Raw genomic sequence first — 469644 nt, forward strand, 5'->3', positions numbered from 1 at the left:
TGCTAAGTGACAAGGGCTAAGAAGAGGGTCCACAGTTTTGGCCGCGGTTTTGCAGGAAAAACACTTCTCCTCCCTAGTCTGAGCCACCCTCTCTCCCCGTAGAGCTGTGGTTGTGACGCTGGCGGGGCAGGACAGGAGGCAGGCCTGACCAAATGAGAAACAGACCCCCTTCACCCTCGTATTGCCTATTTCTCCCTGTGGCTTTTTTGTTTTCAAAGAAAAAAAGAACGCCCTCCAAAAATAGATTTGGGGCTCGCGTGCCAATGGGTTTTGAAACCTTTTTTTTTCCACTCCCTCTAGTCACGCAAGTAGCCTGGCGAGACCTTGAAGAGAGGGCCGGGGAAAAAAACAGAACTCGTAAGAGACAGGACGATCAGAGGGGGAAAAAGTCTCTGTGGAGTGTTTGGAGAAAGGATTGTGGTAAGCTGAGGATGGAGCATCCCTGGAGCCAGGCCTCTGCTTAGGGAACACGGTGCACAGACTGCCGTGCAAGCTGCAGGTATGAGGGGTTTATGGGTAATCCATGCATGAGCAGAGAGACCTCTCTCTCTGGCCTGGCCTCATTTTGACTGGACGGTAGCCTGGACAGAAGAGTGTGATTCTCACCAAAGAGCTTGCAGACATAGCAGCTCACACCTGGATGCAAAGATTCCCATTTCTTATGTCCATAATCTGATATCCTTCACTGTGATTCACTTCACATTTGACTGATCCCTGCAGCTGCTATTCATCTTTTTTTATCTGTCACATCATATACTCTAAGCCGTCAAGATGAGATCACTGCCCAGATTATAAAAAGAGACATTATCTTGCCCTGGTTAACTACCTCTGAAAGTGAGCCTGTTTTGGAAGTTTCATTATAGAAAGAGCTTTTGAACTTAAGACAGTGAGAAGGAACCATGGCACAAGCTCTTCAGCAGAAGTCATGTTAAAGCCATTATATCCTGCAGTCGTTATAGTCATTAAGCCGTCAGGGCTGCCCAGCTCTCTGCTGCTAAAGAGCATCAAAGTACTCTGGAACATCTGAGTAAGAGTTAATATTTGTTCTGTCTTTACTATCAGGTAGGCATGTTGCACTACACTCCCAGTCCCCTGGAAGCATTTGACACTGAGTACAATCCTGTGTCAAACAAACTGTTTCCCTGTATGAAACCATATGTGCACCATGGACTGTATATTAACATGGATGCCATAAGTTTTCACTTACTTTGAGGCCAAAAGATTTAGAGCTCCCTCTGCTGACTGGCTGCAGTATAGGTCATAAATCCCGCCTCCTTAATGTTATCAGTTCTAATCATGCTGATTTATGTCCAGGCGCTAATTTTTCTGAAAGGTAAAGTTTTAATAAGACATTTAATTTTTAAAAAGAGGGGGTGTGACATCATGATTGACATCTCTGTTAACAAACGCAGCCTACTACAGCATTCTTTACTGAATTAGCAGAGTAGATGAGGGATGGCAAGAGAAAACATAACAAACACTAACACAGGAGTCATTGAACTTTCCAAAGCCATAAGTCTCTGCTTCAAATCAACACATTCATTTTTTCTGCAGTGGACTGTACCCACCTGAGGGATCTTTGGTGCTTTATGATAAATTTGATGTATGTTTAGGTTAGTGTCTCAGGTTTGATGTCAGTCCTGTGACACTACCAGCCAGGTTGCTTCCATGCATGCCTTGGCTGCTCCAGCGATTCTGTCAGTGCCCATTTGGATACTGTCAATGGTATTTAATGCATTTTGAAGATTTCCAGCAGGGACAATCAAACTGTAAGTTAGTATGCTAAGGTAAAACACAATTCAAAAGAGAAAAGAAATCATTCACAGATTTATACTCACTGAGCTGCTGCCTGAATGAAATCAGCTATTATAACAGTGACAAAAAACCCTCTACAATCTTCTTCAAAAATTCATGTGATCCTCTTGGAAACACTTTCTTTGAACTTGCATCAGTTAGACAAAACAATATGAGAATGTCAGATGATTTTCAAGTGGTACATTCACAAAAGAGTCATTGTGTAATTATGCAAGTTACACATTGTTTTGTTAATGTACCAGAACCTTGAATAGATCACAAATTGGTCTGGCAGTAAAGGGCATTATGATATCACAGCAGTAATAACTCAATAACTCAATTCTGTTATTGTGTGGCAAGAATAAGAGAATATTGCGTTTATTCAGAAGGGTGCCATCCAGATAACAAATGGAAATCATTCAACAATGCATGAAATTAGATTATTAGCATATTCTTTGATCAAAGTGTGGAACTGATCAATATGAATAACGACACTTTTGTTCTGAAGCAGGTTGGAGGATTTCAAAGGCCGGATATTCCTCTGAGAAAAAAAGAGCTTCCAGCATGCACAGCATGATCACAGGTAGCTCAGTGACCACCCCGAGATAGAATAGCAACGAGTGTGCATGAGTCTTTAAAAGAAAAGTATGCTACAAGTCAGCCAGAGTGATATTGTCATAGTCTTGTATTTAATTTTTGTAATAACAATTTTAGAGGCATTAACGGTTGACCTAATCTGAATTTGTGTGCTTTGATTTGTGTTGGTTTGAAACAGAGCAAATCTGATTGCACGAGTTGAATCCTATTATTATGCATTTCACTCTCAGTTTAGATGCTGGGATTTGCAGAGCTTGTCAGCTTATTATGGTCAGTGTACTGTGGCTTTTGTAATGAAAAAGAAACAAGGGAAAGCAAATGATGTCTAATGTAATGACATAGGACTCCTGCATAGCAAAATAAGAATGCTTACATGGTGGAGTCGGACTATAAAGGAGGTAAAATAAGATGGAAATTAAATAATGAATTAGCTGCATCTTGAAAGTAAGCCATTTTTTTTGTCATATGCTGTGTCTCAGGTTCATGTTAGCTACAGCCATAGACTGTATAAAATATGGACGTAGTATCCGTGACGTCACCCATCTGTTTCTGAAGAGCTGTTTTGAGGCCAATCATCAGCGGCAGCCATATTGCTGCTGTGGAGCCAGTGTGACGTAAAGAGGCTGAGTTTGAACCTCCTAACCTGCTCCTAGCCAACAGCCGCAGTGTTCCTGCAGGCAGCTGTGCCCCTCATTGGAAGAATTGTTCTCTCAATATCTTCGAAGTTGCCACGTTAGAAAAAAATTCACCCCCCTCACAGTGTGAGCTGATCGAGAAATGAGCTATCCAGACTACACTCGTCTTTTGTACCAGGCTGTTAACATGTTTATTTCTGCTGTAAAGATCGTCTTTTTCCCATTCATGTGTATGTGACTTCCGGTACTTCCAGCCTCAGGTGGATTCTCGATGAACTGCAGCTTTTAGCACTTCCGCATTGGATTCATATTTTTAGACCGGAGGTTGCTGCTTGGCTACAGCTGGCAGGCAGCTTCTGGCTATCAGGAGCTGTTTGTTACCATTTCCATGTAGTGTTAGATGAATCTGCATATCCAAGTCACCAGTAGTCTTTCATCATTTTTGCTCAAAAGCTTTAAGGGTTCTTTTTGATTTGGTTCTGATTGTTTATTGGTTCTGTTACTCTAAGATGCATTTAATTTGTTCATGCATGGTGTATATTTTAATTCTTCACTGGATATAGTGAATCTATTTTTTCTACATCTATGTAATTATTGGTTGTTTCATGAAATATGAAAATCAACTAACAATCTCCCCATAACTCGTCCAATAACAATCTGCTGGCAACAGACACACTGAGCTGCTGAAACTTGTCAGCTGTCGACAGGCTGATAAAATTAAGTATTCATGCACACATGCTGATTTTTTTTTTTACATCAATGTGAAGCTTCATTTCTGACTTAATTTGCTTGCACACTATTGGAGTATTAGCAAAAGCAAGAGATACATTTGTTTGTTGCCTGTCTCAGAAAGTTACCATGCTTTCAGCGTACAATGCCGAGCACAAGGCTTTTAAACAGGGTTCAGTCAATCAGTTTTAATCTCATTGTACTGCTACAATGACAATCAAAGGATTTCTGTCTCTATTTCTTTTTAAAAAAAGAATCTACAATGGAAACTAAAGTGCAATGTTATAATGACGAGTAGGTTACAAAACATGACACTGATGAAATTGATTTTCAGCATCAGTTATGCATAAAAACACTGACAACTCAATTTAAGACAGAGGTTGCAGCAGAACGTCAGCGAAGGAGATTGCATGTTAACAGAGCTGCCTCCACTTTGTGTTGACGGGAAAATGATAGATTTCATCTGGTTTACACGGAGCCTTTAATTTAGGCTTTGAGTAATGACTTGGCTTATGCCCTCTCACTCCTATCATCTAAATTCTGTTGTGTATATACTGGCCACTGATCTTAGGTGCTTGGTTTGGGTCACACCATCCATCTCATAACCTGTGTCTGCTATGACAATCTAGCTGGGTGTATCATCACAGGCTGTCAGGGATTTCAGGGAGCTCCGCCCATATGCGTGTGTGTGATTGCCCAGAATACCACATGGTTTAAGTTTCCGCTCCATAACCAGTCCGAGGCAAGCCTTGGAGCGGACAAACAGCGCATCCAGTTTCAGCACAGTTTCATCAGGCAGCAGGAGTCTAGCCTCAGGAAATATAAGAGTGATGCAATGAGTTCTCATGACAGGTGGGGTTGGGTACTTAGAAATATCGCTACTTAGAAAGTTTGTTGACATGCATTAATTCTAATACAGGAAGAAGTTCAAAAGAGTTCTGACAATTGCATTTCAGAAGAAAAAAGTTTAGATTTCAGTGCTTGAACTTTTTGCTGTTTGATCAAAAGTTCACTGGGGTAAAACAAGTAAGTTTGCAGTCTTTTTGATGTTTTTGTTACATCATGGTTTCATCTGAGAACCACTATTAAGTTTTAAACATAGATGACAATATGAAAACATTCTAGTAATTCTAAACTCTGGCCGCAGACAGAACTTTCTCAACCTTGCTTTCCTTAATCAAGCTGTTCTTTAGTGTTATACAATCAGGGGAATAAACATTGAGAGTAATTAGGAGAAATGGCGAAATAGACTGAAATATCTAACGCAGCAAAACAAAGATAAGTCCAGCCAAGGACAACAATAGAGATGTTAGTTATACAAGAAAGAGAGCATGTCATGCGTACAGAACAAGATAAATATCTGATATTTGACCTGGAGTTTGGTGTGGTCAGTGATACATGATGAATGATCTCCAAGCTGCAACATAAAGTGAATGAGATCTTTTGGCAAAGTAGATGAATGGATGATTATACACAAAAGCAGGAGTGAAAGAAACCTGGCTCCTTGTACTGTAAATGTGGTGCTAATTAGAAAAAGCAAATATGGATAGTGATTTTTGTGTGAAGTTGCTTCTTTATAGTCTCCAGACTTCTAAGTCTTATTTTTTTTTCTCTGTCTGTGTTTAAAAAAATAAATAATCTAAAGCATGATTTTTTCCCACAGCTGCTTTCAGATGCATCTGTAAAGCCATTACTTATCATAGCCATGTTATTGTGATTCTATTACATAATATATGACTATCAGCTTTCAAATAACACATAATGGCTATTATCAAACCAAATCTAGATAATTTGAGGTGTTTTTCAAAGATCATGACAATTATGGGGTTAAACAGGGCTGTTTGATTCATCTGAGAGAAGAGGAAAAAAAGGGTTGTGCTGGTAACTTAATGTCTAAACATCAGTGTCCAGAAGAGTCCAGATTATATACCATCCAGGGAAAACGCTCATCTGCTCTGCTTCAAAATGTCCCTATGCTCTACTTCACTTGTTTTTCTTAATCTTGATTGCACATTACAACTATCATCATGCAGACCATAAGCTGAGCAGGGAGAGATGTGACAGAGGCGACGACAGTGAGTTCTCATGAGTACTTTAATCAGGCACTTTTTGCTCAAAACATTTCTCTGGAGTCTAAAATATGTGTGAACATTTGGAGATATTTCTCTTCTACGGCCCTGTTGTACACACTTTGGACAAACACAAAACCAAAGTGGCAAGTAACACCGCTCAATACAAAACAATCAAAACAACAATGTACCTTCATTTTATCAGATAGGTAGTGTTCATGCTTATTTGGCCATGGTCAAAATAACATCCTTGTAAATAATTTACTGAGCCTCTCAGCCTCTGCTGTCTACCTATAATAAGTTACAATACTGTTAAATGTTACTGTGGTTTAAGACAGTATTATAAAGTATCTCCAAATGGGCAATAAGGATTTTTTTTAATAATAATTAAAAGGAGAGACAAATCCACATTTAGGCCATGGCAGGGCACTGTTGATGTAAATGTACACACTTCATTTTGTAAAGGCAACAAAAACACATTCATGAATGTATTCAAGACGTAGGCATCTGGGTAAGAGCATTTTGTGAATTATGGCTGAACATGTACAATACATGACGTGAGTTTCCTGTTACTTCATTGGAAACATTCTCTGGTGATGTTTGAACATTCATAAATATATATTTTTTAATTCTCTATTTGTATCATTTAAAAGTGTTACTTTTAATCCATTCAGGATATTTTATAGTGCTATTAAAAAGAGAGGACAAATGTAGCCCAGAAAACATTCACTACAGTTTTTTTTTTTGTACTTTTATGTTGTAAGTCTGGGAAAAAAAATTGAAAAGCTGCTGCAAATTTCAGTGTCAGGGTCACACTGATTTAAAGCCTCAGTAATGGTTCTCTTACATTTTACTAAGGAGCTTTAGATGAGTAGAGAAATGGCAAACACCTGCTTACATGCTGTGGAATGATTGGACTGCTGATAGAGCTAACAGTTTTACATCTATCACGTAGCTGCTCAATGCTCGGCCTCACATGTTTTTTTTTCACAATGCAAAATGAAAGCAGTAAGGCTCACTGTGAGAAGTTAAAGCCAGGGCACCTGAAGGACACGGCCATTGAATGTCAAACTCTATTATCTGCCTACGCAGAAAATGCAGGGACGTATGTTGAGGACTTTACAACACCTCAGTGTTTCACATTCATGATTACCTTTTGATGTGAGGTCAAACACAGGACTACAGAACATCTGATCACACAATACTCTATTCTGACTGATGTTTCATTTGTTCAAGCAAGGACATCTCTTCCTCTATAAATATTTACAGTAATCCCCATTCATAAAGCATTAATGAAGAGCTTCATTTCAAACCACAAGGTTAAGCATTACAAGGGATTAAATCAATTTACAGTACAACAAGTATACAGTACACTTGACAAATATACAAAATATAGAAATATATTCTGAGGTTTTAGCAACCTTTGACACTTTAATGCCATTTCTTGTCAGAAACCACTACAAGTATAAAAATATAGACAATGCTTTTGTACAAAATATTGACATCATGTATGAATCTCCGTTTGAATGTGCAAATTAACACTGATCAACAGAAGGAGTTTCTCAATCTTACTATTTTCTCTCTCTCTCACACACAAACACAGACAGAGACACACACACACACACACGCACACACCTACACAAAAGGCTTAGTCCATGTTTGCCAGTCATGTAGTTTGTTTTTTCTTCAGTGAGCACCAGAGCCTCGGCTATTTGCACTTCTAAGCGTAACCTTATACTTGTTCTCTTGAGACAAACATTAGAAAGGAGAACAGCGTTGACTCATTTCAATCTGCAGCCTCTGTGGTAATACAGTAGAAGAAGTCTGGGACAGCAATGACTCAGTTTTGGGTCACCCTTAAGAATTTTCAATGGAGCTTATATCCTCAGTTCTGCCTCCTCGATGTGTTCCAAATGGTGCTCGGTTGTGCTGATCATTGATGCTGACGGGCCCTGTGATACACTGAAAGGTGTGATAGCAGGAGAACGTGCTGCCAGTGGGGAGAGTGAGGGGGAGAAACTTGGAGACATAGCGACTGAGGAGATGGATCCCTCAGCACTAAGGGGGGACCTTCGAAAAGAAGCCAAGCTGGGGTAAGTCCTCCCCACAGCAGGCTTCGGAGGTACAGTTTTGGCCCCTGGGTGGGCAACAGAAGTTATGAGAGGTGGAGGGTCAATTCTTGACTCCGCCTTTGCTTTGTGATGAAATGATCTGCGAGGATTAGGAGGCGCGGTTTCATCTTTTAAACGAGCTATTTCAGTGAACACATTAGCTAAGGGTTGGAACTGGGGACACCAGTTTAGCAGATAGTCCCAGTTATAGCTGCCCCTCAGCTCCTCGTCACTTGCCACGATGGCTGTCAGGGAGCCATCCACAGCAGGCTTTCCATCCTCTGGGAAAGTATAATCTTTAGGGTGGGAGATGCTGAGTCCCCGTCCCACACCCACATACCCGCCCCCCTCATCCCTGTAGACTGGCACCTGGCCACCTAATAAAGAACTGTTCAAACTGCCCACTTTCTTCCCTCTGAACCAGTCTATTGAAGGCTCACAGGATACATCTGACAGCTGATCTGCATCCTGCTGGATTCCAGAGTCCGGACCTCGGGCAGAGATGCGCTCCTGCATGGAGGAGGAGATACTTGACACTCGAGGGTATTCATTAATCATTCTGATCTCATCATCCTCTGCTGCCTCTGCCTCTGCAGAGCCACGCCCACTGGAGTGTGAGGGATCCAGAGACCCTCCACGAGTGTATTGGCCCCCACTGCTGCCACCCTGATCAGCCACATATCCAGGAAGGGCTTGATGGTAAATCATTTCGTTTGCTGCTATTTTTGTTTCCTCAAACTTGTGCAGCATGGTGCCCGATGCTTGAGTTCGTCCACAAGCTTTCTGGTCCTTTTTCCGACGTCTTAATTTAACAAAAAATAGTACCACAGCAATAATTATCAGAATGATGATGGTCCCAAGAGAAACTGCGATGACGCTGATCAGCAGCATATTCATGTCTGAGGAGATACCAAAAGATGTATGGGTCACATCTATGATAACTTTGGCTACTGCTGAGCGGGATGTCTCTAATGGACTCTGAGCAGTCACTTCCAGTGTCATCAGTCGCAGCTCTCTTTTTGAGCGGCTTACATGTCTACTATAGCTGTCTATCTTTAAGGAAATTACTCCTGTTGATTTATTGACTTCAAAATAAGGCGAACTGTCAGCTAGAGAGTAGAGGACAATGCCGTCCACGCCTTCATCCTCGTCTCTGGCTTGTACTTTGCCAATGACTAGACCTTTCTTTGCTCCCTCAGGCACTTCAAATGAGAACTCTGAGGAGGTGAAAACAGGGTCATATTCGTCCTCCCCGGTGACATAAATCTGTACTGTTACAGACGCAGAGTAGTTTCCAGCATCCATGGCAACAGCCACAAAGCTGAAGGAGTTTACTTTCTCAAAGTCAAAAGTCGAGCGAGTCCGTACTTCTCCTGTTTGGTTTATGATGAAGGCCTCTTTTCCCTCGATAGAGTTGTCTAACATGTAATACTTTAACTGTCCAAAAACACCTCTGTCATGGTCAATTGCATGCAGCATGGTGACTAAGGCATTCTTGGGTTGGTTTTCCCTGATGCTCGCAGTTAAAAGTTTGAGAGGAAAGAAGGGCCGGTTGTCGTTAATGTCCTTCACCTCAATGCTGACTGGGGCCAAAGCGTAATGCCCTTGACCATCAGAAGCCTGGACAACAATCATGTGAGATGACTGTCTCTCGCTGTTCAGTGGTCTCTGCAGCCTTAAGGCTCCTGTCCACTGATCCACCTGGAAAAGGTCTGTCTCGTCCCCAGAGCTTATAGCATACTGCACCTCTCCATTAGGAGCCGAGTCTGGATCAGTGGCAGACAGATGCAGGATCTCTGTCCCGGCTGCTGCACCCTCACTCAGCACCACACTGTACTCCGTTCGGCTGAAAGCTGGAGGGTTGTCATTGGCATCTGTAACACTGATTAGGATAGGCACGCTGGAGCTTCGCTGAGGGATCCCACGATCTGATACCACAACAGTAAGGTTATAACTTGGCACTGCTTCAAAGTCCAGATGCTCCACCAGGATCAGGCTGCCGACTGTCTGGAAGCCCTGCCCCTCCAAGAAGCGCACGCTGCTCTCAATCTGGAAGGCATTACCAGAGTTGCCACTGGCGATGGCAAAATCAAAGCCACAGTTGTCCCGGGACAAGTCTCCATCCACAGCCTCCAAGGTTAGAACAGTTGATCCAGGAAGCCCATCTTCAGACACTGTGGCTCTGTACTCTGACTGGTGGAAGATGGGGGCGTTGTCATTGACATCAGACACTTGTACCTGGACTGTGGCTATGGATGAAAGGGGTGGAGTGCCCTGATCCCGTGCCTCAATTATCACCAGAATGGAGGGATTCTCAAAATCAAACTGTGTCTTCTGGTTGACAAACAGAGTGCCTGTGTAGACACAAAATAATAATGTCATAAAATAGCATCTCTTTTATCTACTGTCCGGAGATAATCATATTAATTATTAACACAATTAGTTGCATATTGTGGTTTGCCATCAGAGAGAAAACAATAAGTTGAACAATACTTGAGGCCAAAGCATGTAGTGGAGAAAAAGAGGCAGAATACCTTGAGGCCTTAAGAGTCCTCTTTTATAACATGCTTTTATAGATGAGATGCTATCTCAACCAAAACATCTGAGCTGAATAACACTGAATCTGACTTTTCAATGACTTTAATGAACAAAAGGAACAAATACTTAGCAAATGCCTTTTGTCTATAATATGTCTAAACCCTAAAATCTGTCCACGTAGAGCCTTGGGGGATAACATTTTATGAAGGGTAATTAAAGGGAGCTATGGTTATAAAACAAGTTTTAAGAAGACATAAATATGCAGTGACCTTACCGTTGCTTGGGTCAATGTAGAAAAGTCCCCTCGTTGATGACATTACTCTATAGGTTATCCTTCCATTGTCCCCAAAGTCAGAATCAGTGGCTGTTACCGTGATGACTGCACTGCCTGCTGGAAGGTGCTCTGAAACAGTCACCTGATAAGAAACAAACAATGTGGATACATTTGTATTAACTACAGATGATTCAACAGTTTACAAACCAAGAGAATATTCTTATAGATAGAGTGTAGGCAGGAGTGTGCAGTGCAGGCAGGTGTACCTGGTACAAGTCTTGAGTAAAGATGGGTGCGTTATCATTCACATCATCCACCAGAATGGTGAGGTTAGCCTCGCTTTGGTGTTTAGAGTCAGATGAGCGGACAGTCAGAGTGTACCACGTCCTCTCTTCATAGTCCAGAGGGCCGGTCAGAGACACCCCTCCTCCAAAACGATGAATCCCAAACATTCCCTGGCTGTCTGTTTCCAGGTGTAGCGTGTAAGAGAGGGCCGGTCCTGAGTCCACGTCATTTCCTGTCACCTGAGTGATCACTGTACCAACCAGAGTATCTGTATGTGTGTGATTATAAGGTAAAGGGGCAGGAAGAGAAGAGCAAACATTTAGGTAAAAGTAGGTGCAAAGTAAAAAAAAGTGATGAAAGTTCAAGAAAAACTTTTTGTTTCCTCACAAAGGAATACCCTGTTGTGGAAAGCCTTGATCAAATAGACAGGAAATGAACAGAGGAACTCTGCAACAGTTTTTTTAATATATATATAACAAGGTCAAACTTTCTTAGTAAGCCAAGCTGAGCCAGCTGCCCGGCAGAGTGATATGAGGCTTTAAGATAAGATCACTGGACTAACTTTCACTGTGAAGCCGACTTACCCTCAGGCACTCGGATCTCTCGAGGTAGAGGAATCATGGGACTGTTGTCATTGAGGTCAATGATGATGACAGTAAGAGTTGCAGAGCCTGCAAGCCGTGGGGTTCCCCGGTCTGTTGCTGTAACAACAAGCCTGGAGCCACAAAATAAATGACAGTGACTGAACTTTTAACTTGAGTGAATTTAATTGCTTAATGATACCAACCACAAAGCTCTCAAAGATATTATTTACAAAAAAGGTCCCCTGGTTTTTTAATTAACACTCTGGAATTTTCCATGGTCATTACAAAAAACCCACAACACTATTTATGTGAAAAATATTTTAAAACATGCATACAAGATTAAACTTACTTGGTTTGTGTCCAGATCTCTCTGTCCATAATGGCTGCAGTGGTGATACTGCCTGTCAGAGCGTCTATCTTAAACAACCCACTCATAGATGACGACCTGATGGAGTAGGTCACTTGACCATTTTGACCCTGGTCAAGGTCATCTGCAGCAACCTGAGGAAAGTACCATGCAAATTGGAAATGAAAATACTGAAATATTTGCAACAGCTGCTTCAGTTAAAGATGAACTACTTCAACTAGACTTGAGGTCAAGAGTTTAAAAATAGACCTGCCTACATGGCACAAATGGTTCAATAGAAAATGTAGTTGAGATAAAAATGTCTTTACAGCTCTGAAGCTATCCAGATTTCTGCTACTTGACCTCTTTTGTACTGAATAACTCCATGCACAAGCCTCAGCCAAGCATAATAAACATGTGTGGGATTGGCTACCGGACCTGGATAATGGGGAAATCGTAGCCCTGTGCCTCTCTAATGTAGGCTACATAGTTCTGGAGTTGGAAGCGTGGTAAGTTGTCATTGACGTCCTGCAGGATTAAGTTGACAGCCATGTACGAGCTGGAGGATGCCGTCTCGGCTTTCACCACAAGGCGGAGTTTCGGGGTCTCCTCATAGTCTAGTCCCTCAGATTTCTGGACCCAAATTTCACCTAATTGACAAAAATAACTATGAGTCACATTGTGGGTTTGGAAAACATCATATTGTAGGTTATGCTGCCATCTCTGCACTTACCAGTAATGGGGTTTATACCAAAAGATTGGAGTCTGTTTCCACTGAAAATAGCATAGCTGATACCAGTTTGAGAGCCATCCGGGTACTGGGCCTGAGTCTGTGTTACTACTGTTCCTATTGGAGGAAAAACATACAGTACATTAAGTGTTGAAACACTTTATTGCTGGTAATTATTTTCATTTCATGTTCATGGATTTCCAGGGAAAGTTGTAAAAAGTTTATATGACTCAAACCTTTAGAAGCATTCTCTTGCAGACTAACATCCCGGGCCATTCGAGAGAAGCGAATCCCGCTGTAGCTTTGCTCCCTGATGTAAATGATAACCACTCCCAGAGAAGACTGAGCTGGGTTGCCCTGGTCCATGGCCTGAACAATTAAAGTCCTCTGGCTTTGAGTCAGAGTCTGCAGCTTCTCTGTGGCCTGGATGTCTCCTGTCAGTGAGTTGATGGTGAAGCCCCTCACAGGGTTGGCGAAACGGTAAAACACAGAGCCATTAGCCCCAAAGTCCTTGTCCTCTGCCCGCATGGTGGCCAACACTCTACGGCTGGACACACTGCTGGCTGAGATGTTCACGATAAGGGGGTCCTGAATGAAGAAGGGGGCGTTGTCGTTCACATCCTGAATGTAGACTGTCACCTGAGCAGTGGAGTTCAAAGGGTTCACAGGGGATGAGTCGGTGGCGTAAACCTCAAAGGTGTAAGAGGCGATTCTTTCTCTGTCCAGGGGTGCTGCGGTGATAATGCGGCCCGAGTTCTGCTCAATGATGAACATGCTCTTGGAACCACTACTCAGAAAGTACAGCACCTGGCTGTTGGGGCCCTGGTCCAGATCAATGGCTTTCACCTCCAGAACCAATGAGCCAATAGGAACATCTTCTGAAATGTCTGCTGTGTAGCTGTTGCTCTGAAACTGGGGGATGTTATCATTCATGTCCAGAACAGTTACCTCCACTGTAGCAGTGCTGCTGAGGGGAAGGGGACCCTGGTCCTGAGCTGTGACTGTCAGCCTGTACACTGTCTTCTTCTCCCGATCCAGAGGCCTGGAAGTGGACAGCACACCTAACTGTCGGTCCAAGCTTAAGTCTCCAGATGGATCTCCAGCTGCAAGAGTGCAATTTTCCATGGAGATAAAAAAGTTAGAAAAATGTGCATTAATAGGACCAGCTGAGCTGATCATTTAGAAAGTGAGTAGTCTGATAGAACAAATCTTACCTGTAATTTTATAGCTAATCACTCCACTATCACCTGCATCCCTGTCAGTGGCTCTCAGGGTAAACAAAGGCAAAGCCTGCAGGTTTTCAGGCACCTCTATGCTGTAGTAGAGACGTCCAAAATGTGGAGCATTGTCATTTTCATCAAGCACCCTGATCCTTACTGTGGCTTTAGCATAATTTGGGGGAAGGCCACCATCTTTTGCATAAACTGTGAATACATAACAAACACAAACATTAATAGTGATCTTGAAGAGATGGTGAAAGTCACAGGACACACATATGATGTATCTCAAGCAAAACAGTCTCCATGAAAGTCAGAGGGCGTTACCTGTTACAGTGTAGTACTCCTGGAGCTCTCTGTCAAGCGACTTTGTGGTTGTTATGACACCTGTAGCTGGTTCTATTGTAAATCCCTCCTGTGAGATACCACCATATGACACCTGCCCATTGGTTCCTATAGAGACACACAGTCATCATGCTTTCATTTTAAATACAGATTAAATACAGATTGTAAAAAAAAAATGTTACTACAGTCAAGAAAGCGCTCATCTGTAACCTGTAATAACTTGATGAATGACAACAAGAGAGTAAAATTTAAAAAGTCTTGTAAAAGTAATGTGTACACTTTTTTGTTTGCTTGTTTGTTGTAAGTTTTGCTGTCTAAGCATTTAGCAGTGACCCCCCCCTCCCTCACATGTCTGGATGCCAGATTGCGTGCTAACACAAAGCAGTTTGGCAACCTCACCTGTTTACTTCTCTGATTGCTTTTGGAGAGAAAGTTTATAATCCTTCTGTTTTATGTGATTCTGACTAAGTCCAGGAGAATGTTCTGTTTCTTTACCCACCCCCACCCTACTGAGTGGTTTTCAATTAAAAACAACTGTTAATGTTGTTAATCTGAAAAAAGTACTCAGCACATGAAGGCTGAGAAAAATTACAGGCATTTTTGTTTGTCTTAATTTGCTGGAGTGGCACAATTTGATACCCATTAACAAAAACACATGTTGGTTAAAACCTGGCTTCATTTGGCCAAATGTGTTTTCTAATACGTCTTGGTTAATTGTTCCTACAAGCATCTTTGCTATTATCATATTAAATGTAGTTATGACCTATAATAGCCATGCAAATTCTGTTAAAACAGTCCTACTTTACATGGATGACTAAATCCACAACAATGTCAAAGACAAACGACCAACTCAGTGCTCACTGAGAGTCCTATTTTTTATTTTTTTCTGCCTGCAGGAACTAAGTCAGTGTTCTTTGTTTTTCTCACCTTGGTCCAGATCAGAGGCAAACACAGTCAACACACTAGTTCCTGGAGGCTGGTTCTCTGAAATCTGGGCTTCATACTGACTCTCCTCAAACCAGGGCACCTCATCATTAACATCAATCACATGGACACACAACAGCTGGCTGGACGAGTGTGCGGGTATCCCATGATCCTCAGCGACTATTGTGAGGTTAAACACGTCCTGCTCCTCACGATCCAGAGGTTTGAAAATAGACAGAGAGCCTGTAGAAAGATGAATCAGAGTGAAACATGAGAAGAGATTTCCTGAATATGTGTGTGTGTGTGTGTGTGTGTGTGTGTGTGTGTGTGTGTGTGTGTGTGCATGTGTGGGTGTATCATACTGCAGCCTCACAGAAAAACACTCAGTATTGAAAGCATGCTATCAAAGGCAATAAAGCATGTAACTTTCCCCTGTCGTGTATAGTCATGTGATTTCAAAAGCAAGTGTGAAAAGTTGCCGTGTGAGGGCCAAATCAGAGCTAATCTCCTACACACACACACACAGCTTTGCCTACCTGAGTGCTACCACCACCACAGCTCTAACAGCCCCACAGTCTGGCCACAGTTTACGAGATTTTCCATTGGAGAGTGCCGCAGCCATCGAGAGAGAAGCAGTAAACACACACTCTAGACACGCAACAGCCAGGCCTGCCGTGCTGCGTAGAAATTAGGGGCACTCTTGCCTTTTCATTATCCTACCCTAAGAGGGTTGAGCTTGCATTGATTCAATTTCAATTTCATGCCTTAAAATGAGCTACAACTGTTAAAGAAATAGGACCTGTTTTGGTTTTAACTTTTTCTGCGCATGTTTTTACTTTGTATCTCGCTAGGACTGAGATAACTTGCCCCTAAGACTTTAATCTGGTAGGAATTACAGGCAGGAATATTTGCACCAAATTTGACTCCTCTGTGATCCTGCAGTTTCCCTGGTCACAGATAACACATGGGCAGAAGAGAGACAGTGAAAAACAGGAGAAAGCTTTTATTTTGGATGTTTCCAATTCCAACTCCTTAAGCCTTTGTGAGGTTTGTGGCGCCAACACTTCGGACTGCAGTGTGAGGGTTAGCTGAGGTTGCTCACACCACAAACACATCTCTCTTTTCTCATATGCTGAAGTCATTTATCACCATTTGATGTGTAAATCCCTGAATGTGTTGTCTTTTGGGAAGAAGTAATTTACCTTATCACCAATGCACTCTCCCTTTGCTCCCAAAGTGAAATTAATGACCTCCCCTCTGACAATGACTGATGAGACTGTGTCTCTCACTCTGAGGCTTTTTGTATTTCTAATAATAACTTCACAGTTCCCTCTACTGTGGTTAGCTGTGATGCCAAAGTAATGAAAACAGAGTGAGCAGAGATGGTCCAAGGTCTATGGGCACTGACCCTAAAACAGGAGCACACCAGGTGCCGGGAGCTTTCACTCCATCATCATTCTAACATATAACCTGTGCGCACGAACGCTTTGAGGTGTGTACACACACTGGCTGAAGGAGATGCATGCATGACAGCTCCTGAATGTTGCCATTCTCTACTCTGCTCCAGGGAGTAAACTGGTTGGCGACTTAAAGGAGGGGGCGGAGCTGATGTGGACACGTGTCTCAAAAACCACAACAAAGCCCACAGGACCAAATAGCCCAAGGTCAGCATTGACTAAGTGACAGAGTCTCATGCAAGCACACAAACACATATGTGCATGCCTACACACACACACACACGTGTGCACACATAAACAGGCGTAACTGATCCTTTCTCTAATGGTTCCCAGAAGCCCGAGCAAGAGGTTCTTTGGTCTTTCTTGGGAATAGATCCACAATAACAGATGATGGGTTGTGTGTGTGTGTGCTTGTGCATGCTTGTGTGAGTGTTTGTGTGAGTATGTGTGTGAGAGAGAGAGTGTGTGTGAGTGTGTTATATATATATTTGGCAGGCTGCTTCGTCTGTCTGGCCTCCAACTAAGAGAAATAAGTCTTGAAAGGTGAAGCAAGAGTTGTGCTGTAGTCAGACGTAAGCAGTGTATTACATGAGTCTGTGTGTTTATGGAGGAGGATGTTTGATGATTGTTGTAGAAGAAGAACAAAGAAAGAGGAGTAAACATGCGATGCAAAATAAGATTAAGAGGTGGCACAAATGTTGAAGACGCCCATGAAAGCCCCAAACAGAGGTGTACAGATGCAGATTTGCTTGTCCCAATGAATTGAAAACATTTTAGCTCAAGCAAGAAATATTCAAGACTCATTAAAACTTCAGGGCTGTAAATCTAAACAGGTGTTGAAGATATAATCTTAGTATTATCAATATAGAAACAGGTGGTGCCAAAGAAAGTGGACCTGGTAACATAAACAAACAGCTGACTCTCTGAGATTCAATAAACTTTTCTAATAAGAGAGGGGAGACTGCAGCCATCTGCTGTTTGCTGTCATAATAGCACTAATATCTGATGTAAATAGGTGCTTTTTCACATTGCATGTGTATCTCTCCCTCCTTCCTAGAGTCACAAAAGCACTGGCTGTTTTTGGCTACAACTGTGGACGGGTAAAAGACGAACCTGAAGCCAAACTCTGCAGAAATTCAAAAGGGAAATGAACTTTTCCTGAAGTTACTGACTTTCTTTTGAAAAGTTCTCTTTGAAGTTTGATTTGCAAAACACTGTGCACAGGCAGAAAATGGATGATGCTATAAAACCCAAAACTATGCTCAGTTGTCATAATTTGAATTAACTTTTTATGCAGCATCTGTGTGTAGTAGTTGGAAGAGTTAAAGAAGGCAGATACTATTGGTTGTACATGATGACATGTAGTTTCTCAATATGAAAGCTATCTTTGCAATGAACCCGTCACCACTTCTTTGTGCTCAGGGCAGGACTTACCAGTGTTAGGGTTGAGGTTAAATGTTCCCTCTGTGTTCCCTGACTGGATGCTGTAGGTCACCCTGCCATTCTCCCCTTCATCTGCATCTCGAGCCATGACATACAGCACCACAAAGCCCACCGGCTGGTCCTCCATCACACTGACGGCTGTGGGCGAGCTGAACACTGGTGGATTGTCATTCTCATCGGTTATATACACCCTCGCAGTGACAGATCCCCAGCGCCTCTGGCTGGCATCTAACGCTGAGTCTGTTGCCTTGACAACCAGTATCAGGTTGGAGGTGACCTCATGATCCAGCTCCTGGCCCAATGAGAGAACCCCAGTTGAGGGGTCGAGCGTCAGAAGGCCATGGGTGTCTGGCCACTGGTGGAGGATGGAGTACCTCAGCTCGCTGTTGGGCCCACCCCCGTCTTTATCTGTGGCCTGGAAAGTGTAGACAGATGAGCCGGACGCCATGCTCTCAGAGACCACAATGGTGATGGGGTCCTCTGGGAACTGAGGGGAGTGGTCATTGCTGTCCTCCACATCAATGTCCAGGTGGACCAGGGTGCTGCTGGGAGGGGCCTGAGAGAAGTCATCCACCTCGATTTGCAGAGTGTATCGCTCGTCTCGCTCATAGTCAAGAGGACGGGCCAGATACACGTCTCCGGTCAGACGGTCCACCACAAAGGTTCCATCTCTGTCTGTGCCTCCAACCACCATGTAGGTCACCTCCCCTTCCATGGAGGTTTCTGTGTCACGGAGGCGGACTGATCCAATAACAGAGCCAGGCTTCGCCTCCTCCACAGAATTAAAGGTTATTGAGAGGGAATTGGCCTTGGAGGAAGGCTTGTTAGTGCTGAGAACCTGTAATGAAGAAAAAAACTGTGTGAATATTTGATGAAATAGCAACGTGGCTGTGAATCCAGCTCTTCTTTTAGATTCAAAACAGTGACTAAAGGTCACCATTTTTGATAGAAAGAATGAAAATATTTTATGTATTCAGGGCAAAGCAAAAACCCACCACTCCACTCACTTGTAGTGCATGTGTTCACTGGGAATAAATGAAACCAGTTACAGGAAGTTTTCATAGACTTGAATAACACGCCTGCTAACCCTAATCAAACTTAATGTGGTAGCTGTGTCGCTGCCAGGAAAATAATAAAATAATTCATGATAGAAGTCACACAATCAGAGGAGGAAACAAGGGAAGGACTGGAATTTAGTACTTTGGATGTGCCCTGTACTGTGTAGGGCTTTACACTTATTTTGATGAAGAGTTAAAGAGTCTTCATAGAATACAACAGTTTCACTTCTCTTATTATTATGAAAGAGTCCTCCAAGTAACACATGACACCATGTTATAATGAAACGCTCTATCTTTGATAACATCTTAAGACTCAGACACTTTCAAAAGTAAGACAGGGTGGAGAGAGAGGACGATGACATTTATTGATGACCTTTTCAGCAGCTTGATGGAGAGGGATTCATAAGCTTGACGGGTAATATCAATGCTCAGAATTCTGTCTTCAATTCTCTCAGTGGGTAGATACAAAATTGTGGTGTTTTTGTTATGAAATCCTACATGACAAGCTGTAAATTGGTTCCACATTAGATGGAAAAGGACTGCTCCATAAATAAATCAGTATAGTCAAATCCTATCATTGATGGATTTAGAAAATTAGCCTGAAAAGATAATTAAAGAAAATTACAGAAATGCGTCAGCGGGCAAGAACAACACTGCACTATTGAGTCCAATCAGCTAATAATTATGATTTTAATTTTTTTGTTTTTGCAAAGAGGGGAAGTGGACTGGCACTTAATGGAGCTGTTTATATGGCAACTCTATTTTCCTGGAACATACAGTACAAATCTGAATTCCTTCCAGCGCTCTTCCATTGTGTCCTTTTTCTGTTCTATATTAAATATTAACTGAGTTACTTTCAATGCAGTGTTTTACACAAGTGTAAAGCCTTGCCTCTCTCCAAAGGGCTACTGTATTAAAAAAGTGTTGAAGTCATTGAGTATGACCTTGATCAGAGCAGTCTACAGCTGGCCCTCATCACCAGCCAGCTGGGAGTATTTCATTCAAACCCGCTTTTCCATTTCAGAAAGAAATTTCCCTTTTGAAAAGTCACAGGGGAAGAAAAAGGAGGGGATGGGAGGGAAGCTTGTCAAAAGTGAGGCTGATATGTCTGCAGCAGGTCTGAGGGGCCCAGAGACGTGGATCCTCTCAGCCCCCAGGTCCATTCTTTGATATTAAATAGGTGAGTGGTGAGGGTGTTTGTGCTGGCCGAACTCCAGGGAAAGTCTGACCTGAATGGTGAGAGAGCAGGAGGTGCTGCGAGGGGGCAGGCCTCTGTCAGTGGCCGTCACCGTCAGGGTGTAGTCAGCCCGCTCCGAGTGGATGAGAGGGGATGATGAACGCAGCTCCCCAGTGTTTGGGTTCAAAGAGAATCGCTCAGCCCGGGGACCTGACAGAGACAGAGTCCAAACTTTAACGATGATGTATGGTGGAGTAAAAAATGGACAAACCCAGTGAGTCAGTTCTAGCATTTTATCTGCTTGTTACTTAGCCTTTTCACACAAAAGCGATCAGTGCTTTTGAAGGCTAAATTAGCTTGTCATATGTCTACAGTCTTTAAATGGACTGGATGGATAGTGATCTTTTCTTATTCAGTGCTTCCACAATGCTTAAAACTACAGCAAGGCTCAAGATGTTGAAAAAGCTTTAAAATACAAAACAAATAAGTTCACAAAAAAAAACAGCATCTGACATCTAAAGTTGTTTACTGTGATTTATTTTTACAATGGCTGTGGAAACTTTTCTTTTCTGCCATTAAGAGTTTCCTGACATTTATTTTCCTTCATCTATAATCAGGACACTAAGTGCCATGGCTTTCCTTCAACGACTACTTGTAGCACATTTAATATGATACATCTTGTGTTATCATTTTGCAAAGAGTATTATTTCTGTCTCACTTCTGACAGGTACTGTACCTGACAAAGAGTAGAAAACAGTGCCATTCTCTCCTTCGTCTGGGTCTTTGGCCTGCAGGCTGCCCAGTAAAACACCAGAGGACTGACCTTCGTTCACCTGGAGATTTAAAATGCAAATAGATGTCAAAAAAGACATGAAAGACATTTCACTTTCTCTCTGTGAGCGCTTTTGATCCTATGGTGTTACCTGTATGATGAGGTTTTTGCCTGACTGGCTGTGGGTGAAAGTGGGATCATTATCGTTGTCATCCAGCACCGTGATGAAGGCTGTGCCTGTGGCGCTACGAGGGGGTGATCCGCCGTCTTGAACCACCACCACCAGCTGGTAACTTGACTGCTGCTCTCGGTCAAGAGTAGTCCTTGTACTGATCTCACCTGGGAAGAGGAGGGGGAGAATGAGAGGGATTTTATGCCAAGGCACCAGTCCAGACGAGTGGAATAATGATGAGAGACTTAGAGGCTAGCAGGCTTTGATCAATGACACACAAGTAATAGACATGCACAGTGTTCAGATGTTCATGTGCATGCACTAATGCATACACACGCACACACACACAAAAAGAGGATTTTTGAAAGGTTGGCAGATGCTGTAGAGACTCATAACTCAGCCAGAAACTGATCACAAATCAGAGACTGTGTCTCCACCCACAGACTAACAGGCACAGCAGGCCAATTAGAGCCCTGCAAGACACTTAGTGCTGCTGTCACCGTCATCTGACTAATTCATGACTGTGGGGGAGAGGCATCTGTAGACGCTGTAGAGAGGGCGTCATGAGTTTGCACAGCACTGATTGAGTTTTTTATACAAATAACCTTCATTTTTGATGACCCAATAAACTGTGTTTGTGAAATTGTGATAGCTTGTTTGTCACATTGATGGAAGGCCTCATGAATTGAAGACTGACTTGTAAGGTTATCCAAATTTAGCAAAAAAATGTAGCCTTTAAAAAACAAAGCAGCCTGTGACTCAGGTATGATCTTGTATTTTGTGAAGGCAGACAATCCAGGAAAATCTAGATGAAATCAAAAATTCAACAAATAATATCTGCAGTGCAGTCTTTTTTACAGCTCCTGTGTCAACAGCTGCATTATTAAAGCACGATGTTACAGTTGGATAACTGCTTTTTTTATTCATGCCTCCTCTGCTATGCTCTCTTTTCAATTTCCCCAAAGACATCTTTATGTTTTGCAGTTTTTTTTTCACAATTATTCTGATTTTCCTTGTGATAAAGCTAATCTGAGCCACCTGATTTGAACACTGCAAACCAACAAACCAGCTATGATCGGTGGGATGCATTTTTGTAAATCATCTTTTTTAATTCACCTGTGTGGGAGTTTATCTGGAAGTGACGGTCGGCGTGCAGCATGCGGTAACTGAGGCGTCCGTTGGATCCACTGTCTCGGTCTGTGGCCGCCACATGACCAAAGCCTGTTCCTGCAGGTAGGTTTTCTCTCACAGCCATAAAGACCCGCTCCTGTGTGAGCCGAGGAGAATTGTCATTCTCGTCAGTCACTGATATTCGCACTGTGGCACTGCCTGTCTTCTTCAACTGCCCATGACCCTGGCTGGCCATCACTGTAAGAAGATACATGTCTTTGACTTCTCTGTCCAGGGCACTCTTCACAAACAGCCAGCCACTGTCTGCAGAAATGCCAAACCCTGCTGCGTCTCCATCTGGACGCAGGTGATACGCCAGGAGACTTGAGGAACCAGAGCCAGGAGTTTCTCTGTTCAGAGCTCTGACCTGCAGGAAGCGTGTGTTTATCGGTGTCCCCTCTTTCAGCTCTACACGGTAGGTGAGGGTATCAAACACCGGCCCCTGGTCATTCTCTGCCTGGACGTGAACCACGAGCATGAAGGTAGCACTAAGCTGGGGTACTCCACTGTCTTTGGCAATCACCTGCAGATCATAACGGGGGGTACTCTCGTAGTTCAGGTTCCCTACCAATCGGATCTCTCCACTGCTGCGCTCTATGCTGAAGATCCTCTGGACTCCGCTTGTAGAAGAAAGATCAAAAGTGAGTTGTCCATTGACTCCAGAGTCTCTGTCCTCAGCTTGGACCCGATACACCACTGTTCCCATTTCTGTGTGCTCTGGCAGCAGCAAGGACTCAGAGGATGAGGGGAAGAAAACAGGCGGGTTATCGTTTATGTCTGCGATGGTGATGTGGACACGAGTCTGGCCAAAGGCAGGAGGGTTTCCACTGCGGGCCTGCACTTCCAAATCAAGAACCGATTGGGCTTCGTGATCCAGGGGCAGACTGGTCCTAAGGGCTCCGGTGTCAGGATCCACTGTAAAGTAGCCTGCAGGGTCCCCCGAGCTGATTGTGTACGATATATCTCTGGAGGTGCCTGGACAGAGAAAAGAAGACAAAAACCAGAGATGTCAGAAGAACCCGGGAGGTTGCACGAAAAGCACTCAAGTAACATTATACTCTGTAGATGTCATTTTTCAATTTTCATGACTGTAATAGAGCTCTAAAAACGCAGAAAATGAATATATAAACAAAGCTCCTGTGAAATGGAATTTGTGATTGATGTTATTTCAGAGTTAGGTGTGTACAGTAGTCCAACGCCTGTTTGTACAAGTGGTGCAGGGAGCAGGAGAGAAACTCTTTCCAGCATGATCCAGTGTGACTGATAAATGTATATTACACTTCTTAATATGGGCTGTGGGGCTATAATTTTGAGTTTTGGTAAGTGAGTGAGTGAGTGAGTGAGTGAGTGAGTGAGTGAGTGAGTGAGTGAGTGAGTGAGTGAGTGAGTGAGTGAGTGAGTGAGTGAGTGAGTGAGTGAGTGAGTGAGTGAGTGAGTGAAAAGAAGAGAGACAGGGTGTGTTTTGTAGACTCCACCTGTCTTACTGCTGGCCTGGACGATGCCTACAGTCGTCCCCCGCATGGCGTCCTCGAGTACAGTAAACTGGTACTGATTCTGTTCAAACACAGGCGGCGCCACAAGTCCCGCCACCACACTTATGTTGACTCTGGCATTGACGATGGCAGTCAGACCACCTCCATCCTGAGCAGAGATTATCATGGGAATGATAGAGTTTGCCTTCCCATAGACAGACCGAGACAGCGAGATCACACCTACAGAAAGAACAACATCATTTATGTTAGGTAGGACAAAATCAAGCAGCTCCTTAAATAACTATAATCTTGAAAGAACAGCACTCATGCCAACCTGTGTCTTTGTTGAGGGTAAAGTACGGAGAGGCCCCTCCGGGTACTGTTTTGTACATAACTCTGCCATTCTCGCCTGAGTCAGAGTCATAGGCCATCACTCTGACAACAGAAGTCCCGGGAGCACTCTGCGTGCTCAAACTGACAGCATAGCTGACGGGGTAGAAAGCGGGTCTGTTATCATTTATGTCCACCAGATCTACCCTCACATAGGCTACGGAGCTGAGTCCACCCTGCAGAGGAAACAAAAAGCTCTTTTGTTATACCTTCACGTACAATAAATCATGAACTGAAAAAACACACCTGAAAGCAGGATTAAGGCCACATTCATTGCGCAGGGAAAAAGCAGCAGAAAACCCTGTTAAATGTGAATGTAAAGCGTAGCCTTTAAAATACAGCCCCAGCAGGTTCTCGCAGGGATACAGATTGATAGTTTCCCTTGGGAAGAGTAATATGTCATGACCCGTAGAAGGTGAGAGGGCTCGCCGCAACAAAACAATCTGTTTCATAGGCTATTCATTTGCAGAAAATACACTGTGGGCTTTTCATTTGGACCAGGTGGCAAAAACGAGGGAGGCTGCAGTCCAACTTGTTAAAATATTACAGCCTGACAGTTGAGGCATTTCTCCATCTGATTGCTTTAACATGGCTGCAGTAATTTACTTTCATTTTAAACCTTTCATTTTTTTAAGTATGATTTGGCAAAAAAGGGAACAGGATATACTAACTTTTGAGTAAGCCTGTTATGGAGAACCATTTCAAGCTTTGACTTTTTTCTTGGCTGCTTCAATCAAAGTTTTTCTGCACAGTTGGCCATGTCTTTGCTCTCTTGCCTGTACGAAAAGTACGGCTGCTGTTTATTGGATTACTCTCTGGCTCAATGGATTCATATTAAGCATGATTTCAAAACTTGGTGGCTCACCCCATCCACTGCAGTTACAGTAAAGTCAAAGCTGGCTGGCCCTTCATCTCTGTCAAGCGTGGCACTGGTGCAGATCTGCCCGCTTTCTTTGCTGATGGTGAACTGAGCAGGAACAGCGCTGTTGATGCCAGAACCCAGGGAGTATGTGATGGAACCAAAGGAGCCTCCGTCTGAATCAGTCGCAGTCACCTACAGAGAAGAAAACACAAAAATTAAAATTTATTATGTTGAATGAAAAATATCTTACGGCATAATTTAAGCATTTTCCATACCCATTATTAACATTAGTCTAAAGCCACTCAAGTTCAGCTCTTAAATCTATTAGAGGGATGTAAATGATGGCAATCCACAAATCGAAACAAGAGCACCATACCAGGTGCCATTGGAAAACATTTTTGGACCCGTTTTTTCTTGTTTATCTGAGCCAGAGCTGAAGCCAAACAGGCCCTTTGGCAGAAAGAGGCTCTGAGGGAATGAAAGAGGGTGGCAGGAAGGAGAATGACTTCAGCAGACTTTGGGATGTCTGCCAGCAGGGAGAACTGCCGGCTACAGGAGCGGCGTCTGTCTGCAGAGGACAGTGACAGGGACGGCTGGGGAACAGTGGGATACCACACAGTATGCTTCAGTGCAGCGCATTATACCCTAATGTAATGTCCCGCTTGTGGTCTGGTTTTAATAATGCCGCACATCTACAGAGGGCTGGAACTGCTGGAGCTATAAAAGCAGAACACAAGACATCAGCCAGGGAGCCGACTCAATTACTACGCCATCTCTTGAGACGGCAAAAGGCAAATACACCAATCAGAAATGGCCCCTTGGTACCAGCAGTGTAATTGTTTGCAAGTGTTGGCCCTGGATTGCAGTTTGCAAGAGATTACAGTTGGAGTAAACCTCACAAGTTGATTAGAATTCTCCTTCCATCTTTTATAAATTGATCTTTTAAGGGAAACACTAATTGGAAACTCGATTCATGCTCTGGTGCTCCTCCACTCAGCAGCAGGGAGCCTCTTCTGTGTAAGACCGAGTAGTCATCAGGAACGTTGCCAAGAAAAATAAAGCAAGCCAGGCTTATCATCAAAAGCCGACTTTATAAAAGATGGCAGTGGTGTGAGTGTGAGTAGATGGAAATCATTCATTGGAGGTGTTGAAGGTTTGGCTGCAGTAATTCAGGCTCCATGTCTTTCCTGAGCAGATGGTAGACGGGGACTCAGCAGAGAGCATGGCCCAAACTATTGACTGTAACTCCTGACAGAGGGGGAGTTGCTGTGGAGGAGTGCGGGAGTTGTAAAGCTTGCAGGGCTACTAGCCAAAGAGAAGAATAATAAACCACACAAGGAAAGGGGAAACCAAGAGCAATGCAAGAAAGGCTACTCCATCTATTAACGCGTGGAGGCTGCAGCTAGCTGCAGAGTTTTATAATTTTTCAGAGGGACAAGTTATTCATAACAATCCAGCAGCTTTACAAGTTGTTTTATTCTCAGTTGTGTGATGAATTTCAGCTGGAGGGTAAGTCGAAGGAGAATTTTAGTGATACCTTGGTCTTGTAAAAGAAAATCTTTTTTATATTACAAACATTTCCAAGCAGATCGGTGGAAAAATATTTCCCCTCTTGTGACTGACCAGTTCATGGCAGCCAGTGGATACCAGCTATTTGAGGAGATTTCATGTTACTTTCCATTTTAGCCACAACCAGCCGTAGTTGGTTTTTTTTAACTCAGCACTTTTACATAGAGTTCATGAAAAGACAAAATGCAAAAAGTTCAAAAGTGAGAGAAAAAAGAAAATGAAAGTTTGGGTGAACTGGGAGCTCTTTACATAAAAGGAATCTATGATGATTCTCAAACTTGAATCCATAATTCCTATTGAAATAAAGGTTTCCCACAAGTCTGTGAAGTTAAAGCTGAGCAGTGGGAGGTACAGGGTGCACTACAAAGATACAGAACTTTTTTGTTCAGAACATATTTGAGAGAGAAGTCATTGATTGAAGCATATACTATTAAAGAAATTTACACAAGGAGGATCTAATGCTTTAATAATAACTACACTTCTCCCCAAGCTGAATTAAGTGGTGCAGCTATCTGGGGCCATATTTCGTCGGGAACAATATGTTCCATGAGTTAATTGTATGACATTTTAGAAGAATATACCGTAAGCTTATAAACCACACAATCACATTTGCATAAATCCTGACCGCTGTAAGAATAATGCCTGAAGCAATCAGTCTGTTTTGGAAACCGGAGAGACTGAGATTTCAATTCCACTCTCATTTCTGAGTTAATAGCAGCATATCAGTGTCATCTTACTGGAACACCGGGACTTGTCTGTCCAGGAGATTATTACTTGCTGCCCACCCATAAAAAATGACAAATGAGGCCATATGCAAATGAAAAATGAGCTGCACAATTAGTCAAACTCCAAACCATGAACCCTGAGAGAGGATAAGCTTACATAATGTGGCCTCTGGCATCAAAGATTGGGATAAATCCATTACACAGTGAGTGTAAATCTGAACAGATGAAACAAGATTCCCACTAAATCTTGGATTAAGATTGAAGTTTAATGCTGCAGTTCAGAAACAATGTCACAGACATCCATCTTTTCCAAAACATTTCCCATTGGTATGTTCTTTTTTAAAATCTGGAGTCTTTTATTAACAGAGTCAAATGTGTTCATATGAGCAAAGGGAAAGATTTTGTAACCCAGAAAGTTATTTAATATTTCTTAGTCGGTAGGAATTCTCAAGCTCAGCAGGAGAGAAAAATACCCCAAACCACTTTGTAGTTTTCCTTCTTGACATGGATACAAGCGCCGCTCTCTGGGTTTCCCACTAACTTTTACAGGTATTATGCAAACTCTCCACTTCTATTGGATTAAAAGTTCAAAAGCAGGGGTAATCTTAGATCATCAGCAGCAGCCAGCAGTATTCTCCTTACACTCTGTGTGTGTGAGTGAGGCATGATGGGAGCTGTCTTATCAGCAGGGGAAAGGCAACGTTTGGCCGACTCCTTACTAAAACAAGCTGGGGCAATCCAAAGACAACTCAGGCACTTTGTGGTTCTCCCATCAGATTCATGGAGTCTTTAGAGGAGACTTTCTGACTGGCTGAGTGTCCAATCAAGAGAACAGGATTCACAGGGGAGAACATGCCTTTGTATATTTATGTATATTATGTTCAAATAGAATAATGATCCTGAGGTTTTGGATGCTCCAGAATGTTCTGGCCCATCTAATGTCCTCACTCTGTGGTCTGAGAGAGAGCCAGGTCTGGAAAGGAACAAGTCCAGGATTTCATTGCTGTCTATTTTTAGAGTTGAATTTCCCAAAAGTTGAAACTCTCATAAAGTATATGTTTGTTCGCTGTGGCTCTGTCGTTCTTGTTCTTACATTTCTGTGGATAATCGAAACAAACGTATGTCAGTGTGTCCTTATTTGCCCAAGCTCCTGCTCCTCTCTCCATTATCACTGTGCAGCCATGCAAAAAAAAAAGCTCTGCTGTGAGAAGAAGTCAAGTAAAAAGCTGTGAGTAAATGAATGATGTAGAGCTGAAACCATTGAGGCCAACAAAAGGTGAAATGAAGGCCGTGTAGTTTTTAATCATGCTCCTCGTATTTTAGAGTGCCCAGTCAAACAAATCTGTCTCACGTAGTCGTCAGTGAAACCAGCCAATCAGGACCGCACCTCTGCCAATCCAAATAGGCCACAAATGACGGAGTGTGCATGGAAATGTTTGCCAACTGGGAAATTATCACACACATCAATCAAAATTTGCATGCAAACGTCCATTCAGTGTACCTTCAATACGTAAGCAAAGACACAAATGTACAAACACTAGGGATGGAGTCATTGCTCATCACAGTCTTAAAATGCCTGTGGAGCCAAACAGCCAGACCGAGTTCTGTCTGCACCTTGATTACTTCAAACTTGTCTTTGTATTCACCAGGAGACAGACAGCCAGTAGCCAGCAGTGGGTTCTGTGACTCTTGCCCAAATTAAACTCTGGCATACTGGAATCTTCAGACAATACTCGATGACATTTCTAAGTCTCTCAAGCACAAGTTTATGTCTGAGCCCTTTATTATCTTTCTGGAAGAGCTCTGTAACTTATATCCAAGGGGGGTTAGAGAAGTGCTGGCTTCTCCTAAAAGTTGGATTCAAATCATCAGTTAAGACCATAAGTTGACAGTGAAAGATCTGCACTTTTTTAATGCTATGTCATTGTACAGCAGGGTTGACTATACGCTTACAAAAAGAGTCCCAAAGAGGTTCTCCAGTGTTCATCAATCACCTGGAAGCTAAATTAACCTCAGAGATCTTGTTGCCTCTAGAACAAATGTGCCTAACTTTTCAAAACCTATAAAACAAAACCTAAAAGGTGATTTCACAAGTACAACATGTGTTTTTATGCCTCCAATGACCAATGTCATCCAGAAAAAAAAAAAATGATGGACGGAGAACTAGAGCTCTAACCATAGGAGACTGTACTGTACCTAGGCGTAGGACTTAATTCAGTCAGATGGTGTTATCTGTAAGAGGAACACATTCCTGGAAAAAGTTACCATCACACATCAGACACTGTGACAACTACTCACTCTTTAAAACAACCCTCAAACATTGGTTAAAAACAAATCAGACATGTACCCATATCTAAATACTGTTAGCCTTGATTTTGTCTGCCTGTGTTTTGTTAGTCTTGATTTTGTCTGCCTGTGTTTTGTTAGTCTTGATTTTGTCTGCCTGTGTTTTGTTAGTCTTGATTTTGTCTGCCTGTGTTTTGTTAGTCTTGATTTTGTCTGCCTGTGCTTTGTTAGTCTTGATTTTGTCTGCCTGTGTTTTGTTAGTCTTGATTTTGTCTGCCTGTGTTTTGCTAGTCTTGATTTTGTCTGCCTGTGCTTTGTTAGTCTTAATTTTGTCTGCCTGTGTTTTGTTAGTCTTGATTTTGTCTGCCTGTGTTTTGTTAGTCTTGATTTTGTCTGCCTTTGTTTTGTTAGTCTTGATTTTGTCTGTCTGTGCTTTGTTAGTCTTGATTTTGTCTGCCTATGCTTTGTTAGTCTTGATCTTGTCTGCCTGTGTTTTGCTAGTCTTGATTTTGTCTGTCTGTGCTTTGTTAGTCTTGATTTTGTCTGCCTGTGTTTTGCTAGTCTTGATTTTGTCTGCCTGTGCTTTGTTAGTCTTGATTTTGTCTGTCTGTGCTTTGTTAGTCTTGATTTTGTCTGCCTGTGTTTTGCTAGTCTTGATTTTGTCTGCCTGTGTTTTGCTAGTCTTGATTTTGTCTGCCTGTGCTTTGTTAGTCTCGATTTTGTCTGCCCGTGTTTTGTTTTGTAGTTGTCTATCGTATGCTGAGGTTTTAAAGTCTTACCGTGCATACCATACCTGCATTTAGTGCTTTTGTAGCCAGTCTGTTTGTTTTAAGGTTGTGATACCTTCACTGTTAATGGATCAAGTGGTTAACCAAGGACCAAAATACTTCATAACAAAATGATGCAGTGACTGGCTGGCTTTGGGGACTGCAAGATTAACTGCTGAACTTTAGCCAGCTATCTTGCCAAGACTATCATCTTTAATTGATTGATGCAGTTAAAGATGATGGTGAGGTGACTTGGAACAGTAACAATAAAGTGGAAAATAAATGCCCGTCTCACAGGTAGCAAAGATGGAAATAACATCAAGCAAGAAATAGTCAAGCTGCCACCTAGATGGTGGATTAAAGCCAAGTAATCACACAAAGTCATCCTGATCAGAGAGTTACACAAATATCAAACCCAGCCAACTGCCTTATGTCAAAATGTGTAAACTTCCAGGTATTCATTTCACAATGTCAATAATCCATATCATAATGCATAATGTAAATAACAGTTTCACACACATGACCATTAGGCCTGTGATAGCAGTAGTTTCACAAGAGCAATGAGATGTAGCTTGTCAAAGATTGATGGAGTGACGTTGAGATCATTAAAAGACAATAAAGCCAAAGAGGAAAGCGTAGGCTCAAAGAAATCAAACAAGGGGGCGAGTTGCAGAAATCTGGACAGAGAGTTGCTTTGAGCTTTCACAGCTGGTGTGAGGCCGTGCACACTCCTCTCACTCTATTGTCCTGGCATCACTTCAGAGGAGAGCAGAGACGAGAAGAGAGGCGGAGACCTCCTAAAGGCCTCTTTCACTATGCATTTAAGTAGCAGAAAGATGGGTCAGAGACATTGTGACTTGTCCACCACCACAGTAAAGACCCAGACAGAGACCACACCGGACCGGTGGAAGGAAGAAGCCCACACACTGTTGACGAATATATCAAAAGTCAACAAACAGTCGCCGCACAGACAGTATCGTCTGGATTCCCACCAACCATATGTGAAAGATTGTGGTTACTCAGGAGACAGAAAGCTGAAATCGTCCCTGCATAGTTTAAGACATGTGTAAGGTCCACAAAAGAGTGACATTACATAGTGCCAAACTGTAGCCTGTGATGTCTGGCTGCTTTTTAAAGTGTGATAAAAGCAATGAAATTTCAAAAGGGCTCCCAGATGAAACAGAATGAACGATGTCGAAGAATCATCCCAGCTGCCTGTTTGTGTTCCTCAGCCTGTCTACTTATGTATACAGAGCAGGTCGACATAGTATGAAACAGCCAGAGCAGAGAGAGTGTTTTCCCTGAGGCGTAATTACTTTTCTGAAAGACTCGGCTAAGGTACTTTATATATTCTACAGTCAGAGGAACATCACGCACTGTAAGGTCAACTTTGAAAATGTCCTGATACTCCTCTTTAAAACTGCATTCACTTTGAGAGAGGATAAGGGGTTTCTTGTATTGAAAAGTGAAAGTCCGACTACATGTTACATGCTAGTTTGACTTTTAAACTGAAATCTGCTGTAAAGTTGAGACTCTAAGAGAAAGTAGAGATTGGGGTTACAATGAAGACCTCTGGTGTGAGAAAAAAATAATGAATTGCTTCCGTCTACTTCATATAAATCTGAGTGATAGATTTAGTTTCTTACTGTCGACTTGATGCAGACTCTGTAAGAAAGAACAAGGGGTCATTCAGGTTTCACACTTCAGGGTTCGTTTAAACCACAAGGGAATTTAATGCTTGCAATTTCTCAGACAGCTCACCAAGTACCAGTGTTGGAAATAACTGTGCTTCAAGTGTTTGAGAGATGGATGGACAAATAAGACAACACCAGCATGTTCAAACTTTGCTGCTTCTTGCGACATATTCTTTTGTTTGGCAGCAGTTCTCTGCAGAAAATTGAATTCTGATGAGACAAAATGCTCAAATATGACCATTCAATGCACCTTCTTTGAATCATATTAACTCTGAATTATTTTTGCATACTGCCTGTTGTGCAGTAAAAGCCTTGGTAGTCTCACACTGCCTGCTATGTGGAGTTGTGTCAAACTGCCTTCATTCAAATTGACAAAACCTCTTTCACTATCCCTGCATGACTCCACATGAACAATCTCTTCCAGACTTGTTAGATCATTTCTCTGTCCAGATGTCCATTAAAATACAGCTGTTGTATTGGGGTGTCCCTGTGAAACACAGTATAACTGTCAGGGTCAGTAACCGTCTTAATCACACTGATTTCTCCAAAAATATACATGCATGTGCCAGTTGCCAAATCATATCACCCAGAGTTGTCCATTGAGTGTGGAAATAGGTTCCAACTGTCCAAGCTGGACTAATGATCCAAACAGAGTGGAGCCGTGGAAGAACACTAATAAAATCTGTTTCAAATGTGTTGAAGGATAAACATGATAATAGATCGAACTGTACAGTAAATTTTCCAGAATTTTACGGTCTGACAGGATTAAATTTCCCAGTCTGAGCAACTTTTGGCTGCCTTTGGGAAAACAGAGCAACTTTTTTGACTAGTTTGTAGCAGGAACTTCAAAATTTGCCAAGCTTTTGGCCCCAGCAGGTCCTTCTGTCCTAGTTTCTAACCAAGGGATTGTCTCAGCTCTTTCAGGGTGCAATACGAACTCATTTCTGACATCAGGGGACAAAGAAGTATTGATTTCTAAATCCGCAATGTCTCCATGGACTTCAGCTTTTCATCTTTCTGTGACATAAACGTGGAGAACCCAGGTTGAGGGCAGCAGGTTAGTATGTTGTAAGGTCCACATGCCTGGCAGAGGAACAGAGGGGAGGTAATAAAGCAGACAGGGATATAATTCCACTCGGTGCTCGAGCGCAGACACGGGACAGGATAAGGTTTCTGTCTCGTTCCTTTCCTCTCACACATCACTCACCAAAACTACTACACGATGGAAAGTGTGAGCCAAAACAGTGTGACAGTTTCTGAGTGTGGAGCATGTAGAAGGTCAGCGTGTTGATGAATTAACCCTAAAATAGCATGAGATCAAAGAACATCAAGTCAGAATGTTGACTTTTCTTTACAATAAGATTCCCCCCTCTTCTAAGAAACTCGGCCTGTTCAATAATTTCGCTGTAAGAAATGCTTAAACAGGGATTAAGAATATTGTGAGACATTTTTAAAGAGAATACCTGTTTCTGTGGATAAGAATGGGACTCTGTTTTGGAGAGTGATTCCATGTTTAGCTTCAGAGCAGTTGCTCCCTGATTACTAGTATATCCTTTATGGAATTACCTGTAAAAATAACCTTAGAGCTTAAGCCTGAACAAAAAATTAAACCCTCTTGTTGGCTGGTTTGCTCAAAAGAAACGTCCTTCAGATTATATTGCTTTTTTAGGAGTAATCACATTTCTGGTGACTGATTATGTCAAGCATTTCCACTCAATAATTGGCCTATGCTTAAGATTCCAATAAAAGTCTGAGTGGTGTCTCCAAACTGAATCGCTAATCAGGTTGCAGCCTTGCATTCATTATCATATATCCACCCTAATGAACCTCCAGTAAACAAGCAGCGTGCCAGGGTGTGATAAAATCCAACAACATATGTCCTCCTTAGAATAAAATATTATATATATCTTTTTAGCAAGCTCAGTTCAGACTTGCCTTCAGCTTCTTCTGAACTGTTGAGTTCTTTAACACACCACACATATTTCAAGACTTGCAACACATACGTACTACACACAGGCACTCTTTGTAGTTTGCACTGAAAGAGTTGTGACAAACTTCAGTTGTTCAAAGTTAGATGGCCTGCATTATTTTTAAACTTCAAGTTTCTTCTGAGACCGGAGCGTCTGTCTTTCATCTAGAGTACACATCTGGAAGTGATTAAGCTTCCAACCTTTTGGGGAGAGGAGGGCTCCAGAAAAGACTAAATGAGCAGGGAGGAGAGATACTGTGTGCAGCCACATAGAAAAGGTAGAGGTTATAGAACTGAATGGAAACCATTCAATACTAGAGTGTTCTAAAGCTTTGGAGTTATATTCTACAGCGGTTAATAATGATGCCACAGAGGCCTACTAAGAGTAAATAATGGTGTGGTTTACCAGACTTAGATGATACATTTATTTGGGTCCTGTTTTACTGTTTAAGATCCCCATCAAGGATCAATAAACTAAAGAATGATCTCCCCTCGCTCTCATGTAGCGTGAAGTGTCTGACATGAGCTCTGCTGCAGGTGATCAGAGAGAGGTCCCTCAGCACGACTCCCTATTATTGCAATGACTGCAGTGCGATATATCATGTTAAATATGAACCTTCTCATATTGTTGATTTAATAGTGTGTGCCGCTGGTTTCTGCCCAAGACAAATTGCACTCCAAGTTTTAGATTACTGCACCATGCTATGTCATGGACAAGAATGAGAACATAGAGTGAAACATCTCATGACATAAGTTGTGTTATTTGGACGTCTATTGTTGAAAGTTCAAACACATGGAGGAAGTCTTAGAGGTAGATTGGTAAATAATGTATTTCATTATATATTAGGGACCTCCCCCCTTCCACTGCCAACTCTGCCACTGAACTCTGAATGGTAAATATAAATATGTATTTGCTCTGTGAAATGATTAATCGTATAGGTTAGCAGGGGATCCTGGGAAAGGCCTACAAGCCAGACGTGTTGCTGACCTTGGCATTCACTCAGCTTGGGACGACTGGTTCCATAGACTGGTTCAATGATGAGAAGCTCTCTGCTCAAATTGTGAAGGATAATTCTCAACCAAAGGTTGAGGAATAAATATGGTAAAAACCCCCACTGGAGTCAAAGGTATAGTGGTGTGTGTGTGACATTAACCCTTGACCCCGTGGAATGACAGAGTCAGCTCAGTAAACCCTCAGAGTGGCTCCTGCTTTAAACATTAGCCTGTTTATTTTCCAAAAGGTCAAGCAGGAGAAACAAACCTGCCTCTATTTTCTTTAGCACACTGACCACTAATCAGCCAATGGAGAGAAGACAAAGAGATGATTGTTTTAGCAGTGAAGAATAATTATTTTGATTGACAATCTCTTTGAAATATAGGAAGATGTTTGAGTATTAGCTACTTTGGTAAACCTAAAAGAAATATTCTACATGCAGTGTAATATGCACAATGGACTTATTTCAAGGGACACAGTGACAGAAAAATTCTCATGCCAAAATATTTTATGCACCTGCTTAAAAATGCAGTATCTTAAAGTCTGACATGTTATCATACCATGATTGACTTACATGATTCTATCACACAACACAGTTTGAATCTGAGGTAACCTCCAATGAACCAAAGTCACCCGTAAAGCCACTCAAAGCCTTTTAAGTGCCGCCCAGGCTCCAGTGCGGGAGGTGAACTGATGCTAGAGACTTGCTGAGTAGATCCAAGGAGGTGACCTCACATCAGATACCCACAGAGCTGGACTTAGCAGGCTCTTGCTTGGCTCTTGTTCAGCACATCGTCTCTTTTTCAGTCATCCAATCACTGTCCTGAGCTTTGGTCTGCTGAGGCTGGCCGGGCGGTGGATCCCAGGGTCTGGGTAGGTGGGAGGGGAGCTAATACGAACCATGCACGGTGTGTGGGGGTGCAGGCACTGATGTGGGCTAGGCTAATGCTACAGCTGCCTGCAGTGGGTGGGAGAATGCCCACTGAGCGTGGCATGCACAAACACAGCCCAGATGAGATTGCAAAGTCAGATTGGACTCCGGTTCCCAGAGATCCATGAGACTATTGGATCAGACAAGTCAAAGCTGGAGTTTGTCTTCTCTTCTTAGTGTGACGGCTCTACAAAACAGGCTTCAGTACGACTGTTATCAGACTGTCTTTCTGTACATTTGTGATCACAACTGGAAACATATAACACTGCATTCATCAGTGCAGAACCAGAGGAGTCAAATTCACCAAAACCCCCTAGAAGAATCTTTTTATACAGATTTAAATCCTCCAATAGTATGCTCGCACATGCAAATTTGATGAGTCTGTGGACAACTCAAAGCAGCACAAATATTCGCTTCCATGATCAAATCATAGGAGACATCCAACTAAAACTGTCTTGTCTGTGTTGATAGTTTGTCTCATCATAAAGCAGATATTTTTTCTGATTTTAAATTATTTAACAGGCGATTTAGAGTTGGATGAAAAAGTTTCCTCTACACATGTAATCCCACACAGCGCCCAGCTATTTGACACAAAAGGACATTGATCCAGACATGTATTTACAAAAAGAGAGGCAGCATTACTCTGTGAGCTTCACAGCAGTTAAACTAAGACTGTAATGAAATGGTTGAGTTTCCCAGCGCAGCAGGGGGAGCCAGATCTGTGGTGAGGCACAGAGAAGACTCTTCCAACGCCTTCAGCTTCATCTATACAGCACCAGTAGGAAACTGATGAAATACTAAAACTTCATCTATCAAACGCCTTTTTCTTACAGCGGGTAGGAAATAGGAAGAGGAAGAGGCAACTTCCAGAAAACACAAGACGTTTTTAGCTGCTTTATGTTACAGTAGGGATTTAAAAGCACCCGGGATGATGGACATGTTTGTTGACAGCCGAACTGAAACAGTAATTTAATTTCAGCATGATGGTAAACAGTAATTAAAAGTGACAGTTTGGAAAGCAGAGACGAAGTGTTGTGACACTTTGCATTGATGCTTATGTTGAGTGTCTAGACCTTCCCATTGGAAGATCACATGAATAAACCTTTGACAGGAAGATGTTCTGCATTTGCTGCAAACCAAGCATAAGGAATGTTAAACACACGTGTTTATAACATGCCATTTTTCTTGTAGAAATTGCGCTTTGGTTTCAGCAGTATTGCTGGTCTCAGTGAGTGTTACAGAGAGGAGCTGGTGTCGCTAGGGTTGGTACTTGAAGTAGTTTGACAGAGGTACTTCCTTCAGTGATGAAAAGCATAAATAGATCAATAGATCATCAGTACAGAGCTTACATGTTCTCTTAATCCATTAGGCAGTGGCTGCACTAAGTGACAGTTCATGCCATAACTCAGTGTTCTCACCCAGGGCCGTGGCTGCTCCTTGTAATGATGAAGTTGACAGGCTTCCTGTCGTGATGTGGCCTGCAGACAGTCTAATGTGACCATAACTCTGCTGCTCTGTGGCACCAGCATTTTGTTTAATGTTTACATGGAGAAGATGTAAGTAAGTCAATCAGTCATTCTACAAGTAGACTTTAAGGTGCTCGGTAACACTGCTGAAGACTTCATCTCATTTTTCAGGGGGTGAATGCTTTTTTTAGAAAGTGAACAGACTTTAAAGAAGTGTGCAGTTGCTTTAAAGTTAATAAAGATGCCCTCGACATGCAAACAGGTCACCATGTTGATAACAAAAAGTTAACCATAACATTATGTCATCAGCTGACAGTTCTCACACAGCCTGCAGGAAACATATTAGCAGCATTTCAGCCGTCTGTCTCACATCTGCCTGACAGATTAGATTCAATTTGATTTTAATCAGTGCAGCTGTCGACATCAACCGAGAGCCGGCTTGCACTTCATTTACATGTGCAACTAACAGCATGCATATTTTCTAGGTTTCAAGATGTTGCATGTCCTGAAGAGTTTTCTGACACAGTGATGGACTTTCTGAGTTTCATCATCCGTGTAAATCTTCAGCCGTATTAATGTAAGTCTGCTTATTAAAGGGAGATGATTATATTCAGTCTGCAGCAGCCACAGCTTTACTGCACTCCTCCTGCAGCGATGGAGTCAATCCTGAGGAAATACAACTGAATCCCTCTCTAACGTCGCTCTCTGCGAGTCCAGGCAGAGGACAGGGAGGGGGGGTGGTGGGTGGGGTGAGTGAGGGCAACAGGGTCACAAAGGCCTACTGGAAGCACACACATAAACACACCCTGTCACTGACTAATAAACACTGCAAACAAATGAAGACTGCCCAGGCCGGGTTCTGGCCTGCACGCGTCCCTGCAGAGAAGTATGTTTAACTGTAACAGTTGTGGAGGAAGTCATCTATGGTTCAACATAAGTTGGACACATAAAGACGATGTGCTTTGGCAAAGGAAACGGTGCAGAGAGATGAGTGTCTGTTGGATCTCTTTCTTCTGTTTCATCGAGTCGCATAATTACGAGTTGACAGAGATTCATGGTGAGCAGACAGAGATTCATGCCGATAGACAGATGAGTTCACACAGACACACACGCACTCTGTACTGTGACTTTCCAAACAGTTCCCTGCCAACAACAAACAACAGCTGTTCTTCACATTCAGCTCCGGCTCTGTCACGTGGAGATGGATAGAGATTCATCGTTACACCTTTTATCCTGTTTTCAAAACTCTCTGGAAAATGTGATAATGACATTTTCCATCCCTCCACATGTAAACCTACGTCACCTCCTGAACTGGAATCTTTCTGTTTGGTCAGAGCCGTTTTCTATTTGCCACATTTAATATGGTTACTATGTGATATTTGTGTTTATCATCTGAGATGTTTGCTCTGATTCATGAGCTGTTCTTTTTTTCACACAAATTCCTTTGAGCCTCCAAAGCAATAGGTGGGTTTCATTTCCTCGCTGGGATATTTATTTAGTTCTCTGCAAAATATTTAGGTGATAGGGTAATTATATTTTATCTTGTATACATGTCCAGTCCCCTCCTTCATGTGATTCATTTCAAACAATCCTTCCTGAGTATACATAAGGTAGTCAGCGAGCTCTTCAGTTGTTTCTCAGAGTAAAAGGGACTTCCACAGTAAACATGTCCTCAGCAAGATTACACTCACGCAAGCTCCTAAAAAGGAACACACGAGTCTACAACGACTGCAATTCATTCGTCTGAAAGACAAAAAACCTGTTGTGGTTACGCTAAAGTTAGGTTTTGGCCAGGTCATCACAAGTTTGCTTTCTGCTGAGCAACAGTGTAACATGCGACAGGGTTGTTATCAACAAGTGTCTAAATATATAACATCAGTGTTCATTTCTTGACCAGCTGAGGAAAAGAAAGAGAATGTCTTTTGTGTGCATCTACCGGAAGTACATGTGATTAAATAGATGAACTATATCTGCTAGTTAAAAACAAGTCAGAGGATTCAATTTATATGTGATAACAGTTCAGAAGCACACAATGTTAAAGGGACAGTTCACCAAAATCACAAAAAAATCAGAGTATTTTAACATTTATTGTTATGGTATTGACATTTTTTGTGTATCCCTTTGTTTACCTATTTTTCTTAAGACATACAGAAGCTGAGTTTGTCATATGGTATTTTTTTAAGTAGACAATACAGACTGTTGGAGGAAGGAGGAGAAGTCCCCCCTCACAATATTGCTATTTTTTGTTAGAATTTTATGAACTAACACTTTTATATCATTAGATCATTGTATTCTTTAAATTGGCACAGCTGATGTAATGACCCATAAGCCTTTTTTTAACATCTGGCAAGAGACTACGGATGTAAAGTAGCCTTTTGGCTAATTCTGGCATATTTACAGAAGTGTTAATTAATATGCATGGTCCTTTAAAATTATAAATAATAAAAATAGAATTAATGTATGCAAAAATGTCTAAATATATTTAGAGATGATTTAAAACCTTGTATTTTTCTCTACCAAAATCCATCCATCAAATGCTTCTTCTTGCATTCAGCAGCCTCTTGCAGGAAACTGGTCCTAAGTTAGGAGCCAGATTGAAAAGACTTAAAGACAATATGGCTCAAGTTTAACCATAGAGAGTCACCTTACCCAAAAAAGAAAAGCTCGCCTCATTATTGGAATTCCTAACACCAGTAAGGCTCGCCCAAAAGAACAACAGTGATCTGCAGAAAGGGTCCAGGAAGTTGGTTGGCAGGTGCAGGGCAAGAAGTCTCAGTAGAGTGACTGTAGATACCAAAAACTATTTCCTAAGTCATCCCTTTAATGAATGGGTATGTTTTCAGTTCATTTGAAAGGTAGACAAAGTATGATAGGAGCAGTAGATAGTGCTCATAAAGGCATGCAGAGACCACACCTTATAGAATTCATCCGCTTTCTCTACACTGAACTACACCAACATATTCTCCGATAAGGGATTTTTCTGGTTTACACTGAAAATAAGGGAAGGGTTTCCTTCCAAACAGAGATATCCACTACAGAAACCAAACAACTGAAAATGAAAATATATGCTAATATAACAGCATTCTTTGTTGACAAAAGACTAATATACATGCAAAAGAGATCCCTTTTGCTTTAAGGCAAATGAATAATGAATAATAAAACACTATTATTTGTCTGCTTGTCGGAGCCAAGACTCTAATCAGCTCAGAGTGATGTGTCTTGAGATGAATAGGAAACCTGTCCTGGGTGTTTTCATCCCCTCACACACACTCTGGGCTCCAGCCTTTGGGAGCCTGAGACTGTAAAAAAAAAAGGTAGGATGAAATTATAATACCACAATGTGGAAACCATATATAGTGAAACTTTTAAAACTTGAATTGTGGAACTTCATGTCTAATTTTGTCTCAAAAAGTTTGTCTGCTTTACTTTGCATATTTGTCTTGACATATTGAAAGACGGAGCAACAACAGCATCTCTTAAGTGTATTTATTGATTTCAGAGATCCAAGTGCACTGTTGATGTTGTTTGACATGTACAACAGCATTAGCTTTGATGCCTAAAGAAGAGGCTAACAACCTCAAGAGCCTGGGACTGACTGATTAAAAGCTGGATGTGAGAGTTTATGCATCTGTGTTTGTGTGATTTACACAGAAAGGGTTTTAAGCCCACCTAATCTAATCCAATCAAGCAGAAAGTTCGGGCTAACATGTGAGCTCCGAGGTCACAGGTCGGCCAAACGTCCAGCTGCCCTTCATGACCTCCGGCCTGGTAACCATCTATTCCTTCTTTCATCTGGTAGCCAGCCACCAGCCACCCATGTCAGGGAGTCATATGAGGTTCTCCTGCCCTCATCAATAATGGTGAGGAAGACAAGTGAATTATGGCACAGGAAAAAGGAAGGGTAATATAAATCAAGGAGAAATTGGCACCTAACTTTCCCCCAGAGTCTTTTGTGTTTTTCCAAAATCCAAGTGAACGTTGTTCTGCGCGTAATTAAAGAGTGCTCTGATGTTCTGAGGTAGGATATTACAGGGCATCTCAGAGCAGAAAATGATCTTCAAATAAGCCACCGGCAGTAACCCAGTTATTAAACAAGCAAGCAAAGCCAAAAGACAACATTTTGTCTAATGCTTTAATAGGCTTCACCGCAAATCTGCACCATTCACACTCTGTCATTGAGACGCTGGACTCAATGCTTCATTGATAATGATGAAACCTCATTTCCAGCCATACTCTGGGTTTCATTTCATCTCAGTCTGTGGCTACTTGTTACCCTGAGTGATGAAAACGTTAGAACAAACTAAACATACTGCCCTGAGTTAAACTGACCTCAGGAACACAGCACAGAAACATCATCATTATAGCTGCATGCATACATCATACACAGAGAAGAGGTGAAAGGGTCGTCATCTGTCATCTCCTTATCTGCACACACATTCACAGAGTTCAATGTGAACTTTTGCTGTTTGGTTATGGTGGGACAGAGATTCAGCAAACATATGTCATGTTGCTATGGTTCATCTCAAATTGTATTTCCTGTCAAAACACATAACCGGTTGCCAGCACAGCTCCATCATTATCAGTTTCGTACTAACACTGTGGAGAATCCTTCATCATCAGACGTGTGTTCTCCTGAAAGCCATCTCTGTCTGCTGATGCCAGTATCTCTCTTACTCCTTTTTTATTTGATCCACTGTAGCAGAAAGCCAGATACCTTTTCTGCTCTAGTAATGCTGATCCACTTAAATTTTAGAGTCACAGATATTTTTTAACAAGCGGGAAACATATGCTACACTAAGATATGACTGCACACATTTCATATTAAAAAAGGATTGACAAAGTGTAGGTATGAAAATCACTTCAACTTGATGGTTTGCAAATCATTTAAACCCAATATATAATTTTATAGTACATGGACAACATATCAGTTGTTGAAACTGAAAAATTGCACTGGAAAAAATGCCCCTCCAAAAAACAAGGGAAAAAACGTATTTCAAGGTACCTTTACCTTGAAATAAGCAAAAAAATCTGTCAATAGAACAAGTGAAAATTTGCTTGGTAAGATTTCTTAAAATAAGACGGAATATTTAGAAAAACTGTGATCTTAAAATTAGCAGGGAACACTAATTCATGCAATAGTTTACCAGTATTTTAAAACTTGGTGTCTCAGTATAAGCCAGGAATGATAACAATTAGTATTTTTTCACTGACTAATACATTTAATGTCAACTTCTTCATTTCAGATATATTCACCTTAATTTGAGTTGTATAATTGCGGCACTTCAATGGGTTTAAGACCATCTTGTACTTGAAATAAGATGACAAAGTTCAATTTGAGCATTTTGAGATATAATGTCTTCTCATAGTGAGCTGGACATACTAATATTCAGTCATGTTGTTTTTTAGGATAAGCCAGCTATGCTCTAAAGTAGGTGTTTCATTGTGTGCATGTAGTTTGAGGATGTATATTTTGATCTGATTTAGAAGAAACAGTGCCTGAAAACTGTAACCCACCCTTAAAAAACAACTTTTCTTTCTTTCTTTCTCTCATCAATGGAGCTGTTTTGTGATAGATTCTCAATAAAATGCATTTACTTAAATCAAGTAAAGTGTTTGTCTTAAATCCAGATTATCCATCTTCTACAAATAAGATATCAGCTTGAAAAATGTTTGAAATGTAAAATAAACCTTGTTTCTTCTAAATTACAACTCAAAACAAGATCATTTGAAGATTGTTTGACTTTACAAGATATTTAAGATGCATTGTCTTAAAACAAGTCCCTCTATCTTGCTCAAATGTTACTTGTTAAGTCAATTTATCTTAAATCAAGTGGGAGAAGACATTTTGACTAAAAATGAGACTTTGAGATTTCACTTGGTAAGATTTTGAGTTTTTGCAGTGTGTATTGTTTAATGATAAATATCAGCTAGTTTAAAAGTGATGCTAGCAAAACATTTCAAAAAGTTGGCAGAGGCAATATAACATTACAAAATATGTATAATGAGTGTGTAAAGAGTCTTTGTCCTGAACTGGCCTGCCTGCAGTTCCAGCTTATCACCCATTTGGAGCATCACAACTCCAAAATTATAACAAAAGAGTTCCCAAACATGTACAGAGTGTTGTTAAAAGAAGAAAATTTTTCAGTTGAAACATTTGTTTATGTGTCTTTTCATTATCTCTAATTTAATATAGGATTAAAATTATTTGGAAACCATTAAATTCTGATTGTCTCAACATTTTACACAGTGTCCCAACTTTTTTTGTTGTTGGGTTGGTTTCAGTAATTTCAGTGCAATCAAACTGATAAGACCTGATAAGTCATTTATGCTTTGAAAATCCACACTTGTGGAAGCCATGATGTGTTATCTCACATTTTAATTTGATGGATAAAACATTGTGAAATGACATGATGCAAGATTTGATCCCATCAGTTGAAAAAGCAAACCACACACATGGATCAATACGCCCTCTTGTCTTCTGCATATCTGTCTTGTTTATTTCTATTAGGGGGAGAAGTGTATTGTAAATGATTTGATTTCAAATTGCAGAGGAATATTTCACACCTCACTGTCACGCACCTCACCATCTGTAAAATAACCCAATTACATTTAGCCCAGACTGTCACACCGACAGGCAGCAGTTCTACGTGTGGTTGAGAATCTCATCACTCCACATTAGTTCCTGTGTCTTGCAAATGTTGTTGTTCAGTTTAACAAATTATTGATAGTCATGCATATTTGTCCTTCACAAATGCCCATTATGGTAAAACAAATTAGCCCATTAGAGCAGTTTTACACGACATTAGAGTGGATCTGAATGGGTTAATATATCATATCCTGCTGGGAGACCCAGAGCACTAACCTCTGTGACTCTCTGTTGAGTGCTTTGACTTTAGACCCTGTGACAAAGGCAGAAATAAATCACAGAGTGAATTCTGAGGAGAGATTTATTGAGAGGAGTGGAATGTGTCACTGAGTGTGAGGATTGTGTGACCTAACAGACACAAGAACAGTCAGAGGTCACCGTTTCTCTTCCTCGTCTATTTGACTGAGGACAGATAGGATGTTTGTTATGGTGCATTCAGTGTCTCTAAATGAAGCTCAGAAAAGAGCTGGAAACACCAAAGACTAGTCGTGAACCACAGGGGGTCATTTTAAACAGAAGCTGAAGTCGACAGCAATCTGTAAAAGTTTTCCTCAACAGCCAGAAATCATTTAAAGCCATTCTGTTTAATATTTGCTACCAACTTACTTTATGTGACAGGATACCAAAGAAATCTGAAAAAAAAAAAGTCTAGCTTTCTTTGATGAGAACCATTTGCTGCTATTTAATGAGGCAGTTTGTTATTTTATTCAGTTTAATATGACACTTTTAATAAGATCAGCTCAGCCCATATGTAAAGCAGACTTTGATTTGGGCAAATGTGGGCTTGTGAGTAAAGGGGATGTGACTTTTCTCCAGAAGCTTCTTTGGTAAGTTGTATTTATGCAGCTTGAAAACATTTTCTGCAACACTCATTTTGCCTTTTTTCATTCTTCCTGGATCTACTTTTATACACCAAGGGCCTAACTATGATCAAATGGGTTTCTCTCCATGTGTACGTGCTCTTGCTCCAAAAGTGACCTCAGATCTATCCCCATATGAGCTTACATTAAGGCAGAAATTTGAACAGGTTCTCTCTGCACCTGTTACATGGAAAATGGCCAGAGTGTGTCTGAGGTTGCTTTGTACTTTTGATGAGCCTTTACCTGACATAAAACTGTCAAGCTAAGGCATACTCTCATTTCTGGATAACACAAGTCATGGTGACATTGCACCACAGGCGCACAGGAGAGGTCATGAAAGCAGAGCAGATAAAGACGGACACAGATCCTGCAACATCAAAGAGAGGTGTGAGCTTTCAATGAGCGGAGCTACTAGGTAACTCAAGTCCTGCAGGGAGGACAAGCTGTCCAAGAGACATATCCACCCATGCCATACGTTTCTGGAGCCTTTTTGAAATGGGAGAAGAGCCAAGATGAGCAGAGTAAAGCTGCCCCTGGGTCACTGGTTTTGTTGGTAGTGGATGAGCTGGTGCGAGTGGCAGAGTGGCCCCGAGCCAGCCAGGGTAAGGAATAAGTGCTGAAAGACTAACTAAATAAACATGCCAATGAAAATAAACAGCAGACATAGATCGAGCTTTAAAGGAAGTGAATTAAGAGAGGTGTTTTTCCCCTTTGTGACACGAAGCAGACGGTCATTTAACTCCTTCACCAGCCATTAAAAAAGGCAGCAACTCTTTTTTTCTGGGGATTTAGTGATGCATTCAGAGTGGAAAAGTGAGCATGGCCAACTGCTGAAGCAGAGCGGGGTTGATTTTAGCAAGAAGATAAAGGTGACCCAGTTGAGCAGAGCAGTAGTGGAGCGATTGTGAAGGAGAAACAGAAGGCGCACATGACACCCCCACGGTGCTGATTAACCCCGCCGAACGACACAACAGTCCTTATGAAAACATTAGGGCAGGAAAAACATTTCACATAATGTCGTTTTATCTGACATTGTAAAGCTTCCATCCATTATTGTACTTTCTGGTTTTGCTTTTCAGTAGGAAATAATCAAATTTGGGATGTGGCATGGAAACCGCCACTATTCCCTCTCACATTTTGCAACTTAAGACCAGTGTAAGCATCGTTCGCACATGGCAGCGTAGCAAAATTATGGTTTGCATGCTATTATGGTTCAAAAACTGCTGACATTTACTCTTTATTGGAAGCACTGGGGTTGGAAAATAAAGCCACATTAAAGAACGAGATAATAGTTAACCATTATGTGACCACATGCTCATGGTTTCAGTCTGAGGCTCTCCTCTGAAAATGAAAGTGAATCTTTGTATTAATGTCTTCTCCTCTCTTGTATTGATTTGTGTTTAAACAAGATTGATTTGTTATGTCATCTTAACATGCGGCATCTGCTAGTCATACTGAAGGTGTAAAAGGGGTGCATTGTACTATGAGGCCTGGAGCAAAAATATAGTAACCTTTTTACAAAGAAAGGAAACGGGGTAAAAAGTGTGAGGAAAAAGAGGGGAAAAGCGAAGCCAAAGTCTGAAAAAAAAAAAACTACTAATCCTCCAACCCCCTGTTCCCAGTTTCCTCTGAGGCCGGGGCCTTCCAGGGCTCATTCAGCAACAACTATACAATGTTTTCCTTCCCTTTTGCAGATTACATCAGCACACAAGAGCCTATTCGCTCTAACTACAAACAGTTTCAGTATCTAACAAAAGTGTCTTTAACTGTGCCTGCTGTGAGGGGCCCTGCTGTTCACAGATCAGCGTGATGCCAGAGACATATGGAAGAACACAAAAAAAGAACCTGATAAGACACAGGTCACTGCAATGAGCTGCTCAAACATTTTATTCTTGCATTTATTGCAGATGCATTGTAAATTATTTCAACTGAGAAACTTGAATCCACTAATCTGGACCACATACAAGGCTTGCAAACATTACAATAAACGCCTGAATGTGGGCTAATGAGGGATTAGATTTGGCTTTCATAAAGAAACCCTGGGTTATGTGGGCTGTTTTAGCGTTAATAGCAGAGAAGACAAAATGGAACAAAGAAAACATATTGTAATCCATAAAGCCAAGGGGAAATGGGGACTGTGGATTATTGGCAAGTCATGGGATCTCTCAAACTTTGCTTCACCAGTATAACTTAAGCTCATTTGATGGGTTAAAGATTCAGATGTCACATGATAGAGTCTTTGGAGGAAAAACTGGCTCTGTGTGTGCGGAGTGAAACGATAAGCAGATCAACTACTCCTCAGTAGGATTACATCTCATTTCAGAGGGTAACGACTCGGAGAGGGAACTAGTAACACAGAGAGTAGAAAGTGTGGTAGAGGTTGTGCTGAATGATCTGAAGTTATAAAGTATTCAAACAAACAGCTGCCTCTTTGTCAACAGAAGCAGAAGACATCAGCTCTTCAACATGAAATGATTGACTGAAAGACTGACTTGATCACCAACCACAGAGCAGCACAAAGTTCAACCCAGCGTGATTTAATAGTCAGATATTCCTCATTTACTGTAAGATCAAACGTGCAGTGATGAATTATTCTGAAAATGTCAAATTGTACTGCGATCTCTGATCTGTAAATTCACAGATGAAAACCCAGCAGTTCATTCTTTTTTTACTAATGCTCATTCTGAAGTGAGGAAGTGCAAATGATGACCTAGAAATATCAAGTCTGAGTAACAGCTTCAATCAGTGATCAATATTTAATGAGGGATGATATCAGCATCCTTTAGCACCATGTGCACATCAACAATCATCATGTCAACAAGCTGTTTAAGAGCTGCTGCTGGATGATGATTACAGTTTTTCTTTTGAGCCCCATGAAGCAGCTTTTCTGGTGAAACATGTACTTCTTTGGCAAACACTCGCTCTGGACATCAAAGCTCTCTTCAGAGAGGACCATTTCACTTTTTGTTCTGCTCACTGTGTGGCCTTTGGTTCAAGGTTTAAAGGACAACACTGTTGAGAAACAGACTTCACACATTTGAAGTCTTCAGTCTTGGTATTATGAGTTGACTTAAGACCTTTTGGCTGACCAGAGAGTGACTTTTTTGTAAGCTTTTCTTTGTCTGATATGTTAGTGGCTTTAGAGGTGGGTTTAGTTTTTTCTCTTTTTTAATGAAGGCTGTTTTTTTTTTTTTGTGGACATTCCAGGAAATCTTAAATATCCAATTTCTTCAGAGTGCCCAGTGCGTGAACACCGTTTGTAATACATGCTGAAGGAAACAAAAAACAGATACTGCAGATATATCATACCTTGTTTTGAAAAATATAAAAAAATATCATTAACTTTATATAAATGTAGCCTTTTTTTCATCATTCATGGTCTCTTGGATCACTGTCACTCCGGAGACAATGACCAGGGGGTTGGGGGGTGGCTATAAGCTTTCCCAGACCCGACCTCAGCCCAGGACTATGTGTTTATGAGGTGCTTTTGAAATGTGATGATGTCACACACCGGCTGTGAAAACATGTTAGGCGGCCGCTCCATTGGTCCTAATGAGAATATTAGCGACGAAGACGGAGCAGCGAGGAAAAGTGCTGAAGGAGCAGGCAGCGAGGATGTGAGTGTGTGGCCTCTTATTTCTCCCGCTATAGATGTGGTTTCTCAGACGGGACGCACATGATGTCTTTCAAGGCAGAAAAGTCTCTTAGTAAACCTGTATACTGGATTCACAACTCCAACAATAACGACTCAGCAGTTTGTCACCAGATGATACAAAGTCAGAGTAAAACATCACCTTAAAGGCAGCAATGAAACCTAAGCACCAACAAAAAACTTTCTTCTTACTGCCTCTAATCCAAACGTGGGCTCTGTATTATCAGTCTGGTTCTATCTGTGAATGTGTTGATGACCTCACTGGTGTGGCAATGAAAGAGAAAAAAAGAGAAGGATTCGTTGTCTTCATGGTGTGTTCATTCATTAGGTGAGAGCTGACCTCACTCGAGCAAGAGCAAAAAACTGCAGTGATGATGCTTTTCATGGATTCTTGGGAAAAGTTCATGACAGAAAGACAAAAACAAATATTAACTTTGATTATTACTCGTGCTGGGATGACACTTGTCATGATCCTGATTTGAAGCTGTCAAAGAATGTCTTATTTCCTCATCCCTGCATTGGAAAGGTGTTGATGTCAAAACAACAGACAGGTATCTTGACCCAAAGACTTCAGCACAGAGTTTACAGTAACTTTATGTCCCTGTGAGGATGTGACTTAAACACTGTGGACTAAATGGGATACATATTAGGCAGACAGTAGGTATCTTGAAATCAGGTGGCCTCAGAGAAACAGAGTTAACCTTGGCAGAATTATTAAGATCGAGCTGTGACAAAGGTTTATCTTTTAATGAGTATATGACTCATCTTCAAAAATATAGCTTCATATCCACTTAGATCTTTAAATCCATAAAGTTTTAAGCCCTGTTCAGGTGAACCTGTTCAGAACATGTCTGTGAGCAACATGAAATCTCCACTTTGTTCTTGCTTTTTTAAATTCTTAAGTATCATGTCTATATATTTATGCCATGTTTTCTATTTAACTTGGTCTTTTCAAGTATTACAGTCATGTATTGTGTTTGTTTCTACGGGGAAGCTGTGGCTCAGTGGTAGAGTCTGTCATCTCTCAATCAGAAGGTTAGGGGTTTGGTCCCAGGTCCCGCTGTCCACGTGCCGATGTGTCCTCGGGCAACACACTTAACTCCAAACAGCCCCCCGGTGGCTGTGCCAGCAATGTGTGAATGGGATTAGTTAATACTGATGGGCACTTCACATAGCAACTTCTTCCATCAGCGTTTGAATGTGGTGTAAATGGGTGAATGTGGCATGTAATTTAAAAGCACTTGAAGTGATCAGAGGACAGGAGGAAGTGCTTTATAAACATAGACCATTTGTATGGCTGCCTATCATGCAGATTAGTCTTTACTGGAATCCTTAAAAAAAATGTATTCTAAACAAGCTCTTACTTGTTAAATAAAGGTTCAAATGAAATAAATAAAGTCTCATATTATTGCTATTTGAGTGAATTTTTAATGTGCTACAAAATAATCTTGATCTTTAAGTCCACTTTGTGTTTTAGAGGAGAAATAAACTAATTAAAGTATGTGATGGTTTCAAAGAGAACATAATAAAACATTGTTTCAATGAGTGGGGATTTGGATACACCTAAGGGTATGAACATGTGTGCAACTAAAACACACCTGCAAACAATTGTTGTCTCTCACCTCCAACAAAGCATTTTGTGTTTTCCTGGAGTGCATTTAACTGTTTAATTACTGTCTGCTCATTCAGCTATTTTCTCGAAACCACAGAGTGACACTCGTCTATTTCACACCTGGGTCAGAGCTGTTTAAAAAGCAAACACTCGTGTATCAATGTGTCTCTGTGTGATCACCAAACTAACACAGCTGTTTGGAGGCAGGGGGTTTGTAGAGAAGCTAAAGGTGGCTATAGGTTAGGATAGTAGCTATAGGTGTCAAGCGCATAACTGTAAAGTATGAGGCTACATCCCTGCAGGTCCTGGACCCATTTGTTTCTAATATGTTATCCTGTGGGAATGTGTACGATGATAAATGCTCTTCCTCTAACTGACATATTTATGATGAACATTTTAAACAGTGGGTCATTGCTGGGCTGTAACGTGCTCTTCCCAACCCTGCAAGTGTGGTGTGAGTTAAAAATGACCACCAGGGGAATAAAACCATTTCACTACTCCCATCTTGATAGTGTTGGACACAGAATGTACAGTTCCTGTAGTAAAAGCTTCTTTTCACACCTTGTCCATAAAAACAGGATCTACCAAAAAGGGGTTAACCAGAGCAGAGATGACTCTTTGTCTGGTCTCACAGAAAAGCCATTTATCACTTACCCCACTCAAAACCAAACTTCACAACATCTTTGAGCTGAAATGACTTTGAATTTATAACAAAGGCATCTCTGTAGAGCCACAGATTTATGATAATACCAATTAGTCACTCAACACTGTCACAACATTTTAAAACTTGAGCAGATGAGGAGAAAAAATATGAGAAAAGACGTCTTTGCTTTGGTGATCGTGTTAAAACCCAGCAGGCATGACCCAGGACTCTCACACTCTGTGACCATATGGAGTTTCCCCCACAGCAGACCCCCTAACTCTGGGGGATTAGGACCCTTCCTATCACACAAGCCTACTGGAGGGAGACCAAAGGAGGAATTGAGTTCTCCGCCAATCTAATCAAAGGGGAAATTAAAGACTATTCCTGATTTTATGCTGATTATTTTAAAGTCAGATAAAGAGGAGGAAACAATTGAAGCAAGATGTTGATTTTCCCACATGTTGTTAGAATTTTCACTCGGTCTGTGTCCTCTTATATAAAGTTCAAGTTATTTCTTCTACTCAATTCCCTCCCTCATGCCTCAATCAAATTTCAAATCCTACACTACTACTCTACTACACACATCCTCTCAAGATGAACATCTTATGAAACACTCTTGCACTCAGAAAAGTACAAATTCACTCGTACGGGCAAGCTGCCCAGGAATTTTGGTCATAGCAGTATGCAGCGAGTAGATGATTTGTCTTTGAGCTGTTGTTCTCCTCCCTCCAAAGAGATCCAACTAAAAGTGGTTCAGGACTCAACACCAGTCCAAGATGAAGACTGTCAAAATAGTCAAAATGAATGGGGATCTAATTCATTCATTACATTCCTCAATGCAAGTGTTTAAATAGTCCTGCTGACTGACTGCAAAGCTGCAGCACATTCACTAGCAGTTACAGAAGGTTCGGTTTTTTTATTCTTCTACAGGAAATACTAAAGAAACCATTTTAGTTTTTAAACATGAAAATGGAAATCAAGGCACGCAGGTAAGTCCACTGTACAGACCATACATGAGTCTTTTTCTGGGACAAGGTAATTTTGGTGATCCAGATGCAGTTCAAAGCTCAGAGATTTCCAGATCTCTCTAAGCCCAGGAGAAACCTGAAACCAGGAACTCTTGTGGGGGGAGAAGAAAAACAAAAGACCTGGATGGAAAAGCACTGAGGAAAAAGGAGCCGGTTGTCATGCTTTACCAAATTTCAGATGAGATTTAGAAACATCAAAGAGGAACTTAAAATACACAGATTTTAGAAAACCCATTAACTGTGTTGGCCACAGTGAGAATTTTCTCAGTGCCACTTAATTAAGCTTCATTTGTAAATTCAAGTGGTTTGGACAATTCAAACACTGATCTCTTGGATTTCATGTTGGCTGCTCTACATTTAGAAGATTTGGCTCTATTTTCCTGCCGTTTCTGAAGTTTTACTCTCAAAATGTAAATGGCGCTGTTGCAGTGATGGTACAGTACAGGTTTCACTATATCATAAGCTAACCAGCAAAGTGACCTATCACAAAGACACACTTTGAGATCTTAATGCTTTCAGATGTTTGATGGCCTGTCTCCACGCTGAGGACGGTAGTATTCTATTGCTCTAAAATAAGCTTCTCTTTCATACAGCTGTTGTCCTGTAAGATGGTCTGTTTGATGAACAAGAGTCAGTCTGTCCTCTGCAGGCTGCAAAAACTGTCTGACACATCTTCATTGAGATGATGAGCGGTTAAGGCTTTGAGGATATTTAGCCATGCAGTGACAGGAGTTGTTGTCAGTGATTGAAAGATGAGGCTTTGCAGACAGAATTAAAAGAACTGAATTATATTTGTATGATCCATCAAAGCTTTGACTATTCCTTTTTTTTTTTTTTTTAAACTTGGCTCAACATCGGACTCTTTGGAACAGTCCCATGGTTTACTTGTATGATGCATGTTTGTCAGTTTTCACAAAACATTAAATATTTCTTAGCTTACTGCCTTAATAATCTGAGTGAATCATTTTAACTCAGTCATGTATCATGGAAATGTGGGGATGTTTTCAGACGACAAATGTTATAGTTGTTTAAACAGAAAATTAAATCAGATTTGCCAACTAATCCACAGGTAGGAAAACTCTCAAAACAGTACAAATTGAGAATCATTTATTTAACCCTCCAAAAATTCCAAATACATATTTTTTAATCAATTTTTTAACTCCATTAATAACCATTTAAATCAAGATTTGTCCCATTGGTGTTCTTTAATTCTCAAAGATCATGGTTCAATGAGGATAACTCACTCGTTTTTCATTGAAATTTATGTTAAAACTTTCTTTAATGTACATGGGAAAGCCCTAAATATAAATGTAATAGTTTGACATCACATAGATTTTTGTTTATTCTATTTTAAATTTTAAATTTTTTTGTGATGTCTATAAATTAACATGACTCCTCTGCTGTCACATGCTGTCCAGATTTTGATGCTGCATTTAGCTGGTTTGGAAGGCATATATTGCCTAAAATAGAGTCTGCCAAATTGGTATGTCAAATTGGTTTGCAGAGTGTGGCTAACATTAGCAGATCTAGCACCACCAGCCTTCAGTCCTCCTTGCAGGTTAGCATCCACGTGCCTATGCTCTGACAAAAGCAATTTGGTCGTCATGGGAACAGGTATGCAGTGTTGTTATTTTAACATCTTAGTTCGCCGTCACACAGTGGTCTGCTGCGACTGATCTTGCTGAGATAATAGGAAGAAGTCTTTGATTTGAAGTAATCTCAGGTAATAGTTTCCAGGGAGCCGTTCAGCACTGAGGAATGCAAACTAATCTGGTCACATTGGTTCTGCTGAAGCTCTCAGAAGACCCCGCAGGGTCGTCACCCTCAGAATACCAGCCCACATTTACAGCCCTCTTCAATAGAAAGTTAAGGAAGAGGAATGAAAGGAGGATGGAGGGAGGGGAGGGACTCACACATCATCAAGTGAACCAGAGCTACTGTTCACATGTGCACTGAATGCGTTGAACTGTGCCATAATCTGCAGGTGTGGGCTGCTGACGGCTGAATGGAAATGAAGGTTCAGTCACTTCAATGCATATTTCATGTCCAGTTAAGAGCTTAGTTTTAAAGACAAGTGGAAATGCTTTGCTGCTGTTTGGATGAGATAAAAACGTGTTACTTTCACCAACAAATGTTCAAAATGTCCTCTGTTTTTGATCATGAAATGAAAGTATTGCTTGAATTTTTGTTGTAACTGTAAATCAAAGGGAAGACAACACCTCAGCTGCCAGTAATTCCCTTCTGTTGAGATCTAAGCCAACAAATTAAGAACGCCTGGCGTACCTTGTGAAATCCTGTTAAGGATACTGTTGACGGGCAGGGACTTTGTCACTCTGCAGACAATGGCTTCAGGCTCTGCTCCCGGGTCATTTTCATTAATTAAGCAACGTGGCGCTCAAAAGCTAATCCAATCACACAGCAGTCTTTTCTCACGGTTTCAAGCCTGGCTTCTGTATGACTCCTATCGACCTGCTGCTCGACACCACAAGCAACACAACAATGTTTACTGCCAAACAGAGAAGGGACTGAGGACGGGGATGTGGAAAGAGCAACGGAAATAACAAACCACCCATACATAAACCAACAAAGCCAAGGCACAACAGTTTCCGAAACTCCCTGTATTATGTCAAGATTTTATTTAATACTTCAAGGCACTGCCTTTGAAAAAGAGATGAAAGAACAAATACCTGCTTTCATGTTTTCCTGTTTATTCTAAAGTAACCTCTGTATGTTGACAGCAGCTGTAGCAGGTTAGTGGTTAGTGTTATGCTGATCTTTCACATTGTGTTTTTATTGTGAGCTTTATTCTAGTATCTTGACCTCTCTGTGCTCCTCTGGTAGAGTCATTTGGACGTCAAGGCATCTTTTAAGGTCTGTCGATTAGTTTCCCATCTTCCTTTAAGCACAGTGACCCTTTCTGTTGTACAACTCTGCTTAAAACCACTGTGATCTGCTAAAGGCTTCCTATAATTTGTCATCCAATCTAAGATGGAAAAAAAAAAATCAGATGCAGAGGCTCTTGCAGTCTGTTATTTCCCCTGTATTTAAGCAGAAAGCTGTGTCATTACTGAGAAGTTCAGGTGCATCCTTCCTTATTTGCTCTTTAGCCTTTCACATCTCATTTTCTGTGCTCCAGTTTTTCTCCAGAACACTTATGAGGAAAAAGACTGAGTCATTGTGCCAGTCATTATTCTTGAGATCTAAAATAAATACTTTTTCTGAATCTTTTTTTTCTTTTGAATGTCAAAGCTGAGACCAACAGTCTCCTTGGTTATTGGCTAACACACTCAGTTTGTCTGTCAGCTTTTTAGTGGTTTGTCTTTTGAAGCCCATGCTTCAATACTCTGCCTGATTTTATGTGCCAATAGACCATTCACTGCGAACAGTTTGAAATATCCCTTCAGACAAAGAGCAACAGGCCTCCTCAGACTAATGGATCCAACAGATTGTACCAGACGCAGATGAAAAGACTAAAGTCAAGCTGGAGAGAGCAGTAGAGAACAAATACTTGGGGGGGAGACCCTCTCAGTGTTGTATTTATTTTTGTTCCCATTTAGAGAAACTGATTTGATTGAGAATCCTGGAGAACAACTTTGAGTGGGGAGCTTGTCTGGTTTTACTTTTGGTTCAAACCATGCAGAGTTAGTGAGTTAACCGATTACTAACCATGAGGATCTAAGGCCAGGTAAGTGTGACTGACCTTTTTTCTCACAACACAGTATGCTATTTCATGCCATTGACTTTTAAGTTATGCCTGAATTTCTACTTTACCAGGGCCATATGTTAATCCAGTTTGATCTTCTCCTGCCATTTCTCATATCCTAGAAATTTTGGCTCAGGGTTAAAAAAAACAACAACAATTAAAAACAGCTGCCAGAAACTTGCTGCTGCACTGACTTCATGTACTACATACCGTACTGTTGTCTTTTCATAACATGTTCTCCATAAGAAGTAAGAATGTTCCAAAAACATATCCAGACAAAGGCAATTAGTTTTACATGCGTGGAAATACATCTTAAGATCAATCATTTACAAGGAATTTAGCATGGGATGGATGTAGTAATGAAGGATGCATTTGTTTTCAATCAGAGGAACAACTGCAGGATTAACCCGGGGGCCGCCGCAGACAGAGTCAATGAGTGGAGATCTACATCTAACAGCTCTATTTTTACAACTGTCGACTTCAGATTAGTGCAGCTGACCGACGACATGCTGGTGTTGATGGAATTCATGCTAAAGCTGGCAACCCAAGTGTGCCGCCTTTGCTTGGTCCAGTCACAGATATCCCACCTGGGCATTGTGTAACCCGTGGCTGAGACAGCTGCTCAGAGAAGCCAACCTCAGCGGTCAGCCAGAGGAGGTGTGCATGATTGCCCACAACACTTTCTCCTTTACTACTTGAAACAGGAGAAAAAATCAACCATGGGAACTATCAAATTTCATAGCATTGGTAGTGTGGGATTGGGTGGGCCTTTTCCTCAGAACCAAACAAGTCTTTATTCATGCCAGTTATTAAAATCACATTCTTTAGTTTCACATGCTATACATTCAATGCCTTGGCGTGGAATGTGGGACGTCCCTGATCTTTTGTTGGGAACAAATTAGGCAGCTAATTTCCCTCCAGCGAAGCATTGCCTCATGTCTCGTCCAAGAAAATGTTTAGTTTATTGTTATAAATGGATCTTAATTTTTCCCAGAGAAGAAAATCTGCTCCTACATCTGATGAGCTCAAGCAAGCCTGAAAGCTAATTGAGCTTTGGGACAGGGAGGGAAACTCCAGTGAGGTGAAATGAGAAACTGCACAAAGCATGACTGAAATCAACTACAAATGACACCACAGAAATTACGCTCTGGGATGTTTGATTTCTAACCCACAGAAGATGCACCACCCTTCAATCAGACCGCCTGGTGCATCCTGCTGATAAGGATAACAATATGTACACCTCGGCTGTGGATGTACCTCATGGCTCAAGGCCTACAGTGAGGCTGATATAGGCTGGCACAATGTGTAATAATGAGCTGGAACTGGAAATATGTACTTATCTAACCCTTTGCAAGCATACAGTTAAAAATGGAGAATGGATCATGCAGAGCAACAAGAGGAATGTGCAGAAGCTTGGACGGCAGCATCCCTCCATTTTGGCTCGGCTACTGGCACTCCAGGGCAATCTTGGAAAAATATTGTTCTCCAGTCTAGCCAGATTTCAGCAGCCGGCTGGACTAACTCAATGTGACATCTACTTCTAATGCAAAAACACAAAAAAGCTCACCACCAACACACCAATGTAAAGACCTCTCTACTTCTCAGACAAAAACACACACAAAAACTCTAAAGACCCGGAGAGTCAGCCCACTGTTCGCTGAGCCGCTGGGGACACCGCAGGAACACAGAGGTGAGGGGGCTGCAAGACCTCTCCTTCTCTGTTACGTCCCAGAGGAGTCCTGCACTACTTCCATTTCACAAACAACCTAAGGACCGTCGCGCAGGATGCGGGAAGTGGAGGAGCCAGATTCCAAAACAGAGAAACAGATATAATCCTGAGCTTGGCAGGAGACCAGGTTTACATCTGAGCGAGTGACCCCTGACAAGAGGAAGAGGGGGAACAGCTCTCAGAGAGATGTGATCACTGAAAATGGAGATGCCAGGCTGAATGGAGGGTGAGATGTTTCTGCCCAATAATGATCAACCAGCAAAATGAGTTTCCTTAATGTGGGATTGAGTTTAATATTGATGGTCGTATTCAGGTTTCTGATGTTGTAAGATTAGTGAAAGTTCTGGACCTGTTGTACCCAACAGTCAAATTACACATATGCAGTTTAAGGTTCTATCAGATGGTTATTGAATATTATATAGATGTTTTTAAATTACTTAATTAATTGCTCCTCCCCCTCTGTAACATATGCAGTGTTTAGACTACTCTACAAAACATAAAATGACACAGACAGATATGCACCGTGCTTTGAGCTATTCTTTACAGTGCAGACGTCTCTGTGGTGCAATAATGAAACACCAAGTGCCTACAGCAAAGTCTCAAAGGGCCCAGGAGATACATGGGGTTACATGATACCCAATCAGAGCAGAGTCATAACACACAAGCTTATATAGAAAGATGAGAAGCAGCTGCTCCCTGCCGGCTACTTGCTGGGCCTCACTTCACCCCGCTAAACCACTCTCAGTTATGTAAATGAGAAAACAAAGAGGACCGAAAAGGTCAATCAATTTTGTCAGCATAAAGTTCTGGGCAGGTTTTCACATTTTGTGCAAAGGTAGCACTTTTAGTAAATCATACACCTTAAGTATTATTCCAGATGATACAAAAAATATTTGTTTTTACCACAGCTGAAGCTTTCACCCTTAAGATGAACAGTGTAAGTATGGCATGCTGTACATCTTCAAAGAGAAAGTCATTTCATTTTAGATTTTAAAGATGTCAATGATAATTTGTTTCAAGTACCGCTGATCAAAAAAACAACACAGAGTTTGTTTCTGCAGTATCTTTTTGTTTTCCCTGTGACATGACTGCAAAAGTATTTGATGCAGTGTCAGTAAAGCCTCCAGAGATTATGGTTAGCTTTGTTAAGAGGGAAGAAAGGATTTAGCTGGTTTTGAATTTTCCTCTTTTTGCTCTCTAATGAGTTCAGACGTTCCAATGAAAACTACAGATAAGGCAAAGAAACTTCAGCTCTCATTTTTATCTGAATCAGCATTAAGTAGAGGAAACACAGAGTCTTCAAGATACTCCACAGTCCTGTCTGACAGCTGAAGTAATTCCATTAACCCAGGCTTTCCCTCTGGGACATCTCGGTGATATGATAACATACAAAACCAACCAGTCTGATAGGGACACACTGACATCCTCTGAAGGAATATTTATCATCATGCTGATTTACTGTTAGGTATGAGTGCAGCATATTAAGTGAAAACACACACATACGCACACACGCATACACACACGGTGCATAAAACTGTGGAATTAGTCAATTTTGCTCTAACAGTCTAAGATTATGGCTGTCTTGTCTCCGTCAGAGGGACACTTAAACCCTGCTGCCCTCATTCTCCACAGGAGACATTCAATAATGTTGAAAAACTCAGTTGGCTTGTGTTTCCAACAGCTGTGACCTGTCTCCCTCTCTCTCTCTCTCCTCTCTGTTACACTCATCCGTCCTTCTTGTTGTCTCTCCTTCCTCCTCTCTCTCCTCCTAGTGTACCCTATATTACCTTTTTTTCGTGTATAACTTCATCTCATAGGAAGCCACAGTGAATGGAGCTTGAGGTTCATTCACTTTTTGTCTGATTCATTTTAACTGGCTTTATTTAGACACCTCTCATTTCCTCTTCTGTATAGTAAAGGCAGACTTCCTGCATCCCTTAATCCCACAATGCAGCCTTCTTTTGACCCTACCGACGAGACGTGCTGCAGCATGGACTTGCGTGCCTGACGCTCGGGGCAGGATCGAGGAGGCTGCATGCTCTCAGACTGCTTTTCATCTGTTTAGACAGACAGTTAATATTACCTTTTATCCCAGGTCTTACTCCTTAAAGTTGAGCGGATATGATTTGTTTTCTGTGTGGGAGATAGCTGAAGGCTGTGCTGTCCTTCTTTGACCTGCTGTGCTGCTATCATCGGCCCACAGGCACAGTTTGAATTGAAAAGCATGGAACCAGTTAGCAGCGTAGGTAAATATGGCTGCACCGTGTGAGGACTCTGGGAGAAACTCATCAAAAGGAAATACAGTCTATCCCCTAGAAGGAATACATATGGTGCATTTAATCTGGCAACAATCACTAATATTGCATGCACACAGCAGCTTTTTTTTTTATCCGTGTTTGCATTGGAGTTGAAATCTGCTGCTCATTTTCTTCATCAAGCCAAACACACTGTGGTGACAGTCTCATGAAACATGAAAGTGGAGGCAATTACAACCAATCTGTAGTGTTATGAATGAAATCAGCACATTTAACCATAATCCCAGTGTTATCTTAAGAGTAATGAGCAGCAGCACGTTTCAAAAGAGGAATTGGTTTTGTTTACAGCAGTGTTCATCTTTAGATAAAAACGTGGAGTTTTGTATTGAAGTCCTAGTTTTCCTGTTCTTCCCAAAAGCAATTATGCACAAATTAAGTTAAACTGCTATTTTCCATTTTAAAAGAACATTATGCCTCGCTGTGTCTACATCCCCTTTCACATTTCATTGGTGCTCATGACAGTGGCTGATGGATTGGGCTTTTGGTGGCTGAAACAGCTCACGGCGAGATTGCTACCAGATGAAAAGGTCTTAGAGTGCAAACAGGGCGGTTTTGAATAAAGCTATAACTCTGCAGACTGAAAGTTATCATGGGCCCAGCTAAATGAAGAACACCGGTGTGACATGGAAGAAAATGAAACTTAATTTGCTCCAAATGGTCTGATAATGAGACTTTTCTATGAAAAACACTCTGTTGGATGAAAGTCTTCTTCTTGTTGCCTGATGCAAGATATTTCCTGGTATTTAAACTATTTTGAGGTTAACCGCTTTCAAAGACAATTCAAAAATTAGCGCTAAGCTTTACAAAAATGGTTTTCAGCAATGTGTTGTGGCTTCCATCTGGTCTTGATTGTTGGGTGATAAAGTCTGAGAGGAGGGGAAAATACATGTCTGTAGCTTGCAAAACAAAAATCTGATCAAAAAGCATTGGGATTATCTGTGCAAGGTATATTGGATCCTTTGTTTAAATTCATTACCATAGAGCTCTTATCCACCTGCATCATAAACAAAACAAACAGTTTTAAAGCAGCACCACATCCACACCTCAAGTCATATCTGTACAGACAGATTCCATACAATGATATATTCCACTCTACATCTCTAGCAAAAGAAGGAGAGCTGCAGATTTAGTCACAACATCAGACAGTAAACTCATAGTCTTTTGGTAATAAAAGGATGACTCAACTTTCAATCAACCTAACCAGCTTTAGGGACAAATTTAGGGATGCAGCAATAAACCCTTACTCTCACGGTTATTCGTAGAGGCTCCACTTCATCAGATGTTTCTGTTGTCAATTTCAAAAAGGGGCTGGTACATTACTTTTTGCATAATCTGCGCCAAACTAAAATGTTGTCCTGTATTGTTGTATTACTGAGTTATTTATGCTTCAAAAAGTAGCAAAAAATAACCCTAACATTTCTAAAGTATGTTCATGTGATCTCATACATTAGTTATGTTGCAAAATTAATAAATGCATAATGATGATAATCGTGAAACTGTGATTATTAATCAGAATATAATCCTACCATCAGATTCTCTAATCATTGCATCCCTACTCTGAGGTTGTAACAAAAATAAATTTCACTTCTTGGCAATCTAATCATCCCGCTTTTATTTCCCTTAGGAGGAGGAGATGCGAAAAGGAAAACAAGGCCATAAAACACCCCTTCATTTGTTCATAAGTCATGTGCACTTCTTTGACTGTAAAGTGACAAATTGAAAGAAGTCAAATACTTCTTTTAAGATACAAGAAATGCAATCCAGATGTTATTTTCCTCAATTGTGGGAAAGATGTGTGTGTACAGTCTCCCTAATCTGCCTAAAATGTAGAATTTCAAACAGATATGAAAATATTATGCTTCTGAATATCCTCCAGATGAGAGATCATGTTGAGCTGTCTCGCTCTCTTCCCGTCTTTGTCTGTCACTTTTTTCCCAGTTGACAGGGCAGACTTCCTGATAGATCAGAATCGCTTGTTTTCATATGAAAACTAAAGCAGCACTTTCAATGAATCTTGAAATCATATACAAGGGTAAATACACACATGCCTTGCCTCCTCAGATATCATAAAGCCACCTGATAAGATTGATTTTAATTGTCAATCAAGTTTTCAGGTGCATCACCTTCATTTTCTACATTTTCCCCATCACCCTGATTTCTGACAGCCACACACTGGGTATCACAGAATGACAGGCAGTGATGGTGAACCAGTGGAATTTCACTCCCAGGTCAGTGACCTCCTGCCAGGTTCATGTCTGCTCCGTCTGCCCCAAACTTTCTGTGATTGATGTGACCTCCACTGCAGCATGCAGTCAGATTGCCTGTGCAGTTCAAATGTCAGGCTTCTGACTCAGTAGCGTCCAGCTCTCACACTGAGTCCAGAACTTCACTGAACCAACAGAAGCATCGCAGAAAAAAATCTGCAGGTCTGATGTGACACCTGGCTGCTGGCTGCTCTGAAGCGTGAGGGGCTGCCCCATCGTTCAGAGAGGGGGGGGGGAGCAGGGCTTTGTTGTGTTTCAAAGTCTTCAATGACGGGCCCCTCCACCACCAGACAGAGAGGGAGAGAGTCGGCCTGGCGCTGGAGCCTTGGCAGTCACAAAGATGTGTGGTGTGGCCCCTCCTTTTCACTGGGCCGGGATAAGCCCGGGAGTGTGGCGCCTCTGAGGTTAGTGGGCTGCCTCATCGAGACACCAGCTCCATCATGAGCCTATTTTTATTCCATTTTCTCGCTCACTCTTTTTTATCCTGCCCTACTCAGACCTCTCTCGTTCTCTTTTTTAACTCTCTCGTTTTGGAGTCTCTGTCTATCTCTTTACCGCCCTCCTCCTCTTCTATGCTGTAGAGATGTGTCTCAGCTTGTGTGCATGACAGAGGGAATTAAAAAAAAAAAACCTACAGAGCTTGGTTTCTGGTTTGGATCCCAATATTCACTTGCCTTTTTCCCCTTCTGTCTTGCTTTATTTATTTAGCGCAGATACTTGCCAAGATGGCAAGAGCTCCCTGTCACTGGTTTGGCCATATCCATATATTCAAAGTGCTTTTGCCCTTTTTTATCTGAAAGTACAACAGAAGTATTGTAAACCAAAATCTTTCCAGTTTCTCGTGTTTGTCTCCCTTAAAGATCAATTTAATCCCAACATGAAAGCTCTTCCATAGAGCTGCAGTGAGAAGCATAATTAACATGCAGGTTGCTGTCTTCCTCACACTGGGCCAAGAATAAACAAGAAAGAAAGCTTGAGAAAGATTGAACAGTCTTTGTTGGTATTCTAATGCCCTAAATGTCAGGATTGCACGTTTGAGGGAAGGATCACTGTATTTAACCAGCTAATCCAACACGTCGAGTCAATTCACGTACAATGTGGTTATGCTGGCACGTTAGCAGGGGGTCCTCAGCTTTCAGGAAGGAGTTTACCATCATAAAGCAGCTGTCCCACACCAACAGTCCCCACGGACACAGACAGTGCCGTGTTTGTGCCATAAGCCATTCTATACGGGCACATTGTGGCAACTCCTCCGGCATTTTTAACAGCCTGGCAACAGGAAGCTCACAGTGAAAGGGGTCTAGACTGGTCCTCTAAAGGGACCCTCTCTCCACATTAGCGCTCCAGGTCAAAAGAAACAACAAGGATACTGATGCACTTGTAAATAAAACCTTAATTAGGTCAGAGTAGCAGAGTGTCAGATTGGAACAAACAGCAACTACAGTAAGTTCAGTATCAGGGTGAAAAATAGAGGAACGGCAACAATAATAAAGGGGATAAAATAAGAGAAAACTCTCAAACTATTTGTATACTTTTTGCACTTGAGGCGAAGATTTGGAAGTGAAAAGGTGAAAGCAGAGTCAGAAGGTCCCTGGCAGGAGATAAAAGAATTATTTGATTTATTTAGAAACAATCTGCTTTCGTTTCAGCATCGCCCATCACTCTGCTAACAGCCAAAGCTAAATGAGCAGAAAGAAAAGGACTTTCACACAAAGTCCTCTATGAGCTGTCCTGGCTGGGGAGAATTCATTTGAATAATTTACTCTGCAGAATAGCATGGATATGGGGAAATGGTTGATCCATCAATCCAGTCTGCCACTCAGCTTTAAAAGAACAGTTTCGCCTCTGTGTTTTGTTTTTCGATAACTAATGAGCTAAGAAACAGAAAACAAAGTAGTGAGTTATATTTAAAAAAAAAATCTTCTTTGGTGAGCTTGGAAAGGATTTGAAAACCCTGAATTAGTTTGGTGCAGTATGAGCGAGCAATTTCCTCTCTCTCATCCACAGAGCACACCGCTGCCACGGTGTTCATTTCCACTGGCTTCCTTCAGAGGCCACATCTGAAGATTCCCAGGCTTTAGCCGGGCTGGAAACTAACCTAGTGTCCAGCGTGAACACAGCTATGTAAGCGTATCATGCCACTCTTTCCAGTCAGAGCATTCTGACGTCACATCGTTAATCCCTTTCACCATACCACCCAAGCCTCGGGGAGACCACACCAAATTTTGAAGTCTCTCCTTTGAAAACAGGAGTGAGGGCCACTGGGATTGAATTAATGGGGCTCATTGGATATACTGTAAAGCAGTAACTAAGTGCACAAATAGCAGAGCACTGGAGATCAGTCAATAAAGAAGAGGTCATATCAAACTACCACAGATGTTTGCCAGTAAGAAATCTCTTGAATGAAAAAACTCTCATTTTACAAAATCACTTAAAGTTATGAGTTTGAAGCAGCAGAGAAAAAAAGTCAAGTTTTTCCAAGGACATGCGGTCTTCTTCACAAACATGAAGCTTTGGTTCAGAGGCCACTTTTTAAGCTCTTTAAAGGCTTTGTATGTTCAGCTCATTCCCCAAAAAACACTTACTGTATCATAACTGCACACATTTAAGATATGTTCTCATGCCCCAGATCCCATTAGGCTTACTTTCATGTCTGTAAGGTTTTAAAATCAATCAAAAGACCCCTGAAAGTAATGTTGTGAAATCCATCAAGTCTGCTCATAGCATGAGTCCTTTGATGCGTGTAAGATTTTAAATCAGTTTTTTAATCAATGCTATGCTTCAGTAATGAGTCTAAAAGGTAAATTTGACACAATTGAGTTTCTTATACACCTCAAACAAGTTTCAAGACTCTTCTTACTGATGTTACTTTTGCACTAAAACAAAGAAGACAACCGGCTGCACGGATTGATGGTAGCCTCTGGGAGACCACATCAAATTTTGAAGTCTCTCCTTTGAAAACAGGAGTGAGGGCCACTGGGATTGAATTAATGGGGCTCATTGGATATACTGTAAAGCTACCAAAAACTACCAAAATCTGAATGGTACAGCATGCATTTGTGATTTGTTTTTAAAAAGCTAGAAACCTGAAAATCAGTTAATGTCAAACTTGATCTTTTATTATCATGAGAAGTTTAGGATATACTGAGAACGAATCTGATCCACTCAAATATGATTCTGAACATAAAAAACTAAGTTTTATCAAGTGGTGATTTCAACAAAGTGCTAAAGCTGCAAAAAGAAGCTCTTCAGAAAAATGCAAATGACCCAAGAGGTTAAAATTGTCTCCAAAGGCCTGAAAGTTGCAATTCAAACTCTGTAGCCCTTGCCACAGCTACACTAAATATCCACTGGGAACGCTTTTTAAGTAATTCTTTCCTCACATACTTATACCCATATAATCATGGCCTGCGACCTAAAGAAGATCATTCCTTCCCTGCCCTCAGACAGTCCAGGCCAAACAAGGATGTGGACAGTGAAAAATTCTGTCCATCGAAAAGCCCAAACGTCTCAGATCATTTTTGAAACACCCACCAAAGCTTAAAGAGGGGGTGTTGTGCTCATTTTCAGGCTTTAAATTGACACTCTGAAACCTCGGTAGTAGCTTTACACGATCAACAGCTCAAAAAACTCTTCATTTCTCTCAGACTGATGTCTTCAAAAACCCTCATTTCAGTTTTTGTCTGAAATGCTTTATTTTGGCTACCGTCTCTTTAAGACTGTACCAGATTACATTCTTTTGATTGGTCAGCTCTCTGGAAGCCTACCCCATCATTGCTTTGCTTCAAAGTTGATGTCATTGAGTTAACTGGTGCTAAAATAACAAATTATAAAATACGGCCATACTTGTATATTTTGGACCTCAAATCTGACCTTGAAAGTTTGAAAAAGGAAAGACAAGAAAATCCCAAGCAGCAAAGAAGTGCAGGATGTTTCTGTTTGGTAAGTATAACGTGTATTAGGCTTTTTCCAGGAGATTCACCAATGCACGTTGTCATGATTTGAGTCTCATTTCCATCTCCTTAATTCAAGACTTTTTCAACCAAGCTGTCCAGAGCAGCCTGCTGTCTCATCCTGGGATCACTCCAACACATGTTTACCTCACAATCTGAACCTTTTCGCTCATTTAGCATTCACATCTAACATCTTAACTTACTTGTATTTAAAATATTAAAAGAAGCATAATACCACCTCCTTAAGTGAGTTGGTTTACTGAGTGAATGAACATTTTTCTCACTTGCGTTTAAGAAGCCTATCAGTATGTACATGACGCTATGGCACAATGATGAATTCAAAGTGTTGAGTTGTTTTGCATTTTTGTAATTAGTATTGTGAGGATTAAATGGCGTCAGAAGATGTCTTTCTTCAACACTGCCTAAGAGTACCTAAGAGTGTCTTGCATCAGTGCCACCTAATTTGATCCAGTAAGCACTCATCTTAAAGTACTCATCTGGTCATCTAACATAATTAGTAGACCAGTTTATTACCTCAGCTCAATCACTCGCACAGAAAAATTAGGTCAATTATGTCACGGATCGTTTTCAGGTCTCACTGTTCTGTAAGTATAGATCTGCTCTGATTGAGCATTGTCTCTGGAGTGCCGGGGCCAAAACTCTCTTCAGCTTGTGTGCTTTGGCCTCATCTTGATGCACCCTTCTCCTCCTGCACAAACACCGGCCAAATCCTGCAGCTTTGTCCTACCTTCCAAGACTGGGAAAAGAACACACTGGCACGCAAACTACTGTGCAATTTATCCCTCTCATACCCTTACATAACACACGATTTTTTTTATAATAGTCCAACTCAATGACTAAAGATGGTTGGAAAAGTTTACTTAAGTTTTTAGATACATTGTAAAGTCATTATTTAGTTTACTTTAAGAGAGGGGATATCCTACAATAGAATTTGCACATTGCTTTGCAAAATCCCCTGACAACAGAAATTATCACTTTACTTTGTAACATAAATACAAAGTGAGCTCAGTAAATGCTTCAGTACTTCTTGGAGATGACTAATGGAAATGCAGGAGTAACAGGAGTTTGAGACTTCAGCAAGTTTTCTTAAAATGTATCTTGTTCTCATATGATTTAATATATTAATTCTTGTGATGAAAGAAAGATGAACTTTCAGTGACCACACCGAACATCAGAGTTAAGTTTTGAACAATGCTGAAACCATAGAGTTCTCTCTCATGGAAAAAACTCACTCTTCAGTTTGAGAGCCACGAGTTCAGAATCAGACTGACAAAAGCCTGTTTGACTCTTTCAACAAAATGTGGATTTTAGGCAACGCCACCCTCCGTCTCTTGGCCCAATGAACGCTCATCTCCATCATTCACATTGTCGTCCACAGAGCTCACATGGGCTTTGTCTGGTCTGAGATAACAGACTTGTGTTTGTTTCTTCTCATGGCTAAAGTGAGATAAAGCCTGAATGTTAGCATCAGCGTGGCAGCTCTGGGCAGCCGAGGGATGTAGGTGTGGGATAAGTCTGTTTCTGAAGGGAAGTGTTTTTTAGACCGATAGCTCTTGCGTCCCTTGTGGAAAAGAAGGACAATTTGAATCTAATCACGCTGGCACTTCATTAGGATGCCCCTGATGTGTTATCAGAGCCCGAGGGGACAGAGTGAAGGAAGTCTCTGCAGCGAGACAAAAAGCATGGACAAAGACGTCTGAACAGAGCTGAAGTTTTCAGAGAGAGAGAGAAAGCCTTGTGAACTCTCCCCCATGTCTGTTCCTCATGACAGATGCAGAGGCCCAGTCACTGACAGCATGTGAGGGAGGGGGGGTGAGGAGGGTGTCCATGTTGAATAAACATATTCAGTCTATTGCTCCCCCTCCTTGTTGCCCCCTCCAAATGAAAACCTCAGTTGATATACAATATAGATTCATCGGATAGCTGAGTTTATACTCTGTGTTTATACTCCAGGATAAATGTACCTTCTCTGGCCAAGAGATCATGATGTTTCTATCTCTAAACAAACATCCTCAGACCCTGCTACATGTTCCCCCGGACCCTTAGGATGTGTTGATAATGTCGTGTGATAGCCGAGACAGTCCAAAAAGAAACAGGGATGAACTCTGGGAAAAAAAGGACAGCTTAACTCTTTATAGTCCGATTTCCTGACCAAACAAAAAGAGAGTGGTCTGTGTTTGTGAGGCAGCAGAGCAGCTGAGCGTTCACGCTTTCATGTGTTCAACTCCACACGATTCATTTACCAACTGTTCTGTGTAAATACTCCACCACAACTGCAATGGAAAACATGCATCTTGGGTTGATGATTTGCCCATAGAATCGATGGGGTTTCTTGTTTACGTCTCCACAGTTTCCCAATATTGCCATGGTAACAAAGGACCACTTCAGCTTCATCCACACACCACTTTTGCATGCACGCTGCATGAGGTAAATCACCTCTTCTCGCTTCTTTCACATTCCCCATTTCTTTCAATCATCTCCCACTTCCTTTATTCAGTCCCTCCAAAGAGTGCTTGTCTGAGTACTGTTCTTTTTTCTCTTTTCATTTCAAGTTTCTTCAGTTCATTTCTCTTTCCGTCTTCTGCCGAATTAAAGAACAGCAAGACTCATACTGGAGACAAACAAAATCTTTTGTTAAATTGAGCCATTCAATTCTGTACAGCTTAGGACACAAACTTTTATAAGTGTTTCTCCCCGTAGAATAGAATGGAATACAACTTTGTCCATTCATATTTCAATTAGAATTATAAATATTTATGTATTTAATATTTCTTGTATCTGTTCTGCAGATTCAACTTTCTGTACAGCGTGTCAGAGCCTGGCCCAGCCCCACTGCAGCAGTGATATGCTCCCCCAATATCTGTGGCCAAAACATCCAGCATGTGTGTATGTGTGTTGGTGTGATGAATAAAGAGCGGAAGCAACAGGGCACAGGGTGACTTCACACTTAAACAGCCTGTTTATAAGTCATTTACAGAGCTGCAGGAGGGAAAGAGGCTTGTCGGAGGAGTCTCCCAAAGAAAGCCCTCTTTTCATAAATACACATGCAGGGCAAAAAGAGGCAGCAGAGAACTTCCCCTGAGTCTAAAACATGGTTTGTTAAAGGACAAAACACTGACTCTTCAAAGAGGAAGGGTTATATGAGCACAAGACTTCAGGGCAGTTCGTTTCAAATCAAGGGGTTGATATTTTAAAGATGAATCTATGGTAATAAGAGGGGGAAAAAACTGCATAGATACCACTAGGCCTATTAGACTGTAAAATTAATATGCTTGAGGTAAAAAAAAAAACTTGGAGGGGAAGGGCCATAAATAAAAAATGGTGCAGTAGCAGGGATAACAGGAACTGTGACAGGGGTAGAGCGTTGACTGAAACTATCTGCCATTTAAAAGGCAGAAAAAGGAGCCTTATTATTTTCTCATCTTTCCCCTTCACAGTCATGGTGTACTCCTTGCATCATTTATCACTCAAAAAGTGACTGTCAGAGGACTGTGACAGCGTATTTTACTCCTTGAGATGAAGCTTAAACATTCAAATTACGGTAGTATTACTAGAATGCATTGTGCTTGAAATTGCGCAGAGTATAAATTTTGGAGAGTGATTTCTTCTCAGATCATTTCCCTCACAGTGATGAGTAATATTTCTAATGCAGCAAAGAGAGCTATCACAGATTACAGGATGTGTACAGAGCTGAGAGTCACATTTTTAGGGATGGCCGGGAATCATTACATTAAATTATGACCATGAAATAAGCACTCTTGCATGAGGGTTCTATCTATTTATCTATTTATTATATGAGAATCTACATATCTGCAGCCCAATCAAACATTCAGTTTGCTTTGGAGACCAAACATTGCATGAAGCCCAGGAGACTTTTCATATGTTGTAAAAATCAACTTAAAACATCACACAGTGGCTTACCCTGGGGTTGAAAACAGTATTTATTTTTAATCAAAGCTTTTGTTATAGTCATGATGATGAAACTGCCTGTGTCCTGCTTTCAGAGTGTTGGCTGATCCATAAGGAGCCACAGATTGTCAAGACTTAAAACCGACAGGTCCTGGATTGAATTGATGACAGTTCAGTTCTGAAAAACTGAATTGAAAATGGGAAAACTCACTCAAAAACAAAGGTTCCCTTGAGCAAAACCCACTGAGTGGCGAGCAGTAGAAGAAGTTTGCGGTTGTAAGTAAAACCAGTGAATTGGACTGAGAAGGAAACAAAATGATCAAGCCATTTTTCTAAATTACTGAGAGTTCAAAAGACAGACTAACCAGTCCAAGGCAAACCTTTGAATGAGCGAGTGTTGTTCCTGTATGCCGTGACTTCACATACAAAAGGGAAATTGCAACATCAATCATTCATCCTCTGTCTGTACTAATCAGGTCTTGTAAGCAATAACTTGTTGATAGTGGAAATTGACAACAGGTGACACTTACATTCTCTCCAGGCATGAAACTAAAGATCTGAATATATCTGCAAACCAAGATCATTTAAATCTGAACACCCACACAGACTGCTCAGAGATGACGCGAGTATCACAGCTGGCAGAAAAAAAGACCTTTATAGTGTGAGGTAGTGCAGCACAGGGAGAGCAGGTTATTACAGAGGTGTCTTGGTTGTGAAGAAGGGCAGATCGACCCTGAGGAGTTGCAGCTCTGAAGCTCATGACATGAAACGCAGCTGTGACTTGATGCCTCTCTTGTTGCATCAAAGATCCAAAGAACTGCATATGCATCTTTTCCAGGGATCCCCTATACAGGCACAGCCAGGTTTCACTAGAGACAGCTTCTAAAGCAGATGTCTGGATGCTCTTCAGCCCTGGTGAAGATGAATTAGATTGTTGAAAGCAATAACAACTTGTTTCCATTGTTGCAGCTACTGCACTGACCTTCTTCCTTGTCTCCATTGGCTTAAAAGTGAGCTGGCTTCACAGATGCTGCTGCAGACAGTACAATGTTTTCTGGGCACTTAACCACAATGTTTGCTGTTTTTTAATATGTCCTCTGAGGGTAATCCACTTCCAGTGAAAGTCTGAAAGAGAGCCACTGTACAGCGTGCAGGCCACTCAGGGTAGAAAACTCAAATGTAAGGTTTGTACATTTTCACATTCGTTTCTCATTCCAAGGTGCTGCGACTAACTTCAGTTCTGTCCTGACTGGATCAGATTGGCTGCACGTCCAGCCTTCATCCTACGCTGGAATGGAAAGTTGGTGCAGAGTACTGATATGAATAATTTGATTTTGGCCAGGGTTAGACAAAATCCTGTCTGCTTCATTCATTTCCCTGCCCCTGAGTCTCCTGTGCTGATGATCTGGATCTCACAAGACGCATTTGTGACGCAATCTGGGAGGATCCCAGAGCGCTGATTAGATATTTTTTCCACCCTAAAACTCAGTCTACACCGAGACACACAAACACACACACAGCTCAGTCCCTGGCTATTTGTTCACTTTTTTCTGATACCACATCACACATCTTGAGTCCTTCTCTCCTGCATACCAGCTCGGCCTAATTACAGCAGAGAGTCCCACTGCTCCCCACGCTGCCTGCGGGCTCCTCACAGCACCAGGCTATACACAACAATCCAAACAAAGACTTAGCCTTTCAACACGGCGGTTAAAAGAAGCAGCACACCACTCTCAACATAAACTCTGCAGCACCAGACCAAATTAGCCTTATTGATGAGGAACGCAGCCCTGTGGTAATTAGTTCCCTCGCTAAATCTTTAAATCAGCTCTGCACACTGAGAGGAAGTCAGCGTTAAGCTAAGCAGTTGTCTCATTATTACGTTTAATCTGCTGGGTAAAAGCAGAACTTTGGAATAGATAAGGCAGAACAGATGTCCTCCCTTATAACCCAAGGGGCGTTTCTGGTCTGTGTGGTGAAGGTTTCAAGATATGAAACCAACAGTGTGAGGGTGGACCACCATGGAGCATCAGTACACACAGACTGGGAGTCTGGTGGGAGCAAGGATGGGTGCCTCTCTGTCTGAAGCCAAGACAGACAAAGTGGGGGAACCGCAATGTAAAAGTGGAGTGTCTCACCCAACGAACCTTCCTCTCTGTGTGGTTTGCCCTTCTCTCTCTTTGCTATCATTTTGTCAACATTACGAAGCTCAGAAAACTACTTACTCACTGGAATCGCGCCTTGTTTTAGAACATGACTACAATTATTTCACCCCCAAAGTTCCTTGTACCAAATGTTCTGTTGATCAGCTCACTGATCAATCAAGTTGACATTTCAGCACTCAGTATTATTAGAATGTGTCCAACATTGAAAACTTCAAATCAAAAACAGTTGTTGCCAGATTTTGATGTTTTTATGGAGCTCCCTTTTTTCAAGATAATAACTCTGTACATGAAAAAGTACCAAACATCCAAATTGTAAGATGTCTCAAACTGACAGCCGTTCATGGACCTCTACGCTGAAATCCAAAAAAAACCACCATAATTAGTTTAAATCCAGAAATGTTAAACAAGTGAAGGGTTATACAAATCTAAGATAGCATGCATGATACATGGTCACAAATCAGTCAGCATCAAAGAAGTATGGAGGTTCAATAACCAGCCTTTAGCACTAATTTGGTTCACACAGAAGCTGAGAGCATTCACAGCATCATTACTGCTAACAAGCATCTGCAAAACATCCTGCTCACACAGCGTCAGCTCCCACGTTTCCCTGACCGCACAGAGAGGTATGGCCTTGGCTTTGAAATCTTAACCTCTGGCCTTGTTTCTATTTTGCACATTTCCCCCCCCATTTTACAACTTCTTTCCTGAAACAGTACCCCAATCACTTTTTCACACTCTGGAGTTGAGGTATTGACTAAACCTCGCTGCTCGGCCACCTTCACAGCTCTAACCAGACCTGTAAACCATGGCTTGAGCAGAAATAGGATGATCTGACCACACGTCCTGTTACTGAATGCTTCTCTTTTTTCACAAGCTTGCTGGGCTCAGTAACTTTCTTCTCAAGCATTACTCCAACTGGCAGTCAGTGCAGCAATGAGGCTGAGGCAAAAAGGGGGCTGAGGTTGCTGGCAGACAAAAGCGATGCATTCTTTGTAACAGTCGAGTTCTGGATATGGAGACAATTTGCTCGGTGGTCAAGATATTTTGGTGCTGTGTGTAAATATAGTTCATGCTTTTCTGGAAAGAGGCAGTTTTGTGAATGTAAGATACAACATGTTGACAACTAAGCGTCCACCAGTACAATACCTTCACTTCATCACCACCCCCAGGATTTAAAAATCTGTTTGTTTGGGACCTCATACTTGGTTACTGATTTTTGTTACCTGGCAGGCTGTCAGTTAGCGTCTGCTTTCCAGTCTGGTTGTGTCTTGCGGACAGCAGGGGACTGGATGGATGATTTAGCTCAGATTTGCTTTGGAACCCAATGAATATTATGAGCAGATGATGCTTCCTGATGCCCAGCTTGTTTTGCATGGCCAACTGTCTTGCACATGTGCAGAGGGAGCACGAGCTGTGACAACAGAAGGCCTGGCAGCCCCCCTCACAGCGAGCCTCGGTCTATCCCATCCATCGTGTTCAGCGTCCCAAAGGAGGAGGAGGAAAAGTGAATAATTGTGTCTATTAAAAAGGTCAGGCTAAAGTGCTCCGAATGCAAAACTGTGACAGTGTTGCTGTGAAGGAACACACACCTGCAGTCTGACTTCACTCTGTTGGTAATTTACACCCATTTCATTCTTACATCATCAAATTGGATAAGCCTGGGCCTAGTCTGACTGGGACCCACAAAGCGGTGTGTTCAGGTCATCTAGGGAGGCCAGAGGGTCCCCATGCAGGCAGATGTGCTTCTCTCACCTGCTCCAACCTACATGTCACCACTCCAGAGGGAAACCAGGGGAAGTGAAGAGGTGTAACTGGATCACAAAGGGGACACGCAGCAGTGTGGGAAAAGGAAGTGGAGAGAGATAAGAAGTCTGGACGCACAAGGAGACAGAGAAAAAAGACACAAAGAGACAGGAAGAGTTCAGGAGATCCCACCCCTCAGAGTCAGAGGAGACATGTTAGAGGAGGGATTAACAGCTGGATCCAGCTGCTGAGTCGGGGCCTTTGTCACAGCTGCCAGAGTCTGACTGTCCCTCTGGAGACGGCTGACTGTTTTCTTTTCTCCCTCTCTCTTTCTCTCTCCTTTCACTACACTACACACCCTTTCATAGAAACTTGGACGCGGTGCTGAAATGTCTGCCTCACCTGCAGCAGACAGTCTGGCAGACAAACTGTACTAATGAAATTTCTGGTCCCGCGAGAGAGAGCCATATAAGCCCATCTTCCTTCCTTGCCAGATGTGGGTAGGAAACCCCTCCAGCAGACTTTTTTATCTCACAACTTTTCTTCACAGTCTCAGTCAACGCTGCGTGGCTCACAGTCTGCACTGACCCTTTACAGTCACCCTGAAGGCTTTAAAACACTGTTTGCACTGCCACTCAGCGCCCACATTACATCTATCAACAGCATTGATTTCATGTTTATAAAAATATCACTGGCTTTTGGCTGCATCTTTCCAAGGCACCATCAATCTTCCATTTACTAAGCTTGAGCAGGTTACAAATGTGGTCATAAGTCATAAGATTTTTAATATATAATGAAATAAACTATTGTCCATGCTGGATGACTGGCTATCTGACACAAATAAACCACTGCTGAAACAATTGCATTATCTGTTGACAGTAATTTTGATAAATGATGCACCCTTGGAGTCATTTATCAAGCATAAAAGGCAAACGCTCTCTGGCTTTAACTCCTGAAACATGAGGAGATTTTTCTCTTTTGTGTTTATAGAATTTCAATCTAATATATTTGAGTTTTTGACAGTAAGTTTAAAAATGAAAGCGATTTAAGGACATCACTGAGGACTCTAAGAAAGTCTGACCCATAGGAAAAGAAGAGGAGATCTCAAAAGTGTTTCATTTATGTCTCCTAGACAACAATGAGATCTGTTTGAAAGCAAAATGAGACTATAGCTTATGTCTCCTGTTTCTCATTCTTTCCTTCATAAAAAAAAGTTGCAAAAAGTCTCAGCTTCGTCTCCCTTTCAGTTCAAAAGGAGATCTCATCAAAATCTGAAATGATTCTCAGGTATTTCTCAAGTGTTGTGACTCCTTTTGAGCTCAGGTGGAGAAATCAGGGAGCTCTCTCAATTGTCTCAATCTAACCTCATCCATTTGTTTTTGTCAGACTCAGTTTTTGAGTCTCAAGTTGAGCTCAGATGGAGCAAAGAAAGAGCCTGAGCTCACCTTTGCCCTGCAAAATTAAGATTTCAATGTAATTGTCCACAAACTTACAATTCTCATTAAAACATTTGAACCACTTGCAAGATCAGCTATTTAGATGTCAAATGATCTCTTCTTTTCGAATTCCTGGCCGGTCGACCATCTCCTACAGGTCTTCCCCCGCTCATTACTCCCCACATTTCCTGTCTCTCTTTAGCTGTCCTGTCAAATAAAGGCAAAAAGGCCAAAAATATATTTTAAAAAAGAGAAGAAAATTAATGAGATCTCTCATTTAAGTCTCAAATAAGACTCATGTCATTGTCTCAACTGTTTCTCCTAGTACATTTTAGGAGAAACTAATGAGAAATGAATGAGAACAATTTGAAACTTGAATAAGGCTGAAGTGAGAATCTCAATTTTGTCTCCAGAGACTTAAAAGAGAAAGCCTTGAGCAGTAAAATTTTCCTCTGAGGATAGAAATCAACTACTATTTAACGTACGTTTTTGAATACAGAAACGAAAAACAGAATGTGCACTTCTGATTAAGTGAGAGGTCTTTCTATTCTGTTTCACAGTTTGGTGTTCCAACTTCTGCAGATCTGGTTTACTCATAATGAGCAATATTTCGTCCCAGCCTCTGTTTTCAACCCTGACACATTAAAAGTTTGACCACAGCTTTCTTCTCCTCCTCCTGTGCCTTTCGGAAAAAGAGAAGTGCTGGATTTGTTGATGGACGTCTGAGGACAATAAAATGCGCTAAGCTGTCTCAAGCACGACAACTTTGACCTGAACACCCACACTCCATCCAGATGTACATCAGTGTTTATGTTCGCTTCAGTGCCCCTGCTAGGCCGAGGAGTAAGTGTTCAAGGAAGTATTACATTTGCGAACACATTAAGTAGCACATCCAGTTTCCTGCAATTTCACCATTCCCTGAAACACTGTTATACCACAGAGCCACAGCGAAGCTTGGTAGTTATAGAAGGAGGAAAAAGAAACAGAGGAGACCAAAAGCAGAGTCAGCTGGCCTCAAGCTAAACCAATCTCACAGGAGACGCGCCAGTCTGGTATTAAGACAGACAAGAGAACATTTTGTTTGACACAAACCATCCTCTGAAAAATGTCTGGTGAGAACTGATTCCACGTTTTGTGTACCAGAAATACTTTTCTGAAACTGGCAATTTCACTCATCTCTCTCGTTTGGACACAAAGAAAAGCTTTATTTGAGGAGTTAACAAAGATGATTACAGAGACAAAATGTGGCAAGTGAAGACAGAGTGATTGATCAGTCAAACGTTCCTTCGTGTCCCCGGATCATTGCATTTTACATTGTTTTCTGTTTTACTTTAATTTAGGTGACAGTCAAATGAGCTGTTTACATGCACTGCACTGAGAGATGCTGGAAGATGTGGTTCACACTCAAGATTCGCATTCAAAACATTGAGAAAGAAACCTTCAAGTGGAAGAGCTGAGAGCTTAGAAAAGACATGCTCAACAATGAGCTATATTCTTCAAACGCCACTCACACTTTTCCATCAATCATCAGTTTCATGATGGAGAGCAGCTTTTTAGGATCATTTTTTAATTGGATATCTTAAATGAGTCTGGGTGATGATGGGTAGGTGTTTCAGCTTGAACAAAAACACAAAGGAAGATTGGGAAAAGAAGGTTTGACAAAGTCCTCTCACAACTCGACAATAAAAGAAACTTCTGTAATTATTCTGTGAAAAACAGATCATTATTCTGTTCTGCAGAGCACATTATGAACATTTCTGGATAAGATATTACCTCACAGCACTGCAGTACCAGCATTTTTAAATCAGGTAATAAAGTCCAAGGACAGTGACACAAAGTATTGGTATCAGTGTTATTGGAACCTGCCTGGTGGTCAGGGGTAGGTGGTCATTAAAGTACACAAAGACTTTGGAAACTGTGAGGCACCAGTATGAAAGGATCACATTCTTTCAATCATTCATACTTTCTCTCCAGGGCAATTATGAGGAGTCTTTTCCCCATAGACGAGTTGCTTTTATGTTGGCAGGGATGGAGACATGATGGAGAGCGCCACTCTACTGAGGCACCTCTTTCAACAGGGCTGCCTTTCAAGAATTCAATGAAATAATGAATGTGTCTGAGTGGTACTTTATGTTACATTGATTATAAAGAATCTAGTCAACTAAACTAAAAAAGTGGCCAGCAGTGTTACTCAGGGTGAATCCAAGCCAAGACATCACAACCCTACACAGTATTGCGGATGGTTTTTTTCAGATAAAACAATGTGTTTGCTGGTGAAAAAGCTGCCAACACGTTGCTCAGGCGTGAAACACTTGGAGTGGCAGAGCAAGAATCTTTTGCTGCAGCTTTAAATCGATAGAAATGGTGAAGTTTGCTTCTTTAATCACAGTAATCAGTGCTGGTCTCATGTTGCTGAAGGGGCTCCAGCATTGACAAGTGCTCCACTCTGTCATGACCACAGGGGAGATGGGTTCAAAAAATTAGGTCTGGCCTATCCCCACACCCAGCTAATGGGAAATGAAGTGAGATCAGATAAGAATTTGGAGAGGGACAGACCAATGGACAGACGAGGAAGCCCCCCTGCTCGTGTCACCTCCGCCGCTCATGCCAGCGCTTGTCAGGGCTCATTTCCTCCTCAGCTGCCTGGAGACCCCCTCTCGCCTTTCTACTGGAGCCAGAACGACCCCCCAAAACAGACAGAGGGCCAATTCACTCCAAACCAACCAAAAACCACAACACTATGAGGTGTAAATTATTCCCCAATGTGAGATTCTGACACAACAAACGGGAACGCTTCATCATTTCATAAGTGAAATAACACATTGGAGAATTGATTGCAAATCCCTCTCCGAGCCAAAAGTACAAGGCTTTTTTTTTTACTGGATTTGGAAATATTAAAACAGGCTGATAGTCCTCATTATCCCTAATGACATCTTTTCTGACGCTTCCACCACGTCAGGAATCAAAAGCTCCATGCTTAAAGGCTTTATCAAGTGACCTCAAAGTAATTTTTTGTTTCCATCTGCCACACTTTCCTATGACTCTCAGAGGACTTTGTACTACAACATAGTGTAACAGTACCTCCTGGGTGAATGCATGCTTTCAATCTGCAGTGTAAAACGGAGATATAAAACAGTGTAAGAGATCAGAAATAGTCATTAGTGAATCAAATAAATGTATGTCAAGAGAACAGCAACCTATTTTGGTTGCTTCGTGGCATCAGATCTGGTGAAAGAGTTATATTTGGCTTCTATAAAAACCAAGAAAGCTTGTGAAACTAGACTCTGTTTGAAAACTAATAATGGAAAATCGAATCAGTAATGACTCATGAAACACATTCCACAATGGAGCCCTGTGGTTTTTAAAATGTTGTTTTTCATGTCGTATTAGATTTCCCCTCTCAAAGATGACCTATTTTCTTTGCAGTAGATCTTGCATATTGAATACATGACTGATTGCTGCTAATAGGCTTAAGTCTTTATTTTTAGTTATCTTTTTTCCCCACACACATCTAATTCCAAAGTCATCCATAAACCCATCGATTTCAAGGGAAAGTGGCAAAATATCACAGGCACAGCAGTGTGGAGCCAGACTATATTAGAATAATCATGAACTGCTGTGCTGGTGACCTGCAGAGGAAAATGATCGAGCCACTTCAAACGTCTGAATTAATGGTCACAATACCCAGATTGTAATGGATTTTTGGACAGCACAGAGTTTGGAGAAAAAAAAGGGGGATAGTGGGAATTTCATCTGAAGAGAAAAGAAAAGGCAGACATCAGATGTCTTGCTGAGATGTTTGGATGTAGAGCTGGCACCCTGAGTAAGAACCGTCTGTTCTCACATGGCCCGCCAACCACACGTCTGCAGCATCCAGGCAGGGCCGAGAGAGGCCAGAGAGCTGTGGCTTTACAGAGCTACTTCATTGAGTTTGCCAACTGATCAAACATGTCATACTCTGAGAGTTTGGGAGCAGGTAGTAATGTTTCTGGAGGTAATGCAGATGAAAGAAAATCTTTGGCAACATCTAGTTTGAAAAAAAAAAAAGGTTTAAGATATCTTCAAAGTACATGAACCTCAGCTCACATTGGAAAGAATGATTGAAGAGCTTTACACTTCTCCAAAATATACACTTTTTAATTATTCTTTGATTCTGTTTCAAATTCAATCATCAATTTCAGCACATTCTCCTTTCTCCTTATCTTTGTGGTCCCTCTGATTTATAATCTGGGGGCCTCCCAGAAGAAGCCCTCATAGCTTCTATTTCTGCTTTCATGCCAGGAGTCGCGGTAAGGCCTGTGTCTCCTTTCACCCCTCCCTCTCCCAAGGCCAAACCCTGGGCCAAGATCCCGTCTGCAGGGCTCTCTGTCTGGACTGAACTGAATCTCAATCCTTGATCCATGCAATACTACTGCACACTCTTGTGTAATAGAGCATGCATCAACATCTAGACATTTACAAAGACAAAAAAGCTTGCTGTCTTATATTTGACCGATTTAAAAAGCTGGTGAGTTGTCTTTTGGTAAGTGCTGTCTTCTTAACAAGATGGCCAAAAAACTACACAAGAGCGATCTGTTTTAATGAAACAGGACTGCAGTCACTTGGGTTGCTGTAATTTGTCTGAACTTTACATCATCTTGTCGTCTAAAGCCATTTTTTTCTCACGCTCAACTAGCCTAATTAAGGTGCCTTTTCAGAGTGAAGTGACATCTATTTCTTTGGATAAAGCCCTGAATTTGTTTCCGTCTGTGAATATGTGAAAAAGCCCTTTGTGCCTGGGCTGACAGAGGACTTAACACTGCCTCTGTTACCCTGGAAACATTTTGAGAGGTGAAAGGGAGGACAGCCAAAGAGGAGATCATCTTGGCCTAAATCTGCAGGTAAATCCTCACTGAGGCAGTCCAATTTAAACAGTTTTACCATTAAAACATAACTCCTCAGAGAGGAATGCAAGGAATCAGCTAAGTCTGACAAAGTTCTCTCCTATTTATCTAATAAATTTTCATTTGTTTTGCTCTTCACTTTTGCCCTCAGGTTAAGTTCAGATTCTTGCATGAGCTCAGCGTTGCAATGCGGGAGTGTGATTCCAAAATCAATCAATTCTTTAACTTCCACAGAAATACATTCCCAAGAAAAAGTCCTACCTCAAGAATGCAGGTCCCTGAAGCCGTGTTCTCCAAAATGGACACGTTGTAGAAGTTCCTCTCAAATACAGGCTCGTTGTCATTTATATCCTGGAGCACGATGTTCACCACAGCAGTGGAGGTGAGCGGTGGTTTTCCTCCATCTGTGGCAACCACAGTTATACTGGGATTGGGGTTCTTTTCATAATCCAGCTGTGTGAGGGTGGTGATAATCCCTGTAACAGAGTCTATACTGAACCAGTCAGAGTAGGTACCTTTGTCTTGCAAGATGCTGTAGTTTATGTCCCCATTGGGTCCCTGATCTTTGTCTCGGGCTGTCACTTGTAACACAAAGCTCCCTGGAAACACCACTTCAGGGATGATCTGTCTGTAAACGGGCTGGTCAAACAGTGGAGGGTTATCATTGACGTCTGTCACCTGGATTACAAAGGAGGACTCGGCCCTGAGGGGAGGTGTGCCGGAGTCTGTTGCCATCACCCTTAGCTCATAAGTGTCTCTCTCCTCCCGGTCAAGAATCTGATCCACACAGATCAAGTAGATGATGCTATCCTTAGTGGTCAGGGCAAATTTTCCATCTCCTCCCTCTAGCGACACGTTGACATTTGCATACTCTCCATAGTCGGGGTCAGTGACTGAAATCCTGGCGACATACTGGCCTGGCTGTGCACCTTCAGAGATCCTTGGAGATCCGTCCTCACTGAGGAAGATGATGGTCATGGTTGGCTGGTTGTCGTTGTAGTCTCTGACGTGGATCGTGACGAAGGCATTGGTCACCTCTGGCTGGGTTGCGTTGTCCTGAGCTTGCACCACCAGCTCATGGACTCTTCTCATCTCAAAGTCCAGCGGCTTGTTAACTGTGATGACACCAGTGCGAGAGTCAATGACAAAGTAGCGGTCTGGATCGCTTTGACGCCGGTTGATTTCATACAGAACCATCCCGTTGTCTCCTTCATCAGCGTCTGAGGCGAACACCTGCAGGATGTTACTTCCTGGCTGGAGGTTTTCAGATATTATAGCATGATAGCGGCTCTGGTTGAAAACAGGAGCGTTGTCGTTGATGTCTTGTACAGTAATATCTAAAGTTATCTGATCAGTCCTCTTGGGTGAACCACCATCAAAAGCCTCCAGAGATAAGGTGTAGGTGGATCTTTTTTCTCTGTCTAGAATGGCATTGACCACCAAGTCCAGATAGAGAACCTCATTGCTCCCTCTCCTTGTCTCCAAGGTGAAAGCCTGGCCAACATTCCCATCCTTGATAAGGTAACCCTGTGTTGTGAGCTGGCCGTTATCGGCATCAACAGCTGGCTCGAGAGGAAACCTGGTGCCGATGGCGGTCTGCTCTGGGATTTTAAATGTGCCCTGTTTTCTTGGGAACATAGGGGCGTGGTCATTTATGTCTATCACCTTGATCGTCACCTCCACAGTAACACCTGTCATGGTGACTGCAATGAAGTTGTATCTATCCCGAAGTTCCCTGTCCAGAACTTTGGCTGTTTTAATAATGCCTGTACTTTCATCTATGTCCAAATCAGTCCCCACGCCTGTGCCCTCATGATCCGAGATGAAGTACATGGATGCAGTGACGCCAGGAGGAAGCCCCGCACTGATGTCACCTACAATTGTACCTGCTGGCTGTTCCTCATCCAGCTGAAGCTCAAGAGTCCCAGAGACAACAGGTGAATGGAGGGTTACAAGTTCCAAGACCACATACACCATTAGCACTATTCTTCTGTTCCACCAACCCGAAGGGTCCATTATGGATTTCCCCAAACCCTTGGCAGCTGTCTTCATTTTGGCTCCTTCTTTTTAAACCTGGAGACACACAAAGAGGAAAAGCTGAGAAATATCAAAACCTGACAGCCACAGAAACTAAGAAAAGGTGTATTATTTCTGAGTAAAAATACAGAGTGAGTTAGTTTAAGAAAAACAAGTATATGCCTTAAACACTTTCCCACATGTTTTATGGGCTCTGTTCCTAACCACAGCACCTACAATATAACCTGCACATGAGATTTTCCTACACTTCTTAGTTCACTTAATAATTCGACACCTTGTTCCTTCTGCATACCAGAAAGCTCTCCTCTGCAAAAGAAACATCAAACCACAGGCCACAGCATACTACCTCAGACAGAGAGTCTTTGGCTGTGGCTGTTCAACTCTAATTAAAAAGGTGCGGGAATCGCTACCCAGTGTGCACACTGTAGCAGTTCCCCTCATCCAAGTCTGGGAGGCGAGGTCCTGGTTTTATTATTAATGTGTGCTATCACATTTAGCTATGTTTTGAAACAGTCCTCCACGAACCTTTAAAATATTTAACTAACCCCAAGCTAATATCTGTCTTATAATACCTTTGAGAATGAATAGTTTGAATGTTAAATCAAGGAGAAAATTTTCAAATATTTATATTAAAAGGAACAAGAGTGTTAAAATTTCTTGCATAAACAATGAGCCTTCTCTGCTCAATCCCCCCCCCCCCCCCCCCCCCCCACCACAGCAGAGAATCTGTAACTGAGACTCAGAGACATTTTGGAGCAGTGTGGAAATTGTTCAGCAAGACTGTCACCATCTGCAGGATAATCCAAAACCACTGAGTGTCTGGCACACACAAACATTTTGTGTCTTTTTTATTAAATAATGAGAGCAGCTTTCAATTGTCAGTGGTTATAGCAAAATTCATCTAACTCATGTCTGTTTTGACATCACTGTAATGTAAATAGCTTTGATATGAGGACATTTATACAAAATCAAATTATACTATATTACATATTAAAGAATTAGGTGTAAAGTTAGAGCTCTGCGAGGCTCCCTCCAGTGGTTCAACTAATAACTGCAATGCAACCTTTAAAAACATCTGTGTATCTCAGTATGTGAGTCTGTGTGTACAGAGCTTTAAATGCCTCCCATGTGTCCATGACTGCAGTGTGGCGATCTGTCTCAGCCGTGTTGGTGATCATGTGTTTGAGTGACAGAGCAGCACAGCAGAGATGAAGGGCTCCATGCAGTCTACCTCTCTCCCCTTTTTGGCTTTGCAGCGCTGTAATTGAGGGCTGCTGGAGGTTGGCCATGAGCACACAAGATTTCAGGGCTAATTTCAGTCAGCCGTTATCTCGATCCTGCAACGCTGCAGATGTTAACGTCATTGTCATTAATTGATTTAAGGTCAACTTGTAGTGTGTAACAAACTTTAAGACACAACTCTTCAAAATAAGGGAGGAAATCCATGCTTTTAATAAATTTTCTTAACTCTAAAGAAGATTGTGCTTCTCCTTCTACTTCCTTTTACTTTCATGGAGATCAGAATAATTTCCAATGACAGAACGAAAGGGAAAGCACATCAAATCCACCATCACATACCATACTATGGGCTGCTTTGTGAGAGCTGTTCTTGGCCAAAACATAAGCACATCCATGAAAATCTTGACAGCTCTTGAACTTTAAAGCCTCAGTTTTGATTTACTTTACTGCAACACTGGGGGATGCACTTCTAAACAGCTTTCTCCAAAGCACAAAGGATAGCTTTTCAAGGCCAGAGTCTCAGTCCAAATGCCACAACTGAAATAATGCTCTCTCTGGTTGAGCTACAGTGGAGGACCTCTGCAGAGCGGAGTAACTTGATGGATATAACAGACAGAGCCGGGTAGGCTAATTGCACAATACCAGGTTAAGAAGAACATATGGTTTTAAAATATTCTGTCTGAAGTCAAAGAGGGGTTTTAAACTTTAAAGCTGAAGTTATATAACAAAATCAGTGTCCTGCCTACCCAGGCCTCAAACACAGGGAGATGCATGTCTGAAAGTCAGTGGCCAGTTAGCAGAGAGGATATAAAAGGTAACAGCCTGCTTGTGTGTAAGGCTTCAGGGAATGCAATCCAGAAAAAAACTGTTAAGAAAGGCTTCTGATGGTTGAAAGCTGTTGCATCAAGCAAGCCAATACCATTGTGGCTTGGATTTGTATGTTTATCCTGCATCATTGTCCCTCAAGCCCTTCCTGCTACTAGTTAAACCTTAGTTTGGTGAACTGATGTAACTGAAGGAGGATATAAATCCATTCACCAGCTGAAAAGACTCTAAGATATTTTATTTGCACATTGCAAAAAGCTTAATTGAGGTTATTTTTTCTAGAAACCAGCACACATGTGTAACACTTCGTAAATCTTATTGTATAACTATAATCTTGACCCACTTTCTTTTGAAATTCTCTGAACCCAGTCAACCGACAAAATCCAAGGTTTCTAGGATTTACATGCAGAATGAAACCTCTGTTTGAATTCTGAGTTCTTTGCTAGCATGACTGGAATCAGCATCAAATCCTTGGCAGCAGTGAATACTGGGAACATCAGGGCTTCTTTTCTGCCTCTGCACAGAGCTCTACGTCATGTTTGTTGAAATGTGTCCATGTTCATCTTTCATTATCACTGAAAAAACACTTGCTTATTTATTTTCACATTTCAACTTTCTGTGAGATATAATTTGTTTTTCTTGCACTACAGGATCGAGACAACCAGCCAGGCCGTTGGTTTGGCAAAACCAACAACTGACAATACATCTGCATAAACACTGCTGCCTCTCTCCATGAGCCAATTCTTTCAAAGATCATTGCCAAACCTCTCATGAAACATAAACATGATATTTAAAAGATGCTGTTAAACATCATAATTAATGCTTTGGATTTGCCACAGATCAAACCGGCCAAAGGATACAGGATCATTTCATCTAAGATGACAGATTGTAAGCATGTTAAATAATTGTCAAGCATTTAACTTCAGCTAATATTTCAAACTTTAATCATACCTGATATTTGAGAAAGCTTCTTGCGAGCTAAATTGGATGCTCTTGATCAAACCACAGTATCTGATCTGCAGGAAAACCAAACTGCTGATCAAAATTTATCTTAGCTCATCCAAAACATAATCCTAAATACACTCCCTCACTTTGATTAACCGAATCGTTTTTACCACCAACAAACCACAAGGGATATCTGTAGTGACCGGCTCATAAAATTAGCTTCTTATTCCATGCCGTGATTCCAGTTAACTCAAAGAAAACTTCTGTGGTTTCACTAACATGCCATGCTGCCTGAAGCTCAATAGAGCTGTAATGGAAACCACAGAGGGAGCTGCAGATTGACTGGACATGAGGATGACAGGCTCAGCACAAAGCAAATTAAAAGCTCTTCATGTTTGCCAGCCTCTCATAAGTTCCATGTTTCTGTGCCCTGCACTATTCTTCAGAGCATCAATACACTGGCATGTTGAAAGGCCAGGGAAAGCTATCACAGGCCTCAGAAATACAAGCATACCTGAGCTTAACAAACACATACACTGACTTCTTTTTCACAGTGAGCTGAGGGTTACTGAGGGTCCATCACAAGAAGAATCATCTTTCCCACAGCAAGAGCAGCATGGGTTTGTTCAGCTGTTTGTGTAAGATGTTCCAGATAAAAAAACACACACCTTCTGCTTTGAAGATGACACCATCTGATACGCTACTAGTTGCATCATTGAAAACACATGTGCACTGAGTTACAGTAGCAGGGTAAAGGTAGTATATGGACAGCATTACTGCAATAGAGTCAAAGTTCAGCTCATATGTTCAAAACAGCATATGTTTTCACATAAGACAAAGGGCTAGTGATTGGGAATTTGAAAATTTTGGCATTTATTGGGTGGTGTCAAGGCTAATCAAAGTGCTATGGCCAAAATGATCTTCATTAGAAGAAATAGGCTGCATTTCAGAGATAACCTCATCATAACCTCATGCAAAAGTCCAAAACAAATGCAACAACAGAACCATTCTTGCAAATACATAAACAATGCAAATCCAGAAACACACAAACAGAAAGACTTCTGCAGAAGAAAACACTGCAAATCAAAAGACAATAAGGGAAGTGCTCCAGGCCTCTAGGGGCAGATTGTTTAACCTTGACGGCCACAGTAGGATTCCCCAAGGTTTGCCACTCTAAGCATGTACGTAGATTTTAATCTAGGGCGACACACAGTCTATTGTAAGGAAATATGATTGTATTTAAGGAAATGAACCCCGAAATGACGGCCTTGATTTATAACACTGAAGACAATGCATGCAGATGAGTAAAACCAAAGTAACTGAAGGAAGAACTGTGAAGCTGCAAAAAAAACTCTCTGGGTGGTGTTGGTGTGGCCATCCTGGGAGTTGCATATTTTGTGTTGTTCATACTTTTTAGTAGTCTGTAAAGCTAGTTTCATCAACAGCATATGCGAGCTACAAAGACAAGACTGGTGAAATGATTACTTCATGCACTGTTGAGGCTTGATGACACAATCTTTGGAATGTTATAAAAGCTGTGGAGGTCCAACTTTTGGCTTTATCCGTCAGAGCTGGGTTTTTATTTTTGTTTTTTTTCTCTAGAAGTTAAGCATTTTAACTCCTGCCAGTCCAAATAGTGGCACATATTAGAACAATGCTGCAGGGTGGGTGTACCTCAGTGCAGGCACCAATGGGAAATATTAACAATTTTAAAAAGAACATGAAATGGACCAGGTATCGAAATGCATATCTGTATGTATGTATGTATGTATGTATGTATGTATGTATGTATGTATGTAAGTAGGCTATGTTTCAAACCATCCATCCATCCATCCATCCATCCATCCATCCATCCATCCATCCATCCATACATACATACATACATACATACATACATACATACATACATACATACATACATACATACATACATACATACATACATGCATACAATACATAGCCTACATACATGCAATTTTAAAACGAACATAAAATGTAGCAGGTAGTGAAATGCATAGATGGATGGATGTAAGGGTGTATGTATGTATGTATGTATGTAGGCTATGTATCCATCCATTCATCCATCCATCCATTCATCCATCCATTCATCCATCCATCCATCCATCCATCTATCCATCCATCTATCCATCCATCCATCCATCCATTCATCCATCCATCCATCTATCCATCCATCCATCTATCCATCCATACACCCATCCATCTATCCATCCATCCATACATACATACATCAATACATACATACATACATCCTTACATCCATCCATATGCATTTCAATACCTGCTACATTTTATGTTCGTTTTAAAATTGTATGTATGTATGTATGTAGGCTATGTTTCCATCCATCCATTCATCCATCCATTCATCCATCCATTCATCCATCCATCTATCCATCCATCCATCTATCCATCCATACACCCATCCATCCATATATACATACATACATACATACATACATACATACATACATACATACATACATACATACATACATACATACATATGCATTTCAATACCTGCTTCATTTTATGTTCGTTTTAAAATTGTATGTATGTAGGCTATGTATTGTATGTATAGATGGATGGATGTATGTATGGATGGATGGATGGATGGGCCCATAATTGGATAAGTGGGCAGATAAAGGAAACCTGCCAATTCGATTGAAGCAAAGGCTAAGTGGTAGTCTTGTGGTCTGGTCAATTAGCCTCATTTAAGCTGTCGCCTCATTGTAGCGCGCAGGCTATTCACACAGAGGCTGGCATCAACAATGAAACTGCACATGTGGTAACTCAACAATTGCAGAGGTGGCACACACATTAAAGTTCGCTGTTCCTGTTCACTGGAACTGACGACTGGTGGTGGTGTTGAGAAAAAAGAAAGGAGGAGCCTGAGCTCCTTATTCAGGACTGAAGAAAAAAAAAAGCAGCAGCATAGTTACTGAGCTGCACCATGACAACCATCACACTCCCAGCGAAAGTGCGCGGTGATGGAACCCAGCGGAGACTTAATTAATTTATTAATTGAGGGAAAGGAACACCCATTCACGGTCAATGAACACAAGTCTACACACAATAACTGTGCCGACGTGTGGGTAATCATCTGGTATGTGCTCAAAACGGTGTGAGAGGGGGATGCACAAAGGCTCAGCAGCAGCAGGAGCAGCACTGGGGACAATCAAATAACTCCATAGGATGACCAATTTGAAAGGAATGTCTCAGGAGTTAGAAAAAAAAAGTGAGAGATGACATGCTGTTAAAATATTTGCCTGCTCCTTCAAGTGAGCGCACAAGCTGAGCGTGTTCTGCCCATAACAAAATCACTGCAGTCTCAGTCAGACAACCAAAGAACTTAAGATACCTCCCATCAGCAGTTTTGTAAATTTGCACATCGACTGCACTTGAATAAATATTCTAATGTAACTGGAGCTGTTTCTGCACTGAAGATGTGAGCCTGCAACTTTGAAACTGCAGCTTTCAATGGAGCTGGAAACTGGTCTGCTAACAGAGGCCAGCCTCTTAGGTCATGTATGAGTTTTACAGATCCTCCCATTACAAAGTACCTCAGCTGAGACTCAGGGAGCTCACAGAAAAGTGTGTTAAACAAGAGATTGAGAAAGTGTTAAGGACAAACTGTAGAGATGGATAACTTACTGTATATCACATCAGTTCTTATAGTGTTAGATCTGTATGCTGTGATGTACTCACATTCATCTGTTGCTCTGCTGTGTTTAAGTGAAGGAGTTCCAGTGAAGCATCCAGTTTCCTCTCAGAATTCCCTTATGAAGTTCAGATTGAAAGTTACATCCATGTCAGGACGTCCAAAGCATGTGTGCGTCTCCAGTGATTGTAGAGATTCCTCACGCTGTGCGTAATTATTGTTTTTTTAATCCTCTCCAGATCTCTCGGAAATCTCGGCACGAGAAAATGTCCAGAACAAATTCAAACTTCGAAAACTTTTTTAGACGTCCTTCCAGTAAAAAAGGGTAACTTGTCGGCATCCACTGTGTGAGTGTCTCTACTGCAGCACGCTGACTGAAACCAAACAGTGCGGGGCCGATCTGTGGACGTCCCTCTCCAAATCTAATATATTCAACACGTGACAGAAAGCAGCCTCCTTCTTGTCCTCCTCCTCCTCCTCCTCCTTCTCCTCAGTGCTGCTGCTGCTGCTGCTGTGGCTGCCACAAGGAGACACACCGACTGCACAGAGGAGAGCCAGGTTATGCTGAACTTTGGTGCCACCATCCTCTGCTAAAGGGAAGTGAAAATCAGTCACAGTATGCTCTGCTCCACATGCTTTCTCGCAGGGCTGCTTCAAAGGTTCAATTAACCTGGTATGAGCCTTTAAATAGTCAGGAACACTTTACTTAAGTATGCTGGTACAGTATGCATTAAGGCACACCTTTTTGTGATTTAAAGCCCTTTGGAACATCAGGTTTTATCTGGAACATCTTATTTTTAAATATATCATTTACACCCATTTCTTAGGGATAAGCTGAGCAGAGAGTACAGTCAAATTTAATAGGTTCAATTTGATATATTTCCAGCCTCTCAGGTGTGTAGTGACTCTCCTCTACCTGCGAAGTGCTTTACAACACAACCACGGTATCATGGGGAGACATGGCTTTCATACAGACAGACAGTTTTCCCTCAGATGTTTGAAGTCAAAAAGACCTCCTGCGGGTGTTTTTCATCTGAGTCTAGAAAAGAATCAATGCCCCTGACTTTTCTTCACATTTTGCGACTCTTTTAAAAGGAGCACAGCCTACATCTCTCCTGTCTGCTCCCTAGAGGAGGGATGCTTTAATCTCTAACAGTGCAGGAACCCTAACCCTGTTTGACTCTTCTGTCAATCACTAAATGCTCTGAAAGTTATTAGACTCTTGTCACTTTGCATTTAGAGCCTCTAAGCATGAAAACAACGGGGGGCACGGCTGTGTCACCATTCATATTTAATGAAGCCAAACAGATGATTTGAGCAGAGTAAATACATGCATCTGATCATCTTGCAGGTTGGTTCATTTTTGCCATTGTCATTATCTGTAAAAATATGATTGACTTTTGTTGGCAGAACAAAACTTTCTGAAAGTATACGGTGGCTGTATGAAACAGTGACACTGAATAGTGTTGATATGCTGTAACTGTCACTCTGTTCATGTTGATTAAGAATAATAAAACTTTCGTGTTAAAAAAAAAGTTTGGACACTGTCAATCTTGTCGAAGTTCAACATTTTTGTGAGTTGAACCTTTTTTTTTTCACCTCCAAGCAACCCAGTTCTGTCTCCAGACTTTGTGAACTCCTGTATCACCGAGTGGAATGAGTTCCAGCTCTGCCAGCAACTCATTATCAGTGTGACAGCAGAGGAAGAGGAGGGGAACTCACACAGACAGGAACACACACACACACTCCTCATTTTTTTCCAAGGTGAGAATAGCCCACAGCTTTACTCCTCGGTGGAGCATCATGTCACCTGTACTGTCTGTCCCTTATATGCTTCACTGTCACTCCTTCTGATGAATCAAGCTGACAACACCAACTAAATAGCTTGTGCTCTAACATGTTATTTATGCTTCAAATATCTGTGATTTATTGCAAAATGAAGAAAGACAGATAGCATACTGAAGTGAAGCAAAAAGACAAAAATGTGGAGTTCTGAACACCAGGGTAGAGCTGTAAAACAGAGCTCTAAACACAACAAAGGAGATTTTTACATTTTCCTTTCATAAATAACGTGTTCGGCTCTTTCGTTATCACATGGACACACAATCTGTGTAGTCTGTCTCTGTGTTTGTCGAGCAAAGAAAATATTACACGTGTTGTCTTATCAAGTTGCATTTTATTGCAAATATCTTTTGTATTTTGAATTTATGCAAATCTCTGCATCTGCAGTAATCTGAGATCTGCAGCAAACACTGTCTGTTGACAGGACAATGGATGGTCAAATATCCTGCTCACAGTCTGCTGATCAGACAAAGTGTTCTAGACAGAATTGTCAGCCTGACTTTGACAGATGATTAAATATGAAAGAAGTAACTTAATGTAAAAACTTCTAGGTGGCACATTTGTTTGTTTTTGAAAATAAATGGCTTAGCACTGTTGATAATTTGCACAAACATTTGTGGGGAGCATCTCATTTAAACTAGTTCAATACAAAAGTACAGCTTTGCTCTGTAACTCTTTAACTCCAATGTTCCCGAAGTCACTTTAAACTCTCATTGAACTTTTCATATCATTTCTATTTTCATATCTTCTTCCATGCATTTGATCGTCAAGCGTGGAGAATTCACTGAGTTTGGGTCTTCATCTTCCCGGGTGGAGAGCATCTATAATGCCCCTGTGAGTCATAACAGGAGACCCTGATTAAAAAAAAGCCAAGGTGCTGTAACGGCGGACAGATCTGTAATTCTACTTTGAGGTTACATGCTGTCCACATCATAAGTTTGTGGTCTTGGTCATTTTTCTATGATGGCTATTTTAGTGACATTTGACCGTGGATTAGAGGGGAAACCACAGCTTGGCTCGTTCAGCCCTGCTGAAAGTGCAGAGAAGAAATAATAAACAGATCCAGTTTAATTACAATTCAAGTTATGGATGTGAAAGGACCTTTGCCAGATTAATTCACTTCAACCACAACAAAGTGTTTCCAACCTGATGCATGTAAAGCAATAAAATGGGATTAAGTAAGTAGCTATTGCACTACTGCATGCAATATTAATAAAGTGGGATGTTTCAGAGGATGCAGCTGGTTCTGAATCCTCTAACCTTGGCATTGATGTAGTAAAAGCAAAGAATGATCTTTCACTAAGTGTGTATTTTTCTTATGCACAAATGTTGACCCACAGATCACTGAAGCCTGGGTTGTGTTTGTAAAACTCACAAGGTCTCTATTATTTGTATTTGCAAATGTGCCTAAGGTACCAAAAAGGACCTTTGAATGTTTGCGTGTAAGAATGTGAATCTGAATTTCATCAAGACTTAGAAAACAAAGTCACGGAGGGAGGGCATGATCTCACCCTACTGAACTGATTTACAACATGCAGTGAATATGTTTAGACCTGACATTTATTGTTATTCATGAAGAAAATAAAAAATCATTACAAATATGACTATAATTATGCTCCATTTGAACTAATCTGCCACTCTGCTGTCTGAAGGCCTGCTGATTGTTAAAAAAGGTATTAAAGCATTTCTTTGTTTTTCTTGTAGTTATATTTTAAGGCAGTGTTGCCCTTATTAGATAAGACAGCTAAAGAGAGAGAAGAAATGTGGGGAGTAGAGAGTGGGGGAAGATGAACCAGCGGCTTCAGTGATAAGGGCTATGGCCTCTGTAAACACGCTTAAACAGCCTTTTATCTAAAACAATAAGCATGCACTTCATCTAGCTGTCTCTCAATCTGGTCTGCATGGTGGTGCAGTGGTTAGCGCTGTTGCAGAGTAGAAAGGATCCTGGTTTGAATCCTGTCAGAGGCCTTTCTGTGGGGGGGGGGGTTGCATGTAACCCCCTCGCCCCATGCATGCGTGGGCTGGGCACACTGGCTTCGTCCCACAGTCCAAAGACATGCTCGCTAGGTTAACTCTCTTAATTGCTCTTACTGTATGTGCATGTCTGACTGTATGTTAGCCCTGTGATTGGCTGGCAACCTGTGCCTGCGTCTTCTCTTGCCAAAGGACAACTAGGCTCCAGCCTCCTGCAACACCAAATGAGATAAGCCGAAAAGATGATGATAATGTAAGGATGGATTTATCTTATTACTGTTTATTGTGTCTAAACTCTGTGAACATGCTGTTTGTGCTTTACTGCACTATCACAGCCTATCTGGACCAAGAACACAAAGGACTGTTAAAGTGTCAGTTATGCTTTAAAGGTGAGTTGTGTGAATGTGGGATGGAGAGTAACCACAGTGGTGTGTTGGGGGGTTGGGCATGTGCTTCAGGAGAGGTCTAATGTGGACTTTTATTGAGTCCAAACACTAACCAGAAGCTCTAGTGGACCATTTCCCCTAGATTGCAGATTGCTACATTCTAGGAAATATGAGCTCTGTCTTTATGTTACTTCTAAAATAAGTGCACTTCAGACACTTGATGAATGAGATGACCTGACATTAGTTCTCGGGCAGATTAAAGAGTATTTTCAGTAGCACTGTATGAAAGCACACTTTCAATATGTCTCCCTGCAAGGTTCAAATGTAGTATATGTGAAGAATTCCCTTTAACAACATTAGGTATTGAGAGCACAGGCGGTTTTCATTTGTTTAATACAATTCTGGGGTACCAGCTCTTTGTCATCTTCTGTTTAATCATGATGTAAAAGATCTTTTATAGAATTCTGTTTAGCTTTATTACTTCCTGACTCCAAAAATTGCAACAATAAATCTTCCATGTAAAGAAAATCTGAGCCAGGACCCTGAAATCAGGGCTCACAGACTCATTATATTTCAAACAATATGATATCCATTAACTTCCTTTACTGTATGTAGAAAACAGACAGTCTCCAGTCTACTATGGTGGTACACAGTGAGCTAGTACAGATGATGATGATAACTATAAATTCTCTGTTGGCTGTTTTGAAGGACACATGAGGGTCCAGACCAAGTAGATTAACAGTCTATAAAACTAAATGTTTGGTTTGCTGCACCATGTGTCCTATAAATGTTTTATTTTGGACACAGATGCTTTCAAAAACATGAAAAGGACAAATCTTTATTATATTCTGTTTCAGTTACCCAACAGTTCCTGCTACTTCTCCTCATATGTGCAATCATGGATCATCTTTAGTGTTTGAATTTGTGTCCAGGCTCTTTTTTGGGGTAAAATCTGTGCTCTCTTAGTCTACACTTTAAATGTAAACAGAGATAAGGATCTATGTTTGCATTGTAAAACAGTTAGTGCTGTGGTCCCTGTGAGTAAATCTGTGCTTCTGCTCAGTATGTCCCAGGTGAGACTGGTGTGACTACAGAGATAGAAAGCAGAGCTCAGCTGACAAAGACAAGTCTGCTTGTGCTTGTGTGCATTAAAAGGCTGAAAAACAGTCCACAACAAACCACAACAATCCCATGTTTCTCATGCCATCTCTGACGACAAAGCCAGAAAGATGCCTGCAAGTACTTTGCTTCTCCTACATGTTATAAGTGGATGGGCCAATTCTGTCTATGTAGTGGGAAGCAGAGAAAAAATACACCTTTAAACAGTTTAATGTTGCTGAAAAACAGCTATTGGCTTTGCACGCTATGTCTGGGCTTATTTGTATTTTTATTAGTCGTAGATTGAGCTGGACAAATCGGGATTACTTGGATTAGTTATATAAGAAGTTGCACATTTTAGTTCAAGTGACCAAGGCTAATAAGATTAATTAAGATGAATGAAAAACTGTGGGCCAAGTATGAATTGTGTGAACAGCTTAAGTTATTGTGTATTAATCCAGCTATGAATTTCTTGCATCAGTCTCAGGAGAAGTTGTATAATTGAAAAGAAAATCAACAAAACTGACATATCCCTCCAGCAGTACTCTTCTTGTGACTAGAGAGGTGGATACAAACTAAAAAGAGCTGAGAAAAGATCTGCTCAGCATGAGATTGATCAGCAGAGGAATTTCTCTTCCAGCAAGAGACTGATTTAATGTGGTTTGGAAATGAAACTTGTTTAAAGTGAGTATAAAATGATCTCCTCACTCCAAACCTATTTTTATTCTCAGTAAAAGTCTTAAGATATTAATATATAATGTGGTTTTCCCTTCACATTTAGTTCTTCTGTTCGCTTCAAAGGATCAGACCTATCTTGGACTCCTGCCCAGCTAACAGCAGTCTGGCTCATAACAATGACACCCACTTCAGAAAAAAATCTTTCAGGCTGTCTGCTGTGAATGCTTTCTAATTAATACTCTATCAATCACAGAGTCCAGCATGTCGTTCTCCTGCAGGTCTACATTCCTCAGACATTGTAGGGAGTCTGAATGATTCTGATGGAGATCACTTTTATTCTAGAGGAATGTGTTCTGTTGTTTGGAAAGGAATGCACAGCATTGAGAGAGAGATGCCCTGGAATTCCCAAAACAATTAAACTGTTCAAGGAAACATCTCTTTGAAGAGATGGTAAAAGGAGCCTCTAATCCCATTACTCCACTCTTCACAATGCTGTCACTTGAGAAAGTTTAGAAACTGTTGACTCTTCTCGTTCTGTCATTTTGAAACCCACCATAGCAATGAGCCTTGGCAGTGAAGTGAACAATCACTATCAGGGTCAGCACAGAGCAGCCTGGATGAATTCCTTCATTTCTTCACCTCCCTGAACCCTGCTGCACGTCCTGACCACACCGGCAGATGACAGCCAACAGGACTCAGAAACAAAGCTTGTTCAAAGTGAGTGATGGGAGAAAATGAAATAGTATATAGCTGTGGAAACTATTTTTCTATGCTATGAGTCAGTTGCTGTGATCATTTTCTTTGGCTGCTGAAAAGTTTTCAGTTAGTTTCACAGGAAACAAAATGACCCACACCCTTCTATCAGCGATAAATTATATTCTTGTATTTATAGCACAGCAGAAAGTTGTGTTGTTTCACAATTCCCCAAGAACCTGTCAATCAGCATCAGCACAGAGACCAAAGACAACCATTACTGAGAAGTGAATGAAGACGTTTAGCAAGTAGTCGTTGAGCCCTGCATGAGTGCAGGGGGAAAAAAACACAGTTAAGAGTTTTCATGTATAGTTAACCTTTTTAAATCAGGCCCATGTTGGAGGAAAACCTTAATGCATACAGTGACCTGATGAAGTGTCAGTGTACTTATGCTCTGCGTGAACTAGCAAGTGCCACTTTGAGCAATGCTATTTTGGAGATAGTGGAAGCACAGACTTTCTTCTTCATGATATCAGTCGGATGTTTTTTCACTCTGTGCTTTTTTATTTAAAGTAATAGGATTTATATGCAAAGAATGTTTTGCCATACAGTTTTGTATTTGCGGGTGAGGCATGAGTCCTCAGGGCTGCCAACTTTACCAACAAATTGTCTAAGGGTCACATGAACCATATGGTCACGCTCATGAGCAAACATTTACATAACAAGAAACAGGACTGAATAGTTAGAAATGGTAAACAGTTCCGTATGGGGACACAAATACAAAACAGCTTTCTGAATGTCGTGCATGAAGAAGTGCAAAACATAAAGCTGAGGATTTACACTTTCTCAACTTTTTTTTCTTATTTGGTTCTCATAATTCGAAACACAAATCTTGCAAGTGGAAGCTGAAGGCAGTCTCATTATTTCTGCACTTTTGTGTGAAACCCTGTTGCCTCATTGAAGTGTTTTTAAGATTTTGGGTTTTTTTGGCACATTTCACATTGATTTAAACGTTTGATTGATCTGTGCAGACACAAAAAACAACTTTTTTTTCATTTATTCCCCGGGTTGTGTTGTAAAGCTTGAGAGCAACTGTAGTTTGATTTATTTTTGTAATGACACTTTTTTTTTCTGCACAATCAAACATGTCAAAATAAGGTTGTTAAAAAAAGTGGTGTGCCAGTTGACTAAACTCCACCAGCACAGCTAGAGAGATAAGTGCTAGAGTTTTAATCATTGAGCTTTACAAAGAAAACACATAAGCACTATCTGATAGGAGCTCAAGAGTATCTGTCTATTTTTCAGAGAAAGTGTGAGCTGGAAATACAAATCTTAAAGAAAAATGAAGGGAACAGCATCTCTCACCAGAGTCATGATGGAAAGCAACAGAAGTTGTTTGAAATGTGAAAATCTGGAGAGATTCATCCTTGGAGTTTTTCTAACCTTTTCTCCCCTTTGTGGGGTCAACATCTACTTCTATGGTCTGATGCACTTGCTGTACGTCTGCTCTGTTTGCTATCTTGCATTTTCAGATTCCACATGTCTCTGATATATACAGGTTTGAAGGTCTTCTATATATTATTGAACACATCCAAACACTTCAACTACAATGATTTTTTGCACATCCATAATCCCAGAACAGATAATTTCTAGGTACAGTATGTAACAGTATTTTTCCAGAGAACAAACATGTCTTGATACCGTTGTGGACCTGTGATGGTATGAAGGTCTTCCAAACAAAAAGCGTAGTTTTGTTTCAGCCGCAGTGTAGCAGAGTGGAGGGTTGTGAGACCTACAGAGATCATGGTCCCTTGCATGCCTATCATCCTTTGCACTCTGCCTGCTGCCTCAGATGTAGTACAGTGAAAATAATAGACATCAGCATTGGTGGTGAAGAGCAGCTCAATTTTGAAATTGTGGATGCTTCAACAGCTTTTAGATCTGACATTTGGAACCTTCCCCCTGTCAAAAAATGAGAAAGGAGAAAAGGTGACAGACAAACTAAAAACAATATGCAAACTCTGCCAGACTTAAGTGGCCTTAACATCAGGGAATATGAGAAGTATGAGAAGCCTCTTGGCAAGCCGTCATCCCAAAAAGATTGGGGAAGATGAGAGGAAAATATCCAGCCAGGCCAAAAAGACTCTAAAGGATGCATTAACAGCCTCACTTCCTCATAACAGTGCGAGAGCTCAAGAGATTACAAGATGTATAACTGAATATATAACCTAAGACCTACGGAGGTTTTCTGTGGTCGACAGCGAAGGATTCAGAAGGTTAGTAAACACCGGGACCCCAAGTATGAATTCCCATCACGCCCATGCTTTAGTCAAACACTATTACCAGATCTAAAAGCTAAAGTTTGACAGAGCCTCAAGCAAGCAGCATGCATCTCACTCACCGCGGATGGATGGACTTCACAAGCCACTCAGAGCTATAGAAATGGCATTTTTTCCAAGTCTTCATTCGTTTTTTTTACATGCACAGTAAATATTGTATGGTGGACTTGTTACTGCAATACTATCACATCATGAGATTTTGATTTTGTTACATCCCCAATTACCCCATCATTTGTTTCTTTTTATATTTCCCACCATTAAAGGTGACATATCATGCCAAATCGTCTTTTGAATGGTTCTCTACCTGAAATATGTGTCCCTGGCATGTCTACAAACCCCCTGAAAATGAAAAAAAAACCATTCTGCCCCTGTCCTGATTTCTCCACCTTTCTGTAAATGTGTGCTGAAACGAGGCATTTCAGTTTTCAGTGTTTTTCATACGTCACAACGACATCCGGTCTGTAACGGAAGTCAGAGCTCGGAGCTTGTTTAGCCCATAGACTGTATAAAATACAACTGAACTCCTCCGCCGTTTTTCATTCCCTGCACACATGTGTGCTAACAAGGAGCTTAGGAGGGAGGCATGCTAGTTGTAGGCTGTCTTAATAAACACAAAGGTCGGTTTTACTCCCCACGTCTGCAGATTTGAAGATCTAGTGGATGATTTTTATTTTTCATGGAAAAGTGCTAGCACTAGTTAGCATGGCCACATAGCTACATGTTTGTCACTGTGTACCAAGACACACGTCGACATACTGACAAATAAAACAACAAGAAACACAAAATCTGTGACCAATGGTTCAGAAAGGTCCTGCTGCAGGCGCCTCTCCGTCAGGATCAGATTCTGGATCAAATTCAGAGGATTGAAGTAACGCAGGTCTGTGGGCAGCCATGTCTATGCAGCCAACATGTAAACATTTGATCAACGTGCTGGACAGCCGAGGCCACATCCACTTCCTGAGGGGGCGTGGTCAGAGAGCTCATTCTCATTTAAAGGCACAGACACAGAAAACAGCCTGTTCTGAGCAGGGCTGAAAAAGAGGGGTTTACAGGCAGACCAAAATCTGATTTCAAAGTGTTTTTTTTGAGCAATAAACTTTAATGACATGTTTTGGGACCTCTTAGACCAATATATTTTGATGGAAAAGGGCATAATATGTCACCTTTAAAAGGTGTAAAAAGGGAATATTTGTCCTCAGTACAAAATGTGCTGTTCTTTGCTAAATGTATAGAAGACGATAGAACACAAAGTCAATGTGCGTCATATATGACACATAGGAAGTATCGTATTATAATCCTATTCCTGCTATTCACATTACCACTGATGTTGAAGCCTCTCATTTTGCTCCATCTGAGGGTATTACAAAAGCATCATCCAGCAAATGTAAATACTGACAGAGCGATGTGAAGTAAAGATCAGGCTGGCATCTCATCAGACTCATTCATGCTGCTGAGTGATCAATGTAATTGTTTGATAAATACGATAAAAACAAATGACTCTCTGCAGGCTTCAGTGCCTCTGTTGTTTTTGGCCTTGAGGCGAAGCCTTCGAATTACAAAGACTTGTATTTTGTTTTGGCACAGCTCCGATACTAAATAACTCATATTTATACTGTGAGAATCCCAGGGATACAGTGACATCAAAGGGCAATAACACACAGCTGTGACCATGTACAACCATTTTGTGAAGCCTGGACAGCTGGTCAGTTATGATCTACGACTTTAAATCACCCAAGTGGAAACTGCTTTAGCGTGCAACTCAGCCTGTTGTGTAAAATAAGCCCATCATGGGAAACATAATAAATGCTTGTCAGGAGTTTTAGAACAAAGCCACAGAAATCCAAAACACACTCCAGAAGAAGGATGGGGGATAAAGGTGATGGGGAATAAATCTAAGAAATCGCTCATAGGAAGAACTAACATGAGTTTGTCGTGTTTCAGTTTTAGTCACGCACAGATGTTCATGAGGAGAGCTGCTGTGACACATGTCAAAGCCATATGTGCTTTGGTTTGGTTTGCACAAACACTATAATCAGTAGCACTCTATAAAGCAGCTGCCGAGAACCACAACTAAAAATACATAGGTAAGGTTTCCCATCAGAAATTACAGATAATACACTAGTATAATCATTTTAATGGTATAAGAAATTATTTCATAACCTCGGATATAGTAAATAACCACATCCCTCTTTTGCTCTTTCATGGTTGTTCTGAGGTTTCAAACCCCAATCCTCTGCCTAAAGCACATAGAGTCATTTTATCCTCTGACTCACCAGGTCAGAAACCCTGAGCCAACACCCACAGCCAAATAATTAACAAATGGTAAGGACGTCGTGAGAGATAAAGTAGCTGAATGATCAAAGAAGGTTGGAGAAGCTCAGGATGGAGGATGAGAGACAGTCCATGACTTCTACATGTCAGTCAGGTCATAGACATTTGGAGAATACAACTCATTCACACGAGTTGCACCGCCCTCACACCATTCCCCCCAGAGTCAGTTCAATGCAAGTTGGAAAGGTGATGAACCGCTCTGAATTACTGAGGGAGGAGATACTAAAAGTGAAGTAAAGGTTTGTTCCTTCTTTCTTCTCCCTATGATCCAAGAATCCCAAAGCTTCATGAAGAGGTTTCAGACTTTTTCTGTTCTGCCGTTTTCTTCAGTCTGTGCAGAGGCAGTCAACATCTATCCCCAACAAAATGCATAAAACCAAGAAGAGACTCTAAACAAATCTAAACTTTTATTATATTTCAGAGATTTTAGTGAATACACTTATTCCCTCTGGTTTTTAATTGCAAAGATCGGTGAGTCATCATCCTTTCACTACCTTTTCCTACATCTCTTTAGGGGGGATCTCCAATAGTGATGGGAAGTTCAGCTCTTTTCAGAGAGAACCAGAACCAAACTCAAGCCAACAGAACCAGAACCAACTTAAGCAAACAGAACCAGAACCAACAGAAGCAAACTGAACCAGAACCAACTCAAGCAAACAGAACCAGAACCACACTCAAGCAAACAGAACCAGAACCACACTCAAGCAAACAGAACCAGAACCAAACACAAGCAAACAGAACCAGAAACAGACTCAAGCAAACAGAACCAGAACCAACACAAGTAAACAGAACCAGAACCAACTCGGCCAAACAGAACCAGAACCAAACTCAAGGAAACAGAACCAGAACCAACTCAAGCAAACTGAACCAGAAACAACTCAAGCAAACAGAACCAGAACCAAACTCAAGCAAACAGAACCAGAAACAGACTCAAGCAAACAGAACCAGAACCAACACAAGCAAACAGAACCAGAACCAACTCGGGCAAACAGAACCAGAACCAAACTCAAGGAAACAGAACCAGAACCAACCCAAGCAAACTGAACCAGAACCAACTCAAACAAACAGAACCAGAACCACACTCAAGCAAACAGAACCAGAACCAAACACAAGCAAACAGAACCAGAAACAGACTCAAGCAAACAGAACCAGAACCAACACAAGTAAACAGAACCAGAACCAACTCGGGCAAACAGAACCAGAACCAAACTCAGGGAAACTGAACCAGAACAAACTCAAGCAAACAGAACCAGAACCAAGACAAGCAAACAGAACCAGAACCAACTCAAGCAAACAGAACAGGAACCAAACTCAAGGAAACAGAACCAGAACCAACTCAAGCAAACAGAACCAGAACCAACTCAAGCAAACAGAACCAGAACCAACTCAAGCAAACAGAACCAGAACCAAACTCAAGCAAACAGCATTGAGAAAAATCAGATGCCTCAGCTTGGATGGGCTGATCCGATTTCTCCTCTCAGTGAGTATTTGCCCTGTCTTTAAGGAGACTCTCTTCGGAAGAAACAGATGTAGCCACAGCTTTTCATCATGACACATCACTAAGGGTTAGGGTTAGTGTTAGGATTAAGTTATGATAAGGGTTAAGGTTATGATTAGCATTATGAATAGGGTTAGAGTTATGATTATGATTAGGGTTAGGGTTAAGATTAGGATTAGCGTTGTGATTAGGGTTAGGGTTGTGATTAGGGTTAGGGTTAGGGTTAGGGTTATGAGTAGGGTTAGGGTTAAGATTAGGGTTAGGGTTATGATTAGGGTTAGGGTTAGGGTTAAGATTAGGGTTAGGGTTAAGATTAGGGTTAGGGTTAAGATTAGGGTTTGCGTTGTGATTAGGGTTAGGGTTGTGATTAGGGTTAGGGTTATGATTAGGGTTAAGATTAGGGTTAGGGTTATGATTAGGGTTAGGGTTAAGATTAGGGTTAGGGTTATGATTAGGGTTAGGGTTAGGGTTATGATTAGGGTTAGGGTTAAGATTAGGGTTAGGGTTGTGATTAGGGTTAGGGTTAGGGTTATGATTAGGGTTAGGGTTATGATCAGGGTTAGGGTTAAGATTAGGGTGAGGGTTATGATTAGGGTTAGGGTTATGATTAGGGTTAGGGTTATGATTAGGTTTGGGTTAAGATTAGGGTTATGATTAGGGTTAGGGTTAAGATTAGGGTTAGGGTTATGATTAGGGTTAGGGTTAAGATTAGGGTTAGGGTTATGATTAGGGTTAGGGTTAGGGTTAGGGTTAAGATTAGGGTTAGGGTTGTGATTAGGGTTAGGGTTATGATTAGGGTTAGGGTTAAGATTAGGGTTAGGGTTATGATTAGGGTTAGGGATATGATTAGGGTTAGGGTTAGGGTTAAGATTAGGGTTAGGGTTGTGATTAGGGTTAGGGTTATGATTAGGGTTAGGGTTATGATTAGGGTTAGGGTTAAGATTAGGGTTAGGGTTATGATTAGGGTTAGGGTTAGGGTTATGATTAGGGTTAGGGTTAGGGTTAAGATTAGGGTTAGGGATATGATTAGGGTTAGGGTTAGGGTTAAGAATAGGGTTAGGGTTGTGATTAGGGTTAGAGTTATGATTAGGGTTAGGGTTATGATTACGGTTAGGGTTAAGATTAGGGTTAGGGTTAAGATTGGGGTTAGGGTTATGATTAGGGTTATGATTAGGGTTAGGGTTAGGGTTTGATTAGGGTTAGGGTTAGGGTTAAGATTAGGGTTAGGGTTATGATTAGGGTTAGGGTTAAGATTAGGGTTAGGGTTACGGTTATGATTAGGGTTAGGGTTAGGGTTAGGGTTACGGTTATGATTAGGGTTAGGGTTAGGGTTTGATTAGGGTTAGGGTTAAGATTAGGGTTAGGGTTATGATTAGGGTTAGGGTTATGATTAGGGTTAGGGATAGGGTTAGGGTTAGGGTTACGGCTATGATTAGGGTTAGGGTTAGGGTTACGGTTATGGTAAGAACAGAACCAGAACCAAACTTAAGCAAACAGAACCAGAACCAAACTAAAACAAACAGATCCAGAACCGGACCAGAACCGCACCACACCGTACCAGAACCGAACTCAAGCAAACAGAACCAGAACCGAACTCAAGCAAACAGAACCAGTACAGAACCAGAACAGAACCAGAACAGAACTCAAGCAAACAGAACCAGAACCAAACTCAAGCAAACAGAACTAGAACCAGAACCAAGTCCGGACCAGAACCGCACCACACCGGACCAGAACCGAACTCAAGCAAACAGAGCCAGAACCGAACTCAAGCAAACCGAACCAGAACCGAACCAGAACCGAAACAGAACCGAACCAGAACCGAACCAGACCGGACCAGAATCGAACCAGAACCGAACTTAAGCAAACAGAACCAGAACCAAACTCAAGCAAACAGAACCAGAACCAGACCAGAACCAAACCAGAACCAAACCAGAACCAAACCAGAACCAAACCACACCGAACCAGAACAGAAACAGAATTGAACCAGAGCCAGAACCGAACCAGAACTGAACTCAAGCAAACAGAACCAGAACCAAACTTAAGCAAACAGAACTAGAACCAGAATCAAACTCAATAAAAAAAAGTACCAGAACCAAGTCAAGCAAACAGAACCAGAACCAAACTCAAGCAAACAGAACCAGAACCAAACTCAAGAAAACAGAACCAGAACCAGAAGCAAACTCAAGCGAACAGAACAAGAACCAAACTCAAGCAAACAGAACCAGAACCAACTCAAGCAAACAGAACCAGAACCAAACTTGAGCAAACATTATTAATGTCCTCAGGTTTGCATTGAGAAAATCAGATGCCTCAGCTTGGATGGGCTGATCCGATTTCTCCTCTCAATGAGTATTTGCCCTGTCTTCTCGAAGACTCTCTCGGAAGGAACAGATGTAGGCATGATACACAGCCTCCCCTCCATCACCTGTATCCTATATCCTCACATGTGATTGGCCACATGGCCGCCATGCTGACCAATCAAAACAAAGTTCTGCTGTGAGCAGAGCTGGGGCTGAGCACTGTGGTTTCCACTTTGGGCAACCCAAAAATGTAATCCCTTCAGGAAAATTGGTCCTGCTTGACATTTCCATGACGGTTGTAACCAAAACACCTGTCAAGAAAAAAAGACTCAGGACAACTTCAAACCCACTCACAACACTTAACTGCATTTTCTGAGTTCAATTTGGATTAACATAAAAAGCAGAACTACAAAAGTAACTTCAACAAGTTCTTCATTCCGAGCTCTGTTAAATCATGAGATTGGTTAATAATTAAAACATCATGTTCTCACAGGAAGACCTCTGAGATTTATCACTCTCAGGAAGAGCTGCTGCATCACATCTGCTGACTGATGTTCAAGTTCAAGAAGCCCACATTAACTCTCCTCATTAACCTGCTCAAGCTGCACTAAAGCACTACACTGTCTTATGTCTATATAGAGGAAGATTATGAGTAATGAGGACAGGATTCAACTAACACTCCACAGTGCCTTCTTCTGACAGGTAACCGTCTCTAGAGATTTAAAGGCCTCTGGGTATAAACATTGTTCCTCTTTGAAGACCACCAGGCAGCTGAAGGACAGGCTGAAGACGGAGAAAGAGCAAAAGTAGAACAGACATTCGACTTCAATGACGGGAGATCAGCTAAATTCTCTTCTAAAACAAATGCATCAAGGCTTTGATGTTATCACAACCCACACGTCTGATAAAAAGCCTCAAAGTCAAGATGCTTAAACTGCAGAGAAAACCTGAGGAAGAGACATGCAGAAAGTAAAAGCCAGTATAAACAGAAGACCTCCCTTTGATGTACAGAACAAAACCATTTCATTCATGAAAAAGGGCAGGAGGAGGTCATGAGGAGGGTACCGCACTGAACTTTGCTTCCAATGTCATGCTCGGTGAGCCTGGGCCAAAGATGTTGTTTTAATGGTGTGCAGAGAGATGGAACAGGCGGAGACAGCAGAGGGAAGAATAACACAGAGTAATATCCACCAAAGTGTTTTTCTAATCACCGCAGGGAGCCTGCAGGAGCGGAAGACTCTCCGCAGACTGTCTCAGGTCTGCTTTTAACATCATATCCAGTGCATCAATATGTCAACTTCGCAATCACTGAGAGGTGTCTGCTTGCCCATGTATCATTAACTTCACTTCTCCACAGTGGATTCAAATGCATCACGAACAAGACCGGACACTTACCCGGAAACTCAGCATTTTTAGATTTCATCTTTGAGTCTTTTGGGACACTTTTCTTTGCATGCACAGTTTCTATGGATGAGATTCTTCAAACAAAAGTATATCTAGTGTAACAGCAGAATAATTTCTTTTTGATGGTGATATAATAAAACGAGGATTGAGGATCAGATAAACTCAGATCAAATGGCATCAGAAATGAAAATCTACAGTATACAGTATAATGTGTGAAACTCTTTGAATGGACTCTTCAGCAAATTCTTCACAGACTAGCAGCTTTCAGCTCTTCAATTTCAGCTTTAAACCATAAAACATTTATCCTCCTTCCTGTATTCACCGTGTTATAACTTAAGCCTACATATTTTTTGGACTATTAGGGGAGAGCGGGGTTGGTTGGCACACGGGTTGGTTGGCACACTCGTTATATCTTACCACCAGAGGGCACTGTCTCTCAAATTGGGGTATTGACATATCCAGAATTAGGATCAGAGCTCACCAACTTCTCTGGAGTAAGACAGCTGAACTTGAGGTGAGAGGACTTTTTGTGTTTTTCATGTCAAATTGTATTCAGCTCCTCAGTATTTTTCTTCTAGGCTTTTAAACGATGGGTTTCTAACAAAACAAGTGTTACCCTTACAAAGTGTGAGGGGAAAGCTATAGCTTAGATTTTTATTAGCTAGCTAACTACTTGTTAGATGGTTGTTAGCCTTGATGCTAGCAAAAAATTCCAGTTGGGGTTGGTCGTCACATTCTCTTTGGGGTTGGTTGTCACATGTAACAACCAACCCCTATGTTGGCAAAATCATGCATGGTGAAATTAGTTGGAGTGTGCAGACCCTACATTTGACATCACTGTAATTCAGACAGTGACTGCATGTAGCCTAGTTGAGTCGGCCATTATTGTTCAGCCTATTTGTTTTGTTCTTTATGTTGTTATATAGGCTGGACGAAAGATGTGTTTCCTGTTCATGTTCCTTGCTCATTTTGATAAAATGCATTAAGTTATGTAGGCCTATCACTTGTCAGTGCAATTAAACTTTCAAATTTAGTTCTGCCTTCTTGCCTTTTTAAAAATATTTTTCCCATTAAAATACCATTGTAACAACCAACCCCATAGTGTGTGACAACCAACCCCATAGTATGTGACAACCATCCCCGTGATGGGGTTGGTTGTCACAATGTGTCAGAGTGTCTTTGATAGTTAATTGCCTCTTTGCCAACACCTTAAGCTTCAATTTAATGTCGGAATGACTATTGAAAGATGTTTTGATGATGAGCAATCATCAAAACAGTAAAAAGTGTGACAACCAACCCCGTTCTCCCCTACTTATATTTGAGTTAATTTCCCTTGTTTGTTTCTTTTACTTCAAACCCTGATCTGGGTAGTTGTACCACACAGAGGGGGTCACAACAATAATCTGAGAATTGACATGAGGAAGTGGTTTCTGTGGTGCACCAGATTCTGGCAGAAAAAGATCACCATCCTCACCTCTACATAAGCAGTAGTGTCAGATTGGGTAAGAGGCTCACACTCATCTGTTTAGGAAAACAACATTTTTGCACTGTTTTCCATAAGCATGTTGCAACTGCAGCACTGCTTTCAATCAGCTTTCTGAATAGTGACAAGCCACAAGCCAGTGGCATAACCCAAGGCACTGAACCCAAGCTGGGTGCAATATAAACAGTCTAAATTTAATAGGACTTCAGAAAGCATCCTAACTCAGCTTGTGGTAAGTGATTGTGAGCAACAGAAACATCTGTACCTTACGTGAGATGATGTCCACATCTGGCCTGAGTCCTGATTGTTTCAGGGGTGTGGGCATGCACCAACAGCTGCACCCAACCACTCCCAGATGTTTCTGATGGGCCAAGTGTCTCACTGTTTGTTAGGCGTGGGGTGATCTTTGATCCTTCGACAGCGTTGGCTGCAGTGTTATCGTGAGGAGGCCTGAGAGGCTCTGAGAGGCACACAACGGAAGCGAAGAAACCCCACAGAAGGGCCTGTGGTGCACTGCGGTGAAAACAGGCACGGTAAAGTGGCTTCAGCTGTGGAAAAGAACTCTTTGGAAACCACCCAGTGTCTCTATCCAGACCTGGTCGTGCTACTGGCATCGAAACAGAGGAAGTAAACACACAAGTACCGTATATAACTTTGTGATATACTGTTCTACTAAAAGGACAGTGGAAAGTGTATAATATTTAAGTGTGTTTTTAAATGAAAGAAATGGAAATCTGTCATAATAAAACTCAAACAATTCATAAAAAATGTCTATGTGAATGTTTTCAGTAAAATGAAGCTTTGCTCACTCTCTACACTGACATGCTTTTTCCATCATATATCAGTGCTAAGTAGTGCAGCACATTGTGGCATGAAGGACACCAATGTCGTAAATAACCTTCTTTTTTTTCCCCCTGCAAAGAAAGGAAGCAGTTTGCCCTTCTGCTGACATGATAACTCTGCCTGAACTACACGTGGCTTCAGCCTCTTTGAACTGATGAGCATCCTGCTCCTACATCCCAGAGCTATAAAGTCCTGACCACCACTGTCAGCTCTGTGACAGGCTTCATACACCCACCATTTTGTTTAAAAGAGAAGTGGTGCACACCAGGCCAGAACTTCAAAAATAAACATGGCATTTATGGACCGGAAAAGACTTCACATAGCTGTGCCACTCCTGCTTCCTCTCTCATCCAGCATGCAGCATGGAGCACCTCAGCAGCAGATCCTACAGAGGGAGCACAGCTGACTTTTCTCTCTCATGCATTAAATAGCCATCCCTTTAGGTTTGAATACACACCATTTAAGACTGAAGATATCAAGACACAGGAGGGACCCTTAACTCATCAGGGTGGAAACGTCTCAAAGAACAGTGCTGCACTAGAAAGGATGATATAATGGCAGCTGGTACCTACTGTGCCGTATTGTCCCTTTATCAGGCTTCAATAGATGTCCTTCTTAAATGTCTCTAAAACGTTCATTCCCAATAATTCCATCCATAAACTTATTTCATATTTAACAGTCATGTGATGCAATCTCACTCAGACTGGACGGCTGCTTGGGTTAAAGACTTTGACAAAATAAAAAAAGTCACGTGTACATGTGACACCTTACAAAAATAAAGAAACTGAGAACATAGACATTCTGGTCATTCATTTTGACTTCATGATGAAGTGAAAGTTGCTTCTTCATGCAAATTGTTCAATATTCTGAGTCCTTTCAGACACAAGATCCCCATGATACTTGGAGTTACATGAGCCAGTTGTGAAAACAATGTCCACTGCGCTTGTGTCACCAGAAAAGAGTTAATTCAAACGTTGCTTCACCAACAAAAATAAACATTTAAAGACTAATTTCATTAGAGTTTCAGAGATTTCAGTATCAGAGGGATACTTTGCACCATTTCCCCCTTTTTTTTCCTTCTGGCAGAGATTAAAACAGGATTTATCATTGCTCTAAGATCTACTTTAATCTGTCTTGCCATGCCTTGCAGGCATTTCATTCACTAAACACTTAGATCTGTGAGTAACTATGGACATCCTACAGTCACAAACTGTTGCATCAGAGCACCCAGGCAATAACATTCAAGCACTTTTTACACTTTTGGCCCAAATTTTATATTTAATTATAGAAATACTATAAAAGTGAGAGTGAGTGCCTCAGAACATTTATCTGTTGACATTTTCAACATACTGTATCTCTGAGGTTGGGACTTGAAAGGTACATTTAAATCCTTTTCCAAGAAAAGTTTATGTTTGGCAACATATCAGTGGAGACAGCTGTGTAATCAAACTGTAGTTTTTCTGCAGCACACAGTCTTGGTGTAGAAAATGGACTGCAGTGTAAAACATGCAGAGCCACATTGGTCTGGTTTTAGTGGATCTTCAGCCTAAATATGTCTTTTGGTGGTTTGTGCACCACAGACAGATGTGTTTTATAGCTTACAGTGAGCTGTAATCAGATCAACACAATCCAAAGTATCATCCCAAACAACAGCAGACTGGTGCATGCATCTCACGGGATCCTAATGATTATGTCTCAACACAATGAGTAGGCCTCTCACTAAGACTAAACAACAAGTCAACACAACATTTTGTATCAACCCCTAAAAGTGATGAAAAGGTGACTGTCTGACTGAACTCTATCTGACTCTTCTGGAATAATCTGGACAGTGAGCTACCCACAAATTCTTATCAGTGCAGTGTTTGTGGATTAAGAGATTAAGACAAACCACAAACCAAGCGATAGTGACCCCCAGTGGCCATGCAGCTGAGTAACAACTCACAAGAAAATCTGATCACAAGAACAGACTGCACAGATGTTGTGCTGCCATTCCTTTTAAAATGGAAAAGGCTGTTATCATAACTATACTTAGATTTTTTTCCACTAAAACATGCCATTTGTATCTTTCAAAACAGACACTGACTGAAGATGTGTGTAATATGAAACAAAAGTCTTTCAGTGTTCTATGAGTCTAGCAAAGTAGTAGAACTAAATGATTTAAGACTTCATTATTGAGTTTATTTTGCAGATAAACTGCTTCTTTTTAAAGATGATTTCATAAAGTAGTTATCGTGTACTAAAACAAACCTTGACATCGAAAATGGAAGATCCCCCCAACTTAAAATATCTTTTAGATTTCAGTTTCTGTAGCTTTACAGAACAGCACAGCCCTTGTAATTTTTACCCAGCTCTGAAATTCAGCTAGAAGTGCCTGCAAATGTTTGTGGAGAGAATAACTGAGAAGAGGCTACACTTCTGTTGTAAACCACACACTCTCCAAATAGGCTACAGAGCTGAACCACAGCTATGTCTACATGGTTTCTGCAAAATGTGTGTTAACCCAAAATAATGCTGTAACGGAGAGATGCTAAAACAAGACACGCCAAAACTGTAGTGTATAAAATAAAAACAGCATTTAGACAAATCTGCAAATCAGCTCAGAGAGCACAAATCTATAGAGTCTGTTATTATATGGTCAGTCAACTGATTGGTTAAAACAAACAAAATGTGTATAAAGACACTTAATCATCATATTTGTGCTGAATACAGAAAATTTACAAGACATGAACTATTATGAAGCTTGAGACACAGTGGTCCATAGGCTAATACCCACAGACGAGTAAATATTGCTCATTCTTCCTCATCCTGCAAATAGTTAAATGTTGCTGGTTTGTAATGACAAGCTCAAAGCGACTGGGGGAGGAAAGAAACACATCATTAAATTTCAGTTTTTACAGCTCACTGCTAAACTAAACTATACAAATATTTCTGAAACAGAAAAGTGACTCTCTTCAGCTCAAACAATGTCTAGTATTTCACTGTAATATCCATTTTAAGCCGAATGCACTGCCTATCTGGCTCCCCTTAGGCTCAGGCTATATCAGATTACAACATGCCTTTAACATTCTTCATACATCCCTGCATAATCTTAAAAACAAGTTTAGTTCTCAAAAACATAATTCCAGTTTGCATGTCCCTGGAATCCAAACACTCAGTAGAAGTGAAATAAATCAACCAAAGGGAATTTGGATTATAGGGTAGTTGCTCTTTAAACATAATGCGAAGCAAAATAGAAAGATAGGGTTGGTCTAACATAGTCAAACCTTTTTATTTACAGTCTATGAGTCAAACAGGCTTGTGTCAGAAAACAATGTTAATGAACTGTGATGTCTTTAAAAGCCACTGAGGATATCTACAATTCTCAGGCTGCTCACACTTTACAATCTTGCACTGAATTTAATTAGGAGTAAGGAGTAAGAAGTAAGGAGTATTAGGGCATCCTCATCCAAAAGTTGGAGATTAGTCATGTTCAGTGCTTGTGTCATGTGGTTTTGAATTCTGCTTTGCCTGGTCGTCTTTTTTGTCAGGCCTATAGGCCTATCATGCGGATTCTGATCCTCATTTTACACACCAGATACAATACAGGAAATGCATTATATAACACAGTGTGTATAAACATTTTTACCTGATAAAAAGTAACTTACTTTACCAAAAATAAGTTAAATGCACTCACCTCTTCATACATCTCTTGTTTTGTTTGGCTGCTGACTGTGTTATTTGCCAATTTCTAAACACAAGATAATAATAATAATAATAATAATAATAATAATAATAATAATAATTCTAATAATAATAATAATAATAATAATAATAATAATACATTTTATTTATATAGTGCTTTTTCAAAAACTCAAAGACACTGTACAATTGTTAAAATCAATTCAAGCAAAATAAACAAATAACAAATAACACAGATCAAACAAAACAACACAACAGTACAATCACATATGAAAAGCTAACTTTAAAAGGTGAGTTTTTAAAAGAGATTTGAAAGCTGAAGGGTCAGAGCAGTTTTGTATATGGGAGGGGAGTGAGTTCCAGAGGGTGGGGGTGGCTACTGAGAAGATAATTCAGACAGCTCTTGAGGCCTAAGAGTATATAATCAAGCAGGTAGATGTAATGTTAAATAACGTATATTATTTTTTTTGTGAATAGTGCAGTAAAAGTGTTCAGCTCAGGAACACATCAGTAACCAGACGCTAAACAATGCGGAACTAAAATTCAGACCCGAGGTTTCCCACCGGACGCCAATTTTGTCGGACAATTTTCTGTTTACACCGGTTTACACTAAAACGTGGGCCACTTAGATAGAACTGTGATGACAGGAGAGTGAACCATACCAGAAGTCACTGAAACCTGTCTGTAAAGAACATAAACATGGGTAAAAAGCGCCTCAGTGAGGAGTCAGAGGAGTCAGAGAGTCCGGCGAAGAAAGAGAAGGTTCCAGAGTTTAATGGGACTGCGTTTAAAGCCATGCTAAAGGAACCTACCACAGCCAGGAGGGGTGAGTGTGTAATGTTATGTATATAGTTTATTTCAAACACAAAATTATTAGTGATTTTTATTTATTTTTTGTTGCAGACAGTATTTTATCTTTATTGCTATTCAATGCTCTCCCCTCCTCTGCTTTATTTATTTTGTACCTTCTTCCACCTGCAGGGTTGGAGACATTCATATCCACAGCTAAGAAGCTGCCATGCCCTGACCTGTATGACGTGGTGGAAGGTTATATTAAAATCTCCATGGAGTGTGCAGAAATATTTAAACTGCTTGAGACAGAAAGGCAGATAGAGACTGAGGTGAGCTGAAGTATTATTTTATCTTGAACCGACTGAGTCCCTGTTCTTAAAACTTTGAAGTTCTAATTCAATGTTTCCTCTGGCCAGATGATGCTGATATTTGAGTGCCTGGAGATGATTCTTCTGAGGACAGCCAGTGACCTGTCTCACTTCAGCATGGTTGGAAATGCCATCGTGAAAAAGACAGTTTCCAACTACATGAAGCGTCTGCAGGGATCCTTCCATTCAGACAACCACAGGTGCTTTTAATGATCTCGATATACAGTTGTTTCATCTGTCAGTTTTATCACCACACACTTCCCTGCTAATCTCAAGCTGTTGTGTCGTCCATAGGCTTGTCCGACAGAGCCTCAATCTCCTGTCAGCCTTAGTATCTCAGGGTCCTGAAGCTGCCAGAGAAGTCCTGAGTCACATTCAAATCAACCGGGTTCTGTCTGGTTTGGCAAAGAGAAGAGACAAGAAGGTGTGAAGTTTTTCCCACACGTTGTGGAGATTTTGCATTTTGTAAATATGTGTCTATTTTTGTTTACATTGTGTCTTATCACTCCTCCAGGGAAAGCCTGACGTCCGCATGGCTTTTATCCAGTTTGTGCTGTCCTTTTTAGTGTCAGGGGATAATGCTACAATTGGACAGCTGTTGGAAATCAAAGGTAATGATAACAAAGACATTAGCCATCAAACAATGTTCTCTTTTCTTCAGTATGTTGATGAGATGTTTGTTTGTTTATGCAGAGCTCCTTCCAGAGATCCTGAGTACGAGTGTGAAGGAGGACAGATTGTCTATCGTCAATCTCATTTTGTCCACACTGAAGAGTAGAGTAAGTTCCCAGCAGCTCATACATCTTGTGTTAATATCACTTTATGGGTTTATTGTTTATATTTGTATTTTTTGTGTGGCTGCAGGTTGTCCTAAACAAAGGCATCACTAAAACACAGAAAGTGCGTTTTTTCACACCGGTTGTGTTGGCCAACGTAGCGTCTCTGTATAAGTGGAATGGAATCGTGGATGCAGACACTGATGAGGACAAAGTGAGACCTTTGCTTTTTGACTTTCTTAGTTGAAACACAAAATCATCATCCAAACAAACTTTCCAAAATGAAATTCCCTTTTAACTTTTACCTTCTCTTAAAGATGGTTGCAGACTCTGAGCATGCTGGGATATCTGTCGTCAGGGAACTTACTCACAGTTTCCTTCTTGACCTGTGCTGCTCTCGTAAGCATGGCATCAGCTTTCATGATGCCAGTTTTGGCACAGCTGGCAGGTTAGTAATCAAACAGTGTGTCAAAGTGAAATGTCTCTTCTGTAAACTCCATCTGCTGATCACAAGAATTTACATTCATCAGGGCCGGGAACATCGTCTTGCTTCAGTTCTTGGTGGGACTGAAGCAGGCCACAGAGGATGAGCTGGTGGCAGAGCTGGTGGTGAATGTGCTGAAAGGAAGTCCTGACATGCTGGCCAGATACTTTCAGGAGACTCAGTATTCATACACCCCCCGCCTCAAAAGTGCTTGGCAGGACAATGTGAAGTTACTGAAGAAGGTAAAGATTTCAAGTTTTTTTGAGTGTGTGTGTAGTTGAGGTACTTCATCAGTGTTTGCTTGTATTCAGCTCTGATTATCTGGATTACATTTGCATCTTAGATCTATGAGGCCCAGCCAGAGATTTCCTCAGTCTTTCAAACTCGTGAGGTCATCCCCCTCCCTCGCCTGCTCTCTATGATCATGGTGATATCTGTGCCGCCTGTTTGTAACAAGACCTTCTTCACGCAAGGCCTCAATGTGAGTGATAGTGCTTCTTATAATACATTCATCAGTACTGTAGAAGTATCACAAATCCCTGAAAAAGTACCATTCTTTGTCAAATGTGATCTACTTTTGTGTCCCTCAGCTCGCCAACACAGCAGTGCAGGTCACAACTCTGTCCACGATCAATTTCCTTTTAAAAAGAACCAAGAAAGATATGGAGTACCTTCTGGATAAGTCTGAGGGCCACAGCTCAGACGTGTACACTCCTGACATGATGGAGGAGTTGGTGCAGCAGTACAGAGAGAAACTCAGCAAGGTAAGCTCAGGACTGGGCTGCGTTAATACCCACAAGTAATGATAATGCTCCTCCAAAAACACTCATGTCATCTCATGCTTCCTGCAGATTTTGCCTGATATGACGAGCATCGTCTCAAAGTGGCAGTCTATCAGCAAGAAGGAGAAGACAGATGGTGATGAAAAGAAAAACAAAAGTGAAGGGAGTGCCGAACAGACGGATAATAAAAATGAATCTCCAGGTAATAACAGACACAGAAGGCTACACATACACTGTTAACTCTAAAAGGCTTTTCCAAACCTGCAAAGATATCTGATTGAATGTGTTTTTATGATGAGCAGTTGCTGAGACGGCGGAGGTGATCCTGCTGAAGGCTCTGATTCTTCAGGTCATATGTCTTTACCAGAAAGTTGTTCCACATCTGGTTAGCCAGTGCAAATTTGACTTCAGCAAGCTACTGAAAGGTAAGCTTTTGTTTTATCATTTAGTTTAAATACACGAGTCTTAATTTGAAGAAGAATGTAGGTGTTTCATCAACTTTTCTGCCTTTATTTCCCCTCTCCAGGGATTGTGTCAGAGAAAGGAATGAGGGAAGAAGTCCCCCCCGTTTTGCAGTATCAGATACTGCAGCTAGCCTTGGATCTGCCTGCGAGCAAGTTCGCCTGGTTTCGCTTACAGGTGACGTTACACCCTCAGATTTTCTATGATTGCTTTTTAGAAGGTGCGTCTTTGTATTTGTATTGTTTCCAACGTGTGACGTTGCTTTCTTTTTCAGGATGTTGCAGATGTAGAGTCCTCATCTGGAGAGAAGTCAGTGCTTTACCTGCTTCTAAAGATGTTTGTCAGCAGCAGCAGCAGCCACCTGAAAAACTCCACACGGATGCTGGTTATTAAAGTAAGGGACATCAGTTCTTCTTTTAGAACATTTGTATCAGCCTGCACAGAGATCTGCAGATAATGAAACATTAGAAGTGCTAACCTGAAATTTACCACTTAACTTGGACAGACTGTTTCTGCCCAAGACAACAAGGCATCAGTTAATAGAAGAAAACCTCATAAATACACAAGCACAGGGTCATCTCCCAGTATTTGCAGAGTTGAATCACAACCTGAATAATGTATAATTTCATATATGGGTTAAGTATCAGGGCATGTTATTACTCCTAAAGTCAGTTAAATAAATAGAGTTTAGGAAAAAATAGTTCCTCCACTGCTTAGAAGAGCCTCAAGCAAAAATCATTCTGTGGTAAAATTGCATATTTTGGAATATAAAGTGAGAGCTGCTGAGGCAAAGGTGCTTCCCTGAAAGAGTTTCCTGTAACTGATTTGTATTTCCTACCTTCTACACAGGTGTTAAAGGACAGTGGTGTGTTTGAGTACACCTACACTGAGCTTGAGCTCTGGCTCGACCAGCTGGCCAGAGTAGAGTCAAACCAACAGGAGACTGTCATCCAGTTCTTGGAGAGGGTGAGTGCATCAAAGAAACATCATAGTTAAAATCATGATCTCCATCTGTTTACCATAAACTGTTATCATTTTGAATCATGACACAGCAGTAATAAACGTCTGGTCTCTTGCTCAAGGTGTTGGTGAAGCTGGTGTGCAATTCTCACACATACACAGATAAGGTTGCCAGCCTGGTGCAGGAGGCAGCTTATCTGCAGGCTAACCTGAGCAGCCAAGAGGGTGATACTGCGAGTATCCCTGTCTCACACATCGATGGTAAGCATTTAGAAATCAAGATAAAATAAAGTGTGTGTGTGTGTGTGTGTGTGTGTGTGTGTGTGTGTGTGTGTGTGTGTGTGTGTGTGTGTGTGTGTGTGTGTGAAACTGTGTCTCACAATCTGACAATGTCTTGTAGATGTCTTAGACATGCTGGATGTCATAATGGAGGGAAATGAGGGTGAGATGGAGCAGTTTGGGCCAGCTCTGAGTGAAGACCTCATTATCCAGACCTTCCCCTTCAGTACGGTGGTCCCTGCAGCTCTGGAGGCACGAAACAAACTGCCAGCAGACAAAGGTAAAACACCTTTAACTGAAATACATCGATGTCCTAAAACAAGCAAACTAAGAGTTGAACTACTTTGATCTTATACTCAAGGAAGCAAAAGTGGTATCACAAGCTAGAATTGTATCCCATTATGTAAATGGGTACAGAGTTTATTTACCTTAAACATCCAACGTTCAGCTTGACACTAATTTTCTTCATCAAAGGACCACTTTGATAGAAAACGAGCTCGTTCTTAATGATGCATTTATAACGCTAACAGAAGGCCATGTTGTAATGTTGCTAACCACCTGATCCATCTGTTCTCTCCTCAGGGGTAGTACATGAGTACTTGTCTGCTGTGCTGTCAGACGTGCTGCACTGTCAGAGGGAGCCACTCCCGCTATGTCTGGCTCTGCTTCAGTACGACAAAGAGCTTGTGGCTTCAGAACTCCCGTCCTCTCCTCATCAATCTATCATTACTCTTCATCAGTATTACTCTAAATGGCTACCACAGCAGAGCAGGGAGGAACTGGTCAGTTTCTGTCAGAGCCAGATTATTAAACAGGGCCTTTGATTTCTTTCTGTACAAAATAACATCTCCCTTTCTCCACAGTTCCAGCCCTCTGAAAGCCTTTCAACAGGCACATTGACCCCAGTGTCATTCACTGAAGTGCTGAAAGCTGCGTACAGCCGAGGACCGAGCACTTTGCTTGAAGATGCCTTCAAGAAGAATGCAGAAGAAACTCTGTCTTCCATGTTGTTAGCTGAGTTTCCAGTGGCAATCAAGCAGATCTTACTCTACATAAAATCAACAGTGGAAAACCTTGGCACAGTAAGATCATAAAACAAACTCGGTAATTAATAACCTTTTATGTCAAATATTTACAACACATCTTATCTTTCTGCACAGTTCCCCAAAGACTCAGGACTTGCCCTCCTGAAGACCTTAATGGAAATACTTCAGGACTTGGTGTCCAAGCTACGAGACCTTCATGGGACCAAAAACTCAGAGACAGCCGAGGAAAACTCTCAAGAAGGATCAGGTCTGTTCCTGGAGATCAACGAGTCATCCGTGGGAGAAGCTGATAAAGAGCAGGTTTGGAAATTAACGACTTATTGGATGTATTTTTTAAATCTAAATCGGATATGCTTATAATAACTCTCTCACCGTCTGTCTTTAGATCCTTCTGTCTGCACTGAGCTCCATCTTCAAGCATCCGTGTTTGGAGCAGTGGTTTCTGGCTCTGGAGCTGGCTGCTCTGCCTCCTCACACTCTGAACCCTGTCAGACTGAAACGCCTGTGTGCTCAGCTGAGTGAAGACATTTTGACCTTGCTGAAGACTAGTGCTCCCACTCTCTGTGATCTGGATCACCTGGATCTTGTTAGTAGCTACCTTGGGGCTGTAGAAAAAGCTGTGCTCAAGGAACTTGTGGAAAAGAGCTCCCAGGGTGCAAAGAAACCATCAAGACCTTTCCAGGCCCTCTTGTCTCTGCACAGCTACATGGACTCCTGCAATCTTAAAGAGGTGGTCTCCAAGCTGCTGCTTCTCCCCCAGGAGAGTCTAATCTCCTCCAGCAGTGAGGGCACACAAGCTGAGCTCAGTGTCTATGGTGACGCAGCAGTGCAGATCCTCACAGGGTCTAATGCTAACCCTTCCCAGGACCACAGCGTCTTTCTGTCACAGGCACACCTCCAGGGCCTGGGCACCCTGCTCCTGTCCTGCTTCAGCCCTGCACTGAAGACCTTCCTGCTGCAGACTTTGTGCAGAGAACCAGGCAGTGCCAAGCTCATCCACACAGACGTGCTGCTGCATTGTCTCCAGCAGCCTTGCCCTGACACTCTGACCATCAGCTCGCTGCTGCTGCAGAACTGCTCCACACATGTCCTCTGCTTTGAGATGTGGTGCCTAGAGCCAGCTAACATGGAGAAACTCTCAGACCAGTCAGACATGTTTCTTCCACTAATCAATGCCTACCTGAAGATGGCAGGTGGAGAGGATCCCACGAGGCCGATGGATGGTGTGTACTCAAACAAGTTCTCTATTGTGTTACTGCACCATAATTTATATCTTTATTTTCTCTGTTGTTTCCACTTTAAATTAAACTTTTGTCCATTCTGTGTTTCACAGTTCAAAATGAAGTTCTGAAAGCCTTAAAGCAGGCACTGTTCTCAAAATTGTCCAAGTGCGTTCTGGGAGAGTTGGCAGAAGACTCTGGAGCCCCACTAACTGAAGCGCTCGCCAGTCTCATCAAACTCTCTGCAAACATCAAAGAGACCAAAGACCTGATGAAAGATCTGCCTAGTGCTCTTCAGAAAGTGGACAGTTTTGAAAGGTATTTATTGACTTATTATACTTGTGTCTGAGTTATAGCATTAGTTATAAGATATATGTTGTCTTTTTGCTTCCAGATGGAAGCTAGTAGATGTCATCACTGAGAAACTGTCCGAGTGCCCAGAGGAAAAAGATACCTGGAGGAAGTCTGTGACCAGTGCTGCCTTTAAGTGTCTCACCACAGCTTACAGCCGCTCAAAGGATCAGACGTTAGAGCGGGAGCAGAGCATTCTGGAAAGACTTCTTGGACTACTTGTGAGTTCATTTCCTCAAATATTCAAAAAGTATAGAACATATATTTCAACTTGATATGGGTCATAATTTATCTTGTCTTATCTTGTACAGACATCAGCTGAAGATATCTCTGCGTCTGAGTGGAACAGTTTTGTCAAGAATGGTCTGAAGTAAGATATTTATCTTCCAGATTTTAGTTCAGGAATGTCACAATGAAATCTTTTTTTGCACTTGATAACCCAAACTCTCCTACCACAGATACCGCTACAGAGACCACCACTTTCTGAACACACTGAGAAGCTTGTTGGATGTGATGTACTTTGGAAGTGAAGTCCAGAAGGATCTGATACCTTTATCCATGCTCCACATGATGAGCAGCAGCCATTCTCTGTTCCTGCCGACCATGTTGAACTCTGAAGAAGAGCCTAGCAGTTGTCAGGCTAAAGGTATTAAAGGGGAAAATCAACAGGAGAAAAGTAAAAACCTTTGACCAATCATTTCTTTTATCACTAAACACAAAATGACTTTTCATTGTCATTTCAGACGCACTAGTGTCTCTTCTTCTGTGTTTGGTGAAGAAATGCCCAACAGTTTGTAACATCAACCACTTTGTTGTGCTTCTTGGAGCATATGGAGTCACTCTGAGTACTTCAGGTAAAGCTGAACATGTTTTTGAATATTTGATTGTGCATGTTGTGGTTCCTCTGTCCCCTCACATCTCTTTTTGGTTTACAGATCAGACACTGTTACAGCTTCTTCATGAATATGAGAAAAACAACGTCAGTCTGCTGAAGTTTCAGTAAGTAACATTCATCTTGATATTTTAACCATGCTACAAGTACGCTTGTTAATTGCAAACACTTGTCCAACACTAGATCCTTCTTGTGGGGCCCGGCTGCTGTGGAGCACCACAAGACCAGGAAATGCCTTGGAGCTTCCCTGTGGAAGCAGGCGAGCTCAGACGACCTGTTGGCTCTGCTGAAACCTGAGAGGATGCTTCAGACTATTACACACTTCCCCCAACAACGCAGAATCATCCTGCAGGTCAACCTTAACTTCATATTAACAACATTTTAATAAGAAGGAGGCTTTAAGAGTCAGTTCATCCTCATCACCACAACAATGTTCTCTCTAATGAGTCTTGTGATGATAGGCAGGATAGTTTCTAAATTGAAAATTGATTCACTGTCACTGTGATTGTTTGCAGAATCTCAGAGGTTCATATCTAAAAAAGGATATAAATTAAAATATGTTTGAAGTTAGATAACCCTTAAATACTGTTCTTTCTTTTACAGGATGACAAGCAGCGTCTGTTTTCGAACAATGCAGCTAAGGACCTGGAGAACGTATATGACCCCTGTTTTCTCTTGCCTCTGTTTAGTGCCATCCTACGTCCCGGTAACAGTATTTCTCCAACATTGTGATTGCTTATATCCAGTGAGGGTTATCACTGCTTTATTAACACTACATTTTCTCCTGTTTCTATTTGACAGAGTGCGTGATTGACTGCCTCAAGTTTGTATCCAGCCATGCTCTGGGAGTTACACTGATGTCTTTAAGTAGCTACGATCCAAAAGTGAGAGCAGCTGCATATCATGTGCTGAGCAGCTTTTACCAACACCTGGAGGGGGCTAGCTTTAGAGAGAAGAGACAGGTAAAAAGTCATGAGGGATGTGTCTGTATATTTTATGTTTTATGTGTTAGAATCTCCACCAGAAGGCTAAAGAGCCTTTTTTTTTTTAATTTCTAATAGATGTTGTACTTGATGGACACGGTGAAGAATGGGATTCGACAGCAGAATCAAAGACTGCCATTCGTCCTGACCACTTACATCAGCAAAGTGGCTCAGCTGATGCTCAAACCTGGTGCGTATCTCCAAAGCTTTCATGAAGTCATTTGTTGTTTGCATACTGTGTGAAACATTTACAAACTTGTAAATGTAGTGATTCATTTTGTCATTGTCCTTTTCATAAAAGATTATATTAACTCGACAGTGATTGACCTGTTCTCTCTTTTCCCCAGAGGACCACATGTATGTGGTCTTAAACAGGTTCCTTCTGTCCCAGCAGAGCTTGGATTTCAGGAGAGTCCCGGAGTTCTTCAAACTCTTCTACGGTTTTGACTTGGAGGTAAAGTGTTACATAAACTGCTGACAACATTGTTGTTGTTTTCTTGTACTTAAGGCATTAACCATGATTGGTGAATTTGACCTTGAAGAGATAAATGGCTGTCCAAGTAAACTCCTCTTCTTCCATCAACAACATTTAACCTTCATGTGTTTGTTTGGAGCAGCTCTGTTGTTGTTTTAAGGCTGATGTTATCTGTCTTTGTACGGGGTGTCAGCTGTGGGAGTGTGACTGACGGGCTGTTTTCTCTGCAGCATAAAGTTGAAAGAGAGTGGATCCTGAGTGTGCTGGAGGAAGGGCTAAGTGATGGACACTGCTATGAGCTCTGTGAACAACAAGGCATCTTTCAGACCCTTTTAGGTTTCAGCAGCAGCCCCCTGTGTGATGAACGCTCGCAGGTACACAACACTTTCACAGTTTAGCCAAGGTTGTTGACTGTTTAGATGTTGCAAAATGAGTCACAGTTTAAGATTAAACATGTGAACTTCAAAGGAAAAACACAAACAGATCTACTGCTGTGTATCCCTCCTATAGGTGCAGATTATTCGGGTGTTGTGCCAGGCGACCCGTGTGACCAAAGCAGCCTATAACCTCACAAAGAGTTGTGGACTCCTCACATGGATAATACAGATGCTTGAGAAAAGGTAAGATAGAGAGTGAAGTCCAGTTCTAACCTTAGATCTGCATTTTTACATTAATATTCCTGCAATCACCTCTTCAGTCAGTTTGATATTATCTTTATAAGTCTGAGTCTAATTCTCCCTCCAGGAATCTAGACCAGCAGCTGTTAGCTGCCGTCATAGATCTGCTCCATGTGCTGTGGTTTACTAACCTTGGGCAGAAGGAGAAGCAGGTGGACGGAGGAAAGACTGAGAAGCAACAGCAGCGCTCCGCCAAGTGTCTCCCACTCCCACTTATCAGTGAATTCCTTTGTGTGGCATCAACTGTCAGCAGACATCTCAGGTAAAGCTCTGAAGCAACCAGACACTAGACATTCAGCAGCTGTGGGTGTCATGGTGAAAATGTAACCACACATGATAAATGTTAACTGTCTTTGGTCAAGGGTGTCAGTGTTTGTTTGATCTCCTCCCGTCAGGCTCCGTGTGAAGGCCGATCAGCTCAGGATGTTTCTGCAGACACTCAGCTCTATACTGAAGCATCGTGGGACAGCTCTCAATGCAAATAAACAGGCTGACTGGCTCACACTGCATCCACAGCCTCTCTCTGGTACTGAAGCGCTCACTCTGCTTCACTGCTGGGCCTCCCTGTCCCGCACAACAGCACTGCTAACTCAAATACAAGCCGTGTCTGAAAAGCACAAAGTGAAGGAGTTGCTGGGTGAGTGTCATTCATTGTAAACACGTCTGTCTAACCATGATCAGGTACAAATGTTTTCAGGGTTGTTTTTCTCCCAAAAAGTTAGACAAGAACATAAACACAGAGATGGTATTGCAGTAGGAAATAATATTTACCAAATGTAGACAAAAGTAATTTCACCATCACTACTAGTATGATGCAGTATGGTGATCCTATGATGCACACAGATCAAACTTGAATGAATTCCAATGAAATTATAAACTCCTATAAAAGATTGAACCCTGCAAGAATATAATTTAACATTATCAGCTCCTCTGCCTTCATGTTCTCTTATATTTAGGAAAATTAATTCAAAATAAAGTTTCCCACTAATTTTTGTGATGACAAACACTTTTAGAAACACTTTTCAACACAATTTTACAAAGTTCAATCTTTGTGCTGATTCATAGTAACTAAATGGATCTGCATTCTTAACACACTAAACATACTTTGGTTGTGCTTTCTTCTCAGGGACCGGGAAGGAGAAGGCTAGAGGTAAAGGCTCCGCTTCCAAAACCCGCACAAAGCAAGACAATCTGGCCGAGGACACTGAGACAGAGAAACAAGAGGAGAGTCTCCTGACTGAGTGTAAATCTTACCTCAGCTCTATCTTTATTCACTGGGAGCCTGTGTTTCCCCTCTCTGAACCCCAGCCAGGTCAGCAAAGAGACACACTGGGCCCCAGTGGGTTGGCCATTGAAACAGCACACCTGCTCACCAAGTGGTCCCTGAGGTGCTTGGTGGAGGACTCTCACGATGAAAACAGAACCAAAGAGTTCGTGCACTGGGTTGAAAAGGCTGTAGCCAAGCACAAGGAAATTGTGGATGTTGTGTCCCTGGATCCCGGCTTGAAAGCAGACCTTCTTCGACTCTACCATCGGGCCTTTGAAACCAGCATTTCAGTAAGAGTGGAAACCATGCAGCTTTTCACCAACATTATGATGAGCTTCCTGGAGAGCCAAGGCCACCTTCCAGAGCTGCACCAGGCAGTTGTCTCCGCCTGCATGACAGAGGCCTCACATGATCGTGGTAAGAGCCTGATGCCTTATTGCAGACTCCCTCACTCCACTCTTTCTATGACTGCCAGTGTGTACACCAACAGTATATCAAAGTTAAGACAGTACATCACTTAGCTGAAAAACAAGTAATATTTAATCATTGTGGATTCAGAGCTTTTTACAATGAAGGACAGGACATATTAAAACTTTTCTACTATTTATTTTTGATGTAAACAAAGGGGGGTTATTGCCCCTGCGTGTGTTCAAATATAGCTAGGGCACATTTTTTTAGAATAGCATTTTAAATATATATATTTTAAGCAGTGAATGAAAAAAAATACAAAGATACTTTTAGCTTTATACAATTTATTGTAGATTCCATCAAATACCAAGTGTTAGTGAGGCGGTGCTTTCACACAGAAGTACATCTGTCATATTGCCTTAAAACATCGCAAGACATTAGTTAGGCTGTATAGTACTGTCCGTGAAATATTTGCAATGTGCATGCAGATATTTAATTTTACACTGCTGAAGGTAAATTAAAATCCTCCTGAAAAAAAAAGGAAATCACAGAGTATCAAGGTATAAGCCAGAAAGTCACTCAGTTCCAAGGTGTAGTGTAATGGATTTAAGCCTGTTGTTTTCTCTTTTTCAGAAGCAGGCCTGGGTCTGCTGTCATTATACATCCATGAGTTGTGGAGTGGAGCCACATCAGCAGATCTGTTCCTGTCTCATGTCAGTTTGGTGACCAGAGCCAAGTGCAAGAAACAGAAAGCATCCAAATCTTCAGTGCCTCAAACAGCCATCAGAGCCATCTGCAATGACATCATCACCATGAAGAGTTAGATCAAACCTATGAACAATTATTAGACTTGTTGATTACAAGTTTAGCTTGTAGTTACTCATTTCACTGCTTTGTTTGAATCAACATAAGATTTTTGTAACCCCCCTGTCATAAAATTTGTATTTACAGACCTGTTGAAAAATGTGTGGATGATTTTAGACATATGGTTCCTAAAAGGAAAATGTTCTGTGAGTGTGTGTGAGAATTGAATAGATTTAATAATACTGAATAGATAAATATATTACAGCTGCCTAAAGCATCATAGTATTAATTTGCTCCTATTACTTTTAACATATAGGACTGGGTACCTAAATACACACAATAGTTAATCATGTGAGAAGAGTTGCATAACAAAGTACTTCATTATCATTGTAATTTTCAACTCTTCTTATTTACCTAAATTGTAAACAAATCTGGCTCACATTGCTCAAAGATTCTGTAATTCAGATTCAGCTCAGCTCAGGCAGTTGATGTTCTGGGACTTGATTTGCTTTTTGATCTCTGACTCCTACAACAAAAAGAAGTTAAAGTTAGAAAAATAGCTTTTTTTGTGGTAGATTATTTAGCAAGAGTATATGTGTGTTTACATAACTATGCATACATGCATACTATACACTTTTGTAGTATTCTTGTCGATAAAGCCGTTTCTGTCTACCACAACTCTAGACATTGAGACTGAAGGACTTACCTTGAAAAGTTTACACTGCCAGACATCAAATTCAAACTGAGGAAGAGGAATCCCACAAAAGCAGCCAAAATGATCCAAAATATTATAACAATTGAGTCTGAAACAGAAAGAAAAAACTGTAGTCTTCATACAAAATAGAGAAATATAAAATACTATCAATTGTCAAGACTTACATTTATTGTATGTGAGCTTGTTCTGGTCCACAATCACTGGATCAAGGTAATCATCGTAGTATTCCCATTCATAATGAACACTGCCTGTTGAGTTCTCCATTATTGCCATCATCTCATTTTGACAAAGAATTAAGTCAATCTCTTTAAAACCACTTCATTATGAATTAATTAATACCATGATGGATGAGAAAAAAATATTGCATCCCTTGCATTCATATGGTTGCTGTAGTCTGGTCTGTCCTGTTTTCACTTCTGACAGTTCCAACAGTTCAGTGTAGATGTATGTAGTGTTCAGGTTTGGCCACAGGAGATCATGAAAGAGCTGCTCAACAAGGTGCAAGCCAAATACATTATGTCTACAGTTGGCAAAATGTGCAGTTAATTTCACACAGTATTCAATAATTGAACTATGCTATTCATAAGATTAAAATGCTTGATGAAAAGTTGAATTTAGCAGATTTAATCAAACAGATATCAAATTAATTTTAATGTTTTTATTCACTTACATTAAAAAAGTTTTCAGAAAGATTAAACAACTGAAAAAAGTTCTAACTATAAAGTAACTAATCTGCTCAAATAAACACCCTTGTGTTGATTCATAAAGCTGTTATGCTGTTAATTGTGTCCATGCAGTCATATGACACCTGCGCGTAAGGGTGCCGCGTTGAAATGCTCCGCGGCAGTGTGGGAAACAAGGCAGAATTATAGTTGGGCAATTCTTGAGAATGATTTATTCGATGAAATGTCTTATGTATATAAATTCGCAATACATGACCATAACAACATTCTAAGTTAAGTTGTTGGAGTATAATTATTGTGATTATTGATTTTTAGTTCCACATGTAAAAAGCACTAATAAAGAAATAAACTGTACTTTTAAACTTTGACCCGTTAAGACCGGAGAGTCTGCCAAGTACGTGCAGGGATTACCGGAAGCATATGTTTGACTCGGTTTGACAACACCAAAAGGATTGCCGAATGATAATTCTAGTCAATTTAAAGTACTTCTCATTTTTCCAATGACCATGAAGGCAGCACAACCTTATGATATCTGACGCCTCTACGTCAGACGTCATGGACACGCACGGGGGTGGGGCCCTTAGAGCTAACAGCAGACCTAGCATAGCTGACCGTTGAAGAGGAATGTGACCGCACATAAATACAGATATATAGATAATTCTATGTTGCAGGTTATGCATTCAACTAAACATCGACGCATTGTTTTGCTCGTATAGTGGACACATTCGTCGACTGGTTGTCTTTATAACAAAAACATTATGGATGCAGTGAACGCTTTCAACATGGAGGTAAAGTTTGCTCGTGTTTTTACCCACATAGCTTAACCCTGAAGCCTGACATGACTGCTAACGCGTGTCGGTTGGTTCTACTTAATCATTTTAATTGTATTTACTTGGTTTATTAGTAAATATGTGTAACAAGAAATTCTGAATGTGTTCATAATTGCTCTGAAACATGTTATTAGTGAAAACGTAAACATGGCATCGTCGAGTTTGTTAGCTGCTAGCTTAAGTGGACTTCAACGGTTGTACTGCGAGGCCTGTAAGTCCAGGTTCTCGTTGGCCGTTGAGTTAAACCGCTGAGATAAGCTGTCATTATGACTCTCAGGGGGGATGCAGCCTCTTTGGCTTTCAACTCCGTTAATGTAGACTTGTTAATGTGCTTTTTTGCAAAACAGTCATTATTTAAAGGCGCTGCGTAACGTTAGCAAAGCTACCAGCTAACGTGCTCGCGTAGTAGACCTGCAATCGTTATCAACCTTAAGGGGTCTAGGGTGTTTGACTCATTTTGATTTAACCTTTATATTTCCCCCTTAAACACTTTTTACCTTGCCCTGTTTGGTGTCACTTTTTTCCAGCACAACCCCACACGTGTGACTATGCAGTTATTTTTCATTTTGACATAAAGTATTAACATACTAGACATAAGATCACCCATAAAACATGCAATCCGAATAGGAGAAAGTTAGATTTTTAACTGTGATAAACAAAAACATGTATTATAAACCACTGTTAAAACATAGAATGCAAATGTAAGTTGTAAATTTCAAACAAATATGTTCAAATTTAGTAAACACAAAGATATTTACAACTATTGAAATTAAATGCAGGCAATTCCTCAAGCGAAAATCGTCATTCTCAATATCAGTCCATTTATCCTTTCCCCCCAAATCCCTGTTGCACACCCACACCACACTCATGTGTATTACTACCTATGATTACTACCTGTTGTTTTACTACCAAAGGCTCAGGACTCTTGACTTTGTTGTTATCTGATTCTTATTTTGATTGTGTGTCTGTGTTGATGTAGTATTGAGTTGAAACACAATGCTCTGTGTGTGAGTTCAATGTGCTGGTGTCAAAACCTGTTGTGACTCATTCATTGATGAATTCCATATAAGAATCAGTATATCAAACTTGAATCAAACCCAAAGTTGACTGATTTAATCACCAGAAGTGACCTGACACACAAGTGATCTTTTTCTTATCCACTCCTGTGTAAATAGACCATGATCCTTACGATCCTTACTACAGTAGAGGTCAAAATTGACTTGTATGTAAGCCTGAAGGGATGAACAAAACCACCAAGAACTGATAGAAACAAATTCCAGTCTTCTTTGTGTCAAAGATGTCTGATCTTCATTTTTCTCAAACCTTGGTATTTCAACTTGTTGTCTTTGCAGACAGAATGGTGAGATAAGTTTTTGGGTCATTGCTGATGTCTTTGGTCAAGTTCATATACTCCTATAATCTTGTCTAAGCTACCCACATCCTCAGATATGTTGTTAATTTTTTCAATCATCTACCTAGTAAACTGTTGTGTGTTGAGCTAGACTAATTTCCAATTGTATGTTTGTCATCCAACTAGTTGTTCTCCATGATTGAAATGAAGCCTCCGATATCCCGTGCTAAGATGATGTCTGTAACAAAATCAGCCATCAAAGCTATCAAGGTAAATTGATTTATTACCTTATCGGTTTTATGTTTTGTTGAATTGTGGCTTATAATAATGGAGGATTGCCTGAACATTGTAGTTTAGTCATCATCTCAAGAAATATGAAAAACATCTGCTGCTAAATAATAAAAATAATAAAATTTATTTACATAGCACTGTGCCTCCCAGTGCTTTTTACTTAAACTGAACATGATGTGTTTGATACATTACTGTGGGGACATAATGGGTGCTGTAAAAATTTATAAGTTGTTATGAGTTGTTACATCAGTAATTGAAATGATTATTGTTGTCTTGTTTGATTGAAAGAAGACAAGTTTCTCATCTTTTCTTCCTTTGCTTTTATCTTGTGTGATTAAAGTATTATATTGTGTGCTGCAATGACTCATGACATTTATTTTTTTACTCTTTATTAGCTTTACAAGCATGTTGTCCAGATCGTAGAAAAGTTTATCAAGAAGGTATGTATCCCAGAGCAGTAAGAGAATATTATATTGAGATCAAAGTGAACTTCAAATGTGATTTGTAATCAGACAAAATAAGTCATTGTTTGCCTTTTTTGCCCCATTTTTTTTTTTTAGTGCAAGCCAGATCTAAAGGTCCCTGGTTTGTACGTGGTTGATTCTATTGTTCGACAGTCACGGCATCAGTTTGGTGTTGACAAGGATGTATTTGGACCTAGATTCTTGAAGAACTTCACAGATACCTTTCAAAACCTTTACCACTGCCCAGAGGATGATAAGGTGCTCCGAGTGCTCTGAATTTGATGAATTTTCAAAGTTTACAATGTGTTATGATAAGGAATATCTAAACCCAGATGTTTTATTTTCTTCATCAGAGCAAAATTCTTCGTGTCTTGAACCTGTGGCAGAAGAATGGTGTGTTCGATATGGACATCATTCAGCCTCTAATGGATATGGCCAATGGACCAGTAGTACCTCCCCCTACACTTGCAGGTAGAGTTAGAGCACAAGTCTCTCTGTAGTTTCCTTGAGTGTTACATCAACCACACAAGGTTACAACTTGTCCAAAGTTCATTCAAAGATGTTAATCTCATTCTTGTCTCTGAACAGTTCCAGTTCACTCCCAAACGGTAACACAGCCTCCTGTCACTAGTGCCTCCGAAGTGCCTGCTGTACCCCAGTTACCCACTCCTGATGCTTTAGCGGCTGTGGCACAGCTGTTTCAGTCCCCCCATGGTCAGGAGGTAAGCAATACATTGGTTCAGGTGCCCCTGGCAGTTCTTGATCTATGCAGGTTAGAATTATTTAAATTCTAAGTCATTCCTCCCTCTCCTCCCTGCAGCTCCAGAGGATGCTCCAGAGCTTCCAGCAGGCAGATAAGAGCCTTGCTACCATTTCAAACAACATACCAAACCCACCTCAGATGCCCGTGGCGCAGCTCAACCAGTATAATGCACACACAGAGAAGAAGAGCTCTTTAGCCGAGGTAATATTATGACTTCAAGTGACACATTGAGATTATCTGCAACTTGCTTTCATGTTTACCAGACTGTAATATCTCTATCTTTCCTCAGAAACTCCTTGACAGATTTGACTATGATGATGAACCTGATGATATAATGGCTAAAGAAGGAGCTGCCCAAATACAGTGAGTCTCATAATGCTTATAAACACCGAGAGATTTCTTTATGCTCCTTCTCTGAATTAAAGTGCAGAGACAACACAGCTCAATTATACGATTGAGACTGTGAGCATGTTGAGTAAACCACACAGGTATTTGTATTTCACTTTTTACAGCTGAATGAAAATACATTGCTCATGGGAAATATGTCACAACATCCTATTCAAGCTCAACTGTTTCCTGGCTTACTTTAGCTAAATGTTCTTTCACCTGTTACTATCATGTTGTTTTTTACAGAAGGATAAGTCACAAGACGTATCTTAATTAAATTGCAGTCACATTTTAAAATTGTAGTTATCTGCAGAGGTGAAACAATTTGATTGCTTGGTGTGAAATGTCCCGGAAGAATGCATAACACCAAGGTTGTGAAAGTAGAACCCACACATGAATGCAGACTTGATTAAGTGTTATCAACCATATCTGTGTTTCTCTTTCTACTACATGTCAAAATATCTACTATTATAAAGACTTAGGTTTCTAATTGTTGTGGTGTTTGTTTTTGTTTACTTTGATTATATGTCTAAAATACCCAGACAAACTATCTGTGTATGTTTCTTCATGACAGAGGCTTTCCTGAAAATGTATTCAACCATCTTCACGGTCAGATGCCCAACACAGAGAATGTTCACCCACATATGATTGGTCAGCCTGGAGGTTCTGAGGTATGGGTTTCTCTCTTTTTGATAATATTTAATGAGTAATGTTGTTTGAAAGAAACAAAGTTGCTAAATTTTCCACACTCCTTTTAGAGGGAAAGCCTCAAGCAACTGTTTTCAAAGTTTTCTTGGCTTTTTAACTCTTCTGTGTCCTTCTCTTTGTCACCTCTAAGCACGGCGGAGGAATGAGTCATGTTGAACGTCAAAGGATGCCAGATGGTTACCCGCCCTCAAACGAGGCTTATCCACAGTCGCAGGTAAATTTTAAATTCTAGTTCATGTTAACGTTTTCTAGATAAGGTCTCATTTGTTAGAGTTTTCACAATCTGTGCTCGTTCATTTGGTGAAATAGAAATGTCATGCCATCATTATATTATAGGAAAATTCAAGAGAAAGCTCAGCTCTGAGGCGGGAGGGCCGACACAGAGGCTATGGGAGGAGATCAAGGTCCAGATCTGGTTCAAGGTAGGCAGCTCCGAAGTGAAGGACCATGGACCTCGGCTAAATGTTTTTAAACAAAGTTCTGTTTTTCTCAGTTCAAACTTTTCACCTTCAGGTTTAAGTGTGATATGTTGTCATTTTTCCAAGCAAATGTTGAAATTGGTGAATTCCTAAATGTTTTAGATCTCCAAGGAGAAGAAGATCAAGGTCTTCATCTCGCTCAAGAAGGCCCAGGCACAGACGCTCTCGTTCACGCTCCAGAGAACGACGCTGGAGATCTCGCTCTGGTTCTCGAGACACAGGAGAAAGAGAGAGAGACAGGGAGCGCAGACAGAAGGGTCTCCCCAGCATAAAGAGCCAATCACTCAGTGGTATGTAACAGAAAAACACCTGTTCATTTTACTTACATTAATGCCCCAAGGATGGTTACAGCAGCAAAGCACTAACTGAATTTGTTTTTTGAATGGATCCATCAAACCACACCTGGGCTTATATCACTCTGTTTGTAATAGGGCTGTGAATCATCTACAATCCTATTTGAATTTTATTCCTTATTATTTTTAATTTTCAAATCATAGTCATATGAATGCTTGCTGTTGAAAATGTAGAGTCGGTTTCTTCAGCGTGCCGGTAATAGTCTGGTCTGACAGCTATTCCCTCACAGTGGTTGCAAGCAGTGAAATTGACGATCTAGAAATAGTCTATCTGTTTGCTGATTACCTCGTTTCACAACCAGCCAGAATTCCCTCACAGGAGCTTTAAGTGATGTGTGAATTGTGCTCCTGCTGCAGCTCAGTACGACACAGTTCTGTCCTCTCTTGATGAGCTTTGGATTTTAGTCATGGTGATGGTTTTGTCACTGTCTTTGGATCTATGTTTGGTTTGACTTTCTCAGTATCTGTTCTTGTTATGATTCTGTGATGTTGTTGTTTTGTTTTATTCTGATTGGTTAGCTTTTAGCAGAGTTAACAGAACATCAGCATCAGTCTTATTCATATGGGCACAATACTGAATGTTATGGGCAAGGGCCAGGCTTTTTTCAAACAGGGACCACTACATTTTGTACTTTCTGGCTGCCAAAGAATCTGGGTTACAATTACAGTTCAGCAATGAAATCAAAGTCTTATTGTTTTCATTACAAAACAACCTTTTGTAGTGCTGCATGATTTGGTGAGATCGTAAAATTTGATTATAGTGGACAATATTGAGCATGCAATATAATAATTTGGCATTATGAGTCTACTTGCTTGGTTAAAAAGATTTAGTTGATGGTTTTGAAATATGGATTTCTCAATTTAGAACATACAAATATTGAGTAAATGCATTTTGAATTTGAAAATACAAAAACAGAAATTATGTACGGGTGATTTTTTTGGAAAATATGAACCAGATGCTCACTGGAGACTCAGTGGAGATGTAAAGTGTGAGCACTTGCACTAAGAGCTACCCACGTATGATCTGATAACCCAGATGGCATGTTGAACCCAGGTGTAAATGACCTCTGAGACTCTGATTGTGCTCTGCTGTGGTTTCATTTGGCTTGGACGACCTTTAGCTGTCTCTTTGTCTTAGTCTTTACCTGCCTTGGCCTTCACCCGCATGCATTCATCATACTTCTCTCTGTGTTGTCTCTGATGTTGATGCACATTGATTTTGTTGCCAAACAATTCAGCACCTTAAACTTTCAAGTTTTGCACAGCAATTTTTCTGTCAAACATTGCTGTGATGAAAATACTCCCATACAAACAGACATTTTCAACACCAGTTCAGTGTTGGCTTGCCTGCCATGCTCTGCTCATTGGTATCCATGTTGGTCACTGCGCTCTGGGCACTGGATAGTTATGTGACCAATTAGAAATGCTGTCTGAGCAGCTGATGGGTGAGGTTGTAACATTTACACACAAATATATGTGCACGTTTAAGAGTAATGATGCAGCACTAACTAGTAGGGAAGAAAATATTGAAGGTTGAATATTGAGCATTTGAAAATGAATCTTTAACACATGTTTAAGTTAAACATAGCGTTAATGTATTGTTTAATTTAGTTTGCAGCACTACACTATGGGTTGGACAACTAGATAAGAAAACTCAGCAGTCTGACGTGATGTCCCTTCTGGAAGAGTTTGGACAGATTGATTCCGTCAATGTAAGTTTGGACTATTGATGTAAAAGATAATTATAATGTTCCATGATCTTGTGATGATTTCACAAAGTGCTTTAACATTACTTTTTGCATTCTCCATGTCCAGATGATTCCTCCGAGGGGTTGTGCATACATCGTTATGGTTCACAGACAAGATGCCAACACAGCCTTAAACAAACTCAGTCGAGGGTCATACAAAGTCAATCAGAAGCCTGTTAAGGTACTTCAGCGTTTACATAAATGTGCAGTTTCATGTTTTGATGTGGATTGTTAACTTGGTGATTGTAGCTGCTGCCTTTCTTTACTAGATTGCTTGGGCGTTAAACAAAGGTATAAAATCAGCTCACAAAAAGTTCTGGGATGTGGAGCGGGGAGTTACCTACATCCCCTGGAACAAAGTCAAAGTGGAGGAGTTGGAGATCTATCGAGAAGGAGGCATTCTGGATGCAGAGACTCTTAATCCAGGTAAACACTTAATCACTGACTTAGTATTCAATGGCCTAAGAGTCATCCACTAAAGATAATTGGAAACAGGTTGTGTTGTGTTTTCAATGTATTTTTCATTGTGAACAGATTGGAACAATGCCAAGGACCTCCAGAAGCTGGCAGCTGTTAATGGAGTATCGGAAAGTGTACCAGCAGAAGGGACCATAGCTGCCCACATTCAGGTAATGATAATACTGTCTCTAAACGCCTCCTTTTTGATACAACAAGGGTTATTTTATTGGTTCAATGGCTTGCTTTTGAATACCTGCTTCACAATCTGTCTTGTGGAGAATGTAAGGAAAATAAACAATTACTAATGAGTTATGGAGCTTATCTGAAAACCCTCATGTTCTTTTAGAAATTCTAGTCACAAAGTTACATTTTAAAGAAAAAAAACTGGAAAAGTGCTTGGCTACATTTTCTACAAAAGAAAAAAAAAAAAAAATGCAGTATAAATATTTAAATAGCTGTAAGGGGAGAGAAGACACTCCACTTAAAGACACCTTCAGTGAGAAATAACTTCACAAATGAATCACCTGTGTAGGTTATTTTAATATGAAAGTCCTTTTAGGACTGGAACTTTAACCAACACCATCAGTGTTCAACCATAGGGTGGCGCTCGGCCCATATTAGACTATAAAATCTGAAGCAGAATTAATGAGGCTTCTGCACATGTGAGTAAATTAACAGGTATATTAACCACAGATTGTAGATCCAAAGTAAAAGGCAAAGTTAAATTAAAGAAGACAAACTAATATACACTCTTGAAGGATTAAACTTGGATTTAAGCGAGGGCTTACTCTTTCCCCAGCTTGGCCTTTACTGATGTCGAGTGCACTTTACTCTGAATGATTAACTCTGCTTCATCTGGTTTATACAAGGCTAACTCTAAATAAACCCCCCATCTCCTATCCCTAGCTGCAACAACAGACTTGATGTCAAAACTTACACATTCATTAATTGGACAGTATTTAGAGTTCTATGTGAATATTTGCAGGCGTATGACCTCAATGAACTAGAAGTTCACAACTGAAGCATAGCTGTGGTAAATGCTTATAATATAAGTCATACCCATACAGATAGCAGACATATTTTTCCTTTACCTTATCTTGCCATAATAAACCGTTCAAGCCCTGTGATGCTCAGACTGAAAGTTCTGAGTGACCGGTCTGAGTGAGCTTTGAAAGAACTGAGTATTCCTGACGTTTGAACTTAAAAACCCCTCTCATTCAGGTTGTATGCAATATGTGGGATATAAAAGCCTTTTGGAGTGCTGAATTAAACTCACATGAAAGAGAATTGTTTCAGTGTTGATTGAATATCCAGTTACTCATTATCCATGAAGGGTTGTAAATGTCTCTTGTGTCTTTGCATCATAACGGGTGTTTCAGAGTCACCAAATTAAATTTGGTGATTTTCATCCTCTTAATTTTCCTCAATTCAGATAAGCTCCTCTGCTGAGGGGGCTTAATTCAATAACGCTTCTTCATCTGTGTCTCCTTCTTAACGAAAGATTTGCATCTTCATTTAGAGGTCTTCTTCTGTGCAGAGTACCTTTTTAAAAATAAAGTGGGAAATCACAAAAAAAATGAAATTACTGTTGTATGTGTAGAGGGGAGCTTCTCTGTCTTTGTTTGTTTTTTCAAAGTTACCAGGAATTGTTTGATTAAAAATGATTTTCACATTTTCACAACCACAATATTAAAGCCTCTGTTAGGAGTTTTTAGCTTCTTGTGAGAAAAAGATTGAAATTTTAAATCCAGTCCTTTTGGTGAACTTCAAAAGCAAACGGGACTATTAGCAACATGATTGACAGTTCCTCTATAAATACTGCGAGGGAGAGGGTGTCAAACCAGGCGATTGAAAGCATGCTGAAGAAACTGCCTCTCTTTTTTTCCACTATAGATATGCCAAATAAATAAAACATTAGACTGTTAAGACAACAGGATGACTTTTCTGTCAGAAAACACTAATAAAACCTGTGCAGGATAAGATCAGCAAAGACATAAGAGGTGTCACTTTGTCCACTGGGGGCGCCAAAAGCAACCCAAACAAAGTTCCTTACAGGAGCTTTAAGATGGGCAGATGAATTGGTGTTCCACTGGAAAAACAGTGTTTGTATGGTTGGGTGTGGAGAATACATCTAAACCTTACATCTTAATTAATACTTTTATGTGATACCTAAATATTAGAAACTGACATTTTTGATTAAGGGAGAATTTAGACAAAACTTTTATTTATATGCTATAGAATTGACTTCTGGTTGCAGTTGAAGTATCCGCCACTATGATCGCAACGTTTTCAACACATGGTTAAACTCCATCATAAATACTAAACTAAAGCTAACATTGAGCTGGTAATAACTCAGTTAAAGTGACAATTTCATGCAAATTGAATAGATCATGACTTTACATTGGATGGTCTGAACTCTTTAAATTACTCATTTTAGATTTGAATTTCCTTTTTAAGTTTTAGAAATGATTTTAAAAAGTCATCTAATGATATGCTTAATAAATATTAAACTAGATCTAATAAAGCATGATCCAGCTGGAAGGTCAGCCACGCACCATGCTTAGCAGGCCTGCTAAACTTTGCACACCACTCTGAAGAACAGTTGCTCAGATGTCTTGAGCTCGGGACAATCTCACTCTTGGCTGCTGGTTGGACTCAAAGGCTCAAATGGGAGGAAGAGTGTCCAAGTGGGAGACAAGGTAAGCCGACAACATCATTAGCAACTGGCGCTAAATGTTACATTTAACCCGGCAATTGTTTCCGAAAAAACTGGACAACATGTCTAATTATTGAATTTGTTCAGAGATGATTTTTTGAGTCCTTGAGGGGTGAGTGGCAACTCCAGTCAAATCACATCTGCCAAACTCAAGCCTGTTCCTTTAAGAAGCAGATCAGACCGTGTTTAGGCTTCTTTGTGCTAGCTGTACACTCCCTGCTGCACCTACAGCACGTTTTAGGTTTGATGCTTTTTGGTGTTTCCTGGACGTAGAGCTCAAGCAGGTGCTATTAATCTATCATCCAAGCAACAGTTCCCATGCTTTCATGCAACTATGATTTCTTTCTCACACGACAAGCTCAATAAATATTCATATACAGTGGAATAGGAGACGCTGATCAAAAGATGAGTTTTTACAAAATCCAAAGAGTCAAAGGGAGTTTGTATTGAAGCACTTCTGGTTCATGTCTTAACATATTTAATTATATTTCCTACACTTGCACGGTATGTTGGATCTTTTGGTCACATGTAACATCACATTAGTGAACTTCACTCTGTTACCTGATTAGTGCTCACTCGGCCCGTTAGTAGTCCTTTTATTATACAGCAGACATGGAGAGAGATGGTTTAGATTTATCCGATTTATCTTCAATGCTGCACTTGCTTGTTGCCTTTTTTAGGACAATTTGAAATCTTTAGAGTAGTCTTCTGTTTGTGAAGGCCTCACCTGGACATATCCATGGATATTATGAAAGCACCCTCAGGGAAAACCTTGTTTCCACTGTGTGGAAGGCTGGCTGGCTGAAGAGCTGCTGTATTTTCTCTCGAACTGTGTGTTTGTCAGCTTTTTCCCTCTGGGTCAACATTGAAAATGTGTTTACACTGGCACTGGATCTTATCGTGTCAAGCCTCCTCATTTCTCTTAAACTTTCCCTCTGACTCTTTGCTGTATATAGTTTTACAGGAATATGCATTTGGCAGCCGTTTATATTCCAAACCGTACCACTTTATTTGCATGTTCTGTGACAGAAATCTTACAATCCCACATAGTGACCATCACATTTCTTATTTTTCACAGTAAAGTATCTGTTCTAAGTCCTTAGTTCCATAACCTGGCTTTCAGTTAAGAGTATTTTCAGTTTGCTTTAGCTCCCCAGAGAACCTGCAGTTTCCTCACATCTGATTTGCTTTCTGGATCGGCACATCTCCGCTTCTTGTCTGTGACTTCTGTCTGGATGGCAGGTTTGGTGTGTGGTGAAGGTACAAGAATGACACATTTCAGCCTTGATGTGGCCTGTATATGATGTGCCAAAGGGATGCAGTGCCACTCCTGGTCATTTGGTAGTACAGCAAGAGGGAGAGGGGAAGTGGTGGAGGGGAAAAAAAGTGGCAAGTGCCAAATGGTCATACAATGCCAGATAGTCCAAAGTGTGTACTTGAACATGCTCATGCTCATGAAGTTGAAAAACTGTCCAGTACAATGGAGTAGACAGGGATTGTGGCATTACTTGTTTACCTCATGCTCCATGCCCACAGTTTTTGCTTTAGATATTATGTATCTTTCCATGTTTTTCATCAGGATTCATCAGGATGCTGCTTTTACAGTTCCTTTCAGGAAAGTTGCCTCTCAGGAGTAGCCCCCCCCCCCCCCCCTAAACTCCCTGAAAGGAACCTGTTTCAGAATTGCTTATTTTCAACCTTCCCACTGTCGGACTGAGCTTTGGAACGTGTTAAGATTGGTTTGATATCAAAAGTCTGCTCTTCATGCCCACACAAAATGAAAGATCACAAATATGTGACTTCCTACATTGCCTGCTCTCATGACAAGTGTCAAATACCCCTCAGCATCCTGACTGGTGATGATGGAGTGTGCTCTGTGTTTCATCAGAAGGGCATAACATGTCTTTATGTTCTGAGCAACTGTTGGTCATTGATTCTACAGGTCGTCAGGTGTAAGTGAAGCAGATAACAAAAAACTGTAAAGGCAGCCCTTATAACAGAGAAGATAAAGTGCACACAAACATTGCATGAACGTAAAGATGACCTATCTGCAGTTTACTCAAAAAACACAAATCTGAACTTCTGGTTGAAACGCCCCTGAGTTCTGTTTGGTCACAAACAAAGGGATGAGTGGAAAATATTAGCTCTCAAAGTTACAAAACATGACAGGTGTGTCAGTGATTGCAGTGAAAATAGATCAAAAGAAAAAACAAGATAAAGATATAAAACAAGTTGCTTTTGATTTTGAAAATGCAGTTTACAGATATATCTTTGTAGTTCCAGGTTTGTAGAGGATTAGTCATTTTTAAAATTGTATTCAGTATATGTAAAACATGTTTATTACACATGGCTGACTAGCTTTTCTACAGTCATGACTTAATGTAGAATTTTCAACGCCTCATGTTAGACCTGTGTGACTCAAAATAGCTTCTACTTTAGAAAATTGGAAATATCAAAACACTCATCACTTGCCTGTAATTTGAATCAGTTCATTGTCAGTCACAATGTTAGAAGTCGGTTCTTAAAATAGAGCTGTATTTGTACATGTGGGGTAAGAAGTATCAGAAGTCTGTAGAATAGTTTAGAATCTGATGAAGTTGCAAACTTTATTAATTGTCTTATACTTTAATATGATTTGTATAACACCTTTCCTAACACTGCTCCTAACATTTATTTTAAAATGTTCTGAATGTTTGAAGCATGAAGAAAGTGTCACAGGTGGGAATCTGAATCCCTCCTACATGCATTAAATGTGTTCAGGGAGTTTAATTACAGTACAAAATCTGAGCAGTCTTCTCCTCCACATTTGGAAAAAGACAGACTGAGACATGAGCCTCACGACGGTGAGTGTAAAAGTCATCTTTTGGTGTTTGGATTCACACTTAAAGGAAACTGCGGAACAGTTAAAAGGTAACGAAAGAATCATTAATGAAGAAAGGGACCGGAGTTTTCCCATTTCAGTTTTTGTACTTCTAATTAATCTTGAGATATTCAGGCCAGTGTGTAGCAGGGCTGCCTCATTACTTTCTTTCCACATGTCTTATGAGCACCAGGTTTAACCAAAGAACAAACATTTTGTCAAGAGGGAAAGAACCGAGATGATACCCATCTGGAATATGAGTCTTGATCAAAGATGCATTGCCCAGCTGCCTGGCTACATTTAACCTGCAGGAGAAATGGAGCTGCACATATCCTGTATTTTCTGCTGATGGAGTGAACACCAGGGTAAGCGCAGACCCCTCTGTTGATACCCCACATTAGTCCTGCATCACAGCAGTTTGACTTATACACTTCCATCCCTCCCCCCTTTTTTGTCATGTGTTCCATAGCATCCATAGCTGATGTTAAACAGCAGCAAAGAGCATTTCAAAGAATGAGTTTCTCTTAATGAAGGTCTTTAACACTCATTTTCACGCTGAAGCTCATTATGATACAGTCAATGGCTAATATTCAAAGTAAGAACTTGGTTCAAAGACTTTATTTTTCTCATTTCTCACAAAAGAAATTTACCCCAAAGGGGGACAAATAAAGTATATCCTATCTTATTTGACAAATAGATTACATATACATTATTATAAGTCTATTTCACATTTATTAAGTCCAACCTTTTGTGAGCATGTTTCAACAGGTCACAAAAAGGTTTACGTTTTTGATCCCTCAGTCACTTACCAAACTAATAACAGTCAATCAGCAAGAAGATTGTCTGTTTTTAATTTAACTACTTTTAACACTTGTCAACTAATCAGACTGAAGAAGAAATTTACACTAAACAAGCCAAATGTAGCATTTTCTTGAGCTGTATGTGATTGAGTTAAAACAAAGCAGGACCAGATTTTTCTTAAGAATACTTTTGATTTGATTTGATGTCTTTATTTCAAACATGTAAATACAAAAACAATAGAAAAAACAAAACAAGAAAATCAATCAATTCTAACAGCAAGCACTGACACATTTTTTATTTACATGTGTGAAAAGGAGTGGGAAGAAGTAAAAATGTATTTAATCTTACCCCTTTATTCTCTTATCTAATTTCTGTTATTATATGAATGCATTCCTACAAAACAAATCTTTATATCTGAAATCCCCTGTCGGGCTTCTACTGTGAATGTTGGAGCCTCCATGTGACTTACCAAGACAAACAAGACGATCAGTGATGAGATTTATACTTTTCATTAAGACGTTTTTGATGAGGTGTGCACTGCTGCTTGTCAGGTGTAATACAAAGTGAGTTACAGCACGCTGCCAAATCTGATTGACATTTTTCTACAGCAGAGATTTGACTGTGATACAGTCAACTTGGGGAAAAAAGCAGGATGAGATTTGCCATTTGAAAATACTATTTACCTGGTCCTTTACAGACTGGACAAGATCAGCAAAGTAAAGTTGCTCCTCAAAGATTTTTAGAATAATGGGAAAAATAATCCAAAAGAAATTGACTGCCTTTGTCTATCCAGCTCTACCTTTCTACTAAATTAGTTAAGGCTGGTGCAAGTTTTTCTAATTTTTAGTGCAGCAGTTAATGTTCTATGTTGCAGTTAATGATTTATATCTCTGCTAACAGAAATGTAGATTCTTACCTAGCAGCAATTAAGTATTTCAGCTCAGACACTCAAAATGAAGTCAGGTCTTTGAGCATCACTACATGTTGGACTAAGGTAGGTCAACGGTCATCTCATTACTCCAGTCATGTCAAAATCGGGGTTACCTCCAGTTGTGTTTTATTTCTAATATCACAAGTAAAAAATATTTGTACACATCAACCTGTTTTTGTTTTGGCGTTTGGATTATCAAAATTCACTGACTGAGTTTGGCTCTCGATAAATCCAGCAGTAATAACTGCTTACAAGTTTTGAATCCAGTGCGGAAGAGCCTGTACCTTCAGTTCATCCGGTGTCCACTAGGTGGTGTTTCTACGAAAGAAATTACTGAAGTAATTTAGGAAACTAAAGACTGAATGATGTTCAATGTTACTGGTTTTCTTTTCTTTCTTTCTGATATTTTAAACCCTTAAAGTTAGCACTTCAATATTTGTAGAAACTGTTAAATACAGCGCATCTTTAAAATTAGCAGATATTTTTGGTCGTTGAGAACTTGTAGCATCTCAGTGGAGACTTCTGCGATCGATTTTTTTTTTAATTCTTTTTTTTTTTTTTTTACATCAGAATTTTCTACCAGTAAGCATTGCCTTAAAATTCTGTCACTGAGGTCTTTTTATAACTTGTAATGATTCATCTTTACCTGGAAATGTTCATGTTAAATGAGGACACCACATGCAGTATACACCTTACAGAAGACTGTCCTGATTTGGTGTCAGCTTATAGATTCCAGAATTTTTTTTTTTAGAAAGTTACAATATTGTATAAAAACAGATCTGTGTGTAGATTACTTTCATAGTCACATTTTACTGCAGGTAACAAAGTTTATCAAAACAGAAATGACCATCTCCCATAAAAAACATCTACAATTGTAGACTTAAGACAACTCTGTTAATGCTGCTCCCTTTTTTGTTTTTTTTTGGAACCCATGAACCAGTTTAATAGGTTCCCTGCTTATTGTGCTATTCTTTATTTGCACTGAGAGGTAAGGCAGTCACATTTTGATGGGTACCGGCACATTACACTCTATCAGTGACAAGATTAAAAGTTTAACTTTGTCTGCAGCCCCTGCTCATGCAGTCCTCTTCAGTACTAAGGGTACTCCAAACTGGGCTACGTCTAGGTGACCAACCTGGAGCATGTGGTAGGCTTTGAGTTATGAGATGATGTGATCAGTTACTCTTTATCAAAAGTTGTCACGAACACATGAAGACATTCATATTGATGATGGATTGAGGGTCGTTTGTTGAATGCATGATGAGACATGAGGAAGATATAAGCTTTTAGCAGTTTCAGCTCAATCTGTGCATGAACGGTCTTAAATGATAAAATGATGTGTCACAGATTAAACCTCTCATTAAATTGATTAACATGATCATGCAGTCGTGCAGTAAATGGTTCTACATGTGAAGCATGATGTGTAGTACGTTTGTTACTCTGTCTGGTTAGATACTTTTGTATGATTTTAGGGTGTAACTGAGTAATGTTTGCATTTGAATGTTTGATATGATTACACTAATACTTCATAACTTACAGGTCTATAACCAGCTTGATATGATAACCGTAGTAAAAACTTCAGTCTTTTCAAACACTGTCTTTCTTATAGAGTCTAAGGCTGAATTTATTGATTTTATCCTCAAACTTTTCTTCTTTTTAAAATAAGATTTGAAATTGCTGTGAGATTTGACATCCTCTGTTGGGAAGTTCAGACTGAAAATGACATCATTACTTAAAGCTTTATCAATACTTAATGTGTTATTGTATTCAAGTCATTATTCGCAAACTGACCAGTGTTGACAGTTTTATGTTATGTTTACTATTTGAAATATACACTATCATCATTTATAAATAGATCAATAAGCATGCCTGATAAGTGCAGCTTGTTGGTTTAATGTGGAGGCTAAGCAATATCAGTAAAACTGTGATCACAGTGAAGCTCTCTGGGCCTCAGTAACAGAGCTGTCTGTTGTTAGTCAGTCAGAGGGGAATCTTAAAATCTTTGAATGTGTTTCTATTAAATTCAATGGCAGTATATCTTGGCTGTTTAAATTGTGTGCACACATGTTTGAGTTTCTCAACTCAAACAGCACTTTAACACCTCCAATCATACCCCATGTTGCCCTTTCTTTGCCCTGACTTCAAAGCAACTGTATTTTCTATCAGTCAAACTTCAAGGAATGCTGATTCTGGGTTATTTAAGTAAATATAAGTATTGCTCAGCATTGTTAGGGAAAGAATTTACAACTTTTAGGTTTAATAATTGACCTCAAGTGTCTGTGTTTTCCCAGCAGTCCACAACAGCTCCACCTCCAAAACTCCTCACTCCCCTGAGGCTCTGTTGGGACAAACATACTGCCATAAACACTCACTGTTCCCCTTAGGTCAACTTGTAAATGTTTGTTCACTCTGCATGGTTGTTGTGTTAACAAAGCATGTTCTATATACAGACGAATACTTTGTGATGGGTGTGGCAAATTTGTCTCTAATGATTCTACTCTGTCTCACACTTGTAAGCTACAAGAAATATCACGTGTTTTAGTGAGTCTGAATTCATGTATACACATATTTGAAAATGATATTCAAACCCTGCTCTTATTGGGTTCAAAGTTCAAATATAGCATTTAAAGGGTAAGTAACAAATTGTTGTATAACGTTTTTTCTTCCAGCAGTTTATTGATGATGCTTGAACCAAAACCCTGACATGGTTTTAGCATTGTTTTCATAAATACAAACGACAATATTTACCTTATGTCATGTGCTAAACAGTCACACCTGGCAGGTAAAGAGAAGATGGAGTGTTTCAGGGCTGGTGCACTTAATGACATCACCTTGTTGTCATTAATGTCTGAAATGTTGTTGTAGGAATGAGTCCATTCATCCCCTGCACTATCATCACGTCACAGTGTTTTATGTAACTTTGGCACAGCAAGGTATTTTCCTCCAAAACAAGGCAGAGCTGAATTTGAGAGGACTTGTCCCCTGTTCCATGCCACTGGTGTGTTTTACAGTCTGACTCAAAAGCTGTTATATTTTTACAGTCATTAAATATTGTTGAAGATTATCAAATGAACTAAAACATTTTAACATCCATCTTCAGCAGCTGTTCTTACAAATTGAGATTGTTTTCATCTTTGTACGATCTGTGAACCTCCTTAAACTCCCCCATGTACCTTTTGTAAAATTGATTGCTGCTTCACAAGACATGCCTTTTTCTTCTTTTTGTGTCTAAAACTTACCTGAGATGAGGTAAACCAGAGTGTGATGTTGTATGATAATTTTGTCTTCAAAGGACCCCACTGAAAAGGAAGAAAACAACACTCAGAATCACTGCACAAAACTCACTTCAAGAGCTTTTTTTGTGCATCAGATGAATTCATGCTGTGGGATCAGGAGATGTTAACAAAATTCCTGTCTCAGTTTGCAGCATCAAGGAGGCTTTCATGTCCATTTCACTTTGGTCTAAATAAGCATGTGATTGTGTCTGTTGTGTTTCAGGTGCCACCAGTTGAACAGACAGTGCCAATTGGAAGTCCAGCTGTTTTTCCTTCCCCCATCATGCTGTCCCCCACAGGCATGCCTCCGGGTGGAGCTCCTTTCATCCCCCCAGAGTTTGACCACTCGAAGATGACACCAGGTGAGACTTTTTTAGAAGAAAATAGGATGGACACAGTTCAGTCCTGTTGAACCAAAGTATTTTTGAGTGTTATTGACTCAAAATTAGAAACATTATATTGTAATAATAAACTTGAAACCTTTGCTTTCACTCTTTTGCAGTCGGAAGTGTAAAACCTCCAGAGAACCCAATAAATGATTCTATAGGAGACAAAAGCACACCATCCGATGCCCTCACTGACCACAAGCTGGGCTCTCCTACAGCACCAGTAATGAACCTGCCAGGTCCAGGCATGATGCAGGGTCCCAGACCGGGTATGCCACCTTTGCAGCCTCCTCCTGGCATTCAAAATCCTCATATACCTCGCTTCCTCCCACCTCCTAATATGCCACCCATGCCCCCTCAAATGATGCCCGGAGGTGCCATGTTTCCACCGGACAGGTTTAGGATGCCCATGCCCTTCCCCCCTCGTGGCCCTCCTTTCCATCGACCTCCCCCTATGGGACCAGGCGGCATGGATGACAGAGATGGAAGGCATTTCCAAAATGTGAGGCCAGGTTTTGGTGGCCCCCCTTTCCCCAGAGGGAGGTGGTAGAGTGACAAAGTGATGATGGACCTGAAGGAGAGGAAGCTGAAACACAGAGGACAGATATGAATTAATATCAGACTATCTGGTTCAGTGAGGACTAATGTGAACTATTGGAAGTCTGGAAACTTGTGATAAGACTTTTTTTTACCACAAGAACATTTTTTTAGGGTTCAAATAAACACTGACGAGACAATGTGTTCTGAATGTTGTCTGTGCTCCCTTGAAATCACCAGAGAAGAGACACCTTGCTGTGAATATTGCTCTTGCTTTTAGTTGTTTTATATCTTTTTGTATATTTGAAAATTGCTTAGCTCCTGCTTCAGTCTGTTATCCTGGTAGTAGTAGGTAAAACACAGGGAAAGTCTGTATTTTTGAGCTAATGCCCTCACCAGAGTTTGCTTTCTTTGGATATGACAGTGTAATCTATAATTCATACCTTTTGGGTATTTTGTTTTTTTAGTGAAATGCCTTTGTAACACACTAATGTTTATCTCCTCACCAGAAAAGTTGGATTTCATTTAAAGCAGAAAAGGATTTCCTGTCCTGCCAGTAGAGGGTAGAATAAACCCTGTTACCACAGCCAACCTGTCTTGTACATTAAGGTCACACCTTGTAATCATGTGCTGTGAATATTAAAAAGAGGTACTACCATTTGATCAAGTGTTTTTATTGTTGTTGACCAAAATGACACTTTTCATCCCTTTCTAAAATAGATATTGATTTAATGATAGCCTACTGTGAGGGGCCTTGAAGATGACAGTGGTCGTTATTTCTGCCTTAATATTTATCATTTCACACTTCAATTAATAAATCAAAAGTGAGTGCACACTGTACTCTCTTAGAGTCTTTTCTTTCTTCATCTGCAACCCGCACCAATGAGCACTTCTATGAGTGGTTAAGATTATTTTTAAATAGAAATGTAAAGAAGATTCATACGTAAAAGGATTAGGGCCACATAAAAAAAATAATTGAGGTCAAATTTTTTTTATTTTTAATTATTATTCTGAGATTAAAGACAGAATTCTGAGGATGAAGTCAGAATTCTGACTTTATTCTCAGAATTCTGACTTTAATCTCAGAATTCTGACTTTATTCTCAGAATTCTGACTTCAATCTCAGAATTCTGACTTTATTCTCAGAATTCTGACTTTAATCTTATAATTCTGACTTTAATCTTAGGATTCTGACTTTATTCTCAGAATTCTGACTTTAATTTTAGGATTCTGACTTTAATCTCAGAATTCTGAGAATAAAGTAGAATTCTGACTATTCTCACAATTCTGACTTTAATCTCATAATTCTGACTTTAATCTTAGAATTCTGGCTTAATCTTAGAATTCTGACTTTAATCTCAGAATTCTGACTTTAATCTTATAATTCTGACTTTATTCTCATAATTCTGACTTTATTCTCATAATTCTGACTTGAATCTCATAATTCTGAATTTAATCTTAGAATAGTAATTAAAAAATAATAATTTGGACCTTAAATTTTTTTTTTCCAGTGGCCCTAATCCTCTTCCGCTTTATCTATTTGTTCACATGATTATAAAACTGAACACTCCTCAGTCACTTATGCATCTAACAGCCATTGCATGCCGATTCGTGGTGAACCGACTCTGATTGGCTCTGAGAAGAAATAAGTGGCACTCTCATGATCCACTTGCGCGCCGTCTCCAAGGAAGGTGGTCTCCGCCCCTTCTCAGTGGTGTGAAACAGCACGCATGGTCTGTGGACAGGCAGGCAAGCAGGCAGACCTTGGAGCGCGCGGCGGCAGGAGTTGGAGAGAGATGTGGATGGGTTACACCGGCGTGTGAGACATGCAAATTGCAGAGTCAGGATGGACGCAGCCAGAACCGAAGGGTGGCGGTGACAGGTACGTACCAAGACCGGCTAAAAGGCGTTTAATTCTCATTAAAAATAAAGGTTCGATGTCCGAACATGTGTCTGCTTGGTCCTAGCGCCGTCAACATGCATGACCGCGTCACTCCATCATACAAGTTTATCAGAGGTGACAGGAGCTGCTGCAACGAGGCTTCCTAAAAATGAAGCAGGTTTTAGTGTGTGTGTGCGTGGAGGGTCGTGCATCTGGTCTGGGTTTATTCAGACAGACGTCAGTGATTTTGGGGTAAAACAGCCCAAGTGACGGTGCATCCAGCAGGGTTAATGTGCATGTCCAGACATTCATCCTGTACAGCACCTCCTCTCCTGACAAATGTTGCTTCTCCTCAGCATTAGGATGCAGATTACGCAGACATTTGGGGGAAAAGGTGGGGATGAAGAACCTGTCATCTGCAACACCTCCGATGTGTTAGACCGTCTCTGTGGTCATTCCTGCTGTTTGCAAAGGAGAAGGGGCGTATGGCCTCAGTGCGGTAAATTGTTGCATGAAGCAGTCACCTAATCGGGGCTCGCTGCATCTTCCCTGTAAACAGAGGATCCTGTGCCGCTCACTGACTGTGTTTACACCTTGCTTTAGTAAACAGATGATATGCATGTGATTCAGCTGAAAGGCAAATAGCTCATTCGTGCTGCTTGCTTTACTCCAATGACCTTATGGTGTCAAGTTTTGTTGCAGCGTCACTGCCATGTACTGTGCTGCTGAAAGTGGTGTCTTCCTGTCCTGACACTGTGAGGCTGTGATAAAAATCCTAAACTGGCTGATGCACAGGGGACTCCTATAGCTGATGAGAATGTGCAATGATGCATGGAGCCTGTTAATAGTCAATGCTGCATGAGATTTGACACAATACTTGTAAGAAATGGTTTGATTTGGTGTTGCAAATAACCTTTTGTGAGTGAAACAGTGGACTGTATGAGATTCTTAGTACAGGACAAGTATTTACTTTTGTGTTTTCTACAATATGTGCTTTCAAGTGAACAAATACTGCAAAATGATATGCTACTTTTCAAAGAGATATACCTACAAAACACAGAGTGAAACTATTATATTATATGCATCATTCTGTACTGTATTATAATAGCTGTAATGTACAATAATGTCTTGAAAAATACTCACCCCTACACCTCAGTCCTGGCAGATTGTTGTTCAACCTGTTCCAAATACAAAGAAATGAAGCCTCTGATATGCCAGTGTTGAGTCATGATCAATTGATGTATTTATAACTAAAAAAAAATAGAAATAACTTAATTATGACCTCAATTCTTTAAAGTTGGGACTCTGTGTAAAATGTTGGTAAAATAGAATTTGATGTTTTGAAAATAATTTATATTTAATACAAATGAATAGAAGGACAACAAGTCAAATATTGAAACTGAAAATGTTATTGTTTTGTGAAAAAGAGACGCTCATTTTAATTGTTCTGCCACTAAGACATTTACAAAAATGTAACCATTGAAAATAATTATTTGTTTCTTTTTGCATAGTACAGTTTCTTCTGCTAAAAGAATAAATCTCACCACTAGGCAGTAAGGAGCAGTTTTTATCTGTCAGCAGTTTGTATTTATGTTGAGTGCACCAGAATGATACACAAATTAGCAATAGATACTAATGTGTAATCCAGGGGGAATAGGACGCCAGACAGATGACAATGAAATAGCAGGTACAGCAGATACAATGAATTAATAAATGAAAGATCTTCAGTCATTGATGTCAAAGTAACTTTTCACTCCAGGTGTGGAGATACCTGAAGTGGTAGCTACTCTCCTAATCTAGGTTTTCACTATCTATCATCCCCCCGTGGATTTAGGAGGGCTGTGAGAAGTTTATGTCCTCACATTGGTTTGAATTTGTCAATAACGATGAATTCTAACAGAACAGAGTTTTCCCACAAGGAGAAATGTTACAACACTCATGGAAATCTCTTAAACCACGCAGCATAATCCACTTTATATCCGTCCTTATGCTCAGCGTGTTTCAATCCTATAATTTGGCTAAAAGCATTGCTTCTGTCCCCACACTCTTCCTACTCAAAGCTCCTGAGCTCTAACAGAAGGTGTCATTGAGGCAAAGAATAAGTTCCTCTATCTACATCAATCAAAGATGTATGTATGCAAAGCTGCAACATTCCTCCATTATACAGTGTTACTTTGGACTGTTATGCTCAACTTTAATATTACAGTGGACCTGGAATACTACAATTCCAATGTTAGTAAGATTCTTCTAAAAAGGGTTTTGGATATTTCACACTGATGTGTCACTATTCTGCAGCTTATTAGCATGTTCAACAGCAACAACAGTATTAACACACAGCTTCCTCATACAGTACATTGAAACCCATTCATTTTTGTAAAGGTGGTCATTTTTGCAAAGGACTAATAAGAAGAGTGCAGGGTTTATCCTGGCTCAAGTTTTGCAATGGCACAGAGCTAATGAGATTAGAGCTAATGCAAGTTTGTAACTGAGAACTTTGTAGCTTGAATGGGATTTATTCTACTTTTAGCTGTCAAACAATCACTATTATGCTATCATCACACCTTCAAACTGCATTTTAAATGAACTGATTTTTAAACTTTAAAAGCTTACTATTTAATTCATAAGATATTGATCCATCCAGTCAGTGTTTTTGCCAGATAAGTCCAGAATCAGAGTCAGTGTTGATAGCCCAAAGATTCTGTCAGATTTGTGTGGCCTTATCCAATTTATACACGTTCAAATCTTGTGTTTTATATTGGGTTTCAGAGGAGGTTTCAGGTTGTCTTGTTGAAGGCATTGATCAACCTGTGGAAGGTGTTCCTTCAGTGGTTACAGTATTTTCAATGCATAACTCAAACAGAAATGTGAATACCTTTTCTGTGGTGGAATAAACAACCAAGCTATGGAGCACCCAGCTGAATGGTCGCGGTGTTGGGTGATGTGTCCTCAGGGTGGTAACCTGAACCCACCTGTGTGACATGCCTGCACAGAGTCCTCAGCCTCCCTCCTTCCCTTCCCTTCCCCCCTTCTTTCTGTGTGTCTGTCTCTTCGTGGTTCGAGCTGTAACTAGTTTTACTCCCCCCCTGGCTGCTGTCCACACTCTTAACTCTCCATCTCAAAGATCTCAAATGTTAGACCAACTTGAGGCAGAGTAGCGACTGCAGCCACACATGAAAGAATGTCTACACATTCATATGGTAATTTGTTGGCTTTTTGTACAATCCATGACTTTGTTCTTCATGCGTGTACAGCGATGCACTACCAAACACTGTTGATTTCTTCAGATGCGCATAATTTAACCCTCAAAAGTGCTCTTTGTGAATTATTCATTTCCGTCCCACTTGCACATAACTCTTCATGCCTTTGCAAAGCGGTGCAAAGTAAATACTGAAGAGACACCAGTGTTTTGAGTCGTGCAAAGTGAATACCATACTGAACCTAGTGTGACGACAGTAACACGGGCCATTTATTCCAGTCCAACCTGTTCACTGACTCCTATATTTCTTATAGTGGCTTTGCATTTTGTACAGTGAATGGTTTTATTCTTAATATTTTGTCTTTACAAAATGTTTGACATCTGTTAGTGCTGAAAAATGTGCTGCACACGTAGCTTTGTGTAGAAAAATGAGCAAATAAGAGGAGGGGGGTGTGTTATGGAAACATATAGTTCATATGGTAGACCACAGTAACAGTTGGAAATATTTACCTCCAGGAAACTTATGTCATTGTGCTAAGTGGTTGGTTTTAGGTATTACAATGAGAGCTGTGAGCCAGGGTAAAGCCTCTGTGGCATGCACTCAAATTCAAAGATGTGGTTGGAAAAAAAACATCTTTACAGCCATTATTCTGCCCTTCAGGTCGTTTTAATGAAATGACCACATCAGTCATCAACTTCTGCTCACTTAAATGCACACTGAGCCAAGTTGTTTAAATATTTGAATAAACTCTGGGCTCCAGGGCTCTTTTTCGAGTCTCCCTGAATATTTCATATTTGCAGAGGCTGAATAGAAGCTCTGTTCAGGGAGAGGAGATCCCATGATTCAGTTTTCATCATGTAGTTATAGAAACATAAACCTCTACATGTTTTAGTGGGTGAATGAATCAGTTGATCTAAATTGACAGTAAATGGCTGCATTGATTGATCTGGAATCACAGTTTTGTAAAGGTTTCAAAGATATGCTCCAGATTCTCAAATATGAACATTTGTTTGGCTTCTGTTTTGGAAAAAGAAAATCTTCTGTAGCCCTAAAGTGTTGACATTATGTATTATATATATGACAACTTTTCTCCCTGTATTACTGCTGTAAAGTGACTGTTGGAATTGCACTATGTAAAACACTTTTGATTGAGCGTGGCCTTCTCCCACACAGATCCTGTCATGGAGCAGCCACATTGTGTAACAGTGTGGATGTTGCAGCTGTGAGTGGTCCTGTTTCTTGTTGGACGCTGTCTTCACAGGCTGATAGTCAAATTAGTCTTGTGAGAATTATCTGCTCTCTTTCTGCACAGAACAACAGAGTCCTTATTTGAGAGGGAGATAGACTTCTTGTTGCAGCCGTATGCAGAAACATTATTTATTTCACGACATGTATATCAGATAATGACATCATGTTGTTGGTAGGAATCTTTTTTTCTGAATCAAGCAGTCTTTGTCCTCTTTCCAGCTCAAGTTGATTGATGAAGGACAACTATGCTTTGCTTCCACCTCTGTTTACATCCATGTTGTATTGAGTTACAGACAAGAGCTTGGTGTTCCCTTGTTCCTCTGACAGGACATCTGTCTCCATTAGAGAGAACTATTGATGTTCTGCTGTATCAGTCTGTCTTCCTCCATCTTTGGAGGGTTGAAAAGAGGAATCCTGTTGTTTTTACCCATCAGCCCCACACTGTTCACGTCTGACGTCTGAGAGTGAAGTATCATCTTGGTCTGGACTAGGGCTGTCACAATATCAGGTTTCCCCATCATGATTATCAAGGCAAAAATGTTAATGATAACAATATTATCACAATAACTATGGAAAACTTCACAAAACAACAACACTATCAGTCCAATCATAAAAAGGCAAAGACAAGGATGATGACATACTTCATAAACTTTACATATAGATGGAGTTGACTAACTTATATGTTATCAATGTAAAGTTTCTTGAGATAACATTTGTTATTTATTGCAGCTATATAAATAAAGACTGATATATTGATTGATCATGCACTTCTAATGATTATCAAGGTTATGTTTTATCCCCATCACCAGCCCAGTGACAGAAACATCAAATAACTCACCATCCTCTTCTGCACGCGTTTCTGAGTTACATTCTGTCCTCTTTAAATCCCCCAAATTCCTAAATTGGCAATGATGATAAGGTGCATTTCGACCAAGAGTTCCGGGGTCTTTTAGCCCCAAGATTATCTACCCCTGAACTAAATTTAGACCCTGGTTCCTCCGGTCAAAAAGCATGTAGTTCAGGGGTAAAGTCCCTAGTTCCAGGGTAAAGTTCCTGCGGTGGAAAAATGCCTATAGAGTCCCTAGCTTTCCTCTGTGATCTCCTAAAGGCTAGCTAGCTAGTTGGTTGAGTCTTCTTCTGCTGCTACTGCTCTTCGCCTTTTTTAGTGGGTGACAACTAGCATAAAGAACCACTACTGCCCACTACTATGAACCAATTAGTTATACATTATTGCCTTATCAGCTATCGTCAATACTGGTAAATGCAGGTGAGTCGCTTTTGAACTTTGCGTTTGCATTTCACTTTCGTTTGTAAAAAAAGACGACACATTTCTCATAAATCACAAATTGCAGAGGCTGGGAGTTACCACATATTCCAGCATCTGACAAAGTGAGGTCATGTGCGATGAAATCATGATGTGCTGACAGTCAGCATAATCTGGAAAAGCACCTAGCTGGCTTGCCAAGATCTGATCCCTAATGCTTTCCAGAGGACATCCCCTTGTGTTGTTGCATGTAAGAGTGACTGCACACCATTTCATGTGCAAAAATATGGAGTTGTGCTCCACTAACCTCTAAAAGCAAGGACTCTAAGCTCTCTCTCCCTATAAATTGAAGCTTGTAGTGGCTTATTGCTGCAGAAGCATTATGCATTAATTTCAGCTTCAAGCATAATGAAGATGTGGGCGTTCTCATGAATTATTACAAACCTAAATGAATGCTCTCATCAAATTTGAAATGAAAAGGCAGAATGCTGAAGCTTATACCTTTTAGACACAAACAATTTTGGGTTTGCCTGCAGGATCCAGTTTGGACTCAGGGCTCTGAAGCCACTTTGCAGGGTTTAGTGGCCTCTGAAAAACAATTTCTGAAAACATGCTGTTCCAGCTGTAGTCGACCACTCTTACAAAATAAGTTGCCAGTGTCAGTATGCTCAGATTTGGTGATTATACTCAATGGCACCATGGTATAAGCTCTCCTTAATGGTCATGGGGTTTGGAAAAACATCACAGATGAGCATTAGAAAGTATCTTCAGAGCTCTCTTCCTCCCCTCAATTTCTGAGCCACGAGTAGGAACATATGACTGGCTGTCAGAAACGCACATGTTGATGATCATCAACATCATGTGGCTGATAGAGCCTTGTGTGGTTTGGGATGAATAATACTAAGTGCAAAAACTGCTGAGGCTACATGCTACTTTTGGGAGGTTAGGGTTTGGGTAACTTCACTGCGCCGTCAATCATAAGTCTTTAGGCTGAGTTGAGGTTCACTTTGGTGTGGGATATCTTTTAACTTGGCATGTGATAATTACTTTACTGGGTAAGCTTTTCTTAGCAAGCACTTTTTGATCATGTTCAGATCCAATGATTGACACCAAGACTAAAGATGAGGCAAACATGGAAGGAAAAATGTGTTAGAAATTTGGATTACATATAATTAGTGTAACTGTTGCCTTCAATGACTGGTCCTAACTACCATCAGAAGATATGAATCAGGGCTGAAATTGAAAGATGAATTTGCAGTTGACTGACTCCTACATGTGAGAATTTTTCTGGTTATCATTGTTGTTGTATTGGAAGTCAGACTGTATTTTTGTGTTGTTGTCCGAAGCCTTGACTGCTGGTAATTGTGCGAAAATGTAACCTTATTTGTGGACAACTTGATGTATTTTGACCTGTGAACCAGTTCTACCTGAGCCGTGCCTTCTAGCAGTCTTTGTGTAGGCCAAACGATTGCCAGTATTCCTCATCTATAAGTCTCTCTGTGTTGTTAACCATACCCAGCAGCTTAACTGCACGCCTATCACTTCTCTGAGCGTAGCTAAATATGTATTGGACAGCTACCTATGCTATCTATACAGGTTCAGTCCAAACCAATCAATTCCACCTTTTTTTTTTTTTTTTTTTTGCATTTTAAATTATTTCCCTCTCTGTACTGCTTTCTTTGATGTTGGCTCTTGAGAGTCAACTCACTGCTGGAGACCACTGGATCCTCCACTAATGATCTCAATCCTGTCTGGGGTTACTGCTTTCATGTCTTGCGTAACAGTTGCATTTTTTCTTTCAGATATATCAGTTGTACATAGTGTCCTTTCCAGTACAAAGGATCATCTGTTTCTTCAGAAGGGCACCAGGAGGGTGTGTGTTGTTGTGATCGAAGAGACCTTTAAGAAAGTAAACACTTGAACCCTTGTGGTGGATGTTCTCTTCAGTGATGTAGATTTATAAAATAGCCTTGTGCTTAATGAGATGCTGTATACAAGCTGACCCTGTTGTTTAATATAAATATGCAAAGTCAGAATATATTTATGCATCAGTGGCTGTTGTGTGCAGTTATGAGAAGTAGGTTTAAATCAATGGAGAGATGCTGTTGAGTCTACTTCTTGATGCATCTTGATGAGGTGCTCAGTACTCGCCTGTGTTTGTTTATTGAGGGTGAAATTGGTGTGAGACTAAGAAGCTATTTGTCTTTGTTGTTCAAAGTTGTTGCGGGTGGTGACAGACATTAGTCAGAAAGTGGGAAACTTTTTCCACATTTTGTGATGTTAACATTAACAATCTCCCCTCAGGCAAAGAAATACAAATTATATTTGACTGATCTCACTACTTTGTAACCAAAGAGTAGTTATTCTTATTTTGAGACAGCTTAAAGAACCGATGAGAAATGAGACAAAAAGAGACATGCTTGTGATAAATATTCAGTCTGTCTTAAACTGCTGTTCTGTGCAGTCAGTCTCCTTTTCACACAAGACTGTTTATGCAGCTTGACACCCGTTAACCCTCCTGTTATGTTCGTTTCTCTGGAACAGCAATAATGTTCCTGGGTCAATTTGACCCCGGGCAAATTCAATTATCCAAAAGTGTCAGAACCCCCAAAAAATCAGAATACACATTTTTTAAAATCTAATTTTTAACTACATTACTAACAATTTAAATCAAGATTTAGTCCAATGGTGTTCTTTAATTCTCACAGATCATGGTTCAATGAGGATAACTCACTCGTTTCTCATATAAATTAATGTTAAAACTTTTTTTAATGTACATTAAAAAGCCCTAAATATAAATACAATAGATTTACATGACATAGGTTTTTGTTTATTTTATTTTAATTTTTTATTTATTTTTATTTTTCATGAAGTGATGTTGATAAATTAACACAACACCTCTTCTGTCACATGCTGCCCATATTTTTATGCTGCATTTAGCTGCTTTGGAAGGCATACATTGCCTAAAATAGACTTTAAAAAGGGTCAATTTGACCCGCAACATAACAGGAGGGTTAAACACCTGCTGAGAAGCATTGTGGAAGGATCGGCAGGAGCTCAGACAGATGCAAAAATAAAGGTTTTACATTTTGACTTGACTGTTAGTAATCTTTTGAAAAGTGTACCAAGAAGATAATTTAAAGGTAGTTTTTTCAAACCTGTAAAAACATGATTTTCTTTGACGGTCTTGAAAATCAATCTTTGTTAAATCAGATAATGTTTTCATCTGCAGGATTGTTTGATTTCATCCACTGAAAATTGAAACCGAAGCATTTGAATACTGTCAGATTGTTGTAACAGTGTGTAGACTCATGTTTGGTGAGTTTTTTGCACATCCTTGTAAATGGATCTGTCATTCTTCTTGCTCTCAGCTGTTTTTTTCTGTTCACTATGGCTGAAGGTGATTGGCAGTGATTGCTGTTGGTTGTGACACCTGGACAGCATCAGCAGTCTGAAGTGTTGCTGTGGATCTGTAACCGTAGTCTCACCTGCCAAATTGCTCCAGCGGTATTGAATAGCCTGTCAATGTATTGGATGTCCAATTCAATCAGCTACTAAATTGAGTGCGGATAGCAGTGGGCTTAATAGCCTTGTGCTGGTAATGAGAAAGCAGACTATTTTGTTTAGCTGAGCTCCTTGCAAGCAATCTGCATTTCTGAGATGCCTGTGGTGAGAGCAGACGTGGATTCAGCATTAGTGCCCATTTCACTGATAGGGACGTTTTATTGCGCTGCTAACTGATACAGTATTTTTGGGCATGGAGAGGAGCAGATTAGAAGATTTCCTCTCATGTAACATACATCTTTATTCAGATAAAGTGAAACTAAAGTCACACTGGGTTAATAATTGGTTATAAGTCACTCCTCTCAGACTCCATAGGAGCTACATGAATGTGTTTCCCAACCCTCTGAAGCAGACTGTTAGTCTTAATTGCAATCTCTTGTCCTAATGACTTCAGACAGTATCATGTGCTTCCAAATCTTTTGTTGTCATTGGATCACGTCCCAACGAATTGTTTGAACATTAATTGAAAAGACGAAATTGGCTCACGGTGTGTTCTGTGTGTGCAATCTGAGGCAATTCTGGCACGAAACCTCAAAGACAAATCTGTTATTGGGGCAGATTACCTGTGTGAAATCAAGTTCAGAGAACACACATTATTATGTCTGGTCCCTCTGCAGGCCAGACATTCCTGTCCTTACTATGAAACCCCTGTGGTTTAGTTTAATATCAGGGTCACAACCTTGGCAGGACATGAAGCTACATTCAGAGGAAGCCAGTCTGACCACAGTGCTGAGTGCTTTTTATGTTGGTCATAGTCATTGCAAAGTCTAGACTTGGCAATACACTCCTCCAATCTCGGTGCTCTTCCTGTTCCTCCTCTGCATTGCCAGGTTGTCTTAACACCCTCTGTTTCATCCACTGTTCATGCAAAGCTTCCTCTGGATTCATAATGCTGCTGAACAAATGTCGCTGGGCTCTCACTCCTTCATCCTCCCCCCCTCCTTCTCTCCCCTGTCCCCTCTGCCGGTTCCATCATCTCAAAATGAATCCGGTCCTGCTGCCATTGCTGACGTGATAGCCTCACGACATCACTGGTGCTATGACAACAGCAAGCCCAGCCTCTCTTTCACTAACAGGTCCATTTTGGACTGTTGTTGAACGTTCAAAATTAATCCAACAAAACACATTAACACTGTGACCCTTTCAGCTCTCCGTGCCTTGGAGGCAAAGAAAACATTAGTTTAATTTCCCAGAATGCTGTTTTGCAAATCCAGCGTTTTTGGCCACAAAGACGATAGATTAAAGCAGGGATCATTTCTTTCTTGGCTACAAAAACGAGGTGAAGTTTACAATAAATCTGTAACTGATCCAGGCTGAGAAATGAAGGTCTGACAGTTGTTGATCTTATCAGTTTTCATACAACAAAAAAAGGCTGCAACATTTAGTGTAAACATAAAGCTTCTCATAGGGGAGTGGAGGGGCAATTACAGAGGAGACAAGGGAGGGAACACGCATTCCTGCTGGCAGTAGGTTTGTAGTTTAGGGGGATGGAATTATAGAAGGAAGGAGGGAGCAAGAAGGGGAGGGAGGGAGTGAAGAGTGTGAAAGAGTCAGCGAGAGGAGGAGGGAGCAAGAGGGGTTACAAACAGTCACTCCCCCACCCTCCCTCAGTTCCTCAACTCATCCTTGCATACAGGAGTCAGTCTGCTGTGGATTTGCAGGAGTATCAATAAACCCCTCATGTAGTGTTAGAAATCTTCCCCTCAGTGTGGGGTTACTCTTGGCTCATGCATGGGAAAAATAGAGAAGTGACACACCTGGTTGTACAAAGTAAGGTAAGTCATTTTAATTGCTGTTGTGTTTTTTGGTGTGTTCTTTTTTTCCTGTTTGCAGCACTGTGTTTGGAGATAGATGAGACAAATGGCTGTCCAGTCTTAAACCTCCCACTCTTCAGAAAAGGTGCTAAACAACAACACCAACAACAACACACTGAGGTGACGTGTGGCCTGTGAGCATAGGTTTCAGTTCACCTCAGAGTGTAGTGAAATATTTCAGATTCAACCAAAGCTCTTGCAAATCAGGCTGCCTTCAGGGTTTGTTGTTTTGAGATTAAATGCAGTATTCTCATTAGTTTCCAACAGTGTTTGTGTTTCCATGCTCTCATCCTATAATTTCATTGGGTTTTTTTTGTGTGTGTGTGATGTAACCATGTCCTGGGGTCTTTACAGCCTGTGTTTAGGGTGGGGTTTCCAACTCATGTTTGTACCTGTAGTACTCCTGTGTAGGGAACAACTTTACCTGCAACTACAGGCAGCCAGCCATTGTATTGCTCTCCATTCCCTGCCAGACGCAAACAATACAGCTTGTGTCTGTGTCGTTGTAATGACAAAAGAGCGGTGGTGGTGGTGGCGGCGCTTTTTTGTGATGCTGAGAAAGAGAGATGATGAATTGCAAATGTGAGAGATGGTCAAAGTCAAGGAGCATTCCCAGAGCGCATCCCAGAGGGGGGGGGCTGGAGGACTTCATGATGTGTGAGTTCATTGAAAATCCCGGCTTTGTGTTGGAAAAGCCTGTTGTGTGACTCCTGCGGTGGGGAGAGGGGCGAGAAATGGTCATCTGGTGTCATAGTTATGGAAATGTATTGACCGCTTGGGGCTTAGCAGGACAGGAGGTCAGGCTCCAGCTTTCAGACTTGTAAATCATGACAAAGGTCCCCGTTATGAGTGCAGGAAAGCCATCTTTTAAATAACAAAAAACAACCAGGCTCTTTTTGAGACGTAATATGAGAATCACATGCAATGGGATGCTTTTTCTTAAACTTTAATCAATCTAACAACATTACTCTCCTGAGAGGAAAATATGTGTAACCACTGACAGTTTTGCATGATCTTGTGTCATAAGCTTCACTTAGTTGGAAGGCACAGTGTGCAGCAGAACAAGGGTTATATTGTAGATTAACAAGCCAGTTTAGTTCATCTGAGATCAGGTGGTCTTTCAGATACTTAGCTTATTATAAAAATGTGTCTATATATAGAGCAGAACTAAGCATGACTCCACATGCAGTGGCACAATGAAGTTTTTCTCGTCCCTCCAATACCAGAAAGTTAAACCACTGTTTATTTTGTTTTAGCCTGACCTCCAATAAAGTATCACCTGTTGTAAATGTGTAGCCCTGCAGAGGGTACTACAAAGAAAATACTTTGAAAGGCACTAAAGTAAAGGTGATTTATCTTCCACCCGAGATATTGGTCATTCTCTGTTAGCTTAAAAGTCAGTAGCACTTTATGGAACTAGTGGTCTTTATTTGGTTAGACAAATTACATTTACAAACCCATGTGCCCGCTTATTCCTTTTTGTCATAGCTCAGTTCTACTAATGTAAGAATAAGTCATTTTCTGTGTATAAGTTCTTTAACATATTAAAAAAAAAATTGAGCATCAACAACTTAAGACCTTTTTGCGACCGCAGGGACTTTACCCTTAAACTATGTGCGTTTCAACCGGAGGAACCAGGGTCTAAATTTACTTCAGGGGTAGATAATCTCCCCTGTAGTACTTTTCAAAGGTCCTGGAACTTTCGGTTCAACGTAACGTAACGTGGAGTTTACACAGTTGTTGAAACACAGAGGGAGTTCCTGGGAATGCATACTAGTGTAGTTATTTATTAAGATTTCAAAATATTATTTAATACTTTTTTTTTTCTCCATACGTCACTGGCCTGATTTGCACTATCTACCCGGGACTTCAGCCCACGGTTGAAACGCAGACAACAATGGGGGCACAGGAACCTTTTAGTTCAGGGTAAAGTAGTTCTGGGGGTTCTTGGCCGAAATGCACCTTTAACAGAAGATTTAAGCGAATGAAGGTTGGAGCTAACGCATTTCAAGTACTCTCCTTTTTATTTGAAAAGTAGAGAAATAGGATCACAAACAAACTATTGCATACCATGCGAAGGTAGATCACCAGGCTAACAGGATGCATAAATCAAACTGAATTTTTTATTTAACAATTAAGTAAATAAATAAAGATACTGGAATAAGCAACATTCCACCACAGTGCTATAAAAGAACCCTGTGCTGCAAACTGTGACCAAGGCTGTTTGGAGGGAACAGACACATTTGCTATCCAGCTTTTGTGTAGTCATGTGTGTCAGTATCCACCTTGGCTGTGCTTCAGTGCACAATGCAACACAGTACAGGGACTGGGAGCTCCAGAGGAGTTATGGTTGAGGTGGTGCTCAGGCATCCTCCATGGGCTCTGTCAGCAGATATGATTTAGATCAAATCTCCCTTGTGCATGTAAACATTGGATGTCTGAAGCTATGGAAATGCTTTTGAAAAAACTTAGTTCATAGATTCAGGATACCTCAAGGAGCACAGATACCGTCTCACATCATGTGTTGTGAACCAGGACAGAGCAAACTGTTCCATATCTGGTATCCATTTTCAATATAACCAAACATGTTTATTAGCCACTTATTATGGTGAGGATGAGCCATGATGTTGATCCAGATGTGATGCTGAGTGTAGTCTTGATTCTGTGTCGCACTTATAATACTTTATAAAAGAAAACAACTCAAACTGAAGCCTCGCTTGGTATTCACTGACCTGAAAGCAAATGATTGCCAGTGTGGAAAAGATGTTGAATGAACCAGATTTAGAAAAAAAAAAAAAACATTGTCAATGCTGCATTGCTGCTGCTCCTCTGTGTCCTTGGTATTGTGTTTATTCTGCTGCCAGCAGAGGGACATTCAGGCAAAGACAAGTCAGCTGCCACACTGGGATGGTAGGTGAATGGCTCAGCCAGCAGTAGACTGGCTTCTAGTCTGAAAACATCAACATCCGTTCATTGCTGTTTTGTTGTCCTGCTGGCTTCCTGAAAGAGCAGAGCATTTGGTTAGATTTGAATTTGATGCACTGAAAAGGAAAGCATGCAGACCGAGGCTGAAGGTTTTAACCTCCTTAGAGTTAGAGACATTCAAGCACAGAAGAATTAGCAGATTTTGGCTCACGTGTTTATGTCATCTGTACTGTTGAATTTGCAGCAATAGCTGTGTTTTTCTGTTGCATTTATTCTAGAAGTTGTCCAAAGAGTTGCATGAAGTTGAGTTATCTATGCTTTTTATTAATTTACATCCAAAAGCTTGTCATGGAGGCAACCTAGCCAGCTAACAGAATAAAGTGGGTGCAGAAAGGGTGATTTTAAAGAGAGTTTATGGCAGTGACTTATTTCACTCATACTTGTTTTTCAGACACATCATCCTCTGCCTCTTCTCAGCATAACATATTCCCTGGTGCACACATCAGTTTGCCATTGCAACAGAAACCTCGTGTTTTGGTAACCAGTGTGTCCCAGCATTGATACCATTGATCACAAATCTACTCATAAAACTGTCAAGCGAATTTACTCTCAGTGTGAGGGGGAAATTGTTGGGTGTGTTTGGAGTCAGACGGCGGAGGAGCGGATAGTAAAAGTCTGGAATGTGAAGCATGTAAAAGCAGACTTGTGCGTAGTGACAGTGACAGTAACAGGCGATGAGAAGGTCGACTTGTGAAAGTCTCCTGTGATTTTGTGGTTGTGATATTTTGTCACAGCAGCTGCAGGGTTTTTTTATATCTAATTACACGAAGCACTTTCTTCACACATAATTTCAGATGAATACTTCCATCACTAACAGTAAAGTATTGAGTTTGAACTCCTGTGTGATCCTTCTGTCACATTCTCTCTGCATCCAGAGTTTCACATTATCCAGTGTGTTTAGTTTTAGCCTTTCAAAGGATTTACTTCTTGCACTCTTGTTTACATCCAGATCGGCTTTAATGAGTGCGGGACTGAGTCTTACAGATAATTAGATGAAAAAACAACATGAACAAGAAATGGAGAAAACAGTGAAAGGATAATTGATGTTCTGACACTGTGTTTTATGAAAATGAACACTTCGGCTGTGATTTAAAGACATTAGATTTAGGAAAGATGACCAAATAAATGAGAGGTTAATTTATTTGGAAGATTTTCTTCAATCTTTATTCTGGCACATCTTTAAATCATCAAAGGCAATAAAAGGGGCTCCAATTATCTTTCTGAAACATCAGTGGGAATGAAATTGCAGCTACAGCTTCATGTTTTCAGCAGTGTCGTCATTTATCCTCTGGGCTACATTTTCACAAAGATATTTGACTTTAAAACATAACTTCTGCACTTTAATACCTGGCTTTCACGCACCATATCTTGCTTTTAGAAGCCCCTAAAAGAATGTTTTTAAAACTCAGATATTTTAATTGTGCAAACCACCAAATGAATTAAATGTTTCTCAACAGAACACTGCACAGTACACTCTCTGCCTCTGGTTTACGCTGACATACATACGCTTAGTGTACAGGAATTTTAATACTAACACACCTTAAAACACTACTTATGAACAGACAGTATTTCTGATGCTGCAGGTATTTAATGAAATTGGTCATTGTTTTCTGAGTAAGTAACACAAAGCACGCTTCTGTTATGGAGTAGCAAAAAGTAATATGAAAGGGCTTCTTATACTTTGAAGAGACAAATAAAGATAGAAGTTTAAAGAAAGATCCACCCACTCTCCATACAAGATTAAAACAACCGAACCCATCCCCCTAATAACTATAGTGAGAGGAATCACTACCAACACATCCTGTACTCACCCTCCTTTGTTTCCCAGCGGTCTGGGCCTGACGTGTAGCCTCTATTAACGGCTGTTTAAGGACTTCAAAGGATGTCAATGAGGAGCTGAAGATCTGTCGACAGGATGTGGTCTGACGACACCTCTGCCGTGACCCTTTGAACAAACAAATTGCTGGCATTGAAGATAAAGATTTAAGTACTCAGTCAGTACACAAAATATCATAGGGAAATCTTCTTTCTTGAGCCTATGTAGGAATAAAAAAAAAAGCACTGGTTCTTCGCATTGCACGCAACCGCATCAGCATTCAGGTCTGACTGTATACCCTCGAGGTCTGGAGTTTTTAAATTAAACCCTGCTAGTGGCCATAGAAGCAAGGTAAGCATTTTTACCCTATAAAGTGCAATAAAGGTTTGTTGACCCAACCAGTCCTGCAGCATCTGCTGTACACAAAGCCCATGCCGCGCAAACAGCAGCAGAAGTGGTGACCTCTGCACAAGTGGTGCCCCAGAGAAAACACTGGCAGGGACAAAGGTGCCACCAGGCTAAACAAGACCAGCTGCTGCTCTGCAACAAGCTCCTGGATTGGTTTCTCAAGATTTAGTGCAAAGCACATAGCTCACTTTTTAAAGCAGACAAGTACTCGCATAAATAAGGTGTATCTCTTGCAAAGTGTTTAAAGGCTGAACCCTGCTGTCCCCGCTTTGTAGAGTCATGTTTGGTGCACTCAAATGAGAAAGGTGTTTTTGGCTAATATATAAAGCACCTACATTAAGTCCCAGTGTGACAAAACTAACCATGCAATACGTGATGTCACAGTTTTTAAGGGTTTAAACTCTTAATCTAAACATTTTGATTTTAAAAAGGGATTTTAAATCCTCTGACTCAGTCTCCCTGTCATCACAGAGTTAGTCATATAACAGAAATAACCCATGTGTGTTTTTTAAATCTTGTGTATGAGGACACTTCTGCTTGAAATGTGCTGGCAATCCCTCTAAAGGCCGCTCTCCTACATTTACAAAGTCCCCTCACACACGACCACCTGAGCCTCTCTCGACAGGGTCAGACAGGTTACACACAGCAGCAGCAGCATTTTCTGCCATCCTCTGAAACAAGAATTCAATTTAGCAGCAGCCAGGTGGTTTGGCTCATTGTTTTAAATGTTGATGGTGAAATATTAAGTTCAGATGCTGCTGACTCATACCACTACATGTCCTACAATCCAATTAGTCCATCAAAGGCTGCTGTGGAAAAAACTGCAACTTTAAGCGAGAGCAGTAGAAATATTTGAAGTATATTTGTGTATTATTTTGTCTGTGTGTGTGTGTTAGTGTGTTTTCTACTGATACATTTAAAATCAGGGTGTTTAAATCTTGGCTGGGGGGGACTAATGCTGGCTGGTCTGTTGCTTCGTGATACATTCTGTGCCACCACTTGTCAAAAAGCTTTCCAAGGAAAAGTTTGCTGCTTTTATCAACACTGAAAGCCCCATTTTCCAGCTGTCTGCTATTCAGAGTTTCTGAGTCTTCACATCCAAGTAGAAACTACTCTTTGGCTACAAGATGGTGTTATATGGTTTTCAGTTGAGATTTCAAATGAAAAGACTGGAGGAAGTGTTTTTTTTTTTCTTTCTTCATCAGCATCTCTAATAACAAAGTGCAACATTTGAAAGAAGCTGCAAGCCTTGTTGAGGCTGAATTTCCCTCTGGCTTCATTGAATCTTAAACCCAGTTGAGCACGCTCAGGAGCAGAAAATGAGTCATGAGACCATGAGATTGCTGTTTGGTTCTTCCATTCACACAGGAGCATATGACTCTGTCAGTGGGGAAATGTGAGATGTGTTGAGTTCAGTCTTTCAGCTGTACCCTCTCCTCTCCTCTTCCATAGAACTACCTGTGTTATTACCTCTGGAGACTGGAGTGTTCAGATTACAGGGTTTTGTGTTGGAGCTTGTAACTAGTCAGCATAGTGCATTCTTGCCTTTCACCAGTGCAGTTCGCTTTAATGACAGCGATGTGTTTGTGTTAAAGCAATGTAGAGTCAAAACAAGGTTCAGTCAAAGTTAGTCTCTATTTTTTAATCTCCTGTGGTTTTCTAAGTCTGTTATGTTTAGATGTGTCTAATGTATTACAAAGCGCAATGTCATTGTTGGCCTCATAGAGCCCAGAGGTTTGGGAATGTGTGACCAGGTGTTTCACTGTCAGTTCGTTGTACCTTGTTTTTAAAGTCTGTAAGTCATATTTTTGCTTCAGGGCAAGAATTTTCATCATTTCCTCAAATGATACAAGCAGCTTGACATTTTTTTGTCCCAGGGCATCTTTAGAAGAAGAAGAGCAGGTGGAGCTTAGGATAGTTTCCCCCTTGATCCTGTTCGCACAGGCCCGAGCATTTGTCAAAAAATAAGCCGGGGCTTTTAAGTGGTCTTTAATAACCAAAGGGCCTTAAATCCACTTGTCACATATTTCAGGGATGACAAAATCCCACAGAGTGTGGAGTGGAAATATGAGCATGTCTCACCCAAAACAGTTTCAGATTTCATCCGAGTCCTTGTGAAAATGAATTCCATTTGGCATAAATCACAATCTGACATTTATGTACTAGATATAGCCAGATACATATTTCATGCAATGAATGTAGTTTTATGCCACTGGGGAAAATATGAAAGCTGACACTTGTGAATAAAAGTGTTTGCTGCAATTTGTTACATTTTGTTAAAGGACATTTTTGTTTGGCTTCAACAGTAACTGAAAATTATTTCTGTTCATGACAGAATTTGAAAATGAAATTTGAATAAAAATGTCACCATAGACTTGTAACAAAGGGGAAAGAAATTTTGAAGTATCTTCTCTTTTTTAATTAAACTGATATTTAGATATTAAGACACTTCTATGAGAACTAGATGTCCTGAATGTTAGGAGTTGGGAGTTGCACAGCTGCAGCATTTTGAGAAGCAGCTTGATGCCTTTTATACACTGACTGTTCTTAGCTGTGGTGAATGTCTGTGTTTTTCCTTGAAGCCGCTGTGTTGTTAATCTTGAGTCATAATAAAACTATTCTTCTGTGTTATCTGTGGGTGGCTGGAATCTCCTGTGGTTGTGTACTCCATTAAGGCCTTGTAACGAGTGAATCTTCGGAGACTGTCTTGTGCTCTAATGCAGCCTTTTAAAAAATGACCCATTTATTTTGGGGCCTTTAGACTACAAACTTGCCTGCAACATTTCCTGATATATTTGTTGATTTTAGTTTATTTATTTAGCTGTGTAGGAGTGATGTTAGAGAAGACACAAGACCAAAATAAAAGCACTAACTCCTAAAGTGTGCTAGGAAGTGTTTCTAGGAAAGCCCACTGGCTGTTCCTGAGGATTTGGTGCGCTAGAACATCTCTTCCACTCATGCAATTCTTGCTCATGTATTAATAAAGAGCAGATGATGGGTTCTGTGCACCAGCAGGGTTTGAGTTTTAGTGGATAAAGTGCTGGGGAAGAGGGACGATTTGAATCTTGTATCCAGATATTCTGGTAACTCAAATGCACCAAAAGTTTTTTTTTAACCATATAATTCCAAATTTAGAACATGCATTCTTTTCCATTTGACATTTTGTTTGGAAGAGCTTCTCCAGGCCTGTCTCTTTAAACCTTTAGTTGAAATATTCATGTTCAGATGGAATCTGTTCTATTATCTCTTTAATGGGAGCAAAGGTAGCTTGCTGATTCATTGTGGGTCCTGCTGCTAAAAGGATTTTACTTTTTAAGAGGGTTGCCACTTCTTTTTTTGAACTCAATCCAGCAATGATCTTGTTGCAGTTTGAGAAATGGGATGTTTGTTCTGAAGATTTGAATCTGTTTCCACACAAACTTGATGATTTGACTTATGGCCCATGTTGGACCACTAATTTAAGTCTGTTCTCATGTCAGCAAAATGTGATATTTTTAGTTTCCATTATCTTCAATTGATGTAGCCCTTTCTCTGGCTTTGCTGCGTCCTTAAAACGTGAGAGAAAAAGGTACAAAAGCAACTATGTAAAGTCATTAATAGGAGGTTTTGTTGCACTACTAAATAATGAATCAGCTGTTTAATACTCTACCCATTTTGGTAGCTACAGCAAACCGTGGGTTAACATATTTCAGTATTTCAGGTCTGACTAAGTGGGGTTGTGCTAGAAAATCCAAGGTCACTACTCAGTGGGTCGCCTCAACTGTACCGACTGAGGAAACTACATCTACTTAAAATTAAGCTCCTCATCTCTGTTTGAAACAGTCTAATTAATTTCCAGCCAATTTCACATTACATTTACATTGCAACCACTGAGAACATTAGCAAATCCAGCAGTGCAACATATTAAAGCTTTGCTATAAATAGCAGAAACTTAATCCGTAAATGCTTACTGTAAAACCTGTGAAAAACCTTCTTGTGGGGCTTTTTTTTTCCTGCAGGCCACACAAGGCAGTACTTTTCTCTCCAGGGATGACATCTGCAGGGCCATTAAACTTTCACCCTGCACATATGAAAAAATAAAGGATACTTTATGGGAAAGGGTACAAGGAAGCCTTGAAGAAGTCTTTGGAGTCTGATCTAGCATCTGTAAGCATGTTTGTGTCCCTTTAGTGGATCTCGCTTCCTGTAATGTGTGCACTGGCATTTCGAAGCTCTGTCCTTCCTTTTTATTTCCTGTTCTTTCCTCCACCAAAGAGTGGAGAGAATGAAGCAGGAAATAAACTGGAAAGTAAGAGGGGAAAGAAGTGGGCTTCCATCAACATCAAATATTGTGCATTGCAGTACCAGTGAGGGGTGATGAGTGAGCAGAATGAAGAGGGGAAAAGGGGGCAGCATAAGGTAGAGAAATGGGGTCAGCTCTAGTTTATGTAACGCCCCTCTTCACAGTAAGCCTGAGTGCATGCAGCAGCAGCAGCAGAGGGTTGGGCTCCCACTCATCTGAGTCTGCTACACATGCAAAAACACTGCACCCCCCCAAAGGGTCTGTCCTAAAAGAAAGGGAGAGCACATCAGGAGGAGGAACAGCCACAATGAGTGTGGTTAATCCTCTGTTCCATCTGTTAATAGTCCCAGGCATTGGACTGGACTTTTTTTAGGGAGCAGAATGTCCAGCCTAAAGGCAGGTAGTGTGCACCATGGTGCAAACTTACCCCCTGTCCCAGTCCTCTCTAATGCAGGAGGCAGAGAACAGACAACAACGCTACATGGATGGCTCACTTCAGCTCTGAATAACTCATGTTCAGTCAGGCTGTCACAGCACTCATACTGTCATTACATCCCCTTCACTTCACACAACCCCTGTGCATGTTGAAAGAGCCTGAGTGGATCACTTCCTCTGTCAGGATGATGGTTGTAGTTCTCATCTAGCTGCCTTGTCCAAAGTTGTCTCTTCATCCTGTACAGTGTGATATGAGGCAGCTATACTACAAGCCAAGGATGGAGTTACAACTGCCCCACTGCTCTGCTTTCCTCAGTTACACACTTGCCTCTTTGTTGAGCAGCATTACAGTTACAGAAACCACACACATGTCACTCTGCGATTCCTTACAGGGAATTTATTGAATATTACAGGTGAAATACATATGCTTTCAGAAGAGCAAAGTTAGTCAAGAAAAAGGCATGATTTTTTTTTTAATGGAAACTTTTGGGCTGGTCATAACAAGGTTTTATTTCTCAAAATATTCAGACTATGGTTCCCTGAACTCCTAGTTATCTCAGTTCCAGTAGTTGAACACTGGATAAAGTTTGACCTATTAAACTCTGAGTGTGAGCACGGCTTTGGGTAAAAGAACAAACAACTCAACTTTCTTGTTCTACTTTTTTCTGCTTCATCAGCTAAAATCTTAATAAAAGCATCTGTGGACACAAAAAGCATATTTTCCATCTTTAGCTGTAGATGTCTTTCAACTAAAGCCAGTACTTACTTATAACAGCATATGCAACTGACTGCACTATTTGCATGATGTGATTTCTTACCTGGACTTCTTGTGTTTTTCAGTGCTTTTTGGATCATCCCAGAAGATGAAGGACCAAACTGTCTGAAGATCCAGAGACAAACAAAATGCCATACAAGTTAATAGGATCCAACAGGTAGAGTAACGTTTGGACGTTCTTGTTTCTAATGTGATCCAGTATTTTATTCCTGTTCTCTGTAACATTATATTCTCTGTGTCCTCTTTTGTTCAGTCTGTGAAGTATGGGAAATACCGAGAGCCAGAACGGGGACCATACCCTCTATGGAAACGAACATGGCTACTTGTCACGCAAGCACATGTCTCGGTCTCTTCGCATCTCCAACAAACAGTCCAGACGCTCGAGACACGCTTCATCAGGGAAGATAGAGCACAGAAACTCTGAGACGAGCACACGCTCAAGCAGCACTCCAAGTATCCCACAATCCCTAGCTGACAATGGCCTGGAGCCATTTAATGAGACAAGTTTACTCCCAGACTTTGGTAGCCCCATTTGGGTGGACCGTGTGGCCATGAACCTGCGCCCTGTGTCCTTTCACAACGACCTGGCCAATCCATCAGTGCACATGAACACGATGCATGTAACCCTACCTGGCCCCACTGCAGAAGAAGTGCAAGATGAGGATTTGTACACTGGTGAGGTAACATATCTCCAGAGAACTCAAGAGGGCCTTAAAGAGACCATCAGCTTCAAGAAAAAGAGGTCCAAGTCTGCAGACATGTGGCGCGATGACAGTCTGGAGTTTTCTCTGTCTGACCTCAGCCAAGAGCACCTGACCAGCACTGAAGAAATCATAGACATGGCCAACGAGAGGGACTTCACTGACTGTGAAGGCCACCTGCAGTCCAGTCCCACAGACTCAGCCGACAGGGCAAACTCCCTTGATGAGCTTTACAGCCAGAAGAACCAAGCCCGACAGAAAGCCCAACGCCGCTACGCCAAGTGGCGTGATGGTAACAGGGCTGTGAGGGAGGGAGAGGACGATAAGATGCTCTCCCCATCAGAGGAGGATGGGAACACCTACAGTGCATACACCCTTCCCTGCAGGCGTTCACACTGCCTGTCCGAGGGCCTGAGCAGTCACCAAGCTGCCATGTGTGCCAGTATGCAGGGCAGGAGGGCGCAGACTATACAGGTACGATGTAGATAAAGCAATTTCATGATGTGCTTTGTGAGAATGATGTCCTTTTTAAAATCTGATACAATTCATAGACTATAGAAGAATAGTAATGCAAACTCATGGCTGTTTGATACCCACCAGGCTACCTGCCCTGTTGGTGCACTGTGACTTTATTATTCCTTTTGGACACAGCATGAAAAGCAGTGCAGAATCTTAAAGTAGTCTGGTGGCATCACCCAAAACACAAATCCTTATTCATTTCCCTCTATTGTGATTGAGCATTTCCTGTGCTGCATTCTCTTCACAGACCACAAGCTGCTGAACAAATTGAAGTATAAAAAGGAAGCTTAAATCAAGGGTGCAATGTGTCGTTTACTGATGAATCTGTTGTTTTTCTTGGGAGAGGAACTGCAATGACAGGAGGGGGAAGCGAAGCTTAAAGTCACTCCCTGTTTGAAATGCCTCAGTCTTTTGTTATGATAATGAGAGGAGGCCTGTGGAAGAGTGTAACAGTAAAACGTGTATGGTGGCCCTGTCACTGCGGGGCACCGTCAGCCCAAGTGAATAGAGTTCTGGAGCGCATGATTGGGTCATGTGACCAGATGGAGATACCAAGTTCCATGTAGCCCCCTTCATCTCCCAGGAGCCTTTGGCCATGTGGGTAGAAGAGGACAGACCCTCCCGTGCCACAGGGAGGGCAGGGTGTACCTCCACAACAGCAGATGCTTTTCTGTTTGTGATTCATTCTGTGCAGAAATTTAAGATCAAGTAACCCGTGGATTCACATTAGGCCTCTGTTGTCTCAATGCAACATGTTGAGTTTTGAAGAATGGATCTGTCCTGCATCTGCACGGACAGTTTTGTTGTCAGACAGGCCAGAATCTGATGACCGGCTTCTCTCTTGGTGATGAAGAAAACGTTGAGACCATGCCGTCTCACCTGTCTTGTGCTTCTGACCCAACACAGGATGTCACAGCCGGGGAGGGCAGCGAGTACGAGGACAGCGGCATCGACGGGGTGACGGCGGAAGTAGAACACCAGTCCCGGCGCTACAAGACCATGTCTGCCTCCTTCTCTGTTTGCTCGGCAGCTGGCAGGAGTATGTTCGCTGGCAGCGACAGCGGCAGCAGCAGCGGTGGCGGTGGGGCTGGCGAGTGCGTGCAGGGCGTGTACGAGAACTTTCGTCAGGAACTGGAGATGAGCTCCTGCCAGACAGAGAGCTTGGAGGAGGCGGGGTCGGCTCTGAGTGATGAGCAGAGCACTATGAGCTCCGCCTACCAGTCTGACCCGTTGCTCAGCGTCGCCCAGGGAATGGTGCGCAAAGCTGGCAGGCTCGCTGTCAAGAACTTCCTCGTGCATAAGAAGAACAAAAAAGTGGAGTCAGCCACACGGCGCAAGTGGAAGAGCTACTGGGTTTCCCTGAAAGGTCTGTAATGCCCTTAATGTGTCCATAACATTTAAACACTGTTCCATAACGCTAGTATACATATAGCCTTGTAAACACTGTGTGCATTTGATGATGTGCAGTATCTTATGCAGAAATACATAACCTAATTTGACCATAACTACTCTCAGTAAACTGAGCTTTAATTTAATGGATAATTAAATGATATGGTGCTTGAATGGGCTTAAAATCAAATCAGTGCTTTAATAATCATGATACCTTCTCACTGATAAGTCAGCCATGCTGCACTTCTTAATGTTGGCCACTGGAGAGCAGAATTAAATTGCTTGTGCAAATTTGTGTTTGAGCAGAAAACATGTCTCTCATGTTTATTCTCTCCCGTCTGTAAAGTATTAAAGAGATGTTCTTTGTATTTCAGGTTGCACTCTTTTCTTCTATGAGACTGATGGTCGTTCAGGAATAGACAACAACAGTGTTCCCAAGCATGCTATCTGGGTAGAGAGCAGTATTGTCCAAGCTGTGCCAGAGCATCCCAAAAAGGACTTTGTGTTCTGTCTCAGCAACTCCTTGGGAGATGCTTTTCTGTTTCAGGTAAGAGAACACTTTCTGATCTGGTATGAATAAGTGCAAAATCTCCCACGAACACACGTGACCTCTCTGCTCTGTTTTTCGCCCATCATGCGCTATTTAAAGTCTGATGTTCTATTATAATTAGCAGTGAATCATCGCTTAACAAGTAAAAAGAGCCTTTGGTTTGTTGTTTAACCTCTGACCTTTTGCTGTCCGTCCCCCACGCAGACCTGCAGCCAAACAGAGCTGGAGAACTGGATCACAGCCATCCACTCGGCATGTGCCACTACTGTCGCCCGCCAACACCACAGAGAGGACACGGTCCGCCTGCTTCGGGCCGAGATCAAAAAGCTGGAGCAGAAGATAGACATGGACGAGAAGATGAAAAAGATGGGAGACATGCAGCTGTCTGCAGTTACTGACACCAAGAAGAGGAAGACAATACTGGATCAGGTAGGTTTCATTTCGTTGTCCTTTCTCAGCTTGTCTTTGGTACATTTCCCACAGTTTTGAATTTGGGAATAGAAGTGTATGGAAATTTGATACCAACTGTGCTTGTGCCATGAAATCTGAAAATACACACCTTCATTTTAAGACTGAAAAAAAGTGTACTTTGGTAAATCTGAAACAAATATGAAGCTCAACAATATACATTTAATTCAAGAGGTATATCTCTATTGGTGCTTTTTTTCCATCATCCTTGTGTGGGTGAAAAGCATCTTTTTTTTGACATCTGAAAACTTTCCTGAGCAGATCTCCAACTTATACCAAGTGAGACTGATAAAAGGTCACGAACAAGCTTTGACTGCATTTAGTAAAGTAGCAAAAACACTTCTGAAGTATTCAATCAACACGCAAGTTCTTGCCATCAGCCTCCTGCTGCTGTTTCAGGATGTTGTGACTTTCAGGCAAAACTGTTAAACTTCTTGAAGTAGACGATTAAAACTGAGATAAACTTCAGAGCCACTTACCAAGCAAGATAGTTTTGCACCTTCTTTTTTTGTGAGAGGTGTGAAGTAACACATATCTGAGGCATCATCATAGAGGCTGCTGATGCTCCACACATCTCAGCTTCCAGGTTGCATTTTGTTTTATAACATGGTATGGAGTTGGCACCAGTGGATAGCCTACCATTCTCTCACGTAATTAGAAAGCTCTTGTTGTCTTTAACGGGACTGTTTACAGAGAAGCTGGATCAAATGGCCTTTGTTTGGTTGGTTAGGTACTGACTGGTTGGAGCGGTTCTGTTTGGCAGTGTCAGGTTTCACATTGTGCAGAGCTGAATGGATATAGGCCTGCTCCTTGGAAAGCGTAAACGCTCCCAGCCTCTATCTGCCAGTGAATGTGCGGTATTGTCTCTCTTTCTCGTCTCTGGGCTTCTTGGCAGTGATACAGATACCCTCCACCATGGTGCTGGCCCACCTCTTCCAAACACCAGAGTAAAACCGTGACTGGGAGGGGAGGGATGGCCCAGTTCATAATCACAATGTCCTGCTCTACTGCCCCAGTGAACATCAACCCGTTACTGGAGGAGAGTGCAGATTGGCAATACCTTTTAGCAAACAGGTCGAAGAGCTTCAGAGGAGAGAGATGAACCATCTTGGACTAAGGTGGACAAACAGGAGCTTTATGAACAATTAACTGGAAGTGTTGTTTTCTCCTAAATCTGCAGATCTTCCTATGGGAGCAAAACCTGGAGCAGTTTCACATGGATCTATTCCGCTTCAGATGCTACCTGGCTAGTCTGCAGGGTGGGGAGCTTCCCAACCCAAAACGCCTCTTGGCCTTTGCATCTCGCCCTACCAAGCTGGCAATGGGCCGCCTGGGCATATTCTCTGTCTCTTCCTTCCATGCACTGGTAAATATAACCTCTTTGTCTTCATGTGTGTTAAGGAACATTATTAATCTACTTTTATTGACTTTTATGCTCTCTATAAAACATTTAGACAAATGTGACTTAGTTCTAATAAACCTGAGCTGCTGAAACTGTAACATTAACAGAGATTAAAGCTTTCAGTTGTGGAATAATCTCAAATCATTACACTGTCCTTATGAAGAGGTTTCTTAGATTTAAAACACAATGGAAATACAGTAAACTCATCTTAATTTACACTGTAAAAAGTAATAAACCAAGTGTACTTCTCTGACAGGGCAATCTATTTCAGGAACTCATATGATGTAATGATATTTTTTCCAAAAATGAGTGCTGTTTTGGAGGCGGAGTCTCATACAGGCCAGCTTTTTATGAGGTTTGGCTCAGTTTTTTTCCTCCCACTCCTGCGTGGAGGTTATATGCTCCACAGCTAAAAGCTCTTGTAGTACAGGAAAACATGTATTCAATTTTTAGAGATGGGTTTTCAGATCATTGATGCACTTCTTTCTGCACCACCACCAACGCATGCTGTGGAGCAGGTGGGTGTTTGAGCTGTAAGAGATAGCAGAGTGGGACTTCCGACTAAAGAAAACCATCAGACAGCTCTCTCCTCCTCTTCTTTTATCTTTCCTACTGTTTGACTTTTCTCATCTCTGCTTCCATGAATATCTCCCATCAGCACAATGTCCAAAGGGAGCTTAGAAAGGTTGGCAGATCAGAACAGAGGTTACATTTAGAGCATGCTTAGCCCTACATGCACAGTGCTTTTAATGCATACTTTAGCTTTTTTCCTGACCTTTGACCTCTGCTTTTACACATCTGAGTAGCCTAGAAATGCCATGTTGTGTAAAAATCTGCCGACCCAGTGCTTGTGTGAAATGGACATGACAGTTCTACATCTCCATGTTAACTATTTATCAAACAAGACTCAAGTGTCCTCTTCCTTATTTGTTTGAACAGATAAGTAAATGAAGAATGCTTTTTAAATATTTATCCATGGAAACCTTCTGATGGCACTATTTGTATATTTGTTTTAGTCATTTGTAATATCCTTACTGTACATTGTGCAAGATCTTGTATTCCCTTATCGGTATCCAAGCTGGATGAAGAATTAAAATGTTTGCAAGATAGGGTGACACAAGGTCAAACAGATGGTCGTCTGTGCCTCGTTTGGTTTGTTGAGCTCTGACTGAGTTGTTATGTTTTTGCAGGTGGCAGCTCGCACAGAGACCGGAGTGCGAAGGCGAACCCAGGCCATGTCACGTTCCTGCAGCAAGCGCAAGAGCAGATTCTCCTCTCTCTGGGGTCTTGACACTACCTCAAAGAAGAAAACAAAAGCTCATCCCAGTATCAACCAGGTTTGTGAGACTTTGAGTTTGATTTAAACTTTTAAAGTGTTAAATAGAACATTTTAGTGATGACGTTTTGTCCCTGCAGGTCTTTGCTGACGGCAGTGAGCCAGCCAAGAAGCCTCTTGAAGGTGTATTTGTTGATCCCACCAAGGAACATGCAGTAAGGAGGAGTTATTATATTGACATATATTTGACAGAGAGGTGTAGGTCAAACATTAGTGGTAGTTTTTGACTAAACAACAAAATCAAGTTGAGAATAATGTACTGCATGGATGTACAGATAGCAGCCTCTCACATACGAGTTACTGGTGATACTGATAATGAACACATTAGTGAAAATATGACCTCTTTAAAAGTCTTTCTTTGTCTGTGTTCAAAGAAAAGTGAGGATGGAACTGTGAAAAGCTTTCCACGTCCAAGCACGGAAAGTGACCTGTGGGCCCCTGACCACCTCACCCCCTCCTGGGTGTGTCTGCCAAATGACCAGCCAGTCCTAACCATCATTCAGCCGGGGGAGTCGGCGCTGTGCGTTCTGGAAACCATTTGCAAGGTAACACTGCCCAACTTGAAATGACCTGACCTAAGGTTCACATTTCACTCCAGGGATGTCTGCATGACAAAGAGGTGAAGACAGGAGGAAACACCTGCAGAGAGGACTTTTAAAAATGAAAGTCATCACCATGCTTCTCATAGCATTATTAAAGGTCTGCCTTGCAGTGTGAGAAAGATGAGAAATTAAGCTTTGTTAATCTTTGCAAAATGCTTCACTGATAAGCAGCTGACACGTGTATGCCATCAAACCCATCCTCCTCTGTGTTGTTGCTCTTATCTCACAGGCTCACCAGCTGGATCCTACTAAGCACTACCTGCGGCTCAAACTCCTTATTGAAAACCAAGTGCAATTCTACATTCCCAAGCCAGAGGAAGACGTGTGCGACCTGGTATGTAGCTACTTACATGATATACAGTGTGTTTGACTTTTCAAGATTATAAAGGGGGAAAAAAAGCGGCAGTAGTTTTGTCAGAGTGTGTGAGCACTCACAATCTGAAGAAAACCCCCAAGAGCATCCTTGTTGTGAATTATTAATAGGTTATGTATTTCTTTCCTTTTGATTGCGAATGTGTTCTCAAGAGTAACGCCAGGGAGGACAATGCAACAAAACATAACTCTGTTCATGGAGAGCGTTATTAAACAATATCTGTAGTTACTTTTGAACTAACATCATGTAATCATGACACATCACAGAACATCTGGCACAAAGACTGTTAGAGCTGCTTTGTCTAATGAAACAGAAAATTAATGCTCTTTCTCCGTTCTGTCAGAAACCCACCCACCAGAATAGAAATGAAAGTAGGACGCTGTTTTATGGTTTATATAATAACTTCTTTTTGTTCTTCACAGCTTTACAAAGAAATTGAGCTCTGCTCCAAAATAACAAAAGTAATCCAGTTTGACAGAGATGAATCCTGCATGATTGGTTACGGTAGGAACCTTTTAAATTATCCTTCGTCATGTTTTTTTAGATGACAGTTGTTGTTTGATGTTTGTTTGCACTTAAAATGCTGTAATAGAGTTAGTGTCAAAGTGTTGAGTAACATGTGATGCTGCTGTTTGCAGAACAGTAATTGCTTTTCTTTGACTTATGCGTTGCTTGTGGGTTTTTTTTTTCAGTCTATTCCCATCTGTACTTCATAAATCCCTCTGATGTGTTTTATAAGAGAGTCACCCTTCTCTCTCCTCCTCCTCTTCTTCTGGCCTCTCTGCCTCTTCTTCCCTCCTCCAGGTTTCTCCATTTCAGTGGTAGAGGAGGATGGAGTACAGCAGCTCTACATCACCGATGTGAAGGCAGGCGGGTTAGCCTTCGCCAAAGGTACATTTCTCTTTATTTCCATGAAATGAACTCCCTTTTAAAAAGACACTAAATCTGTGTGTGAACTGATGAGATAATGTTAGCCACTTTCCCTTCTTTACATGTAGACTTAACAAAACATTTATCCCACATCAAGGTCAGTAGACCTTTTTGCTTTCAAGATGCATTAGCACATGTTTTCAATAGGCAGCAGGGAAGGTTTCAGAGAACACAGCAGTTCTCAAGGGCGTTGATTACTATAATCATAACCACAGTGCCTCTCACTGGCCTTTGTGAGGGACCACAATGAATTCAACACCTCACCACAGCTGCTTCAGATCACAGCAATGAGGTTGGATCGCAAGGTTGAGCGATGTCAAATATGATGCTGGAGATGGTCATAGAGCAGAGAGAGCACAGGCAGTGATGCTTTGCAGCAGGAAGTGAGATACCTGGTGCCAACACCTCACAGGGCACAGAGAAGTGGGTCAAGAAGAGGGTGAAAAAGGAAAGACAAGGAAACATGAAAGCTCTCCTCAAAAGCAGTAATTTAAATTTGTTAAAGGTTTCTTGAAATGACCGGATCTCATCGGTTTAATAAATGCTGATTTGGTGCCATCCCATAGTGCAGAAAGTAGATCCTATTTATTAAATGTACATCATGTAGCATGTAATATCACAGCTGATTATATCCTATCTGTGCAGGTCTAAATGCAGGGGATGAAATACTCCAATTGAATGGAAAAGACTCTCATAGTCTTAACTTCTCCGACATGAAGGCAGCGTTTTCACAAGCCTCACTTGCTTTGACGGTCAACACCCTCCCTTCTGTGGACCGCCGTCAACTCTGCTACCTGCCACCACGCCGTTCAGACGCAGAGGAAGACCTCTACACAGACATCTTCTCACAGAGTCAAGGTAGGCAACAACATTTAATAAAAAGTTTCACTTCAAAATCCCAGTTTCGGTGTTTGAAAGCCATCAATTCCTCACAGCGTGGTCATGTTTATCAAGCCAGCTGGCTGTAATGACTTTGTACCAAAGGATACCAAATGGATCTGAAAGGAAGTGGAGGCTGTTGTCAGGCTTTGAGTTTCCCTTTCTTTGGAGTAGAACAGTTATCTTCTGGTGTCCTTAGTGACACCAGATTAATTTATGCAAACACAGCGACTCTACAGGGTGTTAATTAGTCAACATAGAAGGATCTCAGCAATGTGTTACAGGCCAACCTTGTGAAGTACTTTGATAAGGTCAATGTTTTTTATGCAAAGGTCTTAAAACTTAATTTAATTGACAACACAAGACTAATTTGCCTGCATTTTATAATGCCTGTGTAAAATGCACTTACCTCATTACAAGTCAAATCAGTGTTGTGGGGCTCATTCTGAACTCTTTTGGCTGTTTCAGAGGAGATTCTTGATGACGGTGTGGGACTGTTGCTCGAGAGCTCAGGAGACAGCCTGGATGACGACTCCGAGCTCTTCCGCGAGTTCGACGAGTGCAGAAAGGTAAGGGCTTGTTTTATTATTTGTCTTTGCAGTCTATTAGGTAAAACTACAGAGAACCTTTTTATGTGCTGGCTCCTGAGCTTGTTTACTGTTCTTGTCCTTCACTACATCCCCCTCAGCTCTGTGATATTGTTGGAAAAGCACTTAAAAAGACTTTGTTCTTCTATGGTTTGAAGCACCATCTGTTGCTGGCTCGTTTTTCTTGTTAAAAAAAGACAAGCAGTATCTATATTATCCAGGTACAACCTGCTGCTCCATAAAAATGCAGTTTTTCTCATCCTTTCATGACTTACAGCTGTTTTAACTGCCTTAAGTATCTCCTTACAGACTGGGAATCAAAGTTTATAAGCTTGTATTGCTTTGTAAGCCTTAAATGTAGAGACAAGTGATGGATGGATCCCAATTAAGCTTGTCTTGTACTTGCTAAAAACTGTGGGAAATATGATCAGCATAAGCTGTTAAATTAACTGAATACAAAATATACATTCAGGGTCACTGTAAAACAATCAGCAGGGTTTTCAAAACAAGAAAATAAGAAAGTAGAGTCAGTCAACAGATTTTTACTAATCTACCTACTGTAGTTTAATAATCTCCCCTCTGGAAGGGTAGTCAGAACAGATAGGCGGACACAACTCAAGTCTCCTTTGTATGTTTATTGCACACGCATACACAACAAACGCCCACTTGCCTACCGACACTCTGTAGTTAGAAGTTATTTGGACTCTTAATTAGGTTGTAAACCTGCAATATAAGCACAAAACACAACTCAAAATTAACCAACATAAGTTTACATTAATTCTCATTTGAAATGTCAGCACCGCCAGTGTACAATTACTCATGGACAAGGTGTACAAGTCCTGACACCATGTCATGTTAAGCTCTCAAGAAAACATCTATCACTTAAACAGAACAATGGTTGCAACTGCTGTAAAGTTATACAATGACGAAGTTCTCAAGTAAAGAGAAAAGTGAGGAAAAGTAGTATTTCAGATTAAAGTGCTGGCTCTTTCTGAAACTGGCTGATTTTAATCTTAATCTGTTTAAATCAACAATAAATCAAATACATACCACTTGGAGGAAATCAAATTGAAGGGGACACCCACACTCTGTATCTCTCTCTGTGTTTCTCTCTGAAGATACATTTCTAAAATTGTCTTTGAAAACCTTTAAATACTGAAAAACTGTACACAACCTCATCCTCCCAGTTCAGTGATGAGTGACAAATTACATTTGGGTAACTTCAAATGCTGTAACTATGTCTGGAACAGGTCCACTAGTTCCCTCAAACACTTGTTGCAACAAAACATCCTGCAGTCAGACACATAAGTCTGAAGATGAGACATATCTTACTTTGAATAAAAATTGTTTCATTTATATCCCATGCATTTTTCTATTATATCATTTGTGCAAAGGGCAAGAATCTGATGTAAGACATTCATAATAATACCCTATTTAAAAAAGGCAGCGCAATAATGATGTAGCTGTTTGTATTATAATCTGCCTCGTACTTGGACTGGGCAGATTTAGACGGTCACAGAGGTTAGTTGCCAGGAAATGTTGCCAGACATTCAGAGCAAAGACTTCTCTCCAGACTTCACATTTGGCACCGGCTTTTACCAACTACAGTGAGAAAATTCATCAAAGAAGAAGAAGAAGAAACTGTACAGTTTAGTGAGCCGGCTGTGGGCTCAGAAGACGAGAAGATGAAGCAACTGCAAGAAAGTTTTAGTTTTGTGAAACAGTCGTCTCTCTACTATGGACAGACTACCACTATAACTCTTAAAATCTTAAAGTCTGTGCCCTACTCTTTGGAGTAGTTTAAATGATGATTTTTTTCTGGGGTGTATATACTTTCCTCAGTCATTTGACATTATTGTTACACAAGACGTGGTATCTTCTGAGAAAGAGAGGCCAACTAAATCTGTGGTGAAACAAGGAGTATTTCTCACGCTTCTTAAAAAGGGAATTGTCTCCCACAAAAGCTCCTACCTCATTTGATTTCAGAACCTTTATTGAACAAACTTGGGCACACCTGAACAGTTTCATTTCTTCATTTTATCACAGCTAAAGTTCCCATGCCAGTTGAACCCGTATTTGCCCTAGTGTTGCATGCTTCCTTGCAGCCTCCTTATCTCCCTAATCCTGAACCCTCGCATTTGTATTCCACTGCAATGTTGCTCACCCAGTCAATCCTGCTCCATCGCAACCTTGAGGAGGAGACTCTCCTGCTCCTTTGCTTTGCCCCGGTCTGGAGGATTATCAAGACTCATTTACATTGCTGCTGGAGTTGGCCAGATCTTCGCACTCACACTGTGTGCCTGAGTTTACCCAGCCTTTAGAGGAGGGAGAAAAAGAGAGGGGGTGAGAGAGAGAGAGAGAAAGAGAGAGGTAGGGAGGGAGAGAGTGAAACGGCAGCAGAACTATAGCAGACTCTGAAGGCGTAAAGAAGGGGAGTTGGGAGGCTGTAAGCGCTGGTGGGCGGAGAGTAGGAGGCTGAGCAGCTTCACTCATCCTTCATCACAAGCACCACAGCACCTTCTCCTTTTTTAAACAGAGGGAGGACAAAAGGGATCAGAAATGTATTGGAGAGGCGCAGAGTAGACTTGAATCTGTCTATAGCTCGGAGTCTATTTTCCTCTGGCACTTGACCTGGCGCTGACTGTCAACCTTCACCTGGCTATGTCCGTCCTGAAGTGGAGCAAACACAGCAAGCGCTCCTCAGACTCCGTCTATGACATGCTTCATCTGGTGAGATTCCTTCCTTGTACCCGTTTCCTTTTACCTGGCAGGCTCTCAGCACTGCTGTGATAGATGGTGAGTTGTTGTGGTATGTCAGTGAGGTAAAACACCTCTTCCTCAGTGTTTGTGTCTCACATCCTGATACTGACAGACAACAGGTAGCTGTGAGTCATCACTGTGTTGCAGAGATAACCCATAATGACTGAAGTGCTCCACAGGATGCAAAACAAAACACTGCATGTAGGAGTGACTCGACTTTGACAAAGCAGAGCGACTATTTCTGCAGTGACTCTGTGAGTGTTGTACAGTTTTCTCTCCTGGCGTACTGTGCTGTGATCTGAGGCTTGTTTTAGTTTCAGGGGAGGAAGATGCAAAGTCTTCTTTATCCTCTCTGCTCTCATAATTGGAGACAGTTTTTAACCCCATGTTTTGTTTACTTGGAGAAATGCTCACTTCTGGCATCATGGTTTTACATTCTCCAAAGTGTTCAGGACAGCCTTCGACCCCCTCTCCACCCCTTCTCCTCTTTCTGTCTGTTCTGTTCTCTCTGCTATGTCATAACTGTCCATGCTTGCAGAGCTGTTATGCTGTTAATGAGCATGGATTGTGGTTGTGAAGAGTATCACTGGGCTGTGACTGTGTCTTATCACGCTCAGTAAAACTGGCTGAACTCACTTGTCTAATCGGGCTGATGAAATGAATTTGATTCATTTTCAGATTTCACCCTCTTCTTCTAGGGGGCTGAACATTTTTAAATTCATGCTTCTCTTAAATTTTTGAAAGTTTGCAGTCATACTACACTTTAACTTCAACATGTATTCATTACACAGAATATTGCTACATCAGTAATGAAGAGAGAATAACAGACACACTGCAATCAGGAAACATACAACACGTTTTTGTGGATGCAAATTAAGTCGATCTTAATGATCCCCATTCACAGGATCCCTCATGCTGTTTTTTTTTCCCCACAGCACATTAACAGGATTAGCAGTAAATATATTACCGGTTTTTGGTTGGGGAGGGTGAGACCTTTTGTCAGGGAACTTATTAAATCCCTTCCTATCTCCAAATGGTTGCGATGGAGATTAAGAGATTATGATTTTAATCACTGCAAACAACGTCAAAGTTGTGAGAATGCCCATCAGGCCCGCTCTTTCACTATAAATTAAGCCAAAATTGAGCCAGTATAGGTTTTAAATTGCATTTTCAAAATTACATTGTCATCCATAATAGCACCTCTCAATTCATTTGTTGATCTGGGAGCTGTCTGATTATTTATGGAGCATTGTCTAGGGAGACAAATTGCTGTCGTGCCTCACATATGGATGTGTCTGTCTGATTAGATAACAATGCTGATAACCGCTGCGTCTTGCAAAGCTGCATGAGAAGATGCGTGACTGACATGGGATAACAGGAAGTTCTTCCTTCGTTCTGTATGTTTAAGACTTTTGAATTTCTTCCTACATCATGTTGTTGAAGACTGAAATCAACATAGGTCAGATGTTAGTGTTGATCTTCTGCTCTTTGCTGAATTTCACTCTTAAATCATTAACAGCCTTTGTATGTACTTTCTAATATAAAATCATACACTTGTTCTGCCCTCTGACGCTTTGAATGATGATACTTGTTTCTCAGATTTTAATTAAGATTATTTTCTATTTGAGAGTAATAATGGTCCATCTTGCGTAGCTCAGTGAAGGCTCTGTTGTTATTATTCTCCGAGGAGCCTGTAGGTGCAACAGAATAAATTGCTTTTGTCTAGCCTATAAAATCCTCATATCACCATCCAGAGACCTCTCAGCTCTGTGTGGTGCACTCTGTACCATCACAGGCAGCTAGTGCTTTCTGTAATGTAGCCATAAATATTTGCTCTTTAAAACTTTACCAGATAAAACTTTATGTATCACTTACTTTGAAATGAAATGTCTAATACTGAGTTCTTTTTAAGTGTATGATCAAATCCTCTCATCATAACATGAAATTCAGGTGTAGTAGGTGCAGACACAGTTCTTTGTGCTTGTATTGATGTAAAATGTCTTTTGTTGTTGCATTCAAAGTAACTGTATCAGTACAGCCATGCAGGCTGTTGCTGAGTGGGGTCTATTTTTGTCCAAAATGATGGTCTAATGCACATCAAGTCTGGTCTCCACGGTAACCCATACTGTATGTGGACCAACACTCTTGTGTGTATATTTTGATTTTGTGAAAGAGATGAATCATTACACCACTGATCCTTCAGTAGGAGGAAAACATCAGGAAAGAGGGGGATGTGAGTGAGAGAGAGAGAGAGAGAGGGAGGTGGAGAGTCATTGTTATGACACACTGAAAATAGACCAAATTAGTGCAAATGATTTTTTTTTAGAGCTGCCTCTCTGCCTCTTTCTAGGCTCACTCTCTGCACAGTCATGACTCTGTGCATATCAGTAGGTGGGAAAGTAACATCTGTAATCTTGTATTGAAGGTGCTGTGTCCATGCACGTGGATCAACATTTGGATTTCACTTCTTTTACCTTCAACTTGGAATTGCATGTTTTTTGTTTTTTTTCACACTCCTTTCCTTTCCCTCTCACTTTGCAGAGCACAGAGCAAGTCGCTGCTTTCTGCCGCAGTCTCCATGACATGAATCCCTCCGAGTGTGTGTCCTCTTCGCCCAGCCCGGACTCGCCCTTTCCACCTCCTGCAACTCAGCGACAGCTCTCAGATGCTGACAAGCTCCGCAAAGTCATTTGTGAACTGGTGGAGACCGAACGCACCTATGTCAAAGTCAGTATCACCCATCTTACTTGTAGAGACCAGATGGTCCTTTTTGTGAAATGTGTGCGTGTTCCTCCCGTCCATCGATCTGTGTTTCTGCTCGCCTTAGGTTTTGTTAGCCCTACACATTACCTATTCGACGTGACCAATCCATATTTATATCTCAGTCCCAGGAGACATGGAGGGGGACACAGCTGTGCCCTTGCTTGTATATTGCCTAATCTTTTCTGCCCTGTATAAATGTGGCTCAGTGGAATAACTGGGTTAGAGAGGGTATATAATGGGATAATCTCAAGGCTGTCTAAAATGTTATACCTCATTATACCTGCCACATACTGTAAACATTCATATTACAGTAATAACACTGTGCCTGATGGATGGTTTATTGTAAAATCTTTAAATGGCAGTGTTTGATTATGGTGGTCTTGGGCTATTTGTCCTCATTACAGAGTCAAACGGACATTTGGATTTGATTTGTGTGTCTGTGTGTACAACAAGCAGTAGAGGGATCTCCAGCTCAATTGCTAAAGTGATAGAAAAAATATGTGGAAAGGGGAAGAAATTCAGTTGTTTGTGACTGCTGGTAAAATTACCAAATACTACAAAGAGTGATGATATCAAGTTTTATGCTCATTAGCTCTGTTGAAGTTTTCTTTTGGTACTTGTTTGAGATTCTTAAAGATTACTTCTTTGAACAGGCAAAGTAAGAATTCATGCATCTAGAGTTATTTTTGTAACTTGTACTCACATTCGCTGCTTGCTTCAAAATTAAACCAGTCTTCATTTTTTATTTCCTCTATAAAAGGCATTTCTCTTCCTAAAGAACCGTCTCTCAGACGTCTTATAGGCTCCTCTCTTTGACTTAGACTTTCTAGTGAATTACAGCTCAATGATTTATTAGGTCTGTCTTCATTGTTGAAAGACTTTGGATTGTTTATCTCCCTGTATTTTGCAAAGCTCCTAATTAATCCCATAGGCTCCCTACAGCTCAGCCCAGCTCACTGTTACCATATTCCTTTATGCATTTTCTATATAGCTAACTTAGTTTATGCAGAAATGCATCCACTTGCTCCTCTGTCTTTGACCCAGAGGAAACTATCATACTGTCCATGCAAACCTGAGTCACTGTTCTGTTTAGATATTTATGGTTTTCTAAAGCTGCATGTTTTTTTCTCTTTGTATTCAACACAAATACTACGGCAACTTCTAAATCAAACAAAATTCCCTTCTCCCTTACAGGATCTCAACTGCCTCATCGGGAGATATTTAACACCCCTGCAGAAAGAGACCTTCCTCACTCAGGATGAGGTATGTCAAATGTTCCCCAGGAGCCTATGAGGGCTAGCTGGCTTTTAAATGCCAACACTGCTGAAGAGCACTAAGAAAAGTGGCTTACATAATCATGTGAAGTGTAGCTGTGTACAGGGATAAGAGGGGCAGATAATGATGAGGGAGAGAGGGAGGTTGGCTAAGTAAAGAGATGTTTTACATGCACTTGTGATAATTAAATGCAGTTGGATATATAACATTGAAACATTTCCAGGCTCTAACTGGAGCAAGGGATTAGTCTTGGATGCAAAATATCACAGAATTCTGTAAATGAAGGAGAAATAATTCTGACTTTCTTCGATGTGCTCATCCTCCAGCTGGATGTTCTGTTTGGAAACTTGCCTGAAATGGTGGAGTTCCAGGTTGAATTTCTCAAGACCCTAGAAGACGGGACCAGACTGGTTCCAGATCTGGAGAAACTGGAGCGAGTGGATCAGTTTAAGGTATTCCCTCTTTTTATAATGTCATTCAAAAAGACAAGAATTCAAGATAAAGCATTAACTCTATTGTAACTACCGGTTGTGTAACCCCTTTTCCCCTCTTTCACAGAAAGTCCTGTTCTCCCTGGGAGGCTCTTTCCTTTACTATGCAGACCGTTTCAAAATCTACAGTGCTTTCTGCGCCAGCCACACCAAAGTCCCTAAGGTCCTCGTAAAGGGTGAGTAAATATGCTCTTGGGTTGACATTCCTCTTTGCCTCAAAAGGAGAGGATGTATTTATCCATCACCCATCTGCCATATCCAGCAAGGCTCCATAAATCTGCTCTTTGGAGCTGTCAGCCAGACAGTTGTCCATTTGACCTCTGCATACTTTCAAGCTGGTGACTCTCAGGGTAAAAGGGCCTTGCAACATAGTACGACATATAATGAGCGGTGTTGAACAGTCCGTTGTCTCTGCAAAACACCCACTCTCTTAACCACTTGAGTGGACCGCTTTGTTTGCTGCATTTACATTCAAAGGATCAACAAGTTGTTGGCATTCTCTGTTAGCATGGAGCTGTTTTGAAGCTGTAAACAGATTTTCCTGCCCACTCGTGGCTGCCTGACTTGTCTACAAAAAGCACAAAGTAGTTTCTTCCTTTTTGACTTGGCTGGCAGATTTACAGACAGCGTGTGATGTGTTTAGAAATAAACAGTGTCTAAGACTTTACAGCAACAACATCTTTGGAAAGAAATTACATTGGCATAGGAATTATTAATAGTAATAGTTTCATTTGTTTTTCTTGATCTGCATGTAAACACATCAGTCCTTGAAAGCACAAATACAGTGGATAAGACGCCTTGTAATGTTGCTTTATTAAGTGTATTTTTATTTGTAATTTCAGCCAAAACTGATGCTGATTTCAAAGCCTTCCTGGATGAGCGCAACCCCAAGCAGCAGCACTCCTCAACACTGGAGTCGTACCTGATCAAACCCATCCAGAGGGTGCTGAAGTATCCCCTCCTGCTGAGGGAACTCCACTCACTCACAGACCCGGACAGTGAAGAGCACTACCACCTGGACGGTAAGACTGGGGTCACTAAGCTCACCATGAAGGTGTAATCATTCCAAGAGGAGATAATCTGGTTGAATGCATATTGTCTCTCCAGTTTAATGCAATCTGTGTTGTTGTTCTCATCTGCAGTCGCCATGAAAGCCATGAACAAAGTTGCCAGCCACATCAACGAGATGCAGAAAATCCATGAGGAGTTTGGAGCGGTGTTCGATCAGCTCATCACCGAGCAGAGTGGGGAAAAGAAAGAGGTATGTTTGGACAAAAATGTCTCCGCTCTTCTATCACCAAAGAATACATTCAGTGCAGACGGCTGATGTTTTTGCTGGTTTTGCCAGGTTGCTGATTTGTCCATGGGTGACCTGCTTCTCCACACCACTGTAAGCTGGATCAACCCCCCTACCTCCTTAGGGAAATGGAAGAAAGAGCCCCAGCTGGCTGCATTTGGTATGTGAAAGAACTCTTCTCATGTCTATCTTCCACTCATTTTAACCTCACTTTGCACTTTCTCCATAATTTGAAATCATTATTCTTTAAAAGCACTGACAGATTACTGATGTGTGTTTTGTTTCTCTTCCAGTGTTCAAAATGGCCGTGGTCTTTGTGTGCAAGGATGGAGCAAAGCAGAAAAAGAAAATGGTACGTTTCATGCTGAAAAAGAAAGCCATGCACCTTTTTTAAATCTATTCAAATTAAAACTTCTAGCTAAATCATTGTTCATTTAGTCAATAGGCCACTTTCAGAATCAGCCAAGTGTGTCACCTGTAAAATACAATAACCACTTGCATCTTATTCAAAGCATATAGTTGTTAGAATATTTACCAAATATCTTCTCTCTGAATGATTGTAGGGTGGCTCCCATCGAGTCTCTGTGTCCTCTGAGGAAAAAGACCCCTTCAGATACCGTCACATGATCCCAACTGAGGCCCTACAAGTCAGGTCCCTGACAAATGCAGGTAAATGATGTACTCAATAATATAAAGCACTGTATTTAAATAGTATTTTTTTGTCTACTGAATAAAAACTTAAAAAATTGTTCTGGACAAATGATAATGTGAATGTTGATTTCTTCTTACTAGACGGCGAAGGCTCTGCTGTGTGTGAGATAGTCCACACAAAGTCAGAGTCAGAGGGGAGGCCTGAGAGGACGTTTCAGCTGTGCTGTAGGTGAGGATCTGTGCCTGATGGGAGTTTGAATTTGACTGCAGATTGAAGCTTGCACTGATAAAGTCCAGTCCGTTGATATCTACAGAGTGCCAAACTGATAACATGCCCTTTTTATCTCCCTCAGCTCTCCAGAGAGTAAAAAAGACTTTTTGAAGACAGTCCATTCCATCCTGAGAGAAAAGCACCGCCGGCAGCTCCTTAAAACAGAGAGCTTACCCCTTAACCAGCAGTATGTGCCCTTTGGAGGGAAGCGTCTGTGTGCCCTGAAGGGAGCCCGTCCTGCCATAAATAGAGCAGGTAAATGCCAATCTGTCTACATCCGCCCTACAGCTCTGAGTGACCCAATTCTGGATTTGTTGCTGTTTCTTGACACAGAAAGAGACATGGGTGCTTTGATGTGACGATGAAAGTGTCAATCTATGGTTTTAAGCACATTCACAAATGTAATCCATGTTTAGGAAGATGCCTGCACAAATATTGGTTACAGTATTTGATTCATCTAGTCCTCAAAATCTGACCAATACTTGTGGAATGATACCAAAACTTAAAGCAATGTCCTGAGATCATCTTTTTCACTCATTATTTTCATGCTTCTTTTCTCTTGCAGCATCTGCCCCGACCAGGACTCTTGGCAGAAGGAAGCTGGTGCGTAACCGTTTCACCATAGACACAGACATTGTTTTTGATGGTGAGCCCGAACAGGATCTTGCTTCCCCACCAGAAACCGATTCAAATCAAACAAAGCAGGGAGGTGGCCCCGATCAGCCGCCGCAGCAGCAGTCTGAGTTGGCAGGTGATACAGACCGCTGGGTAGAGGAACAATTTGATCTAGAAGGATACGAGGACCAGGAAGAGGTAAAGGAGACAGACATCCTCAGCGATGAAGATGATGAGCTCTGCAAGACTTCCAGAGCGCCGCTCGCCGAGGAAGACCTGGAGGCACCTGTCATGGCTTTATCCTTGGAGAGTGAGGAAACAGAGGAGAGCGAAAGCATCAAATCCCCAACAGTCAGTGAAACAGCTCATGATGATGCCGAGGATCTAAAGCAAGCGGAGAAAGACGACATTTGGGTACGAAGGGAGCGATCAGGTTCTTCCCCCGACTGTGGCACATAATGGGCAGGCAGAGAGGGCGTCAGACGGCTCCTAAAAGATCAGTCATCAGTCTTCACAAACAATGCATGGGCATTGACGTATATTGCAGAGCTAGTAGAAGATTATAGCCTTCCTTACCTTACTTTGCTGAATGCTTTTTGTACAGGTAGGATCATCAGTGGAGCAATACAGGAATCCAGAGTGAGGGAGCTTTATCCCAAATAAAATGCTGTTACATTAAAGTCTAGTGTAAGCTTTGAGAGATGAACTAATGGTACAATCATGGAGTCTAATCAGTTGCTTTGATTGGCATGGTTTGCACATTTGGGCAGCATCCTATAGTCCTGCCTGCTGTTTCCAAATTTGGGTATTGTGAGAACATTAATATTCGTTTGTCCGTGTGACTCAGAGATATTATCATAGTTAAGGGCTGTATATTTTTGGTCCCTAAATAAATAGAATAAATTTGCTAAGGACAGTCATGTCTTGCATAGTTAACTGTACTTGTACATTTTTTTCCACATAAATATAAACACTGACATGTTATTGAATACTGTTCTTGGTTCTGTATACTATTATCTCTTGTTTTACAGTTTAAAAGCTATCTTTTAAAACTAGAATATATTTTGGTTGTTCTCTTGTTACATTGAATAGTTGAATAACCCTGATGTAACAGTCATTAGGGGGATTTTTTTATTTGTTTAACTTAACATAATCCTGTTTTACTTGAATTTGCTATTCCATGTTTTTGTTTACTGTGAAACAAACGTCTCATATTTTACTCTTCAGTGTTGTCATCAAAGAACGCTCAATGTTACATTTCATTTTATACACTGTGTGTACACTCTGTATTGTAGAGACTTTCCACATCAGCTGTGTGTTAAAGGTTGTGTGTGTTCAGACAGATCGTTCACTGATAATGGATTACAACTAAATGATTTTTTTTTTATTTATTCACATGTAAATTAATTTGTTTGCAAAAACATAAGTAGTCATGTTTTCACAAAGAGAGTCCAAATTTGCTCATGCAATCAAGGGGAAAGTCTTGCAGTATGGCTGAACAGTGAAAGAAGTCATACTTGTGAACAACTCATTGTGCTACTAAGACTGCATTTTTATTACTGTGTGTATATAGAAAAATGTATTGATATCATAATAAATACAATTGTTTCCTACTTATAAATCAAAACGGCTCTCTGATTCCTCTCACTCATTCCCTGCAGCTCTGCAGACTTTGCCTCTACAAAATAATTTTCTGATGTGAGGAAAAAAAACACAAATGCCAAATGTGCTCAGACATGCCTGAGAAGGACAGAACTAATCGATGCTGCGCTGCCTCTGAGCACCACACAAAGACAGACTGCAACTCCAGAACAAAAGGGAGGGGAGACTAAAAACCAAACCTTCTGAAGACATCAAGGGCCACTTTGCAGGTTTGCATGCCTCAGAGAATTAGTGTTTGAATGATGGTGAAGGAGCTAAAACACCGGTTAGCACAGAGAGGAGAGGAATGTGGACAAGGTTTAGTTTTCACTTGAACCTCTCACTTGGAAAAAAAGGCAGACCTCAGGAAGCTGCTGAGAAATGTTCATAAACACAGGTTCAAATATCCTCAGAGTTAAAGACTAGTACTGGATAATGATACTGGAGAAGCATACTATACAATTCTTTGAGCATCCTTTGTCCTATTCCTATCAGTGCTAAAATCTTAAAGTTGTAAAAGGGACAAGCCAGTGTCACAGAATGTTCACTTTTTAAAGACATTTGAATATATGGAGCTGAGCCTTCAAAGTTTAACCGAAGATGTCCTGAAGTGTTAGCTGTATGAAAAGTTGAACCCTCTCAATTTAGGGAACAATACAGCCTGTTGCATGTCATTTTTCTTGCCTAGCTGGTGGTGCTGCTATACAAGCACATACCTTATTTATCCTATTCTTTCAGCATTTGTTAAAATTACAATTTTCAGCAAGGGCCATCACTATTTAAAAACTAACATGGGCCAGCATGGCTGCATTTGGGAAACATACTGAATCTACAGCTCTCAAAGCCATCTCCTTTCTTTGTCGCTAAGCTTTGTGAACATCCTGTCACCCGCAGTCACTCCCCTTCACCACCCCCACTCCCACTCTTGTCAATTACCAAACCCAGCACAAAAGCTCTGGCGCTCCTTCAGATAAAAAGGAAAAGATCACTTCAGACTTCATTGTGCTGCAGATCTGCAGGGACAGTATCTGCAGCAGTGCTGAATGACAGAGCGCTGGGATGGGACAGGGTCCCTGTGAAGAAACAGATTCATATCTTGACCAAGATTGATTTATGGGATTCTCTTGGCATTTATCTGAACTAGGGCTGCATTGTAAGTAATAGTTTCACTGTCAATGGTTCAGTCTTAAAAATGCCAAATAGAGTGAAAGTTTGGTTCAAGGTTTAACTGACAGTGTGGTGGCCATTTGTCATAAAAAAAACTCAAAGAATAATTAAAGTATCAAACTCAAACTTTAACTAAACTTAATCAAAGGGTCACTGATACACCGTGGGGATTTGATGTACGCAGGCAAAAGAAGTCTAATGTCCATGCAAAAGTTCAGCGGTTTCCAATGGTTTATTTTGATGGCAAGCAAGCAAACAAAAGGAACAAAGAAAATCACAGCTCCTGCTGCCTCTCTTGCGCTGGTAAAAAAACATAGGCCCACCCAGGTGCATGCCACTTCTGCCACCTACCTACCTAAATAACCTCAGGTGCCCACAGTTCCTAATTACCAAACAAACAAAAACAAACAAAAGAAATACTAAATATACAAAAAAATCTAAATGTACTAAACAAATGACTAGCAAAAAATATAACCCCAAAATCTAACTTAAATGAGTTATAAAAAGAAAAGTTTAGATAAATCTAACAACTAATACTACTTATTCATTCCAAACTAAATAAACAACTAATAATAAAAAATAAACAAATAGCTCCAACAGACAGTCTGAAGCCCAAAGACTCAAGATGAACCGGAGGTGTGTTCATAAATGAGGGAAAGAAAGTGGCATCACATGCAACAAACTTCTTCAAAAATGATACTGGCCCCAGAAAGTGCAGTCACATTTACATACAGCAGGTGGCAGACATAGTCTACTCTGAATGTGTCATACACACAGACTACAGTCTTTGGTCATACACTGTAACTGTCACCACCAGCAAAAATGTAAACCTCAATTCAACCTACTCCAACTCACACTAACATCCAGCATTGAAACGCAGACTAAAAGTAACACAATGTTCAAATCATATTCTACGGCACGTTTGATGTATGTCAGTCACAGGTGGGTTTGTCAACATGCACGTTTCTGTTTACATTTAAAGCAGCTGAGGATGTGACGATAGTATCACTCAGCAAACCTGTCCAACTGGCTTTCCAGTTTCTGTTCCTGTTCTGTAACCTCTCCTACCTCATCTCTCTCTCTCTCTCTGTCAGTCCTAATTCTCAGAAACAACAGTGATAAATAGGGTGTTACCTTCCCAAGATCAACTGAAGTTTGAATAAAGGAGTGGCTCTTGTTGAGAGTCCCCGGCTGTTTTGAAACATTTCCTGTTTACCTGCAGTTTGAACGTCTCCCTGGTCACGTTTCAATTTATTAACTTTAAGTAACTTTAAGTAGCTTAAAGTACTTTAAGGAAGGCTACATTTCTTTAGGTGTCCACAGAGTAATCATTCCACATCAAGTGTTCATGACAAATGTTATCCCAAGACACTTCAGAAGGAACAGGTTTATTAATCCACCATGAGCAAACACATAGAAGAAAGTTTTCTATGTCACTGTCACTTGTCATATGTTGCTAACAGGCAGAACCAGACTTGTGACAAAGTAAAAAACAAGTCAACAGAAAGCCTTCATCCCCAATTCTCTCAACTTTCTCTGAAGTTTCCAAATTTATAGGAAACGGTAAAACACGCTTTTCAGTCCTGACTTTCTTCTCTCTCTCAAAATAAGCTTTACTTACATTTACCTTTATCTGTAATGTAAACAGTAACAATACATTTTGTGTTATAATAAAAGAGCATTTTATATGTTATATTGATGAGTTTTAAAGATTTTAAGAGCCCATGTGATGTAACAACTTCTGCTTGATTATGTTCTCAAAAAGTGAACTGATCACCTCAATGGCTCGAGGCCTGGGGCTCTGACTTTTATGGCAAAGAGAACCTGACTTTTGTTGGCTTACCTGAATATCTACCTCCTCAGGCCCTCTGATCAACCCCTGTAGTTTACCTATCAGACAAATTGGTCATCAAATGTTGCAATCTAAACTCCTCCACCTGGTTGTTCCAGCCCACACACGTAAGTGGATCACAGTCATGAGTCAGAGGATGATGAATGCTATATCCATCACCTCAACAATCATCATTGAGTCTCTATAAATGAGTCTTCTCCTCCTGTGCACTGACAGCATCTGCACCTCAAAAGATCTGTCTGTCAAACTCGTGAAATGTGCAGATGACAGAACTGAAAATGGAAAATGTCCTGTACTCATGTGGCACTTTTTCTACTCCCCTAACCACTCAAAGCGCTTTAACACTACATGTTGTATTCATCAATTCACACACACATTTGCACACTGATGGCAGAGGTGGCTATGTAAAGTGCCCATTAGTGTTAACTCATCCCATTCATATGCATTCATATACTGCTGGCTATGTCACTTGAGAGAAATGTGGGGTTCAGCAACTTTCCCAAGGACATTAGAGAATGGAGACTGCAGAAGCTGAGCTCTAACAGCCAGCCTTTTCCATTGAGAGACTTTACCACAGAGCCACAGTCGCCCTGAAAGGGTCACTGCGGTCATCTGGGAAGGCGATTAGCAACCAAGCAATGAGGAAAGACAGCTCTGCAGAAAAAAAATGTTGGTGCTGGCTTCTGAAGCTGGTCACTACAGAGCAGTGTTCACAAACAACTGGACATGCAAACAGTTTCTTTCCACATTAGTCATAAAGAGTCAAAAGAATCCCTTCTTAAACATTTTGTTACTCCAAAACTACACCTACAAAATTGTCTGTACATGAACATCTTCAGGGCTAAATACATACACAAGCTGTATTTACTGTATATTGTATTTGGAAATGTATAAGTTTACATACTGTATGCACTTTCCTACTTTATTTAAATATTTTTTGCAATACTTTTTAAACTATTTACAGGGCAGTTTGATTTGTGCAGCCATTGCAAATAACTGTTCATTAATGATTTCATATGAATTCATAGCAAATATTTCCAACAACTTCTTATGGACACAAATGGTCCATGTTCTTTGTTTTTGTTTATCATAGTTCAGTTAGTTTTTAGTAAGTCTGTTTCTGTCTTCTGCATTAAGTGCAATGAAAAAAGAAGTCAGGTTCCTTGCACATGAACACACACATGACAAATAAAACAGATTCTGAAATTCTCTTCTTGAGTGCTCGTCATGCCTGAACAGCAATTATGATAAATGAGACTTGTTCCAGAGCGGGGAAAATGAAAGACAGAAAAATGCAAAGCAGTTTTTTTTGCGTTGCACTTCAAATACTGCTAAGAACCAATGCTAGATCAGCCCAAACCAGTAGGATGACATTGCAGTCACGGTGATGTTAGCAAAGATTTGAAACGGACGTGTTGAGCAGTCTGTTCATTAGACAAAAAATTAGAGACGGGACTGCACTCAGCTCTGAGCCATGACAGCAAAGCTTGAGGTCTTCGCCATGATCCTTGGCTGCTTCAGCCTGTTTGGGACTGTTCTGGCCACTGCCCTGCCCATGTGGAAGGTCTCTGCTTTCATTGGGTCCAATCTCATTGTTATGGAGGAATACTGGGAGGGTCTGTGGATGAACTGCTACAACCATGAAGAATTCAGGATGCAGTGCAAGGAGTACGACTCGGTGCTAATTCTCCCAACGGAGCTGCAGGCTGCCAGGGCGCTCATGTGCATCTCCGTAGCCCTGATAGTGGTGGCCCTGTTAATCACAGGTTGTGGGACTCGAAGGTGCAACTGTTGTGACGACGATATAAAAAGCAAGAACATCACCCTGGCCATAGGTGGTTGTCTGTACCTGCTTGCCCGTTTGACCGTGCTCATCCCTGTCAGCTGGGTGGGTCACACTGTCATCCAAAAATTCTACAACCCAACAATGATGGACTCTCAGAAACGGGAGCTTGGGAAAGCCCTCTTCCTTGGCTGGGGTACATCTGGTGTTCTGCTGATCACAGGGATCATTGTTCTGTTTTGCTACAACAGACGCAGATCAGAGGAAAAAGAACACGATTACATTCAGCCAGAGAGGCATGAAAATGAGGCGAGTGTGTATCTGAAGAGGACACCCTCCAGCTTTTACAAACAACAAGTGTATGTGTAAATAGTTGTTCTGTACTGTACAGCCTGAAATGTGAAAATTCAACTTAATGTCTTCATCATTTGAAAAAGTCAAAGTGCACAAAATCTGAATGCATTTATTTCCCCACTGTCTTTGTAAAACTGTGCATCACTGTGACTGTTAAAGAGTGAATGTACTTTGTGTTGTTCCTGCACTGTAAATGATTCCCATGCGATGTTTGTATTCAGGCGTAAAGCTTTTACAGCTTTATACAAGTATTTGATGTTCATGTAAAACTACTTCTACCACAACATGCTTCTGTAATTGCATCACTGTCTCTGCTGTCAACTGTCACAGTTAACTGCTCTATTGTTCATTCAACTGCTCAGTTCACTCCTGTGAAATGCCAAGTTAAGTTGTGACGCCATGTCAATAAAAGTTTTTCTGAAAATGAATCCTTTAAGTGTTTGATTGCTTTTCTTTTAGTTTCACACAATACCTGCAGCTAAAATATTATACTCAGTCAATACCCAAGACACCGCCTATTTTTACAGTTTGTATTTTTTTTTCACTTTCAGTATATTTATTTTTAAATAAAGATTTCACAATACACAAAAACCCCACAAAGAAAATAAACACATAATGCTCCCACAGAAAACATTATCAAAACAAAGCAAAACAAGACAAAAAAATAAATAAAGGACAATTTTTTTATTTTACAGTGTTTGTACGTGTAGCAATCACAACCTGAAAAATGTATACATGTAGCATTTTAATGTGATACATTTGAAACCCCTATACTTACAACTCTTACCCATTCTTCTTTACGATAAGTTGCTATTAGTGACCATTCTGTTACAAAAACTTCAAGAGTTCCTCTGAGAACACGAGATAATCTCTCTAATGGTAAAATAGACATGAGTTTTTCATACCATGTTTTAATGTCAGGAGGCTCTTCATCCAACCATTTCTGGAGAACAGTGAGCCGTGCTGCATAAAGAGCAATTATAAGAATGCATCTATGTTTTCATTGATAGGTTGACTCTAATCCCAATACAAAACTAAATGGGTTTTAAAGGAACACCAATTTTAAACATTTTCTTAATTTCCATTTGGACAGATTGCCAAAAACCTTCAACTTAAGGACAAGTCCACATCAGATGACTATAAGTACCACTGGTAGTTTTACATTTACAACAAAATGATGAGCACATGGAATCATATTTACTTTGAATAGCTGGGGTAACATGCAGTCTATGAATAATTTTGTATTGGGTTTCATAGGATTTGTTAGAACATGTCATTTTCTTTGTATTTAACAGAATATTTTTCCACATTACGTATGTACATTATGTTTTTGTTTTTTTTTTGCACTAAAACCAAAAGCAGATGAATGTCACAAACATATCCCATAATACACAGTTTTTTTTCTACACTTCACACCTCAAGTGAGACTGCTGGTAAGCAGATAATACTGTGTTACAAAGAAACCAATCCATCTCCAGTTTCTGTGCTCAACACCTTTTTATCAGCTCAGCTTACTTATAAAGGATAGTTAGACATCTGTGATCATCCTATCAACATGTAGTAACCAGAGAGGTGACAAATTCTTAGTCACAGAACTGACCTACATAAAAATAACTTAGTATTTATTTTCCACTTGTTTGCTCTAGACGTAAGCAAGGACACCCACAAATGTAATTAATTTTGATTTCAGTTTCATCATAAAATGAAAATGTGTGGATTTTTCATGATTATTCTAAATATTTAAGAAATAAAGACATTATTTTGTCTTGTTTGACATTATGGTGAAATGTTCTCTGGCTCCACTTCTGAGAGGACAAATGATTAATCCACTTTGACTTTAGTGATCAAATTTCTTTTGGATTTATTATTTTAAATCACAAAACAAAAGGTTGAGAGTTGGTGGAGGAAGGTGTTTTTGCATCACAACAAGCTGCGCTCGTTGGTGTGTCATCGTCTATCTGGCTGTGAAGCAGCTCAACCAGTAAGGCTGCATTGCATCCTCAACATTTTTGTGGGTGTATAAGTTCCTTGACCCGCTCCTCTTTTCAGATTTGTTCCTGAAGCTGTGAGAGTGCCACCAAAGCTTGTCTTTGGCTCTCTGTGCGACGATGGCCTCGTACACCGCTTACAGTGGCTACACCAAGCCACCTCAGTCGTACGTGGGAACTTACTACGATGAGAAACAGGCCCAGGCCTACACCGATTATCAAGACTCCATATATGAAGAGAAAAAGAGAATTGAGCGAAAGGATCGTCGTGACGCCATCTGCTGCGAGGTTGTGGCCCTCATCATCGGTTTCATTGGACTCATCGGGGTGGCAGCTGTGACAGGCCTGCCGATGTGGAAGGTAACAGCTTTCATCGAGGAAAATATCATTGTCATGGAGACTCGCTGGGAGGGTTTGTGGATGAACTGCTACAGACAAGCCAACATCAGAATGCAGTGCAAGGTGTACGATTCTCTGCTGTTTCTGCCCCCTGACCTTCAGGCTGCTAGGGGTCTGATGTGCGCCTCTGTGGCCTTGACAACCTTCGCTCTTATTGTTGCGGCAGTGGGGATGAAGTGTACAAAAGTGGTGGACCACAGGGCTCGCACGAAGCATATTGTTCTTGTTGCTGGAGGCTGTCTGTTCCTCATGGGCTGTATCACTTGCATTATCCCCGTGTCCTGGACTGGCCATGTCATTATCAGAGATTTCTACAACCCTCTGCTGATCGATGCCCAGCGCAGGGAGCTGGGGGAGGCTCTTTACATCGGCTGGGTGACTTCAGCTTTGCTTTTCACTGCCGGGGTGATTCTGCTGTGTCGTCACGCTCCACGTACCCAGGACCCAGAAGAGGCGATTGTGTACAACCCTGATGCAAATATCTACCAACCAGGATACACATACCAGCCGTACAGCTACCAGCCAGCTTACACCTACCAGCCAGCCTACTCTGTACCCCCACCAGGATCTGTGGCATACACACCAAGTCAGTTCTAGAGGGAAAATCAAGCAGAGACTATTTTTGGACTTTTCTTTTAGTTTAATAGAACATGTTTTGGCACATCTGATATAGAAGAAATCAGTCAGCTACCATTGCCAGAGACTGACCGTGGAAGAGGCCCGATCTTTCAACTTTTCAAAGAGGGCTGAGTGTGTTTTATTGGAACTGACTGTGTTCTGACCGTGTTAAACGGTGATTAATTACTGTATAGTTTTGTTTGTTTTCATATGCTTTACACTGAATTAAATCACACGTTCAGGTAGCCTATTTAAACTGTAATAAAACAACAGTTCAAAGATGATTTCACAGTCTTTTCAGCCTTTGCTGACATGCTCTTCGAGAACAATTATGCACTAGGCCCTTTTCAAATCAGAAACCTCATGATGAGTTGAGTTCTTTGTCGAGTGTTTGTTGTAAATATGTTTTCATAATGCCGGCCTAAATTTGAGGTCATTTGTGGTTTCAAATAAAGGGATTCAGTTGCTTAAAAAAAAGAGACTTTTGTTTGTTTTTCTATCTTAAAAGAGGGTAAATTGGTGGAGACACAAAGGTGAGAACTGCATTGATTACCTAACATTCTGCTGACAGCTTATCAGTTTGATCTGGATTCAAAAGTTCCACCTGAAACTGCTCCCGTTTCACTCACTGCTGTGTAAATGTGATGTTGTTATGTTTCTCCATTGTTGTCAGTGAAAATGTGCCTGAACTGGTCCAACCAGACCGCTCTCACAGGTCCACCCACAACGCAAACCTGCCCAGGTATTTCATTTCAACCAAGCCAGAGCTGCGACCGCCTACTACTCCTTACACAGACAGACACAAGAGACCTAGACAAGAAATTTAACACTGACAGTGACACATGGGTACACAAGTATTACCCTCAAACACACACACACACACACACCAACACACACAAAACAAACAGCATTGTTTAAGTGTTTGTTTTTCTAATACCATGTTACCATTAGAGTTATATTGTTAGTAAAAGCTCATGAAATGAGGAAATAAAATGTGCTGAATTATTTTATTATTAATATTATCATTATTATTATTATAATTATTTTTTATTTTATTTTTTTATTTTACTCTATATGCAACAGTGCAAAGATATAGAAGTGCTCGATATTAAACCGAAAAGAAAAGAAAAGGTAGTTTTTGAAAGCAATAATCAAATAAAGTTATCAGATAAAAACTACATTACACAAAAATGGTTGAAAAAAAAAGGGTCCTATAAATGATGATCACAAAACAAAGAAAAGAAAAGAAAAGAAAAGAAAAGAAAAGAAAAGAAAAGAAAAGAAAAGAAAAGAAAAGACTGTTATGGTAGGGAGTAAAATTATTACTCATTTAGATTGTCAAGAATGAGAAAAGAGAAAAACAGTAGAAATTGAACATAAAGACTAGAAGAGAAAAATGGAGAAGAGAGATTTGTGAAGGTGGGTTATAAATGTGTGTATATGCAGTTATATGAGTGTTGGTGTTTTATGTTGAATCAGACAGGACACACAGTAAGCCCACAGCTGCTCATTGTTTTGTATCTAAACCTGGTTACATATCAACATGTAGTCCTTTTATACACCACACCTTATGACAGATGGAACAAGTTAAAAAATGTGTTCCTTGTTAATAACCAACCAATATTTCAGGAAAAAGCTTCCTTTAAAGTGTGGCCTTAGATTGTAAATTGAGACTCCTGAACAAACAAAGTAGCAGCTTGAAGCAGCTCCTGTGGTCGGTGTACAAAGAAAAAAACAAGGCCTGAGGGAGCCTGTACCATAGCAACAGGTCGCAATTCCCACCCCTCCCGTTCTGTTGTCCTGTCCACAGGGAGGAGGAGGAGGTTCAGGTGAACATCCACCTGCTCCTCCTCCTCCTCAACTAGGATGCAAAGCCGCTCCATAGAGGGACTCTCCTGCTTCCTCCTGTAGTCGCACTGTGTCCGAGCCTTACCGTACGTACGAGTCTGGAGGAATAAGAGGGGGGGACAGGATGGCCAACTCAGCTCTGGAGTTAGTTGGTCTTATAGTGACCCTAATCGGGCTCATTGGGACGGCGGCAAGCACTGGGATGCCGATGTGGAGAGTCACAGCTTTCATAGGAGAGAACATCATTGTGTTTGAGACCCGATACGAGGGCTTGTGGATGAACTGCTACCGACAGGCCGACATCAGGATGCAGTGCAAGGTGTATGACTCTCTCCTGGCCCTGCCCCCTGACCTGCAAGCGGCACGAGGTCTCATGTGCTGTGCTCTGGCGCTGGGTGGCCTGGGTCTGCTGATCAGTCTAGTCGGGTTGCAGTGTACGTCATGCATTGTGAACAACGATGAAGCAAAGCGGATTGTTCTCCTCATTGCAGGAGTAATGATCATATGTGCGTGCATCTGCGTCCTTATCCCCGTTTCCTGGACAGGTCACGTCATCATCAGGGACTTCTACAACCCTCTCCTCATCGACGCACAGCGCAGGGAGCTCGGGGAGGCTCTGTACATCGGCTGGGTGGCTGCATTTTTCTTGTTCGTAGGAGGATGCATGTTTCTTTGTTTCAATCTGCAGTCGCTCAAGGATACAGAATCGCAGAGGTATTTGTACTCAAGGGCCTCGGACTACACGGCCTACCCGACCTACCCTCCACAGCCTCCGCAGCCTCTGCAGCCTCAACAGCTGGTGTTCCTTCCACAGCCACAGCCACAGCCACAGCCCCAGTTTCAGCCAGTGCTGTCAAGACAACCCTCCAACAACTACAGCTACAACTCCAGATACCCCTCTGTTCGCAGCGCGGTGGCTTATCTCTGAACACTTACACTGACTGAGGTTATCATGAACATTGGTATGGTCATTATATGCAAGGACACTTCTTTTTTCATATGCAGTACAATTCATGAATCATTTCAAATGTCAAAAATGTATATCAGGTAAGGATTACAAACACATTTCAACTACTGCATTCACTGTGAATACCAGTGTGATCTTATGTATACATTTCTGTTCTATCACTCTTTTTATATGTATAGTGAGGAGTGTCCTCTTTTAGAGCACTATTGATGTCTTGATAGAGACCGATATCATAATTATTACCTTGCCAATAAATGATTTTAAATACTTTGTTTGATGTATAATCAACTTTTTTATGACAGTTTTATATTTGTATATTAGCTGTTTGATGCATCCTTTGTAAATAACAGTTCATAATTCTGCAACCAATGAGATTTAAACTCCCTTATCAAGCAAACATTTTTGTGTTAACACTGAAAATGTTTGTTTTTTTCTTGTGAGGAGATATCTATGCATTTTTAAAACTTCACTCTATTTCTAATACCTTTCCCTTTCATCAAAATAATCGGTGCTTGAGCTGTGTATTGAAATTAACATCACATCAGTCCTTTCAAAAGTTTCACAATTAAACTTATGTGACACAAATAACCTCTCACTGTCACTAGTCAACATAAAACTGTTATCAGATAAAGGATCAACATAGGGAAAACCAAAGCAGGTGGGTTAGTGGCCCTACCCTCAGGACAGTAAATGCTGTAATGGTGACTGACTGAGAGAAATACAAAGGAATATGTTGTGAGATCTCAAAACATAATGTGTGTATTTGTGTATTTAGAAAACAAATGTAAGTCTTTGTTTAAGTTTCAACTTTGAGTCTTTGTTTAAGTTTGCTCTAATGCCCTGGAGCCGAACATATGGCTGAGTAAACATGAGATGGAGGTTTTAAAGGGCCTGTTTGATTAAGTTTCCCTGTCAGTCCACACCCTCACAGCACCTACAGACGACATGACGACATGATCATGTGATCACAATTTGCAATTCACTTTGAATGAGTTACAGAGCGTTCTGGACCAAACATTATCTTACAGGTTTATCAAGTGTGAGTAATAAGGACATTCTCTATTAGTGAAGTAGTTGAACACTTACAGATTTAAGGCACATTTCAATCTCTTTAAACTTGAATTTTAAAATATCCTTGTTTCCCTTTCAGTGATTTTAAATACAAACTGTAAAACATTAAAACAGCAGCAGAGACATTTCGGTTCTTGGTAGATTAGATGTGATTGTTCTCTCAGACAGAAATTCCAAAGGGTGAAGGAAGTGCCAGCAAGTGTGCTGTAGTCTAATCGCTGTTTCATAATGAAAATATTTGATGATGTAATGAAATTTTTGTCTTGCCGGAGGTTACAACATAATGAGTCACATGTTTTTTTTTTAATGCTATGTTTTTAGCAGCCTTTTAGTTAAAATAATACGCAATATTCTCACCTGTGATTAACAAAACAAACTTCTGGTTCTTCTGATAATATTTTGACTGTGAGCTCAGGTCCCTCTCTGTTCAGTCACCTTGAGAATCAGCTCTGCTCTCCTGTGGACAACACAGGTACTGCATGAGCTTACTGCACATTGTATTCTTTTTTGCTTCTGATTTTGTGTCAAACATTATTGTGGAAAATAAAAACACTGGAAGTGATAAAATCTTATAGAAGTTGTGATTTCTCTCTGGTATCTCCTGTTGGTGTTTACAGCTGGAGTAGCTGATGCCACAGATATTCCACTTTAGCCAGAGGAACCGTAAACACAAAATAAGGAGAGGTCATCTTTACCCCCATTGCTCTGGGCCAACCAGGTGGCGTCAAGCTTCTTTCCCATAACAAACCATGATTACTGCATACAAACTCAGTCAGATGAGAAAATCCTGTCTTTCCTGGACACATTTCAGACTATGGTCTTGTTGTCAAAGGGAGCTTAAATATCTTTATTTGGACAACCTTGCAGCACTACACAATGGTTCAAGGTTTCTCAGATATAGCTGCAATGTGCGTCGGCCTGATTGGGCTAATCGGAGCAGCAGCCACTACGGGAATGCCGATGTGGAAGGTGACAGCTTTCATCGGAGAGAACATAATTGTGATGGAAACCCGCTGGGAGGGCTTGTGGATGAACTGCTACCGACAGGCTAATATCAGGATGCAGTGTAAGGTGTACGACTCCCTGCTGTTCCTGCCACCTGAGTTACAGGCAGCCAGGGGTCTGATGTGTTGTTCTGTGGCCCTATCAGGACTGGGGCTTCTCGTTGGACTGGTAGGAATGCGGTGCATGTCCTGTTTTCAGGGGAATGACTGGGCAAAGACCATATTCCTGTTTGTTGCAGGTGGTATGCAGTTCGCAGCCTGCATCAGTGTTTTCATCCCTGTGTCGTGGACAGGCCATGTCATCATCAGAGATTTTTATAACCCTTTGCTCATCGACGCCCAGAGGAGAGAGCTCGGGGAGGCTCTCTACATCGGCTGGGTGACCGGCGCCTTCCTTTTTGCCTCAGCCCTGTTGTTCCTCTGCCGCCGCATGCCTTCAGACAAAGGCTCATTTGATGTGTATCACCCTCACCTGCTCAGTTACAAGACAACACCCAACCAACCAACTCTAATGAGATATCATCCCATCTCCAATGTTTCCAGCCTCCAATCCACTGCATACCAGCCTTCTCCACCAAACAACGGCTCTGTCGGGCAACAATTTGCGATGCCACTGCAAAACTTCCCTCAAGTTATGACCAATGATGGAGCACTAATCAACCATCCTGTTATGTACAATCCAGGTCTGCCTGAAAGTGCATCATTGTTATATCAAGCTAGCATGGCTCAACGTTCCTCACTGCGGAGCTCTGACCATGTTGGGAGTTTGTATACTCCAGGAAACTCCTTATACATCAGCCAAAACACGACTCCTTATTCACTCAATCCCTCAGCGTCCTACCAGTCCAGTTTTTACCCGGTGCCACACACTCCTGTTTTCATAGGATACAAATCATCAAGAGCTCATCCAGACCCTCACAGTGGGAGCCGTCCTGGTGTGTACATTTAAAAAATGTTGATGAAACTTTACTGACAATATGCCCTTTTTTTTATAGTCTTTTTTTTATTCAAAGTGCTGCACATTTAAGGTAAAACGAAGATAAATGATGTTTTCTCTGCTCATATTTAGAATAACTCTGATGCCAGGACTAAATAGCATTTCAGCTTTTTTTTTATTACATCACTACTGTTGTTTTAAATGCAGTTTAAGGTTCCATAAAATGAAGCCCTGTGCAGGCTTACTTTTCCAATTAAGAGAGATTTAAAAGAAATGTTCTGTTTTGAACAGCACGGCCTTAAGTTTTCTTTGTGAGCATCTGTTCACTCTGGTTTTCTTTTGTTGCGGTTATCATTGTTGCTGTCTGTGTGTATTTTTTGTCTTTGAGACCATGAACAATGAGAAATATAATGTTAAAGTAATCAGATTTATGACGTTGGGCATGTATTTCAGTTTGTTTGAGAAATGTTCTTTAAAAAGAGAATTACTCACTAGATTGATCCAGTTCAAAATTCTAAATAGAGTTTACTGGACGCCATCCAGGCTGCAGAGTGGGTCTAGTTGACACCCCAGTGTGCTGGAGGTGTCTTGATAAAGATGGTATTCTAGTGCATATGCTCTGGAGCTGCTCCAGGGTTCAGGAGGTTTGGTCAGGGATACACACCACAGTAGAAAAAATTACTGGTCAGGATATCCCCTTCACTCCCAGCCTGTTTGTTTTGGGTGACCCCTTCACTCTAGGTAACCTGGCTCCACCACTGTCCTCATGTTAGGCAGAAAAACACTGGTTAAAGAACGGAAGACCTCCTCAGCACCACTTTTATCTTCGCGATACACTTCTCTTTGTCAGCTTGCTGCCCTAGAAAGATTATCATACAGGCTTCTAGATAAGGTGGAGGAGTATGACTTGAAGTGGGGACATTATCACTATTTTTTATTGTCTGACTGAAGAAGATGTTTCCAAGTCAGAAAAGAGGAAAATGATTTCAGTTTAACTACAATAATGATGTAAGCAATTGTGGGAATACTGTGTTAGACATCAACAAGAAACACTGTCAAATTTTAAGCTGTCTGTGCATCTGATTTTGTGTGTGTGTGTATTGGTTGTTATTATTTTTTATCATTTTTATATATGTATGTATGTAATTGTATTGTGTTTATTTTAGTTTCTATGTGGTCCTTGCCATTCAGCATGCCACTGTTTATGTTTGTTCACTGTGAAACTAACAATAAAAACTATTAGTCAGAAAAAAAGAAATGTTCATTAAAAAAAAAATTGTAAAAAATGTTAAAGCTGCTGTGAGGAACTTTTGTTTTGTATCGATTCTGGCGCCCCCTTGTGGACAAAGTGATACCTCTTATCTCTTGTCCTATACATATAAAAGTAGTGTTTTCAACAAAAACCTCATCCTGTTGTCTTTTAACATTCAACTTTATCAGGGAATGAGATTATTTTCCATGAAAACAGTCAAGTAAAGGCTTTTTCTGAAGCGAGATGTCCATTATCTGGTCTGACACCTACCCCCTTAGGGCGGTTTCAGGCATTACAAATGACAACAGAGAAGGTGTTAGTGTTGCTGCTGATGGTCTTGTTTGCTATTGAAGGTCATAAAGAGGCATCGTTATCATTTTCAGTCTGTTTCTCAGACAGTTCAAAACTCCTTACAGGACCTTTAAGTGAAAATACAGTTGCATTATAAAGGATGCAACTTTTGACCCTGCAGACTTGGCTGTGTGTGCCAGGTTTTATATTTCACAAGTGGCACCATTATGCTCAAGACATGCTTCTTTGTTTAACCTATTATGGACCTTCTAACATGTTAAGAATGTCTCCCTGTCTCTCTGTATGGGCTCTCACTGAGACATGCAGTAGATAAAACCATATAAGTGTTTTTTGTTGTTGCGGCTAAAAACATCCATCTGCTGGCTTTTCAAATGACCTGACACTGATAAAAACAAGTCAGCCTGAACATGTCCAAGACAGTGTTATATCTTCACCACTAGGTGATGCCAAAGAACAGGATGAGCGTCGTTAAATGTGGACCGACACTGCTATCTCTCCCTCTCAGACTGCAGGTGGCAGGAGAACTCTCTTTCTCTCTCCTCTCTCTTTCTCTCTTTCTCTCTCTCCTCTCTCTCTCTCTCTCTCTCTCTCTCTCTCTCCCTCCCTCTCCCTCTCCCTCTCTCGCTCGGTGCATTTTAAGATGAAGCTTTAATTGAAAAGAAATCAAATCAAGGGAACAAATTGAAAAAAATATAAAATCTGGTAAAAGTACAAGCTATTATTGACATGGCTGAGTGAGTGCATTTTATCACATTACGTTTTCATTCCAAGAGTCAACAGACTGTGACCTATTGATTAAAATCCCATAGGTTTCATCAGTTTGGATTGCTGATGTAAAAACATGCTTTTTATATTCTATAGGCTTCATTTACAGTGTGCACAGTTTTCACCTTCCTATTTACTAGAATATTTCAGCTCTACACTTTTGATAAAGTATATTCTCCCAAGAAATGCAAATCATGTTTATTCTTGCTATAAAGAAATGATTCATAATAACTATCTGTCTAACTTTATTCATTTCTCATGGGAAAAAAAATAATAGTGAGATTACACAAATCCCAAAGCACTCATCAAACCCCCATGATGTTTCTCCTCTACTTGTGAGGAGTGGTTTGGACCGAAACCACCAGCTGCTGATGAAAAGTGCAACTGAGAAACCAAATGAACTTTTCAACTCTCATCCCATCCGCCCTGGTTTAAGGAGAAAACGTAAGGTGGGTTAAGGTAATGTGAACACGGACCATCAGACTGTGTCAGATTAACAGTTTGAGGTAGTTAATCTTCAAGGGAGCGTCACAGACCAGTTTGAAGATTAGATTTGCATTTCCATCAGGACTGGAGCAAAGATTTAATCATTCCTCGGTGTACCAAAGCAAAGACGTTGTCGAGGTCGAATGTTGCCAGATTTGAAGTTAATCTTCAGGACGTATCCATGTTTGCGGATTAGAGGCTTGGCTGTGCCCTCAATTGAGCGCCTGCACGGGAGAGACTTTCAGCTGTGTCCACTCAGCCCAAGACAGCTAGAGTGGGACCGGAAGTGAAGCAAACAGGCTTTCAAAATAAAAGCTTTCAAATACTGGGTTCATCAGGTATCATTGGATTGGAATCAGTCTTCAAACACTCAAACAGATATTCTCAGTACATTTTTATTGCACAGTATACATGATAAGTCTTAGCATAGACAATATTGTTTAGTCATACATGAAAATTAGCTGTATGTTTGTATTGTATGTATGTAATCGAATAATTAAAGGGTTCATTTCAGTTAAGACAAGATCAGTTGTGATTCTGTGTCCGGCGGGACAGTAAGACTGCAAGTTACAGACTTCAGAGCAGTGAAGGGGGCTGATTATTTATAATAATCACTCCTATTTTAAATAAATAATGAGACCCAACACTATTTACAATGTACATTAAGTTACATAAGTACACATACAGAGAGAGAGAAGACCATACATAACTGGTTGCATATAAATTGTAAATGTTTGAAGTGTTGCTGTGTGTTTTTGTTGATTGTTACTGTTCTGGTTTTTGTTTTTAACTCTGTAAAGCACTTTGAATTGCTCTCTGTATGAATGGTGCATTATAAATAAACTTGCCTTGCCTTGCCTATGTGTATATCAGAATCAGCTTTATTCGCCAAGTATGCTTGAACACACAAGGAATTTGACTTCAGTAAACTGTGCTCTCTTTGTACAAGGCAGAATAGGAATAAGAATAAGAACTACAATAAAAAAAATTATAAAAAAAATAATAACAATAACCTTAGCTATAAATACAAAGAAACAACAAATAGGCTTGACTAATATGTACAGGCTAAAATAATATGATAAAGTGCAGTGGTGAGTTGCAGAGGTTTTATATAGGCTACTTCTATCAAGAACATATGATATGTAATGGTCCGCAGCAGCATTGCAATTTAAACCATTGTATGATTTATTTGTTTTAAATAAAATATGATAACTTGACTAATTTCTCTATTTTTTGTTGCAAAGATGAGAATTTCATCTTTTATTTTGAAAGTTTTGACCAGAAATGCTCTCTCCATTCATTGGAGCTTGATAGAAGGAGCACAGTGAACGGTCCTCCTCCTCCTCAGTCTCATCCTACAATTCAAGAGTACCAGAAAAAAAAAAGAAAAAAAAAACATAAGAGGGATGTCTGCACTGTGAATCTGAGAAGCAAAAAACCTTACTGGCACACAGAGGATTTTAGAATGGGGGAACCGGAGTTTTTTTGATCACTGACAGCTGCAAGTGGAGTCTTTTTGTTGTTTTTTTCTCATCACAATGTGTGAGGGATGGATGTGGGTCGGAACCCAGTTTATTTTCGTTATGGATACAAGGACTGGCAAGTTATCAGCATGAATTACCGAGGGCAGAAAAACTGATATCGATGTTAAATTCGACTCTGGAGGGAGGACCATGGCGAAAAGGAAGGGGCTGTTATTTTCCCTGCTGTACTTTATAGCAGAGTTTTGGCTTACTTCACAGCAAGTCTTAAGAATTGGTAAGCGGCAGCACTTCTTCTATGTTCTTCTTCTTCACTACGATGCAGAATTTCAGCTTTTGCAATATTCAATAATATGATTACAACACCCTGGTTGAAGTCCGTTTTTCCTTTGGGATTAAAAAAACAGACTACCTTTCAGTTTTCTCTGTAATGAGAAAAGAGAAAGTGAGCGTTTGTGGCGTGATCGTGAATGAATAATATTTGTAATCTCTTGCAGTGCATCTGGAGCATGAACTGTTGCATGTAAACATTGTATTTAATTATGTTCATGCGGGATAATGAATGCAGAGATCATACATGCAGATGTCATGCAGGAGAGAGAAAATCCACCTAAAGCAGTCGTGCTTGGACACAGTGTGTACTTTAATGGAAGCAGCAGAACATTTAACTCCATGCAGCATCCATTTAAATTCAGAATAAGGAGCCACTGTCTGTATCGTGGCTTTGTTATTGTTTTGAGCAGATATTTAATGTCACTTAATTTGAAATGATGTCTTAAAGAAACTTTCCATGTCTGCAGTTTCCTTCTAAGTCTCATGACTGGATTCTTGTCTTCATGGAGGGAGGAACTGAGGACAGAGTGCTCGGCCGTCCACATGAAACAGCTCTATTGGTTTTCATCAAAATCATGTTAATCCACTTTGGTTGGCTGATGCCAGAGTCTCTATCTCTGCTCCTCCATGTTGACAGTGCAGGGCAGAGGCAGATGAGCGATTAGGTTAGCCCACTGCTGCGTCTTATTGCATGCCCGTTTAGGAGGATGATGTCTTTGTGTGCAATAGATTTGATCAAACTATGTTTCACGTAGTTGCTCTTGTACCTAACACTGTCTCAAGCAATTAAGTCTTGGTACATATCTCTGTTGATGACCTGTTACATCTGTGAATGAGGATCTGAGCCCAAAGTTTTCTGTTAAGCCTTTGAGAGTAGACAAGAGCTGTGCTTTCAACTTTAATCTGCACTTGTAATTAGACAAACAGAGCTCCAGCTATCCCCCCTTTGATTTCTGATGTAACTTTTGTAACAATGAGACAGTGTTTGGTAGCAAATTAAAGCTGTCTGCTTCTCTCCCATTTGTTATCCACTCTATCCTCTCATGAGTAAGAAGATTGCATCACAAAAATGCCTTTTTCAATTTAGGCCTCAGGACTCTCTGCTCCACGCAATGCCCAGGGCGACTCTGTTTTTTCCCTCTTAACTTCATCTACTTCTAAAGACTTCCACAATCAAGCTGTGGTGTTGCCTAACTTTATAGACTAATAGGCCAGCGCCGCCTACCCGTCCTGACAGTCCTGATCTGTGCTCTATATTGTTAATCTCTCTAAATCATCTATCACTCTCTGAGGCCACCTAATCTTTGTCATTCTCTCCATGACCCGCACACATCCTAATCTCTCCCATATGGTGTGTAGCTTGGTTAAATTAACATTTCTCTGTCTTGGCAAGTGTTGGCATCAGATTGTGACTGGCTTCTCCTCTTTTCAGTGGGTTGGTAATAATGGTAAATCTTCTCCCCTGAGCCCTTAAACAACTAATACTAATCTTCTTTATGCAGAAAGTCTCTTCCCCAAATATGGTACTTAGGCAGCAACCAAATCTCCTCACTTGGGAGAGAGCAGAAGCAGCAGCTTTTGCTGTTTGTTTAAGTCCTGTTTCCTGTTGCCTGCATGCTTGATGTATTCATATCTGAGTTCTTCCTACATTACTCAACTCATACTATGTGAAAGGTGAAATCAGGTGTCATAGCTTCCATTGGTCAAAGAGATTTCCCCTGTTGTAATCATCCCATTATATAACACTCATATGGCGCAGTTCTACAGATTAGGTGGATTTGATACACCCTGACATCCGGATTTTCAGTCTGAATGTTTTGGTGGTGGGTCACAAGCAGCTCTGCTAGAAACAGAGAAACCTCAGTCCTCCACATCAAACGAAGATAGTAGACTGGTTAGGACCTCCTCATTCATTCACACTCTGGCATCGGCCCAGGTTGGAGTGGAGCTGGTGGTGTTGTTGAGGTGGGGGTGGGGGGGGTCTCACTGGGAACTGGCCCAGGATGGAGAGTGGGGAGAAAGCAAAACACTACGTCATTGTGTTCCTCGGCCTTAAAAGACTTCCCTTCATGTGATAATGGCACAGAGCCCCCCGAAATCACAGATTACAACCAGGACCCACAGATCACTTCCTCAATGTTTACCTCTTACTTTGGGTTTCTGGATTCTAAAAGGTCGGACCAGCTGCCTAGACCTGATCTCTGTTGCTCTTCTTGCTCTCAGCACTGAAGTGAGGAACAGAAGTCTATAAAAAGAATAGCCTTAGGGTTTATCGGCATACGCCTGCAGCATGAGCACAATCTTTTGTTTTTGTGACCTCCTAGCATGCATCACCCCACAGCATTGTCTGGCCTATTAAAGGCGAGATGGAAGCTCAGTGATCCTGAAAATGATATTTGAGAGTAATTATTATGAGCTTTAGCATTCACTTTCTTTATGCATTTCATTTATAATGAAGCTCTAATGAAATGAGTGAACTCTGATGTGTTCAAATAACACAGATGATACTTTCTTTCAAAGGAAAGTGGGATTTAATTCACAATATCCCATTGATTATTCATTTACTTCATTTTGAGAACAAAATACAGATGATTGCATTCTACGGTGTTTACACAGCACACTCAAGTCTCCCATAAGACCAGCCAGATTAGTGATTACTTTTATATTTCGCCTCCACATTCAAACTTATAATTAATAAGATGTTAAACTATCTCAGACAGCTCTAACTTTTTGGTCTATTTGTTCATGTGCTTACTGAATGGATGCACAGATCCACATGTCATCAACTAACACAAAGTCTGAGATTCCTATTCCCCTTTTTATCTTCATCTGAATCAAAAACAAATCCAGTAACAGACGTTGTTTGTCCTGTGAAATGTAGATGAATTTAAAGATGCACTGAGCCAATCCCATGACCCATTTTTCAGTTACACCCACAACACGACCAGCCAGACAGACAGGACTGCTAAAGGCTCGTGTTCGGTCAGGATTGTTTACAGGAGAGAGCGTTATGTCTCAAATTATGTCTCACATAGGAACAACTGCCTCCTGAAAGATTTCAGTTCATTTCATATTAAGTCTGATCTTAAGGGAGATGTGATATGTTAAGATTTGCATGAGCTCAATGCAAGAGTGGAGGCCTGAGCCAGAATTGAGTGAGGAGATTAAGGTTCAGATCTTGTGTCTGAAGATGTGGGCCATATGTCTCTGTTTGTTTGTCAATCGGAGACAAGGTCTCTTTTTTTTTCTTTTTTTTTTGGGGATTTGATTAAATTCTCTTTATCTCTCTACAGCAATCTGTTTAAAACGCTTCAACAAAACAAGAAAAATCTGCTCCCGCAGGCTCATAACAAGTATGACAAGTGTGACTAAATGGCCCACCTGTGTGCACACTGCACATTCATTTATTGTGCACAGGTGAAGCCATTCACTTGACAAAGCTTACAATCCAGTAGAACATAAAAAGCCAGAAACGTTGTTCACATCAGTTTACAATGACAGCTATGTGTCTCACTCAAAGACGTCCTCATGAACTCTTTCTGCACCATCGATGAGGAAGAGCACGTTTTTTATTCTGAGACTGAGTGAATACTTTCAAAAACAGCTTTCTCTGGTTGCTTTCCTTACCAAATTCAAGAGACGTATTGTGCTGAAATCAAAGTTTGTTGATTCTGAGGAGTCTTAAGACAGTAACAAGCTTTGAAAGGCTCAGGAATTATTTAATGTGGCTCTAGATAGGGCTGTACGATAAATCGATTAATTCGCATTTTTGGTTTCAGGGAACTTAAAAAAAAGAAAATCTAGATTTTCTCTGTAACCTACTCTGCTGTATATATATATATATATATATATATTTAACAAAAAAGAACGTTGAAACTGAAGATAAAAGCGACACACCTTGTGTCCTGTACCTCTGCTTACATGTGATGCAGTTTACTTTATTTGTATAAATCTTCAAGGAAATAGGAGACACTTTTTATTTATCTGCAAAAATGTGAAGTTTGATGAAAGATATATTTGCACTACATCTATCCCAATGGGGAAATTGATCTTTATTCAGTGATAGCATAAATAATCTAGTTTTCAAAGAGGTTAGTTCTAGAAAAGACACATTTTTTTCCAGGAGGAGGAACTTTAATTTGTACTTTTTTGAAGTAGTTTTGGTTCATGGTGCTTAATGTCACAGTCAAAGAAATGATTATTTTCATGAGATGGAAAATTCTGTCTCTTTATGTTGTACTGCTTTGTTTCAAGCTAGACATCTAGTTGAAAGTTATACTGCTTTTATTACTATTTTCAGGAGAAAAACTCAAAATCACTTAAACTTGGGGATTTTATTCCTAGGCCATATCGCCCAGCCCTAGCTCTAGACTCATATCCCAAAGTTGTTAAAGCCAGGTGTAGACACAAACAAATCATTTCCTGTTGATATTCAAACTGTGTTTTGTGCTTTCTTTTAATTGAAATACATGAAAAGATAAGACTATGATTTCCTGCCCCACTTCAAACCTCACAGATTCAATTTTCTGCAAATATTCAACCACTTTTTCCAGAAATGAAATTAAAAACCTGAGTATGATTGCTGCTTCACTCCAGATGTGTGAGCGGGTGATGGTGATCATGGGGATGATAATGACTGAGCTCTGCTGCCAGATAACCAAGCTAACAGATGCATCATTCCTCTCCTGACACCGCGTACAACTACTTACATTATATTAAATATGTGTTTTGTCTTGTGATGAAGAGAATGAACATTTCACACCGGTGTTCAGTTGATGTCCTCTGAATGCTTGGACCAGAACTCTTACTGTTTAACATCAGACAAACTGCCATCATGCTGAATCCCCATGTTGCTCTGAATCAAGAAACTCATTTCACTTTAAACAGAAGTTGGAGATCTTATCTCAGGTGGAAATGAGAAGAGATTAATCTGTTTTCTTCCTGTGGGAAGTGCATTGCCACCAAGCGTCAGAGAGGAAATGAATAAGTGAGCAGAGCAATAAAACAGATATATTTGTCTTCTGCTGACAACAAAACTTTCTGTGTAAATAGTTTATACACCTCATTTGGAATATAAAACCTTTAAACCAGGACCTGTATTTGTACAGAGAGGCCCCTCAGAGGAGTCTGACAGCTGCTTCTTAGTCTGCTTTTATTGATGACTGGAGCATAAAGGCTTTTTGTAGGATAGTTAATGAGGTTACAGTCATTTCATGCTGGTGGAGAGTAAATGAAATGGACTAGACTGTAGTGGCATATCAAATATTAAAAGGATGCTGAATTTTAATGCTAACTTTATATCATTTAAGGGAGACGTAAAAGACGGTCTTCGCTAGTGTTTTATCTCTTATTCAATGGTTTTTTTCATTTGCATCACTTTCCATGTCAATTCACTCTGCAAATGCATGCAGCATATTTTTTGGCAGCATTTTGAGCTCTTGCATCAGTACGGATTCAGATTATTATGCACATGATTAGAGGTCATCTATGAAAATATAAACAGAGAAATGCAAAAGCAGCTGCTATTTTTTTGCTTTTCACACAAACATGAGGATGTATTTCCACAGTGAGAGGAAAGCGAAGTCCCTGATTGAAATGATGCAGATTATTGTGTTGTTTTATTCTAAATGGTGTCTGTGACATTTGCTGCAGCCTCTGCACAAACATCATGACCGCCTGGACAAATCTCAAGTTTATTTCCATGTTTGTATAGAAACAACTGAAAGGGAAAAGGTGACATGAATAAGTAGGGGAAGGTTAGTATTGTATTTTGGCCGGAGAATTAAACTCAAGCGGGCAGAATTAAGAACTTCAACAGGCCCTAGCAGCTGCTCACTGAGGCTTGGTGACCATAATTAGGATTGGCACTTTCAAGCATGCTTTTAGTGACTAGGGAGTCCAGACAAGGCTCTCTCAGTTTGGGGTTTGAGGCTAAGCTACAGCAAAGAAAAAGGTCATTCACAATCAAGGTCTCAAGGGGAGCTTTTTAAAGGCCCTTTCTCCTTCCAAATCAATCACAATTTCACAGGCGATTCTTCAAAGAGTGTTACAGAGAGCTGTGACCTACTGCCATCTGTAGCCTCTGTGCTGAAGTGAGGTCATTTGCAAACTGTTGCAGAATAGAAATGGCATACTTGGTTTGTGTTCAGGGTTAATGTAACTATTGATCAACATTTTCTTTAAATGGCAGAGCTTTTAAAGTACCTTCCATTAGCCTTTGTTTTCTTTTAGGAACAAATGTGAGTATATGGCAAACTTAAAAACAGATTATCATCACACACTTGTTATAAGTGTCCAGAGCCTGTTCCTGCATTAATGTCAATGCAGCGTGAACAAACACTGTATCCTGAATATATAATTACTGATGCCCTATCACTGAAGGTCCACATGTTATAATGATTTACATTTGAAAGGTTAGAGTGAAATTGTCATGCAGGAGCATTTTCAGCAGGGAAAAGGACACCGAGTCTCACACGAGTCTATCCTCACTGTGTGCAGGTGGTGACAATCCAGTGTATATCTGGCCCTTAATCCTCATGTTTATAGAGCTGCTCTTTACGTAACGGAAGTATGAAACATTATATGCATTGCACTCGTGCCTGGCTGGAGTAATAAATATCCATAATGTCAAACATGGCGTGTTTTATTTCTGCAGCGAGGGTTTGGATTAAGAGTTGGATGGTTGTCAGAATGATCTCCTCAACTCTGAAAACACCTGCTGCCTGAGACCCTGTCACACAGAGAGATGAAGTTATTGTGTTAAACGGAAATGTTGGTTGAAATTTGACAGCTGTGGTCTCTGCAAGCATTGATCTGTGTTTATCCCCTCGTCCTTTGTTGGGGTGATTGTACAACTGCACTGTCGCTAACTTGCTCTTAAAAGAGCCAGAAAAGGCATCAAACTATAACATTTGGGAGTAATTTGCAAATCTGAAATAACAAATTTGATTACTTGTTCAGTTTAATGACAGAAGAATGATTATCAGTTTCAAAAATCCAGTTATGGAGGAGAAAAAAAACACTACATCGTGTGCTTTAAGCTCCTCATGAGAGTGCTGCTCTTCTCTGTTCTCTCCTTTTTGTCTACTTTACTTCTTAATTTCAATCTTATCAATTACCAATACAAGGATTTAGATAAGTATTATTAGCTGCAGCAGTAAACGTCATAGACACAAGAAATGTTTCATTACAAAAAGCCATGTTCAGTTCTGATCTGAAAGGCTCTCTGTAGAAACACACTCCGGTCTCAAAATATGAAGCCCATGTGGAAGTGTTATGAACTGCAATTCCTTGAGCGTCCACTTGAGGCTTGCTGCAGAAACACCAGAAACCGCATACACACCAATTTAACAAAGACGATCTTTGCAGCAGAAATAAACATGTTTACAGCCTGGTACAATAATTGGCTTGGGTCTACGTAGGTAATCGGCACACACTGTACAGGGGGGGGGGATTTTTTTTTCTAACGTGAGAGTTAAGAAGATATTAAGATTATGAGTTTTTGCACAAATAAGAACATGACTGACTTGATTGACAGGCGTGAACCATAAACTTTAAAGTGCTGTTTTGACGCCAATCGTGGGCAGGAGCCATATTGGAAATGTTGAACGCAATCAAACTACTGTCGAGCGATTGTGAGGTAAAGAGGCGGGATTTCAGCCTCCTAGCCAACAGCTACAGTGTTCCCACCTGTCAATCAAGTCAGCTGTGCCTCTCGTAATGGAAAACTCGTAATCATAGGAGGCTCAAACCCCGCCTCTTTACCTCACACTAAGTTTGGTTGAATTCAGCATTTCCAATATGTCTCCCACCGACGATTAGATAGAAAATAGTGCTCAAAGACGTCACGGATACTACGTCCATTATTTATACAGTCTATGGTAGAGACAGACGTGGTCGGTGATGATGATGGTTTAGGTTATGCAAAATGTTTAGACTTACAAAATGTAACAATGCACGACAAAGTGAATCACTGCAGCACCTTGAACTATTTGAGCCTGCCTTCTTTCTAGTCAAATATAATGAAGCAGCTTCTCTATGCACAGTGACAGCTCAGAGATTAGCGTTGCTTTCTCACTGTAGTTTATATGGGTCTTTTCAAACTCTACACTAGCAGTATTGGATGATAACCAGCAAATTTCACAACAGAAAGCTAATTTGACTGTGTAAAAATAAACATGCAGGTTGCTGAAAGTCAGTCCAAAACAAAGACAGGTGCTAATCAGCTGGAGAGACTTGTAGAGGGAAGTCATTCATAGCAGGAGAGCTTTGGCAGCAAAAGCAGAAACACTTGGTCATTAAAGTATGATTTCAGCAATGCCGGCTGTTGCCTTGCGCAGCCATCAGGTGCAACTATTCATCTATTAAACTTTAGTGAATTACTGTAGAAAGAGAGAGAGTGACAACGTGTGCTAATACGTGTGTTAGGCATGTCTTCCCTCATACTGTGTCTATGGTCCCTCAGTAGCTTCATGTGGCCGAAGCAAAAAGAAAAACATTGCCACAGTATTCAACAAACAGATTTCAGTCTTGGTGACCTTTAAACTTTTAAAACAATCACTGTGATGGAGGTGAAGGAAAGTCACTGGATCAATATGTGTTCTGCTGTTACCTCTGGCTGATTCTCTCTCCCTCCTGTTCTTTTCTTCCTGCAGGGGGCATCTTTGAAACGCTCGAGAATGAGCCCATTAGTGTGGAAGAATTGGCCTTTAAATTTGCTGTGACCAACATAAACAGGAACCGGACCTTAATGCCAAACACCACGTTGACCTACGACATCCAGAGAATAAACCTATTTGACAGTTTTGAGGCCTCCAGAAGAGGTGAGACTAACATCACGATGAAAGATTTTTGTTGCGAATAGATTTATAATCATCATTTCTTCACTTCACTCTCTGTTTCACTCCTTCAGCCTGCGATCAGCTGGCTCTGGGTGTGGGAGCTGTGTTCGGGCCCTCTCACAGCTCCTCCGTCAGTGCGGTGCAGTCTATTTGTAACGCCCTGGAAGTCCCTCACATCCAGACCCGCTGGAAACACCCCTCGGTGGACAACAAAGACAGCTTCTACATCAACCTCTACCCTGAATACACGTCCATCAGCCGAGCCGTGCTGGACATCGTGCAGTACTACAAGTGGAAGACGGTCACTGTCGTCTACGAGGACGCAACTGGTGAGTGGAAATGAGAGCTGATGACAGGAGACATATGGTGTTAATCCAGAGGGAGAACCAGTAATGAAAACAGCAGCAACGCAGAAAGAGACATTGGCGGCATATGTCAGCGCTGATTAAAACATAACAGGAGCACACGCTCTACAGTGTCACATTATATCCTATATTTAAGCATGCTGCCATAGGAGTGCATTCACAAGAGTGGAGGGACTGCCTGCTTGATTGTACAAGGCAGTAAAACCACATGTTTGTGTTAAGCAGGACAGTGTTGTGTTTTTATATGAAGTGTTGAGAAGTGATGAGGGATCTCTGGATGCAGTCTTTAATTGAAGTTATTTGACTTTAGTGGAATCTGATTTGCTCCCCATCTGACTGATTATCTGAACATATAAATAGACTGTTGTTTGAGCCGTCTAACGCCTCACATTTCCACTGAACAAAGAGATGAAATAGAAAATGACTGCCACAGTATTCAGACATCAAACATCAGAGATGAACTGCACGACACTGCAAAGTGAAGCTGTGTGTGAGCACCAAAATGGAATGAAAGTGTTCAACTCAATCTAATCAAACTTCAGTGTAATGAAACAGTGTGATAACCTTGCTTATCAATCACACCTGATCACAACTATCCAACCACTGAACAGGATACAGCAAGACCTGACCACATGAACTGCAGCTCACTTAAAGAAGATAAGAAATATTGATCATAGAAAATATGTTCAGTCTTCTCAAACTGTGCAACAACAACGCCCAAGTTGAAAAAGCATCTTCTCTCCAACCTGCAGCACTAATCTCTGAAGTATAAGTAAACATTGTTCTTACCTTTAGTTGAGCTTCTTCTTGCTTTGACATTGTGTTTACAAACTCACCCATGAAGCAGCTCAGACTCAGCAGCCTGCAGACCCAGCAGCACCTGGGTGGATTTGCAGGTGCTTGAAGTGTTGACTGTCTTTTCTCCAGAAGCTAATTGTTGCTGTTCGTAAGGCGTTAATATAACAAGATGTTTTATCATAAATGAATGTAAATTGTTCACAAAGTCCCGTCACAGCTCTTTGCACGTGTTCGATGTGTGTGTGTCAGTGTACCTGCATCGAGGACAAGAGCTCCGTTCCAGGTGTTCTGTCAAATTTCGCTACTGTGTCAAAAACTGTTATCTGCTGCCTTGTGTAGTTCCACTTCCGGTTTCCATTTCACAGTAACGTGGAAAATCTATTAATGTTTATTTTTTATTACAAAGGTGCTATTTCAAGCACTGACGAACATCCATGGCTTTATATAGACATTTTATTTTGAAACTCTTTGAAGAAGGTTCTGATATTCAGTCATGTCCTTAATTAATTTGCTTGACAGTTATAATACGACGTAGTTACTCAATGTGGCCACAAGAGGGCAGTGTATCGCAGAAATTGATGCAAGTAAACCACCCACACCTAGCCACCAAGAACATTATATGGATTCATATGGCTTTAATGTAATGTATCTAAGGTACGGTCTGTATTTACGGTTTCAAACATTTGATGATACACATTGTATCACTTTGGCTTGTTTTCAGGCTAGGCAGAAATGGTAACAGTGAAGTGTGAATGCGGTGTTTGTCGCCCTCCTGTGGTGTATTTGATGAACTACATCCGCCAATACAAGATGACACGATCAGAAATTACCAAACTAAAAAACATTCTCAAGTTCTGTTTTTGTTTGTTAATTTCCTGGGTTATAATTGGTTAATGTGAGTTTCAGACTAAGTTAATGCGGTAAACAGGTACGTAAGTATGTAGGTTCCCGTTAAAAGTTACTTTTATCAAAATAAGAGAGCAAGAGAGAATGTTCACTGCCCCCTTGTGGTCATAGTTGGGTATTATAAAATTAGTCAAAGTCGCATCAATGCAGATTTTAAAGCATGCTAGCACTACCGGTATAACTCTTCAAAGTAAAGTGACAATTGAAAATTAACTTTCAAAAAATAATTTGAAATATTTTATTTAAAATTGACCTGAAAGTAGCGTTTAACCTCCTATATGCAACAGTGTACGTTGCAGTTATTTTTAGTTGCAAACTCATTCTTCAGATTTAAATTGGAACCCATTAAAAGTGAGCATGACAGAAACTGACCTTCTTATAGCAGTTCACGTACTGCTGTGTATGTGATCCAGGGCTTATTTCACCATTTTATAGAGTTAGTTACCGTGGTTTCTTTCTTTCAATGGTCTTTTTATTGAACAACACTCATGGACAAAACACAAAAGCACATGACAATTGACATACAGACAGAAACAGCCACAGAATAGTTACAAACGATAAGGTAATGATCAGTTTGTCAAATAGACAAAAAAAACAAAAAAAAACAACAGGACACAAACAAACAATCAGTTATACAGTTCTGTTTTTATAAAAAAGAAAAAAGGCCAGGTTGCGTTTAGCACGCCATCACAATTGAACAGTGATTAATGAATAGTAGTGTTACCGTGGTTTCAACCAATAAAGTCCACCAAATGGATGTGAGGCATATTCCTGGATAAGCCCCCTCTTGTCTCTGTTTAGTGATCTCAGTTTGTTTCATGTCTTCAGAAAACTATTTCAAAGTAAAGTATTAAAACCATGACATCAGAACACTGAAATGAATCACAAACCAGTCTACTTTAATAATTAATTCCTTATTATTTGAAGCACTTAATTGTGTGATTGTTTTATTATTGAGTCTTATGATTGTCGTTTTGTCTTTTTATTTCAGGACTTATCCGTTTGCAAGAATTGATCAAAGCTCCATCCAGATACAGCATCAAAATCAAGATTCGACAGCTGCCAACAGGGAGTAAAGATGCCCGTCCTCTGTTGAAAGAGATGAAGAAGGGGAAGGAGTTCTATGTCATCTTTGACTGCTCTTACCAAACGTCAGCTGATGTTCTCAAGCAGGTAAAACACTTCTACCTGTTCAAAGCCTTGGAAGTAGAGGGGGGTAGAGATCTTTTCCCTCAGGGTCTCTGTCTTTTTAACTTCTTATTTCTTTTTAGAAAAGAAATAATTTGTAATTTGAAGCAGTTCCTTGGTAAGGATGATTTGATGACTCCTAGGGCAGAAAATGTTATTTCTGCTGTCTGGAGCAAAACCCTGGTGTGAGTGTTCAGTGTGAAGCGAAACCTGTGAACCACTCCTTCATTTCTTCATTTTCCCTCTGTTTAGATCCTGTCCATGGGGATGATGACTGAGTATTACCACTTCTTCTTCACCACATTGGTAAGAGAACTGTTATTAACCCACATGTCTGGACCTTTAGAGCTCATGAAGGTTTAGAAAAAGTACACAGGATGTTGACTCTTCAGGTTTCCTTTTCGGATTGGATTATTAAGGCCAGCATGTGAGCTTGTAACATACAACATACTGTTACATAGTCTCAATGAAGTGTCCTTCATCCTATGCAGGCTTAGTTGTGTGTGTTCACCCAGAGACTCTATCAAGCTAAGATTATGCAGATTAACTCAGACATCTGTGCTTTGTTTCATAATAAGATTTCTGGATGTTTTCTGTGCCTTGGCGTTATTCCATGGTGTTATGCTGTATATTGTCCTGGTATTGCTGATGATGATGATTTGTGTTGTGTTCAGGACCTGTTTGCCCTCGACCTGGAGCCGTACCGCTATAGCGGGGTCAACATGACGGGCTTCAGACTGCTCAACATAGACAGCCCTCAGGTGGCCTCAGTGGTGGAGAGGTGGGCCATGGAGCGACTGCAAGCTCCCTCCAAACCTGAGAGTGGAATGATGGAGGGGATGATGACTGTGAGTTTACCTTCACCTGCGTGCACACCTTCAAAACCTTGCCTTTTTAATACACTCACAAAAATCTAAAAGACTTTACATGCAAATATAAACACAAAGCCAGTTTTGATAAAATACTCAGGACATTTTTATCAAATTAGCTCTCTCTCTCTCATCCCTTATGCTTCAGACAGAATACAGCAATCCACTTTTTCCCTTTCTGATTGTGTTTACAATCAGAGGGATTCTCAAGTTTAGCTCACTTTGTCTGCATGTAGTGTGCGTCAACAGTTCTGATCTGATTTGTGATCCCAGCTGATGTATAATGACGCCATTGTTTCTTTCAGACTGAGGCAGCTCTGATGTACGACGCCGTCTACATGGTGGCCGCTGCCTCACAACGCGCCTCCCAAATCACCGTCAGCTCTCTGCAGTGCCACCGACACAAACCCTGGCGCTTTGGCTCACGCTTCATGAGCATGCTCAAAGACGTGAGTGTGGTTTATCAATGTGTGACATCCATCCATCCGTCCATTTCACAGCCTTTATTTAGTTCCCTCCGGTGCAGGAGCAGAAACAATAGAGTTAGGAGATTGGATGTGATGAATGAGGAGCGTGTGCATTATATTTGAAATAATTCTCCCCAGGAGATAGGGGATTGACGTCATGTGCTGCAGGTTGGAGGTGTCTTGGATTTGTGGGTTGTCAGAGGGCTAAGCAGAGCTGTCCACTGAGAGCTGCCGCAGACTACATCAGATAACATGGAACACATTATGGAATATTTGTTCAAACTTTCAGCTCAGATTTTCATCATTTAAGAGTTTAAAGTTGCCACAGTAGCATCCTGTGGTGAAGGTGTGAGGTAATTGAAAAAGAAAAAGCTATTAAAATGTTCATGAACTATTGATCTGACAGCAGACAGAACAGGAATGCAGCGAGACTGAAGCACATTTAAAAGCAAAGAGTGACATTTTGAAAAACATGCTGTCTGTCTGTCTGTCTGTCTGTCTGCCTGCCTGTCTGTCTGTCTGTCTGACTGGAATTACCCCAGTTTGGTGGAGAGGTAGACTCTCAGCTCTGCTAAGATAAATCCATCTGAATCTTGTCAGCTCTCTTGTTATACTGCAGTCTTTAATTAGATGTTGCTTTGACAAATGAGCTTTGTATTACGAGTGGAGTCCGAATACGCAGAGTGATTAAATCAACATTTCAGCTGTGAAGCCTTGGCAGATGCTTTCTGTAATTAGACCTGTGATCAGCACTTTTATACACTCAAGTGTAAAATATAAGCTTCTTGTCCATTGATGATTTACTGTATGTTGCTCGGTGTTCTGCCCCTCTGCTAATATGAAAGAATACTTTGTAATGCTTGTTGACTGCTGGTATGATTCTCTAAGAAAGTATCGTGTGTGTTTGTGTATTATTTGAAGTGCCCCTCAGCAAGACACTGTACTCAGGAGTGCTGCTGTAGAACTTGCTGCACTCTGCTCTTATGGGGGAGGACAGGCATGGACACTTCCCTCTAAATCAATTCTGTGTCACACAAATAATTCTTCAAGTTAAGATTTGGAGACAAAGTGTCATCTGGAAGTCCTAATCTAGTTTTAGATTACCTAGTTTTACCTCTTCTTCTAATCATACCCTCCCTCATTCAGAGCATGTGTGTTGGGTTGATTTATGGAGACCTGGGGGAAGGTAAACAAGTTTTTGTCCTCATGATGCAGACCACTTGTCCAGTATGTTCATGAATGTTCGGTTTAGTGTCAGTGGTGTGTTCAAATCTCACTTCCTATCCGTTTTATAATCGTTGTTCTTCAATCCAAGAAGCTCCATGTCATCACTGCATGTTCAGTAACTACACCAACAAATAAATCTGGACTGTGGGGTCATGCAGTTCACAGATGTGTGAAAGAAGAACTGTGTGAAGCTGTCTAATCAAAGAACAACTTCACTTCACTTTGCTGAAGCTCCTATAGATTGTGTAGATTAGAAAGTCCGGACAGAGACTGTACAAACAGGAATACGATTTTAATCTTGTCCTGAGTGTTTGAGTGTCGTAGTGATAGTGAGTAATATAAACGTTGCTGTGTTTAAAGCCATTATTTGATTTCCTTTCAGTTCAACTCTTAATGAAAAGCTTGTGAAACATACTGATGTGCTGCTCGCTTAGATTAAACATTTGCTTTTATTTTAAAGCTTCCTCTTTATGACTTACAAAAGCAAGCAAGATCATCAGCTTAAAGACTGGTCATCTCGTTATTGTTATTTATAGTGTCAGAAACCGCTACTGGGAGGGTAGTTTCAGATGAAGTGATTACCTTAATGCAATGTAAACAGCCTTCTACAGCAAAGACTCCCACTGACTGATACATTTATCTGTTAAAATAAAGCAGGATCCCATTTTTTAGTTACAAAAAAAACCCCAGTTACATACAGTATCTCACAAAAGTGAGTACACCCCTCACATTTCTGCACATATTTAATTATATCTTTACATGGGACAACGCTGAAGAAATGACACTTTGATAGAATGTAAAGTAGTCAGTGTACAGCTTGTTTAACAGTGTAAATTTACTGTCCCCTCAAAATAATTCAACACACAGCCATTAATGTCTTAACCACTGGCATCAAAAGTGAGTACACCCCTAAGTGAAAATGTCCAAATTGGGCTCAAAGTGTCAATATTTTCTGTGGCCACCATTATTTTCCAGTGCTGCCTTAACCCTCTTGGTCATGGAGTTCACCAGAGCTTCACAGGTTGCCACCGGAGTCCTCTTCCACTCCTCCATGACGACATCACGGAGCTGGTGGATGTTAGAGACCTTGCGCTCCTCCACCTTCCATATGAAGATACCCCACAGATGCTCAATAGGGTTTAGGTCTGGAGACATGCTTGGCCACTCCATCACCTTCACCCTCAGCTTCTTTAGCAAGGCAGTGGCCATCTTGGAGGTGTGTTTGGGGTCATTATCATGTTGGAATACTGCCCTGTGGCCCAGTTTCCGAAGGGAAGGGATCATGCTCTGCTTCAGTATGTCAAAGGACACGTTGGCATTCATGGTTCCCTCAATGAACTGTAGCTTCCCAGTCCTGGCAGCACTCATGCAGCCCCAGACCATGACACTCCCACCACCATGCTTGACTGTAGGCAACACACACTTGTCTTTGTACTCCTCACCTGGTTGCCCCCACACACTCTTGACACCATCTGAACCAAATAAATGTATCTTGGTCTCATCAGACCACAAGACATGGTTCCAGTAATCCATGTCCTTAGTCTGCTTGTCTTTAGTAAATTGTTTGCGGCTTTCTTGTGCATCATCTTTAGAAGAATTGTGAGGGGTGTACTCACTTTTGTGAGATACTGTATGTAAAGGACAAAATTAGCAAAGAGATGAGGTACTGGTGTCTCCACAGGGGGCACCAGAATCAGCACAAATGAACGTTCTTCACAGGAGCTTTAATAAATAAAATATATTTCAATTAAGATCTGACTAAAGGTTGGGAAACAAGATGGTTAAAACAAAGGTTCCATGTTTTTTGGAATCTCTTCATGCACCTTTAGACATTTTTTAACATCAGCTGTTACAGAGAGACATCTATCCAAAGATCTGACCAAACCTTTTACCTCTTACTTGAAAAGACTTTCAGTGATTCCTGGTGATTCTGAGCTCAACAAGTAACAAACAAGTAAACAGTGGTTTTATTTCCCAATGCAACAGACACAATAATAGTTTATTACAGTTAGGCTTACTCACGTTAACCCACAGGCTTTGTCATGATCGCATTCCTTCCACAGTATTTTCTTCCACAGCACAACCAACTGTGCTGTGTTTGTGCAGCGTGATTAGATGGCAGATGACAGTTTCAAGCTGGAGTCTGGTTTAAGTCTCGGATCTATCCTTTTCATAAGAAGGTTAAATCTAGACGACACCTGCCACTTCAACTGTTTTTATTTATGTACTGTGATGAACAGACAGAAATGTTGGAAATCATGACATGCCATTTGCAGAACGTTGGCAAATCCACTAGCATGCTGATTTGTAAATATGCCATCAACACATAAAAGAGCGGCTCCTCAGGTTACTCTGTCGTCACACACTTGAGATGCAGCTCATTTCTCTGAGCCCTCTGTAATAGAGATTTAACCTGACTGAGATTCAGCTGAGCTTCATTATCAACTGCATTCAAATATCCCTGAGCTCTGCTGCCCACCCGCTGCTCTCCAGTTAGACAGAGGCCATGCCTGCCTGCTCCGTTTACATCACCATCCACCAAGTTTCATACTTGCAGACACTTCATATTTCCACCGAGGATCCAGGGGAAATCCAGCCAATGCAAAACTATCCATTAAGATGCATTGGCCTTTGTCCGTGTTCTTTGCCTAATGTAACACTCATCAATTATTCATCCTCCTGAAAATATTCTCATTTTTCCAGACTTCTGCTTCACTTTGCATCATGTATATGACAATAAAAAACCGAAGGGTTCATTGGTTTTGTTTTCTGCTCTCTCTTTGCTTCAGGCACAATGGAACGGCTTGACGGGACAAATAGTAATAAACAAGACAGATGGCCTGCGGAAAGAATTTGACTTAGATGTCATCAGCCTGAAGGAAGATGGCTTGGAGAAGGTGATCTTTCTGACTTGTGCTTATACTGTCACTGCAGCCTGTTGTTGTACACGTCCAAACAGAACTGATAAATGCATTTACTGTAAACTTTTTTTACAAAGTTATGTGTGCTGCAATATTATTCAGGATATTGTAATCTCTTGCTTTAATTATACCTGTAGTTGTTTTGACTTAGTGCCTGTAAATAGTTACAACTGTCATTATAAGCTGAGATCTTTGCAGACGTTCCTTTAATCACAACGACAAGGCTGCTCTCAGTTTTGGCAGATCATTAACAGATCTCTGAACTACAAAGAAAATCAGCTGTAGTTTAAACATTTGTCTCACTGTACATTTTTTTCATCATTCATTTGAGTTCAGGGCTCTGTGATTAAAATGCTTTCTCTTTATTATTTCTGCAAGACCATCGCAGGCAACAGCCGCCTGAATAAAGTGTGGAAAAAGGTCTGTGCTTCAGCTGCCCTGGCAGACTAAAGGAACATTGAAACTCATCATTGACTGACTCCACCTGCTGCCCTCTGTGATGTCTCCCTGTACTTAAAAAAAAAGAGCTTTAGAAGCAAAGATTGGTTTAACATTCCTGTACAGGACATAGCATTTCAATTGTTGAGGATATTGTGTTTTGTGTTCTTTACCTTTTTTTTCCTTCCACACTCTCATCTGTTTTGTTTGAGTTGTTTTTCAGCTTCCTTCTATATTTTCCCTTCTTTTCATTCATTACTTTGTGAAGGTGACTCGGACAAGCTGTAGATCTTTGCCCTCCTTGCAGCGTGGTTATGTTTATGTTTACTCTCTGCAGATTGGCGTGTGGAACTCCCAAACAGGCCTTAATTTAACAGAAACCAATAAGGACTCATCCACTAATGTGACCGACTCCATGGCCAACAGGACCCTCATTGTCACAACGATTCTGGTAATAGAAGAAAAATCATTCTGAGTGTCTGATCAGGAATGTCTCCATAAAACTAACAGAGTTTATGATGTGCCTTGTTTCAGGAAAACCCTTATGTCATGTATAAAAAGTCTGACAAGCCTCTGTATGGAAATGACCGTTTTGAGGGTTACTGCCTCGATCTGCTCAAAGAGCTGTCCAACATTTTGGGCTTCTCCTACGAGGTGAAGCTGGTGTCAGACGGAAAGTATGGAGCTCAGAATGACAAAGGAGAGTGGAACGGCATGGTGCGAGAACTCATTGACCATGTGAGTCCCCATCAATAATAGAACTGAGAGAATATCCAAGTTACCTACAGTATCAGGTGTTTGAATGGGGCTCTGGCTGATGTTTTTGTCCTGCACCAGGTGGCTGACCTTGCCGTGGCCCCACTCACTATCACATATGTGAGGGAAAAGGTGATCGACTTCTCCAAGCCCTTCATGACTCTTGGGATCAGCATCCTGTACCACAAACCCAACGGCACCAATCCAGGAGTGTTCTCATTCCTCAACCCCCTGTCTCCTGATATTTGGATGTATGTGCTGCTGGCATGCCTGGGTGTCAGCTGTGTGCTGTTTGTTATTGCCAGGTAAACTGCCAAGAAGCTTTCATTTCAAGGACTGTGCATGTGTTGCCATAAACTAAAGAAGCCTTATTAAATCAGACCCTTAGAAGCAAGAGGCTAGCTATAAATGAAACCTGTTTATTGGTTGAGGTTGAGCAGATGTTCCTCTGTTTGACATAAAAAGATAAACGTAATGCTCATACATAATAAAGGATTAGTGTGTCTATAGCTTCAGCTTGAATGTGCTTGATAATATTAGGATATTTCATACCTTACTACAATCCATATTGTTTAGTGAAACATTCACTGACCTGTTTTGTTATGGGACTTCTGGATTTATGAATTGTCAGCTATTAATTTTGGCTTCAAATCAGTGTGCAGCAAACATATAGATTCTTCTGCATGCATCTGCAGTAAAACATTGTTGATTTATACAAGCACAATAATAAAAGTATGATACAATCTTGTCATTATCCAGGTATCATTTTATCTGTTGATGAATTTTTAATTCTTCACCATCAGGTTCACTCCCTACGAGTGGTACAACCCTCACCCCTGCAACCCTGACTCAGATGTGGTTGAAAACAACTTCACTCTGATAAACAGTGTCTGGTTTGGAGTTGGAGCTCTTATGCAGCAAGGTACACTGAAGCAACTGTAACTGTGTTTTCATACCTGGGCTGGCATATGTTTCCCTTTGGTAGCTCCCCTTGAGTCGTCACGTTCATAGAAATATAAATAAAACACTGTATCTGGTGTGCCTTGGAGAGAAAGTAGGTGTATCTGTGCTTTTCTTTTAGAGAAGAAGAATTCTTAATGTTTCCTGTGTTGTTCTCTTTCAGGATCTGAACTGATGCCCAAGGCCCTGTCCACGAGGATAGTTGGTGGGATATGGTGGTTCTTTACATTGATTATAATCTCCTCGTACACTGCCAACTTGGCTGCCTTCCTCACTGTGGAGAGGATGGACTCGCCCATCGACTCTGCCGATGACTTGGCCAAGCAAACCAAAATAGAGTACGGTGCTGTAAGAGACGGCTCCACCATGACTTTCTTTAAGGTAACTTTCTCTCTGCTGTGCACTTCATTGAAAAGTTACTATTCTGTTCTTTGTGTGAGGGATGCACCCAGTGGCGGTTCTGGGGAGCGGCCAACAGGGGCCAGTGCCCCTGTAAAACTGAACCTGGACCCCCCTGTGCCCCCCCCTCCACACCAAACAAATATTATAAAATTAAAAAAAGCTTTGGTATCGCGTTGATGTTACAGGTGGAACACATGCGTATGGCACTTGGTTCCAGTCCCTTAGAGTGCTAAGGGACTCATGTTGAGTGTAAACAGCCAAACACAGTAGTATATATGGGATATGGGATCTAGTATATAGGGATGCACCGATGTTTTGCCAGTTTGTTCTCAGCCGGTCCTCACCATTCTAAGTCTCTTTTCTCAGGGTTGAATGTGTCCCTCTGACAACACCCTTGGCCCCAGCCTGGCCCCCCCAGAAAAATTGGTCTAGAACCACCACTGGATGCGCCTGACTTGTTTTTACCTTTAGTCAGTCTTGAGTTATTACAGCTACTTGTCATGTGCTGTGTAAGGGGTAGGAAGGGAATAGATCGAAGGTGTGAGGTTCAAGTTACAAAAGTCCTCACTCATGCCGCTTAACAAAACCTGTGGGCAATTTTTCAGAACAATTCAAAGAATGTATTGTTTTGCCTGCAGCACAGCGACCAGTTTATCTGAATGTGCAGAGAAAATTTGATTAACCTCTCTCTCATCTTCTGACATGCATCAGGATGATTGTTTCAGTCAGCAGTCTTAAAAATGCTGTTTCATCTGAAATATTGGAAACAAGAATTGAGCGTGTGTCAGCCACATTCATCCATGTTCGAGCATTATCTTCTCTGTGTAATCCTCTGTGTTGTTTTTTTGGAGGTTTGTTGGACATCAAGATTCATTGTTTGTAAGTGTCATAAATCCTGATTCTCTTTTACAGAAATCTAAGATTTCAACTTATGAAAAGATGTGGGCATTCATGAGCAGCAGGAAAAATACAGCTTTGGTGAAAAATAACCGCGAGGGGATTCAGAGGGTTCTGACTACAGACTACGCTCTTCTGATGGAGTCAACCAGCATTGAGTACATCAGCCAGCGTAACTGCAACCTCACACAAATTGGAGGCTTGATAGATTCAAAGGGTTATGGAGTAGGAACACCAATCGGTAAGAAAGAAGAGAGGCAAACAACACTGTCAAATGCTCTGTATCTGTCTCCCAGAACACAAAAAACCTAAAGTTCTGTCTCTGGTAACATCAATAATGAGGATTTCTATCCTGTTGTAGGCTCACCCTACAGAGACAAGGTCACCATTGCCATCTTGCAGCTTCAGGAGGAAGGGAAGCTGCACATGATGAAGGAGAAATGGTGGAGAGGGAATGGCTGCCCGGAGGAGGACAGCAAAGAGGCCAGTGCTTTGGGTGTGGAGAACATCGGAGGAATCTTTATTGTGCTGGCAGCCGGACTGGTCCTCTCAGTTTTTGTAGCAATTGGAGAGTTTATTTACAAATCCAGGAAAAACTTGGACATTGAGGAGGTGAGTGTGGGTCAGTGTGAATGGCACAACAAGTATTAACACACTGTGGAACTCAACAGAAGACTGTTACGGAACCTACCACACATTTGCTTTGTCATTGTTGTCTTCAGAGGACTGTTTGAATCACTGGGCCAACAGGAGTGTCTGAATGTGCTGAACTGCATTGTTACAATCAAAAGAGAAATACTTTTTAACACAGAGTTTAGTCTTTCAGCAGTTTTAATGTAGAGCAGAGATCATTTAAGTCTGACACGGACAAACACATTTGAACCCCTTTTTACGATGACAGATGGTGGTTGACGTCTGACATCGTGACACTTGACCATCTTGGCCTTTCTTGTTTTTTTTTTTTGGTTCTTTTGCAAAACAAACTGTATCATTGTAACTTTGTTTTGTGTGAAGAAAAATGTCATTGTCATGCCATTTTATTGTGGGTATGTGATGGTAAATGGTACCTTTTGAGACTTGTTTTCAACAACTGCAGTATTTGAGAGTATTCTGTTTTAAAACGTTTGCTGTTTTTCATATTTATACACTCAGAGACTTTCAAGAACAACACTACTTCTTACCACTTTTGTATGTACTCATGTATTTTAAGAAAAACTTGGTCTATTCAAAGACAGTTTCCAATTTGATTATGAACGAGTCCTTCAAGATTTTATCAAAGTTGCTTGACACTCAGGCCGTCGGTTGCCGTGTATATGTTTTTTCTTTAGGTTCTTGTATGATATGAAGTTCATAATCATGCATGCATTAGTTATGTCATGTTGGAAATGTATCAGGATGACTAAAAGTTATGTGAGAACATTACATCCTATAACCTTTTATTTACCATTGTTCTGGTTTTGATTGCTCCCTTTCTTTTTTTCTGCACAGCCTTTTCCTTTACTTCATAAAGACATCATCGCTTAGCTTTTTATTTCAACTGGGATGCTTTTAAATTACATCCAGAGGATATGAGGAGTTGGCAAACTAGTTTGTCTTTTAAATTATGTTGCATGTCTTGATTGTTGTGATACTTTGGAGTTCTCTTCATTCCTGTTTCGGGGAGCTATGTTATCAGAGAACAAGGGTTATGAGGTAACCTCAGGTTTGCATGTTTCAGATGACCCGCACACTAAAACACACTTAATTACACATATTACTTTTATATGCTTACATATCACACTTCTAATCACCAAGGTCTTATTTATTTTGCAAACATAGATGTTTGGATTGTTGACTTACAGATCACTACTGTTGAACAGAACATCCTAGCAGCTTCAATCGTGAGATTACCTCTGAATTCAGTGTTATAAGTCTTTACATTTGCTAGACTGATTCCATAAACTTGGCAGCAGCCTTTTGCAGTGGCATTTTCTTTGTCCTGCTTTCAGCTCTGGTTAGACTCAGATTCACCTCAAGCAGACTTCAAATTACACCCTTAATGACAAGTGGATTAGAAACACATACCTTAACGTAGAACCCCTTTTTGGGTCAAATGTGTACACAGCATCTCATTCAGATCAGAGTAAGTCTGTGCATTAGATTCTTCTTTACACAAATTAGACAGGTAATACTGAGCTTACAGGTTTGTCTGTGCATTATAGGCATTACATCCAAATCAGTGTGATGAGAGAATTTCAGCATTGCTTCAAACTCATGTTTTGGACGTGAAAAAACAAAATGTTCAAAAGAATTTTAAAAAAGTTGCATCGATCACACAAAACTTTACCAGCAATATTCAAAACATGACATAATCAAATTATGTCACTTTCACAACTGGAGAGAAGATAGCTAAATACATAAAGTTAGACCTTCCTGAAACACAATTTGAGAGTGTGATGTCAATTCAAGCAGGTCTACAGTGTTACTGTAAACAAAAACACAAACTAAATTGTACCATATAATCAGGTATCTGAACTTAACATTCAGATACCTGATCTTGTGTGCAAACAGAGCAAGCGACATGTTTATAAATCCAACAATGGCTTGTTTCTGACCGGCCAGCTCTCTCAGTGTTTTGTCTCTTCTTCTTTAACCTCACTTTGCTTCCACATTCTTTAACAGTTGATTTCTTTTAGTTCTGTGGAAAATTGAAAGGAGGACCTGGGTGTGTCTTCAAACGGCAACATCCACAAAAGGGAAACATTACACAGCTTGTTTCTTTGCAAAACGTAACATACCTTAAAAAGTCTACACTACTCAAAAATATGGACATTTCAATTCATTTGATTTCAATATTTTTTAGCGTTAATATCAATAAAGTTGATTCTAATTTCCTTGTTTACAGTGTTGTTTAAATTTGTCATAGAAAGGTACTTTTAAAACGTTAACAACATGTTTGACTGATATTCACTGTTTAGTGTGTACAGGAAAAATAACTGTCAGTATCACGTGTCACTTCTGCTTTTCCAGTTGTCTCTTGATACTGATAAATTTGGACTGTTGACAGGCTAAGGAGTTGTTTTTCACAGCTCTTGTCATGAAACGCTTCTTGTGCACTGAGTGTAACAGATGGAACAGAGTAAAGACTGTCAAGACAAAAAACAAGTGTGAATGTAATCTGTCACTGCACAGCCAGCTGTTTGTTAATCTGTAGTTTGCAGGGCAGGGTGCTAGCTAGCTCGGGTTGACATGTGACCTGGTCTTTCTCATTTTGTTGGGAGATTATGTATTATGGTCCTCATTTATATAATCCTGTCAATGGGATACAGCCCCTTTCTCTGCGCTCCCCCCCGAAAAGAACTTCATAGTGACTGCAACATGTAATCAGTTAGGAAACAGTAGCTAAACAGCTTATCAGATTTACATTATGTTGCAGAAAGGTCGTGGACCTTATGCTGCATCATTACAGGAGCCTTGTGTCCTTTTCTATGATTTTGACCCCCACAACAGACAATGTATTACCAAATGGATGCCCACTCTGTAGTCCTGCATCCAGAAGTCCACAGCACTGTGAAAAAATTATCAGTGAGCCAATTGACATATCAACCCACAATATGGTGTTTACGGAGTCAGAGATCAAAGATAATATATTGCCTAATCTTGGATGCATTGAAAATTGGACGCAGAAATATCTAAAAATAAGAGTGGACATGGGAATTTTGGGAAACCATAACCTGTAACTATGCATTAAAGGAATCTGTTCATTTCCTTCAGGACAGCTCCATGAGTGTCACATTGAATAGTGTTTGGTATACATATTCTCTGCTTTAGCAATTTTGGCAAAGCAAGCTAACTTCCAGATGTTTTAATTTCTTATCCTTGTTTTCCCCCTTGCCTCCTGTTTTAAATCCTTGCTACCTAAATACTGTGGAGTATGTTTGTCAACAGATAATAAGAGGAGTCATTGTGAATGGTGGCTAAAAAGGGGGCATATGTAACCCCTATACAACATTAAAGCATGTGTGACAAAACTAAAAAACATCAAATAAAGGGTGTTGTTTTCTGGAGGCAGTATTGATAATATTTCATTATGATGTAAGCAAAAAAAATGACAGAGAGGTGGAAAGAAATGAGGGAAAACAAAGTGACCGATCATCCAGGTTTCTGATAGAAAAAGGAAATAAAGGCTCTGACACACAAGATATATGAAGACAGATACAGAGTTCAAGAGGGCTTTGCATTAATCTCACGTTGTAATGACAGTTTAAGGTTTTGGTATTCTGATGAATTCCAGGATTGGGCTTAAACTGCTTTCATTTTGTTTGCTGGTCTTTAATCTTCTAACCCTGCGTTCTTAATCAGAACTCAGAGCAGGTTTTTAATCTTCCATGAATGAGGCCGCGGATTATGGGCCTCTCTGACCTTGCCATGCCGCACAGCTGCTTTCTCCTCAAATCAAGTTTCTCTTCCTGTGTAGCTTGCAAGAGAGGATAATCTTACTTTTTGTGCTACAATGCTCCAAAACCCAAACTGTGCATAAAAAAAAAAAAAAAAAAACGCTGATACTGAAGAATACTAATTTCTAGGTGAAATTCAGAGAGGGGTCCATTTCACTGTGATTTGGAGCACTTTGCTGTTTGGAGGTGATGTCAGTTTAGACAAACATCAACATGAGGATTTCATTTCATGGCAGCACAGGGAGATAATATCTTATCTCTATGGCATTATCATCATCTAATCCTTTTGACTTTTAGAAGCAACACCACTTGTTGAGTTCAAAGTTGCAGCTTTGTGTGCCAGTGTGTGTTTTGTGAGTTGACTCCTCAGAAACGGCCACAAGGTTGTTTTTTTTAAGTTCCCATCAGTGTTGATGGTTTTTATTACTTCTTTAACCTTTAGGGTTGTTCTGAAGAAAACACAATGACATTGTTTTTTTTTCCAATGTCCAAAAATGCTGCAGTAGCTGTTAGTAAGAAAAAAACAAGGTGCTGACCAAACTCTGAAAAAATGTTTCATAGCAGAAGAAAAAAACGCTGTGACCAAAAGCATCCAGAAAAAGAAGATTTGCTGATGACTAATGTTTGACCACGGCTGAGGAAAGATTGTGTGTTCCAAATTAAGAGAGAAAAACCCATTGGACCAGTGACAGCTCGTTTTATTGCTCTTCACACCTCAATACATCCTAGTTTGCTTTTGCAGCTGTAGTATGAATATCCACAGCCTGACACTCAGACATCAAGAAGATGAACAAGAGAACAATGACAAGGATTTCTCAGTCATGCAGTGATTGATACTACTGTACGTTGTGATGTTCTCTGTTCAAAGATGAATTCTTGCACAAGGTGTGTAGCTTTGATTAAGTTTCTCTGCCATCCTCTACACACAACTTTAATTAGGTGTTTACAAGAATAAGCAGCAAAAAAAAATGAGATGGTGTGAGGAATGTGGCTGATAATGAGCACACGAGTATCTCACTGTTTTCTTGTTTGTATTAATCTTGGTATATCTAACGCCTTGATCTGAGATGACTTGCATTGATGTGCTAAAACAAAGCATCACCTGCATAAGAACTAGGCTGCTGGGATGAAAGGGGGAGAGAGGGTCAAATGCTATTTGAAGACACTCCATCGACTGGATGAGGATGATGCAGGATGTTTCACAGAAACTGTCGCAGAAAGGTCCTGCAAGAGTAGCCGAACATGCTAATCGTTAAAGTTGTTCTTTCATTAAGTGGGAGTATAATAGCCTCTTGTTGTTTTGTGTTGAATTCGTACCTGTTTGTGACACATTTTCAAATTCTGAAAACTACCTGTCGGTCTAAATACACCACTTCTTAGTACTAGAAGTATCTGCAACATGGGAAGTGGCCACTTGTTTTTCATTGAGAATTATAAGCTGCAGTTTTGACGTTTACTTGGCCAACTCAACTTTCATTATTATTTGAGACAGATGTTATGTGTAAATCTGGTCCAATAATAACTAAAAAGCTTCTCCTCTGAGAGGTGTAATAAATCAATCAATCAATCAATCAGACTTTATTTATAAAGCCCTTTTCATACAATGACATTGTAACACAAAGTGCTGTACAAATAAAAACAACTTAAAATAGAATAAATTAAGAAAAAGATCCCAGCCCCAGCCCTGACCCCAAACCCACCCCACAATCCTAAGGTTAACAACACAATATGCAACAATAGTAATAAAAACAATAAAAATAAAGTAAATAAATAAAAAATCTAAATAATTTGCTGAACGAACTGAGGAAAGGTGAACATGTTCATTATGATTGAGTAACTGCTTTTTTCATCTGGGGCTAGAGACTGGTCTATCCAAACAACATACACACTGATTTTTAATTAAAGAAATAAAGAAATTGGGTCCCTGGTGGCCTAGCGGTCTAAGTGCCCCACGTATAGAGGCTATAGTCCTCGTCGCGGCCGGTCTACCATTTTACTGCATGTCTTCCCCCACTCTCTACTCCCCACATTTCCTGTCTCTCTTCAGCTGTCCTGTCAATAAAGGTGAAAAAGCTCAAAAATATAAGTTAAAAAAAAAAAAGAAATTAAAGGGATATTTCAGTTTTTTTGAAGTGGGGTCATATGACTTACAGTACACTATTGCTCCTGCTAGCCACAATGCGTGCCGGTGAACTCTTCCCCTTTACCTTCCCCTTATTGTTGATCCAAACAGCTGATCGGTGTGTATCCGTGCTCATGCAGTGGAAGAACACCGGTCTGCGAGGTGCGTCCAAAAATAGTGCCAAAACAAAGGGGGTTTCTGAAGCAAACTGAATAGCTCCAATTTTTTTTACTGGTTCATGCATTTGCACCGTGATGAGTCCCTGGACCATATTTTCTCAACTTTAGCGATATTACGCAAAATGGGAGGTCCCATCCACAGAGAACTGTAGCCTAGCTAGCCTGCCGGTCCTCTGGGAATTTTCTCATTAAAGGGGAAGAGCTCACCGGCACGCATTGTGGCTAGCAGGAGCAATAGTGTGCTGTAACTCATACGACCCCACTTAAAAAAAAAAAAGAAATATCCCTTTAATCAAATGTAAGTCTGAAATTCAACCTTGGATCTCAGGCACTGCTGGGTCACAGAGTTGGATGTAACGTACACTATGTACAATTCCTGTCTGCAGAGCCGACCTACAGTCTCTGGTGCAGGTCAATAATCAGCCTCATTGGAGTCAGCCTCTAATGTTAGCACTCAATCCAATCTAATCTATGGCTTTCCACTGGCATAGGTCTCATATAAAGACAATTGTTCAATTCCAATTAATTATAAACTTTCCATAGATCATCAAACATAATTCTGCCAAGGTAGAAATTGAGATTTGTCTTGATCTACATTCATAAAGGACCGCCTCATGACTTTAAGACATGATACTGTAACAGTGCTCCACTTAGTCAGGCTAGTGAGGGGAATAGAGTTGCACTTCCATCTACTGGCCAAAGCGTGGTACTGTGATTTGATGGAGCAGGAATCATCACTCTTGTTGGTTGTAATAAAACACAGAATGGTAACAAAACATTGTTTATTTAAATTTGTTAGATATGACAGCATTTAACAAACAAAAAAAAATCCTCAACACAAAGACAGATCTAAACTTATGGAAATGCCCTCATTATGGGTTCTAGGTTAATGTGCAATAGTGCTGGAGACAACAACATACAAAGATTGAATGCATCATACTATATTACTGCATAAGGCACGTTTGCATCAAATGATGTTCCCCTGTAACACTTCTAGGAACTCTAGAGCCATTCCTCAGGTATCTGAGGTTGCTAACAGTTATTCATTCAAACTATGCACTGGCATTACATAATGCTGTTGAGGATTAATGTTAGCTGTAATAATTTGTTGCAATCTTCTGTAGAGAGTACTGTTAGTGCCGTGCATATTTAACAAAAGAAAGAGCAAAGTGACGGTATGTGTCAAGAGTAAAAAGCTTGACAAAATCAAAGATATTTTCATAACTGTAAGTGTATATGTGCATAGGGAGCAGAGGTTAGGGTGTGTGCACAGCAAGAATTATTTCAGGCATCAACACAGCCAGGTTATGAGTTTCCCTGAGTAAAAAAAAAAAATCCGGTTTTAAGATACATCGTGTTATATATAAAATGTAACAATTGAAAATTACCTGAAATTTGTCTGCACGTTTAGAAGTGAGAATTATAATACTGGATTCTGTGTTAGCTTCAGTGAAATGCAAATTAGAAATACACAGCAATTTAAGATATCAATATTCACGTGAAAAAAATAGGATATCTCATAAAATGTGTTCCTCCTTGAAGGATATGGACATTTGATCTTATTTTAAGAAATGTCAACAGATACATGTTATGTGAATTATGAAAAACAATAAAAAAGGAATACAGAAGGTATTTCACAGTGAGGAGAAAGTTGGAGCACCCTGTGCTTTAATACTGGCTGGTATTGCCTCTAATTGCTAAACAATCCTGATCAGACGGCCTCTAGAATTGGTGATTTCTCTGGATTATACTGAGAGAAAGTTTTTCCCACTCTTCTTTCAGCTGTGCTTTTGTGAAGAACAGCCTGCTTTAAATCACCAATCAGCATCTTAATAGGATTGAGATCTGGGCTTTGACATGAACATTTAAGCACTCTCTATTTCTTTACTTTGAGACACTTCCTGTTTGCCTGGGTCCAGAACCTTGAATCTGCAAACGCTGTTGCTGGTTGGACTTACAGGAATGTTTTGGGTCATTATTAGTTGCATGGTTCACATCCACACCCTTTAACAAACAGAGGACGTTTAAGTAGACTCTATGGTAACAAGCTGGCCAGGGCCTGCTGCAGCTAACATTTTGCCCCTCCATGCTTTACAGTTGGTGCGAGGTTCTTATGATCAATTCTGTGTTTAGTTTTGAAAATTTTGTCTTAAATTACTTTGGCAAAATAATTCAACATCTAATGATTTGTCCAAGGCACATTGTTCAAGGTTTTCATCATGGTATCCAATGACAGACTTTAGCCTATCTGTTTGCTTCCTTCTTGCACAGCTTTCATTATACTTCTCATGGTAGCTGCATGAACTTCAGATTAAACTGGAGCAAGAGCAAACTTTAGGTCCAGAGATGATATCTGAGGAATGATGGAGACTTCTCTAAAGCATTTACAGTCTGCTCCTTAGACAGATTGGCTTGACTTGACCTTATTTTCAGGGCAGGGAAACAGCAGCAGACTTCTAATCATTTGGATATCTTTTTAAAATCCCTTCCCAGATTCATACATATCAAACTAGTGTTCTTTCTGAGGAGCTCTTTTAATCACGCCACAGGGAAACCACTCACTTTAACAATCAAGAACAGACGCCCTCCAAAATTGTCTTTGATAGTGTTCCTGGAGTTTGCCTCAGGTGTGTTGAACCTGATTTTAAAACTGAAGCTTAGAAGCATGGATAAATGAGAATTTGTCCTGTTTCCTCACAAAGAAATATTTTTAATCTATTTAAGTTTTTTTAATGTCTCAAATCATTTGAATGGATTTGATCAGTTCTTAGTTAGATTACCATAATCTCTATGTTTTAAATGGATATGTTGGATTAGCAGCAGCTGTCATGAGATATCCTTTCTTTTTCACATTACTGTATCAGTCAGAAAATCATTAAAACACAAAGAAAAGTGTATCTATCCCAAAATAGGATTACAGTATATACTTTAAGTCCACTCCTGTTCCAAGATGATTAAGACGTCAAAGGAATTTGAGTCCAATTATAAGATGTTGTTCATGTCCAGACCATCTAGTAGAGGTGCAGGATCAGGGGAGCTCTGTGGAGGACCTGTCTGTGTGCCAGCCTCTGATGCAGCAGTTTGCACAGACTCTGCAGGCAGCTTGTTTGTGTCGCACTCTGAAGAACAACTTACCATTTCAATAGTGATCTGGGACCTGTCGTCTTTACCCGCAAAGCAAGGGGAGGAGACGGGCAAGTCTGGTGAGGAGATGGGTAGGTCTGGTGAGGAGAGCTTTGCAAGAATCTGCAAGTGCTCCTGATCAGAGCCAGACTCGATGCTGACGCTCTTACATAACCCACACAGACTCTGCCGTGTGTCCTCGAGGTTTTGTTTCAGCTCAGTGCGCTCCTGCAGCAGCCGCTCTTTCTGATTTTTCTGCAGAGATAATGAAACAAAAGCTCATTGACTTGTCATCTCATTATTGCACATGCAGAACTTTGAGTGTTCACAAGGGCAACAGTCTACTTTGTTGAGGTTTATACAGATCACCACTAGGGGTCAATAAAAGGGTCACAAAGAAGCTGTGGAGAAACATTTCAATCACATCATCCATCATCCCAACAGACATAGTCGATGCAACTTACTAATCTTTTGATTTCATATTCTAGCTGATGTATGCTGTCAAGTTTCCTCTTCCTGCAGCGCTGTGCAGCCACGCGGTTTTTACTTCTTCGACGGATATCATGAACAAACTCCAGCTGCTCCGGGGTCAGGTTGTGGTGTTTCAGAAGCTGCTGGAAGGCACTCCGGCTCAACGCTGAGATCTGCTCCACTGGGAATGGAAGCTGAATCTGTGGAATACAGGGTTTAAGGGGTTAGACTTTATTTAGTAATAACTTTTAGTGATTAAAATCAAAGATGCATCTATAGACCTCTGCTGCTCTTTTGTTGTTGGCCTCAGTATCTCCATCTGTGTCCAGGTCTGAGTCATCCCCAGAGTTGAGCGAGGAAGACATATAGGGGCTTTTCTCCGACTGGGACAGGTTGTCAGTGCGTTGAGGTGATTCATCGCCTTTCGCAAGGTCCCTCAGAAAAGGACAGTCTCCTACACTGGAGCTCAGGTCCAGCTGCTTAAGCCAGTGAAAGTCTGATGCTTTTGCCAGATTGTTTTGGTCCATGGGATCGAGGGGGATTGGTTGAGTGTGAGATGGGCACAGGTCCGACCAAAATCCCTTTGCCAGATGTTCAGCAACCTCCCTTTCTACGCTGCTCCTCTCCCCGAACCCCTCCTCCTGGCTCAGAGCAGTTAGCGAAGCATCTGAGAGATCACCTGCCAGGCTCTGTTTAAGGCCAGCCTCACTCTGCTTTAATGACTCACTGCTGTAGCTTTTCACTTCTGATGTGCTGAGGGGACAGGAACCGCTATGACAGTTGGTTTCAGCAACAAGAGTTTCAACAGCTTGTTTAACATCGCTGCTCGCCACCTCAACAAGTTCTGCTGGATTCACATCCCCTGGGGCGGACAGGTCACAGGGTAAGTCACAGTCGGCCAAACTTAATTCACCTTCATCGCAAACATCTTCGATCTCTAGAATATCTCTTTCGCAAAACTGAGAGGAAGGATCTGCTTTGTCAGAGTCCGGGCACGGCAAAGACAGCAGGGGGCAGACACCATTTGTTGTTAAGTCCAGAGATAAGGGGGGCATTTGTGGCCCACAGTTCTCCAAGCAGAAGTGTTCCTCCCTGCTGTTCGTCTGACCCTGTGCGCTTTGAGGACACTCTGATGGGAAGTTTTCTTGCTCATCACCCCTTGAAGGCACCGGGCTGTGAGACTCAAATGAGTTTGGTTGGCTGCTTTTTACACTGGAGCCGAAGCTGGCACCGGGATCCCGGCTTTGACAACAAGCTCTGCGCCTGACCTCCTGAGAGGATCTTTTGCCTTCAGAAAACTTAGGGATGAGGAAATCAAAGCACGCAGACTCCAAGTTATGAAATCCTAAAAACTCTGCACTGCTGTGAATGGCATGAATGTTTTCTTTGGTGAAGGGCAGCTTTGATGTGTATGCAAACTGAAGCAAAGGTTCAAACCCCTCAGCAGTCACCTGTGGGGAAAGGAAATACAGCAGGTTTTTGAGGCACAATAAAATTCACATTACGTTATATTAGTAAATATATATATCCTCACTATAAAATTAAAGTCTTATCTCAAGTGTTGCAGCTTGTTAAGTGTATTGCAACATTTGCATTCATATTATGCTGATCATGGACTTCTTTCTAAATGAACTGAAGTGACAATCGTGTTCTTGCACAGTACTTCCTTAGCTCCTACTCAAAAACAGGAAATCCCTCAAGAATCAGAGAGTGGGATGTGTTGGTATAAATATGATCAAACATGTGATGCAAAGAAAAAGTAATGTGATTCCTTCCCCCTTATATTTCAGCTGAACTGCATCAAACTCACCTCATCAGGCAAGGTGATGATCGGGTTTTGTCTGGTGACATTGGTAACCCTGCTGTGAAAGTAATCACTGCAGGAAGCCAAGATGGCGCAGTGGGCCCGAAAACTCCTGTTTCCCACCACCACGGTCACGTCACACAGGACATCCAGCTGCCTCTGCTCATTCAGACACTGGAGAACGTGAGCACTGTGCACCGCAGACTGGAAGGTGAACACTGACGTGCGAGGAGCTTGGAGCGACATGGTTCTTACAAGCTCAGCCTGTGTGACAGAGGTAGCATGGAAGAGTCAAAAAGCATCATAGTCACGATACACAAGTTTTAGAGGAAGACCAAAATGTAGATTCCAGCTGCCTTAGTTACTCTGTATTTGATCAGCATGATCACAGATCATTCATTTTGAGTACCAGCTTCTCAAACATGCTAGTTTGTATGAACTTCTCCATTTTTGTAAATTGATAATCTTGAGCATTTCAACAAAAATTTCACCTTAAACTTGTTATCACCATATTTCAGTTATTTTATCAATAAACTAATTACAATAACAATTCACAAATAAACGGTTAAAACATTGACTGTTACAGTCATTTGTCTACATTAGAGGGTAACATGCTGTATGAAAAAAATCACATTTGTCTGAGGTGGTTAGTTTTGGCATCAGTGAAATCCCTTAAAAATAGTGTTATGGTGATTTGGAACCACCACATAGCCAATAAACATATTTAACCCATGTATCACTTTCTCCACAGAGAGACACTTTTCTAGAGTGACATATTCTAGCTCAGGGGTGTCAAACATAAGTCCCGTGGGCCAAAACCTGCCCACCAGAGTTTCCAATCTGGCCTGTGGATGACTTCCTAAAATGAAAAAATTACAGAGAAGACATTAACTGCAATTTTTCAGTAAAGGTATGTGGTGGGAAAAATACAGACATGATAGTATGTTGTTCTTGCTTTGATCAGAAGCTAGAAACATTCTCACATACCAAACCTCCTGTGATTTGCATATTGTTATCTGTTCCCATGGCTGAGGAGCAGACCATAAGGTGAGAAGTCAGGATGGTGTCCAGGAAGCAAGAGGTGATAAGAAACTCTCTTGTTTGTCTTACAGTTCTTTGAAGATGCTCAATGATGTGTTAATATTATTCTCTGAAGAGAATAAGTAACGTGTTGTATCTTCACTCTGGGTCAGTTGAGCAGACCTTGTCTCGGTTGTTAGATCACTCTGCCACCTGATCGCTTTGCAAAGCTTACTGAAGACCGGAATAAAGCTCACAAAGACAAACCGTTGTTGTTTGAGTCTATCATTTCCAGATTTCCGCCACAGGTAACTGCTATATCAGATTTGTCCTCTGGGGGTAAGTTACAATCATAGTGCTGATGGAGTGCACCTGAACAAAGCAGGTGACAGGGAAACCTGTGTGCTTGGCGTGTTCGCAGCAGGTTTCAGGGCTTAAAGAATATAATATTTAGCCCCACGATGAGACTCATCATGGCGAAAAATACAACAGCTGTTTTTGTAAAAAGATCATGAAATGTGAACATTTTCAGAATATACTTGTAGTTTTTTGCACTAAAACAAAGGGAAAGATTTGGAGTTGTCCTTCTTTATAGGTTATTATGTTATGATTGTACTGGTCCAGCCCACTTCAGATCAAATTATGCTGTATGTGGCCCCTGAACTGAAATTAGTTTGACACCCCTGTTCTAGCTGGTAGAAAACTGAGCCTCTGGACAGTAAACTGACCCCTCCTGACTCTGGAGTGGGTGATTGTGCTCTTGAAGTTGCAGCTCCTAAACTCCAGAACAGTCTTCTTAGTACATTAGGTACAAAACTGTGTTCTGTTTGAAACTGCTTCTGAAAGCTCATTTGTGAGCATTGTCATAAATCCTGTCTGTCTGTGCAGACTGTGCTTTTGTTTGTGTATGAATGTATGCTGGTATGTGTTGTATGTATGCCTGTACTTTCTCTTGTTTGTGAATCACTTCATCAGTTAGTTTTAAAAGTGCTATATACAAAAATATAGTAATTATTATTGTCATAAGTCCTCTTATTTCATTATTTTAGTACAGGCATTGACTGCTAATGATGTCAGCAGGGCCAGGGGCGCCGGCCATCCATAGGGGGCGCCGCTAAATGAGTGAGGAAGAAAATTTGAAGATAATAGGAAAAACAATATTGTCTTATCTAATTTAATTTGGGGTTAAATTGCAGAATGTTGCCAGTAAACAATTAACAGCTTGTGATTCACTTTTGGTTTTAAAAATAATGGCATGCAAAGCAGTTTTTGAAGTCTTTTAAGTGTTCCTGATTTACTTGTTTTTGTTGTTTTCTTTACACTTTGGAAGCTGATAGCTTACTTAGATAGAAAATGTAGGCTAGGCTTAAATAAGCATTCTTGCTTCTGCCTTTTCAGTCATCACTTAATACATTACTGTTGCTTTGTTGAAAGTGTACACACTGTGAAAATTATTGTTATATAATGACTGAATAAATTCTACTACTATTACATTATGCATTTTGAAATTGTATAATTATTTTCCTGCTAAATATTAGTGTTCTTACAATTTTATTAATGTTCTTTGAGAGGTCATTCTTTTAGAACAAAGGAGACCTGAATGTCCTTTGTGAGAAAGTGTCTTCAAATGACTTGGTGACAATTTTGTGCAGAACACTCCAGTGCTGTCAATGAATATGATGGTTCAGCTAAATGCAATACTCAAGAGAGGCTCTGATAAAACACGAGTTATCATCTGTTTGATAAATCAGCAAGCTAATGTTAACTCCAGATGATCTGTGATGTTAGGTTAGATAGATTCAATTGAACAACTTGCCTGCTGGAGCACTAAGTTGAAAATGCTGAATCATGATTAGTCAAGTTACCCAAACAGGGCATGGCGGACTGACGCAGCGAAAATAACAAAAGACCTGAAAGACTAGATCACAAGTGGAAACTAAATCATCATGATATGAGTGTAATTCACAAAACTGTGATCCAAACTGATGGTCTTTAAGCTAGGCCAGATTGTTAGCTGTGCAAACTGTGGCGTTACCGAGTTGACTTCTCTTCCTGGTGTACACTAACCACCTATAAAGCTTCTTTAAAAAGTAACCAGAGGTCTACATAGTCATTTGAATAATGTTTACTGACCTGTCATGTCAGCTTAATAACACTGTCATTGGTAAATTCTGGGTTGAAACGGGGTTTTGCCATCCGGAGCCAGACTTTGTTCCCGTCATGTGACAACCAGAACCAGAAGCAAATACAGTGCACTGCGCATGCTCAGTGCAGTCATACAGGAGGCAGCACAGAAGACAATAGAGGCAGCTCATTTTTTTTGGAAGGATTTCATTGCAATAATGATAAAAAATATAAGTATAAACACTTTTTACAGATTGCCTCCTCCACTCAAGTGTCATCCATTGTCTGAAATCGTTGCTTTTTTTACAAATTCATAATTATTCTGTATGCTGAATGTCAGTCACATACGGTGGCCCTGAAGGACAAAACAAATTTACAAAAGACTTTTACAAAGTTGGAGACAAATTTACATATTGGAAACATTTTTACATTTTATAAAATAAAATTACATCAGCGAAACACTTTTACCAAAGTCAAAACAAATTTTCATTTAAGAAAACAAATTTACAAAATAGAAAAAAAAAACACTTTCACAAGCGGTGAGACAATTTTACAAACTACAGAACACTTTTACCATCCCTGATACAAATTTACATTCATTTTTAACAGAAAGGGAATGTACCAAACACTGGAATTGATCCGGTACCAAATGTAGTACCAGTACCAAACGTCGCTCCATTTAGTTTCTCTCCATCCAAACAAACTAAATGACCCCTCACTCGATCACTCCCGGTGTTTGGTACATTCCCTTTCTGTTAAAAATGAATGTAAATTTGTTTCAGAAATGGTAAAAGTGTTTTGCCGTTTGTAGAATTGTCTCACAGCTTGTAAAAGGGTTTTTTGATTTTGTGAATTTGTTTTCTTAAATGTAAATTTGTTTTCCAAAATGTAAAGTTTTCTCGTACTTTGTAAAAGTGTCTCATCTTCTGTAAATTTGTTTTGTCCTTCAGGGCCACCGTAGTCCCAGCTTGAGAACACATCTTGTCATATTTCCATTTGTAAAGACACATACAGAAATCCTGTTAAATTCTTGAAACAGTGTGATATTGCTGTGATAAAAACGACAACACTATAAATCGTCCCTTCTGCATAATCAATATAATTTCATAACATTTCGAAGTGCGGCTGTGACAAATCAGGCTGAGGTTGATGGACTGTTTGTTATAACTTGTGCTGCAGGACTGAAGCAGTAGCAGCAGCAGCAGTAGCAGGTTGGTCTGTTTGCGTTTCCTGAGTAGTAAGGCACAGATGGATTACATGATTCTTTCATAGAAGAGGAGGTAGGCTTGACAACTCTGCACTTTACTCTCGCTGACAGGCTGAACACTTGTGTCACTGATATGGAACCAGGATCCTCTTTGTAGCTCTGCATCTCCTGAAAGAAAGCAAAGTGTACATTAAGATACTTTATATATTAGGGCCGAGTCATTATAATATGATAGATACATACAAAAACTCTTGGTTATTACTGTGATGATAGTTTCAAAGCACTTACCTGGTGCTGTAAGTCCATTCGATAGGGATTTAGGACACTCAGGTCGTGCTTTCACATATGCAGTGTAATGACCTGACCGCATTGTTCCGCTGTGCTCGACTATACCGTACAAGCTGTACAAAATCTGAGTGTCTCCCTCTGTCACAGTCTGTTTGAAAAAATATGTCTTTTAGTACTCAAACTATGAAACAACCTCATAAAAATTACAAATAGAGTCATGACATTTCATTAAAGCTGGTAATTTAAATTATACCTTGCTTTTAACCCCACAGAAGGGAGCAAGATCCAATATCAGAGGGAATTGGACGTGTCTGTTCACTTTGCAAATACTGTATCCATTCTAGAGGGAAAAAAACATAAAAGAAAAATCTCATTAAAACATGACATGATCAAAACCAAACAATGATGTATACTGTTTATTCAATTGGGTCACAGTGATGTGAATAACAGCCGCAAAGGTTTAAAAATGCAGCAGCGTTCTTCAGCTGTCTGACCTGTTGAAACCTCTTCAGATGAAGGGTGAGCACTGGAGGAGGAGATGAGATCAGCATTTGCTTCAAGGCATCGGTGTAAATGTTTTTCTTGGATCCTTAAAGAAAGTACAAAGGTGATAAACTTAATTAATCCCAAAACATGAAAGTGAGCTCCATTAAAACAACATGGAGCCAAACTTTGAATCAAAGACACATTATGAACTATTTAATAGGCTTCTTGCTCAGACAGAATTTTTGGATTTCAGATAAAAAAGTATTCGGCTTGTGAACCGAACATGAACAGAAATATCAACCAAGGTCAAAAATGATAGTTGAGATATTCACATACCTCCAGCTTTGTCTTTGCTGGTTTGCCGTTTAGTGCAGGTGACACACAGCAGGCTGTTGTTCTGTGTGAGAGTTTCCACTTCTGTGAACTGAAAGAGGCATGACTGCACTGAACACTCCTGTTTCTCCGGGGCTGCCCTGGTTGCCAGAGTTTGGAAGGCCAGCTCTGGGTCCTGACTGACTACAGTATACTCTTTAGCTTCCAGCGGCTCGTCTTCATTCTCCATGATCTGTTCCACGGCATCAGAGTCTTCAATGAAGGCGTCATCCAGGGTTACTTTCTCCATTTCACTCACCAGCTCTACGTCTTCTTCTCCCTCCTGGTCGATGTCAGATGTTTTGTCAGCGTCTGTGGTGCCGTCCTTCGATTGCTGCTCCTCTGATAAGACGGTGAAACGATTACTGACGGATGACACTGTTGATGAGTCGCAGTCGGTCACTGAATCATCATCGCCCTCTTCTTCTTCTTCTTCTTCTTCTTCCTTTTTGTCCTGGACAGTGTCATCAGGGTTGTCCTGGATCTTTTCTGACACACTGATTTGTTCAGGATTTTCTTCCTCTTGCACTTCACTGTCAGCGTTTGCCTCTTCCTTTGAATCTGCAGCCTCGTCTGTTGGTTCATTCTCTGTGTTGCTTGTAGTTGTGAGACTGTCCAAAGTAGTTCTCCCCTCAAACTTCTGCTGCCTCTTTTGTTGCTGTAGACAAAACAAAGAAACAATATAGACTTTATGTACACTCATTCACTGAAAAAATACATTTAGGCACATGTAAAACCTTCTGACGGAACTTAGTGTGATACCTTGGCTTGCTTCTTTGCCTGCTTCTTGGCTTTCTTCTGCTGGTACTTGCTGCCAGTCCCAGAAGCAACACCATCACTTCCATTGGTCAAAGCAGGGCTTTCTCTGTCATCCTGACTGGATTCACTGGATTTCTGAACACTTTTTTTCTGGTTCTTCTTCCTGTATGCCTGTAAGATGTAGTCACAAGAGGGCAGATGTGTAACATATGTATAAATATAAACAAATGACTGCCAAACATGTGTCAAAACCCCTTCTAAGGTGTTACCTCATCTGAAACAGGAAGGGAAAGATCCAGGAACATCTCTGTGACTACAGACACCTGTGGGATAATAAAATAGTGATAATTTAGCCTGAAGAAATCACATGCAAGACTGTTTTGTATTTCTGTCCACAACACGTACTGTTTTGCACTGCTGGCACATTATAGTGCTGGTAGTTTCCCCACCGAAAATGTAGTCGACAAAGTTTTTTGGAGATCCTTTTTTCTCGTACTCTGAAATGTGAACATAGTTTGTGCCTAGATTGAATACAACAGAACAAAATTGAGTAAATTGTTAAAAACATAATCTTGTTACTTACCCTTAACTAGTGTTTTGAGCTGCTCTGCATCTGTGCCTTTTCTAGATTCTTTTAAAACCTCCATGATCCCGGAGCCCACTCTCTGCGGAGACAAAAACATAAACTGTGGATGAGAAAACGACCTTTTTGTAAACCTTTAGGGAGGAGCTCATGTAGTTTTAAGATTAACATTTTAAAGAATCTTAACACTTTCAGTCTCTTATCAACTCTCTTACTTCTTTATCTGTCTATCCATCTATCCGTTTCTAAATTATTTTGTGTTCTACTGGGAGTATAGCGCAGTGGATGGAGTAATAACAAGTACAAGAGAATGGGAAATGGAATGTAGCAAAAGGTCAAGGGTGGGAATCGAACCCTGGGCCGCCACTTCAAGGTCTGTTGCCTCTGTGCTTGGGGGACTGGATTAACCCACTTGGCTAAGCAGTGACCTCTTGATTGCTCTCTAATTACACCCCCAATCTGTGAAGTTATCCAGTCTATTCAGGTTGCTTTTTGGAAAAACTAGGAAAAGTGTTTTTTAGATGTGATTATTTTCATTTCAAACATTACCTGTCCTTCATTTCTAAGTTAATTAAGTCTGAATGATGTAGCTCCATAACCTCAACAGCTGAAGTGCCCACTTCACATGTAAGTGTGTCCCCAATGCAGTAAAAAGGGGGGATTTCTTTGAATGTGACACATACCTTGATTTCCTCAGTTCTCATCCCATCTAGAAGGTAACGCAGCAGCTCCTGGCTATCTTGCTGCTGAAATCCTTTGAATCTGGCCGCCCTAGAGAAAGAACACAGGACAATAAACATCATGTATTATGATGACGATGCTGGGTGACATCTTTTAAGAATATCCTAATGGTGATTTTTTTCCTCGGCCTGTCCTTGCGCTCACTTTTTACAAACTTGTGTGAACAACTCCCGTGGCGTTACCACACCCTTCTTGGATTGCTGGATCTCATTGAGGAGCTGACACATCGCCATAGTCAGGGAGCCTGGCTGGTCTAACTGCACTGTGAGAGGCTCCTGCAAGCATTATAAGAGGGTACTGGGTAACAAACTGTAGGTAATGCACAGCTCAGTAGTTGAAAGGATAATTCTAGTACTTTTACAGTCAAATGCATGCAAATGTAATGGAAACTTACCAGCTCTGGGGAGGCAACAGGTTTAATGTTAAGACTCATTTTGTCTTCTATCACTTTGTTGAGGGTCTGTCTTAAGAGATGGGTTTGAGAAAGACTCTGAAAAAAAGACAATAGCAGCATTTTAGAATTAAAAAGCGTCTCTTATTTTAATGCAAGCTTAGAATCCTACCAAGCACAATCTTACCTGCATGACTGCATTAAAGAAACACGTGTTTCCCAGGTTGCTCAACCCCTTTACTGAAACACCGCCACTTTCTTCAGATGGGACAGGCTTTTGTAATTTTCCAACAATTTCTTTCTTGATGTTTTTCTTTTGACGGTCCTTGTTTTCTTTGTTTTCTTTGTTGTCCTTGTCCTCTTTGTTGTCCTTGTTTTCTTTGTTGTCCTTGTCCTCTTTGTTGTCCTTGTCCTCTTTGTTGTCCTTGTCCTCTTTGTTGTCCTTGTCCTCTTTTTCATCTGCTATCACTGTCTCCATCTTCGACTCATCTTCCACCAAGCTGTCTTCCTCCTTCACTCCTAAATAAACACACACAACAAGGTGGGTATAGTTAAGGAGTCATCTAATTCCTGTGATACAAATGTACAAAAACAAACACATAACATCATTACACATTAATGTTAAACTTTACAAAAGGGACCTACTTTTCTGTGGTCTCTTAATGGGCTCTGCAGAGGCTTGTTTTTTTAAGCTGGTCACCAGCTGTGCTAAATGTCCAGTCCTGGAGTACTGGACTTCATCATCACATATGTAACACCTGCAAGTTTGGCAACACATGAAAAAAGTGATTCTTATCTGAAACAGTACACACTTCTGTGATAGATCCGCCACAACAATATACTCACCATACGCTCCAGTTGTCCAAACTGATCACCAGGCAATGTGGATCTGACCGAGGTGTCTCATAGTGTTTGATTGCATGCTGGTTCTCAGAGGTTCGCCCACATCCCTGATAAGAAAAATGCTTGTAAATTCAATTCACTCCCTTTAAAATGTTAAACAACAGATGTGTTTGATGTACTTACTCTATGACCACATTTCAAGCACATCCAAACAGGGGCTCTTTCAGTTTCTTCTTCATCCTCCTGTGGCAGGGTGGTACAAATATTCTCCTTATTTACTTCTGGCTTGCAATCCTGGCAATTTATCCAATCCGTGTCCCCAGAGAGTTTTTTTAGAAGAGTTTGTTCTGTTCCCTTTTTAATATGTCTGCAGTTTGGACCTTTAAAAAAAAAAATAAAGATCTCCATAGGTACTTGCAAGCCAGAGATTATTATAATAAAGAATTACAAATCAAAGAGGAGAAGGAACACAATATGATTTCTATATTTCATGATGCATACCAAAAAAAACAATAAAAAGTTGGTCTCAAGAATATATGAAAGTATACAAGCCTCTAAAAATCACTCTACAACATACATTAAACAAAAATGGGAGAGGGAGTCAGAAATACAAATATCAGGAGAGATCTGGAGGGAAATATGTGAGACACAAGCAACCAATGCAAACTCAAGGTCTTTGAGAGAATTGGGCTGGAAGAATGTGGTGAGGTATTTTATAACCCCTAAAATAACAGCTCTGCAAACAGGTACACAGAGCCGAGGCCTCTGTTGGAGACAATGTGGTACATCTATGGCTAATCACTTTCATGTTTTTTGGGCCTGCCTGAAAATCCAGCCTTACTGGAGAGAGGTGGCTACCGAGATAAATAAAATAATAGGGGTGGATTTAGATTTTTCTTAGTCCTACAAAAAGATAGATACCTATTGAAGATACTTTTGGCAAGTAGCAGGAAAGCTATAACTAGAAAATGGTTGCAATTAGGTCCCCCATCAGTGGACCAGTGGTGCGGGATCGTTAAAGAAATCTACTGTATGGAGAGACTTACTTTTGTTTTAAGACTTCAGTGGGAGAAATGTATTGAACGCTGGGAAAAATGGAATGTGTATGCACCTTGAATAGTATGGCATATGATGTAAGTGTAAAAGAATAGTATGTTCTTGACTGTAACACCCACGATGATCCCATGTTATTTGTTCATGCAAATACATAAAATAAAAAGTAATATATATATATATATATATATATATATATATATATATATATATATATATATATATATAAATCACGTCACATGCTGAGAAAATCACAGTAGGCCCTCCACAGGTTAGCATATGGCGTGGTGCGTTATGATGACAAGTTCATTCATTACCTGACAGGTCGATTTCTTCCTCCTCTCTGGAGGTCCTGTCCTTTCCCCTTTTCTTCCCCATTGTCACCTAACATTAAGAAAAACATAGATGAATAGAAAACAGACAGTAATAGGAAAAAATGTTAGCTATGACTAATAGCAACAGCACTTTAAAGCAGTTTTATAATACTGATAATCTCAATTCAAAGCCAGAACAGACATAACTTGAAGTAAACATGTATATATTTATACATATATATATTTGTAATGGTTTATTCCCATTACCGTCCTCATGGTCATTCAACTTACTGTCACAGACGGAGCCTAAAGGATCCAGAGTTCTCAGTTTCGGTTCCTAAGTAACGATGACTTCTTCACTCCGACCATTGTTTAATGAGTTTACAGCTTCATGTGAAACACTGGTGATTTAAAGTAAAAGAACTGGTGAAGAAAGTAAAAAAAACTATGCTGATTTGGTAGAAAAATCCCGGTTGGTTGACACATGCAGAGAACAGAGGATCAAAATGTGGTGTCGCTGTTTCTCTTACTCGGGACGTGTGTTTCCTGTATGCGTTGCCTAATACTGTCCGGGTGGAAACAAGTCTTTAGTCGCAGGCTACTAGTGATGGTAATTCCGGCTCTTTTTAGAGAGACAATTCTTTTAGCTCGGCACGCTACAAAGAGCCGGCTCTTTCGGCTCCTGAGTGGCTCCTCAGATTTTTTCTTGTTTAAAGGCACTATGAGTTTTTCACCAGCTGAGAAACAGACTGAAACCAACACTGATGCCTCTTTATGACCTTCAAAAGCAAACAAAACCATAAACAACAACACTGATACCTTTTCTGTTGTCATTTTTAATGCCTTAAACCACTCAGAGGGGGTAGGTGTCAGACCACAAGATTGACATTTGGCTTTAGAAACACCCTTTTTCGTCTGTTTTCAAATAATCACATTGAGTGATAAATCTGACTGTTAAAAGACAGCAGGGTGAGGTTTTTGTTGAAAACACTACTTTTGCATGTACAGAACAAGAGATAAGAGGTATCACTTTGTCCACAATGGGGCGCCAAAATTGATATAAATCAAAAGTTCCTCATAGCAGCTTTAAATTAATGTATGACCTAAAATAATGTAAAATTAGGCCTATATGTAAAATGAATAACTAACGTAAGAAACATACATTACATGTGCCGATGGAGAGATTAGCTTCGTAGAGCCAAGCCATTTTTTGAACCAGGCTGTAAACATGTTTATTAATGCTGCAAAAATCGTCTTTTTCCCATTCATGTCTATGTTGTTTCCGGTGTTTCTGCAGCCAGCCTCAAGCGGATTTTCAATGTATTGCAGTTTATAACACTTCCGCATGGGCTTCATCGTTTGAGACCGGAGGTTGCCGCTTGGTTCTCACTGTGCTGTGTGTCTGGAACAAGCGAGCCGGATACGGCACCGGTGGTGAAGCTTTCACCAAAGTGTCTGCCCCCTGGTGGCTGGCTGCAGTATAGGTAAAAAAATCTGTCTCCTCCATTCATTTGAATGGGGGAGCAGTCAAACTTTAAAACATAAATACACGTCATACAAATGTTTCTCACATCCGTATGCTGTGGTGATATGTAGTTAGTATTTGACTGTTTTGTGTTCAAGGCTTCTTTTTCCTGAGAAGTTTCTTCTTCGTTAGTTATTAGAGTTTAAAAAACAGGGTATAGCTTCCGGGTTTCCTTTGATTCACAGCCGCCATAGGGAAACTTCAAAGGACACAAAGTGTCTTGTGACGCTACGCTGTAGGGCGGAGCTTATTACAGTGGCTTCACAGGCTCTGGCTGCACAATGGCCGCGGCCAGGAGTGGGATATTTTGGCTTCAGACCCGTACAACAGGAAGAGGCGGAGCAACGCTGTCCATTTTTATTTACAGTCTATGGTCTGGAACCCCTCCCCTCCCCGTTCTGCTCAATGTAGACACATGATTGGTCAAGACGCCACCATGTCTTGACCAATCACGTGAGGCTTTAACAGAAAAAGACGAGAAAAAAAAAAAAAAAAAGGCTCCCAGTCAGGAGCCGGCTCCCGTCGTTCACTTCAAAGAGTCGGTTCTTAGAGCCGGATCGTTCGCGAACGACACATCACTACTGTCTACGTTTACCTACCGACAGTTCAAGCAGTTCGTACCACACTGTCGTCTCTTACTTAGTCTGTTTGTTCTGCCTCTTTTGATTATTGCATATTTAATGATATTGTATTAGTGTTAAACGCTTGATATAACCTGATGTGAGTTATAATTTTAAATGCTGGTTAAAAAGGCAGCATGTCATTTCTTAGCCAAGCTGTAACAACGTGGCGCAAAGGTAACTTAGGCGGCGATATCTCTGACAGAAAGCTGTTCATGAACATCTGCACTAATTAATGTAAAACATTACTAAAGATAGTCCCTTTTAGTTCTGCCTTTATCAGCATGTCTTCCTTGGAGTGGGCTGAGTGTCAGCTTGCAGAGATGGAGCTGCTGACGAGTATGTTTCCCACCCAAGAGGAGCTCGAGATCACAGACCAGCTGGCACTGGCTGAGCTCAGGGACTATGTGGAGGGCTCAGGCTCTGCAGACAGCCCTCCTGCTTCCAGACCGCAGTTTCTCATCAAACAGAAGCTGGACACTGCAAGCATGGAGAGGGTAACTGAGGGATGATAACTGTCGTAGGATGTCATTATGCTCTCACGTGTCCTGCAGGCTGCAGCATAACCACTTTCTGTGTTGTTGTTTTTCTCTCTCTCTCATATTGTTTCTCCAACCAGACAGATGTTATTCTATCTTGTGCTTATCCATCCGAATATCCCAGTGTATTACCAGAGATCACAGTCAGGTAAGGCACATTCAAAGTTTGATGTTTTGAGGGAGCCAAACAAGGAAAGAAAAAAATACTGTTTTAAAAAAAAGGAAAGAATAAAAGGTGGATTTGTTGATAAGTAAATCTGTTTATCTTATATAAACACATTTGTTGTTTCAGCACAGACCAGTGACTGTACATGAATATTTGCACTGTCTAAGATATTGACTTGGCTCACAGATTTATCACACTGATTATTTGCAAAGGCTTGAAAGTTAGAGTTCTTTCAGTGATGGCCGTGGGGTTTTTGAAACATGCATGATTGAACACAGACTCCATTCAATATATACAAATCAAAACCTTAATCTCTTTTATTTTAATCCATGTAAGTTGCTAATGGGTGGGGTGATGTGTCAACCTTTGTTCCTTTGTTGATGAGTGGACGGATTCTCCAGCTTTTTCAGGATCGTCTCTCAACCAAGGGGACAGGTTCTGTCTTATACATGTAGAGATTCCTTTACAGAGATGTTTCAGTGTATATCACAATCCAAAAAGCTAAGTTTGTGATATGCTTTGAGATGCTTTATTGATAAGTAACCCTATCAACCTCTTGCACATCTGTTGTAGCTGTTGTGTCCTGTGTCTTAGTGCAAATGAGCATCTTCAGGATCTTCATCAGAGGTTGTGCTTCAAGGTATTTTCTCTGAATGCACCTTTTAATCAGATTTTAATCATGTTCTGCCCCAGGTGTTCTGATCTCAGCAGAGCCCAACAGACACAACTCCATGCGGATCTCAACACATACCTCTTGGAGAACTGCCACGGGGAAGTGTGTGTGCTCTCAGCTGTGGACTGGGTGAAAGACAACCTGCAGCTCTTCATTAACAAGAGCTTAGCTGCAACACCTACTTCCAAAAAAGAGGCCGCCTCTCCACAGTCAGAGGAAGTGTTCAGTCGACTGTGGATTTACAGTCACCACATCTACAACAAGACCAAGAGAAAGAACATCCTGGAGTGGTCCAAGGAGCTGGGTCTTTCAGGATTCAGCATGCCTGGGAAGCCTGGCATTGTGTGTGTGGAAGGTCCTCAATCTGCCTGTGAGGAGTTCTGGTCCAGGTAGCTTGAATGTAGTTATTTTTAGCAGCTGATGTCACAGCCAGAAGCCTGCTGAGGTACTAGGTTTTATTATTTTCCAAACTTTTTCCCATTTCACAGAGTGAAGGTTCTGACATGGAAGAAGATCATGATTCGACATAGAGAGGACATTCCCCTTGATCGTTCGGGCGAGGACAGCAGGACTGTTGAAAATATAGACTCCCTGCGCAAATTCACAGGCTTTGAAGAGGCAATGTTTGACCCCCATGGGAACAGAGGTAATCACATGGACCTCGGACAGCTGTACCAGTTTTTAAATGAGAAAGGCTGTTGTGATGTCTTTCAGATGTACTTTGGAATTGAAGGGAGGTAGTTGACTGAACAAATGAATGATTACACAAAGGTATATCACTTTGTGGCCTGTCACTGAAAAAGAGTTTTTTAATCTAAGCTTCAACGTAGATTGAAAATCATTCATTACAGCTTAAGAGGAGTTTTGTGTTTCACATGAGAGAACATAAAACGCTGATGAGCATATAGTCGTCTGTGCTTGATAAATAAATTACCTCTTTATTGATGCTGCTCAGGGACTTAATTTGGATAAAAGGCAGAAAGAACACGTCTTCAATGTGAAAAACAGAGATCTCTTTTTAGCTAACAGGCATAATTTCTAAAAGATGCATTTAAAGATGTTTTTCTCTCTGCGTTTCTCAAGGACTGTAGTTATATTTGCAATTTTAATACCCCTGCACTCACAGCAGATCACACCTCGCTTTAAGGTGTTTCTTTCCTCAAATGACACTACGTGAATCTCTGCCAGGCTATTAAAGGATTTTCAGATTTAATACCATATTAATAATTACACACCATAGTCAACAATAAGATGGATATTTGTTTATGAAATCTGTTGATTTTTACTCTTTTGCATTCTAAATAACCACAGAAAGTTCAAAGTTTCAATCCTCCTGTGATTAGTTGTTGGATAACTTGTGCGTAATTATGGATTACACTCGGGCAATTAAAATGCTGCTTATATTAAATCTTCTTTCCTTTAAGACTGAGGTGGAAAATAAAATGAAAATTGGAAAGGTTTTTGTGTCTTTTCTCTCGTTGGGGTTCACTGTAACGGGGATTATGTCAAACCTCATTGAAGCGGCTCAGTTTGAAAGTTGCAGCAGAGACTAAATTGGGTCGTGCTTGTGATGCGTCTTGCCATGAATCAAAATCAAAGTTCAAAGTAAGCTTTCTATTTATTAACAAACACTCAAAATAAATCAATACCAAAATAGATCGAAATAAACAATGATAATGACGGTGGCGGTCAACAAAAAATACTCAACCCCACTCACCCTCTTTGTATACCTCCCGCCCCCAACTGAACAGGTACTTAAAAGGTTAACCACACCCATGAACCCAAAACTGTAAATGAAGTAAGCAATAAAAAAGGAAATAATCATGATTAACGAATAAGACAGAAAATCAACATTATGGCCCCTGCAATCATATTTGTGGTCTATGGGTTATTCAAAGTAAAGTGCACTCCTTACTTACACTAAGAGGTATTTTTATCTATCTTTAAATCCATTATCATTTCATGACATTGCAGACGCTATCATAAGACTTGTAAAACTAGGGGCATCGTACAGAAGACACAGCACATGTTCTACTGCTGTAAAAGAAATGCCATTATTATCTATTCAAAGGAGTTTGAACCCAGAGTGAGTATTTCAGAGGTCAGATTGTAAAACATTAACTGATAGAATACATAAAAATGAGTTTGTAATGTTTGTATCTATCAGAAGTAATGTGGGACTGTGTCTACTGTAAAAAAGAAACTGATGAAGAGAAGTTACAGACAGTTTACAATAAAGGATCATTATGATTTGAATGTCTATGAGAATGTGCTTGGTTTATATTTGCCAGCAGATGGCAGCCTTTTATAATCAAAGTTAGATGTCACCTGTGATTTCTTGGTGTTAGTAGGATCTTTAAGACAATTTTAAACAAAAACTGGATCCATGATAAGACGTATTTACAAGGACCAAAATTGCAAAAGGGGTATAGATGATTTGGGCGAATTTGGTGAATTCAGCCATTATCTGAATCAAATATGAAGACTGTGTTTTTAAGTAACAGATTCCTTGAATCAACCATGCAGATTAAATCTTATAATTATTTCATGATGCAAAAAGCCATTTAGGGTTATCTCTGAGGTCTTGAACATTACACAACATCAAGACACGTTTTTTTTATAACAAAGCTAATGTGCCTTTTGTAACAACATATTTATAAATCTTTTGTTACAATGATTTAACATTTAAAACATTCATCAGAATAACTTTGATGAACATAGATTAAATACAGGGATGGCTATGGGGGAGGGGTTGTTCATCCTGATCTGGGTCATAAACCTATTTTATCCTGGAGAACATCGTGGTCGGCTCGGTTTGGTTATGCTGGTCCTGTTCTGTCCTGCTCCTCTCTTTACCCTCAGGAAGTGGATACTCACTCCAATCAGACTCCTAACTTTCTTCTTCAGAAGCCTCATCAGAGGAGTCGTCTGCCTGTTTGTTTATCGCAGAGGGTTCACTCCTAGGTGCCTCCACAGCTCCAGCTCGTCCCTGAGGACATGAAACTCAGAATCAGGATGAGCAAACTCGTCCACCCCCTCATCCTGTTTAATATCCCTTCCTCAGCTCGATTTTCTACAGCGAGGTCTCTGAGCTGAATCCGTCATTGGATGCTTTCATCATAACAGCACTGTATGTCTATGACTCAACAGTCTTCCCTCCTCAAAATACCCCCAGACTGATGCAACTTAAACTGGCTTTTTAAAGATTTACTCCTAACTTGGTAACAACACATTCAAAAACATCTCTGCTGAAGACAGATTCATTGCTGAAGTAGGTTTTTGAAAAAAGAGCATCTTATCAATAATCAAGGAATCCCATTAACTTCAAAAGATTAAATAAAGATATCATAAAACTAAAAACAAAATCAAATCATTAGGTTGATATTTGCACAGGTACATTCTTAAATATGTTCATATTCTCAGTATCCCTGTCATCATGAGCATCTTTATTCTCATTTGAGAGTAGATCAGCTGAATTTTACATGACATCAAATAAACCGACATAAGTCATGAAGAAAAACTCTTAAACATCACCAGCCATGACTGAATAGCTTTGATAGAGCAATGACCAGTGAAGTATGAATTGCCAACCTTTGTGAGAAATCAGTTGTAAAGGCTCTTTCAAAGCAGAATTCGTTTTACTCAGCACCTTTAATTTATTTCATTCCATGCACAGATGACTTTGAAGATGCTTCATTGATTTTTTTTTCTTCACCTTTTCTCTCCAGTCCTTCACAGCCATAACCGTATAACAGTGGACGTACAGAGCAGCAGATGGCATGTCCAAAGATTTACTTAAAAATGCCAAAGTGCTTATTCAAAGGAAATGTGTCGAGGAATGTTTGACTCGTGGCTTACAAGAAAATCTTTTAGTGCTCCTTTGTTTACTTTTGCACACAAAGAATATCCTCTTCCTTCATTCACAGGGTAAGTGAACTGATGAGTGGCACTTGTGATTTTCCAGCATATCATCCTGACATTGCAAAAAAGAAAAAAAAAAAAAAAAAGACTGCCATTCTAACTAAAACCATGATGGATTTGTGCCCTGAGGTATGACTATGAAAAACCAGGTAGAAAATGGCAACTCTCCTTAGTCATAAGCATCTGCTCCCTGCACCTTCCCTGATATACCTGCCAGATGTGAAAATAGAAATCATTTTGTTTGTAGAAGCTTTAACTCTGCTTTTGGATACAGATTTTGGGCAACAGACCTGTTATTGACCTGTGCTTTAGCTACACTCGAGGTATCAAAACTACCTCAGGTCAATATCAGCATAACAGGTAAAGTGAGTATCACTTCTTAACTGTTATATTGGCTGTATAAAGATGTACAGCATGACAGCTCTATAAAAATGAAGCCAAAACACTTCAAGCTCCCCCTGCTGACTGGCTGCAGGTCCTAAACCTGTCTCCTTCTTGTTAACTGGATGGGACGTGGGTCAAATCATAAGACCATCAAACCTGCTTCCTGTCATTATGTCAAACTGTTATCATGTCTGTTCATTTTTCTTAAACATTCAGTTAGAAACGTTCATGATTCAGCACTGTTAACAAATGTGGCTCCAGCACTTCTATGTAGACTGAATTAGCAGAGTACAGCTCAAAAGATGACCAACACTAACACAAGAGTCATTGAACTTTACATAACCATGTGCTTCAAAATGACATTTGAAGCTGTTGAGCTGCCAACTGTGCCGACCAGATGGATCTGTGCTGTTTTATTTGTATTATACTAAGCAAATGAGGTGGGACGTCAATATCGCAGCTCCATGAGCTAATCCTTACTGCAGACTCTGGCTCCAAGCCAAATATGTCAGCGGGGGTGTTTTGGCTTGGAGGGGGTGGAAACGCATTGTCCATCTTAATATACATTCAAAGTGTTAAAGTGACAACATACAGATTGTATTTATTTCAATGTTTACGTCCACTCTGGATTAAGACATCTAGATAGACTTGCACTGAGATCATAAACCTTTAGTGCCTGTTTTGCCATGACCGACTCGGGTGGCTGTGGCTCCGTGGGTAGAGTTGGTCGTCTATCAATCGAAAGGTTGGTGGTTCGATCCCAACTGCGGCAGTCACATGCCGAAGTGTCTTTGAGCAAGACACTGAACCCTGAATTGCTCCCTCTGTTGCTCAAAGGTGTGTGAATGTGAATGAATGAGATTAGCTAATACTGATGGTCCCTCACTAAATAGCAGCCTCTACCATCAGTGAGTGAATGGGTATGAATGGGTGAATGTGACAAGTAGTGTAAAAGCGCTTTGAGGGGTCAGACAGTCTAGAAAAGTGCTATATAAGTACAAGTCTGTTTACCATTTACCATTTACTGAGGTTGGGCCACTACCTGTTTAGATGTTTGGTAAATTGTCAAACTGTCCTCAGTGAAATCATCCACAAAGACCTAGAGTTCTCCAAAATTATGAGAGTGTGTGCTGTAATCTGAATCATTAAAGCTAAGTAAAGAATTAAAACAATGGGACATGTGGTTGCCCCTGGATTTAACAGATTGCACTATACATCAGTAAGCTTGACTGTTGTAGAAGAAAGAAGCTTCTTACTGTATGATGAATATCTTGCCTAGCTTAATTCTCTGGGTTTGGGCTTCAGTGTCAATGAGATGGCCCTGCAGATCAAGGCTGTGCTCTGAGCGTTTGGAAATCTCTTGGGTTCCGTCCCGTTTCCTCTTATTAGGGTCTCTTCGACGCTGACATCATTATCACAAAATAGCAGAGACAAGGTGGTGCAGGTGGCGAAGGTTGTGCCAATGTTGATGTTCCTTTCACTATTCAGCGACATATTGAGTCAATGAAAGCAAAGGACGGGAGAGTACTTAAACCACTAAGATTCAAGGAGCATATTTGTATTATTGGGATGACATTGAGAGGAGGAAACATGAACAATTTAAGGGAATAAAAACAAGAGTGGCTCAGTTAACTTTGCTGTTGGAGATTTTTCCCACTGATGAAATTTCTGGAATCTACTGGTTCTCATCAATCAAATCATCCATATTGACTTTCCACAGATTTATTCACATCACGTTTGATGCAATGCAATACTGATCAACACCTACATATGTTTATTTTTTATTATAATGAGCAAGCCTATACAGTGTGAGAAACAAACACCACTGTACATATGTGGTATACTAATGGCAGTGACATATTCAGTCTGTATGTTGGGTTGCAGTTGTTTGAAATAAATTCTATTCGTGATGTATTTAACCTTTTCTGTTAATGTCATTCACTGAATTGATAAAAACGTTACATTAAGCCCCACTTTTTAGCACTTAACATTTTCATACACAGGTTATGACATATTCTAATGTCAAAGCAAACCCATGAGTAGAGGCTGCATTTAAAAGGGATCCCTGATGATATAATAAAATGCATCTTTTATAATATAAAATATGAGCTCATATGTGCAGCATGAATAATAGCTTAAATGTCAGTATATCTGGTAACATACAGACCATTTATTGAATGCTTTTGAGCAGATATAGATACTCAATGGGGAGACTGTAATAGTATTTTTATCTCTCTGCTATAGGTTTTAAATATGCATGTTTAAATCTGCAGCTGATGCCGGGTAAATAGCTCAGCAAAAGACTGAGGAATCATATACCTTGTTCTTGAAGCCAATTTTAGCAACTCTTTGTGAAAATCATTTTTACATTAAACTCCATTCAGCCATGATTTGGTGGTATTTTTCTCGTTTTTTTCTTCATTTCAGACAATAACCCAATTCTGTAGGTCTATTGAACTGGTGATGCATATAATTGAATTAGTTTTGAACGTCACAGTGAGGCATTTCAACACAGGGATTTCATCATTTGTCTATGGCTGGCACTGTCTCACAGAGCCAAGCTAAAATAAATAGCATTGTTTTGAGTTACTTGAAGCTGCAGAGACTGAACACAGGCTTTAGGAAGCATTATGAAGAAGAGTCCCCAAAACTTGTGCTTAGAAATCTTCAAAGTCCTGAAAAAGATGCACACCACAGTGGTTTTATCCCTTATGTGCTTTAACTAACCTAACAAATATGTAATGGAAATAATCCACAGTTAAACTCTACGGACTCGTATGAGAGAGAATGCAGCATATTAAAGTTGACTGTAATGGATTAATGCATCAGACTGGGTGTATGAGGAATGTGTTCATTTGCATCCACCAGTTGAAGCTGTGCATTGATTCTAATGGTAGATTCATCACATTGTCACAGGAGCTACACAACAGAACTCCTTTTCACAGCATATCAATCTGTTAATTTGCTTTGTGTTGCATTACCATTTTCAATTCAGCCAAAGTAAACTGGATAATCAAAGCAATTAAAAGCACAATCACTTTGTGTTTCCAAGTGCTCTGTGGAAACTTGGCCAGGCAGCTCTTTGGGATTCTGGACCTTCTCTCCTGACGACCCCTCAAGGTGAACTCTTGTATGGCTATCCATCCCATGAATACTAAATATGGCTGAATTAAACATTTCTCTCTTCTCACCACTATTTAATCAGTTGTCTTACTGAGCTGTCTGTCTGGAGTAATCCCTGAGGCTCACCATCACACTGACTGGCATCATAAAGACGACTGGCACTCTGCTCGAGAAGTATTCAAGCCTTAGCAACCCCTTCCCCTCTTTTTGTATGCACTCTTTAACTTTCGCTGCAACCCATCAGACAAGGTCTTTGCAACTTGTTTGCAATTTATCTTAGTAGTTGCAAGGGCTTTGGTACAGAGGTAGATTTGGAGGGTTATGGAGGTCCCTGTGTGTGTACTCAGATAAGATCAAGGATTCATTTTCGCACTAGTTCCTTCAGTCAAACATTTTGAGAGAGGACATCAGGCTAACTGTATTTTTCTGAACATCAAACATTTTTTATGTTTTTAAGTAAAAATAAAACTGGCTGTTGGGATCAAAAGCTTTTGAGTATCTCATCTGCCATGAAATTCTGGACATGAAGTGTACAGCTGAACAAATCATGGGTGCTCTAAAACACTTGGTGTTGAATTACAGAATATCTGCAGATTATTCTTACATTTAATGAGACTTATTCCTAATTTACAGAGCAAGCAGTAATAACTACACTATTCAAACAATGCAGATCAAAATCGTCTTCTGCAAAGGAATCTTGACATAACAATAAATGTAAAATGAATGGCAGACTAATGGAGATTCAAAGCTTTAACCATGAAGTTGGAATTTCAGTCAAGAGAATGAATTGAATAACCATAACACATAATGTGATTATGTGATTATGATCTTACATACAATAGATAAGATTACAGAGAAAAAAAACAATGCATTGAGCCAACGCATATATTGTGTTACTAGAGCTATTTTTAGCCGTGGCAATTAAACCAATGACGTCCTGAGCCGTTTCTTTGCATATCAGAAAAAAGGAAACAACCAGAGGAGGGAGAGGAGAACCTTGATAATAATGAAGCTGATGCCAATACATGATGTCCACCCACACTCAGACAGCTGGCCTCCTGCAGGCACAGCACAGCCGTTTGCCAGAACCTTTTCTATACAATGTTTACTCATTAATATGCTGTTTGCATTGGAGAGGGTTTGTTATTCAATAATGAAAACTGAATCACCGGAGAAAGAATATAATGTTATGTTCATTTAATATGGAGTTGTAATTCTTTCATTTTTAATTCCTGAAATTCCTTTTCATTTTTGTCAAACCCATTACACAAATGATCGCCTTTCCTCACAGCTCATAGCTGAGGAGCAGTTATCCATTAGAACTTACTCTCTGGACACATCACTGATGCACTCAGGAGTGCTTTAATTACAAATGACAAAAGGGTTTCTAGAAGTAGAAGTAAAGATTTTACCTAACAACCTAACAACTGGAGCAGCTCACACTCTTCCAACAGAGCACAGGTGTGGCATTGTTGCTTTTAGTAAGAGGTGATAATAGTGCACTGGTGGCACATCATCTCTCAACAAAAACTGGGGCTTAATATTTCCCCCACAAACTGCTTAATTATCCACAAGCATCAAGTATAACTCTTCCATATTTAGTATGATATTTTCTATGTGTACATCTATTCCTGTGCATCTATTACAGGAGCACATTAGCTAGGAATGGTAGACTCACCAAGATAAATGAAACTAGCTTCCAATAAAAAAAGACTTAAAAAACACTGACAGATTGAAGGAGTACAAAGACACCCCTTAGAGAAAGAGTCAGGCTGATATCTTTTGATAACCTCTAAGGATCAACACTTTAATAAAAGTGCAGCTCTGTCTTTTCACTCCAAAGGAAATTTAATCTCTGTTATCAAACTAATGGTTGGGTTTTCTATAGCTGTCATTTTATTGGAGGAACATCAGTTTCCCACTCTCTAATATTCCAACTTTAATTAAGCCTCTGGTGAGTTCCTTGGAAGAATCTCAAGTACTCAGATCCAAACAGATGGCTCACTATTTATTGCATACCTTATGCCACAGGTACTGGCTTTTTTCCCCCAAAAAAAGACGACCCAAGACAAGGCTTCCCTTAATGCACTCTCCTGGGCCTGCATGATTCAAAATTCTGCCAAACAATACAGAAAAGTTTGTTTTAATTAGATCTAAAAATACAACACAGAATAAATCAAATGGCAGACAGACAATCCCAGGGCAGGCTATTTAAAGATGCACCACAGAGGATGTGAGCCAGTGTAGATGAATGAGTTTAAAATACAGTGGGTAGCTCTGTTTCAGTCATCAATCCACGGACCTGCATGCAGCCTGATTCAAACAGCAGAGCTGCTGTCTCACAAAGTGGAAGCCCTCATGCAGCGAACAAGGGAATTGTATCTGACTGTACACATTCATCTAGCCTAATGGCATGGTGATGCATCCAAGGGGATACACAAGCTCATGTTCTTTGTTCCACATCATTTGACTCCTTCTAACTTCCACTTGGCCCCGTCACAAGTGGAACAGTGAGTGATTTGTTTAATCTCATCAAATATGATTAGGCAAAACACATCTCAAGATAATATCCTGCAGCCCTCTGATTCAGCAGCCATGCAGATGGGCCGTGAATGTTGCAGTTTAAGTCAAGAGGGGCCGCAGAAGGCTCATCTTGGCTCCACAGGAAAATAGGCTGTTTGAATGTTTCTATAAGCAAGAAAAAATTCAATGGATCTACCTGAGGGTATTTTGACAAATCCACAATGTGTACCTGCAGTGTTAGTTGGCATGATCATGAGATTTTCTGCAAGCACTCCCTTTCCAAGGCAGCAGCAGCAGCAGTTTTGTAAATGTGCTGTTTTTATTTTAGCTATGCTCCACCAGAATAAACTGTCAATGAATAAAGGGAAATTGTGAATTTGCTCCTCCACTGTCTGTTTCTTGCACCCCATTTCTGGGTGCAGAGCGGTGAGTACAAGTAAACTCCAGGTCCTAAATGCTTGTTCTGCCCAGCAGGCAATATGAATGGAGACACAATGTTCTTAAATTTTAGAGAAAAGAAAATATGGGTGAGACATATTCTTTAGTGGGGATTGTATTACTGTTATCTGCAAATACAGTGCTGTACCTATTAGAAAGAATCATTGGGTTTCTTCATGGTGACAGTAACACCTATTTAGTATGTGATTACAAACATGATGCAGAAGAGAAACATTTCTTCATCAGTTCTGTTCAGCATACTGGTATTTGCTTTGCAATCCCACTCAATCTCTGGAATCCTTTTATCCTTTTACTTCCTCAGCAAATCATCCAGCGAATAACACAAGGCAATTTACATGCTTGGATAGTGAAAACAAGTGGAATTACTGTTATTTCTGCAAAAAAATGTTGTGTCCTTAATCCAAAAGGAAGGACCACTTCTTGTGTCAGGGTTGGAGGGATTTTCATGCACAGGCTTGCTAAGGCTCCTCCAGTTGTCACTAATCTACAGACAAAACTGTTGGATGAAACAGAAAAAAAAACAAACGGCTACTGTAGAAAAAATTTTACTTTCCTACCAGAGTCTTCATGGTGGAACAAGAAAGCAGACGAGCATGGTTTTGTTTCACTGTAGAGGACTGGAAACTTCAGACTATCAGCTCAAGAATAAATGTTCAAGATTGCAAAATCAGAATTGTGCAGTAGACTTCATATGTTTAAGTGTAATAATGTTTTTTTAAGATATCAATTTGTCCCTGAAGGATTTTGTCAGAGACTTCTGTTCTGTTATGATAAGAGCTTATTGTGAGCTGGAGGACTGATATGGACCCTGCCTACAGGGTACAGTGGGGATCAGTTTCTTCACTTTCGTAAGACTTACAAGGCCTCCTCAGAGGTCATGCTGTGATTGTTACATTGCCCAGGGTTTGGTTCTCACATTTCAAGGGTAAAGAGAAAATCCATTTTCCTACTCACTATTTATGATTGCACGAGTTTCCCTCCACAAATATCCAATTACTAAATTATGATTGATTCTTAGCATTATTTTCTGCCAGGCACTATTCAAGACAGTCGATCTCAATTTACATAGCCTAACGAAGCTCTGAGCTTTTAATAACAGGAAGGAGTGTGATAGTGGGAGTTGATGTTTATTTGAACTGGCTGGGCTTTTGGTGGTAATGATTATGAAGTGAGCATGGGGAACTGTCTCTGTGAGAGGAGAAGGGGGAGCGAAGCGATGTGTGTAGCAGGCAGATGGTTGGCCGGACAGTGTGTTGATAATGGCAACATTAGTCTGCTGGGAAGCAACATTATGCTCAAGGTCAATGGGAGCTGAAGAATGGAGGCTCATAATGACACGCGCCTCGTGTCCTGGAACGAGATCTCTCTTTAAGGATGTCGAGATATTTAATATGAGCCCTCTAATCCTCACAAGGCTATTACATCCATCCTCAGATTTCTAAAAGTTCATCTGTGCTCCTGAAGCAGTGGTAATGGACCATTAAAGGTGCTTTCTCTTTATTTTCTAAATTGGTGGGTTGGACTGTATGTTAAGGTGTTTAGAATACCACGAAATGCTAAGTTTCTCTAATTACTTGCTTTAGTCAGTTTGATGAGGTGTTGTTTTTAAATGCGTCTCCACAGACCATTAAACTTCAGGTTAGTACATATGGCCTTGTTCAGATAATGCAGACACATTGCACAGTTGAACACTCATGTTCTTGGAATACTTATTTAAGCCTTCCCATATGCCCCTCATTTACTCAAGGTGTTTTTATAAAGACTCTACAGTTTGATTATTTGTATACTAATCCTCATTTATAGCACAAATTCATCCTGCAGTAATCCATGTTTAGAGTTATTTAGAAGACATGAACACTAATACCTGTACCTGAGGGTAAATTAGCAATATATATTATTCACATCAAAACAAAGCAACTTCTGCAGTTGACTCAACATTTATTTCCACTCTGTTTCATTTCTTTTTCTGCTACTGCCGTTTGACTGAGTTTTTTTTTTACATGTTCATTTGGCACCTATTTAGCACATTTATTCCCTTTGTCTTTTTCCTGTTAGATGGTACTACAGTCGGCTCCTCCAAGAATCTAATTTCCCTGCGGGCATCAATGAAGTTTTCATCTTAAGTGTTATCATTTCACTTCCAATTAAAGCAATCAGCTGTATCCTCACAATCCTGACCATAATGTCAAATCACAAAGTGGTTTGCCTCCAGTTGTCCTGAGCCCACTTCCTCTTTCAAGCTTGTTAAAACAAGGGCAACAGCAGCCTGCTGCGTTGACATCTGCGGGTAGTTTCATGAAGCCACTTCAAGCATATCGAAGTCAGCTCCAGTGAGACGGGGAAGAATTTTGGGAGACTCGAGTCTTCCTTTTGTCACCCTGTATTAAAGCACAAATCATGAGAGGAGCTGAGAGCCTGGGGCAATCTTCCTGAGGAGCTCCATGTTTTTTTAATCCTTCAACACTTTGCATATATTATTAATACTAAAGGCTGAGTAATACTCAACAGTTTCATGGAATAACAATTATAGAGCAGCTTTGGTCAAAGCACTGTCCATCAACATATTTCCTCTTTTATATCACTGTAGATATGCAGACTTATATTATGACTGTGGGTAATGTAATGCAATTCACCAGCACCCAGAATTAATTCAAAGAGCATTTGAAAGTACAAACCTAGTCACAACAAAATGGCAGTTTTCAAGTTGTTCATATTTTAATCCGCACTTCATCTCTCTTTTCTCTTTTTTTTTTTTACAGTGGCATAGTTGAAAAATGAATATTCAATACTGAGAAAAAAGCAAACCTCACACATCCCCCATAAAAAGCAAATAAATTACAGCCATTAAAACTTTGTACAAAATGAGTTATTTATAGCATCATATTGAACTAACAAAATAACATGTATGAGCATTGGCAATGTGTTCAGATGTCTTTGATACAGTGACTTTTTACAGTGAGGGGATGTCTGATTCACCAATGCCTCAACATGTCATTAGTACTGTTTGCAGCAAACTCAAAGGCCATAACGGTGATCCTTGTATTGTTTCATGATAAATTACAGAATTAAAAAATGGAAAAGTTAATGTCAGACAACTACTTTAGTAACAGCAATAATATCAATCAATATATTACTATATAATAAATGTCAATCAATCATAATAATAAATACATAGATTTTTTGACCAGATTTTTTGTCTTTTTTTTTTTTTACATTTGAAGCAATTCATTAGAATCCCTGTTTTAAAAAAAATCTTCCAAAGTGTGAAAACAATCTCATCAAAGTGTCATGAACTAATAAGAGCTGAAATTAAAATCTATAATCAGTGTTGGATCTTTTACTAAAATTGAATACTTACACATTATTTACATGCCATCAGGCAAAACAACCTTGTTGGATAAATGGAAAAAATGAAGACTTGTGGAATACTTTAAATACTGTATATGCTAATATACAAATTGCAATGTATCAGGGATCCCAAGATTCAACAATATTGTTCACCAATATTCACGTTAGCAAAGTATTTTACAGCAATATCCACACATTGAGCATAGTTGTTCAATAAAATTCAACATAAAGAATGAACCCTAACGAGGTTCCACTCATTCAGTCTGGATCTAACGTCAAATCACCAACAAAAAAATTAAAGTTCCTCATCCATGACGACAACGGCAAGTGAACTGAAATCATTATCACGTGTCAGAACCCATCTCTCCATCTAGACTCAAATTGAATCCTGAGACAAGTAACAGTTGATGTGTTTTCCCACCATGTTAGTCCTCAGACTGTTGTGCTTTAATTTTCTAACTTGTTCTCTGTTTGAAGAAATAAACAGCATGAGTAGAAAGTGAAAATAAATCAATGCAGAAATATACAGACAGTGTTAAGAGGGACGGGATTATATCTGGAGACAATCACGTGGACTGTGCTTCTATTTTCTGTCTTGTCAATATGACTTTGTGAATGTATGATTGTGGTGAGGACATTTCAAAAACCCTTTTTTTCTTACCCAAAAAGACCTTTCTGAGGTTTATATGTGAAAACTTGGTAAAATGAACATATCTTGCTTTTAAAGCAGTTTGAAATCTACAACTTCTAAGACTCCCACTTCAGTGTTATCACATTTCGTGTTGCTTCCAGGTTTTAAAAATCTGCAAAAAGTTGAACAACAGGTAAAGTAAGAGGAGTAGAGAAAAGATGCAAGCATAGAAAGGAACGCAGAAAAATGTACAGCATTTAGGCACCGTGAAACTGAAATGGTAACAATCCAATTGTACATGGTTTACATTGATTACAAAAAAAGAAGGCTATATTGTCAGTGAATGCTTTGAAAAGAAGCATATCCAAGCATGAGCTTTCTGGAGAAGACAAAAGAATAAGTCAGTAAAGCAAAACTGATCATGTAGTGAAACCGAAGCAGCTTTAAATTTGCATGTCTGCTGTCGAAAGTGGTCATGAAACAAAGGAGAGGAGTGACAGAAGTCTAAATGAAATACTCTTTCTTTTCTTCTGCATGCACATGGTTTCCCTCAGCATTGATGATGGCTGTGTCTGCATCAGGGGCGTCCTCTGCTCCTTTTGCCTCGTGTGTGAGGTATGTTCCTGTAGACATACAGAGCCACATGGAGTCAACCCCCTGCTGAAAGGTGCCAGACATACACATATAATCCAAGCTAGAAAACTGTTATTCAAGGGGAGCTCAAGTTACCTTTATGTCTGGCCAGATATCGTCCAAGAACTATTATCAGACACAAAGTGATGAAGACCACGACTGCAACAACCCCGCCAATTAAAGCGTGGTCAGGTCCGTGTTGTCCTAAAGCATTAGGATCTGTAAAAGACAGAGACAGAGAGAATGGAGGGAAGAGTGGAGAGATTATCTTAACACCTGCAAGACATTTGGCTGTTGTCTGATGCAGCTGTAGACATTTCTCAAACAGCAATGAAAATATTGTACACCTGCAATTATCCTGAAAAACTGCAGATGTAGCTTGAACACACAAAGAACAACATTCCCAAATGAGTTTCTGTCTTATGTGGTACAACCTGACATTGTTGCTTTGAAGTGTTCAAATTAAGGTAGAAAATAAATAATCATTTGAAATACCACAAATCTCTGCACAATTCAAAAAAGTGGAATTAGAAAAACAAAATACTGTAAGAAAACTGAAGTCTAGCTTTGAATGATGTTTTTAGTGTTCTTGCCAAAACCTCTCCACATGCTTTCTTTTGTGTTCTCCTCTCGCCCGCTGCCTGATTCTGCGGCTGCAGGTTTTTTAAATAAGTGTTATTTAACATCAGGAGTCCTTCGGGCAGAGAGCGAGCTGAAGGTTTCCCAAGCAGGAGCATGCCTTTGTGTCTGTCCTGTAATAAACTGTAAGTGGCTGCGTCTTTACTGTGCACCTTGTGTGCTCTCATTATCTCAAGCTGATGAATGGCTATGGCTTGGTGCTCACTTTTGCAAAGTGACCCTGGGAAATGACGACGGGGATGTTGCTACAAACCTCATTATATGGCTCTGTTAAGGAAATGTAACCCTCATTTTCAGCAACCAAAAAGTGTGGGACGTTGAAAAAAGAATGAAGACATGAAACATGCAGTTTATTATTCATTACTCCATGCAGAATAGAACCACCACGATAGTTTTTATCAGGGACTGAAAAAACAGGCACTTCAAACTTTGAAGGTAAAACTGTTTGGGAACAAAAGTTGGTCAACCATTTTGGTTGTATGTGGATGGATTTAATGATCTGTGCAACCTATTCCACTGTCAACAAGGAGCATAAGCATTTTGGATATCACACACAGCTGCCGAAAACTGCTTACAGGAATGACACAAGCTAAACTGCTTGTGCACAGCTGCTGAACTTGTCACATCAACAAGAATTAACCATAGATGCTTTCACTTCACAGTGGAAGTAAACAACCATCACGCTTAAATTCACTCCATTTATGTTGAGTATTTGTAAGTCAGTCCAAACAAAAGAGAGAGGCAACATCACAAGATAGTTTCAAAAAATTGGAACAAATTTTACAAAACACTGAGATGAAACAAGGAACTAAACAAACTTTCACATAATAACTACCCATAACTCTGTGGCACACAAGGAGACAAATGATTCAATTTTACAATTATTCTGTTCATGTCTCTTCCATTTTCAACTAAGACACATACTTTCTAACAAATACAAACCAAAGCAAACTAAATCACTGTAACTGCTATGCACAAAGATGTATTCATAAAAGTACCAGGAAGAAAACAGAGCACAGAAATATCCCCCAAGAACTAGTGTGTAATCAGAAATGTGAAAGATAAAGAGTTCCCACAAAGAATTTTGACTTCCTCTCTCATTTCTGCCGTAACCACATGATCTGAAATCAAAGATTGACACACAGGCACTGATACCCTCTCTGAGCCAGCTCCACCAGCTCCACTCAGATCGAGCCGTCTATTCTCTGTGCAAAGACGAACCAAAACAGAAACATATTGTGTGATAACTTATGCAGCCTGTGACATGGCTGGAGACAAAGCAGCTGGCGTCAGCAGAGTGAGCATCCATGCATGGTGATGGTTTGGCTCATGCTGTGTGGAGGTCGTGATGTGTCCTGACCCAAATCCAGATCCAGCATCACACACTGTTAATCTGGCTTGCAATGTGACTGCTAGTGGGATATTTACCTGTTGTAGGCCCTGGAAAGTCTTTGGCTGTTGCCATGGTTGCAGACATTGACAGCAGTAGGGGGAAGACGAGGGGAACAACACCGTGATAAAGAAGGTGACCACAAAGTTCAAAGGAAACATGAGATATTAGTATGGTCTATTTTTCCATTGTTTACTTTGACAGCGTGCAGAAGTGACGGTAAGCAAAGCTCGCTGTCAGAGGCAAATGAATGCTTAACTGGAGTTACTGGAAAGGTCACAGAAAGAGCAGCACAAGATACATCAACAGGACAGGATGAAGAACACAAGCATACACACTGAGATTCTGTCACTGACGCCTCCAGGTATGTAGCTGTACAGATACACTAGTCTTTGCTGTGATAGAAAAAAAGTCACTCTGTCTTCAATGATGCTAAGCTTCCTGCGTGCACCAACAGACCCTTGAATGAAAAAGAGAAAGCATTCCCTTCAGGAGTTTTCATTAATGAAAAACGTAATTTGACCGTTTACAGGCAAACTAAACAGAGCTCCATTAAGGTTTATTATCGAACGTCACATTAAAACATCCCAAATGTAAGTATCCGTCCTGTTTTCTCAAAATGCTAAGTGCTCCACCGAAGCTATTTTCCTATTAAGCAAACAGTAGGCATGTTCAAAGTCACACACAACAACCCTAATTCCATTAGAACACATGAAGCAAAGTAAACACACGGAGCATGACGTTCTGATCATTCAGAGGTGATTGCATGTGCTCCAATTGTTTGGTTGTAATGAGCCTCATAACAGAATATAAACACTCTCAGGTCTTCTATTTTCTGCTCCTGCAAATATGTAAATTTAAGCAATGGTTGACAAACAGTAAAAACCTGATGTGCTGCAGTGGCTCATTGGTAGCTACCAAAAATAAATCTAATCAGAAACAGTAATAAAAATGCGAGTGAGACAGCAGTGTTGGGTATAAAAAAATACTAAAGCAGAAAGGAAAGACAGAAAATAGACAGAGTATTGAATTCATCCAGTAAAACAATGCTATTTTCTAGCTCAAAGCCTAGTTGTTAGCTCATCAATCATCAACAGTGTCATGTTTGTGAGTGCATGGAGCGTTGAGGCGGGGCCATGGGGGGGATGTAAGTAGACCTGCGAAGGCAGCTGTGACTGCCTATGCCTGATGCGAGAATGTTGGCGTTTAAAGATTGGAAGAATAGAGGCGAGAGAAGCAGAGAGCTGAAGATGGAGGCATTAAAATGATGACGTCTGACAACAAAAAAAGGAACAACAGGGGGTGAAAACAAACCTCTCTGTGGGGAACAGGCTCATTATGAGGACACTTGCAGGGAAATCAAATGGCAAGAAGTGATTCACTGCTTGTGGCAGGTGCAACGGGTTAAGTCTTGTCTTTAACCTCAGAGAAAATGGGTACAATCATGACAAATGAAATAAGAAGTTGAGTCATGTTTTCTGTCATGAAAATGTACGATGAGCCACTACAGTGTGACACAGGGAGCTGAGAAGCTGCAGTGCACAGATGCAGCTATTTCTTATACATTTAACTAAACTACTATCTGTTACCATCTCTCTAACATCTCACTCGGAGTAATTTTCATACGCCATTTCTTTGCTTTATTTAATACAGTGTATTAAGGAGCATAATTGCAGACGGTGATAAATTGCAGCGGAGCGATGACATTTATTGCTTCTCAGCTCTCCTGTCATTAGCAAATTAGGCTTAGAGGCTGAGACGATCCGGAGAGACCCGGGAAGAATTCAGCCAGACACGGTGTAGCTCTAAAGAATGACTGTCATCATCAGTGGAAATGAGCCCGTCTCGCACATCTTTTAACCGCTTGACTCAATTTTTCATCCTTCCCGAGTCACCAGGACCTTTGTGTAAGGTGTGAGAGCGCTGCTTCGAAGTTTTGCTCTTTCCCTCTTTCCTCAGTTAATCTGAGAAAAAAAAGGAGAAACTGTTCCCCGGTACTAAACATGGAGAATTCCAACAACCCAGGCTCTGTCAAATGATTTAATATTTCCTGAGTGTCAAATATAAGGATTAAAACTTGAAATTAAACAGAAGAGAACAGCTGGACATGGCTGCTGATCCCACACAATGAGCATGATAAAAAGGAGACTGAGGGAAACAAAGGTTGAAAAGACAGACGTGTCACCTTCCTTTCTCTTCTTATGAACCCAAAGAAGTCCTCCTCATCTCAAAAATGGTGCCCTTTAAACCTGAGCAAAGAAGCTGCCTTGCATCCACTGAGTGTGTGTGTGCCTGAACAAGTCCTGTGTCTGAGCTGATCTAAGACATCCTGAGCAAACAGCGCTGTTCTTTAATTGGCAAAACAGAACCAAATAAATCCATGTTGAGTTGTAATACTCTGTCCTTGTGTTTTTTTTGTATTTTTACTTGGCTGTATTTGATAAACGTTATAAACATGTGCTGCAGAGGCCTTAATGATCCATTTCCTGCACCATGCTGTCTTTATTCTCTCAGCAGCTCCACTGTCTCGGGATTAACTTATCTCTTCTCCAGGCGGTACTGGGAAGCTAAATTCTGCATTCTTAACACTTTTCTCCCCTGTTTCCTCATAGGGACAGTCCAAAGCTAAACCTGCATAGCAATATGCAAAGTACAGTGAGGTAAGCTGAGCTATCCTGCACAAGGGAAAGACACAAATTGGAAATGGATTTTTGAGGAAATCTGTAAAAAGGGATCTGTTAGCATTCAGATCATTGTCCTGCATCCATAAAAGGCTCTAGACTTACTTCTTATCACTGGATCCCAATGATTAATAACAAATGAATGTAATTCCACTCAATGATGTCATCCTTAATGGACCACTGCCGTCAGTGTGAGAGTACATGGGTCATTTAAAAGCATACAGTCGTCTGATTTTCTTATTTTCCTTATTTGTGTAATTGTTGTATGTATTCTGTGTTGTTTACATATTATTTTTTGAAATACAAGTGGGATGGGTTTGTGGGAGGGAAAAAAGAGGAAAAAAATGGGAAGAATGGAAGTCCTCTGTACCACATTGTACATTTCCTTTGCTACCTGTGAAACTGCTTCCAATAAACAAAGTTATCAAAAAAAAAGCTTACAGTCAAGCTTTTTGTACTGCAGAGGGTGAAAAGTGCGTTTGTTTTTATCATGTTGAATCTCTGTTTGAATTAGCCCATTGGTTTTGAGTTATTTCTCATCATGTCAAATTAGCCAACTATCTTCAGTTGCTCCAGTCACCTGATCATCACAGTGAGCACCAAGTCTGATCATCAGAGATTGGAGGTCATACATCGGAAAAATTTCAAATCAATCAGCTGGAACTTCATGATCACACATTATTCTCTCAAAACTGTAAAACTGTAAATCTCTTTAAACCTATTACATGTGAACAGAAATGGCATGAGACTTTAAGTCAACGTCACAATAAACACCACTGCTTCTCTCTGTGCTTTATAAATGATCTTCCGGTGAAGACACTAACAAACTGACATCTCTTCAGAGACAGATGAGTTCTCTGCCTGGAATATAAAGTGACAGCAAATCTGATAATCAATAAAAGAAGACTTTTCATGTCTGTACTCACCATATACAAACAGTATATATTCAGCGCTGCTGGTCCCCAGGTGGTTGCTGGCCTCACAGCGGTATGTGCCATTGTCTGTTTTGTTTAGTGTGGTGATGGTTAGTTCCCTGCCCTCCACAATCATGCGCTCGATATCTGGCAGCTCCCCTCCGTCTTTGGACCACAGCACTGGTTCAGGTCTGGGAAAGAGAATAACAACAATGTGTTCTTTTTATGTTGCTGCTTTCTATATCCTACATTTAAAGCAATAATAATAATAATAAAAATAGAAATAACCCTTTTGCAATGAAGAGAAATCACATCTCAAGAAGGCAAATTTAAGTCTCTTTTCATTGTAGTGACTGCCACCAAAATTGAAATTGTAAATGAATGCCAACTTACTTTGGGTTGCCTATGGAAACACACTCCAATTTGAAGTATTGCCCTTCCTGTGGAATAATCAGTGCATGCGTGATCTCCAGATGGGGAGCATCTGTGAGGAAGACAGAATAAATCCAATGAAATGTCAGCTCTGTTTTGGAGGCTTTAACAGCAGCACTGGCAAAGTACAACAGTAGTTAGTTCTTTACCCATTGGGCAGCTCTTAGCTTTAGCCCATATCCCTGTTCTGCTCTGTACTAATCCCTTACCTGCAAACTAATCCCACACTAATCCTGAGCAAACGCAAAGCTAAACCTGCAGACATAAATGTAATCTCAATCCTTGTCTTTCTTCTCAATGCTAATCTTACGCCTAATCCAGCTCTCTTTGGTGTGTGTGACTGCACTCACAGTGGACCTCCAGGACCTCAGTCGTCATGTAAGGGTTGGACAGAGACACATGCTCCACACTGCAGGTGTAGGCAGCGCCATCATCCCGTCTGTCCACCTGGAACTGGAGGATACTGCTCACTGTGAAGGATTTTGCAGTGGAATTCGCCTTCGTCATTCCTGCAGAGGCAGAAAATGAAAACGGGTTCCATCCAATAGTAATTAACATTATTATTTGGAAACAGTCCTGGGTTTTGTGGAAGCCCCTCATGCAAGAAATTATTTTTCATAAAAGAGGCAGACAAAAAAACAGAAACCAGCTTGTACTTTCACGAAAACGTGAAAAACATACAATTTTGTTTCAAGATGTAGTTTTTTATAGACGGCAGCAGTGTTGTTGTTGTTGTTGTTGTTGTTGCTGTTGTTGTTTTTCTCTGCATTTCCTTTGAGGGGGAGAATCCTTGGCCTTTGAAAGTCAAGTCAAAGTGGTGTGAATATTGAGAGGGAGAACAGTACGAGCGTTGACTCGGTTGGTTGGGTGTGTTTGCTCTTCCAGGACCATCTCTCAAACATCCCAGTCAACACAAACAGGCACACACTCCTCCAGCAGTGCAGGATGGATTTCCAAAGATGCAGTCACACCTTTTCTTTCTTTAGTGCGCTTTGTCTAACTTTCATGCCCAGACATTCACCCTTTACACAGCTTCAGATCTTGATTTGTGTTTGTTTTTCCACTGCACTGTGATGTCGTTTTCATTTGGAGATGCCTTTCAACTTATAATGGGAAGCATTTCCTTGTAATCTGCTGCTGCTCTCATGTCAACGCTTTGTGTGGTGTTGTCACTTTTCTCCAGAAACAGATGTATAGGCTACCGAGCAAGGCAATAAGTACAAAGCCATTTCTTGATGACAGCTTTAGATAGACTTTCCACTGCAGACCACCCATCCACCCCCCTCACCCAAATCAACACCTTGGATCTCCCCCACATAACACCCTCCCTCCTCCACCTCTCCATCTGTCTGTGGACTTTCCACCATTCAGCGCAAACCTGACTGAATCAATACATACGTATGTACTCACTCCACTCTTTCACATATAACACACACACAAACACACAAGCAGCTCATGATTCATTCAATCCCTTGGTCTATTAACCACTAAAAGCCCCTTGCAATGAAGCCCAGATCGTCCATATCATCTTCATTTTGGGCTGATCTGTCTCATTTGTTTCACTCCACTGAATCTGTTTCATTCTGCAGTGTGCAAGAGGATTAATTCAATTCGTTTTACTGCTACTGCGAGTAGTACTACAACTACGAGTACTACAGCTCCAACCATCACTGCTAAGATTGTATTTTTCATGTTTGTACCCAGGTTGTTGGATTCAATCATTCTTAGTATTCTACAGATAATAATACATCTTAATAAGATTTTCTCTTAAGAGTTTAAAAGGCAGGCAAACAATGTATTAGTCTTTAATTAAAGTTCCATCTTACAATAAGTGACAATCACATCTACTCAACCAGTTTCCCATGAATTTTGCTGTTGGCATGACAGTTTTATTAAGGATATGCGGGTCATAATAAAGTATATTTTTCAGTTTTTCAGACCTTTTATTCATTTTTGAAGAATGCATGTTGTAGGAGCCTTATTCTAGTTTATTTTCTTATTTGCATAGTTTGTACATTTTCTGCATTTTTTGTCTTTTGCCTTTTAATTTTGTCTGCGTCCTCCACAGGTGGTGAGGGCGCTAGTAGGCCTACTTAAACCCCCTGTTATGTTCGTTTCTCAGGGACAGCAATAATGTTCCTGGGTCAACTTGACCCGGGGCATATTTAATTATCCAAAAGTATCAGAACCCCAAAAAATCCACAGATCATGGTTCAATGAGGATAACTCACTCATTTTTTTATGAACACAGTTGCAAAAAAACATTTAGTATTTGACACTTTTGACCCCTTTTAGCCTCCACTTTGACTGCAGGGTCAAATTGACCCACAACCAGTATATACCGTATGTAATATTAACATGCAGGAGGGTTTGCAATTTTTCATTTTATATGTTGTTTACGCTAATTAAGCCAAGCAGAAGAAGTTTCACAATGAAAAAATGCTTTTTGTAACAAGCATTTTTTTGTTATTTTTTTAACTTTAAAAAGGGTCAACTTGACCCGCAACATACAGTGGGGCAAAACAGGATTTAGTCAGCCACTGATTTTGAAAGTTCTCCCACTTAGACAGATAAGAGAGGTCTGTAATTTTCATCAGAGGTACACTTCAACTATGAGAGACAAAATGAGGAAAAAAAATCCAGGAAATCCCATTGTAGGATTTTTAAAGAATTTATTTGTAAATCATGGTGGAAAATAAGTATTTGGTCACCCACAAACAAGCAAGATTTCTGGCTCTCACAGACCTGTAACTTCTTCTTTAAGAAGCTCTTCTGTCCTCCACTCGTTACCTGTATTAATGGCACCTGTTTGAACTCATTATCTGTATAAAAGACACCTGTCCACAGCCTCAAACAGTCAGACTACAAACTCAACCATGGCCAAGACCAAAGAGCTGTCCAAGGACACCAGGAAGAAAATTGTGGACCTGCACCAGGCTGGGAAGAGTGAATCTACAATAGGCAAGCAGGTTGGTGTGAATAAATCAACTGTGGGAGCAATTGTAAGAAAATGGAAGACATACAAGACCATTGATAATCTCCCTCGATCTGGGACCCCACGCAAGATCTCATCCCGTAGGGTCAAAATGATCATGAGAACGGTGAACAAAAATCCCAGAACTACACGGAGGGACCTGATGAATGACCTGCAGAGAGCTGGGACCAAAGTAACAAAGGCTACCATCAGTAACACACTACGCCGAGAGGGACTCAAATACTGCAGCGCCAGGAGTGTCCCTCTGCCATAGCCAGTACATGTCCAGGCCTGCTGAAGTTTGCCAGAGAGCATATGGATGATCCAGAAGAGGATTGGGAGAATATCATGTGGTCAGATGAAACCAAAAAAGAACTTTTTGGTAAAAACTCAACTCGTCGTGTTTGGAGGAAGAAGAATGCTGAGTTGCACCCCAAGAACACCATACCTACTGTGAAGCATGGGGGTGGAAACCTCATGCTTTGGGGCTGTTTTTCTGCAAAGGGGACAGGATGACTGATCCGTGTTAAGGGAAGAATGAACGGGGCCATGTATCGTGAGATTTTAAGCAAAAACCTCCTTCCATCAGTGAGAGCATTGAAGATGGAACGTGGCTGGGTCTTCCAGCATGACAATGATCCCCAAACACACCGCTCGGGCAATGAAGGAGTGGCTCCGTATAAAGCATTTCAACGTCCTGGAGTGGCCCAGCCAGTATCCAGACCTCAACCCCATAGAAAATTTGTGGAGGGAGTTGAATGACCGTGTTGCCCAGCGACAGCCCCAAAACATCACTGCTCTAGAGGAGATCTGCATGGAGGAATGGGCCAAAATACCAGCTACAGTGTGTGCAAAACTGGTGAAGACTTACAGGAAACGTTTGACCTCTGTCATTGCCAACAAAGGTTATATTACAAAGTATTGAGTTGAACTTTTGTTATTGACCAAATACTTATTTTCCACCATAATTTACAAATAAATTCTTTAAAAATCCTACAATATGATTTCCTGGATTTTTTTTTCTCATTTTGTCTCTCATAGTTGAAGTGTACCTCTGATGAAAATTACAGACCTCTCTCATCTTTCTAAGTGGGAGAACTGGCAAAATCAGTGGCTGACTAAACACTTTTTTGCCACACTGTAACAGGAGGGTTAAGTTGATGCGCATGGCACAGAGGGGAAAGGAGACGGGTCATGGCGCATACCGTATTTGACCGCAGGAGAAAAGACTCCCGACATTCCCCCCAGATTAACTCTAATATAAAAAGACTGATTTCATTTTGTTTATTTGTTGTTTCTCCCTTTTTTTGCAATAAACCTCCCAAGAAACTTTGAATCAGCATTCACTGGATTTTTTAAATTTCTTACTACAACCTGCGCATGTGAAGCCAATGCCCGTACCCCCTGGTTACAGGACATATCAGATTTTTAAGTTTTTGCTATTTCACATGTCATTAATTACAAGTGTAGTAAGAAAAAACAGAGACTACTACAAAATGAGGAGGAAGTAAGAAAAAAAAACACAATTTAAGTCAAAACTCTCCAACCTCCAGTACATAACGCTGGTCATGATTAATGCATCAAAAATGAGACTATTTTGGAGACCTACTGTAATTCCAAACATCACATTTCATTTGAGCAAACAGGAAAGTCAGGGGCCTTGCGTTTGTAAGCCAAAGGCCTTGCATCTTTCCCTGAAGTAAAGAGAGGGGATACTAAGTGCCTCTGTGGTGTCAAACACAAATCTCCCCAGCTCTTCCTCTCATTCATCACGTCGCCCATAGTATCAGAGCTGCCACAGAGAAGCTGTCAGTCTCTTTGAGGGCGGCTGCTAGCACTACCACAGAGCACGCCGAGGCAGCTTTCATAAGAACGTGAATGTGCCCAGGTGAACCTGCTTTGAAAGCAGAACTCCACCAGGCAAGCAGATCTACTCTCAGTCAACTGGGGACACTGCTGGTATTATCACCCCTGTGTTCGCTGTGTTTGTTCGAACAAAGTGGGAAGCTCTGTGGAAGGATTTGAGATATTCAGTGTCTGCCTAGTTACATATAATAAAATCAAATTAACTGATCATAGGGTCAAGTTGTGCTCAGCCTTGAAAATATAACTACATAACAATTTTGGCCTCTGAGGGCATGAGAGTGATTCAGTAATGACACACACATATTTTTACACTCGCAAGAGTTTAAAGTGTGCTTCTTTCAGCTGCAGAGCCTGCTGGAGAGCTTTCAACAAACTGCCTGCTGACCAATACCCTTTAAAAGTCGCTTTTTTGTTTTGGAAAATGTTGTTCAGTATGTTGTTTCACTATATTGGATAGGACAGCCGAAGAGGGATAGTACATGCAGGCAGCAGAGAGTGGGGGAAGACATGCAGCAAATGGTCGAGGCCGGGAGGATGAGGGCAGCAGAGGTTAACACGTATCTTTACAGTATTTTAGTGCTATTACCAGCAGGCATCATGGCTGAGTAGTGCATCCAGGCCACTCAGTTTCAGACAAATAGTCCCTGATGGTGTTTGTGTAATCAAATGTCTGAATATGTGAATGAAAGTCAGAGACTGGCTGTTGACTTCTGTCCCTCTTTCCATAAAGCACATGATGCTGGAGGTTTATTCCTGGTATGAAGTTACATGAGATTAATGTTCAGTGTATCTCTGAATGTAATTTCCTTTCCTGTTTGAATAATTGAAATCAAATAAAGCAATATCAAAGACCTGAACACATTAACATAGTTTTTTTTTTTAATTAACATTCTGCCCTTTTGGTCTTTTTTTCATTTTTTAAATAAATTCTGCCACATATAGAAGATATGGCTGCACGGCGGTGCAGTGGGTAGCGCTGTTGCCTCACAGCTAGAAGGTTCCTGGTTCGAATCCCTGGCCGGGCAGGTGCCTTTCTGTGTGGAGTTTACATGTTCTCCCCGTGCATGTGTGGGTTGTCTCTGGGTACTCCAGCTCCAAAAACATGCTCACCAGGTTAATTGGTCACTCTAAATTGCCGTAGGTGTGAGTGTGTGCGTGAATGGTTGTCTGTGATAGGCTGGCGAACCTGTCCAGGGTTTACCCTGCCTTCCACCTGAAGCCAGCTGGGATAGGCTCCAGCCTCCAGTGACCCCTAATGGGAAAAGCGGTCAAGATAATGGATGGATTGTTGGATGGATAGAGGAAAATTTTAATTTTAAGAGTTGCTTTTTGCAAAGGCTCAAATAAAATAGGATTCATAATATATCGAAACACATTGATATAATTTATGACTCTTTCCATCTCTCTCCAGCTTCCAGGCATTTAACTGTATTTGAACATTAATATTTTGCACTTTGCTCTTATTGGTCTGCACTAAAATTTGGACTTTATGTGGAAAAGCAAGTGTACTTTGTCTAAAAATAGCTCGCCATCCAAAGCAATAAATGTGAGAAAACACCTAGAGGTTTAAAAACATATGCTGCTATATTCCTGTAATGTGGCTCATTTGTAACACTCTCAGATGTTCCCTCGAGTGTTCGCTCTTTTCTAAAAGCTAACAGATGAAAAACAGAACATTAAGAAACATTATTGACATGAAATTCTGTTTAAAAACTTTCCAGATGTTGGACTCATGATTGGAAAATATCCTGATTCAATAATACATGAACATGTGCAGGAACAAATAGATCATTCATGGCGCTAACAGCTGCAGGTGTTAAATCCATTGGATATGTCATTCTTCCTAATATATTTATGTTGCTCCTCATACATTCCTGAGGGGATTATGAGGGTAATCCCCTCAGGAACAGGTAATCCAGTCAACTAATTTTGAGAATCAAAGGTAATGAGGATCCTTCTCTCATTTATGTATAAATCAGACTAACGCTTAAAGGTTAAGTGTGCAGAAAGAGGAATATTTAGCAAAAATAGCAGTCAGATTCTAGATTAAAATGCTCCCTTGCTCACCCCTTCTATTGTCTACGCTCACATGGACATGGTATTGAACCCCCAACCTTGAGACAACTGAACCCTAGAGACGACTGCCTCTACTACTGAGCCTGACTGTTGGGAAAGTTGGGTGTGTGGAACAGAAAACAGTGGGGAGTAAGACTGAGATGAATCAAATAATTTAAGGGTTAATTTCGGTTAAGACAAGACCAGTTGTGATTCTGTGTCCGGCGGGACAGTAAGACTCTGCAAGTTAAGGACTTCAGAGCAGTGAAGTGGTTTGATTATTTATAATAATCCCTCCTAATATAAATAAATAACAAGACCCAACACTATTTACTGTGTACGTTAAGTTACATAAGTACAGAGAGAGAGAGAGAGAGAGAGAGAGAGAGAGAGAGAGAGAGAGAGAGAGAGAGAGAGAGAGAGAGAGAGAGAGAGAGAGAGAGAGAGAGAGAGAGCGAGAGAGAGAGAGAGAGAGAGAGAGTAGATCAAACATAACTGGCCGCATATACGGCAGTAGCTCAGTCCATAGGGACTTGGCTTGGGAACCGAAGGGTCGCCGGTTCGAGTCCCAGTATGGACGAAGTTTGTCAAGTGGACTGGTGGCTGGAGAGGTGCTGGTTCACTTGCCTCTGCACTGCCGAGCTGCCCTTGAGCAAGGCACCAAACCCCCAACTGCTCGGGGTGTGCTGGTTGATGGCAGTATCCTCACGCTGACATCTCTCCCTAAGCACGTTCACTGCATGTGTGTGCATTGTATGTATATACCAAAAAAACTGTTTCCCCTTTGGGGATTAATAAAGTACCTTTCTTCTTAATGTTTGAAGTGCTTGCTGTATGTTTTTGTGATTGTTACTTTTCTGGTTTTTGTTTTTAACTCTGTAAAGCACTTTGAATTGCTCTATGTATGAATGGTGCATTATAAATAAACTTGCCTTGCCTAAGACACATCTTCAGTTCAGTAACTTCAGGGTGTAAAGTTGAAGCTTTGTGTTATCATCTCACTGAGAAGGTTGGTAGTCAGATTCAAAATGAAGGATCACCCAGATGTAACCTCAAAATAAAGATTACTGTAATAATATTATCACTTCTTGTCTAGATTGCAGTGTTGAAGCTCTTGAGTATTTGAATGGGCCGTTGTGTCAGTGTGAATGAAGTATGTAGGTTCCTTTACGTATGCATAGGGAGTGACAGTGGGTGGATTCTTTCCTCAATAGATTATAATTTGATGCCTGGCTGTCTCCCGACGACACAAGTAATTTGTATGGCTGTATAAACTGCAAACAAATTATTTGACAATAAATGACAGTTTCATTTTGAGTTTCTTTAGACTGTGTGCTTCTAATATAAATGCTTAAAAAACAAATCATCATAGCATGAAATAAATATGACATGTTTTTGCTATTACACCTGCTGTCATCTTGGAGCTTTGTAGACTGGTCCCCCCCAGTGGGGTTAGGTTTGACTGACAGCAGACACTGACGGCAATGATCTTCCACAGAAGACCCAATGGCAAAACATGCTGCTCCCAGCACATACTCGCTAAAGAAAGCTTTAAAGCAGCACCCTATAAAAGACGTGCATCCAGAGCGCTGATTGACATTGCTCCTCTTTGACACTTTGACATGGAAATGAAGTTTTTGAGTCGAACCCTCCAGTCTCTGCTTTGTTCTTCATCTCTTTGACTTGGAGATGCATCACACCAGGTATGTTTGCCCATGCGGCTTAATAAAAAATCCAGCATGCAGGTAAAACTAATAAAAGCGCATTTGTATACATGGTAGTGTTCAGGGCAGACTTGGGGCACATGATGGTTTTTAGAAATGTGTTTCCCACTACACATTAATTCTATTTCATTTCACCCATACATTTAGATGTAGAATTTGTCTTTGTTGTTACTGTCTTCTGTAGTTTTTTGTAACGTCTCCTGACATGGGAACAAGATGAATCCATCACACTTTTTTGTTTTGTCCTCAAGAGACAGAAAATGAAGCTATGAAACCCCCTCAAACTACATTTTGACATTTATTTTATGTGCACACATCAACATACGTTAATATGAAAATTTGAGCTTTAAAGGTTTTTTTCTATATCTCAAGACATGAAGCAAAAACAAAAAAGAGAGATCATCTCAGTGCCTCTTGAGATGGACAGCAAGTCTGGTTGTGATGCTGTGTGCCAGCTCTCCACTGGCCTTTCAGGAGTCTACGTGCATGTCATTTCAACAAGAAAACTTCATATCCCAGCCCCACTCCCATCAATCATTATGTCATGTTGGGCAGACACAGACAGAACCACCAAGAAAAAAAACTCTCCAGTGCAAATCTTCAATAAAGAGCGACTGTCACACTGAGTCTCCACAGCAGGCTCCATTACATTAAAGAGCTGCATGCAGCTTACCTCTGCCATCAAATCGAGGGAAAACATTCCATTTCAATTTTTTTCATCTTTTTGTCTTTCTTGTTCTTTCTTAAAGCAGAAATAAGAGCGTGATAAAAGCTATGAAAATACAAAGCTTCAGAGAGTTTGGAAAGAGGTATACAAGAAAGTGAAAGCTTGGAAGGCACACAGTGTGAAACCACTGAAAACTTCTGCTGGTTTAGTGTGATCAGCACACATAACACTGCACCATCTGCTGCCTAATGCATTGTCTCTGTCACTGTTTACCAGTCTGGCTGAAGCTCGTCAAGAGAGCCTTTCTGAGTTTGTATTCTTGAATCCTCGTTGACTCATTCCACGAATCTAATCACTGTAGTTCAAAAAATGAAAAAATAAAGCAGCTAAATGCCGGCTGTGAGAGGACCACCAGGATCAACTCCTCACATGAAACAGCCCTGAAGTAGTTAGTGCAGAGACTCAAAGCATTAGATACATCAACACCTGTGTGTCTTTTAGATAAACACAAAGCACACAGAATCTGTAAGATCAACATGTTTCTGCTGATTATCTCTCGTGAAGAAGATTTTAGAAATAAGTAGCTGATTTATCCTTTTACCTTTTAATAACTGTCAGAAAATTCATTGACAACGTTTTGCATTTAATCGTCTGTTTATGTTTTCCACTTAGAAAAACTGCATGCTGGTCTCAGCCTACAAAATGTGAGGACTCTCTGCTTCCTTGCTCTCTGTCTTTATGGATAAGAAGCAGGCGAGAGAGCCGAGGAGAAAACAAGAGTTGACTTTCTCAATTTTTATAATCACCTTCAGAATTGCCTGATTGATCTGGGTTTCATTAATCAACCAGCTGAGTACATCATTACTTCAGAGCTACCCACAGTGAAAACAGACTGCCGAGCAGAACTTGTTGTTGATGTACATTTTATAATTAGAATCAATAACAGGCACTCCTCTCTGTCTTCACCTTGGTCAGGTAGTGAAATGTGGACGGCTCCTCTACAGTCCAGCTAAATCTGGACGGCTTCCAAAGACAGCAGCAAAGCTGGCAGCGAGCCAGGCGAAATCATGGCACTGCTAAATCTCGGCCAGGAGGAACAATGCATGAATATAGGCACAAAAGATTCCAGCAGCTGAATGACTTGACAGTAATGAAGTCTCGAAGAGGGTGCAAGTGGTAGCAGAGGACACGAGGCTGTGTGAAATCAACACCACAGGCTTACCTTGGACCTCCTTGTCATTCTTGAACCACCGGATGTTGGCAGCTGGTTTGCTGCCTGATGTGGTACACGTCAGGGTGATTATGTCTCCCTCCATGGCAGGTTTGGTGAATCCTGTGATCTCTGGTCGTCCTGGCACTCCTGAGGTGCATGGAAAAACAGTAATAAGGAACATACTGAACACATGTTTACATAGTTAGAACCATAGGCGTTTCTAGCCTATTTTTGGGGCTGCTGAAGCACCTCTAAATTGAATCCCAGCGCCCCTAAAGTTTGAGAGATTTTTGAAATTTTTTTTTTACTGTATGTCCTTTATAACAAGCTAGAAAAGTTTCAAAACCAATACTTGGTTGAAACTTAACACAAATACAGCAGCTCCACCGCTTTTTACATGTTGTGCATTGCATTTCAAATAAAAGTCCAAAAAATAACTCCAATGTCAATTTTTGTAATTTTTTGACTCCCTATAGGGGGCTGGTTTACTCCAGAAACATACATACTGTTTATGTATATGTTGAGGAGCTGCTGTATCAAAATAAGTCTTCTTTCCCCAGAAATTAGGGCTACCATATGTTTCTTTTATGATTCCAATCCATTCCTCTTTTGCAGTGGCTCAGCATTTAAATAACCTTTATCAGATTTGAGGGTTTAGTCACAGACTTTCCCAAAAAGTGTTAGACTTTTCTTTCACAAATGTGGGAATGAAAAAAGGTTAAAATGTACAAAACAATTAAATGTATATTGCCCAGCTCAGCACCGCTAAACATCCGATCCTAGAATCGCCCCTGGTTATAACCCAGTGAGGAGTAGAGTCTGTATTTATGTGACTGTTAATGGCATCCTTCATCCTCAGGCATTCAAAACCTTCTTTCATTGATAAGAACTAATTTTTCATATTTTCTGATGATTTCTTAAAGCAGAGCAATAATGTATTATTACAACAATGTTAAAAAGCAACAAATAGAGTTTTATAAAGCAGATAATCACTTATAATTCATGAAAAAGTAAATGTACATAGATTTTAACGTTTCAGGTTTTTAAAAATGGTAAAAAAAAATCTGTCTGAGTTCTGTGGCTTCTTTCTACGTCTGGCAGTGAGATGCCTGACGAAGGTCATGTTCCAGAAATGTGAGTCTAAATAAATGTACTGTAAGTGTTGACAGTGTGTGGGAGCTGACTTCTATTTTTCTTCTAATTTGGCACATCCTTTAAAAAAAACATGTCTATCTTACAGAGCTGCAAAAGACTGAGCTTTTTTGTGGCAGTCCTGATTGGGAAAAAAAATATGTAGTAACCTCACAAGTCCAACTTTCATCCTCTCTCCTCTCATGTGAAATGTATGGTGGTGTAAACAAACAGCAGACTAAATTTAAATGTGCAGGACTTCATTCTGTCAGGGCGTGAAGTAATAGCCCCAAGAAATCAGTCTGAGGAAAACTGGGTCAAAGCGGACATGCTCACCCAGAACAGTGAGAAAGGCCTTGGTGGTCTTGACAGGCATGGTGAAGAGCGAGCAGGTGTACAGGCCCTCGTCTGACAGGCTGACGTCACCGATTTTGATGGTGAGCTCCTGCGAAGAGGCTCGCACCAGCTCGATTCTGTGGTCCCTCAGAGCTGTGGAAGAAAAAAACAGCACAGACAAATAGACACAGTTTGCTAATCACCTATGATGACAAGGAACTTGTAGAGGACTCGTTTGTTAGTCAGATGACCTTTACTGTAACAACAATGAATGCACTTTGCTTTCAGTTATTTCCAATAGATGTCAAACGCTGCAGGCATACATTGTGGCCGGTGGTTTAAAACAATATCTTTACATTTGCATTTTCAGGCTGACAGTCTTATTCACAGTCAGTGGGAGTAGAGGAGGCATCAGCAGGATGCACTGAGGCGTATCAGCAGAGAGCCCTCGATCACAATATCTATTTAGGTAATCACTTACATTCCAGGTATTGATTTACACTCACATTAACACTTAAAGCAACTGGCTCTGTGACATTTCTCTCTTTTTACATTTATACCAAAACTTTGGCGGCCTGTTGCAACACCACCTCTCCTGTAGTTATCATAACAAACAGATAACTACATTAGTACTTACAGAATTAAGAGCAGATAACAGATTATTAATAATCCTAGAAAGTTTGAAGTGAAGTTACAATGAACAACTATCAATGTAAATCTAAAGTAACACATATAAGCTGGGCACAGCTCAATGCACTGGACCGTCATTTCAGAGACGCCAACACTCCTGATTGGGGCGGGAGTCTTCCTCGTTCTCCTGACTTGAAATTTCTCTCAATTATCTCCCTGTTTCATGTTGATACCAATCACACGTTTGTTCCTCAACCTCTTCATTGGCTCCCCGTCCCCTACCTACCACATACAGTTTAAAATCCTGCTCCTCACCCACAAAGCCCTCCACCACCAGGCCCCTTCCTCCCTCACTGACCTCCTCCACCATCACATCCCTTCTCGTAACCTGCGTTTCTCGCATGCCAATCTCCTGTCTCCACCTCACAGAACCAAGCACCGAACCTGGGGGGGACAGAGCCTTCTCCATAGCCACCCCCCACCCTCTGGAACTCACTCCCCTCTCATATCCAAAACTGCTCTGACCCTTCAGCATTCAAATCTCTTTTAAAAACTCCCCTTTTTAAGTTAGCTTTTAATTTGTGATTGTACTGTTGATTTGTTTGATCTGTGCTCCTTGCTTGTATTGATTTTAACAACAGTGTCTTTGAGTTTCTGAAAAGCGCTATATAAATACAATGTATTATTATTATTATTATTATTATTATTATTATTGTTATTGTTATTGTTATTGTTTTTATTATTATTATTATTATTATTATTATTATAAATGTGTAATAAGACCTGGCAACACAACTAGGCAGTGACAGGCATACACAAACAACTCTACCTGGTGTATGCATGCGTCATGCGTCACTCCTCACTCCTCACTGCAGCGACTCACTACCCTGCCACAGAGATTCTTTGAATGTTTTGTATGTTTTCTTTATTTTATTTAAATGAGAGTCTTGGAATTACGAGAAATCAAGAGTATGTTGTCTTATATATCTGTTTATTATCTGTTTATATCTATTAATCTGAAGTTTAGAGTTATTTGTGGAAGGGGTTGCTGGTTATAGGCCTATTGTCCGATACTGCTGAATTCTCCCTCTTTCTCACGGTCTAATGTCAGCAGGTGTGTATTATGATATTCTACATTTCTTCTGTTTTGCCTTTCTTGCAGTTTTATGCATCAATATTGTTACAACACTGCCAATAATACTGCGTTGTAATTAATTTTGTGGTATTGACGGCGGCCCGTTTGCCAAGCCCCTCAGCAAAAGATCCAAACTGCTGATAGTAATTCCTAATAAAACCTTTGAGTGTTTTTTTAAGGGTGCAAACACCTCCCTGGCTGCTCATTCAGATGTGACTACACCCTCATAAAGCTGAGAAAACCATGCAGCTCAGCTGAAAAAGGTCATCCTGCTCCTGTCATCTCTTATCCAATTTCAAATTCAGAATCATCTGCTCCTACAAGCGACCAACCACAGAGGGCAGAAAAGGAAAGTGCTCTTCATTGAATAAATTACACTTTCTTAATCCTCACTCCCTTTAGGCCTGGCCAGCTCTCTCTCCGGACTCTCTTTCATCTGAAGTAATTTGAACTCTATTGGATTGTACGACACGGGGCAAATCTGGCCAACTGCAGAACAAGGTGTTGATTAGGATTTAATCAACGTGGCAATGTAAAATGGTGTCAGATAAAGAAGACATCTGTATGAAAATCATTAATCACCTACTCTGTTCCCATCTGTCTGATTTTCATGATAAACACACACAGCACAAATGTGATACACAATTAAAGCCGATAGGCTGGAATGATTATTAGATTTAGAAAGACATCGGCCGTTATCAACAGCGGAGCTCTTCAGCTTCAGTTACAACACATCATTTGATGATGATTATCTTATAATGACACACACATGCTACACAGGGGTAAATAAAGATTTGCAGTTAAGATATTGATGGCTCTAAGAAGTTTCTTATTAGAGACTCTTTGTTATTTAAGAATAAAAGTAGCATAAATCAACCAATCTTAAACATGAAATAAAATCTAATAACAGGCTGTGCCATCAGAGAGCCAGATTATCACGTGCTGTGAGGCTTACTACAAACATTTGATAGTCGTACTGTAGCAAACTGCATCTTGAAACAAAGCTGATGTGCTTTGTAGTTAAGCATCCTAACGATAAAGCTTAAAAATGCCCAGCGGCTCTGGTGGAAAACAACAAACCCTTTGGTGGATGGATGCACTGGAGAGGTGATGGGGTCTAAGCAAACATCGCACAGGAACTCAAAAGATATGGAAGTACAGGCTGAGAGGATCAAAGCCTTGGACAAGATGACATACTGTACTTCCCCCAGCCCATATCCCCCTATCTCTGCAACGCACAGAGAAAAGACGAGCAGAAACAGGCAGACTTTCCTTCTTCTTCTTTACCCGCTGCCTCAAAGCGCAAACACATCAGAGATGCTGATAAATGCTCTGGCTGTTTCCTAAGAGGGATTTGTTGAGGAAAAAAAAATGCATCTTTTGACTCAAGTGATATTTTGCAAAATACATAAAATCAGTAAGCATAAAAATGGAAAAAAAAGAATTTCCTCCAGACACAATGATCAGCTTCAATTTCTGTGTGCTACAGCAGATGTTGTGTTAACAAGATTTTTAAAAAAGGGTGAGAAAAAAAAGCAAAACTGCTTCAGAAACGTCCCAAAAAATACTGGGTAATGCATTCTCCATCAGTCTGATCCAAACACCATTATATTACTGCAGCTTCTAATTCGCACCATGGTAACTTCTAAGTCTTATTCATATATTTCTCTATTCACCAAATTATTCTTCAGCTATTAAACAGATCTTAACCTTACTACCAGAAGCTTGAATACAGTTTAAATCTAAGTACTAGAGTGTGAACACAAGTGAGTGAGTGAGAAACAGCTCACAGTTAAACAAAAGACGGACTGGACTGATGCTTTTTGTGTTTGACAGCCACTGGCACTACACAGCACGTGAATCAATGACATATTGATGGAATGAGATGTACGAAGGTGTGAATAACCCAAAGACAAGTGTTATCTATTACTAAAACAGCATATGGCCAGAAAACCATACCACTATAATCCAATCGAGGCTAAAGGCCCAGATTGTGGACCGATATGTCACAATCAGACCCAAATGCCAGTGGCTGACAAAGCTTTTTTTCCAGGTGCTTTAGGAAATCAATGTGATGAAAAGGTTCATTTCCACTAAACCCTAGATAGCTTCTGCGCTGTTCATTCTGCTTAGAAGGAAGCATAAATCTGCACCCTGACCTTGTGTATGCTACAGCCTTGCAGCATGGCAGCTTAATGTGCAGTACATCTCCTGTGATGGAGGCCTCACCAAGGCTGTCTCAAATCAGTAAAACTGACACCCTGGTCCCCCCCTCGGGGCAAGGCACAATGTTGGCTCTTTGATGCAAAGTAATGTTTGCCTTGTTTCGCTCCCAGTCCTTTGCACAACCAACCATGTCAGTGGATGAGCTGTCTGAGGTCCCTAAAGAGAATGGTACTTTGTCTGATTCAGTTTTAACAACCTTGATAAATTTCGCTCAAAGTATCTGAAAGTACTATGTTCAGAAACTTGTGTAAATATATGAAACAGCTCCTGAAGTGACTTATTGGAGCATGCTGCACTGTTTTGATGTGTGAGAGCAGAGCTGAAAGTCTAGTAGGTAGCTACATTGGCTCAATGTCAGGAAAAAAAAACGGAAAGCAGAGGAACTGGAAGTGCACTTATCACATGGCATTCACTCCTGCACTCCACAAAGCAGCAGCCAGATGTTACCCAATGTTTCTAATCCAAACCTATGAAGTATCTCCTGACAGTCCAGATAGAAAGAGACATTTTACATCCATCCATTAGTCTTGGAAAAATGCCGATGGCTCTTGAGTTCAGCCAAAATATGTTACGTCTGTAATGCAGAGTGTCCCCATTTGGCCATTTTTGCATGGCCAGGAACCACTTTGAGTCAGTCCTGGAATGTGAAAGCACTAGCTGTCCTTCAGCGAGAACACAGGGTCCTGGCGCACCCCCCCGCTCTCCAGCCAGGGGCTCCACTCTTTGCAATTAGAGTGTGTTTGCTGCTGGCTGTGCTTGCTCAGTGACTGTGTGGGCGATTCTGGACGTGTTCCATGGCTACTGGTGCAGGCAGGGGGCTCTTTCCCACCACACATGTGGCTGCAATTAAGAGAAGGAAAGGGCCTTGTTCCAGAGGGCCATTGTTACTGCCTGCACTCTCAGAGATCCCACAGAGCAGATGCTACTCAAATTGGACTCATTTTCAGCGCTTGAAGGAGGAAAGGGAAGAAGGAGGAATAATCCCAGCAGCTTTGCTACGTCCCCTCTTCAAGTGGTGAATAATGAGACTGAATATATTTTTGTCTGTCCATTTTTCAGCCCACCAACACAAGCATGATTGTACACTGCGGGATTTTTCTGCCTTCGAGCCCCCTTATTCATATGAACTCTCTAAATTTAATTTTTATGAAAACAAGTGCCGGTGGGGTTACACAATTCTGTTGGTTTTGAAAGCTGTTTTACACATTTCAGCATTTGTAAAGACATAATACAGTTCAACACAGAACAATGACTTAGCCTCTGTTAAAAATAAAGAACCTAGCTGTCATACCACAGATCATTCATTATTCTTAAGAGCTTACATACATTAAACATGAGGGTACTGTGTGGCAGAGCTTAGTATATTACATACAAGAGCAGCTCTTCACATTAGAGATAATAGCTGGGAGTATAATGGTACTTTAATGGTATATTCACTTTTCAGAGGAGTGTACAGAGGTAACCCTGTACACTTAAAAGCCCATTAGTCCCTATAGAAACACATTAGCTGTGGCCATGAGGCCCTCTAAAACACCAGTTGCACCTGTCACTGGCAAGTCAACAAAACTACGAGAACCACATCGAGACTAGAGAATGTAGCCCAGCATCCTTTCTTCTCCTCTCTCATAATGAATTGGCCGACAATGCAGGAAAAGGATCACGTGCCCACTTATGGAATCAACTCCATTCTATTAACAATAATAATTTAATTAATTTAATTTAATTATGCTGCTTAATGTCATTTTCAAGCTGAGACTCAATTTGCACACAGATATGTGAGACCGAGCTGAGGTAAGTGTCCACTACACAAAAGGCCCACCGTCAAATGTTGTGTGTTTACTAGAATGGACGTTTAAATGTGCTTTCATTGGTGCTCACTCCAGTAATTGCATCCTTGGTAATTATCCTTCATTCTCTCAAGCTAATGAATGTTTTAATGCTCACATTAGAGCATTCATTTAGCACATAACAGCATTTTGATTACTACAAGCCAATTAAGATCAATTTTGCTTTGTGACCTTTATGAACCAGGCTGAATGCCCCAATTAAATGTCATGAATGATGAACCATAAACTTCTGGGAGTTGGAATTGAGATGAGGAAAAGTGATGTATGATTTGCCTCAGCATGTGAGCGTATACACATGATACTGTAGATCAAACGAGTAATTTGTTATCTGCCTTTGTTGTACAACCTGCGGTAGAGCTTCTCATTAATTGCATTATTCATATTCACCGTATCTGACAAAAGATTCTGTTTCCACGCTGCATGCCTGCAGGAAATGTCATTACCATTCTCTGCAGCGTCACTACCTAGGTTTCATCCTTTCCATACAGAAGCCAAAAGCAAAGTAATCATGATGAAGACAGCAAAGGACAGCTCTGCTCTCATTTGTCCAGCTCAGTCATAACATTTCATAACCCCGGAAACATATGAAAGGGATAATTCTACAAAAGACATATGGTCTGAATCGATTTTTCCATCGTGGCAGCACACCACACAGCCACTCTGTTCAACAGTCCCCACTAATTGGCCTAATGTATGAACGATGAGTTGGCCTGGCTATTAAGCAGATCTATGTCTGTATTCTCAGGTCTGTGGCGGTAGAGCGAAGAGATGTGCATGCTGGTCTTTGCAATAGTTTAGTCTGAAGCCTCTGAGGTCACAACAATGAACCAAGACTCAGATATACATAATGGATGAGGATGAGAGTGCCAAGGAACCAGCTGGCATGATATAAGAGGAGGGCTGTGTTCAGCTTTAGACAAATGTGCAGGGACAGTCCAACCCATATGGATCGGCTCTGGGAATCCAGCAAGGTTAACACTCTGTTGGAGCTGCACGAGGTTTGACCGAGCCTCTTATGGGCGTGGATGAGATAGAGGTCCTTCTTATCGTTTACACTCTCACCAAAGATATATTAAGCTATTGAGCTGTCACCAGCACACTACTCCCTCCTCACCTGTAACCACATCTCTAATCCTCCTCGCAGGCCTGTGACGAGATGGGACATTGCTGTGTAAACAAACTGTAGGTCACATCTTGCACAGCTGGGAATATGTTCAACCTACAAACCTATCTGAGGATTCCCAACGGGTTTATGAACCAATGCTGCACTATTGTGATCCTTTCTCTGTGACGTGTTGCAGTTAAATTAAAAGAAGGTACAATGGAGTTCCCTTATTATGACAAGTATTATGAGCATACTCATGTGGAGCGCCGTTTTACTGCAGTTGGTGAATAAAAACATGGTTGTAGTTTTCAGGAATGTCACCCTAATGATTTCTGAAGCACCTTTTTGAAGCCCAATGACAGCAGTGCCATATTGGAAAGGCTGACTACACCTAACTTTGGGTCAACCTGGACACAGGTAAAGAGGTGGAGCTGAGGCATGTGTTTAGTCTCCTGGTACACAGCAACAAAGTGCCTGCTCCTCAGTCAAATCAACCATACCCTCAAATGTACAAATGTCTGCATGGTTCCTCGTCTTATTATAATTAAAAGGGATCAGTTATAAAAACTCACCCTTGTAAAGTTTATAGGAAAATGAAATGTGCTATTCAGACCGTTCCCCCTCTAATGGTACCAGCCTGTAAACATGTTTACTTCCTCTGTAAACATGGGTGTTAATGAGGCCATGTGGGCTTTTGGAGCCAGCCTCAAGTGGACACTCAAGGAGCTGCACTTTTTTGTGCATTTGCTTCATTTGTCACTTGATGTTGCCTCTTGATTGTGACAAATTGTTTCATTTTCACTTAAAAATGACAGATTCTGTTGAAAATGATTGACTTATTTACCTACATAGTCCAAGTATTGGAAGGCTCATAGAGCCCCCATTGAGGTTTCTGTGATAAAAACACTGTTTTTATTGAACCTGTGGGGTTACATGATTAAAAAAGATAAATCTCTGTGTTACAACAGATCAGGACTTGTAGTACTCACACTCATGTATAAATAATGCTTGTTTTATAGCTATAAGAGAGTCATCCTATGGTACTCAGTAACTTTGAAATTCATGAAAGACACATAAACTCAATTTTTCCTTGGATATTAAAACTACTCTTTAAGGCTTTTTTTCTTCATATCCTCATTTGTCAGACCTGAATTAAAATGGAACAAATTATCGTTGGGGCAAAGTTCAGATTTTGTCTTACTTTACGCAGCAGCTGTCAAACCCAATTGAAACGATACGGAACTCTAAGCTCTTTAAAAATGTTTCCTTTTTACTCCACTATAGCTGCTCAAAAGGATTTAGAAGGTCATTCTCATACTCCCCCTCCCCCTTTACTATTTCATATCAAACTCCAAACACATCCACCCAAATGCCCTTATCTTTAATACAGAGCTCGGGGGAAAGAGCCTGAGTAGATTTTAGAAAAATGCCTCACAGAGCGCTTTGTCTAATTTAAGACAGAACAGCAGATGTATTTTTATCATCATTACTGGTATGTGTGGAGCATTCGGAATCACACATAAAAGCTGTGAGGGCTGGATTTCTTTTGCATGATGACAAACTACCTTTGAAATGAGAGAGGAGGAAAAACTTGCATGTGCATCAAACAGTAACATATGGCCATGTTGTCATGGACACCCAAGGGGATTGTAGTAAGCAGAGAGATGGGCAGCAGAGACAATGGCCAGGAACAACAAGCATGGGGTAAAAGAAAGGTTTATCTACACAGCAATTAAAGCAGGAACTCTGAAATCTTAACTCTGAGAACAAGAAAATGAAACATAGCTTAAAAATCTAATCTATGACGGCAGCCTATGAGCAGCTGTTCGTCAGAAGGAGAGGACAGCCTGCCTCCAGCTCAGCCAGTCTGCAGTTGGTTGTTGGACTGAAAGGTAGCATAAGGTTCAGTGTAACATTCTTCATTGGCTCCTACAAGAAGGCACAACAAACGGAGAAGAAGGACAGTTACAGCCCTTTGCCAAGCAATTAACTGGTGATTTGGCACAGCAGAGATCTCTTCCCAGGTGTCCCGCCCTCCTCCTCACATGAAGCCTGTGTTGTTCCACGCCTCCCGTTTCTCCTGATGTCCTCACAGGCATCCTATTAGTTGTGCCAATAAAGCTTTTCATTTGGCTGTTTAAACGGAGATAGAGAGGAAGTGTTCCCACACTTAGCCCTGGCAACCTCTGCTGAGTGGACTACATTCATTTTGTCATCCGTACCGTTCTGAGAAAGGGTTCTGTCATACAATACAAATGGCTGCCCAAGAAGGGCAAAGTGGCTGAAACATATTGTGCTCTACAAGCTCTTCTTGTATGCTTATAACAGCAGCATTTTGGATTCAAGTGTATAAACAGATTACTCTTTTTTTTTATTCACAGGAGACGGGAAATGTGTCACCAGTTACCAGGCTTCAGTTAGGTCAAAAGAAATAACTAAAAGATGAGATTTAAAAGATTCATCATCTGTTACATCTCTTTATAAGTGAAGGTTATTCACTTTTTCAGGTTTTGGTCAATTTTAAAATGGGCTGAGAATTAGAATGCTACATCTATTGTACACCGGAGAATACAAAAGAAATGAAAGTAGAAAAAGAATGGTTCTGGTTCAATGACTTGCGCTTGAATTCAAATCCTTTGGGCACATTCACACCATTAACACAAGAGTATCTATTTAAGATTCAGTTAACTTTCGTTTAATTGTATTTGGAAGTAATTTCATCTCATAAAACACCTTAGACCCCATTACTAAATCCAATCACTTGCGAAGGAGAAAGTATTTCTTCAAACAAGACTGTGACTCTCATTCTGCTGATTCACTCTGGCGTCTCTCTCTCTCCTATCAATTGTTATTCAAAGAGAAAGTTAATCTTCAATCACTGAACCAGTGATATTGTATTAGCAGCTACAGCATAAATGAAATGGGTAATATGCTGTGAGAAACACTAAAAGATGAACACCCCAACCCCTACAAGACCAGTCCACTGTTGTACTCCCTTTCACTTCAATTCCAATTTATCAACTCCAGACTTTTGTCACCTTTAAATTGGATTTGGCTGCTGAGAGCACATTATAATTCATTCTGGCTCAGCCCTTGTTTCACAAGGTTGCAACAGTGCGTCTCCTTTTCAGTGGCATCCAAACAGCGATACAAATGTAGGGCAGCTAAAATGCTAATTAAGCCCAATCATCTCACAATCCACAGGCGTTACTGTGTTGTAAACATCACTGTCAGTGTTGTGTGATTACAAAACTTCATTTCAGAAACAGTCTATTTCTGTTTAGTTTTTGCCCCTGGTTATCAACGCAGACATAAATTCACTTACAGTCTGCTTTGACATTACGAATAATACATTCCCCTCTTATCCTGTCTTTTCATGTATTCAGAAAAATTGTGCTCACAGGCAGGCAGGCAGGCAGGCAGGGCCAATTTTCGACTTTTCACATTTGAAAAATTGATGAAGACTCCTGTAGTAATATAATTTAGCTGAGACATCTTTATCATATCTCATCATTTTATCATTACGGCCATTATCCCCAGGATTATTACTCACCTTTCTTGTCCCCAAAGAATAGGGTCTGTTGTGCTGGGTTTGACCACTGGAGGGAAGTGTTATCATTGAAATCCACACGACAGGTCATGTTGGCTGCGCCCCCCTCCACCACCGTCACATTCTGAGTAATGGGGACCTGACCTTGGCCACCTGTGGGATTAAGAGACAAGGTTCAAGGTCACAGTCATGACATGAATATGTAGCTGTTTTAAATTGATCTGTCCTTACATTGAATCACATTAATGTACCGTTCAGACTTCTCTTCTCTCTGTCCTCTCATAACATGGTCGATAACACAAATGTCTTACGTCACAGTAAACCAGATATAGATTACTATATGCCTGCTTGATTCGGACTCTGGAATTGGACAGCTGTTGGAGCTAAAAACAGTGTGTTTTTTATGGTGGAAACAATGGTAGGCTTTACTCTCCCAGTGCGCTTTCCTCTCCGCCTTATTGCAGGGCTCTAATTGGTAGCATGGCCTAATTAGAGGTAGTCATGTTCTGCTGTAGAGTCTAGAGCTGCAGCTGGGTGGTAAATTGACACATAATCCTAGACACTGTGGGCCTTCGATCCAAGCGACTGCCTTGCCCTGTAACAGCCGCTCGTCACAGTGTGCAGAAGACATCCAAATGAGGCCTAATCACCCAGCCTTGCTGGATTTTACCTTCTTATTCCACATTTGTACTTGTCGTCTCAGCAAAGTCCCCTAATTACATTGCAGAAGCATTTCTATCCTGCCTGTGCTTTATTGAGCTCTGCCAAGCTCCAGAAACAGATGTCTGAACCAGTGTTCTCTTGTGCTGAATAGTTAGAAGACAAAGTGTAGGCTAATATGAGCCTGACCAGACCAGCCCTTCAAAGATGACAACAGTGAACAACAACTGTGTTAGAGCTGTTGAGTCCTGGCTTCAAGATGAATGTGTTGTATTTGTCCATGAGCTAAGCTTTGTGCTTGTTTTCTCTTGATTTTACAAGTCTGCTTTGTTTTCCTCTTGTAATGTGCCTGAATGTGAAGGTGACATTGTCTCTGCCTCTCCAAGGCACAGTTCACTACAGGGACATTTCAACTAAGGGAGCAGCTGTCTGCCTCATTAGTCCAGCTCAAATGGGGAAGCAGAGGAGGCTGGGAGAGCAAAAGGTCTGTGGACCTTCCTTGACCTCCATTGTCCTGATGGAGACTATTGTCAGCTAGAGGTGAAGGCGAGACTGACTATAAATAGTAATGTGGAAAAGATGATCCCAGCAGTGCACATTTCTTATCTCCTCATTACACCAAATCACACAACATCATATCAGCAAACACGTCATCACCACAATCATTCAAATGTAGTTGGCTGGATATCAGCTAGGTAGTCCCAGAAAAGCAGTAATGCATGTCATTTTGAAAATGGAAATTGATGCGTGTGCATTGTGTGGGGGTAGGCATGCAGAGATGTTGTTTTCAGTTCCTGCTGAACTTTTTTTTCATTTTTGTGCTATCATCCGCTCTCCTGTGTATACCAGTCTCCAGAGTATACTGCACACTTTTCACAGGAGTGCTATGAAAAACAATACAAAATCCAAGCACTAATAAATATCATAAACCTGCTTGTTTTACCCCTGCTAGGTAGGGTAGCTTTAGCTAAAACCTTTGCTGATTACTTTCTGATAATGCTCATTGAATATATTAGAATTGTGGCCGTGTTGTGTGCAATGCTTTTTAAAAAAAGTGTAGGTCCAGGTTATTGTGCTTTGCAGATAGCTGGGTTCCACCTAATGCATTCAAGAAATCCCACTGTCTTGAGATTCAGTAGCAGTCTAGAGGGTGGCAAACACTGTCCTTTTTGTGGAAACATAATCCCCAGCGCCAACTACAGTGTGGATTTCATTTCTTTTGAGATGGTGATGGGGTTTGGAGGGGGGTCGGCCTTACTTCCACTGTACAGCCGTAAACAATATTCTAGAAAGTCACTGAACCACAAACTGCTGCAAGGACACTACACTGCACTGTGTGACCTAATGACCCCACTTTAAGGAGGCATATGTTTAGGTGTGTGGCAAAGAGAGAAAGTCCACAAGATACTGAAGTCGAGTGTGGCGGCACATAATATTGAAGTATGTGATAAGTGGATAAACAGTGGGGATTTTGCATTGAGGTAATTTTACAAAATAATCAGATGTTAAAACCAGGTAACATTGAGCTAATGACAAAAATAATGTTAGTCATTGTGGTCTTTTATTTTAAAAGGGGGATAAACAGGAAAACACGTGACAACGAAAATAACCACTTAACAAGAATGCAGTAATAATGAGTACCACACACCTACAGTACATAGATGCCTGTGTTTCCCTTTACTTCAACAGATCAGACCTCAACTGTAACACTGCGGTCATGTGAAGACCAGGGGAACACTGATTTGTTGACATTGTCAACAAAAGGCAAAGGCAAAATTTGTTCCCAACAGATTAATTCTGATAATTATTCTGTGACGTTATCCTACGAGTTTTCATTCAGTGCACGGACACATCATCATTTCTGGAGTTGACCTTCTGAGGAGGGAGACATCTTGCATCTTTACTATTTCTGCCGAGTGTGGCGCGTGCATAACAGCATCATGAAGGCGTCAGGTCAACAAAACATGGTAAATCTAATTATTGAGGAGTGAGCCATCTCCCATCCTTACTATCCCTGCTCGAGTTGAGCATGCAAAACAGCAACAGGTAAACAAAACATAGCATAACGGCAGCAGCTGATGCAACACCATCGGGTCCTAAGATTTCTTAAGTCCAGGAGCATTTCACTTTTAATGCTGCAAAGAAAAGGACCGCATGCAAAATTTGTAAAGCTTAATTTGCTTATCACAGGAGCACGTCAGTAATGCAACAGTATTTGAGGAGCTGGACGAGAAGTGTGACCCACAATTGAAAGTCTAAAGTTAGAGTCACTCTGTCTTTTATTTAATAATCCTTCACACATTAACGTTCAGTCATGCTGAAGAAAACATGGCTTGAATTAAGATCATTAATGGAACTTTTTGAGTTGAAAAGAGTCAACTCAAAAGCTGATAGTTAAATAAAAACCATTAAGTCATCGGGAAATTCATTATCCGATAGGTCAATTATCAATGACTAGTCGACCATCAAAACAGTCATTAGTTGAATCCCTAGTGCAGGCTGACAGTCTTCACCTCGCATCTGCATTCCTAACAATAGACACATTTCTATGAAACAGCAGGAATAGCATGTATATAAATCCTGTGGTTATTGAGACTTTAATTCCTTGTAAGTTTCATTTTTAGTCATTCAGCATGCAAAAAAAACCCCAAAAACATATGCACGACACATAACAGGTCTGACAGAGTTGAAAAAGTCATGCTCCTGGTTGAGTTGCAAATAAAACTGGCGATCTTGTAATTGCAGCAAAGTTTGAAAAGCTCAGCCAGACTTCTACCTGAGGAGTCCCATCAGCTCCACAGAGTGAAAACACCTGTGTATGTAGGCATGCAGCCTCTATCAGTTTATACTGTTGAAAGAAATCAGACCCTTTAAACTTTCCTCTGAATTATATAAATTGATAGGATGCAATAAATGTGATTAATGAGTGATAGATAAATGACAGAATTTAAGGCATAATACACAAGACAGATGGGTCGATTTGAAAACACATTTAATATAAGTCACTCTGTTCTGGCTTTTCTGACTTGGACTGCACATATATTCACTATATTGTCTTATTTATCTAAAAAAAAAAAAAAAAACACGACATTGGATAAAAAAAACAGCACACTGTGGCTTTAGCAGCAAATAGACATTAAATACTGCAGGTAAAGAAAGATACAATAAAAGCCTCCAGGTAAAAGTGTAGATTAAGTTGAGCCATGGCTGTGTTTTCCTATAAAAAGCAAAGCCAGTGAAAAGGAACAAACAGTTCTGAGAGAAGTAATGGAGGTATGAAGGTTGTCTGCACCACTGATGATCCAAAGCGACTCAGTGAAGTGCAGTGATGAAATGAGGAATAAACCTGCACTTTTGCAATATGCCTTAGGGGAGGTGAGGCCATCCCTTAAACACAAAGCATATCAGATCCACAGGCTAAAGGACTTCAGTGCAGGGCACTGCTGCATTCTTCCAGCCTTTAGATGTATTTGACTGAATGGGAGGAAACTACTTATTTTAGGTGAGGGCCAGCTGCAGGTTGACAGCTTGCTCATATTTTCGGTTGACAGCATGCAACCTCTCTGCCATGACAGCCAGTAGGTGAGGTGAGGATTGAGTAACCCGAGGTGTCTTGATGAAAGTAGCTGGCACCCTCTGAAACATGAATACCCCAGCGTTAGCTTCTTTCATGCTGGTGACCCTCCTCCTTTATTCCATGAATATCATGAAGCGCAATAGTAAAGAGAAAAAAATCAATATGAGATAAGTCACTCTCCCTCCTTCTGTTTTCAATCCAGCCTCCCTACAGCTTCTGACAAAGGGAGGTAAAGATTAAAAACACAGAGCGATGAACCCTGGACTGAAAATGAACTCATTTTGAAATAAAAATTTGATTTAATCAACTAAAACCCAAAAGCTTTTTAGCTTTTTATTGTTTTGTTTTGGTGTGTACGTGCTTTTAATCAGAACATTTCCAACATCAGCCTGCTTATGGGCCTAACTCTTAAAGCTGTAATTGGTCCCTTGGCAGTGCTTCCCTCCCTCACAATGTTTTTTTATGACAGTCACATGGATCTGAGAGCTGCTGTTTTTTTCACTGCTGAAGTAGAGACCACTCCAGTGAAAGCTGAAACTGGCAATATCACCCTGAGCTAGGAGATTATGGTCCACATTCAGGTGGGCTAGCAGCACACTGATCATCAGTCACAATGTCAGCACACAGCAGATTAGTCAAGATGTTTGCCGTGCAGCACACACAGTCAGAATGCTGCTGACACATCTCTCCACTGTGACATTAACTTTCATACAGAATGGAGTGACGCCGCTTCATGAATCAAATATTTACCTGCACAGCTGAAAAATTAGGCAGAAGTATAAATGGGGGGGGGGGGGGGGGGGGGGATTTCAACGTCTTTGCAAACATATTTGCTGATTAGACTTTAAAGCAGAACCACAGAAGCAGATGTCGGCTGGAACACAGCCTCTTCATCTCTATACATGTTAGCATGGATGAGGTCTGTGCAGCAGGTGGAGAGTATAAATATGAATACAGATGTTAGGATTGGCTGGCTGTTGAGTGAGCATTAACGCTAAACTATTTCATTTCATCTCGACCAGCCTCTCTTCATGCTGTTATCAGAATGCAGCTCAGACCGTAGCCTGATGGAATCTGAGTCTGACAATATTAGAAGCCAAGAATATGATACTTGGGTTATTGATTCTGCAAGTGGTCTGGGCGGGTATCTGGAAAATGTGAAAATGAGGAAGATTGAAATCTTTATGCCTGTACTTAAAGGGGAGGATTAAGAGAGTTGGATGATGAATGTTAATGGAGAGCTTTATCTTTACTGATGATGTGGAAATCTTTTGGTCTATTTTGATATAACGCTCATGTAAATCACCAAACTTTGGGGAACCAGGTCTGCAAAAAAAAAGGATCATTGCAGAACTGTGCAGCATCTCTGATTTCACTAAGTCCTCTAATGACTATTCATCCGGGACATAAGGTGAAAAATACAAAGAACATCTCTGTTGAGGGGAACAGAGGGTTAGTGGAGGAAGAATGAGCCATACCACCCAAAAAGCTTTTCTCAGTTTCAGCTGACTGCACCAAATAATGGAAAGCAGTGCCTTGATGAATGGCTGGAGAGCAGTCAAGCACACCACTGCAGAATGAACTGTAAACTGCAGGAGGGATAAAAAGAAAACAAATAACTCAGAAAATAGCTCAAGAAATAGCCAATGCCTCCATTCATTACAGCATTATAATGATTATTAATTTTCATACCAAATGAATTCCAGGCAGTTTATTATACCACAGGTTCACCTCTGGTGTGTGATTTTACAAGGACATTATTGCAAATAGAGATGTTGGAGCTGCCGCGCTGCCTCCTGCATGCTAATGAGTCATGCTAAATTCATACAGGGATGGAGTGCAATACAACACATCTACAAGCAGGGGCGTGTCCAGAACCTTTTGACCAGGGTGGCCCAACTATGCCTATGTGAGGCTCTCACATAGGCAGTGGTGGCCAGTGCATTTACAAATAAATAACATTTACCCTTTCTATCTTCACAACCTATTTTCATTAAAGTATTAAACAGTTGTTATATTCTCTTTGGCTTAAAAAAAACATGACAAGTGGCATACATCCTCTAAGTTTAATTCTTTAAGGTCTTACAAAAGATGTTTTTTAAAAGTCACATTTGAAGGCACTAATAAAGACATCTACTGTCAGCCTTAAAACTCATTCCAAATCATTCCTCTGCTGCCCCACGATTGTGGAATGCTCCCCCCGACCACATGAGATCACCACCGACCACTGACTCTTTTAAAAATGGACTAAAAACGCTCTTATTTCAGAGGGCATTTCCCTAGTTTTTATTTCCCTGGTTTTATCCATAGCTGTTTTACTGTTTGTTTTTAACCTGTTTTTAGTCTTACTGCCCTTTTATTATGCCCTGTAGCACTTTGAGATTTGCTCCAAATGTAAAGTGCATGATAAATAAAATCTGTTATTATTATTAGATTTTAACAGAAACTTCACCTCTGACAAGGCAAACAGCCAATCATAGTTTAGGATTTTGGGGTGGCCCCTGGGGTGGCCAATTGGATTTCAAGGGGTGCCAGTGCCACCCTTGGTCACCCTTCTGGACACGCCACTGTCTACAAGTCGCATACCCACTCTGACAATGTACCTGTGAGTCTTTAGTATTCTAGCAATGGTTGAAATGAATTTAAAAGAGAAAGGAACACAAATCATAGTCCCTCATAATCAAGGCTGTTTTGTTGACAATTAAGGCAATACAAATGAAAAAGTCTCCAGAGGGTTGTTTGAATTATGCTGCTGATAGTTAATGGAAAGAAAAAAGACCTGAAGGATGAAAGTCTTACATTCTTGTTGCATTGTTTTATTTCAACACTTCTTAACAAACCTCAAGGTATTTATTTCCCTACGATTTCTGTGACCTCCTCTAGCTGATGAAGTCATTTCTGTGTTCAATGCACATAAGTCTCCTTTTGTTTGCATTATGTTTTAAGGAAGGAGACTGAAATTAACCCTGAATGTTCGATATATGCAATATATAAGCAATTATTTTCATACGGCTCCTTGTAAACGATTGTCAAATCAAAAAACAAACAGAGTAAATGCTGTGAAGCTTCAAACTATGATTTAGAAAAGCAAATCAAATTTCTTGTGTTCATCCTCACAAGGTATTTAAAAAGACAATGTACTCTTGAGAACACAGTAATTAATCACTGAAATTGCTGTGACTTGACAAAATTGTAATTAATTGGCTAACTCTAAACTGTGTGGCCTATTTGCAAGCATGTTGAGAAAGACGAAAGTTGAACATCCGCAGTGTATAAATATTCCATTTAATTAAAACGTAGGGCCTCTTGTGGGGTGCATTCTTTGGTGGAGAGATAAAGAAATAATAGAGCTTGCTGTCTCCCATGTGAGAAAAATACAGGAAGCTCTCTGTTTCAGCTCAGTGTGAAGTTTTCTTGAAGCGTGGCTTACATTGTGCTCTTGACATCCTGTTAGATACTCCCTCCTTTAGCAGTGTTGGAATAACTTGTCCTCACTTTGCTCAGTCACTTTATCCTCAAAGATTAAAAGACACCTTATCACATGTGACACATCCACTGAAGAACAAAACACTGCAATCACTAATGTTTTTATAGAGGTCCTGTAGGTTACAACACCAACTACTCTCAGTGTTGTTGATCAGGACTAATAATCATGTCCTACATCTTATTCAGTAAGATTATTCAATCCAGCACAGCCTTCTCTGAAGACGCTCAACCTTGATTCAACCTTCTTCACTTACAAACATACACCCACTGCTTTCATCTCAAAGGTTCTGGAGAGAATGACTTCAAAGTAAGTCTTTGCATGGCAAATGGGATATTGTGCTAACATGTGTGCACTTCACTAAACATCAAAGAAATACAATATTTGCAAAAGATTCTCTAGAGCTGCAAAGATCCTGCTCAAAGTCATGAAAGGTTGAATTTAAGAGCTGTGTGGTGAACACCAAGGCTCTATTCTAGGACCAGTTTATTTATCATTACATTATCAAACAGGTATTAAACTACACAAAGAAGAATTCTAGGGAAACTACTCTTGAGGATGTTAAACACACTCTTTACACCCGGCACTAACATTGCATCTAAGTGAGCAGATCATGAGTGATAAGCCTTTACTGCAGGTGTGAACACATAAATGTGTGCTGAAGTCAGAGGGGTATACTACGAAGCAGGATTTGCGGTTATCAAGGTAGCTTCAGGGTTAACTCTGGATTGTCAGTACTACGACAGGGGTTCACCTCTTACCTGGGTAGATCACCATGGTTTCTCATGCTGAACTCCTAACCTGCTCCGGGGCAAGTTATGCTCAGGATCAGAGACCAGTTTGTAGAAAACTCCGCCCGCTTACCAATCAGCTCGCTCCATCATGGAGCTCTGTGAGCTGATCGCAAGGGGAGGGGGGAGAGACGGGCAGGACACTTTGTCTACCTGTATGATATTTTATATAAAATCCCGATGACAGTTATTGATTATCTTTCCTGGCATCATTTTTAAACAGAGTCTAAAATACCCTAGTCAGATACAATTGTTTTTAATGCATTTAATACAAAACTACATGTGCACATCACTTTGAATCATGTTTTCATTTTTATTTCTCCACAGCGCTCAGTTTGATACCATCAGGGCTGCAGCTGATATATTAGGTCTAAAAACTGTCACACAAGACACAAGATTAAATCAGAGAGAGATCACTGTCAGGAAATAAACAGAGTTATTATAGTCAGATATATCTGCACTAATAAAGGGAAATAAGATCTAATTTGTGCATTCACTCTGTGTTTTTGTTTTATCTCTCAGTTCTTCTTTCATGTTTCAAACTCATCTGTGTTGATGTTAGCCTGGATGATGTGTTTAACCTCTTCATATTTTTCTAATATCAGTGCAGTGTTTGAAAAACATGTGGATGTGCTGACGGCAGACTGTCTGTGTCTGTGATTGGTCACGTCGCCTTCTCCGCCCCGTTCATGTGAACGCGCTCAGGGTAATTCTGACTCATAATGTTGATAACCAGATTCATGTGACAGTTTAGTGTGATCTCCTTTGTTAGGTTCAGTGAAGCCGGATCAGGAGATGATATCTGGGATATGTTGAACTCGCTTCGTAGTATAGCCCTCTGATCAGTCAGTCCACATACCAAGGTGATCTCAGAGACATTCATCTACATTGGTCTAGTGGTGAGTCATTTGTGGTGCAGTTATCACAGTTATGAGACAAAACGTGGATCTGTGTATTAATGAGGTCCACCTTTTTGTCCGTTTTCTCTCTGTAATCAGATTCCACTGTGCTGTGGAGGTATTTTCATTTAAAGTTAAACTGCAGAGCAATGCAATGTATGAACAGTTTCAAATATAAGAAGGATAAGAAACACATTTCACTTTGCATAACAATTTCTTGTAAGGATGAAACACAACTACCATGGCCAAGCACATCAGAGGTGTGAATCAAATCAAACTGCACTACCTTTGACTGCCTTTAGGTAGAAACAACTCTGCCCACCCTGGTTGTTGCTTCTGCAGCGGGACAGTAAATCCTCACCTTCCACTCAGAGTAGCAAGCATAAGCACACCCTACTTTGTAGCAAGTCTTGTTCATTGAAAATAGCAGTCCAGAATTGAAGGATAAAAACTAGTTAGCTCACTAATCGAGGTGACATAAGACTACATAACCATGTGTTCAAGATCAGGTCAGTAAAACCACTATGACAAAAATAAAGCATCTCCATTTTTACTATTCTCATTTACATGTTACGTTCAAGGGGTTTGAGTCACATCTGCTGTGTTTGTCAAGGCTTGAAAGTTTCACTCAGTTTAGAAACAGCCACCTGTTAAGCTACAAAAGCAATACTATTACTGTTAAAAACATATTGTCACCTCGTCCTTCCACCAAATATTAAAACAGTACCGACAGTAGACTTGGATAAAGCTTGATAATTATACCCATTCCTAACTGTTCATCTGGTGTTCTGGACTAAATGTTTTAGAGTTAACCTCCTAAAGCGCTGTGGGTAAATGCTTTTTAAAGGTGACATATCATGCAAAATGGACTTTTTAATGGTTCTCTACCTGAAATATGTGTCCCTGGCATGTCTACAAACCCCCCGAGAATGAAAAAAATCCATTCTGCCCCTGTTTTGATTTCTCCACCTTTCTGTAAATGTGTCTAAAACGAGCCATTTCAGACTTCCGCGTTTTTGTTACGTAACAACAATATCCGGTCTGTCACGGAGTCAGAGCTCGGAGCTTGTTCAGCCCATAGGCTGTATAAAATAATACTGAATCCCCCCTCCGTTTTTCATTACCTGCACAAATGTGTGCTAACAAGGAGCTTAGGAGGGAGGCATGCTAGTTGTAGGCTGTCTTAATAAACACAAAGGTCGGTTTTACTCCCCACGTCTGCAGATTTGAAGATCTAGTGGATGATTTTTATTTATCATGGATACGTGCTAGCGCTAGTTAGCATAGCCACATAGCTACATGTTCGTAGCTGTGTACCAAGACACACGTCGACATACTGATAAATAAAACAACAAGAAACACTAAATCTATGACCAATCCTTCAGAAAGGTCCTGCTACAGGCGCCTCTCCGTCAGGATCAGATTCTGGATCAGATTCAGAGGGTTGAAGTAACGTGATCTCTGAGCAGCCGTGTATATTCAGCCAACATGTAAACCTTAGATCAACGTGCTGGAGAGCCGAGACCACATCCACTTCCTGAGGGGGCGTGGTCAGAGAGAAAACAGAGTGTTCTGAGGAGGACTGACGAAGAGGGCTTTTCAGGCATGCCAAAATCTGATTTCAAAGTGTTTTTTTAAGCATAAACTTTAAAGACATGTTTTGGGGACCTCTTAGACCAATATATATTGATGAAAAAAGCGTGATATGTCACCTTTAAAGTCATTTCAACCTCTGATAGAAGTGTAAATGTTGGGTGTCACTCCTAATTTTGTTCCAACAATGTGTTTCTCCAACCAGGAAGCAATCCAGCCACAAATAGTTCCACTAATCCAGAGAGTCATGCACACCTCTCTGTCTTCTCCACATGTTACTGTTATTTTTTCTATCAAAAGCTTCAAATAGAAAATGTTGTCTTCTGTTCTGTACAAATTGTAAACCTAGAAAACAAGCAGCCAATTAGTATAAGACCCAGATGTTGTTTTTTTTTTATGCCTGTGCAAAATGAAAGAGCCTTTTTATACAAACTTGGCAGCCATGCTTTCTTTTTTTCTTTTTTTTTAACTGATGTCAAATTTTTATTGATAACTTTTATGGCTGTGTCAAGGCCTTGCTCTCAGCTATGTCTCTGACCTTTTGGACCCTCATGAGTCAGAGTGCAGCTTTAACACCACAGGCAGGGCTCTTGGCAGTTACTAAGTCTAGGCTCACGATGAAAGATGACTGGATTTCACTGTCAGGACACCTAGGCTGAGAAATGTCCTGCCAGACAGCCTCAGACTTCTAAATCAGTACGATCGTATAAAATCACTACAATCCTTTCTGAGGAGAGGGAGAGGGAGGGGCCTTCTGAAATTCATGTTTGTGTTGTTTTTATTGGTTGTCTGGCTGGTGCTTAACTAACTTATGTCAGCAGTAATAATAGTAATTGCATCAGCTAAAATATTGAAAGGGATTAATGAGACTTGATGTTGCTAAAATAATGAACACTCTACAGGGTTACACAACATAAAATGTGCTAAAAGCACAGTGTGAGGTAGAGATGGATGACTACCGAATATAGCCTCTCTGACAATAGAGAATATGTCAAGGGAAATAATTGATGATTAATGCTTTAATTTAGATATTCTATGGGAGTTTTGTTACCAAATAAAAGTTATTGAAGAGAGACGTGAGGGCAAGCCGAGGGAACTATAAAAACTTAACATGAGACAAATTCAAACCGTGAAGCCAGTTTATAAACAGCTTCCAAGATACGCTCCGTTGTCCACTTATTACCACTTACGAAGGCACATTTCATGATATTTTAATCTTTTATTTCTTCACATTACTTCAAACCAAATTATTCCAAACTTTTAATAAAATTTCAGTGCTTATGTTTCAATCCAACTGGCTTGTGTGATAAATCCCTGACTGCAGGAGAATGGGTTTAAGTGTTCTCCTGGACTGAAGAGCTGTTTCTGTGCGCCTAAATGATTTTTACTGCACAAGTGCTCCACTTCTACATTTGTGTGCAATTTTAACCCAGAATGTTCTTATAAATAACACGTATGTTTTCAGTATGAGATCACGGGTGATGAAGCATACATTTTTTAATGACTTTGTTCAGTTTTTAGTGTCCATGGTTTCTCTTCTCCTCAAGACTGTACCCCTTTTTTTGTCTTATTGCTTTCTGAAATTAATAAAACTGGTAATTTTTAGGATTCTGCTGCTATTCTACATCACCTGAAAGTGAGGTTAAGATGCAACACTTGCTCAGTTAAGCATAAAGTAGATGTGCTTTGTTTTACAGCCCTCTTCTTCCTTTGAACTTAACAATTACTCACTGACATGAAGTATAAGAAAGAACAAATCCACAGCAGATCCCCTGAGCCCCATACTTTGATTCAGTGTCATTAATTGGGCATTGTCAGACGTGTGATTCCACAGTGCTCAATTCAATGGTGACGGTCTCAGAATGATCCAACAGTATTTTAAAGACTGTAAAATTAGCTTTCTTTTGCAGCTTTTTGTCTGATTCTAAAATGATACAAGATCACTCAACATAAATTAACTGGATTGCAGCTGCTGATGGCAAGAAGATTTGTACATAATTTGTCCCTGCTATCTGCTCCGTCTCAAGTTCTAATAAGCAAAGCAAATGGAGCTAATGGTATTCAAGCCCAAAAAACAGCCACAAAGTTCTGCATCTCTGTGCAAAGTTTGCATAGTTTTGTGTTTCATTGTGACGGAGATGATCTGTACGCATCGACACGCTCTGCTGCGCAAAGCTGTGCAGTGTGCCCTCATCCTGACAGTGCTAAATTCTGTCAACATGTATGATCAGCTGGGTGGAGAGGAGAAGTCCTTAGCATTTTGTTATGTAGTGACAGATGGGACACAAATTTTACAGTTTCCATCCAGCTTATTTCCTGGGGCAAGCTAGCAAAGAGCAGCTCGTTCAGATAGTAAAAGAACACTTGGTTGTGAGTAATGGCACACCCTGTGTGTGCGGGGGTTGAGACTCAGACAACCTCAGACTGATTTAAGCCCTGATTACTTTAAAAGTAGTAACATCAAAGTAACATTAACAGACTTTATGTACAGATATATTCGTTTTAAGTCATCCAGAGGTGGAACTGTTGTCTTAATCATGAAAGTGTTTGAACATACGCTTATAAATACTCCTGCACAGTTACCACCAGCTCTCAGCAGACAGTTAGATTTCACTCTAACTGCGTGGCTGTCAGTGACAGTGTTAGTGAATTAGGGTTTTCTTAGCAATGAGGCTCCTTTGCATAGAAAAGGGCATATTCTGCTCCAAATGAATGCATAATAACTCACTGAAATGTATGCAACCAACACCAGTGCACAGAGATGCTAGTTCCTCTGCAGTGCACAGGTTTAGCAGGTGCATTTAACCCTTTGCCTGTGCTTTATGAATTACACAATGTCTTTTCAGCTCATGTGCACAGGTTTAGCAGGTGCAAAAGCGACAGAATACTTTTATGAGTCAGGCCCAGGGCTGTTTTCTATTTAAAAGTTGGTGCAGCAGCTCTGGCAGACCCACAATCAGGCCGGAGAGTGTCCGTCTCTGTCTGTACAGATAATGGTTGCCTGTCACATGATTCTCCCCAGTAGAATTGATATTATCGCTTAGTATACCATTTATGGGATCTACCTGCCAAAACTAACAACACTGCTCCATCAGAGGGAGGGGAGCAGATTAGATTAAAGCTGACCCCTCTGTGCAGGACAACTGAAAATACAAACTATTCTCAGTTTCAAGACAGTTCACACAATGGTTCATGAAAGCCATCTATGCTTTAAACTGTCTAGCATGTGTCCGTTTAGAGCCTGCTGGATCTGTTCATGTTTTAAGATACAATTCAGTATCACAGTGAGAATATGAATCGCGTGTTTGATGACATTTTCAAAACAACAACAGCGTCCGTTTTTTTTAATTGCAGTTCTGCTCATGGCTTATCTGCTGGTTACAAACAGATAACAGAACTGTGAGTTTCTCAGCACATTAATATTCCATACTGTATGTTTCTGTGCACCAGCACTCTCTTTGAAGCATATCATGTAAACAACATGTTCCATTCACTGGAGTCCAAAGAGGACCACTTCTGAAAATTGAGGCTAGACGTTGGCAGTATGCAGAATACTAATGCATGCAAACCCCTTCTGTGGTTACTGTCTGTCGCGAGTTTTCGAATAGTCTTGAGATTGCAACAGCTTTGTTAGTAGCTGGTTTTAATTGCTTATTTATTTGGGGCATGTGATGGAAAAGTCTGTGTTAGTGGTGAGAGAGGAAATTATGTAAAAGTGATGAAACCTTTGAGTCTATCTTAACAACAGAGAAGATACAAAAACCTTTCAATCAAGCTAAAACAGCAGATTTCAACTAAAACTTAAAAAGCAAGGTTCAATGTGTCAACTTTATCCAAGCATACAGGCACATCAAAGGTAGAATATATGAGGTGATGGAAACAGCTTGATTCAGCTCACCACACCAAAATTTGCATAATAACCGAGTATAATATGCTTGCTGACACATTAATTTACTACCTTAAACTGTACGTGTTGATAAGAGAAATGCTTGAAAGTGAATGGTTATTAAAGTAGATAAGAAAGGCTGCTTTATAAATTGGCCTGTGAAGTAACCCCAGTCTATCTGATTATTTTCACCTCCAACGACCTTTTCTGAACAGTCTGCAGAGGAAAAACATGGGCAAAAACACATTTCATGTAATTCATTTCTTTAATGACTGAAAGGTCATTTCTGTCACCAAAAACAATCATTTATGCTGACAGCGTAATTTAAGCCCCACGGGTCAACGTCAACAGAGCTGCTCTTATGTTTATGGCAACCCTGCTGATCTGAGGCACTCACTGAGCCGGGCCTTTTTAAAAGCCATCAGCCTGCTTGATTGGAGAGATTTAAGCAACTATTTAAGGGCAGCAGCTAATTAGCACTAAATCTGATCCATTAACTGAAGCTAATCAGTAAATTACCTGTCCAAAATGATCCATGTTTGAAAAGTGCACAACTCCTGCTTTGAACACAGTCAACTTTAGATAATGTCGCCATTTAAAATCAAAAGGGAAAATTCAAAATCTTAGTATGCAGGCCTTCTAATGTGCAATTCATCCAGTCATAGAAAATCCATATGTAATTATGGTAAAAGCAAAGGCTGTGATTACTCCTGCTCAGATTAGAAATGTACTCCCTGTCACTCTCGTCCGCACACCATCCGCATCTGGCAATCAAGAACTAATGCACGGAGGCTGAGGAGACAATGTATGTGAGACAAAAGTGGATTCAGACACAATCCAGCTGCAGTTTTATCTCCTTTAATACCAGGTGCCAAAGGCTCCTGGATGGATTTAGAAATCAAAAATGAATCTTTCTCACATTAAATGAGTTTGTTTGAAATCGTATCGGGACAAATTAGTCTGTATGCATCCTTTATCTGCACGGGGTTAAAGGAGCTCTGAGTTCACAACAGACCAGACAGGCACAATGGACGTGGAGAGACTGCTCCCCACACCACATGACGTGTGTGCATCAGCTCTGCATTGAATTCATAGTGGGCACTGATAGTGTGATCTTAAATGATGCAGTCAGTTGATTGAGCCGTTACAGAGCCAGATGAAGCCTGTTAGAAAGGAAATAACCAAGACGGAGTGAGCTGTCTGTCAGCTCTACCCTCCATCAAAAAGGACATTTGGTGCCTGTTACAGAGTAGCACCTGAGCAAAAGTGAACCTCCCTCGACTCAGAGGTGGTACTGAGCGCTGTCCTCCCCTGTGATTTGCCACAGTGGGGGAGGGAGGGGGGGAAGGTTCTGGCAATAAATATCCCAGCTGGGGGAAACTCTTAGCAGTGTTTTTTCGGCTGTGAAGGGAAAGAAAAAACGGGAGAGGAAAGTGGCAATACATCAGCTTCAGAAAGTGGGTCAGAAACACCGTACTGTCTCCAGGTGAAAGAGGAAATAACATGCTCAATTGGTGTTACTTACAAGGCGGTACATGTGATGTGTCCTCAAATACACTCTCTGATTTTTCCTTTTTGTCAAACCCTGGTGTTTGAAAGCAGAGATGAAACTGGCTCCATATCAAGAATATAAAGTCTACATCGTGACAAACAAATGTCAGCCCTGGACGATTGCTCACAGACTGAAGACTTTTTTATTGAATGGAGAGGAACACGTTTGATCGTGATTAATGCAACATATTTTTCTTAATAAACACAAGTATGGATTTCCCATAAAACTTTCACAAACCAAGAGGTGGAATCAATAAGACAACTTACCATATGCTCTTCAAATACCACTTTCAAAGACTTTTCTGGGAGAGATAAGTATTCATGGTCCATCTCCATAAAGCCCACTGAATAACGTGGTCCGAAATATTTTGCTCTTTTAGAACGTTCAATAAAACGTTATCACACTGAGAATCCACGCTCGGCCCTCTTTAAATGAAACATAACCTCTATGAGAAACACTTTATTTGAAATGCCGTTATATTCCCATTCCACCGGACAGAAAATGTCCTTCATAATGGTTACATAGCAGATCTGTTTGACTAACCTTATTACTGTAGCTTCATGTTTTACCTCTCTGCTGAAAAAAATCCCCTTTACATGTTCCCTTACTTCATGTAGCTGCAGAACAGGATTTTAGGATGGCCCTCATATGTTGTCTCATTAAGCACTTCATCCTCTGTTCACTCTTTATACCAAGTGTCTACATTTAATGAATGATTTGTCTCCTCCCTGCTGAGTCTCCAGAGAGCAAATACAGAGCAAAGTTTAGGTAAATAAAACCAAAGGTGTGTGTCCCAACTGCCAAAATGATTATCACTCTGGCCTCCAAGTCTCGCTTTTGTTTAACAACTGCTCTACAAATTGCACAGCAGTCATTAGCATGCAATAGAAAAGCTGTCAAACCGTTAATCAATATTCAAGACTGATACATGTGGTTACATTCATTATCTCCATTGTTATTAATAAAAGTTATTAACCGTAATTAGTTTGCTAAAAGTGCTGTTGAAAGAGGCTTTGCAATGTTGAACTAGATTCCAGAGGTACAGATGCTGAATGTGTAACTTCTGTTAATTAAAAACTAGGCCCCTAATTACTTCTGTAATTAGAAAACACTGCATTTTAAAAAGGGGGGAGAGAGGGGGTAGAAAAAGTCACGGTGTTCATTCATGAACATTAAAATCATTAGTGGCTTTGGTTGAAAACATGGGCCTGAAAGAGGAAAAAAATTACCCAGGCAAACATAAAGAAACATGAAAACACTTGCTCATTAAATGATGCATGAGGATATGATGTTTGCATGCAAGGAGGCTAGATTTCATGATACTGTAAGACGCAGAGAGAGATAACAGCCTTCTTCTCAGATTTCAAACTGGTTAGCTCATCGACTGCAGTCTGTAGGTGAACTGTGCAACCAAAGCTAACAAACCAAAACAACAAAGACATTACAACAGTGGCATGCATAACATGCAGCAGAGTCATAGCCTCTGCACTGCAACTCTGCAAACACTGACGCTGAAACGGCATTATATCAGTGTCCCAGTGTGTGATTTCACATTGCATTCAGGTGGAGCACGAGTGCACTGTGGGACACACTCAGACATACACACAACACTGTTTCTCCCTCCCTCACGCTGCACATCACCAACGTCATCCCTTCATTCCACCTCTGCTACCCCCTCTGAAGGAGGCTCAGAGGGGGAACGACTTTGCCTCACCACAGCGCCTCCGTGCGTTACACATACTCAGACGAGGAGTAACAAGAGTGTAAATATCCCGCCTCCAAATGGCAAATGTATGTCAGGAAGAGCATGAGCAATAACAACAAATGTATATCCTATATGGAGGTGAAAGCTGTGGTCTGTAAATTATGAAATATTTCTCTGCAGGGTTCAAAAAAATAAAATAAATAAACACTGCAGTAATTTGTCGGTGAGCAGCAACATGAGAAAAAAAATAACCTAAGTGCTATATTTCCCTGCTCAGTGCATAATGAATCTGAAGATGACAATTCATTATGCAATAGATCAGGTTGAATGGCATTGAAGTGGATAGCTACACAAACAAATGTCAGGATAAAGCATTAACCATGGAGGGGAAGAGTGAAAGAAAGACGTGATGTCTCTTTGTGACTAACAAACCCTCCATGAAGCAGTGTGTAATTCAGCTTCTATGGACATGATCTTCATGCAGCCACCAGGGTATTTTACCTGCCTGTAAAACTCATGACTATTATTAATCATTCATCCACTCTGCAATTCAACAACTAACTGCAGCATTTCCTCCTCTGAGACCTGTCTCTTCACTCTGATATTAAGTTGATCAGTTTTTGTTTTGCATTATTATTTGAAGCCTTTATGTCACTGTGTTTTACTTCAAACAAGCTGCCCCAAGTGGGATTAATAAAGTGGTTTGTACTGTATTTTGAACTAAAGAGTAAGAAGTAGGCTCACAATCTCTGCTTTGAATTCACAGTATTTAAGGGTTGAGAAGCAAATGAGAATCCCTCTTCTCCCTCACCTACCGCTGAGGCGTCCTTGAACCAGGAACAACCCCCAGCTGCTCCAATGGCGGGAGCATGGGTGGGTGGGATGTGCGGCTCCCTGGTGTGACATGTGAATCCGTACATATGTGTAGCAGGTTGTGTGTGAGGACGAGCAAGCATGTTCAGCAAACCTTCCCCTGGAGAAGTAAAGGTTAGAAAAGAAGCCCAGAAAGCTGTGCAGCCAGCAGTGTATGCTAATGCTTCCCAGGCTCTTGGGGGAGATAAAAGGGCGATCCAAACATTGTTTATTGGGAACTGTGTGCAACATAAATCATGTAGCAAGAAAATGGAGGCAATAACTCACCTTTCGTTTTGCCTTTTGTCCCAGCCACTGATAGCATGAGGGGGCAGAGGAAGGAAACAGCAGGTTAGACAGGTATGAAGGAGAACATTGATGGCATGATGATTATTAGTTCTACACATGGTGACAGAAAGATAAGATTAAATGTCGTGAGTGTGGAACAGTAAGTCATCCACTCAGTATTAGTATGTACCATGAACCTGTCAGACAAAAGGGGAGATTTTAGAACTTAACATCAACACAGCATTACTAAAAGAAAACACGAGTGCAAATATCACAGCTCTGTTCGAATTAAACCATAACAAGCATCCCAATATCATCAGAGACTGTCATCCAGCACTACAATGTTCTGTTAATCATCTGTTCTCATCTTTCATTCCACTACATGGCAGTTATGTGCAATGCTCATGATGGATTAAGGTGGGGTCAGACTGAGTGTTACCCTGTCTTGAAGTTGGGTCTCTGTTCATAATTTGACATAGTGTGGTCTAGACCTCCTATGTTTGTAAAAGCGTCTTGAGATAACGTTTGTTGTGATTTGGCGCTATACAAATAAAGATTGATTGATTGATTGAGTTACTATGTGACTTGGCATATTCACAAATAACTATTGTATCCATCTGAATCGCAATGTTCTTCATACTGTGTATGTTTTTTTTAAATAACCTGGTGCAATTTTATCCATGCAATAACATACCTATCTATTTATCAGATAGAAGAGTACATAGTATTTATACATCTGTAATAGTTTCCATGTTTTATTTTATTTCATTTCATTTCATTTTATTTTTTTATTTCATTTTTTAATTTAATTTAATTTAATTTAATTATATTTCTTTTTATTCTATTGTATTTTATTCTGTTCTATTTTACCCTTGTCATTGTTATTATTATTGTTATTATATTTTTTAACTATGTTAGTACATTGTTGTATTCCCCTGTCCCGTGTTGTAAGCTGCTGTAACAAAAGAATTTCCCCCAATGGGGGACCAATAAAGTATATCTTATCTTATCCTATCCAGCGTTTATCTGTTAGATAAATTGTGCAAAATTTTGAACGTTCTCTGATTCTTAATAATATTATTCCCATGTTAAGCTATTTAGCTGAAGGATCCTGATATGTAGTGAGAAATCCAAACAAGACATGCTGTAACAAATGTAAACCTCTCTACGTATACCGGCTAATGTGTCTGACAGTTCCTGGGAAGAATTCTGCTCAACAACTCTCAACTTTCACCTTCTGTGCAAATTACAGACTAACTCCAGGAGACATGGCAGATTGGTAAACAATTTCCTTTTCATCATGACTGGAGAGGCAGGCGCTTTGTTTGTGGTTACATAAAAGAAGGTGCTTAGCTGCCTTTCAGGTAGAGACACTTAGCTATGTGTAATGAGGACACAACATTGTTACTGAAGGCTTCAGACTACAAGAGATTAACACTCGATTTGCCGGTAAGCCTCCGATTTTTGAAAAGGACTTATTGCGTAACCTGCTTCATTCGATCTGAAGAAGAACTGTGTTGTCAACGTGAACAGAGCACTGCACAGCCTCGAAAACTAAATACACTGTGTGTGCGTGTGTGTGTGTGTGTGTGTAAAAGCACTGGTGAGACAGCAGAGACAAAGCCAAAAAGATCAGAGTCAAACTGAAAGAAGATAATGGTGCTGCCTCCTATTTGACATTTTTAAGAGGATATATATCACTTAAGGAGAATTTCACACACTCCACTTATTTCATTTATTTCAATTTACTTTACTTGTTAAGTGACCATGCACAGTATTAAACATATATATTATACTAGAGTTAGCTTAGGGCTAATTTATATGTCCATCAGCTGGTCAGAGGAAAGCTTTAGCCTCGCTTGGATATAAAACATCACTGAAAAAGCTCAATTAGAGCACTGAGATAACAGTGACACAGTAATAAAAAAAATATAAAATCATATAAAATAACTACAGTGAGAATCTTTGTATCATCTGTGCAAGACCTTCAGGGTTACATTTCAGGTTTGGTGGCAGCCTCTAGTGGCAGAGGCAGAAGTCATGGTTTTATAAAGATCTGTAAAGTTGTTAAGACAAAAAAACACAGGACTTCATCCAATAAGGAGACTGTAGCTTAATACTAAACCAAAGTTAGTGTTGACTTAATTTAAAACACATGCACCTCATGAAGGAATCCTAACCACCTGATGCATTTGAACTAAGCAAGCACGCTGTTCAGCTTTATCTTTTTCAAACCGTGACCTCTTCACTACAGTGATCTTTGTGTGCGTAGTTGCACGGTACCAACACATACGTATGGCAACATCATGCCCAACAACAACAACAACAACAACAGAGAGGCAATTTCTGTAAAGGGGGAAGGAAAATACACTCAATACATCATTTTCAATAACATCCAGATGGTCCCTCTAAGTTCTGAAGTCATCACACAAAATATTCCTACATCAAGCAAGATAACTGAAGCTTAATACACAGAAGTAGAAGCTTGGTCAATGTTGGGATCTACTCATGTGACGCAAAAACAAACAGAGGAGGAGAAAAGACTACAATGCCTCAAAGTCCCAGCATGCCTAGTGGTGCTTCCAAAATGAGGTGTCAAAACCGAGAGAGCCTTGAACACACACAACAAAGGCTGCAACAGCCTCTCATTTACCTGCAAGGTAGGACACTGAAAGTAATCTCTGCTAGAGCATGGAGGATGATGAAGCCTCGCTCTCGTGAACGAGCAAACTCCTGCTTCTGTTGTTCTCCTCCGTTACCCAGAAAGTGATTTCAACTGTATCTATAACTGACTGTGAAACACCAGTATTGATTTATCAGTTTTTAGATATCCATTCCTGAGTTCAGGGTAATACCTTCATTATTGATTCTATTAAATATGTGTCAATACTATTATTAATCATCACAATAATGATGATTTTAATTATATTTATAATAACCACTTATACTGAGTCCAAACATCAATTTGTAGTGTGGCTTCACAGAAAGAAAAAACAACATACTGAAGTTCAACACCAGCATGACTTAAACGTTCACATTGGTTTACATGGATCACATTCACAGCACACATCATCAAAACAGAAAATGTAAGGAGGAATAAACCCCCTGAAGGTAAACTCACTGCTGGTCTCCCTTTCTGTAAAAGTCTGTCTTTGAGGTTGGAGCTTTTATTCATGACCTCTCCGAGAACGGTAATCAGATGTGGTTCACAGGATTGGTTAAGTCCCCACACTTTAAAAAACAGGTTTCTCTCATTTTGTGTGTCTCGATGCACCAGTTGTGCTTTCAGCTGTAAGGGGGGCACTGTTGAAAAAGCTATTTTTAACCAGAGCGCTTGCATTATTTATTTTTTTATTTCATCTTTTTTTTTTTAAAGTCTTGTTTTCTCAGTAATAAAAATAGATGAAGCCTCTGACAGAGCTGCAGGTGAGGAAGCACGGGAGGTTTTACTCAAAAAACCCTTGACCAAATCTGCACCGACTGAGTGTCTCAGTGTGCTGTTTCATGAGGACGAAGCGGTTGACTGACAAGAGCACTTCTTAGCTCCTCAAGAAATAAGCTCCTCTTGTAGTGTGTACCTCTCTTCCACCTCTAGTCGACTAATGCATTGTGTGCTGACACATCCTGTCCATTGTGGGAATGTCGAACAGACTAACAGGAGACTGTTCCTCCTCTGGAAGTGACAGAGACACTGCTCTCACTGTGCACACTTGTTTGTTTCAGCTGATGTTGAGGATAATTTCCCCCTTCTTACAGTTTTTGTGATACTCTGAGTTTCATCTGTATTCTACAGGCTCATCGCTGCTGCATGCATGTGTTTCCACACTGCTGGTATTTGAGAACAGCTGGACATCCATCATAACAATAATGACATGTTTGCAGAGAAGGCTATTTGAGAGGCAAGGCTGTGAGTGTGTATTTGTGTGTGCGTATGTGTGTATATCGACTGGTTGGTATCTGCAGTATTAGGTAAGCGGAGGTCAAAGGCCATCCTGCAATCTCCATTTTTCTCAGTAAACATCCTCCGTGGGGCCAATGTTGCGCATAGCAATACATTTTTGGCAGAGCAGGCCAAATGTCCAATAAGGATAGTGATCATTTTGCTCATCACAAAACCTACAGCTGAGAATGGAATGAAGCCTTGTGGTAAAAAGTCCCATTTCTGCCTTAAAAATAGGTCAGTGGTAAATCTGGAGTCTGCAGAAAGGACAAAATGTTTATCTATAAAATGGGTCATTTCTTGTTGATCCTTGAGCAAGCTCTTATCTGATGAGTAAAAAATGGGAAGACCAAACAAGTAGCGTATGCCATTCTACCATCTAATGGAAAATTCATTGTTTTTGACACTCATTAATCTCTCTGTATGCTCCCAAGCCTGTGCCTCTTCCTATTTTCTCCTTACGTGGAAGTTATTAATCTCTGACTCGCTCTAAATTTAATAGTGTTGACAAAGTCAGACACCATGATAAGATTCTCCTTGCTGTGAACTGGAAATGTTGGCAAGCACATGGCAAGCATATCAATTTATTCTATCTGAAAAGTATAACACTTTGACATTCCTAAGAGGACTTTCACTGAAAATCAATGGCAGGGCACATAACAACACACTTCTCTGAGAGAATGTCAGTGTGTTTAACACAGTTATGCCATGCTTAAATGCATGAGTGAATTTATTAAATCCAGCACTACAAAGAGATACTGCAGACACCTCCCCGATGTGTCCACATGACTGCATGGCCTGAATACATAAAGAACACAGACTTAATTGTAACAAAGTGGAAAGAAAAATCTATGTTCTTCATATAGTTAAAATGTAATGGGTCTAATCAAGTCTCTCTAAAACCCAATTTAGGAAAACAAGAGAGGCGCTTCGGAGCTGCTTCAGTGTAAACAAAATGAGTCTCAGCTTTGTAAATGTCATGGGTTGGTCATTAAAATGGAGAAGATATATAAGGTCCTCTAATAGAACTAAACTGAATTGCAAAAGTAACAATATTAACCTCAAATGACTTTGCAGCAAGAAGACTAACAAAGGGTCGTTCAAAAAAAAAGTGTTTTAATTTAATCAACAATAATTTTCTATTTCAGCTTCTCAGCCAGAGCAAAGCCAGAGCAGTTATTTCATGTGGGAGTGTCCATCAGTAAAAACAGTTGATCACTGAACAGTTAATGCAAAATGCTGCATGAAGCCTACATGACACATGGCCTACTATAATGATAATATCATGATACAGCCATACTGCGGTAATTGATAGGACAATCAGATAATGATGTATCTCAATATCTGATACACTGAAGAATAAAAATACCCCTAAAAGGCAAAGTGCAGGACTCATGTCTTTATTCACTGCACTTTGGTTTCACTGGTATAAAACTACGCTCATGTTTTAGTCTGTAAATCAAATTCACAGAACTAAAGAAGAATTACAAATGTAGCATAGAAAATACAAATGAAATAACAAGCGAATAAATTGAAAAAATGGTGCTGTGTTGTGTATTTGCTTATTTTATTTAATTAATTTTTTATTTTTTTTTCATTATTCATGTATTATTCTATTGTATTTTACTCGTTTTCATTTATTTGGAGGGATTATCTTGTTGGTATAATGTATATTTTATGTCAATTGTACCATTAGTATTTGTCTTGTCATATAAAACACAATAAATTGTTTAAAAAAAAACAACCCAAAAAAACAAACAAATGAAATAACAAACATTCTAGTGTTTGATAAGCCTAACCAACTAGAGTATTTCAACCTCATGTGACATGACTGTAAAACATTATTAACTTGTTTCTGTATGACTACCTGTAACAGCAAAAGTCTTATTCGTTGCAATGTCAGTAACTACAGCCGGGTCTTATTCAGTCAGCTTACGTTCCTCTGTAGCCTTCAGTAATATATCAGCTAGATGAGCAGCATCTTGTGCATCATGCTAGTTTATAACTCATAGGAATGTGTTTCTCACTTGTTGCTGATACAAGGGACAGTAACTGACACATAAGACTCTGTGGCTTGTGAAGTCCAACCATCGGAGGTGAGTGCATCTCTCTCTTGGAGCATCTCTCTCTAGGTTTATTGTGTACTGTATCTCTGTAAACTACGAACAAGACTCCTTTCAAGGATAGCAAATAATTCCTCCTCTAACGTCACTCAATGATCAACAAACAAACATATTGCTAAATGCTACACCACCAAATACAAGCACTCACATGGTTTTAGAGAACAGCTTCAGTAAAGACATGAACAGAGCCTTAAGAGAAAAAAAGGAATGGATGAGACTTTGTGCACAATCAACAGGAACCCATCATGAGACTGATGAGTTCAATATGTGCCCGAGCTCAACAAAAAAAAGGATAGAAGCGCATCAATGACAGTGAGATAAGAAGCAATAAGAGAAGAAGAAACACAACGAGGCAGAAAGATGGGACTTTGGCCAGTTTGGCCACCAGAGGCTCACATTTGGAGCAGCCAGCCGACCTGCCTGTTAGCTGGATTTGCATTGTGTGAGGCTAAAACTGCGGCAAAATGAATTCCATTCATTTCCGTGTCACGCTTATTCCTGAAGAGGGGATGCAGGCCTGTAAGAAGCAATAGTCTCAGGTCCCTGTGGTGATTAGTTTAACCGACCACTGAGAGGTTCGTCCTCTAACACAGTGAGCGCCGGCCTCTGTCCCTCAGCCGGCCATCACAGGGGTCACTGCACTGCTCTGCCGGAGTCACACAACAAACTCTCCTGGGATGACGCGGCTGTAAGTAACCCTTTGACAGTGAGGCACTTCATCATATTCAGCTCACACACACACATGCTGAAAGGCAGCTTTAATAGCTGCTCTGCCGGCTGCTGGCTGTTTAACAGCAGCAGGTAGCTGAAATGTGGGGCTTTGAAAAACAGAAACCTTGTGAGATAACATCAGTAATTTGCTCTGTGTTTAGATGGGGTAATTTTGTATTCTAATCTAATGCTTAAGAACTGCACAACCATTATTTCTTTTAACCATCGATGTGCCTTTTTGTGATCATTGTCACTTTTATACAGTTAATTCAAGAGAAAACGCACAACATGTTTTGATCACTTTTCAGAATGCTGTCTTTGACCTTTTTCAGTTAATAGATTATAAAATAAATTAGTACTTTTTCTTTTTTTAAACAATTATTCATCCATGATTCTGACACTGTTTTACCAACTTCTCATAATGGAACAAGAGTTTAATTAAAGCATGTATGTATAATGGTGGATCAAAGCAGTTTAAGTGTTGCAGATCCAGCTCATGATTCAGATACATCAAAATAAATCTGCTCCTGTGCAGCTTGTGTCCAAAGCTGCTTTTATTTTGAAGGATTTACTGTATATCCTTCAGCTAATCTCAAACAGTCATCAACAAGCTGCAGGTAGCAGCAGACATCAAGAATTTTGGAAGTGCAATCTCTTGAACATGAGGTGACACAGCTGGTGAAGTTCAACAGCTGTAATATCCTCTCACCTGTGTCCAGAGTCCTCTGAATAATTTAGTGTTCAGTGGATTATTGATGAGGTTGAGCTGTAAGAAATGGTCAGTGCCTCCAGCTTTTTACAGCGATAATACCAAATGAATTACCCGATTAAAAGAGCCAGCTCCTCCATAAACAGCAGTGACTCCCTCCAGAGCAGCACGAGCGTGTTTCCCTCTCTCCTGTCAGCTCATGTTGCTGCAGAGGCTCACATCTCTGCTGCTCCCATGAAAACACACAATCCAAAACACACCTCCAGAACACTGTGAGCATTACAAGCACACATACACGCCCCAAAACCAATTTTTTCTTCAATTTTCTCATCTTGTCTGTACTGTGTTTCCATTGGAGCCCTTCATGTAACAAAAGCCTGCGATTGTCCCTCCAGTTAGAGCAACACAAGCATGAGAAGGCGAGCAAAAGTAATTGAGAAAACTTGTTTTCACACAGCAGGGTTATGGTGAAGCCATTGTGCAAGCAATGAGACCTACTCATCTTTCCATGTCACTGTGATATTGTGAAAATGAAAAAAAATCAACATGCGTCCTTCTACACGGTAATGGAGGCTGTCAGTAAAACCTGGACTCCACCGTCATCCACACAGATGACTGTTCTGCATTAAAACTTAAAGTTAAAACATATATGACATTACTTTCTGCAGTGTAAAGAATTAAAGGACTATTTTGCATCATTTTTATATTTGAGATTAACAAAAAAAACATGCCTTTGTCAAGGACTGAAGACGCAATTTATATCCACCAGTGTTACTATGGAGGGGATATCCTTTAGTGTTGAAAATATGTGCATGAATACATTACTCTAAAAATAGCAAATGCCATAAGTAAGCAAGAAACAGAGAGGTAACATAACTATCATTTAAAGAAGGGACATTAAACAGAAAACATCTCTGTTTCTCTGCACAGTGTCTCTGATATAAGATCACACTTGACAGGTGAAGATCTGCAGAGCTGAGAGAGATAATCCCTGATCAGTCCCAAAAGGGTTTGTTTTCTTGGATATATTACATCATTTAGAAATAAAACAAGATGTAATCAGACTTCATACAAGACCTGCTGAGATCTTGCATTCAGAAAGATGAAGAATAGTCACAATAAAATTGACCTTGGACCATCAAAATCTGATCCCACATGTTTGAGTCTGAGAGGATCTTTGCTCCAAATTGGAAGAAATCTCTTCTGGTGGCCCTGAGATGATGAAGTGTTTTTCATGTCACAGTAAGTTTGACCTTTGCCGTCATGGGTAAAAAATGTCATAACTTCATTTCATCCCATTAGACATTTCTGTGATGGAGCAACGACTGCGAGCTAGTTCAGGCAGGCTGCTGAAGCTGCACTGATCTCACATTTGCCCTGCATCATTCTCAATCACCTGACGAACCAATCCTCTCAACGATGTGGTCTATTTAAGCTGCAAGATGCTCTGCCTCTGCACTGCCAATGCAACAGCTGCCCTGCACCAGTGCTGGGCTCAAACTTTCTGCCCCACCTTTCTGCCCAGCATCCACCTGCCGACTCCAACTGTAAGGGGTTTATCTCATCAATCCTCAATTTCTGCATGTAGAGTAAATTTGTGATGAGTGATGAGGTCGAATCCTGGACACCAAACACAGACAGACAGCTGCAATAAAGTTTGGACTAATTCAATGTAAGTTGACTGACTGAACTCAAACTGTGTCATAATGCGATAATGAATTCTTATGATATGGCTGAAACCCTTTACAGTTCAATGTGGCTCTACTGCTGAAAATATTAAAGTTATGATTTATCAGCTGACACACTGAGAGGCTTTTGAACTGGCAGCACTGCCATTTTAATGGCAGGAAGTTCTAATAGTCTAATTGCCAGTATAAATGCTACCTTTAACATGCTGCCCACCCTTTAACGTGGTGCCCACCTATACCATCATTTCCAAAGAGGCTGTTTATGAAGCTATGACAGATATGCTTACATCCATGTGATCCAGAAGCCCAGTTCTGAAGTAGCAGCTTGTATGCAGCCATTAAAGCTGAAACAAAAAGGAGTCACGGCTGTAAGACTGCAGACAAATTGATGCTGAGATGAAACTAAGGCCATTGCCATGACTTGATGGACTGTGATGCCTATTACTTCACTTTTATTTGTTTTCCCCTGCACTTTTCTGTCCATAGCAGCCTTGAACTTTACCATGACACTTAAATCAAATCCTTGTTTTTGCTCCAGGCACAACCTTTTACGATTTACCATTTCAGTAGCCCATTAGACATAAAATTGCCTTTCCAACAGAGGTTGTATTAAGATGTTTTCAATACAGCAACATGAAAGATTCAGACCTGCAATTTCATATGAAAAGACACACACTCACTTCTGTCAGCTACCTGTACTGCCTGTACCCTCCAAACTAATCAGATGTGTAGCAGAGATCTTCAAACCGAGCAGAATGTCTGACTTTAATTCTACAGGTATGCCAGACAATCAAGCTTCAGTTTCAACAGCAGTCATGAGAAGCACAGCACAACAAAGACAACCACAGAGCCTGCAGGTACTCTATCACTCAGCATTACCTGCAAGATGGTTTACGGTGTGCGCGCCACAGGGTGCACGACTCCATGCCAGGAGGATACGCTTCAGTCCAGCTGAGCTGTAGTTGATATAAACTGAGATGTTTCAAAGTGATTTTGGAGAGTCCGTCTTTTCTACCCGCTCTACTAGAAATCAAATTTCCTCGTGTTACAGAAAATTGCTTGACATTATGTGGCTGCACAAATGCCTTGCAGAAGCTCTGTGCATGCAGATGAGGGTTCCTGCTTAAGGCAATCCAGGACTCAAACCTCCCAAGTCTTTATCTGCCAAGCCCCAGGATAATGGCAGGCCTACACGCACATACACACGGCTCCTCTCTTCTGGGTTCAGTAGCATGATGGGGACGCTGTCAGACTTCATAACTTCATAGAGCACACAAGGGATATGCACAATTCCAAAACTAAATTTTACCGACAATGTGGAGCAATAACACAAGGAATGTGGTTTCAATGAGAAATACCTGCACATAATACTGACATTAGACCTTTGATTTGATAAACCAACAATACTCAAATCATTCCTGAAATGAGAATTTGCATTTCCCCCTCTACACTACAGTAAGACCCTGATTTAAACCCTCCAGTAATGTATTGCTCAGTTGCGATGCACAGGGCTGTGTAAGGTAATGCACTCTGAATTGGGCCCTTAAATGGCAATATGCAGAGTGCTTTACAGTATTTGCTGGATGACTGCGAGTACAAGGCTTAAATGTTACAGAAATTACACTCCATGAGCGTATTTCTACAAAAAGTGAGTGGTGTAATGACTTGGTTCCACAGGAAAGCATTTCCTTTCAAAATGTAACCTCATATTGAGGAAATCAATCTCTTGAGAGAAGTGTTGAACAGCAGGGGGAGAAGAAAAATGCAAAATACTGTACTTTGCTGTTACACACCTAATCACTTGTGCTGCTCACAGCCAGATGACACATACACAAAATCAAACTAAGTGTTAGCAGTTGTCTTGAGGTGAGTAGAATCACTTTTGGATATATTTGTGGGTGTTTACATGAAGTTAAAACCCTGCATGACGCCTGGCAGCTAGCTTGGGCCAGGTTCCAAGTTTTGGAGATATTTTGCCCTGTAATGTGTTGTCATGGAAAATTTTTGAAGGTAAAACCGACACTCTGCCCTTGTTTTCTGCGAAGAGGATTTCAAGCTGTGAAATGCTGATAATGTTGTTCATTGGAGCTAATACATGTCACATCTATTGAATGAAGTGGGTTTTTTCTTTAAAGTGAAAATGAGTTTTGACGCTATTTATGGAAATCATGTTGGGTGAAGTTGAACGAATAATTGACTGAACTGTTGGGTCAAACCTTTTCACTTTGATTCATCACTGGTCAGTCATGGCAGGTACGTGGTTTTTTACCTTCTGCCTAACACAAACAAACAAAGGAATGGAGGATGAAGTGGCGGTGATGTTCCCAAGGTTATGACGAGCTGAAAAATGGTTGAGAGTAGATCATTACTGCTGACAAGCTCTTCGACTAAATGTAATTCATACAAAAATTCTATGGATGGTGCTTTGTTATACATGTGAGGCACACACTCACTTCATCACCCTCCTGGCATATCAGTCCCTTATCTTTCAAAACACACTCACACATGTGCTCATGTCCCAGAGAAGGAATTGTAAAGAAGGTCAACCTCTGGAGAGTCCTTCGGCCGCAGAGATAATCTACTTTGATGAATCTGTTCACATTCTCAGAGTGTCATCCTTTAAGCCTTTTGGAGGCATCCACTTCCATCTTGATATGAAACAGATGCTCCATATATCACTTCGTCTTGCTTTCACTGATGGTGCTTTATAACGTATGAGGCTGAACTGAAAACTTGTTAAGAATGACAACATGATGTGTTGATGATGATACAATCAGGAGTACCAGACTCAAAGTTTTAACTTTCACTGCAGACAACGTAACTACCTTTCATTTTATGGCACTGTCAGTAAAGTGAGATATGAAACAACTGGACGGCATCATGGTGATCTAAAGATGTCAAAGAAAGCAAGAAGTTTCACTGGAAAGTCTTTGTCAGTGACAGTCTTGATATTTTTCTCATCCATATTCTCCGCCCAGTGTTTTTCTTTCAGGCTCCTTTCCTCCAGTGAGTGAGGGTGTTCCAACAATCATCTCCTGTCACTCTTGAAATGAAGAGGGGGAAGGGTTAGGGAAAGTGATTTCCATACAGTCTCTATTAGGGAAACATCAGTATGGATGACCTCGTCTTAGGCTTTGTACCTATGTCTATTACAATGAGGTATACATTATAAGTGGGTCCTCTGTTCTGCTTTCTGTGCGTTTGAAGGGTATTTCAACTGAAGGATTCAACAGTGAGTTTTCACTTCATTTTTCTCCAATGAAACCCTCCAAGCCGAGACTCTGAACTACGTTGGCTAGTGCTAAAGCATAGTCTGAACAGAACAGGGACATATTCTCAGTGCTGTCGCCAATTGGTTTCTGGAGAGGGGTTTTGAAGTCAAAGAAAAGCAGTCACCATACTGGAAATGCTGACTCAATCTAACCGTCAGTCAACCTATCTGCATCTCAGTTCTCTGAAATGATGTCTCCACTGTCCTCAGTCCATGGCCTAACTGGAAGTTGTTACAAACCAGCCATGTTAAGAGAGCAATCTTCATTGCAGTAATTAGAATGAAATATTGAGCATAATATCTCACCCAAGTTTAATATCTGACGTGTTACATTTTGCTGTGAAAGTGGACATTTTAACATGGGTGTGATTGGGGATACTTGAGGCTGGCTCTTGGAACCTGCCTCAAGGGGAAGAACTGCACTTTTCTGCACTTCTGCATTGGCTTAATGCTTCAACATTGGAGGTTGCTGCTTGTTTGGAAGTATATGACTATGTTACACAAGCATCAATAATTAATCCCTGCCTCTTACAAGAGACGAGGCAGAGCCTTTACTGTCTGTTTATTGTAGGAATTACATCTTTTGGTGCTGTTCTGCTGACAATAGACCTCATTGTCACCCAGGCTCCACCACACCCTGGGCCACAGTGCTCTTGGTAACCAGCTTTCCAAAGTGCTCCTGGCTGATGCAGATGCTCATAACTGTTTCCAAGTCACTGATGTTGGCATGCCTGTGGCAAGGAGAGAGATTCTGATTAACACTATGATTCTGCCTTTGGATAAAAACCAAGCAGGGCTACCTCAGATGTTCACCAACCATCCTTAGTCTTTAAACTAAAGAGCTCAGACTAGGCAATCAGGGACAAGGTTAAACCTGCTGAGGCCAGCTCAAAACACCAGCTACCAAGATCCCATTGTATTTTTGAAGTAGAACCCAAGCCGTTCAGATTTGGCATCGTAATGGAGTGTTTTTAGAGGACGATTAGTCCCCACTTTTCAAAGTCATATTTCTATATAAAGGCTAAATGTAGATATTATCTACTACAGGTGAACAGCCGGAGGACCTTCTGGAAAACATGGCAGCTGCTTACCAGTCCAGAGCAGGTGCCAAAAGTACAACCAGACAGGCGCTCGAGGCAAAAGGGAAGCTGACCAGGAGGCCAGAAGCAGACTCTCGGCAAAGTGGAACTAAATCCCCCCAGTTTCATCAGGCAGAACTTTTTCTACCAAGCTGTCTTTGTAAAGGAAAGGCATCCTGAATGTATTTTGATCATCAAATCCTCACATTATTATTTCTATGTTTTTTACAGGGATGTAAATAATGCTCAAGCTGAGGAAAATATTTATCAGACTACATTGATCTCTCATTTCATATCCCTTATCTGCTCTCTGAGCTCTCCGAGCTCTCTGCTGTCCAGACCAAAAAAGTTGTTTAGAGATAACACGTTAATATCCCGTTCTTATCCCTCAAGGGAAATATAAATCATGTTGCAAAACTTCAGTGTAGAGTGAATGGAGTAATTAAACATTGCAGTTGAGTTGGTCACAAAGGAGGTATCACTCCTTTCATACTTGTATTAATTAAATGTGTCATATAATGAAAATCACATTTTTCCTTGCCTATAGATAAGTGCTTTAGTCATCCTACTCCTACTCTGAGAATGTATAAGTGAAGAAGCCTCTGCATTGTTTCAGTAGCCCGCTTACTGAGAGACATTGCTTCTACGAGGTGATTTGAATTTGCTCCGGTGGTGATGTGACGAAAGGAGTGATTTGCATCGGCATGCATACAAAACCAGGTTAGAGCCAGACTCAGCAACTCTTCTTGTTTTTATGAGAAGCCTTATAATTGCCCAATTTTGTGCATTTATTCTGTTACAAACCCATTATTACTTTTGTTTAGTATTTTAATCAAACTTTTTTATTGTAAAAAATAACAAAAAACTGCAAACATATCCACAGAACAGAACCAGAACCAAACTCGAGCAAACAGAACCAGAACCAAACTCAAGCAAACAGAACCAGAACCAAACTCAAACAAACAGAACCAGAACCAAACTCAAGCAAACAGAACCAGAACCAAACTCAAGCGAACAGAACCAGAACCAGAGCCAAACTCAAGCAAACAGAACCAGAACCAAACTCAAGCAAACAGAACCAGAACCAGAGCCAAACTCAAGCAAACAGAACCAGAATCAAACTCAAGAAAACAGAACCAGAACCAAACTCAAGAAAACAGAACCTGAACCAGAGCCAAACACAAGCAAACAGAACCAGAACCAAACTCAAGCAAACAGAACCAGAACCAGAACCAAATTCAAGCAAACAGAACCAGAACCAAACTCAAGCAAACAGAACCAGAACCAAACTGGAGCAAACATTATTAATGTCCTCAGGTTGGCGTTGAGGAAAATCAGATAACTCAGCTTGGATGGGCTGATCCGATTTCTCCTCTCAGTGAGTATTTGCCCTGTCTTCGAGAAGACTCTCTCGGAAGGAACAGATGTAGCCACGATACACAGCCTCCCCTCCATCACCTCTATCCTATATCCTTACATGTGATTGGCTTCATGGCCACCATTCTGACCAATCAAAAGAAAGTTCTGCTGTGAGCAGAGCTGGGGCTGAGCACTGTGAGAGCTAAGCAGCAAAAGGAAAAAACTGGGAGCCGGCTCTCTCTCGATGCATGCCGGCTCTTCTGATTCACTATAAAGCATCGGCTCTCAGAGCCGCAGCTTTTGATCATGACACATCACTAAGGGTTATGATTAGGGTTAAGGTTAGGTTTGTGTATGGTTAGGGTTATGGTTGAGATTAGGGTTAAGGTTAGGGTTAGGGTTATGATGAGGGTTAGGGTTAGGGTTGTGATTAGGGTTAGGGTTATGATTAGGGTTAGGTTTAGGGTTCAGATTAGGGTTATGATTAGGGTTAGGGTTGTGATTAGGGTTAGGGTTATGATTGGGGTTAGGGTTGTGATTAGGGGTTAGGGTTATGATTAGGGTTTGGGTTGGGATTAGGGTTATGGTTGTGGTTAGGGTTAGGGCTAGGGTAAGGATTAGGGTAAGGGTTAGGGTTATGATTAGGGTTAGGGTTATGATTAGGGTTAGGGTTATGATTAGGGTTAGGGTTATGATTAGGGTTAGGTTTAGGATTGGGGTTAGGGTTATGATTAGGGTTAGGGTTATGACTAGGGTTTAGGGTTAGGGTTAGGGTAAGGGTTAGGGTTATGATTAGGCTAATGGTTAGGGTTGTGATTAGGGTTAGGGTTATGATTTGGGTTAGGTTTAGGGTTAGGGTTAGGGTTAGGGTTGGATTAGGGTTAGGGTTAGGGTTAGGGTTAGGGTTAGGGTTAGGGTTAGGGTTAGGATTAGGGTTAGGGCTAGGGTTAGGGTTAGGGCTAGGGATAGGGTTAGGGCTAGGATTAGGGTTAAGAGTAGGGTTAGGTTTAGGATTGGGGTTAGGGTTATGACTAGGGTTTAGGTTTAGGATTGGGGTTAGGGTTATGACTAGGGTTTAGGTTTAGGGTTAGGGTTAGGGTTATGATTAGGTTAGGGCTAGGGTTAGGATTAGGGTTAGGGTTAGGGCTAGGATCAGGGTTAGGGCTAGGATTAGGGATAGGGTTAGGGTTAGGATTAGGGTTAGGTTTAGGGTTAAGATTAGGGCTAGGATTAGGGTTAGGGTTAGGATTAGGGTTAGGGTTAGGGCTAGGGTTAGGGTTAGGGTTAGGGTTGGATTAGGGTTAGGGTTAGGGTTAGGGCTAGGGTTAGGGTTAGGGTTAGGATTAGGGCTAGGGTTAGGGTTAGGGTTAGGGTTGGATTAGGGTTAGGGTTAGGGTTAGGGTTAGGGTTAGGGTTAGGGTTAGGGCTAGGGTTAGGGTTAGGGTTAGGGTTAGGGTTAGGATTAGGGCTAGGGTTAGGGCTAGGATTAGGGTTAGGGTTAGGGTTAGGGTTGGATTAGGGTTGGATTAGGGTTAGGGTTAGGGTTAGGGTTAGGGCTAGGGTTAGGGTTAGGGTTAGGGTTAGGGTTAGGGCTAGGATTAGGGTTAAGGTTAGGGTTAGGGTTAGGGTTAGGGTAAGGATTAGGATTAGGGTTAGGGTTAGGGTTAGGGTTAGGATTAGGGTTAGGGCTAGGGTTAGGGTTAGGATTGGGATTAGGGTTAGGGTTAGGATTAGGGTTAGGGTTATGTTTAGGATTAGGGTTAGGGTTAGGATTAGGGTTAGGGTTAGGGTTATGATTAGGATTAGGGTTAGGGTTAGAATTAGGGTTAGGGTTAGAACCAGAACTAAACTTAAGCAAACAGAACCAGAACCAAACTAATGCAAACAGAACCAGAACCAAACTCAAGCAAACCGAAACAGAACCCAAGCAAACAGAACCAGAACCAAACTCAAGCAAACAGAATCAGAACCAAACTGAGGAAAACAGAACCAGAACCAAACTCAAGCAAACAGAACCAGAACCAAATTCAAGCAAACCGAACCAGAACCGAACCAGAACCGAACCAGAACCGAACCAGAACCGAACCAGAACCGAACCAGAATCGGAACCGAACCAGAACCGAACCCAAGCAAACCGAACCAGAACCAACTCAAGCAAACAGAACCAGAACCGAACCAGAACCGAACTAGAGTTGAACCAGAACCGAACCGGAACCGAACCAGAACCAACTCAAGCAAACAGAACCAGTACCAAACTCAAGCAAACCGAACCAGAACCGAACCAGAACCAAACCGAACCAGAACCGAACCAGAACCAAACCAGAACCGAACCAGAACCGAACCAGAACCGAACCAGAACCGAACCGGAACCGAACCAGAACAGAACCGAACCGAACCCAAGCAAACAGAACCAGAACCAACTCGAGAAAACAGAACCAGAACCAAACTCAAGCAAACAGAACCAGAACCAGAACCAAATTCAAGCAAACAGAACCAGAACCAAACTCAAGCAAACAGAACCAGAACCAAACTGGAGCAAACATTATTAATGTCCTCAGGTTGGCATTGAGGAAAATCAGATAACTCAGCTTGGATGGGCTGATCCGATTTCTGGGGCTGAACACTGAGAGCTAAGCAGTGAAAGGAAAAAAACTGGGAGCCGGCTCTCTCTCGATGCAAGCCGGCTCTTCTGATTCACTATGAAACATCAGCTCTCAGAGCCGCAGCTTTGGATCATGACACGTCGCTAAGAGTTAGGGTTATGATTAGGGTTAGGTTTGTGTATGATTAGGGTACTAGTCCCCTGCTGAGAGTCCCCTTAAAAGTCATGCCAACACCTGCATTCTCGCACTGTACATATGAGGTCAAGAGATAGGGAGAATGTGTGCATGTGTGTGTGTGTAATTGGGGTGAAATATGTCTCTCACACACACAAACACACACACACACACACACATATATATACAGGTCATATATGAGCTCTTTACTTTGAAGAAGGGAATCTTCAGAGGTCCACTTTACTTTTAGAAGAAGAAGCCTGAACTCAAAATGATTTAAAAAAAAGCACACAGAGGGCTGCTGGATCAAAGCTAGGAGTGTTTCTAAATTAAAGAGATCAGTGGAGGAAAAGAGTCCTGTAAATCCAGACAATCTCTCTGTGTATAATTGTTCCTCTAACAGAGGCAGCAGGTGAAGTTACAGAGCTGTAGCGGTGATGACAGGCAGGCAAACGAACCAAACACCTGAGTGTCTGTCCATGAGACACTCTACAAGAGATATGAACAAACAAACACACAGAGGATTTTATTTCACTATTTTTACTTCTTTACTCAGTCAGGAGAAAAACTGTTTTTAGGACTATCTTCAGCTTCTGTGAAGTCTGTGTCTGAGAGGAGTCGGTGAATCCTTCAATTCTCACTTTCTTTAAAAAATGAAAACAGTTTAGGAGTTGGCATGAGGCTTCTGGCAAACAGTCCAGCTCAATCATTCACCTCATCCTGTGCCCGCTGTGAGTCCCTCTACACTGCTTACAGAAGCTGCTGCAGGAGGAAACTAAGAACCTGGCCGGATCTTTGATACGTCCTACCTGGTCTCACCTGAACACAACAAGCAGCAGCTGCAGCAGAACCAGAAGCTGGCCAGAGGACTCATGTGGCTTCTTCTGAGAAACACATGATGGAGATGATTCATATAAGCTTGTATCTCAGGTAGGGGAGAACAGGGTTGGTTGTCACACTTTTTACTGTTTTGATGATTGCTCATCATCAAAACATCTTTCAATAGTCATTCCTAAATTAAATTGAAGCTTAAGGTGTTGGCTTGAAATGTGTATCCCTCTCATTTTCAAACTCATTGTAACAAAGAGGCAATTAACAACCAACCCCATCACGGGGATGGTTGTCACACACTATGGGGTTGGTTGTCACACACTATGGGGTTGGTTGTCACACACTATGAGGTTGGTTGTCACAATGGTATTTTAATGGGAAAAATCTTTTAAAAAAGGCAAGAAGTCAGAACTAAATTTGAAAGTTTAATTGCACTGACTAGTAATAGGCCTACATAACTTAATGCATTTTAACATAAAATGAGCAAGGACCATGAACAGGAAACATATCTTTCGTCCAGCCTATATAACAACATAAAGAACAAAACAAATAGGCCCAACAATAATGGCCGACTCAACTAGGCTACATGCAGTCACTGTCTGAGTTACAGTGATGGCAAATGTAGGGTCTGCACACTCCAACTCATTTCACCATGTATGATTTTCTCAACATAGGGGTTGGTTGTTACATGTGACAACCAACCCTAAAGAGAATGTGACGACCAACCCCAACTGGAATTTTTTGCAAGCATCAAGGCTAACAACCATCTAACAAGTAGTTAGCTAGCTAATACAAATCTAAGCTATAGCTTTCCCCTCACACTTTGTAAGGGTAATACTTGTTTTGTTATAAACCCATCCTAGAAGAAAAATACTGAGGAGCTGAATATTTACAATTTGACATGAAAAACACAAAAAGTCCTCTCACCTCAAGTTAAGCTGTCTTACTCCAGAGAAGACTATGTAGGTGAGCTCTGATCCTAATTCTGGAAATGTCCATACCATACAATTTGAGAGACAGCGGCCTCTGGTGGCGAGATATAACGAGTGTGCCAACCAACCCGTGTGACAACCAACCCAGTTCTCCCCTATATGGTCGTGCTCAAGCCATCACAACTCAGCAACCTAGAGAAATGAATAACTTTGCTCATGTCAGCAATTTACAGCATTAGGGCTAAGTAATGCTATTAACAACTACTGCGGCTTCAGTCTACACCCCATTAATCATTCATATGTTTTTAAATTGTAATAATTGGGTTTAAACACACAATATTTCCAGAAGCATGTCAATGCAAAGAGATGCATTGATTCCTGATGCCTCCTGTGGACAGGTGAATGTACTGCATAGTCACAGATGTTATTGAGGACAAATTATTAATAAGGAATATAAAAACTGATCAATTAGATAGAATCAAACTGCTGAAGAGTAACTTTGAGTTAATGTCTGAGTGCTTCCTGCTCAAATAGATCGTTTATTTTTTTGGCTCGCAGTGAGACTCGGCGCTCAGTGGCAGCTGGTCAGAGTCTCCCTGAGCACTGAGAGTAAAACAACATTCATACCACTCGGCCCTTCAGCTGGCTTCACTTATCATTAATAAAAGAATAAAATCAATTCAAGTCAGTTAGTGAAACCCCTTTCATCATTACTGTGCTCAGAGCACGAGTCTTCTCGTCTTTGAATCTTTTCTCTTCATCACTCTTTCACTGCTAACTCTCTTTCCTGTATGACTGTGAATAAGCAGAGCGTAAAGGCTAAACTATTTTTAGAAATAAAAAAGCAATGTTATGAAATCCATAATTAGAACTACTTTTTTCCCCACACGTAGATGTGACACCTTTTAATAGGATAACAAAAGGAGTATTTGAATTCTGCTTCATTCAGAAGAACTATATTGTTGTGACATGAGCTGGCACACTACCTAGCAGTGTGATCAATACAAGAGTGGGATGATGACATTATGTCACTATTTAGACATCAGAGCCCTGTCAGAGTAATCAAGTACCCTCCACGGTGATAAGGGCAGGTGGAGTCAAGAGGAATCTGGTCTTCAGTGAAGTCAACTCAGGGATGAGAGAGGAGAGAGGAGGGGAGAACTAGAAGAGACGGACACCAACCACAAGCAGAGGCACGCCCTGCCAAGGAGAAATGATGTGTCTGCTGGAAGTGAGCCAGAAGACTGACTGAGAGCCATACCAATACTGGTTTGTTCAGGGTGAACTCACTTTCCTTTGATGCAAGCGGCACGCTGGATCCTGGTGCCTCAGTAATCACTGGGCTGACAGGGAGATCCAGGGATCTGCCTGTTTTGCAAACATTCCTAACAGCGTGGTCATTCCCAGTTAGTCCTCTTGTTGTTCTTTAACAGTGCTAATAGCTAAGCAGAGCCAAAAGGAGGAAACACTCATGATAGCTTTAGCAGCCCTGTTATGTTTAGCCTGGGAGACTGAGAGGGAGAACAAGAGAGCGAGCAAAAGAAGATGGCACAATAAACAAGATAGCTCAAGGTAGAGATTGCTGAGGTGCAGGAGGCAGTGCTTATCCACATTCATCCTAATGGATACAGAGGATTATTCATCCTGGGTAATCGTCAAAGCAGATTTTTCAAAGTGACATGAGAAGAAAACAAAGCAGGTACATGCACACAAAGACTTTTCAAATAAGATATGCAAAAACTCTCACTATGACCTCCACACATCACTCTGCACCTTCACACCTGCAGCTTTTCAAACAGCTCTCAGAGGGATCAGGGTTTTGTTGGTGGTTCAATTTGTATTCCATTTTATACAAATATTCAAAAAGCTGGTTCACACAAAGTATGAATTTACATTCTCTAAGTTATAGTGCCTTTCTGCACATTAAAGAGGTGGATTATGAATTGACAAATACACAGATTACTTTAATATTGAGGCACATGAAGCCTGCCAGTCTCAGTCCTGTTGATGAATAAAAGAAGTTCTGTTTTTGTTCCTCTCGGGATCGAGCTCAACAACAGCCAAGAGCCGCTACACGCTGCGCCGTTTCCTCTCACGCCGGAGGATTCGTCATCGACCTCTGGAGCTTTCTGAAAGTAATTAAAACTTATCAAATCATTCCAAGTTGGACATGATCTCTAAAGATACAGTATTTTCAAAAAGCTGAGTGCATGGGACATTTTGGTTCATCTTTCACACGCTTTTATTTGAATGAGACTTCAGGGATCAGGAGCCTTCGAGAGCGTTTGGTGTCCTAAATCATTTTTAGTAAAAAGGATGATTCCCAATAAATGAAGTGATCTTTTAACCCTACTGTTATGTTGCGGGTCAAATTGACCCTTTTTAAAGTCTATTTCAGGCAATAAATGCAGCATAAAAATCTGGGCAGCATGTGACAAGATGTGTCGTGTTAATTTATCAGCATCACTTCATAAAAATAAAAAATCTAACCGTAAAATAAAATAAACAAAAACATATGTCATGTAAAACTATTGTATTTGTATTTAGGGCTTTCCAATGTACATTCAAAAAAGTTGCAACATTAATTTTAATGAAAAACAAGTCAGTTATCCTCATTGAACCATGATCTGTGAGAATTAAAGAACACCAATGGACCAAATCTTCATTTAAATGGTTTGTAATGGAGTTAAAAATTAGATTTAAAAAAAAATGTGTATTAGGCTTTTTTTAGGGGTTCTGACACTTTTGGATAATTGAATATGCCCCGGGTCAAATTGACCCAGGAACATTAATGCTGTTCCAGAGAAACGAACATAACAGGAGGGTTAATGAATCAGTCAGTGTAACAGTACAACATAACATATACATTTTTATCACAACTAAAGTTCCAGTAATCTGCATTGTACCACGATGCTGCCTGGAAAAATAACCCATATCTTTTTAGTTTGGTGGAGATGATCCTCTAGAATGAGAGATGAGTCTGAGAAAATGGGCTACCTGTTTTATGAACTGTTTTTAAGGGTTCTTATCTCTGGCTTCACTGCATTTCACTGCCTATGAGGCATCTTCCTCTGAGCTCTGCCACATATTCTAATTAGCGCACACACAGGCTGAGTGGGCTCTTTAAAAATAGCTTCCCTGTAGATTAGCGTGGAGAGGTTCAGACCAAGAACAGTATAGGTGGAAGAAGAAGATATACTCTTTGTGAAATAAAATACATCCACTGGCTCTGCCCTCCTCATGCATTATTCTTCATGAGAACAAAACGTCACAGCAAACATCCTTGATCTAGTGGACGGAGACTGCCCATTAAAATACGTGCCTGAACAGGTGATTTGAAATGGCTTCAAGGTATCCAAACCCCGCCGTCACACTGAAGAGGATTCGACTTTTTTCTTGTGTGTGACAAAACTTGAATTTAATGGATCAGAGTTGTGTGCATGGCAACAGATGGGGGTCTAGCTGGCATAGCCCTCATTATTGAGCCTCCAAGCCCTCCTCTCTCGCACTGCCACCTGTCCAGCAGGTCTAATGTTATTCTTGCACCTGGGCAGGCCATCACAAGCTATCATCAAAGTTGTGCTCTGAGGGCATCCAGTCTTTCTGCAACATGTCACAGCCAATAGAAAGAGAGATGACACACATTCACCTTGAGACTGCACCATGCACAGATTACAGTCAGTGAGCGGTCTGAGAAACACCTTTCAAAGCATCTTAGCGACAGAAACCGTTCTGAATAACCCCGGACTGTAGAAAAATAATGAAGGCTAATTTCCCTTTGCCAACTGCAAGGGCGGATCACATTTATTTAGTTGATTAGCAGAATATGTATTTATTCACACCACGTCCTCGCACACTTACCTAAACTTCCTCTTATTTCCAAGCAGGAGCAAAACTGTTCCAATCATGGGAAGGAGCAGCTGACAGTGATTCAAATGGGAGAGAACAATGCTTTCAGAGGCAGCTGAAAGATCCATATGTATGAAGAGAAGCATGGCATCAAACAGCTGAGTCCACTTGTTTACTTCTCTCCAAACAGGAAACTTGTAAAGAGCCTGCCATGTGTGCCATGCCTTTGTGATTATTCTCAGATTTAGTGTAATGAACAGACGTGGACATGAGTCACCAGCTGAGCATTTCTTTCCCTCTGAAGTGTTTTTTTTGTTGTTATTTACCTTTGAAATTACATCTTCCCTTGTGCACCATTCCCGTATGGAGGTGTCGTGGCATTACTGTAATAAAGCTGCATTCAAAATGTGTCTTTTTTTTCACCCCTTGATAAAAAGAGCTGTGCTGGATCCTTCTAAAATAGATATCAACATTATACTTTTGGATGTTTTGGTGCCTGCACTCACAGTTTCAGTCCATCCTCTCCATCCATCATGTGTAATCTGTTATTTCTTGCCTACATCCCAACCAGTCTCTTCAGCTGAGAACAAACACCTCATCTGTCATCAGGGCTGTGTCGAACTATTTCAGTCTGTCCACCTCAGACGATGCCAGGACTGTGAAGAGGGACATAAGTTGTGCGGATGAAAGCTTTTGCAAACACCTCTCACAGTCTTTGCAGCGTCATTTAAAGTAGCAGTTGTGTTTCTTCATTGCTTTCATTAACAGATCTGTAAAGCTACTCTCCAGCTCAAGGTCCAGAAGTTGATTAAAGGCTTGTTTGCTCAGAGGCGGGGAGAACAAAGGTTTTGCAGCGTTGTGAGGGGAGCACACTATCTGCACGGCTGCCATTAAAAACTGTAATATCGGTTTAGCCTTGCGGACCCCAGCCATCAATAAGAAGGTCTTCATGACTGACAAAGGCAAAGAGGCAAACAGCAAACAGCTCACAGGCACAATCCCACCTGATAAGGCTCATAACCTCATTCACTCCTCACTGGAGGAGTTAATCGAGTCAAGCTGACATCGTGAACTGAGATAATGCCAATAAATACCATTTTCTCACACCATGTTCGATAATTATAGAGCTCTAATCCACCAATTGCCAAGGTCTAGGGGTGAAGACACTGCTCTGAGATAAGGCGCGGCGCGTTCATTACTGCAATCACATGGAGGCTGTTCCTTCTTTGTGCTGAAGAATTTGATCCATTGTGTGTTAACAGCAATGTTCAGCTCTGAGAGCATTTCATGTTGCCACCACTTCCTTCTCCCCGCGGAGCAACGCTGACGAGAAAGCGGAATTAGTTTTTTTGTTCAGCTCAAACAGCTCATACTAATGGGTCTTGCAGGGGTTGTTGTTTTTACTGGACTATTTTGTGCCTTTGTTCAATTATGTATTCATGGCTTTACTCTTCACTCTAGAGGAAATAGAAAATACATAATGATTGACTGCTGTTGCCAGGGCAAAGCTTCTCTTACTCTCAGAACAGCGACTCAAATATGTTCAGATCTCAGCCTCCTGTCCAAAACGTGTCTCTTTGCTTCGCCTCTGTGCCTCCTGTGCAATGTGTAATTTAGCACTGTCATAGCTGATATCTCTGACAGTCTCTCTGATAGTTCCTTCATAGACTAACAATCATCAGATTTGCTCATGTCCCCATGTTGACAGAAAAACAAGAGCTTCAATTTTATCTGCGTTGTCAGTTCAGCAGTCATCCCAGTCGGGCCACACTGAACGCCCTTGACTGCAGAACGCTCTTCAGTGCAGGCTATAATTCATGTTTGTTTACTACATGCCACCAAGAGAAGGCATTCTGTGGCTTTCAGCCCAACTTTTATTAACCCACCTTCCAATTAAAACAAAATCACCATCCACTAATGTGTCTTGATTGCGGTGTGTCTGTAGTGATGGATGCTCGGTGGTTGAAGGGGCCGTTCACACACCGCTGCTCGAGTATCATTTCAGCCTCTGGAGAGAGGGCAGAGTCAGGGTGCGGTTCGCTAAAGTGATGTCCCTGCCGAGCCCTCCATCACACTCCTCGTGAGACGGACAGAGAGAAGGCTCTTCCTCCTGAGAGATTGATTGGGTGCAGTTAGCTGTTGGGATAGATTAACCTTGTGAGCCAAGAAATGTTAAGTTCTACCTGCATTCAAGGTGGTTGGAGTATTTTAGGTGTTCGCAGCAGAGATGGGGAATCCGAAATGTAGGTGAAACTCATTATTCAGTACTAATGTAATGAAGTCAAAGTCAAAGATCGTTCTATAGCTCAGTTGAGATTTAAAGTCTCTAATATAATTGATGAAGATGAAAGTATATGCATGACAAGCAGTCTTCATCAACTGCTGTGAATCATCCACATTGCTTTGAATGGAATCTTAAACAAGTTCAAGTGAAATGGAAATCTTAGGTTTTAGACTATTTTGTTAGTCTATCTGAAATCTGACCCAAATGATGGATTTTACAAAATCACATTATATTCATTACCCAACTGTGTTAAAAACTTGATGGAGATCAGTCTAAACTCCATGACCTATTATTTATTTCTCCACAGCAAAGTGTTGCCAGAGACAGAGACAGCTACATGCTACACGCCAAATCCAATCAATCTGCAGAAATGAGTCTGACACATACGACCTCTGCCTGTTGACACTGTGGCAAAAACAGCTTCTGTCTACATTCTACATCAGTAAATAACACGGAAAACACTTTTAATTATGTGTTAAGTTTGTTCTGAAGGCATAAAACTTGACATATATTTTAAAGGTAGACCACATCACTCCAGTTCTCAGATCTCTACACTGGCTTCCTGTCTGTCAGAGAATAGATTTTAAAATCCTGCTGATGGTTTATAAAGCACTGAATGGTTAAGGCCCAAAGTACATTGCTGATCTGCTGCTACTTTATGAACCACCTTGACCTCTAAGGTCATCAGGTATTGGTCTGCTTTCAGTCCCTTGAGTCAGAATGAAACATAGTGAAGCAGCATTTAGTCATTATGTACCACATAGCTGGAACAAACCCTGAAAGCTGTAGGTCCGCTCCAACTCTCACCTCTTTTAAATCAAAGATTAAGACTTTTTTATTTGCCAGTCTTCCAATCTTAGCTCAATTTATTAATTTTATTTTTAACATATTTCTAATTTTCCTTTTCTTTTCTGTTTTATTATATTTGTCATTTGAATTGTGTTCTCTTATGCTTGTCTGAATGTTTCCAATGCTTTTAATGTTTTAATGTAAAGCACATTGAGTTGCCCTCGTGTAAGAAATGCGCTATACAAATAAAGTTGCCTTGCCTTGCCTTGCCTAAAGGTTAACCATCGTAAAAGAAAAGAAGAAGGAGGAAAACTGTGCAGAAACATCAACAGAGTTTAAAAAAAACAAGGAGCTGAATGAAAGGGACAACAACCAAACTGAAGACAGACACTGTGTGGAACATTGTTTGGGTTTGGTACAGTAAAGATAAAATGTCTCCAGACCCTCCTAATGTGAAAAAGATGTGAAGTTTAATGTGATTTAAAACAGAAACCCAGGCTGAATGAAAATGTTAAGTTTAATGTTGATTCTTCCCACAAGTAGGCTGATAAGAGTATACTGTTATAATGGAGGCTTTACCAACCATGGAATCTGAGGGTCTATATTTTGTAGCTGCATGAATTGATCATTTTTAAATATGTTGTGTCAACTTGTTTATGTCTTGCGTAATAAGCAGGATAATGTATAATGAGCAGGTTGTTACAGCAGATTGGAATTCCTTCACGTCAGGTTGCTGCTCACCCTGTTGGGAGTCCAGTCTTCTGTAACAACCTGCTCATGATACATTATTTCTAACTTTGAAGCATTTGAGAAACAGAAGATATGTTTTTATGACTACCAAATGCATAACAGAAAAAACAAACTGAGGAAAAGAAGGTAGACAAACCATTATTCCTTGGTACTACTATGATTTTGGTTTATTACAGACTTTGCTGCCTTCATCGTTTGACCCCAGAAAAGAGTCAAACAGAAGCTCGTCCACGCTATTTTTCAAACGTCTCAACCGCCATGTATCACTGAGACTCAACCGAGCGTCACAAAAACAAAAATTTCACATATCAGACATCAGACAGTCTTTCCATTTTTTCCGCACTTCAATCAAACGAGCCAAACTCCACCTGCTTGAGATTCCTGTCATCTGTATCTCATAATTAATACCAATCCTTGATTATGGGCTCATTCATGATAGCCTGTTATGCTCCTAATGGATGCGGTCTGCATGGATTCACATCTTCAGCAGAGCAATCACTGTGGAGCTCCAGCATCCTGAACATGTGCCAACAACAGACACACGCACACGCACACACACACACACACGCACTCACACACATACACAGCAGCTCAAAATGCAGGGGAGGCAGTAATTAAATATGGAATTCACACATCTCTGTATTTCTGCACATTTCTGATGATGCTTTGTAAAGATTTAGTTTAAATTTGATGTCATTCATGCAGTAACATTTTGAGTTTTTCAAATTTGGAAGTCCACAACCAAGAAGTTCACTTGGTTGGGGTGACAGTTTGGCTTAACTATTACAGCCTGCACCCCATGTACAGAGGCTCCAGTCCTCATTGGCTCCCTGCCTTGGCCCTTTCCTGCAGGTCTCCCCCAACCTCTACTTTCCACATTTCCTGCCCCCACTCAGCTGTCCTTTCTTTTTTTTTTAAAGGTATAATTTTGGGCTTTTACACCTTTATTATAGAGGAGAGGACAGTGGATAGTGTAGGACTGGGATAGAGTGGGGGGGGTGACATGCGGGAAAGAGGCTGCTGGCTGGATTCCAACCCGGGCCAACCGCTTCATGGGCGTGCAACTTAACCATTAGGCTAAGTCCATGCCCTTCAGCCATCTTTTCTAAAGAACAGTACATATGCCCTGAAAAATACCGAAGAAGAAAAAGAAATTCACTTGATTGAACAAGCAATTTCAGATTAATAATAACAAATAAAGTGAAGGTTAGCATTAAATCAAAGTAAATCCTCATGTCAGGCCAGTTTGAAGCCGTTGAAAGCCTTCATTCAGAAGCTTTACAAAATAAAACCAGTCTTTGTTTTTCCCCAGAGAGGGTTTGGTGTTACCGCCTGTCTGGTAACTTAATAGAATTGTAATTAAGCAATTCAAAGATCATTTTGTTTTTATGGAAAAATAATGAAGATAATTATTCACATGCTTGGCCACAGCCTTGTTGGGAAATAAAAGTATGAAAGTTGTATTTTATGGGAATTCAAAATGAGATTGCAGAGCAACACTATTTGGAATCTGTGTAGCTGCAATGAGAGTTAGCATCAAGACTTCTCTCTCTTCCCTTTAGGGTACGACTAGTTTGTCTGCAAACTCGTATGGACTATGAGTCAGCTACAAGTATTGACTTTTCAAAATGTATTCTTTATGTTGCAGATAAGAAACCATTCAGTGTTGGTTCTGAGTTGGCAGTTTTGTATCTAACTTGTACCTATACACTTTTTTGGAACAAGCATACTAAAAAATTGATGATATATTCTGTGTACAGTGGATCCTTCGAGACGGTGGAGAGGTTAAGACCCTGCCTGCTGGACAAATATGTTTACTGCTGCTCAAGAGCCTAAATATGTGTGAATCATTCAGAAGGAGCTATAAGAGGGCATATTTGGTTAACTAGGCAAACATTTTAACAATCCCCTTCACACACACAAAGTCAGTTAACTTATTGTTAGTGTGAGAAGATGAATGAGTTTGAACTAGCTGAGTCACCCACAGAATCAAAGTGCAAAGAAAACTGAAGGGTAAGACATCCAATCTGGTAATAAACCTGTGGAGAGACTCAAACACCCTTTCTGTTCAGCTGCAGGATTGCACTGAATCTGATCTCACAGACTGAGATAGCATCCCTGGGCTTTTTGGTAAGAGCAAACACTTTGTGCCTCATGATTTGGTGCATAAGACAGGTATTTTTTAGATTCACCATTTTTACAATGTGGTAAGTGTTAAAATTGTGTTTGTCTCTCTGTTGATTTTAGAAGACACCTCAGAGATGTGGTGAGCTCAAGCTACATATTGTAAGTGTGTTGTTTAGTCAAATCAAAGTACTGCTCTGCATCACTTCAAGTACAAGCAATCCAACAGTCACGAAAGCCACCAAGTTTTAGAGGTTTCTCACTCAAAAAAAAAACTCTGCACAGTGAATTTATTTTTCTTCTTTCAGGGTAAAATGACTCTTAAAAATTTATGTCCAGACAAACCAATAACCACAAATCCAGCTGGGGGTTCAATGTTTACCAGGATTCAACTTTTTAAGAGGAGCTGAGTCACCGTTGCAAAGATGGGCCGGTCACAGATGATATCCCTGATGAAGCTGAGTGTGACTTACAAGGCCTCGGTTTATATCCTCCTATAATATCAACAGCTCCAGTATCTGGGCCACATTACAGGCACATCTGTTCTGAGATGAACATCCCATAACAGAGCAGCGAGGAGAGATTGCTCCGGTTTTTACGGGGCTGCAGATATTGCGCTGTAGATTGCAGCCCAGACAACATTTTCACATGAAGCACAGTAAAAGTGAAGGTTAGAGCAGTGCCGGAGCATCAGAAGTGGAGCAGAAGTTTATATCATTTGTTACCACAGGCGACAGAACAACAACTCATTTGTCCACTTGTTTTGAAGGTCCGGGTGCTGCCATCAAAATCAAGCTGAACAGAGGTGTGAAGACAAAAGGAAATTTGTGCTTTGTGGTCGACTTTGTTGTCTCACAGTTAATTTATGAATCTGTGTTCGGCGTTAAGCTGACAGAGTTGCTGAAAATATCACACTTACCAAGGACAGCAGGCAGTGTTTCATATTACACTGTAGGGCCTGAATGTCTTTATTTTCAGTCTTTGGGGAATAATATTTAACTTTGATATTCCACTGCTACATTTACACCTGTCATTGATGTGAAGCGAATAATGTCCAATTAGGTCAGACAAAAATAGCAGAGCAAATAAATCATGTTCTGTGCTCCTGAGAAAGGAATGCACATCACAGACTGTCAGGTGTGCAAACCAAATTACACCTCCCATGGGGAACACGGACCATGTACTTCATTATTCCTCTTTTGGAGAGGAAAAGAAAGTGCACTCATCGCACTTTTCTTACCCATACACCTACAATACCATTATTTCTGACACCAGCAGCTTGGCCTGACAGAAGTGCTATTGCAAAGGCATCTGGGCCAGGATCCACAGCGAAAAAGAGCACTAATGAGTGTCTCAGTCCTACTTTAGGTATGCTTCAGGACGGGGAAAACACCAGATCAGTGCTACTGTGTGTGTTTAAGGAGGGTCGAGGCAAGGTAAGTGTGGTCTGCTGGCTCAGTTTTTCAGGAATCATCCAGCCACATTTGGTTCAGAGTGTTTGTTTGGTGTATTTTCTGATTAGAAGTTAAAAGACTTGGAGTAAAGCTACAGTATCACTTGGGCAAGCGGCGGCTCTGTCATGAGCGGTAACAAATTATTGTTTCTACAAGCACTCTGTTCATTCAATCTCATCGGCGCACAAGAAGGAGCCAGATTGAACAGGTTTAACATCTCTGAAAAGAACCAATGACTCATGACAGAGGGACGGTATCCAATTTTGGCGAGAAAGCACAGGCAGAAGACAGAGGTAAAAAATCACTGGAGTTTCAGCAGACTGTATCATTGGCTCAGCATGAACGTTCTCTTTCACTGGAACTATCGAGCCCTGGCTTCCCGGGACACACAGCAGTAACTCACTACAGCAACTCCTCCCACTCGCCAGCCAAACACAGCGCTCAGACGACTCTCATGGAGGGAAAGGTACGGCACGACACTCAGAACATCCTGCTCCATGCAGCTGACTGTGGTTTCTGGATGGATTGGTTATTGTTTCCAACTGTACAACTGAAACTTTTCAACTGATGCCACTTCAACGCCAAGTGAAAGAGTAACATCTTGAAGTTATGTCAGTGTTTTTACTCCTTAGAGTTGGACTGCTTTAGTGAGGTGATACAAGAATATTACACAAATACTTTTCTGTCCTCTAGAAATACTCATTAAATAAGATTAATCAAAGCACCCATCAATGTGATTCACTCTCTCCAGGCTTGTTACAATAAGGAGCACATTTTCAAAAGTTAGACTAAATCAGAAGAGTTTCTCGAAGCAGCGTTATGGGATTTGACAAGCCTGATCACATCAGCAAGTCACCACAAAGCTTGATGGAAAATATCTGATCAACTTTCACAGATACACCAGAGAATGCATTGATTGAAACAAAATAGCACTCAGGTTTGTGGAGTCCACAGTGGACATGTTTGTTTGGAGCAGCTGAAATTCAACGATTGTACCGTCAACAAACTGTGCAGACCGATCAAAGTGCGTCAGGACGGCTGCAGGGTGTGACCACACATCACTCCAATCCTTCGTCTGCATCAACAACATCGGTACAGCCACACACGCCCACACTGTGAGCCTTTCTTCTGTGCGCTGATAGGAAGCCACACTTAAATTAACTGGTCTACTGAAGCAGTCGAGGATAAGCTGACACTCTTAAGAATTATCATCATTATACTCCTCAGTCAGAAACGGGTATCAGATTATCAGTGATGAGAGTGAATACTAACAAATCTCCCTGCAGCCAAGTAGCTTGAAGAAAGGGGGGGTGGCAGCTGCTGCCCTATAAATCTGATCATGTTTCTGCTCCCAGAGGGGACCAGGAGGCTTCCAGAAAGAGCAACCAGAGCTGCCCAATATGTTGGCATCGAGTGTCAGTGCTCAGCTGCACCAAATTCTCAGCTTCCTTCCCTTCAACTCTTTGACCCCAGATTTAGCTGTCATTGTGGGTGCCAAATGCTTCTGTTAACTGATTATGCAAAGGATGAGCTGTCTATAAACGGTGGAGCCCTTGGGCTTTTCTGAAGTACAGCAGTTTTATTTAGACTACAATGACGAGTGGTTGGATGAAATTGCACTTCACAGATCCAAAAAGTAAAAAGAAGAGCTCTGGCAGTGGTGACTTTATCAATATCCCTGGTATTGTACTGTACATACACTATCTTACAACATTTGCCTGGTCTCATAAGTGCTTAGCTGCAGTGAGAAGCACCTCTTACACTAACCTCAGTATAATCCCTCACAGAGAGCTTACACAGTCCTCTGCAGCTCTCACTGATGCGTCCATCTAAACCGTTTTCCTCCCCTTCTTCTCTCTTATGCTAAAGGCAAGGTGTGTGTCCCCTGGGAAGATGCACTGTAAACACCGCATGCAAACGACCTAAATACACTGAATACAGTGCAAAGGAAAAGCAGAGCAGGAATGTGTTGTGATCCATTTTAACTTTCATCACAATCCTGCAAACACACAATTTGATATCAAAGAGGCTGAAAGAGCTGCGCACTTAAAAAGACATCAGGAAACCGATAGTCTGCTCGGTGAGATGCTAAAGGCTGTTCAAGAAAGCCACACACTTCCACTCATTCTGAGCTGTGTACAATACATCACTGACAGGCTGACCATAAAGGAGAAATAGCCTGTCTGTCTGAGTTGCACATGCTGGGGGTAAACTCTATATGGCATCAGAACCACAGGCTCTGCTGTAATAATGTCCACTGCGCAGTGGTGGTCTGTGGTGCCATGGGGTCTGCACATTGTGATCTGTGGCTTCATGACAGAGTGCTAAAAGCCAAGGGCATTATTTCATGCTGTTCCACAGGCCCGCAGCCTGACTCATCTTTTCTGATATATCCAGCCCTGGGGATGATGTTCGGTTTAATTATGGATACACAGGACATCAGTCAAAGTTAATGTTGTTCTTGTTTTACACAGACATCCACACAAGCTGCCTCTGCCATGTCGTGAACATCCCAAAGAGATTTGAAAGGAGCGTCACAGAATCTTCAGGCCAGGAAGTGAGCAAAGAAGCCAGGTGAATCTTTGAATAATTGATACGGTCTAATTTTCAAACCAGAGCGTGTCTCCAGCTGCTGTCATGGCATCATCATTTCACAGACAAGACATCAGAGCTATGTTGCAGTGATGGATCATATTGGCGGGATTTTCCTCAGTGGATACTTGGGGGAAGCTCTCTGTTGGTGGTGGGGTCTCAAAGTGGTTCTTATACGAGAGCCGTGACAAGTAGCGCGCTCAGCCCTCCTCTCCTGACAGTGGCCTCCGGCAACACTCATCCCTCCCCTGGTAGAGCTGCAGGCAGAATGGCCATTACCTCCAGCCCTGTAGAGCTTCACTTTCCCTGGACGGACACACACTCAGAGATGCTGATGTTTCTTGGGGGAAGAATAATCAAAATATGCCTTGTGAAGCCCCACTCGGGACAATGTCTATCTTTATTGTGTGGGGGAAAGGAGCAGACCCTTGGCGGTGCTTCTGTCTCCCTGAGCTGATTGGATTAGTGTCGCTTAGTGGAGACCACTTATGTTATTGTAGAATGCTGAATTAGACTGTTTGAATTATCTAATACAGATACATCTAAAAGTATGTTTTTAATTTCTCCCTCTCTTTGTTTCATCCGAGTGTGCCGCAGCTTATCACGGAGCCTCAGATTTCTTTGTGAAATAACAAGCGGTGTAGATTAATTGCAACACTTCCAGCAATAGAACAGAAACGATTCCTCCCAAAAAAATATGCTGCTAATGACTGGGTGTCAGCCTCCATTGCTGTGTCTGTACGTACGAGCCTGCCTATGTGTGTGAGCCAGATTGTAAGCTGCCAATCTGATGTGATAAAAGAACAGCGAGATGCACAGATGGCTAAGGTCATTACTTGATTGATTTGCATTGTGATTGTTGGGGGAAGAAATGGACCATTACACCAAATTTGTAGAACAATGAGGAAAGAAAGCTTCTCCAGGAAGAGTTAATGACCACCTTTTCATCTCTGTGCAGACATAGTCCCCAATTACCTCCACGATTTCCAAACGGATGATGAAGACTGTCAGGAGCAAAAATGCAAAGTAACTCCAACATGGAGACCAACACATGCTCTCCACTGCTGGAGCCAGAGACTCTTGGCTCAGAGTGAGAGCTTCCCAGCCAGCTCTTCTTGGCACTGCTGGCTCTCCGTCCTGGGCATACTGATTCTCATATCAGGGTTCATTTACATAATCCTGCCTGTGATTGGTCTCAGTTTAATGAAGGGTGGTAATGCATTTCTATAACAATGTTTCACCCCTCAACATGCCAACATAAACAGAACAGTGTGATGACATCTGGTGTAGCGCTCGCTGACTCTATAATCATAAAGAAGAAAGGCGAGTCATCGTTCAGAGGTGTCACGGCTCTGGCATTTGCAGAGACAAAGGAGCTGTCAAACTTTTTCCTGGATGTGTGCTGCTGGCTTCCAGTGTGGCAAACTGTGACAAGAGAGCACATCCAACCTACACTGGTAGCCATCTCCTAAATTCTCCTCTTCTGTTTCTTTGCTTCAACTTTCATCTGCTCAGGGCTCCAACTGGCACTGCAGTCGAATCTCTCTAACCCTCTTAAATATTGTGGATGAGAGAAAAGTAAATGGTTGTTTTGTCTGTCAGAACCATAGTCTATTAAAGTGCTGCTGTGTGTGCCAGATTTTTATATACCAGGGTCTGAACAGGGAGCTAGATTTATATATTTGAATCATTCCTCCCAAAACGGAGGCAACAAAAGGTACAAAGAGATGATTATAATAAAGAAGTTATTTTTGATAATCTGGGAGAATCCTGTTGGCTTTGATTGTATCCTTTTAGATTTACATGCCCTTGATGATTTCAAAAAAATGTTTTATGAATATTCATGAATTACTAGAAATACTTTTTACATCAACTTGTTCTATTTACCAACCCAGGAACAAACAGCCCTCCAACAAACTTATTCTACTTTGTTTCCTATTACTTTGAACTATGCTCTGGTAATAAGTAAAAGCCTGAGGCAACGCACAACAAAGACACTTTTGCACAGATGTCACAACTGTAAAACTTAGAGAGCCACTTCACAAAATCCAGTGCGTCAAACTCATCAGGAGTCGCACAAAAATCTACCCAGACTGAAACAATGGCATCAACTCTGCCTGAACCCCGGTCGTAACACCTCAACAGATGGCAGCTTGTGTCGACTCTGAACTCCTGATGGGAAGTTGAGCTCACACCTCAAACCTCCCGATGCAGAGTTTCTTCTCAGACAATACAGCCGCGGTGGTGAGATTAAGTAGGCTGCCACATGAGTGCACGATGCTTCATTAGGCCCGAGCGAGGAGAGATGAGTGCGCCTACAGTGATGTGGAACCCCGCACAGTCGAAGGACCTCTAATGCAATCCTGCATGCTACTCATTACTGCCCACTGTATTGACTATATTAAACAGGGCCAGAATGATTATTCAACGGATCAAATCAATGCTTCGCATTATGCCTTCACTCAAGATCTAATCACGGCGTGCTTAATGTATTTAATGGTGCTAAGGCCAACAGTGCAGAAAAGCATGTATGTGAAGGTGGTGATGTTAATGACTTACATAACTTGTGACTCCTTAGGCTTTCCTGTAACCAGTGCTGCTGTGCTGAGACAGTGAACTCCCAACAGGAAACTTTTAAGGAGCACTAATTATACTGAACAGTTGGTTCTGTCAGGTCTGCAGCAAGAAACTCAAAGGGTTCAACATTAATCAACATGGTTATATAAGAAATTATATGTATACCCGGCCTCTGTGATGATCTTGTGCATTCTGACAACCTCAAACCCACACTATATGTTACCACTGCTTATATGGTGGGAAAATGTATATTTGCAGTAAATGATAATTTGACAACTGGGAGAGAACCTAATATTGAGTGGCTCTGAAGTGACTAATTACATAGTCATTTATACAGAAATTAAAATTTCAATCGACTTGTCTAAAGGTCAGAAAACACTCAGAAAACAGTCCAAACTGAGCACAATTCATTTTACACAGCTACACAAAGGATCACAGAGTCTTAACATATCCAACTGGATTACAGAGTGTGTCTAACATTAGCAGAGCTAGCACCACATGTCTTTGGTCCGTCACTGCACACATTTTTAACAACACTTCATAAAACTAAAAAAGTGTTCTTAGGGTCTCTGAGTTTTTATAACAGTTTAAAACATCTTTATTAGGGATGTCCCGAGCATGATCTAACCCTGTGGTTCTTAAAGTGGGGTCCTGGGACCCCTGGGGGTCCATGAACCAAAGTGTGGGGGTCTGTGAAATAATTAGAATACATTTCTAATAAATTATAAAATTGTGCTCTGTCATTACAAAACAGCATATACACCATTGTTATGATACCATTTGGTGACTCGAAGGGATATGTGAGTCTTGCAACTGTTAATTTTCTGAAAGCGTTTAAGATCAATTACTTGAAAAGTATAAATGCTGTCATGTTGAGTCCACAAGGAATGAAATGACCCTCTGTTTTAAAGTATACAAGTTGTATTTACTTGATTCAAATTGAAGTGTTATCTGTTTATCACTATGGTAAAGGTCTGAAGTATTTACATTGATAAGTTTTACAATAAAAACAGTTCCAAGGGCAACTAAGAGTGTAAATGGTAGTAAGCATGTGCTTAATCTGTGTTATAATTATGAGGGGGTCCTTGGACAATATTCTCACTTGTAAGGAGTCCCTGGCTCCAAAAAGTTTGAGAACCCCTGATCTAACCTATCACATTGGGTCCGATCTAGGCATTTTTTATTCATCCATGATCAGCATTTGGGCTGATAATCTCACCCTGATCATTTATGTCAGCCGCCACTCGGCATAATTCGCAGCAGAACGCAAACATGCAAGTTTCACTGAGCGTATAATAAAAAATAAGCAGGACATGGATATGGAACTCCAGCCATGGCTTAAACTTGATTACACAACACACATGATCACATTCAGATTACAGCAACAACAACAGCTTTACGTCAGCCTACGGTAGCTCTCGAGGGACGTAGGATTCGAAGAGGCAAAAACATCTACTAAAGTCAAGACAGTGTGTTAGATTAGTATTAGCAACCCCCTGGTTAAAAGTAGACCAGGATCAGGGTCAAAAGAGCTGATAGGGACATTCCTAATTAATATGTCAAATTATCATGTTCAACACAGCACCAACTTGTGCTCACTCATGTTTATTCATCATGGGGTGAATATAGAGATGAAGGGCATGAGACAGATTCCTGGTGTAGGAGTGAATAAACAGATGAAGATAAATAAGGTTGTGAAAACACTGGGAGAGCGCAGCATTCAGTGTTTCCAAAGCCTGGCTCACATTGAAAACACAATCCACAGAGAACAATCTCTGGGCCTCTTCAGATGAACCACTGGCCTGAGTTTTGAATTTGCTCAGTTTTATCAGCACTCTGTCACTCACTTCCAAACAGGAATCGAGCAAAGCAGATTAGCCTGGCAACACTGTTGACTCATTTGACTCACAGATGAATCCAAATTTATCTCTAATTCGTTCAGAACGAGCAAATAGACGAAACATCGTCCTGCATGTGGCTGAAGGTGTCGTTCCAGGACGGCTCAGCATTTCACCTCTCCTTGTCGGACATGAAGGTCAGAGCACACGAGGTTCGATGAGGGCTCGATGAGGGCCGGCTCACGGCAGGTTGGAGGGGCTGAGCTCCATCTCCAGGAGGACAACAGAGTGCCACTGTCACAGGGAGTATATACCCTCTCTGCCACCGAGAGCGCTCAAGTGGAAGAGGCCAGCCCTTGAGCAGGCCTTCCTGTGTGTGTGTGTGTGTGTGTGTGTGTGTGTGTGTGTGTGTGTGTGTGTGTGTGTGTGTGTGTGTGTGTGTGTGTGTGTGTGTGTCTGTGTGAGCATGTGTGTGTGTGTGTATGTATGCAGAGGGAACAATCTGGAGTGTGCTGGAGGCTATGGCCTCTTTGACGTGATAGATTCTCTTTGCAGCTTGCAATGCCAGGAGGGAGCCAGTCAACATCCCGCCACATGCCCTGCTGTTTATCTTCCAAAATCTGGTGGCGGGTTGCGTCCTCTGGGTCTGCCCTGGCCACTCTCTCCTCTCAACATAATCATCATAACTTATGGTGACATAAATTACCAAGCACTTTGTAATGTTTCTGTAGATTGAGAGACTGCTGCACTAAAACTGATTTTCCTTCTATGGATTTCCTGCCACGGGGCCGAGACCCTGTAACCCACAAGTGGCATTTCTGTGGATATGCAAATGTGCTCTGTGCTTCAACAGATTCAAGCTGAATCAGGTTTCACTGAAAAAACAAGGTAGATAGCTGAGAGCAGTGAGATCATAGCCTCTTACCGAGGAGAAAGAGAGAGCTGGGAGGAGGGAAAAAAATTCAATTCCAAATCTGCGACTTCAAAAGTGGATGGAAGCTGAATGCAAATAAAGTTCTGTTTCTCTGTGTTGTGATTTATCACTGTGCCGCGCAGGAGTGCCGGGGCAGGCGGTGTATTGAACGGAATGACTCTCCTCACATATTGGAAAAGCAACTCAACAACAAAGCAGAGGGGGAAAAAAAAGAGCCAGACAGATGGATGACCTTCAGTCCTCCTTGGTGGGAAAAGGTAGAGGAATTTGTTTAGAGAGCTAATCGTTCACTCGGCTAAAATAATTGTCTGCAGAGCCCATCTATACTTCAACAAAACAAATCACTGGGCATGAATCACTTTTGTGAAGTCAAATAAAATGATGAGGGGATGAAAGTAATAACTGATGGACCATAAAGGAAATAAATGAAGCGAGAAATATGGTTATATGCCGTTTTTAAACTACGCCGGTATAGAATGACAATGCTTTTATCTTTTATGACAAATTGTAATTGAACTCAAGTCACACAACAGACTCAGTATCAGTCAGAGAACGAGAGTACAAACGCCTCTCCCATCAAAAGCTTCATCACAACCAAATATTAGCACAGTGTTTGATATTTCACCGCGGCATGGTGACAGTTTAACATTGCAGCACTCCACCCATACAATCCACTGTTCAGCCAGCCTGCTGTGGACAGGAACTGCTCACAGCTGACGCACCACCTTTCTGCTGAAATACACCTTCTCAAGCCCATGTTGCTTGTTTTCCTCCATCTCCACAATCTAACCGGGGTTTACTATCATCCATCGTTGGACAGAAGTGAGAAATGCTCGGGGAATTTGGGCTTTGCTGCTGTTTGTGGAGGCCATTATTTTTGCAGGTTTGTTTGTGAACCACTGGGATGCTTTGCTATTCAGCACATCAAGCAACATCCCGAGAAAATAAAGAAACTCAATCTACTGTCGAACAAACAAGCAGCACTGTGAATAAAAAGCAAAGCAGCTGTAGGCTTACTGCGTTACTGTACTCTGATCTTCTCATTTGGCCATCATTTGGAATTGCCAGTAAACAGGATTGATTGAACAGGGGCCTTGTGTTTTCCATCTCCCTTCTCTCCATATAATTGTGTGGTGATGAGTCATGTCAGCGTTGCTCTGCCATGGGTGAGCCTCAATCTCCGTGCCCAATGACTGCACCACGGAGCAATCCTTCAACGCAGACCTGGCATCAATCTCTCTTGGAAGCAGTTGGCGATGAAGCCGAGCTGCCTTGAAAAGTTCTGAGGCTGACAGCTTCCATGATCAGCCGTCACAGCTGGCTGTCTGATTCATACCTGAACGTCACATCAAGAGGGAGTCAGAGAGAGAGGTCACCCTTCTGCTCTGCCTCCATGTTGAGTGTTCACTGCAGAGAACAGTGCTCTCCATCCCCCCCCCCCTTTAGATGCTCCAAGAGCTACAGAATAAAGAGAGGGAACTTGTCCAACAAGGGAAAGGCTTGAAGAAAGCACAAGAGAATAATCGGCCCTCAGGTTTTTATGTTCACCTTGTATGGATGAGGAACTTTAGGTCTATGCCTGCAGGGTTTTCTTTAGATTTCTTTAGAATCTCCAGGGAAGCACACAAGAGAAATCTGATAAAGCAGTCTGTCATTTTATTTTTAGATTTAATTACACTCACAATGAAGGCTTTATATGCTGGATGAAAGCAATGTTACAGGGTCAGCTCATTTAAACCATTTAATAAATCTAGTCATAAACACATTTTTCATGCACTGAATTTTCAGTTTTGTGTACTGAAAGCTAAACCAACAGTGGAGAGTAGTTTATTTTGGGTGCTTAAAGCATTAAAACTTAAAAAGCAGTGTTTCGAAACAGTCAGTCCCAAGACGAGCCGCTAAAATCATTGAACTGAGTTCAGCAGAAAACAAAATGTATTCACCCTGCAGCAGAATTATGAAGGAAAAATATTTCAAAATCTCACATAAATGTTAATTTTTGTGCTTTGAGTGAACTAACCTTTCACATGCCAGTATTTATCTAATGACTTTAGAACCGTGGATATCAGAGATCAAACATCAATCGCTTACAGTATTTAGCTCGAATTACAGCGTCATATTTTGACTGTTAATAACTCTTCGGTGAAGAAGTGAGGTCGAACTCTGTTTCTGAGTGGTACTTTATTCTGTAGAGCTGAAACGAACCTCTATTCAAGTCATCAGTTATAGAAACACAAAGTCAACTAACCAAACAGTCACACAATTACCTGATGGTTCCTGTTAGTGAGCAGTTTTTAGATTTAACATTACTCTTTAAACTCAAGATGTGCCATTACAAATCTTAATTGGTGTAAATGATTACATTTTCATATGTAGCATTGTTACCATAGTAATATGGTAAGAGTTTGCTCCACTGTTTAGTGATGAGAGAGGAGGAAGAATAAAGAAAAGGTGTCATGAGGTAAAGTTTTTAAGGTGAAGGTCTGAATATGTAAAAAGTCACACAGCATGGCTTTAACTTTGGATGACCGAGAGAGACATCCATCGTACCCTCTCTTCAAATGCTCTGACGTGCTCTCATGATAACTTAGTTCTGTTCTACAGATCTCACTTTTTCTTTGCAGCAATACTCCCAGACTTTACAAGTTTTACAATGAAACGATGTTGCATCTGTCGCCACACAGCGGAGAAAGTAAAGACATGAGATTAGGGATGTAAGGATACACAACCCACGATTCGATTCAAGTTCCGATTTTTGGTTCATGATAAGATTCTCTAACGTTTTTCCAGAAAACTGGATTGAATTCAAATTTTAAATAGCTGTTATTTATTCTAATTCTTAGATATGGACAGTTGCAATATATATATATTTTTCCTCTGATATTTCTTTGTAAACAAAGTAATCCTTTTTCATTTTTAAGTTGTGTTGAAACTGAAATAAAACCACTGCACACTTTTTTTCAGCACCTTGCAAAAAAACTAAAAATGACCACACAAATACCTTGTTGGAAAATTTCAGAACAATTATAAAGAAATGGAAAATTCCCACATAAATGTATTAAGTATTAAAAAAAAAGGTCAATCTCTTTAAATAAACAAAAGTGCAGCTTGTGCTCCTGGAGTTGACATGTTTTTCTTCAGGAATATCAGGGAAAGCCAAAATGCTGCCAGACCTCAGACTTGAAACACAAAGGTGCATCCTGAACAGCTCGGTCTTCACCTGCTGCTGCCATATCTGTTATGCTCAACTCAGCAAGTGACGAGAGAGCAAGAGACTTAATGACGTTGAACAAGCAGAGTGAAATGCAGATAGTGCCTTCTATCATACAAATTTTGTTGAATCGATTTTAATCCACCCTTATTTGTATCAATTTTTTACCGTCTTGTGATATATCCTTCCTACATGAGATGTCTTACTCCTCAGTTTTTTATTTTGCTATGTTTTGTTTACCTGTTGCTTCACTTTCACTGCTTTACATGTGCCTCTTTCAGCAAAGATAGTACAACTGTGAGATGTCTCCAGAGATGTCTCCAGATGTCCACACAGCATGAAAAGATACACTGGCCTCAACAACTATTTATCAAGAACAACTCATTTAGTCAATGATTCTTGTCGACTACATTGACAAATCATTGCACACCAAAGCTCCTTCATTGTGATAGGTAAGCTTGAGAGAGGGACAAGAAAATGTGAGGATGGAGTGAGAGATGACATGCACTAAATCCTACCAGAACCAGGAATACTGCTGAGCTTTCATATTTCTGGCTTCAGACTGGGTTTACTGGATATCAGGTTGTAAAGTGAGGAATCTCAGACCAGAGCAGAATCATTGTTGGGACTTTTTTTTAACTATATGGCAGACATTTTATTAGAGAAGTGTGAAAACATACTTCTTCATATATTTAATTTCTACAGTCGAGGAGGCGGCAGAGCCAAACTGACTGGAACTTTTTATCATACAGTGCAGCACCTCTAAGACTTTGATTCTCCCGTTTCTGCATCTTGAAAATGTCCCAGTAGCGTTACTCAAACAGAGCCTGAAGAGGTGAATAACATGAGGAGGATGGTGATACACAGCTTACACACACCGCTCTGTATCTGAGTGAAAGGTGAGGAGAAACAGGCTCTTCTCTCTAACAGTCTCCGTGTTTGAGCTGAGAGCGAGAGCTCATTGCTGCTAATCCTGACTAATCTGGGAATAAGATTGTCATTCACTCTAAAGAACTTCTCGCACAGGTATGCTCAATCCACAGACTGTCTCTCACAAAGGAAATCTTTGTCATGATCATGTTAAAACTCCATTAACCCACTTATCATCGTCTGCAGCTCAGTGAAGAAGTGACTCTGCGCTGTAAGGTCGTAGATAATTACTGTGAGTATGAAGAGGTGCGAACAGTCCATTTATTATCACTTAACAACAAGATATACATAAATCTTTAATCTAGCACTCACCTTGTTTAAAAAAAATCAACATTTTGACTGTTCTTCAAACACAGAACATCGTATGTTCCTCTTCTGTTATAAGGTCATGGCTGCAGAAGGCTCTGCCAGCTGCTGGATAATGAATTATTCTTTGGCCCTCTTCCATTACTTGGTGTTTGAGGAGCCAACATTTGGCAAAGACGAACGCGACTGACTATTAACCTCCCTTTATGTCGTCATGCTGCACATTCATGTTATTACAGGAAGAGAGATCCATCACTCCTGCTCCTATTTCAGCGCTGCATTTACAAACGTTAGCAGACAAACAGAGGGAGAGACGTCTATTATAAAAACAGATGATGGTTGATCAGAGTCTGAAGTGAAGGACTGTTACAGTGTTATTTAAAACCAGCAGTTAGGGCAACATGATTTTGGCAAAAATACTAATGATGATTATTTTGATCAATATAAAGACTGAGATTATAATTACCAATTATTTCTTAATATTAGGGACAAGATTTGCTATTGTACTACTCCCATCTAAAAAACATCTTTACTTCATTTCTGTGCTCCAATCAGCTCATGTACAAGTGTTGCACCAAACCACTTAAAATCAGGTTCTGAACCTGAGTACAGGCTTGGGTATCAAAATCCGGTTCCAACTTGGAACCAGGTCTAAATTTCTGAGATTCATGGCATGAAAATTCTTGTTCCGCTCTTCCGTTCCTAACAGCAACATAAATCCTTCAGGATTAAACCTCAGTGAGAGCTTTGAAGTCCACAGAGGTTATACATGTCTGCCAGGAACTGCTGTGTCGCTGTATTTATTACGTCATTTATGACAGTACGTCAACAAAGTTGTGAGAGAGGATCATGGTGGACTGCAGTAAGTTATCAAAAGTTTGTCTAAGCTTCACTAAAAAAAGTGCAACATGTGTGACTAAGACATCATACAAATAATTGTGGTAAAGTTGTGTGTAGGCTGTAACCAGGGGTGCATCTTGCTGGGCTGGAAGTGAAGCTTCCCCCTGATGGCTGGCTGCAGTATAGGTCAAAAACTCTGTCTCCCCCATTCATTTGAATGGGGCTACAGTCAAACATTAAAAATTAAATACATGTGGTAGGGATGTTTCTCACATCCATATGCTGTGGTGATATGTAGTTATTATTTGACTGTTTTGTGTTCAAGGCCTCTTTTTTCTGAAAAGTTTATTTTTCGTTAGTTATTAGAGGTTAAAAAACAGGGTATTACATCCAGGTTTGCTTTGATTCACAGCTGCTATAGAGGGAAACTCCATTGAATCTTTTGATGCTACGCTGTAGGGTGGAGCTCGTTACCGTGGCAACCAAGCGGCAACCTCCGGTCTAAAAATATGAGTCAATGTGGAAGTGTTAAAAGCTGCTGTTCATCGAGGATCCGCTTGAGGCTGGCTCCGGAAGTACCGGAAGTCACATACACATGAATGGGGAAAAGACGATCTTTGCAGCATTAATAAACATGTTTACAGCCTGGTACAAAAGATGAGTGTAGTCTGAATAGCTAATTTCTCGATGTCCTCTCACTGTGAGGGGGGTGAATTTTTATCTAATTCGGCAATTTCGAAGATATTGAGATTACCAGTCTTCCAATGAGAGGCACAGCTGCCTGTGGGAACACTGCAGCTGTTGGCTTGGAGGCTCAAAGCCCGCCTCTTTACGTCACACTGGCTCGACAGAAGCAACATGGCTGCCGCAGCGGATTGGTCTCAAAACAGCTCTTCAGAAACAGATGGATGACGTCACGGATACTACGTCCATATTTTTTACAGTCTATGGTGGCAACACAGAAATTACCATGGCTGCACAATGGCTGCGCCCTGGAGCGGGGTTATTTGGCTTCAGAACCGTACAATGGGAAAAGGCTGAGCAACGCTGTCCATTTTTATTTACAGTCTATGGCTGTAACCACTTAACCTGAGTAATGTGTAACCAGCATAGGCATGAAGAGGTTAACCAGCAAGGAGGATGAAAGCTTGTGGTGCTAGCTCTACTAATGTTAGCCACACTCGTCAGCAGGCTCTGTGATGTTTAACCGTGTTTAATAAATTGTGCTCAACTCTGATTGTTTACTTTGAGTTTTCTGTTTCCTTTAAACTATTCAGGTAGCCGGATTAAAACATCCCTGATGGGAAAGCCTCAACTCAGTTTGATTTACGGTGTAGCTCTCCCAGCAGTTATACCTGTCCTGTTCATAACAAAGCTTTAGTTTGCATATCCATGCTGTAGGACAGAAAAGAAGTAAAAGCAAAGAAATCAAAACCATGACAAGCTTTAAAAGTGGCTTTCTTGTGTCTTCAAGCTATTCTGCATTCTTTTGCCAGCACTGCAGAGGGGACTTGTGCTCTAATTAAACTCACCTCCAAATATCCTTGCCGACTCCTCCAGAATACTCAAAAGCTTTCAAAAATGTGGCTGGGATGGGAATTTGTTATGCATGTACGCAGCAGTGCTAATAAATTCCCTGTTTAGACTTCAGCCAAGATTAGCGCTGCAACCTGCAGAACACATCTCCAGCGTGCAGCCGAGTCACAGAGGTCACTGTTCAGATTCTCTGACACATGAAAGCCTGATTGAGCAGTCCTCAGAGGTAACGCCAGCTGCTGAGCGGGCCCGTGTGAACAGCAAACTGCTCGCTGCTGCTGCAAACATCTGTGAGGATGAAAAGATTTTGCTACAATTCTACATTATCAAAGCTAAGGAAGTACAGCTCAAACGATGAAACAGCATTCAATCCCAAATTGGAGGGGGAAAAGTGTGGTGTGCACAAAACTGCAACACATTTTCTGGATGCTGTTTAAAGCAATGTTTAGTTTAAGCATGGACAGTAAACTGTGGAGAAGATAAACCCTGACTGCAACGAGCAGATCTTACTTTTGAGACAGGGTGAACATTATTCATCGCAGAGCAGGAGTGAAAACAAGGACTTAATAAGAATTTGTTGTCTAATTTCAGGGCGTAATCAGCCAAGCATCTTTTGTTCATTGTTGCTGTGTAAAGAGGCTTTCAGAGCGCACAGGACCTTTGAATTGATGTTAAACAGTCGGATAAACACACCTCTGTGTGCAATGAGTGTGTTGTGTTTGTTAACAGCTCCATCCACACACAGAGAAGGAAACAAACCTCCTGTGATAAAAGCTTATTAGCTACCTGTGAGGATTACATCTGATCACTCGGGGCTGTCGCAGCAACAGTAAAAAGACGTGTTTTTTCTTCCCTTTCCGCTTTGTGAATCACATGCATTGTGCTTCCATTATGAACCCAACATAAAACCTCTGCCTGCCACCCAGATTCATGCCCCGTGAAAAATGACATTGCCATCACCTTTGGAGATATACCTTCAAACATGACTGCTAATCTAGTGCGTTTGCTAAGTGCTCCAGGGGAAAGGGTGAGTTATTAAGATGGAAAGTAAAGACATCCTAAATGATTAAACACATAATTAACAGCTACTGCATGAAGGGCATGACTTGTCAAATCTCAAGGGATTCCTGATCGGCTGGCTTAAATCTCCCAGCAGTAATTCTTTAGCTCAAAACACAACATCAGCTCAGACACACGAACAGAGCGCTGCGCCCGGAGCTACTTCCTCAATCCTTCAGAAAGTGTTGTTCTTATGATTTCACCATCCAAACATCCCTGGAATCAGACTCTGATTTATCTTTATGCAGCATTTTAAAAACAACACTACAACCACATCTGGCTTTATATGACAGCCAGGCTCACATGGAGGCCAAAACACTGCTTTACACAAAAAAAACCAAAGTCCTGCATTTCTCCCCAAACCCCAACAAGTTCAACAATTACACGTCTTTGAGGGGAGATAATTATTCACCAAAGTGCCAAATGAACAATTTTGTTTGTCTGACAACAAAGTAGAAACCACAAGTCTTGCGTGACAATCCAGAAAAATCAAGCTGAGCTTTGGCCGCTGCCCCAGAACAAGCATCTGTCAAAACAAATGGATCTTGTTTTTCTAAATAAATAAATAAGTAAACAACTTATGATCCAGGGATGAAATGAAAAACGGAGCGTCGAGAAATAAAGTGTGCAATCTCAACAGACAGAAGCGTGACACTCATCGCAAATCTTACTGTGGGGCTAAAAGGGGGGAAAAACATCAGGAGAAAAGATAATGGCATTATCACAAACTGAGGATTATATAATGAAGAGAAAAAACCTCCAAGGATGCTAATGTTCAAGTCATTCAAGCAGCAACAACAACCTTTAATACTGAATCAAGAAATGCATTATGTAGCCTAAATAATAGGAATCAAAGGCTTGATTTGGTGTGTAATTACCTGAAACAAATCTCAGATCAAAGGTGACAACACAACTGATTTATGCCGTCTTGAATTGAATGCCCTCTTTAATGGTCCTGATCGATGTCAGGGCTGAGACCCTGCTCTAGATCTGTCCTGTGGTCACACCTCTACAGCTTGTTTGTTGGCATACAATTGAGATATTTCATTTCATACAGAACCAACAACAGACTTGGCACACCATCCCACGGCTGAATTATATTAGAGAAGACACACAAAAATCCCAGAAGCTTATTTGCCAACTGGGAACACATCAGACGCAGACTTTGGCTAATGGGATTGAAAAGGGAAGCCCCATCAGTCACTGCGAGGATGATGCATCACAACGCACATCCAAAATATACGCTCTGGTCTGTACACAGCAGCTTCAATCAAAAGAGGAAATGAACAATATAAAATAAATAATTCATTCTGGCGCTTATTGTTATTCAGGGTCACAGAGACAAGTCGTGCTCACAGAGAGAAGAAGGCGGGGAAACAGAACAAACGGCTCAACAGTTAATCATAGAGCTTCAACAGACGATCATTCACACTTACATTTATGCCTGAGGCCAATGAATGTGACCCGCATGAGCTTCTAATATATGAGAGAGAACCCTGCTGACATGATGTCACCTTGTCTGGTACCAGAAAGGGGCTCATCGGATAGAGAGAGAGAGGCAGGCTATAGAGACAGGGAGACACAGATAGACATGGCTGCCCAGAGAGGAGCGTCTATGTGCTCACTGCTCTACAGGAGACATAGAGACAGATGCACTTCCTCCTCCACTGCAGCAAGTTATCTTTACTAAGAGATGCCCACTACAGGGAAATTACTAAAATGGTACCAAACTTCCCAACATTAACCCCAGAAGAGAAACTGTCAGTTCTCCTGGGGGAAGGGTCAGCAGCTCCTCTGGCTGCTAAATATGTGTCTGCCTGTCACAGCCTGAGGGACGCACCATCCCATGGTGTTTCATTTTGGGTGGAGGTTTTGTGAGCGCGCCGCACAGGGTGAGGACATTGAGATATGCTGTATAGGTGACACCATCGTTCAATATTGCATATAAAATATGTAATATATGGTTGATATGTATGTGATGAATATAATATGTAATGAATATGGTGTGTGATTAATGTATATATGGTGAGTGTAGTGTTGTGAATATATATAATGTACTGTATGAATTTATGTGCTTTGGCAATAATATCTCGTTGTTCATGCCAATAAAGCAAATTTGAAAAATTGACAGGGAGAGAGACTCTATGAAGCATCTCATTTATTTTAATTAAATATTGCACTAGTACGCCTGTGTTAGTTTCACTTTTTATTAAAACCTCCTTTTGTCAGATAAACAAACCTTAAAAAATAAAAACATAACACCTTTTTTCCTTCATGTGTGTCTCTTCCTCTGCAAAGGTATTTAGCAGCTGAAAACAGAAAACATCTCTTCGTTTTTTCCACTTTTTTCTTGCCGCTGCTCTTGTATCACAAAGAGACAGAGAGCCACAGCACAGCCGAGGGGACACAACAAAACCATCAAACAATGGCCACTTCAACTGGAAATGACACCCACTCTGTGAACATCCAGGTTGCCTGCAAGGCCCAATAACGTCTCTTCACAAATGTTTCACAAACGTAGCTGCAGCCGTTTCCCCAGTTAATCACAATTCATTCATAACGAGCAGCGGGCCGCATGAGGTGATGTCAAACAAGGCTGTGGGCGGTTGTTAGGAGAGTGTAAAGATGTGTTATTCCCACAATCCCCCATGCTCATAAATGGGACAGATAGCCACTGTCAGTCAGCATCACAGCCATTGTGCGCTGCTGCATTATTAGCACACAAACATGGCAATAGAAACACACTCTCTCTCTACTTTACTGCTTACTTTTTATGGTTATGTGTATTCTCAAGATTTAAAGGACAGCTGCAGCACCTCTAGGGTTAGCATTTTAAAACTGCAGGTAAATTACTCCTGACCTCATTTTGGTGACAGATGAAGTGAAATCACTGTAGAATCTGTCTCCTCTGTTCACTGCTTTGTCTGAAATACAAATGCCATCATCTCCATCCAGTGTTGTAAAACCCCAAAAGGGCAATAATGCAAACAAAGGGAAAACTCGCATGAAGTATTATGCAATCAAATATAACGAAGCATGAAGTTGTGCAAACTTTTAAAGTGGAGACCGATTCAATGTCTAATCATCTGAAACAGACACATTGTGATTGAAGTGCACGCTGCTCATTTGCAGCTCAGTATCACGAAACAAGCGGGCACACACATTTGTCTACCTGTTTTCATTTGCATGGTAATAAAAATATTTTCTAACACTGATCAGCCATGACAGTATGACCACTGACAGTAAATAACATTGACTATCTTGTTACAGTGGCACATGTCAGGGGGTTGGACATGTTAAGCAGCAAGAGAACATTGGTCCTTGTCAAAATCCTTCAAGGACTAAAGTGTGATGGCTGGCAAATGGGTCAGACCATCTCCAAAACTGCAGATCTTGTTGGGTGTTCCTGGTCTGCTGTGGTCAGTATCTGCCCATGGAGGGGGGCAAGGTTCATTAATGTGCATGGGGAGTGAGGGCTGGCCTGTGTGGTCCAATCCAACAGCAGAACTACTGGAGCTCAAACTGGTAGAGAAAGTGAATGCTGGTTCTGACAGAAAGGTTTGTTGTGTATGGGGCTGTGTAGCTGCAGACTGGTCAGGGTGCCCATGCTGAGCCCTGTTCACCACTGAAAGTGCCTACAATGGGCATGTGTGCATCAGAACTGGACCACAGAGCTAACGAAGAGGGTGGCTTGGAGGAACATGACAGTGTTGGCTTGGCCTCCAAATTCGCAATCCAATCGAGTATCAGTGGGATGTGCTGGGGCCGCATCTTGCAACTTCCAGGACTTAAAAGATCTGGTGCTTACATCTTGATGCCAGATACCCACAGCATACCTTTAAAGGTCTAGAGTAGTCCATGTCTGGTCAGGTCAGAGCTACTTTAGCCCGGACCTGATGAGACCTAAGGGATATAGGCAGCTGGTCATAATGTTATGGCTGATCTGTGCATACTTTCACTCCTTTAAGAAAGTCATTCAACAGTCTACCAGACAACAAGGGGGCATGTCCTATCAGGTTCAGTCTTTAGTGGCCCGCCATGTGTCGAGCCCATTACTTTGTCCTCCCTGTATCAGCGGAGCAGCTTGTCAGAGCAGGCTGGATTTCAGTAAATAAAAGATAATCAGTTCTCTCTCAAAACAAACGATCCATGTTACATCGCCAGATGAGCAGAACTCCGTGATGGCACCCATGGGGGCTTAGAGATGCTTAAAGGAGAACACTCCTTTTCAAAAACACTTAGCAAAGAGAATGGAGGTTAACTGAGCAGGTTATCACCTCCTAACTAACTAGTCCTTCTGTATTCAAATCTGTGAGAACATTAAAAGAGGAAAGGTTTATTTTAGAGCCTCTTTTATTCTCGACTGTCTCTGAGTCTCTGCAGGGTCAACAGTTGTGACACAGAGAGAGAAAATAGCTAGCAATTAGCATATTCCTTCATAGCTGTTTTATTGTGTATTTGTTGTGACAGGGTTTGTCATTGGGCCTCTTAAAACACGTCTGGTTTACTTCTGTCACCTAAAACAATAACACTCCACAGAGAAGTATGATTCAATTGGTTCATTTCCCTCTCACTGTGTGGTTTGTCCTGTATTATGAAGCTAATTAGGTCATTTGCTCCATTGAAGACATTGTTTGGAGATTAAGTTGCTCTGACCCATCTGGCTAATGGCCTGGTAGGGTCTCAACTCCTATTAAAATATCTGCCACAGAGGACAAAGAAATATATTGAATCCTATTATTGTCCTAATCTAATTATTCAACATCAGTGGACTATCATTTCTCCAGCCCCCTGACGCTTCACCGCTAATTGAATAAGGAATCCAAAAGGATTTGAAACATACATCAGTTAAGTGCCGATTATTGGAGCATTAGAGCTGTATTATTCTATTTATTTATTTCATTAGAGAGGAAAATGTAAGTCAGAGCAAATGAATACAATCATGGAGGAATTTTTCTATTAGTATCTTAAGTGTCATTACAAGAACCACAAATTCCAGCTGTCTGTCGTTTTTCAGAGCAGCTCCTCGGCTGAAAGCAGCGACTGTCGGTTCTTGAGATCCCAAAGTGAAAAAGTCATTAGGAGTTACAGCACACAGTTAATGGGATGCTTCACATGTTTCCACCCATCTGCAGTTTAATCGACCACTGGTTGGCGTATTCTTTAGCTTATGACTCATATCCATCTGTCTCTAAAAAGGACTGCAGTGATACTGTGGCCAGCTCCAGTGCCCTTGTAACTAAACTGCCAGCCACTGGCAGCCGGTCTAAAACCATCTCTGGCATGTGTTTTGGACAAATATAGATAAAGAGTGAAAACAAAAAACACTTTGGAATGCAGAGCCTTACAGACTGAGCTCACTGTCTTGGAAATGCCACGTTGCCAAGGATGGATGACTAAATTCAAATGGTGCTCTTCGAGGGTTTCATCCCACAACTGTCGTTTTATCACTGCCTGGTAACTGTATGCAATCCAAAGCATCCAAATAAGGTCAGAACAACAGGCTCCGTATTGAATCTGCAGAGTTAAACTCATGTGGCTCCAAAGTTTGACTTGAAAACAAATATTCATCCATCACTTTAAATTAATGACACTTTTTTGTTTAACAATGTTTACAACGCTACATGTACGGCCCCCTCTCCTTTTAGCAACTAATGAATGAGAGACATTTAACATTGGCACCCTCACTAGTCTGCGCCAGTTTTACCAGTCGATTAAACAAATATTGATTTGTTTTATTATTATTATTATTAACACCAACTGTGAAATATGTGATTCATTATCAAGTGATTATTATTTTATACCACTTCTGCAAAAATAAAAATAATGATAAAATTGCTTTTTTAAATTGATAATGTTGCTTAGCGCCGCTCCAGTGGCTGCTTGTTGCAGCAGCTCTCTCTTCGTTGTTCTTTTTTCTACTTTTTTCCATATCTGTTTAGTTATCTTTGTATTTGGAGCCTGCCATAACTTTTAATGACTCATTTGTAGGCCATGGACACCAAAACTGGCTACGTTTGCAGTGGTGTTTTTGATGTTTTTGTTCCTGTGTGTGTGTCCAGAGATCCTGCGTGTTACCATGGTCGCATTGTTTACATACAAGATCAGCTGTTAGCAGCCCATAGCATGTTGATGCTAAACGATGCAAGGCCCGATGTTCCCTGTGAGCTGAGGAGAAGGAGGCAAGGACGACGTGCTGGTATTGAGGTGCAAGCTAACGGTGGGTCCTTCCACCCACCGTTATGGGGAATGTAAGATCTGTCTACGATAAGGTGGACGAGCTAACCCAGCACCAGAGGGAATACTGGCAGAGTAGCATCATGCTAACAGAGCTAACAACGAACAATAACGCCACATTGGAAGGATTTCACCTGCTGTGGGTGGACAGGATACAGGAGAGCAAGACTGAACAAACTGGTGAAGAAGGCCAGCTCAGTCCTGGACCCTGTGGAGGTGGTGGCTGACAGGAGAAGTATGGCCAAGCTGTCGTCTCTGATGGAATTTTTTTTAATCTATATATATATATTCTTGTTGAAATTGTTGTACTGTACACCTTCTTGTTTGCTGCTGTAACTCCATGAATTTCCCTGTTGTGGGACAAATAAAGGAGTATCTTATCTTATCTTAAAACACAAAAGTAACCAGGAAAACAGAGCCTCTATAAGCTGCAGCCTTCATGAGAATCTTTACCTTGTTGTGTATGTAAACATACAGACGTGATAACAGCCCTATGTTCTCTCCAATCATGTTGCAACAACTGATTGAGCCTTTGCTCTAATTTCAGGTTAACAATTCTATCCCACGTAATTTTCCAAGATGTTTACTGTTTGGATTAAAGACGTGCTCTGCAGTGTTTCATGCTTTAATGAAGAGAAGAAAGCGGCGCAGCCTGTCTGACTGGAGTCATATTCCTCTCAGTTGTGTTGATAAAGATCTACGACTGCAGCTCAGCTGTGGAGGAGCTGCGTCCTTAAATTGCATAAGATGTTCTGCAGAGTTTTCTGAGAGCCCTCCAAGCATGATTTTTTGGTGATTTTCAGGTCAAAATGCACACTTAATAGAGACAGAGCTCGCAGCTTCAACACAAATCTAAAGTTTGCTCAATCTCCCTGATTATAATGGGGTCGTTTATATAAGCCTCCCACAATCAGGTGAGACAGAGATCATCTGTTGTCTGCCGACGCTGACTAATATCAGTGTTTGAGTCTAATCAACGGCAATCATCCCTGCCGTTTAATGACTACAGCCGGTCCAAACAGGAGAAGAAAAGTTGATCCTGCAGAAGCTGTTCAGAGTGTTTCTGAGATTAAACACATCTGTCAGTGTCCATATTTATCTAATGACTGCTGTGACAAACTCTACAGCAATCCAAATGAGCTTTTACAGACCTGACGGAAGAAAAACTTGCAGCAAACCAATAACCTTTTAAATCACAGGGCAATTGTCATTTCATAATAAATTAGATTGTAATAGGCTGTTTTTTTCTGCAAGCTTTTCATTTCTGTGACAGCTTGATTGTGAACAGTATTTACTGAAGATTGAGAGCTGAGTGCTCACGATGCTCGTGGCTCCAATCTTACATTCAGAAAATTAACTTAATTTGCTCGGCGGAGTGCTGAGAAATAGCCTTGAAATATGACATCAAGGCCTGGACGCCAACTCTCCCATCTTAATTATAAAGGCTAATATCTTTTCAAGAAAGACAAACACGACCACAAGCGGTGCTTAAGTCAAGCAACAGGAGGCCTCGCCAAGGGCAATGTGACTGCTGATAAACCCACGAGTCAACAGCAGATTTAATCTCCCCGCCCCACGTGGCTCATAATGGGAGAGTTCACACACATTCCTCTTTGTAAGTCTTTGCTCCTACCTTCGCTCTATTTCTATCCCATCAAGTTGAACGTGGCATTGAAGAAAGTATGACAAGTTTCATTTCCAGTGGGTGGTCATGACAAGGAGGCCCCAGATCCCAACGCAACAAACAAACTTAATTAGAAAGGTAGAGAGGAGGCACTGCGCTCTACCCGCTGTGATGCCTGCAGAAACAACGCTTCAGACAGTAGACTGGCAGGAGAGTTCCTCTTCTTCACCTGTGTCACAACCATCATCGATGTGATGTTGACACTGTTATCACAGATTACACGACAAAGGTCAAAATAATTCACACAAAAGAAGAGAAGAATTAAATAAACAAGAGGAGGCAATGTTTCAGTGAGGTGCAATTCAATCAGTGTAATTTTCAAATGTCCAGAGGATCGAATCATTCGCCTCAGCCTGCAAATTAACCTGTTATCCTATTGTTGTTATGGTTTCAGTAATAATGTTACCACGCTAGTTAAAGAGGTCGTACTAATGGGAAATCTGGCACTTCCTGAGATTAGAATATTAACTGTCTTTTTATTTTCTCTCTTACACAGAGGAGAGTGTGTGTGTGCATGTGTGCATGTGTGAGAGCGTGTGTGTATGTGTGTGTGGGTGTGGGTAGGTGGGGGAAGATTAATAAACAAAAAAACAAACAATTTTCATTCATCAATGTGAACAGTTCACAACGACTTTACAGCTCCTCTCAGGAGTCTTTGAAATTAATACTGATGTCTCTGAATAATCTAAAAAAGCAAACAGTTGTGAGGTACGGACTAGGGATGGCAACAATTAATGGAGTATCGGTTAATTGATTGCAAAGAACTTACTCGAACACATTTTTTGTTTCCATTTTATATCACGTGGAACAAACATCATGTGGTCTTACATTTCATTCAGTTACCAGGGAGGTTTTTTAAGTTTAAAGCATGTTTTGATGTGAATAAGCTAAAGGTGTTGCGCACAGCGGAGATGTTCAGCTGGGGGCTGCGGCTGAGTGACAGGTCTCCACGAGCGCTTTTTTTCTCCTTCGCCAGACCTGTTTGTGCTCCTGTCCGCACCACGTTCACATGCTGCTTTTTCTCAATAAGAACGTGTAGACAGAAAACTGGACAATGTGAGTCTAAAATATGTTTCTGTTCAGTTCTCTTGTTGAAGTCTGAGGCTTCACTTTTATGACTGTATGTCCGCAGAGGTTATGAACCAGCTCCACATGTTGATATTCAGCGGGTTTAACATTTTTAATGTTATATTTTTTTGGCCTGTTTGCCTTTATTTTATAGGACAGCTGAAGAGAGACCGGAAATATGAGGAGTAGAGAGTGGGGGAAGACATGCAGGAAATGGTCGACCGGACGGTAATCAAACCGGCGACCCCTGCAACAAGGACTGTAGCCTCTGTATGTGGGGCGCTTAGACCGCTAGGCCACCAGCGCCCTGTGTTTAACATTTTGAACACCTCAATACGATCCTTAGCTATTCAATACTGTCAGTTATATACATTGTGTTGTGAAGGAAAATTTGATAATGGGAAAAAAAAAATCATTTGGCATTGTTTTTGACACAGAAAACATTTCCATTTACTTATAATTTACATCCCTAGTACGGACGGACTCACTGCCCATAACCAAATTGCAGACACACACACGCACACACTTGTCACTTGCTGTCATAAATTAAAGTCTTTCCAACCAGCACTCCACAAGGTTCATTTACTTACTAGTTTACCACCGTTTACTCTGAATGCATGATTATGACCTAGCAAGGGAGAAAAGCTGTTCACCAAATTTGACAGTGAATCATCCTGCTTCATCCATGGGGGCTGCTACATCAACACAACCCAAAAGTTTCCAAATGTATTTCCAAACATATTTTAAATTGGTTAAGAGCTCTTGGAAAGCATCGAATGAGGATATTTAATGAATCACTGGAACAGCTTCGTTGAGTTTAGCTCTCACTCTATTGCAACACAAATTCATAACTGACACAATCTGTATGTAATCTGTTGAGTCTGAAAGAAACTGAACTATTCATACAATGCAGATTCATATAATAAAACTATCAGGACATATTATGGAGTGACAAATGTGAGTAATGAAGGTTTATTTTGTTAAGAGAATCATGCTTGTGGAAGAATTAAGCAATACATCAAAAGCCATGACAGCGACATGAGCGTGATGACAGTGATGAAACGAAAGTCTGATTCAATGGTTAAGGAGTGATCCACTAAAAGTAAAGCTAATCAAGATGTATGTCAAAATGTATATAATGTTTTTCACAGGTGTAAGACATAAAAATATAAACAAAATAAATCAAATATTAATATCAAGAGGAAAGACGGTCACACAGGCTACAAATTAAAGGTTTCATCTGAGACCGTTTCCTCATTAAACACACACACTTAAACACACACACACACACACACACTCACTCACTCACTCACTCACTCACTCACTCACTCACTCACTCACTCACTCACTCACTCACTCACTCACTCACTCACTCACTCACTCACTCACTCACTCACTCACTCACTCACTCAGCAAAGACTGAGACAAGACTTGGATCCAAACTGTGGACACAAACAGGTATATTTCCGTCTCTCTCACTCGTCCTCATCAGCCTGGCAGCGACCACGCCTGACTGAGGCCTGTTCTGTTTGCTTAACTCTGCAGTCCTGTGGTGTACACTGAGTGGGCTGGGCTCACTGTGGGAAACACAAGCTGATGATATCTAATCCTCTGTGTGAAGGACATATTTGTCTTCCCGCCCAGTATCCAACGTGTTTAATAAACCCGGAGCAGACGGCTCATATTTGACTGCTGCTCAGCCATTCACAGACGACTGAAAAACACACAGCCTTTTTCAAAGTGTGGTGCATCGTGCTCCAGATGATATCCAGGAAGAGGATTAACATCCATATTTGTAAGAGAAAATATGAATTCATTTCTCATAAAAATGCTTAGTGACATGAAGTTTGAGTGCTAACTCTATAAGATGGATCCACAGTGGATGTGACTCCATACATTGAGCCAAATTTTCCCAACTTCAAGGTTAAGAATGTTTCTTTATGTGGTTGTGACTGAGGCTGAAGTCGATCTCTATATCCTGGTGAGTCAGATAAGACTTCACAAGTTCATCACACAGTGGGCTGTATCAATGAGCAGGGAGAAGATATCTCACTCTGCTGTTGTATCTTCATATCTCAGGATCATCACAAGGATGACAGGAGGACTCTGTCTCTACAGTGAGTCATTGCTGAGGGGAACTTTGGGTGCTTCTAGTGTTTCCACTAAAGCACTGCTGTTGTTGTTGTTGTTGGAAATTTTCATCTCTCACTTTTTGAATTTGTGTGGTGCCATTTCCACAAGTGAGCTGACACCCACTTTGCAGAAAAGCCACATCTGAATCTTTGCATAAGCGCCGTCCTCGGTGAGACACATCTGGATGCCGTCTCCTCCAAAACAATTTTAGCCCCCGGGGGAATTGCCACCTTGCAGTACTTGCATTATGCTAAACAGTGGAACCAATCAAGCCGATGCATGTACTGTATGCAAGTAGCAGCTGTTGTAACAGAGATCACTCTTCATTTTCATATTCACGTCTTTGTTTACCTGCTGCAGGCTCAGGCTGCTCAGCGCTCGCCTGTTAGCTTCTGTTCAGTGCAGACGTTTCTCCGACATATCAATCAAGGACCTGTTGACTTCCAGGACAAATGAGTCAATCATTTAGTTGTATTTAATATGCTTTTAAATGATTAATGTTGTACTGAGACGTAATTCGGATCTGTTTAGCTGTCAGGTTATTTATAACTCTGCCGCTGTGAGATTGCCATCCTCATCAACTGAACAACCATCAAAAGCAACTGAAGAGACTTGGCTTGAGAACCGAGTGAACTGAAAGGTTTTTAGTTTCCTGCTAAGTCTCCAGCTGCACAGGCTTAGCAGACCAGTCAGTGAGATTATTCAGCATCTTTTATTATTGTTCTGATTGTGAGCTACTGCAGCAGCGCTTCTGCCACAACGTGTCACCAGAAAGCTTTCCCCTCGCAGAGTCTGAAACCTTGAAATTTAGCTGCATGCAGTGAGTCATGTCGAGGGGAGTACATTATGCTAACTTTTTCCTATTCTTGTGCATCTGCTGTGTGTAATTATATCTGTCGAGGCGCGCATCACACTGTAAATGCAGAGTAAACAGCCTTTACACAGTGATAACACAAGCACTTTACCTCAATATGTCCAAGAAGGAAGGAGTCAGGAAGCAGTCTGCACTAACAAAGGCTGGAGTTGAAGTAAGAGTGGAATTTGACAGTAACTTATTTGGTGTTTTCAAACTGGACATTGTGCGTGCGTCACACAGTCTGTGTACATGAGAGCTAATGTGTGATGTTTGAGTTAGGATTTATCTTTTAGACTAGATACATAAACATCTTGAGTGATGTTTTATCTTTTGTTTAATTCACAGCACTGACAGAGTTTCTGTTTGTATTTTCAGAACTGTTCAGTATGCATCGCAGGCTTCAGGCCACAGAGCTGCTGCACAGCAGAGCCTTTACTTTGCTCCAGACAATGTAGTGGAATGATATTAAGCACACAGGCCAGGCTAGTTATCAAGCTAACTGCCACTTGATAGAAAATAGCTATTCCTGAGACTATAGTGCCACACACTGCTTCAATTTAGAGTCCTTGTGTGCCACAGGGTTTAGTGGTGTAGTTGTGTGGATGAACAAGGTTATTACTATTCTCTTTTTTCCCCGTGTTTTAAGACGTAAGCTGTTCTTAATGCATGCTGCAGTTTTCACTGCCACTGCATATTACAGGCTAGGGACAGAAAGACATCACCCATGGGGGAGTGGAGACGGCAGCTCACTGGTGCAGCTTTGCCGGCAGTCAGCTCCTCTCACTCCTGGGCCCAAACAAATGAAAAAGGAAACAAGGTGTGTTTAGCTTAAACAGGTTTTAAGGTGATAGCCAGCTCGCCGTGTGATATGACATGACACCCGAGTAATGCTGACGGAACAGTTTCTAAATGAGGTGCAGAACACAAGGTGCTCAGCCATAAGGTGAGCGATATACAGAACCTGCTCCGGGGAGGTGGAGGAGGGAAAATATTGACAAGCAAGCAGCAGCGGAGTGTGTCGGAGCAAACTGAGCCGCTCATAATATAATAACAATTATCGCTGCTGCTTCGGCTTCATCAAGGAACACATGAGAAAAATGTTTGAAGATTGTTCCTGATTGTCACTTGAAACTTGAAGTACTTCACATCAGGAACCCAAACCTCCACACTAACACACACACAAACACACATGCATACAAAAGTTGAAAAGACTATATCATATCTGATTTGTAAGAAAGAAGTCCAACTGCAGAGAAGAAAAAGGGAGGATGCAGCAACTGAGAAGCGAAGCACCTTTAAACCACAGGTTAGACTTTGTTAGTCTGAAGTTAATTTAAAAATGTGCTGTAATGTTTCTACTGCTGCTGGGAATAATGCTCAGATTAATCGATCATCATCATCATTATTTAAAATGTTCTGCTTTTCTGTTTTCAACCACTGTGGATTTAACATCTCAGGTCTTAATTCTGTGGATTCATAAAGGAGGCTTCTAAAAAAATTAACCCAGGCTCTGGAGACATGGTATTTTAATATTTAGACATTTATATTCAAAATGCTTATGATGAAAAAATAACATGTGCAAGTGAATTATGCAAACATCTGAAGAGGGAGGGATGGGAACTGATGCATGACTCACGACACCATATGCGATAAATGGCGCATGATAACGATAATGTCACGATACAGAGACTCTGCAGGACTCGATATGATGATGATGATGATGTGATGCATCATGTCTGATTAACCCCCCTGTTATGTTGCGGGTCAAATTGACCCTTCTTAAAGTCAAAAATCTAAAAAAAAAAAATGTTAAAAGCATTTTTCAGTATGAAACGTCTTTGCTTAGCTTTAATAGGTGAAATCAACATACCATAACAGTGTCTTACCTGTTGGATCAATACTCTCTGTAAATATACATGTAAATATACAATGCAACAATTCTCCAAGCAGAATTCCATATTTCTATTTATTTTATTATTTAACTACTATGTTTTTAATGTAAAAACTACCTCTGCTACTCACCACTGCACTTTTTATCATATTATTTTAGCCTGTACATATTAGTCATGCCTATTTGTTGTTCTTTTGTATTTATAGCTGATGTTATTGTTGTTACATTTTTTTATTATTCTTTTTATTTTGTATGTCTTATTCTTATGCCTTGTACAAAGAGAGCACAGTTTACCTAAGTCAAATTCCTTGTGTGTTCAAGCATACCTGACCAATAAAGCTGATTCTAATTCTGATATAAAATTAAAGTGGTTTATTTCACATTTTAGACATTATATGCCTTCCAAACCAGCTAAAAACAGCCTAAAAATCTGAGCAGCATGTGGCAGAAGAGGTGTCTCAAGTTCATTTATCAACATCACTTCATCAAAAAATAAATAAAATAAATAATAATAATAATAATAATAATAATAATAATAATAATAATAATAATAATAATAATAATAATAATAATAATAATAATCTATGCGATGTAAAACTATTGTATATATATTTAGGGCTTTCCAATGTATATTTAAATAAGTTTTAACCTGAATTTGCATTAAAAACAAGTGAGTTATACTCATTGAACCATGATATGTGAGGATTAAAGAAGACTATTGCACCAAATATTGATTTAAATGGTTAGTAATGGAGTTAATAATGAGATAAAAAAAAAAATTATTGGGATTTCTTTGGGGTTCTGACACTTTTGGATCATTAAATATGCCCCAGGTCAAATTGACCCAGGAACATTATTGCTCTTCCTGAGAAACAAACATAACAGGAGGGTTAACTGAACTATGAAGTCCATCCATAGCAGGTGAGTTAGACTCTCTGCAGACAGGAGATGCTCTCCCCGCCTCTTTTCTCGTCTCTGCATAAAGAGCTGAATCTGAAGGAGTCATGAAGCAGTCACGAGTCAGATTGGAAGGGAAATCTATTTAGAGTGCTTTATTTATTCAATAGAAATGTGTAGCCCCGGTGTATCAATACTTGTATCACACAGGTCAGGATTATAAGACACTGCTGTATTGATATTTTGTCCCTTATATAGAAGCCATTTTGAATCCTTGAGTAAAGACCGATAAATTGAAAAGGTCAACAGAGACATGAATCCCAGCTGATCATATAATGTAAACAAATGACAGGATAAGACTAGAGGGGGATGATTTTGTAATCAAATAAAAGAAGGTTATTTTTTCCACCTTGTGTTTCAGAGATTGCACAAAGACGACATGGGGCGCTGACCTTGATCAGTCTTATTTTCCTGTTTAATGCGCGTACACGTGGGGCCTGGATCCTGGGAACACACAGTGACACTTTAAAACGTCCCCTCGGGCCGCCTGTCGTAACAACTGAACGTGAAACTACCGTCAAGATCCCAAAGTGTGAGCAGGCAGAGCAGCTTTCAAACTATCACTCCGGGCCGGAGTGCTAATATCACGTAATGTGTTCTCTGTGACTTTATTAACATTACATACGCACACTCTTAGTGTGGAATGGAGTCCCTACAGGCAGAGTCAGCTTTTCAAGCATTGAGTGGAATCCTACATGAGGAGGGAACGGCAGCGTCTCATGTTAAATCTCACTAAATACACTATTAACTTTGGCCTTTTGTACTGCATATGCACATTTACTAAGTGATTAGCTGCCGCACAGTTAGACTATCAATACCAGGAGTAGAATTATCGCAGGCTGTGTCTGCAGAGCTGTATACAGTGCAGCTTCCTTTATAAGCTCCGGCTTTCAGATGTTGTTCAGCTTCACCTTAAAACAAATTGGGGTGATGTCTCCTAAAAGGCCAGTATTGCACTTTTGTTGTTTTCTGATTCCTTTACCTGCAATTCAGCAGAGTCTTTGTGAGAAGTAGTGCTCCCATGCTCTTTTCAGGCCATGGGCTGTACAGTAATCAATGTTGATGAATGAGTAGGAAGGCTCTCTTTATTCCAGCCCTCGCTGAATAGAAAGTTTCCATTATCTCTCACAATGTATTCACTCTATCAAAGTGACAGGGTTGAGGCAAGCCACACTCCATTGCTCTCACTGTACCCAAACCTACCTTCATCCGTCTACTCAAAAGAACAGGGGAAGCCGGAAGAGGCTGCTAAAATAACACAGCACAACCTAAAAAATCTATAAGACTTTAACTCTTGAGGCTCATCCATCAAAGGTGTAAGGATACGATTACGTGTATGCGTTGTAAAAAAAAAAAATCCACTGTAACAGGGAATAATTCAACAGAGGATGGAGGTCGGTGTTTCTTTCTTTGAACCATTTGACAAAAAAGTCACTTTGGTACATTCTAAAAGAAAAATGGGAGAGAAGAACATTTTACCTTGCCCTGTACTCAGACACTTTCTCACTTTCCTGCAGTTTCTTTTTTTTTTGCAAACTTTTGTAGCTGCTCTGACCCGAGTGGCCATCAGCCAATGACACTACTAATAAAACAATATTTATATTCACCACAGCTGGTGTTCGGCGTCTCCGAGACAGAACATTTCAAGCAATAAACCAACAAATGTCTGATTGTCTGTCATTGATTTTCTCCTGTTTCAGTGGACTGTGTTGTTATGAGATATTGAAAACTCAAACATAAAGGAAGTGATTTGTTCTTTAAAACTGACATGATGGTTATCAAAGCTGCTTAATGTATTCAACTTTTCAAGACTTCAGTTATTGAAGATCTCTAAGCTTGCTACCCATCATCTAATGAAGGTCTGGTGGAGGACTGAGTGTTAGCTGATGGATGCATCTGATGGATGATAAAGAAATGTTGCAGAAACAGCTTCAGTCACTTGTACCACAGATGTTACATAAAACCCACAGTTGATTTTTAAGCACTTAAAAATTGAGAAAGAAAGAAATGATGTTCATGTTTTCACAACACTTTTAGAGTGTTTTGAAAACCCTGCATTTATTCGAGATGTGTTGATTAATTCCATTTTAACACTCTCTCTAGATTTGTTTGGCAGCAGTGAATCTTTAAAGAGGCAGGACTCACTGGTGAACATCTACCGCCACTGACTGGGCCCAGAACACATGTCAAATGTCCAAGGTGAAGTTTTCTGAATGTTGCTTCAGGACTTTATGTTTACAATCATAAATAAACTTCAGTATTATTCACCAAATACTTATACAAACATACTTAACCTCCACTTCAAAGTGTAATTGCATGTTAACAACTTTACTTCCTGCTTAAAGTAGATATAAGTCACGATACGATACCTGGGCCTGAGCCACACTTCTGGTTTCTTATTAGCTTCCTCCATACAATGTTAGATTTGCCTATGATATAGTACATAACTCTCACAACTCCAGCAAGACTCTGAGAGCCTCTGGTTCTCCCTTGGATCAGACTCAAACTAAAAATGACTGTGTGAAGTTGTTGCTCCTAAACTCTGAAACTTAGAGCTGTGGACACTGTCGTTGATTTATTTTTTTTAAACTTGCCATTGTTTCATTTGTCAACGTTTATCTTCATGTATTTTGTCTGTATTTAATGTATTTTTCTTCTCAGTAAAGTTCTTTAATTGCTGATGTGAAGCACTTTGTGACTTCTGCGGTTGAGAGCTGCTATTTAAGAAACTTTACTTACATGCACACTACCAGTCAAAAGTTTGGAAACACCTTCTCATTCACCGGTTTTGATTTATTGTAATTATTTGAAACACTGCAGATTAATACTGAAGACATCAAAACTATGAAAGAACATATATGGAATTATTTAATGAACAAAAAAGTGTTAAACAAAGCAGAATATGATTTATATTTTAGATTCTGTAAAGTATTCCCCTTTTTCCTTCATGACAGCTTTGCACACTCTTGGTATTCTCTCAGTCTGCTTCATGATGTGGTCTCCTGGAATGGTTTCTAATTAACATGAGCCTTGTCAAGAGTTCATTTGTAGAATGACTTGCCTTCTTAATGTGTTTGAGACCATCAGTTGTGTTGTTCAGAGGCAGGGTTAGCACACAGTGGACAGCTCAATTTGACTACTATTGTAATCCAGATTATGGCAAAACCAGATTATTTCATAGTTTTGATGTCTTCAGTATTAACCTACAGTGTTGAAAATAATTAAAATAAATAAAAACCATTGAATGAGAAGGTGTGTCCAAACTGGTAGTGTATGTTGTTGCAGTAAACACAGAATAGGGTAGAGCTGAACTGCATCGATCGGCTGAATGACACCGACACCTGATCCAGCTGTTTGAGTCAGTATTGGACCTGATATACCAGATATTAGCATCACTTCCTCTTAATCCAAGTCCTCTTGTCTTTAAGGAACCCATGAAGACCACACAGTCATCTGTAAATCTAAATACTGAGTCATTGTATGGCTCTTCACAGTGCCTGGCCTGCAGACACACAACCTACTCATACAGCACACTTACAGCTAAATTCTGGTTGTAGGTTTTGATGATGAAGTTGTAGGTTATCATCACACTCCAGTGAAGGAGGTAGACTTTCAGTGCTGCTCTGTGAGTTACCAAACTGTGCTTGAACTGCTCACGAAGGCTTCAGTGTCAGCGCATATGGAAACCGCTGAAAAGGGCGAACGTAGGATCAAGAGTATGTGGATTTTGTGTTGCATCTTAATGTGTCTTCAGAAGCACAGTGACGACACATTTTTCCAAAGCTGGCCGAGTTTACAGGTTCAAGAGTCAAAACTGGATTTAAGAGAGAGAGGAGAAACGACCCACTTCCCAAGAGGAAAATCAGGTCTATAGGAGCAGAGTTGACCTCCTGACTCGACACTATTATTAGCAAACCAACAACCTCACAAACACAAAAATCAATCTGAGGTGTAAGCAGCACAATGTCCAGCTGAACATACTACAAGCTGAGCTGTGGCCCTCCATGAATACCCAAGGACATGTTACATTGTTATACTCCTCTCTACATGTGCTAATCACTCACAGTGCCTTTAATAGAGAGCTGAATCAGGATGCAGAGCGGGGACGCTGGTCATAAAGAGCAGCCTGTATGCACACCGGGCCCATCTTCCTGTATCATTATGCCACTCTGCTGTGGTCGCCTTTTAGAGGCTGCACTCATTATTTTTTCATGTTGTTGATCTTGGGACTCTCCGATCCTCAGAGAGTGGGGTCAGACTCTTCTCCATTAGGTGTCTTAAACAGCCTACACCTTATTTTAGTGCAATAAGTGAGAATGTCGTTGTCTTATTGTTTCTCCAGACTGTTGGAGCCGAAGGTCTGCTCTGAACTTTACGCTGAAAGAAGAAATTCAATTATGAGGAAGTTATCTGCACTCTTCATCTCTCGAATCCATCATTCATTCCTTATTACTTTACTTTCAGTGATTTTTCTGTGCGACATTTGGTGATTGTGTTTAGAGACAAACTTGTGATATTATTAGACATGACAGCAGCAGGGCCCACAAGCTGTAATGATTAATATCACCAGATAAGTATTCAAAAAAAGAATCATGAACGCAGAACAAAAAATCAAGATCCAGACACCTTTTTAAGTCGAACAGGGAATCTAATTATATCTGATATCCCACCTCTTCTCTTTAACGTGGTGTGATCACACCGCGACTCATCTCTGGAGCTCACTATTAAAGCCCCTAAACGCTGACTTCCTCTGTGCTTTACCTGCAAGAACCTCCACTGTGAAGTCAGATTACAGATGTGGAAGGTCTGGAAGTTCAAATATTGGCTTTAAGGATGTGAAAACATCAACTGAAACTCGTGCTAATTTGAAGCAAAAACAGAGACTTCTGCAAAGTCATTTGTGGAAACTCATTTCAGAAAGCTGTGATAATTTTCTGCTGGATTCGTCCTGTTTTGCTGAAAGCTAAGCCGGTTAGTGTTTCCACACAAACAGATGGTCCTCCTCGCGAATCGCAGCGCTGAGAAGCACTGAGAGTAAACAAGATGAAGAGGCTCGGAGTGAATGCATCGACCGGCCTATCAAAGGGATCCTTAGGCTTGATGATAAAATATTTTCTGTATTGCATAACGGCCTAAAAAAGTTTAAACAACACTGTGCTTTGCAGTCAAAACAGTAAACACAAAACAAAGCTAACGAAAAAAGCATCAAGAGCACTTCTCATGCAGCTTGAAACCGCCATCGTGCAGGTGATGGGTTTCTAATAAAAGCCTAATAAAAGCTGAGAGAAGATGAAGAGGTGCCCTGACATTTTAAATTTGAGTTATTCTTCACTAGGCGTGCAGCACGTAATGGAGGAAGGTTTTAACATTTGTCCTTCAGCCGCCATAAAACCTCCTTATAGCATTTTCATTTCTAAATGAACATATTTAAATGCATATTATGTCCTGATATCTGTTTGACGATCAGCTCTGACTCACACACACAGGGAGAGCTCTGTTTAAGTGAAGCTGCTGCAGCAGAAGACCACATCAGGTTTACAGTGGCAGGATAAGCCTCCATCCTTCTTATTGTAAACCCTGAATACTAAAGCTGCAAGGTTTTGTTGGCTTTACTTGCAAAACTGTGGCATGTAAGCACCTTATCTGGATTGTGTTGTCTTTTTCTGGAACATCCAAACTTACTGGAATTTAAAACAGCACAGGGCTCATATATTCAGAGCGCTTGCATGCATTTTAACTCACGGGGAAAAAGTTGTTTACATTTCCTCCATCAAGCAGCAATTAGCTCCAATAAAAGTGGGCAGGAAGCTTGAAAAGCTCCTCAAACCTGCAATCTGTTTATGGATCTAATCTACAGAGAGAGACAGATATGACAGGCATGAAAGGAGGAGCGTGTCGATATCTGACAGAGACCAGTTTCTCCTGAACTGCACTTAGCCATTGCAGCGGCTTTCATCAGTGATCCTCGAGAGGCCAATTTCCATCTGCTCCGAATATTTATGTTGCCTTTAAAGAATCCGATTGCTTGTGTGCGCCTCCTCATCAAACGCAGACTGGCATATCAGTGTCATCGTCTTTCTGGGACGTAAACACTCCTCTCGGTGCTTTGAGCTCAGGTGCACGGCGGAGAGAAATGACAATCTGTTATTGTGATGCGACAGCTTTTTGGCATTAAGGATATAAGGCCGCAGGGATCATCACAGCATGCTAATGTACCTGATGAGGACGACCAGAGCACCTCCAAGGTGACTGAAAGGCCTTGCGTGGTGTCAAATTAAAACATAATTTGTAGCAGGGAGCAGAGATGCATCAAAAAGCTAATCATGTACATGTTTGGGTTTTTTTTTTTAATCTGCTGGGCAGCCTGGATGTTTTTCTGCTGTATGAACGTAATTCATTCACTGCAGTTAGCTTTCATCAGTGTGTGTCTTTATATAACTCAGCATAACAACATGTAATACAAACACAAATCTGGAAAGTGGAATTGTAGGTGTTATCAAAGAAAATCAGAGCTTTATTGCGGTGTCTGTGCCTGAGATAAAACAGCAGCAGCTCTACTTTTGTTCTCTCTTAAAATGGCTTCATCTTTGTTACTCTGGAAGATACGCGGTGAAGTTGAGCTTTAGGGTGAGGAGGAGGCTTCTTTTTTTTTTTTTAAGTGTTCCTGCAGACATGGAAAGCGTATCTCATTGCAGACTCCTCCTGCACGATTTGCCACTTCCAATTTTATGTTATGCACAAGACAAATGTCATCATCCATCAGCTATAGTTGAGCTATAGCACAATATGAATAGATTACAGTGTCAGTAACTGTCACTTATTATGACTAACACCTGACAGGTTTAAAAATATGAGAGTCATTATGTGTTGTTGATGAGAAAGTGAAGCACCTCTGCCTTTGAGAGCCTCCAAAGCTTGAGGAGCCTACGTTATCACCGACGACAATATTTCAATATTTGTTTAATTTCATGCAGCATTTTTAGCTTGGCTCATATTGTTACCTGCCTCCTGTGCCGTGTTTGTGCTGAGATCAGTGGGTCTAGGCACAAAGCTCTTCTACTGTGACTCCTGAGCACATTTCTACAGACTGTTTACAGGTTTTCATTCAACAGACCTTCATACAGGCTGCTGGTATACCTGCTGGGCATTGCTTCCTGACGCACGTCCTACAGTGCCATTTGTCAGTTGTGAGTGAGTCGGTCAGTTTAGATTATATTAATCATCTGACCTCACCAGCTTTTACAGCCAAAATTGATCAAATTTGGCTCAACTGTGAGCACCACGTCCCCAAATTTTCAGGATAATTCACTGACTGGTTGAAAACAAAATTGCTGAGAAAAGCCGACACTAACAAATCTCCTGCCTAATCACCTCTCACCAGCAACACATGAGAAAGCAAAAACAAACACAAAGTATAATGAAGCAGGCTGAGCACAAAACCCAAAATAATTAGCCAATTAAAGGTGTGAAGCAACAAAAGAGGCGGCGGCGTGTGCAATGTCTCAAGGTCAAACACATTTAAATGCAAATTCAAATAAGCGATGGGCGAGGAGGACATGCGGTTTAACGACCACATACAAATGAAACCATCTGCCTGCGTGGATCCAAAGTAGCTGAATAGTTTGCAGGAATGCACTTACATTGTGCAGTAAATTAGCAAATAGCACAGATGAGCTTACAGAGCAATTACCCGACAACAAGAGGTGATATTCATGTGAGAGGACAGAGCCGGCTGAATGATGATAAATGCAGTGTAAGAGTTTGCAGAAGAAACCAGATAGGAGAGAAAAAAAACACACACTGTTGTTGTCCTTTCTTTCCTGCATCCTACATGTTTGTTGATTGATAGCATGAGCCAACACATTGCATTTATCGATAAGTGATTTTTCCAGCCAAGCCCCACGCAGGAGCTGGCAGGATAAGACAAAGTGGAGGAAAAGCACATTTGAAATGCCGGGGGTGTAGAAACATGGATACAGAATCGATACAACTAAAACCAGGCTACACCATTTCTTTGTGTCAAACTTGTTAAAGTGTGTTCTGAGAGCAGACCTGTCAGATATGTAGAGACGTATTCAGTTTAAGAACACACAAACTTACAGCACTTTCATTATAATTACCCGGGAAAAATTCATAGTAATCTCATCAAGTCAGACACTGGAACTGAAAACAAAACCGGCGAATCGAATAATCTCTGTAGCAGCTTAAATCAGCATCTGACATAAACAACATTTAACTTCACTCAAAGTAAACTTGATCCTTGATGATGTGTTGTCACTCGAGTGTGACGCCCATTATTTTCTGCTTCCTCTGTGAAGAACTCCGTAATGAATTTCAGTGGACGCAGCCGCTGCACACGCACACACACACACACAAACTTGAACACACACACACAGTCTGCACTCAAGTGTGAATTCCTCAGATTTAATTAGAAGCTAATTTTGAGTCATTATACAACTGCAAACAATATGGAAATGAGCTCATGAGGTTCCTGACAGTTCAGTTGACTTTGACCAGAGAGAAGCATGACGAATTGAAGGAAAAATATCTTGTTTATTAGAGTCTAGTTTACTAACCAATTATCTGAGAGCTGAACGGGGCATCAGAAGTCAAGAGAGGGGGCGACTATGTGTCATTTGTGACGCATCTGCCTGCAGACTTACAAAGCAGCTGATTATGGCTACATGTGTTAAAGGTGACATATCATGCAAAATCAACTTTTTAATGGTTCTCTACCTGAAATATGTGTCCCTGGCATGTCTACAAACCCCCCCGAAAATGAAAAAAAATCCATTCTGCCCCTGTTCTGATTTCTCCACCTTTCTGTAAATGTGTGTGAAACGAGCCGTTTCAGTTTTCAGTGTTTTTCATACGTCATAACGACATCCAGTCTGTAATGTAACTCAGAGCTCGGAGCTTGTTCAGCCCATAGACTGTATAAAATACAACTCAACCCCTCCTCCGTTTTTCATTCCCTGCACACACGTGTGCTAACAAGGAGCTTAGGAGGGAGATGCTAGATTTAGGCTGTTTTAATAAACACAAAGGATGGTTTTACTCCCCACGTCTGCAGATTTGAAGATCTAGTGGAGGATCTATGTGGTTAGCATAGCCACATAGCTACATGTTCGTCGCTGTGTACCAAGACACACGTCGACATACTGACAAATAAAAAAACAAGAAACACTAAATCTGTGACCAATGGTTCAGAAAGGTCAGGATCAGATTCTGGATCAGATTCAGAGGGTTGAAGTAACGCGGGTCTGTGAGCAGCCGTGTATATTCAGCCAACATGTAAACATTAGATCAACGTGCTGGACACCCGAGGCCACATCCACTTCCTGAGGGGGTGTGGCCAGAGAGCTTATTCTCATTTAAAGGCACAGACACAGAAAACAGCCTGTTCTGAGCAGGGCTGAAAAAGGGGTTTACAGGCAGACCAAAATCTGATTTCAAAGTGTTTTTTTGAGCAATAAACTTTAAAGACATGTTTTGGAGACCTATTAGACCAATATATTTTGATGAGAAAGAGCATAATATGTCACCTTTAAAGAGAAGCTTCTTAACGTTAGTCGTCTTGACTCTTCTTACCACTGCTGCATGTCTCTATTCTTACTCACAAGCTTTTATTTTCTTACATTCTTTCAGTGAAATATTCAAATAAACTTTGTGTTTACTTTGCGTCTCCTTGTTGATGCGGGACTGTGTCATTTGAAATACTTGGAACTCCCAAAACACACCACTGTTTAATATTAAAGAGCAATGTGAAAAGTTTGCTCAAAATTTCCACTCTTGCTGTAACTCTGAAGCCCAGAGAGCACTTCTCCAAATTTTTGTATAATCACAAACACGTCAGTGCATTTTTTTTTTTCTTCATTCCCTACACACAAACACAGCTTTTGGAATACTGCTGGACCCACGGTGCAGGTTGTGTAATGAAACCTCTGCTGAAACTCTAAAAATAAATAAATAATGAAAAAAAAAATCTTATTTTCGCTTGCAAGTGCATCCACTTCCTCCTCTGCTCTGTGTGCTTGATATGCATCCAGCCTCAGCCAGCAGTACCTCCATTGTACACAGCGTATATACTGAGCAAGCAACATAGGCTGCTTTATTCAGAGTGAGGTCAGAGAAAGCCCGTGAGAGCTGTTTCAACGTATCTACGGTGAATATATTAAGTGTTGTTTGGAGCTACACTGACATTCTCTTTCATCAAACTTTGTTATTTTCTCCCTTTTTTTTTACCCAGTCTTATGGTTGGTTCCATTTCTTAAGGAACATGCGGGATGTTGAAGGTATATGGTAAACTGGAAGCATTGAAATCCTGACTTTCTGGTCCCCTGATCATTTTAATCCCTGTACACTGCATGTGAACAGTCACCAGCTCATACACTGTTTACTGAGAGAGAGATGGCCTATTCTATACTGTAACTACAGGCATGAGGGATTTTGGCACATAAACCTGATAGAGTGATTATTATCAGTTAAACTTTCTCTAAAGTTTTGATTCACTCAGTTCAGAAAAAAGCAAAACCAATCATCCATCTCGCTGCAGATTTCACGTTTATTAAACAGACAAAACTGAGTTTCTTTAAAGGCGAGAAAACTCCTCTCTCAGCCAGGGCTGTCAGTCATCATCAGCACCAAAGCAGAGATTTTGATTACATTATGATACCTATAATGCACAGGATGCTGTGGAAATAATATAATTTACATTAAATCAGAATGCTAATGAGGTCTAATCGCACAGCAGGGCTGTTTTAAGAATAAATATGTCGAGAAAGTTCACCTGAGTACTCTAAACACATAAGAACTGTACTTCTCACAGAAAAATCTCATCAAATAAAAGGGAGACGAGCATCTTTATATTCATTCCTACAGGCCAATATATTCTACTTTTCTTTTCAACAAAACCTGCCCGACATCAACGACTGTGAAGAAAAAACTTGGGATATATTGATGAAAGTTCGTTTGAGCTCATCATTCATCTATTTCTGTTGATCGTAACATCTGGAATAGAAGTCCCACCTTTATGCAAGACAGTCAAATTTTGGATGGTTCAGCATTTTGCTGTTTCAATGCAGATGTGTAGCTTTTTTCTAATACCATCTGACATCACCACCTTATGCACCCTTAGGTAGCTGAGCTCAATCTACAGTAGCTATGAAATTTAACTATGGGGGGCGCTGGTGGCCTAACGGTCTAAGCGCCCCACATACAGAGGCTATAGTCCTTGTCGCAGAGGTTGATGGGTTCAATTCCCGGCCGCGACCATTTGCTGCATGTCTTCCCCCACTCTCTACTCCCCTCATTTCCTGTCTCTCTTCACCTTTCCTATCATGAAGGCAAAGTGCCCTAAAACATAACTTTAAAAGAAAGAAATTGAGCTATGGACAGACCCATGAGGATAACCAATTCACAGAGACTTGCCACTTGGTGGTGGTGACTCCTCAACTTCACTGTAAAAATTAAAAACAATGTTTTTTTTGTCTTATTTCTAATAAAAATGTCTTATTAGACTAAACACAAGCCACACTCGCCAGATTCGTCCCAAAAATTGTCTAATTCGAAGATATTACAAGCCAAAAATAAGGCTTGAACTGCTTGTCATGAGTAAAAAAATCTGCCAATGGAATAAGAAACATTCCCTTCTTCAGTTTCTTGATCTGAGCTATTAATCTTATTTCAAGAAACTTAATCTTCTCTTAAGAAAATTGACTAGACTTAGTTTTTTCCCTCTGTGTGTGTGGAAGATGGGTTGATGTTGCCCAAATTTTAGTTCCTGTATCAGAATCCTGAAAGTGGATTTGTACTCTCCACGTGTTGTAAGGTCACGTAGCCAGCAGAGTGTCTAGACGATGTTCAGGTACAGCGGTATTGAATAGGACTGTGTGATGTGTTTGTTGCACTGAATGAATGAAGCAAATATTTTATTCATCATTACCACTATGACCACTCTGCACAGGAATGTTTGGCTGGACTGCTGAAGCTGTAAGCAGCTACTAACAAAGTTAAACCTTCTTTGAAATCTGTTTACACAAACATCAGAAGGTGCCTCACTTCAGGTGTGTACTTTTAAAATGTACATTCAAAGGCTCACGATCACAGCATCATATTTATCTGTAATTAAGCATGGTGTTAACAATGGTACCCATGACATTCTGTGTCTTACGTGGAATATACCAGATGTTAAAGTACTTAGATTCATGATATCCACATCTTAAAGTGGGCAGCCTTAATTCATTAGAACATTAGAAGGAGCTTTGGGACACAGAATTACATCGCCAAAGACTGACCTTATTATGTTATCAGCCTTAATAAGGACTCTGGCTGTAAGTATCTTCTTCAGGAAACATAAACAATTTAAGTGTACATTTTCTTTAATGTTTACGTATAGAAATAAATCATATACTTCAGTGGTTGTAATTAAAAGCCTGTTCTGCAGGATGATAATGATGGAGGAATGTTAGGTCTCTGCTCTCTCTGGTCTGGAGATGTATTGAAGGTCACAGCTTTGTGATCATGAAGGTCTCATTAACACTCAGAGCTCAATCAGCCTCTGCATGTCTGGAGTTTAGTTTGGATCAAAGACGTTTTATTGTTGGTAGAAATAATGTGATAATTGCCCGTCTACTTTTTTTGAAAAACGGTCCTTCACTTGATTATGGAAAGCACTTTGCTCCAGCAACCTTCAGCAACTCCAAACAGCTCACAGCCAACGCTGCATAAAAGATACAAACTCACAGCTGAGTGAAATAAAAGCAGCAATTTGTCTGAGTTGAATCCATCAGGTTTTTAACCTTGCAGGAATTACAATGTTTAGATGAATGCTGAGTTTGTTGGATTCGTAGAAAGACTTTGTTTTTAAAAGTTCCTCGAATTGTTCTTTAGTCTTAATGTATAAATCCCAACGTTTGCCGTCAGGCCTGCTGCGTCAGAGCAGCAGATCCCAGCTTCCCTACAGCAGCTGAAATCTTCCTAATTGCTGAAAATGTCACATTTCACTGGATAATGATCTTTTATAATAAGAGCTTGACGCACAAACTGGCAAAGAATGATTATCTTCCTGAATTTAAGTGATTCTTACAAAGCACTGAGCAGGGGATGCACACACAACATATTGCTGTAATGACTGAGCGTGGGAGATTGAATTGATAATCCCTACTTCAGCCTCCTCTGACACTTCCTTTTATCCTAGTAAGTGTGTTTCCTCGCCCGGTTTGTGAGCCACATGAGGATTATTTGCAAATTTCGTTGGTAATCTTGTTTGGCACATTTACGAAGCAGCCGGGGCGCGCAGAGGTGAACAAACATGCAGACGTGGACTGTGAACTGTGAATTCAGCGTACAACCAGGCCTCCAGTGATTTATGAATCTGCACAAGTAAAAGTCTGTAGAGGTCACTCACTCTTATTACAAAAAAATAAACATTCTTTTCACTTCTCGCTAACAATATCCCGTCATGCAGATTGTTTTGGCTTTTTGTGCAGAGGTTTGTGAAACTGAAACTTCTGCTGCCACCGCAATACTGTGGAGGTCATACTCATTTTGTCTCTGCTGCTCAAAACCTTAAAAACTGTGCCGTCCAAAAACAATGTCCTGTGTGCTCCCGAGACCTCGCTATCGACAGTTCTCATTAGGACTATTTGTTGTGTAAAGACGTTTCAGTGTCGTCTTTGCAGTGTTAGTGGATTATCCTGAGCTATACCTGCACTTTCTTTGGAAACACTAAGCTTCATTTATCTTCCCTGTACTGAGGTGGAAGCAGGAATCAATAACATCACCCAACATGTATGTCTTACTATAACTTGAGTCAACTGACCCTTTAAAGCTGTATGAAAGGACTTGGTGCAATAATAACACCCAGAATAGTGTGCCAAAGTTTACAGTTCAGTCAGTTGTGCTTAAGACGGTGATTCCCAAACTTAATAATAATAATAATTATAATACATTTTATTTAAAGGCCCCTTTCTCTGCACTCAAGGATACCACACAAATATATATATATATATATATATATATATATATATATATACATACATGGATTTACATTAAAGGAAACAAAATCAAAATCAAAATGAAAAAAATATAAACTGACGAAGTGGTAAGAAAATAGAAACAATAAAAAGTGACAGTGCAATTGGCGTCAGACGGAGTAGGCGGTTTTAAACAGATGTGTTTTGAGTTGTGATTTGAAATGTGGGAAAGAATCAGTGTTTCTGAGTTGAGGTGGTAGTGAGTTCCAGAGACGGGGAGCAGAGCGGCTGAATGCTTGGCTCCCCATAGTGGTGAGACGGGCGGAGGGGGACAGACAGGTGTATGGAGGAAGAGGATCTGAGGGAGCGGGAGGGAGTTGGAACATGGAGGAGGTCGGACAGATATGGGGGGGCGAGGTTGTGTATGGTCTTGAAACTTGGGGGCTCAACCCCAAAAGGGGCCCCATGTTAAGACAGGGATGCGAGGCGAGGCTTAATAAAAACACACAGTTCTGCACTGCTAGTAAAGCAAAGTGCTACCAGGTAAACATCAGGCTGACAATGAATCCATACCAAACATCACAACTAGGGAGTGGCAATGATTTTTCGAATAATTGAATATTCGTTCACTTTGTAAAAAATTGAAGAGTTACTTCAAATATTTCATCATTTTTACCGGTGCCTGGTTGTAATACGGTATTCCTGCCAGACGGTGGCTACAGAGCGTCTTAAAGCTGTTTGCTAACCGCGTTAACTAACAGAAGAAGAAGAATGCTAACTGCATTAAATAGCAAAAGAAGAAGAAAACATTTGCAACAGTTGCAGCGATTGTCTCCGTTTCTGAATCTCACACCACTACACACGTATTTCCAGAGACTGAGCATGGCTGTAAAATGTAAACATACACGCCACGCTACGTCACAGAAACACTCACATAAAGATCGTGACGGACGCTGTCAGTCCCCGCTACTATCAGTGCGGTTCTTGACCAATTTTACTGGGGGGGCCAGGCTGGGGCCAAGGGTGTTGTCAGAGGGACACATTCAACCCTGACAAAAGAGACTGAGAAAGGTGAGGACCGGCTGAGAACAAACTGGCAAAACATCAGTGCATCCCTATATACTAGACATATATACTACTGTGTACTAGATCAAAATGCAGACTGACAGCAGCTGTTTGGCTGTTTGCACTCAACATGAGTCCCTTAAAGCTCTAAGGGACTGGAACCAAGTGCCACACACGTGTTCCGCCTGTAACATCGGCACGATACTGAAGCTTCTTTATGTTTAATATTTTTTTTGGTGTGGATGGGGGGCCACAGGGGAGTCCAGGTTCAGTTTTACAGGTGCACTGGCCCCTGTTGGCCCCTCTCCAGAACCGCAACTGGCTACTAGCAGAACCTCGTCCTGCTGCTGGTTAAGGTGACTGCCACACAAATGGGATGTTTAATGGGGCAGGTGTGTGTATGTGTGTGTGGGGGGGGGTTATTTGAATAATCGTTGAATAGATGCTATTTATTATTGAACAGTAGTTTGGCTTGAAATTCCCATCCCTAATCACAACCACCCTAAAAGGAGCAGAAGTGATGTTAAGTCAAACTTCACCGTGGTGACCTCCACCAGCTCTGCTGTTGCTGCCTGGATTGCAGGGCAGGATGCTGCTCCACTTTTCTCTTATCAGAGAAGGTTGAGACAGCCTGCTCTCACATCTGTGCCCGCTAACGGTCATCATTTCCCAACTCTCAAGACCGGCCTGAAGTGGAAACTAATGTTTTAGCCTCAGTGTCAACAGGCAGAGGTGAAATGTGCCAGAGTCCTTTCTACTGATTGATTTGATATGATGTGTGTGATCCAGTTCTCCCTGGGTGTTTCTTTTTCTATTGAGAATTTATTGTCATTGTGAGGGGCTTTGACCAATCAGAATCAAGTGTTTAACAGAGCTTAATAATACTCATGTATAAAATATTCAGGTTCTCTAAGCTGCAGAGAGGAATTAGTCAATCTTCATGATGAGAAAAGAAGAGAGTAAATAAAACCCTTCAGGTCTAAACTGAAGCTGCAGCAGAGTAACTATGCAGAGTTATGAGTAGAAGGTCACTAGTTCACATTCATGTATCATTTGGGAAAATCTGCTCAATGATTACCGTAAAGCTGCCCTTAAGCAAGGCACGTAACATCCAAGCTCTGAGGAGCTGCACAGTGATCAGCAGCATAAGTCTGCAGTTGTACCGGGCAGCTCCCCGGTGTGGGGATGTTTTGAATCTGAGGTTCGGTGCTACTGCAGGTGAGCGTGTGAGGCCAAAAATCTCAGCCTGACTTCATCTAGATGAGGAGCAAAGTGGTCTGCTTACAGCCATCACATCAGTTCCATTGTACCTGCAGCTAAAAGGCCGTTGAAAGAATGGAGATGGCTGAAGTCAGCACATCGAAGTTGCAAATGGTCACACAGATCTTTTCTCACCAGGTCAATACAAAAGCTCTCAAGTGAACACATTCCTTTCTCCACAGAGCGACCAGCAGCTCTTGAGGCTTTATTTGTTCTCAGGAAGGATGAAATCTTTGTAAAGTGTTTGTTTTCTTTAGAGACAGAACTTGCCACTTGTTCACACATAGATGAGCTCAGCAGTTTAAAGTAATAACCCTAAACATATACACAGTCCTGTTTTACCACTACATGCATTAAATGCTCCCAAACATCAGTGACTCATCCTACACAGATGAACTCTTTTGCATTTACTGTGAGCACCCAGTGTCAGGCTGATCTCTTCAAGACAAAGAACCAGAATGTTCTGTCCTGTTTTAAAAAGCAGAAGCTTCACAGAGCGATAACTCAAAGCAAAATAACAGCTCCTGCAGCAATTCTACAACCAGTCTCCATTTGTCACGAGGGCAAAGAGTCGATTTAGAACTCTGAACATTTCTTCAGATTTAAGTGTCAGGGAAAAAAAATTAAAGTTCATTCTCAAATTTTCAACAGTGAGTCAGAACATCTGACTCACTTTTTTGTACTTAAAGTTAAGGAAGATGTTGCGTTGTTCTGTAGAAATTAAAGTTGCCTCATTCAAAATAACATATATAAAGTTTGGATCAGAGATACAGATGTACTCTGGTACTGTAAGCCACAACATCACGACCATCTGCTGAATATTGTGTAGGCCCCCTTCTGGTTAGATCAGCCTGAAACAGTCCTGACCTGATGAAACACAGACTCCAATAGACCTCTGATGCTGCGCCGGGGTATCTGGCACCAGAACATCAGCAGCAGCCTTCAGTCAAGTGCAGCAGACAAAGCTGGAGCTTATTTTAACTGAGTCAGATCAATTTAAAAACATCACAAACATTAATAAACCTGTAGTCAGACAAAGTGCAGCAGTCTGAAATGTCAGACCTCTCAGAAGTGAAAATAAGACTTTTTAGGAACCCTTCTTCTGAGGAGGACAGAGGTCAGCATGAGCACTGACTGCTCTGCAGATACACAGCCCCATACACAGCAAACTGTGATGCACGGTTTGTTTTGATCCCTTTATAACAGAACCAGCATTTACCTTTTTAGCATTCTGAGCTCTTGTGGCTCTTCTGTTTGATTGGACCACACAGGCCAGCCTTCACATCAATGAGCCTCGGCTGTCCATGACCCAGTCACTGGCTCATGTTTTCCTGCATTGGACTGCATTTGGTAACAACCACTGCAGACTCTGCACAAGAGCTGCTGTTTTGGACCCTGACCCAGTCGTCCAGCCATCACACTGTGGCCCTTGTCAAACTCAAATCCTCACCCATAGCTCATTTTTCCTGCCTTCAACACATCAAACTGAACAAAGTGTTCATGAGCTGCCTTACATATCCCACCCACTGACAGGTGTCACTGTAATGAGATAATCAATGTAATTTGCTTCACCTGTCGGCGGTCATAATGTTGTGGCTGATTGGTGTATTTAGATCATTGTTTGTGTGGAGCTTTAACATCTTCCTTCAAAACCACCATGTTTTTCCACTGAGCTGAATCTGTTCTATTCTGAGCCCTTTGAGCCACTTCACTGACCCCAGAGACCAAAGTCTCACCTAAAGTGGGCGTGATTTCCTCACGCGTCTTATCACCTCACCTAAAGCACAGACCCGAGGACAATTATCCCTCCACCACCTGATATTCACAGCTCAGGCTGAGGTGAAAAATGCTCTGGCAAAGTGCTTATTAGCTGCTGATCAGAAGGTGTTCACATCATTTAAACCTGCAGGAGGAAACTTCTCACTCTGCTGGCCTCATGCAGGTGGAAGCAGCAGATAGCTAATTCCAGTTTTGAGAAATTTGAAGGTTGTCATTACAAGTTATCTGAAATGTACTCGTAAACGGATTATTAGTCTGACCTGGAATATTTCTAAGTACTGGCTGTTTAGAGTGAACAGGATGAATATTTGAGCTATCCAGTCTAGAATTTTCTTAACAGCATACTTGCAGCTGCAGTTTGGAGCAAAAAAAAAATTGATTCAATTTAATGTTTAGGATTAAGCTAAGAGGTCAAATCTAGACGGCATTAACAGTTTGGTTTATTTTTGGAGCCAACGGTTAAAAACTTGAAGACTGCAGGACAGAGAAAACCACCTCATGTAATTTCCAGGTTTAAATTCCTTTTCTATTCCACTGAATGCATCATCCAAATACAGATCTGAGTGTCCCTGAACCAGTTTCAGGCTGTAATAAATATTCCAGTATATGGCTGCAGTTTATTTAGCAGTGTGCAGTTACTTTTGCCTCGGCGTGGTTTATGTTATTCAGACTCATTTATAAAACAACTTATTACATATTTTTCAAGATTATTAATTTTTGTATGCCTTTATTCAGAGACAGGGCAGTGGGTAGAGTTGGAAACAGGGAGGAGAGAGTGGGGAATGAGCAAGCGGCAACATCCGGTCACAAAATATGAAGCCCATGCGGAAGTGAGGGTGGGTATCAAAGCCTGGTCCGCCAGCGCGAGGACTCTAGACTTTGTAATGGGGCAAAATAATCAACCATTTAACCAACTATCCTATTTTTAAATCATTTGTATGATCTCATGATACACAGAAGTCATTCTCTAAATAATAATGAAATTATATATTATGTTTATCAAACTTTAGAAAAACATAATATTACACAATATTATCTTGACTAGGATTTTCAAATTTTGTTGGAAGCATCCCAAATAGTTTGCACTTTTGTGCTTTCAGTTCTGTAACAGTGTTATTGTACTGAAGTCCTGGACTCAAACACGAGTCCAACCTGAATCCTGATTTACAGAACTCATGACTCAACTTGGACTGAAGTTCTGACGCCTCTGACTTACACTCAGACTCCAGCGCTGCCTGCATTCAGACCCAGAAGATGGAGAGCAGGACTCAGGCTTATTCATTCATAAAAAAACAGTTTTGGTGTTTCTGTTATTTTTTATTATTCATTTGGTTTGGAGAAAAAAAAAACAAGTGTGGTCACATGAGTGTTCACATGCGGTCTTGTTTAGCAACAGTTCTTTGCAGGATCACAAGAGATGCCACAAACTGTGATTTGTTTCCAAAGATCTTACAGCAAATGCAAGCAAGCAAACAAGAGCAGTGTAACATGTTCAATATGTTTAAGAAACATGGAGGAGAAGATGGGGAGAAGCTCAAACTTTAAAAGACATTCGTCTAGAGCGCACCCAGAAAATAAGAGAGATGCTAAAGTATCTTGGAGTGTTGTCAACGTCAGTGTTCAGTCAGTTGATGGTATTAGTTCAAGATGTTTGGTCAGTTAAGGTTCTGATTAGCAGCAGGTGAGGGGGGTTGTAAGTATTTGGGGTTTATTAGACACCTGCAGTGATCTCATCGCAGCAAAAACAATGAGTGCATCTCCCCCATGAAGAGAGGTATGGTGCATTTGGAATGACACAACAGTCCTCCTGATAAATCCTCTGGTAATTAGGACTCAAGACTTGGACTTGAGGTTTGGTGACTCAATTACAACTAGTGGAAGAACTGTTTGACATTAATACTCTGCCGGCTTTTATTGTATTAAGGGATAAGAGAGACATAAGACTTAATATTTACTTGTGTCAGTTTGTCTTGTGTATCCTGTTGTTAATACATTTGAAGTACATTTTTGACACGATGACTTTAAGGTTCTACAATCTTAGTAAATTCTTCCTCCTCTTGGGTTTTTAAAGACACTGTAGTTAGTTATCTTGTACCCAAAAGAGTTTCTGTGATTATATCTGAGATGCTCACAACAATATGACAACTGCAACATAGAGTTCAACTTCATTTCCTGACCAGCACCAAGATGAAATGTAAGCAATATGGCTCACAGTGAGCTTGTTTTATCAGGGCCGCGGGCTGCCATGCCTCCGTCAGGAGCTTGTAATTGCACTGAGTGTCAGAGGGGATGGGATGTGTATAGACAGATGGACTGAGGATCTGCATTGACATCCTGATGGTGACAGGCCATGATACCTCACACCATGTTGGCGTGACAACAAAGGAGCCTCCCACAGTACAATAATGTGACGATCTGCCCAACAAGCTGTTATTTAGTGGCTCGGATATCAACAGGATTACAGACCGGCATGACTGAGAAAATGAATCTACAGATCTGAGAGCACAGCATAAAGTTGAAGAAACATAAGAAGGCCTGGAGAAATGTCTCCCTCTCGGGGATGACTCCTCTGAAGCTCTGGTCATTTTGGGATTGTCTTTCACCTTTTAGTCCCTTCGTATTAACATGCAAGGTGTGCCAAGGTCTCCCATCCGCAACCTTAAAGGTATGGCAGTTAGTCGATGCAAAATACTGAATAATTTATGTGAGGACAAATAAATTCCGGGCAACAACACAACACCGGACTCTGAGGCTGATTGGTTATTAACGTGAAGTTGGTCAGGAAACTTTAGGCTGTTAAAAAGGGCAGCGGCTGAATATCTTACTCTAGGAATTAGTATGGGGCTTACCGGTGCACACAGGGGCCAAATCGATGTGTGGCAGGCTGTGAATTTAAGAAGAGGGGGGGGGTCGGGAAATATAAATATTTTGAAATGTCAGGATGCAATTTCATATTTCTTTTATGTTGTTTGCATAGCATCATGAGTGAGGGCTGCAAATGCATCTACTATATACATTAAATATGACATTTCTTCAAAAGTCCAGTGAACTTTGCACATCACCACAGTTTAACCTCTTTCATGAGGTTCACAGCAGATGTCCTGCGGCCAGTTCATTTTTATCACTGCTGAGATGCATTTGGGGAAATCAGCTAAACTCTCATTTTAGATTTATTTTGAGATTATTTGGAGTGTGCTTGAAGTTAAAGACGGACTAAGTAAACTTCTGATTATCTGACGAGTAAGCCAACAGACTGTATGAGACCTTCTATTTGACAGTTTGGTGTTAATGTCACACTTGTTCCAACTGAAGTCTATTTGACCTCAGGATAGTGTACATTATATATCCTATAAAACCTTGTATAAGGTAATATATTATATGAATATATTAGATATAATATAATTAAATACAAATGTTCTGTTTTTTTTTTTATTTGTTTGTTTTATTAAGACATGCATGGACAGCTGATGCTTATTTCCTATTTATGGGCTTGACCTGTTGATTCTGATTTTGGTCGAGTGGTTCAAGTTTCCTTTCTTCATAGAACTGTAATTGGCAGCAAATTGCATGTTTCATTTATAATAAATTCGATTTTGAATTTGAAATAAAGCGCTGATTTCTCTCCTTTCTCTCTCTGAAATTTGACGATTCAGGTCAATCGCTGCACCTCTACTTTTATTTATGACCTATTTCATTTGTTCTTTTATTTTCTTAATTCACTGTTAAGCTACAAATATCATCATCATGCAGGTTAGGCACGTGCCCTATATACGCAGGCTATAGTCCTCATCACAGCGGCCGTCACAACCCTTTGCTGCATGTCCTCCCTCACCCTCTGCTCCCCATATTTCCTGTCTCTCTTCAGCTGTCCTGTTTAATAAAAAAGGAAAAACTGCCCAAAAATATAACTTCAAAAAAGCCAGCCAACATCTAAAATATTCCAGTCTCACATAAAGGTCCATCAATGTCAAACAATTCATCATCCCTCTTTCTCCAGGTGAGCTTTCAATCTGAAACCAACACATGAAGCATGGAGTTTAATATTAAAAACATTAAATCAAATCTGTGGATTAAAGCCAATGAATGATAAAAAAAAAAACACAGCATTTGAGTTTAATTCAAAGAGGGAGACTTGTAGTCTCATATAACTGATTAGGACATTACCATGTTGTGGTGGAGATGAAGTCAGTGCAGTGGAAATGTACATTATGCAGAATTTACCATGTGACTAGTTATTTTATTGCATTACTGTACTGTACTGCTGGTAATTATCAGAACCTCCCAACCGTTTACAGCACGCTTAATTTATATCACAACATGATCATGACGCTGGTGTGCTGCTTCACATTCAGAGCAAGCCCCTGGGACGACAACCAGGAATTATTCACAGCTTTTATAAGCTCTGACCTTAAAGTAACGGTCCAAAGACATATCGCTGTGCGGAAGCAAAGGATTGTGGGAGCTGCATATGTTTGATGTGGATGCGAAAGTATACGGCTGGTCATTTGATATGATAATGAAGTCAAACTCAGAGAAATGTTACACTCAGAAAACAGCTCGTACACACAGCAGTGACTCGTGTTCGTCTTCAAAAACAATTAACAGATGCCTTTAAGGGACTTTCACTTGAGGCATCTCTTTGCCATCTGCTCCATCATGGCTCTGACATTAAGGCCTACTGTGAGAACACTGATCCAGCACACAGAGAGCGTTACACACTTCCACTGAAGGAAAATTAAAATCACTTAGGCTTGGAAAAATACTGTAACCTTTGAAAAGAGCCAAACAAGAAATGGTGTCTAAATTAGAAACACTTTTGCTCTGCTTGCTTCAATCATTCATTCATTTATTCATTCATTCATGTAATGCATTTCAAATAGTTGGTTTTTTTTACATCAAATGATTGAACATCTGGTGTTTAATATCTCAACAGTATAAAGTTGAATATTTACAATTTCAGCCTGTAAGAATCTGTATTACACAGACATACAGAAAAAAATCTCAATTCAAATAACCAGTGAAGCAGAAAATGTTCCCTCTGTGATAAGCTCTTTGGAAAATGTGAGTGACAGATATCCGCAGCATGGGCCTTCCCTGCAGGCTCCTACACACACACACACACATGCATGCACACACACACATCACCACTACTCTAACAACTGGAACACAGGACAGCAGTTATCTAATACTGAAGCCACTGGTGCTCCACACTCTCCTCCTGCGACAAGAAAGCAACGGTAAAAATGGAAAATAGGTCGCACCATGAAATGAGCACTTTTACACAGAAAAGTCTACAATCATGGGTTTCATGTTTTAATTCCTCATGTCATCAGACTTCATTGTGTTATATCTGTTCAGTGCAGGGTTTTCAAAAGTTCTGCACTATGTGCTGAATCACATTTCTGAAAACAGATGCAAACACCTGCTTTTATCTTCATGCCATTTAGCGTTGAATGTCAGTGAGTCTCGGGTACACCAAAAGTGCTCATATGCAGCCGTTAGAGCTGAAAAGTTGTGATCTGATACTGTTGCAATCTGGGTTTACTCTCTGGATGCATTAATACAGAAAAGACAAAGCAGAATAAATGTAATTAATAAGATGCTGACGTTTTCAAAACACCCAAAAGCATATCATGTCGGAACAAAAAAAGAGCTGTTTTCAGAGCAGCCCTGCACTGACTTTATTTGGCTCCTGCTGCCTCTGTCCCAAACTTTTTCTGCAGGGCTCCTTTTGGTAGAAGAAAATATTTTCCACTTTCGCTCAGCAGCATACACATCGACACATAAGAATACATTGATATAAACTAAAACATGCCATGAGCCACCTCCTTGGCAAACACATTCCGTCATCTTTTAAATACTTGGGAACACTGACCGCGAAAAATAAAGGACTACAACCTCAGTTTGTGATGTGACACTGAACAACCAACAAGCCACGTTTACAAAGAGAGCAACGGACACTGAAGCCGTCAGTGGAGGTCAAGCCAGGGCGAGGTCTGACTTGTTATAATTTCTTGTCTTTGTTGTAGTAGTTGTTTTACAAGAAGTGCCACATAGGCCTAAAGACCTGGGAGGCCACAGCATCAAACAGGGCAGCCTGGAGACGACTTGTCCGAGATGGAGCTGCGCAGTATTATGCGGATCTCCACAGTGCCGCAGAAGACAAGCGCAGACGCAGAAAGGAAATCGCTTCCACCAAGAAGGTCCCACCCAAACCCACAATCGCCACCGCCCACCCATGTCCATACTGCCCCAAAATATGCAGGTCCAGGATCGGCCTCTTCGCCCTCCTGAAGACCCACAAGGACCAAGAAGGAGGACAGACATACTCGACCGTGAGTGTCCGCCAATGAGAGAGTGAGTTGTGATGTTTGGTAGAGATTCATTGTCAGCCTTCCATTTACCGCAGTACTTTTATATAACAGACCATGCTTTGCTAGCAATGTAGAACTGTGTGCATTATTTTACTGAGCTTGTCCGCAGCCCCATCATAACCCCCCCAAGGGTTGCACCTCCCAGTTTGGGAATCACTGCTTTTGAATACGATCTGTAGAGGCCACATTATACTACAGTAAATATCTAACAGTGCAATGCAACAACTGTAAGAATGATTATTCTTCACTCCATAAGAGCTTATGGGACAACAGTGTTTCTCTGAAAGTGAGTAAAGCATTCAGATTTCAGAGTATGCGTGGCAAAAAATTCTGAGTGTAATATTTAGATGAAGAAATAACAGAAATGACAAAATGAATTCAGTGAAAAGTGTTGCACAAGTTAAACTTATAAACTCCAAACTTTGGATGCTTTCAGAACTCGTGAAAGGACAAGAAGAAATGCCAAGGTCCACAGATGCCATACTGAGCCTAGAGCGCCAACAACCATGGCTGCATGTTGAAATTAATGTGGAAGTGCCTTAAGATGCAACTCCCTGATGGCTGCTCCATGCTGGCTTGGAATAAAACTGTTTTGAAGTGAACGGGAAAACATCCAACTTCTCTCGAGAAATACAAAGTCAACTGTTTCTGTTTTCTTTTTTTTTCTGCAGCAGTAAGGCTCTGAATAGCTAATGCCACTTCTTCTAATGTGTCCCTATTTCTGTTCAGAGGATATTAACGTACAAAGGCTGATGTGTTTGGGTTGTGTTTGCTTGACTGACAGGTGTCTCATGTTGTTACACTCAGCCGTGTTCCACCTGACCCACATCGATACCTCACAGGCCTGACCGCTGTTGTCAACTTTTGATTTACGCTGGCTCAACGCCATTTCCCCAGGATGCAGAAACATTTCAATTTAGACTACATTACATACATATAGTGTATATGGTCGAACATTTTGCTGGACCCAGGCCCAAGGTGACATTTTGGCAGATTTGTTCAACCAACAGTCTTACATTCTTAGATTTACAATGAGCAGAGAGGGACAGGAAATTCTTATTTTTGAGAGGTAAACCTGGAAAAGTTTGGCCATTGTCATCCAAACATCCTTATTTGGATTCTTTCCCATATGCTGCATGTATCTTTATTCTAACAGCCTCTGTGCTGAACATGCATGAGCCATAAAGCAGTATGGCTCTTCCATAGAGTAAACACAGCGTTGTTTGAATACATGTTTCCCTGATCTCACTCTGCTCATCTCACCTCTCATTCTTCTTTCTGGTCAAGTGATTATTCGAGCTCCAGTCACACGCTGTTGAGGCAACACAGACGATGACACACGCTGCGGCCCCACCCCCCCTCCGGCTCAGCCCTGCAGTAAACATCTCCAGACGTCACAATTGCTGGCCTGCTGCTCGCTTTACCAAAGAGTGTCTGGTGCGCTGTCTGAGAGCTCACTCAGGTAGAGCAGAAGGCCCAGCAGTGCCTCGATGCAAATCACCTCGGCACATTGGCAGCTCTTTTGTTGTTATCTCCTCTGATACAGAACGTCAGGTTCATTTAGGGATCTCAGAGAAGCCTGGCCAGAAAGCATCCCAGAAACCTGAAAGTGCCATATTGGCATGGACTGCTCCAAGCCATCCTTTGCCTCCGAGTATTAGCCTATGATTCATGACTCTAGACCGACCCCTGCCCCATTTCATCATTCAATACTTCTATTTGGAAAGCCGGCTTACATGCAGTCTCTTCTCTGTGCATCTCTGCAAGCCTTCAAACTCACGTCAGGGGGATCTGTCATCTCCATACAGCAGGGACAAAACAACGACAGCTGTGTAGCCCAGAGAGATTGTAATTTGCTGGAATCTGATGAGCAGATACAAAAGGATCGTCTTCACTGTATTAATAAGAGACAGGAAGGAAAACATGTAACACAGCCACCCAGCTCACTTTTAAAACCTTCAGCTAAGTTTCACTTTGAACCCGTAACACAAAAGGGTCAATTACAGAGAGATAATCCATAACTAATTTACTTGATTGATGGTCTAATTATGCCTGTTTATGTCATGCTTGATAATTCACTCTTTGATAAGCAGAAGCACCCTCTTGGAACTCTTAGCAGTGGCAATAATGAGCGTACCAACATGGATATTGCTCTGAGCTTTTCTACGACCCTCAGTACAGCCCTGATGTGATGTGATGTGAGCTGGATTATCTCAGACTGTCTCGGTCTCACTGACTCAGCAGAGCTCATGAACATAAAAGCAACCCTGAAGACTCTTTAGTGTTGCTGAACTCACAAATGTCATTTATATGTGAAAACAAGGGATGCAACAGATGACTTAATTATAAAAATGACCTTAATGAAATCCTAAAAATGCATCATTCTCTATTCATGCCAACTATAAACTGTGCGTCAAAGAATAGCCTGAAGATTTTTTTTTTTTTAAATACTTTATTTATAGCTTTTTTAGAAGACATAGAACATTCAAAAGGTTAACAAAGAGGAACATACCCCCCCTCCCCCATCCCACAAACAAAAACAAAACAAAAAACAAAAACAAGACGAAACAAACAAAATAAAAAAGCAGAAAAACAAACAATCAAACAAACAAAAACAAAGAACACACTCATCATCACCTGTGTAGCACTCTAAATTACATATGGCTATGGCCATCCTTTTGTGCAATTATATTGTGTGATTAAAAGGCAAAGGCATTGAGGTGTCATGTGGGTCTTCTAAGAGCCGTGATGTAGAGGTGTCATGTGGGTCTTCTAAGAGCCGTGATGTAGAGGTGTCATGTGGGTCTTCTAAGAGCCGTGATGTAGTCAAGGAAGGGCTGCCATATCTGTTTGAATCTGGTTGTTTTGCCCAACAGCTCATATCTAATTCTCTCCATATATAAGGTACTGGAGAATTCTGTAAGCCAGGCCTCAAAGCAAGGCGGTCCCTCCTTGTTCCAAACTTTTAGAATCTTTTTTTTTGCAAGTACCATTCCATACTGAATGGAGGAGGATTTCCAACGGCTTAGAGCTTCCAGCTGTTGCTACCAGCCGAGAATGGCTTTTTCTGGGTTTGGAGGAGCCTGAAGATTTTTAAAGGCAATGAACAACATTAATTAATTGTTTGACTGAGATGATTTTTGTTTTCTGTCATTTCAAAATTGTGACTAAAATTCTCCCCTGCCAACATGTGTGTTGACATCAGTGTGTTAGTATCAAGCTTACAGCTCTGTGGAACATTTGGTCCGTCTACACCTGCAGCAACAACGTCCTCCCAAGTCTCCCTGAAAAACCAAATCAGACGACTGCAGGGAACTAGCTTCTTCTATTCTCTCACTCCATATATACATATCTATACAGCCATATACATTTACACTACACCATACATACTGTACTGCACAATAACATATTGTATTATCATGCTTCTATATGCTACACATACCGCAACTTATCATACAGCACAACTTTTATGAAACCCCATCATATTTTGTAGCGCTGCACTCCTCCTGTCACTTTATATTACACCTTTAAATATTACAACTGTACACAGCTCCTTGTATTATTGTCTGTCTTATATCTCCCAGTTTACACCACCCTGAGGTGAACTTGTTGCTGTTTACTTTATAATACTATGTCACTTTGTCCCCTAGCTGTCACTGTATCCTGTCACTTCTGCATAACATGACCTAACTACCCTGTATAACTCCTTGTTATTTATACTGTGGTATACCAGTTGTGTATACAATTGATTTTATTTATTTGTATTGAATTATTTTTATTTCTTCTCTTATTCTTATTGTATTACTTACTTGCTTACCATGTCTCTGTTGCAAAAAACACATTTAATATTTTATTTGAACTCATTTATCTGTTTGTCTGTTTTAGCAATTGTTTTTATGTATTTAAATGTCAAACTTTGTGCCCTTGCACCATCATATCTTCTCTGATTATTTATTCTTAAAAATGTATTGATTATTTGCATGTGATGTTGTTGTCTGTACCCCAGTACCGTTGCAAATGAGTGTTCTCCCTCAATGTGTTTTACGAGGATTTAAATAAATAAAATGATGACGATGATCTTGATTATTATTTCATCTTTGCACTGATATTTTCCTCCTTTCATGTATTTCCTCTGACCTTTGTCATGGCCTTTTGCGGTCTTGTGTGAAGCACTATGATTTGCCTTGTTGCTGTTTTTGGATTATTCGTTGCATCATAGTCTAATTTCTATATCACACATTCAAGAACACATGCAACACCATACAAGGGGGTCCGACACTTTGGAACCATCTGCCCATTGAGATCAGGCCTGCTGAGTCAGTGAGCTCCTTTAAATCTATTCTGAAAACATACTTTTACCGTAGAGCATTTCCTGATTTTATCTGAATTTTATTTTATTTTGTTTTATTTTATTTTAACGGTTTTAAGGAATATATTTTAAAATAATTGTATTCCTTTAGAGTTCTTTTAGGGGAATTTTATGTCTTTTAAATATGATTTATTTCTTTGTCTTGACTTGTGTGATTTTATGAACTGCCTGTTTTATTTTGCTGCCCATGTGAAGCACTTTGTAACTTGTTTTTTTAAAAGTGCTCTACAAAAACATTATTATTACTATATATCATTATTATTATACAAGGGCCCAGAAGACAAACAAGTGTATCTACACTTTATAAGAGACCGGCACGGGACATTAATATTTCTGCACTCTGCATCACAAACCTAGTTACTCTGACAGGAAAGGAAAAACTATCTCTGACAATATAACCATACAACCTGTGGACAATGACCTGATGTTACATGTATGAGATCAGCTTTTACACAGAGGGTAAGAAGAGAGAAGTGACCCCAACTGTTATGTTATTCTAAGAGAATCATTTTACTCGTCCGCACACGTTTGTTTGTTTTTTCTGTCAAATCAAACCCAGGTCTAAGAAATCCAAATCTGAAGAGCTGTGTTTTCAGTCACCTTCTTAGTGTGTGTATGTGGTCTAAAGGCCTTAATAAAGCAGCTATGATGAAGTAGCCAGAAGTAATGTTGAGATTATATACTTTGATCCAGAAGCACCTTTTGTTTTTCTAGCATACATTTAAGAAAGCATTATCATCATCGTTGAGCAGAGAACCATGATTCTCTTGTTTTGAGTCTTATTACTTGAAATCCCTTCATCTGGCCTAACATACATTCAGAAGGAGGTTGAGTAAAACCCTCAACAACAGGCCCCCCACTGTAATCTCCAGTGAATGCAGACCGATTACATAACAGCCGAACACAAACAGGCCGATCAGGCTGCCACTGCGCTGCTTTTCACTCGCAGAGAAAAGCACTAAAGCACTCTGGTTTTAAGAATAATTTCACAATTACTCAAAGTAGAGCTTTTATGACCCCCTACCACCATTTCTGGAATCAGCTTGGCTCCGTTTATAAAAGTGAGTCTGTTTCTTTTTTTCACTGTATGTTCATACTTCCTCACTTATATGTAAAACAGATGCACCAAGTAAACAAATACGAAACTAAAACTTCCCTCCAGCACTGTGTGGGAGGCCAGAGTAAAGGTAAGACAGGAGTCAACATTATGAAGTTATTGACAACTTCACCAAAAGTTTCAGCTGTCAGCACTTCCTCTGGTTTTCTTGTCAGAGTCAAACAGAGCGCAGATATGAGACGAAATGCACTCCAATCTAAGCATTTCTGTGAAGCGCACAACTGTCATTGGGAAAAGCAGCTCTTATGCTTCTTTTATTCTAATCAAGGGACACAATCTCCTCCACACTGACAGATAAATGAGACTACAGTCCCTGCAGAGAGCATTACAGAAAGTTTGTTTTCCCAAAAAAATCACATGGTGCTTCCAGGAAATTCAGTTTCTCTTTAAAAGTTCTGATGGAGGAGAGAGGGATGTAAGGAAAGGTAATGTGATCACTTAGAGATTATGAAGTAAAACAGATCCCGTCAGTATCCTTAAGGTTGAAGTAGAGGAAGTACAAGCTTGATATGGTTATAATGTAATCTGTAGAGGAATGGGAGTAGAGGTCTCCTCTTACGGTGCAGGTAGTGTTTCAGTACGAGTGGGAAAAGGAGAGGATTTGTTCTCTATAAAACAAGAAAAGAAAAAATGTTCCTTCACTTTAAATGCATCATCTGAGAGGGGCTACAATACATGTAAATATTCAAATCAAATGCTATAGGTATTGTGTTAGCATGGACCTTTAAAACATCAAGAATATGGGGCGCCGGTGGCCTAGCGGTCTAAGCGCCCCACAAACAGAGGCTATATTCCTCGTTGCAGAGGTCCTGGGTTCGACTCCCGTCCGCGACCATTTGCTGCATGTCCTCCCTCTCTCTCTACTCCCCATGTTACCTGTGTCTCTTCAGCTGTCCTATCCATAAAGGCAAAAATGTCCCAAAACTATAACTTTAAAAAATAAATGAATATGAAAGTCAAGAAAAGGCTACATTCCTCGTCGCAGGGTTCGCCGGTTCGATTCCCGGCCGGTCAACCATCTCCTGCATGTCTTCCCCCACTCTCCACTCCCCACATTTCCTGTCTATCTTCAGCTGTCTTATCCAATAAATGCCAAAAAGCCAAAAATATTTTTTAAAAAAGGAAAAAAAAAAGAAGAAGAAGAAAAGATTCAGAAACATCAATAATTGTGTGCCCCACTAAAGGCTGATTTATACTCCTGCGTTGAATTGATGGCGTAGCCTACGCCAGGGGTCCACGCAGCTCCCGTACCTACCCAGAGGCCAACCCACGTAGCTGACGTGCACCTCCTCCAAAATGTAACTACGCGTAGAATCAATGTGGACCTCAAACCCTGTGATTGGTCCACTCGGCAATATTGTGTTTCTCATTTACAGCACTTCCAGGACCCCGGACATCGGCCGTGTATTTCATCTCCTCCTCTCTATTCTTCCCTGTAATCATGTCTGCATGATAAACAGCAACATGTATCAGTTGTAGATTTACATAACACGCTCTGAATCTCTGTGGAAAAGTAAACAGAGATCGTAGCAGGGCCGGAAGGAGGCGACCGGCTATCAGAGAGATCACACTGCCCTCAAGTGTCTCGGCTGAGAATTGCTGCGCGACACGGACACATCGACGCACAAGTATGTGGTCCTCATGTCCACGTCAGCCCCAAGGGAGAAGTTCCGTTGGCTGGTGGTGAGCCTTTCAGCAGTGTGACTGCCCCCTGGTGGCTGGCTGCAAGTATAGGTCAAAAAATCCGTCTGCCCCACGCAGTCAAACTTTAAAAAATAAATACACGTTTTACGAATGTTTCTCACATCCGTATGCTGTGGTGATATGTAGTTAGTATTTGACTGTTTTGTGTCCAAGGCCTCATTTTCCTGAAAAGTTTATTTTTCGTTAGTTATTAGAGTTTAAAAACGGGGTTTTACTTCCAGGTTTCCTTTGATTCACAGCCGCCGTAGAGGGAAACTTCAAAGGACACACAGCATCTTTTGACGTTACGCTGTAGGGCGGAGCTTATTACAGTGGCTTCACAGGCTCTGTCTGCACAATGGCGGCGCCCAGGAGAGGGATTTTTTGGCTTCAGAACCGTACAACGGGAAGAGGTGGAGCAACGCTGTCCATTTTATTTACAGTCTATGGTCAGCCCCTGCTGCGTTCTTCATGTCATGTTTTTATTTCAAAATTCAGACGCTTCATAATGAAGAACACATCCATGAGGCGTCTGTTAAAGCCTATAAGTTTCCAATTCTCTCTTTATTTCATCCATAAATGCAGATAGCATCAGTTCATACCAGGTAGTTACAAGTACGAGGTTACACAAGAAGTGTGTCGTAATGAAAAATGATGCCTAATCTTGCATAATGTGACCTACTCTGCAACACAGTTTTATAGGACCACTCCATTTTCTCAGACTGGACCTTAAATCACTCATTAATAAGAAATGAAGTGTTTTGATAGTGACTGAAAGGGTTGACTGCTCGGCTCTAAAATCACAGATCAGAGATGTTGTGATTAATCTGGTGCAGTATACGGATGAGCACCCTGCTGACCCACTGCTGGACTTCATACTGTACTTACAAGAAATGGATTTACATGGATTAGATACAGATTCTGTAAATCTGAAGCAAAGCCAAATGAATTGAAATGATGAATTAAAAGTGGCTTTCTGTTTGTGGTTTCATGTCAGCTACTGCGCGTCCAGACAGCAATAATTCATGTTTTTTAAAAGGGTATGGTACAATAAATGTAAGTAATGATTAAAGTATCTATCATCTTAACTACTTCTGCTGTTATGGTCTCTCATGTCCATCACTTTCATTAATGCTTTATTGTAAAAATGTGAAGGGAATTAAAAGGAAAGTTGTATTTTTCTCATCCTCTCTCTCTTCTGAACGACCTTTGGGGATCCACAGTAGCTCCCAGCTTTTTGATGTAATCAGCTATCTGCATACTTTATTCTGTGTATGCGAACCTCCCAACCATTAGAGGTTCACTTTAAAGTAAATTTCATTTTGATGCAAATTAGCAGTCCAACCGGTCTTTGCAGCAGCACATCTTCAATTACTGAAAAACCCAGAGCGCTGCGTACAAATAATTGGGTCAGTATAACACAAAGGTAAAAAATTATTGAGTCAAAATAATGTACGGAGGATGACAAAAGCAAAGTACAGCTGAGATGCACTTGTTCTTAAGACAGACCTGTTATGATGTTGAAGTATTATTGGACGCTGTTAGAAGAGACGTGCTCTTTGACTTCATGACAGAATACTGCAAGTCCTGTTTCCATGGTTTCTGTTAATTCAGAGCATTAATGTATCTACTTATTTCCCTCTTAAGACAAATAATTTGAAGGCTATAATAGCTTGCAAAGGACAAAATATGAATGCAGTACAGCCTGCCACCCGCTACTCCAGAGTATAGGTCAGAGTTAGTTTTCATGCAATAAATGTAGAGCTCCCTCATGAAAATGTCACATCATTAGCAGGCATATCAAACAGCAGGGTGCTGTGTGTGCAGCAGGAGCAGGTCAATACATGATGCCAGGTTGTTATAAAGAGGCTCTCTCTGCTCGGAAACATTTCACATGGGAGTCTTATTTAATGTCATCATGGAGGACAATAAACTTTTCACAGCATCTCCTGTAACATACAGAATCTTAACTCAAGCTTGTTGCTAACACCTGGGACTACACAACATCACATTATTAATTATTCAGTTTATTCATTGGATATAATTAACCTCACAACAGTTATTCCTTTGACCCTCTTAATCCTGTTTTTTTTTCTCACATTATTTGTTATTGATAACATCCTCAAGTTAAAATGTCAAATGATTAAAAGCATAAAAACATTGTTCAGTGTTTACAGAGGACAGGAGGTGATGCTGTTTTCCCATAGCTATAAATAAATACAGAAAGGATGATGATAAAAAGTATACATCTTTCAACATGATGTCATTTTTTTTTATTTTGAGGCATCATAGTGACTCTGATGGAAGATTTTTTTTTTCTTGGTCATATATCAATGGTAAATTCAAAACTACCCCGAGCATGAGGATTGAGGCATGACCTTTGATGTGACAACAGTCCAGATATAATCTACTGTACAACTATCCCACGATACTGTTGCTGTAGCTTTAAATGGCTCAACCTCACTTCTACGTTCGTCCAAATCTGGAAAACAGAGATGCCTAAACATCTGAAAACGGGATGTGCATGTTAAGTTGACTAAACAAAGGCTGGTGGTGCTAGCTCTGCTAATGTTAGCCACACTTTGCAAACCAATCTAACACAATTTAACCACAGACTCTGTGACCCTGTGTTTAGTAAATGATGCTCAGTTTTGACTCCTTGTTCTTTTTTTTTTTTTTTTTTTTAATTTTTTTTTTTAGAATAAACACAGATTTAATTAAGGCACAAAGATATCGGACTTCCGCCTGATCCGTGTCTGGTCTGTCTTCGATCCGCTGCGGTCCTGCTCCGTGCTCGTGCTACGTTTTGAGAACTCTTTACGAAGCAGGAACACCGGACAACTGAAATCATATGACCAGGGTTTCCTGCGCAAATGACTGAACAAATGATTCTCCCCCTCCTCTTCTCATCCATGTTGTCTTTCGGGCCTCTAAAAACCTCCAACCTGTTGACTCCAGGCCTGGCTCCACTCATCATGACGGTTTGTTGCTGTAGTGAAGTGAAATACGATCTAGCGACAACATAGATTGTGTACTGAAAATCAACCAGATGTTTTAATTTTGGTGTCTGACTTCCTGTCCAGCTCGATCTGCTCTGTTGAGATTGATGCGTCTTGCAAAAATAGAAGTCTTGCATATCTGATCCGGAGGGATATACGACCTGCCAGATCAGAGATGGAGCCAGAACTCCAGTTGAATTTGGCCTAGAGAGTCGTTTGAAAGTTGTTTTTGTAAATGATGAATAAGGAGAAAGAGTTATATAATGTGTCTTTTAAAACTACATGATGCACACAGTCATCCTTCTTCTGTTGTTAAGTCCAACTTCTTCCAGTTGAGACTTATTGCTAAGGTCAGGGCCTGTTTCCCTCCCAAAGATTTAGAAAGAGTGATACATGCCTTTATAACTCCTTGTTCTTTTATCTTACTAGTTGGTTAGCGAGAATTTATATTTCTGTTTAAACGAATAGGAAATTAGTCACATCGGATCATCCCTACTCTGAGAGTCTTTTATTTAAAATCTCCAGAAGAACTACAAAAACTCAACTTCTGTCTATCTACACTACCAGTCAAAAGTTTGGAAACACCTTCTCATTCAAGGGTTTGTATTTATTTTAATTATTTGAAACACTGTACATTAATACTGAAGGCATCAAAACTATGAAAGAACATATATGGAATTATTTAATGAACAAAAAAGTGTTAAACAAAGCAGAATATGTTTTATATTTTAGATTCTGTAAAGTAGCCCCCTTTTTCCTTCATGACAGCTTTGCACACTCTTGGTATTCTCTCAGTCTGCTTCATGAAGTGGTCTCCTGGAATGGTTTCTAATTAACATGAGCCTTGTCAAGAGTTCATTTGTAGAATGACTTCCCTTCTTAATGTGTTTGAGACCATCAGTTATGTTGTTCAGAGGTAGGGTTAGTAGACAATGGATAGCCCTATTTGAATACTGTTGTAATCCAGATTATGGCAAAACCAGATTATTTCATAGTTTTGATGGTTTCAGTATTAATCTACAATGTTGAAAATAATTAAAAGAAATGAAACCCATTGAATGCAAACTTTTTGACTGGTAGTGTATATCCAACCACACAAAAGGGGATCATTGGCACAGCATGTATAATCATAGTACACTGAACACAACCAAGACCTGATGTAACATAGTGATAAATATGAAGACTAACTATATCATGTGCTGTGTTAGTACAGACCAGAAGCCAATGGGTGTAAATGAAAAACTTTGCATCAAAGGGTTAATTGTTTGATGGATGATTAAAGAGGAAAACAAGTATCTATAGTCCATAGTTATAGTCTATAGTTTTTGACTCAGTTTTAATGAAAACAACCCACACATAATGAAATAGAGTAACACAATAATATCTAGAGTTTCTTTCTCACTCCTGGAACACGATACTAACAAGAATTGTGAAAATGTTGTAATAAGACACAAGACAACTCTTATTTCAGTCTTGGTTTGTAAGAGAGTTTAAACTTCCTGTGCAGAATCCTCAGTGGGGCGTAGGCAGCTGATCAAATGTGGATCGACTTCACACCACTGTCTATGTTCGCTGTGGTCTGGTACTGAGGAAATGACTGTGGGGTTGTAGTTTCAGTGTCACGACTGAATGTGAAAATCCCACTGGAGTCTGTCAATCTGGGAGAAATTTGAGAAGCCTTTGTGGAGCTAAGAATATCTTGAAAACCCATATTTCCTATTAGTGCTCCTGGCAAAAGTGTAAGTAATTCAGGATCAGCCCAGTGCAGAGTGCAGGAGGAATGTCTGAAAATATCCTGATTGTGTTTCAGTCGTTATTTGAAACTAAGAAAAGTGGAGCACAGAACGGTTTAAAGTCAGACACAATTACAAGTATCATCAGTTACACTTGCACTGTGCACATTTTACTTTTATCATGTAGTAAGCCTCAGACACAAACCTTATTGTTTTCCACTGTCTCTGCTCTTTAGATACAGTAAAGATTTCGGAGACAGACCCGATTCCTCTGTGTTTATGCAGGAGTCTTTTATGACTTATTTCCATTGTGATGCTATTGATTGTGTGTGTCACGACTCGCACAGCGTTCAAGTTTTCATTACTTTCTTGGTATTTAAGAAATTGAATGGCAATATAGTGTTATTATTTTCTGGCTACAGTTATATAAAACATGAAGAATGATCAGTAAGTCTGTCAGGTTGCCCTTTAACTTTACTCGTCTCAAACTCCCTCTCCACATATTATACAACCAAAAGTCCAAAAAGTTAGGATGCTGTGTAAAGTGTTAAAGAGTCATTTAAACCCTACAATTAATTCCAAATAGTGCAAAGACAACAAATCAAATGTTGTCAATGATACATTTATAACACCCAGAGAAGTCGGCAGGGTTTCTGTGGTTTCCTCTGCTACATTTTTAAACTGCATTTCAGGATGCACAAATGATCTGTGCTCAAATACAATGGTTCTTATAGTTGGTTTTGAGCCCATGCGGTGATATCCACTACAGAGTTATGACTGTTTTAGATGCAGTGCCCCCTGAAGGCAAAAAGATCACGACCATCAAGTATTGGTTTTCAGCCTTGATATCTCCAGATCTTCTGAATCTTGAAATTACATTTTGTACAATTATGCACTATTTTTAATTACATATAGGGTGTAAATTATTTGCAAACTTTTAAAAAATGTCTTTATCAATATTTTACACAGCCCTCCAGACTTTCTGGAATGGGGTTGTAGTTGTTCAGTCCTTTCACCACTCTGATGCATCTTCAAGCTCTAAAATCTCCTCTGACTGTTTGCCAAAAAGAAAAGAGAGATGAAGAAGAGACTTTATCAAAGCTTAAAAACTGTTCACTTGGTGATGTGGGAACACAGTGCATTCTGGGAATGGTTTTTATGTTGAATGTGTACAAGGATGTGGATCTGCAGTGAGGAGGAAGCATGGGTAGCCACATAAACTATCTTTGCAGTCATGACCTGTTCCATGTCTCAATTAGATAACCTGTATAAATAAAAGGTGTAAATAAATCTATTCCTACATATGGCCCTTTTCTCAGCCCCCAACCCTCAGACAAAAAGAAAAGAAGGAAAAGCAAGTAGTGCATTAACTTCATATGCTACACTATTTACGGTATTAGGGATGCTTGACACAGCTTGGATTAACTTACTTCAATTAGTCTTTTTTTCCCTCTATATTCTTTTCACCGCAGTTTCCCGTAAATGCAGGAAATGTTATAAGCCGAGTGTCACTGCAATGATCCATGAAACTGCAAATCTGTGAAATATCATCCTTAACTGAATGTAAATACTTGATTTCCATCAACAGAGGCAGCTAGATACAAATGCTAGCTTTCATATGAGAACACATTGGGTTGTACTACAGCTGTGGAATTAATAGAAATTCCATCATTATTACAATATGAGCATTTACAACAAACATGAAAGTCTGAATTTGTCACAATGAATAAGACCAAATGTCTTGTGTAATAAAGCAATGCTTTGTGGGTCTCTGGCTCAGACCATAGAAACTTGATTTAAGAATCTGAGGGTCACCGGTTCAAGATCCTGTTAGAGCATGTGTGGGTATTTCCTATGTGTGTATTTCTTGTTCAATAATAGAGTGTATTACTGCCTTTAAGGATTGATAAAGTATGTCTCTTTGTTCTTCTTGTGTCCTTTTTCTATGAAGGCCATGCTTTTACATAATTTTGATGCAGCTTAAGCTAGCTATCAGATACCCTCAGATGCTGATTTAGGGGTGGAAAAAACTGTTTTATAAATTATTTTGGACTCAGGAGAAACATCTAGCAGACCTGATTTTCTATAAAACAGGAAGAACGACTGATAAAATGTCTACATGCTGATTGAAAATGCGTGGCTTATTAAAACATGTTTTCTAGTTTGTTAAGATTACTTTGCTCTTTTGCAGAGAGTTAATTAAGAATGCTGTTATTTCTATAACACTTATATTGTGGTTTATTGTGCAGCCCTAGTTTGTAAATGATTGCCTTTAATGGTTGTTCAGTCAGGGGCTAAAACTAACAATCTATGCCCTTAACTGAGTCTCTGGATATTTAATTATCTGGTCGCTTTGAAAACCCTAAGTCCAAAATTTAATTGTTTTGCATCCTAAGCACAGGAATCTATTGGCCCTGTGGTTCTAGTGTAGGCAGCTGTTCAGGTCTAAAAACACATATTTTTTCATAGAAACTCTAAAGGTTAAAACCCTTGGTAATATTAAATATAGTATTATATGTTCCACGCTGACCTTGAAATCTCCCTGAAAAAGGTACTTTTATGAAGTGACTGGCATTTTCCTCCACTGCAGTTTAACACAGTATACCTGACCATATCGCTTCCTTCCTTTTGAGAACAGGACTAAAAATAAATTGCATTACACTTTTAGAGACATCTGCCATTTGGCCAGTTAAACTGAACTACAGCCTCCACAAAACACAGTGTTCATGAAGCTGTGAAAATGCCAACCGAGTCTTTTTTTCACTGCACAAAAGCCTCCTACAAGTCTGCGTCTATTTGAAAAGTGACTGTCTGCAGCTCTCCACCGAGAGTCCATATGGTCCCTGTATTTATGGGGTGATGAGGCCTGCTCCTGGGGTTCAGAGTGGTCATTATCTGGGGGATGCTACAGCTCCAGTAGTTAAGGTCACCTGCACACACCGGATGTCCGCACACTCCAGCAGGACTGGAGGATACTAAATGTGTAATCATCTCTGAGCCCACAAAAGGCGAGGTCTATCCAGAATGACCATTATAAGAGCTTATTGTAGGGTCCATCCTGGCTTTATATCCAACTATTTCAGCAACACAATCCAAAATGGGACTTCTTTGCTGTGGTATTATAACAGATAGCAGATATAGCAGAGTATGGTGAGGGCAGGACTCTTATGGGGCTCCATACTAAGAGAAAGACTCTGCATTGTTACAGTCCAGCGGTCTGCAGCACTGTTTACTGTTCCTGAAATCAATAGTTTCTGATACACTTATGTCAAATTGATGATCTATTTTTCACTGATCACACTGAAACCAAAACAATCAAAGGGCAACTACTACAAAAATTCAACAAACTTTGCACTTGTGTTGAAACAATCAGTCACAAAGAACCAGTCTCTTGCACTTTCATTGGTTCTCTAAATATCTTGGATTACTTTTTTCTGTTCTTGATAATTGTTAACTAACTGGTTTTTGAAGGTTGGTCAACCAATAAGAGACATTTGAAGAGTTTAAGAAGAACTAAAAGTACTGAATTAATTGAGAATATAATCTGCAGATAAAATCATGACTCCAGTAAATGTTAACTGCAGTAATTCTTTGCATAAGTATCAAATCTTTGCAATAAGAAAGTCCTCAGTGATAGCATCATGCATTAGTGTATTTATCAGCTTGGTGAAATAGCCCCGGCCAAACACAGGTCAATTATGGATATGAAGAAGACACTCATTTTCCTGGCCTTTAATCAGAAACTGAAGTTCTGACTAGAGCACTAGTCCAAAAGATACACTCAGAAAAACAGTCAAAATTCAGCACAGTTTATTCCACACAGCTAAACACAGGATCACAGAGTCACCACCAGCCTCCAGTCCTCCCTGCAGGTTAACTTTCACATGCCTGTGTGTGGTCGGGTTAACCAAACACAGCCTACACACAACTTCATCTTCATTCTTTTGATCAAAATACTGCCAAACCGTGCCACTCTGCAAGACACCATCTGTCATCTGTGCTTGTTAACATCTGGATAGAAGAGCATTGGAGCACTATGGTATTGGCCATTAATCACAGGTAGAGGCAGGTTGCTGCACTACAGCTTGGACATAACACATGAGCAGCATTTTGGGTCTACATTAATTAGAAGATTAATAACTAACTGACAGGTAACTCTGGTGTTGACTTGCAAGGATGAAGAGGTTGAATCTATTAGTCAACTAAATGGGCACACCTGTAGTGTCACTGATGAACAATGTAAACCAAACTTGAACTGTTTAAGTGTGTGTTTTTCAGGAGTCTGATGTTAATAACTTCAGTTATGTTTGTCAGTTTCTTCAGTCAAAACCAATCATTTACCCTGATAACTGACGGGCAGAGACAATTCAAATGAAATCCTTCATTTAGAGCAAAACCTACACTTTGTATGCAAATACATTTCACACCATGGAAACTATGTGATGAATGGTTTGCAGAGTTTTTACCAACACTTTAACTTTTTCTGTTTCCTGTTGGTACCACTAACATCTCCTTTGTTGGCAGCTCTTGTATATCTTGTATTTTACCTCCAGTGACTCTCTGACTGCTGATGGCATTACAATGCATAATATATTGTATTATATAAATATCTTTGCCATATTATATTATGTTATATTACATTATTATTGTTTACTACAACTCATGGTCATATTACATACCCATATGTATTTTTATTTACTGCTTAATCTGTCATTACCAACCATAATCACACCATGTCAGCCTGTCACTACTGAACCATTTTTAATACTGCCTGTAATCACTGCTATTTAATCTATATTCCATTTGTAACATTGTAAATATCTAAATTGTATTCTATCTTTATTTATCTATTTCATTTTTTTACTTATTTTTTTTCATTTTACTTATTGAAACTTCTTCTTGATTGTACTTATGTCTGGGTTGCTGTAACAACTGAATTCCCCCCCTGGGGGATTGATAAAGTAATATCTTATCTTATCTTATCTTATTAAGATATCATGAGAGTGTTTCCTCAGTTCATTCAGCAACTTCTTCTTTTTTTGTATGATCATTTTTATTATTATTATTATTTTTTTTTTTTTTAATCTATTGATTTATCTATTTTTTATTTTTTATTGTTTTTATTACTATTGTTGCATATATTTTGCTCTTAACCTTAGGATTTTGGGGTGGGTTTGGCGTCGGGGCTGGGGTTTGGATTAGGATGGGGGGGTCTTGTACATATCTTTTCCTTAATTTATTCTAATTTAAATTGTTTTTATGTACAGCACTTTGTGTTACAATGTCATTGTATGAAAAGCGCTTTATAAACAAGGTCTGATTGTTGTCTTTTCCAACTTGTTTTCTCATTTCCACTTTGGTTTAAAACTTCGATATAAATTTGACATCCAGCTCTGCTTACGATCACTTCAAGCAATAATTACGCCGAAAGTGGGAAAAATTTACCCCACTTAATCTAGCTACGCCTGAAGTTCTGTGATTTAGATATCCAGACTACAAGGTCAATGACCCTGCTTTTAATTAAAGACCTAATGACACACTGATGAGAATTGCCTGTTGGACAATTAAGCAACAAAACCCCCTAATGAGGATTTTAATTACTGCATGCACTGAAAGCCCAAGATTTGTTTGAACATCAGCAGGTACAGTTAAAATATGTAAAGTTACAGAGAATATGCAATGAAGTGAATGAACTGAGCTGCAGAGCGAGAACACTTTAACTACAATAGCCATAATATATTAAAGTCATCCGCCCCTGTTTTTATTCCAGTGCATGAAGTTAAATCAACATTTATTATGTGGAGCTTGTTAAACTGAGCGTTCTGCCATTATAGGTGGAATCATAACTTTTAATGTAAATACTGAAGAAGTCCGCCCCCTCTCTCTTCCCCACTTCAACCAGTATAGAGCAATAAAAGCTAAACCAGGGAGATGTGTCCTTAATGTGCCTTTTGGTCAAATCCTACTACATTATTTTAGTTTAGGTTTGGGCTCTGTCTTTCTCCAGTCAAACACTTCAAGGTTATTTAACCTGACATTTGTCTTCCACACTCAGGCAACATTTAGGCTGTAAGTGTTTTCTTTATGTCTGCCCACAGTGTTGAACAATTTGTGTCAGTGAAACAAAGAGTTCCTCAAACATTAAGACGGATAGACACGAGGCTTTAAAGGTACACTGTGTGGAAGTGGAGATATTCAAGTGTTGTGTAGCGGTCAGACTCTGGATTGAAACACCCCCTTGCTCACGAAATTTCAAAAGTGACGGTGGCCTTCGAGGACAAGAAGCTCCTGTGATGCACAATAGGTATGATCCTCCATTGATTGAGTTTTAACCATTATAACACCTATGAGAATTCCTTATTTTCTGCACAACAACCACTCTCATCTTCTTCGTCTTCCAGCTGGTGCATTTTCAGCTGCCACCCACTGAATATAAAAACACATACGGCCCTGACTAGATCGTCCATTCTGTGCTACTGTGTGCCACCGTGCAAGATGGCAGCCTCCGTGGAAGGGGACCCGCTCCAGCGTAGGAGGCTCATTTTTTAGTCAACAAAAACAAAAATGAATTTTATATTCAGATGATGATGCTCTCATTTAAACACACTTAGGAATACTATATTCCATTTCTACCAAGTCTGTTCTGCTAAATACTTACTGCACTGTGCTCTTAACTCACAAAGCCACCAATTTACTCAATAAGAAGCTCAACATCTTTTCAGTAGTGACATCTACTATTCTTATACAAGCATCTTTATTAAGTCACTACCTTCATAACGAGGCAAAGAACAATAAGGAACATGTCTGAATCACATGGATTGTTCTGTTTTGTTTTTCTGTTTGTTTGTTCTGAAAAAATATACACAAAAAAAAGCACAAAGAGCACAATGGATGAAAAGGTTGGTTCTGGTTCCCTAGCTCCCAACAAAAGTGCCACCACAGAAACATTCACCTATAGCTGCACAAACTCTGGATAAAACATCCAGTGGCAGAAAAGGTTATTTTAGTGCAACAATCAACACCTTTCAGGGAGTTAGCTGTAAGAAACTTTGTGTATTTAAAGGAGCAGTACCAGAACAGCTCATCCTACGAGGTCATTCCAATTTATGTAAAACATGTTGGGCGTACTGTTGTGACCGAACGCTGTGAAGAATCTCATCTGATAAACCATGCTATGCCCATAAAAGCACATCACACTGTTTCACCATGAAACTAGAATTTGCTCACGCTCAGACGGCCCCCAAACCTAACATACTTAAAAAGTCCAAGCTCGCAGACATCTCCACGTCAATATCCAGACAAGGTCAGAGAGCCACATACTGGTTAAGAGGAATTAAGCTGATTAATTTACATGAAATTTACATCCTGAAATCTACACTTGCATCATAATAGGGTCTTTGTGCGTCCTCTACCGCCACATTGTAGACACCAGAAGTTACATTTCACTCCTCCATGGGGCGTCCAGAGCTTGATAATTCAGAGTCCTGTGGACCATGTAGTGTCCAATAAACAGACCAGAGGAACGCAACAAAACCTCACGACGTGTGAAAGGAGAAGGGCCGTTCAACGGCACTTAAATATTTAATTGAAGTACTGTCACTGAAACGTTCCCTCCCTCAAACAGCCCAGTGTTGTCTTACTGAAGCTTTATATTCTGCATACTTGGCATGATGTGATTGGTTAGTTAATTATCTGTACCTATGTAATCATGCTCTGTTTTTATACCTTTACAAAGGGCACACACTCTGTCACAACTTGCACTCCCAAAAAGTTTTCAGAAGTTCTGTAATCCTTCACTTATATGGAATGTGCAACATATGTATGTACAAGCTGTACGATGACTGCATCTTCATTCCTTGAGTGTTACTTTATTTCCACACCTGCAATTGAGAGACACAGCTCATGCCTGCCAAAGTAAACCAAACTGAAATGATAACGCTTCAGGGATAGAGTAAACTTCTCCAAACATGCTCGGTGTGAACACACCCTCTGAATGTCATGCTCAGGCGGCAGACAGCAGGAGGTGAAACACTTTCCATTAAGATGACTCCCAGTGTAAGCTAGTGTCTTTGAAGAGGACGTAATCTATTTCTAATTCTTCTCTCAGCACTGCAAACTCACTGAAACTGTGATTTATGTTGAATATTCTTACAGATTCTTTAAGCCATCTTTCATGATGTCATTTTTTGAAGAAAATGTGACTTTTGCTGTCAAAATACAAGGAAACACCAAACCAAGTGAATCAGTAATCTAAGAAACAACAGGGTGCTGTGCTCTCCTACGTGTGTTAGCGAATCCTTTATCTTGAAACAGCATTAAGACCTTTAATGTTCCCAATCACTGCAGGTAAGAGAAATGCCGGATGTATCCTACATTACACCATGACACTTCTCTCTGCTTGCTGTTTGTATGCCTTCCTCCTTCACACCTTCTCTTCCTTTCCCCTTCTTGCTCTCAGCTTAGCAGCTTTAAGGCTTTTTTTTCCCTCAGCAAAGCATGCTCTCTGGCTCTGAGCGCTGGCATCTCTTGCATCGGTATGCAGCTCCCGTTCAGACTGCTGATCCCTCTTTATGAGGACATGAGTTTCAATGCTTTTATCCCCCACCTTCACTTGCAAATATGCCTGCATTCAGTATCTACACTCCAGCTTTAGAGACCTGTGGGAAGCCTTTAAAGAGGAAGTCAATAAAAGGTATAAACATGCATGAGCTTAACTTTGTGCTTTTTGTGTCTTCATTCCAGAGTTGGCTCTTTCAAGATGGCAAGAGCAAAATAAATGCATGGTTTTTACACTGATGTAGATTTTTTAAATATCTTTTAGCATCATTGAAGAGTTCATTATTCACCAGTTACAATATGTTCCATTGAATTAAAGACCCAGAGAGCAGTGATATTGATTAACTGCATAAATCAATTCAACATATTTCCAAAGAGATTAATTCTTATAATTTTTACATGTATTTGCATTTGTATATAGTTCGGCATGCTAGCAGTGGGAATATAGTATTCATTGAATGCCTAATCTGCACAATGTGTATGTACTTTAATTATAGTGAACATTATGCAGTCCACTGTATGGAGCAGTCCACATTATAACATTTGACATGATGTGTAGGCTGCACAGGCTTCAGTCCATCCATACTGTGTTAGCTGTGGCATATTTAAATCAGGGGAGAATTATGTTTCAGTTGCTATAATGTCATTCTTTGTTCTGGTTTATAATTACAGATGAAAATAAAATCTCACAGATGCATAAGAAGTTTTGTTAATCATCTTCAGGGACAGGTATATGAATGTTACATTGACAATGCATTCTCAGTTGCATGTTGGTCTGCCTTCAGTCACTGTCTGCAGTGGGAATTACTCTGCTTATAACTGGAAGCAAGTTTGCTCAATAAAACTGTCAAACTTAATTGCTGTTAGAAAATAAACAGGTCAGACTTTCCTTTTTTTTTCAGGATGCTCTTGGGTACCACACATTTGCTTTACTTATTTTGCAGCGATGACAGCACTGAGGAGAGGAGGAAACACTCTGAGCACATGGGGAGAATGTCATGAAATACTCTGAAACACAGCCAGAGTTGAAGACTTGTTTAATTAGCCTCCTCTGTGTTACATTTCACAGTCTGGCTCTTTAAGAGGAGTGTTTTTACAAAGTACCTCAAATTCAGACGTCAGAGTGGGCTGGTAGTATTTAAATAGCCTTACATTGGGAAGTCTTTCTGTGGTAGATGGCCTCTATGGAGGTCGGGTGACCTGTATATGCACCTGCATGCATCCTGCAAAATGTACGCTGGGATAGTCCACAGAGCTTCATAAAAAAAACTGTTCTTTATTTTTAATTCAACAAAAGGAAACAAGCCTTTCTCATGAGTCAACAATCTCAGTCGGTTTTCTTTTCCTGTGTGTGTTTTTTTCAGGGTCTTTAATTTTGTATTGTGCAGAATGCACATCCAATCATAAAGCTATAAAACACAACACATTACCCAGGAATAAATAGCTATATTTGCCACGATTTGGCTGCTTACAACGCTATGAAAATGCATGACTTATTGCAGTAAGCTATCAAATTTCCAAAGATAGTGCAACAGAGGCTCCTTTATCTGCCGCTCAGACGTCCAGTCGGACTGAAGGGGCTTTATGAGCACAGACACCCAGTGATGCTAAATCCTTCTGAGGGTGTGAGACTGATGAATTTTTCTGACTTGACACATAAAAATAGAACCAATAAAACCACGGGCAAGTGAAAATAAACGTTACCATTATTTAACATTGAAACACAACGTTTAGCACATCAGTATGCACTGAACACTTCACATTAAATGAGTTATCCAAAGCTCCATCACCCGCTTCTGTTCCTTAATATTGAAGCTTCAAACAAACAAAGACACACGCGGGGAAGGAGCAGCTATGAATAAAATGTATATAACACTAAACAAAGGCAGCGCAGCTTATTGTCCAGCTCTGTTTGGGCTTTGGCAAAAGCCCCGGACATAACTCAAACAAGCACAGTCACTTCTGGTCAGGCTGCCAGCTGTTTGGTTGCAGTGCGACACCTCAGATAGTCAATCCTCTTTTTGGAAGCCACCCAAACACAGACACAGAAAAGGGCATCTATTATGGCAACCACATAATGATGCTCCCAATATTTCATGCTTATCTCTCTCTACTTGCATCAACACTGTATTGTTCACACAGGTTTTTTTCCTGAACAGAATGAGGACTACTTTTGTGAAGATGCCTTCCACTTCTGTGATAGTAATCAGAAAAGCTCCAAAACAAACAACACAAAACAAATGTGACAGAACTTAAAGGTGACAAAACATCCCTGCTAGGGAAAAAAAGGAGTGGAAAAACAGATTACGCCCTGACTGGGTCACTAAACAGTGTATGGCTGACATTTTTGAACAAAAATATTAACTTTGTTCATCGAGACTGCAGCAGGAGGAGAAAGGGGAGATCATCACACGGGCTAAATGAGATTCAGAGGCTCATCCATAGTCGGGCACAAAGCCCACTTCAGCAGAGATGAGGGCCAAGAGAGATTGGTAAAGGTCAACACTGCAAACAGGCAGAAAATGAAGTATAGGCTTCATTTCGGGCACAATGCTAAAATGTAGGGGATGCATAAAGCTCTCAGAGAACAGACGCCCACTACCTTCACAACAGCACCGCACAATCTCATTCATCTAAACATCAGTGGAAACGCTCTACATTTCAATTTGTGACGACTCTATTCAAAACAGCTTTGAGTCACTTCTTTTGTTCGCAGCACATATCATAGCAGGATCAATTCTACTGCACCTTTATGGACCATTGTTTCACGTCAAAGACCTCAACCCTCTTTTTGATGGACTATATATTACATTTTCATTCGTGCAGGTGCTGCTGTATTTTATATTCAGACTAAAGCTTTTGGTAAACAGAGAGAGCGTGTTCTTCAGGACGTCCAGTTGTTTTAAATGAAACACCAAAATATGCCAATAAGACTAAATGATCCAATCCAATCCATTTTATTTATATAGCACATTTTAAAAACAACAAGGTTCCCAAAGTGCTGCACAACAAATACAAACAGTAGAAATAAATAATAGTACAATTTAAAATACAGTACATTAAAAGACAAACAGAGACCAACATAAACTCTCATGCGGTTTTAAAAGCCAGGGAGTAAACGTAGGTTTTAAGACATGATTTAAAAGTATCCAGGGTGGGGGGCATTTTGACTTGGGATGGTAGCTCATTCCACAATTTAGGAGCTACCACTGAAAATGCTCGGTCTCCTCTTGTCTTTTGTCAGCTTTTTGGCACGACGAGACGCATCTGGTCAGCAGACCTCAGTACTCTGGAGGAGGCGTAGATGTGCATGAGGTCAGAGATATACTGAGGTGCCAGACCATGTTATGACTTCAAAACAAAACATAAAAATCTTAACATTAATTCTAAAATGATCTTCATTTCCTCTGTGGCTCAGTCCAGTTTGCTGTCTTTACAGTGAGTTGTGTTGAAAGCGTAATGAGTCATGGCTGCAATTATTTCCTTAAAAGTATTTTTTCATTTAATTTTATCATTTTATATTTGTATTTATATTAAAATGTTAAATGACTGCTGCTTATTAAAAAGACTTCATAAAAACATGACAAAAAAATAATTGAAATTGTTCCTTTTTGATTAACTTTACTTCATTACAATTTTTTCCTTTTCCTTTTTTTCTTAAATATTTTTTTTGATTATTACTGGAGATGCAGCCCAAGTCCTAACAGTGCAGTCTCAGTGTTTTGACATGCACACACATAATTTACAGACTCAGAATAAGCTGCATTATAAATTTCAAACTGTTAGCCAATAATCATCCTCATAAGAGTAATGGAGACATGTGGTCTAGTTTTAAATCTCATTGATCTACTCGTTCTCACTCAGGTGTTGAACTTGAGAACACCAGCAGCTCTCTTCAGGTTGTAAAAAGAGTTTCTGTTGCTTCTTGATGACAAATAACATCCAACGTATTATTGCTCTCTGGGTTTCATGTTTGAGAGAGAGCAGAAATATTGACTCAGCAGTCTCAGATCATATAGAAATACATGATTTCCCCTTTGAGGTGTGTGATCACAGGTGCCTCTTCAGGTACTTTGAGATGGATGCAAGCACTGCTTTAAAAACTCCTCAATGTGACCATTTGTGGCATTCATCTTATCCTGAGTATCTTGAGACACATCCTTGAGCTTCTTTCCACGCAGAAAAAGCTCTTTTGCTCACATACGGGTGTAAATGATCTGAAATAGTCTAATTGCCCTCACAGCCTCTTTGCTTCATTGCTAAGCTCATACGCACTCAGAGGGGGCACAGCGTGTAAGAGAGCTATGACAAAGAGCATGGCGGAGGGAGACTGACAGCACCCAGCGTCTTTAGGGCAGAGAGTGGCTAATCTTTAAGCCCCTTCCCCACTTGTCTGAGCACATTTGCCTCTGGCTTGAGGCTTATCCCTACAGATGTATATCTGTCAGCAGACAGCAAGCAGGCCAGCAGAGGCTCTTTAGGAGCACATTTGTCCCGTTAGTGGATTATTCATTTGCAGAGGTACACAGCAGAGCACCAGAGCCAGCACTTGGCAGCTGGGAGACGTTCTGCAGGGATAAGCTAACCCTCATCAGTGGGGAACTGGTATCCTTGAATGTAAACCACCTTCCTCTGCCATACCTCGCCTTCAGCTCCGCCAGCTTATTCCTGCTGCCTGATTATTCCAACCCACAGGAGAAGCGCCCATGCATACATCTCAGCGGCTCCCTGTGTCTCACAATATGTGACATTTTGGGGGTTCACTTTCGCTCAGGACCAATATGTATTCACTTCAAGAGATTTTCAATACACCCCAATCCGAGCTGAAACAGAACTCCATTTTCACATAAAAGAGCTGAGAAGTGAGGCACCAACTGCAAACCTATAGTACACTCCAAATAGCAAATCGACTGTGCAGGTAGGACAGTTATTCACATCGTAGTTCAATGTCTGAGTGTTGTGAAAGCTGCCTTTGAAATGGCTGCTCTTCACTGAACTCTATAACAGGCTGTGTAGCTTCTGCCCCGGACAACTGTAGCCCACACAGCCAAGCTCTGAAGCATGATTTTAACCCGATCTCCTAAAAACTGACGACTTACATTTTATTTCATACATCGCTACGTATTGTTGGGGAAGTGAGAGCTGACTAAATTCTGCATAATATGCAGAATCTGAAACATATGCATAAAGATGATGTGTTCAAAATAACATACATTCAGTTTATTTTGCTGATCTGTGGAAATTCCATCCTAGTGAATGGAAATGAAATCATTTAAATAATGCAAAGCATTTAGAACATGTAATGCATGCAAAATTATGCATGCATGTGCTTTGCATGACATGATTTAGAGTTGAAAGAGCTCTGATTGTAATTCCTACTGAAGTCTGAGTTTCTAATATTTTCTTTCTGCAAATTCAAATAAAATCAGTTTTAATGTATGAATGCCATCATCAAATATCAACAACCACAATCTGCCAACTTGCAGGTCCAGGCATGTGTATAGAATTCATGGAAGCTTTTGAAGCTCCACCCACACTGTGTGGTAGTTTAACACACAAAGTTCAACATTATATTTAGTATATTCGTCTCTGATGATAAGGTTAAGAAACTCCTCAACAATTACTAAATAACTTTGTGCAACAACACAGCTCATGTGTTAGTTTGAGTTGGTATGAACAGGGGGTAGAGCTCTTAACCTTTAAAAATGTACTGCTGTTCTCTTGGGTTAATATCAAATAGAACAGGAATGACAAATGTTTTACAAGATGCTTTGCATTTCTGATGAAGGCCTCGATTCCCTCCCTAATCATGGAATAAATTTGTCATCACATTAAGACAGGATTCTTCATCCTGCACCTCCTTGTCCCTTTTTGTCTTAGGTTTGATGTCTTTGGTTTTTGATTCCACATTAAATGCTGCAAGAAAAAAAAAAAAAAAGAGACAGCCACTTTCATTTATTCTCCGCTTTGCCCTCATTACTGCCCCCACACGTTATGGTCAAACACACACCAACGCTCAAATGTCACCTGCAGGTTGTACTTGCCAAAACGTCTGACGAGATAAGAAATGATGAAAGGCTCCGTGTTCAAACAAAAGAAAAGTTCCCTCGGCGGTATGGGAGCTTTTTGGGCTCTGTGAGAGAGGGAAGGTGATGAAACACTTGAGTAGAGGGAATGTCAGAGAAGCTGCGGCCAGCAGAGAAACGCACAGATCATAAAACTTACATCAGCTCACAGGTCTGCAAAGACACTAAGTATAGCTGCACCACATGGCTAATTAGCATTACTAGCCTGGCTGCCGTCTAACCTGTTAACTGGCTCTGACAAGTCTGTCAGCGTCGGCATTAGCTGCCTTTGGTAAAAATATGCTGTGATGATGCAGTGATACAACAGCGGCTCAGAGTGACAGAACGTCCCTCTGGTGCACAAACGGGCACGACAGGACCTCACACTCAGAGCAGATGCATGAGGCTGGACACACAATGGAGACAACAGATACGCAGGCACTGTACATAAGAATTAATCCACTCTGTCACTACAGCATATTAAACATTAATGCAGTGTACCCCTCCATAGGCTGCAGGTATAGATAAGAGTCAGGCAATGCATTTAAGCCAAATACTAATAGTGTGCTTGTTCTAAGACGGATGAGCCTGCATGAAATGACTTCTGGCATTATGGAGCGTGAACAGAGCTGCTGATGCTGAAGTCTTGTCTACAGTATCACTGCAGTGTGTGATGCAGCACACTGCAATTTAACTGTCGATTAGGCTGTGATCGCACACAAGATGCATGCACCTTATTACCCTCAGCGAGGAGGTTATGTTTTCACACCCATTTGTAGGTTTGTTTGTCAGCTAGTGAGCACGATAGCTCAAAGTGTTTACACATTTAATTTAATCTAGAGAGAGGTTAAGCCACGGCTCAGTGCAGATCTACAGCAGCACTTTATAAAGGGCTGTTAACACTGCAAGAGAATTCTTTGAATATTTGCCACAAACAACTGCTCTTCCTTGACGGAGAAAGATCTGGCACATGTGTGCAATAATTGCCCACGTGTGTTTTTGGCAGCGGATCCTGATCCCCATGCAGATTAAACATTTCTGACCTTTTTTAATAACCAATTTGCAGGACCGTGCAGCCTTCTTGGAGGTGTGAGCTGTCTGAGTGCTTTCAGTACAGCCTTTGAGGCACTGCCCTGGGCATGTGTCTAAACTTAAGCCTCATAGCATCAATATTTTAAGTGGCCCTTGAAGTGAGCGCTATCTTAGCACAGCGCTTGGACAAGATGATAAAACTCTCTGTGCCTTGTTCTCTAACGCTGGATGTCATGAACCTAAATCTGCTGCAAAACAAGCTGGCCTTCTGTTGCCTGTATTTACTCTTGACACTGTTATAACTGTTGAATTAGCTTATGATGCTAATAAGTTTATAGCAACAAAATCATATGCCATGCCTTAGAGCTGTGAAGATCCTGCTGCACATGTTAAAGTATTTATAGATGGACTCTCTACAGCGCAATTTTTTGATCCAAGTATTCTCATACAGCCAAATATTGAGCAAGCAATAAAACGCATCAATTTATAATGTCCACTAAAAGGCAGAAAGAGGATGAAGGGATGAGCCAAGCACAGCCATAAAACTGTTGTCTGTTTAAAGAGAAAATCATCTTAAGTCTGCAGAAATGTTTCACTCCGAGCTGAACTTTTGACACCCTGATTTTGAAGATACTACATCTGACACTACGTCTACCTTTTCAATATTTCATGTATTACTCTGTCCAGCGGAACCGAGACGGAAACCAGCGCTAAAGAAGCATGCCAGCGGTTCTCCATATAGCCCATTAAGTACAAATTACAGGCAGTGTATAACTTCCATTGCTTTCCAAAGCACACTATTGGCGTCCATTCATTCCATCACAGCCATCTGTTTGAAACCGTCTTCCATAAGAGAACATGAGAAGGAGGAAGAAGGTAATCAGGAGCACTTACTATTAAGTCTATGTATTTGTTCTTCTTGTTTGTTGTCTGCTCTGAAAGGAGGACCAGCCCTTTATCATCCTCAATCATGAAGTATTTGAGCGGTGTCATGTCACCCTGCAGCTTTACAGACACACGAGATACCACTTAGAGGGTTTTCAAGTGCAGCATTACTGAGGCACGAGGAATGAGAAGCAAGAATGAAACATACAAACATTCCCCTTTTAGGTGTGCCACCTTTTGATGCAAGATTTACCAAACTCACATTCTCATGATGAAAGCATGGCTGCCTGTTTGTTTTGTTGTGTTTGGCTTACAAAACAGCAAGGCCTATAGGTTTACATATTTTACATTTCCTAGATAACTGTGTATCCTTGAATGCACCATCGAAAGGTTTTCAAATGAAGTTCAATAAACCTGCAAGTTGATGGCTGCCTGCATCGTTAAATATCACCTCTCATGATATGGGGTGTTTTTCTTTTAACACTTATGCAACCTCTGCACGGTTTAGAGTTAATGGTCTATGAAACATGCAGAATCATGCATGCTTATTTAACCCTGAGTATGATCCTCTCCACAGGGGGGGGGGGGCTCTTGAAGGGACATGGCTCGAGCTGGATGTGGCTGAATGTGTCATCAGGTCACAGCTGGATATACAGCACTTCATGGCATCTCGAGTTGGACGGCTCATTGAGATGAAACGGATGTGAGGGGTGGAAGGGAGAGACAGCAGGGCTGCCAAAAGCTCCATACATCAAGGCGGGGGAAAAAAATCCTCCAGTAAATTTTTACATAGAAATGCTCGAGTCTCAGACTCAGAAGATTTAACGTAATTAAGCTGCCTAGCGTTTTATTTCAACTGAGCTCCAGCTGTGCATTTTTTCGATATGTTTGAGTCTGACACTATGACTAACAATAATTGAAACATGGCGTGTGTGCGGTGACGTCTCTGGCACAATCTAACACTAAAATAGGACTCACTGAGCTGATCTTAGTGTGGTGATGGAGTGTGGAAATTTGATGTTCAAGCCTCAAAACTAGCTTCAGGCTTTTTTATTATTATCATTTTGGACTTGAAGGCCTAGTGCTGGGTCTCTTGAGGCGGTGGGGATCCTGGACAGAAATACTTTGGATTCACTCTGAATCCCATAAATCAGCAGCTTCATAAATCATCTCCACTCACAGTGTACTGGATCAGCTTTCCCAGATGTCATGTGGGACAAAGTGTTGGTAAATTGGTGTCAGCAGGGATTTTTGCTTTGATTTGGGAGTTCCTGACATGAACCCCCTTTGACAGCTCCCCACTCCCTCCTCCTCCCCCTCCCTCTCCTCCTCCTCCTCCTTCTCTTCCTCCTCCCTGCTGTAGGTGTTATGTATCTGCGCACTGGTCGCCTACAGGGCGGTGGCTGCGCATGCATGTCCAAGAGCGGGACGGTCTGTGGGGAGTTGAGGGGAGTTGTCAGGAGGAGACGCTGATCTCTGGTTGAAGAGAGGCGTCACAAACCTGCCTCTGATCCCAGCAGCTCAACTTTAAATGAGCGGATACATGCCTCAGCAATGCATACCGATACTCCAGGAGGATGCGCACACACACACACATTCACATACGCACACACATATTGTGCCTACACTTACAGTGCGCAAACTGGCCGTGTGGAGACAAAAGCTCAACTCAGACACAAGCACTGCTACATCAAGGAGTTACATGTGCAAAATTCACTGACAAAGTCCTCAGTTCTCACAAATGCACTCAATGACATGGTCTCAAAACAAACAGGACGCACGCACAGATGCTGTAACCTGGCGTGCATCCCTCTGTGTCAGCTCCAGGAGACAGATCCGGATGCTTATAGCCTAACAGGAGGTGACTGCAGGCGACTCGTCTGCAGCCTGATCCACCTGATCTCAGTATCGGTCACTTCACACCAAAAGGAAGGGCAACATCCAAGTTGTCTCCGGTGCACAAACTTGTGCAGTCGCAGTCCGCCTTCTTCTCATTGCGCTGCACATTTCAACTTCCAGCATTCCAGCACATCGTCTGTGACAGGAAGACAGCAGCAGCTCCGGACTGTTACTGCTGCATGAACACAGCATTTTTTTTTTTTACAGGGGAAAGCAACTCTCTCTGTACTGAACAGTTCAACTCATCACATATGATCTTTACACTAAACGCAGACACCACCACCTCCTCCCTGCACACCACGCCCGTCTATACAGATATCATCCAGCTCACCTTTAAAGACGCTCGCGCAGAGGCTGTACAGGATGAAGATCAGGTTCTGCTTGAAAATCATATTCTTCTCTTTTTTTTTCCTGCACGGGGTTTCACGTCGACACTCCACGCGCCTCAGTCTCTGTGTGTTCCTCTCTCCTCTCGTTGGATGGACTTATCCAGGTAAACGGCGCAGCTTCGGACTGAGCGGAGTTACATTGATGAACTCTGCCGTTTCCAGAGCAGTCCCTGTATGTGTGTGTGTGTGTGTGTGTGTGTGTGCTCGCAGATCCGGGGGCCAGTGATCACCGTACAGTGAAGCAGGACGGCAGAGATGCTCGTCGGCAAAAGTGCAGCTCCTGTCTCCCTTTATTGCCTTTCTCTTTGACTCGCTGCAGAGAGCAGGAGTCCCGCCCACGCTTTTTTGACTAATGAAGACGCTTCACCAATGGAGAACACCTCGAAATAGTTCTGATCTCCGGGAAACTGTCAAAACAATTACACCGGGAGGGTGTCGGAGAGGTTATTCTCTTACATCAGTGATCCTCAGATCAGTTTCACACGCATCATTTAGACAATGTCTGAGAACAAAGCCTCTCTGCAGGATGTGCTGATAGTTTAGGGCCCTGCATTAAAAAATATCATAAATTATAATACGGTCATGAGGAGGCATGTAGCAAAAGGCTCTTGAAGGAAGTAATGCTTCATTAGTGCATGTTTTTGTCAGTGTGAGTACTAACAATGAGAGTGCAAAACCTCCATCCACATGTTTTATGTTAAAGTATGCACAGGGCTGCTAGTTAAATGAACACTTTTAGAGTCCAAGCAGTCGCCTTAGAGTCAGAACAGCTTCATGAGCACATCAACAAGCCTGCAGACAAACAAAAATACCTGTCACACCAAAAGAAGAGTGTGCAGTGGTTTGGAAAATTTGACAGAGTTAAAGAAACATGCAATAAGAAGAGCGACAGGCAGAAACTGAAACCAAAGAAAAATCTGTCCATGTTTTTGTCAGTGTGAGTGCTAACAATGAGAGTGCAAAAACCTCCATCCACATGTTTTATATTAAAGTATGCACAGGGCTGATTGTTAAATGAACACTTTTAGAGTCCAAGCAGTCAGAACAGCTTCATGAGCACAACAACAAGCCTGCAGTCAACCCCAGACAAACAAAAATACCTGAGTGTGCAGTAGTTTGGAAAACTTGACATAAGAAACATGCAATGAGAAGAGCGACATGCAGAAACTGAAACCAAAGAAAAATCTGTCCATGTTTTTGTCAGTGTGAGTACTAACAATGAGAGTGCAAAAACCTCCATCCACATGTTTTATATTAAAGTATGCACAGGTAAATACTCGTCTGAGACTAATACAATATAACTGGGTTATGAGAACATACATAACCCCTGTAAAACTGAGTAAGATGGACCCCAACATCCCTGACCTATGTTTCAAGTGCAAGGCATATCCAGGCACCTTATATCACAGGGTTCCCACTCTTTTCCAGAGATTATTTTCCAGGACCTTTTCAGTGATGATCAAGCTGGTATGACAGTCTAAAATGAGTTCCTAATTTAGTTCCTAAATATTCTAATATGTTCCTCTCAGTGGAAGTCTACATTGAAAGATGTGCAGTCTATGGCTATCCATGAAATCATCTCTTACATGCTTAAAAATTATGGCAAATTAATTATAGAACAATGCAACCACTGATGTACAGCACTTTATTAGTGCAACCAAGTAACCATGATGGCCAACTCTCATCTCAGCTTTCTCTTTTCTCAAAAAATATAAAATTAGCCAAGTAAAAAACAAAAGAGCCAGCAAAGGAATCTGGAAGCTGCCTTACTGAAATAAATAAATATTAATAATCAGAGGATCAGTTCATACGTTGACCTAAATAGAACTGAATGACAAAAATGGCCACAAATGTTGAATGGGGATGTGTTTTTCTTAACCTTGTCAGGTCGCACGCAGTCACGTTGGAATAATTTTCCAGGACAATCTGTGATTTTCCAGGACATTTGACTTTTTCTCCCATTTTCCAGGTGTTTTCCAGTACTGGTACTGGTACCAGGTTTTCCAGGACATGTGGGAACCCTGTATCATTGCCTATGGGAATGTTCTGAGGTTCAAACATTTCTGGAGGTCAGTGGTTGGCTTTGTTTCTCAGATTACCACGACACCTATTACCCTAAATCCTAAAACGTGTTTGTTTGGTTTGTTTCCTGATAACTGTACTCTGCCTAAAAGAGAGAAAATAATGGTGGACCTTTGTCTGTCACAGGCGAGGCATTTAATTGCATTGTATTGGAAGAATGTGTGTTGCCCCTCTCTTGGTCGATGGTTGAAGGATTTAACAGCAAGTCTAGCTCTTGAAAAACGTACATATGTTGTAAGGAAGAAGGCTTCTGAGTTTATTAATGTCTGGGAGACATTTTTAAATTTTATAAAGTGTTGACATTGATTATATGTTTTCTGTAAATTAAAAAATATGAAAAACAGCTTCATGAGCACACCAACAAGCCTGCAGACAAACAAAATACCTGTCACACCAAAAGAAGAGTGTGCAGCGGTTTGGAAAATTTGACAGAGTTTAAGAAACATGCAATGAGAAGAGCAACATGCAGAAACTGAAACCAAAGAAAAATCTGTCCATGTTTTGCAGAAATAGGTTTTTTACACTCTCCGGGGTTGTGACCTGGTGTCTGTGCAAGTCAGAAATCAGTGCACAGGCACAGAGGAGGTTAATGGGCTCCTGGACATCCCTCTTCCTTCAAAGGCTCCAGTGAGTGGTGCACAGAAATCAGTGTGACCGTCCCTAAAGACAGAGGTGTGGGGAGAGCGGCGGCTCCAGCCGGGGATCGTTTTCTAAACCCATCGGCAGGATTTTACACATGGTTTAACATGCTGCCGCTCGAATTTGGTTCAATTTTGCACAGTGGCCTTCCATGCCACTCCCACTTTGAATCAAATTGCTGACCTGGCCTTACCACCTGAGAAAAAGTGGGGCTGAAAATATACATTATGGGCTTTTCTCTCAGCGGGGATGGCTGTAAATGACATGGGAAGTTCTCACATTCATCAGCTGCATCACAAATCTTCATCACCAAACGAGAAACTAATGAAGGGTTTTTTTCAGCAATATTGAAATCCATTCCAGCTTTTAATCAGAACAGGTCGAACAGGGAGCCTTTACTCAGACGTGCACTCAGTCACTTTCGTATGCTGATGCTGCGTTTTAGGCTTTCAACTTGGAGCCGTGCACATCTCTAATCCCTGTGGAACCATTGTTGCCTGTCTGAAGTGTAAACCTTGAAGGACTGAGCGCTGGTGTGTGACATACATCCTCTATACTGCTCACTTATAATTCAGAGCAGAACTATACAAAGCCAATTACCATGAGGAGGCTGGTAAAGAATCAATCCCATGTGTCCTGAAGGTCAATTCCTCGTCATTTCATTAGATCTTTGAGAGCACAATTCAACTCATGCTCCTTTTAAACAGCACCAACGTATTGACCGTGTGTGTTCAGCGGAAAAGCCCAGAGTGCTGACACACTCACGTAACATGAAGGAGCAAGCTGTCCTTTGCCTTTAGACCTGGGGCATTAACCGCATTCACTGTATCCCTTTGTAATATTTACAATGCCCAATTTATATGCATTGTCAAATTTAAATGGCTCACAAATTACACACGTGATTCCCCTGTTAGAACACTCAGTTTCTCATGAAAATATCAAACATGAGATTCAAAGTTCAAGCCTGGAGAATCCACATGAGAGAATCCAAACACAAGACGAAAGTTAAAGCGAAGCTGAGCAACATGAATATGCAGGAACCTGTCACTGATAGCATTCATCCCCCTCGCTGATACAAAAACAACTCACACACACACACACAAGGTGCACAATGTGTTTCAGGACAGGCCTGAGTGACAGCAGTCATGCAGGCTGAATACTTTATGGAAATGGAGCATTCTGGGTGATGAAGTGCTGCACACAGGATCAGGACATGAGCCGTGTCACTCTCCATGTCACAAAGGGAATAAATACTGTACTGCTCCTCATAGAATCCAGGGAGAACAGTAAACATTTAAAGATCATTTCTCCTAAGAGAGACTGATTAAACTTGTAATTCACACTACATCTAGAACCTAATGACAGCCACTCATCATTTGTACTTCCTCCCCCATAACATCCTTTCAAAGCCTAACTGTGGGATGTGCTTTCTACCTTTGAAACAACTGTATATGTCATTTAACCTTACAAAATAAATACATATATATTCAAAGTAGATACCACTCTATGACACTCCCCAAAATATTCTGTGTATGAGACCATGCTTGTTCACAGATCTGATTCCTTCTGCTTAGACTGACATTTTCTGTAGCCTGATCCATGAATATCATATATATAATATGAATATTGTGTTCTTAACCTTAGGATAGTGGGTTTTACAATGTCATTGTATGAAAAGCACTTTATAAATAAAGTCTGATTGATTGACTGATTGATGAATCAGCCAAATATCAGCTTCCAGACAACATACTGGCATCAAAACATTCGTCTGTCATTATAAACATGGACATTACAGTTGGTAGTATATTTGAACATACTGAGGTAATGAAAAGTGTCGCCATATCACAGTTTGCCCAGAGAGCTTAAAACATGTTATGCTATGATTTTTCAGTTTTTTACAGTACCTGAATTTAAAAACATCAGCCTGTATTAGATATGACCGCTTAAGAGAGAGACGGATGACATGCTCCAAATCCTGTCTGGACCAAGCAGCAACCTCCAGCCCTGAGAAATGAAGCTTATGTGGAAGTGCTTTAAAGTGCAGTTCCTAGAATGTCCACTAGAGGCCGGCTCAAGAAGCACCGGAAGCCAAACACACACACACCCATTCAAAAAAGCTGATTCTATAGAGCAAAAATAAACAAGTTACAGCCTGGTTAAAAAAAAAATACATTGGTCTGAATAGCTCATTTCACACTTTGCAGGGTTGAATTTTTAATAAGTTACACATTTTGCATGATTAGGGGCATGGCTGACTTGACTGCCAGGCAGACAATGTAGTTGATAGCGGGGAGGCTAAAGCCTTGCCTCAACTCCACCTCTTTGCCTCATGTTAGGTCGACTGAAGGCTAGGTGTAGTCAGCACACCGGCAATAGGCTTCAAAACGCTGCTTCAAAAAACAATGTGGGACATCACAGAGACTACGTCCATGTATAATACAGTCTTTGGTAGGGACAGGGAATCCATCCTATGACCAGTGTGATGAGTACTATATCCTCTGTACATGGGGCACCTGCTCTACTAACTGAGCCAAACCTGCTCTCCTCTTTGTTTTTTCATTTGCTTAAAAAATGCTGAACCCTCTGACATTTGCACGTTGCTGGTTGAGCTCCAAATTATATTCATATGATGTCCTCTGCAGCACTGAACGAGCAAAGCATAAACTACCTCAGTCAGACGGGACTGTTGCAGGCTTCCATTAGAAATGTGTCTTTAATCAGAGGACAGAGGAGGTGAACCAATTATACAGTGAAAGTTTCTATCAGATATGAGCTCAGCTTTGGATGAGTTGTGCACATAATTGAAACTTCTCTATTAAACAATGTGCTCCCAATCTGCGTTTGTTGTTAGGACTCTGAAATATCATAAAAAGCACAGTGATTAAAATGTTCGGTTTCATTCTAATGAGCTCCCAAAACACCATTCATTAATTAATGCATAATATTCAATTAAAAGTATCACTCACTGAAGCTGTATAGTTTGGTTATCACCTCGTGGGATTAGAACTGTTGTGTTTTACACGTCAGGAACACAGAGACGATGTCTGTGAAAGCCCAGCCAACCTCCACTCTTTGTAACTCCCACCTAAATACATAATGGAGATGTTGTCACTTAGATAACAACTTTGAATTTTTCATCAGACACTTGTTCAAGCCCTTGCGTCTCCCTCTGTTGACAGCTGTAAGTTATTTCATCTTAAAAGGCTTCCTTGGTGATTTGACTCTGAAGGGATCAGGTACAGTTTTCACGTTTATGAGCAATACTCATAATTTTTTGCAGCAATTTATTCATCTGAAACAGAACATGCATAATATTCTAAATGAGAACATATAAAAGCGTTAGCATGTTCATTTGAAATGATTTACATCTTTCATTTGTTCACCTCACATGTTCTTTGAGGTACAGAAGCACAGTGCGCTTAGAATGAGATTTTAATTAGCAATAAGCTAATTCATCACAATAAGATAAGCACTAATAAAACCATCCACCCTTAAATGATGTCATTATTCTGCATCCTGCCTCTGTGTAATGATGTGCACAATGTGTTGTAATATGCTGCCGACGAAGATGAAGAGGAGCATTAACAGTAAATGTTATTTCTATGAATGATGCGTGCACATCACAGCCTTCCTGTATCCTTGTATCACTGCCAATTATTATGGAATACATATTTCATGGCGAGTGTTGTGTCAAAGCAACAGAATTATTAGTTCAAGCACTTGATAAAGCTGTGCATGTTAAATCAAAGGCTGTATACAGTAGGAAACACTGATTATCATGGATGTTTGGAGCCTGTCGAGCACCACGGTGAGAGCTAAAGTTCAGACTACAGCAGTGCACAACACTTAGTGTGGTGTTCTCCATATAAGCCCGTTACAATTCAGTGTTCCTGACACATTGTTTTTTTTTTTTTGTCCTGTCAGTGCTCCGCTGGGAAATAACACCTGCTCTGTAAAGCTCTGTACAGCTTGAACTTTAACGTGATGAGATGAGAGCTTTATGGTCTTTGTGCCTTTCCTTATTCCTGTAAGAATATTTGCTATTGATGGCTGCTGGGAATACAATTCCATCTTTTTATTGCCTTATTGATGGGACACTGGGAACCGCTGCATTTGATAATGGCTTTTCTGTCCCCAAGAACACGCAAGTCAGCACTCTCTGGATGTCATTATAAGCAGCAGAATTAGGCGTAATCATTCAAATATGCAGTCTGGAGATGGACGCACCAGACATCATTTCAGCATCAAATACACACAAATATACACAGTGTATTACTGGTACTGTTTCCCTTTAAAATGCAGCCATATGCTTGTCTTATCTCATCAGCTATCAAACTACTAAGAAAATGTGTCTTCATATGAGCCGTATGCTGCAAACAAGATGAAGCATCAGTCGGTGGGACAAGTGACAATCAAATCAAACATGATTCAGCTCTGTGTGATGGAGATGAACACGCAGATGAAGGTAAAACAAATCCTCTCAGAAACTTTAGCAACTGTCACTACACACAGAGGCTTCTTATTTCTTCATCATGGTAACCTTTTTTTCCAAAATACTGAGTCCTGATGGAGAGATGTTTGAAAAGGTTTATGCTGCTAACTCTTGTCACTATCTAAAGTACTAGCAGTGCTAGTAAGTTCAGCTGAACCTATATCAGGTACAAACTATTACAGTATGTACCTTTCACATAGTAATTCAACACTGTGTTGCAACATCTCACCTCAGTTCCCCTAAGCAACACATCTGAGTCACCATCATTTTTCTCCCCAAAAATGTAACGACGAAAGCTTTGCAAAGTCAGAATTTAGGTACAGCTCCGTTTCTGAGTCAGAGCTCTGCACAGATCTGCTCACAATCATCCCCCACGCCAACCTTAGGGGGAAAGAGTTAAAGTCAGAGCAATGCTACAGTCTGTGAAAACTTTAGATACAAACATTGGTTTCCCCCCCAGCAGCCAAACATGTATTATCCTGGGTTCAATGTAACACCACAGAAATATAAGGATAAGTGGTGATTTTCAAATAATGAAATAATTGATTTATTTCTTTAAATTGAACAGTTTATGTGACTATTATCTCATCTTAAAGTTATTTCACTTTCATCCTTTTATTATTTTCATATTTTTTCCTTTTTTCCTTAAAGGCACTCTGAGGAGTTTCCATGTTGTGTTGATTCTGGTGACCCCTTGATGATGAAATCTGTTGTGTCTTCTAGGATGTAGACTGCATTTCCCATGAGCACCATTACCCACTGTTGTGAAGATGTGGCCTCTGCCAAAGCGTGCATTTGTTGTGGTAACAAATGAATGGATTACAGATCTTCTTTTTAATACTACTTTTCTTTGCTCAACACTGCTTCCTGCAGGATCAGAGTGATGAGGTAATGTGTTGATTTGTAGTTACCTATAATTATTGATTTTACCCTCACAGCCCCGGTGCCATTATGTGTGCTGGGTAGAAGTCAAGTGGTCAGAACCAGAGCCAAGTCGCTCTCACACACATTTGGGACGATAAATATTCCTTTAAGATCATTAAAAAGAAATTCAACTACAAACAAAAACTTCCAACAGTTCAATATATAAACATTATTTTCCACTGGACTTAAGTCTAAATATTTATATAATCTTCCCTAAAAGCCTCTTTATCCAACACTGCCCTCAGTCTGTAGGAAAGCAGACACATTACAGCTCTGACTGTGAGAGTGCGTCTGCATCAGAGTCAAACATTTCAGCACCAGTTAATGAAGAAGTGCTTATCCCAGCACAGCATCACTGCAGTGCACTGTTGTATTACTCACATCACAGAAGGACTGGGCAGAGTCGGAGTACGGCTCATTAATTGCAAATGAAATGTTAAGTAAACATGGTGACACAACAGACCCCCCACCCTCACTTTCTGGTGACTCTGCTCCTGAAAGATGAGTCATGTTTGGGCCTGGAGAGGAGCATGGTAATGACTGTATCGTTACTGCGGCGCTCCAGGAGCGTGGAGCTGTAATAATTCAATCAATACTGGCCTTTTGTCTTTACTTTACAAACCGAGCATCTTTTCAAGGGCACACGCGGGCCCCCACGGGACCAGCAGGGAGGCATGTTCAAGCAGACGCTCGTCTCTGCAGCCTGGCCCATACAAACAAACACTCGCGCCCTGGTTATGCAGAGTGGAGCGCTTTGTGTTAGGGCTCACGTCCACCACAGCCCACAGCAGCTGGTGTTCTCACAGACCACTGCATGGAAAATGGGCTGATTTTAGGATTTAGCTGCCCGTGGTGGATTTCTCACTTGCTGCTTATTGAGGCCAGAATCACTTTGATATGGACTTGCAGGAGATTAACAGAAAGACTTTAGGTCCCCAGTCTCAGTGTGGTTACGCGCTGGTCAGTGCAATTTACCAACATTAGGCTGCTCTGATGGAGCGGCCTCGTTAACATGCAGGCGACTAATATTAGCATACAGAACTTCATATTCAACATGCAGTGTTTCCCACAGACAGATGGTACCTGGGCGGGCGATTCAACTATAAATGCCAATCAATGAATCAATCTTACATTTTACTTTCTGTCTGTATGAGATTGCCATTCACAATCAACGATGATCTCCCCTCTCTTGGCGACTGACACATGCTCTGTTGAAGGCAAACAGACAAAGAGAGAGGTCCCTCAGTACGTCCCTCCTGTTCAAGCTTCTCTAAACGTGAACCAGCTCATACCCATTTTAGAAGTTCTGGCTAGTTTTGTGCAGCTGGTTGCTGCAGATGGATCTGCACAAGTTTTGGGTTGTTGTGAAACACTGTCATTAGTAAGCCTCCTCCACGGGCTGCTCAGCTGTTGTGATAACGTAGTATTGATAGAAAGACTTCAAAACATGACTTGTGTTATTGGGCATCTTAATTTAACAGACAGCTGATTAATCCTAAAATCAGACACAGATATTATATATATAAATATACATATGTTTGTGTCTGCGTTATCTGCCCCGGGGACTTCTTATGTTGATTAGCATTCGCGCTAATTTCAGCATGTTTCCATCATGTTTCCATCCTTCCTTGTATACTGGCATGTATCAATGTGGTCCGTTCCTTTCAGATAATCTAATTACAATGCATCACATTCATCCAAGTAAGAAAAAACAACATTAGGCAGCTATAACAGAGGCATAAACGATACTGATATTATGAATGTATCTGTCATCTAGTTGATGTACGATGTCCATATTCATGAGCATGAAAAAAAACTCCATCCATCAAAAAGCTACCAAAAGCAGCACATCTGGCATCTATGTGTTCTGTTTTTATTACTCAAAGTAAGAAACTGAAAGTAACAAGTTTTAGAAGCGTGCACGACTCCTTCAGCCGTCTGACACTGCAAGCATTACCAAAGTTTTGATCCTGGGATTGCTGTGTTACACACAGAATTATGATGCCAGTGTCTCATAGCTCATCAGCACTCTGGGCACCTCCTTTGCTTATCTTTGCATAACTACACATCCTGGTCATGTTTCCTTTCTCCTCCTGACCATCTGTTCCCTGCTGCCAATCTTCTGAGTGTGCCAGCCTCTGCCTCTACATCCTCTCCCCACTGACACAATCTTAGTATTGATATCATATTCTCCCGCTCTCCTTCTCCCTCTGTTTCTGACAGTCCTCCCTCTTTCACACACACATACACACACATATCTGCAGTTTCACAGAGCTGCACAACAGAAGTCCTGAAACACAGTTTGTGATTTTAGTCAAACATCTTGACTTTAATCCATCATTTTTATAACACAGTGCCAAATCACAACAAGTGTATCCAGTGAGCAGGTCTACCCGTGGTCTTTGTATTATCACTCAGAACCATCTTAATTGGCTTCTAGTGATATGCCAAAAAAGAAAATCCTATTTAGGATTACTATTTAGAATTTGTTTGTTTAGTTAACTTAACAATGCAATATTATCACACTCACTAGTCGGCCCCAAGCGGCAACCTCCGGCCGCAAGAATTGAAGCCAATGCTGAAGTGTTAAAAACTGCAGTTCATTGAGTGTCCACTTGAGACTGGCTCTGGAAGTACAGGAAACCACATACACACCAATTCAAAAAAGCCGATCTTTACAGCAGAAATAAACATGTTTACAGCCTGGTACAAAAAACGAGTGTAGTCTGGATAGCTCATTTCTTGAATTTTTTCATAACGCTGCAATTTAGAAGATATCGAGATTGCGAGCTTTCCAATGAGAGGCACAGCTGACTTGATTGACAGGCGGGAACTCTGTAGCTGTTGGCTAGGAGGCCCTTCTTTGACTCTGTAGTGGCATCAGCCATCTTCTTTGGAGTGGTCTGCTGGGGAAGCGGCATCTCTGCTGCTGACAGGAAGAAGCTGAACAGACTGGTGAAGAAGGCCAGCTCTGTCCTGGGCTGCCCACTGGACCCTGTGGAGGTGGTGGCTGACAGGAGGATGATAGCAAAGCTATCTTCTCTGATGGACAACACGTCACACCCCCTCCAGGAGACCATAACAACACTAAGTAGCTCGTTCAGTGACAGACTTCTTCACCCGTGGTGTCTCACGGAGAGATATCGCAGGTCTTTTCTTCCTGCAGTGGTCAGACTCTATAACCAATAATATATGTTGTAAGATATGCTTATTTTTTACCTCTTTAACTTTTTAATAATTGTTACTTTATAGGCTATCATTTGCTTCATATATATATATATTTTGCACTGTCTGCTTTGCTACTGTGTTTTCCCTGTTGTGGGACGAGTAAAAGAATCTCTTATCTTATCTTACCTTATCAAAGCCCGCCTCTTTACATCACACTAGCTCGACAGCAATTATGTTGAGTTCAACATTTCCAATATGGCTGCGGCCGATGATTGGCCTCAAAACAGCGCTTCAGAAATAGATGGGTAACATCACGGACACTACGTCCATTATTCATACAGTCTATGGTCGGCACCAAGTGGCAACCTCTGGTCTTAAAATAAGAGCCAGAAATGATTAACTTAAACAAAAGGATCATGTTATATATGAAAACTAGATGTCATCATATAATACCATTAAGTAGATCAACAGTTGTTGTGAGTACTAGATATGTGGAATGAGAAACATATAACATTGGTAACTTCAGTAACAAAGAGCTACCAGCTTTGCTTTAAGAAGATCTTTATGTAATAACTGAGCAGTCTAATGCAGAGAGAAGAAACTTTGGTCCCAGCAGAAATATGTTGTGTAGCTTTCTGTCACATATTTTTATTAAAGCTCATTTTAACCCATATCTCTACACGGTCCCAAATAATAAGGTCTCTCATAACTGAAGAGCCATCAGCGGGTACCTGCTGTGTTAACTCTGCTTCATGTGTACACAGATTCCTCTCTGCAGGTAAAACATTCTTCAGCCAAATACCTCTGTGTGTGCCAAACAAGGTTGTGTGTTTTCTCATTTCAAACCCCAGCCTTATTTTCACCCTCAGCACATTACTGTACCTGTTTTCTGACAGGCCTCTACACTCTCCACTTCTTTTGGCGTCCACTCTGCTGTATTAAGAACTCTGCTGCTCGCCTCAGGCTTTTAAAGGAATGACTAATCCACTCTTTGCAAACGGCTGAAAGACTGCTGTAAAACATCTCAACCTAAACAGAGTGATGCGTGTGGGTGCAGTAATGCACTGTGGTCAACATATTTAACAGAGAGGGATGCATATTCTCTAACCCTATCAGTCATGTTTGCAAATATCATCACGCTGTGTTTGAAAAGGTTTGCTCTGAGCCTGCTAAACAGAAGCATTAGATATGTGCAAGTTACCAGAGAGTAGAACAACTTTTAGAAGTTTTGTTTTGAGGAAAAAGTGGAATCCCATCTGTGCATTATGCATAACTGATACATTATTAATGCAAAGATGAAATTTTCATCAAGGAAACATGATGACTGAGGTATACACGCAATTACAAGCTTTGCTCACATCAAAGAGAAATAAACTGAGATAAATAAGCGATGGTACGTAAGAAAACATGCATTCAGGCTAAGCTGTTTAATGATGTTTTTGGTCAAGCAGAGTACCCCTCTGACAAATTAATACAGCAGATAACAGCCTGCTGATGTTTGAGTTTTTACACTTAACCAAAATTGGAGAGTGCACTCATCTTTGAGCTGTTGAACTTTAAGATGTGTCTCCTTAACAGCTTGTCAGCCCACAGCAGGCTGATTAGAGTGTCTGCTTAACCATGGCTCGGTCTGCAGACCTGACAGGTGCCACGCCAGAGCCATTAGGAGGCATTTGCACCTCTCCCCTAAAAAGAGTGGATTTCGATATGTCCTCTTTGGTCAAAACAAGGCTGCCAGGGTGGAGACACCAGGCCCCTGAGGACAAGGTGGCATTATGCCTGGAACAAAAACCTCACAGAGAATAATTAGGGGAAAGAAACGGCTTCAAACGACTACATCTTGGAGTTTTACGTCACCTCAAAAAATATGAACCTGTCATATTTCAGTACAAACGGACACACCTTATTTTGCAGTGGCATGACTATACGCTTGAACATTCACGTTGGTCCTATCAACACATTTTCTCTCTCTGCCTCTCTGCCTGTGCTCCATTTACACTTTTTTCACTTTGATAAAGACATCTGGTTTAGAGGTGAATTAGCCTTTTCAGCTAATGGCTAATTCACCTCTAGAGTCTATTAGCAGGGAGCACTACCTGCTGTTTCTCAAACTGTGTTGCTAATTTTAGATGACTCTCTAGTCGCTGTACATGTAAAACAAGGTGAACCACAAAAACAAAAGACAACTTTACATAGAGCCTGTTTTTCAGTGGCTAAAAGCAAAAAAATGAAGCATATCTAATGTCTTTATACAAAATATATTTTCAATTTCTCACAGAGTTAAAATGTTCACATTAAACACCATAGAACAAAAACTAGCCTTGCAGATAATGATGATTTCCCTTGGGTATTACATCTCACTAACAGAGCAAGAAAAAAAACCTCTTGATTAGTTCTCCTGTGATTTGTGTGGCGCTCTGATATCTCTCATTTACTTGATAGATATTACTAACTTTGATTTCAGCGGTTTCATCCGACACATTTCATGCACCCCTTTTTTTGCTCGTTGATTTTGATTGATTTCCCCAAATGAAATGTCAACATGTCATGGATCAAGCCAATCTTCCAATGTTCCTATTGTTGCCTGGAAAATTGGGAGGGAATTCACCTGACAAAAAAGGATGTATTCCTGTGCAGGGGTGAGGCAATACATCAAATACTGCCATTCTTTTACCAGACAGGGAGCAAACAGGGTGTTACTTTCAGCATGCGCAACGTTTCATTTCACCAAGGAATTTGTCAATTATCTCGATACACTCCCTCAGTCTGTGCATGCAGGGTTAGATTCACAGTCTTGACTATTATGTGCGAGAAATCTGTTGTTTTGTGTGAGATACATAGCAATGAGCCATTTCCAACTGTGCTTAACTTTTTCAGATTCTGCCCCAGGAAATGAAATGCACCCTGTATCGCTCTGAATGCATCTCATTTCAAATGATGAATACTTCAGGTGCTATAAACTCTAATAAATCTAATAGCCTCATGCAGCACAGTGGCGGGGAGGGGGAGTGGGTTACAGCAGCTATATCTGCTGCTCTTCCACCAATCAATTAGATCTGTGAAATCCATTTCTCTTTGCATGTTTGCTCTTGTTTGCAATAATTACAACCTCCACCCCAAACAGGCATGATAAACACCCCCTGATTTAGAAGTGTTTGTTCAGATCGGAGGGACCTGCTGCTTGTCTTGCTGTTTATAAACCATGGAAATCTACAGGGATTACACAGGCTCATCACCATCTGTGGCATCGCTCCAAAACAGGTCTGCACGGGGAAGAGCCCAACCGGGGCGCTGAGAGGAGGAGGCAAAGTGAGACTGACATATAATGGGCTGCTCTCACCTCATCTGCACAACAATGCCATCTGCATTAATTGGGCTGTTAGCAGACACACACCTACACGCATACTATATAGGACTATAGATAGATTATACTAATACTAACTCACTTGTTCATTTTAAAGCACCTGTTAATTGAATTGTAGAGTTACTTTAGAAGAAAACTTGTTTTCACCTAATCACACTCACATCACTTCTCTTAAATTACTGACTCTACTCTGAAACTATTCATGAATAAATAAGATAACATGTGCTGCATTTCATGTATATGGATGGCTCTCTGCATACATTTCTTTTTACACTTCTCCATCATTTAAAGAAGAAATCAGATTTATTTTTCAGTCAGCACTTGGATTGTTTGCAAGGATAAAAACATTAAACATTTTTCAGAACCCTGTTTCCCTTTTTATCAGGAACACTGTTTTGTTGGAACAACTGTGACCCGCAGGAATTGCGCACAAGGGAACAAATCCTAAAGATGTTTTCTGGATCACAGCTCTTGATCACAGATGAAGCTCATCCTGTACCGATTCATGAGCGAGACCTTTTGAAGTCTACAAAATGACTGGATTGACAGCTGTCAAAAATCAGACTCTTTATGATTGATGAACACTGTCAACACACCTGACAGTGACAAATCTGGTGACATATTAACAACAGTGACAATAATAGAACTTTTTTTTGCATCAAATAAAAAAGGTACAAAGTAAAACCAAACAATCCGGGTATCAAACTGACTTCTACCTCTTGCTCTTTTTTTGACATTAAAATGAGTTTAACCAGGGGCGCTGGTGGCAGAGCGGTCTAAGCGCCCCACATACAGAGGCTACAGTCCTCGTCGCAGGGGTCGCTGGTTCCATTCCCGGCCTGTCGACCATGTCCTGCATGTCTTTCCCCACTCTCTACTCCCCACAGTCCCTGTTTCCCTTCAGCTGTCCTATCAAACAAAGGCAAAAAGGCCAAAAATATAACTTAAAAAAAAAAATGAGTTTAACCAATGAACTACCATAATATGTTTTCATGTCTAAATGTATTTACACAATAGTATGCTAATTTGCCTTTTAAAGCAATACTGATATGCGTGTGATCTAGGGGTGGTCAATATGACCCAAAAGTCATATAACAATTTTTGTTTTTTGTGCTCCTTGCAGTAACAGTATTTTATTTAACATTAAGTGGAACATGCATATAAATAAACGTTCACTGCCTACTTCCCCCCTCTCCTCCTATAACAAGCCTGCAATGCAATACTCAACTCATGTCTGTCTGAGACCAGAGTAAGATGTTTCTATGAGCCACTGTGAGTTCAAGTCTTATTAAGCTGTATCTTACCTGAATCTGTGTTGTCAAAATTTTCATTTTGTTTCATTTACATTGCGTTGTTTGTATGTTTAGCTATCTATCTATTTACAGTTTGAGTCATGTTAAGTTACAGTTGAAAACAGGCCCTTTCCTGACATGACTGTTTCAGGATAAGTGTATCCCAACAACCCATTTCAGGGAAACAAAATGTGTTCATCATCTAATTGACTAAGCTTTAGAGCCCTGAGAAAATAAAACGGTTAAGCATTGCCCTCCCAACCCTCCTTTATTTGATGTTGTTGTTGATCCATGCACATTTCTATGCCGCTCTGAAATGTAGAGTAACTGCATGCTGCTGTTACCAAGAACATCTCTTCTCTGAACAATAGTATTTTGTCCCTACATGTAAGAATACGATCCTGCAGTAATCTGAGTTTGTGTAAATGCCAAAAACTAAAAGTACAAGGATATTTGGTCCAGGAATAAATTGACCTTTTCAAATGATTTATGACTAAACACTAAGTGAACACAGCTACAGTAAGTTACCAACAAACACTGTCCAGGTGACTCATGTGTCTGTATACTCAGGTGCAGCATTGAATACCAGGTCTTAGAGAACGACAGAGGCACAGTCTCAGTCATTTCTTGGGGATCTTTTTTTTTGTTTTCGTGGATTTCAGCTCCAGTTTTTCTTCAGCAGTCAAAAAGATGCACAATGACGGATTGGCTGTCAATCTGTGTGACTGGCAACCTGTCAAAGGTGTTTACCTTTACTGCACAATGCATGCTGGGATAGGTTGTCTCTTCAATCCTCTACAGAAGAAGGTATGGATGGACGAGAAGAGATTAGCTGTATATTAAATAATACTGAATTAAAACTACCTCACAAATAGGGGTAGGTTTCATTTCAATTTCAACGATTCCGATTCTTATCCATTCCTGAGACTGATCCATTATTTTTGGAGAGTAAAATAATAATGTTACAAGAACCAACATTAGCCTGTCTTTATTGTTGGAACATTTAGGCTCTCAAAAGCAAACCGTCAACTGTAACATGGATTTTTCTTTCCTGATTTATGTTACTGTTATGATCTGAAAAGCGGAACCAAAATGCACGTTTCTTATCGAATCCACCAAACCCAGGAACTTCTCAGTTGGAAAGGGTTCTCAGTACCCAAGCCTACTCACAAGTATAGTCAACTTGCATTTCCTCAAGTTGTCCTCACACATGTAAACTATCTAAGTTAAGAAGAGACCAAGAACTGATGCGGTGAGCAGATCTGTTATGTATAGAGCCATCACACTGTGGAATCATTTACCAGTCACTATAATTGAAGCTCCCAGTAAAGCCAGTTTTAAAAGACTCTTAAAGGAACATCTTAATAATAACTCTAACATTAAGGAATTTCAATGAATTTTAGTGAACATCCTATTTTGGTTTTTTGATTTATTTTATTGCATGTTTGAAGCATTTTCATTTTTTCTATTTTATGTTTGTAGCATCTTCAGTTTTCATTTCTTCTACCATATGTTTGTAGCATTTCTAGCTGCTGTATTTTCTGTTTGTAGCATTTTCAGTTTTTCTATCTTATGTCTGTAGCATTTTCATTTTTCAGTTTTTCCACATTGTGTTTTTAGCAATTTCAGTTGTTGTATCTTACATTTGTATTATATTCAGTGGTTGTATTTCATGTCTGTAGCATTTTTCTGTTTTTTTGTATTGTATTTCTATATAGAATTCACAGTTCTTCTTTGTAACGTTTGTAGAATTTTTAGTTTTGTATTTCATGTATATTTTGTATGTTATGTTTGTTTTATGTGGACCCCAGGAAGAGTAGCTGCTGCATTAGTGGCAGCTAATGGGGATCTGAATAAAGAATAAAGAATAAAAACTTAAATTGAGAAATTCTCAAAGGAAAGGGAAAAAGTCATCCCAGCAACCTTTTACTTGTTAAATCTGAATTTTTCATGTATTCAGTTGAGAGACAGGTGGATCATAAAGGATGGCATTGTAAATTTTTGACCTTTAGTCTGACTGTTATTATTTAGCGGCAGCACATCTGCGATATGAATGCAAAGAATGCTCTGTATGTTACTGTCGAAACCCTGACAGACTACCACTTCAACTTATTTCTCTTTCAAACAGTCTCTAAGGTCTTTATTGAACATGGCAGAACTTTAACTGCTAAATAAATAAATAAAAAAACACAAGGACCGGAGTAATGTGTTCTTATTTTGCCTTACGTAACCTTGTTTTCTTCTGTCAAAAAATAAAAAAGTTAATTATTTAAAGCATTTTCTCGGCTGCTTGAAGGCACTCAGGCAATAAATCCCCTCCTGTGACCTCATCAAGCATTTGAAGTTTTTCAAAAGAGGCCTTGCGAGCAAATCCTTGGTTCAGAGGGCAAAGAGGGAGTGACGGCTAATTTACCTTCTGCCAAACTGAACTCCAGACTTGTGAAGATAATCATACCAGTCTTTGTAATGTACCTCTTTCAAAGCAGCCGTGCAAATTTGAATGATGAATGAGGCCACAGAGGGAGGTCTTTAAAGTGTGAGTGCAGAAGCTGAACTTAAATTGAAGGTTATTAGACTTCCTTTTGATGGCATAACCAACAACTTGTCATAATTCTTCAGTCCTTTTCAGGGAATTAGTCCTAATAGTTAACCACTCTGACTGTTATAGCACAGGGGACTTTAAGTTCAATTTTTTAATCAAATGTTGAAAGTCTGTGATTTTTAGCTCTCAAACATAGCTCTTCTATTTCAGTTATCCTTTATGCCAGCTCTTTGGGCCACATCTCATACAGTTTGTCGAGCACTGTGTGGAGAATTTATGGGATATGCTTTTGACTTGGAAGTTGAAGCCTTCCACACTGATGCAATTTGTCAACACAGCATTAAACTGCTCTGTACTGCACATAACTGTCTGGTTTAACAACCCGCCTCATGGTTTTTTGAAACACAACTCGTATGAGCTAGGTTTTGAGAAAAACACAAACTTTTTAGAAACTCCTCTAGACTTAAAAGTGCTAAACACTGAGATGGGCCTTCTTCATGTAACAAATGACCTTCTTTAACAGTGTGTGCAGGGTAATGTTCGATCTTAATCCCTTTAGACCTTAGAGAAGCTTTTGATTCTGTAGATCATGCAATTTTAATTGACTGCCTCAAGCAATGGGTGGGTTTGAGAGATACAGCACAGTGCTGGCTCAGCGACTACATTTCCCAGAGAACCTTTTCTCTCACTGAAGGCGATTTATCATCCTCCTTGCCAGGCATAACATGTGGAATCCCGCAGGGTTCAATATTGGGTCCTATCTGCTTTTTCTTGTATATGTTCCTATTTGGCCAGAACATCTTTCAAGTTTATAAACATACTGATAACTAAAGAACTGGAATAAGCACAAACTGAATACTCAGTCAGCAAACTAACATTTGATGAAGCACAGGATTAGATTTGTAAAAGCACAATCAGATTTCAGAGAACGATCCTGTTCATCACTGAGCTCTATTGGAGTCTGCTCTCCTAATTTTCTCCTGCAGTTCTCTTAGCTCCACTGCACTTCAGATGGCAGGAGGTTACTTGTCAACCCATTTGTGAATTGCAAGCTGTGCCCGGTTGCACCCACTTTAGACAAACAGCCTTATCTTTTCAAAGGAACTACTGGAATGACAGTCTCATTAGCCCACAATTATAAAGCTAAATTCAGACCATCTAACTGATCTTACCCCTGACTTCCACCGGATCCCTGATGAGTCCGTCCCTGCTCTGCTGCAGTATGGCTTCATGCTCCCTCGTCCATCAACACTCACCAGCTGCGTCTTCAGAGCGCAGCAGGGAGAAGCACCAACGGCCAGCTGGAGTCATGAGGCCAAGGGTTTCCTGTGGTAATTACAGAATCAATGGTTTCCAAACTCCTCTTCATGCATGTCGTCATCATTTGCCTCTGAAAACCTCTCACCTGTCGACTCCAGGCCTGACTCCGCTCATTGACGCAGTTAAATTAAATACTATTTGGTGTCACCACAGTGTTTTATTCTGAAAATTGACCAAATGTTCTAATGTTCTAATGCTGTTTCTGTGTCTGACTTTGCTCTCACTTGTTCTGCTCTGTGCTGAAATGCGCCAAACTCCGGTATCTGGCAAAAGTAGAAGTCTTGTGTATCTGCTGTGGTTGGCTCTGGATTGTTGGAGGTGCGAGGGGGAGCAGACACGCAGCGGAGCCAGTGGGAGCACACACATTGACTGCAGTTGAAGTAGAACATTGGAATAGATTTTGACCTCAAAATTATCAGTTTTGTCAAGACTTACTCATACCAAATTAAACGTGATTGAGGGTCACTAACATTTATACCTCTGCATCACCCCTACTCAGCAGGGGCTGACGCAGACATGAGCACTCCATACTTGTGCATTGATGTGTCTGTGCCGCTCAGCAATTCCCCGCCAAAACGCTTGAGGGCAGTGAGGTCTCTCCGATAGCCGGTCGCCTGCTTCCAGTCCCGCTACAATTTCCGTTTACTTTTCCACAGTGATTCAGAGCAAATTAAAATCTGTACTCTAGGGATGATGGCTGCGTTACAGTGCTTATACTTAAAGCTGGGGTTAGTAATCAGATTTAGATACACTTTTTGTTATACTGGTTAAAATGATCTTTATGTCCTGATGGCAATCAATACATAATGTGTTCTGAAAAAAGAGTGAAGAAAAGCTGCTATCTACAGCCGGAGTAAACCTGGGAAAACACCAACCAATCACCGTTTTTTGGGTGCCAAAATTTTAAACCAATCAAATCCCGTCCTGCCGTTCTGCCCGCCTCCTGCGTGTACATTTCCCCGTCTCCTGCCTCTGCTTCCCCTGACTCTATTTACTGCCCCTCTCGCTCAACCTCGGGCCTGTCCCCTCTGACCTGATGAGGTGCTTTGCTCAGGACTGTAGTCTGGATCAGAGTCTAAAAAGCTCTCACCACGGGGCTCTGACAAGCAAAAGAATTAATGACATTTAGTAAGTCCTACAGAAAATGTATATATCGTAGCGTCCGGACGCTGTAAGGATGACGAGCCGATTCGTGAGCACGTTGATCTGTAATAACCGGTCACTGTCGGCCGTGATCACGCCAACCAACAAAGCAACAATCAATGTCTGAATGAATGAAGAACTTCTCTTGTCTCTCCGCTCTTCCACTCACACACTCGACACCTCTCCTGATGCCTTCACTAACTGTCAACACTGTAGGGATTAAGAACATCTACACTGAACACATTTAACAAACAGTAGAGCTGTTACAGTTTTATGTGTTATAACTTTTATCCTGATATCATGTCACCAGTACAACTGGACAATGCTAGCATGACAGTTGTGAGTGCTAACAGCAGCCATGTTTGTTTGTGTTTTTAACTTTCACTATGATAATGTTTTGGTGAGGACCGGTTTGAATCAGTCACCATCATATGGTCGCAAGTCAGCGGCGCTCATGCATGTGAGCAGGGGGGGGGGGGCGTCGTATTGGAGGAGCTCCGAGGGGAGGGGTTAGACGGAGTCCTGAGGAAAAGCTACTTTCAAATTCATGCTAGTTTTCCAAGACTACCAACCCTAGCTTTAATACTGTCAACTTAAGCATGCCAAAAAAAAAATCATTCAGAATGCCCTAATACAATACCAGTGTTAAGCGCAGTTTGCAAAACAAAACAAAACAAAAATATTATATCTGTTTTTTTGCATTAAATAAGCAAGCTTTTTTGGGGGGTCTGTTTTGACCCAGAACCCTTACAGCAAGAAAACACATCGACCGGGCCTCCAAGGAGCACAGATAGATGCACAACAAACTGACTGAAAAGGTATCAAAGGTGAAGGCAAAATGTTAGAACCAAGTAGTAAGTCCCAATTGTGTGCATAAACCTCATGCAAACAAAGTGCATACTTTGAAAACTGAGCTGCAGTACGTATAGGTAGGCAGTCTGAAAAGCAGAGAATATCTCACACTCTCAGCTCTGTCCTCCCTCGTGCACAATTCTAATTCTGCTCTCGCCGCCTGTGCAGTCTCAAATGTTGACTTGCAGATAGAGTAGCTCTTTCTGGAATCTTTTATCGTCAATAAACTTCAGTAAACCTAATGACTTTTTCAGCTGATTTAATCGAGGGTCTCTTAATTGTGTTTCCCGCTTAGTACTGCTTTGTCTCTTTTCTGGTGGGTTTTTTTTTAAGCTCTTACAGATTAATCATAGATAAAGGCAGAGTGGGTACAGGCTAATTGTTAGCTGAGCACTTTTGTAAACAAATAAAAAGCTAATCTGATTGGCCTGCTAATCTACACACAAATCTGATTTACAATTAAAACAGAGGTTTGATTTGAAATTACAGCTGGTGGCGCTTGACAGAAACTTACATTTTGGACAAACATGATAAAAGCGTAGAAAGGAGGTTACAGTCAGGTTTCTAAGCGGCCAAAATAATCTGTTGAATCAGGAGAATGAGATTTGTTATCATTGCTTACCCCTCAGATTCGATTTAGCCGGCTGGAAAATGACCTTTTAGAGCCTCTCTTCACTTCATTACAACTCAACTATATCAAGGTTGTACTGATTACTGTTTAAGAGGCACTTAACATTAGATCAGTTCTTTACAATATTCTGCTATTTAGACTTAAACTAGAAGAGGCTGCATGTTTGCTCCCACCTTGTGTGACCTCTAAACTACGAGGAGGCTCAAAGAGACATTCTCAAGCTTGTAGCATTTCTGCTTTAATGTAATATTTCAAGTCTTGCCTTTATTGTGATCTCTAATTAATCTTAACCTATGAAGTGTTACCGTGATTTCTGGACTCTGACCTTGCAGCTTCTCATAAAGCACCTTGTGTCCATTTCCTAAAGCAGGGGTTCTCAAACTTTTTGGGGCCAGGGACCCCTTACAGGTGAGAACATTTCCCAAGGACCCCCTCATAATTGTAACATAGATGAAGCACATGCTCACTACCATTTGCACTCTTAGATGCCCTTGGAACTATTTGTATTGTAAAACGTATCGATCTAAATACTTCAGACCTGTTCCACAGTGGTAGACAGAAAACACTTCACCATCTGTGTTTTCTGGCGGATGTATTCCTCGCTCTTTCGCTGGAAGAAGTATTTAGTTTTGTCTTTATCTTCCAGGTGATCAGATGTCGCTTTAGCTTGACTGGCTTCATAGCTTTGTTCGCTAACACTTGAAGACACATGATGCATTTTGGTCTCCAGTCACTGATCTCAATAAAACCAAACTCTATAGACCTGTCGTCATATTGTCTTAATTCAGCCAGCTTGGGCTTAGCACCACTTGACGATGTGAGCTGATATAGAAATGGCTCCATGCTCGCGAGCTAGTAAGCAAAGCTAAGTAGTAGCAGGAACAGTTGTGACTGGAGTGATGTGTGAATGAGTGATACGTGACAGATTGATGAGAGTGTCACAATCATCAGTTTCTATTGGCCCAAAGCTAACTAGGGTGGGAGTATCAATCAATTAATCAATCAATCTTTATTTGTATAGTCCCAAATCACAACAAACGTTATCTCAAGACACTTTTACAAACATAGGAGGTCTAGACCACTCTATGTCAATATATATCTAATCTATCAGAATATATATCTAAAAAAGAAATGTTCATCAAAGACGACAGATTGGCCATAATCCTCCTGTCAGCCACCACCTCCACAGGGTCCAGGACTGAGCTGGCCTTCTTCACCAGTGTGTTCAGTCTTGCTCTCCTGTATCCTGTAGTATCGTTCAGCATCAACATGCTATGGGCAGCTAACAGCTGATCTCGTATGTAAACGATGTTACCATGGATACACGCAGGATCTCCGGACACAGACAGGAACAAAAATAATAGAGTAATGGGCACAATATACTGGTTTCATTGGCGAAAATGGCCCTCATCTGTAAATATGCTGTTTTTAATGACACAGCACAATTTTATAATTTATTAGAAATGTATTATAATTATTTCACGGACCCCCACGCTATGGTCCTAGGACCCCACTTTGAGAACCACTGTCCTAAAGACCCTAAATAACATGAAGTATGGCTGTGGTTTGAATTGTGTTAAATTCACCAATCCTCAGGAGACAGCAGGCTGAGAAAATTACAAACTCTTTAAATTAATCCATATCACATCACAAAACTGCTTTCGGTCTCCTCCATGAAATAACAGCACACATATTTGACAAGTGACAGATGACCATCTGTAAGGCGGGCTTCAGGCTCAAAGTCAGCAAAGAAAACTGAGTGTTGATGCAAACTAAACAGGAGCTCTGCTGTGAATATTGCATTATGATCACAGGAGCAGTAAAGCAGCTGTCACATAAACCTGAAGACGGTTTCAAGAGAAATATTTATAATGTTTGGCTGAATGTGAACAAGGAGTCAACACCACAGATTGCAAGTTCACAGAAAGCCAGTAGGGTTTCTTTCCAACAGAGATAATCACATCTTTAACACTGAGCCATTACAATACCTTTTGCATAAACCAAAGTGTAAACAAACAACAAGAGTCTTTTTTCTCCAAGCCATAATAACAAACATGAGCTTTCTTATTTTAGGACTGGATAAAGCAACAAAGTAGCCTGTATGAAGAATCAAGAAACAACACTGTAGCAGCAGGTGCATGGAGCCACATGACAGCAAAACTGAGTCAGCAAACTTCATAACATGGAACACATGAAACGACAGCCAAACAAGCTTGCAGCCTTATTATATTATACAAACTTAACAAAGCAAAGACAGTAGCTCTGTGGCCTACCTCACTGAAGTGAAGCTGCAAACTCCAGATACACGCCTCGACAGGGGGCTCCAAACACCGGTTTGTTTATGATAATCCATCCTGAAGGAGAGGTTCATCCTGACGCTGTTCGCTGGAGATCTAGCCTGATACAACAGCTGTAGTAGAACAATGTATCAACACACACCTGTGTCATATGAGCAATTAAGTCTCAGCAGAGCAGGCGGTGACATGTGCGGGGACTGCACGCGCTCAGTGCTGCTACCGGCTGCTACCTGTAGACTGGTAAAGGTCTGGGTACCTGTTTCTGAGGTTAATTGTTAGAGACGAAAATAAAGGTTTAAGGTTCATGCCTGATTAACAATTACACTTATATCATATTTAAAATAACATTTTGGTTTATTCCAGGTGTACTCATTTCGTTGCTTTCTCAAATTTTGAATTGGAATAGAGGTAAATAAATAAATATTTAAGTGAAGATTACTGAAAAAAAAAAAAATCTGATGCACTTTATTCCTTCCTTCAATTAGCCTATGACAGGGCTTTGAATAAATGGCTGCAGTCTGGTAGTCGTGTAGATAGGTAGGTAGGTAGGTAGGTAGGTCTACTCATCATTGTTTTCTCAAATTTTAAATTGAAATTGAGTTAAAAAAAATACATATATATATTTAAGTGAAGATTACTGAAATTATTTTTTCTGATGCACTTTATTCCTCCCTTTAATTAGCCTATGACAGAGCTGTTAATAAAGAATTGCAGTCTGGTAGTCTAAGTCTAAGTATAGGTAAGCAGGTAGGTAGGTAGGTAGGTCTACTCATCATTGCTTTCTCAAATTTTGAATTGAAATAGAGGTTAAAAAAAAATCAATATTTAACTGAAGATTACTGAAACTATTTTTTTCTGATGCACTTTATTCCTTCCTTCAATGAGCCTATGACAGGGCTGTGAATAAATGATTGCAGAGTCTAAGTCTAATTATAGGTAGGTAGGTAGGTAGGTAGGTAGGTAGGTAGGTAGGTAGGTAGGTAGGTAGGTAGGTAGGTAGGTAGGTATGTAGGTCTACTCATCATTGCTTTATCAAATTTTGAATTGAAATAGATGTAAATGAATAAATATTTAACTGAAGATTACTGAAACAATATTTTTTTCTGATGCACTTTATTCCTTCCTTCAATGAGCCTATGACAGAGCTGTTAATAAAGAATTGCAGAGTCTGGTAGTCTAAGTCTTAGTGTAGACAGGTAGGTAGGTAGGTAGGTAGGTAGGTAGGTAGGTAGGTAGGTAGGTAGGCAGGCAGGCAGGCAGGCAGGTAGGTAGGTAGGTAGGTAGGTAGGTAGGCAGGTAGGTAGGTAGGTAGGTAGGTAGGTAGGTAGGTAGGTAGGTAGGTAGGTAGGTTTACTAATGTGTATGATGTTGTACTGATGTTGTATTTCCCACTTTAAAAGAATAAACCAATTCTTCGTTGTTATATAAATATATTAGTAACTCAGAAAATATTGTTGTGAGGAGGATAAGCACAGCTTTGAGTTCTTTGGTAATTTGCATTTTCAAAATGAGGTTTTTCAACATGTATCGGTAAAGTCTAATTATTACTCAGACAGCTTTTTTCTTTCTGGTAATCGCCCTTAATCATACTTGAAAGCCGTGTTAATGCCAACACATTCTCCCTGTGCGACAGGTGTCAGCTGAAATAAATGAAAATGAAAATGAAAATGTTGAGGTGATTTTTCTTGCAGTAATATTTCCTGTTCTGTTGGCCCACAACAGGTGATTATGTGCACCTTTCCTTTTATTAACAAACATGTTTCATCCAATTATCTGCACTCCATGAAGCCTGGCAGGATTCAGATCTAAAAGCATGCAGTGGTGCTAATGGGGAACATTATGTGCCTCTTCAGATAATGCACATATTCTCTTTTCCAAACTGATCACTGTCTGGGCTTAAAGAATTGTGTAAGGAACTATGAAGAGGACAGCTAATGTGAAACGTTTGTGTTATTATCTCATTACAGTTGAAATATCTTTACCAGATAAGAATTAGATAAGACAGTTTAAAGGCAGCATATAAAGCCCATGCCTTCTTTTTAAGATAGAAGAGATGATAAACACAAACTCCTTTTTATTTCAGTCTCTTGTGTTTTTAAATACTTTGATGCACCATTTGTTCTCATGAATAACTGCAGCTGTTTATTATAGTAATGATCTTTTATTCCTGCACAGATCATTATAAATCCAGTTCATTTCTGTTATTTTCATGGAATTATTATTTTATCGATGAATCAAGCAATTTGAGCTATTTTTGTGCTCCGCCATCTTGCAAAGCTGCCATTAGTGCAGTGACTACTCAGTGTTTGATGGCAGCTGCTGCTGAGGGTACCTTCATCAGATGGCCTGAACATAGTTTAGTTTTAACATATTAGAGCTATCTTACAACAACAAATTCATTCTGTGCCACAAAATCTGCACACAAAATATTTTTATTACCTTTAAAAAGCTTTTTCCAACTCTGTCCTTAGACATAAATTAAATATGCATGCTGTTTTATGGATTCAAGGTCTGAGTTATGAGCAAAAATGTGGATTGTGTTGAGTCAAGCGAAAGGCCAAAGATTACTGCGTCCCTTTGTTATTCCAGGATATCAGCTGATTCTGTTCACTGGAACCTTCTGATTCATTTAAGTGAGAGTATTACCATCATCTGAAGTTCTTGGACACAGAGAGTATTCTTATAGTGTGCTATGCATTCAGTAATGACCCCAGCATGCAGTGAATTAGTCATCAGGTAATGTATTTCCTCTAACAGTGAGTGGCGGGTGTAATTATATTGCTCTAACCTTTATGACAATCATTTCCTTGTTCCTTTTAAAGAAGTCTTGACTTCCCCTCGCTGAGACTCGGCTGAAATTCAGCCTCCTCACCCTCTTTCTTTGACGCGGTCCCCTGAGCCCCCGCTGCTTGATTTAAACCATTTGGCCTGTTATATTGTGAGGTCAGGTGTTAACAATCCACTTCTTCTGAATGAGCTGAATGGTCTGAAATTCATAAATCAGTTTTCCTGAAAACCCTGAGTCTGGCAATTCAGGGCTCTGCTCACCTGCTTTTGTCCTCAGTCTGCATCTGAAGCCATGATGTCAACCGGGAAACCTCTTGGAATCACACACTTAAAACCATGCTGCATTCAATGACCACATCCTCAACACTCTTGTGAATTAATGAGAGATATATGATGAGTTTTTTGCACATGGTGAGAGAGACATATCTTGCAATCTGGGCTCCATAATGAGATTTATGTACCTGTTAGGCTCAGTCAGCACATGCTTTGTGTTCATCCTCACACATGCTCGCTGATATTGCTGCTTCCGCCTCCTCTAATGTCTCTCATTAAAGATCTCTCTCCTGGTGTCAGTCTCTGGTCCTCTCTGAGATCCCAGCGCCTCCATCCTTGAAATTGAAGGCTGCAGTGAATCTTATCGCCTCTCATTAGCTTCATTCTCATTCTCTCCGGCTCCCTTTATTGCTCAGTGTTAACCTTCTCACTCGGCAGCATTCACAGAGAAGTGGTGTCCTTTGTATGAGTTATATGAGTTGCAGTATTTCAGCAGACTGATCCCTGACATCTCATTTGAACCCCAACAGAAGGAGGTTGTCTGTATCAAGCCTGGATCACACTGCCATACATAGTTTAATTTCTTTTAATTATCCTACATTTCCCTTTTGTGTTACTGAGAACTGCCTCAATAAGAGCGAATGAGCAGTTTCATTTCTATAGCTCCATAATGGGACTCCTGCCAAAGCATATTTTTAGGTGTTCATGGACTGTAAACCTGTAAAACTGTCTGAAGCTAATTGTGTGATGAGAAATTAGGTAATGTTCACTTCCACACTCTCTGAAATCAACAGAAATTTGAGGCAAAGAAAACCCACACTAATTATGTTGTTGGATGGACGCAGGGCCAAAAACAATGCCTTATGCTTTTGTCAAGTTTGATTGATGTTTTTCACATTGATGCAAATAAATCTGCTTTTTTTTTCTCCCCCCCTATTCACAAACACAGGAGCTGACTCTCCTCCCGTCTGACAGCTGGACTTGGAAAATGTCTGTTGTTTTCAAAACCTGCTCCCCTGAAAATATCTTTCCTCTGTAGACGGCTGTGAGGCGCACAGTCCACACATGCAAAATAAAAAACGGTTGTTCCAAAACCAAAAATACATCATTTTAATCTCAATCAAGCACTGCACATACACAATCAGAGCTGCAATCCTTGGAGGCTCTGCTTGTGACAGGGAATCAAATTGGCTGTAAACACAGATTAAAATGACAGACGGAGGTGTCCACTACACTCCTGTGTTTTGACAAAGCATTGATCTAATCCTCACGCCTTGTAATTTTGCCATGACACCTGCAGGTATTATTATTACCAGCTTTCTGTTCTGATATTTTTTGGTTTCTCAGAAATATCAAAACAAACATCAGGGTCTCAAAGTGCGTCTTAGTTGTCCAATTTTTACACTTCTCTGTCTTCTTTCTATTGTGGTGCTCATTTACTTGCCTACTATACTTTCCAGACACAACCCCTGGAAACACGACACAAGATTTAGCATTTCATTTCCACATCAAACTGTCAACTCTCCATTTGCAGAGATATTTTTGAGAATTTTCTTACTTATGTAAATAGCCCCATTGTCTGTGAATGATCCATGAATGGCGTGTTTTTAAGAAATTAATCAATCATTTCTCTTTTGGTGTTTTTCAAACAAAAATACTGAACAAAGGGTTGCTGCAACTTTTTCATTCTACCAGCTCAACATATAACAACTAATTGTTATTAATTATCCAAGATTCCTGCATAGTAGACACATTTCAGCTTCACATTGTTGAAGTTATAAAAAGTCATAGAAGAGAGGTAACGCTATCAGGACGAAGTCAACAAACTCAGAACTTGTGGTTTGCAAAGACACGCTGCTGCTGAGATAAATGCAGCACTTTGATTTTCATAGTTTTAAATTGTTTAATAAATGGCTTCAGCTATTCTACTCTGTCTCTGTCTAATCATATGATTATTTCTTATGAAAACATTTGGAGCTGCAGTTTTAGTATTCACAGACCGCCCTGCTCAATCTTCTAGCCTCCAGCTGCTCTAATCTGTTTCCTTAGAGGTGTCTTATGGAGGCTGAACACTCTGGGATTAATTCTCTCAGCTTGGATGCATTATAACACTTTGATGAATAATTACAGGTATTCAAAGACTAATTGTATTTTTTCATAACACATGATATCAGTGTAGCATGCTTGTATACTCACATCAATTTAATGGAAGAGAAGCTTGTTTGTGTCAGCTTCTATTAGAGTCACACAGGCAGTCTGGACTGGCATTTCAGTAGTGTTTTGCATCCATCACAGTGTATCATAACATATTCTTACTAAAAAAAGATTCTGTGATGGGACATATACAGTTCATTACCACAGGGAGGGATGCTGAAAACTTCATCATAAATATCATCTGAGTTCTTCTGAATGAATAAATTACAGATACCCAGGGTTGTAACCACGGCGTCCAGGGAAAAGGAAACAGGATCATATTGGGCTGAAAATTGGAGGAATAGGAAGGGAGGAATGGAGGCGTAGATTGCTCATCACACTGTGATGCTTTCTCAGGGTGTCATTTTTTAAAAGTTCATATGATGTTTTTATTAAATACTAAAACATTAAACCTGCAATTTTCAGTTTGAGTCTGTTTACTCTAATGTAGGGAAGTTAGACATCCACAAGCCTACACACTTTTTTTAACAAAGCATCTTCAGGTGGTGCACAAAATATCTCAGGATGAAGCCACACTGTGGTACCCAAAGGACTTGTTGATGGTTTCCTAATCTCCTTACATCATGTTTCTGCTTTTGGTATGTGGCTAACCTGCATGCCAAGTCAGAAAGACACCCTCACTTCTATCTCCTGACCCGCCTGCTTCACCTCAGCCCTGCACAGGCCAAAAACTCCAGCTCTTTATAGCCCAGGTACTGACACCAAGCTCTCCATCATGCACCCTCAATCATATGCACGCTCTCTTATAAACAGAAACAGACATACAGACCACAATGCAACCATTCAAGCAGGGGAAAAAAAGTTAAAGTCAGAAGTGCAAAATAAAACAGTAAACACAAGACTAGACTAAGAAAACACAAGAAACATGGATCACTAAACACTCAAGGGAGACTAATACAAGGATAACTAATACAGAATAAACACAGGGAGGAACTAAGGCGGTCCACACGGGGGTGCGGTGGGTTGCGCTGTTGCCTCACAGTGAGAAAGTTCCTGGTTCAAGTCCCTGGTTTCTGTGTGGGGTTTCCATGCGTGGGTACTCTGACACAGGCTAAAAAACATTCTTACCAGGTTAATTGATCACTCTAAATTGCCTGTAGGTGTGAGTGTGTGCATGAATGGTTGTCTGTCTCTCTCCAGGGTGTACCCTGCCTTCCACCCGAAGTCAGCTGGGATTGGCTCCAGCCCCCGTGACCCCAAAACAGGATAAGCAGTCAAGATAGTGGATGGATGGATGGATGAAACACAAGGAAAAAATTGAACTAACCAAACCATGACCCTTTGTGCATATAGGGTCACAGTGGCTCAACCTCTTTGTGCCCTGAGCTTCTACTGTGTGCCCTTCTGTATTTTGAATATATTAAGGTTTAAAGATGCCACAGGTTGGTCTGATCTCTGGAGAAACACTAAAAACTGATGATCTGTGTCTGCTTTATCATTGGATTTTGTTTCAGTCGCTGTGGTCTAGATCTCACATTTGCATCCCTCTGGCTCTGTTACACACATCACACTTCCTCTATGTTTGTGAAACCCCAAACTTGAAGTCCAAACTACACCTATGGTGATATAGTCTCTTACATCCCTGAAGCAGCAATGGTTTTTTAGGTGTCATTATTTTCTGAGACAGTTTCTGTTGAAATGTTGAATTATTCTATTGTTTTCACATAAAGACCAGACTGACCTCAGCTGACAAATGTTGTATACGACCTTACATAACCCATCTGTGTAGAAGTGTGTTGCTAGTCTTTTCATTATTTAGTTGACTCAGTGTAATTGGTTGTAAGTTACAGAGAGATTGTTGTAGGTTCTTTTACTAAAGCTCCTGTCAGCCGGTAGTTGATTAGACTCTGCAGTCACTTAGTTTATAAGGACATGTTTCATTAGTGAAGTGTTATTTAGCCCTGTATTGACTTTGTGCTACGCAACAAAACTCTATCAAATGAGAAGCGAAAGCGTGCTGTGGAGTTGGAGAGCGTTTTCTGTGATTTTTGGTGGGGGAAATATTTTAGCTGATTCTTTTCTAGAGAGTGATCTTTACTTTTAGGGGACAGATTGATAATCCTCCAAACAGGTGACTTATGTCTGCGTCTTCCTGCAGCTAAAAGCAGGTGAAACGAGGATATACGACCTGCACTGCGATCTGAGACAGCCTGCCAGAAATAATGGTTCTGTCTGTGACCTCTGCTGGGAAAACAAATATCTCTTTTTCTGCAGCGATTTTACATGTTGAACGTCTCTATGTCATCCATTACAGCCCAGAAAATCGTTTAACTGGATCAAACAGATTGCCTTGGTAATATAAATGGTACTTGCTGCTCATTTTGTAAAATTGCTTACAAATAAAATGAATCAATTATTTACTCCTGCTCATCCAGTTAACATCCTTCAGATAAAAATCTAATATTTTTGTCAGTTCTAGGCATTGGGTGCTGTGTCTTCCTACACACTCCTGTAAATATTAGTTATTCAGCTGTGAATCACACGCAGCATTTATTGGCATAACCTTCTGAGGTGGACAGTAACACACTTGTTTCATCTCTAACCAACAGATGGCTCTTTAGAACGACATTCCCTCATGTGACCTTTGGCTGGGGCGCTTTTATTTTGTGACAAGGACAACACTTTCAAGAGCCGCACTACTTCTCCTGTCAGTATGCATATTTATCAGCTGTTCCAGAGAGGGATTTAATCTGAATTATAGCAAGGTTATCCCTCTCAAGACTATTAACTTAGTTTGCCTCTCCTGTGAAGTAGCTTGTGGCTGAAGGTATTGTGGCTAAAACATCAAAACAGTACAAGCTTTGAATTTTAGAGAGACATTGAGATTAAAAGAAAACAAGGACATGCAGGTGAAGTGGAAGCTGAATTAGAAGACAAAAGCAGGGGCTTTAAGGGGAAAAGTGGGACTGATGACTCAAGGCTTGAATGGAGGAAGGGGCCCTGGATGGATTTTTGTAAGGCAGTGTTAAAATAAATGAAAACACGCAGCTCTTTGTGTGGAAAAAAACAAGTGTCAGTACTCCCTTTATTCACTTGCTGGTGTATCGTGCAGCCAGTATCAGTAAATCTTTAGCTTTACATTCTAAATCTCTACAGTTAAAGGTACAGTCTGTAGAAATGGGAATATTTAGCAATATCTACCAGACAGATTCTAGAATAAAACCCTCCCTTGCTCACCCCTTCCCTTTGTGAGGTGATGATGGCCTTCAAGGACAAGAAGCTCCTGTGATGCATGATAAGTATGATCCTCCATTTCAAGATTTCAACATCAAAAAACATATATTCATACAAATTCTCTCTCACACAACAACAACAACAACAACAAACAATATCTTCTTCTTCTTTGTTTTCAAACTAGTGCATTTTCTGCAGCCACTCACTAAATAGAGGAGAGCCCTTACTACTCTCTACTACTGTAGAGATATGGTGGTGCAAGCTCTGTGGAAAGGGATCTGCACCTATGCAGACGTCCATAAACATATGTTTATTAGATTCCATTTCTACCAAGTCTGTTCTGCTAAATACAGAAAAAGAAAAGGTACCAGAAGACAACACTACAACATACATGGATTCAAAAACAACTTGTATTTAGAAGCGTACCAGTTAGAGCAATAATAATGCATAACAGCAAAATATAATACAGTCAGAGTGACGAGAGAGTATTAATGGGATTTTTGTGAGTGAGTTATAGAGACTGTTCTTCATGAGGAGTGTTAAAAATAAGTAAGACTGTGGATGTTGCTGAGGAAATATTGCTATTCTCCCTTGTGATTATTGATCCCCAATTTCTGGGTGTGACACAAACACACAGTTATTTAAAACAGTTGTGAAAGGGTGGTTGGTGGGGCCAAATGGGATTCACAGGGCCCAGAATTCCTGGTGACACCCAGTCTCTGTGACATCACCCATCTGTTCCTGAGCGCCGTTTTGAAGACAATCGTCAGCAGGAGCCATATTGGAAAGGCTGAACACATCAGCCCCCCCCCCCCTATAGTGTGTGTTGATAGAGAAATTAGAGATGAAGACCGAAGCTGATTTTTGAACCAGGATGTAAACATGTTTCTTATTGCTGCAAAGATGGTCTTTTTTGAATTGGTGTGTATGTGGTTTCCAGTGTTTCTGCAGTCAGCCACAAGTGGATGCTCGATGAATTGCAGTTTATAACATTTCTGCATGGGGTTCATATTTTGAGACTGGAGGTTGCCACTTGGTGACACCCCTGGACAAAGCAGGGGTCTCTCCCTCTCCCTCTCCCTCTCTCTCTCTCTCTCTCTCTCTCTCTCTCTCTGTTGTGACCCTGGGTGTTTACTTCATTGCTAGAGGCAGCTTAATCCAGTTATGACAACTGGCCTTGACACTAAATAAACTCGGTACGAATTAAACTTTGCCCAAATCAATAGAATCCTGTTCCACGAAGTGTATCTCTTTTCATGAGTGATCCCACCACAGTACATTAAAATAATAGACTCACAGAAATGTTTGCATACATACATT

General features: G+C 40.6%; 13 protein-coding genes and 1 long non-coding RNA gene across 19 annotated transcripts; 10 read left to right on the forward strand and 4 right to left on the reverse strand.

The window, feature by feature from the left end:
• Window positions 1-5830: 5830 nt before the first annotated feature.
• Window positions 5831-89262, reverse strand: LOC117824857 (protocadherin-16-like). The gene is made up of 21 exons (XM_034700344.1): window positions 88884-89262; window positions 80376-82187; window positions 25155-25343; window positions 24234-24465; window positions 23903-24139; window positions 22374-23402; window positions 21237-21424; window positions 21050-21146; window positions 20366-20523; window positions 18070-18916; window positions 15182-15421; window positions 14237-14362; window positions 13907-14116; window positions 12929-13795; window positions 12696-12809; window positions 12401-12612; window positions 11966-12117; window positions 11617-11747; window positions 11014-11300; window positions 10748-10889; window positions 5831-10289 (listed from the first exon to the last, which is right to left on the reverse strand). The coding sequence occupies exons 2-21, from the start codon at window positions 82164-82166 to the stop codon at window positions 7702-7704; spliced, it is 9837 nt and encodes a 3278-aa protein (XP_034556235.1). The 5' UTR covers window positions 82167-82187; window positions 88884-89262; the 3' UTR covers window positions 5831-7701.
• Window positions 89263-105860: 16598 nt separating this feature from the next.
• Window positions 105861-107756, forward strand: LOC117825591. Its single transcript, XR_004633875.1, has 3 exons — window positions 105861-105893; window positions 106751-106881; window positions 107255-107756. It is a non-coding gene; the product is annotated as an uncharacterized LOC117825591 (long non-coding RNA).
• Window positions 107757-111950: 4194 nt separating this feature from the next.
• Window positions 111951-124557, forward strand: urb1 (URB1 ribosome biogenesis homolog). The gene is made up of 39 exons (XM_034701155.1): window positions 111951-112209; window positions 112365-112504; window positions 112592-112743; window positions 112838-112967; window positions 113058-113154; window positions 113237-113322; window positions 113408-113533; window positions 113637-113767; window positions 113850-114045; window positions 114147-114284; window positions 114394-114567; window positions 114655-114787; window positions 114888-115010; window positions 115112-115224; window positions 115322-115441; window positions 115897-116013; window positions 116130-116268; window positions 116408-116566; window positions 116869-117068; window positions 117150-117368; window positions 117447-117632; window positions 117718-118555; window positions 118666-118870; window positions 118947-119124; window positions 119215-119273; window positions 119362-119549; window positions 119647-119757; window positions 119839-119902; window positions 119979-120147; window positions 120399-120501; window positions 120597-120757; window positions 120857-120968; window positions 121126-121232; window positions 121484-121627; window positions 121764-121873; window positions 121998-122192; window positions 122326-122567; window positions 123057-123614; window positions 124239-124557. Exons 1-39 carry the CDS (start codon window positions 112083-112085, stop codon window positions 124427-124429), a joined length of 6741 nt encoding a protein of 2246 aa, XP_034557046.1. The 5' UTR covers window positions 111951-112082; the 3' UTR covers window positions 124430-124557.
• A 1803-nt stretch (window positions 124558-126360) lies between these two features.
• LOC117825309 (SR-related and CTD-associated factor 4-like) lies at window positions 126361-145809 on the forward strand. Of its 2 annotated transcripts, none has more exons than XM_034701080.1 (18): window positions 126361-126595; window positions 128175-128258; window positions 128675-128719; window positions 128840-129001; window positions 129097-129214; window positions 129332-129465; window positions 129564-129707; window positions 129796-129869; window positions 130468-130564; window positions 130732-130815; window positions 130938-131023; window positions 131183-131370; window positions 133045-133145; window positions 133249-133362; window positions 133451-133607; window positions 133716-133810; window positions 144447-144585; window positions 144723-145809. In XM_034701080.1, the coding sequence occupies exons 1-18, from the start codon at window positions 126566-126568 to the stop codon at window positions 145157-145159; spliced, it is 2289 nt and encodes a 762-aa protein (XP_034556971.1). In that variant the 5' UTR covers window positions 126361-126565; the 3' UTR covers window positions 145160-145809. The 2 variants fall into 2 exon arrangements, with proteins under 2 accessions (XP_034556971.1, XP_034556972.1); XM_034701081.1 differs by having other exon boundaries at window positions 144726-145809.
• A 1074-nt stretch (window positions 145810-146883) lies between these two features.
• Window positions 146884-190302, forward strand: LOC117825297 (T-lymphoma invasion and metastasis-inducing protein 1-like). Of its 2 annotated transcripts, none has more exons than XM_034701057.1 (27): window positions 146884-147028; window positions 168882-168973; window positions 169070-169991; window positions 170943-171402; window positions 171800-171972; window positions 172180-172404; window positions 173624-173809; window positions 175036-175182; window positions 175262-175336; window positions 175556-175726; window positions 176013-176117; window positions 176579-176660; window positions 176961-177047; window positions 177732-177944; window positions 178434-178534; window positions 183854-184039; window positions 185270-185338; window positions 185677-185802; window positions 185909-186017; window positions 186684-186863; window positions 186984-187102; window positions 187190-187298; window positions 187432-187490; window positions 187702-187807; window positions 187931-188018; window positions 188143-188315; window positions 188626-190302. In XM_034701057.1, the coding sequence occupies exons 3-27, from the start codon at window positions 169080-169082 to the stop codon at window positions 189132-189134; spliced, it is 4770 nt and encodes a 1589-aa protein (XP_034556948.1). In that variant the 5' UTR covers window positions 146884-147028; window positions 168882-168973; window positions 169070-169079; the 3' UTR covers window positions 189135-190302. The 2 variants fall into 2 exon arrangements, with proteins under 2 accessions (XP_034556948.1, XP_034556949.1); XM_034701058.1 differs by lacking the exon at window positions 146884-147028 and adding an exon at window positions 157911-158076 and having other exon boundaries at window positions 188626-189355.
• Window positions 190303-194400: 4098 nt separating this feature from the next.
• On the forward strand, window positions 194401-195862 carry LOC117825301 (claudin-17-like). The gene has a single exon (XM_034701062.1). It carries the CDS (start codon window positions 194810-194812, stop codon window positions 195485-195487), a length of 678 nt encoding a protein of 225 aa, XP_034556953.1. The 5' UTR covers window positions 194401-194809; the 3' UTR covers window positions 195488-195862.
• Window positions 195863-197415: 1553 nt separating this feature from the next.
• Window positions 197416-198928, forward strand: LOC117825299 (claudin-8-like). The gene is made up of 2 exons (XM_034701060.1): window positions 197416-197453; window positions 197522-198928. Exon 2 carries the CDS (start codon window positions 197581-197583, stop codon window positions 198454-198456), a length of 876 nt encoding a protein of 291 aa, XP_034556951.1. The 5' UTR covers window positions 197416-197453; window positions 197522-197580; the 3' UTR covers window positions 198457-198928.
• A 1467-nt stretch (window positions 198929-200395) lies between these two features.
• Window positions 200396-201534, forward strand: cldn8 (claudin 8). The gene has a single exon (XM_034701061.1). The coding sequence runs from the start codon at window positions 200450-200452 to the stop codon at window positions 201251-201253; it is 804 nt and encodes a 267-aa protein (XP_034556952.1). The 5' UTR covers window positions 200396-200449; the 3' UTR covers window positions 201254-201534.
• Window positions 201535-203239: 1705 nt separating this feature from the next.
• On the forward strand, window positions 203240-204316 carry LOC117825298 (claudin-8-like). Its single transcript, XM_034701059.1, has one exon. It carries the CDS (start codon window positions 203240-203242, stop codon window positions 204314-204316), a length of 1077 nt encoding a protein of 358 aa, XP_034556950.1.
• Window positions 204317-217110: 12794 nt separating this feature from the next.
• Window positions 217111-231406, forward strand: LOC117825693 (glutamate receptor ionotropic, kainate 1). The gene is made up of 15 exons (XM_034701612.1): window positions 217111-217126; window positions 217588-217755; window positions 217845-218102; window positions 220834-221015; window positions 221283-221336; window positions 221705-221878; window positions 222205-222348; window positions 226383-226490; window positions 227290-227403; window positions 227487-227690; window positions 227790-228013; window positions 228512-228630; window positions 228832-229049; window positions 229983-230208; window positions 230329-231406. The coding sequence occupies exons 1-15, from the start codon at window positions 217111-217113 to the stop codon at window positions 230616-230618; spliced, it is 2499 nt and encodes an 832-aa protein (XP_034557503.1). The 3' UTR covers window positions 230619-231406.
• A 6063-nt stretch (window positions 231407-237469) lies between these two features.
• LOC117825784 (transcription regulator protein BACH1-like) lies at window positions 237470-245690 on the reverse strand. Of its 2 annotated transcripts, XM_034701724.1 has the most exons (6): window positions 245256-245690; window positions 242109-242366; window positions 240580-241749; window positions 240292-240498; window positions 239840-240082; window positions 237470-238021 (listed from the first exon to the last, which is right to left on the reverse strand). In XM_034701724.1, the coding sequence occupies exons 2-6, from the start codon at window positions 242346-242348 to the stop codon at window positions 238010-238012; spliced, it is 1872 nt and encodes a 623-aa protein (XP_034557615.1). In that variant the 5' UTR covers window positions 242349-242366; window positions 245256-245690; the 3' UTR covers window positions 237470-238009. The 2 variants fall into 2 exon arrangements, with proteins under 2 accessions (XP_034557615.1, XP_034557614.1); XM_034701723.1 differs by having other exon boundaries at window positions 237470-240082.
• Window positions 245691-246325: 635 nt separating this feature from the next.
• Window positions 246326-252857, reverse strand: usp16 (ubiquitin specific peptidase 16). Its single transcript, XM_034701208.1, has 18 exons — window positions 252575-252857; window positions 252287-252353; window positions 251100-251296; window positions 250920-251023; window positions 250719-250831; window positions 250261-250592; window positions 250077-250172; window positions 249827-249957; window positions 249625-249712; window positions 248942-249023; window positions 248764-248855; window positions 248628-248681; window positions 248362-248529; window positions 247564-248257; window positions 247236-247330; window positions 246995-247081; window positions 246742-246889; window positions 246326-246621 (listed from the first exon to the last, which is right to left on the reverse strand). The coding sequence occupies exons 2-18, from the start codon at window positions 252345-252347 to the stop codon at window positions 246500-246502; spliced, it is 2664 nt and encodes an 887-aa protein (XP_034557099.1). The 5' UTR covers window positions 252348-252353; window positions 252575-252857; the 3' UTR covers window positions 246326-246499.
• A 1449-nt stretch (window positions 252858-254306) lies between these two features.
• On the forward strand, window positions 254307-257265 carry rwdd2b (RWD domain containing 2B). 3 transcript variants are annotated; one of them, XM_034700998.1, is made up of 5 exons: window positions 254356-254605; window positions 254683-254925; window positions 255048-255115; window positions 255827-256195; window positions 256295-257265. In XM_034700998.1, exons 2-5 carry the CDS (start codon window positions 254713-254715, stop codon window positions 256545-256547), a joined length of 903 nt encoding a protein of 300 aa, XP_034556889.1. In that variant the 5' UTR covers window positions 254356-254605; window positions 254683-254712; the 3' UTR covers window positions 256548-257265. The 3 variants fall into 3 exon arrangements, with proteins under 3 accessions (XP_034556887.1, XP_034556889.1, XP_034556888.1); XM_034700997.1 differs by having other exon boundaries at window positions 254357-254605; window positions 254697-254925; XM_034700996.1 differs by having other exon boundaries at window positions 254307-254925.
• Window positions 257266-268906: 11641 nt separating this feature from the next.
• On the reverse strand, window positions 268907-435434 carry cadm2b (cell adhesion molecule 2b). Its single transcript, XM_034700412.1, has 10 exons — window positions 435073-435434; window positions 318631-318657; window positions 299347-299496; window positions 288851-289003; window positions 287393-287530; window positions 277235-277393; window positions 276846-276936; window positions 276465-276643; window positions 270925-271047; window positions 268907-270818 (listed from the first exon to the last, which is right to left on the reverse strand). The coding sequence occupies exons 1-10, from the start codon at window positions 435131-435133 to the stop codon at window positions 270700-270702; spliced, it is 1200 nt and encodes a 399-aa protein (XP_034556303.1). The 5' UTR covers window positions 435134-435434; the 3' UTR covers window positions 268907-270699.
• Window positions 435435-469644: the final 34210 nt, after the last annotated feature.

The sequence above is a fragment of the Notolabrus celidotus genome, chromosome 14 (genome assembly GCF_009762535.1).
Source record: "Notolabrus celidotus isolate fNotCel1 chromosome 14, fNotCel1.pri, whole genome shotgun sequence".
NCBI classification, from domain to species: domain Eukaryota; kingdom Metazoa; phylum Chordata; class Actinopteri; order Labriformes; family Labridae; genus Notolabrus; species Notolabrus celidotus.

Excerpts from the sequence above, each read along its gene's own strand:
- LOC117824857 (XM_034700344.1), bottom strand. The coding sequence starts at position 82,166 with ATGAAGACAGCTGCCAAGGGTTTGGGGAAATCCATAATGGACCCTTCG. Across the intron at positions 12,613-12,695 it reads TGGTATAAACCCCATTACTG|GTGAAATTTGGGTCCAGAAA; the intron begins GTAAGTGCAGAG and ends TTTGTCAATTAG. Across the intron at positions 11,301-11,616 it reads AGAGATCCGAGTGCCTGAGG|ATACTCTGGTTGGTACAGTG; the intron begins GTAAGTCGGCTT and ends ACACACATACAG.
- urb1 (XM_034701155.1), top strand. The coding sequence starts at position 112,083 with ATGGGTAAAAAGCGCCTCAGTGAGGAGTCAGAGGAGTCAGAGAGTCCG. Across the intron at positions 112,505-112,591 it reads AAAGGCAGATAGAGACTGAG|ATGATGCTGATATTTGAGTG; the intron begins GTGAGCTGAAGT and ends TCCTCTGGCCAG. Across the intron at positions 114,568-114,654 it reads ACAGAGAGAAACTCAGCAAG|ATTTTGCCTGATATGACGAG; the intron begins GTAAGCTCAGGA and ends TGCTTCCTGCAG.
- LOC117825309 (XM_034701080.1), top strand. The coding sequence starts at position 126,566 with ATGGATGCAGTGAACGCTTTCAACATGGAG. Across the intron at positions 129,215-129,331 it reads ACCTCCCCCTACACTTGCAG|TTCCAGTTCACTCCCAAACG; the intron begins GTAGAGTTAGAG and ends GTCTCTGAACAG. Across the intron at positions 130,816-130,937 it reads AGGCTTATCCACAGTCGCAG|GAAAATTCAAGAGAAAGCTC; the intron begins GTAAATTTTAAA and ends ATTATATTATAG.
- LOC117825297 (XM_034701057.1), top strand. The coding sequence starts at position 169,080 with ATGGGAAATACCGAGAGCCAGAACGGGGACCATACCCTCTATGGAAAC. Across the intron at positions 176,118-176,578 it reads AGGAAGACGTGTGCGACCTG|CTTTACAAAGAAATTGAGCT; the intron begins GTATGTAGCTAC and ends TGTTCTTCACAG. Across the intron at positions 177,048-177,731 it reads CGGGTTAGCCTTCGCCAAAG|GTCTAAATGCAGGGGATGAA; the intron begins GTACATTTCTCT and ends CTATCTGTGCAG.
- LOC117825301 (XM_034701062.1), top strand. The coding sequence starts at position 194,810 with ATGACAGCAAAGCTTGAGGTCTTCGCCATGATCCTTGGCTGCTTCAGC.
- LOC117825299 (XM_034701060.1), top strand. The coding sequence starts at position 197,581 with ATGGCCTCGTACACCGCTTACAGTGGCTACACCAAGCCACCTCAGTCG.
- cldn8 (XM_034701061.1), top strand. The coding sequence starts at position 200,450 with ATGGCCAACTCAGCTCTGGAGTTAGTTGGTCTTATAGTGACCCTAATC.
- LOC117825298 (XM_034701059.1), top strand. The coding sequence starts at position 203,240 with ATGGTTCAAGGTTTCTCAGATATAGCTGCAATGTGCGTCGGCCTGATT.
- LOC117825693 (XM_034701612.1), top strand. Across the intron at positions 221,016-221,282 it reads CAGCTGATGTTCTCAAGCAG|ATCCTGTCCATGGGGATGAT; the intron begins GTAAAACACTTC and ends CCCTCTGTTTAG. Across the intron at positions 228,014-228,511 it reads GTGCTGTTTGTTATTGCCAG|GTTCACTCCCTACGAGTGGT; the intron begins GTAAACTGCCAA and ends CTTCACCATCAG.
- LOC117825784 (XM_034701723.1), bottom strand. The coding sequence starts at position 242,348 with ATGTCGCTCCAAGCTCCTCGCACGTCAGTGTTCACCTTCCAGTCTGCG. Across the intron at positions 241,750-242,108 it reads TCATCACCTTGCCTGATGAG|GTGACTGCTGAGGGGTTTGA; the intron begins GTGAGTTTGATG and ends CTTTCCCCACAG. Across the intron at positions 240,499-240,579 it reads ACAACAAAAGAGCAGCAGAG|ATTCAGCTTCCATTCCCAGT; the intron begins GTCTATAGATGC and ends TGTATTCCACAG.
- usp16 (XM_034701208.1), bottom strand. The coding sequence starts at position 252,347 with ATGGGGAAGAAAAGGGGAAAGGACAGGACCTCCAGAGAGGAGGAAGAA. Across the intron at positions 248,530-248,627 it reads CCCTTCCTGTTTCAGATGAG|GCATACAGGAAGAAGAACCA; the intron begins GTAACACCTTAG and ends TACATCTTACAG. Across the intron at positions 247,331-247,563 it reads CAGCAAAGACAAAGCTGGAG|GATCCAAGAAAAACATTTAC; the intron begins GTATGTGAATAT and ends ACTTTCTTTAAG.
- rwdd2b (XM_034700996.1), top strand. The coding sequence starts at position 254,713 with ATGTCTTCCTTGGAGTGGGCTGAGTGTCAGCTTGCAGAGATGGAGCTG. Across the intron at positions 255,116-255,826 it reads TTACCAGAGATCACAGTCAG|GTGTTCTGATCTCAGCAGAG; the intron begins GTAAGGCACATT and ends GTTCTGCCCCAG. Across the intron at positions 256,196-256,294 it reads TGTGAGGAGTTCTGGTCCAG|AGTGAAGGTTCTGACATGGA; the intron begins GTAGCTTGAATG and ends CCCATTTCACAG.
- cadm2b (XM_034700412.1), bottom strand. The coding sequence starts at position 435,133 with ATGATTTTCAAGCAGAACCTGATCTTCATCCTGTACAGCCTCTGCGCG. Across the intron at positions 299,497-318,630 it reads GACAAAAGGCAAAACGAAAG|GTGGCCAAGGTCAGGTCCCC; the intron begins GTGAGTTATTGC and ends TTAATCCCACAG. Across the intron at positions 287,531-288,850 it reads GGCCTTTCTCACTGTTCTGG|GAGTGCCAGGACGACCAGAG; the intron begins GTGAGCATGTCC and ends CATGCACCTCAG.